The sequence below is a fragment of the Apodemus sylvaticus genome, chromosome 15 (genome assembly GCF_947179515.1).
Source record: "Apodemus sylvaticus chromosome 15, mApoSyl1.1, whole genome shotgun sequence".
NCBI classification, from domain to species: Eukaryota; Metazoa; Chordata; class Mammalia; order Rodentia; family Muridae; genus Apodemus; species Apodemus sylvaticus.
In genome coordinates this window covers 13,012,913-13,573,646 of record NC_067486.1, presented here as the reverse complement: position 1 = coordinate 13,573,646, position 560,734 = coordinate 13,012,913, and the positions used below count along the sequence as shown (strand labels likewise).

The 560,734-nt window shown below is 41.3% G+C and overlaps 3 protein-coding genes across 11 annotated transcripts; 1 reads left to right on the top strand and 2 right to left on the bottom strand.

The window, feature by feature from the left end:
- Positions 1-4,164: 4,164 nt before the first annotated feature.
- Positions 4,165-11,108, bottom strand: Atp5pf (ATP synthase peripheral stalk subunit F6). Of its 2 annotated transcripts, none has more exons than XM_052157976.1 (4): positions 11,073-11,108; positions 7,114-7,293; positions 4,711-4,835; positions 4,165-4,295 (listed from the first exon to the last, which is right to left on the bottom strand). In XM_052157976.1, the coding sequence occupies exons 2-4, from the start codon at positions 7,275-7,277 to the stop codon at positions 4,258-4,260; spliced, it is 327 nt and encodes a 108-aa protein (XP_052013936.1). In that variant the 5' UTR covers positions 7,278-7,293; positions 11,073-11,108; the 3' UTR covers positions 4,165-4,257. The 2 variants fall into 2 exon arrangements, with proteins under 2 accessions (XP_052013936.1, XP_052013935.1); XM_052157975.1 differs by lacking the exon at positions 11,073-11,108 and adding an exon at positions 10,940-11,035.
- Positions 11,060-37,248, top strand: Gabpa (GA binding protein transcription factor subunit alpha). 3 transcript variants are annotated; one of them, XM_052157972.1, is made up of 10 exons: positions 11,060-11,154; positions 15,261-15,363; positions 17,358-17,502; positions 20,604-20,688; positions 22,435-22,680; positions 28,586-28,780; positions 32,188-32,241; positions 33,061-33,201; positions 33,408-33,600; positions 36,018-37,248. In XM_052157972.1, the coding sequence occupies exons 2-10, from the start codon at positions 15,287-15,289 to the stop codon at positions 36,244-36,246; spliced, it is 1,365 nt and encodes a 454-aa protein (XP_052013932.1). In that variant the 5' UTR covers positions 11,060-11,154; positions 15,261-15,286; the 3' UTR covers positions 36,247-37,248. The 3 variants fall into 3 exon arrangements, with proteins under 3 accessions (XP_052013932.1, XP_052013931.1, XP_052013933.1); XM_052157971.1 differs by lacking the exon at positions 11,060-11,154 and adding an exon at positions 11,548-11,644; XM_052157973.1 differs by lacking the exons at positions 11,060-11,154; positions 28,586-28,780 and adding an exon at positions 11,548-11,644.
- Positions 37,249-119,482: 82,234 nt separating this feature from the next.
- Positions 119,483-346,901, bottom strand: App (amyloid beta precursor protein). Of its 6 annotated transcripts, XM_052158106.1 has the most exons (18): positions 346,668-346,901; positions 291,758-291,925; positions 272,963-273,092; positions 250,711-250,823; positions 248,098-248,291; positions 222,023-222,225; positions 209,532-209,699; positions 206,274-206,330; positions 193,465-193,598; positions 188,084-188,158; positions 187,355-187,513; positions 176,792-176,920; positions 175,111-175,210; positions 141,027-141,248; positions 135,990-136,043; positions 130,331-130,431; positions 127,360-127,506; positions 119,483-120,488 (listed from the first exon to the last, which is right to left on the bottom strand). In XM_052158106.1, the coding sequence occupies exons 1-18, from the start codon at positions 346,722-346,724 to the stop codon at positions 120,387-120,389; spliced, it is 2,313 nt and encodes a 770-aa protein (XP_052014066.1). In that variant the 5' UTR covers positions 346,725-346,901; the 3' UTR covers positions 119,483-120,386. The 6 variants fall into 6 exon arrangements, with proteins under 6 accessions (XP_052014066.1, XP_052014068.1, XP_052014069.1 ...); XM_052158108.1 differs by lacking the exon at positions 135,990-136,043 and having other exon boundaries at positions 346,668-346,900; XM_052158109.1 differs by lacking the exon at positions 206,274-206,330 and having other exon boundaries at positions 346,668-346,900.
- Positions 346,902-560,734: the final 213,833 nt, after the last annotated feature.

The window sequence follows — 560,734 nt, the reverse complement described above, 5'->3', positions numbered from 1 at the left end:
CATTTGCCCCATAAGTAAAAAGTAGATGAACAAGCTCTTGATCCAGCAAAGACACAGGAGAAACCATGGCTGAAATGAGACAGGGGTCTAATGTCTTCTGAACTGGTTATCCACAAAGGCCACCAACCAGCTAGTGTCAGAATATGAAATTCTCAGGGCTCAACAGGAAAACCAGTCCAGTTGGGGACTGGTTTACCATATTAAAAAAAAAATGCAACCAGGGAATGTCTAATTCTGGGGAAATAAGCATGAAAAGTCATTTACTCACTTATCAGCTTTGAACATGGTCAAGTTGACTTTCTACCCAAAAGGCAAGGCAGATTCTCAGGATGAGCAAACTGGGTAAGTGGTCAGTGAGTGCCTGGCAGTGATCTGGTCACCAGGGTGATGCCCACTGCCATGCCGCTCTCTTTAACTTTTTGGCCTTGAATCCTTCCTAATCGGTAGACACTTTCCCAAAGGGCTGATTTGTGTAAAGTGGCTCAGCCCTCAAGGTCAGACTCATACTTGAGCCAGCAAGCTACAAAGGACATGACAGGACATAACTCAGCCCACATGGTTCTTGTTCCAACCACTCACAGTATAGTAGAGGCAAGTGTGTCCACAATGCGGATGGGATCTGCCCACAGATACACCAAGCTCCTGATAGCAAATGACAAAGACACCTGTGGTAAGAAATCAGGGTGAATCCTGCCTGTGCTGTGAGTGAAAGTTGCTTTGGTAGGAGGAATGCTATCCTTCTGCAGTGCCAAGTAGACAAGCAGCTCTCAAGGATGCCTCTTCAGGCCCACAGAGCATTACAAGACCAACTGCATCAACTTAAATGACACAAATCCCCGTGGTGAGAGGACAGTTACGTAGTGCCTTACCTTCATTGACAGATAAGAGCTTCCTTTTAAGACAGTGAAGCCTAAAGGTTCATTTTATGCAGTGTAAACATCTAACAAAGGCTGTGCCAAACACCTATTATACATTCTTACTGAACGACTGTATACAGCTACACAGAAATCATTGTATAAAGAATGCTTTCTACCTGAAAGACCTAACTGTGCACACTAATCTTCTAGTTAAGTCTATCTGGGAGTCACTGCCATGAAGACTTGTCCGTTTGCTGTTTTCTGAGACTTGAACTCAAGCATTGTGTCAAAAACCTAATAGTAGTTTCTAGAACACGATTTTATTTTTCCACAGTGAAAGTGTAACAAAGGTCTAGAAACTATGATAGCAAGTTTTGTTTTAGTATCGTCACTGTTATAACTAGATTCAACTTATTTTTAGTCGGGGTGGGGATTAACTTAGTTAAGTCTGGATGTTTATTTTTCAATACAACTTCACAAAGAACTTCCTTCATTCTACGACTCACTTTGTTTGGTTAAAGTTCATGTTATAAAAATAGCTATGCACAGCTCAACTTTTTAGTCCCATTCAACAGAGGGGGAAGTCACGCACCTATTGTTCAGTAACCCCAGGAAACTCCTCCTCCCTCACACCTGCAGTCAGCAACAGCAGGTTACAATCAAAGGCGCAGTTGTTTCTCAGCTTGGATACCTGCCAACTTCTAAAGTCAGGGAAAAAAGGGTAAACTACTTACTGGGTGTTTTGTGTATGTCAGAAGCTGGGGCTAAGGGAATGTGAATTCTCATTCCCCTTCCAAGACATTATAAAGAGGAGCCTGTTGTTTTCACAGTCAGTGACTGCTCAGGTGTGCAGTGCTGTTACTGGAGGGGTCTTTGAATACATCACCTGGCCCACAGCTCACACTTTCCTTTCATTTTAAGTTCTCCAGTTCTCTTCACCTTCTCCTCAGGAATCTCTAGGTCACCCACCTCACCCATCCTGGTCCCCAAACCTATCTTTGTCAAACTTTAGCATTTAAAAACAAAGATACAACAGACTTTTATACACAACCAACCCACAGCCCACTTTCTTTTGTTGCCTTATTATTCAGCAAACTGAACTCTGTCTTTACAATCTATCCTGTCCTTTTGGATACATTTGTAACACTTCCCCAAGCTATGGAAATCCTATTTACTCTTGACAGACAAGTCAAATTCAACTCTCTGTGGGATAGATAGCCTTCTCCCATTTTCCAGCTGTAAGTTGTCTCTGAATTCCAATGGCATGTGATCCTTTTGTGGTATTTATTGATTTCTGTGTTACAGTGCAGGTAGGTATGTGTATGCCTGACATCTCTACCAACCTGAAACCCAGAGAAAAGACCCATGCTGTACAGGTCTTCATAAACCCTAAGGTATTTAGTAGTATCTGACATGAAAAGTTTCTAAAAATGCTGAATATCTGAAGCATAAAGAATGATTAAATGTAAGCATCTACTTAGAGTATTAATAAAACATTGTATTCTGATACAACTCAGTTTATGGTCTATGAATTATTACTACATGAACTAAGGATGGACAAAAATTACTTTCCCTTTTAGAAATTAGTTGCCCATTTCCATACAATTCATTTTTATATATGGGTGGTTTATCTACATGTGTCTGCACCACACGGGTGCCTGGTGCCCCTGGACATCAGGAGGGGGAATTAGACGTCCTGAAAGTGGAGTTCCAATGCTTGGAAGCTGCCTCTGTAAGTGCTGGGAATCGAACTCAAGCGCTTTGGAAGAGCAGATTCCTAACTATGGACGTATCTCTCCAGCCTTATCCACACAGTTCTTAAATCTTTTTCATTTCTTGTTCAGTAAAATTTGGAACATTATAGCTGTAGTAACTGGTAAAGAAATTTAAGGTGGACTATCATTGGTTGGTTATGTTTTACTTCCTCAAAGCTGAAGAAATAAAAACAAACAAAAAACATACTATGCCTTTTTACTTTCTTAAAAAAAAAAATGCTCTTAAAATAATGAGCATTGTGTTGGCAAAGGCCCCATTGAAAACTAAAGATACTTTTAGTATCTTCTCAATGATCAATTTTCTATTTTTAATGTGGTTAATGTTCTTAAAGATACACAAAAAAATGAACATGTTCCCATGATACTTAACTACTGCTACTCAATTTCTGTTGTTTTGAAACAGGGTATCAATATGTAACCCAGGCTGGTCTTGAATTCCAAATCCTGTCTTGAAGTCCCAATTGCTTTGATTACAGGAACATGATACTATCTCATTTTATTCATTTTCAAACTGATTTTTCTTCCCCAAAAGTAGTCCTTTAATTGAATTCAAACCATTGAATCACCTGAAGTAATTAAAGATCCAAAATGTATCCTTCTAGACTTCAATATAATATATAGCAAAGAAATAAATTGTATTCACAAAGACTGACTTATGTAATTGTGTTAACAGGACTGTTCTCCTGCTCAGTGACTGAAGTGTTGCACCTTCTACAAAAAATGATGACTGGTCTGAGTACGAATATCCCTTTGTTACTTGAAGACAGTGTTCAGTGTTCCCTTGAGATTTCTAGTCTCCCACTCCTGCACTCCATAAAAGCTTAAGTATGTATAGCTGTATTAGTGATGAGAGGAACTGGGGAGACATAAAAAAACAGACAGAGAATAACTTGGCTAGAGACCTTACATGTATGAGGATTCTTATTCTCCAATTTGCCCACAAGGTAGCTAAAAGTTTAATAAACACGGGCACTTTCCCTTTAGAAGTCTAACTTCCTTGCGTACCATCTACAGTTGCTGAACCTTGATGTAAAAGCTCCTACTTTACCCATCCCTAGGGAATCCCTCTTGGCTCTTTTACAGCTGGGCATAAGGTCGTTTTATATAGTACGTCTTTCAGGGCCTTTGGTTCCAAGCCTCCATCTTTCCTGAATCCATACATGAATCCATATATCCCATAGGCAAAAATGAGGGGTTCCAGCTCAAGCTGACAGTAGTTAAGACACAACAGACATTCCTGTACATATTATCTTACAGGTTTCCTAAGAAAGCCATGACAAAGGATGTAAAACCACTCCTTCCAGAAGACACACAATCCTTCCTTCCCAGCATACATTCCCTTAGGTGATAATCTCTACTATTCAAGAGGACAGCATTGCACACTGGGAAGAGTCTGGTTAGGGAGAAGACAATTTTACCCAATTTGCCCAACATCTCCAGCTGGTTTGGTCTACCAGAATGAAAGGATTTAGAAACAAGAGGCAAAGCACTGCTAGGCACACACTACCTATCACCAAAGAATTTAAAGGACATTTGATAACCATGAAATAAATGTTTATTTGAATTTTTCAGATTAGTTGCACAACTAATTCATGACAAATTACCACATGGATTTTATATGTTCCTTAGGACTGAGGTTTGTCGATGACTTCAAATTTGGGATCTAAAAAGAGGGAAATATTTCAGGCTTAGTCAGACTGCAATAACAAGATTAGGTACCATGCTGAAATTTGCCAATAAGATTTTTTTTTTTAAACATGTGCAGAGAAACACAACAGTTGATAAACTTTCAACCCCTTCTATGAGCGGGGCTCTCTATTATTCTGTTACATACATGTGCTGTGTAACTAGACCAATCAAATGAGGAAGGTCTCATGATTCATGAAGTGATCCCAGTGCTTTCCACACTATACGAACTTCACATGTAACTGTCACTTAACTTCCAAATGCCCCCAAAACCTCTTAAGGATGAGTGACAGAGCATGTTCATTAACAGGAGCGAGGTCCTAGCTCTAGAGAAGAACAGACATGTTCTCTACCTATAGCAATCCCCAGATGTCGTTTGTGACAAGACTTACCATCAAATTTGAAGGTAGGAAACTTATCCATCTCTCCTTTGCCATACATTTGTCTAAGCTTATAAAGCTCTCTGTCCAGATCTTGCTGATACTCTGGGCCAATATCAACAGGTCCTCCAGATGCCCTAATTGAACAAAGAGAACTAATTTATGCACTAATTAAAATGAAACCAAACAAACAAAAAACTTAAAACTACTCTTTATCATCAAATCTTAATAAGGTACACATGTGGGGGGAAAGAAGGGGTTAAAAAAATGACTATTCTATTTGCATCTCAATTCAAATTATTTTAGACCGAGGTTTCAAAGATGAGGTAACTTCACACAAATCTCCAACGCTCAAGGATTGTTAGCATCAAAAACACTTACTAATCAGATTTTTCTCATGTTCTGAGTTGCAGTATATGGAAGATGATGTAGTTCAGATTTAAAAAGAAAAGAAAAAGACCCAAACCAATAAAACAAAAATTGCACACCAAAATCCATTGGAGGCCTGAAATGTTAAGCCTGGGGGCTGCTAAATAATAAATGATGGAGGGGCTGACTCCGGGACTTAGCTTCCACTCCCGCTCCCCAGTGTGCTCACAGCCCTCCATCAACACCACTTCCAGGGGAACCTACACTCTTCTGACCTTCATAGCTACTAGGCATACTGTGGTACACGGACACAGACACACACACACACAAACAGACACACACACAGGCAAAAGGTATGCATTAAATATGAGATAACAAGAGTTATTACAAATACATGGCTTCTGAAGCTGTGTACTGTATACACGTGTGAACACCAGAGGTGGATGAGGATATCTGGTGACTTTAGCTCTCTAGCTCTATCTCTCCACCTCCCTTTCAGAGACACCGTTTCCTACTGAACTTAAGTCCGTGGACTGGCTAAACTGGCTGGCCAGAAAGACCTCAGGGATAATCATCAGACTGGGCAAATGTTGCTGTGGCTACTGCATCTGGCTTTGACACTGGTATGGGGGATCCAAACTCTGGCCCCTCTTTATTATGCAGCAAGTTCTTAACCAACTGAACTATTTCCAGGTCCTCAAGACTTTTAATGACTGCCTGGTTAGCTAAGTTTAGAGAGCTTGAGGCTTCGATCAAGGTGGGTGCGGCCTCTGACATTTGTCTTAGGTCACTACTGTTATGAAGAAACCCCACGAGCCAGCACAGCGGCGTGGGGAGGAGAGGCTGATCTTGCTTTAAGCTTCCATATACTGCTCATCATCAGAGAACGTGAGGACATGGACTCAGGCAGTGAAGAACCTGAAGGCAGGAGCTGCTGAAGAGGACATGGAAGGGCGCTGTTACTGCCTTAGTCCATAAGGCTGGCTAAGACTGCTTTCTCATGGACAGCACGACTTCTGGTCCAGCGTGTCCCCGCAGTGATCTGGGCCGTTCCATAGAGAATGCCCTACAAGCTTGCCTATGGTCCTAGCTTATGGACACATTTTCTCAACTGAGGCTACCTCTTTTCTGATGACTCAAACCTGACTTGTGTCAGGCTGACATAATACCAGCATAACACTGTAACCCGAGATCATCACCTACAAAGTTAATATTTAAAACTGAGCACTCTCCTCCCGTATCCTATACCTCTGAGATCGAAAGTGTGTAATCCTCCAAACAAATTTTATGCTTTCTAGTTTTTATACCTTACCTGATATTTTTCTGTCCTGAAAGTTATAACCCTCCTACTCCCACTTACCTGTCCAGTCTTTAAAACAACTATTTTTTTTTGTTTTAGATTTTTTTTATTCGATACATTTTTTATTTACATTTCAAATGATTTCCCCTTTTCAGGCCCCCCCACTCCCCGAAAGTCACATAAGCCCCCTTCCCTCTCCCTGTTCTCCCACCCACCCCTTCCCACTTCCCTGTTCTGGTTTTGCCTTATACTGCTACACTTTCCAGAACCAGGGGCCACTCCTCTGTTCTTCTTGTACCTCATTTGATGTGTGGATTATGTTTTGGGTATTCCAATTTTCTAGGCTAATATCCACTTATCAGTGAGTGCAAACCATGACTGATCTTTTGAGTCTGGGTTACCTTACTTAGTATGATGTTCTCCAGCTCCATCCATTTGCCTAAGAATTTCATGAATTCATTGTTTCTAATGGCTGAATAGTACTCCATTGTGTATACATACCACATTTTTTGCATCCACTCTTCTGTTGAGGGATACCTGGGTTCTTTCCAGCATCTGGCAATTATGAATAGGGATGCTATGAACATAGTGGAGCATGTATCCTTATTACATGCTGGGGAATCCTCTGGTTTATGCCCAGGAGTGGTATAGCCAGGTCCTCAGGAAGTGTCGTGCCCAGTTTTCTGAGGAACCGCCAGACTGTGAACATTTACATTCACAATGTGCTTTGTCATCTACCCACTTACTGTCGCTTTGATTTGTACTCTCTTATCTTGTCCACGAAGAGTTTCTGTATAGGATCAAGTTCCTTATTAAAGGCCACAGCTGTAACACCAATGTTCCTCCTCAAATGCACAGAGACTGCTGACCGAAGGACAGAGGAGAGCCTGAAGATCCTCTGAAGAATCATGGTTGAGTCTCTGGTACTACAGAAACATAAGAAGTTAATGTGCTTTTCATAAAACACCTTAACTACATCATGTGCTGAGAACCTAATTCTATGAATTAGATTACAGCACTAAATTACACCAGAACTCAAGCTATGTCTGTGCAGTCATGTAACCCTTCCATTACAAGGCCTTTCCTTCTTCTCAGCAGGCCCTGGGACCTGGGAATAGCTGAGAGTTCTAGAGTTAAAAGGGAAGAGAAAACACATAATAATAAAGGGTAATACTTTTTTTTCTCCCATGATCTAAATCTCAGGCCTGAGGCTGTTTAAGAACACTGCTTGTCACCAGCAGGAAAAGACAAACTGCCTATACTGTGCCAGTTTCCATGACCTCTCAAAGGGACAAAGAGAATCAAGACAGCTGTCTTAGCCAGGAGTGAGAGGCTGAAGTTTCCACTCAAGGCTCACAGGAAGGAAAACAGCTTGGCCTGCTATTGACTCAGGATCCTAGCCACTTAACAGTCTAACCAATCAACTTCCAAAAGAAACAGCAAAGAAAAACAGCTGAAAGGCCAAGTGAGCCCTGCAGTAACAGAGAGATACAAGCTCATCAGAGAAAGGGTTTACTGAGGGTCTAAGTCAAAAGTTTAAACATCGAGCTTAAAGCCTCTCTACTCCTCAGACCCTTGAAGCTAAAACAAGTAATTCTAGCCGGGCGGTGGTGGTACACGCCTGTAATCCCAGCACTCTGGGAGGCAGAGGTAGGCGGATTTCTGAGTTCGAGGCCAGCCTGGTCTACAGAATGAGTTCCAGGACAGCCAGGGCTATACAGAGAAACCCAGTCTCGAAAACACCAAACCCAAAAAATATAATTAATAATAATAATGATAACAACAACAACAACAGCAATTCTGAATAATAATAATAATTCTGTAGCTCAAAACATTGATAAATACATTAAAGGAGAAGATTTTCTTGTTGAGGCCTGAGTAAAATAGAAATTTAAAGATTAGAATTCAAAAGTATTCCAAATTACAAAAGTATATCCAAGCAAGAGGTCCAATAGGAAGAGATAGAGGCTGAAACTTAGGACAAAAAAATTCTTCCCATCTAGACTTAGTTAATAAAATGAAAGGGCTCAGCAAACGCTAGTGAAATAGCACTAGAAGGGCGACAACTGTAATGAATAGCTTCCAGACATTTCATTAGACAGTAAGTGTAAACTTGAAATAAACCAACCCCATCGCCCAGCGCACATCTATAGTAACTGTTGTACTACCTTATGTCCAGTGTCTCACACTCAGGGCTTCTCTGAATGGCAGTGACAAAGGGCACTCGACCCCCTGAGGAGAGACCCTGCTATGCCAGCTTCCGGTGCTCTCACCAAGCATATCTGCCTGCTGACCCATCACTGCTACTAAATGAGAGAGAACCATGGAACACTGCTGCTAGTTCATAAGAGAGACAGTGCGGACAAGAATTTAAAAATCTTTACGTTAATTTGGCAAAGTAATTTGTCTTGAATTTAGTAATATCAACAACTACAAAAGTGGTGGTGGAGGGGTATGGTTTCATTCCCAGCCCTAGGAGTTTTGTTCCGTTTTTATTGAAGCCAGGACTGGTATCAAGCTTATGATGCCAGCACTGGGAGGCAGACACAGGCAACCCTTTTGGAGCTCACTGGGCAGCCTAGTCTGGCAAGATCGTGGACACTGACTGACCCTGTCTCAAAAAGCAACGTGCATCGTACCTGAAGAGTGACAGTGGAGGCTGACCCTGGCCATCGGAGAAACACATGCACAAGTGTCTACATATATACGCACACCCAAATAAACACACAGATAGATGGATAGATAGACGGGCAGATGGATGGACAGACGACAGAAATATATTGACTATAAGCCAGCTGACTGGCAGGATGGTTATTAAATATATGTGAAGGGAGAGAGTGTCTAATTGCCTCTCCATGGGCACATTTATTGTCCAGATACAATTTTGGTTGTCCTGAATTCATCGAATGAAGGTGGCCTGTAGTGGGTAGAGATTGGGCACACGGCTATACTCCCTACAACATGACAAACAGCAATCCTCCCCGTCCTCACTTCAAAGGGTTATCTAATTTAAAGTGTCAATAGTACCAACTCCAACAAACCTAGAATAACATTTAGTACTGCTGGAAAAAAAAATCAAATAAGCTGTGAGTTTTCATTCACCGATCACGATAAAAACAAAATATTTGAAGAAATCATGTCATTCATAATTTACCAGAGAATTATTCAGGTGAAAGAGCTACAGGTAAATAAACAAAGACTTTATAAGAAACCATCACCCAACTCATTCTAGAAATCAAAGAACACATTTAAGACATATCAGTAAGGTAGCAATACTTCTTTATCCCTAAAAATATTGCAAAACACTCCCATCTTGCACACTCAGGAAATACTCTCTAAGTGTTAGGGGAGGGTGTTCTTTGAGTCTTGCTTATAGATGATTAAAAAAATATATCTAAAGAAGGTTATTGTGCCGGGCGGTGGTGGTGAACGCCTGTAATCCCAGCACTCTGGGAGGCAGAGGCAGGCGGATCTCTGAGTTGGAGGCCAGCCTGGTCTACAGAGTGAGTTCCAGGACAGCCAGGGCTACACAGAGAAACCCTGTCTCGAAAAACCAAATCCAAAAAAAGAGGTAATTGTTTACCAAACATTCTACAGTCAACCTGCTCCCAATCTAACTACAAAGACAGTCATTTCTTCTACAAGACAGGCCATATACGTTTCCACTTTCAATAAAGAAACAATGATTTGCAATTTGAATTTCTAATATCGTACTTGCTGAATCCCAAACATACATGTATATGTATACTGGCCTTCAAAATCCTACTCAGTCGTCCAAACAATGAACACATACTCTCTTACCAAAACTACTTGTTGGTTCTCCTTTACTGCCTTTCACTCTTTCAAATTAAACAGAGAATGTGATCTGTTCACTATCACACAGAAGACAAATGCCATCATAAGTGTAAAACAGCATCTGTGACAAATTCTGTACTGAATTAATATCCGGTGCTAGCTAGATGCTTGTTAGGGGTCTGATATTAAAAATATCAGGAAAATCATGGAGGGGGGAAAAAAGTTCAAACCCAAAGGTGTAGCCTTGGGAAAGAGCATAGCTCTATTCACCGTGGCTGACTGACCAGCTCAGCCAAAGGCTAGTCCAATCTGTTTGCTGCCTGTGAGTATCTAATCATTAAAGTCAATCGACAAAGCTGTTTTAGCAGCATAGTTTCTAGATGGGTTGCAAACGTTTAGGATATCACTGTTGCTATTTTCCGTCTTAGGAGGCACGACCTGCTCCTGCATAATTCGCAGGCTTCTCTGGCGGGCTGTGACCTTGGGTTGCCCGTGCGGGATGCAAGCTCACCACCCCGCCTTTTTCTTTTTTTTCCTTTCCTGTTGGCCCAGCTCTCAAAAGAGTTATCAACGGCCTTCTTTATTGGGCGTAGGGCAAACTTTAATACCCAGCAGGGCCGAGGTCACCTGTGACCCCAGGCCTGGCCAGGAAGGTGCCAAGGACACAGGGCTGCGCTCTCCTACTAGGGCAAAGGTGATGGGCAGCCCTTTCTTCGTGAAGAAACCCAGAATCGCAGTCCCAAGAGGCCTCGCTAGCCTAGTCACCCTCCCAGTCACCTTGCACCGAGTCCCGAGCTGCCAGAGTCACCGCCGCCGCCACCGTTCTACTTCCGGCCCTGGCTCCGCCTACACACGCCTACCCGCCATCGCAATGCACTATGGGCCACCGCTTCAGTCGTTCGACGCTCACCGGACAGGAAGCGCCTGGAAGAGAGTCTGCGACCGGACGCCTCTAGGTGAGACAGAAGCCAAACAGGAGGAGGAAGTGGAGGGTAAGTGCTTCCGGGTCCCTCAGCCAAGACTCCGCCATCTTCCCTACACTTAACTTCACCCCCTTTCTCCCTCTTGGAAACACTGCACTGTACGCATGCGTACTTTGGCCTGGCCCCTAGTTCAAGCTCCCATCGGAGTCAGCGTCCTGATCCTTGGGGTTGGGGAGGTGGATGTAGTGTAGGGTAATACGAGCGCGTAAAACAAAGCGCCTTGGGGCGTTTGTGCCTCGTGAGCCCCCGTTGTCACGGGCGCTCGTGTCGCGCAGCCTGCTGGGAGTTGTAGTTCCAGGCCCAGGGGTGCCTGGGAGGCGGGAGAGGGGCTGGGGTTCCTTAGCGCCGATTCCGCGGGAAGGGCCCCGGGGCCTCATACTGCTACTCGCGGGAGCGGCGCAGCTTACCCGGAGAGGCGCTGTACCTGGAGCCCGCGCCGCCTCCGTTCCCAGCCGGCTCTGGAGCGCGGGCGAGGGCCACGGGACGGATTCCGGAGCTGGTGAGTGCGGCCGCGGGCTGGCGGGGAGCGCGGGCCCGCGCGGTCGGCCTGGTTCCGGGGCTTTCCCCCGCCGCGGCCCCCCCGCGGGCCGCCTCTGTGTTTTGTTTCCGCTGGTCCCCGGCGCTGTGACTCCCATTTCCGTTCGTGGAGACTTGAGGGAGCCGGGTGGGGAGGGGCGGGAGAGGCTGTGCGGGAAGCCGAGGGGAGGGGCGCGGGGAGCGGCATGGCCCGGGCTGCGGGCTGCGCTGCGGGACGCGGCCGCGTCGCCCGTGGCCAGGCGCGGTCCGGTTTCCGCGCGTCGTCCCGGCGCTCCCGGGTCTCTCTGGAAGGTGCCAGACCTGTCTGTCCCCGGACTCAGCCGTGCCCGCACTGGAACTGTCTCAGAGCCGCTCCGGTGCCACCATTCTAATGTATAGGATGACTTTCCGTTTCTTTCCCGAAGATGTCAGTGAAAGTTAATGTACCCTGCCAACTTTTTAGCCCCCTTTTTGTGGTTGGTGTAGTGCAGTGAGCACAGCGATGGAGTTTAAGGGATTCCACCAGCATAAGCATTTAAGGGTCGACAGCATAGAGGATGGTGCCAACGCATCCTTTCAAGATGATTAAGCAGTCATCTGAAACTAAATCCTTAGGTAGGCGAGTGAGGTGGTTCGACAGGTAAAGGCTCTGACTGTTCAGCCCTTGGAATCCGGGTGGAAGGAGGACAGGACTGACTGCCCTCTGCCCTCCACAAATACGCATGCGCACGTGTGTGTGTGTGTGTGTGTGTGTGTGTGTGTGTGTGTTTGTGTGTGTGTACGTGTAAGTTTGTGTTGGGTGTGTGTGTCACATTCTAGCCTGGCTGACCTTGAACTTGCTATGTAGACCAAACCGGCCTAGAGTTTAGAGGTCTATCTGCCTCTATTTTTTTGGAGCGCCAGCATTAAAGGAAGGCACTACCACGCCTAGCAAAATAAGTGCAAATTTTTTATTGGTTATTTTATTTATTTACATTTCAAATGTTGCCCCCCTTCCCAGTCTCTCCTCCTCTATTTTTAAAAACAGGTATATCGAGCTAATGATAGGTCTGACTGCTGCTGGCAAGAGCAAAACATTTATACAGATCCACCGTTGATTGTCCCGGTCCTAGGTACCCCACGCCACTGGACACTGACCACCTTGTTAGCATGTTTTTTTTTTTTTTTTCTTTCGTATTTGTATGAATACCTGGATGCCAACTGGATTTAAGTCCATTTTATCTTTACTCCAAGTACAGAGAAGCATAACCTAGGGATATGTAGTCCCACTCAGTAGACTTGAGAGTTGACTAAATAAGTACTAAGTGAGATAGTAAGTTCGAGAACCCGGGGAGGCCAAGTGCTGACTAACCTGAGTCTCTGGCAGCTGTACAACAGACCTACAAGAAAATGAAAACCGGTAGTTTTGAGAACTCACATGCCCTTCATGAGAAGGAGGGTTTGGGTGAGTGAGGGGCATTCCAGATAGGCTGTCCTGGAGCTCACTCTGTAGACTAGGCTGACCTTGAACTCAGATGCACCTGTCACCAGCCTCCTAAATGCTGGGATTAAAGGCATGGCCACTGCCTGTAAGCTCAGTTTTTGACTGTTTAAAAAATTAATTCATTCACTATATCCCAGTCATCTCCCTCCCTGTCCTCTCCTCACCCCATTACTCCTTCGAAGGGAAGCCCCCCTTTGGTTTCCACCCTAGGACATCCAGTCACAGTGGGCCTACGCCTGTCTTCTCCCACTGAAGCCGGACTAAGTAGTCCAGTTAGGGGAAGGGGATCTGTTGCCAAGCAGCTGACTTAGAGACAGCCTCCATTCCAGTTGTTAGGGGTCCCACATGAAGACCAAGCCCCACAGCTGCTACAAATGTGTAGGAGGCCTAGGTCCAGCCCTGCATGCTCTTAGGTTAGTGGTTCATCCCTCACAGGTCCAAGTTGTCTCTGGAGGACTTCCTGAAGTGCCCTTGACCCCTCCACCTCCCTCATTCCTATCCCCAACTCTTCCACAAGCCTCCCTGAGCTCTGCCTGATGTTTGGCTGTGGGTCCCTGCATCTGTTTCCATCTGCTGGATGAAGCCTCTCAGGAGACAGTTATGCTAGGCTCCCGTCTGCAAGCATAGCAGAGGATCATTAATAGTGTCAAGGCAGTTTTTAACTTTTAACCAGATTTGGTTTTTGTTCTTTACACATGAAACACAGATGTACATGCTATAGTTTTTCCTAATGTTGACCATATTTTCTAGGAAATAAAATACAACGTGGGGAGTTACTTTTCAATTTCATTTTGGAGTGATTTACATTTGTGCATTTCCTCATACCTTGAAGTCGTTGATTTACTTTGGTGTGAATTTCATTTTTCTGTGTTGTCCTTTGCCAACTTTGATAGTTTGTCTTAACTTTTTTCCCCTTTTATCAGTTAATTGAAGATTTGACCTATTCTGCTTATTAGTCCCTTGTCAGTTTCAGGAGCTATAGATACCTTTTCTGTTCTGTGATTTGTCTGCTAACAAGAGTTTTAATCTTTATGTAATTAAATCAGGTTTTTAGCTAAACAGTTGTGATCCATCTCCATGTTATGCTTCAGCTTTGGATCCAAGTTGCTTTAATAATAGTTGATGTATCTTTCATTTGCTTTTGTAATGACCTAATTAACTTTCTGATTTAGACTAGGCCAACATGTAATTCACCTGAGGTAATTGTTGTCTCAGAGGCTTACTGCCTTTATCTGCTAACCTAGGCCTAGCCGTGGAAGATTCTAGCATCTCTACAGTCTTATCTAGTCCTAGAATGTTTTCAGCCTCTTAGACCTAACACTGGATAAACTCATCCTTTCTAGCTCTTTCTGACCTCTAGCTGCCTGGTTCACTCAGCTGTTCTGGCTCAAAACTCCTCTCCACACTAACTGATTCAGTCTGGTTTCTCTCTCAGCCTCTCCTGAATTCCCTTGCTTAGCCTCAGAGTAACTAGCAATCTGTTCTAGTCTTCTGGCTTCTTATCCTCCAGCCTGTTCTGTCTTTACCTATGTCTATCTTGTTATCTCTTCAGCCTGGCTATAACTGTCTTTGTAAAAGTGTCTCCTCTCTCTTCTTGTTACTCTGTACGCTGCTCTCACGTAGCTTCCCTTTCCTTTCTCTTCATGTTATTCTGTCAAATCTTTCTGATTCCTCACTTTGTCTGCCATGTTATTAGACATCACAAACACTGGTGCTTCCCTCTGTCAACTAACAACTTTACGTTCATTGCTTGGGATTAAAGGTGTGTGTCCTAAGGGCATGTCTATATTCCAGCTAAAGGGATTAAAGCTAAGGACTGAGCCACACTACAACTAGATACAGACCCCATCCCTCCCCCACCCCAGTAAATAACACAATCTTGGACTCACAATATGCTCAAATATCCTGCAACACCAACAAGTTCCAATACATAGAGTAATGAAGTCACCATATCAGGCTAACACTTTAAACATCTGTTTAAACAACTGGCTAATAAATGCTGTATGTGAGCTTTTACATATTAGAGTACCTTTTCCCCCTCTGATTTAATTCGGTTTTGCTCTCTTATTCATATCTGGAGATTTTTTTTTTAAAAATTAACATTTAACTCTTCCAGGACTGAACTTTTGAAATACTTCAACCATGACTAAGAGAGAAGCAGAAGAACTGATAGAAATTGAGATCGATGGAACTGAGAAACCAGAGTGCACAGAAGAAAGGTTGATATTTTTGAATTTATCCATTTTAATATTATTAGTATACCAAGTTAACGGCCAAGGAGCAGGCCAATGCGTTTGTTTTTAACCTAATCTCACGGTTTAGAGAATTAACGTATTGGAGTTTGGATTATGTCATCCCCATCTGACTTAGTAGCTCAGAGAGGAAGGCATTTCTGAAGTACAGGCAGCTGTAAGCTTAGTTGATCCAGAGCCTGTGGTTATAGTAGTCTGCTCCCACCCCCGTCTTAAGGATACTCTTCTGCCCCATACCCCCACCCCCTCACCCCCACTGTTTAAGTGCTGATGACTTTACATCAAAGACAGTTTAGTTCAACCTGGACTTACTTAACATTAGTTATTTATGAATATCTGTAGAAGATAACTAAAAAGCATAGGCTGCTGTGCTTATAGCCAAAAATATGCCAGAAGTGCTCACTTAGTCAAAAAATTTTTTTTCTTTTTTACATTAACCAAATATACTATTTTAAACCCATTAGTGAGTTTGTTTTATAAACTTTAGATGTTTTAAGAAAAAAATGTATATATATTCACTAAATTTCATAAGTATATCATTTTGGAAAATATGTAAATATAAAATGACATGTCTATATGTATGCTCACATCCATTTATATGCTTGTTTGTATAGGTTAAATGTGTGCACCTGCATGCCAAAACATGCATGCAGAGGTCAGAGGTCAGCCTCAGGTCTTGGTCCTTACCATCCATCCTATTTAGACAGGAGCTCTTGTGTTTGCTGCTACACAGGCCCATCCAGTTGGCCTGTGGGCTTCTGGGGATGTTCCTGCCCTGTCTCCCGTCTCACCGAAGGATGGTGGGCTGTGTGCTGCCACACCTGGCTTTTCGTGGGTTCTGAGTGTCCGAACTCTGGGCCTCAACATGGAAGTGCTCATGTCTGCTTAGCCATTTCACCAGATATGCACTCGGGTTTTGTTAGGAGATTTAGTTTTAGTTGTAATTTTAATTATGTGTGTGGATGTGACTATGTGCAGGTGAGTTCAGGTGCCAGCAGAGGCTGAAGCTTCAGATCACCCTTCAGGTGGACCAGCTCCTGTGCCCAAGGCACTCAACTACTGAGCCCCCATGTCACACCTATTTTTAATACATATTTTTGATAACTTAGAGAGGTTTAAGTCATATTTAAAGTAAATATACTGTGAAACTTAATTCCTTAAATACTACTTTTTCGGTCTCTTCCTTGCCCTCCTGTAAGCATTTACAGGAGAAATATGTCCACTTACTTATCAAGGCTTCGAACCTATTTGAACTGTGACATGACAGTACACAGGAGCCCTAAGTAAGTGTTGAGAGGCAATATAGTTTTCTAAGAATACCACCAAGTAAGGCTAATTATACTAATTGGTTAGTTTAGATTGGAAGTATTTGATTTATATTATTACATCTTAATTGAGTAGTAGCAATCATGTATATAAAATTCTGGTTTGGTTTGGTTCAGTGTTGGTTTTGCTATGGGGGCTCCTATAGCATAGGCTGGTTTATGTTTCTCCATGGACCTGAGGATGGTGGATGTCCTCCTGCATTTGCTTCCCAAGTGCTATGATTATAGACTTGTGCCACCATCCCAGCAAATTGTACAGATTTATAAGGATGTAATATATTGCCATGTTTCTGAGCTTTAAATTCTTGAAAATAACTTGAGCTGTAAGATAAAGGCAGACATTTCTCTTTAAATAGTGTGTCTCCAGTATTTATTTATGTGCTGGCATAAACATTTGTGTGCGTAATTAAGTGTGTTTTCAAGAGTGCTTTAAATTTCAAGTTAGCTATGAGATTTAGTGTTCATATTGAGACTGCTAGTTGAGTCTAACACAGCATCAAAGAAGAAATGAGTTCAGAATGTAGGCAGGAAAGAAAAGAGTCTTAAAGATCATGTATGCCTTTGCTGGTGATTTTGTTTTGAGCAAAGTGTTAGGGTGACATGTAATTATTAATATTTATCTCCATTAACATTTAGCATTGTGGAACAGACCTATGCCCCAGCTGAATGTGTAAGCCAGGCTATAGACATCAATGAACCAATAGGCAATTTAAAGAAACTGCTAGAACCAAGACTGCAGTGCTCTTTGGATGCTCATGAAATTTGCCTGCAAGATATTCAGGTAAGGCTTATCTCTGTAGGTAGCTATAAATAGACTTGATCTATGATATAAAATTTGAGGACTTAGAAATGAAAATCCTTTCAACAAATTTCTTGTATCTAAAATTTAAAAGGTTGAGTAATAAAATTGGAATGAATGAATAATAAATCACTCATTCCTTTTTTATATTCATGAGTACCAAATCAAATTAAAATGGAAATGAAATTAAAAATGGAGTATTGGGAAGCACATTGACCCTGGAGACCAAAGAAGTTTGTGCTGACTGACTGAACTTTCCTTTATGTGAGTTTTCTTAACCTTTAAAGTGAGATCCCTTGCCTAAATTGTTTTTATTTCCTTTGTATTTTATTGGTAGTAAAATGTAAATACTAGTTGCTGTTTCTTGTTATTAACGGCATGAGGATTTCCCGTTGTAGTATGATATGTTTAAAGCATCCTCACAGACTTGTTCCACATTTTTCCCAGGAGATACTACTTCGTGGTAGTAAGGTTGCTGGAGTAAGACTGCTTAAGTAGTTTTCCATAACTTTCCTTAAACTCACAAATACTAGGATCTATATATTTTTCTCACATTAACATAGGAATATATTTTGTCAACTGGGCAGTGGTGGTGCATGCCTTTAATCCCAGCACTTGGGAAGCAGAGGCAGGTAGATTTCTGAGTTCAAGGCCAGCCTGGTCTACAGAGTGAGTTCCAGGACAGCCAGGGCTACACAGAGAAACCCTGTCTTTAAAAAAAAAAAAAAGAGCTGATCCAACATTTTCTCCAAAAACCAAAATAAACAAACAAACAAACAAATAAATAAATAAATAAAACAGTTTAGTACGCCGGTGGTGGCGCATGCCTTTAATCCCAGCACTTGGGAGGCAGAGGCAGGCGGATTTCTGAGTTTGAGGCCAGCCTGGTCTACAGAGTGAGTTCCAGGACAGCCAGGGCTATACAGAGAAACCCTGTCTCTCCAAAAACCAAAATAAATAAATAAATAAAACAGGAATATATTTTTTCAGTTTTTTAATTTTTTGCTTTGCTTTATTCTTTACTGTAATCCTCCTGCCAGCCTTTTGATACCATTTTTTCAATATATTAGAAAGCTTTGACTTGTTACTTTAAAAATTCAGAACTTCTGCAGTAACTATTTTACAAGATTCTATTATAAATTGAAATATGTTAATGGAATTTATTCATTAGTTGCCATTTTCCATAGTTTAATCTTTTTCTTTCAATATATATCTAGTAAATGTTAATTGTGATTGGATATTGCTCTCAAAAAATCAAGGACTATGATTGTACCTAAAACAACATGTTAAGTTTTCTTCTTAGTATTGAAAGATAACATGGTCTTTTGAAAGCAGTTTGTACTTAGGGTCTTACTAGAAGTGGAAAATGACCGAGAGTTCCATATCAAGACGTTGTTCCTATTTAATGCTCACCTGCCACAAGTATGGGCAATGGTATCTTTATAAAGATCCTTATTCATGCTTTTCCAGACAGTTAAGAACAAATCTTTTAAAACCATAATACTTACTACATAAATTCAGAATTGAAAGTAGTCACTGAAAGTGAGCTATATCTAGAGAACAGAGTTAAGTTCTTCAGAACACTTCCAAAGGATCCCATTGAATCCTATCAATCTTTAAAAGCTACCATTGTTTTAGTAATATTCTGCTGTGAAAGATCAATACCTGGCCTCGCCAAAATGAAAGAAGGCCTACAAAGTACTTGCTCTGTCAGAGCTTCTGAGTAAATGGAAGTATGTGTAACTTACCGACTTGAGAGCTGTCATTGGGTCTCCGGGCACTTCCTAGCCCTCCTGGCCACTCTGCTCGCCTGAAGGGAGCATGCTGGCTCATGCTGCTCATGTCCAAGCATGCCTTGGACATCACAGTGCCCGCCACCGCTGCCGGGAACACCTGTGAACCGTCAGATACTTGCCAGGTCGAACGTTCGTCCAACAACCACTGAGTTGTACTTCCTTGAAGAATATATTACATGCTGGAGCCTTGTCACTGTCTTAGTGTGCATATGCATTTAGGACCTAAGAGCTTACTTTTCAAGATAGCTTCTAGTGGATAATGCTAGTAGATAATCCTCTAGACTCAGGAAAATTTTGAAGCTAAGAGAATTTTTAAGTGTCAGGAAAAGATTTTACATTTAGTAGAAACTGCCACATTTAGTCAATACAAGGTGTTATACAGTTTGTTTTGTTCCTGTTCAACTTAAATATTAAGTCCACTTAACACTGAGATTTTATGTGTAAGACATTGTGAGTAATAGAAATTTTGATTATACTATGACTGAATTCTTAGTAACGAGAGTGATAGGAGATTTGCATATTCAACAGTATATATGCAGACATATCTAAACATAGGATGCATATGATAGAAGCCTGTTCCAAGCTAGCGATCAGGTGTCAGAAGTCACAAATGTTTTTATTCCATTTGTAAGCCACAGTAGAAAATGCATTCACTAGAAGGGATCTAAAGGGAAAGCGCACAAGAGTTCCAAGGCTGTGGATCTGACTACAGTAGGTCCAGGAGTCAGGCCAGGAAGCCTTTAGCTGTATTACCTTTGTGAACAGAGTCTTTAGAGTTAATCCTGAGTTTTAATAAGTGACATTAATAACAAGGGAGATATGACATGAGAATGTTAGCAAACTTAAATTGTCAGCTGCTAATTAACATCCCTTCTTATCATGATAAACATTGCATTATTTTGTACTTTTAATGCATTTATAGAATGAAAAAATGTCGGCTTGTGTTACTTATGGTCCCAGCAGAGATTGCAGAGCTCCTATAGAAAGCTGCCACTTCAAATAGTCTTTCAGCGGCAGGCAATGGCTGCAGAAGGTGTCCTGAGACATGTGAGGCCTGGCTGTCGTCCTCAGTACCAGGAAGCTAGAAGTGACTTGCTAGGGCTTTGCTGTCCTCCATACGCTCTCAGTGGTGAAACTAAGCATATAAATGTATGACAACTTTGATAATTAAATGCACTCTTATAATTTAATTAGTATGCTCAGAAACAGTGCAGTGATTTATTCTAAACTATAGACAGTAACTTCCTTTGTGACTGAGCTAACATAACTTTGCTTACCTATGTTCAGCTGGATCCAGACCGAAGCTTGTTTGATCAGGGAGTGAAAACAGATGGGACTGTACAGCTCAGTGTACAGGTAATTTCTTACCAAGGTGAGTTTCCTGCAGTCACAGCTTTGAGAAATTTAGCTTATGTCATTCCATTTTTTTAAAATTTGTCTGCTAAAGGTATTGAAGATGAGTGTTCAGATAACTTGTGTGATCTTATTATACTCATGCTTTTGCTTAGTACCTGTCTCTCAGGGCAAAGCTGAAAGTGTAGGACCCTGCTGCACGTCAGAGTGCTGAGTGCTGAGCAGCTGTAAAAAAGGAGAGTCACCAGAAAAAGCTGCTTTTTCAAATATTTTTATTCCATGTGAATTTCATGGTATTTTTATCATCCTCACCACCATTCCTGCCCTGAACAAATACTGTATCTTATTACAGTTTTATACCATTGTTCTTAGGGTGTAATTTCTAAATGTAATTCTGATTTATGAAATAGCTTTAAGTTTTTGCATAACTACATCTCCATTCAAGACTCTTTATAGTAATAAATCACCCACTTCATCTGTCTTTCCTCTCTATAGGAAGCATTCTCTAATAACAGAGGGCTTGAGCATCTTTAGAGTTGGGGTTAATTGATTTGAATTTAATTGAGCAAAGTCAGCAGAGTTTTAGGATGGGAAGGCAAAGGGGCTGAGGAGGTGGCTCAATCTGTTAACCGTTTACTGAGTGAGCTTGGAGACCCGAGTTCAGACACCCAGCACCGTGGAAGGCTGGAGACAGCAGTGCTTACCTACACACCCGGTGTTGGGGGGCAGAGAGGGGAATCCTTGGGGCTTGTTGACTGTCCAATCAGATGAATTGATAAGGTTCAGACCCACTGAAATAGCCTGACTCAAGGTAGAGAAAGACTGAGGAAGATGTCCCATATCAACCCCGATTTTCGTGTGCATGCACCCACCTGTGTACACACACACAACCCACACAAAGTCCAAGGAAAGCAGACAGAGGTGAGCACAGTTGTTCATATCCTCATACATGAGAGGCAAAAGCAGCGGGATAAAAAGGGTGGTATGACCTAAGCTCTGTAGCGAGTGTGGCTAGCCTGGGCTGTATGCAGTCCACCTTATCTGTGTGTGTGTTGGGGGGGGGGGGCAGGAGATAGGGGAGGGACTCACTGTAATTTTCTTAGAAAGTCTATACAGCCTTAGAATGTGTAGCTACTCACTTATGCACTCTAGTATGGTTTCTGTTTTTTTAATTCATGTCAATACTTTTTTTTTTATCTCACTATTATGATAAGTGGCACTTTTCCCATGTGGTAATTATAGGTAATGTTTGTCAAGTTATTGCTAAAATTTACAACACTAAGTTAAAGAATTGTTAGATATTCTTTACATCGGTGTTAAATTTTATTATATTTGCTTTTACTTTTTTTCTTCAATACACATTTTCATTTTTCAACTATTTTAAGATAAATTGCAGACAAGATTCTCCTCTATCTCTAAACATATCAGCACCTATGTTTCCTTAAACACGAGGGCCTTAGGCTGGGCATCTGGCTCGGTGCTGGAGTACTGCTCTCATGTGTGTGAGGCCCCTGCGATCCCATCCTCAGCACTGTGGGAAAACGATACTTAAACATTCTTTATTAATCACATTATAATTACCAAAACCAGAAAATTAATTTGACAGTCTCTGTTGAGTTGTATTTATTTGCAATAAGGATCTTTTCATGTTCTCACTATTTCAAGACCATCACATTTTTTTTTCTCATTTGGAAAAATAAATATTATTTCTTTGTGATTTCAGGTTTTATTTACATTTGTACTTTTTGTTTCTATCTGGTGTTAGGAATTGAGCCAAAGTTAAACATTCTTGAAATTGTTAAGACTGCGGAAACAGTTGAAGTGGTCATCGATCCAGATGCCCACCATGCGGAAGCAGAAGCGCATCTCGTTGAAGAAGCCCAAGTGATAACTCTGGATGGCACCAAGCATATTACCACCATCTCAGATGAGACCTCGGAACAGGTGACGAGATGGGCCGCTGCACTGGAAGGCTACAGGAAGGAGCAGGAGCGCCTCGGGATCCCCTATGGTAATGAGACAGCTGGGGCTAGGTGCGGGAAAGGTTAAATTAGTGATACAAAGCACCACTGGGAGATCATAGAACATGTTTAAATGTAGACTTTATAGGAAGAATATTGCTTTTTTATATACTTAGTTTTGAACTGTAACATACTCAGAAAACATGATGAGCAAGTACTATGCTGCGTTCTAGGGAATACAGAGATTTATTAAAAGAAATTCTACTCTTAGCATGCTCACGGTGTAGTGGAAGAGAAAGAAGATAATCGAAAAGAGGCAATTGTCTTAAGGTTTGAATTAATAACTAATAAAAAGCATGTTATTAGACCCTTAAAGAAATGAAACTGAATGTTTTGAGGAACGCCAAGTGGAGTTGAGGCGGTAGTTCAGGAGCTCAGTGGAGGCTTAGGCTTAGGTAGCAGACTCTTCTCAAAACACAAAACAAGGATGTCATGGGGAGCCTGCTCTGAAGAAAGTGGGGTGGGCTTATTCTGAGAACTATAATTCCATGAAGGTTGTTTCAAACAAGAGACACTCAGAACAAGCTTAGACTGCATGGATGCAAGAGCACTAGAAATATGCAGGATCAAGAGGTATCTCTGACACTGTAGACCCGTTCTTTAGTAGTGAAAGTAATAACTGAAAAAGTGACTTGAGTGGAGAGAAAACAAGAGCATATTTTTGTCATTTGTACAATAGTAATACTGTCCAGATTAGCATAGACTAGGTGGTTTCGTTGGTTGTAACCAGGAAAAGATAGGTGAAAACAGTGATGAAGATGACAGACTGTGAACATGGGAGAAGATATTCAAGCTTGAGTGTCTAGGGCAATTAGTTTTGAAACTAATTTGGTTTGCAGTATCATTATTTATGTAATCTATGGAAGGATACTGTATGCCAGGCACTGTGGTTAATTCTGGCTAATGATGATACAGAAGAACAGAGCAAGCCTTCCTTAACCTTGGCCTCAACGCCTTATGCTTGCTAGGCGAGCACTTGACATCTAAAGTAGATTCAGAGTATGATGGCATTTTTGGTATGGGAAAAATTTCTTAAGAAAAAGTGCTGCTAGCACTTGACTTTGAAGAAGAGTACACAATCAGTTTCAGGACCACAAATCTCAGGCTAGAGATACAGATGCTGTGTGGAGTTCATTAATATTGAAATTGTAATTTGAATCCATAAAGCCAGAGTCTTTTTGAGAGAAGCAACATGGGGAAGAGCACCGCATTGTATTACTAATTCCAAGACTGTACCTCTAGAATGGGGGAAGGAGAAAGGAAGTAAGGAAAGCAGATGCTAGGTGTAGGGACACACATCTTTATAATCTCTGCACCCCAGTGCCAGAGGCAGGGAGAGCGTTTTGAGCTCCCAGCCAGTGAAGACTGCATAGTAAGACTCCAAAATAAGAGCCAAAGCCAATGGCACAGTGAAGACAGAAGTAACTGTCGTGTCGCTGCTACTGAGGAAGAGTTACAGGCAGTTCAGACTCTCGAGACGCTTTGGAGAAACTCAAGAATACAAATAGCATCAGTTTGGTCATCAAAGAATTATTGTTCATCTTTGATATACACTATTGTTGGCTTAGATAAGCTAAGTTGCAGTCAGAGTAGAGAACATTCGTTAGCATTTTGAGGCCTTAGAGAAGAAAAGCATTAGGGAAATAAATTATCAGACAGTTTGTGCTCTTAGTATTCCCTCTATTATAACTACTTAAGTGTCTGCATTACATCATCTATTTTATTTAGAGAGTGCTTAAATTGTATGCATTCACTTGTATCCTTTTAAAGCAAATACTGCACTACTTTGAAGGAGACTTCCCTCTGAGAAATTTAGTAGCCCTGAGGAGTGGTGGCCTCCTGGAACCAATTCTCCACAAATGCCAGGGGACGGCTACATGCAATTCCTTATTGTGACCAGTGGAAACTTATTTTAGGCTTCTGGAAGCTAGTGTGAATAGTTAATTTGACCTTTCTGATAGAAAGTTAGGAATCATCTGAGAAGAACTGTTGAGAAGGGACAAAAGAGACATGAAAACTCCAAATGTCCTGAGTCTTTGCTGGCTTGCCCACAGAACTCTTCAGTAGCAGAGCGTCAGCAACTACTACACAGTGAGCTCGGGTAGCAAGAGAATTGGTTGACCGTGGCTCGAGGTCCTGCCACGAATGGCATTCATTGTTGACAAGATTCATCTTTGTGTGTACCTACATGCAGTTCCCTGACTAATTAATTAATTCCAAGCAACACTGAATATAATTAACTAGTTACTGCTACTTTAAATCTTTGAAATATGGACCCACATTGGGAAATTCTCTAAAGTTCACATTAATATGAACCAGTTTTATATCTTGACAACAGCTTAGACACTTCTTCACTTATATGGTTTGATATGGTGGATATATTTAGTATTGCCCATTAAACTAATCTGAAGTTAAAATTAATAACTATAGTTAGAAATCTATTCAAAGAGATGAGCTATACAAAATGTTAACAGCAAAAACTAGTTCAATGTCAAATATATACTTTTTCTTTTATGAAGTACAAATATTGAAATGATAGCATACAATTTGTACTTTTTAGAGTATTTTTTAAAATTCATGTTTTTGCCAGATTACAACATCTGATGAGCATGTAGAGTTTTCAATATAAACATATAATCACATACAAAAAGTTTTAAAGATTCTATCTAAGGGCTATCCAATTCTGTAGCTCTCTGTCCTCTCCACATTGGTCAACTCCTTTGTTTAGTCTTCTGTCTGATAGAAACAAGTCTGATAGAAAGAGGCCTCCGAGAAGCCCGCTGTGCACCCGCTCTGCTGCGGTCCGTCCTGCCGCAGCTGGGCTCCACTTCATTGCCTTTATTCCTTACTACCTTACCGTGTAGTGAATGGACTTGGCTGGCTTCTGTGGACAACAGAGTAAGACTTTGCTCTTATCTTGGGGACTTGCTGCTGTGTGTGGTGTGATGTAGGTGGTTTGCTTTGCTTTGTTGTTTGAGGTAAAGTCTTCCTATGTTGTCAGGATCGGCTTGAAACATGTTGTCCAGCCTAAGCCTCCTCATTTGCTGCAATTGCAGGCAACTGGCTTCCCTCTCTTTCACAAACTGATTTGTAACTTTCATTTAAGTTCGTCTAGTTGCTTTAGACCTGCTCATTTATGGTAGAACCATGAGTGTAGCTAAACAACTTTTAATTACGTTTCCAAGTTGAGTATTGACTTCATTTTTGTTGTTTGATTAGTTGTCTGGCATTCTAGCCCAGGCTATCCTAGAATTCACCATGTAACCCAGCTTGCCCTTTTCTTCGTAGCTGTCTGTCTTCCTGTTCAGCCTCCTCTAACTGTCCTGTTTTTAGTTACGTAGCTTTGGGTACACATGAAGACTTTCTTTCTCCTACACTGAGTAGTCAACTGTTGGCTTTTCTCTTTCTCGTGTCTACCTGGACGCAGTCTCCATGTGTCCAGAGCTCTCCTCTTAGCCCTGTTCTCTGCTGTGGCAGTGGCTGGCTCCTCCTTTGCCCATTTTTGTAGCTTTAGGCAATTCTCTAGGCTCCGGTCTTTTGTTCCCTTTACAGATTCTCTAGAAAGGGCTCTTAAAAAGGTGCTTGACTTTACACTTCCAAACAGTATTTATTTTACTCTGCTTGTAGTACTGTCTGATAGCACATTAAAACTTCCTGTAAGGTTTCATGACACTGTTCCTTTAGTGCTGTATGAAGCATTCTGAGGCAGCCTAATGCAAGTTCTCCAGCATTGCCGCTCTTTTATCTGCTCTTTGTGTCTGGTCTTTGTCTTAGTTTGGTTATAATGAGAATCTTTTCCTTCATCGAATTTTATGCATTAGTATTTATTCATTGTAATGTGTATTCTTAAAAGAACAATCTCACCATAAACTAAATGAGTACTCCTGCCTTTCTTGCTGTCTGGAGTCAGCACAACCTGAGCAATATAATAGGAGTTTTAAAGAGAGGAGCCCCCCTTTTACACTGGGGTCCTTCTGTAAGACACTTGTCATGATGTCTCTTCACCGAATGAACTGCTTCTTGCCCAACTTGTTGACTTTAAGAACTAGCTGGAGTCACCTCTCCAACCCTCAGTCGATATCTGAGTTCCTGTCTTTGCACATCTTACAAAAGCAAATGAAACAATACTGCTTTTCTGGTATTTCATTATTACTTTGAGAATTGAGACAAAATACACATAGTCAGTTCAATATATTAAACCAGTTGTCCTGGTAATATTTAAGGAGAACCAGTCAGACTGATATTTTCCCCACCTTACTTGATCTTGATAGTTTCTTGTAACTTTCTTTCTCTTTCTTTCCTTCTTTTTCTTTCCTTCCTTCCTTCCTTCCTTTCTCTCTCTCTCTCTCTCTCTCTCTCTCTCTCTCTCTCTCTCTCTCTCTCTCTCTCTTTCCCTTTCTTTTGCTGTTTCCTTCCTACTCCCTTTGCCTGCTCCCCTGCCCTCAGGCCACTGGACTTGTCTCTACTTTCAGTCCTTCCCTTGGGGCCTGCATTCACTGCTGCTGTGGAGGAAGCTGCTCTCAACATTGCCGTTCTTCTTGGCTTGCTGTGCTGCCAGGGTCTACTTCTCAGCTCTACTCGGCTTCCTGAGGTCATTTTGCTTCTGCATACATTTGGAAACCTAGAGCTCTTGTAGGTTTTTTCCCCTTCCTGAAATGAAAGCTGACTGTTGGCCAAACTGCCCTCAAGCCACCTCAGTTGGGATTACAAGAGTGTAACCACACCCAGTATTTTATACAGATTGCTTTGTCTTCACCCAGGTACAGGATGGAATCTGCTGTTGATAATTTGTCACCTGGGTGTATGTCTGGGTTTTGTGAGCATCTATGGGTTTCTGGTTTTTTACCTTCAGTTACTTTTTCTATTTTTCTGTGTTCATTCAGAGAAAATGAACTATATTCTTGTCTTCCTAGACATTCTTCCTTCTCCTCTTGGGGATTTCAAGCCCATATATTTTTCTTTGGCTTATTTGTACTATAAATTATTCCTTGTCTAATTGTTACTTTTACACATATCTTCTTACTAAATAACACTCATTTATTGGGTATATGGTCAATACTATTTAAGTAAACCATTATCTTAAAATAAGAGTACCAGTGCCAGAATTAACCCAACATTAAATACCCACAGATAATATCTTTAATTAGATGCCAGGAATATAGTTATACCGTCTGTAGATATGCTGGCAGTCTTTAATTTCTGCTTGCAAATTTGGTTAGCTTGTAAAAATAAAAATAACAAAATGAAATAATTTGAGTATGTTTTGTGTACATTCAACAAATACCTATTCAAGTCAATGTGGGAGACTAAAATTAGGTTTAACACACAGTCCTTAGAGTTATGGACTTGATGCCACTGGGGGACAGTTTTGTGAGCAGGGAGTTAGCATGTCATATCATAAGTGCCACCAACGGTGAGTACCCAGTAACCGGCTTCTTATTGGAAGGGATGGAAGAAGTGCATTTTACACAATGAAAAGAGTAAGGCTAGCTCTGTGATATGCTATTTAATTTTTTTCAAGGCACCAAACCATACAGTGCTACAAAATAATAGTTTGGGCAGTGTCCTCCATTATCTCCGAGAAAATATACTTTAGCTGTCATTTGACCGAGCAGAGAACAATCTTATAGTTTGTTTTTTATGATTAAATTCCAGACTAACGGATGTAGAACCAAGTGACTCCTTGGTCACTGGTTGGAAACTGAGATTGAGAGATTGAGAAAGAACAGAGGAGAAAATGCAGCATCAGCATAAACATTGTTCTTCACAAAATCAATTTGTTCACTTGGGGAAAACACCTGTCTGGATTTTATATGTGTATATATGTGTATTGAGAAATTAACTGTAAATTTATTTAAGATGGAACTAGGCTAAAGGTAATATTTTTCTTTCTAGATCCTATACAGTGGTCCACAGACCAAGTCCTGCATTGGGTGGTTTGGGTAATGAAGGAGTTCAGCATGACTGATATAGACCTCACCACACTCAACATTTCGGGAAGAGAATTATGTAGTCTCAACCAAGAAGATTTTTTTCAGCGGGTCCCTCGGGGAGAAATTCTCTGGAGTCATCTGGAGCTTCTTCGAAAATGTATAAAATTAGAATTATTCTGTATTTGCATTGTAACTAAAGCATATTTTATTTTTGTAACTTTGTTTTCATATTATTAATTGTTATAAGCAAACACTTAAGCTATAATAATTAACGTTGTTATAGGTAGTGTGAAGAGTTCTTTATGTATTATCTCAATACCTATGGTAATGCCATAAACTGTTACTCTCCCCCCTCCCCCCTGTTTTTTTTAATGTGAGAGACTGACGCTGTAAGATCCCAGCAGAGGGTTAGACATAGGGTGTATCCAAATTAAGATTCTAACCTGGGCTCTTACCCATTCCAAGGTCTCTCTTTTTTCTGTTTGTCTTTTTGAGACAGGTCTTGCTGTATGCCATGGCTAGCCTCAACTCAGGATACTCTTGCTGTCATGTCCCATGTGGCTGGGATTAAGGTGTGAGCCTGGCTAGAACCCAAGTTCTTAAAATCTCCCATGAGCCTCCACCTTTAGCCCTTCTTATATACTCTGATCACTGCCTTGTCTTTTCCTAATCATCACCTGCATTTCTAAAAACTTTAAGATCATTGGATTACAGATTTCCCTCCTAGTCTCTTATTGTGGAATTAGGCATTTTTATATGCTTTTCCTAGTTGAATAAGTTAGATTTTTAAGAGAATTATGGAGGCTGTAAAACTTTAGAGCAAAGTTTCTCTGAGGAAAACTTAGAAACGACCTGGCTGACCAAAAAGTTCAAATAAGTATACATTTTTAGTTAAGTCCACTCCATATTTTAATGTGTTTTAAGGTGTCTGTTAAGCTGTCTTACCAGCAGTTCATCCCTTCATACTGTTTTATATGTTGCAATGCTAGCCAGACCGCCATTATTTTCTGTTTATAGGTAGGGTGGATTCTGTTTTTTGCTAACAGTTATGTATGGAAATGTCATGGCTTGTACTTTATACAGCTGATGAGGAAAGAGGATCTTAAACAGTAATCTGATGCTTAGCATTGATACCCAAGGTTCATCTCTGCTGTTGAGAAGAGATGAGCTCTGGGAAGGCACTGTCCTCACAAATGACAGACTGTCTCTGGCCCTCCTTCAAGTGTTCTAAGAGACTGCCTATATTCAATAGCTGTGTGGGGTTATTACCAGCTTCAGTTCTCAAACATGAGTAAATTGAGTGTCTTGGTTGTCATTCAGTATCATAATCTTAACTGAATCATGTTTATTCAAACATTTTCTTGTTGGAATTCTTGGAACTACAATACTAGTACTTAGAGTAGTCTCTAATGTCATGGTGTTCCCAGTCTTTTCCAGATCAACCTTTTCTCATGCTTGTTACTTTCTGATTCACCTGATGCTCCACAAACTGTAAAAGCTATTACTTATTTACTTTTCCTAGTCAGGAGATAAGAGTCTTGTTTTCTTCTTTCTCTTCTGTGCAGTAGACAGAAGGGTTTTTCTTTAGAGAAGCTTTGCTCTAGAGTTTTACAGCCTCCATAAATATCCATAGAATTGCTTGTCTGTCCAGCATGAGTCCTTGCTATGTTCTAGTCAAGAAATAAGATTTGGTTTTAGAATCTAAGGCCTAGTTCAGCATTTATGGAATGGGCATGATCTGCAAGGGTTTTTCTGACAGTTTCTGTTGGTCCCAAATCTTCTCAGAACAGGGTTGGGCAGAAAGAAGAAAGGTCTGTGGCATAACTCTGAAAGGTACTGTTTCCTAGGACAGAACTGTTACTGATAAGCCTGTTGCATTGTCAGCCTTAGTGATCTCTTGTGAACCTGTCTGAAGAGAGAGAACTCCCTTTGTACCTTGATTATCACTTGGCCTACCTGCATGCAGATTCTAAGTTAAAATTTCTGTCAGGTTTTGTTATATTTGGGGAAGATATATAAGAAATGTTCAAGGCTGTCTATGTGAAGATCTGTCTGTCAGCAAAGAACAAAGTCTTCAGGGAAAAGGACTGGTTCTACTTCACACCCCTAGGGGCTAATGTTTCCTCTTTACCATTCCATGTTCCCCAGGACTTTGCCTTTAAGCGTTATGTTTCTTCTCTCATGTGTGGCCAAGGTTTGGGGGACTTTAGAGGAAGTACGGTATTCAGGATTCCGATATTTTCTTAGAGTGCATATTATTTCTTGTGTTCTGCTTTCTGCCTGAGAGTCCCTAAGAGCCACAGCAAACTCAGGTTTCTGAGAATCAAGGCTTTGGAGCTGAGTTTACCGGTTGCTGGGGTCTGGGCATACCTGAGGAATTTGTCCAGACCAATTTTCCAGTTTGTCTCCTTTAAGGTTAAGCTGCTTATATTCATGTAGTATCAGAATACTTTTAGAATTATTAACACTTTTCATCAATGAGACTTTAAAAACTACTGAGGAAAAATCTACCACAAAGCTATTAGCCAGGTGGTGTGACGATGCCCACTCTTAATCCCAGTGCTTGGAAGGTAGAAGCAGGTGGATCTCTTAGAAGTTTGAGCCAGCCTGGTCTACAAAGCAAGTTCCAGACGCATGGGCTACACAGAGAAGCCCTATCTTGGGAAGAAAGAAAAAAAAAAAGCTTTTAAGAGAACAGTTTTACATAGAATGTTCAGAACTAGAGGTCTAAGTAAAACATAAAAATCTTCAGTTTACTAAAAAGTTAACTTTGTAGTGTGCTTCTTAAAAACTTTGTTCTTTAAGATTCATTATAACCTTGTGAGATGTGTAAGATCTCATTCAGATGTGAAGAATTAATATCCAGGGGTTGAAATTTTACCTAAGTGGTAGGGATTGCTAAGCTCTAAACCCTGACCTCTCTGAGGCTAGTCTCAAATAATTAAAGCCCTCAAAGAAAATCCCATCTGGTAGGCAGGCTTCAGACCTTGTCTTACTTAGTTTCCCACTCTTTTCAGCTCTCTATCTCAAAACTGAGCCCAGGCAGGACACCCTTAGAGTCTTCTTGCAGTCCCAGTCTTACGACTCATTCAGTCTGAGGGTGATCTGAGGCTCAGTTTCAATAGCTAGGCAGAGCTATGATAGATGGAGTTGTCCGAAGTGCTCGAAACTGTGATATTATTTAATATGTGACATAGTAAAAATAGCATTTGGTCTCAGAAGCGTGACAGACAATGAAGGCTTTTGTAGAAGATTCTTCTCAGGTCTGTTAGGATTCTCTAAGGAACATAGCTAATAGAATGAATGAATATATGGCTGTAGCAAGTCTTTCATTGAGAGAAATATTTTTAAAGACTAATCTGTAGCACTTAGGACAGCTAAAACTTTTTTAGGAATCTTATCGTACTGAGTTTCAGTTTTTCAATATATATTTTAATTGTTTTACTAGTTTTGTTTTTAATCATGGAGCCTTTTTTTAAAGCCTGTGTTTGCTAAATCCATTTTTACTGTGTTGGGAATTGTATTTTTGGTTTTAAATGAAAATGAATTTTTTGTGTTCTTCAGATGTTTTGGCAAGCCAAGAGCAACAGATGAATGAGATAGTTACAATTGACCAGCGTGAGTATTGATTACTGTAGAATTTGCCCATTTATCAGTAAAAAATGTTTCTTTATTAGATAACTTCAAGTTAAAGCATTCACCATAACTTTCTGACTACAGAGGATGGAAGCGGCAGAACTAAGCCTGTGTAGACCAGGAATAGAGCCATGCATGTATATTGGTTTACTTACCCAAGGGCCTATGATCTCTCTGTAAACTGAGAACTGATTATCCTCAGCTATTCATTCAGGTTGTTATTTCTGTTAAGCTGCACCACCTTAAGTGCTCTGGAGCCATGATCATGTGCGCGCTTGAGGCTTGTTATATGACTGTGATATACTGACTTTGTTATATGACTGTGATAAACTGAGTTATTGACACTTGATAGACTTAGCTTAGGTGATACTTGCAACTGTTTTATTCATTTTGACTGCTGAATAGGATGTCTAAAAATGCTGCAAAGTTCACCAGATTAGTCAGGTTAAGATAGTGTCGACAATTTCTATTTCTACCCTTCCAATTCCAATGAGCCCAGGGTCTCTCATGGGCTTGTGAACTTAAGAGTCTTAAAGACAAATGTGAGTTCTCAATAGTTTAAATTTTCATCCTTTTTAAAACATTTTTCTAAACAAGTGTATTGTAGCTTTCTAATAATGAATATTTGCCATTTTAAGTTGTTACTTTGGAATATAAAAACTAGCTGTCTGTAAGCTGATATTCACAAACTGAAGTCTTTTCTTAACATAATTAGAGGAAAATCAATTTTATTGATTACATTTATTTTTACTTTCTGTTTTAGAAGGAAAAATATTTTTTCCTTTTTGCCTTTTCTTTTAGCTGTGCAAATTATTCCAGCATCAGTGCCTTCTGCTACACCGACTACGATTAAAGTTATAAACAGTAGTGCAAAGGCAGCTAAAGTACAGAGATCCCCAAGGATTTCAGGAGAAGATAGAAGCTCACCAGGGAACAGAACAGGTATTTTTGCATGAACTGGTATTAGAAAACTTTTCAAATTAGATATATTAAAGTATGAATATGGACTGACTCTCTGGCAGTGTTTAGCTAATATTTAAAAAATGAGAAGTTTGTTTTTGCTTGCGTTGAGATTGGCTTTGGTTGGCTTGCCTTTGACCTGCGTTAGCTTCTAACATGACCTATGCTTGTTCTGCTTACGGATTTAGGAAACAATGGTCAGATCCAGCTATGGCAGTTTTTGCTGGAACTTCTCACTGACAAGGATGCTCGAGATTGTATTTCTTGGGTTGGTGATGAAGGTGAATTTAAGCTAAATCAGCCTGAATTGGTTGCACAAAAATGGGGACAACGTAAAAACAAGCCTACAATGAACTATGAGAAACTTAGCCGCGCATTACGGTAAGAATTTGTTTTTTGTTTTCTAATATCGGACTTCTCTAAAAATGTAGCTTCTTATTCTTGATATAAACTTGGTAGATAATGAAAATAAAATACTTTATCTTAAGATTGTGTGCATCCCTGCATGCACGCATGAGCGTGTGCATGCGTGTGTGAGTGTCGGTTGCTAAGATGGCTCAGTGAATAAAGGTTTTCACCCCAGAGCCTGCCGACAGATGAATTTCCTCTCTGAATCCACATGGTAGTAGAATAGCCACCTTCGGCTCACATACACACGTACACCCAGAGAATAAACATAATATGCATTGAGAGCAATTTTTAAAGCTAAATGCTTTATGCATTATGTTAAAAATTACTTAAAGAGTTTTCCTTACAATTTTGAGGTACATAAAGCTTTTTAAAAAGATTATTATAAGATTATTTGCTTTAAGTGGTTTAAAAGTATGTAATTTCTGTTCAAAACCAACCTGCTTATTAATCTTAGATATTTTTATAGTTTACATTTCAAAGATGCTATTTACATATTTAATATATATTATATCAAGTTCATGATTTATAGTTTTTTCCTTCTACATCTGCCTAAATCTGAATATCCAAAAGTAGAACTTGGAAAGATTTTTCCCTAGTTCCTTTGAATAATCTTAAGTGGAAAGACCTCTACGACCGAGTGCTGATGAGGCTCTGGGGATGCTTCTGTACTGTGGCCAGAGGTGTGCCATGCAGGATTCTGTCCAGGTTGAACTGCAGTTTGTGCCCTGCTAAGTTACTAAGTAACTTTTCCTAGTAGAACACAAGCAAAAATGTCTGAATGTCCGTACACAACATACTAAATCAGAAATCACCCCTGTATCCATCAGCAGACAAACGGGTGATAAACTCAAAGTATTAAAGATAAACCACTCCTACAGATGATGTTACAGAGTCAGGAAGAGGTCTAGTTCAAAGGACTGTATGGTAACTGTATTACATAGCGTAGGAGTGTGTTCCCTTAGGATAGTTTGATGAAATGGTAACAGCAGACTCCAGCACTTATGGATATGTCTCCAAGGAAGAAAACACAAGGAAGAACCAAGCTGGTGGTTACACTTTTAGACTAAGGATGGTTGGAAAAGTACACAGTGCTCTAGTTATTGGCAGCCTGTTATTAGACCTGAGTGAGAATTGAATGGTGAATTGGCATTTTGAATGTTAACTTTTATGTTGCTTGTATTTGTATGGTAGAGTTCAAAATTTAAGAGACTTAAAAAACTAGTTTCACAAAGGTAAGGGGACAACCATGTAACAAAGTAGGGAGAGAACAAATGGTGCTCGGGCTGCCTTTCGTGCCTTGTGATGTGTGCATCAGCCTGAAGAAAGGAGGTACTAGACACAGTTAAGGCTGTGTGTGTGTGTGTGTGTGTGTGTGTGTCCCTGTGTGTGTGTTCCCCGTGCATGTGTCTGTGCGTGTGTGCTTGCTTTTATCTTTTACCAAGAAATGATGATCATACCCGTCCTAATTACATTCTAGAAATAGGAAACCACTTTCTTTTCTTTTTCCAAATGTCTATTTATCATAAACTTGTATTTTTAAACTGCATGACAAGTAGTTTAGTGGTTAGTAAATTCAAATTCTTTGTTGATATGAAGTCTCTGTAGGAAGTGTAGTAAACTAGCCCTCTAGTGAGGACTCCAAGTCTGCTCTGCAGTGGTAGGCTGGGCAGCTGTGCTTCTGATGAGATGCCCTTCTCCTCTTTTCCTGGAGCCTGTTTCTTCTGACCCTTAGAGTTATTCTTTTGGGACCCCTCATGGTTTGGAGAATTTCTCCAAAACGTGGAGAGCCTTTATTTAATAAATGGAAGATGAAGGTATTTCTTTATTTTATTAAATATTCATATTAGTTTTTATATAAAATAAAAGTGGATTTCGCAACCATCTGCAACTTTGTTATCTGGATTCTTGTTAACATAGCTTATATTTTATAGAGAGTTAACTGTGGCAGTCATTGTATGCTAAGCACTTTATACAGATTATCCCTCTATTCAACAATTCTGTGAGGGTAAGTACTGTTTAACCTCATTTTATAGATGAGGAATAAAGGATTGAAGGAACTAGGATGGTCCTGTGGTCACAGAGGAGCACGTGTAGGTGTGAGGCTTTGCAGCGGTCTCTAACTTAAAGCCTTGGTCTGAATCACTGTTACCACAGTTGGTAAAAAGTTTTTTTGAAAGTTTCATATATAAAATTTTGGAGTAATGAGGACTGAAGTTTTTGTAAGTATGTTCTGGAGTTGGATTCGTAATGTTAAGTGCTCTGTGATGCCAGTGTTAACTATTGTAGTGAGTACAGAACTCTGCTAGGTCTCTGTAGAAAGGGTAAAACGTAGGGAATACAGACTCTTCATCTTTCACAAGGTGCTGATGTGGTTTCTCTTTTTAAAGGTATTACTATGATGGGGACATGATTTGTAAAGTTCAAGGCAAGAGATTTGTGTACAAATTTGTGTGTGACTTGAAGACTCTTATTGGATACAGTGCAGCAGAACTGAACCGCTTGGTCACGGAATGTGAACAGAAGAAACTTGCAAAGATGCAGCTCCACGGAATTGCCCAGCCAGTCACAGCCGTAGCACTGGCAGCTGCCTCTCTACAGACAGATAAAGACAATTGAGATCTAGGAGCTCCTGGGGAGTCTTAAGGTTTTTCTTAAATATTTAGAGCAAGCTTTGCTCTAATCTTTATTACTGAATTTGAATCTTATTTCTAGAGTGTACAATCTGATGCATGATTTTTTTATAAATATTTCATACTCTTGTGAATTTGGATCTTTTTACGTTGAGCATATATTTTAGAATATGTTAAAGGATCACCACGATGCCTGCAATGTGACAGCAGGTTCATCGGGGGTAGTTTGCTAACAGTCAGGAAAGCTAAACTGGTCAGTATTAATGTCTAGCCCTACCAAAAAATAGCCAGTAGCGTCTGAAGAGAAAAGTAAAGGAAGCATTTCCAGGAACCAGCCTGGTATAGCCACTGCTGGAGTGGAGCTGTTTCCTCTCCGCTGCTTTACATAGAGCCTGAAAAAGGAAATTCTCAGCTAAAGCATGTGTGCCTGTTTCATCTAATCAAGAAGAGCTAAACAGTCATATCAAATAAAATTATATTGATAATTACTAAACTATCAGGTTATTAATTTATATATTTGCAGGTAAAAAATAAGTTAACTGGCAGAAGAAAGTGTTGAATGAGACCCAGGTTTAAAGCTGGCTTAACTCAAACCATTATTAATGGTTTTCTGTATAGATTATTCATTATGTCAAGCCAAGGACTTAAATTATTTTGAGAGAGGCATTTAATTCTAATAAACCAGCTATTGCAAAGATTCCAAAATGATATCATTCTTTCTCTCAGATTTTAAAAAGTATACCTCAGTTAGAAAGAAGAAATTGGTTTAGTTTTGACTTACTCTTTTTTAAAAATTATTCTATAGTACCAGATTATTATGCAACACCATTTATATAGCCCTTCTGTGTTTCTGAAAAAATGAAGACTTTAGATCAGACAAAGTGTTTAATGTTTGAAGTCAGTTCCTTGTGAGTAGTTATGAAAGGGTATTTGACTGGGCTCTGTAGGCAATCTTCATTAAATAAAGTTTCCCACTTGTTTCATTTTTTTCTTTTGAATATTGCATATATGACTCTAAAAATACTATACACATGACTAACTAACCACTGTCTACATATATGAAGACAGAAAGATATTCAAGGGGAGATTACTATTTCTCAAATTTTTAAATAAATCTTATATGAAATGCCTTACTGCTTGCTAACACTAAGAAGAAATGGCTAAAAAATTCTTTGTTTATTTTAAAGTATTATCCATAAATCATGATATGAGAGATTAGCATATAGTTTTTCATAACAGAAAGGAATTCCTTGGAACAATATAAAGGCTACTTTATATATACCTCTCTCATTTGTTTTTCTTTCAATTCATTCCCAAAATTGGCTTTAGAAGAGTTGATGAGGAGAGAAAGCACATGCAGGTGCAGCCTCGTGGTGCAGCCGGGACTAAGCTCTGGCGTGGCATTAGGACAGAAAGAAGGGTTGCTTACCTCCTGCATCATAACTCCCGTGCTGGGCTGCTGGACTACAACAAGAGTTGCTAGTTTCGTTATTAAGTCCTTTCAGATTATACAGTAAATAGTTACAAGAGTTAAATCGTACCTTTTTGTTTTTATAAACAACAGTAGGCTGGCAAATTACTAGTACAATTTGATCACCATATTGAAGAATGTAGAGTAGAAGAACAATCTCTAGGCCCTGACTTCAGATGACAGCTAGGCCTGGGAGCCATAGTCACTGCTTCAGACCAGGACATTTCTGCAGGACATCCAGAGCTTGGGAATGTTAGAGTTACAGTGTTTTGGAGACATTGTGTTAAAGTTTTAGCCAAGAGGACAGACTTAATGTATCATTCAGAGAAATGTGATTTCAAGGAAAGGAACATTTATATTTGTTCTAGAACCCTGAATATCCAACATTTCTTAATACTTAAAAAAATATAAAACAAAACACAAAAACTGCGTTCTGTAGATGTCCTTTCTTTGGAAGCTGTTGTGTCTAATTGTGATTTGAGCCCAGTTCTCAGACGTGAGGTGCTTGTTCCCGTCACCTCTTGCATCCTCCCATGCACTTTCTCACAGGAAATGGGAAGGCTTTCTCCTTGACTCAAGCTGTATTTGTCTCCACTTAGATTTAAAATATTTGCTGTTCTTATTGGGGCCACAGTTTGCTATCTTCTATTTAAAAAAAAAACAAAAAACAATTCCTGTTATAAAAGAATATTAATTCGTGGTATTCTTTGCTCAGTTTTGTCATGCATTTTTCATAGACCCTAAGATACAGTTAAACAAAAAGAACAGAAAGCTGTCTGACCTTCTTTTGTACCTTATAAGTTCAAGAATAGTGAAATGCTCATTTTGTTAGAAAACAAGTTTTCCATGTGGTGTTTACATTGAGCTCATTTTATACATGTCCTAGCCTGAAGTCTGAATATTGGTGCTGGCGTTGGAAACTCCAGCTAGTCAGGCAGAAGTGCTGGGTGTGGCTGAGCGCCACATGATGAGTTAGCCAATTGCATTCTTGTCGGTGTTGATCCATGTAAATACAGTAAGTAGGAAAAATTACTGAGTTTTTCTCCCCAGATAAACAGTGATGCTCAAGTATTGTTATTTCTTTTAAAGAGTGGACCTCCAAATATTTTTGGCAAGTTCTGTCATTTTCTGCATTTGCCATTTATGCTACTGCCTTTTATAAAGAACCAGTGTATCCTTGAAATAGCACAAAAAATGTTTTAAAATTTATAATTGCAAAACAAGCCTGTGACTGACTTAATGTCTTTAGATCTAAAGGCTAAAAAAAAGTTGATATTTCAATATTTCACTTACTCCCAAGAAAAAAATACTCAGTCTTTTGTAGAAGGGAGAATTTTTGCATACATTTTTACTCTTTAAATAAAGACACTTATACTATCATAATAACAATTATGTATTTCTTTGTTTTTTTGTAATTTTACATAAAACAGTTATTTTCTATTTTTACTCAGATAAATATTTGTGCATAAAATGTAAAAATAGTAAATGAGAAAAATACTATTATACAATAAATTCTTATGTTGAAAGTCTTTTGGTTTTTGTTTTCTTCTGGAAAAAAAATCAGATTTCCTGGGATCTACTTCTAATAAATGTACATATGGCTCCTCTGTATTCCTTTTCATTACATAAAACCTGTCAAAGAAGTGATCCCCCAAAATATCTCCTGTGTCTGTTTCTCTCTGCTTCTCTCTCTCTTTCTCTTTTTTTCTCTCTGTGTCTCTCTGACTCTCCCTCTCTCTCTCCCCCTTTTCCTCTCCCTTTCCCTCTCTGTCACATGCATGCACACATACAAATGAAATAAAAATGTAGCTTTGGGGAGAACAGATTCTACTGAACTGTGATTGGTGGGTATGAAGTAGTATATTCTCATCCACAGAACTAGGGTTTAAGAATAATAGGAGGTAAACCAGTAAGGTTGGACACTTGTCAGAAGGCAAGCTGAGCACTGGAGAGATGGCTCAGTGGTTAAAAGCACTTACTGTTTTTGCAAAGAATCCAAGTTTGGTAACTCCAAGGGATTTATATAAGCTTCTGGCCTCTGCAGATACCTCTCATGCACATACAAACACCCACAGACAAAAACAAATGCACATAATTGAATAATCAAAATAAAATACTTTTGAAAATTCTATTCCTTAAAAACAATAATTATTAGGTTATTTAACTTTTTCCCCTTGTATTGTAATCAGGGTCTGACTGTAGTCAGTCTTGAGTCTAAGCTTTGTGACCTTCCTGCCTCTGGCTCCTGAGTCCTGCAGTGACAAGATGTTTCACACAAGACTTTACAATTTAAAATGTCATTTGCCTCTCCAGCCCGGCAATTGTAAACTTGGGCATGCATAAATAAGAAACTAATGTTTAGGAACTGCATTGTTTTTAGAATACGCTGTTTCCCTTTAGTTGGGAGTGATGAAAACCGTCTCATCCTAAACTAGGATGGCTGATTGATGTATCAATCATAGGGTCATATATACATATATACATACATATATATGTGTGTGTGTGTGTGTGTGTGTATGTATATATATATATACATATATGTTATGCATGCTTATAGTAAATAAGCATAAGGACCTATGATTTGTGGTAATGGCAATTGGTGCTCACTTCATGTAAAGGTCAAATGTGACTCTGTGCTTGACTACAGAATTCCATTGTAGGCGTGTCAGACATTTCACTTTTCACTTTTGCATATCAGTACTAATTTACAAATGGAAAAGTTGAGGCCTAGATGTGTCAAGGTTACTTGCGTAGGGACAGGCTAGACTTAAAACCAAAGCTAATCTATTTTTATTGGGATAAGTCTATCTCAGTAAAGACTACTAACTGCTTCACTAACAAAGGCGAGGTGTGGCCAGTGTGTTGAGCAAATGACTCACACACTTGGTACCTTTCCTATGTCACTTGACCCGGTCTTATCTAAAGTGAGATATTTGTGTTAAATAGCGCCCGCCTTAAATGTGGCTGTAGGTGTCACTGTTGGCTACTGAGCCACCAGATGTTCTTAGACCATTTCATGAAGGATAGATGCATTTGTCTGAAGATACCTGAACACATACATTAGTCTCAGCATCTGTTGTGTGAGAACAGAACTTCCAGGGAAGACAGCACATCTCCTGACCCCAGATAGGAAGCCCATAACAGACCAAAGTACAGATACCACCAAAGTCTAACTGGTGAACAGGAATATGGGTGAGAGGTTTAAGTAACCTCTCACAGGAGCAAAAATGACTCGAAGACGGCTGCATCACCAAAGCCCCCTTCAGTTGACAGTTCACAAAGCTGAGAACCTGGAGGACACTGCACACAGCATGCAGACAACTCACCACAGATTGGAGAATGTCCTTTATAAGTTAGCCAGGCAGAGGCTGCATATGCCTTTAATCCCAGCCCTGGGGAGGCAGAGGTAGGAAGACCTCCTGAGTTGAAGTCCAGACTGGTCTACAAAACGAGTTCCAGGATATCCAGGGCTACACAGAGAAACCATGTCTTGGGAGGTAGGTAGGGACAGTCAGCTGGCCTGACCTACCAGGAGGCTGGTCTGGTCTCAACCTTGCAGCTCAGCAGCCTTCCTTTTAGAGGAGTGCTCAGCTTTTATTGCTTACTCTGGCAGGAAGGAGCCCAGTGCACCTGCTTAGTTTCAGGGACTACCTGAAGCTGTTATGAGGTGTTTGCCTGGGTTGAATAAGTAGCTTTCTACAATAGGAAATGTTTCAGTCTGGAGGAAATGATTACACAACAGCATTCCAAACACAGCTCAGAGGTTGTCTTAAGCCCCATAATAAGATGCATTAGGGCCACTCTTGAAAAAGAAATTGGCCCATGAATCTGATAAATCCCCGAATTGAGGAAAGTATAGGAAAACTAAAGCAAATTGCGCCTGGCAGTTACAGGGAAATAATCAGCAAAGTCCAAGGGAAAATGACACAAAAATAATTATTTAAGATGGCAAGAATAGAAGCTAAAGAAGATGACCCAGTGCTTCAGAGTATGCGCTGCTTTTTAAGAGGACCAGAGTTTGGTTCTCAGCATTCGTGTCAGCTCCTGTTACCACTACCTGCAGCTCCAGCTCCAGATGATGGTGCTACTGTGGGCACACACACACACACACATACACACACACACACACGTACACACACACCTCTTTAAAGTGTTCATTACAAAGCTAATAGGAATGTGTAGGATAAAAGATATTTGTTCATCTTCTTAAATGAATCAAATACTGAGTGATCTTTGGACCCTAATTACAATAAATAATCTTCAGACCTTAATTACAATAAATAAATTATAAGTGAGAGTTGAGTAACTAGGGAACATGGATAGTTGAACATCCTGAGGTTGCTGTACTACGTATTTTGGGCGGCAATACTAGCTTTTGTGGTTATAACCAAGGGGAGGCAAAGGGGAAGAATGTCCATTAGAAACGTACTTTGGGTAAAGATGAAACACCGTGACATCACTTACTTGTTTCCCAATATTTCAGAGAGTGGACTGCAGATAAATATGGTGGTTCAATTCAAGGCTGAAGACGTGAATCTGGGTGAATAATGGGCGATCCTATTTTTTTATTGCATCTATGAAATCTTTCATCAATTTTTGTGCACACTACTCTAAAGACACTTAACCTGAAGGCTGGAGAGATGGCTTAGCCGCCAAGGGCTAGGCTCACAACCCAAGATATAAAAAACTTACCTGGAACAAGTATCAAGATTGAGGACAACTTTATTAGTGTTTGAGGGAAAAAAAAAAAAACCCAACAGGGTGGCAAGCTGTAACTCTCAGCAGCCATCTGAGGAGAAAGGTGGAGGAGAGAAAGTCCTGTGTTTTGAGTTATGGTCTGACAAACAGATTCTCAGCAAGGTCAGCAAGCACCTACCCACAAGCTGGTTGCTGCATGACCAAGGAGTCGGAGGGTGTCACTTGAGATGAGTAAGAAACCCAGAGTGTCTGGAAAGGTACACTAATGCTTCACTTGAGCAGTATCTGGAAGAAAAGCAAAGGGTAAGTCACGCTTTCCTGAGTGAGTTCCTAGGGAAGCAGATGGGCTCCACAGTGCTGCCTTCAAGCACCCAGAGTACGAGGGAGGGGCCTCTGGAAAGGCTCATAGATTATTTCATTATAGGGATACATTAGTTTTTCATTAGCAGGACTTTTTAAAGATTTTCATGTGTGTGTGTGTGTGTGTGTGTGTGTACACGACTGTGCACCTGTGCAGGTGTCTGGAGGTCAGAAGAGGATGTAAGATGCTCTGGTGTCGACTCAAAGACAGTTGTGAGCCACCGGGCACCAGTGCTGGGAATTGAACTCCAGTCCTCTGGGATAGTAACAAGTGCTCTAAACCACCAAGACATCACTCCAGCCAGCCCTTCTCAGTATGTCTTTGTGTGTCAGATTTACTGTGGGCTATACAGAGCCAGGTGACCGATGGGCCTGCCTGGATTACCTCTTCAGGAAGGATCCAGTAGTGTGTAGTCGAGTCATAGCTCTACCCAGGACCAAAGGTGTATTTTCTTTTTCTGTCTCCCTTCCTCCCTTCTTCCCTCCCTCCACCTCCCCTCCTTTCTCTCCCCCTCCCTCCTTCCTTTCTTCCTTCTTTCTTTTTCTTCATGGGAAGAAAATAGCTTTTAAAAAATGGTTCACTACAAGATCCTGATGTCTGTATCTTGTTATCTGGTATTTAAATCTTGAAGCGTGGTAAAGCAGATATTTCCACTATTAGGAGGTTACCAGAGAAAACCAAGGGTTGGAATCCAGAGCCAGTAGCTCTGGCTCCGGAGAGATCCATCCTCAGCGGCCCCAGAAGCTACTTATACCTTTGTAGCACTTTCACATTTACCCCCAATAGTTGTGACTCCAAAGTCATTTAGGAGATGGGACACGCCTGTCATTTAGCACTGTGGATCTATTAGTGTAGCCCTTGAGTCCACAGCATCTAATGACTGGGAACTGACACTTAAGGAAGTTATACTGCCAATTCAGAATTTTCATTTGGACAAAGAAAGGGAGTCTCTGATAGCTAACTGGTAAATTACCACTAAAGTGTACCCAAAATCTAAGTAGGACTGATTTTAATGCCACATAAAATCAAACTGAGAAGTAACTTTGTGGAACTTTACATCAAGTATCTTCATCAGCTATGGGTTAATAAGGCTCTGTCTAGAGGTTCCATCAGCAACACCAATGGAAGAGTCAGGGAAAGGACTGAAGGAGTTGAGGGATTTGCAACCCCATAGGAAGAACGACAATATCAACCAACTAGACACCCCCCCCCAAGAGCGCCCAGGGATTAAACAATCAACCAAAGAGTACACATGGAGGGACCTATGGCATCAGCCGCATATGTAGCAGAGGATTGGCTTATCTGGCATCAATGGGAGGGGAGGTCCTTGGTCCTGAGGAGGCTCGATGCCCCAGTGTAGGGGAATGCGAGGGTGGTAAGGCAGGGGTGGGGGGGGGAGCACCCTCATAGAATCAGAAGATGGGATAGGGGGTTTTAGGAAGGGAACTGGGTGGGGGGGGGAACAACATTTGAAATGTAAATAAACAGCCAATAAAAAAATAAAAATAAAAAAACCAATGGCCCAAATGCAACTGAATGTGGAGGGCGGGAAAGGCGTGGCAACAGCAAGAGGTCCCTGAAAGTAAGATATCAGAGTTACGTCTAACTGGAACCATGCACCACGAAACGGGCTTGAAAGATAAAATATTAATGACAGCCTGATGTTCTTCTCTTGTTCTACCCAACGCCATTGCTGTACGCCAGTGTTAAGTCAGCCAAGTTACTTCTAAATGGAACCCAACTGAATGGAAGGTGCTTCGGGCAGGGCTCATCAGCCTTGCCCTGAGCAACCTCACTGCAGCTCTTCTTCTGAACACTCAGTTTGCACACTTCTGTGGCGTGCAGGTACAGACACCTGTGCAAAGCCAGCAAGCACAACCTGGCACACTTTGGCTCCAAGGAAAAGGTCGTTGAATGCTTTAACTTGCAATGTTGTTGCTTTGCACGGAAAGGTTTCTACTCCTACAACAACATAACGGAGTAACTTAAGAAAAATTTTAATTCTTCCATACCATCCTTCCACAGGATTTGTCAAATTAGTAAACCTTTGGATTGTATCATAGTCAGATGTTTGGTTTGAGAAACTGCCGTTCAGGTCATTGATTTTCACAAAAATCATTAAATGAGTTGTGCTTTAGAATTAGGACAAAATCTCTAACAGTTTCTGCGGTGATCCCAAAATGGCTCTGCCATTTCGTACTGTGTATTTATGAAGCAGAATTGTCAGAAGTGATAGAATAAAAGTAGTACTTATCAACTCTGAAAAACAATGGAGAATCTGTGAACCAGGCAGTATCTGATACTCAGCCGAGACTCGGTTCTTTATGTAAAAATAAACAGAGATATTCATCTCATTACCATGCAAGTTTGCTTTCTTCTATAATAAATGATATAAAGCCATATGTATGTCAAGGAATTGTTTGCAAATAAATTTCTTTTTTTTTGAATTTTACATTTCAAATGATATCCCACTTACTGGTTACCCCTCCACCAACACCCCCATCCCATACCTCCTCTCCCTCCTCCCCTTTGCCTCTATGACATGCTCCTCCACTCTGGACTCACCCCTCTAGCATATCCCTAAGCTGGGGCATCAAGCCTCCCTCCCCTCCTGTTGATGTCAGATAAGGCCATCCTCTGCTACATATGTATCTGGAGCCATGGGTCCCTCCATATGTACTCTGGTAGGTGGATTAGTCCCTGTGAGCTCTGGGGGTCCATTGATATTCTTCTTATGGGGTTCTAATCCCCTTTAGCCCCCTTAGATCTTTCCCTAGCTCTTCCACTGGGGTCCTAGGGCTTAGTCTGATGGTTGGCTGTGAGTATCTGCCTCTGTATTGGTCAGGTGCTGGTAGAACCTCTCAGAGAACAGCCAAATTAGGCTCCAGTCAGCAAGCACTTCTTGGCATCAGCATTAGTGTCAGGGTTTGATGTCTGCAGATGCAGGTGGGGCAGTCTCTGGATGGCCTTCTCTTCAATCTCTGTTCCATTTTTTTTTTGTCTCTGTCTTTCCTTTGGACAGGAACATTTCTGGGTTAAAAATTTTGAGATATATGACTGGCCCCACCCCTCGACTGGGGGCCATGCCTATCTACTGAAGGTGGTCTCTACAGGTTGCACCCTTTGTTGGGTGCAAATACATTTTCTTTATGATTTATTATCAATACATGTGTGGTTTCTACACTTATTATATATACCAGTATATATATCATGACCCGGGTCATGAAAAAAATTCTGAAGCAAAAACGAGTTGTAGTTAGAAAAAGTTGGAGGACTGACCTTGTGGACTACCACAGTCCAGGACAAGCTCAGATCTCATGACAAAGCCACCGACGAACAGCAGGGGCGTTGTAGGAACAGGGAAGAGTGTCAAGAATGTCAGGCTGTCTTTAATAGTTTATCTTTCAAACCTGTTCCTTGGTACACGGTTCTAGAAATGGCAGGATTACCCTCCAGCCAACACAGTTTTCAGGGGTTCAAAATTCACACTAACACTTGCTATTTCATAAGCTGAAAAATGCAGCTGCGGAGCAGAATCTTATGACACACTCTTGTCAATATATATACATATACATATACATATACATATACATATACATATACATATACATATACATATACATATACATATACATATACATATACATATATATATCAGGACTGAGCAATGAATTTTTTGAAGAGCTGTAAGCTTCTGAAGAATTTAGCAAGGAGGTAAAAATCATTTGCCTGAGGAGATTTGGAGTTGAAATATTTTCTGATTTGTATCTGATAAACTTTTACTCCTGTTACAATCGCCCCTACCATCCATTCAGCATTAGCACATTACATTCATGTTGAGAAGCAAGCCACACCATGTGTCTTTGGAAAGAGATCAGATTAAGTTGTTCTTGCTGTTGCTATTGTTGTCGCTACTGCTGCTGCTGTTGCTGTTGTTTGACGTTTCACTTTTGCCCAGGAACGTGCAAGAATCTCCTGTGGCTATTTGGCTTTTAAGTCATCTGCAGCATCTCTGACACCAGTTTTCTTTCTCAGGGGAGAACCAGTCAAATTTGTCTCTTCCGGTGGGGCCTGGAAGGAGTGAATCAGATACACTGGGGAAACTGAGTAATTTCTTATTAAAGTCGTCGTAGGATTCTAGAATTACAAAGGAGTTCATGTTGAGAAAGGCTTGCTGAAGGAAGCGTTCGAAGGCAGTTTAGAGGAACAGGGACAAGGAGAGCGGAAGCTGAGTTCCTTAGATGGTGGCTGCCTGTTCCAGAATGATATTGACACAAGAAATGGTGGGAAGGCCAGGAAGTGGATATCTAGACAGTCCTGAGAGGGGACAGAGGAGGTTCCCATAAAACACCCAAGCCAAAGTCCATACAGCAGACTCCCAGCCTTCAGCTCCTCCTACCTGGAAGGGATAAAACTGTTACTTTTGCTCTCTCCATTCCTTCTCTTCTGTCCTTCCTGTTTTGTTCTGTGTCTGTGCCCGGAACGAGCTTGGCCAGCCTCCGATGTCCGCCAGCACGCCCGGTACACCTGGCTGCATACTCTCTCTATTCCTCTAGAGTTCACAGTTGGACGATCGACTGAGTTTATCTTTTGGGATGCGCAGGGACCATGGCTCCTCCTGTTCTCTGAGACTGAAATGCTCTGCCTTTATCGTTTCTGGTCTTTGTTTTGGTTTTGTATGTATGTGCGTGGCCGTGTTAGGGTTATGTACCTATGTGCACTGCACATATGTGGAGACCAGAGGAGAACACCAAGTGACAGCCTTTAGGCACATTTTACCTTTTGTTTGGGACAGGATCTCTCATCAGTCATTTCACTCCCTTGGACAGTCTGACTGGCCAACATGTTTAGAGGGATCCTCCAGCCTTTGCCTCCGTCTGGCCATTGCTGGGATTATAGGTGCACACTACAGCACCTAACTAATGCCTGGCTTTTTAATGTGAATTACCGGGAGCCCAACTCAAGTCCTCATGTCTGTGAGATGGGGACTCCACTGACTGAGCTATCTCCCAACCCTCAGGCCTTATCTTTTCTTTTCCTACTGCTCCTCTGCCTTCAAAAATCTTACAATCCTTTACTGTCCTAGTTTGACAAGACCCTTCTTGGACATGCGTTTGGAAACTACACTCACCTTGTCTCTACCTGAGCCCTGCCCTGGGGCTCAGTATTGGGCCCCCCTCCTTCAGCATCTCAGTAGGCAACTATAACTTCACAAATCATTGACATGACTTGCAGGTATTAATAAAACAATCATAATGACCTCCAAGAATCCACAGATATTGTCGGGTGTTTGAAAAGATGTCTAATAATAGGACATTTCATTCAAAGTATGGCAAAGTTACTATTTTCCATTCGTTTCTACCTTTCCTCGAGTCTCCTTTTCAGTTAACAGAATCCCTGTCAACAGGAATGCTCTAAAGGAAGACATTGCAAAGCCCTTCATCCCCCTGTTCTCCATCTTACACACCATCTAACACTGAGGATTCTCTCACTAACCGCTCTCACAAATCTGTCCTCTACTGGCCATGATGCCCATGCCAAAGGTTCTCACTTAGATTTCTGGACACATATCTTTAGATAAGACAAGTTATAGTGGATACATTTGTTTTTAATGGACAGGGAGTCTATGTTGTTCAGACTGAGCTCGGTTTCCTGGGCTCAAGCAAACCTCCTGCCTTAGCTTTCCAAGAACCACAGGTGCAGGCCCAGTTTGACTTAATCGATAAGTGTTGAATTAATCTTGGTTCTGATCTATTTTGGCATTTTGATGGATTTGGCTTTGCTAATATTTGGTTGATGGTTGTCTTTGTTCAGAAGGGATACTGGCCTGCAATTTTCTTTTCTTGTATTCTTTGCTGATCCCAAAAGTCAGGAGAAGTATGTCCTTTTCTAATCTATTGTAACTTTTGTTTAGTGCTAGTGATGTTTAAATCTCTGATAGAATTTACCAATGAAAACTGCCTAGTCAGTCTCTTTAATAATTGTAAAAATTTAGAAGAAAACTTTAGTTCCTTACAAATGGTACTTATTGATTTGAGTCAGAAACAGTATTATATATGTACCAAAGTGGCTCACTGTGACACATGCATACATCAGCAGGAGGAAACTATATACAGCCAACTTTTGAGAAAAATGCCAAGTATGGCGGTACATATCTGTGATCCTCTGGACCGGTCAGGTGTTAGTCACAGATGTCTGATTTCAAGACTTACATAGTGAGATGTATCTTGAAGAAAGAGGGAGTGGGGAGACGGTATGTGACAGTCACATCTACTCTCATCAAAGGCTTTGGGATTGGCTATGTGTGGAGATGTCTAGATCAAAATTGAAAGAAAAATCTTTTTAAGAAATAAGTTTTTTCTGTATGATGAAATTTCGTTTCCCTTGTTGTTAATTACCTGTAAATTCCAGGGGAGTCAGGGTGACATGTCTTTTAAAGCCTGAGTCATGAAATTCTTTCACATCAGCACCAAGTAGGATATTTTCTTAAACAGAGGATCAGAGACGTGTACCGCCACACTTGGCATTTTTCTCCAGAGTTGACTGTATACAGTTTCCTCCTGCTGTTTGATTTTAGGTCTCCCCACTCTCTGTTCTCTTGTGAGTGTGTATGTCTGTGCTTGTGTGCACACTTGCTACATGCCTGTTTGTAGAGGTCAAAGAGCAACTTCTGCCGTGTAAGTGAGTCTGTCATCAGATCAGGCTTTACCCTCTGTGCCATCTTGCTGGTGCAAATGCAGGATTGTAATGTGTTGGCAGGAGCTCCACGCGCTGGTATCAGACAGCACTCAACAGGAGGTTGAGAAGGTTGGAAATAATGGGGCAAAGCCTGAGCTCATTCTAGCTTGTGACCCGGGGAGTGAGATTCCAGGACACAGTTAGGGGAAAGGCTACAGGGTACCGAGCTCTAAGAGGTTGTCGAGGGGCTGGAGAGATGGCTCAGTGGTTAAGAGCACTGGTTGTTCGTCCAGAGGTCCTGAGTTCAAGTCCCAGCAAACACATAGTGGCTCACAACCATCTGTAATGGGATCTGATGTCCTCTTCTGGCCTGCAGGTATACATGCAGATAGAGCACTCATACATACATACATACAAATCAATCAATCAATCAATCAATCAATCAATCTTTTTTAAAAGAAGAATTTGCAGAGTACAGAACACAGCTATCAGGCAACATTTGAGGAGGTCTGTAGAAGGTTCTCCCACAGTTATTGGCTCATGGTCTCGAGGACACAGCCTCCTGAAGTCTGAAAAAGCACGGCCGAGGGAAGCTCAGGATGTGATTCTCAGAGCAGATGCAGGATCCGTGCTCCCATTAGCTGCAGAGGAAAACTTGTAGTTTTGAGGCATCGAATAATAATACAGCCTGAAAGTACTATTATTAACTGGCTGTTAATTTGTGTCATGATTTTAAAAAAGAAATCTACATTTTTTTGTTTTTTGTTTTTTTGAGACAGGGTTTCTCTGTGTAGCCCTGGCTGTTCTGAAACTCACTGTGTAGACCAGGCTGGCCTCGAACTCAGAAATCTGCCTGCCTCTGCCTCCCAACTGCTGGGATTAAAGGTGTGTACCACCACTGCCCAGCTAGAAATCTATATTTTAAAAACAGGAAGGCTAGGGATCAATTTCACATGCCCATCAGTATATTTCCCAAAGTATTTAATCATGTCTCACGGCCATTCACATACATCTTTAAAATTATTTTTGTTTTTTCTATTGAAGTTTTGATAAGCTCTTCTCTCCTAATCCAACTGGAATTTGTATGCTGCTTCTCTGGCCACTATTGATTTATATGTCTAAATAATAAAAATGAAACCGTGAGTGTGAGGTTTCGGGGATGAGGCGAGGTCCCAGTTCCAGGGTTTTCCAGCTGATGTCACTGTGGCTAAGGCATCCACAAGGCTGGCAGGAGGCAGGAGAGGAAGGAGGATGCAAATCTGAAAGCATGGCCGAGGCAGAAGGACAGGGACACATTTAGCAGATGCGTGGTGGTGGCTATTTTCCTGTGGAATCAGTGGCGGAGAGAACGCTGTGCTTGAACGGATGAGTCGGTGCAACAAACGTCCAGACTGAGCTGTCGTGATTCTGCAGGTGGTTGGAACCACTGGCCTTTGCAGTGACGCAGCGCATAAATCAGCCTGCGCCTTTTGCAGTACCGCTCAGATCCCTGCGTGGAGCTCACTGGCTTGCTCTGAGCTTGGCAGAAAGTTGTACAGGGACGCTTCCAGCTGCCTTCCCAGCAACGGGATGAGGTACCGTCCTTCTCCCTCCATGTCACCAGGACGCATGACAGGAAGTCCGAAGCAAGCCCAGTGTTGCATATTAAGAAGAGTTACCCCAGTTCAGAGTGGCTGAAAATTCTAGGATAAAAATGTCTGCCTGGACACGTTACAAGCTCCAAAATAAACAGCTCGTACTTGAGCCCCGCCAGCTGTTCTGGCAGTCACACAAGTAGAAATGGCAAGGTAAAGCAATTTATGTAACTGTTCGTCAACACGGACTCCTTGTTTTTTTTTTCCTTTGAAATGGGAAAACATATTTTTCAGATCTTACTCAGCTGTGCAAGGAGGTAAGCAGATGTATTCCATAACACTCCCTGCAGAGCATATTGTGCTATTCACACATACAAAGTGATGGAGTTGAAGCTACACAAATGTTGTCTGTTATGAAACCTGTCTCCACAGGAGCATCATTTCCAAGGCGGTTCTCACTTAAGACCATTGCTTGGTGTCACGCTTTGTGCAAAAGGTGATTTTTTTCTCATGAACACAATATAATTCACATTTAAACCTTGGCCTAATGAGTAGCTATTCCTCCCCTCCTCCTTCTTAAACTTAGAGGATTTTATCTTTCTAAAATTCAGCCATCCCTATCGAGATGTTGAATGCCTCCAGTGAAGAAAGGGTCTGGGTGATTTCGAAGGAAATACCAAGCTTGGGACACAGCACGTAAGGCATGCTTGGAATCTGTGAGTTTATGAAGCTTGGGACACAGCATGTAAGGCATGCTTGGAATCTGTGAGTTGGTGACGGAGTTCCTCATGGGCACAGCATTCACTTGGAACCCTGCTAGAGAAGGTCCGGTGTGCTCAGCACCTCCCTGACAAGACACTGGAGGACCCTGCGGTTGAGGCTCAGTGGCGGGGAGAAGCCTAAGACGGGGAGGGGTTGTGGGAAAGGAGAGTCTTTCAGCAATCATCCAGGCGCACTGTCCTCTGCTGTCCCGGGGACAATGACTCCAGACAGAGACTGGACTTTGAAGATGCCCAACGCTCACTGGGCGAGAATTTGCATGTAACATAAGCACAGACTCCCAAAGTCACCCGGAGACTAATATGTAGTACATGGTACTGTGTGAATGGCTGTTCAGCTGGGCCATTTAGGGGCAGTGACAGGAAAATGGTTTGCTCTTGGTCACTAACTGTTACAGTTGTCGATTAACCTCTCCAATAGGCTAGGCAGTGGCTCATTTCTCGATACTCGCCCCAGTGTTCTGGGTTCCTGAATGTAAGATACATACACACACACACACACACACACATACACACACACACACACACACACACACACACACACGCACATGCACACGCACACACACACACGCACACACACATACACACATATATACATACACACGCACACATACACACACATACACACATACACACACCTATACACACATACATACACATATACACACATATACACACATACATACACATATACACACATACACACACATACACACACATACACACACATATACACACATACATACATACACATATATACACATACACACACGTATATACACACATGCATACATACACATATATACACATACACACATACACACACATATACACACATACATACACATATACACACATATACACACACATACACACACATACACACATACACATACCCATACACACACATACACACACATATACATACATACACATATACACACATATACACACATAAATACACATATACATACACATATACATACACACACACACACACACACACACTGTTCAATATGCCTTAAACAGCTCAATGGCTGGACTACTCCCAAAACGCCTCGTTGTTACACCTCCTGCTATCCCTAAGTTATTTATTACTTACGGTCCCAGACCCAGTGGGTGTGGTTGGAGCTGGGGCTCTTCCGGCTCTTACCTGATTGGCTCTCTCTTCTTAGGCCTGGTCCTTCTCCTTGCCCATCATGGCAGTTCTCAATCCTTCGTCCTCTCTAGGTCCCCTTGCCCACAAATTCTAAAGTCCTGCCTCTGTCTCTCTGCCCTGCCACTGGCCCTCGGCAACTTTATTTACCAATCAGAACCAACTGGGGGCAGGGACCTCATCATAAGATCATGTAGATTTTTGTGCAGTTTTGGGAACCCTAAAAATTTGTTGTTGTTGGTTTTTTTGTAGCCCGGGACTGGCTTTATAGTCACTGCATAGCTGCAGAAGGCCTGATCCTCATGCCTTTACCTCCCAAGTCCTGAGATTATAGACTTTTACATCACGATTGGCCGGGTATATTTTTCAAACAATTTTTACGCACAGTTGGTTGTAGCTGCTGATGTGGAACTTGTAGATATGGAAGGCTGACTGTATTTCTGATCGGTCTCTGAAATATTGAGATGAGCTGGGAAGGCTCCAGGGAACGTGACCATTTAGCAAAAATGACAATAGGTTCCACCCTAAGGCCCAGGGTCTCCTAAGTCATGGAGTTTTGATGTGAGTTTTAGTTCCAGATCTGAAATTCCTTCCCGTGGAACAAATCTCAAATCCAGCAAAAGTAGTTACCCTATTTTTGATACTGCTACTATACCAGCGGACACCCCTTGCCAGGCAGGTCAGTATTCTAGCCAGCTGGACCCCAAATGGGGCATTTTATCAGACCCCCACCCCCACCGGTGCTCAGATAACATCCCATAAGAGGAGGCAGATAAAAACACGTAAGAGCAGGAGCACGGGGAAAGAGTGCTGTGAAATCCTTCTTCCTGTTTGATTTTTAAGGCACAGTGTCACTGAGTACCCTTGGATGCAGACAAGGATGGCACCAGCAGAGGTCCACCAGCCTCCATCTCCCAAAGCACCATGGCTGAAGGCATGCACTGCCACACCCTTTTTGTCAACCCCATGTTCTGGATAGGACACGACTATTGCATTCATGAGCTCTCACCAAATTTGGTTTCCAGCACAAAACTTAAATCAAGCCAGAAAAGTTTCTGAACGGATGGGGAGATGCTCTCCAGACCATATCTCTTAGTGAGAATACATCGGCAGTTGAGAGTTACTTGGGGAGAGTCGCTCTTCTTTGAGAATGTGACCACTGGTAGGGTTGCCCATGTCCCATTGGATGGCACCATAAACACACACACACATTGGCAGCATTAACTGGACTTGGTGTGCTAAAAAAGTTGCCACCACCACCACCATAACAACAACCTAAGGAGTTAGGAGGGTGAGGGAATAGGTGGTATATATGATCATGTTATGTTGATGGCATGTTTGCAATCGCAAAGACTAAAGACTAGAGAGTGCCCATTTCTGTGCCTCTGACTAGGACATGATTGTAAATGAGCTTTGAATGGGGTTTCTTCACTCTAAGGGGCCTTCTCTTCTACTGATATTTTGAAATGTAAGATTTTAACATTTTATTAAGTTTAGTGCCTACGTGAGCTGGGCATGGTGGGATATGCTTGTAATCCCAGACATGAGTAGGGTTGAGACAGGAGGGCCATATATGTGAGGCCTGCTCGTCTCAAACAACAGCAGCAGACACAGCACAGGAACAAAGCCTCCATTTTGGCGTGGATTTTTTTTTTTTAAAGGAAAGGTCAGAGGAATTGTAGTTGAGTTGAGACACCAGTTTCTAAAATCAGGAAGGTTTTCAGAAACTGAATTTCTTCCTGGGGCAGAGACTCCTTTCTCCCCACAACCAACTGCTCTAGAGAATTAAGATTCCTGTGTGTTTCCATCATCAAGGCCCACCCTGCGAGAACTCCATCCGGTGGGACTGGAAGACAGAGCACCACAGAGTTCTCATGACTAGATTTCTGTACCCGCCTTTAAGTACCATTTGCTTAGAACAAAGCCATTTGCTGTTGAAAAGGTGAGAAGACTGGATCTGTGGATAAATGCCCCAGCTTTCAAAATGAGAAGAAGAAGGAGGAGGAGGAGGAGGAGGAGGAGGAGGAGGAGGAGGAGGAAGAAGAAGAAGAAGAAGAAGAAGAAGAAGAAGAAGAAGAAGAAGAAGAAGAAGGAAGAAGAAAGAAAGAAAGGAAGGAAGGAAGGAAGAAAGAAAGAAAGAAAGAAAGAAAGAAAGAAAGAAAGAAAGAAAGAAAGAAAGAAAGAAGAAGAAGAAAGAAAGGAAGGAAGGAAGAAAGGAAGGAAGGAAGGAAGGAAGGAAAGAAGAGAGAAAGAAAGAAAGAAAGAAAGAAAGAAAGAAAGAAAGAAAGAAAGAAAGAAAGAAAGAAAGAAAGATGGAACAGGCAAGATGGCTCAGTGTGTAAGGTGATTACCACCAAGGCTGCGTGGTATTCACAGGTCCTGGGTTCGAGTCACAGGACCAACTTGTTGGAAGAGAGAACTGACTCCTGCAAATTGTTCTCTGATTTCTATATGTGGGTCATATGGCAATTGAATGCCCAACCACCACACACACATGCACACACGCCACACAAACACACATACCCCACACACCACACATACCACACATACCACACACACACACACACACACCACACCACACATGCATACCACACACTCACGCACACACACACATGCATGCACACACACACACACACACCACACATGCACACCACACATGCACGCACACACACATGTAAATATTTTTAAAGCCACCAAACACACTACAGTGCCTAGTATTGTTTATGTGCATTTTTCTATGTAGTTGTCCCACGGGATATGGGGTTGTAATACATCATTTATTCACCAAAGAACATAGCTGTTTTTTCTGATACATATCAACATCACTTCAAACATTCTAAATTTTCATCATTAAAACTAAGTCTTAAGACCCTTAAGGCCTTTGATCTTGAATGCGCACAGACCCTCCCTCCCTCCTAGGGACACTAACATCACTTTAGGGGATACTCTTTCTTCTGATAATGTGTCAATGTCTGACTAAAGATGCATAACCGGAAGGATATAGGAACATTCCAAGACTCAAATATAACTTAAGGAGATTTGAACCCTAGCGAGTCTAGCGCTGGCCGAGGAAGATAGCAATTTGCCATTGGTGGCATAAACCGATCCAGAAAAGCCAATGGTGTTAATTCACCGTAGAAGAAAAGGCTGATGTGGTTCCTCTAGCCTGCATGTGCCATTCAGGATTCTGCTTGGACCTCTTCTTTGACGCTCAAATTTCAAAGAGATGCTTCAGCAAGAGCCTGTGGCCATACTCCCCCTAGTGTCTGAATGCTGAACTGCAGTACCTCCTGTGAGGTCAGCAGGGAGTCAGGGGAAACAAGTCAGACCTTTCTGGACAGGTGGGCAGAGCACACACGGTACAAAGCCAACGCAACCCCAGAGAGCTTGCAAACCAAATGTCTGGAATGTTTGAAGACGGATCATGCAAAAAAAAAAAAAAAAGGAAACTGGCAAAATGTTCATCAAGTTACTCAAAACAGGAGAGCAGTCTCAAAGAAAACTAAATATTTTCAGCATAACTACACAGTGAGTAAGTAGTAAGTAGATCAGCCTGGATGTAGAGAAAATTGGAGGGAAAAATCCTTCTCAAAGGGGGGAGGGAGGGAAGGGGAGGGGGAGAGGCAGAAGAAAGCCAATCAATTACATGAATGAATTCCCTGGACACAAGAGGAGAAACAGTTCATGTGAGTATTCATCCACAGTCTTTAAGATGAAATGCTATCCCGTGTCTCCAGAACATCCTGAAAAAATGATGTTGTCTGGCTGCTCTTCCATAGGACCTGGGTTCAATTCCCAGCACCCACATGCAAGTTCACAAATGTGTGTAGCTCCAGTTCCAGGTGACCTGACACCCTCACACAGGCACGCTTGCAGGAAAACCACCAATACACATAAAATAAAAATAAAATAAAAACCACAGATTTCTATGTGAAAAGCAATCCAAGTGCCAATCGATAACAATGGAGAACAAACCTAAACAATAAACTACAGCAAAAACTCCTAAGAAAGTCAACAGTTGCCTGGAGAAACTCAAAATTACACACACTAACTGTAGTTTGTCACAATGTGTTCCACAGTATACCACCTCTGTCCACACATCTTCACTTGGAAATGTTCGTTGCAGTGCGGCAGCTAGCTTCTGTCTGCATCATCATCCATACTGGATCTTTACCAGGACCCCTGCAGTTATCCTTTTGTTGCCCTGTAGCCATGGCGATCTTGTAACTTTGGATCTTCAGGACCGGTCCTTTTATATGCTCCCGCGGTTAATAATGAGGTAGATTTTGGGTGGGCCAACTCAAAGCTCTGGATCTGGGTCTGGGTGGTAGCTGAGTCCACCTGCCAGCTCCACTGCCTCCAGGTCAAGCTCTCCAGCATTGCCCTGGCTAGTTCACCCGACGATGCAGCAGTCAGCAGCTGGGCAGAGCTGTAGTCGGCAGGGGGCAGGGCTGTAGTCGGGCACAGGGGCAGGGCCAGCTCTCCCTCTCATGCCCTTGGCTGGCTCACCTGCACCTTTTCTCTGCTGTATTGCCAAGACAAGGTACAGAGCCTACTCCAGGAGGAGTCAGACAAAAATGAGCATCGCTGAGTGAGATGGGGTCTTTTATGTTTTTAGGAGATTAATCCTAGGCAACTGGAATATTTAACAGAGAAAATATAGAAATCGATAGGACCAGAGAATTTGAGATTCCGTGAACCATTATCCATAGAAAATTAAAATAAATTCAATTTATTTCACATTAATGTTTATACTTCATATTAATGTTTATAGACTATTCCATTTTTGCTGGGAGTCTCCCGGCCTGGAGAGGGTAGTGGTGTGTGTGTGTGGGGGGGTGGGGCACAGAGTAGGACTCTGGGGATGGCTGTAAAGTCTGAGGGACTCAGGGATTTCTAGCTCTCTAACTGTACTGAAATACTCATAATTTCTAAAAAGTCCTAAAAAACTTTCTTGCTCTTTCTGAGGGTAAAAGACTCCTGGCTTAGGTGGTTAACACCTGTAGCCTAACGGGGGAGGATTAAGCAATGTGGTCTTTGTTCTATTTCTGCAGGAACTGCTGGGCTCTAACTTTCAGCCTGCTAGTGGGAAGTCCCAGGAAGAAAATGGGACACTTAGAGAAGTGGTTATAGTATTTATTACTAAGTTGTAAAAAGTTTCCTATGAAAGCTATCTAAGGAGAAAAGCAGAAAGCGCCTAAGTGGGGAAAGGCAAAAAATTCTCTCTCCCTCATCTCTTAGTCCTCAGTACTTATATATCTTTCAGAATACATGATCACATGTTACGAAGTTCATCACAAGTTCACACAAAAAATCAAATCATAAATTGAAGTAGAAGTTTACAACAGAGAATGTTTACATGCATATCCATTGGGAGTAATTATCTGGCCCAGCAGTGGGTGACACACACCTTTAATTCCAGCACTTGGGAGGCAGAGGCAGGCGGATTTCTGAGTTTGAGGCCAGACTGGTCTACAGAGTAAGTTCCAGGACAGCCAGGACTATACAGAGAAACCCTGTCTCGAAAAACAAAAACAACAAACAAAAACAAAAAATAGGAGTAATTATCTGACTAAACTTCCGTTACCTGTCTCAGCTTCCACAGGTTCACTGAACGTTTAAAACCATAACTAAATTATCATTACTAGTGATGTTTTATATAGGTAAACCCAGTCAATATTTTATCTTCTGTACTAGCACCTATAATAAATCATTAGTTCCCTTTTTATGACCTTTGGTTAATTGTTTTACAACCTCTTGGAATGTGCTCTGAGTAGGAGAAAGTCTGATTATCATCTAAGAGCAATTAACTGGTGACACTTGGGAGACTGGCAGAGTTCTCACTGCAGTTTTGACTATCAGAAAAGGACATAATAGTAGTCCCACTATAAAAGAACTTAATAATCACAGATATAACTTTAGGAATTCTTATAGGATCATCATTAAGACTTAAGTCATCTATTTGTCTACATAGCATCACTACAAGACAGTACACTTTCATGACTCTGCAGAGATCTGCTCCAAAGGGGGTGTGCTACTACTTAGTGATTGTTTTATATATTTAATAATAAGGAAAAGCATATTAATAGCAGGAATATTTCCTAAAATGAGTCCCTTATAGCCTTGCTTAATAAGGGTGCACCTGTCACAGATTATATAATAATCAGAAGCACCATTTCCAGATGATCACCTGCTAGTTATTAGCTTGTCCCATTATGGCTCCTGACATTTTCCCCAAAAAGATCAACTTTAAAATTAATGAATTAAAGACCTTTCTAATTCCTTTCATAAGTAACTTTTTCTTGCTTATTTATTGCACCTGGCTAACAGTCATAAGAAATAAATTCTGCAGAGGATAGGAAAAAGTAACAAAAGCTGACAGTATTTCATAGGTTAGTTACCAAAACAGAGAGAATGAAATGAAGATAAGGCACACAACGTTATACTAGCAGCCAACATATGAATTGCGTGAGGTAAACTGAATAAAATGTGTTCGCAGTCTATCTGCATTGAAAACCAAGTTCCACTACAACACATGAAAAACCCCCAAAATGAGTTGCCATATTGCTGTGTTAAAAGATTCACGACTGTTGGGATCACAGTCTTCTCAAGGTAGTCTGTTGGGTCAGTGCAAAACACCTGAGAGAATGTCTTGAAATGAAAGGAGGGCTTGTTGTTGTTGTTGTTGTTGTTGCTGCTGCTGCTGCTGCTGTCCACAATCCTGGAGGGTTCAGCTCACAGCGATAGTGCCCTGTTACTGTGGGCCAGAGATGAGGTAGAACATCACGGCAGCAAGAACATGCCTGAGCCAAGTGTTCTGCTCCCAACATCCAGGAAGCAGAGACAGAGAGGTCAGTGTGCAAAGGCATGTCCTACTGCCCTGCTGTCTCCAGCCAAGCCTAGATCCCTAAATCCCCACCACTTCCCAATAATGTCATCAGACTGTGACTCCATCCGTGATCCATTGATGAAGTCAGAGCCATCAAGAGCCAGTCATTTCCAAAACGTCCCATTAGCTGCCATCTTATTCTTTAACATAGGAAACTTTGGGTCAGATTTAAGCATAATGCATTCCTAGTCAAAATCTCTTGGGCTTTATTTTTATTTGGTAGAAAAATGATTTTATGTAAAAACAAACAGCAGCAGTGACAACAAAAACAATAAACCCAGAAAAATCAGAATTGTTTAGAAAAAGAAAAAAACACCAATTAATTTTCTGACTTAAGCTACTCTTATTAAGATAGTGTGGCCCTAAAGGAACAACCAATAGAACAACAAGAAGAAACCTAAAGTGGATTCTTTGACTCTGTGAGTAATTTGTTTGGATTCAAAATAATTGGTTTTCATTAGTTTATTTTCACTCTGGCATTTGTATACCTGCTCATCATCGGACTTCTCTCACATCTGTTCTGGTCGGTTGCTTTTAAATGGTGGCTCTACACCATTCTTTTTTCCTGGGACGAGACCCCAATCTTAAGTGGTCAGTTCTAAATACATGCAAATAAAAGCAACACTAACTGGACTCAGCTGTGTGTGTGCATGTGCGCATGAACCCGTGCGTGTGTGTTAAGCATAGAAGATTATTAATTAGAGAGAGATGGTTGCATGGGACATGGGAGGAGTTGGAAACCAAAAGGATACAAATAAAGCAATCCTCAAATTTGAAAAAAAAGTGTGGTTCCAGATCATTCAAATGACTCTAATTACACTATATATGAGAATTAACCCAGAATCACCAGTACAAATACAAAAGTTAAACATCTAAATCTCTGAAAACTAAAGCTTCCAAAATGACTTTGAAGTGAAGGTAAAACCCTCCTAGACTACAAGCCAACCCACGCAAATCAAGACAAGATAAATTGTGTTTTATCAAAGCATATAATAAACACCACGAAAAGGTTAGGTACAGTGCGAAGAAAGAAATGTAGCATGCTTTTATGACAAAAAATGTTTCTCGAGTATACAAAGAACACATAAATTCAATTTAAGATAAACAGATCTGAACAAGCATTTCAACGAGAAGCTATGAGAACATCTATTATAATATTTACCCGAGAAGAAGTTCATCTTTATTCTTCATCAGAGAAATGTGCTGGAGCGTGAGCTGTTCCACTGCACATCACTAATGGCTGAGACTCAAGACAGATGATTCCAATTCCAGGAGGGGTGCAGAAAAGCTGGGACTTTTGTGTTTATTGTATTATTGATCGGGAGCAGTAGAATCAGTATGATACACAAAGGACACAGAAGTTAACAAAAACAACAACAACAACAACAACAACAAAAAACTTGCTCTGGGGATGCCGCTTGGTTTAATTGGCAGCATGTTTGTCTGGCACATCACAGCCCTGAGACTGACTGCCAGCATCACCTGCCCCCTCCCTCCTTCCAGCCTGTCTCACACGCAATCACGCATCAGCACCATCACCACCACCACCCACAAAGAGTGCCGTAAAGTCAGAGCGTACAAATCAATGAAATAAAGTCCAGAGTCTCTTTGTACATATGGTCAAATCAGAAAGGTTACTGAGTAGCCAAGGTTGCTCCGTCAGCAAAGGATAACCTCTACACAAACACTGCATGGGAAATAAACATACACATGGAGAAGAAGACTGACTTATACCCCGCAAAAGTCAATTCAAAAGAGACCAAAGAGCTGAAACTATACAGTTCTTGGGCGAAAACAGAGGGGAATCTTTATAATAATAGACTTGGCAATAACTTCTTGGGTATGACACCAAGAGCTGAACACTCCTTCGTTGCTGGTGGGATTGCAAGTTGGTACAATGACTCTGGAAAACAGTCTAGTGGTTCCTCAGAAAATTGGACACAATTCTACCTGAGGACCCAACTATACCACTCTTGGGCATATACCCAGAAGATGCTCCAACATATAACAAGGACACATACTCCAATGTGTCCATAGCAGACTTGTTTATAATAGCCAGAAGCTGGAAAGAACCCAAATGTCTCTCAGCAGAAGAATGGCTGCAGAAAATGTGGTACATTTACACAATGGGGACCACTCAGCTATGAAAAACAATGACTTCATGAAATTCGCAGGCAAATGGGTGGAACTAGGAAATATCATCCTGAGTGAGGTAACTCAGTCACAAAAAAACACACATGATATGCACTCACTGATAAGTGGATATTAGACCAAAAGCTTGGAATAGCCAACATACAACTCACAGTCCACATGAAGCTCAAGAAAACAGGAAGACCAAAGTGTGGATCCTTCGGTCCTACTTAGGAGGAGGAACAAAATGAGGGAGGTAAAGGGGAGGGGAAGGTAGACCTGGAAGGGAGGAGGGGGAGGGGGAAAAGGGGGCCAGGATCAGGTGTGGGAGGAGAAGGGGAGAAGTACAGAGGGTCAGGAAATTGAACAGAGGTGTGTAGCAGTGGGGGATGGGTACTGAAGGTACCCCCTAGAAAGTCCCAGATGCCAGAGAAGCAAGAGGTTCCCAGGACCCAATGTGGATGACATTAGCCAAAATACCTAACAAAGGGGACATAGAACCTGTAGAGAGCATATCCAGTGGATAGGCAAAGTCCCTGTTTGAGGGTTGGGGCCACCCACCACCCACCCATTTCAAAAACTTTAACCCAGAAAGGTTCCTGTCTAAAGGAACCTGTCTAAAGGACAACGAGTCGAGCAGAGATGGAAGGAAAGACCATCCAGAGCCTGACCCACCTAGGGATCCATCCCTTCTGCAGACACCAAACCGAGACACTATTGCTGATGTCAAAAAGCACCTGCTGACAGAAGCCTGGTATAGCTGTTCCCTGAGAGGCTCTACCAGAGCCTGACCAATACAGATGTGGATTCTCGCAGCCAACCATTGGACTGAACAGTGGGACCCCAATGGAAGAATTAGGAAAAGGAGCTGAAGGAGATTGCAACCCCATAGGAAGAACAACAATATCAACTAACCAGACACCCCAGACCTCCTAGGGACTAAACCACCAACCAAAGAGTAAACATGGAGGGACCCACGGCTCCAGCTGCATATATAACAGAGGATGGCATCAATGGGAAAGGAAGCCCTTGGTTCTTTGGAAGCTAGATACCCCAGCGTAGGGGGATGCTACGGTGGTGAGGTAGGAGTGGGTGGGTAGGTAGGGTAGCACCCTCATAGAATCAGGGGAGCAATGGGATAGGGGATGTGTGGAGTGGAAACCAGGAAGGGGGACAACATTTGGAATGGTAATGAATAAAATAACCAATAAAAAAATAAAGATAAATAATGGGTTGTATAATAACTTTAAATTTCTGAATTTTAGAGGACACAGTTATTACAATAAAAAGACAACTTTCAGAATGGGAGGATTATTTTCAGTCTTGTATATAATATGGGTTTATATCTGAACTGTATAAGGAAAACTTATAATTCACCAACAAAAGCCAAACAACTCAATTTTTAAAATGAGCAACAAACTTGAACACTTCTCCAAACATGGTACATAACAGGCGACATGCATAAGAAGAGAGTTCAGCTTTACCAATTAGAAGTCGTAGTAAGATAATCTTGCATCCAGTGGGGCAGCTACTCTATGAAAACAGCAAGTAGTGCCTGGCGTAGAGAAACTGGGGCTCTGTGCACCAAAGATGCAAATGCGAACATGGTGCAGACGCCAAGGAAAACACCGTTTCCTTTATTCTAGTATTTCTTTATGTGTGTGTAAAGACATACATGTGGAGATCAGAGGACGGCGTGTGGGAGTCAGCTCTTGTCCTACAGCCCATGGGTTTCAGGGATCCAATTCTTCCCATCAAACTTAGTGGCAAGTAAGTGCCTTTTCCCACATATCCATCTCCCTAGTTCATTTCTTTTTTTAAAAGTATGTCATATTTTTATTGAAAATGTTAGTCTACTCTCCATTTTCAATTGTATTGTGAAGCTGCATGCTGTAGTGAGCCACGTAACACAATTACCTCCTATACCTCAGAAAACACATGAATTTTACATATTTAGTGTTAAAGCCAAATAAATATCCTGAAGGTTTTGCAAAATGCTTTCTTTCAAACACAATATGAGAATAACTGATATTCTCCTTGTCATAGAAAATGAAAATTAAGTAAAAGATGATGAATATGAAAACTCTGCTTTTCAAAACTTCCCAGTGAACCCAAATGTAAGATACATGAGAAACTAAGGTTTACTTTGGAAACCTCAAATTTTCTTTAGATGACTAACTGATGCAGTGAAATGTTGCTGTTTACTAATCATCAATGCAAATACTGTCTTCAGAAGGTCTGCGATGTTCCCACTTACAAGAACCACCTTCATGAAGAACTCGTGCTTACACGAAAAGAAACGTATGCTGGTATAATAAGGCCCTAAACGGAGTTCATTTCTTGTCAGGATCATTTGACTTTTGGAAGACAGGCTCAAGTTTATGAAGATGTTTTTAACTGAAAGTCATTGCTGTCTTTTAATTCCGTTCTCTGAAGACTCTAAAAATAGCCAGCGCTGACAACTTGTGTTTTTGTTGTGATCCACTTTCCTTTAAGTGGCTGAAGACTATTTTTGGATTCACAGGAGATGGCGTCTGTGCAGCTAAGTCCCTTAACGCTGCTTCATCCCTCAGTCTTTGGGGTTTTGGCTTCAGGTGTGGAATCCTATGTCATTAGGGTGCTTTGTCAGGGCAAGTGCTGATATAGCCCAGGTCTTCTCAGTGGAGGTGAGCGTGAGGCAGGAACTCTACTAGTTTCCAAAAGAAATATGAGGGAAGACAAGCACAGGATGCCAGCTTACCACTTTTCATTCTCGTGAAAGAGTTTCTCTGCACATTTCTTTGAGGACTTTGAAAGCTAACCCTTGGCTTTCAGATTAATAACCAGTGTTTTAAGGGAACATTTTCTAAGCCTGACTTCTTAGTAATCTTTAGCTACAAAGTGAAGTTCTCAAAAGGAAAAAACGATATGTCCTGTCCATATTGAAGATGCTACAAACCTGATTGGCTAGGCTATGGTGACTCTGGAGAGATGGATTTGCAGATCCAGAACCAAATTTTTTGGGGCTGTATTTTGTCCTCTTACTAGACATTTAGCATTTATTTCTGTGTATAACCTAGCATTCTTTCACCTGTCAAGTAAATCCTTTGGAATGCATAAATTTAGTAGATCACTGCCTCTCACTCATGTAAAAGCTAAGTGTTATCAGATACGAACTGAAATCTTTGTAGAGATTTCTGTTTTGCTGTAGCTTGCTTAATAAACGAGATAACTTTTTATTTTAAAGTTTCGTTTAATTTTACTTTATGTGCATTGGTGTTTTTGCCTGTATTCATGTCTGTGTGAAGGTGTTGTATTCCCCTGAACTGGGGTTACAGACAGTTGTAAGTTGTCATATGGGTGCTGGGCATTGAACTCAGATCCTCTGGAAGAGAAGTCAGTGCTCTTAACCACTGAGCCATCTCTAGTCTCCCCAGTGGGATAGTTTTAATTGCCAACTTGACCTAATTTGGAATCACCTGGAGGAGTCTTAGTGAGAATCTGTCTAGATCAGATTGGTATGTCCGTGGGGATTACCTTGATTATGGTAGGTGAAGACGCAGCCTACCATAAGGGACTCTATTCGCTAGGCTTGGGCTCTAGATTATATAAAAGTGGAGAAAGAGCTGCATACTATTACTTTAATGCTCTTGGCTTCAAGGACTTGCTACCCTGACTTCCCCACAGTGATAGACTGTAGCCTGGAGCTGTGAGCTGAGATAAACTCCTTTCTGCCCCAAGTTACTTTTGCTAGGGTGAACTGGGAAAGACACATTTGGCAAATGCCTTGATTCCTATCTTTTGTTCTCTCTCTCTCTCTCTCTCTCTCTCTCTCTCTCTCTCTCTCTTTTAATTTATTTAACAAGTGCTCTGCTGCATATACATCCGCAGGCCAGAAGAGGGCACCAGATCCCATTACAGATGGTTGTGAGTCACCAGGTGGTTGCTGGGAACTGAACTCAGGACCTCTGGAAGACCAACCACTGTTCTCAACCACCAAGCCATCTCTCCAGCCTCTCTCTCTCTCTCTCTCTCTCTCTCTTTCTGCCTCCACCCATCCCATCCCCATGGCTATAAAAGTTCTAGCTGGACAAAATGCAGTTGAGGAGACCTGAATCTGTGTTTCCAGAAGTGGCCATTCATATTTCACAGAGTAAATTCTACTCCCTTTGAGGTCAGGGCTGTTTTGTATTGACATTTCCAATCCTAAAAGCTTATTAGTGTTCAAAAAGGAGCCTTCAGGGAGTGTGATGGGTTGGGGTATTTCACTTAATTCATGTCTACGCACGGTCAGAGAGTCTAACATTGTTTGGAAATAAGGCTGTTGAAGAAGCTTCTTACACAATAGTGGAGGTGAGGACATACTTGGTTAGGCACCTCTGAAAACCAGTTGGAGTTCCGTTATCAGACACAGAAGACTGAGACCGAGAGAAGAGGGCAGGGAAGGAAACAGGGTTTAAAATGGTTTGATTTGTGGATTCATTTACGACTTTAGCCGTTCCCTTTTGATATTTGATTATGGTTAAGAGATAAATGGCCTTACATAACAACTCAGGCTCGCCCCCAGCAGGCTGCTCCTGACTTGAGAATTAAAGCATAATAAAACTTTTGCATCTATCCTATGCCACAGTCTGACACCAAGATCCCCTATTTGAAATGAGTCTCCATTATCACTTTATCAATGTAAGAGAACTTACATTGGTTTCAAACTCTCTATACCCCAGATTCTCCATCGCCAAAACTGCTTGTGCTAATGCCGTCTCCTTGAGCAATAATATTAAGAGAATATAAGAAATTACAGTGAGATGCCATCTCACTCCAGTCTGAAGGCTGTCATTCAGAAAGAAAGCTGAAACCAACCGCGAGCGAGCGTGTGATGAAAAGGAACTCCTACAGTCTCGACAGGAACATAAACTAGTGTAGCTGCTACGGAAATCATCGCAGAGTTTCCTCAAAAATCTAAAATTAGGGCTATTTTCTGATACAGATATCCTGCTTCTGAGCACATTTTCCTGGGATTCTAAGCCAGCCTTTTCCTGTTTATTTCAGTACTGTTCACACTAGCCAATTGATGGATTCAGCCTAGGCGTCCATGATCAGATGAGGGAGTAAAGAATCTGTCACACATACACCACACACACACACACACACACACACTACACCATATACACACACAAACACACACCACACCACACACACATACCATACACACACAAACATACACACCATACACACACCCCACACAGCACACATATACACACTACATCATGTACACACCCAAACACACACACCACACACATACCACACACATACATTTCACACACACGTACACACACCACACCATGCACACACACAAACACACACACACCACACACACACCACACACACACCACACAACACACACACACACACACACACACACACACACACGTACTATCCAGTTATCAAGAAGAACAAAACTGTCTTATGATCAGGGAAATGAATGGAACCAAAGGATCAGCCTGCTAAGTGAAATATGTGAAATTAAAATATTACTCCTCATTTTTAATTTTATATAGAATAAGACTTTAAAAAATGACTTGAAAGCCCAGGGGGGAATATTTAGACAGGGACCATTAGGAGCAGAGAGAGACATGGGAGAGCAGAGGAATAGGATCACATACATATTCTACACTCTTGAGAATACTGCGACAAAGCGTGCCAGTTCATACAATGAACATATGCTGGCGATGATGACGCAGGAAGAGCTGAAGTTCCTTAAGCAGCACTATGTAATTGTGAGGTACAGACTGAGACTCTCTAATCTAGAAATCCAAAATATAACACTTTTGTATCCTGACGTGACAACACAGTGAAACATTCCATGTCTGGTCTCATGAAACGATTGTGAAGTTTCAGTGGCCAGACCCCTGGGAGCTCCCGGGTACTGGACCACCAACCAAAGAGTACACATGGAGGGACCCATGGCTCTGGTCATATATGTCGCAGAGGATGACCTTGTTGGACATCAGTGGGAGGAGTGGCCCTTGGGCCTGAGAGTGTTCAATGTTCCAGTGTAGGGAAATGCCAGGACAGGAAGATGGGAATGGGTGGGTGGGTGGGGGAACACCCTCATAGAGGTAGGTGGAGCAGGGGAATGGGATAGGGGGTTTCTGAAGGGGAGACCTGGAAAGGGGAAACATTTGAAATGTAAATAAAGAAATTATCTAATAAAATAACAACAAAAAGATGCAGTCACATTGAAAGTATTTCATTCCTGTAAGCATGCATTTAAGTTATAGATAAAATAGAAATTAACTTCATGCTTACATTGTAGTCCTCTATATAAATACTCCATAATCTTTAAAGCAAATTTGAAATACTTCTGGAATAAAGCTATGCATAAGGAGTGTGCACCTCATTGTACTTCTTGAGGCGTTTCTCTGGAAATTTATATTTCTCATTCACCAGTATCGCACTATAGTGCTTGGGAAAGTGTGCAGTCACCAAAGATTTGTAAGCGACTTACTCAGAGTTGAATGAATGCACAGAAAGACTGATTTTGCCTTGAGTTCTTGCTGGTTATTTATTTTCACACAAGAAAGCATTTTAAAATATTAATGTGAAGTCATACAAATAAAATTTATATAGACATAAATCAACATTGACTCACAACACAGATATCAAAGGACAAAATGGAAAAAAAACCAATTTGCCATCATTCTACTGTTGGATGTGAATGTACAGTGCACACAAGAAAGCCTTTAACTGAATCAGCATCTCCCTCTGATCAGCAGACGAACAAGCAATTGTCAATGTCATCCTAGAAAGATGATTTCCCTACATCTCTTCCTTTCTTACCTCGATCTCCTTTAGTATGGCTGGAAATTACTTTTGGTGGTTGGCATCCTCTTGAGATGTTTTGTCCTATACCCATACCCATAGTTCCTATTATTATACCCAGTATATTTACATTTGGTATAATCAGTTTTTGACCTCAGTGACCTCAGGATCAGAGCAGGTGAGTGCAGTCACCCATGGCTCTGTGAGGGGCCATGTTGAGGGGGCCTGGGCATGGGTTTGGTGCAGTAACAAAAATTCCTTAACTGTCCTTGATTAACAATGAAGGCTCATTTCTTCAGTGTGTGTGTGTGTGGGATGGTGGTGGTATGTGCATGATATATGTGTGAGTACAGGAGCATGCACCCATGTATGTGTGGAGGCCACATGAGAGCATCAAATGTCCTATCTGTCTCACTCTCTGGTGGCTGGCAACTCCCAAAGATCCTGTCTCTACCTCCTACAGGGCTGGGTTGATACAGGTGCCTATAGTTCTACCCAGCATAACTACATATGGTATAACCAGTATATTTTTCTTATCACCATCATAGGTACCATTATAATTTCTAAGTTTGTAGCCATAATAGTAATTCATTCTTGATTCCAGTTTTAACTTGACCTGGTTCACGACCCCTAGTACCACTTTGTTCACAGGCTGTAGAGCCTTTTATTGTTGCTGTTGCTGCCTGTTGAATTCTTTGGGTTCCACATTTTGTAGAAGATATTTGCTTGATAGTGCCTTCTTTACTATGTTTTCATCTGTATATGTGATAAACAGAATTGTCTTCTTCCAGTTGTTTTTGTGTCCAAGGGGTGTTCTGTATTTTCAGTGTCTCCAAAGGCTTCAAAATAATCTTGAAATATTCTGGGAACAAACTAATTAAAAAGTCTTTTGAAGGGACAACTCTTTTACTTTTAAAGCTCTGGCTCTTTGCATATTGTTTTCTTTCAGTCTCAATACTTGTAATATCTTTAAAAAGTACAAATTCAAAACCTCTTAATCTTGCAGTGACTGGGTCTGCTTTAGTCCTGCAATCTACAACTCCCCCAGAATGAGCTGGACATTCCGTCATGTTTGCATCTCAGAGCTCCTGGAAATATTTCACCATCACCCCGCTGATTCTTGTTTGAGTGGATCTTGGATCCATCTGAGAACCTCTGTTTTTCTGTATTGGTTCCCAGTGGTTGCAGAGTGCTTGGCAGGGCTGGGCTGGTACACAGTGGTGGGGAAGCATTGAGTGTAGCTGTATTTAAACAATCCTCTTCCAGTTCTTTTTTTTTTTTTTTTTTTTGAGTACGTTAAAGTCTGTAATTTAGAGACCAAGAGCTGCAGGGTACTCATGTTCATGACTCAAACACAAAAAGACCTCCACAGGCTCTTGAGGCAGAGCCGCAGAGTCTGGTACCCACCACAGAGTAGATGATGGGAATTCAATTTCTCCTTCATGAGTTTAGTCAATGGAAGTTGCAGAGCATTGCTTTTGGAGTGTTTGATACTGAAAGAAGTCAACTGTAAATTTTTAGTTTTCATAACCACACTCTTCAATGTTTTCTGAGCTCTTACAGTTGAAGAATTTAAAGTATAAATATGTATATTTGTGCCTATGTGCATCTATGCATATACATACATACAGGTATTAATGTGCATATACACAAACTCACACAGAGACATATACATACGTATATACATTATGCAGACTTTTTACTGGGGGACTCTCCAAGCAGTAGTTCATTCATTTGTTATAATAACAATCCCTTTCTTAGAATTAATTTTTTGTTCCCCTTGTATTGAAAATGTCCTTGTCAGGTGACAAAGGGTAGGTCAGCATGCTCTCAGCCTGTTCAACAGCTCTGGTTCTCCCACAAGGCTTTCAAATAAGGATGCTGAAGCTGGTCAGCTCACCTTGAGATATATTTCCATAGAGAGACAATACTGGGCATTGGGTCCAAAACCAACTGAAGAAAACCATTAATCTTCCTATACAGGAAGGGTAATTGAATTGGATCCAAGTAGCCCTAGGAAATGCAGCCACTCTCTGTAATGGCTGTGCGGGCAAAGCTTTCAAACTCTCGATCCTGTGATTAAAAAAAAATGTATTCTGAATGTGAAATTAGTGTGTAAACTTCTTTCCACCTGATACTATCTTTGAAAGTTATGATGTTTTCATGTTTTTACTTAAGCAGAAGAGGAAAAAAATATCAGGAAGTCAACAAGTACCAAAGCGCCCAGGAAATCCCATCAGTTTTGAACTTACTTTGTCATATCTGAGGCTCTCTGTACTTAATAAAGAGCATACTGCTGCGATCATTGCCCTTTATGTCCAGGTAGAGCATGGATCTCTTGACCAGTGGTGAGCACCTGGAAGGTTAGTCTTTGAAACACCTTCTGTCATTCCTCTACAACCACAGCACTGGCTGGTTGTCTGTGGATAGGAAAGCCCTACAGTCTCTAAGCTTCCCTGTTCTGGGAAGGACAATTGTAGAATGCTCTAGCTTTCTCCCTACTGCTCTTTGCACCCAATATGAAGTTATCAGAGAGTCTGTATATGTATCTGATAAGTAGTATGACAGAGAGGCCTAGTAACCACGTCTTAGTGTGCCCTAGTACAATGTCGGAAGCTCGGCTGCTGTGAGGATGGGCAGCCGTGCCTGGAATTATCTGAGACTCCTGTGTGTGTGTTCTGTGACTACTGAAACTTTTAGTTACATGAATAGGACCATTTCTTTCTTTTCCCTTTTCCCTTTTCCCTTTTCCCTTTCTTTCTTTCTTTCTTTCTTTCTTTCTTTCTTTCTTTCTTTCTTTCTTTCTTTCTTTCTTTCTTTCTTTCTTTCTTTCTTTCTTTTTTTGTCCTGCTTTAGGTTCATTTAAGACACATCTCATGTATCCTAGGATGGCCTTAAATTCCCAGGTCACCTGTTTATATTGGCTTCCTGGGTCTGTAGGAATGCGCAGCTATGCCTGGATAGACTCTGTTTCTAAAAGTAAATAAAATAATATATAATACACCTTTGGCCATGAAGACTGAGATCTTCACACAAGAAGATCTACATTTTAAAGGGAAATCCTGCCCCAGAGACCTTCCCAGGAATAAGACTCTGAGAGGTCAGCAGAATGCTGCGCTGGTGGATGACTCCCTGGAGAGAAAAAGAAAAAGCCCTGATTCTCAGAGCTGCCAGTGTTTGGGGTGTAAATATTCCACTATGTTGTTTTAATACTACTAACACCTTAATGGTCAACAAGGATTCTTGGAAATTCAACAAGCCAATAAAATCCAGATATAGATGTTGCTGTAGATGTTGATGTAGGTGTTTAGGGAGAGACAACTCTTCAGCTATTTCCTGTGTCCTCTTCCTAGCTTTACTTGAATGGTGAGGCATTGGAGCTCAGCTGGAAGGGACCAAGTTATGCAGAAAGCTGTCAGAGGGAAAGAGTGAGGACCGATGCTCTGTCGCTTGGAAGGTGAGTACAGTATTGATTTGTGGTTGAGAAATAGATACATCTTAAGTGGGCCCTTCATTTTGCTCCTGCCACACCATCTGGAGAAATAAACACTGTGCAACCTATAACTACAGCTTAGCAACTCCCACACGTTCTGTACATTTCATCCGTAGACGCCATCTTGGGGCAGTACTTTCTACGAGGCCTACGTAATGGGCAGAAGCTAGAGCATTTCTATTCACATGTACTATAAAGGAAGGACTTTGGAGTTTTCACCTTCATTTTTTTTGCGAATAGAACCATGCAGAACTACACAGCACAGCAGCCTTGTCTGTCCAACGAGTAGAAGAAGTGAGCTTGGCAATTGCAATTCAACACACTGCGGTGTCAAATCACTTGATCAATTCTCCCGCTTTATCCATTTTTAAGCTGTGTGGAATGAAATTTTGATAGACAGATGAGATTTTAAAAGAGAATGCCAAGAACACCATCATAGATCGTCCTTTGTCTTGACTCTCATTTTAAAAGTTTTAAAAAATAGATGTTGTTTAAGGTGACCTGAGGTTTATAGAATAGTTGGTAGAGTAGTGTAATGGTTTTCAAGCTGTTGACAGGACTTCCCCTGATGTCTGCACATACATTATAGACATGGCTCCCTTGCAGTAATTAGTGAACTTCTAGCTATTATGCTAGAAAAAGCTCAAGTCCATAGTTCCATATCTTAATATTTACCTTTTTTCTTCCTTTGTTTCCTCCCTCCATTCCTTTCTTCCTCCATCCTTCCTTCCTTCCTTCCTTCCTTTCTCCCTTCCTCCCTTCCTTCTTTCCTTCTTTTCTGTTCCCATGACACTGCACCACATCATTGGTGTTCCTTGGCTTTCTGCTGGCTCTGGCACTTTTCAAATGTTCCTTGCTCTGTACTGTAAAATCATGACTGCGTGTGCCAAAATCCCCACACTGACATGATCTTGACAGTTCTGAGACCTACTCATCATCATGTATTTTATAGCATGCAGCTCAGTCAGAATTTGTCTGATGTTTTTTCCATGGCTAGAGCAGGATCGTGGATATTAAAGGAAAGAATACAGTCAAAACTCCATTTTTACAGCATCCTGTCAAGGCACACAGTGCCAGCATCTCTTGTTGCTGCTGCGTTCTCCACCATCAGGTAGAGGAATTATGGCTCCATTGTGAAGATGCTACTGCTTTTGACCCCATTTTTATGCTATGAGAACCTTAACTGTAAAGGATAGCTCACATTTATAGAAATAGGTCAGGCATTTCACTTACATACTGATGGCGTTTTTGCTCCATGGGGCATGGGGGTGGGGAAAATCTTACTTCACCACTCTCCATCTTATTTCTTTCGAACACAAACACTGAACCTGGAAGTGAGCTGGTAGCCAAGAAACCCATGAGAGTGCCCTCTGCTTTCTCTTCACTCTATGCCCAACCGCGTCCCCACCCAGGCATGGTTATTACAGTGCAGTCACACTTGAATGGCCGCATCTGACTTCTTTCTTCTTTTTTGAGGAGAGCGAGGGGGGATGAGGGAGAGAGAAAGAGAGAGAGAGAGAGAGAGAGAGAGACTGTGACTGGTCTGGAACTCACAGAGATATGTTTGCTGCAGTTTCCCTGAGTATAAGAATTAAAGGTTTGTGCCAACATGAACAGCTCACAGTTGACTTTTTACCTAAATGTTGATGATTAAACTTGGGTCCTCATGCTTGAGTGAGAAACTCTCTTATCCGCTGAGCCATCTCTCCAGTCCCTGGGTAGAGCTCATAAGCTTTTTTCTTCTCCTTCCTTCTCCTTCTCCTTCTTCTCCTTCTCCTTTCTTCTTCTCCTTCTCCTTTCTTCGTCTCCTTCTCCTTTCTTCTTCTTCTTCTTCTTCTTCTTCTTCTTCTTCTTCTTCTTCTTCTTCTTCTTCTTCTTCTTCTTCTTCTTCTTCTTCTTCTTCTTCTTCTACTTCTTCTCCTCCTTCTCCTTCTTCTCCTCCTTTCTTCTCCTTCTCCTTTCTTCTTCTTCTCCTCCTCCTCCTCCTCCTCCTCCTCCTCCTCCTCCTCCTCCTCCTCCTCCTCCTTCTTCTTCTTCTTCTTCTCTTTTCCTTTTTGGGTTTTTCAAGACAGGGTTTCTCCATGTAGCCCTGGCTGTCCTGGAACTCACTCTGTAGACCAGGCTGGCCTCAAACTCAGAAATCCACCTGCCTCTGCCTCTGCCTCCCAAGTGCTGGGATTAAAGGCGTGCACCACCACTGCCTGGCTCCTAAGCTTGTCCAACCATAAAAATGAAATCATAGATTTGAGAAAGTGCACCCTTGGGTTCCACATGGGGGTTCTGATTCGTTTGGGTAAGGGTATCCCTAGGAACTCACTTCTCCGACAAGTACAGATTCTTCTAATATAGTCCTTTCTAGACTATATACCTCTTGAGAAAACAGACATAGACTACAAAGGGGAATTGAGAAACTGACTATAGCACATAGAAGTTGCTCCTTTTTCTGGGATGCTGGTGTGGAGGCAGATTGCCTTATGAATTGCCTTATGGCGTCACCCCCAAGGCATAACGTATAATTAGCATCCTTACCCAAGCTTTCCTCTCTTCAAAAGCACTTTCATACCCTTCTTGGACTGGCAGATCATTTCTCAATGTGCTGAAATTGCATTTTATTAAAACCATCAGCCCATTCTAATGCAGCTGTTTCTGGGCTTACACAACTGAAATCAATGAAAAAAATAGATCCTAGATTACAGAGGGACAGAAAACATTATTAAAGGAAAGCCACAACTGACTAGCATATGCAGGGATAGTGGGTTTCACTTCATGGAAACCTTTACTTACAAGTTCGAAAAGCTGCTTACTGGGTCATTTGGTTATGAAACGAGGACTCCCAGATCCGTTTGGCTCAGAAGAACTGTTGTTCATGACAAATTATAATTATGATCAGACCTAGACACTCTTCCAGTGAATGTGTGGGCTTTCTTTCACCAAGTAGTAGAAGAATCGGAATCTAGAAAGTTCCAGATCTCTGGAATTGTGAGACAATACGGAGAGAACTCATGATTGACAGTTGGGACATTGGAGAAGAGACAATGGCTGATGGCTCTCTGATTTCGTCACTTCATAGTGTGCCTTTTGTATGATTACTCTTACTGCAGTGTTGTGGTGTTAGAGGATTGTATTTTGAGTCATGCCTTATCCCCCACAAACCTCAGAGGGCTTTAAAATAGTCTCAGTAGGCGAGAGTCAGAGGACCTGAAACGGTAGTTCAAGAGGATCAAAATGATAGGTTAGCCTGGGATGCCTTAGCCAGTACAGATGAATGCATTGGGATCCCTACATGTAGCAATAGCTTTGAGTTATTTGCTCTGAATCCAATAATGACAAGACGACTACAGGCTCTATGAATAAAATCTTACCTGTGCTAAGATTTGCTAATCTTGCCAGTCTCAAAGATGAATATTGAAGGAAGCATCAGTAATAGATGTCTTATACCCTAACATTATTTGATTGATTTCTTAAATTGTAGTGAGTCTATTGTTAGTGCAGTTGATTTTCAAGTCAACTCTTGCTTAGAAAACTAGAAGTGTTTCACATATGTGACTTTGTTCAACTCTATGTAATCCAAACACAATCTGGAAAGACATTGTATGGGTTTTTTGTTTTGGTTTGTTTTGTTTTGGCTTGGTTTGGTTTGGGTTTTGGATTTTTTGAGACAGGGTTTCTCTGGAACTCACTCTGGCTATCTTGGAACTCACTCTGTAGATCAGGCTGGCCTTGAACTTTTTTATTTGTTTTGATGGTTGATTTGCTTGTATTTTGTTCTTTCCATTGCAAACAATGAAATGAACTAGCATCCAGACAGAATAAGGTACAATACTTTCAGTGCCACAGAATGATTGGTGCGTTGTAAATAAGAAACTGAGAAAGATTTTAAGGCAAAGAAATTCATCTATAAGCTAAAGAAAACAAGACATACATACATAGATAAAAGCTACTTATCATTCTAGTCATATTGCTATGTTATTTGAATAAAGTAAATAGTGTAAGAGAGAACTTTAGTCTTAATGCTCCTGGAAATGAGGCACTTGTCTGTGTGTTTGTGAGGAGAATGAATGATGGACGAAGAAAAGCATCACGTTGGAATCATTCCTCATGCAGTAGATGCTCTTTTAGGTTAAGATTCTAAGAGTCACTTGGGGGGCAAAGAAGGATTTGGTGGTGGCCAACCACTTCAGGAGCTGCAGTATTTTCAAAATCAGTGGGTACATTGCTGTTTTCATGTTAATATCCTTAAATTATTTATTTTTCTTTTGAGACAAGGTCTGTAGCCCACACTAGCATCAAATTCCCTATGTAGCCAAAGATGGCTTTGAACTTGGGACCCTCGTACCTCTCCCTCCCACATGCTGGGATTGCAGGTATGAACCATCACACCTGGTTTATATGGTGCTGGGCATCAAACTCAGGGTCTTATGCACGCTAGGCAAACAAGCGACGGATTGAGCCACCTCCCCAGCCCTCACATAGTTATCTCATGTTGTGTGTTAGTTTTCCCCTGCTGCCTGAACAAACTCAATGGCATGCAACACTGCAAAGTATTATATTATAGTTCTAGAGATATGAAGTGATACTTGCGTTTCCATAGACTAAAATCAAGGGCTGCCTGCCTTTCTGGAGGTTCTAAGCAATAACTTTTCTCTCGTTTTTCTAGCTACTGGAGGGCATTTACATTTCTTGGCTCTTGCCTCCTTCTCCATCCTTGAAAGACTACTTGATCTTTCTTCCATAGTCACATCCTCTGATGCCAGCTAGGAAAGAGAAAGGAGAGCTTTACGAACCCATACAGGTAAATATGGGTTTAAAAATGATTGATAATATCTCTCTATCTCAAGGTGTGCTGGCTAGTCTTATGCCAACTTAATATACAAACTAGAGTTAGTGAAAGGAGGAAACTTCAATTAAGAAAATGCCTTCATAAGAGCCAACTGGAAGGCACATTCTTAATTAGTCATGGGGAAGGACCTAGGCCACTGTGGGTAGTGCCATCCGTGGCCTGGTGGTCCTGGGTTTTATAAGAAAGCATGCTGGGTAAGACCCAGGGAGCAAGCCAGTAAGCAGCACCCCTCCATGGCCTCTGTATCAGCTCCTGCCTCCAGATGCCTGCCCTGTTTGAGTTCCTATCCTGATTTCCTTTGGTGATGAACAGTAATATGGAAGTGTAAACCAGATAAATACGCCAACTTGTTTTTTAAGTCATAGTGTGTTGTTGCAGCAATAGAAACCCTAAGACACAAGGTCATTCAGTATTCTCATCTGTAAAGTCTTGCACCATGAGAAAGGGTACTAACAGGTTCTGGAGAATAGGACATCAACACTTTAGGAAGTGTCATCATTCTGTCACAGATAGATTATAAACTTCTTACATCTCACCTATTTTTCCTCACCAGAGACACTTGAATTTTTGATGCAAAGTCATGAAGAAGGCTGTGGCAAAATTAGAATTTCATGATTCTTTGCCTGTTATAATAAAAAAGGCTGAGGATTAAGTAAAGGATTAAATTAAATTGGATTTCTCACTCCAGCCAATTATTCAAATTGTCTCATTTGATAGCCTTGGGTGTTACTGATGTTGAATAATTTGATTCCCAGCTTGCATATTTTTCTCCACTTAATCATTTTTTATGATTTACAATTGATTACTGGGAGAGGCCGTTTTGAGTTACCAGGCCATAGGGGATGCTTTTCTGGTAAGATCTGCCCAGATTTAGAAAACCATGACAACCCACACTGGGGCAGGGTAGCAGGAACTCATTTTAGAGGATAAAGGAGTAATTTGGTAATCAGTGCAAAACAACCCGTTAGAAATACATTAACAGCCACATGTCCAGCACCAACGTCTCTAACAGCCACATAAGACAGAATAAGAAGTATGAAATAAATTTTATGATCTATGCAAACTATTATTTCAATACACAATTGACACACAAGCACATATTAACATGATGTTTTCTATGCTTTTTCTTCATACTGTAAATCTGAGAGCCAGTGGATACTTTATACTAAAGTGCTCTTCAGTTTGCATGCCCCACCCTGTTTCAAGTGCTTAGGAATCCGGCGTGACTGCGTTTACTGCCTTGGACCAACCTGGTAGAAACTTCTTTTATTTCTGCAACATTTGTGGCTTATTTCGTTTTAGGCACTGTCTCAGGTTAACTTTGAACTTCCTGTGCTTGGTCTATGATCTCCCTGCCTCAGACTACAGGATCCTGTACGTCATCAGGCCTGGTGACTTAAGGAACATCTTCTAACGACCTTACTCCTTGAGTCCTTTGCAGCACTCTCTACACAGATACAAGTGGATTCAGGAGTTTGATCCCCATAGATCATGGAACACCCATTGCTATTTACCCCTGCATTCTATATCCCTTTTTTTCCCTGCAACTGCCTGCTACAGGCACGAAGAGATCTACTGTTCATCTTCCCAGACTCCTTTACTACTGAGTGAACATTCAATACTGTTTTGGTTGTGAGCAGTTAGCGGAGTTTTGATTGGGGATTTCTGGAAGCGAATGAGGCTTCTTCTTTCTTCTAGGTACTTTGAATGTAAAATTTGGACATGCAGTAACTCAGCGCACCTTGGGCATATCCCAGGATGCTAACTCCCCTTGTTTTTTAAATTCTTTTAAATAAAGGCACATCCAGGCACCCTTATATTTGAAGCCAGTATTTGTGGATTTGTTGTTGGTTTGCGTTTTATTTCAACCCTAAGTAGGGCAAAACTAATCTCCGCCCCCTCCTCCGAACAAAAAGCGTGTCTCCATTGATAGCTTCCTGTTAGTTCTACCAACTATGACCCCAGAGGGAGATTGGGGCAACAGAAGGAAGGAGAAAAAGATATCTATTTTCCTGTTTTGATCAGTGTTGTTGTGATGTAGGGACCCAGGAGTCACAGGAGGAGAAACGGTACAAGGAAAGAGGACTAAATGCAACCAGGTAGTCAAGTGAGGTCAGGAAAACTTGACCTGATGACTAGGGAAGCTTTGTTAATCATGAGGTGAGCTTTGTTGGATAGACTGAATTAGCGTAGTTTGAAAAACCAAATCACCACAGACTGAAGGGTACACAAGACGCACAAAGTATGGACTTATTTTTCTTTCTTTCTTTTTTTTATTAGATATTTTCTTAATTTACATTTCAAATGTTATCTCCTTTCCTGGTTTTCCCTCCAAAAATACCCCATCCTCTCCCCCCTCTGCCTACTCACCAACCCACCCACTCCCTCTACCTTGATAAGTGGATATTAGCCCAGAAGCTTGGAATACCCAAGATACAATTCACAGAACAAATGAAGCTCAAGCAGAGGATGGCCTGGTTGGACATCAAAGGGAGAGAGGCCCTTGGTCCTGAGAAGGCTGGATACCCCAGTATAGGGGAATGGACTTATTTTTCCAAACAAATTTTTCTTGAAAAGGAGCGATTAGACCAAACCAAGAATTAGAGTCTTTTTTCCTTCTTAAAATGAAAAATATATATAAACATTATTCAGTCTTAGAAATGAGCAGTTGGAGCTGAGGACAAACCCCCAGACTGGCTCGGGTGGGAGGCCTTTGCTTGGTATATGAGGACCATTTCCAGACTCACTTCAAACTTGTGAGTCAGACTAAACTGTGTGCTACAGATGGGCCTTGAAACTGTACTCTACCCAGGGCTGGTCTTGAACTTGTGATCCTCTGTAGTCCTCCTGTACCAGTTTTTCAGGGTCTGGGATTGCAGGCCTGCACCACAAGGGGCAGCAACAGCCTCTAAAAATACAGCTGTATGGCTTGGCTCAGACCCCATAGAGTCTAGAGGCTCACTAGTGCATTGGAGACTGGCTGGCTCCTGATCTCTGTATTCTTAAGTGAAGTCCATCCCTCTATTAATTTCATCAATTTGAAAATTCTAATATTTCAGGAACTTATGTGTCTCCATTTTTATGACTTTCCTACAGATTCCAAGCCACATACTCAAATATTAACATGTTGTAAGTCTAGAATTCCCCAGATATATATAAAAGCCACATCTAATAATACCAGAGTATAATTAAGCAAAATAAATAGCTAGCTAGAAAGTCAAAAATTACTTTTAAATACTAGATTTTCCAAAGAGAAATTTGATCTTTAGTGACTCTCTTAACTTTTTCTGTGACTATTGATAAAATACCTACATATAATACTTTTATACACGTATAACAAATCTATCATTATGAAAAATGTCTCTGTGGAGTGAACCATGTCCTGGTGATTTGGGGCAAGAGGACTTGAGGGCATGGTAAGAACCTATCTTTCTGGTTGGCCCCTTTTTTTGTTTTTCTAGCCTGGCAACGGCACCCTGTGTATTTTGGCATAAGAATAAAGAATGAATATCCATGACCTTACTGGTCGACAGTCAATTACATAAGCGAGCTCTGCTGACACTGAGCAAAACAATAATAATGTCTTCTGAGGAGTTTGGATGTGGAAGTTAACTTTAAGCCAGAACAAGGAAAATCATGATCTAACTTGGAAGTACATCTAGCAGAAAGTGTATTAGTTTCTAAGGCTGCCAAGACAAATGATGATAACCCAAGGGACTCAGAGGTACAGAAACAAGTTCTCTCACAGTGGTAGAGGCAAGTACAAACTGAGGATAACAGCCATAACAGCCATGGAGGGCTCACTCTGAAGCTCTGTGACGTATCTCTCCCAGGCCTCGTTTCCTGCCTCTGGTATTGCCAGAACTTCTTGTGCTCCTTGACTTGCTTCTGAATCACTCTAGTCTGCCTCCATTTTCACACAGTAGTCTCCTTGTTTCCATGCCATTAAAGGGCACTGGTCTTTGGAATTTAAATCCACCCCAATCCAGCATGACCTCCTTGTAATCTAATTAACACCTTCAGTGACCCTATTCACAAATAAGTTCACTTCCACTTGTACAGGAGGTAAGAACTTCCATATATCTTTCTGTAGTATACAGTTCAACCAACATCAGAAAACTATCTATTTATCTCTACCTATCTATCTATCTATCTATCTATCTATCTATCTATCTATCTATCTATCTATCTATCCGTCTGTCTGTCTGTCTGTCTGTCTGTCTATCCATCCATCCATCCGTCCATCCATCTATCTATCTATCTATCTATCTATCTATCTATCTATCTATCTATCTATCTATCTATCTGCCTGCCTATCAACTAATTTAGTTAGTATACCCCCAGCACTTTTGAAATTAAGGCAAGAAGTTTAGAAGTTCAAAATCATTCTGGGCTATCCAGCAAATTAAAGGGCAGATGAAGAAAAGAGAAACTCAGCAAGATACTGTACTTTGCAAAGGAGTGAGCATGGTAAGCTACATGTCCAAGAAAGTGTTTACATATTATAGCTTTTGGAGAAAGCAGGAACACTTTGGGAAAAATAAAATATTAAAAATAAAATATACATAAGATTTTTTATATATCATAGAATTTGGGGTATTAAGAAATAAATTTATCCTCTCTGGTAGCAGCTGGAGCACTTTCCCTCTCTTCAAATTTTGCAGGTCCAGTGTAGAAATTTGAAACTCCATTTAAAATTTCACAAGTCATAGACATTAGTCAACATCTCAGTATTTTCAACATATGGTAGCTTGGGAACTGTGCCCAAACTTACCCAAATATCCAAGGCTCAGATCTCTCTTTTATTGCTGTTGAGGCTACAAGGATATGTTCTTGATGGCCCAGGTGGTATCTGGAATTCTTCTGAATTCGTGTAGTTTATTTTAGAAAAATTTCCAGACACTAGCTTTTTGTATTTGTAAAACATACGTGACAAATATTTCCTCTGTCCTTAGAATTTGAACGAGTCTCCTCTGGGAGTTACAGTTGCATTAGGTGTCCTTTAGGTTGCTTCCACTTTATAAATTTTGAATTCATAATGTAGCCTTTGGATCTGTGCAGTTACTTTCCTTGGGTACAGAGACGGCACATCACACAAAGTTCTTCTTTGAACCGAATTTCTTTCCCTAGGGACCTTGCATGTTTTAGAGCTGGTTAGGACTAATAATTTTCACTGAAGCAGCTGTCACAAATAATTCAGTCTGCTAAATTCCAATATGTGGGCAGGATGAATAAGCAGTCTTTTGAAAAAAAAATGGAAGTTTCAAAGACAATCTTTTCTTTGTTTCATCAGTGTTTAGGTGTTCCCAGAAAATAGAAAATACTGGTAACTAATAGCATCATGAAGTTCTTTCCATATTTCTAGCTTGCTTTGGTCTACATGTAAATGGAAGTTCAGACTCAGTTCCCACGTCCTAAAGGTGTATACAGAATGTTGTACTGATGACCATGGAGCTAAGAGACATTCAGGAAATGTTCTTCTCCTTGGAGGTCTTATTATTTAAACTCCCAAGAATTAAACCAATTATAGAAAAAGTAAAATGTTTGCAGTGCTTTTCCTTTTGCTCTTTGTGATGATGGTTGATGTTAATTGCCAGTTTTCTATAACCTAGAATTACCTGGGAAAAGAGTTTCAATAAGGGAATGCCTGAATTAGGTTGGCCTGTGGGCATGTCTATAGGGATATGTGTGTCTTGATTATAATAATTGAAGTAGGAAGACTTGTCTACTGTGGGTGGCATCATTCCCTAGATGGTCGTGGTATGGGCTCAACTCTGTTTTTGGAGAGAAAGAAATTGCTCAGCAAATGTAAACATATATGTATTTATTATCTTTCTATTTTTGACTGTGAGTGTCACTGTCATTTTGAGTTCCTGCCTTAATTTCTCCTCCATGATGGACTGTAACCTGGAATTGCAAGCTTAGTTTCTTCTTTGTCAGGGTATTTTATCACGGCAACAGAAAGTAACAAGAGACTTAACAACAAAGCGTGACAAATTTAGTGGATTTTTATTTTATTGTCCTGCAGATGGTTGGTGTTGGGTGTTGCAAACTTGGCGAAATATATTATCTTCTAGGAGATGGACTTCTGGGCATGGCTGTGTATGTGTGTATGTGTATGGTGAGGGCATTTTGATTATATTAATTGTATGGGAAGAGCTGTATTATAAGATGTCCCTAAGCAGGACATCTTGGGCTATATCTGTGAAGAATGGAAGTTGAGCAGTGGCATGCATGCATTCATTGTTCTCTCTAACTACGATTATAATGTGCCCAGCTTCTTCAAGCTCCTGATCCCTTGAATTTCCTGCCACGATGACTGTAAACTGGAACTGTGAACTAAAACTAACCCTTCTTTAAATGCCCTCTGTCAGAGCATTTTGTCACATCCATAAGAAATGTACCTAAAAGAAAAATGTTCTAACATGATCTCACTAGGCTAATATCGAGTAATGGGCATGTTTGATCCTACTGGGTGCATTGCAGATGTGCCCATGGTTTCTTGACGTTACCAGGTCACAGATGCTGCCCACAGTTCTTGCATCTCTTTCATCTTCAAAGCCAGAGATGGGTGAGGCAAATCCTTTTCAACTTATCTCACTCTAAGGTCAGCTTCTACCTTCTTTTCTGTCTTCAGGGCCCGGTGACTCCACTGGACTCACAAGGCAATGAAGAGTAATTTCCTTATCTAAAAGCCAAGTTGGTTTTGGTGCTCCCTCCTGCCTATTTCTTTATTGTCATATAAGTCTGTAAGTTCACTGGTTCTGTGGGTTAGGATATGGGACTTTCTGGGGACTATTTATTTGCCCTTTGTGAGGAGCAAATATAGCCCAAGGGTCAGTTACGAGTCTTTGGATAAGGGTATAAGAGGTTTGTCAAAGAATTTCATGAAGTCTACTAGAAAATATCCTGAGTGAGGTAATCCAGTCACAAAAGAACACACATGGTATGCACTCACTGATAAGTGGATATTAGCCCAAAAGCTCAGAATATCCGAGATATAATTCACAGACCACATGAAGCTCAAGAAGGAAGACCAAAGTGTGGTTGCTTTGGTCCTTCTTAGAATGAGGAACTCAAGGGAGGGACTCAAGGACTCAAGGGAGGAAATATGGAGACAAAGTGTGGAGCAGAGACTGAAGGAAAGGCCATCTAGAGACTTCCCCACCTGGGGATCCATCCCATAAACTACTGACCAAACCCTTGGACTGAGCAGGGGGTTACCAATGGAAGAGTTAGAGAAAAGACTGAAGGAGCTGAAGGGGTTTGCAACCCCATAGGAGGAACTGAAATATCAACCAACCAGATTCCGCCCCCCCCCCCCGAGCTCCAAGAGACTAAACCACCAACCAAAGAGTACACATGGAGGGACACATGGCTCCAGCTACATATGTAGCAGAGGATGGACTTGTCAGGCATCAACTGGAGGAGAGGCCTTTTCTCCTGTGAAGGCTTGATATCTCAGTGTAGGCAGATGACAGGGTGGAGAGGTGGAAGTCTATGGGTGGGTGGGTGGGTGGGTGAGCACCCTCTCAGAAGCAGGGGGAGGGGAGATGGAATAGGGGGTTTCTAGGGAGAGAAACCAGGAAAGAGGATAACACTTGAAATGTAAAGAAAGAAAACATCCAATAAAAAACAAAAAAAAGTAAGAGATTATGTTCTGAATTGTCCTGCTTTATAAATATACTTCACTGAGACATCTGGTGTTGGCTGGAATGAGAGAGAACTCGACTATCAAGCCACACCAAGTTTTCATTATTCTTTCATAGTTCTGACAGCTGGAAGGCAAAGTGTGGGCTGACTCAGTGCCTGCTGAAGGCCTACCTTCTGCCTCAGAGATAGCACCTTTTGCTATACTTGTGTGGTCTCTCAGGCCTCTCCTAAAGGGTAGTGGTTATACTAACGAAGGCTCTCGCTCTGTGTTCTAATTATCTCCTGTCCTAGTTTGATTTCTTATTACTGTGATCAAGACCATGACCTAAAGCACCTAGAAGAGGAAGGCTTTTTATTTTTTATCTTATACTTCCACATAACAGCTCATCAGTTAGGGAAATCAGGGCAGGAACTCAGGGTATGATCTGGAAGCAGGAACTCAAGCACAGGCTGTGGAGGAATACTGCTGCTTGCTTGCTCCCATGGCTTGCTTAACTTGCTTCTTTCTACCACTCAGATCCTCTTGCCCAGAGATAGCACTGTCTACAGAAGACAAGACCATTTCACATCAACTAATTTTTTAAAAATGCCCTGCATGCTTGCCTACAGGCTAATATGATGGAGGCATTTCCTCAACTGAGCTTTCCTCTTCCCAGGTGACTCTAGCTTGTGTTAAGTAGACAAACCTAGCCAACACGCCTTTCAAAATCCACCTCCAAATTTTGTTACCTAGGACAGAATGTCTTAAGCTTTTTTTAAAAAAAAATTATAACCCCTTTATCCCTAAGAAACGTATGCATGTTGCCCCAGTCATGCAGACATATAAGACAGATACACATATCAAGCATACATGATACAATATCATAAATAATTTTATTTTAAGAGGCTGGAGAGAGGACTCTCCAGAGTGGTCAAGAGCAATGACAGTTCTTTCTGAGGACCCAGGTTTGAGTCCCAGAATCCACACCCCTGCTCACAACCATCTGTAAACCTAGATCTGGAGGGTCTGAAATCCTCTTCTGTACTGGGCATGCGTATGGTGTACAGACATACATGCAGGCTAAACATGCTTTCACGTAAAATAAAGCAATACATTTTTAAAAATAATTTTATTTTAAAGCAATTCTTTAGTACATATAGTTATACTATTTATTACAAATGAAGCAGATTTGCTTACTGAAGGGATGGATGTGCCTGTTTTACATGAAGGTTTAAATCTGTGTTGGAAGCCTGATACTGCAGCATAGACAGCCTTGATGTTTTACAGAACTAATCATATTTTGATTCTATAATCATCAATGCTCAGAAAAATGATTCATATAAAAACATACTATGACAATCACAGACAAGTCTTTAAGACCATTTCAGAAACTGTTGGCAATTATGCCCTAATGTCATGCCCAAATTCTCACATCATTTCTTTTTTCAGGTAGTAGTAGACACTGAAACCAGGAACACGCACATGTGAGGCAGACAGCTACCTCTAAGCTACGACCCCAATCCTCCAAGCAGAAACTCTTTTACTGATTTGTAGTAAAACTTAAGTCAATAATGCAACAGCAGGTTTTAAAATTAAACATTTAAATCTGATCCAATCCTATGATACAGTAATTTGATATGAATATGCTGAGAAATGATGATGGGGCAATATTGTCTTTTTTTTTTTCCTCCTGTAACTGAGTCATTATGTTCCTGTAGGAGTGGAAAGCTCTGATGATGTTTGCACGGTAGTGTGGCAGGGTATATGGCACACAGTGTGGCAACATGAGCCATGAAAAGTTTCAGTGCCTTGTGTTCAAACCAACGCAGGCTGCAGCGACGTTGCGTGAGGCACCGTAGGTAAGTGCTATTGCAAACGCCTTAGATTTGCTCCTTGTTTGATTTTGAATTGAATTTTGTTTTGCTGTGTGTTTAGAAACCTACTGGTACCATTGCCTTCCATATCTCCCATCCAGAATGTCCACAGTCAGTTCCACTACTTCCTATGAGGTCATAACACAGTTTTAGAATCTGAGATGCAGAGGATTATTTCAACACAAAAATTTTGGGAGTTACCTGCACTCAGATTACAGCAAAAAGTGGCTACCCTAATGCACGCAAGCTGTTAGTAATGCACAAGACTCACTTATGAGGGAGCAGTGGAATTTGTTGTAGATCCTGTATAGTTTCTCCATAAACCCAATCCTTCCATGAATAATACAAGATGCTCATATACAAAAGGAAAGTGTCACCTAGCTGGTTCCACTATGTGACATACGTGGAAAGTATGTGAAGCATGTATGGTGTAAACTGTGGCAATACATGTGGTTCAGAGAAGGCCCAGATTTCTGGGGTAAACCTAACTGCTGGGGCTCTTTTCAGGAGTAATAAATACAGAATACATACTAAGTCAGGGTTTGTATTCCTGCATAAAACATCATGACCAAGAAGCAAGTTGGGGAGGAAAGGGTTTATTTAGCTTACACTTCCACACAGCTGTTCATCATTAAAGGAAGTCAGAATTGGAACTCCAGCAGGTCAGGAAGCAGAAGCTGATGCAGAGGCCATGGAGGGATGATCCTTACTGGCTTGCTTCCCCTGGCTTGCTCAGCTTGCTTTCTTATAGAACCCAGGACTATCAGCCCAGGGATGGCACCATCTACAGGGGGCCCTCCCCCCTTGATCACTAATTGAGAAAATGCCTTACAGATGAATCTCATGGAGGCATTTCCTTGAGGGAGGCTCCTTTCTCTGTGATGACTCCAGCTTGTGTCAAGTTGACACATAAAACCAGCCAGTACACATACTTACTGGAAGAAACCCTGAATCTGAGGGATCTGCTGCCCAAGCTTCATTGCCTGTGTTTGACAAATCTCAACCTGTGTTTTTTTGTAAGTTGGAGCGAGACAGGTGCTGAGAGGGAGGTCGGAATGGAGTAAACACAGGAGAGGGGCAGAAGCTGGAGACACAGAGGGTACCGAGACATCCTCATTCTCTTGTGAAGCCAGATCTGTTCCTTGTGAAAATTGCCAATGACTGTCTCTTTGTACTTGACCTAGTCTGTTGGAACCAAGCATCGCCGACACAGTATTCCATGTGAGGAGTACAGAGCCGGTTGGGTGGGGCTCTGTTCTGTAGGCAGCAGCACTGAGGCAAAAAGCGTGATGAGAACTTTCTCGGGGCAAGCATTGAGAGAGGCTGGCTCAGATGATCTGCTTCTATGATTACTATTATTGTTGTTGGTTTACTCTGTGTGCATGTGTGGGGGGGGTGTCTGTATGGATGTCTGTGCATCATGCCTGGTGCCCATGAAGTCAGGAGAGGTTATCAATACCCTGGAACTGGAGTTTTAGATGGTGAGCCACTGTGAAAATACTAGGAATTGAACCCAGTGCCTCTGGAAAGGCAGCCAGAGCTTTTAACCACTGAACCATCTCTCCAGACCCTAAGCTACTTTCTTGATTTTTAGACTGGTGATAGCCCATCTTCTTCAGATTGGGTGAGCATCCCCGAAAGAGCCAGTGCCTTCAGGTCTCATTACTCCTTTCCTGTCCTCACGGCTTGATCTAAGATCCCTTGAAATTCAGTTCTGCAGCTACTGGAGACAGAGAAATAATGAACTGAGGGTGAACAGGAAAGGTGACATCAGAAGATGACATTTTGACATTATGTCCACAGGCCGCTGTTCATTACAGTTGCTTACTGAGACCGTCTCTTCCCTTCCACTGGAGTGATTGGCAGGAAGGGTATTTTAACAATTTTCCCTGCAGGAAGTTTCCTTCACACTTTAATATGAAAAAGGCAATGAGCAGCCTTCAAATTCAATTCTAGGCTCCATAAACCCCTGTGTTAGGATACAATTGGATGGTATGGCAAAAGCATATTAACACATATGGGAGACTGGCTAGGAAGGATGCATGCGGTGTGTTGGCCAATTATTCTGGTGCTACCCTGCATGGTGTGTTCTTTTGTTTTGGAACAGGCAGTGGTACAGTGTATTAGCTGTTCAGATCCACAGAGGCAGTTCAGTCCCTTTCTACTGGTTCTTAGAAGCACTAACTACTAACTTAGACTCCCCAAGGGTTTACAGAAAGACAAGAAACAAGTTAACTGAACATTTTCTAATAATCCCCTCCTCTCTCTTTCTGGATTTTTTTTTGTTTTATTTTCAATGCTGAGACTCAAACTCCAGGCCTTGTGCATGCTAACTAAACCAATGCTTAACCCCTCAGCTGCAAACCCAGATGTTATGTGACCTTGTTTATTCTTTGCATGTGTATTATGTAAGTGACACATGTACATGTGTAGTCATGTTAACGTGTGCTTCTAGGTGCACATGCATGTATGTGTACACGCTCATAGGAGACCACTGTTGATGTCAAATCTCTTCCTTCTATTCTCTCTACCTTGTCTTTTGAGGCAGCCTCTTACTGAACAGAAAAAAGAAATCACCATTTCTATTCGGGATTCCTTTTTTCTACCTCCTCTGTGTTGGGGTTATATGCGAGCCAGGATGCATACCAGGATTTTTATGTGTTTTTAATGAGGAGCTGACCTGCAGTTTTCATGCTTGTGGAACAAGCATATTACCCTAGGCTACCTCCTTAATACCTGTTACGATCATTTTTAGGGTGTTATCAATCATTGTACATAACAGAATCTCAACTACCAATCATTGTATATAACAGAATCTCAACCCCCATCTATTCATTGATGCTAGAAGCAGCCTGATTAAAGCAAAGCCAGCACTGCACACAGAGTGGGGAGGTTAAAGCAATGTGCACAAGGTGGAACCTGCCAAACAGAAGGCGAAGCAAGGTCTCCTTGACTATAGGACCATTCAACACGCATCATAGCAACTCAATGTCTACATAGGCCGTTCTTTTTAAAAAAAATTTTATTTTCTATATTCTTTGTTTACATTCCAAATGATTTCCCCTTTCCCGGATCCCCCCTCCCCATATGTCCCATAAACCTTCTTCTCTCCATCCATTCTCCAATCACCTCCCTCCTTTTTCTCTGTCCTTATATTCCCCTCCAATGCTAGATCAATCCTCTCCAGGATCAGGACCCTCTCTATAGTTCTTCATGGGAGTCATTTGTTATGTGATTTGTGCCTTGGGTATTCAGAGCTTCTGGGCTAATTAATATCCACCTATCAGAGATTGCATTCCATGTGTATTCTTGTGTGATTGGATTACCTCACTTAGGATGATATTTTTCAGATCAAACCATTTGCCTAAAAAATTTGTGAATTCATTGTTTCTAATTGCTGAGTAGTATTCCATTGTGTAAATATGCCACATGGACCCTGCTATACCTGTCCTGGGTCTATACCCAAAGGATTCCCCAGCATGCAATAAAGACACATGCTCCCATTATGCTCATAGCAGCCTTATTTATAATAGCCAGAAGCTGGAAAGAACCCAGATGTCCCTCAAAGGAGGAATGGATACACAGGCCATTCTTGAGTGCCTGTTCCACAATAGCTACCTTCCATGTTGTATTTACTTGTCTTCTCTTGGCACCTCTGTTCATTATTTCTCAGACTCCAATGATGGCAGCTTGAATTGATCAAGACATAGGGAACAAATACTGGAACTCTAAGGCATTGGATTTCCTAGGAAGTGCTAATGACACTGAAGTCATAGATGCCACCGAGAGTCAAAGAAGTGCCTTTTGGGCATTGAGTCAGTGTGTGTGTGTGTGTGTGTGTGTGTGTGTGTGTGTGTAGATCAGAGGACTACTTAGCAGAGTTGGTTCTTTTCTTCTGCCATGTAGGGTCCTAGAATTGAAATTTGGCCACCTTTACCTGCTGAGCCATCTCAGTGGCCCTGGCTTTACTTTGAAGGGCTTTCATGCTCCCCCTTTCTTGTCCACTGTGGTCAGCTCTTCACATCAATGGTTGAGATGGCAGATGACAAACCTGCTTCCTCTTTGATGGTCACACAGAACACCATCTGCTTCCACTTGTGTGAAAAAGCAAACACTCAACTTGTAGACATGTTTGTGTAAGCAATACAGAAATGACCACCATGTGATCCTCTCCAGTTCCTCCCCTGCTTCTCCTGTCTGGAAGGTGTTCTTGTTCTGTCAAGTATACTTTATCTAGGGTACAGTCACAGACAAGCACAGAGCTCCATTTGAACTTACCACTACTCTTTGCCGTGGGGTTTCTCTGGCTCATCCAAACATCTTGTGCTTGTTAAGCTAAAATTCTACTCTACACGCATTCGTAAAGCTGAGCAGATTTTGCAGCTAAGTCCCTTTAGGAGTTTGCAATTGTGTGGGTAGATTTTAAGAGTTTCATATGAAACCAGTTGCCAATGAGCAGTTGCTTTAATAGCAGTGAGGCAGATACTGGAAGACAGCTCTGTTGATGGAGAGGAGAATGTGTCTTGGGGGGTATCAATAATGTTAAGTTTTCAACTCTTTCCATGACCTTGAACATATTTAGCTAGATCTATTTATGATATATAACACAAAAATTATTAGTACTGATTACATATTTTCTGCTAAATTGGAGAAAGGACCATAGATGGGATGATATGTGATGACTATAAAATATTTAATGCAGACCCTGGCTTGTTGAACACAAAAATAACAGTTAATGTTGAATAATTTGCATGTAGCATTCATAGTATTAGGTAAGCTAGCATACAAATAAGGATATTAAGGCTTAGAATAACTTCATTCATATGTTTTCACATTTGTCTTATAAGAATCTATTAATTGATCATGTATTAACCATAGAGCTTGCCAATCTGATAAATCTTTCATTCCAAGGGAGAAAACATACTCTAAACAGATGTATTGGTTAGATCATGGGCCAAACAGAAGACCTCCAAAATGGTTATAAGGTATTAATTTTAGCTTGAGAGTCAGGGTCTAGCATTGCTTAAGGAATCATTGTCGCCCAATCATTTAAGTTAAAGATGCTGGGTTGTTTTCACACTCTGGAATTTATTATCATATTCTATGTAACACATTTATCCATAATTGTATTTAGCTCCTTATATTAAAACTGACTTACTTGGAAATTCTGTAATTGTTCATGCATCATAGATTTACTCTCTCCATCCCACTTAATCTGTCCACACCATTCAATTCATCCACGTCACTCAATCTGTCCACACTACTCAATCTGTCCATGCCATATAATCTGTCCACACCACTCAATTTCAAGTGTTTTCCTTTTCAGAGAAGCTGTCTTAACTACAGCAGGTCTCTCTAGAACTTGCTTCAATCACAGTAATCACTATGGTGGTTTGAACGAGAATGGCTGCTATAGACCTGTATAGAGTGGCTCATGTATTTGAATACTTAGTCACTTGGCAGTAGAACTATCTGAGAAGGATTAGGAGGTGTGACCTTGGAGGAAGTGTAGCATTTGGGATGCGCTTTGAGGTTTCTAAAGTTCACTCCAGGCTCTCTCTCTCTCTCTCTCTCTCTCTCTCTCTCTCTCTCTCTCCCTCTCTCCCTCCCTCCCCCCATCCCCATCTCTCTCAGTCTCTCTCTTTCTGAGACAGGGTTTCTCTGTATAACCCTGGTTTTCCTGGAACTTGTTCCGTAATCCAGACTGCCCCAAACACAGAGATCCACTTGCTTCTGCCTCCCAAGTGCTGGGATGAAAGGCACACACCACCATGCCTGTCAGTCTATGACTATCTGTTTGTTTGTTTGTTTTTTTAAATGCGGAGGACGACAAGCAATGAAGTCTGCAGCAAACTAGCCAGATAACTGGTATTAGTACTCTTAGAGAATTACTGTTTGGCGGGGTGCTTATATTTTCTTTAGTTCAGCCCAGGATCCCTTTGATGAGACCAGCCATCACAGCCGTAATTTAGACCAACCAGCTTAATGTTCCTATGTAAGTAGGTAAGCAATTATTTACTAATTCCTTGTGTGAAAAGTAGAACCATTAATCTTGTTTGTTGTTGTTGTTGTTGTTTTTATTATTTTGTATCAGCAAAGTTTTTTGAGTGAGACAGCCATAATGGAAAGGTTATCAGTGACCTGAGACTTTGTGATGTTTTTTCCTAAACTGATGCAAGGAGTAAATGCTCCATTGTTTCACTGTTACTGTGTTTGGAGCATCTCCTAATGTGTTTTAAAGAAGGCTCTTTGACCGTGAAGATGAATCACTGAAGCCAAAGGCAGATGGAAGTATAGTTATTATAGGGAGAATAACAGACTTGGTACTCTTTCAAGGTGAAGCTCTCTAGAGGGAGTGGTCGAGTGCTGTGTTGAAGGAAAAGGGTGGAGTAAGGAAGCTATGTTATGCTTAGTTTCTTTGCTATTGTTTAAGAATCAAAGCATTGGACCCCAGTGCGTGAAATCCAAGGGGCTGAATAGACTCTGTGGGTTACTACACATATCCCATTAGGTGCCGGTTTCTGGGCCCTGTCTCATCCTTTTGCCCCAGCAAAGCAACACCTCAAAGTTGTATTCTGTCACTGAGTATCCTCTGAGGTGTATGCTAAGTTTTCCTTTATCTTCCTGTCTAGCCTATCAGCTAACACAATCAAGTCTTAGGACTCAATCTTATCTAGATCATCCATTGCAGGCATGCCTGGAGACTTGCGCCCTAAATGGTGAGTTGACAATTCATACTTTCAGTGTTAACTGTTCTGATTCTGACATCCTGTCTATGTGCTCCACAGCCCACCATGCTTTGTAATATTCCTACATTCACATTATTTCTGTGTATTTGCCAGTTCGTGATGTAATCCCTTCTCCTGCTAGATTCTATACCTATTAAAAGCTGACAATGGCCCACTATAATAGCCCCTAACAACTAGCATAAGATTAGTGCTTTCCTTAGCATTCAGCAACTACTCTTGAACTAAACCATCAATTTCCTATCCTCCTGAATAGAACAGGATACTGAGGAAAATATCTTCTTGAAAATACTTGTGACTTTAATTAAGAAAAAAATTTTCATTAGAAAAGCACATGGGCATACACAAAAATAAACCAATGCTGACATTTATATAAGATACCTTTTTATCTTATAACCTAATAATCCCCAATTATGCTTGGTGTAACATTCTAATATGCTAAATTTTGTATTTGTGGATACCTTTGAGTTCCTACAATCTTTACTCTTATTTTCTTAAAAAAAAAAAAAACCCGACTCGACAGGCCTTGAAGTTTTATTTTCTCCTTTTTCCTGTCCTTTGTAAATGTAATAATAATGGGTGATGATGATGAAGATGAAGATGAAGATGATGGTAATTTGAGTACTGTGTGAGAAAGCTGAATTCTTTTGTCATGGTTATGTTCCTTCAACAAAAGTTTCTCCAGAGAGCCTTGACTGTCATTATGTTTGATTGACTGGTAATTTGTAAGAAACAAAATAAATTTTACATTTGTCTAAGTGATTTGTCTAGATAAACTTAAAAAAAAAAACACAACTAGGACCTCTGAAATTTGCTGTGTATGATATCTGACTCGGACTGATGGCTTCCCCTTTGAGTTAGCCCAGTGATCAATGGCCCATCATGCTGCAGTGAAATTCAGCACCAACAAGCACATGTGTCTTTATCCTGAGCCTTCTATCTGATATTTTTCTCTATTAGAGAGCAAGAACATCTAGTCCCCAAGCCTATAGAAGAAGTTAGTGGTTGCTTAGCAACAGCATTCACAGCACAAGTTTGTAGCTAAGTAGCTTCGGGTAGAAGGTCCTTTTAGCTCCCTGGGATTTTCTCATTATTTTGAACCTGGCCTGATTGAAAAACAGGTAAGATGATGGTGTAAAGAACTATTTCAGATAGCCAAGGGTGAGTACAAGAAGAGCATATTACCTCTCATTAAACACATCCAAGTCGCCAGTTCTTTTTTGCAGCATCTTTACAGCAAGATGCGAATCACTAGCACCCAATTCTTGGTGTATTCTGCTGCAGACAGAACTGCAAATGTCACCCCTCCCATCCCCACCAACCCCTCCCTCACCCCCCCCGCCCCAAGCAAATGAGCCACTGGCTATATCCTTTCTTTATTTTTCCCTTCTGGAAATAAGTGGAATCTGTTTTTGTGGTCTATTCTTGGTTCCCTGTGTCTCTTTTTCCATGCACACCCAGGCTGATATGTTAGATCTGGCAGTGCCTTCTCTGTTTCCAGGGTGTTAGTGTGACTAGTCTGCTGCAGGTTAGGTAATTCTGCACATCACATTCCGAGAGCCTCTTTGATTCTTTCTCCTTACTTTTCAAGCTGTGCAGTCCTTTGTTTCATGCCTTCTCCACATGAAAGAGTTCTACAAAAGCCACTTGAAAATTATAAAAACATGTCGTTGGTGGGAGACAATAGTCTGTAAATCTCAGGCATCTCTGTGTGTTTTAGAACAAAGCTGCCCTTTTGAGGATAACTGCAGAGTGGACAGAAAGAAGGAAATTTTAAGTTGGCAGAATGAACTTAAGTACAGTATAGCATTTTCTTACTAAAAGAAATAGAAAAAAAATTGAAATTTTTTATTTAAACAAAATAGCTAAGATTTTTTTAAAGCAGTTGTTATGGTCCTTATGGGTCTCCCCCCAAAAACTTATTTTGGGCATTTAATCCGCAGTGAAATATTGCTGGGAATTCCTAAGGCTCTGTAATCTCTTAAATATGTCCCATGGCCTCAAAGCTCACTATTAGAACTCTATTCAGTATTTCACAATGCAATAGCTTCTCTAATTCCTGTTCACGTATTCAAAAATACATCTTACAGAAACGAGGAAGATAGCTCAGCCTATAAAGTGTTTTCTTGCAAGCACAAGAACCTAAGTTTGATTTCAAAAGCAATTAAAAAAAGAAAAAGCTGAGCACAGCAGCTTTAACAGAGAGACAAACAGTGCTGTGGCCACACCCACTCCACCCAGGCCAGTGTGTGTGTGTGTGTGTGTGTGTGTGTGCACTGACCAGGCAGCCTAGTCTTTTTGGCAAGTTCTGGGGTCGTTCTCTGGAGTCCAGTGCAGGCACAGTGCGCCCACACACACATGCACACGCATGCACAACCTCCACCCACACACATTTAACCCACAAAGTTCAGTGTGATCTGTACAAACTAAACAGTGATGTTCTTTAAAGTGCCGCATCTTCCCTTCCTACTGATCACAATCCTTCATAATAGCTCACGAGCAGAAACTCCATTCGGCCTCATGCTAGTTTATATTCTGTGGGATGCACTGCTATAACCCACATGGCTTCTCTCTCTCTCTCTCTCTCTCTCTCTCTCTCTCTCTCTCTCTCTCTCTCTCTCTGTCTGTCTTTCTCTCTCTCCTTTTCTTTTTTTCTTTGGATTTTTTTGAGACAGGGTTTCTCTGTGTAGCCCTAGTTGTCCTGGAACTCACTCTATAGACCAGGCTGGCTTCGAACTCAGAAATCCTCCTGCCTCTGCTTCCTAAGTGCTGGGATTAAAGGCGTGTGCCACCACCGCCCAGCTTCACTCTTGACCTTAAGCCCTGATACAAAGTGGCAAAGGAGTGAATAAAAGAACAGACACACAGACACAGGGACACGAAAACATTTAAAATGGCGGTGACATTGTGAAAGTTAATAAAACTATTTTTAAATTTGTAAACTACTTTCTTCTCCCAGTAAGTTGCAATACATCGCAGTACTGCACTACCTTCCCATGTGTCATTTCACTATTTCTCTCTCTCTCTCTCCTCTCTCTGTCTCTCTGTCTCTCTCTGTCTCTGTCTCTCTGTCTCTGTCTCTGTCTGTCTCTCTCTCTCTCTCTCTCTCTCTCTCTCTCTCTAGTCTTCATAAATCCACCCCTTCCCACCCCAATTCAACCTTTCAAAATCCATTTCTGGTCTCAAGAATCATCCTTCATCTTGCCCCAGATGAGTGAGTGTTCTCATTTCATAGGGTGTTGGTATTAACACTGTTGTGTTTTGCTCGTGTTTCTGATTTTATTTGTGCAGGTTTCTCATTCCTCCCCAACCTCCCAACTGAATTTCGCATCTTCGGGCACAGAGACTGATTTTGGTCCTTGTCCTCTGTGAACAGTTCCTGTTTGATGAGGTCATTTCCTATTTGATGAGGTCATTTCCTGTTTAGTGAGGTCAAGAGCTTTGGGACACCAGGGACAGAGACAAAGAGACACAGTTGAGGCACATTAGTGTGCAAGCAACACTTAGATTTTCAAATGAGTTTTTTTCTGTGCGTGCTCCGTTCCCAGTGCTCTCAAGCTTTTTCTGTTTTTAAGTTCCCATCTCCGCTGCAGTATTTAATTTCAGTTATTTGAATGGCATGATTAACTCCTCTTCCTTTTGTAGCCCGGTGAGCACAGGGTGCCATTTAAAACATTTGAGAGTAATCTCCCCCCTGAGCTGGAAAAAGAATGATTTCCAGGATGCAGAAGAGCCCTATGGGATGCTTGCCAGTGGGAGCTAAACTACCCTGCTGTGAACAGCTTCATAAAGGAGTCATTTCCTTACAGAAGAGATGAGCTGCTGGCAGGAACCTTGAAGGCAGGGGCTGTGGTAATTGGGACCAGTGGGGACATTTTGCTCACTTCTGTAGCAGTGGAAACACCTCCCACACAATAGAGGCTGCCCATCCCCAGCCTCCTCCAGGGCTTAAGTCAGGCTTTCAGAAAAGTCAAAGCTTGCTGAAACCGGGCAGATGTTTGTTTATATTGTATAAAGATGATTATTTTCAAAGTGAACGCTAACCAAAAAAAAGAAGTTTCCAAAAACAAATCTACAAGGTCAAGTTTCACTGTCATAAAAAGTAATTTAGGCAAACTTGGCCAAGCACAATAGAAGATGGCGTATTAAATTACTGCTCTGCAAAAGGAGTTTGTGTTTCAAAACTCCAGGCAGTCCTGCAACCTCGAGTTCAGGGTAAGCTGAGAGCTTTCCCCTGGAAACCTACATCTTCACAATATTACTCCTCACTCACTTTTAAGTTATTGTTCTCCAAACCTCAGAGAGACAACCAGTGTGACATTGACTAAAATACCTTGGTGCATTCGTGTGTGTCCTGGTGTGCCTTGCCTTCCTAGCAAGGACAGTGGTGATTTCATTCTTGATAATGCTACATCACTGATCACAGAGTTAACACCCAAAGTATCACACTGGCCTTTTCATCCTTTAGTTACCGTGTCAGAAAGCACAGTGTGGATTTTGTTAGAGTCAGATCTATGTAACACCCCGAATAAGAAATGGAAATATGGACTAAACTCTAGAGAGAGAAAAGGGGAAAGCATTGTACTGAACCAGCCTTTTTGTTGACTTTTCCTGATAGATTATGACCAAACATCTCTTCAACGCAAATATGGCGAGAGCCGAGAAAGTGATTGATTTTATCCAAGTCTAGTTTGGTGAACCAATGAGTGTATTAGGCTTACTTACAAAAGCATGGGTGACCCCAAACAGCGGCATCCATGGAACGTCTCACTCTAATGTGGATACTGATTTTCCCATGATGGCATAGGGGAAAGGTTTCCTTTAGCTTAACCTTCCATCTTCCAAATACTTTAGCACTTCCAGAGACCCTATGAATTAGAGAAGGATTTTGTAAATCTGGGATTGGGGCACATGGAGGGAGAGAAGGGTTAGCACCCCAAGCAAGAGTCTAATGTTTCTCCTAAATGCTTCCTTCTTTGAGGGAATGTCTTATCTTTTTCTTCTTCTTCTTTTTTTAAAAATCTTTTCATTTAATTTTTTTACCTATTCATATTCACTTTACATTTTGTTCACTAGCCCCCTCCCAATCACCCTCTCCCACAATCCTTACCCCATCCCAATGCTCCTTCTCCTCTGAGTCTGTGGGGGTCTCCCTGGGTATCCCCCCAACCCTGGTACTTCAAGTCTCTGCAAGGCTGTGTGCTTCCTCTCCCAGTGAGGCCAGACAAGGCAGCCCAGCTAGTAGAACATATCCCAGTACAGTGAACAGCTTTTGGGATAGCCCGTTCTAGTTACAGAAAACCCTCTTTTTAAATGACACAACTGTCTTGGGTTTGAGAGACCATACATCTCAAGGTTCATAACCTATCTTTCCCATTAATAATAAGCCACATTCCGCTTTTAGTTTTCTTTCCTGTAGGATGTTTTCCCTAAAAAAAATTAATTCACTTGTAGTTTCAGATATATATAGAGAAAGTAATATTTTTGATTCTTGGGAGTTCCACCAGACAACACTTTGATTTTCAACTCCCTACGTTTAATGGTCACAGCAGACAGTCTGTGTTTCTTTGGCCCAAGGATGTTATCTGTTTCAGAGGCATCCTGGGAATTTGCTGATATCTTAACTAGAGATAAAGACCTTGGGAGCACAGAGTGTAGGCTTAGTGAAGGTTACCCAGCAGGCCCTAGGGCTCTCTGCTTACTTTAGCTTGGTTCAGTATTCACTAGTCCCTTCAGGGGGAATGTACTTTACAAATGGGAGAACACCATCGTCCATGGCCTGCTAAACACAAACACGAAGAGGTCAAGTTTAGTCATGCAGATGATTTATACTTGCTGATTTTTTTTAAAAAACCTCATGAACAATTGAAAGAGTTTACAGCCAAGATGACAAGGAAGGAAATCTAACCTTTTTAAAGGTCAGTGGATATTCTTTTTTTGAGCATAAAAATATTATCCACTTAAAAATCTGTGTGCTCGAGAAGGCTGATGTCAGAATAAAACTTTTGTAAAGTCATCAGCTCATCAAAATTCAATTAAAGGAAAGCGTCTAGAATTGCATTTATTTGAGATCTCCCTAGGAGTCAAATAATCCATTGAAGGGAAAGAAATCAATCTTTAAAAAGAAAAACAAGGATCAAATGCTCTAAAAATTGCAGCCAGAGAACAGCAGGGACATTCCCAGTAAATGACACAAAGAGCTTGATTTTGATTCTATAAGGATCAAAACTTTATTTTTTGTGTGCACAGATTTGTAAGTGTACTTGCATGCATAGGTGCTAGTTTGCAAACACGATCGTGTGTGCAGAAGCCAGAGGTCACTGTTCACCTTGTTTTTTGTGATAGGCTTTCTTGAGGGCTTCGAACTCACCAAGTGGGCTAGCCTCGCTCTAGAGACTCTTATAGTTCCAGAGATCCACTTACCTAGGGTGGGGGCTGCCTGTGCGCTCCACCGCTTTGGGCTTATTTTAGAACTGGAATTCTGGGGGTTGAACTCAGGTACCTGTTTTTACAATTCAAGCGCTTTATCAACTGAGATATAGCTACAGCTCACCAACCCAAAACAGTAAGTTTAAATGACAATGTTATATGAGTAGTAGAAACTCCAGCTTCGGTGATTTTTATAAGGTTAAGTCAAGCCATCCGATTCTTTTCCTTATACATTAGTAGGAGAAAATTTATAATTTCTAGTAGCCACAAACCTGGGCAGATCTCTCTCAGCAGGTACCTTCTTTCCCTCTCCTCTCCTCTCCTCTCCTCTCCTCTCCTCTCCTCTCCTCTCCTCTCCTCTCCTCTCCTCTCCTCTCCTCTCCTCTCCTCTCCTCTCCTCTCTTCTCTTCTCTTCTTTCTCTTGTTCTTCTTTCTCTTCTCTTCTTTCTCCTGTTCTTCTTTATTTGTGTTTGGACCTACACAGAGCCGGCAGTATTTAGTATCGTTGATGTACTTAGTCAACTTTTTGTAAGGCCTTTGAAACTTGAGCTATGCAGCAGTTGGGTTTTCTGCCAAAGATCCACTGAAAATGGAGGGTGACGTGGTTAACCATTTTGGCAGTGGCATTTTGTGTAGGTTCTGACAAAATGCTTCCAGCCTTCTGTTGCTCACCACTATGCTAAAAGGTGATTTTTCAAACTGGCTTAAGATTTAGCACTTTATGACCTTCACCCTCCCTCTGTCCTCCCCTTCCTCTCCCTTCCTCTCCCCTCCCCTCCCCTTCCTTCTCCTCATTACTTCCAAGGTTGATACTGGGTTCTTGCCTAAGTTCTCACTTGGAGAATGACCCAGGACTAATCCACAGTCTGTGGAGATGTCACACGTTTCCCCTTTTCTCTTTTCAGTGTAGATGACTTTTCAGTGGTGAACAAATTTTACTAAGTGGTAAATATTTTTTCTTTTTTTCTGAACTATGGAATTCTGAGTGCTTAATTTCAGAACAAAACAACTCCACAAGGAAGCATGCTTCTTAATTGTTCTTACCTCTAAATCGACTGGCATAATTTCTTATAAAATTTCTTATAAAAATGAAATAATCAACAGTCCCAAATATACTTTCTAAGTGTGGCTTTCCTAAAAGCTAAACAAACAAACAAACAAACAAACAAACAAACCAGTTACAAAAGAACCTCACAAAATAAAATGTGGAACGTTTTGCCTGCTTTGTTTACTGCCTTTTCTCTAATGTCTAAAATAGTAAAATACTTTCTAAATGAAGGAACAGTGCGATGTAACATCAGAGTACTGATTAAATAGACAAAGACCAAATTTTATTTAACAAAAAGTCATTATTCTAAGTTTGTGCTTTCTATTTTTGCAGCCAATGACTGCAAGGCTGTTAAGTAGAATATCCAGACAACCAGTAACCCAGAACCTAGTTTATTAGTCTGTTGTGGACGCTGTGGAAGAAATATCATAATTTGGGTGAGCTTTCAAACACGTTTACTTCTTACAAGTCCAGGGGTTGGTGAATTTAGGACCAAGGGTTGAGTAAATCCAGCATCTGCGGAAGAACAGCCTCCTGGATCATGGGTGGCTGTCTTTAGATGGGATCTCACTTGCAAATGTGGCAAAAGTCCTTTGGTGCGTAGGCCCCTTTTATTAGGGTATTTATCACATGCAAGACAGGAAACCTTGTAAAGATTTAATTTCCCAAAAGCCTGACCTCTTAACATCATCAACCTAGCAGTTAAGATTTTTATCATAAAATTTGAAAGGCTATTATCATTCAATCTTTGGAACAAGAAACCCTAAATCTAAAACTATTTTATCTGTTGTCAGTTTTTCTACATTTATTTATTTATTTATTTATTTATTTGGTAGTAGAGCCTGAACCCAGAGCCTCTCTCAGGGAGATTCCTGCTTTTGTATTCTTTCTTACTGTACCCACTCAGTTGTCAATGTCTTGCAACTCTTCCTTTTGACCTCCAAGCATTTCCTTATATCAAAAGCAGGCACACCAAATCTCCGAAAGTCTTTTGATATTTCTTTCCTTTATCCACTTATTGTTTTTTGTTTGCTTTGTTTTATTTTTTTTTCTCATGTTGAGGATCAAACGCTGGGATCTGTGCCACCCAGTAAAGCCCCAGTCCCCTGTTTATTGTTTATGCATGCTTAGCAGTGTATATAAGGATCTTTGGCTTTCAAATGCTCCAAGGGTGTTCTAGCTGTGGGCTCATTTCTGTTCTGTTCTCAAGATGACTTGTGCTATTCCCCTTGAGGATAATGGAACATGCATTTAACTACAAGGACAAACGGTTAAAAAGCAGAAAGTAAGACTGCTAAGGGATGCAAATTACATCTGTAGAAGAGTGCTTAGGAAAAAATGTTTGTTTTCTGTCAACGATAAATTGATTTGGGAGCCTGGTAAGAGACTAATAATCTATTCAAGTCATGTAACAATACTTCCATGTTAGAAAGCCAGCTAACATCATGACAGGTTAAAGTCAGAGTGTTGATGAGGGATGCTGGGGAAAGTAAAAATTTTAATTTTGTACTTTTAATAATGTAAAATGTATAAGAATCCCAAACTATCAGGTTCCTTCCATTTTTAGCCAAATTAATTTTTTTCTGCAGCGCTACTAATAAAATACTTGGTTGTAACAACTTTATTTTTTCTACCTTAGTCTCTGGATATAGTTTGTTGTTAGTGAATGTCTTCTTCTGAAGATAATGGTTTGTGTCTAACTTGACCCAACAGGATATCTTAAGGTTCTCATTGTCAGTAGCTATTGAGTTGAGCTAAGTATATGAGAGTGGTCCAAAAGCTACCTTGAGATGGTATATTTACACAGAACTGTGGTCCTGTCTGCATCACTAACTCCTTTCAAAAGCCAGATTGCATGTAGTACTATATTTTAAGCTCCTTTTTGGAAGTAATTTTAAACTTACAAAAAGGCACAAAGATAGAAGAGAATTCTCCATGTAGCCTTCATCCAGCTTTTACTACATAACCATAGTGCTTCTTGCATAAGCATTGCAAAATTATCAAATCCAGAAATACCGTACCACTTCAAACTCAATGTGTCCTGATGTGGTATTCTCATATAATTTTCTGTCACATCTCTTTACATGCTAACTCCTCCATTTTAGAGAGAGTAGAACTGAGTCCTTAACCCAGAAGGTGGATTTATTCTCTCCATTTTTCCTAACATCCTCTTTCCTAACAGCATTGAACATCCCTTCTCTGTGGTTTAGTTGTCATTGTCTAAATACTGACTTGTATGAATAGGCCATGTCTTAATTTCATGTTAGTACATATTATACTTAATATGGAGCTTATATTTTAGTTAATGCTATACTTCATTATATATGCATAGATATACATATATATAGATATAATAGTGCACCACTACATTTAGTTGGATATTTATTTTATTGTGTCTTAGCTTGCTTTTATGATTTGTGAAACACTTAGATGTAGTGATTATTCAACTTGAATGCCAAGAAGAAAATAAAAGCTTACAGAAGCTAATGAAACAAAGGGATTCATTTGGTGGAGGATCCATTTCCAGTTCATGGTTTCTTACCTGTGTACAGTATCCTATTCTCTCTCTCTCTCTCTCTCTCTCTCTCTCTCTCTCTCTCTCTCTCTCTCTCTCTCTCTCTCTCTCTCATTTTATGAATATTATAGTATATTATCAAGAGCCCCTAGTTTGAGCTCAGACTCATCTCTGCCAGTGTAGCACCTTGCTTTTCATGACAATGAAGAAAATCTATCTTGGGATGTTCATTTTTGGGGAGTACAAGAAAAATTCATTTCAAGTTTTATGTTATCCTTTCTTCTTTCTAAGTTGGTATTTTTTGGAGGGGGAGATAGGAAACATTTGTGTAGAAAAGCAATTTACAAGAAATTATTTAAGAAAAATCTGTTTACACAGAGCTTTGTGGAAGTCTATAAGATCTTTACCACTCTCTCATCAATAAGCAGAAGGAGAGAGTGTCACCGTGTCATGGCAATCAACTCATCGCTTTCTCTTGTCAGGGTTGTATTAACAGGCGTGGGGCCTCATTGCCCTAAAAAGACTAGAAATCCCTGGCTCCCCGGCCTGTGGCTGGAAAGGCCAGCGTGAGTTCCTGGCCCAGCCAAGTTCAATCTACAATGGCTCCACACTGGTGGTAGAGAACAAATACTTCAAAACAAATTCACTCTTGGAATGTCTGAGTCTTTGGGTTGCTTTCTAAAGACTCCACTGTGGAAGAGAAGACAGAATCTAACTAACCAGGCCATTCACATCTGCCATTTTCCTTTATTTCAATGTAGGAAATATGATCCTGGCTGTGGGTAATTTCTAGTGTTTCTAGCCCATGGTGAATATTCTTCAACTCTTGGTTGGTCTACAGGTCCAGATTCCTTACCCCTATTCTCAAATGTCTCATCTTTAATTTAATCAAGAATTATTCTTGTTAATGCCATGACATTCATTAAAAAAATAAAACCACAGGTATCTATAAAAATTAAATACTTATATGTTTGTCAGGCTTATTTGTGCTGTAAGGTGGTTCTAGGAAGACAGTATAGGAGACTATATTGTGCAGAAGGCACTGTGTTGTCTGCAAAAGCCATTGCATAATTGAGGACTGGGATTGTGGAAATGTTTAAGCCAGCAAAAGCAGTAGACATTTTTAAAAAAATCAGCCCTGCCATTTTATGTTGGAAAGTGCTAGCAGCAGGGTGCTTTACATCCATTACTATCGTATGAATATTTTCATCATTTTGCTACCGGGCTTTAAAATGCAACTAATCCACTACCCACAAAAACCATTTGCATAAACAATAAGAAATGAGTTGGCCAGGCTGCATGGGGACCGCATTAAAATTACGTTAGTAAGATACAGACATAATGAGAATGTTGGTCTCAGAGCAGTTTGCATCATAATCTGGTGAACTGCCTTGGACTTTAATTGAGGGTTCTTTTCCATGTCGCTATTGTCCTTTAAAAGAAAAGAAAAAACAGCAAGAAAGAAAAAAGAAAAGGAAAACATCTGGCTCCTGTTACCCAACCAGCTTTTTCTCTCTTTTTTTCCTCCTGTCTCTCTTCCACACAATTTCCTGGCTGCAGAATTTAGAATTCTGTCTACTGTCTAGGATAGAAAAAGAGAAAAATCTCCTCTTAGATTTCTTTTGAGCAAGTGAGAAATGTCCAACTGTTTCTCCTCTCCAAGGCACATGTATCCAGTGAAAAGAGCATCCATCCTGCGGGACCAGAAGGCGGGCGTCCATCCTGTGGGGCCAGCGGGCGGGCGTCCATCCCATGGGACCAGCGGGCGGGCATCCATCCTGTGGGGCCAGCGGGCGGGCATCCATCCCGTGGGGCCAGCGGGCGGGCGTCCATCCCATAGGGCCAGCGGGCGGGCGTCCATCCCATAGGGCCAGCGGGCGAGCATCCATCCCGTGGGACCAGCGGGCGAGCGTCCATCCCATTGGGTCAGTGGGCGAGCATCCACCCCGTAGGGCCAGTGGGCGAGCGTCCATCCCATAGGGCCAGCGGGCGGGCATCCATCCCATAGGGCCAGCGGGTGGGCGTCCATCCTGTGGGGCCAGCAGGCGTCTGATGCTGATCTTCTGCTCCCCTTGTCATGTGACAGATGAACAGGGTTTCTTCTGGTCTTGGCCTTCAGGCTGTAAGCACTTCTCAGCAAGGCAAGCCCACCAAGGTGTGTTACCTACCGTGGCTAAGGCCCATGGTGCAATGGTAGTTTTACTATAATTGGTCAGTGAAGTCCTTCATTTAACCTGCTCAGCAAAGAAGCTACTCCCAACCATTAAATTTGTATTTTTCTTTCTTTACTTTGTGTTTGAGGTTTTTTTTTTAAATGGGGGTTGTGTTTGTTTGTTTACTGATATTAGAATGTGTTGATTTATTATTAGTCTTTTTTAAAAGATTTATTTATTATATGTAAGTATACTGTAGCTGTCCTCAGACACACCAGAAGAGGGAGTCAGATCTCATTACAGATGGTTGTGAGCCACCATGTGGTTGCTGGGATTTGAACTCAGGACCTTTGGAAGAACAGCCAGCTCTTAACCACTGAGCCATCTCCCCAACCCCGATTTATTATTAGTCTTATTGTCCTCTAGAGTAAATCAGTATTCTTGCTCTCAAGTTGACCGCCTTGGCCTCTTAAACAATTTATTCATGAGAATAAAAACCGGAAACATAAACTCTCTTGGCATACAATACCGTTTATGTAGTTGACTGTATTAAGGGGTGGGGTAGGGAACTCCACAGCAAGAAGATAATACAGGACAACTATTTAGGTCCCATTCTATATGTTCCGTTGAGATGGCTTTCTCATTTTACTTCAGGAATACCTTGAGATTGGCTTTTTTTCTGCATAATTGGAAAAGAATACACTATGTGTTGGCTAAGGTATTTGTGACGAATTCAGTCTTGACATTCCAATGTTCATGATGGTGAAGAGGAACACATACCTTATTTAACATAATATCTGAGGGAAAAACTAAATGGCTGTTGTCTTCTTCTTCCATCTCCTTAGAAGCGATTGGAAAAGCCTCACCACCCAGTGCCAGAGTCTTGTGGAACACAAAGGCGGTCTAGGAGGTAGCTTGAAAGATGCTTGTGTGAGCATTAACATGGAGGACCCCAGGAAGAAAGAGTCGGATTAATAAGAACTGGTAGAGAGAAGAGCAAAGGACACAAAAGAGACCTGCTCAAGTCCACTGTGAGTCATAGTGAGCCAACATCCATCACTGGGCCTTTGACTCTTCGGAAAATGCAGGAGTCTACTAAGGAGTCTATACTGTCCCTTCATCTTCAACACTGCTTGACATTAGAGAATTGGTCAACTTGAAGACTTGACGATGGCTTCCTTCTCCATCCATTGTCTAACTATAATGTCAGGAATAGCTCACATCTCTTTTCTCTAAAGTAAAGGCACAAAATCTTCAGCCAGAGCATTTTTGGAGAGCCCATGGCCCAGGGTCTGCATGCCCATTGGCTGCTATCAAGGGACACTACGGAAGACAAAAGAGGAACTTTTTGGAGAATCAAATATTTGAATCATCTTCCTACTTGAGGAAGAATGTGCCTTCTGTCCAAACAGATCCTCTAAGTGTACCAGGAGTGACCAGACATGAGACCATGAATGCCCACTGAAATTGGCAAGCTGGGGGTCTACCGCAACTCATCTCTCTAGGAAATCTCTCCATTTCCTTATAGAAAGTTTTATTTCCTCAGTTCTTAAAGCGTATTGCGTATTCTGTATTCTATCCTATACATGTGACTTAGCATGAATGCTCCTGGGGTGTATCCATTTCTTTGAGCTTGTCATTTTTCTCCTTTCCATTAAGTATCTATGTTTCATGGTCCTGTGTAATTCACCAAAGCATTTATCATAATTTTCTAAGCTGAAGTAAAATCCTTCAATAATGGGTATAATTTTCATCAAACAGTTTCTTTCCTTTTCTCATTGTTAGGGCTCTATTGCTTGATGTAAAATGGGAGCTGGCTGTAGTTAAAATATTCTGGTTTAGTGGAATGAATAAAAATGATAAAGACAATTTAGTAGCTTTCCTTTCTTATACAAGCTCCTTAAGAAACCCACATCATTGGCCAGGCTCTCCTGACTCACTTCCTTCATAATCACATAAAAATGCACATAGGTCTTCTGTTTAGGTTCATTTAATATATTAGGAAAATATTATAAATATTTGGGTCCAAGCACAGATCTTGAGAATGCAAGATCTCTGTATATTGTATACTATACAACCATGTCACTTCTTTCCTCATTTCTATCTAAATTTGAATTTCTATCTAAATTTCTTATTTTGCCACCTCTAATTTCTTCTTTGTGCTGTAAATTCTTCTGAATTGTCACAGTTTGAAATCATCCACGGATTCAATAAATCAGCACTGAGCCATCTTCACGCTAAAAGCCATTCTGAGTGCCTATGGGTTCATCCTTGAACCCAACAAGACTCTGTACTGTATTAAAAGAAAAGGAGTTAAAACAAGAGAGGGAATTATGTAAGAGAGAAATATATGTGACCCAAAGAGAAAATATTGGAGCGAAGGAAATACTGGGGCTGGAGGGAGTTTAGTGTTAAGGATGCTCAGGCGAAACTATCACAATGATGACATTTCATCAGAGATACAAGGGTATAAGATGAACGGATGATGGCAGTTCTTGTTCTCAGCGTCTGGAAGAATTGAGTTGTTGATTACTGAGAGGTGAAAGGGGAGAGGACCAAGACATCTGGAGTCTGCTGTTGGCTGTGATGTCTCAGAAATATTTAAATGGAGATGTCCACAGGCAGTTGGGAATCTGGAGTCCAGGAATGGGTTCAGACTGAAGAACATGGAAAGAGATTGCCCCACTGAGGGCTAGCAAGGAAGTCTTTCATTGCACATTAGAGATGCTTAACTGCTCAGATGAGATCGGGCACGTTCAGGATGGTATGGCGCCACCCACCCACCTCAAAAATATTAATCCAGAATTGCTCCTGTCAAAAGGAAATGTAGGGACAAAGAGTAGAGCAGAGACTGAAGGAAAGGCCACCCAGAGACTACCCCAGATGGGATCCATCCCATCTGCAGACACCAGACCCAGATGCTCTTGCTGACAGCGCTTGCTGACAGGAGCCTGATACAGCTGTCTCCTGAGAGGCTGTGCCAGAGCCTCACCAATACAGAGGCAGATGTGCACAGCCAACCATCGGACTAAGTACGGGGACCCCAATGGAGGGGTTAGGGGAAGGAAGGACTGAAGGGTTGAAGGTGTTTGCAATCCCACAGGAAGAACAACAATACCAACCAACCAGACTCCCTCCCCACCCAAAGCCCAAGGACTAAACCACCAACTAAAGAGTACACATAGAAGAACCCATGGATCCATCTGCATATGAATCTGGCATCAATGGGAGGGGAGACCCCTGACTCTGTGGAGGCTTGATGACCCAGAGAAGAGGAATGCTAGGATGCTGAGGTGGGAGGGAGTGGGTGGGTGGGTGAGCACCCTCATAGAAGGGAATTGGGGAGGGGATAGGGGGGTTAACTGGGAAGGGAGATAACATTTGGAATGCAAATAAATAAAATAACCTATAAGCAAATTAACAAAAAGAAAAACATGCTTAAGGGACAGGTATGGGCATTGTCCTGTGTATTACTAACAGGATATGTAGATATTCTTAATGTGGTTTTTTTATTATATATTTTAAGGTTCTTTTCCATTGTTTGCATCTAAAGCCAGAGCCTGTGTCTTCTCCCTTTGATTTAGGCTTTTCAGACTGTGTTGACCAACTTCGAATCAGAGGAGTCATGTGGGATTTCCAAGGCAAGAGCATCTTAAAAAAACATCGTTTTTCTGTGTCTAGCATGTTCACCTTTGGGACTGAGGCGGCATGCTAGGTGAAGGCTCAGGCCAGGTGACATGAGCAAAGGTGAAACTTCCTGATCCTAGAGCAAGCCAACCAAGATGACAAGAACCACCCTAAATATAAGAGGAACCATTCTAAGCACAGAGGTCGCAGTGTGAATATAAAGTAGAAAGTGAGCGGAAACCAGCCTTTATCTCTCTCTGCTCCCTCACGGCAGATTGGATGTCACCAACTGCTTCACACTCAGATAGACTTGACTCTTGAACCGTGAGACAAATGCTTTCTTCCGTTGCTTTTGTCAGGGATTTGGGAAATACAAGGAGGGAATTAACTAAAATAAGCTTTCCCTATGAGTGCTGTGCCGAGCAGACACAATCCTGCCCTAGGAAGCCCTTCCCAAACTGCTTTGTGCCAAAATAAAAATAGCGTTGCTTAAGCTACTGTTTAGAGTGCTCATGACTACAGAGATTTAACTCGCAAGGTGTTAAGGATAGGTTACATGTTACTTTTCTTTTCTTTTCGTTCTTTTTTTATTTTCTAAATTCTTTGTTTACATTCCAAATGCTTTCCCCTTTCCCAGTTCCCCCCTCCCCATATGTCCCATAGGCCCTCTTCTCTCCACCCATTCCCCAATCACCTCCCTCCCTTTTCTCTGTCCTGGTACTCGCCTACAATGCTGGATCAAGCCTATCCAGGATCAGGACCCTCTCCTTACTTCTTCATGGGAGTCATTTGAGATGCTAACTGTGTCTTGGATATTCAGGGCTTCTGGGCTAGTTAATATCCACTTATCAGTGAATGCATTCCATGTGTATTCTTTTGTGATTGGGTTACCTCACTTAGGATGATATTTTCCAGTTCCAACCATTTGCTTAAAAATTTCATGAATTCATTGTTTTTAGTTGCTGAGTAGTATTCCATTGTGTAAATATACCACATTTTCTGTATCCATTCCTCCATTGAGGGACATCTGGTTTCTTTCCAGCTTCTGGTTATTATAAATAAGGCTGCAATGAACATAATGGAACATGTGTCCTTATTGCATGCAGGGGGATCCTCTGGGTAAATGCCCAGGAGTAGTATAGCCGGGTCCTCCGGAAGTGTCATGCCCAGTTTTCTGAGAAATAACCAGACTGATTTCCAGAGTGGTTGTACCATCTTACACTCCGATCAGCAGTGGAGCAGTGTTCCACTTTCCCCACATCCCCGCCAACACCTGCTGTCTCCTGAGTTTCTAACCTTAGCCATTCTGACTGGTGTGAGGTGAAATCTCAGAGTTGTTTTGATTTGCATTTCTCTAATGACTAGTGATGTTGAGCATTTCTTAAAGTGCTTCTCGGCCATCCAAATTTCTTCAGATGAAAATTCTTTGTTTAGCTCTGTGCCCCATTTTTAAATAGGGTTAATACAGATTCAATGCAATCCCCATCAAAATCTCAACTCAGTTCTTCATAGAGTTAGAAAAAGCAATTCTCAAATTTATCTGGAATAACAAAAAACCCAGGATAGCTAAAACTATTCTCAACAGTAAAAGATATTGATTCTGGAGGAATCAATATCCCAGACCTCAAGCAATACTACAGAGCAACAGTGTTAAAAAACTGCATGGTATTGGCATAGTGACAGGCAAGTGGACCAATGGAATAGAATTGAAGATCCAGAAATGAATCCACATACCTATGGCCACTTGATCTTCGACAAGGGAGCTGAAAACATCCAGTGGAAAAAAAGATAGCCTTTTCACCAAATGGTGCTGGTTAAACTGGAGGTCAGCATGCAGAAGAATACGAATTGATCCATTCTTATGTCCTTGTACTAAGCTCAACTCCAAGTGGATCAAGGACCTCCATGTAAAACCAGACACACTGAAACTAATAGAAAAGAAACTGGGGAAAACCCATGAGGCCATGGGCACAGGGGGAAAGTTCCTGAACAGAACACCAATAGCTTATGCTCTAAGATCAAGAATTGACAAATGGGACCTCATAAAATTACAAAGTTTCTGTAAGGCAAAGGACACCATCAAAAGGACAAAATGGCAACCAACAAATTGGGAAAAGACTTTTTGTTTTCTAAATAAACAGCAGCATTCTTAGTCTGTGACCTTTTCTGAGTGCTTACAGTGGTCACTCACTAATTCTTTTAAATGAGTGACTCGCAGAAGTGGTTCCCTCTCAAATGAAAGGAAGGAGTTTGGGAGCAGCAAGAAAGGTTTTGAAGCAGAGCTCAGCTTAGGAAGAACTCAGATCAGTGGAAGTCAATCCTTGTATGCACGTGAAAAATGTGGTTCCTCAAGGAAACTTAGTAGCAGCGAGAGTCATTGACTTTGGAAATTACTGTAAACCCTTTTCAAGTAGAGTAATGTTCGGAATGAGATGCTGCCTGCGATCCTGACTCAGAAAGGGCTGGTAGCTGGAGAGGAGAATTTGTTACTTTAATCGCCACTGTGGGGCTTCATTTTCTGAATTAAGCTGCAAGGGAAGTCAACAACAATGGATGAAAGCCCTGCTATTACATAAATGATTCATACTCAAATTTTCTAGGTGTAGAAAATCATACCTCTGTGGGCCGGTAAGATGTTTGTAGGGGAGGAGGAGGCAGGGGCAGAGCGTGGACGCAGGATGTGTCAAAACTGGCCTGACGGGGATCTATACCAGTGACCAGGCTAATAGCAAAATGGTGTGCACAGTCAGGCCAAAATTAGTGTGTGTACCATTTCCCCTTGGTGATCACATATTACTTAAGTCCCTCTTAGTCCTAGTGGATCTGCAGAACACACTCTCCTTTGCCACCAATGAGTTTGGTATTCTCATACAATCTCCCTACCCTTTTTGATGTAATTTTCTTGGAGACTATTTTCACAAATACTTGATATATAAATGAAATAAATTCTTACAACTACCATAGGAGACCCTATCATCACCATCCTTTACAACAAGGAAACAGAGACCCAGTGGAGGATGAACCCCAAGATTCTGCACTTTTAAAAGATGGATTTGTTTTTATTTTAGGTGTATTGCTGTATCTCCATGTGTGGATGGCACTATGTGTCTGCCTGTCTCTCAGTTAGTGATCAAAGGGGGAGGGCCCAGCCCATTGTGGCTGGTCGTCCTGGGTTCTATAAGAAAGCAAGCTGAGCAAATCAGGGGAAGCAAGCCAGTAAGCAGCATCCCTCCAAATTAGCTCCTGCCTCCAGATTCTTGCCATGTGTGAGTGCCTGTCCTGACCTCCTTCGGTGATGAACAGCAGTGTGGAACTGTAAGCTGAATAAACTCTTTCCTCCCCAACTTATTTTTTGCTCATGATGTTTGTGCAGGAATAGAAACCTTGACTACGACAGAGTCTTTGACAATATGTAGCATTTATTGATTTTTTTGAGACAGGTTTTTCTGTGTAGCCCTGTCTGTCCTGGAACTCTCTCTGTAGACCAGGCTGACCTTGAATTCACAGAGACTCATGCACCTCTGTTTCCTGAATGCTGGAATTAAAGGTGTATGTCGCCACTGCTCATATATATATGCATACGTGCACGTGTATATGTTTGTATATTATATATTATATAATATATGTAATATATTATATATAATGTTATATATATTTTAATTAAAAAATTTAGTTTTATTTTACATGTATGGATGTTTTGACTGCATGAATGTGCCATATGAATACATTGCCCTTGGAGGTGAGAAGAGGGTACCAGATGCCACACAACTAAAGTTACTGTCCTTTGAGGGTGCTGGAAATTGAAACTAGGTCCCCTGGAAGAACAAGAAATACTCTTAAGCACCATGCCATATCTTTAGCTTCTATATAAAATATAATTGTGCTACAAAAAGAAGCCCCTCACCTTGGCTATACATTAGGACCACTTGAAGAGCTTGAAAGACACACTAATGTGAGTGTTTTCTCTCCCGGGTAGCCAACCAACCTTAGTAAGAGGTAAAAAAAATGTAATTGTAAACTGATCTGTGTTTATAGAGAGGGCAACAGGTATCCTAAGTGGCCAGCAGTTGCCAGCACAAATCATGGGATGCCAGGGCCAGGAGATGGGAATTCCAAGGATTGGGACAGAAGGGAAGGGGGCAAAGGACTTAGGAGAACAAACGAAGCCAGCCCACCTGGTTCACTAGCCTTGTCTACACTGCTGTCTGCTAAATTAATTAATTGACATTGTATTATTATTATTATTGATATTGCTAATAATGGACATTAAGTAATTGATATTATTAATTAGTTGATATTATTAGCCAATTGATTGATGTTATTAATTAATACTGATATTCTGTTAGATTTCTTGTTATCTTCCCATTTCCATTAGATCCTATAGTGGGTGGAACAGGAAGAGGAAGAAAGGTTGGTGAATCTCCTTATTCTCTCTCTCCAGGATCTTTGGATTTCCAGAAGCACTGCTCCTTTTCTGTCTCCCTGTTTCTCTCAAAAGAACTGACTGGAAGACAACAGAAGTCTAATAGAATGTCAATATTAATTAAAATTATTAATCAATTTATATCATTAATTAATTGGCATTATTAATTAATTGATATTATTAACTAATGAAAGAGGTTCAAGATCAAACTGGGGGTATGGGGATATATATAGATATGTATATAATATATATGTATATAATGTATATGTGTGAATAATATATATGTATACACACACACATATATATATAATATATTATATATTATATATATATATATAATACAAAAACTAGGTAGAAGACAAAAAGATGCCAGAGGAGAGGAAATAGAGCTTAGGGAAAGATAGAAGGTTATAAGCATCAGGTGCAGGGTGTCCAAAACAAACTCGGCTCAAATAACATTTAACTCAATAAAAGAAGGAAAACAACCTAAAGAGGAAAACTGAGATGAAGGAAGTGAGGAGCATCAGATAGAAAGAGGGTGAAATAGAAGGTAGGCAGAGGAGGCCCCCTATTCCTCAAAGAGGAAAAGACAATACAGAAGGGAATACTTAGAACTCAGACCCAAGAAAATGTTCCAGAAACGAGGGCACTCAATATGCACATCAAGGCCCCAGGTTGGCACCTAGAATAACTGACCACAAGAACCAACTAAGTCTAAGGGGCTGGAGAGATGAGTCACTGGTTAAGAGCACACACTACTCCTGCAGAGGACCTGAGTTCTACTTCCAGCATCCGTGTTTGAATGACTTACAACTGCTTGTAGTTCCAGCTCCATAAGATCCCATGCCCTCCTCTGAACTCTGTGAGCAAGTGAACCTAAATGTGCAAGCATTCAACATCCCTGCCCACCAACACACACACACACACACACACACACACACACACACACACACACACAAACACACAATTTTTAAAATATCTTAAAAAAAAAAACAGGATCAATTCTAAGATCTAGCTGGTAAAATTCTCAAACTTTAAAAATAAAACAGAAAAAAAAAAACTTAGACCTTTCTGCACCCTCTCCCCTCCAAAAAGAAATCTCACAAAGGGTGAGAAAACTAGATTGGGCACAGCTCTTTTTTTTTTTTTTTTTTTTTTAATTTTCATCATATACAGCAAGTACGTGGGCACCGTAGTTTGAACTTGAAATGTCCCTCACAGGCTCATGTTTCTGAATGAGCCTATGTCCCCAGTTGGTGGTGCTGTTTGGGAGGTTGTGAATCCTTTAAGGTGAAAGCTTGCTTGAGGAAGTGTATCACTGGGATAGATGCAGAAGTTGCATTATCCAGCCCTACATCCTGTTCTTTCCCCGCTTCCTGGCTGCTGTTCAGAGCTGGCCTCCTGAACTTGCCACTGTGATTCCCTACCACATGGACCCTGTTCTTCTGGAGCCACAATAAATCCTTCCTCCCATTATGTTGCAAGCTTCTGGAGACTAAGCACTTGTTGTGGAATTAGGACTCAATACCTGGCCATGGATGGAGGAAAATAGTGCATTACCTTCTCCAAGGCTTAGGGAAGGTTGCAGAAGTGGTGGCAAGAATTTAAGAACTAAAGGAAAGACTGGAGTGTTATCCAACAGTTTCTTCTGTATTGAAACAATCATTCCACCCTGGAGGGAGGGTCCTTAAGACTCAGGAAGTTCTCAACAGAAAAGAGCATCCTGGAGACTCAAGAAGTAAACAACTCTAGGTATCAGGAAGTTCCTGAAATTTAGGAGATTCACAAGGCTCCTCCCCAGTTATGAATTTCTGCACTACACCTCTTTCTTACAATAAAGGACGCTGATAACAGTAATAATCTGGGAGTGTAAATATTTAGAAATCAGTTCAATAGACACATCATATCTATTGAATAAATCAAGGTTACATAAGCAGCAAGGACTGCTGGGGAGAGGAGACTCTCTAGCCTGCAGAGCTGCCTACAAGACATGCAGAGAGCTCTGGAGATACAGTTTTTGTGAAGCGTCACCCAAATGGGAAGGTTTTTTGGGGGGGTGGGTGAAGCAGCTTCTTCTGAGTCATCTATGCTCCTGTAGTAACTTCTCACCCATATTCTGCAAGTAATTTCAGTGAACTCATTGGTTTGCAAAGTTGTATTTCATTCAGTAGAACCATCTTGTTGGACTGGTGTTGGTTACCTATCTGGGGCAAGCCAATATTTATTTTTACCTTTGCAGAACATATTACAACAACAACAACAACAACAACAACATTCCACCAGAAAACACAAACTGAACACTCTTTTCTTATTTAGCATGTGGGACCCTTTCTTTTTAAATTTTGGAAATTTTAGGAAACATATTTGATACAATGAAATATTTTGTGAATAGTACTTAATTTTAGGCCTGTAATTTGTTTGTTTTTCTTATACACCTTGTACACATAGCCTGATGTTGATTTTATACAGTAATTTTTGTTAATTTAATGTTCCTGGTGTGATATTTCCATACAGAATTTATGTCTGTTCAGAAAGTTTTAGTACTAGGTTTGATGTCCATCACCTTAAAAAACAAAACAAAACAAAACAAAACAACAAGAAACTTAGATTTCATATTTTAAGTCTGCAGAAGTCAAATGTTTTCAAATGTCAGAAGATTTCTGCTATGACAGTTAATACAGAAGTTATGTTGATATGACAGGATGGATCAGCTGGAAATAGAAAGGATAGATGTGATAGTTTGTATGTGCTTGGCCCAGGGAGTGGGCACTATTAGAAGATGTGGCCTTATTGGATTAGGTGTGTCACTGTGGGCATGGGCTTTAAGATCCTCATCCTAGCTGCCTGGAAGGCAGTCTTTTCCTAGCAGCCTTCAGATGAAGATGTAGAACTCTCAGTTCCTGCTGTACCATGCCTGCCTGGACACGGCCATGTTCCCATCTTTATGATAATGGTCTGAACCTCTGAACCTGTAAGCTAGCTCGTGTTAAATGTTGTTCTTAAAAGAGTTGCCACAGTCACGGTGTCTGTTCACAGCAATAAAACCCTAACTAAGACCATAGACAAAAACCTACTCTGCAGGTGGAAATGTGACACAGAAAAGTTCCAAGTGCATACTAAGATAGACATTAAGTCTGAATACTAAAGACTTAAATTGAAAATTGGAACTGTAAAATAGCCTCTGAGCACAAGAAAGTCCCAATGTAACTTGGGATAAATACAATTAAAGCTGTTCTTAGATATCCTTTGCCATTCATCCTGCTAACCACACCAAAGTCCCTGCCCTAGCACCCCATTGGGTGCCGGTGTGTTCTTTATCAAGATCAGTCTGATCAAGAGGCTTCTTTAGACTCAGGAGTCAAATGACCACTGATGTAGGAAAGTTCCTGAAATAATATTCACAAGGCCCCTTCCAACTGGAGGCTGGCCTGGAGTAAGTGTCACTCATAGCCATGTTTGGGAGTCAGTTTTCAGTTTTCGTTGACATCAGTAGAAAAGTAATAGATGCAAATGTATTAGAATTATCCTATCAGGCAAAATGATACTCTCTTATTCTCACAGTTTGTCCTGTGCATTGTGGTATAGCAGTCACACCTTACTCTTCTGCTAAAATGTTACTCCTCAGGCAAGTTTTCACCCAGTTTGTCCATACTATAGTGGTGTTCTTGGCTGATTTATTATTTTGTTGTTGTTGTTGTTTTTAGACAGTATTATTTATTTCTCACCCCAGGTCCCAAGGCTATCTGGTCTCTTACACCCCGTGGAGAGGGCCTTAAGTCAGATCAGTTATTGGTTGGTTACTCCCACAAGCTGCAGTGCCACCATTACCCTAACACATTGTGCAAGTGCTTGGCTGCACAGGACAATAAAGAAGGAGCAATGTGCTCCCTGATGTTCGGAAGAACATCTGGATCTACATTTATGTTGAAACCCTAGTTCTCAATGGTGATATGTAGAGGTGGGACGTTTGGGAAGTGCTTAGGGCTCCATCAGGTCAGGTCTCAGGGTGGGATTAGCACCCAAGGAAGATGAAACACTAGAGATTTCCCTCTCCATCATGTGAGGAATCAGTCAGGTGTAAGCAAGGAAGAAGGCTCTTCTAGAAGCCAAACTGTTACCACAATCTTTCCAGGTAGCAGAACAGAAAAATGTGAAGTTTAAGCCATTTGGTTGTTGTCTATTATTTCTTCTTATAGCAGCTGGAATTAATACAAGCACCCTCAGTAAAAGACTGTGTGCATAGGCCATTAAGCTAAAATGAAGGATGGTAGGATGGCTCAGTGGGTAGAGGAGCTTGCTGCCAAGCCTGATGCCTTGAGTCTGATTCCAGAACACACGCAGTGGAAAGCACAGATGTCCCAGCCAGCAGTCTTTTGAAACCCATGAGCGCATTCATCGTATCATATACAACACACACTACGTAAGTGTTAAAAATACTGTTTGTAGATCAGCAGTTTGCAAACTTGCTTTCATAAGAGATGTTTGGCAGGATTTGGACACTTGGTTGTCCTTCTAGTGTTGGAGAACGTTTTCCTGAAACACTTTTGTTTCTTACTTTTTGAGACAGGATCTCACCCTGTTCTCCAGGCAGGCCTGGTGGCTTGCCTCCCTCTCAAGTACTGGAGTCACAGGTGTGTGAGGCATCATACATTTCTGGTTAGGATTAGGTAGATGTGGTTAACTATTCTAGAATGTTCATATCCCCACAAATAAGAGTGACTCCCCACAAAGTGTGGGGAGTGCCCAGGTCCAGACCTTGCTTCGGACTACCAGCTGCTTTGCCTGTCATTTCCAGGGCCTGAGGATGTAGCTCACTTGGTAGAGAACTTACCTAGCATATAAGGAGCCCTGGAGTCAAGTCTCAGAACCCCAAACACAGGGCATGATGGCCAATGCTGCAGTCCTGATATTTGCAAGGTGGAGGCAGGACAGTCAGGAGCGTAAGGCCATCTCTGGCTACATGAGTTAGAGGTTAGATTGGGCTACTTGAGATCCTCGCTTGAAAGCAAAGCAAAACAAAACAAAACTACAGTTTTTCTCTTGCTTTTGTTTGCTTGTTTTGGTTTTTGTCTTTCACCTTTGGAACATGTACTGGCTGGTTTTGTGTGTCAACTTGACACAGGCTGGAGTTATCACAGAGAAAGGAGCCTCCCTTGAGGAAATGCCTCCATGAGACCCAGTGTAAGGCATTTTCTCAATTAGTGATCAAGTGGGGAGGGCCTCTTGTGGGTGGTGCCACCCCTGGGCTGGTAGTTTTGGGTTCTGTAAGAAAGCAAACTGAACAAGCCAGGGGAAGCAAGCCAGTAAGAAACATCCCTCCATGGCCTCTGCATCAGCTCCTGCTTCCTGACCTGCTTGAGTTCCGGTCCTGAGTTCCTTTGGTGATGAACAGCAATGTGGAAGTGTAAGCTGAATAAACCCTTTCTTCCCCAACTTGCTTCTTGGTCATGATGTTTTGTGCAGGAGTAGAAACCCTGACTGAGACAGAACAGAAGGACCAAAACAGGGCAGCACAGCCTTTTAGAAACAATAAACTCATCAATTAGACGTATGGAACCTTTGACCAGCACCAAGAGCTGTGTTCCCACAATTTCCTCTTCAGACTCACAGGTTAGGTGTGAGCGACCAGATGAGAGGTGCTCTCATTAGTCTAGATGACTAAATAATAAACTCTTACCTTAGAATCATGCCAGTATAAGGTATTCCTATGAAAACACAATTTTACACACATCGTAGAATGCCTCAAGGGGTTGTCTCGGGACTCCCTCTCGTTCTCCTCCTCGTTTTCATTTTCTGTACGTTTTGTTAAGTGAAGCACCTTAGATTGATAAATGCAAGGATCCTGCCTTTCCCCCTCCCACACAACGTTCACAATCACCCTTCAAAGAAACGTCTTGCCTGGAGTTATTTTATTTAATTTATTTATGTAATACAGTGTAGAAAGCTATCATGGCATAAGCATTGATTTCTGTACAATCATCCTGCAGAAAATTATTTTTGGAGAATTCTTGGTAATTGGAGACCAGCAGAACACTCCCTCCCCCCACCCGTAAAAGTGCTTACGATGAACAGGGATATTTATTTTATTTTATTTTTTATCAAAGATCCAAAGATACATGGACAAAAAAAAAAGTTCAGATTCTCAATGCCTAATGTGTGCACATAAAACAGGCACAAAGAAATCAATGTGTATCCTCTTATTCCTATATCACAAAGAGAGCAGAAGCAGCAATCTGTACAGTAAGATGCAATCATGGAAAAGGAATTTTCTAAATCATTTGGAATACTTAAAAAAATGTTCAAAATGCATAGTGATCAGGAAAAGAATACTTAGAGAGGAGAAGCAGCTAAACGCCCACGTTCACACGAAGCATCCCCCATCGATTTTTTTTTTTAAGCATATTTCAAGTAGGAGTTTTTCGGGCCACAAACCACAAGAATAATATACAACGGGCTAAGGGGTTATGTATGTGATAAATAATCAGGAGAGAGTCTATTCATGCACTAGTTTGATACAGCTAAATTTTCTTTTCTTTTTTCTTTTTTTTACAGTACACAAAACCCATTAATCATGTAGTGTAGAGACCAGAATGTAAAGAGAGAAAGAGAGAATACATTACTGATTTGTATATTAATTCAAGTTCAGGCATCTACTTGTGTTACAGCACAGCTGTCAAAAGCCGAGGATGAGTAAATAAACAGACGGGTTTGTTTCTTTCCACGTTATTTTATAAATGAACACCGACGGGTAGTGAAGCAATGGTTTCGCTGTCCAAGTTCAGAGGCCGCTGCTGGGGCAGGGGGGAGTTTAGTTCTGCATCTGCTCAAAGAACTTGTAAGTTGGATTCTCATATCCATTTTGCTGCATCTTGGAGAGGTGGCGCTCCTCTGGGGTCACAGCGGCGTCAACCTAGAAAGCAGGTACAGAGACTCCGGTTTAAAACACACCGAGGATTTTAAGGGAGCACGGTACTTGTAGGCAGTGACAGGACATGGTGTGTAGTCCTTTTATTTATTTATTTATTTATTTATTTATTTATTTATTTATTTATTTATTTATTTATTTATTTATTTATTTATTTATTTATTTTGGGCCCGAAAGTGCATAAATAACAACCATGATTGATTATCAGCTTTAGCTCCAACTTCTGACACCTCGTGGCTGAGCCAATGGCTTACGCCGATGCTGCATCTGGCCACTAGGTGGTGCTGAAAATCTTGAGGCGAGTACTCAGGTCTGCACCGGGCCCACTGGCTTCCAGCCCTGAAGATGTGGGATGGTGAGCTAGAAAGAACATCTCACAAAGCCGCACTGTGATGGGCACTAAGATCTGGGCAGAACACAACACTCAGCGTTCTGGGGCCCCAGGTATCTACTGCCATTCCGAGGTATTTTTATCTCTGTAGAAATGTTAATGAGAGTTCTGAAAGCCTATTAAATAAAGGTAACACACACACACAAACATATATAAAAGGGGTATAAATAAAGGTAACATATATATGTTATATAAGTGCATATATATGCATATACATGGTGTGGCATATGATATGTGGGTATCATATATCTATGTGTATCATATCACATGCCTGCCCATCACCCGGTAGGTAGCTCAATACTGACGTCATATGCTCTCTGGCTTTTTTCCCCCTTCATTGGTTTTAGCCACCATTGCAGCAAGACAATCATGCAGGGTCTGAACTGTGCCACACGGGCAGCAGATGGGGTGGGGGCAGGGGACAGAGAGAGACAGAGAGAGAGCTGGGAAATTGTCAGATATCACTTGACATATGATACACATAGACATATGATACCCACCCATATATAATATGGTATTATTTGACACAAAAAGGGAAACTATATAGACACACTGTCCTAATTATACATAACACACTATTTATCTGTCTGTCTGTCTGTCTGTCTATCTATCTATCAATCTATCTGTCTGTCTATCTATCTATCTATCTATCTGTCTGTCTGTCTGTCTGTCTATCTATCTATCCCATCCATCCTACACATATAGGATTTGTAGGGCTAGGGGTTGAATTCAGGCCTTACATGCACCAGGCCAGAGCTCTGCAGCAGGCTTCAGCTGTAAGATCAGGTCAGTGTGACACACATGCTCTGCCTCAGCCATTGTCACGAAGAAGCGCGCAGGCGTTAGACTGCAGAGCGAGAGGGCTGCTCATCTCTTTACGGTAGCTAATGGCTTTTCTTGTTTCTGTATTTGTATTAGCTCTCCCAGTGAGGAGAAGAGGAGGTGCTTGCTTAAGTCTGCTGAACTCCTAAGAGCTCAGCCCCTGTAAGACCACACAGAATAAAGCATGCTCTCCACAGGAAAGTTAAGGTGTTATATTCTACGGGTTTGTTTTCAGAGGGACAGTTCTCATGCTGTCCAGGACTGAACTGAGCAGCCTCATTTTCCAGAGGGCTCCATTTCCCGTGTCAGGTGATATCTGACAATTTCCCAGCTCTCTCTCTGTCTCTCTCTGTCCCCTGCCCCCACCCCGTCTGCTGCCGGTGTGGCACAGTTCAGACCCTGCATGACTGTCTTGCTGCAATGGTGGCTAAAACCAACTAAGGGGGAAAAAAAAGCCAGAGAGCATATGATGTCAGTCTTGAGCTACCTACCGGGTGATGGGCAGCCACGTGATATGATACACATAGATCACATGATACACATAGACATATGATACCCACAGATCACGACTGGTTCCACCTAAATAGTAATTCAGATGGAGAGCCTTGTAGAGATAAGTTCCTTCGTGGCCATTGTGAATGACCCCACTTCCCAGAACCAGTGACTCTTTTTTTAGGCTGGGCACGAGACAGACTTCATGACAGAGTCAAAATGCAGTGAAAACAGGAGCTGTCTTTCCCTCGGGACAGTTCCTTCTGCTCCATGGCCCTGACTCCTCTCCTCTTCCCTCCTGTGAGAGTAATAACCCAGTCTCCAGGTTATTCCAGTGATGGCCTGGGGGTTTCCTCTTAGGTCAAGCCCTCCTTAGGAGCTCGCATGCAGAGAACACTGCTCACATGGCTGCTCAGCCTCACTGCCCTTTGGGAGAAACACACAGGTGTTGTTTTCCCCATCTCCTCCAGTTTGCTGTGATCTGCTCCGCTGTCAACAAATGAGGTCACCTCGATTTAATTGGCAATTGTGTAATTGGCCACAGGCTTGCAAGCTAAAAGGCCTTCTCTCTACAGATTAACTCCCAAAGCGGGAGAGCATTCAGTCACCCTCCTCTTCCGCTTGCTAGGGACAGCACTGCAATCCTTTGCCACTTGAACCTGGCCATTTTTTCTATTCTCTATGACCCCATAACTAAAATGTCAAATAACAGAATTAAAGAAAAATAAACTTGCTTTGGAGATCAAGCACGAAGCTGCCGTTTCTTAGTGTATAGAACAATATATACAGCTGCGTGTTAGAGTCTGTACCTCGAGGCGGGGCAGCAACTGCCTGTCAACAGTCACCTGCATTTTCCATGAACAGCAGAACACCTGCTTGTTTAGCATTGTTATTTAGTTTTCTGTTTTATAATATATACTCAATGGAGCCCCACCAGAGACCCAGGGCTCAGAGAGTTGGCTCAGTCCGGGCATCTCAATTCCCTGTCTTGTTTTGGTTTACATTCTAATCCTTGATGCCCTTTGCTGCTGGGAAGCAGAAGGGTTCAGGACTCCAGCCACGGGGGCAGCTTAGCCCTCAGTGTCCACAGGGCTCTGGGCTTCTGAAGAGAGCGCTTTTAAAGGCACCCGAGGAGAAAGGTCCAAATGGCATCTTTTAATCCCCAATGCTCTTGAATTCTGGAAGTGAATATTCATGTCTGGGGAGAAACCTCCAGCTCAACAAAGCACAAGGGTGAACCTTCCTCGTGGCAAGGGCCCTCAAAGCTAACTGGAGGACTGTGCCAATCCCTCTATGACCACTGTGTGCCACTAGTAACTGAATGAAATTGTGGGCATGTTCAGGAGGCAATATTCCCAAGGGCCATGATACCAGGTACTAAAATAGGAAAATTTCCTGGCAGAATGGAACTTTGGCACCATGTGAAGCAAATCATTAAGTTAATATTTACTTCTTATTTTCTTTTTTAAAACCCAAACCAAGCACTCATTTCTGATGGCTGTCTACTGTAATAATTAATAATAATAATAATAAATACCACTAGGCTTCTTTGAATGTCCACGTTTCACTCCACAGTTTTTGTAGGCTTGCTATCTTTGTGACCCATGGGAGTCTTTCATTGTGAGGACAAGAAATGCTCAGGAGACACATGCCATGCTCCCGTCACGCCCAGGTGATGGGAAAACACAAAGATGTGGCCTTGAGTGACGAGGAACACTCAGGAAATTCATTGCCCCTTTTTGTTCTCACTAATGCAGATCTACTCATTCATGAAGGAAATGAAGCCGCGCTGGGAATTGTGCCATTTCCACGTGCATGGTTCCTTTGGCACACACAGGAGATTGGTTCCAAAACCAAAGAGGAAGGATATTTAAGGTCCTTACTTAATAAAGTATTTGCATATGACCTAAGCAATTCTCCTGTATAGTTAAGCGCCCCCGGATGACTGTGACTTATTATTCCAAATACAATCTAAATGCAAATGGTTGTTATAGCGATTATTTAGGGAATGCTCTGTTCATACTCGGATGCATTAGTTTCCCTAAATAATTTTGATCTGTGGTGGGCTCAACCTGTGGCTATGGAGACACTTATGGCCAAGTGTGTGCAGCCCTCCTAAGTCAGGCGGGGAGTATGACACCCATCCTGCACACTCCTGAGGTACTAAAAGATATCGGGCTTTCTGAAGCTCACGGCAGTGTGTCTCACTGCCCACATCCCAGGCTGAATTCCAGCTCTTGGTGGCCTGTTCTACCACTTCAGCTAAATGACACGTCCCCAAGGGCAGGGGACGGGCACAACACTACAAGTCAATTGCATTTCAACCCTTTGTCCCAATGTGGACTCAACACATGCCTCAGTATGGACAGAAACACAGACTATTAAAGGGAAAGAACAATTTCAGACTCTTCAAAGCATCCTATTCCAGGACAAAGTGAAGTCTATAGGGAATCAAGTGAAAATCAAGACCATCTCTAGGTGCCCAAGAAGATACCACTTGGATACGCCAAGGAGTGATCCACCCCCAGGATACTGTAGTTTCTTTAGAGTCTGGTCAACGTGTCAACTTCGTTCCCTATCATTCTGAAGAGGCAGCGTCTCTTGGTTATTGACCCAAAGAAACGCTTGGCCCAGGCTGCAGGAAGGTGCGGAAGAGGGGGCTTAGGTTTGGAGGTAAGGGGGTATCATCTTCTGTTCCTCAACGCCTGCTTGGAGAGTACCTCAAAGAAGTCAGCATTAGCATGTGTTAGTAGGAAGCCTTTGAGGAAATGTCCATGTCTCAGAGGGAATGGAGCTCTGGTAAGGACATCACGTTTTTGCCTAGCTTTACTGGGAATCATTGTGCTCTTATCAAACCCAAGGCTTCAGATTGTGGCTATATTAACTACGGCCAAATGAGGTCATGTGGGCAGACTGTAGCCCAGGTTGTCCTCGGAAGGAAGAGATCAGGACATAAGACCTGTGGGAAACCACGTGAAGACCTTGGGAGAATACAGACATCTACAAACCAAGGAGAGAGTGCGAGAGATCAGGTACAACCAAGGCTGCTAACAGCCTGATTTTAGACTTCTAATCTCCATCACTGGGCAGCAAAGTGCATTTTTGCTGTGTAATCCACTCAGCCTGTGGTACCCTCTGTGGTAGCCTTGGAACTTACTGGTAAACTCAGTAAGCTGAGCTAGGCTCCAGCTTGTGAAAGCAAGATGGGAATTGGCAGACTCTACCCCTAGAAAGGAAGTCCCAGCTTGGACAGAGTCACACCAACTTAAGACCATTTAAATAGAATTCTATTAATGAAATTCAAAGGAGTATTTGAATTATTCACATATGCAAATAGGGGACTGAAGTGAGAAAAAACAGTTTTCATTAGAAACGAGAGAAAGATAATGGAAATAATGTTTTACAGTGTTTGAAGAACAAAAACTTAGGCACACTTATGGAAAGAGCAAAAATCTGTTGTCTGTGCATGTGAATGTGTGCACAGCATGTGTGCGTGCATTGCATGTGTGTGTATGTGTGTATGCTCTTGCATGTGTGCATGTATGTGTGCATGCTCTTGCATGTGTGCATGTGCGTGTGCAGGCCAGAGGTTGAGGTAGGTATTTCCTCAAAGCTCTCCACCTTATTTCTTGAGATGGAGTCTCTCACTGAACCTGGAGCTTGCCGATTCCAGCAAACCCTCTGATTCACGCGTCTCTCCCCAGTACTAGCCTCCCAGGTATTCACTGATGTGCTTGGCGGTTTGTGAGGGTGCTGCAGACTCAGACACAGGTCCTTACGATTGTGTGGCAAACACTTTACTGAGTATCTCTCCAGTCCCCGAGTTATTGCTTTGAAAACAAACAAATAAAAAACAAAACAAAACATGTTTATTCTCTGGTTTGTGAAATATTCAGTTCTTTCTCTTCTTGCCACCTTAGTGTCCTGGGTCTCATCCGACACACTGGTCTTTAGTCTATCCCTGTCAACAGGGACAGGAAATTAAAACCACAGTAATTCCCATGAGTATCCCCATGAATCGACTGTGGAGAGTCTAAGGACCGATGAATTCGAGATCGCTGGTTTTCTCTCACTTGGGTTTATTAAGTTTATCCCTGCCTTTGTATGATTAAGGATGGCTTAGCGCACTTTCTTTGGGTTTAGTGAGATGCTTACTTCCCTGGCCTCTGATGGAAACCAGTGTGAAGTGTGGGGGAAACCTGGATGATTAAGTTTGGTGCTGTGTGATTATTTTTATTCGGTGGACTTTTCTCACCTACAAAATGGGATGGTCTTGGCCCCAGAGCTCTTTGGGATCTAGAATGCTTAGACTACTAACTATCTAAAAGTTATTCACACAGGGATGCTTTAAAACTTCCCCATCACCACAAGTGTATTTTAACGTTTGTAAATCTACCTCTTTACACTCTTTCTTCCCTGTATCTGGAGGGGAAGAAGTTACATTTGAATCATGTACTATTTGATGACACAGCACTGACTTCTGTGGTAGCATTGCTGCTTGGCTGGTCTGTGGACAGAAAGATGTCCATCACATATGTAATGTAGGGGTCTTGTGTATACACTCTTTGCATACTCCCTGTGTTTGTCCACTAACACCTTGGAACTAAGATTTTTGTTCAGACGGAAGTTCAGGGTAATGGCTTGAATAGGCTCTTCAATGGTAATTATGCATATTATACTGAGCTATTTGCTACAGTGTTTCCTTCAAGACATTAGTGATAAGAGTCATTACTGAAAATTAGTATTATTTATCATCACCTGGTTCTAATCAGAGGCTCAAACAGAACGAAACAAAACAAAACAAAACAAAAAAATAAAAGCAAAAACCAAACCAGACCTCTGATACCATTTTTGTTATTTAAGAGAAATATTTTTTCAAAGTTGAGCATTATAATTTGCCTTAGTTTGGTTAATTTTAGTACAAGTCATAAGTTAAAGTAACTGCATAATGTTCATGAGAGCACATTAAAATCATGGTACCCAGGGGTGGATGAGAAACACAGCAAGAAAACAGTTGTACCCTGGGCATCACGAAGGGATGCTGTTTTCCCCTAGGTAGCCCCTCCCCCCTTGGCCAGTGTTCCGTGTGTCTCCAGCCTGTACTTCCTGCCTTGACTCCTACTTGCAGACAAGCCTCCAAAGTTTACTTACCTCCACCACGCCATGATGGATGGACGTGTACTGTTTCTTCTTCAGCATCACCAAGGTGATGACAATCACTGTTGCTATGACAACGCCGCCCACCATGAGTCCAATGATGGCGCCTTTGTTTGAGCCCACATCTTCCGCAAAGAACACCTTCGAAAAGAAGCCAAGGAAAAGGTCTGTAAGTGCAGGAGACAATGGATGTAGAAACGTTTCAGAGGACCCTCCACCATAGCTTGGTGAGTGTGAGTTGTCAGGTCCCCAAGAATGAGTGTCCTATTCTACAGAACAAAGAGCAACACATGGCTTCTTCCCAGGTTCTGAAGTCAGTTTCTCTGGTGCATCATAAGGTACCTGGTGTCTGGTGGCTGTAGGGACCCGAAATCCTTTAACAGGTAAGAATTTGGTGAAAACCATAGAGGTCCCCACCATTGTTCTGGAAACAGGTCATCTCTCTCCTGCCCACAGCAGGTGGTGGCTCTACCCTTAGCTAGGTTTCAAACCTGCATGTTTCCATTTCTTTGAAGGGACATATTCTATGTGTGTCAATAAACATTCAGAAACACCAGAGTTAATCAGGGAGAAAAGGACAGCCAAGTTACCTACTTCATAGCACAATAGCACATCGATTCAATTAACCTTGAGATGCACACTCTCTTTTAAAAGTGCCTCGTCTCCCAAGGGAAGCAGTAGTAGGCAAAGAGAATCTTAGTGTCAACAAACAACTCATATTTTGTTAGGTTGTCTCTAGAAGCCAAAATTGGCAATATTGCTTTACTCTGTTTATACTGAACATAAAAAGAATTCTGAGAACGTCTCGAAGGAGAAATGTATTCACTGAGAAAGTCTGCAATGCATACATAAGCCTCCGAGCTCTTTCCAAAAGCAAGGCAGTGCTTTCCAGCTTTATCTACCTAGGTGGGGTAACACATTCAGGCCGCACTTTAATCATCCTGTTACGTAAGAGATGATCTTATGGTGGATTAAACGGGGGGGGGGGGGGGGAACTATGCCTAACCATATAGCACATTAGTTATGTAAGTTAGTGCAACCAGCACCCTAAGTAATTCTTTCCATGTGGCTTCAAGATAGGTGAATGACCGATTTTCATTGCTAAATCCATCCCTGCTGCAGTTTGCAAAGATGAGGTAAATTAGAGCAGATAAGAAATTTTCTAAGCGGCTGTGACTTAGGGTGCATCTGCAACAAAATTAGAAATGGCTCATAATTCATCCCCTTGTCAACCAAATATGCTAGCTCGACATATTTATTAAAGGAAATCATTAATTAACTAATGATACTACAGAGAAGTGATCAGGAATATATGTGAGTCTGGACATATCCCTCTGTCTTTAAGGAAATACTGTAATTCTGCAATATTCATTGCACTAATTATAGGACATTATCTTATCAACTAGAGCAGCAGAGGAGCTGATACCCCTAATTGCTGTGGCCGTCATTAGTTACTGTCGCATTACAGAAGTTCATGTAATTACTGAGAAGGGCGTCTATGACACCAGCTCAGGAAAATGGGATTCTGGGCACTCATCTTCCAATCTACACCCCAAACCCCTTCAGCAGTTATCCCAGGTTTGTTCTGAAACCTTTCAGAACCTGAGTAGCTTTAGCCTGCTCAGGAGTGCCTCTGATTTCACAATAGCAAAACAGCAATAAACTTGCCAATGAAAAGCTACATTTCAGAAGGCCTCTTTCTGAATAAAAAAAGAGGAAAAAAAATTAATGCAAATTCGAATCCCAAGCCAGCTTTAGATTTGCTACAATAATTCAGAGTTGAGAAGCCAACCAATAAACCCTTTCTTTTGGAGGCTCATACTAGAATCTACACATTTCATCTGCAAACACTGGGAAGACACTTGGACTCCATAGCGGAATCAGACTGCTGTCTCCCACACTCCATCCAATCGCAGCACTGGGTGCTTGTCAAGCATCACTACACGGAATTTTCTTAACGTTTCTTTTTTTTTTTTTTGGATCACCACTTAAGTCCCTTATTGTGATAATGGAAGAAACTCTAACAATAAGGGTTTTGGCTTATTTGAATTTCTGAGGTTTTGGTAGAGAATTATATAATCTCCACCTACCTATAAGGAAGCTCCTTGCTTCTCTGTTCATTCTGATTCTGATATTAGAAAGGAAACTGCCATTTGTCTTAAGAGAAACTGCTACCTGCTTTGCCCAAGGTTTCTGAGAAGCTGAGGTGTCAGTCACCCCCTGGCTCCTCTCACCTTAAAGGTCTCTGCTAACTTTCCCTGGTAAGACAGAAATACTGGAGGTGGGGAAGCAGGAGGAAGGAGGAGTGGCCCGGGTGCACTGAAATAATCCATTTGTAGGGAACTTAAGCAAACACTGCCAAAGAGGACCCATATCACCGAGTACTCTCCGCATGTTTATTTAAGACCGATTCTTCAAATAAAACTACAGTTAACCGAGAATGGTCACGACCAAAAGGGTTTCAAAAAAAAATCTTGATTTCTAATTTTTTTGTATTTACATAATGAGGTTATCTTGGAAACCGGAACCACATCTAAAGAGAATCCACTTATGTTTCCTACACACAGGATATACCTAGCTTAGAGAGACTCTTATAAATGCCTTTCAGAACCTCATGGTGCTGCGCTTCTTGTTTGTGGAATCCTGCTGAGGGTCAGGAAGTGATGTTTGGATTAGGCCCATTTTCCTAAGGAGCATGATTCATGGACTTCAGCTCCTGTAGCTGCGACACTGAAGTGAATTACACTTGTGAGTTCCGCCTGGGCTCAGCGGCTTCTGGTCAGAAAGAACTCTGCACGAAGAAGCTCTGCTTCTTTTCCTTCATCTCTTTGTGAGGATCTAGGCAGCCATTTTGTTCTACTCCCAGCAGTCCCTCTCAGTTTGGGAACCGGACGAGCCAAGAGGTACCATGTATATCATCTGGCCAGACACAGTCGTGGGGAGAGGTAGACTACTTTTTGCGTACCAGTTTTTGATGGCGGACTTCAAATCCTGAATCGTGTCCGAACTCCGCATCCATCTTCACTTCGGAGATCTCCTCAGTCTTGATGTTTGTCAGCCCAGAACCTGCGTCAAACACAAAGAATGCAGGGCCATCAGTTAGTGTGACTTCCAACCACGAGCTGCCTAAAAGCTCTCTCCAGGCCAGAACTTTTAGGAAAACGGATTTGGGAGTTTTCTCAAGAAAAATGACATCCTAGATTTAAACTGTTAACTACCACCAAGCAAGCAAAAAGACTGAAGAAAGCTAAATGCAATGCCTCTCTGGCCAAACACATGCTGTAATTAAAAGGGGAGGGAGGGAAAGGGAAAAAAAAATCAATGCTGGTTAAGATGCTGGGTTAAGTTTGTACCTAAGAAATGTTGACTTGGTTTTAGTGGCTTGTTGTTTATTATATGCACATTTTTTTTTTTATGGGCGGCATTGCCTAAAGTAAAACTAAATGCGCAGCTTTGAGAGTGAACTTTAACGACCTGGGGGAAAAATCCATTACTTTGGAGCTCTGTTCTAATTGCAAGTAAATTATGTTCAGGTTTCTATGCACAGCAGCGCTGTCAGTCACATAATTTGTTTAGCTAAGCATCCTAGCTCTCTGGCTGAACAGGACACACACGTGGAATCGCTTCATCTGCTGACTCTAAAGGAGCACACAATGGGCAGAATGCTTCTTTGGGACTAATAGAATTCATTATCTAATTCTGCTTTCTCTATTCATGGCTGCATGATTCTTGGAGCAATTTCTACAGTACTTCATGATTCAAATATTAATTTGAGGCTCAAAACTAAAATGTAAATATGTTTTAGAAATGAAAGTAAGGACACATAGGAGAGAGATGTCGGTTTGTGTCAGTTGTAGCATTTTCTGAAGTGATTTTACTGAAGTAATCTGAGGATGTGAAGAACTTTTAGGGCCACCTCCTCCATGATGCTTCCAATGGAGGCAGGTTCTTAGCACCTCTGTGAATTCAAAGGCAGAGATGGGTATGTGGATGCTGGCTTTTGGTTTTGCATACAAGGATGCTTTTGTTTCCAACAGATTAATCCAACACAGTCTCCCTATAACCTATGCCGTGGAGCCTGGTTCTATTTAGAATGAGCCAGGCATCTATCCTTGACACAAGGTAGGTCTGAGCAAGTGTATCAGACATTAAAAGAAAGGCAGTGTGTTCCCGTGGACTCCTTTCTCTGGCTATGCGTTCGTTCAGAGTTCCTGCAACTCCCGTGGGAACTCATTTCCTGTTCTTGGTCTAATGGCTCTTCCAATCTTGTCCATCAAGTATTGGGAAACCTGTCAACCCCCTGCTGACCCTGAAAAGCACAAGGTCCCAAGCACTGGAAAAGTCAGTCTAGCAGTCAGCATGGCTTCTGCAGAGAGTGGGGATAATTTGACAGACCTAGGCAGTCCATGCTGGGTGTGACTCAGCACCACCTCTTGTCCAACAATGCTTCCCTCGGACAACCCACCCTACATTGGACTCATAATGAATGCCAACCTACCCACAGCCGTGATGCTGCCCTCCCCCACTTCTGCCTCTGGATATCACTTCCCTATTTCCTTCTAGTCATGCCTTCCCATTCTGTTCCCTCACAACAATCAGCCATCGTTGTTCAAGTTCTTCCTCATGTTTTCTTGGCCTGGGTTGTAGGGACTGTACTTGGCTAGATGTGTGAGTATACAGAGCACATTTATTATTAATAACTACTCCAAAACGTAGGACTTAAAGGTCCCGTTCTCTGGATCTGGGGGTGATGGGGCATCTAAGGGGAACATGGAAGAACTGATGTCAAGGCAGGTTATACAAGGCACCAAAGCTTCTTTCTTAGTCCCTCTATTGTACTTCTTGGTGTGGGGGAAGCCAGCTGCACAGGAGGGCACTGAAGGCTCCTGACAGCAGCCACAGGAGGGCTTGATCTCCGTCAGCTCTAGCAGAACCGTCACGAGTCTACAGCTTTGGCAATATCTTCCCTGGGATTTCACGAAAGAGCTGGAGCCAGAGCCAGCCAGCTCAGCCATGGGCTAGAACGCTGACTGACCGCAGCTGTAAGGAGCTCAAGGCTGGCTCTCAGAAGCCGCCAAGTTCAAGTTCCGGGGCTACTTGTTACACAGCGATAGGTGACAAATACAAAAACTTGGCGCTTTCTTTTCTTGCCGCGTTCTATCTGAACCTTAATTTCCTTTCATCGGGACATCATTTTTATTAATTTGGACAAGAAAGACACAATGAAAGCTGCAGAGGTCCCTTTCTGTTTCATTTCATTAACTCCGCTTGCTTTCATTTGACAGCCCTTGTTCTTGGACGAGACTTGAAGAACTGCAACTTTCTATTTTTATGTACTTTATATATGTGTGTGTGTGTGTGTGTGTGTGCATTACAACTCACTCTGTTTTCTGTGCTTCCTGACACTTTTTTTTTTAATGTGGCAGTGACATGATGTTCTTTAAATCACCCCTGGTTGCTTATTTTCATCATCCTCTAAACCTTTATAAAACCTGACCTACTTCCTCAATAAAGCAACAGCGATTTCTTCCTAATGCATCCTTTCCTCGCCATATGTGAGTCGTAACATAGTAGTTAAAAGTCACTTCTGAGATTTTAAAGAAAACTCTTTAAGTAGTGTTCCCATCTGGGGGCAGGGAGGCAGAGAGCACAGCATCCCGATGAATATGTAAATTAAGTTCCCACTCAAAACCGTGCAAGCCCACGGTGTGATGGAAAGGATACTGACGATGTGTCTGACGACTCAAAAAGGCAAAAAATCAAATTCACGTACGTCACTTGCTAGCATGACCAGCAACGTTCACAGTTCAATAGTGTAAGACTCAGCAGAAAGAGTTCCTCTTTCACTGCTGTTCAGCGTGTAATAGCATTTAGAAGATGTTCTACACACTAAGCAATATCATTACAAAGGGGTTAACAAAACAATAGAACAATAAAATAGATCAATGGGAAGACAACTCTTGGTGTCAGGAAACTAGATTGTTAGGCCTGGAGAAGGGAGGGATAGGGAATAGTGGAATGGCAGCTTAGCGTATCAACTGAAGAGACTGCTGGTGTGTTTTCTTATTGCCTGTAAGGGTCTGTTTTCCCTGGAAACTTTCCAGGAAGATTTAGTAGCTGGGATCATTACTGTGCCCAGAAATTGGTATCATTATTGCTGTGACTTGTGGGTGACATTATCCTCTAAAAAGTTTCAGTGTGCTTGGTTTTCAGATATGAAAGAGAAATCATCATCATCAACATCATCATCATCATGAAATGTAAAAACGGGGCATAGGGAGGAATAAGCCAAAACTCATACCTTTCTTTGTTTTTGAGTGACAAGAAAGACTATCAAAGAGCAACGGCAGAGGGCAATCCTGCGAAGGGTATCTAAGTTTGGAAAATGTAAAGATGCAGCTTGGCAAAGTAGAGTCAAGTGTGTGGGTTTATAACCTGTAGCTACAGAGTTATCAGAACACTTAGACAACCTAGGAAGGTATTGATCTGAATATGTGGTGGACTCATTGCAAACACCAAAGTGCAGACAGAGCCCACACAACTCCTCAGACCTTTCAAGCATGCTCTGTGGTCTTAACTGCAGCTTAGCTGGCTTCCTCACGTCCAGCATATCCCATCCTCCTCTTCGGTGGCTACCTTCCAAAGGATGTGGATGTGGACAGGCCCAGGACAGTTTCTAATCTAACTGATTTCCTCCTCACCCTCCCCTGTGCCTTAAATCTCACACTCCCCTCTCTGTTGGAAGTTCCTTTCCAGAGAGTTCCCTGGCTAACACTCTCTGCCAAAGTCTTTGTACACCCTCATACATTCTTATCTCTCCATCTTTCTATATGGTCAAAGTGCGTTGTTTCCCATTATATCTCAAGCTCCTGGGAGCAGGAACCTTCTCATTCACTGATCTCTCAGGGAATAATACTGTTACCGTTGCAGGCTTTTCCTGACCTGTAGAACGCCATTAGTGTCTTTTGTCAAAACAGATGACGTTTGCTTGCCAGTGCATGAAAAATGCCATTTACATGTTAACATAAACGGAGTGAGGAGATGGGCTGGTTGCCTGTGTCAGTGCCGGACTATTTGAACAGGAACAAATCCATCCTTATATAATAGAGGAACTTAATAAAATCGGCTGGATGTCTGCCTCAATATTACATTTTACGTTTATAGATGAAAAACAGGTCATCTTTTAAAACTAAAATGAGCAGTGTGCCATTTTAGAAAATCTAGAAGGGTAAGGCCAGCTTGAGCTGGTTGTAGCTGTGGTGAGAACTGTGCTGGCCGTGCCCTGGGCTTCGCTAGCAGGCAGAGGAGGACGGGAACCCCAACGGCTGCCCCCCTGGAAATTTACATAGTGACACTGTCAGTAAGGAGGACAGGAGAGAGCCCAAAGAGTGTATAACTTATATAGTTCAAGGTTCCTCTAAAAGCACTTCAGATAAGACGTCTGTCGGATCAATGAGTTCAGCTGTCAACGGATCACTCTGCAATTTCCGCACAGGTGCTGAACCACATCATGGATCAGCACGATGCCACAAGGACTCTCAACCTCTTTACCTAGGACTATGGGCTGGCAGTAGCCAAGGCTAGAGACTTGAATGGTGAGAAGAGGGGCGGGGCCAAATCTGGTCTTCCTGGGGATACCTGAACCAGGAAGCAAAACTACCTCCCTTTATTTGATGTCCCCAAGGAATGTTAACATTGTTCTTGAGTATCTCATGGGATATGGGCATAAAGAAAGTAAACACGGGAAGGCACATGCTAATTGGAAGAAAATCTCTCCACAATATACAGATCTTTCAATTCACTGACTTTCCGCTCTGATTCACTCTGTCGGCCACTATGAGTGGGGTGAGGCTATGTGTGGAGTAGAAAAGTGGGTTCTATGTCTCTTGTGGTGTGACACTATTCTTAAGAGTTTAAGTTTAGCCAAGGGCTAAACGTAGAACAGGGGTCCAAAACCCATTTCTTTTTAATTTTCAGAAACTGTATAAAAAGAAGTACCTATTTTGATAGTGAAGAAATTTGTAACACACCAAATTGAGGGCTTCTATGCAAAATTATGCATATGCATCTGTTGTGTCACTTCAGCCACTGGCTGAGCGTAAGTATATACAATCCACAAAGGACAGAAAGTATTTCTGGATCTGGAGAAATACCAAGAGTGATATTTTAAGGAAATTGTGTCTATTTTTGTAACGAGCAAAAGTCCGATCCCACTCAAGGACCCCCAGGAAGACCAAAGAAGAAAGGAAAGAGATGCCTGTACCAAGGACCGAGTTCCCACTGAAATCCACACCTACATTCCCGGGTCTCCACTATCTTTGAGGACAGGGTTGATATCACACTCTTCATTTATTAAAAAGGAAGAAATCAAGAAAACAGAGCCCACATGTGAAAAGACTGAGTTTTAAAAGGAAAGCTTACAAACAAACAGACAAACAAAAAAAAAAAATAGATCATGTAGGAACTTGGGAATTGAAACATAAAGGAGAAACGAAAGCTCTGAAATTACATTTGGTGCCTACAGTTGTTTTACATTCCGTTCTGTAACACGTGCAGCCCAGAGAGGCTTGTTTGCAGATGCACACAGTGCTGAGAGGAGAGCGAAATGGGGGCGAGTCAGATACCTGGTCGAGTGGTCAGTCCTCGGTCAGCAGCGGGGCGGGCATCAACAGGCTCAACTGGTGCAGGAAGCAGGAGACAGAGAGCAAATGAGACAAATCGAGCCGGTTAAGTCGTGGCTTCTGAACACAGAGCAAGGCAAAGCATTTGCAATAAACAAGTCATGAAGAAAAGGAGCAGCTGGAAAAAGAACCTTTTGTGAGCTAATCCTGGGCATCAAGGACGGGAGGGGCACTACTTCAAAAGGCTTAGCGCCACCGATGTGCCAATGTGTTTCCTCAGTTTGTTCATAAAGCACTCACCAGGATGTGCAACAGGATCAAAGAAAAGGGCTGGGGAAGGTGGACTTTCCTCTGGGCTAGGTTAGAGATGGTTTCATGTCTTTTGATTAGAAATAAAATAGATTTATACCCAGCCCAGCGGTAAACCTTAAAGATACCTCCTCCTACAACTACTCAATCTTATCTTCTTTTACAGTTAATTAACTACTAAGGGATTATTCAATTGCCAGGGGAAAATGCAAATATGAGTTTATCAGGAGAGCAAAGCTTTGCCGTGCCACTTAGTGAAGCAAATTCTTTCTGAGTTTAGGGCAGAATAGGTAACCCGCAGGCTTCCCCAGTCTCTCCTTTTAAATGGCTGCTTTCCTCTGTACAGATGACATTCAGCTGGATTGTGTCATATCTGCTGACAGTCACAATCATCCTTTTGTATGTGTTCTGGGACCGATCCAAAGAAAATAATGTCTGAGTAGGGTAATCCCCCTCTGTGGCTCAGCCCCACCTGGCATTCCCAAGGCGGTGTTTCTGTTGGTTGTCAGAAAACACTTCCCTGAGCTGATACTGGATTTTGAAGAAACAAGGGAGAGAGGGCAACCAAGTTTTTAGGATTAACAAGTGGCTGAAGGGCAGATGAAGGCCAGCGAGGAGGAAGTCCCCTGGGTCAGGTCTGGCAAGCGTAAAAGTAAGAAAGACATCTGAGCGCAGTGGTGGAGGCAAGCCAGCGGGAGTTTGATGGGCGCCTTAGGGACCAGCAGTTTCAACCATTCTGAATGGCACACGTTGGCAAGAATGGCGGCAGGGAACAGAAGGACAGTGAGCTGTCTTCATAATATGAGCAAATCACATGTCTGAGCGCATTTACAGGATTGGGTGCGTCATGAGGCTGAAGTAGTCCTGACTTTGCTTGTGTGGAAACTGGCAACGTGGTCTGGAAAGAAGTGGGGGGAGTGGCAGTGACGGAACCCAGGACCAGAGTCAAGGTGTGTGACGTTGTCGGCAAACAGCCGCCCGAGGCTGTTTTCTATTATGAAATGAAAGGAATCACACCTGGCCTTTTTATTGCAGTAAGGATTGATAGTTTTAAAAATGTACTTCAGCACCTTCTCACGCTGTAAGATTACATTTATTGAATGTCCTGTTTATTTCCACAAGGACACGGAGAGTTTCTCTGTATTTCATTTCTCACCACAAACGTGAACCGTGATTTTTTTACGACTCCTATAAAATGGAGTTAGCTGAAGGGTGACTATTTAAATGTCTTGATGACGAGGGGATAAATGGTACAGCGGTTGCTGGTGTGGCCACACTAAACTCCACTCGCTCTGATGGTGGTCACACCTCAGACTGTCACCTCAGACTGTACCTCAGGGTAGTGCCTGTATCTGCCGCTCACAGGCAGGGTGTACAGCTGGTGGGCCTCATAATCCACAATTATTAGGATAATAATGAAAATTACTAGTGTATAGAAGAACATTATTCTAAGTACTATTCATTATACTGGGTGGAGGGCAGGAAGAACATAATTCTGATAAATTTCCCTGACCTGGAAAATTTTGTTTTCTGTTATTGTTTATGATATGAAAGTTTTGTTTCTTGTCTATCTATTGCCTTTTTAATGATCTGAGAATTTGGGACATGCAGCGTGCCCTGTGCTTTGACCAAAGTCCCCACTCTACCCCCTCAACTGTAGTTCATCCTCCACCCGCTTCCACTGTCCCCTCCCAACTTCCAGGGTCCTTTCCTTCAGCCATGGAGTCAATTCAGCAGTGCCAGCACGCATACTGGTGGAGAGCCACCTACTGGACCATGGGGAGAACCGATTCCCTGACTCTCAGCTGCCATCAACTGCCAATGTCTTGAGGTAGGGGTGGCACTAACGATCACCTCTCCACTCCATGCAGTGATGTCTGGCTTGCTCCCATGTAGGTCTCAACTTCTGACTGTCTCAGGGTCTGAATTCATTTGTGTAAGTAACTGCCCTGATGCGTCCTGAGCATCCAAACTCTTGGGTTCAGAACTCTTTCTTTGCTCAGTGTCAAAGAACTAAACAATCAGGCATCTACTGGTCTTGACTGTTTTTGTTGAGAAAAACAAAGCCCTTTCTGATAAGCATTTGAAACTATGCTGGTAAGGGCCTCACCAACAATGAAAGGAAATCCTTTGAGAGCTGTAGGTATTTCTAGTAGCTCAGGGTGTGTGTTGGGGAAAACAGGGAGCATGGGGAAGGGACTGCAGGAGTACAGTGTCGTATGCCTTTATTACTTATGCATTTGAAGGACGCACTGTCTAGGCGCATGGGGAGCCATCTGGATAGAGCTCTCTAACAAGACCCAGTTCCATTAAAAAGGTTTTAAAAAGAGCTTTCCATGTTGTCCCATGTAAATGGTCTCAAACTGCCTTTAAGCAAGGAATGAAAATCCAAATTACCTCTGGCTGGACAGTGGGCGGGGAAAGGCTCAGTCGTGTGACCGGTCACACAGTAGAGCCGTGTGGAATGTCAGACCTGGTCATCAGGAGCAGAGGGTAAGCCCTGGCTACTATCCTAAGGGGAATGTGGTGTTTAGCCCCTAGACTAAGCAAAGAGAGGCACGACTGCCATTTAGTGGTGGGGAGAAACCAGGACGCTGAATGGTGTACACAGGGCCACTGCAGCGACCCACACCCTACACAGTTCTCTAACTTCCCACTGGATGTAAGGGGTTAATGGGGATGGGAATCCAGAACTCACTTCTGTTCTATTTATGAATTCAGTATGTCTCCATAGTTTTGTGTGTGCATGGTGTGTGCATGTCATGAGTGGTGCACACACATGGGTGTGCCAGGGTGCGCACTTGTGTCCATCCACACTCAGGGCAGAGCAGGGCTTAGTGTATCTTGCTTTAAGACTCTATCTCACTGCCTTGAGACAGGGTCTATCACTGAGCCTGGAGCTTGCGGTTTCGTATAGGCTGGCCAAGCAATGGGCACTCAGGATCCGCCTGTGTCTGTTCCCAATATAGGAATTATACATATGATATACATTGCCATGGCTGGATTTATTATTTTTTGAGGGGGTAATTATATGTATAAAAATAAATTAAAAAATATAAACATAAATATGTGTGTGTGTGTATGTGTGTATATGCTGCTATGCTTTTATTTTTAATGTAAGTATTGGAGATTCAAAATCAGGACTTCATGTTTACATAACAATTCATTGTTCTTCCCTACTGAGCCAACCAACCCCTGCAGCTCTTAGCATGTGATACTGAGTAACATACTGTATTATTTCTAAGAGCTATTTGCAACATTGTTTTCCCAGGAAGACCTTGCTGGTCCCATTTATCTGAAGATGAACTGTCATAGGCTGGGAGTTACCATCCATACGAGAGCGCACGCTTAGCGTGCACAAATCCTAGGTTCAGCCCTCAGATTATCAAACTCAAATAAACCAAAAAGAAGAAGTATTAATTGTTGAAAAGGCTTTTCAAACGATCTGCTCTAATTGGGTATTGGGACTAATAAAGGTGAGGCCCATACCTCAACATGAAAACTCATGTCCCCTGGGACATAAAGTTAAGCTGGTGTTGCAGACTGAATACATAGATAGATGGCTCACATGCTCTGGATAAGCCCTTGTATGGACTAGATTCCTGACCTCTGCTGTCGCTGGTATATGACACTCTGCTGTTAATCATTAGCAGATGTGTGTGGTGTGTGTGTTTGTCTCTGTGTGTGTGTGTTTGTCTGTGGTGTGTGTGTGTGTGCCTTATGCTTGTACATCTATATGGAGGCCAGAGAGCAACCCCAGGTGCTATGACTCAGGAGCCATCACCTGGAATTTTAAGACAAGGTCTCTTACTGGCAAAGTACTTACCGAGTAGCTAGGCTGGCTGGGAAATGCGCCTGACGGGGGGTCTATCTCTCTACCATTCCAGAGCCACCACACCTAGCTTTTGACATAGGTGGTGGGGACTGAACACAGGTCTTCGTGCTTACAAGACAAAAACAGTTTACTAAGTGGTCTCGCCAGCCCCAATAGCCCTTTAACAAGAATGCCCGCTTTAGATGAAACTTAGGCAATATCACACTGAATGTTGAGCAAACATCCAGACTCACTTAAATCAAGGCTTTGCCTGGGCATCTTGGCAATAGTCAAGAGTATCAGTGACAATGCCTGTTGTGTGTCTACACATGTGCATGTTACAGTGTGTGCTTTTACTATTAAGAGCCAATCTCATGTGTGCGCTGAGCTTAGAAAATGAGGCTATGTTTTCTTTTTTTTTTACATACTCATCTCCTTATAGATTATGTATGGGTTAGCAGTGACATTAAAACCCCAAATGTACCATATGATACCATGAGGAATAGAAAATCAAAAGACCTACCTTTTTTTTTGGTTTTGGTAGGATAATTTTAACAAGTGGGAAAGTCAATTATTTATATCCCATAAATAATGTTGATGTTATAACTGATAGTATCTAATATAATTATACCTGTAGGTTGCCCTTGTTTTTCAGATTAAAGAAACAAACTTGGGTTGTTATGATGCTGTGAAAAAGTCTATACGATGATTTCAGCAGCTTAAAAACTGCTTTAAAACTCTTTAAAAACTGCTCACTCACTGGACCTGGTGGCACATACCTGTAAATCCCAGCAGGGGCAGGCAGAGATCTGTGAGTTTGAGGTCAACCTGAACCACACACACACACACGCACACGCACACGCACACGCACACGCACACACACCAGAAGGGCTCTGGCTCCAGCTTGGGACTCTTACCTTCGTTTTCTGTATTGGCAGGCACAGAGTCCACCCCAAAGGGATGCCACGGCTGGAGATCATCCAGGCTGAACTCCCCATTCACGGGGAGGAGCTCCACGGTAGTCTTGGTTTCAGTCAAGGAAGGCATGAGCGCGTCATTTCCATAACTGATTCTGGGTTCACTGATCATGTTGGCCAAGACATCGTCGGAGTAGTTCTGCTCTTTCTGAAGCAGCTCATCTAGAGAAAAACCATTGTACCTTCAATTAATATATGTTTACCGGAGCCAACGCTTCAGCTGCCGTTCCTACTATGTGCTATGTGAGACGAGGTGTCATTGGCACCACCTGACATGTCAAAATGAAGCAGCTTAAGGAAAGTCAGAGAGAACTAGCAATTGTCCAGATGGGCTGCTTTGAGCCTGTGGAGCCGGCTGATCCTGGCGCTGATTCCCTCCTCTGGAGGTGAAGACCTGGAGGATTAACTGCCCTTTCCTTTCCACAAACTCCCCATGTATCCAGTGGTCACGGAGGACTTTATTGCGTGCTGTGATGTGGTACTGGGCAGAGCGCTAACAGCAAGCATGGAAGTAGGCAAGGCACAGCCTGGGAACGGAGACCTATCCTCTACCCCCACATCTGTGAAGATGTGGGTGGGTGAGACGGTATTGCAAACGGGGGAGGGGGGGCAGCCTGCTCCATTCTGTCACCACCCTTGCTCTGAAAACAGCTGCCTTCCCCAGATGCAGCAGGACTAAAAATGCTCACGTTGTCCTTCAGGGCATACTCCTGTGAACACTGAAGGGTGCTGAGTCTCTGGGCTAATCTCCTGTCTCCGTCTCCCAGGATCACACATGTGACCTGAGATGAAGGCTCCTGGCTTTCTTTTCTGCAGCTTTTGTTCCCCCGCCACTCCCCCAAATCAACCTTATGGGATATAGCTGATCTACCCAGAGACTCAAGAGTCCAGTGAAAAATCCTCCAATCATACCTTTCATTATTAAAATAAGTTTACTGGGGAAAAAGAAAACTAGAATATAATATTATATTGAATGTAGTTGCTACCACCACCACCACCACAACCTTAAAAAACAGAGGATTTGTGAATCTCTTATTATCTTACAAAAAGCTCCCCCGACAGCTTAATTATAGTTTTTTAAAAAATCAGAGGCCCATTGATCATATGGTATTAATATTTGATTAATTAAGTGTGTCATTACTCAGTCATGCCTGTGTCAAACAGTTTACTGAATTATATTTCAAGCCAAACACTAGTTAATATCAATGCTGGAGAAAAATAAAGAAAATTAAACCTGGATTTATACTTGACTTGTAACATTTTACTATCACCCTTTAAATTCTCTTTTAAGTTGACAAAAAAAAGCCAATTTACTGGAAAAATTAAAATTCTGCTCAAATGTGTACCCATTAAAACAATTTAGAGGGACAGCATTAAAGTATGCGATTAATATCTTCCTGTAGAGCCAGTTTTATTACAAGAGATTATTTTAAATGATAGAACCCCTAGCAAATTAGTCCTTTTGAAGTCTAATTTGAGTTATAATATATACCTACTCAGTGTGGCACTGATCTCAAATTCAATATTTGATGCTTTCAGTGATCTTTTCCACACAGATAAAAGGCCCTCATTTAGATTTCTGCTAGACCTTTTTCATGTCTTACCAAGTCACAGGTCACGGCCAATAACTTGGCCAAAGTCTGATTTAATAAATTGAGTGGGCATCTCTTTTATATAAATCTTATGCTTTGACTGGATAGCACTTAATACCCTGAAGTCAAGATAGTCTGGAATAATTATTGATGGCCACACGTCCACCTTGAGAGGCAAGAACCAGGAGGAAGCTCTTGGCTGCTTGAGGTCTCAATGGCATTTATTACCCCGCATTTCCTGGACTTTGAAACTTTTTTCATGGTCTTGTCGGTTTCCCCATAATGTGTGAAAATGTCAGACATTTTCCCTCCTTAGGAAGAAAGGAAAGAAGGAAGGAAGAAGGAAGAAAGGAAGGGAGGAAGGAAGGAAGAAGGAAGAGAGGAAGGGAGGAAGGAAGAAGGAAAAAGGAAGAGAGGAAGGGAGGAAGAAAGCAAGAAGGAAAGCAAGCCAGCTCTGTGTCCTTAACATTTTCTTTTTATATTTCTTTCTACAAAATTTCCCTTTGAAAATGTCACCCTTGCTTGAAAGTGTAAAGATCTCCTTCGTATAGACGGCATTGAAATAGTATGTCTTCATGGCCGACTCTTCTTTCTCATCCTGCATATTCTGAGAACGTGGAGGGTGTATGACCTTGAGCCTTCCTCTTGGACTACAGACTTGGTTCTCTTCCCTCCTGCCTTCCCATGCCAGTTAAGGACGGACGATAAGTTCTGAGCCTCAGCCTCAGAACTATCCATGACACATACTTAACTCTGCTGACAACATCTGGATGTCCACTTCTGAATCCTCTCCCGGTTCTGTGACCTCTCCTTAATTATGCCTTGATAAGCGTAGCTGAGGGTGTACTGCCTGCTACCATATGAATGTCCCTCAAAATTCATGTACTGAAATGTATTCCCCAGTGTCTCCAGTGAAATAACAATACATAGGGTTGTGTGGGGTTTGGGGATGGGATTCAGTGAAGGCTCTCATTGCTATGAAGGGGGTAGGGCTTTGTTCTCTCTGGAGGGCACAGCAACAAGTCACCACTCTGAATGAGTGATGACTCTCTAAGTCACTGAAGCTTCCAGCATCTTCTTAAACTTGTAGCTAGGACTGTGAGAAACAAATTTTTACCTTTTGTGAATTCCCTAGACATAGATACTGGTTGTTGTTTTTTGTTGTTGTGGTGGTTTTAGTTGAAGACAAGAGTTGTATATCTTATGGAATCCAGCCTAGTCTCAAACTCTACGTAGATGAGGATAACCTTGAACTCATAATCCTCCACTGCCCGGTTCTAAGATTACAGAAATGTAATCTCATGGAGCTCAGATATTGTTCAGGCAATGAACTGACTGGCAGCTGCTCTCCTTCTCCGTCTGCAGTTGACTGCCTTCCCGAGATCCTTCCCAGATACTGAGGCACGACTCCTTCCCATTTCAATGAGTCTCCATTGTGTAGTGAATTAATCCAAGATGCTAGGGACCTTCAGGGTTCCTAGCCCCCTGCATATCTTCAGCCTTGTGGACTACAACTCCTTCCTGTCTCCCGCATCCCTCTTGAGCAGTGGTATTGAACTGCGTGGGTTATCATCATGGGAGCGCTTATTTGCAGAGTAGATCAAACACAAGCCTGCACCTGGAGAGGCTGACTTGTAACCACATTAGCCCTACAGAGTGGACACTGCTCCCAGCTCCCAACAAGGATTTCTCAGACTAGGGCAGCTGGAGAGAGAGAGAGAGAGAGAGAGAGAGAGAGAGAGAGAGAGAGAGAGAGAGAGAGAACGTAGACCCCATGTCTATCTTGTTTCTGGCAGTGAAAAATGCAAAGTAGGGACTTACAATAGGAAGATCTTATATTAGCAGACATTTGCATACAGGGTCCCAGAAAGTTCAGGCACAGATAACTGTGGCACCTTTTTCTCATTTATCCTTAAAGTTGTTGGCAAGATATTTCCTTCAAATAGACACAAGACACAAGACCCCACTGCTGTGAACAGCATACAGAATTCACATGAGGAGGAGGGAGCTGCGGCGACAGGGCCTGGGTCCAGTTCCAGCACCTACATGGTAGCTCACAACCATCTACAACTCCAGTTCCAGGGTATCTGACACCTTCTGACACATATAGCAGGCATATACGTAGTGCCATTCTACTTTTGATCATACAGTGTTCAAGACAGTCAGCTACTTTAAGGACTCAGAATTTTACAAACATTGACATATATTTAAAAAAATCATCTAAATGACCTCAAAACAATCAAACAAAACCTATTAGGAAATTTATGTGAAAAGTTGAAATATTAGAGAAAAGCGACATTTTTCTGTTGAGAGGAAAAACCCCTTAGCATGAGAAGCAGGGATCCATATTATTATCTTAATTTAATGTAGAGAATTTAAAAATAACCACTTGTGGCGATGTCATTTGGAACAAGGAACTCAGTCTGCTCTCCAGGGCAGAGAGCCGGATAAATCCGGCAGGATTGCCATTACCACGGTAGGACGCCACTTTCCGACCATACAATGTTCACGACAGCCAGCTACTTTGTGATTAAGGACTCAGAATTTTACAGCTGGCAAATGCGCTGGCGCTGGGCAATTGTGCCTGTGACACAGACAGGGCAGGGACCAGAGTGACTGTTCCACTGAGCTTTGATCCTGTGGTGAGGCTAAGCCACCAGAAACCATCTTCTGCTGTGTTGGTGGTGGCTGGCTCTGACAAGTTAACACTTTCATTTGAATTAATTTAATATTTTATTCCAATTCGTGGCCTATATTGAAGACCACTGAAGCCTTTAGATATCTAAGCTTGCCATCAGCTATATTAAGCTAAGAGACAACATTCATTATCCCAGGGCTCCATTTCCCCTTCTGCACAGTGACTTGTTATCACCTCACATTACATCGGAATGTATGTGAAGAATCTTCCTTAATACCCAGACACTTGAGTTTTGAAGGTTAAAGCAGGAATATTTAATCAAGCTCAGTGATGGTAATATTTCTCTTATGGTTTACATAATGGATGTGAATTCCAACACACACACACACACACACACACACACACCACACATATCACACACACATACCACACACACACTACACATATCACACACACACATACCACACATACACACACATATCACACACACACACACACATCCTACACACATACCCCACACACACCACACACACACACCACACACATATACTACACACACATACCACACACACACACACACATATCACACACACACACACACACACCACACATACATACACATATCACACACACACACACCACACACACACCACATACACACCACACACACATACCACATATGCACACACCCACACCCCCCCCACACCCCCACACCCCCCCCACACAGTAAACCCCATCACCTTCCTCTTTCAAAAATGTTTTGATAATTTATGTGGGTGAACCATGCTTAGAGTAAACAGGAAAGAGGGGTGGGGGAGGGGGCAAGCATTGTCACCACACAGCTATGGCGGGAAAACATTCAAGATGCTTCAAGGAAAGCAACATCAAAAGAGTCACAATGACTTCATCTTCAAATGATTTCAAACTTTTGGTTTTGGTTTGATGGACACAAAAGATGTCCATGGCCATTTGTTTTTAGGGAACCGGCCTCATGAACAAAGGTCTGCTGGAGGGGGAACACACGAATGCTACATAGTCCAACACAGAGTCTCCTTGGAACTGTTAAATGGCATGTCAGCCAAACAATTTTTCTAAATCTTATGGATTACATTCCAGGATTTTAAAAAATAAAATTTACAGTCATGGAGTCAATCTTTCTATAAGCTTCATAATTACTGGTAATTAATTACTGACGATGGACATACTTAGGATTTTTTTCTTCATATAAATGAGGAGTTATGTTAGCCTTGTCAAACAAGGCCGTTGCAGGCCTAGTGTAGAGCCTGCTGAACCAGTGCTCCGTCAAGCTTGCCCTGTTTTCCTTCTAGGACTGAACCTTTATTGACATTATAACTGTCTTAATTTTGATTCTTTGACTCCTTGTGAACAAATACCGATCTCTGACCTCTATCAAAATGGGAACTTCTTTTTAATTTTGTTTAACAGGGGATTCTCCTAAAACCAATTCTAATCTTTTAAACAGATACTTCTATATCTGCCTGCTGCTTTGATGGGGCTGTATTTCTCCCCGTCCAAGGGCTCCACTGTAAATCAGCCATCAGCAGCCAGCCATCATCCGTTCTAGGCATTTTGCCCATACTAGAACTATGAGATCAGATTTAATTTTCCAACAAGAGCTCGTGCATGCCTAACTCTTGGCCCAGCCTATAGGAATGTGATGCTATTGTTACTGTCCCTGTGGCCTCTGAAACTCCCTAAGCCCGTGTTCTTTACCCACAAGATTCCAGGTGGTTGGGTGACAGTCTCTGGAGCTCTGTCACTTAAATTCTGTCATGTAAACACAAGCTCAAGCTGTAGGGGATCTTGATGGAAGTACAGAATTGTGGCATGTGTCCTAACGCGTGTTTTTAACTCCAGTACTTGGGAGGCTGAGACAGGAGGGTTTCAAGTACAGGCTTTACCTAGGGCACATAGCAAGTTTGAGGATCTCCTGGGTTACACAGCAAGATTTTGCCTCAGCAAAGGAAAGAAAGGCAGAGTCCTAGTGTCCCTTCCACTCCTTGGATACATGTAGTAATCTGTATTTAGAGGACTCCCAGGTGACATCTGTCACAAAGGACAGTTGTCACTTTGGGTGAAGTCTGAGGGGACCAGAGCTGGAAGCAGTACGCAAGGATTACTGTAGTGGCCTCGGTTCCCATGGTCACAGACAGACCAGTCTGCAGGGAGTGTGAGAAAACAGCAAAGTCCAGCTAAGAAGTACCATCGCCAGAAGACACGCGCTCCAGGACGTCTTCAGAAAGTCAGTCTTCAAACCCAGCACTCGGCTGCCTTAAAGCTAACATTCAAGGCCGCATTTCTGCACCAGGATGGCCCAGGAAAACTGAAAACAGCCATGATTTTCTTCTTCGAGAAATCATTTACTAAGCAGGAAGGGACAGCACAGAAGTTTTGGGGAAGCAGGTTGACGTTTCCTAGTCTCTGGGAATAGGAAGGTGCACACAAGAAAGCACCAGGCCTCGCTTCATTACTGTCTTCCCAGAAAGGAGGACTGCTTCTGCGCTGGGCACTTTGCAGATCAGCCTTGTCTGGACAGTCTTAGCTTAGCTCCGTGAAGCAGCAGCTAACAGGGATGCTGACTTGCTGGGGACATATGGAGTCTTCCTATGGTTACTATATGTACAAACCAAAGCTATCTCCAGTGCCGTGGCCAGACCACCGAGAACTTGAGTCCTGCTATAACACCTTGGAAAAAACAAAACAAAACAAAACAAAAAACAAAACACACACACACACACACAAACCAAAAATAACGACTCACTACCCTCCTAACACTGTCCACATCTGTGGCCTTTATAACTACTCATGGTTCACCTGGTACCCATAGCAACCCCCATTGAGAACAGAATGCACAGACATCCATCCTGAGAAGGTTTAAAATCAACAAGCAAGACACGCTAGCCCACGCTTGCAATACTAGCACGTGGGAGGCTGAAACCGGAGGATCGTAAGTTCGATGCCAGCCTGGATTTGTAGTGAGTTCCAAGCCAGCAATATGTACGGAGTGAGATTATGCCTCAAAATAAATAATATATAGATAAATACACATTGAGTAGCAGAACTGGTATTATACCCGAAACCTGAGTACCTAATGTAATCTTCTCATCAGCCCATGAAAATTTTCATGTTATTTAGAAAGAGATAATTGCAATGATTATTATTCCCCTTCCCCCCCTGCAAAATAAACTAAGGTCAAAGAGGTTGAAGGTTTAGCTCAAGGGTTTCAGGAGGGTCGAGTGGCAAAGCCAGGTGACAGTGCCTGAAGCTGTCACCCGTCATTTCCGTTTGGATGAGTCATTCCCAAGAGTGGTTGGTTTTCTCCCGGGAACATTCACTGTAAATGTCTATCTCATGAACTACCGTGTGAACTGCTACATGAATGTGGGCGACCCTTACAGGCTCTCGGGTCTTAGTCCATGGATGCTGGTGCTGTCAGGGAGGTTTGCTGACTGTTTTGGAGGTGAAGCCTCACAGAAGAAGGAAGCCAGTCCCTGAGGGCGGGCCTTGAGACTTTACAGCCCAGTCCAACTTCCTGTTCCCTCTCTGCTTCCTGACTTTGGATGCACTGTGAACAGTTGTCTCTTGCCACCACGCCTTCCCCTTCCTGATGGGCCAGCTCCTCACACTGGAAGCCAAACCCAATCCCTTACTCCTTCGATTTGATTTGTTTCTTGTCAGATATTGTCCCTGCAATGAGAAAAGCAACCAACCCAAGAGGAGTGTTTGGTTGTCATGGGAACTCCCAGTAGGCTCCGACACCCTACTTCACAGTTAAGAGAAGTTATGCATTCTGAATTTGAGTTGCACTCTGCCCAACAAATATCCTTTTTTGTGCCCCATGAAGTGAATTGAGCAGGTTACCTCAGTGGCTGAGAGGGAATTAGCATTGTAGGACTGTTTTCCAAGCTGGGGTGTGGGGGGATATCTATAGACATTGCACAGCAATGAGCTCCCCAAAACCTAGTTTACCTTGACGCCCCAAAAATTAGGGCGGCTCTTTTATTTGAAACTACATTATCAATCTCGAGAATTGCCCAGAGTCTAAGTTCAGACTCACGTCTACATAGAGGTTTATTTTTGTTTAGAAATTTCCTGGCCACAGGGTTTCAAATGGGGGTGTGTTCGGTCCACTGACAACAGGCAGCTGTCCCCAGAGAGAACTCACAGGAGGCTGTACGTCACTTGTGAAAAATACTCCTTACTGCAAGTGACATTTTCCTCAAATACCATCGTCTGGTCTAGACCGGAGTTTCAGAAGTGCCTTTCCCTTGAAGAGGAGTTTCCTTGTGGCTTTCAAACTCCTACATCAAACAGCTCAGTTCTATCAACGGGCATTTGCCAGAAATCAAGATGAAAACACAGCCAGGCTCCCTGGCCTTGGCTAGACGATTAAAAAGCTTCCCTTTCTGTGTTTGTTTATGGAACTTGGGCCAAGGTCCTGATCTTATTTCTAACCACTTTAGGGGGTCTTAATCCCCCTGGGATGCCAGCAGCCTGGGGCCCTGACTGCAGAGTTTTCACACTATAGCACTGGTCTCTAAAGAAAGTTCTGTGGGCTAAAGTTCTAATGCTTATACATATATATCATATGAATATACTTGTTTGGAAAATGAATTATACGGTGGAAAATCTAGCACTGAGTACATTTAACTTATTTATTTTTTCTTTTAGAAATTATTTTATTTATTTATTTGTTTTTTCTTTTTCTTCTTCTTTTTTAACAGTCCAGTCGTTATCCCCTTCCAGGTTAACCCTCTTTTCCTCATCCCATACCTCCTCTCCTATCTCCAAGAGGATGTTCCCCCCCCAGACCTCCCCACTCCCTGAAGCCTCAAGTCTCTTGAGGGTTCTCTCACTGAGGCCAGAGCAGGTAGGGTATTTTCCAGGTGTGACCCACAGCTGTAATCCTAGTCCTTGGGAGGTGGAAACCCAAGAATCAGGAGCTTAATTAAGGCCAACCTGGGCTGTATGGGGAGACACTGTCTTACAGGTGCCAACCTTCACAAAGGTGGGTGTCCTCCTCTGGTCAGGTTTCAGTGAAATGGCACGGCATGTCTCTTAACATATGCAGATATAAACTCTGCAGGTTTTGCAAACAAAACCCCAAATGTGGTCTTTGTATAGTAACACTCATAGAACAATTTTTTTCCAGATAATTTTCAACCCAATAAACTGTTTCTTCACATTCAGGGGGGGATGGGGGGCGACACCGGTCGCCTTGGGCAGTTGAGAGATGCCTGCTGTTAGGGACAAGGCAAAGGACTTTCCATGCACTCATTCTGTGGCATCCTCTCAACGCTGCTGCCGGAAGCCTAACCTATGTGGCAAAGACTTCACTGTGACCTTGCCATAGTCTTGCAGAAAGGAACCAGGCGGGACTAATTACAGAGTAAGGCTTCATTCAGTGCACAATAAATATCTAAATGAATAAACAAACAAATAAACGAATAAGTAAAGGCAGAAGGGTTGAGGGCAGTGCTTTACATTTTCAAATCACAGGCTTTCCCAGTGATCCTTCCACCCTCATTTTCTTATTTAATATTTGTGGCCACAGCGAATGGCATCTTTGAGACTGCTGAGTTCATTACCTGTAGCACATTTATTAAGTCTGGGGACACACAAATATGAACTCATGAGGAAGAATTCTTTCCAGTTAGATCTTGCGGTCCTTAATTTTCAGTTTACTAGAAGGCTCTTTGGCATACTTGGTGCTGACGTATATTTCCTTAAAAAATGAAAGGTCATAATATTTACAATAGCATCACCTATTATTTTGAAAAACGAATTTTTAGTGTGGACAAGAAAGTAGAATAAGGGATGAAAAAAATTATGATGTTTTTACTTTCTTTTGTACATTACATAGAGTCAGACTGCAGCCCGGCTGAGGCCAGAGTCCTCTGGCTCCTGCTCAGCTCCCGTAGGGTGTTCTGGGCATCAGGACCCGGGGTTCTTTGCCCCCCATTTGAGCTCTGAGCCACTTCTGAGCCACCTCTGAGACAGCTAATAGAAAGGAAACCAGCCTCTTTACATCTAAAGAACACAGGCCCTTACACACAGACACAAAGTTTTCTTTGAGGTGAGTGAGTCGTGTCCATGGCCCATGACTGACCCAGCCACACATGCTTTGGACTTCAGCTGTGGTGCGAGTCTTCAAACACACCAGACTGATGCAGAGGGCTGGCCACACTGCTGTGGCCACAGGACTGCTGTTCATAGCTGTGCATCTGCAGACAACTCTTCACTGTGGTTTCCATGACTGTTGTCCTTTATAGCCGGGTCCTGTGTAACTTACACAAATGTAGCTACTTGGAAGGGAACTCCACCTGGACTGCCTAAGAGCACAGCAGATGAACGGAATGGGAATGGAAGTCACACTGCTGTGCTAGGAGGAGAGCTCAGGTTACTGGATTCCAGTTGATGAGTGACTGACAGACTACTATATTCAGGGGGGATGAAAAAAAAACTGGGTCAAAAGATGGTGAGCTTGTGGTAGAAAGAAAGATGCCAACATCTATAGTCAATTTTATAGAGAGATCCTAAAAGATAGGCTGATAAATAGGGGATCAGTGTGGAAAATGTGCCTAAATACACAGATCATCACAATGGCGGTTGGATTGCGATCCTTACACACAATACACCTCTGTAGGCACGACAGCTCATTTAAATGCTAATGTATGCCTATTTTAGAAATCTAAACACATCCTGTATACTCTTCTCTTCTGCACACTGGCCTGTTTGTCTTTAACACAATCTTGCTCTCCCGGTGAGCAATCCGAGTAATGGCCTTTCTCTCCTGCAGAAACTCATCCACATGTTCCCTTCACAAGGCGCAGGGAGAGTGATGAATAGCGCTGTCAACTTGACAGACTCTAGCATTACCAAGGAGACAAGTCTCCTGGCGTACTCCAGAGGGACTGTGTAGATTAAGTTAGCTTCCAGGCTTGCCCATGAAGGATCGTTCTCATTAGGTTAGCAGAGGGTAGATGTGGGCATCACCATCCTCTGCTAGGGTCCTACACTGCCTAAGAAGGAAGCTAACCTGAACCTGACCACTCACCACCTTCTGCTTCCTACTTGTGTATGTCATGTGACCTGCTGCCCCATGCTCCAGCTGCCTCGACTGCCCTGCTTTGATGGATTGATTGTGTCCTTGAGCTGCAAGCTGCGATAAACCCTTTCTCCCCTAAGCTGCTCTGGACAGGGTATTTAAATACAGCAACAGAAAAAGTAAGACAGCAAGCATCCAAGACTGGAAATGGCACGTGCTAAGCATTAAGGATTTGGCAGGGGATGGAGTCAATGTGTCCTCAGGAAGGAAGGCACCACAGGTGAGGAGTGGGAAGGAACCACTGTAAGGAATCTGGAACAAGGAAAATCAAGCTCCTTACGTGGCGAGCTCACTGATACTCATTTGTCAATACTTCCAGACCAGTGTCAGAAATAACTAACTCAGTTTCTCTGCATGCAAAGAACTCAAGGCTCACAGAAAAGGAGTCTAGTTCCTCGACACTTCTCTCCCCATTATCAAGGGACAGGATTAGAGGTGCATGCTGTCACTCCTGCTTTTGACAAAGCACTGGGGATCAGAACTCAGATCTTCATACGTGCATAGCAAATACTTTACCCACTAGGCCAACTCTCCTGCCCTCAGATCAAAATATATTTAGAAAACACTCACCATATCTGTACTGAACACAAATAGGGCTTTTACCATGCTGTTTTCAAAACAATACAGGGTAGTGACTGTTGACCAAGCAGTTGCACTGGATTAGGTATTATGAGCAGTATGCAAGAAGGTGTGCATAGGTTCTATACAGATACAAACTGTCTATATAAGGAGTTGGAGTCTCCATAGACATGGGAATTCCTAGGATGAGGGTGTCCTGGAATCCGGTCCTACACTCCCAATACTGAGGGATCTCTAACCAGTTCATAGGAGATTGTATTCCAATCTTTTCAAACTGCTTCTAGGATCCATACTTCCCAGCTTTAATACAGGACCTCAGCTAAGATTCTTTGGGCTCTCTTGAAAGTACACGAGTCTAGGGATTTACTTATTTATTTTTTAAAGGTTATTTTAAAATGCTGTTTTCATGCCCACACAGTTAGCCTCTCCTCACCTCACCCAGCTCTCCAAATGGTTCAACTCGAACCAACAGCCTGTCTCTAAATAAAACACTATTAGCATGTGATCGTCTTCAGGAACGTGTAATTAATTCACTTAGAAGTCTACTCCTCGTAATTAGCGTAGAGCATCAGTATCCCTCTGAAACACGCATGCGCTTTATGCAGTCCTTACACACACGGTAAGCTTCAACCATAAGTTGAAAAATGATCTGCATTACTGTGCATTTATACACCTCTTTTCATCTTCCCTGTGTGGTAAACATTAATTAACCCTGCTTAATTAACCCAGCCACAGTTTACAAATTCACTCCTTTATCAGCCGCACAGGAAGGAAAAGTGCTTAAAACCTTTTACAATTTCATAATATGGAAATTAATCTTTTTTTTTTTCACGTGTAGGGCAAAGATTCAAGACATGTAGCTGTTTGATTTAAACGTCGTGGTATTTGGGGGAAGTGTCTTCAGATTCTTCAAGTCAGCAAGAAAATGGAGTAGCTACATTCATGCACCCTGTAAACACACAGGCGATGGCACTTCCTTCCTGGGAAGCCGGAGAGGCTGAGCTGTGCCTGGCACCGAGACATGTGTCAAATACCAGCCGAGTTTTAGATCTTACTACACTCAGAGCATTGACACCACAGTCGGAGGCCAGAGAACCTCACTCTGCACTCAAGCCCAGCGACTCCATTTAGAGAAGCCAGGACAGCTGGTGGAGGCCATAACATTTAGCCTGATGATTTCAATTGAGGGCTCACCTTGGAGAAACCGGGTCTTAACAAAACTATTTTCAAAAAGCCTGAAAGTCATGCTGTTGTTTTTATAGGATGACTAGAACGGGCCACGGAATGCATGCTTAGCAAGCCGTGTCTGCACTGCTTGTGATGCGCCCCGGCTTATAACACAAAAAATGGTGGCCGTGGTCTTTGTTTTGGATTTGCAAAAGAGACTACCAACTTAAGACTGGGGTAGCCTAGAAGGGGATTGAGGGAGGGATGCTGAGAGGGTCTGGAGAAGGGAAATGGGCAAACTGATGTAATTCTATTCCAACTCAAAACGTCAAGAAATTAAAAATTAAGAGTACTGCTATGTCATGGCTTCTGTGAATCATTTTCATAATAAAAATGCACATGCGCAGTAAGTGGGTAAAGGGTGAGAGTCAACGGAGAGGAATTACATTGGACCTACCCAAAAGATGGACTCAGCTAAGTGCTGTGGGCTGAATTGTATCCCCCATAAAATACATGTAGGCCTTAGTCCTCAAGGTAAACATCTTGAGGAGAGCCATTTAAGGTGAAGATTGATGCTAAATGATTATCACGGGGTAACCGGAGGCTGATGATGTCGGGGAGAAACCAGAGAGATATCTCTTTTAAAGACAGGCTTTATGGGAAGACACATCAAGATTAGCATAGGAAAGCAACCTAGGGCAGGAAGACAATCTCCCCCTCCTGTGGCTGTATGTAGTAACCAAACAACATGCACACACAGAAAAACTCCATGGTCTCCTAACATGGGAGAAGGTGGGTGCTACAGATATGATCCAAACAGGCTCAAGAATCCAGCACTGTGAGTGTAAATGGCTTTTTTTTTCCTTAATAAAGCATGTCTTTTTCTACCACTATCCATGTGTCCCTGGGCTAGTTCTTTGTTCCAGCATACCTGGAATTCCCCAGGAGTATCCTCTAGACCACCTGGATCCTTGCTCACAGTATGGTGAAACAAAATGGCGTCACACAGAAACAGAGGAAGCCTTCCTAAAAACCCAGCCTGCTGGCTCTGTCATGTTGAACTTACAAGCTCCAAAAATATGAAAAAAAGCAGCTTTTATGTTTAAGCTATTCAAACTATAATATTTTCATGAGACAGGATCACATGATGTAGCCCAGGTTTGTTTGCCCAGAACCCAGATTCTTCCTGCTTCAAAATCTTGAGTGGCCGACATGATAAGCAGGTGCTATTACCCCAAGCTTGAGGCTGTCCTGTTTTCTGTCATAACTGAGTATCAGAGAATGAATCATTTATAAAGAGGCTTCTGCAGGGGCTTCTTCTGTTCTTGTCTACTGCTTTCTTCTCAGTATACAAAAAGACCAAACAAAACAAGAGAACCCCAAACCAAATAAATCCATGTTTTCTCTCTAATACATAAAAAAAGAGAGCAGGGTACTAGATGTGGCAAGGGACCGCCCCGCTGGGCCATCACTGAGCAGAGTGGCCCTCGGCAAGCTTCTATGTGAAGATCTCAGCTACACCGAGCTCCTAATCGGAACTGCCACCCAAAGATTCTGCCTCAAGGCAATTAATGTATAAACTTGAGGATTCTGGAAAGTTTCGCTGACCCTTCTGTAAGGCTGTGTAGCTCATGTGAACTACAGTGACCAGAAAACTCTGGAAGGCAGCAAGAGCAGAGCCTCAGACACTCTCTAGCCCTGCAGCAGCCTGGACTGGTCTCCACCATACCTGACCCAGCTCCTTTACGACCATTAGGGAATCCCTTGGAAAGTACAAACAGAATTAGTTTCCAACCAATCAACAAGCTTAGAATGCCATCAGATGGCATCTGAGGCCTACAGCTGGGGTTTCTCTGCTTCTCCTCAACCCGTCATCTACCCCGATATTTCCACCGATGCCTTTAAAGAGTGCCTTGATTTATGGCTTTCTTTGCTTGGTTACTAAAAGAACTTCATAAAGCTGCTTCCATGTCGGAACATGGAATTTGGAGTAACATAAATCTGTGTTCCAGGCCACTGCCAGATACATTTGGCTTCAGAATAAACTATCGCTTATGAGGTGACAGGTGGTGTGTGTGTGTGTGTGTGTGTGTGTGTGTGTGTATACATGCACTATTAAGTTTATTCCTTCAGTCTGGAGGGAACAAATGGAAACAAGAACTCTAACCCAGGTTACTTCTGCACCTGTTTAGCCATACTGAAGCAAAAGGAAGAGCTCTAAATGTCTTTTCTACCCTTCCGTTTCTTTTCTTCTCTGTGTTCAAGAGAGGTGACAGCTGAAGGCGGAGGTTAAATTAAACCCGCTCACTCTGGATATGCAAGAAAAGGGCTTTGAAAAACATACTTCTTTTGGTTTCATTTCCTCTGAGACAGAGCCTTAATATATAGCCCAGGCTGGTCTGGAACTCACTATGTAGCTAGGCTGGCTTTGAACTTGGGAACTATTGAGATTATCGGCATGTGCCTGAATATCTAAACAGGGAGAAATGATTGTATAGCCCCTTCACAGAGAAGATGGAAATGATTTTAATTTTTATTGCCCTGTTCCCAAGCATTCTATCCCCACATGCTGTGCTCGTCATGGCCTAAGGGAAAATGCCCAGTGGGAGCTTTCTCATGTTTCTGGGGTATGTCCAATCAGGTGGTCTATTTGTTTGTGGAACAAAAGAAGAGCTGGTCTTTGATTTCTACTCCATGTCACTTCAGGAAACCAGGGAAGGGGTTTACAGGGTTTTCTTTGCAATCTAACACATACACATGTGACTGCTTGATACACTGAGCTGCCTCCTGGAGACTAGCCTCTAGCGTTGGCAGCCAGCATGGCTTCTCTCGTGTTCTTGCTTTGTCCCTTTTCTACTGGATACATACTCCCTGAACGGACGCTAGGCTGTCAGTCAACTGTCCGAGATTCAGGTGAATGTCGTCTACAATGCTGGTCACCCTGGGCCTACCATTCATCTTCTTTTTCGGCTCTTACTAAGTTACTATCGTCTTGGATCTGAAGGCCACCTACACGGATGATTTCTATGGTGGAGTCTGTGATAGAAAAACAAGGGGTCAGGACTGAGACAGGAGAATGATCTGCTGGAGGGACTGGCAGGCTCTGAACGTCTCAGGATCTAGGGAAGCAGCAGGTAGGAGAAAAGTTCCTCCCAGCCACGGGTTGACACCACTGTTCACTCTCTGTCTCAGAGCAGTGACTGAGGTTAATAAGCAGAGTTGGTGGGTGTGGGGGTGGGTCAGGAGGTAAGGAAAAACATACACACACACACACACACACACACACACACACACACGCACGCACGCACGCACGCACGCACGCCCAGGACCTGAGTTGTATGGCCATAACCTGCGCCATCCCCAACACACGGAGGGGAAAGAGGAAGGGAAGAAGATAGCTGTGTGTGATGTGTTTATAGTTTCAGAATGGGGACAGGAGGATCTCTGGGACCAGTCAGTCCGTCTAGTCCACTTGGTGAGTTGCAGACCAAAGAGAGACCTTGCCTCAAACAGACAGTGTAAAGAGCTAAGGAACAAAACCTGCTGCTTGCTGTCCTCTGGCCTATCTATATATGTGCATGTGCACACACATGAACTCAATAAAAACAGAACAGGTTTATGCCGGTGACTTGGGTAAGGTAAGCACAGCCTCAACATTATGTCACCTAAAATTCAATTTTCAACGTAAATGTCATCATCTCTTGGAATTATTTTATACGATGGCCTCTTGGAAATACATGTGCTCTCTCATGATACGAACACAGCCTTGTGGACCATTCAACATTCCCAGTCTAACATGCCACTGCTATACCTAGTGATTATGGCCCTTCTGATCATGTGAAAGACACAAGTTAAAGTCACCCAAGAGGAGGGACCCTTAACTGAGAAAACACCTCTAAAAGATCAGGCTGCACACAGGCCTGTACGTGGGACATTTTCTTAATGAGTGACTGAAGGGTGGGGCTATCGCTGGCAGTTGGCCATGGTCAGTCAGTAACCCTGACTGAACGCGGGCACTCCGTGCTGTATGTTGGTACCACATGTAGTGACTCAGGGAAGGATTATGATTCAAAGTGCATTACTTTTCTCCTCCCTACAACGTCAGAAAATCTTGTAAGTCAGAACACTGTCAATCAGAGACTGTAGGTAAAGACTGGTATACATTCATGTAGGATGAATTAATAATGTATAGTAATAATAATGTTCAATTTTTTTATGTCAAAACTATACACAAAGACATCCTCAATTTTCTACAAAAGCTTGTATTTTTACTAGTACATATAAACATTTGAGCTTTAAGCCTTTTGAATGGTTAAGGAATTCTTTGAAGTAGAAAATAAGTGGATTTCTGTGAGTGTGAGGTAGGGTTCAAGATCCTCTCTTTTAAACAAGAACTCCTCCGCATTATACTTTACTTGGTCTCAAGTACGCACTGAGACACAATGACTTCCAGGACACCAATTTCCACAGAGAGTAACTTTTCTTTCTAAGTGGTTTCTAAATGAGACTTGCAGATTGAAGTATTTACAGCAACTGAACTAAGATCCTGAAAAATGTAGATAGGTTTTACTGTCCGTTGGGGGAGGGACAGACATATAGAAATGTCAGGACGAACACCTGTGGGACCAGGAAGCTGCCAGCTTAGACAGTTGGCTCAGCTCGCGGCAAATTCCAGACACAAGGCCGTAGACCTTCTGACCATCTGAGCACTCAGATGTTTATAAAGGGCTCCCCATTCTGCCTGGCCACTTTTCTTTAGAGGGGGGAAAAGCATCTCATTTATTCGCACCCCAGGTCTTTAAAACTCACTTTGATTTCTGAAGAACTTTGGCAAGATGTGAGGAAGCCCTCCAGCCCTGACCATTTTTGGTCTCTGATTTTGATCAAACCAGCTAATCACCCTAGATCCTTAACCGGCAAACCGGGAGGGTTCTGCACCACTTTCAAGTTCCCTTGAAGAGCTGCTAGCAGCAGGGTGGATGCAGACCCAGGCAGAATGTGGGAAAGGAAGCCAGCTCTTCTCTCTCTACATCAAAGAGAACAGACTGCCAAACCTCTCACATTTTCATACAATGTTTGACTTACAGGGCGATGCCTGGCTTATCAAAGGACAGACTGTGTGTGTGTGTGTGTGTGTGTGTGTGTTTGTGTGTTTTGCAATCCACAGATTGCTTAAGTTTTCCCTTCTGCACCTGAAGGAGGTACTTTCTGCTTTAGGTATAAGAAAGCTTCTACTTAAGGTGAAAGAAAACAAAACACTCACTGCAAGACACGGGCTCCCTGCCTAACGGAAAGCATGAATGTAGCCCTGGCTCTGCAGCCCTGGCTCAGCTCTAAATGCACTCCGACAGGCCCACTACTACATTACAAACCTTTCCCTCGGCTTCTGCCTATTTTTCTCGAGACATTTCTTTCCCCCATTTTGCTCGGGATCACAGACACTGCCAGCAGCAGACTGGAAATGGCTCAGGCTGGTTCTCAGTAGTCAACAGTAGGGTTACGCTCTCTGATATCCTCAGAATACTTTATACTGCACGGCCTTGCCCCGAGATTTTACGTGTGGGATGTTCTGAAATCTAAAGCGTTCAAAGCATTCTGAATTTCAGATCTTTGGACTAAAGATGATAACTAGTTAAAATTGGTATCGCTGTGCCCCGAATTTGAAAAATTCTGAAATCTGAAATGTTTCCAACCCCAAGTATTTTGGATAAAAGATCCCAGACAAAGTACAGTGAAACAAACAGAAACTCAAAGAATTGAGCCCATTTTAGCTGACATCACTTCCTCTAATAAATCTGAGGGGACGGTGGTAGGCAGCACATTAGGAAATGCTCCTCTCCCTTTACCCAGTTATACACAAACTAAGCTCTAAGCTCACAGGAGCATGTGCAAGATACTGGAGGAAGAAAACAGACTACCTCACACTCATAGTATTCACCGTCAACACTGTCTACTGCGGTTGTTCTAAAACCTAAGGATACTGGGGTTGGAGCCTAAAGGGGAGTCTGAGAGAGAGAAACTCAGTCCTTGGATAGCTTTCATCCTTCATGGTTCTATAGTTTTACAGGTGACTTCATTCAAGAGACAGTATTAGTATGTACGATGCATGTACATGTTCTTGTATGTGAGAACAGGCATGTACACGCCTTGGGTGGAGGTGGAGGTCACAGGACAACCTCAGGCGTCAGTCTCCAGTCTCTGCCTTCCAACCTGTTGGAGACAGGGTCTCTTGTTTGTTGCACATGCTGTGAGCTTGCAGTCTTTTGGGTCTGCCTCCATCTTTCTGTAGGAGTACAGGGATTACATATGATGCTGTGTCCAGATCTACACGGCAGGGTGGGAGACCCAAACTCAGGTCTTCATACTTGTGGAGCCTGTGATTTACCTACTCAGTCATTTTCCCAGTCCACCAGTCCTAAAAAAAGGATCTAACAATAGCAAAACTATCTCTTTCTGAAGACAAGCTGTGTATCAATACTTATGCACATTACTGTGTCTAGGCCTTGGACCATTAACATAGTCTTGACTGTGTACTATCAGTGTAGACTGGATATCATTACTATAATACTAAGTACTATCACTGCAGTCTGACTATCATTACTATAATACTAACTAAGCACTATCTCTATAGACTGAATATCATTACTATAATACTAAGTACTATCATCGCAGTCCAACTATCATTACTAAAATGCTAACTAAGCACTATCACTATAGACTGAGCACTATTATTTCTAGATCTTACATTTTCTCCAAAGGTCCATGTATTAAGGGACTTGTCTGCAGCCCAAGTTGGTAATGATTGTGGCAGGATCTTTAAGAGATGGGACCGATCTGGGGGAAGTTATGTCCTCTAGGAAGTTGGAGATTTGTCTTTAAAGGGAATTCTCTTGTTTCAGTTTCTTCTTTCTGTCTTTGCTCTTTCCTTCTGGCCATAATATAGTTGCCACAAACACAAAGCAATAGGGCTGAATGACTATAGACTCAGACCTCTGAAATATAGATATAGTAGAAAATGAAGCTGGTCTTTTAAGTTTATTTATGTTAGGTATTTAGCCACAGAGACAAAAACTGACACATCTATCCCCCACATTGCTGGATTATTAGGCTGGGAATGAGGCCAAGGAATGCACATTTCTAACAGTTTCTCAATGCTGCTGCTTCTGCTGCTGTTCCAAGGCCACATGATGAGAACTGTTTCTATTAATCATCCCTTGGCTGTGGGCATATTTTTATGAAGAGATAAGAATGCATATTAAACCTCAAAGTCACCATTGAGATGGGCACTGTAGACTTATGGAGAACTCGTAAGTGTTTCCTGGGCCGAGGACAGGATGTCAGCTTGCTTGCAATGCCAGACGCAGCAAGGAGAAGAAAGCAAGACGACTGTGCTGCTCTACTGCACTTGAGATGCTGAAGCAGGAGGATTGTGAATTTGCGAGCAGCCCGGCATACACAGGCCCATTTCCAAAACATATAAATTAGTACTGTACGCTTTGCTTATCTAGGATTATTTTGAGGATTAAGCAGGACTTAGGGAGGCTAAAAACATTTGTGATCAAAATGAAGATCACAGTAATAATAGAAAGAAAAAAATATATAGAACTTTTCATTAAATTCATCGTTATCCTTTCTTTGTATATTTGAGTGGAAGCAAATGAACCGTGCTTCCACACTCAAGAATCTCCTCTGCAGGCAGGGGAGGCCACTTCGTGGGTCTGATTTAATGGCCAGCAACAATACACCACTTCCAAGCTGTTTGCCAGGGGACTATGCCCATAATCATTTGTAGAGCCCTAGCCTGAATGGCTGGTCCCTTGAGAATACATGGTGAAGTCATCATGGAGAATTCTGATATCACGATCCACAGAAACATCAGTTTTTCTTACACAGAAAACTCCAACAGTGACAATCATCACCCAGAGGAAGGCATTGGTCCTACATCAGCGTATGAGTTCTGAGCAAATGGAGAAAGATGGTGTGACCCCCGAGTCCTACAAAATGGTTCCTGCTCAACCCTTTCACACAGATGCATGCATGCAAAGATGTTCCAAGAGTGTCATTCTTTTACTCCATAACACTTTCGTGAAAAGATACTGAAGCTGCCTATATTATTCCCAAATTCAGCTTGGAAGTTGATATTAGCGCTAGGTAAGCGCCTTTGGATCAAAAACAATGGAATGGGTTGGTCTGCAGGCTACTGACCAGGTGTGATGTATGACCTTAGATTATTGACCAGGTGTGATGTATGGCCTTAGATTATTGACCAGGTGCGATGTATGGCCTTAGATGAACATATAAAATAATGTGGCCGGAGCAGTTGAAAAGCAAGCTTCCGTCTTGCTCCAGTAGTCTTCCTGAGGTGATTAGGAGGAAGGGATGGCTATTAGACAAGACCACCTAGTGCTATCAGATCAGCCGTCATCAATAACCTGAATGAGAACAAAGCCTTGTCTTGGCTGTTGATTTGAAGTCTCCCTAGGCAAATTCTAAATCATCCTAAGTTATCTGAATAAGAAAGACTGTGCCCAGATCTGGAATATTTTAGGTCTTCAATAAATAATTTACTGATGCTGAATGTCCTTGATTAATTTTTAGATCTTTTTGTTACAATGGCCAAAATGATAGCAATATACGCACACTGATAAACATTCTTTTTTAAGACAGTGTTCCATGCAGTCTCTGCCTAGCTGTACTACGTAACTAAGTTCTTAGATTTGTGATCCCTCTGTCTTTATTCCCTGAGTATTGAGATTACAGGCACTGCATCATCATGTCACATTTTGTGCTATGTTGGGGGATGAGCCCTAGGCTTCACACAAACTGTGAAGCACTCTCCTAAGTACGTAAGGCACACCCAACCCTACATGTCTTATTTTATTTGAAAGTCATACAAAAGTATAATAATGTATGTGTATACACCTATACATCTAACACTTATATAATTCAATCATCAAAGACTTCTTTCAAATAATGAAGACTAATGACTGAAAACTGACCTTTACCTAATGACACCTCAGTGGCAAGACTAAATTTTCTTTGTATTGGACAACAGATACTTACTATTAGAAAACTGCACTTAAAACTATAACTACTAGCAACTACTACATTTCACAAATAGAACCTTTGGAGAACTGTTTATTGGTATCTTTGGCAACCTTCTAGCAATAAGCACTTTATTTGGCTAGAGTTCTTAGGAATGTTTTATTATAACAAAGAAAGATGACACGATGATTTATTTTCATGCCACAGGATAGTTCTCTTATATCCCAGAATGAGTATGTGTAGCAACCTTCCTTTGTAGAGATGATATTGTCTATCATCTGAGAAGACTCTCAATTTAATTCTGAGAGTCAATAATTATAACATGAAGGTAGCTACATTTAATGCTAACAATTAATTTTGAATTTCAAATAACAAAATTTCTATTTTTATGCTTAGTCATTTTTTATTGGATATTTTATTTATTTACATTTCAAATGTTATCCTCTTTCCTGATTTCCCCCCAGAAACCCCTTATCCCATTCCCCACTCTTCCTGCTTCTGTGAGGGTGTGCGCCTACCCACCTACCCACTCACTACCGCTTCCCCGCCTTCAAAGTCCCCTACACTGGGACATAGACCCTTCATGGGATCAAGGGCCTCTTTTCCCATGTGTACTTTCCTATATGTGTACTCTTTGGTTGGTGGTTTAGACCCTGGGAGCTCTGGTTGGTTGATATTGTTGTTCGTCTTATGGGGTTGCAAACCCCTTCAGTTCCTTCAGTCCTTTCTCTAACTCCTCCATTGGGGACCCTGTGATCAGTTCAATGGTAGGCTGCAAGCACCCACCTCTGTATTTGTCAGGCTGTGGCAGAGCCTCTCAGGAGACAGCTATATTTGGCTCCTGTCAGCAAGCACTTCCCAGAATCCATGATCCAGGTGGGGTAGTCTCTGGGTGGCCTTTCCTTCGGTCTCTGCTCCACATTTTATTTCTGTATTTGTTCCCATGAGTACTTTGTTACCCTTCCAAGAAGGACCGAAGCACCTAAGGGGCCTGTGGGAAGTCTCAGCAGTCCTGAGTCCTGGTGATCTTGAAGAGGACCTGATTTCAGTTCCAAGCATCCGTTTGGCAGTTTACAACCCTCTGCAACCCCAGATCCAAAGGATTCAGCACGCTTCTGGCCTGTGCAGGCAGCATGCATGCACGTGATACACACACACACACACACACACACACACACACACACATACACACACACCACACACACACACACAGAGGCAAGCAGTCATACATGTTGATAAAACAAAATAAGCTAACCAACAAACAGGCCTGCATACCCACTGTTTCAGAATGTGTAATTTAGTTGGCTTTCACTGCTTCCTAAATAAAATCATTATAGAATGTAAATAAATATGATCATATCAACGCTCTCTTTTATGCTCTTAACTTTGCACTACTGTCCCTGGGAAGTTGCTTCTTAAGTTGGCAAGGCTGCAAGAGGAACCGTGTGCCTGGGAAGCTTCCCTTTACTGTTACAGCCTCGGTCAGAGGAGACATAACTGGTGCACCAAGGCCAGAAGGGCTTAGGCCAGTGCTTGTACCAGAATGAAATCTTACCCAGCCTGCTTCCCTTGTTCAGGCCAAGGATGTGTCTGGTTTCACAACTGACCTACTTAAGCAGGTGTACAGAGCTCAGTGTTACAGGGGAAGCTGTAGATTTAGGGACACAACCTTGTCTCAGGATGGGAAGCCTCATCTAAATGCTACACAGACCAGAAGCAAAGGCAGAGATGGGGTCAATTTCATAGAAGCCAGGTGCTTTTTCAAGCCAACGATGTAGCTAATACTTTTATGAACACATGTAAGTTGGCAACAGCAACGAAGAGTTAAATGCATTAGATGGCTAGTAACCTCTTTGTCTTTGCTAATGCATCATCTGTCGGCAGTGGCTGACATGAACTAGACTCTACCCACTGGCAACCTAGTTTGTTCCCCAAGTCTAAAAGGCATTGTAAATACTACTTGTTTATTTGTTTGTTTGATTTTACTTCCTTTTCTTTTTGAGATAGAATTTCCTGGCATACTCAGGTCCAGCCGTGAACTCAAGATCCTCCAGTTTTAGTCTCCCAAGTGATAAGATTATTAAGATAACCTGAATGAATAATGTTCTGACACATATCAAAATAGTATTTCTTTGGACAGGTCTCAACAGAATAGGTTAAAAAGGTGGAACTGGCATTTCGTCTGGGCTCCACCCCACAGTTCCCTGGCAACAGTCTTGTGTGCCCGATTTACTATGAAGGGGCTGCTGGCCCCCTCCTCACTCTCTTCTCTTCTTCTCTTGTCCCCTTACCCTCTTCCCTCTCGCTCCCCATTCCCCTCTCCCATCTCATGGTCGACCTCTACTCCCCTCCTCCCTCCCTCCCTCCCTCTGCCTATCTCTGTCTCAACTCCCCTCCCCATGCTCTAAATAAACTTTATTCTATACCTTCATGTGGCTTGTACCTCAGAGGGAAAAGGGATGCCTTGGCATGGGCCCGCTGAGGCACCTCCTTCCCCCACACCATACTGTGCCTCCACCAAACATATCCCTGGCTCTCTTCTCTCTCTCTCTCTCTCTCTCTCTCTCTCTCTCTCTCTCTCTCTCTCTCTCTCTCTCTCTCTCTCTCTCTCTCTCTCCTCTCCCTAAAATACTACAGGTTGACCTATGAATTAAGAATGTTAACTCGTGTGTGCGCGTGCATGTGTGTGTATGTGTGCGTGTGTGTGTGTGTGTGTGTGTGTGTGTGTGTGTGTGTAGTTGTGTGCGCATGCCTGTGTTGGCCAGAAGAGGGCAGCATTAGAACCCCCTAGAGCTGGAGTTACAGGAGCTGTAAGCAGTCCAATATGGGTGCTGGGAACCTTTCCTGGGTCCTCTCTAAGAGCATTATGTGCTGAGCCACCCCTCTAGCCCTGGTGACCCACCCTCCCTGTTTATGATTTCCTAGCTAACAGTGTCTGCAGAAGACACACTACATAAGAGCTATTAATAAGGAATAATGAGGCTTCCTCAGTGACTACATTGCAGAATTTGTTTCTGAGCAGAACAGCAAGAGGCAAATTACGTTTCTTCCCAACTCTGACTCACACGCAAACAATTTCATCTCGTCTCCAGTTAATCCTTGTGAAAGCACACTTCAAAATTAATTTGGCTTCATTTCCATCTTCTGGGTGGCAAATATCCCTACGATTTTTTTTCCTTTTAAAAAAAGAACCTTGAAGGCAGCTGCTTGTGAAAAACAGAGTAGCCAGTCCTTGTTACCATCCAAAATCATTGGCTGTTCCCAAGACGGCGGAAAAAAAAAATCAGGACACATCTGTTGCTGTGCTTCATGCCAGGAAACCATCTTGCCACCACTGTGGTCTGATTTCACACCCCACTCATTTTTTGCTAGGGCTTCTTTTTTGGTTTTTGTTTCAAATTACAGCACCATAATATAAGAATTGGTGAGTCAGGAAAATAACTCCCGGCCTCACCGTGAGAATCAGCGCTTGGCGTGGGAGATGCTGCCTCAGGCATCACCCACCTGGTTGAGATGCTCCTTACCCCAAAGCAAGTGAATGCTTGAAAAAAGACAGAAGCTACTGCTGTAGTAGAGCCAGCACATCTTGACAAAAGGATCAACAGAACCTTTGAAACGTTGCTAAAATATAGCATAAAAGACGAAAGTATGAATTCCACTAATTTTAAATATTCGCCTTGTCCAATGGGCCCAAGCTAGAATCCTCTTGTGACCTGCTGTAGTGTCGTCCTGTTGTTTAATTAATCCTTATTAGAAATTTCATAACAGGAGTCTGGAGAGATGGTTCAGCGCACAAGGCTTTCTGGAAGTGTGAATAGAGTTTGAATTCCCAGGATCTAAGCAACAGCTGGATGGATCAGGCAGCCCACCTGTAATCCCAGCACTGGGGAGGGGGGCGGTGGTGATGAACAGTAAAAGGAGGGGAATGGAGGGGAAAAGTTGGTCAATGTCAGCTGTCCATCTCCATATGTGTACTTAACATGTGTGTATACATGCATGTACTCATGTGTGGCCCACTCTGGGCCTCTAACGCATGCACATCCACTGAAAAATAGGGAAAATGATGACAGCAACACTTTCCAAACTGATCTACACAGAGAGCCATTATAATCTAATTATGATTAATACTGTCACCCTGAGAGGGTCTAGAATGATCTAGGAGATTAAACTTTTGGACAGGTTTATGAGGAAGTTTCTAGATTCAGTTGACTGGGGTGGGAAAGTCCACCTCAAATGTGGGCGTGAACAGTTCTATGCCAGGGCTAGGATCCTGAACTGACTGGAAAGGCCAATGCGAGGAGAACACCAGTGTCTGACACTCCTTCCTAACTGGGGATGGCAGGGAGGCCAGCGGCCTTGTGCTCCCACTGCCTTGGGGACTTCCCAGCCGTCACGGACACACCCTCCAATTATGTCGAAATAAACCCCTCTTCCGGTGGCTCCTACCATATATCTTGTCTTAGCAATGAGGAAAGAAACCAATACAAAGCCACACCTCTTAAACCGTTCTGAGAAAAACATTAACGATCTAAGTAGACATTAAAAAGTACCCAGAACGTTGAAAGCAATCTTAAAACGCTAACAGTAATAACAACCATCATCAACCCCCCACAAGTACAGAACTTATATCTGCCAATTTCAAAGCTTAACCTTGAAGCTACAGCAACCAAAGTAGTGTGGATGGATGGACAGAAGAACAGGTAGAAAATTGAGCGTATAGAAGTTTACAGTCAAGAGAATTCGCACATGGTACATTGGTCTTTTGGTTGGGAAGAACCTTTTCCTCATTACACGGTGATGGGATGCGGGGTATCCATAAACTGAGACCCTTAACTAGTTAGTGCCCCATACAAAATGAATCCAATCAGAATTCAAGTTACTTTGTCTATATATTACCAAAGCAACAGTGAAATAAGCAAAGAATCTGCTAGACTTCATCCACAATTAAAAAGCAAAACAAACCAATTGTATATCAAAAAATACTTGCAAAGAATGTAAATAAACAACACCAACACACCCATGGAATGGCTAAAATATTTGCAAATTGTGTATCTGGTAAGTTAAGTGTCTAGAATATATAAAGAACATGCACAATTCAACAATAACAATAATAATTAGAAGAAGCAAAGAAGCCAGTTAAAGTGGTTCAAGGATTTGAAAAGATATCCCTTTATCTGGAAAATAAAAAAGAATGACCTACAGTGAGTCACCACAACATGGGTGACGTTTAAGTCAGCTGATGGCTGCCAGTGTCCACGTTCAACACAGGGAAACAGCTACACACACCGTGCTGGATTCTACGTTTGAGTGTCAACAATTTGCCTTTCTGGTTAGATGGTGGAGACTGATTTGTTAAAAATAAAAGCCAAAACCAATAAAAACACTAAGCCTAAGCCCTTGTTCTTCGTGGACAGTGCACTTTCTGGGTGTTGCTAGGAAGGACTGGTGTCCGCCCTTTTGTGAACTGAAAATAACCTGTGTGAAAATAGTGTCAGAGGATTTCTGACACACTTACAGGACCTTATCAGTGACTTCAACAGATCTTCCTGATGACATATAATTGATCTCTTAATTAAACTCCTGAGCCAGAAAATATAACCTTATATCAAATGACACCCATGAATGTATGTTAAGAATAGCACTAGGCAGTTTGGGTGAGTTTATCTGTTAATGGCCTCTTACCCTCTGTGAAAAGACCAACTGGGAACCGGAGGAGGTTCATTCCCTGACCTTAATCTAAGTTTGGGGACATTTCAACACAGACTCACTCTGTCAGAAAACTGGGCCTACCATATTATTTTGTTGCTTTCCATTCGAAGGTTGCAATCATTGTGTGTGGATTTCTGCACTAGACCAGACATTTTCATGTGTGGAATTAGGGGCTTTAGTTTTTGGGGAAACACACACACACACACACACACACACACACACACACACAAACCAACCCAAAACCAAAAACCAAAAAACCCTGTCTTTCTCAGAGGGAGTCAAAGATACCCATTTAAATAAAGGCAGCCAAAAGCAAGACAAACATTCAGTTAATGATACTGGGAACAACAGATTGTCTTTGAGACTATAATAAAGTCAACAAAGGAAGGTCCTCATGTCTGTCTACGATATGAACACATGCTGTTTTCAAATGCCTAATTCAGTTGTAAAGTCTACATGCACGTAGCACTTTTATTTTTTTTTACATTAAAAATTACTTTATTATATCAATACAAACAGAGCATTAGTGAGACAAATGGGTTCCATCTGAGGGAGTGGAGAATTCAACTGCTTAAGGGCAGTGTTACTCTGAAGGATAATTAGTTCTTCTTTTTATTATATATTTTTATTTTCTATATTCTTAGTTGACATTCCAAATGATTTCCCCTTTCCCAGTTCCCCCCTCCCCATATGTCCCATAAACCTTCTTCTCTCCACCCATTCTCCAATCACCTCCCTCCTTTTTCTCTGTCCTGATACTCCCCTCCAATGCTAGATCAAGCCTTTCCAGGATCAGGACCCTCTCCTTACTTCTTCATGGGAATCATTTGTTATGCTAACTGTGCCTTGGGTATTCAGGGCTTCTGGACTAATTAATATCCACTTCTCAGAGATTGCATTCCATGTGTATTCTTTTGTGACTGGGTTACCTCACTTAGGATGGGCAAATAGCAGTCACTTTTATTAAAAACCAAGTAAGAACAGAATAAATCGAATAGCGCCTCTGTCTTATTTACTAACAATTTTGTTGTCTCTCTCCCTGGTTCCCTCACTCCCACCGAGCCAGTCTGTCCAGCTAGGCAGCCAGGTGGGTCTCGAACTCCACCTCCTTGGGTGTCACCCTCTCTCTTACTAATGTTTTCTTGACTGACAAGTACCCACAGGATTGTAAATAATTCTCAAGCAGTACTAACTATTCTATTTTGCCAGACTGAGAAGAGTTGTAAATATTCTACTTTAAACCCAACTTGGATTTGTAAACAGCCCCCACATAGGCAGAGACAATAGAGACACTGTCTCTGTAATAAACATGCTGGATTTTTTTTTTTCCTGGAGACTGGAAAGTTTTATCAAGAGGCTACAGTAAAATTCTAATAAAAAGCAAAGTTGTAACAACAGTAAGCATTCTTTCATGACAGTGGCTTTCCCGTCTCCTTGGCATATCATTCAATACCAATCCCATTAACCACAGATTTGCTCTGTCACAGATCTTTCTGATTTATAGTATTTCACTTTTTTATTTATTTAAATGCTAAAAGTAAAAACAAAACAACAACAAAGAGGTGAAACAATTCGAGTTGCAGTCCTCCTTCCTTCTTTCTGCTTAGTTCATAAATTGGTCATTATAGCATTGTGTGGGACAGAAATCTCGGAATGGAAAGTTGCTATGGTTTTACATACAGCCTTGAGGTAGCTGCAATCTGAAAACCGTGAAGGACAATAATAATAATAATAAATCCCTCAACGCCAGTACAAGGCATAGAACAGAACCAATTTAGCACGGACTTAAGGGAAATCACAAGGGATAAAAACACCTAGTTGCTTAAAAAAATGGGAAGTTGGCAAAGTCAAGGTTGAGCTGAAGAGCAGTGTGCACTGAAGGGCTTCTGCCCCTCTGAAGGTTCACTCATGATGGTCTACACGGCAGGAGCTCTGAGCCTCTACAATTTGTTAGAACAATGACTCAATCATCCCTCAATCAAACACTAAACTCCTAAACAATATTTAGAAGAAATTAGACAATGGCTCACCTCAATCAACGTTTCTTACACCTTTCTGAACAAGAAAGCTTCATAATTTATATGCAAAACATTCCTAAAGGAGAACATTAAATAGTGTGCATGCTCTGGAACTTGTGAATAATAATTTAAGCTGAATTAAAAAAAATCATACGGTAACAAATAGTCAGCCTTTTGTAAAAGGATCTGACAGCGTTTTGGAAAAATACTTAGGAGAGTCAAATCAGATGCATGGTTAACCAACCAGTCAACCATGTGACTGTGTAAAGTGTGGCGATGACCACAGGACAGTGTCAAGGCTGGGACGCAGAGCCACCTCATACAGTGCTGAAAGGGCTCTGGGAAGTCTGCTTTATTCTTTCCTTTGCTGCCACTCCCAATGATATCATTCTGTCAGCTAGACCAACCACGACAGCTTTAGGGAACACTGTCACTGCAGAAAGGGAGGTATGTCCTGCAATGGTTATGGGAGGAGGGGGTCAAGGAAGGAGCTTAGCACGGAGGTTTTAGGACTATCGAGAAACAGATCATCTCATAATTTAGGGGGCATCTACCTTGAAGCCTGATGATTTGGTCCATTCCTAGACCACAGCAATGAAGACCTAGAGAGCACAGCAGTCTGTCTGCTAGTTCCGGAGTCAAAGACCACGGATGGCAGTAGAGCTCAGAGGATCTGACATGGCTGTGACAGAAATGAGTGATTTAACACAAGCCTCCCAGGTTTAAACCCTAGGTGTAGACACTAAAGTTAAAGAGAAGAAAACTCACTGTGCAGGATAATGGGTGACAGAGAGAACACAGGTGTGGGATTCAGGCCGACCCTGGCTTCAGTGCCAGCTTTATCCCTTCACTATCCTAAGTGGCCTCTCTAGGATTCACTTTCTTCCATTATAAGCTGGGGACAATGCCACAGAGTTCTTCATCGATGATATGTGCTCATATGCCGCCTTGGTGCGACATACAAGAAAGCCTTGCTGAAAGTGAACACGCCCAATGTCAGAGGGACTGGCCTTTGAAGGCGTGTAGAATGACTGTAGGCCCCGATTCCTTCTCTAGACCCCCTGCTCCTTCTATACACGACAGTCCAGTGCTCCAAGGTGAACTTTCGTAAGATACCTAGACACTGATGTCATGGGCAGATTCTGACCAGTTCACCAAACCATTGTTTCCTGCTCCGCCATCTTAGTTAATCAGTTAAGACTGTACAGAAATGCTGAGGCTTCAGTCGGATCCTGTGGGATGCAACTTTCCAAGGACAGAGACCTGTGCTTCTCAGGCTATCAGAAGAGGGAGAATCTGGGTGAGAGGGCTAAAGTGAGATAAAGGCTCAGATATCCAGCTGGACGTTAGTGAGACCATAAAAGCAGGGTAAGGTTAAGTATGTCGTTCCAGAGTCTACAGCATCTGGTTCTTAACCTGTGGCTCGTGACCACGTTGGGCCTTGCATATCAGATATCCTGCATATCAGATACTTACAATTCATAATATTAAATTACAGTTCTGAAATAGCAACAAAATCATTTTATGGTTGGTTGGGGGTCACCACAACATCAGGAAGGTTGGGAAGGACTGGTCCAGAGTCTCTCAGGCACACATGTGTGTGGTTACTAGAACTACAGATTTGGGATTCACTACGGCTAGTTTGTCGCATCACCAGATGGGCTGCCCCAGGGAAGCGCCATGGGGTAACATGATCAGGGCCAGAATCTTCTGGCAACATGAATCCTGTGCCCTAGTCAATATGGTTTGTTTATTTATTCTCTCTTACAGGCTTGATTCCAATTCCCACCCCCAGCCACACAGCATGACCCCTTTGTAGTAAAGACCCCCTTATCACCCATTTCAGCCCATAACAGAGATTTAAGGTTGGAAGCACAATGTACTGAGGGGCATCTGTGTCACTAAAGAATCACTGGTAGTTCCTCAGCCTAAAGCCTTTTACTCAGAAAGCAACCACCTGTGTTATGCAGCATAACGCTGCATTCTTTCCAAGCTATGGGCCATGCTAGGCTTATCCCAGTCAAGGTATGCAAAGGCGCCAACATTTACGCAGAAGATATAACAAGCATCGTGTGTGTCCCATCTCACCCTTCTGCTGACAGGTCTGAAGTTTAGCTTTCTCTTTATCTTTATTGAATTGATTCAAACCTGAAGTTTGATGATTTTGGGAAACGGTGGGTGAATGGAACCCACGGACTACTGAGTATACTGTAAGGTGCAAGTCGGAAGGATTCTATGAGGCTCTCTCTCCATTGGATAACAACAAACAAATCACACTTCTATTATAGAATACTTTAAATAAGAACAAAAGAGCCTAATATATAAAGGATATACAAATAGATGTAAATAGCACACAGGGCCAATTTGGGGTTTATCTTCATCCGATTTGATTGAGGGTTGTCTGTTGGACAACCAAGCTAGCCCATTCTCCCCAAAGAACTCTTACCTTAACCTTTTGCGTTAGGAGCTTAAAGGGCACACAGGCCTGTGGTAGACAGGCTGTAATGTGTTCATTACAGCAAGTGGTTTTTTCTACGGTAAACAACTATCTTAAAATGGGAGCAACCAGAATGCCAAATGAAAGATCTTAGAAAGATTTTCTGTAAGTACGTGGCCTCCAGTATATTTAGAATGACAGTAATTGTGTGTGTGTTGGGATGTTTTCTTTAATGGCTTCTCCTCCTTATTGGTTGAGACAGGTGCACTAGTGCCGGCCAGCAAGCCCCTGGGATCCACCTGCTTTTGCCCCCACAGTAGGGTTACAGGCATCATGAACTGACTTTTTAAAAAAATATATGAGCTAGGGATCTTAATCCAGGTCTTCTAAACATCCAGCAAGAACTTTACCCACTGATCCATCTCTCCAACCCTAGTTTTTACATAATTGGTCCTGATCTGCCCTCCTGGAAGTTTCTTACTTTATTGAAAGAAAGAAAGAAAAAACAAGTGCGATTCTAGTTATCTATCTCTCTGTCACTGAGATTTTAAGTTGACTGGGTGGTCCCGTTCTTGGGCATTTTGCAGCACTGAGGAATCCGAGTCACCATCTGCCCAACTCACTTGTGGCTGATATAGAAGTATAATGCCAACTGAGAAGCTCTACTAAGAGCTAATTAGAAATCAGAAAGAGCCAACTGTAATTAGTGGGCTTCAGTATAGTCCCTTCCAGTCCCTTTAATGGCTTTTCGTTCCATAGTTTGATATTGTTAACGCTACCTTAATGTAAGTCACACAGGACAAGAGGGTTAAGCTAACCCCAAGCACACTCATTTAATACACACATCAAGAAATTTTAACTTCAATTCAGCAAGAGTGTAATTTTGTTTTTTTTTTTCCTTGTGGAGAATTTTTCTCATTTATATACATTTTATTTTATCTTTTTCTTGAGACAGGTTTCACTGTGTATCCTAGACTGGACTTGAACTCATTACGTAGTACCAGCCTGCCTTGAACTTGAAGCCATTCCCCTGTTTCAGCCTCCCAAGTGCCACAATTACACTTATGAATTACTGTGTACTACTGTGCCTGGTTCTGGGCTTCTTATACAGAGGACTCATTACTGACTGCTGCCTTACAAACATAACTGAAACTGAAACAAGAAATCCAATGAAGCGAAAAACAAATGGGAACTTGAGCTCTTGGTACACATGGTAGTTCTTATAACTAAGAACTAAAATGACTGTTCTTAGTTATAAAGTAGAAAACGTAGTGAGTATCTCTACTCACTACAAGATTGGATAAATTAGAATATCACTGTCAACATGGGATTCAATCTTCAGCATCCTTGTATAGCATGTGGCCCTGGAATCCTGGCACCATTAAGGGCAGAGACAGGGAAATCTCGGGGCATTGCTGGCCACCACTCAAGCTCTAGGTTCAGTAAGAGACTGTCCCCCAGGAACGGCGTGATAGAGCAGAACTCTGATATCTTCCAACACCTCATATCTTCCTTCCTCTGCTTGCCGTGTGCACTATAGGATTTTGGACTCACTCACACATGTGCGACCTCCCTCTGCCAAACCACAAATGTACTTTACAACTAGTAGGCGCAGGGGCACGGGTGACTGACACAGAAGGCTCTCAGCCCTGATTTGCCCTGGGGGAAAGACATTTCTCAAAATGAACATCAGAAGGACAGCTCACTTACCAACTTCGTCTTGAATCTCCTCAGCCACCGCAGGGACATTGTAGAGCAGGGACAGAGACTGGTTCATGCGCTCGTAGATCACACGGAGGTGAGTCATAACCTGTAAAATGGCAACTCCAAGTGAACAAACCCTGCTAACAAAACAGTGACAAATGCCACACCCAACACACACACACACACACACACACACACACACACACACACACACACACACACACACCTGGAACACTGAACTAAAGGGCCTTTTTGCTTTTTGTCTCTTTTATTCTCTCATTTATCAGTATTTACCAGTAGTCTGAATGCTTGTAACAGTCAATCACAAACAAGGACCACATCTGTTACCAGACTCCAAACACTGAAGCTTCCTAAATACCCTATTTCCTATAGAAATAATCTTTGCAAATTTTCTAATACATAGGAATAGTTCAATTTGATTGGATATTTTGTAAGGAAGGCAAATAAAATTTTTAGTTTTATTTAAAATCTTAGATTTTAAATTAAAAAATCTTAGACTTCTGGAGGCAGACCCTGGTTTTCAACCTCTGGGAACAAGAAAGCAGAAAATAATAATGACAAATTTTCATTGAGACTCTAGTAAACCTAAACATTGCAGTTTCAATGGAGTTGGCCCTCACTGGGTATAGTTTAGCTGATTGGATTATATGGCTTTCTGTTAACTGAGTTATCATTTTCTCCATTCTGGAGGCTTTATTTTTACGTATGTATGTATGTATGTATGTATGTATGTATGTATGTATGTATGTATGCATGCATGCATACATGTGTGAATATTTGTGCGTGTTTTGCTAAGCATAAGGATGCACATGCAAATGGGTGTGTATAGAGGCTTGAGGCTGACCCTGAGAATCTTCTACTGCTTTGTACCTTGTTCACTGAGGCAGAGATCATTACTATGACCATGTTAGCTAACCAGCTTGTTACACGGATCCCGTCTAAGCATTCTCGGTGCTAGGATTACTGGTGGGTTACCATATCCAGTGGCATCTAAACTCCGGCCCCACTCTGTCAACTGTGAGCCACTTCCCAGTCCTGGCGGCTAGCTTTAAATGATTAATGACTCCCTGGTGGCTAGCTCTAAAAGATTAATGACTAGCATTAAAAGTTTCTGCTGCTCTCAATACTTCAGAATTTATATTCCGTATGACTGGGGAAACTTAGAAAATGCCAAGGCACACATTACTAAAACACTCTTCCTTTTGTAAAAGACTTGCCTTATTTTTATTTATGTACATATGCGTGTTTGGGTGCGCTTAGATATCTGTGCGGGAACCAGAAGAAGATGGTGTCAGATCCCCTGGACCTGGAGTTTTAAGTGGTGGTGAAATGTGGGGGCTGGGCACCGAATTCAAGTCCTCAGCAAGAATAGCAAGCTCTCTTACAGATATGTCACCTCTCTGCTCCTCACCTATTTGAGACAGCATCTCTCTCAAGTAGCCCAGCTGGCCTTGAACTATCAATCCTTCTGCCTCTCATGTTAAGTCCTATAGAATTGCTGCCATTAGAGTAGCTTTTAGAGTTTCAGACATTAAAGAACTCTTGCCAAGGGGACACAACACCTCCATCATGGGTGCTCCGGAGGGAGGTAAACATCTTCCCATCAATGGAAGAAGCAACAACCGTGGAGTGCAAGCGGCAGAAGGTTCCCACACTCAGAGCTTACCTGGGATCGGATCTGAGCAGCTTTCTTGGGGTCCACCATGCGCACATGCTCAAAATGCTTCAGGGTGTGCTGTCTGTCCTTCTGCTCCGCACGGACGTACTTCTTCAGCATGTTGAACACATGATGAGGCTGTGAGGAAAACCGCAAGAACACGGGTTTCAAGTGTGTGCAAAGCATCCCTTCTTCTACTCGCAGAGTCCAAGGATGCCATGATGCGCCTTCGTGCACCTGCACGGGAGCTTGTGGCGAGTCCTCCCAATTCTTCACAGATGGGTACCCAGACCTTTCCTCCTTTTTATAAACTATGTGCACGCTCAGTATGTCTGACACTGTCCTGAGTCCGCGTGTTCTTTCTAAATAGCTGCTTTTTGCTGTAGAGGGAGAATCAACTTTGGATCTCCCAGCTTTCTGTAAGATTCTATTTTCCCACGGAAGTATTCATGGAGTGTTCATGAGATTACATTACGATGTTTGTGCACAGCCCCAAGACCAGAATTAGTGCTCTGAAAATAATCCCTTCATTAGTAACATGCAGTGGTGTAACAATCAAAATAAGAAAATAACAGACAATTTAACTACTACTCAACTGTTGCTCAAGGAATACCTGATAAGTTCTATGGGACATTATCTTTCCCCAGAACAAAGGCCCTCATTAAACTGTAGTTATTTTACTTTGAAATTTAATTAAGCTCTTTTCAAACAATCAGATGCTAAAACTGCCAGCAACAATTAAGTTTCTTCTTAAGAGCTTCTGTTTTGTGTTTTGCGTTTTCATTCTAACTGGTTCTACTTTAATTTATTCTAGGTTTACACAAAGACATTTTTTTTTTAAAGGATTTAAGTTTCCTTTGTCTCTAGCAGTTCTACTGCTGTTGGTATCCTGCCCTATGATTTCAGAAGGTGATGTACAAGGACATACATTCTTCATGAAGACATGTCAGGAATGGACTTGGAAATGTTTAGACAAATACAGTTAGTAAAAGAATGTGTGTTCGACACCTTGAAAAACAGTTGGATGGTATGGAATTTATTATCAGAAAGTACGTATGTTAAGTATATGTGCATGCACATATACATATGTGAATGAGTGTGTGATATGTATACATTTGTACATTTGAGTATATATTTGGTAAACAGGAGGGTGGGTTACAGTGTTATTATACTCTATATAATATATGGTATCTTATTACTATATATTATTACATATGCATATATTATATATTGTATAATGCCTCAAAGTTATATATAGTGATATATGCATATATATATGTATATATTTCATGGCAATGTGATACATATCATATTACTATGTTTTGGGTACAGCCCCAAAATATGCACTGTGTATTACAGTACATATTTATGTATGTATGTATGTATCTATATCTGTATCTGTATCTGAATCTGTATCTGTATCTATATCTGTATCTGTATCTGTATCTGTATCTGTATCTGTATCTATATCTACCTTTGAAGCATTCTCCTGGCAATTCTAGGTGGAATTTGGTGCCCTTTCTCTGTTCTACTTTGAGGAGCTGTGCAACACTCAGTAGTTGCATTCAGTGTACTGCATTATTTACGCTAGATCCCTCTCTTCAATGTGATAGCTACAGGCCCACTCTCTTCAATGTGACAGCTACAGGCCCAGATTAGGTCTCCCTTCCTGTCTCTCAGGAGCTCCCACCCATGGTGCCCAACCCGGAATTGGTGCTCTGTACTTGAAGAATGCAGGCTGCAGGCCACGTTCCTGTGCCTCAGAATACAAACAAAGCCACACCCCCCAGATAAACTGCTTGTTTCTGCTTGGTTTACTTATTTATTCTAGACGAGATGTCTCAGCACCATCCCAAGGCAGAGCAACACCCTTGCTTTACATACAGGCCTGGGTAGCCTGTTATCACAAGTCCCACTGGCACAGTGACATGCAGCCAGATTATGAAACGGAGGATCTGATTTCATGTTTCAGGAAGATTAAGATAACTGATAAAAACTAAACCTATAAAGCATATATTTAAGGAGAGAGATCTATAGTAACTGAAAAATCATCTTTACAAGTCAGAAATTAAAAGCTGCCTGCTGCTGCCGCCGAGAGCAGTTTTATCTGAAGCACTGCATAACCAGGGCATTATGTAACCGTGACGCTAGCTTCTTGTTATGCTATGTACACTTTCAAGGCTGGAGACAGAAGGGTCACACTGACTGCATTTACCCATGATGCATCTGCCTGATGACTCCTAATGCACTTTAAGTTGTCTATTCCATTTCCATCTCTAGGGTAAGATTATTTTGAAGAAAATGTGCCTTTTTCCGCTTTTATGAGTTCAGAGAAGGAAAAAAAACCTTCAATTTCTAATGTAAGAATTTCTTTCATCATTTTTTTTTTTAATTCATCTGCCCCTACCCCCCCAGGGCTGGCCACCTAAAAACGATTTTCTAAGGCATTTTGTCTTGAAAGAATTGTCACCCAAAAGCAACTGCACCTGATGCTGCAGCCTGGCCTTGTTTTTCTGAATTAAGCCAAAGTATCTTTTAGAGAATGGGGAAGGTCATTTCTTGGAGCTAACACATGTGCTCTTCACGGATTAGCTTCCTGTCTTTCACACCAGGGTAAGTCGCACATATTCATCCCTTTTACTGTGTATTAATGCTAATGCTAATGGGGGGGGAGAGAGAGAGAGAGAGAGAGAGAGAGAGAGAGAGAGAGAGAGAGAGAGAGAGAGAAGGAAGAGGAGGAGGAGGAAGAGGAGGAGGAGGAGGAGGAGGAGGAGGAGGAGGAGGAGGAGGAGGAGGAGGAGGAGGAGGAGGAGGAATTTCAGGATTAAAAAGTTTCCTCAGTTGACTAGTTGAATGTTAATGCTTGGTCCATCAAGGAGGCCTTAAGATGCTCCTGTCGGTGCCTGGTTCTCATCTCCTACTCTTCAGCCCATCTTCTTTCCCCGACTCATCACTGCTTCAACAGTTGCTGGTTCTCTGTGGAAGACACTCCCTGGCGGGCTGAAGGAGCAGCACACTGGCTGAGCTGGCTATCCAGCTGGGTGGGGCCACTTGTTTGGTTGTGTGGTGGAACCTCATCACATCTGCATCCCGACTAGGGCACAGTGAGGGCTTTTCTCTCCATCTCACCAAAATGGCACTGGGAAGGACCCCGTGGGCTGAAGTGATGTAAGGGACACATGGGTCCGTGTGGCATGGGGACTCTGCTCCCGACAGAGCTGCCTGCCTCCATAGGTCTGTACCCTGGCCACTGCGTGAGCCTGTGTTAGAATCTAACATGCTAGATTTCTATCAAGGCGCAGACGGGTTTGACAGCCATGTAACTGGATGGTGAGAAAGTGTGTTCTGGGAATTCTCATCTGAATCCCTCGTTCTTTAAATTCAGAGACAGGTGCCGATCAGTACATAGACTGTGCTGGGCACTATACATACATGCTTACGATGATGATTGATTTATAAATTGGTCAGTGAAACTCCAACACTCCCTAATAAAACAATAACAATATAGTGAAATAAAAGCTATTTAAAACATACGGTTTATAATTAAACCTGTAAATTGGAATCTTCATTTAACAGCGGATGACCATGACCACAAGTAACTAAAATGGTGCGAAAATGAAACCGTGGCTAGGGCAGATAACAGTGCTGAGTTTGTACAGCACACCGACTGCAGTTCTTTACAGTGGTGGAGAAGATCTGGATTTAGATTACTGAATCTCATTTCTGGTCCTAGGTTCTTGGCAGGAGGCTGTACTTTGCTAAAGGTCTGAAGCAGGAAGGAGAAATAGCAAGATAGGAACGTCCCCTGTCAATCTTGTTAGAAGATTACTGGAAAGTGATTCAAGGTATTAGGTACAAGTTGGGCTTTTGTGATATTCATGGGCTTTCCTTCTGCATTCACCCTTATCTTCTTAATAAGTCTGGTGATAATTAAAGAAAGAATGTGTTCACACGGTTTCAAGCTCTTATCTTGCTTAATGCCGCTATTTCTTTGTGTGTTTTGGAAAGATAGTCCTAACTTTCTCTGAAAATCCCCAGAGCCTGATACAGAGCAGCCACACGCCAGGCCTCGAGGGTCCCCCAGCCCTGGACCCGGATGCATCATGAGCCCCGGGGGCGCAGAATGAGCTCTGACCTCATCATCCTGTGAGCCTGGGGACTCCCATGAGCGAAGTCTGGAAACATGATAATTCTGAAGACCTTGAGAGGCCCCCAGCTGCAGAGTTCTGCTTGACTGCTCTGACCTTGCAATTTTAAGGGGTCATGTTTAGAAATTTTAAAAAGATTAATCCCTATATTGGAGAACAAGCAGAGAAACCACCTAAAATGGCGTGTGCCCAGACCTCATAGACGGCAGTGCGTTTAGAAGAAAAACAAGCAATGTTTTCCTGCATTATTATGTTTTCATTTGTTTCAAAGAAAACGGTTCAGCTTTGGCAGATGATTCAAGTGCACTTGCCTCAAAAGGAAAAGAAAAGAAAGCAAAGCAAAGGAAAGCAAAGGAAAGAAAGGAAAGGAGAGGAGAGGAAAGGAAAAGTGAAACTTTTTTTTTTTTATAACTTTCAGCCACAATTCTCCAAGGTGAGCACTAGTTAATTCTAGAGCTATATAATCGATTGCAGAGTAATGAGCAATCCTCACTGTCTAGGGAGCTTCATTTGATTATGCCAGGACAAAGATGAATCTGGTAAACTTGAGTTAAGAAGGAAGAAACATCCATGTAGGAATGGTAGGAGAAAGAATGCCTGGTATCTCTACTGTGTCTATAGAGAGAGCACAAAAGTAAATTGTCTTAAAGTAATTGTTGTTAATGACTGTTAGTCTGATGTTACTCACGTTCAAAACGGAATTTTTCACAGAAAAAGCAAAAATTCAGTGGCTCGTTATAAATATGTTGATAATAAATAATTTAATATTTATTAATATTAACTCCTGAAATTGTCTCTAGTGACACACACACACACACACACACACACACACACACACACACACACACATATGGATGGTTTGGGGTTGGTGTGTGTATTGTATATGTGTTATACGTGTGTTTTGTATGTGTGTGTATGTGTATATGTGTATTTTACTGGCAAATTCTAATTTCAGTTAAGTATTAACACTGCAGTTTGGTTATAGTGGCAGTGGGTGGGATCTAAAACTCATAGTTAAGAATAAAGACACAGGTCTGTCCCATTGGGACCAATTATATCCAGCCCCCTTTATTATCATTGGCTTTGTTTTTGTTAGCACCTTTATGATGTAACTGCATTCTCTCTGCAGCTGATGTGGCCCTTCCAATTTGTACCTCCCCACCTTGGAATCATACTGTCTTTTGAAAAAAGGCATTTAAAAATTAATTTCTGAAAAGATGAGGGATACACGGTAAGGAAATGGATTAGATGACTACAGATGCGAGCACAGAAGATAAGAATTCACTGTACAGTAGAGCACACACATTCTGAGACAGGAACAAGGTATGGCCTATTCCTGCCTCCCCTCATAGTTCCTGGCTCAATGTAGCTGCTAATAAGTGACTGTTAAACAAATCAATAACTTATTGTATTTAAATTGATGAGTGACTCTGAGCCAGGTATAATTTTGTAAATATTTTTGGCCTGTAAACTATTCTTCACATCTTATTCATGCAAGTGAGTATCTCTCAGACAAGAAAACCAGTCTTTCAACATTTGTAGACCACACAGAAATTCCAAACTCACTTGATGTGTCTATCCTTAATTCCCTGGCCCTTTAAGAAGATGTTTGAAGTGATCAATCATCCCAGAAAATACATAACAGAGTCCAAATATATCCAATCTTCTCTTAACAAGACTCATTTTACTAATTCCAAAAGATATCCATCCATTGTCTTTATAACATGTTGATACCAAAGGAAATCATAACCTGTCCCTGTTTCAGATAATATTTAAAAAAAAAAAAAAACCTCTCCTGAAACAAGAAATTGCACGCTAATGGTTTCTAAAATCTTGAACTTTACTTCCCGGGGTGGGGAGGTTGGGGGGTGAGGAGTGGGGGTGGGGGGGGTGGGGGAGGGGTGGTGGTGTGGTGGTGGGGAAGTATCTTTCTCTTGTTTTTATAAAGCCACAGATTTTTGGAGTTTTATATCTCAGATTTCAAAAAGTATTCAGCATGTGCCATAAACCATATGAAACAATTGTGTGGTGTTTTAAAGACACAGTTGAGAGAGCTATACCTCTATCCTCATGATGACTCCTGCTGAGTTTGATTCCCGATTTTGCCATCAACATTTTATACACATTCTCAATGTTACAGGAGAAATCAAAGATATCTCTTCTATTCTAACAGAAATGTTTTCCACATAAATCTTCAATTTTATCATAAAATGTTTTTATTTCCTTTTTCAATAAAAGAACATGCTTTTCAAAAAAAAAAAAGCTCACAGGAAAACGAATACAAACAAAAATAAACCAAGGAAAGAAATCAAAACCAATTTGGGAAACTTACATTGAAATTTTTAGAAAATAATTTTTCCCCGTTAAGTTTAGTAGTTGAGTGAAAACTCTAGAGGCTGATACAAAATGTTTCTATAATCTTTTTCTTTAGAAAACCAAAGGTAGGTCAAACACAAATTTCACTGAATAGAGAAAATGGCGATAGACTGTTCTCATGGCTTCCTTCTGTTTGGTGATTTTTAGTTCAGATGATAATGATGCGTTACATGGAAAGGTTTTGCACAATCTATCTTTTTTTTTTTGCATGGTTCCCTCTGCTAGAAACACACTGCACATGCTCAAAGAGCTTAGAAACGTCATTGCCCATTGGCTCCTCTTTAATTAGGAAGCGGACCTCCCCAACTGGGACAGTCACCAAAGCCTCCAAGTGTTCCACACCACCTCACAGACCCCTTGGAAAGGACGATGTCTTTGTACTCTCTACAGGCCTGTCTCAACCTTCAGTGAATCCTTCTGGTTTTGAATTATGGCCCACCAAAGCTAGAAACATGTTAATTGCTGTTTCAACATGTTGAAAATGTAACCCCGATTTGCAGACTGGGGAGGATGAATTCTTTTGTTAAGTAACTTGTCCCTAGTTACAGATTAAATGGCTGTCTTGGGCATTAAACACAGGTATATATAACACCAGAACCTGCGGAAAACAGGCTGATTGCAGTCCTCTCCCACAAACCTGTGACCTTTGTCAATTACATTAGGTTTAGACTGAGATCTAGCCCTTGCCCTCAGCTCCATGATTCATGCCTTCAACTTAATGTTAGCAGTACAGACACTGGGGACAGAGCTAACCCCCTCCAGCCCCACGGCACTGAAAGGCCAGGTCTGATATGGACTTCTGCATCTTTAAGCCTTGTTTAGTCAAACCAAACAGACCGAAGCTCTCCGGGGATAAACAGGCTTAGTAACACAACCCAGAAGGCAGAGCCCACAGAGTGAGCAGGAATTAGTAAACAAAAAAATACCTTAAAGCAACACAGACTCTGGGAAAGGTTTGGCAAGAGGTCTGATCTTCCAACAAATGCCACCTGTGACATATTCTCGACTTTTTCCAGGGTCTGTTTTAATTTTGCATATTCACATTTGAGATCCTCTGTTCTTTTTTCAAATATTCTCTAATGAATTAACAATTCAACGCTGAATGCACTTAGGGTGCTTTAATTATATTCCATCCTTTCCCAACACCTACACTGTTTTAAAACAACTGCAAGTTCTTATTTTTTTTATTAAAAACAGTTATATAATAAAACTAATGTAAGATTTCTTAGAATCCAGTTATGACTGATGAGTTTTATATTAGAATGCATGTTAAATTTAAACAACTGTACCTCTGGAATGGTTTTAAGAGTGGTGTGTGTGTGTGTGTGTGTGTGTGTATGAAGCCACGCACACATATTCTCAGAAGTTCTTAGTTCTTACTAACTCCCTGCTCTCTGGGGCAAACTCTGGTAAGGATCACTTTTCATTTGTGCTCTATAAAATGCTTTTAAATATCTAAACACTTCATAATAATTTCATAGGAAGTTTTTCACTTTAAAAGCTGATAGAAAAGCAGATATTAGCACAGAAAGGGCCACAGAGCATCCTAGCTCTGAAGTTTGTGGACAGCTGCCCATGAAGATGTGCCCAGAAGGAAGTGCCGGAGGGCGGCTCCTCTCTGGAGGGAAGTTGGGAATGAATACATTTTGAGAAAAAGAGACGCTTCCAAAGCTTTCCAACTTATCCCTTCATTTTCTGTTTGAATTAATTAAAACTAGAACTCATGTGTCCCTGGTCATGTATTTCTCACTGGTCTTGAGGAAGATCTGTCTATGAAGTTTGGCGACCATTCAGAATAAGATTAGACTGTTTTAAAATAGAAAAGAAAAAACCCTTTTACTTTTACCATGTGTTCAAATAGTCAGTGTGCATTTAAGTCACCTTTCTAATAACTTGTTCAGCTTTGTGGTTGTTATAAGCAACATATCAAAAAACATTTTACTTTTGATATTGGACTTGAGATCAGATTATAAGATTCAATGAAAACTCTTCTATCTTTTAAGAGAAATGCACAAAGGCAATCAAGAAGACAAATTTCTAACACCTTTCAAAATACAGAGCTAAGTGCAGTGGCTGAGTCAAATTTTAAATAACACTCGAGGTCGGTAACTTTATGCACAGGAGGAAGTGCCCCAAGACTCAGGCCTGTGGGCTTAGTCTTAAAAATCCAGCCAACAACTCTTGCCTGACAAATGACCCCCACAACTCTCCTCACCAAAGCCTGCTCTCTAAAGAAAGAGTAAGCAAGGACCTTTGTCATCCGCAGAGAGACAAAAGACAGAATTTCACTAAGTACTGTCTGGGTAATGACAGAGACAGCTCACAGAGAATAAAATGCTAATATAGATATCTTATTTTGAGAAGCTCTTTGTTCAGGGAGGAAGTATGGTCCAGAGAAGAGACACTGCAGCAGGCAACTGACTCACGGCTGGCTTTCTCTGTCCACGACTACTGGTGTCACCCTGAGCCAGCCACCCCATCCCCGGAGATCACAGCGATGTCATCAGTACAAAAGAATCAGTGCCCTCTCGCTACCCAGAGAAATGCCAGAAGCCCCTTAACAGGGAAAGGGAGTCAGAGTGGTGAGGAAAATCAGTACAAGTGGGTGGAGTTTGGGTTCCATTACATAAAGTGGACAAATTTCCACTTTTGGCCAAGATCGAGACGACCAAGATTTCAGCCTTCTGCCTAGAGAAGGAATAGATGAACTAAATAAGAGGAACAGTTTCTGCAAGGTAAGGACCATGGACCACAGAGGAAGAGGAGACCCACAAGGTGAGGTCCTATTAATTGTCAGCAACCATGGTCCCCAAGTGTCTCTGTACAAGGTAGGGATCTCAGACAGTGGACTCCAGGAAGTAAGGAGTCTTTAGAGACTCAGTTGGCTAGACTTTACAGGACTTTTACAAGAGAACTGCAGGTTATCTGGCTGACTGTAGCTGAGGACTCTTCCATGCCTGCTGGTATAAGAAACTGAGGCTAGAGGTAACAGGTACCCAGATGTCTAACACAGGACTGCCTGGTTCTTGGCAATCCAATTTGAAACTCAACACTGACAGTAGACTATCAAGAAGGATCCTGATTGAAAATAGTAATAACAAGCAACAAGGAGATTCACCCCACCCAACAGATCTAAAAATAGTGAAATTCGAAAGGGTGAAGCTGCAAATCTAGGTAAGCTACCTAGATTTCAAATAAGTCTGCATATATTTTTAGCTATACAAAAGTACCTAGCATCCAAGAACATAAAGTTTATAGTGTATGATAGCTAATAAAAAATGACCAGACATAAAATTATGTAAGGAAGTATCAGATATAATCTTAGATATGAGATGAAGGGAGGTCCAGAAGAGACTAAGGACAGATGGAATTCCATCATTTTACATTGATAAAACAGGTACTGTGAAAAAGAGAAAAAACCTTTAGCACAGCCAGATCAAACAAAAGACTGTTTGTAGAGGTGGTAAGAATGATCTGTTGAGGACAGCAAACATCATTAAAGCAGTAAAAGAAATTCACCTGGATCAATAATTCTATACCCAGCCAAAATATCTTTTAAAACCAAGAGTAAAGTTGAGGTGTTTTTCAGGCATAAATATATCACTAGCTTATACACATTCTAACCCAAAGATTACAAACTTCATCTTACATGCACTTGAAACCATAAAGGATGTCCACTGGGCAGAAGAAAAATGATACATGGTAAATATGATTTGAGAATATGACTACATTAGGCAAATCCGAGAATACATTAGGCAAAAGGTATGATTGTTTCTTATTATATAAAAAAGAGAAAAAAATGGTGGCTTAAAGAAAAATAAGAATGCAGCATGGAAAACAGTATAAAGGAATTGTCAAAAGAGTTAAGGGAGGGCCAACACTGGTCTGTGACCCCGTGTCTTTAGGAGACAATGTACCTAAATCACATCTACAAATCAAGTACTTATAGCATTTCTCCTAGTTTCCTCCCTGTGGCCTCCAGTCCCCACTGTCTGAACACCACCACTGATGATGCTATGACCCAAAGTGAGATCTCAGTGTCACCTACCCTTGGAGGCACCGCCTGCAGCGCGGTGATGTAATTCTCAAGGGCCAGGCGGCGACGGTCATTGAGCATGGCTTCAACTCTGGCCATGTGCGTTTCCACGAGCTGCTGCCTCTCATTGGCTGCTTCCTGCTCCAGAGATTCCACCTTCTCCTGGAAATGCTGATGTGAAAAATAACACGCAAACATGTTTGTTTCTCAACATGATGATTAGTGCAAAGATAGTCTCTCTGTCTGACCAAGGTCATTTGTAGACCGGGTTTAGTCCTAAATTCCTAATCTCATTTAAATTTTCCATGGAACTGGAAGAGCTGAGAACTCCAGACACTTAAAAGACGCATCACTGCAAGCCATAGGAGAAATATGGGGGTGATTAGTTCTATTTTTAAGTAGTTGGGAACAGGTCTGGAGAGATGGCTGAGTGGTTAAGAGCACTGACTGTTCTTCCAGAGGTCCTGAGTTCAATTTCCAGCAACCACATAGTGGCTCACAACCATCTGCAATGAAGTCTGATGCCCTCTTCTGGTGTGTTTGAAGGCAGCTACAGTGTACTCACATATGTAAAATAAATCTTTTAAAATAAAAGCAGTTGGGAGCAGATGTAAGGGAAGCAACTTATTACTAAGCAAGGAGTGAAAACAAGCCAAATTCATGCAAATGTGAACATGGGTTTCCCACAGATCCTGGCGACCCTTGATGACTGAGTGTGGCACGTCCTGTCTGGTGTGTTACCTGGATAACGGCCTTCTTGTCAGCCTTGGGCAAATTCTTGGCCTGATGCTCTGCCTCTTCCCATTCTCTCATGACCTATAAAGATGACATAAGACAATATGAAAATCCTCCATTCTTCTTTCAAATACAGATTTAACACAGTGGCTCATATTACAGTATGTTTCCTGTTAAAAATGCACCACACACCCATCCCAATGTGAATAATATTTGTCCTATGAGAATATAAATAATTTCTGCCAGCAGTATGGTAAATGCCCACATGTACTGCAGCCTCTCTAAATAAGGTTGGTTCATCTTTTCATTTTCCTTGAGAAATGTCTGAAAGTCATTTTTCTTGATGTGAGTAAACACCGATTACCCATAAAAGGCTGTATGGGCTGGTTTTGTGTGTCAACTTGACACAAGCTGGAGTTACACAGAGAAAGGAGCCTCCCTTGAGGAAATGCTTCCATGAGATCCAGCTGTGGGGCATTTTCTCAATTAGGGATCAAGGGGGGAGGGCCCCTTGTGAGTGGTGCCATCTCTGGGCTGGTAGTCTTGGGTTCTATAAGACAGCAGGCTGAGCAAGCCAGGGGAAGCAAGCCAGTAAGGAACATCCCTCCATGGTCTCTGCATCAGCTCCTGCTTCCTGACTGCTTGAGTTCCAGTCCTGACTTCCTTTACTGATGAACAGCAATATGGAAGTGTAAGCTGAATAAACCCTTTCCTCCCCAACTTGATTCTTGGTCATGATGTTTTGTCCAGGAATAGAAACCCTGACTAAGAGGAAGGCACATGCTATCTGAACGAAGTCTCCTGTCAATGAACTAAGACATTGATTTTAACCTTTTACGACATCAAGTCAACGCATTCTGAGTGGTGTATTTTGGGTATGTGTACGTGCGGACCAGGAATACAATGTCACAAAAAGGACAGGTGACACAGAAGAGAGAGAAGAGCTCTGCTGTTTGAAGTGCTAAGGTCTACTCCTTGTGCAAATGAAGAGTGGACTCTTCCTGTTCAGCAACCTAAGTCACCAGTAGCAAGGATGACTCCGAATCTACCCAGAAATCCCCAGAAAGTATGCATTATAATCTCCTGATTGTGGCAATAGGTAAGACACTAATGGAGCCTGCTGTGTCGTGACTGTTTCCTGTCCTCCAATCTTCTCGCTCACTGATCAGAGTACAGTGTGTATTGCTGTGTGCTGCTGAACAATGCTGGTTAACTGTTCACCACCCGTGGCTGCTCTTTCCTTTTCTACTGTCTGGCCTGTGAAGTGGGTTTCCTTGTAAAGTGAGCCGAATGGAGGAAGATGAGGCAAGACACCGAGTCGATTACAGGGCTGGGACTTTTTATACACCGCCCAAAACTGCAAGGAAGACCAGGCTTACATAGTCACATCTGATTAGCATGTGAGTTGGATTTCTAAATTAATCTCTTGAGAACAAGATACACGGAAAACGTGCAAACTGTTCAAGGGACTTGAGTATTCCTAGTAGCTGGTAAGGGGCAGTGGTGGACAAAGAGATATTGAAGAGATGCTTTGCTTTATAGATGAGACGAGGCTGGGAAGAAAAATGTTTCAATTTCCTCTATGGGAGCGAACATTCCCGGGTGGCGATGTTCTAACTAAGATTCCTCAGGCAAGGCATCTCAAAATTAGTTTGAGATGGAAACCAAATGTCTTAATGGGGTGTGAAAGTCGACTTCCTGCATTATGTACCCTTGCAATCATTTTATCTTAGACGTTGGGAACCTGTATCGCCCTCTTGGAATTACAGATCCATGAAATAATTAAGATTTACCTAGCTAATGCGTTGAAAATACGTATTGCTAGATAAACGAACTTAAACATTGATTTTTCAGAATAATTTAACAACATCTTCTACTCCCACACATCCATGGACCACGCCATCACTTAAGGACCGCTTACAGATATGCTGTGGGCAGAAGATTTACCCCTTAGCCAGTGGCTTTGACTGGGGTACACTGGAGATAGATAATATTACTGGATTAACAAAGTCTGACTGATTTAATTGATGCCCGATTACAGCAGGCCCTGTAAGCAGTAATCTCATTCTACAGACCAGTTTAAGAAAGCTATGAGAGTAACCAACATATGAGGAATTATGACAGGCCAAGGAGCCTACTGGATCAGTGTGCCTCTACAGAGTGGGACATCAATCTACAGGCGAGTTAAGGGTCAGTACCAGTAGCTGTCCCTAAGCTGACACTGATTATATTAAAAAACTCAGCATCAGGCAAATTTTTGTTCTGAAGGACTTCATTCTATATACACACCAAATGACTAGATATGTAGACAAGTGTGATGAATAATCTTGCTTGGCAGCTCAATGGGATTTAGCGTTGCCATGGAAACAAGTCTCTAGACCTGACAGGGGTTAACTGATGTGGGGAGACTCACCCTAAATTTAAGTAGCACTGGGCTGCGGCTGGGGATTCTGAACTGGAGAGAGTGGGCCATGCACTCTGCTGCCTGACTGCAGGTGTCATGTGACCTGCAGCTGCCTGACTGCAGGTGTCATGTGACCTGCTGCCTCTAGCTCCCGCCTCACACCAGGATTACTGTGTCACTCTGGCCTGTACCCTGGAATTCTACACCGAAACAAAACCTCCCTTTCTTAGGTTGCTCTTGTCGGTTGCTTGGCATAACAAGAAGTAACTAATACAGTGACGGAGCGCCATTTAGGTTATTTTTGTGTGTGTGCTTGCTTGCATCTGACACATGCTGGTCACACTGTGACCAAGATCTCCAGATGGCTACGTCATTAACATCCATACAAATGCCATCTTCCCTAACCCTCTGTACCTGCAGCAGAAATGGATGAGGCCCATTATTTTGTATGCTAACCCAGAAATTGAATTGAAAGCTACAGTAAGAATCAAGTTGGAGAGCTCCGGATTTGAACACTTGGAGTCGTCTGAATCTGAACTTCAGGCCTCCTCTGCTTTTCACTGCGTGCAGAGAGGGATCAATTCCATGAGGATTTCTGGCTCTTTCAGAGGCCTGGCTATGTCATGCAGAGAAAATGACGATTACTAAACAGAGATCTAAGAGACACACAAGTTCAAAGCCAAAAAGTCCCCGGCATTGAGCAGCACAGACTATGGAGATAAATGGCATCCAAACCCGTAATGCTGGAATCTACCAGGAGCATTCTCTGCTCTGGGAATGACTACAGCTAAGTCGGCTCTGATCTGGGATGTGAAGATGGAGAAAGTCTCCTGGAAATCTATGAACTAAGTCCCGGATCAAGTAGATGTGCCCCAGGATTCTCAGTCCCACAACAGACTGTGCCAGGAGCCAACACAGTACCTGAAACCAGTTTTCTTAATTACATAAAAATACCTCAGATACGGTAAAAAAAAATATTTAAAAAAAGTTCACGTGGATTTAAGAATGAAATACAAGGTTGGCATGCCTCGTATAATTTTTTATGGGCTAAAAGAAATTAGAGTGTACTAGAAACATATAATTATAGATATAAAATCATCAATACATAAACTATTATATAAATCTTTAGCATCAAATAAAAGATTAGAGTAGCCACTTGCTCCGAGTCAAGCCAGATGTGCAGCAGAGGACTGTGTGAGATAGTGGGTGGGAAGAAGAGAAGGACATTTCTAAAATAAGCCAATGTCAAGAGCAAAAGGAGCCTGGGGGAGGGGAGGAGAGGAGGAGGGGAGGAGGGGAAGAGGGAGGAAGGAAGAGGGGAGAAGGGGAAGAAGGAGGAAGGAGGAGGGGAGGAGGAGAGGATGGAAAGAGGGAGGAGGGAGGAGGGGAAGAGGGAGGAGGGAGAAGGGAGGAGGGGAGGAGGGGAAGAGGGGAAGAGGGAGGAGGGAGAAGGGAGGAGGGGAAGAGGGGAAGAGGGAGGAGGGAAGAGGGAGGAGGGAGGAGGGAGGAGGGAGGAGAGGAGTGGCTTCCAGCTGCAGAAGGCCAGGCCTGCAGGAGGCTGAGGCAACCCTGGGGTCAGAGTGCCTTGGCAGGCACTGGAAACGGGAGCACTCAGTGTTTGTTATATTTCCTGTGGCCTTCTGTGCAATTATGTACCCAGGGCTGTTATTATTTTTTTTTAATGGTCACAGGGAAGCCTCTGAAAGGATCAGAAATTTTGAGTTTAAAAAAGAGGGAACTGTCGTAAATCCCAATGAGTCCTTCCACACCTTCCTAATGACTTTTCTAATGAAGAAAAAAAATGTGAGGAGTTCTAGTTTTCAGGGGGATTGATTTTAGTGGCCCGTTTCATTCAGTTGGCTTTCTAGTTCAATGTGCTTTTAGGTTTTCCTCACGGGCAACTAGTGAAATGTGAATTATAGTTCATGGCCAGGATGCTGTGGTCCAGGGTGGTTGTAAATCCTTTTCTCTCAGCATTACAACCGCAAGAGTAGGGTCAAGCACTAAAGCTAGACATCTTTAAGAGATAGCAACCTTGTCCTGCTTTTTGAGATACGTCATTAGTTCTGTTTACAATAAGGGTTTTCTTGTTCAGGACTCCAACAGCTGAGGAGATGACCTCTATGGAGAAGACTTCACAATTCCCAGGGACACAGGGCCAGGGCCAATCTCAAGCAGAGGACTGACAGGAGGATGTACCTCGTACCGATGTGAGGTAAACCAGCTTAGGAGTGACTATCTTGGTTGGATCAGCTGGGTGGTTCTAAGGCAGAGGGAATTTTCACAAAGCAATAGTATCTGCTGCAGGGTGACTGGAGCCTGGGACACAGAGGCTGATAAAGAAGTTAGTTGGGATTTGGCCCAAGGGATAAGGCATAGCTTAAACATGTAGGTGTTCTTCCTCTAGTACCCTACACTTCTTGGGAAACAGCGTATCTCATGGGGCTGGAACTCTAAGCAGACTAGAAAGGACGGGCAGTTAAGTCCCAGGGATCTGCCTGTCATCCAACACTGGATTTACAAACAGAGGCCACCAGGTCTGGCTTCTTGAATGTGTGTTCCGGGAATCAAATTCAGATTCGTGCTTAATGGGTAATAGTAAATAGTTTACTGATTGAACTACTGATTGAACTACTCCTATTCTTTCAAAGCATATTTAAAGTATACAGCCTGCTATGGGACATACACATACACACAAAATAAAGTTTACAACAATGTATCACTTAACAACTCTTGCCTCACCATCTTCAGAGTACCTTTCTTTAACAGAGAGACAGGATTGAATCCGTGCTTCCAAATCCTCTCATACTTGTCTTTACTTGATGTGACCGTGCACAGGGATAGATGTGGGGGAATCCCACCATCTGGGGCCTTGTAGCAAACATTTAAATTAAACTTTATGTCTACCCAGCTGAGGCAGAGGGGAGCGCAGATTTCCCTATATAACAAAACAACAGACGGCGGAAGGAAGGATCCTCTGTACCTGGGACATTCTCTCGCGGTGTTTGGCTTCCAGCCTCTCTTTGGCTTTCTGGAAATGGGCATGCTCATTCTCGTCCCCAGGAGTCTCCAGGTACTTGTCAACGGCGTCAGGGGTGCTGGCTGCTGTCGTGGGAACTAGAAAGGAGAGGGAAGGCAAATTGAGAAGAGAAACAGAATGCCCAATCTGTGTGAGAGCCAGTCATTTCCCAGGACAGAGAATCGTGTAAAGGAACAGTGCACAGTAGGTGCCAATGCAGCCTAAAGAAGCACCCAGAGACATTTCACCATGGCAGAAGCATGTTTCATCTCTGTAGTGCGTAGCAAAAGAGCACATTGAAAAACTATAACATTAAAAAAATGTCTTGCCCAGACAGGCATTCCTGCAGCAGTCACTGTAGGAGTATGTCTGTGTTTCATCAAATCTTCACTCTCTGCCTGGCCATTTTGCAATCTGGGAAGTAGCTAAGGGTATCTATCACCAGCCTCCTACACTATAAGTCCTGCAGACACCAATGGAATCTGAAAAGAAGGCTGTTGTGAAATCAAGGCATCTCAGCGAAGTGGGAATTCTGCATGTTGTGTTTTAGACAGCTTAATGACAAAGCTACCTTTCATGAGCTAGAACACCATGGGTAGACATAGAAACACCAACAAGTGCAGTTTAGAAACCACAAGAGGACATTCAGCCTTTGCATATTTGGCAATAATCTATAATTCATCACACTGTCAGTCAAACAGACAGTGATTTCTAGTTTGAATTCCATACCACCAGGCAGGATCCGAGTTGTCGTTACGTAGTGTGACGTTATGTGGCAACAAGAATGCTCTTAAAACCAAAGACTGAACCATAAAACCAAAGTATTCTAACCCACAAATGAGTAGCGATTAGGAAGAATCGAAAGTATTTAAAAGCGACAAGATAGAGGAAAGAGAGTTTTAAAAAGGAATATGGTTTCCCCCTAAACAGGAAATGACATCATCATCCTCAAGTGAACTTAAACGCTTACTCAAAAATATCAACCACTGTTTAAAATACTCTTTTCAGACTTCTCACCAAATTCTTGGAATCAGAGACTTAGGATACAATATCCTCAATGGCAACTTCGCAGCTAAGTCGGCTGAAGCTAGTACCTTGTCTATGTATTTAAGAAAATGACTGGCGCTAGAATCAAAGGTCTGACCATGTTAACAGAAACCAGAATACATTTCAATAAACATGAGAGACATGCATTCGGATTTCTTTCCTTCTTCAGGTCACCAGTTAATCATTACTTTTCAAAAAATAATAGTGGGTGTTTTCAGGTGTGACACTTGCAGAAGTGGGGAGGCAAAGGTTATTCCTGAAACCTCAGAGAACTTGTCCTCATCTAGCTGATAAAAAAAGGGAATACTTGCTCAGTGGGGAGAAGGAAGGAAGGTCCACTCAGGACTCTGAAATTAGGTCCAGCTAGGTGTGAACCTCAGACAACGTTTTCACACCAGCTGGTGCCCAGGGGAAGAGACCCGAGCACTCTGCATTGCAGGATTTTTATTTATTGGTAAGATGTCTTGCATCTTACAATAAGGGGTCAGTCACAAAGGTCATTCCATGCATGCTGGTGCCTTTATTGCTTCCCATATTGTCGCACAGAAATCTTTTATGCTAGCTTTGGGGAAAAAAATCACATACATTTACTTCTAATGCATTGAAAATAAATGAGAACACAGGACTATGCAATGTCATGTACAGGAAAAGCAACACATTTTCCGGAAAACACACAGACAGACAAACAACAAATGAACAAAGAAAACCCAGAAAAATTCAACTTATGTATAGTCCTCATAGAACATGGAAATAAATAAAATATCTGGTTTCTTATCCTGAATGACTGAAAAATGATCTGCAATTTTAAACACCATTTGTAACAGAAAAGATACCAAAGACAAATATATTTGCTTTGTATGACCTCAAGCAAATCAATATGCATGTGTTTCCTAACCACCTTATCAAAGATTGTTTCCCATGGGCGTAACCATTTTCCCCTCTTACTGGCAGAGTGAAAGTGAGACGCTACAGTAAATACTAATAAATAAAATAGCAACAGGCTGAGGTAACCAGGCAAACAGCACTTTATATTTCATTCGGTGGGAATGTACCAATGTAGATAGCAGCTGCTGTAAGTTCTATCAGAAATCAACACATGACCACTTACTTTGCTTCATCAAGGTATATTTCTATGCTGGTTAATTTTATGTGCTAATTTGAATGTGCTACAGAATACCAGAGTCAATCTTCATTTTGTTGTATGCGTGCAAGGGTGTTTCTATATAAGATTAGCGAGTGGATCTGAGGGCTAAGATCCCTTCAGGTGCTTTTGCAAGAGCCTGAACATGACAAAAATACAAAAGAAGGAGGTATTTGTGCTTTTGGATTCTTGTTTAAGACACTGGTCTTTGCCCATGGACTGGGAACATACTGATTTCCATGGCTTTGGAGTCAATCATGTATTTACCAGTATCCACAAACACCACAGAAGTAAATTCCTCAGAGTAGGATTCTTTATTTAAATGTATATGCACGTATATGTGTGTGCAAGTGTACACACACACACACACACACACACACACACACACGTCCCGAGTTGGGACACTAAAGTGACATTAGTCTTTCATTGTCATTGTGTTCTCTGACAAGAAAGGACCTCAAAGGAAGGACCATGCAGAGAACTCAGATTCTCTTTCCCTAAGTCCCTACATCTGAAAGCCATTGTGTTCCCAGGGTCAGCTACTGTACTGTGACAAAGTCCATTGCAGGTGACAGGCCGTGGCTTTTCCATGTCCCACGGGTATTCCTGAGGAAAGGAGTGGTCCCAATGATACCAGTTTCCATATATCCCAGAGCACAAGCAACAGGAGCTGAATCCATGTCACCTCAAATGGTTGGGAAGTTTATTTGTTGCTTCAATATTTAATTATTTCTTTTACATATACAGGGTCTTGCCTAAGTTCAGGCTTGCCTCATACTGGCCATCCTCCTGCCTTTGCCTTTGCTTCCAGAGCGTCCTTGCCATATCAGATTAGGTTTTTGTTTTGTTTAAAAAAGAAAAGAAAACCCACACGCCATTACAAATCACATAAATTGTTCAGAAATCTTTTGAGTTTTCTTAGAAGCTATGATATGGATTCAGATTTCCAATGTGGCCAAATAACTCATCTCTCTTTAATACCATTTACTGTGTTGGGAATAAGTATTTTTATTCAATATGGTGGAAGAAAACAATCTCTTTCACTGTGTAGAGAATAATAAACTTAGTATCCTAAAATAACCAGAATATGAATTCAGGATCAGGTGGGTCATAAGAGGGCTACACTAGTTTTTGAGCAATAAAGAGTTAATTTATCTACACATCCAGGCCACTGAACAGGCACTTGGTTATTTTAAGTTTCTAATGAACATGACTTAGCCAGAAATACAGTTTGTTATGAATATGTAGGACTGTTTCCTACTGAACAAGTTGTTTGGCCCTGAACCCTGTCTGGTAAAGAAGAAGGTGATATGACAGGGGTCAGAGGCACACAGTTGGCATACTCATGGGGGTCTCACCTGAGGTGGCGTGCCTACTTCTGCCTTCTGTAAGCAAGCCGGGGAGGGGGGCACAGCCATCCTTCTCCAGAGGACCAGCTGTCAGCCTCAGGAGCCAAACACAGCTCAGGATCAGTGCTACCACTACCCAGCCCCTAGGCACAGACCTCTAACGTTTAAGTGACCCTCCTACTTAAAAAACAACAGAAAACAAAACCAAAACAAGAGAAAAGCATTGCAACTTCAGAGCATGTTACTTACTATCTTGGGGTGAACTTCCTACTTCCAAATATTTCAGGGTGCCCTGCATGCTTAACGGTATGTATATATGTATATATGTACGTATATAAGACACACACACACACACACACACACACACACACACACACAGTATATGTATGTATGATCTATCTGTCTATCTATCTATCTATCTATCTATCTATCTGTCTGTCTGTCTGTCTGTCTGTCTGTCTGTCTGTCTATCTATCTATCTATCTGTTAGCAAGCATGGTATCTATCTATCTATCTATCTATCTATCTATCTATCTATCTATCTGTCTATCTATCTATCGATCTGTTAGCAAGCATGGCGTCATACTTTGGATCTCGAATGGCCCAGACTGGTGCCCCAGTTGATCTATTGGGAGATGGTATAATCTTTAGGATGTGGGGGCTGGAGAGAAGACATAGGCCACTCAGGAAATGACAATGGTCTTATTTGTACCCTCTCACCAAGTCAGCTCCTTCTTGCACTACTATAAGATGAGTGGCTATGTTCTATTACCTCCTTCTCGCCATTATGGTCCAGAAACAAGGAAATTGGACCATTGATTAAAACTGAAAAATGAGTCAGAATAAACCTTTCTTCCATCAGGTTGTCTTTTTCTGGTATTTTATAAGTAATAGGAAGCTATCCTAACTGGGAAGCCAGTGGTATCTGACAAGCGTAGGTGTTAGCTGCAGTACCATGAATGTGTGTTTGCTCTTTCATTTCTCGTTTACTCCCCTTTCCAGGAGTGTCTTAGCTTCTATCACATGCAAATCCTGTGGGCTAAAAAACAGTAACCAAAACAAACACATGGTGGGATCATGTCCTAGTGAAAGAAGCAACCAGTACACACACACACACACACACACACCAGATTCTTAATATTCTTAATACTATATAATTATTTGTATTATGGAGGGTACAAAAGGAAAACTGGGTTAAAGGGGAGTGAGAGAAAAGGGTGTGATCATCAAGGAGACTACACCCACCAAGCAGGTGTCCAGGTAATGTCATCATCGTGAAGGTGACATTCTGAGACTTCATGGGTCACTGCTGAAGAACAGGACAAGAAGGTGCAGAATCTAACACTGAAGTCTTAAGAAGGAAGAATGTTGAATAGAGAAGGTCATGGAGAAAGCAGGGACGGGGGAGGGGATGGGGTGGTGGTGGTGGTGGTGGTGGTGGTGGTGGTGGTGGTGGTGTTGATCCAAAGGCCATGAAGCTGCAGTGAGAACTAGAATCAGGAGTGTTTGGTAGCTTGAGAGGAAGAGATGATGAGATTTTTAAAAGATCATGCAGGAGCTGAGAACATGGCTCAGTGGGTAAGAGAGTTTACAAACATGAGGATTTGAGTTCCATCCCCAGAACCATGTAAAAAGCCAGCCGTGGCTGCGTATGCTCAATCCTAGGAATGTGTAGCAGGGAGACAGGATCAGCACTGTGCTTGCTGGCTGCCAGCCTAGCTCCAGGTTCAGTGAGAGAATAGTGGAGTATGATGGAGCAGGGTACAGGTCTTCCACCGGGATCCTCATGTGCATGTGTATGCCTACTCATACATATATGGTCATACAACACACACACAGACACACACACACAGACATACACACAGACACAGACACACACACATACACACACAGATACACACACAAACACACACACAGACACACACACACAGACACACAGACACAGACACACACACATACACACACACAAACACACACACAGACATACACACAGATACAGACACACACACAGACACAGACACACACACAGACACAGACACACAGAGACACAGACACACACACAGACACAGACACACAGACACACAGACACAGACACACAGACACAGACACACACAGACACAGACACACACACACAGACACACAGACACAAACACACACAGACACAGACACACACAGACACAGACACACACACACATAGTTACACAGACACACACACACACATACACACACACACATGTACACATCTTCTACAGTTTCCCCCCTCTGCTTGCCACACACATGAAGGAACATGGGTGTGTCTGTTTTCTCATGATTAAACTACATTACCTAAACCTAAACCCCAGGAAGCTGAAGATCATGAGAGCAAAGCTTTTTCACATGTGAGAGTCCATTTCATTTTTAATAATGACGATACGCCAATGCTGGTCACAGTACCTACTGTTCATTCTTCAGTCTTCTTAGGATCTATCTATGGGGAGTCTATTTTCTGGCTTATGGGGAACAGGCTAACTTCTGATTTCCTAATGATCTTGGTGCATGGCGTCTCACAAAAAGCACTAATTCTGAGAACATGATGTCATTTTCTATACTTAGTGTCCGCTGGGAAAGGCCTCACTATGTGAGGAAGTTACTTTAAAACAAAGTGAAACCCACTGAGGTTCCTGGAAGTGGGTGAAATCCCTATGCAGCTTGTAAGGCTCACGGAGAGAAATGGTCAAATCCGACTATTCATACACCCATTTCCCTCGCTGTGATCCCAGCTTCACGTAGGTCAACTGTCCCTGGGTGCGTGCAGAGGGGGATGGTTCCAGGTTCCCTATAAAGAGCAAACCCCAGATTGCCCATCTCCCTTTTATATATTTGGATATAACTTGGAGTATCTAATGTACATACTGTCCTTTTTCAGACTGTTTATGTTCCTGAAGATAATGCAAACATTAAAGGGAGAGGTTTTCTTCCTGTATTGTTTGAGGAACAAGAAAAAAGTTAGTATATATGCTCAGTACAGAGGCGTTTATTTTTGATTCACAGTTGGCTGAATACATAGATAAGGAAGCTGTGGAGACTAAGGGGTGACTGGACCACAGTTCATCTTCACACTGACAAGTGAGATATTAGGAAAAAACCCTACAGTTTTCATATCCATTTGACTCCTCAGTTTACAGGGTGACATGATTTCTTTTAATATTAGCTTCACATTTACTCATATTATTTTGTTTATGTTGGGTGTGTGTGTGGGGGGGTCAGGTGAAATGTCCTTGACCATCTAAACTACAACACAATCGAGTGATTCCTAGACAAAACTCTATGGATAGCATCTATTTGAGATATTCTTTCCCCAGCCGATTTATCCAACACTGGCAACCAAAGATAACAGTGAAGGCTTACGCCACTCACTGCCTTTCACTAAAAATTCTATTTGATTGAGAGCTAGTAATGGCATTCCTGAAATGGCTATGAGTTATGGAATATGGCAGCATGGGTAATTTATGTCTGAGTGAGCTATAAAGCTGTAAAGAAGGATTTTATGGGAAAATTTAATCTCCACGTGACAAGGCTTTCAAACTGCCCTCTCTACTTAAAACATTTTTAAAAAAGTTTCCTTCATTGCTCTAATTTCAAAGAAGCTAAAACTCTTAGTGCATTCGATCCAAAACCTAAATATACATCATTCCTACTAAGTTTGAGACAGATGAGCCATTCCTAACAGGAAAATAAAAGTGGGCGATCTTACAACAGCATCTTAGATTTTAAAGAGAAGTGAAGGCTCTTTGCCTGTGTATTCTTGAGCCTCTCTTCTTTTACGGCCAGTTTGATCATGGTTGTTGGAGACCACTATGAATGTACTGCATGGACAGAAGGTAATAAAAACATAATCTACACTGTGTATTCTTCGCCAGTCAAGCTACATTTCTTTTTTATGTCTATGCACTTGTACTGACACGGGACATTTTTTTTTTATCAGATATATGAAATAAATGTAGAGGGATGAATGCTGGCATTATTTTTATTCATAGCTACACTCCCTGCACTTAAAGGCTATCTTTAGTTTGAATAGAGACAACCACCAATCAGAAAGACATAAAACAAGAGTAACAGTAACTGGGAGTCAGAATCGCTTAACCATAGAGTATTGTTTCTTGTTAGTTTGCTGGAAGCTTCCTTGACTTCATTACCAGAGGTTCATAAAGACATGACCAGTCATAACTGCTCAGTATTTAATAGACGAGTTCAGAATGTCTCAATCGTATCACGGAAATTCTGACAGTGAATGCTGACGAACCTTAACTTCTCAAGGCCTTAAGGATAAAACCAATTTAAATTTACCCCAGCCTTCCAGAGTGGATTTTTCCCAATTCACTCATATGCCAAGATTTAATCCTACCTACCACATCTCTTATCCTGTAAGTAAATTACTGAATGTGGCCTGCTTAGATTATCCTGCCAGAGACTCTCAAAAGGTGCAGCGGTAGCACTGGCACACTAGGCTAATAAAAGTAACCTTTGTATTAAAGCAGACTGTGCCTGCTGGCTGCTTTTCATTTGACGGATGTGTAAGCAAAGCCTAGAAGCCACTGTACAGTGCCTTCCTGGACCACTCCCTATTTAATTTATCTGTTGGTTTGTTTGCTTTAAAAGCAGGTCTTTCACTAAACTTGGAGCGAGCCAATTGGCTAGTCTGGCTTCCTTCTCCTCTGGCACCAGGGCTCCAGATGCCTGTGTTGCAGTCCCTGACTCTGCACACGAGTGCTGCGGATCCAAACTCAGTCCTCATGCTTGCAGAGCAGGCACGCCACCAACAGAGCCATCTCCTCAGACCACTGGCTGCCGTGGTGACCACACAACCACGCCTCCTTACTTATTTACTATCTGTGGTAGCAGCAGTGTGTAGATATGACAATGACTATAATGCCTGACAGAAAAGATGTCCAGTCCCTTTAATAAAACCATTCTCCACGTCCCCTTTAGCAGTGACCTGACAGAAAGGCATGGCTGATTCCTTTAATAAAAAGGATCTACTTCCATACCGTTATCAAGTAGCTAATGTAAGGAGTATGTATCTGTGCGGGAATTATTTAAACAATAATAATTACTATTATTATTATTGTGAAATAGTGTCTCATTATGTAACTCTGACTAGCCTGGAAGTGACTCTGTAGATCATCTTGGCCTCAAACTTGCAGAGATCCACCAGCTACTTCCTGTTGAGTTCTGGGATTAAAGAAGTGAGCCGACCATGCCTAGCCGAATATGTGTTTTTAATAGAGTTTGACAGTCTAAGAAAATATCATAGCTCCATTACTAGTATTCTATGATGGGCTAATAAATGGATGCCTATTATTTCACAGCTAGAAGAACAAATAAATAATAAAGCAATAGCTCAAAACTAGCAAGGACAATGGCTGAGGGTTACACTGGTAGACCCTATTCATGCTGGCGTAAGTCAGCTACTGTTTGCAAATCATAACCTTCAGATACAACAAACTACTTAGAGACTACCGGATGGCACTATGTGTGGACAAAGTCATCTTTTCCCCTGTTTTAACTATGTATGGGGCCATACCTCCTCCAACATGCTATAATGGTGGACCTAAGACCAGAAACCCAATGCCAAGATAGAAGTAACAACAAGCAAGGGTCTCAAGCATCTCTACAGATAGCCATTCTCAGGCCAGGATAATGGAAACCAGGATGAAACAGAGAGGGGAAGGGGGAACAGGTGTGCAGGTGAACCATGATTTAACAGAGCTTACTGGTCTACCTTCTGCATCCACTGAGCTTATAATACACTAGGAAAAACACTGAGACATCTGATCTTGGAGTCAAACAACAACAGCATTTGGGACCTAGGAAGGTGGTCCAACAAGTTCATAAACATCTGTGGAGAGTAAGAGTCCATAGGCATCCTTATATTTCAATAGGACTTCCCATCTGTGAAGCACAATTCTATATATGAATGTAGTTACAACTCTCAATCCGGTCAGGGGTGAAGAGAATAAAAGACTGGTAGAGAGGCACATCTGGGTGCTGTGGTGTACAGCAGAGGATGGAAAAGTGGGAGCGCCTGGTAGATCCCTGGAACCCACAGGACTGAGGTGATTTGTGTGCCCTGCTTTCTGCACATACTTAGCAAACTCTGGAGAATTGATAGTGACATACAGGTGGACCTGGAACACTGCTAAACACCTGTATGCACAGAAGGAATTTTCTGAAGCAAAGTGACAGGTCCCAAAGAAACCCTTGTGCTAAGGTTTACAACTCAACGAAACCAGAAATGGGTCACCCTATAGGGCAAATTCCACAGTCAATCAGCTGACTAAAAATTGGTGAAACAGGGACTGAGAGACGGCTCTGCTAGTTCTGAGGTGGATTCCCAGCCAGCATGCAGTAGCTCACAACCGTCTATACTGGGATCTGATGCCCTCTTCTGGCATGCAGGCATACCTGCAGATAGAGCACTCACATACATAAAATAAATAAACAGCTTTTGCCCTCTTGGTCTCTTGTCCTCTTGCTCCCCGTCTATCCCCTCACCCCTTCCCCCCCTCTCATCTCCTTCCTGCCCTTTCTCCACGTGCTCATGGCCAGCCTCTACACTTCTTCTCCGCTATTCTCTCTCTCTGCCTTTCTCTGCCTCTACTATCCTCTTGACTCCCCTCCTCATGCCCTGAATAAACTCTATTCTAAAAAAATAATAATAAAATAAATAAATAAATCAGAAAAAAATGGTGTAACGTTCTTTATCTTCATCATGGAGTTCACCTGTCTGCTTCTGAAATGCATTCTGATGGAGTCACCACGAGAACGGGCAGTGCTTTCCTCACCTTTGGAAATATAAGCTGGTCAGATATTTACATAATAACGTTACTATTTTACAAACACTGCATTGCATGGACTGCAGGTGAGGCCTGTGTATTAACTCAAATAGATGCAGGACCGACGTCAGAAACTGCTAAGTCACAGGAGGTTCTTTACCTCGAACGGAAAGGCTTTCCAAAGAAACAGGAGCCCATGTTTATGAGTAAGACAACTGTTCAGGCTCATGCCTCTTGCTGACACTGTGGTGTAGAGGCCTCTGTGGGAGCAGCCACCACAAATAAGTGTCCTGAGAACTGTGGTGCTTTTCAGTGTTGCTTTTTATGGGGAAAAGTTAAGATCTAGCAGGGCTTGATTAGAGTCTTAAGTCTTGTCAGGAAATGACTCATGATGCGGACCCTGTGCTCAGTTCTCTGCATGTGCAGTCTTAAAGCAGTTCAATGGAAGGGATTTTTCTCGCTCACTTAGCATTCATTTTCCCACTAGCAGCACTTCAGACAGAGCATCTACAGAACCAATCACCTCAGAGCAAAGAGATGCCATTCAATTAACTCTAAGCGGGAGAAGAGGCTGAGTTTCCCAATGGAGCAGGCCGGCTCCTCCTCTCACTCGCTCACATTTCCTCAGAATCGAGGCTGCGATCTGCATCTGACCTCCAGGTGACCGTGACGTTTTCAATTCAAACGTGTGGCTTAGCTATAAATAAGGCAGCATAGCCACACAACTATAAATAACTAGAAATTATATGCTTCCTCCTGTATGTTGGTACTAGCACGGCAAAACCCTTCACTTGCTGTGATTGAACAGTCTCTGCAGGGAGACAAGAAATATAGCTGAAAAAATCACCTCATCCTCCCGGGATAGAAGCCTGTCAGGGTCTGCAGCCACACTGCAAGTGGGAGAAGAAAGTGAGACCTCCAGTATCTGTCTGGAGAACGTTATGCCGAGTTTATAAAAAATAAATTATCAAACAATCGTTGACTTCTAATCCGTGAAGAGGAGTGAAAATCATCGTTTTCAAAACAGGGTGAGAAATGCCTGCTACTCACATGCACGGCACTGTTGGGGTGGGGGACATGTCAGCATTTTCCAGCATTTCTGTGGTTTCGGAAACTGTCTAACCTAGAAAATGTCATAACCGACATTTGGTGCCCAGCACAGTCAGAGCGCCATTAGGTTTCAGGCGTGGCCCTCCTGTGAGTGATGCCCACAGACAACTCATGGAGAGCGTTAGGCCTCGGATTGTCTCCTCCACGAGTGTGCCAGACAAAGATCTGTGATCTTTGAAAATCCTGGGAACGACACAGCACACACAAATGTTTTCCCGGTCCTTGGGTGTGACGGCTGGAGGAACTCCCTAGCCCTGTACCACCCACTCGCCAGACTTAAGGTTTTAGAGGAACAATTTCCCAATATTAGGAAATAGGTTTATTGTATCAACAAAAAACACATCTTTCAAATATTATCCCATTATTTGAATTAACAATAATATCTTATGGAGGCCACTGAAAAATAACGGTATAGGATGATGAAATCATCTACACTGTATTTTTTTCTTTAAACCTTTTTTTTTCTTTTACTAAATTTTGAGGTTAGGATTCCTTTCCCCCCAACCCCCACCCCAGGATAATAGTGACAAAGGCGAATTTTAATTATCTAATTTCTAACTGAAATTGGGTCTCCTCTTCAAGCCCCAGTAAGTATCAACAATATAGATCATCCCTGGGAGGAGGAATCCATTTCCAAATACAGACTGAATTTTAAAAACGAATATTGATGTGTTAGATATGACATTTGAAAATGAAATTAGACTGACTTGGCAACCAGAAAGAAAGATGTTGTTAGGACCAACACTATTTGGTTGAGGCAACGTCTTTTTAAAGGGAATTCCCATTAAGCTCCCTAAGTGGAACACCTGATACCACACCAGCCAGTGTGCCTTCTGGGGGGAGGGAGGGGTGGCCCTGAAATCTATGTGCCTGACCGTTCACCCCCCAATGCTGCAGTCATCGTTTAGCACACCTTGAAATGTGCACACAAAATTGTCTTTGGTAGACGACACTAAATCTTTAGGGAGGGGGTTACCTCTATTGTCAAATACGATTTCATTAAATTATGACATGTTGCCAGCTTTCTGGAAATTTAAAAAAAAAAGTTCTGCCAAATCAAGTTCAATATGTATGACATTTCACAGAATGACACAAATCAGAAAGGAATTCGACCAGAAGTGTAAACGGTTTAAGTGGCTTGCCCAGTAAAACTGGGTGAAAGGTCAGGCAAGACAATGGGAAAATAGCATCCGTCTAAAGGGGCCTGGTCAAGAATCATAAGACCCAGGCCAAGCAGACGATACAAGTGACGGTCACATCCAGACATGCAACTCTTTCCCTTGCCCCTCCCCCATGTCGATGACAACGTACGTTTAACAGGATCTTGGGGAAGAGATTCACTGGTAGTCTTGAGTAAACTTTGGGATGCTATGGAGAAAACGAGAGAACATAACTAAAAATAAAAAGAACAGAAACGTGGGAGTGATGGCAGAAAGACACTCACAGGACTCAGAACCAAACAAACAAAATGGGGGTTAAAAAAAGCACTAAAATAAAATCAAAACCTAAACAAAGAACCGAGGAAACCCACCCAGATGAGATTGGTTACCGGTAAAGATCAGTACCGTGGAAAGGCTGCCCATTCTGGCACTGACAAGACACTGGGAAATCTGCAGGAGTCTTTCTTCTCCCTCTTTATCACCAGTGACCCTCAAACCTCTCAGTGCCTTCCTCAGCAGTAGCTCCTCGAATGTCACTTGTTTCTGGGGACATTTCTGACTTCATTCTTCACTATCCACCCATTTAGCCGACCTTCACACCCTGTTGTTCCCTTTCCTTCTTTGAAAAGTTTTATTACCGTGTGTAGTGTATGTGTTTGTAATGTCTGTGTATACAGGTTACACATTCATGTGTGTGGAGACCAGATAGATCTTTTCCGATCATTGCTCCCCCATGTTATTTGAGACAAAGTTTCTCAATGAACATGCAGCTTGATGATTGGCTAGACTGGCTGCCTAGCAAGCCAAGCCCCAGGGATCCTCCTCTTCCTGCCTTTCAAGAGCTAAGAACACTATGCCCAGCACGTGCTGGAGACCTGAACTCTGGCTGTCTTCCTTTCATTGAAAAAAAAAAGTTTGTTTGTTTGTTTTTTTAAATAAAAACAGACTGAAGCATCTCTCCAGTCCTCCAGTCCCCTGCCTTGTTGCTCCAAAGGTTCTAAGAATCAAACCAGACCCAGTTGGGTCTTTGCTTCCTTGATACATTGTAACCTGATTCTGTAAAAACTAAACAGAACTACAGACCTTCTCTAATAAGACCCTGCTGGCGACATTAAATTTTTACAAATCAGTCTACAAAGTGTATGCATACTCCAGTCCCTAGTGAAGGTATATAATGTTTTACTCCCCCACAGAGTAATCAAATGGAAGGGAGATGATGGGGCGGTGTGTGTGTGTGTGTTACACTAGGGTGGGTAAAAAGACAGTGTACAAATCTTGAGGTGAATTGATCTCTGCTAATAATATAAAGCAAACTTCCTCATCACTAGAATATGATATCCCAGAAACTAAACCTACCTTAGGGAAAGGGGGAAAACTTGAGAACTTTGCCAGGAAATCCTCACCTAGCAGCTAAACCCTTTAGGGCCACTGTAACAAAGGCCCTTTGTTCCAAAAGCTCCAGGCTACAGAATCCTTCATTGTGTTTGGAGTTACCTAACCCAATTAACCTCTAGGAGAAAATGAGCTTGGGTATCCTTAGCTAGGGGCTACAATCATCCAATTGAAGTCAGAGCCTCTACACCTGTTTCCTCAGAGTACTGAAGTAGAGTCATCTCCTAGGAGACCAACAAGAACTTTCTAGGACTCAAACAGATACTAGGTACCTCACAGTGTGAGGTCTTAAGGGAGCAAACCCTTTGTTGTTTTGCTTGATTCTATGATTTGGCTGGAAAATTGCCAGAATGTTCCCAGGTATTCCCGGGCAGGAATCTGTCTCCCTGCCAATCCAGGAATTAAAATGCAAGATTTCTCAAGAAAGACTTGCACAGTGACTAAGATCCTTGAATAGTTCATGTATTCAAATTGTGACCAAGAGTAAACAAATACAACTGAGGACTTCGCTTGAAAGGCTACTATCAAAATCAGATATTCCATATATCTGAGACATGGCTTCTTGAGGACTGGCTCTCTGGGGGAATACTTCATCTTACGCTGATGTCATCAGGACTTCATAATATGCCCCACAGTGAAGACAATTTGATGTTTCCAGAGAGACACTGTAAGTTATTTCCCTCAGCCTTATGCCACTGGAAGATGCTAGATTTATTATTTTCTTTGTGCGTACATGAACGTACATATTTGTGTGTGATTGTTCATGCCAATGAGCCCATGTGACAGTCACAGGTCACATGCTTTCTACCTTGGTTGAAACAGTCTATTTCAACTCTATAGCTCAGGCTAGCTGGTCCCAGACTTCAGGTGCTTCTCTAGTTGCTCCCTCCCATCTCCCTTTGTAAGTGCTAGCAATAGAGGCGTTGGCTATACCTTTGGTGTATGTGCATTCTGGGGATTCGAACTTAGGTCCTCACACTTGCAGGACAAGAGCTTTTATTAACAGTCCAGATCCCTAGTTCTTGTCTACCTAATTGCATGAGAAAAAAACCTAAAAACTTGACAAGACTATGTGCTCTAGGTGCATTCAGGGAACAACATGAGCACCCGTGGTGGTTTGAATGAACATGACCCACGTACGCCCCTACAGAATGGTGCTATTAGGAAGCATGACCTTCTTGGAGTAGGTGTGTCCTTGTTGGAGGAAGTTTGTCACTGGGGGTGGGCTCTTAGGTTTCAGATGCTCCAGCCAAGCCCAGTGCTTCTCTTCTTCCTGCTGCCTGAAGACCTAGGAGAAGAACTCTCAGCTACCTGTCCAGCACCATGTCTGATTATATGTTCCACGCTTCCCACCATGATGATAATGGGCTGAACCTCTGAACTATATAAACAATCCTCAATTAAATATTGTCCTTTATAAGAGTTGCTGTGGTCATGGTGTCTCTTCACAGCAATGAAACTCCAAGAGAGCATCTGAGGCTGCATGAGCTCAATTCAATTAAATCTCATTATCAGAATGAAGTAAAAAAAAAAAAAGACGTGATGAGATAGCAAAGGAGTTCTCTACAGCAATCTTTTCAAGACAACTGAAGTTTCATAAGCCAGTGAGAGACTACTGACCATGGGTTCATGCAGAAATACGAATACAGACGTGGACGTAGACAGACACAGATGTTTATGCATTTGCAGGAAGGACCGAAGAAGACAAAAGCCACTCTAGCCCCTTTGTAAAGAGAAACAGTCAGAAGTTCCTAAGAGTTGGAAGAAGAATCTACTACCATGACTATAAGAGAATACACCCAAGGCCATGCTTTATTAGAGATAGACAGAGAGATGTGCTCATGATTGAACATACTGTAGAGGAGGCTCCTGGTAATTAGAGAAACTGACAGGAATGTGGTTAGTGGAAGCAACAGGCCCATTCCCAAGAACAAGGCGAAAACTCAATCTGTTTCAACAGCAGAGCCAGTGGCGAGAAAGACAAGAGGTGGCCAGGCCGGACGGAGGATCCACTTACACACGCTGCCACACACCGCCATGCAGTACTCTTCCGTGTCAAAGTTGTTCCTGTTGCCACCACATCCGCCGTAAAAGAATGGGGCGCACTTCCCTTCAGTGACATCAAAGTACCAGCGGGAGATCATGGCGCGGCATGGCCCGGTCTCGGCTTGTTCAGAGCACACCTCTAATTAGAGGAGACGTGGGGAACCACATTTAGCAAGAAAAGACACCTTCTGGCTGTTCACGTACATACTTACTCATCATTAGGCCCTGATCCTCCCAGTGGTGACCTGGGCTGAGCAGAGTAGGTAGCGCCTACTAAGTCTTCCCCGAGGAACTGAATGACCCACTCAGATTTCAGGGTCACCTCTTCCACAAAACAAGATATTCTCAGCTTGTTTAATGTGTAGGATGCTACAGGTTTGGGATAGAAGTGAAAAGGTCCTTTTCTCGATTTAAAGATTAAAAAGTATCTGCACATCAAAAAAAAAAATCTCTCTTTAAAAAAGCATCTCCTAAAAAAAACCTTGAGTCAACTCTGAGGTAAAAGGATTGCTAGGATGGGATGCCGACACCTAAGTTCTCTCCAACTTCTGACTGTTTTTCTTCGTAAATGATAGCCTAGACTCATGTATAATTAATCACATTTATTTTTAATGTTTCCAGCCTGTCCACTGACTAGACCTGACAGCGTATCTGCAAGAGTGACTGACGGGCCAACCACGGTAACTCAAAGCAATTTTGTATTCCTGTATTTTTATCTGACTCTTAGCCCGTCATGTTCTAAACAGTAACATGCGCAGCTAACACATTCAAATTTATTAATATATACCACACATTATTTTACATTAAAACACACCTTACCTGCCAGTCTGTCTTGCCCCTATCTCCCAAATCAGTCCCACATCCCCATTGGTTTAAAATGCAGCAGTTCAGTTAGCTGCATTTTAAACATTCTTCACTATTAGAAGTTAGAGCTCTACAGACTTCCGGTGTGTCTGCCTTTGCGGCAAGGGAAACAATAGCTCCATCTCTTTTTGGGGGGTTTGCTCCCCACTCTTGCTGGCTGACTCCTCACATACAAACATCTCATGTAGACTGGGTTTAACTAACTTACCCAAAGGGAAAATACCTTTCTAAAAAATAAAAACTGTCTAAGACCCAGAGCCTCTGGGTTAGAAATAGTAAACATGAGACAGGAAGGTAGAATGCTTATTCCTATAAATTAATCTCTGAGTCCCAGCAACCAAAAGATTCATCCCTTACACTCCCCAGGATCACATAACTACTTTCAAACAAACAGTCAAAAAACAAATCAAGGAGATGAAGGCAGACAATGGGGAATCCCTGCTTTTCCTTTCTGTGAAGAAAATTCCTGAGAGCCAAAGCAGGGAATGCTCCCTCCCGGGCCTGCTCTCACCTCCCTGCTCTCACCTCCCTGCTCTCACCTCCCTGCTCTCACCTCCCTGCTCTCACCTCCCTGCTCTCACCTCCCTGCTCTCACCTCCCTGCTCTCACCTCACGGAGTGGTAGGTAGCCCTTGCTTTTAAGTTCTCGTTTCATTATCTTCACCTACATCCCTGCATGACAACCATTCCGTGGCCTGATCAATTTTTTGTTGTTGTTGGAGATACTATCCTGGACACTGAATCCCAAAAGACGCACCACCCCCATCCAGGCCCTCTGTATCAATCAACACACTGCCCTAATCAACTAAAGACAAAGATTCACAAAATGCAGCAAGTTTCTAACCCCGAGGGCCTCAAACAGAACTCTACAGGGATGGTTTACAAGCATCTAAACCAATTCTGACTCTTGCAGTTTGTGTGTGGAAGCACCTGGTTCCAGGATCATCCGCCTGGTATCCTTACTGCGAGCCTCCTCCTCTTCCTTTTGGAGACTGGGATTAAACATGCTTTGGCACCCTTGTTTGTTCCTAGTATGATATTACTTTTCAGGAGTCTCTTCTTTGGTGGTATTAATGCCAGTATTGGACATCCGTGCCCTGCACTGGCACAGTTTTCAGTCAACAGAAACTGTCAGCAAACCCATCCACATTGGCTCTGGCACAAGGGGTGTGTCTTCATAGTCTCCCCCCTCCCTCACTGAGTAACAGTGCCAGAACTCCAGGCAAAGGTTAGGTAATGGAATAAAACAATGGCAAATGCCTAATGTGTGGGGGAGGGGACAGGGTAGGTCTGTGTGAGCCTGGAAAAACTGGACGCCTCCCTCCAGCATCCGGCATCCAGCCGCTGGATGGCGCTGCTTCCAATATCAGAGTTTAATGGATGAAATTAGGAGATGCAAAGTCTCAGAATGTGGAGAAAGAATTCTCAAAGCACGATTTTCACCACGTTCTGCGAAACATGATAAATTAAACATGGTATATGGGCATATATAATATAAATGTACCTCTCTTAAAATCTGTAATTTTATTCTCTAATTGAAGAAGGACAAATACAGTTTGCTTTAGAAATAAATCGTCACCTATCTAACTTGACAGTGAAATAATTTTTTTTTTTTTAAAAAAAAGGCAAAGGCATTCAAATCAGATGTACTAAAGCGTGTTGATCATCGATACTTCATTCAAATAAATTGTGGTCTGTGTTTAACCATAATAATGGAAAACTCTGAGGTTAGTGTCATTTAACAGAACCACAATCCAGATGTGGTGCACACCTGCCAGTTCCAGTACCTGGGAAACAGACACGGGAATACATTGACAGGCTCAAGGCTAGTCTAGTCTACATAGCAAGTTCTACCAGCAACAAGGAGAAATGAGCAAACAAACAAACAAAAGAATTATAACACTAATGAAATAAGCATGAAAATTATTTAAAAGATTCCAATTAAGTTATTGCTACAGATTTAACAATTGCAATATAGCAACATTCCAAGAGCCTAATTTATCTGAACAAAAATTGAATTCTGTAGACAAATATTTATTTGGTTCTCACTGATGAGGCAAATTTTAAATCAACACATTAGAAAAGTGGTTCTTTTTAAAGAACGTGTTATCTCCAATGTTAAAATCACATACTTCTAGGAGAAATCACATTCATCATGCTTTGTGAATGCTAACAAGTAGTTATAAAAACGATAAGAAAATTAGTTTATCAGGAGATAAATCATCAAATATTTATTATCTAGTAATCATATTGTACTAAATATAATCATGCAAATTAGGCCAGTAAGCTGGAGTTGAAACCTCATGTTCCAAATACAGGTTGAAATACCGACAAATCACACGAGCAGCTCCTTATTGAAGCCACAGGCTCAGCAGGATGATGTGTGTGAATTTTTATAGAAGTCTCCAGCACAATGGTTCTCAGCATTCCTAAAGGAAAGCTACAACCTTTGGCATAGTTCCTCATGTTACGATGACCCCCCCCAAAAAAAAACCATTAAAATTACTACTAAAATTATTACCATTAAATTTACAACCATTAAAGTAATCATTGCTAGTTCATAACTGTAATTTTGCCACTGTTGTGAATCGTAATGCAACTATCTTTGTTTTCCAATTGTCTTACACGACCCCTGTCAAAGAGTTAATCAAATCCCAAAGAGGTCACAGCCAACAGATTGAGAACCACTGTAGCACGTATCCTCATGTTGACTGGGTTTTGTACTGAAATGTGCAGTTCTCTGTCAGTGTAATTAGATTTGACCTGATTCTCACACCTCCCTATGCAGAAAGGTTTCTTATAAAATGGCACCTGAAGGAGATGGGTCTGTCAAATGAGTCTTACACCAGTCAGTGCTCCTGAGACTGTGCTATATAAGTGAGCACGGAGACCGTACCACTCTGATGTTTCCACAACCTCGATTTCCTGTCTGCTATGGTTAATTTGACCTGCAGTAGGGAATCAACAAGGTTAAAACTAGAACTTGGTAAGAATAAGGTGTACCTTGTGTTGTGGGGGAAATTTTTTCTTTTTTAATTGAATGTGATATAAGGATTTGCTTAAAAAATTTGTGTTTATCTGGAAAAATAAATAAATTGGCGACTTTGACTGTTTCCTAAGTATAAACATTCCCGCCTCTGGTATTTCAAGCCGTAGTGGTTATGACTCCCCAAATTCCTCACTACAGTAATAATTAGTTTTCAGAGTCTACTAGGGACCTGACTGTGCCACACCAGAAAAAAACAGGTAGCAATGGAAAGCCACTAGACAAGGAAAGTCCTTCCGTTTAAGTTTCTTATTTCCAGTCTCCATGCCCAAACGCTCAAAACACAGAAGGCAAAAAATGGTGCTAAAGTTTCTTCAAAGTACGGTCCATAACAGACCACATTCCTCTCATAGTGGCTCAGGGAAAGCCACAGGTACCTCGAGAAGAATGGCAAAGTTTGGTAACTACCATACAATGCTGTGGTGAGTGTGGGAGGGTGTGGTTCTTTTGCCTGTGTTTTGAGAAGCAAGGTGACACAATATAGTTCATGTTGACAGTAAACTCCTACAATCCTCCTGTGTCTCAGACTCCCAACTGCGAAGACTGCAGGTGTGCGCCACCATGCTCAGTTAACTTATTAAATGTAGCTGAAATGTCTTATATTAAAAATAGACACAGTCACACCTTAGGATAAGGGGGGAGGAACTGGGAAACATCGGAAAATGTTTGGCTTATGTGGGAAATGAGAGATGGAACATATATTAGAAGAGTCTTAGAAAAAAAACAGAAAAATAATAGATGAACAGTATTTTTAAGTTTGTCCACATGTATTTATCCTACTCTATACAATTAGTTGATTTTTAAACAACATCAAAACACCATCAACACTTCTGCCTTAATCAATATTGAGATAAAAATTCTCTTATATTTAAACCTATGAAAATGTCACTTCTCAGAAATATGAATTCTAGTGGCCTTCTTCCCCTTATACACCACAGCTTATATTTTTAATTTTGAAAATAATGCTGAAAACCAATAAAAAAAAAACAACTCAAGGAATAACTAAATTAAACCTAGAATGTAACTTTTCACAGCGCTTTTCTGGGATGACATGAGAGATGGCATCGATGCTTTTGAGAACAGAAGAACAATTCCAGCGAGCTGGCGTCTGGAAACATGGCTCTGTCTGAGAAAGACAGGGCAGGCCCATCTTCCCACAGCGGCTGGCTTCCTGCCACAGTCGCCACCAGAGAAGAATGCGCAGATTCAAACTGAGAACAGCATCGTTCCTGGTTAAAGTCTGTCCCATAACGAAGGTTTTCTCTCATGGCAGTGCATTAAGGAGAATGGATAACTTTGGAAGAGGAAACACCTGATCTAGAAGGGTGTCCTCCACACGTCACTGCATCCATAGCAGTGAGTATTATGCCAGGGGTGTGCAGGCTGATAATCCTAGCACATGGAAGGGAGACACAGAGAGACCAAGTTTAAAGTCATACCATGAGCCTCACACACACACACCTTGAGACTATTCCGTCTCATCTCTTCTGGAATTCTCACTGTTCTCCTAATAAAAACACATAAGGACAGACTTGCTCTTCTGGCCTAAGTGTCTGGAAGCCACAGACGGAGCTTCAGAAGGGCAGGATGACTGAAGACCAACAGAAGCAGGTATCTTGGCTGCAATCCACCCCACTTTTCAAAGTTCTGGACACTTACATTAAGGGAACTAAATATTTCTGTGAAGAACCACAGCTCTGTTACCAGAGACGACAACACTCTGTTGGACCTAAGGATGAACTGAAAAGAAAAAAAATGTATACATACATAATCATGTTACCTGCTCTCTAAGCTGTTGCATTGCATTTTAAGGAATTGATTTTTGTTTTTACATTGTAAACTGTTAGGTGGACACATAATTGGGCTTAAGGCACAAAATGTTCTTATGGCAAACAGATCTTTGTGAATTTACTAAACCATGGGATTATGAACTTTATGGGTTGGAAATTAAGTCAATGAAGTTATTATTACAAGTAAGAGAACCACATCTATGTATACTATCTCTCTGTCTCTGTACGCCTCATTCCCCAGACTTGTATCTTAAGCACACTAATTGCTTCAGGAGGCTTTCCAGGTTAGGACAGTTAAGCGACAGTTACATGCTGTCCCTCAGCCTACACAAAGCATGTATGGAATGCCCTAGAATCAATGAGTGCTATGCCACAGGGCACAAAATAACAGGCCGCCACCTGTCACCTACATGGTCAGTGCTGACACCAGTTCTCCCGACGTTAAAAGGGGTGTCACACCTGGGTTCGAATGTGTGAATGCATTGTCTGCCTTAGTTAGAGCAGAGGTAAAAGCCTAAGGCTTGCTCCAGAAGACGGTCCTACTGTCCTATTTCCTATCCCCAAACACACCTTAGAGCTTTGAGCTCCTTTGCACGCTCACAGCAAGCCAAGTTTACTGTTTCTCTGGAGTCTGGAAAAGTTGAGCATGACAGACGAAGCAAGACTTACACCCATTCGTTCCCAGATGCCTGTGCCATGCCTTCACTGGGTCACACCCATGGAAATAGGGGAGAATCATAAGCTTTGTACCCTACAGAGCTACATGGCTTTATTTATAAAGCTTGTTAGATGCATTATTTCGGATGCTCTATCAGTGGGTCCAAACTTCTACAGGGTACGTATGTCCTGTTACACTCAGGGCAAAAAAGAGACTATGCGGGTCTGGATGGACAGACCTGAGCTACCTGTATTCATATCCCTGTGCCCCAAGTGAGTAATGGTGCGTCCAGTGTGTAAATGTGCCCCATCACTGTTGGGGATTGTCTTCCTGTAGGTCCATGGTGTTTCCTGGTGCTTCTCAGTAATTATCTGAAGAGCAGTAACTTTACAAGGTCAGTGAGCCAACATAAAGCATCCATTGTCTAGACCTTAGATTTTAGTTTCACAAACACAAGTGTGTAAACCGTCACCTGTATGCGTGTCTCTCTCTCTGTCCCCTTACTGAGGAATTTCCTTCCACAGGGCATAAAATGGTTGAAAGGAATAAGAAATCAAACTTGAAATGCGATGTTCAATACCATCTTGTTCCATTTTCTGCTAGATATAAAGTTTAATTGCAAATATCTTGATATGTGGAATATATTCACACACAAAACTATTTTAAGCAGGAAACCAAGTTCATGCTGTATTTTAATGGTAACAGAATGCTGTCTATAAACACCAGCTCTGTTGTTCCAACAGTTCATAGATGCCTCACACTGTAATTAAAACGTCAATCTGCTGGCTTACCTTTAACACTTCCAACTGGGAGTAAACATTAGTCGTCTAGTGTTCAGAATCTATGATGATATTGCGATGATGAGTACAGCCACAGTGACCACAGACTCAAGGTTGAGGACTTCCTGTCTACCAGAAACTGGGCTCAATGGTTCCTAGGGATTACTGGGAGCCATTCGTTTCTCAGAGTAGCCAAATAATAGACAGGCATTATTAACTCCAATTTTACTGAGACCCACGAGGACGCAGGACTCCTTGGATTGTTCCATTGTGCAGGGTTTGCAGTTCACAGGCTGCAAGACTAAGTAGGACTGAAATCTGAGCAGCCTGTACTTGCAACAACGTCTAAGTCTTCCTAGGTGTTGTGGTAAGTGCTTAGCGTAGATCATGTCATCCTTAGAACACCCAAGGTAACGTCAGTACTTATATCAGACAAATAAAAAGCAGGTCACTCAACTGGCCCAAGGCCATAAAATGATAAATGCCTCCTGTGAATATTACAGTTGGAGCTGAGGGGAGGGGGTTGGCTTAGTCCACAAACTCTTTGCTGCACAAATGTGAAGACCTGAGCTCAATATTCACATTAAGAAAAAGCCAGGCAAGGTGGGACTGCTCACCATCCCAAAATAGCTGGGACTGGTTGGCCATGTAGCCTAGTCTATTGGATGAGTTCTTGGCCAGTGAAAGGCCCTGCCTCCCATCACTGCCCAAAGACTAGGAAAAAGAAAAGGGGGTTGGACCACCCAAGGACTAATGTTTCCCTAAGTCATATTTGCCCTGTCCTGAAATAGAGGATATGACTTCTCTACTGCACACTACAGCTATAAGACTTAAAAGGCAGAATCACAACCTATACGGGCTGGTTTTGTGTGTCAACTTGACAAGCTGGAGTTATCACAGAGAAAGAAGCATCCCTTGAGGAAATGCCTCCATGAGATCCAGCTGTAAGGCATTTTCTCCATTGGTGATCAAAGGGGGAGGGCCCATTGTGGGTGGTGCCATCCCTGGGCTGGTAGTCCTGGGTTCTATAACAATTTGAGCAAGCCAGTAAGGAACATCCCTCCATGGCCTCTGCATCAGCTCCTGCTTCCTGACCTGCTTGAGTTCCAGTCCTGACTTTCTTTGGTGATCAACAGCAGTGTGAAAAGTGTAAGCTGAATAAACCCTTTCCTCCCAACTTGCTTCTTGGTCATGATGTTTGTGCAGGAATAGAAACCCTGACTAAGACACAGCCTTAATGAATGAGGGAAATGGTGAGCCAGAACACTTAATATCTGCAATAAAGAACTCCACCGTGGATCTGACTGATAGTCTCCCAGCAGGTGGACGCATGCCTGTCCTAGCCCGGCTATGCTTTTTACGGTGGCAGAGACTTTAGCCAGCAGCAGGGCACAAAGAGTATTTGCTGAATAAATAAACATCAGGAAAAATATAGTTTTTATGACCAGGCAGAATTGGGTAAGTTAAAAAGACAAGGCTAAGCCAGTTGCTACAACATGCACACTTCAGAAAAGAGAACCCTCACATCTCGGGCTTAAGAACTAAAGACTGAGAACAAGACTGTTGCTTTGCTTAACTGGTAACAATTTGAGCCATTAGACTGATATCCAACATCTTCCTAATTAGCAATGCTTAGAAGCCAGATGGATTTTGCAATAACAAACTTGCCTCCAAAGAATTCCCTTCTCTCTGAAATCAGTAGTGCAGAACGGACAACTGGGGCTAGCAATTTTATGATCAGGTAAAAATAGCTTCTGTTTTCTTCCCTCTGTTTATTCCTCTCAAGAGTCAACGGGCTATGAAAGTCCCTGGTTCTTACGAAGCGCAGTAAGGACTCGGTTTAGCTGCTGGAGCCCGGAGATGATGAGATGATTTTTCTTTCTACGGATGGTTGTAAATCACATTTATTTCCTTCCATTGAGAAAACATTAGCATTGAAAATAAGACTGCCATACGAATCTTTTCTCTGAAAGTGGTGTTTGCTTTCAAGGCACAGAGCAGGCTTTGCAGGAAGAGTTTCACAAAGTGTACCATCAGCTCTGCTACTGCTGATGTTCCTACTAAGGGGAAGAATTAGCAGTCGCCTTCTACCCTAGGAATATCCAGGGAAGGTTTGTACACCTTAATCCTACATCTGCATGATTAAAGAATATCCTATAATGTCTCAGAAAGATTTGCCTAAATTTATATCATTGGTCTACTCCGTAAGTCTTACATAGAATGAATGGGTTCATATTAAAAAGACAAAAACTTTTTATAGGATCAATGTGTGTGTGTGCGTGTGTGTGTGCGTGTGCGCGCGTCGTGTGCTGCATGTACATGTTGGTATTTTCCAGAGTAGGATGTTTGATGTCTTGCTTTAACACTGTCCTATTTCCTCCACACAGGGTCTTCTATTGAACATCCACCGATATCCACCCCCACAAACTTCCTGTCTCCACAGCTCTGGGTTGCAGGGCTCACACAACCATGCTTGGCGTTTTACACAGGGCTCTGAGGATTTGAAACAAGGTCTTCCTGTATACCCTATCTACTGTGCCAATCCTCAGCTCCCACTTATCTTTAAAATTAGTACTTGCTTTAGATTTTTCTTATAAACTATAAAGAAAACTCTAGCCTAGAGATTTCTTTTATTTCTCAATTGCCGTAGGCTTTCAAAATTCCATAGCATGCATGTCTTTTTTTTTTTTTCCCAAGACAGGGTTTCTCTGTGTAGTCCTAGCTGTCCTGGAACTCACTCTGTAGACTAGGCTGGCCTTGAACTCAGAAATCCCCCTGCCTCTGCCTTCCAAGTGCTGGGATTATAGGCGTTCGCCACCACGCCTGGCTGTGTGCATGTTTTTATATGCTCTGTCCGAAGATATAAAGTTATATCTTACATGGAAAACTGTATACCAAGACTAAATATCTAAAATTACAAAGTTACTCATGAGACTAGAAAAAGGAAAGACTCATTCAGAAAAATAACAAGACTTGGAAGCTAATGAGATCAAAGATCTCGAGAAGATTCCATCTTGGTTAGAATATAAACCTAAGCTCACCACTCCTTATTCACCTGTGACTCCTGACGGTCAAATTCCTACCATTTCCCATCATTCTCAGCACCTGTACTTGCCAACCCTGGCACATTCGTGTTGTTTATGTCCCAACCCAGTTTTCTCATATTCTCTCCACAGGGCACCAACTAGTCTGGTCTCCCAAGCGTGCCCCTTATCTTCCACTAAAGCATAGGGTTTATTTGCTGTTTCCTACTGACTGATATGTGCGTCATAACACACTTTACCTGGAGACACTTCCCTGTCCTGTTTAAATGCCATTTACTTAAGAACCTTTGTTAGCCACTCTGGAAGCTTGTTTTGAAGTAGTCTCTGTGTTCTTAGTTTCCAAAGTAGAAGAGTTTGCGTTTTTTTTGGCTTTGATTTCACCCTAGATCTCAGCACTCATGACCATCATGAGCCTGTGTGTGCTCGCCACCTGTGTCATTCAGACTTACAGGCTGTCAGCAGGCATCCTCTACTTCCAAATACCTCAGTTCACTGCAGATTATCAGTCACCGTAACGTGACTCCAAGAGAAGAAATACAGAGTAGGGAAATCAATAAAACAAAACAAAACAAAACAAAACAAAAAACCAAACATCTCTTTTGTTGCTGAGAAAATCAGGGCTAAAAAATTCATGAGGCCCGATCTGCCAGTCTTGGCCTCCAGAGACCTTTGAAAATTTCCTCTGGAAAAAGATGCCCTGGGCATATGAAGAAGAACATTTCATTCCATTCAAGGATACCTCTATTTTCACATCCATTCAATAAGAAGCTGCCTTAAGTAGGGAATAATACAACTAAACCATCTACCTGAAACTGGACGCTCCTCCTAAATACTACAGAATACATCCAGTAGATCTAAGGTGGTTGAGTGGTCAATTCGTCACTAACAAAAACTCCAAGTGAAAAACAGAGAATCCAAAAACACTGGCAAGGGATGCAAGTCAGCCATTTAGCTGTGCAGGGGACAATCTCACTCACGTATTAAATATTCAGAGAAGGGCAACCCAGCGGAGGCCAAAGTCGCCCAGTCGCTGATGGGGCAACGAGTGAGGGTCAACTCTGTGAGTGGGAAGGAGGGATCTCATCAGGGTGCTGAAATGGCCTTGGAATAGATTACACTGATGTTAAATGACTGAGTAAATTTATAGAAGTCACTGTATTCTATATTGAAAATGAGTTAATATTATGATATATAAAATCTTATCTCAATACAGTTCTTTAAAATGCAGCAAAGGGAGAGGGAGCTACTCGAAAGAATAATTAATAATGTACTTGAGTTGGACAGTGTCCCATATTAAACTCTAATGAGCTGTAATCATTACACTTTAATCAAAAGGGAAAGGAAAGCTTACTGGGTTGTAGCATTCGTGGATGAAAGCTAGTATCATTTGCATTACACTAAAGTGAAGTCAACCCATGTTCATTCAATCTAGATCTAGAAACAGATTTTACTGTGGGGAAAAAACAAAACCATCACATACCCATTAAATTCCCTAACCCCCAAACAACACTAGTTGGAATAACATTTGGTTGTTTAATGTAAGATAAAATATTTACTTTCATTTCCTGGTGATGAAAAACCTTTCTAGTTCATTTAGTTCACAACATTCTCAGGAGGAGCAGTAGCTAAGGCATCAGAATTGCACCTGTTTTTTTGAAGAAGGTGTTACCATAACCCAGTCCCAACTAAACAAGTAACACAGATTGACCATGGTGAACATCACAGCACGAAATAAAGTGATTCTTATCAAATCATATCAAAAATTTGACTCAGTAAAAAGAAATTAGATTTAGTAAAATCTAATAAGAGCTATTCACACGTGCAAACTTTATTGGAATTGTCTATAAGCCCAGTGCAGTGAATGACCCAAACTATAGTCCTTCAACCATGGGGGCTCCCGATCTCAGGGGTCCAAGATGCAATGGGTAATGCTGAACAATGAAGACTAACCACCAGGGGAGGGTCGGCACTTGTCAAGGTTGATGGCTTCTGGCTAGGGAGGGTCTTATAAATATAGTCTAGAATTCCCTAAACAGCATACACAAGGCATAGAAGTGACTGTGCAAACAAGATCTGTTTTAAATGGACTGCTGGCCAGCTTGTTAAACCAAACCAAACCAACCACCACCAAGCATAAGAAGCCTTGTGAGTTTTGGGTGGGGTGGGTGGGACGGAGGTGAGAGTAGGGGGTGGGAGAAGGGAAGCATTGGTTGAAATCATCCCCCCTCTCATTTGGCTTTCTTGTCTCCCAAGATACTTAAAAAGAAACCCAACAGTCTTACCTCGGACTACCTCCTCCACGGACTCAGTGGTGGTTGTGGTAGTGGTGGCAATGCTGGTTGTTCTCTCTGTGGCCTCTTCGTAGGGCTCCTCGGCCTCCTCCTCCACCTCATCCCCATCCTCCACATCCTCGTCATCATCAGCTTCTTCTTCCTCAACATCAGCCACTTCCTCCTCTTCGGCTACTTCTACTACTTTGTCTTCGCTGGAAGAAAAAATAAAAACAGCTGTGAAATACTTGGCTGGACGAAAGTTCAGGGAAGTAAAGAAAAAAAATCAAGGAACTGGTAGTAATGTGTGAGGGGGTATTGGATTGAAGAAAACCACTAGGAAGGTTAAAATAATGTTAAGTGGCAACTCAAGCTGAGGTCTACAAAGCGTCTCACAAGTGAACACAGCCCTTTGTTTACTGGCTGCAGAATAAGATACTATGACTCCAATTATATGACGCTGTGGACAAGGCAAAATTATGTAGACCGTGGAGAGAGATGATATAGCTTTAAACATCTATGTTACAGATACATACAGGGCAGGCAGCAATCAGCAAGATAAAACCATTAAAGGACATATCTAGGACACAATGTTAAGAGACTACTACATAATTTAAGAGACTCCTAAGGAACCTGTGTGGAAAACATCTGGCTGCCAATGCAAGCTTGTCCAAGAGCACTCGGATGAAGATAAAAGCATGGAGAACCTACGCTGTATTGCCTGGTGGGAAAGGACAGAGACACGCCGAACCAGATCACAAAACCAACACAAGAGAAATAGTTGAGACTGAAACTCTCTGGCACAGTTGTGTCAAATGAGAAGCACTACACAAACAAGCAGAAGAGAGGCCATACCCAGGTCAGTGTCCGCAGCGACAAACAGAGAACATGGGAACTATTACCCTGAAGTTGAGTGTGGCCAGCAAGGAGGCTTTTGGAGTTGGGAAAGGCAGTAGAAAACTGGAGGTTGTGTCAGCTGTGGCACCATGATGCTTCGGAATGGCAGTGTCGGGTAAGGGGAGAGCTCAGCTTTAAGGGATAGGAGAGTGTATGTCCAGTGTCCTAGACTGTATCAGATTTCGTTTGAGTTGGAGACTGGGATGGTCCCAGCCATGACTTGTGCTTCCAGAAAGTTGAAAGACTCTTGCAGTCAGTGTCTGACAGCAGAGCAGCGGAGATGCTGTCCTGAAAATGAAAGGGAAAGGAAATTCGAAGAGATGGATATAGGACCAACGGACTGCTGTGGCTTCCTCCAACTCCAGGGATACTCCGTACAGGTTCTATAATGAATGATGCATAGCAGGCCCTTGGGTGTAAGCACAAGACGCAGGACTTTAAAAAAAAATCCTGTAAAACTATGTCAGGCTCCTCAAGGGGACTTTTCCCCAACTCTGGTGAAATATGATGAAAGGATAATATATTCTGAAATGTTTGGCTACAATGTACAGAAGGAATTATTAAGCTGAATAATTTAGTGAAGTGTTATGCATAACGTGTTGGTAGGTAGGAGACTATAACTGATTTTCACATTTTCATCAAGACCATGAAGAAAGAGTGAGAAAACAAAGATCAGACACTGTCATGGATAGTCACATGGGATAAGTCTCCATCTGCCTAGATATAAATAGGGGAAACTAATTTTTGATTGCCTGCACAAAACTTTCTGTGCACACATCTACCACTGAGGCCATATTTCCAAACTAAATCTACAACTGGCCTGGATTTTATTTGGGACACATTCTTTTACTTCATCTCAAAGTTGCTCTTCTAGTGAACAGTAAGAGAGGTTGTTTCCTGGGTTGATTGCGTCAGGAATTTGTCCAACCAAATTACAGTCATGATTCTCTTTGTTGCTCCACTGTTGGTGGTAATTTGAAAGCAATGGCAGGGTGAAAGGTTAAATCCAGGCCAGGATTCCCTATAAACCACAAATTTCCCATTGTAGTGGCTATTCCTGGTTGTCAACTTGACTATATCTGGAATGAACTACAATCAAGAATTGGAAAGCTCACCTATGATCCTAATCTGGAGGCTCAGAAATATAAGTTTCTGACTTGGATCTTGGCATGGAGATCTTGAGGCATAGTGGCTATGAATTCCAGAAGACTAAGACAAGGAGATCTCTGAGTTCAAGATTATCTGGGGTTAAAGTCCTGGTGGCACACGCCTTTAATCTGGGCCACACCCTCTGCTAGAGACCTACAGCCTTTAATCTATATAAGGACTTTAGAAGAAGGAAGACTCACTCTTCCTTATCTGCTTGCCTTGTGGGACTGAGCAACTGCTAGATCCTTGGACTTCCATCAACAGCTGCTGCTGACCATTGTTGGGGAGTTAGACTACAGACTGTAAGCCATAGACAAATTTTCTAACTATATAGAGACTGCCCTTATGTTCTGTGACTCTAGAGAACCCAGACTAATACAGAAGTTGGTACCAGATGTGGGGTATTAGGTTTTACACAACATATCAACTCTAGCCTCTTGCAATTTCCCTAGGCCTTAAAATCCCTTCATCAACACTAAGCCAAGGGATATCAAGCATCTCCAATTCTTTTTCAGTAGGCCATCTTTTGATAAATACTTCAGCCAACCAATCAAACAAACTTTTAACATCTTTTTTAACTGTGCGAGCTTCAATATTAAACCTAGAATCTGCAGTCAGAGGGCCCATGCCAATAAACTCAGCCTGATCTAGTTTTATGTTCCTTCCACCATTATCCCACACCCTTAAAATCCATTCCCACGCATATTCCCCGACTTCTGCTTAAATGAATTAACAAACGCATTAAGCCCCTTATCAGTATAGTGTATTTCCTCATGGACTACACTTTCTACTTCCCCTTTAGGGGCTTGCTTTGCCTTGAGTCTGGTTATAGCTCTAGAAGAAACTATTGGTGGGCCCTGAGAAACATCAGTATTGTCAGCAAAAGTCACTGCTGGTTTATCAGACTCGGAGGGATTAATTTCCTCAAGTGGAGAAGGCATTATTTCTAGGGGTGGGGCTGAGGGTACTACTCCTTCAGATGGAGCAAATGCTTGAAAATCTGAAGATTCAAAATTCTCAATTTCAACAGGATCTTCTCACACATCCCCATCCCAAGTTATAGGATCCCATTCTTTGCCAATTAATGCCCTTACTTCAACTCCTGACACCCTCTGAGTTTGAGATTTGAATTTTCACTGTAATTCAGCCAACCTTATAATGAGGGCTTCAGTTTGATTTTCTGCTACTTGAGCTCTATGGCTGCTAGAGAGAAGATTCTCTTCAAGGGCACACTTAGAAACTTTTAGATTGTTTACTTGTGTCTGGAGCTGTTCAATTTTATCACACAACTCCTTACTTTCCTTCATTGCCCCACCCCCCCAGATGCTAAGAGCAACCAGCCAGCAAAATCATTTCCCGATTTTTTTCCCCAACTTGTAGAAAGTATTGTGTACCATCATCTAGTTAATTAAGATAATCAAAGATATTAGCTTATTTAAAGTTGAAATAGAGTTTCATCCATGGGCCCTTTTTGTTTGCTTTTGTTTTTTGTTTTGTTTTGTTTTGGTTTGGTTTGGTTTGGTTTGGTTTTTTTCAAGATGGGGTTTCTCTGTGTAGCCCTGGCTGTCCTGGAACTCACTCTGTAGATCAGGCTGGCCTCAAACTCAGAAATCCGACAGTCTCTGGCTCCCAGAGTGCTGGGATTACAGGCATGCGTCACCACCGCCCAGCTTCATCCACGGGTCTTCATTATTCTCTGAGCTCCCAGGAGGGAGAGAATCTGGAGAGGTTTCAGTAGTTGAAGGTGCTGGTGGATCAACCAACCAACTCCAGATTTTAAAACATTTATCCTTATACTTCTGCTCCTCTAGACCTACTCCTGGTACCAACTTCTGTATTAGTCTGGGTTCTCTAGAGTCACAGAACGCATGGGCAGTCTCTATATAGTTAGGGGATTTGCCGATGACTTACAGTCTACGAATTACCCATGATCTCACCCCAGGACTGTTATAACAATGTTCATAAGTGGTGTACGGTCCAGGCTTTGGTTAGGCCTCAGCTGTCAAGTAGGGTGAAGAAAATACACGGTTGGATTCCCTGAGGAGTCGACCCATCTTCTGTTATTACTTAAACGCTGCTTTTAAAGCTCGAAACAGAAGCCACGGCTGTGGGGAAGGCTGTTGAAGAGATCTGCATTCTGATGTGTGCCTAGCCAGGAAAAAGAAGGAATTCCATGTGCATCATCCCTCACTGTCTCTGCTGGCATAATTTACTCTCATAATAACTAAAAACTGAGATGCATAATAGTTCAACTGGCTGAGAAATTAAATTACTTGCCTTTAGAGAACTCAGGTCCAGTTCTTATTGCCATGGCTTTGATTTCTGGAATTGAATTTAGATGGCCGTGAATTCAATTATCTATTTGGACACCATTTAAAGCAGAGGCACGCAACTGTGGTTTCGCGAGACTGCATCTTCTCTTAGAATCCTGAGTGTGACACTCTTACGACTTTTAGTTGTAGCTTCTAGGACTAACCGGAAGCATCCACGGGCAGGAGAGGTGCTTTTCTGCCATCAGCTGAGAGGCCAGACAGTTAGTTGTTCTGTGACTTAAGAAAGGTGACATCGTTGTGTGAAGCTGACTGAGCACAGTAACAGAAAACAAAAGGCCCCCGTCTTTTGACCTCTGTGAAAACGTGAGGCCAGGCTATCTCTTCATAAGCCAGGCAAGAAACACAGAAAGATGATGGTTGATAAGATGGCAGAATAGTCACAGCCCACCCCCCCAACTGCAAAGACCGTCCGTCAACTTACATACTGTAAATGCCTTCTCTCAATGAGGAAAAATTAAAATGTCTCTAAATTAAAATGAGAAATATTAAGGAAACAGGAGTTCCTGACCATCCTAAGAGGATCTGAATATGGAGGTCAAGAGGACCTGACAACCAGACAATGAATCACCGGTGACACCGTGTGAGGTCTACATTTAAGGCTGCACTTTGATGGAAGATAAAGGCTATCACGAAGGTGAATCACCATTTCCCATGAGGCTGACCATGATATAATTGCATTTGATGCCGCCACTTGTGAGTCTCCTTAGGTGGCATGATTCACATACCAGCTTTCGTTCCTTCTTTTTTTTTTTTGAGTAGTTAACCAAATATATTTATGATTATGAAACTCCCAATTACATAAAGCCAATTTACAATGACAAGATCTTACCCCAATATTTCTAACCTCTCAGCACACCAGAAACACATCTGACGCCATCAGGATCTGTGTCACCATCCTCCCTCATTCCTTCTTATGAAAGTCACTCAAAATGTTTTGCCATTTGCCTTCTCTGAAATGGTCATGTGGCATCCCATGCATGGTAAAAGGATAGAGTGAAAAAAGATCAGTGGCTACGGGGTGAAGGCTCAAAGAGGAGCGAACCCACAGCACGTTGAGGGTTGTTTTTGGTCTGTGACGCTATCCTGCATGATAAGATAGTGGGGGCCACATGCACTCCTTTGGTGGGCACAACGGTAGGGGTTTGAAGAGACAGAGTAAGGGATAACTGAATGTCTCTGAACCTCCTGCCCAATTTTGCTGTGAACTTATCATAAATATTAAATGAATGAAGGACTTTAAGAAGTTTTATTTATTGTTTCATAACCTGTATCAACATTTAGTTTGTTTTATTTCTTCCTGCTGTCATAGAAACTGGGGGAAAGAAATGGCAGAGAGATGCTCTGATATCCATGGTTATAAGAATGTGATTGACTCTCAGGGCTCCACTTCAGCAGTGATAGAAATAATCAAATCCAGTTCCCAACATGCTGTGACCAATAAGAGGCCAGAGGAGCATGACTGAAAAGGATGGGGCTCAGTCCTATGCATGCTGATGGAAAGGGAAGAAGAGAAAAGCACGAGGGTCTCTGGGAGATTCCCAGAATCAAAATGAGGGACAGAGAGAAAATACAGCCATGAAGACAGAAAAACAAACAAACACAAACCGTGGCACCACAAACACGAGAAAACAACCTGGGGTGAACAGATGTTTTTCCCTTCTTTGGATTCATAGTTTTCCAACTGAGTAAGTCAGTTTGTTCCAAAGAAAAGCAGTGTCTGAGATCATTATTGTGAGTGGCAGAGAACGTGAAGAAACATGGAAGAAGGTAGGCTTGTTTGTTCTGTGGGCCCCAGGAACTAGGCAACAAAGGAAGGCCAAGGAGAAGAAGTCAGGAACACTCCCATCCCCAGAGGCTGTTTGTTAGATGCTAAACACACAAGGTCACACATAGCCTATGTCTTTACTTATTTCTTTATACTTCTTTGAGAGAAGGTTTCAGTCTGTCGCCTAAGATGCTCTTGATCAGGATCCTTCTGTCCCAGCCTCTTAAATGCTATCATTACTGATGAACCATGCCCCATTCACTGATAGAAACAATGAAAACAGACAAATGCCCAGGCAGGTAAGGTCAGGAGTTGTACGATCTGGTGAGGAGAAAGCTGGACCGCAGGGCAGAGTGCCTGGCAAGGGTGGGTGTTCTGATTTGCACCACCTGGTCATTTTCGGTTTTTAAAATTAGGCAAAGCTGAAGAGTTGTGTTGTAACGTCATTGTTAATGCACAATCCTTGTTCAGAAAGAAACGGGCTTAAAGTGGATTCTCCTAAAGTAACAAACCACTTTTCTTACTGTAACTACTTGTATGTTGGTCTGGGATTAAAAATTGTCAGGAGCAAAACTGCCATCTTGAGGGCCTGCAGATTTGCAAACATATCCCCCCTTCCAAGCACCCAGCACAATAAAGGTAATTATAACAAAAGAGAGCAAAAACGGGACTATTTTTTCATATCTATAGTATCTTTTATCAGGGTTTCACCAAACCAGGTTGAATGAGTCAAATTATCCTCTACGTTGATTACTTCATTAATACACAGCTACATACACAAAAAAAATCTTCTTTTGATGCTGTAGCCTTAGAGTGTAGTTCCTATTTTACTCTACAATCCTGTGACATCACTCTGAGGTACCTGGTCAAGCACAGTCTAAAACTATCTAGTGGAAAACTCCAGAAACAATTCACAACTTTCTTTTTTCTTTCTTTCTTTTTTCAAAGATTTATTTATTTTATTATATGAGTACACTATAGCTGTCTTCAGACACACCAGAAGAAGCTGTCAGATCTTATTACAGATGGTTGTACGTAACCATGTGGTTGCTAGGATTTGAACTCGGGACCCTTGAAAGAGCAGTCAGTGTTCTTACCCGCTGAGCCATCTCTCCAGCCCCAATTCACAACTTTCAAGTAATTCTTAGTACACTAATGTTACGATGACTCCATTTTTTCATGATCTGTTGATAATACGTTGATTACCTCTTTCTGTGGATGAGTACATACTCTAATCACCGGTATGGAAGAAAAGTCACAAACAGTATTTATACAGTGTAGTCTTACTTGAGGTCCCAGTGATGACAAAACCCTTTGGGTTATACCTCCTACAGATCTGGAAATGCCTTGATGACTGACACATGGTAGCTAGCAAGGAGTATCAATTTTTCAGTTAGCAGTTTTCCAAAACAAAATCAGACCAATGTTCTTCTCAGGATAAAAGCATAAACTCCTTGTAGCAGATACTGTGTAAGTTACCCAAGGTCATTCTCAAATCCTTCCTCCCCTCCCTCTACAGGAAAGATAAGAACCAAATAGACCATGAGTCCATATTGCTGCATTCCTCACAGCTTGAAGGCCTTGAGACTCACAATTTCTTAACAACCAGAAGCCAGGATACAAGCTTGTGCTTCCTGGAGAAGCCACATCTAGATGAAAAAGCAGCCCAAGTATCTTTGTTTCTTTGCCTTTTTATTCCCACCTTCTGTGCCCACCTGGAAGGGCAAAAGCCTGTCAGCTACGAGGGGATGGCTCAGGTTTATCAAGGTGCACCATCAGTTCAGCACAGCTCACTGGAAAGACCCTGAGCTACTCACCACTAAGCCAGTCCGAGTACCAATCTCAAACCCAGCTGGAGCCTCAACTTAAGGGCTGTCACTTTAAAAAGATCACAAGTAAGAAGATTGAGACACCCAAACTGCATGACTCAGGCCTTGAAGAGTGAGCTGCCGGTTGGTTTGAAATTGGATTGAGTCGTTTACACATTTAGGAAAGCTTATTCTGGGGGAGAGAGTCTATACTAATTGCTCACTGAGCAACAGGGGACTTGCATAACTCAAGCTTCAGAATTCCAAGGAGAAGTGACATGCACAAGCCAAAGGCCATTAGGCAGTAGCATGGAGGCAGGGATATGCATTCATTATGCGACTGGGAACGATATGCAAATAGCTGTGATCCCAACAAAAGTTTGCAGGGACACTGAGTTTTAACAGAGAGCAAAGACAGAGGGAAACCAGGGATTTTTCCCTCATGATTAAACAAGGATGTAAAAGAGATATATGCGGGTTCAGCTAACAAATAAATGGGCGATGCACCCATTCGTCCACCCATTGGATGCTTCCATCAGGCTATACTCTTTGCCATCCACTGGCCATGGCATCTCCTACCTTGCTCAGGGTCACCCATGAACACAGCGTTTGAAATGCTGCGCTGGTCTCCAGAACATCCATCCTACCTGCTCATTAGCACATTACTACTTTGTACCCAGAAACTTTTTTACTTGCTTGATCTTGGTAGTGGAGTGGAACAGGCAGGGAAGACTGGACACTTCATGGTGTACTGGCTGGTTTTGTGTGTCAACTTGACCCAGGCTGGAGTTATCACAGAGAAAGAAGCTTCAGTTGGGGATGGGCCTCCATGAAATATAGTTTGGGCATTTTCTCAATTAGTGATCAAGGGTGGGAGGGCCCATTGTGGGTGGTACCATCTCTGGGCTGGTAGTCTTTGGTTCTATAAGAGCAAGCCAGGGGAAGCAAGACAGTAAGTAACATCCCTCCATGGCCTCTGCTTCAGCTCCTGCTTCCTGACCTGCTTGAGTTCCAGTCCTGACTTCCTTTGGTAATTGTTGGGGTTCTGTCTAAGCTCCACCCCACACCTACCTGGCAATAGCCAGGTATGCCCCGCCCCAGAGATCTGGCCCACTATAAGAGGGGCTACTTGCTCCTCCTCTTTCTCTTTGCTCTCCGCTCTCCCACATTCTCATCTCTCTGCCCCTGGGGCTCTTCCCCCATCCACATGGTCATGGCCGGCCTCCACTCTCTCTATTCTCTCTCTCTATTCTCTCTCTCTCTATACCTCTCTCTCTCTCCCTCTCTTTACCACTAACTCCCATCACCTACTCTGAATAAACTCTATTCTATACTATGCTTGTGTGTGTGTGGTCCCTCAGGGGCAGAGGTGCCCAGGCAAGGGCCCTCCTGGACACCTTCCCCCACACCGCCTAGCCACACTCACCTAACCCTCTATACTCTCCTCCTTTTAAGCCCTTTCATAATAGCCAGGTAGGTGTGGGGTGGAGCTTAGACAGAACCCCAACAGTAATGAACAGCAGTGTGGAATTGTAAACTGAATAAACCCTTTCCTTCCTAACTTGCTTCTTGGTCATAATGTCTGTGCAGGAACTGAAACCCTGACTGAGACACATGGGTTGCTGGGGTAGGTCTATGTGGTGCACAGACATACATGCAGGAAAAATATCTATAACCATAAGATAATTTAGGAAAAACCCCATTGCTAGGAAGGATCTGTTACATAAGAATAAACCATGAAGAACATTTTAGACAAATCTGTGAACTTAGTACCTCACAGTACAGAAAACTTTTTATTTATTTTGTGGGTGAGAGGGTGTCAGTGGGTTCCACAGAAGTGGTTTTAAAGATGTACAGACATATTTAGTTAGTAGACTGAACTTTTCTTTAAAATATTTCAGCATCATAAAAAAAAAACTAGGTAGAATGATTCTGGCAAGGCTTCTAAATCTGGACTATAATTACAGTAAAAGACTGAAGTGCTTTTTTTCCAAGGCTATCTTGGAAGTAAGAAAAGTCATATATAATCTAAAGTGCATTGTCCTGACAGCTTTATGAGCCGTGCAGGATTAAGTAGAAGCACCTGCGGTGACAAAATAAAAGTCCTAGAACCGTTTTAAATTCTTGATGTGAGAAAACAAAATTCTGATTCATCAGAGGCTATGCCAGAAACCTCGGAAGGAACACAATCCTGAAGACCTGGGTATTGTCAAGTATGAGTGACTGTGTGTGGATCTCAAATGGAGATCAGGGAATTCATAATCTCTGTCCACGTGGTCACCAGGGTTTGGGGCCGTGCTCCATTCTCTAGATGAGACTGTGAGAAACAAACCAGAGAATTTCTCTGCTCTCCTGGAACGCACATCCTATAGACGGAAGAAGACTATGGAACCAAAGAAGCAATGGTCTGCTGGCACAGCACAAGGCGCTGAGCACAGAAGGAGAAATGAATTCAGGAACGTTGTCGCTGTCTAGGATACACGAGTGTGTGGGGTGGGGTGGGGGGGATGGGGGGGCATGGGGCAAGCATTTGGACTTTCCAAAGCAGTGCTATGGCCTGTGTGTCAAGTGTCCCCCCCCCCCACACACACACACTCGTGTACTTGAACACTTGGTTCCTAGAAGGTGGTAGAGCCATTTTAGGAAGCAGCGAAGCCTTTAAGAAGCGGGTCTTTCATGGGCAACTTTAGGTTACCGCCTGTTCTGGCATTTGGTCTCAGCTGTGAGGAAAGTATTGAATAAAGGCAGCTGGAGAAGACACTGTGCAAACCAGCATGTGAGGGAAAAGTGTGCCCAGGCCTCTCTCTTCTGCTTTAACAAGAGTAGAAAACTGCAGGTGATCTGTGAGTTAAATGGCTACCAAGCCTTCCAGGACTGTTTTACGAGAAACTAATCAAGTCTCTCTCTCTCTCTCTCTCTCTCTCTCTCTCTCTCTCTCTCTCTCTCTCACTCACACACACACACACACACACACACACAGAGAGAGAGAGAGAGATTGGAAAGGAGAATGGGAAGCTACCTGCTTCTATGCAAACCACATTGGTTTCATACGTAAAGTAACCATAGGAACCTGCGCCCCACCCCTTCTTATAGCAAACCCTGCAATATGTCACACCTACACTCCCAAGAGAGCCTCTCAGGAAGGAGTAGACATGTCTTGCTGGCTCATCTGGGAAAAAATAGTAAGAAAGGAAGCCACACCGGGTTCTTCAAGGTGTATAGCCCACACGCTCCACTTCTTTTTGCTTCTGAGGGTTTGGAGTGAGCACAGGAGTATTTTAAATGGGATATAAACTAAAGGTAAAATAAAAGCCTATTACTACAGAATGGTGAAAGGACTGAGTGGCCAGAAAACTGAAGGGGCGCATGTTTAGATATGAAAAAGGGCTTTTTGACTATGAGTAAATTTTTCCCTTTACCGGCAAGGCCACATTCTTGCCTTGACAAGAATTTTCTCAAGTAGTATCTGAAAAACTCAACACAGAACACCAGTGTTCCTCACACAGCGCAGCAACAGTAGAGGGTCAGGGGCGGTGCACTCAGTGTGGCCGTCTTGTGCTTTAGGTTAAGTCTCTGACAACAGCTGCTTCTGTGAGTGTTCTGCCACGAAGACAGATGACATTAAGTAAGCATTAACTCTCCTGATTAGATGTGGCTTCAGTTACTCTCCGTCGGCCACGGACTTAAAATAGTTAGCAAAAGTTTCTGAGAGAAACAATTCATGCATTTTTTGAGTAGCTTTTATTGATGCAACCTGATATAATGGCCCCATTTTATTATCAGTTATTGTTTGCCTTTACTGTATATAATGTATAAATCAAATGTTGTTTATATATACAAGCAATATATATGAATATATAAATATATATATATAATATAGGATATATATATAGAGAGAGACAAGATCTGGGAAATGTAGGCTTAAGAACAGAATCAAAATATAATAAACTGGGAAGCAATAAATGAGTAGGAAGCTATGGGGAAGAGCACGTGGGAAAGGGGACTGCAGAGGGTCAAGAGGTCAGTAGGCTGTGGGAGCAGGAGTGAGTACTAACAGGAACCAGAAGGCAGGCCATTGCTGTACTATGAGTCTGTTTTCAGAGGCTGAAGACTCTGGATCCTTCCCACAAGAACCCAGTGTCTAATACACAAGCTTTCAGTCAGCGTGTGGAAGAGCAGTCACACAATGACATCTGTGCGTGTGCTGGGAGCAGCATGGGGGTCAGACAGGTGACGGACTCACAGGGGCTGTGTAGAGCAGGGTCAGGGGGAGCACAGCCAAGGAGACTGAGAAAACGTGAGGGGATTCAGAGAATGACAGAACGGGTGGCCATCTGGATGGGGGAGGGGGCGGGGTTAGTGGGAAGATGAATCTGATGCTTCAAGATGGAGAAAAGGGCTAGGGATGGTTACTAATGGCAACGGGATACTTCAGGAAGAACTGGTGACAAGGAGCAGAAGTTAACGGATCTGGCTTTGATCATGATGGATTTGACATGCTGGCAGACACTGTTGGAAGAGGACAGATAGAAAGGAAGGGCCAGAAATTTGGGCCATGAATAATAGAGTCTGTTTGAAATCACCTTCTTATAACTCTTAAATAAACAGCACTGAAAAAAGAAAGAAGAGGAATAAGAGGAGGAGGAAGAGGAAGAGGAGGAAGAGAAGAAGAAGAAGAAGAAGAAGAAGAAGAAGAAGAAGAAGAAGAAGAAGAAGAAGAAGAAGAAGAAGAAGAAGAAGAAGAAGAAGAAGAAGAAGAGCTACAATTCCTGAAAGAACTACACATAATGGGCAGACAGCCACTCACTTTCTGCATTGCTAACACAGCCCATGGCCGCTACCACCCTGAGTAGAAACAGAAACTGGCCGTCTGAAGTCTAACTGTCCAGCTCTTGCTTCTGTCCCTGATCACCTCATGAACGTATTTCAAGTTCAGAGATCTATGAGAAAGACTTTGAGATGCCTTTATAGGTTTTATTCAAGAATCAATATCCCAGTTTGTTAATGGGGAACAATGTTTTAAACAACATTATGTGTGAGGATATATCCCAAGGCCCCCAGAGGGATCCTAGAGCTGTAGAGAACACTGGACTCTGTACATATTATAGATTTTATCCCCTATCTATCATAAAATTTACTTTTATAAACTAGACATAGTAAGAAATTAATAACTACAATAAATCAACTAGAACAATGCCCTATAATAGACTTTATATGAATATGGCCTTTTTTTTTCACAGTATGTTATTATATAGTACTTTTTGTGATGGTGTGAGAAGATATTTTATGACTTCTCTTGCCAATAAACAAACAAACAAACAAACAAACAAATAAATATAAAAGCTGTCAGAACCGTGTTTGTCCTTTACAATCATTATTAAGCAAAATACTTTTAAAAAAAATCCACAAGCATTGTAATACCACAACTTTCAATTGCAGAACTGAGACAGCTCCTAAGAGGCAGGAACCACACTCCATGGATCTGCTGGGAAAGGGGTGGGTTGTGTCCTGAGCAGAAGGGAGCAGATGGCACAAAATGTCACCATGCTACCAAAAGCAGCATGCCACTGAAAAGTTTATGAATCTTATTTTTAGATATTTCCAGCTAATATTTCTAGACTGTGGAAGCCAAAACTGTAGACAATGGACACAACAAGAGAACGCCGGTGGATACCGTGCACCAGAACTTGGGCCAGACGTGAGGTCCCCAAAGGGACAAGGATAGTAAGTTCCCCCTCCTCACAGTGCACGTTCTACTGGAGGAGAAAAAAAATAAGGAACAAATCAAATGCTAAGGCATGAGGTTAGTGTCAGGACACACACAGACGAGATGCCAAGACTGAAACGGAGAAGAACGGGTCGTCTGAAAAGGGTGATTCGTTTCATTTCTGTGAAACATGGAACTGATGTCCAAGATGGAGAAAAAAAAAAACCAAAAAGCCAAAACTGCCCGTGGGCCCATCAGGGAAGGAGGATGACTTCCAGGCAGGAAGATTTGTCTGTTCCTGTGGGAGGGGAGTGAGGTGGGTCATATTTAGAGAGAGCAGGGGAGAGAGAAGGGAGGTCAGCTCGGGGCAGGGGAAATCTCTAGGAGGTGCCAGAGACCTGGGATGAATAGGGAGATCTCACAGACGGTCTAAGGGGGCAACTCTAGCTGAGCTTCCTGGCAGTGGGGTTATGGATTCTGAGGGGGCCACTTCCTATAACCAGACAGGACTCCCTGGCAGTGGGGTTATGGATTCTGAGGGGGCCACTTCCTATAACCAGACAGGACTCCCAGCAGAGGGATAGGGACAGCAACTCACCCACAAAGCTTTTGACCCAAAATGTCTCCTGCCTACAGGACATGCAGGGACAAAGACAGAGCAGAGACTGAGGAAATGGCTAACCAAACTGCCTCAACTTGAGGCCCATCCCATGGGCAAGCACCAATCCCTGACACTGCTAATGACACTCCATTGTGCTTGCAGACAGGAGCCTAGCATAACTGTCCTCTGAGAGGCTCCTCCCAGCAGCCAATGGAAAGAGATGCAGAAACTCACATCCAAACATTAGATGAGCTTGAGGAGTCTTACTAAAGAGTTGGGAGAAAGACCGACAGACCCATAGAGGACAGGAACTCCACAGGAAGACCAACAAAGTCAACTAACCTGGACCCTTGAGAGCTCCCAGAGACTGAACCACCAACAAAAGAATGAGCACAGGCTGGACCTAGGCCCCCCACATATGTAGCAGATGAGCAGCTTGGTCTTCATGCAGGTTCCCAAACTACTGGAGCAGGGACTGTTCCTGAGTCTGTTGCCTGCCTGCCTATAGATCCTGCACCCCTAAATGGACAGCCTTATCTGGCCTCAGGGGGAGAGGCTGTCCCTAGTCCCACAGAGACTTGATGTGTGTGGAAAGTGGTGGGTGGGGAGGGAGAGGGGCTGATACCCAGAGGGGGGCTTCCCCTTCTCAAATCCCAGCATATACATATGTAATGCCTATGTACATATATATGGCTAGAAATGGTGGTTCACATTTATAATCTCAGAGTAGGGAGGCTAGGATCAAAAGATCTCTGAGGCACACAGACTGGCCAGCCTGGCTTATTGGGTGAGCTCGACACCAGTGGTAGCCTGTCTCTAAAACAAGGTAGACAGCACTTGAGGAACAATAGCCAAGATTGCTCTCTGGCTTCCACATATATATGCACACATATACATTCACCTGTATATATACGGCAAGAACACACATACGCATAAACACACACACACATACATACATACATACATACATACATACATACATACAGACACACAGGCAGGTAGTTAGACAGACATATAGACAGACACATACACACCGACAGATAGACAGACAGATATACAGACAGACACATACACACACAGAGACAGATAGACAGACAGACATACAGACACACAGAGAGACAGATAGACATACATACATACAGACACACACAGAGAGACAGGCAGACAGACAGACAGACAGACAGACACACACACACACACACACACACACACACAATCATAGATTACATGAAGGCCTGGCACAAAAACAAACTCTGTAACTGCATCCACCATCATTAGCTTGCTTCAAGCCAGGCTTCCCTGCAAAAGCCCTGGAAATCAGTTTTTTAGTGTGCTGGAAAGCCATCAAATTATCTTGGGGAGTTCTTATGTATACACGTGTTTCACACTGTAGCTGATCTACAGAAGCTATAAGCTTTCCATTTGTATGGGAAGGAAGGATGAATGTGTAGGAGAGAGTTAATGATAAGACATTAGGAGGGTCCTAGTTCTGGTTGTCTTTTAAGGTACTTTAGACTAAGATTGTATTGGATAGGATGGACAGAGTAGGTGAAGTAACAGTGCAGGGTCCTGGGTTCCAAACTGTAACTCCAGGGAGTGTTTCTAAAGATTGAACAGATTTCACAAAACCCAATTAGGGGAACAGGGTGGGGGGGGCAGACAGCCATTAACAACACCCGTATGCACTGAAATTCATCTGTAAAATAATGAGGTCTCCCAGACTATAGAAGTAAGCCTTGAACTATTTGCTTTAACCAATATTCAGAGTCAAAGACAATAAGAAAATAACGGGATAGGAAGGAAAATACTACAGTAACCTAAAGAAGAGGGTCAGGGAACACACACTTAACAAGCAATTTAAAACAAATGGTGGTGATCAGATAGTTATAACCAATAAACAAAAGACCCAGTCAATGCCTTGTCTGAAGAGCACACAGGAAGAACAGTCTGGAAATGATAGGATGGGCAAGTCACATATGAAGACAGAAGAGAGGATTCCAAGGACCTTTCATGTGGTCTGTTCTGGGTGCTCAGACTCCTGAGCCCACAGACGCCGGGGCCTGTCTGTGTGTGAACTGGTACCTGACAGTAAAATAATGGGGATGCAAGGAAAAGCCTGTCACTTGTGTTGATGACAGAGCAGAAACATCCATTGTAGGGGTCTCACCAAAGACCACAGGAAGTCATAAATGTGTATCTAAAATACGTATGTGGTCAACTCCCAATGTGCATGCATGGAAACAATACTGTCAAGCAGCCGTCCTGTTTCAGATGCTCTGTGTCCTGTGTTGCTAAGGGAGTTTCAGCATTTGTGTGAGTACTGGATGAGTCGGGAGCCTTGTGGGACAGGTGCCTGGCAATGCTGTGCCAGTGGACTTAGCACCTGAGCACTCCACAATTAAATGAGGTGCCGCTATCCCAGGAATACCTTGGACACGCATTTTCATAAAGCCAAAGTATTTCATTACTACATCTGATATTTGTACAGCTTCACAGCTCCAGCTATAAAACTCTGCTGAAGGCTGATTAACATGACAATCAAAGGTTCTACAATGGGACGCAAATGAACTGCATATTCCAGGGGGCAGAAGATTAAAAACTTAATCTTCTTTTACTTCTCTAAATCTACTTTCTATATTTCGGAAATGTATAACGGAAGTCTAAAATGGAAGGCTTTCAGATGTGGAAATTGAAAAGTTTAAATAGCCATTAAGTTTCTATTTAAAATATCCAAGAGAACCAAAGTCAACCACAACTAATTTAATAGACAATTTCCAGTCATAGGAATCATATATTTTAGTCATTTTTTGTATCTTTAAAATAATTCTTGCATATTTAAGAGATAAAACAGGCATATAAATATAAGTATCATCACTTACTTGCTACCAACAGCTACTTTAAGATGTTCTCAGCCTCATTTAAAACAAAAGGCCTAAGATGTGCTCAACTGTCAGTATCAGTTAAAACAGTGACATCTGTCAGTATCAGTTAAAACAGTGACATCTGTCAGTATCAGTTAAAACAGTGACATCTGTCAGTATTAGTTATAACAGTGACAAGGCCTTAAAAGAGTCAACTGAAAAAAAGAACACATTATACTGGCCATGATTATCGAGCAGAGGTAGGACACTGGGCTCCAAGCCCTGAAGAGTGCTTTTCTGTTTGACAGGATGAGACAGGGTTGGGGTGCGGTGGCCTACAGATCAGCTCCACAGAGGTTTACCTTTCTTCGTCAAGATCCAGTCTACACATTATAAATGTGTTTGTGCATTGTCAGTAGACCAACAAGCACTGTGATACAGATTATCTTACATTACCCCTGTCAGAGGAAACAGGCTCAGCCAGATATGCTAGGGTTAAAGCTTGGCTTTGAAAAAAATGTGCATTTTAAATTATTCTTTGAGATTTTCATCCATGTTTATAATGTCTGGATGAAACTCATCCCATCTTATTCCTCCTCCTCCTCTTACGACTCTTCCCTCCACGGCTGCCTCATGACTTCATGTACTTGTTATTTATTAATATATTAACCAGGCAGTCTAGCTGGTGTGGGGCTGCTGGTATGTGCCTAGGCACAGGGCCAGCCACTGGTACACGGGCAACCTACCCTGGCCTGCATCCCTGAAGAAAACAGACACACCCTCTCCATGAGGCCATCCACTGCCAATAGCTCTTCAACTAGGAGTGGGGCTACCCGAGCCCTTCCTGTCCCCACATTAAGAGTTTTGGCTGGTTTGCTCTTACACAGGTCTTCTGCATGTAGTCATAGCTGCTGTGGGTTCACATGGGCAGCGGGCCCTACGGTGTCCAAAAGGAACCCTTTCTTGAAGTAGTCCTCTGCAACCTTTGGCTCTTACACTCTCTGTGATGATCCCTGAGTCATGGGAACATGACACAGATATCATGTATGGCCAAACACTCACTCCATGGTTGCTTATTCTCTGCTATTTGCCCACTGTGAGTCTCTCTGTCTAAGAGTCATGTATTGCAAAATCAGACCATTTTCTTTGCTAAAAGGCCTTCTCTTTCCTCCTCCACTTGGACACACTGAAGTCCTGGCTTTAACTACATTGGGCACGCCCACCGTCTTTAGTTTCACAGTTAATTTCACTGGTTCCCTGGAAATGTTATTTCATAAATGTGGGAAGTGAAAGGTTATGGTTTCAAATTTGCCTATTGACTGACTTTCTTCTACAGAAATACACGCTTTTATATTTTGCTGAGTGTCTTACAGACGGCTATTGGCACCGGTTCATGTCATGTAGTTCTAGTAAGAGAAATATCTTTTGGAGTAACAACTTGGTATATAAATTAAGTTTTTAAGAGTGACTTTGACATGAGACAGTGATAAATTCCATATAAACAAGGGATTTTACTCTAGAGATGATATTATCTTGATCCCAGCTTCAACAGGAAATTGGCCCTCGTGGGCACTAATAACTGAATCCAGTCAAAATAATAAGGATATGCATTTTCCTTCTCTTGCCTTACTATCTGACCATGCCTTACTATCCTGAAATTACCATCGGTAATAACTCAACCCTTCAAATAACACTTCCAAGAGTGTAGTATATGTCACCCGATGTCCTATTACTAGGCACTGTGTGTGAGTAAGCTCAGTGCAGTGCCAGATGTCCCTCAGATAACAGCGGCCAAGTCCTATACAGGAAACACTCCTCTCTGGCATCACCTGCTCAGAAACCAAAACAAAGCCCACTGGCTTGGCCTCCCATCTGGAATCTGGTAAAGACTATTAACGTGATTTGTTTTTCTTCTGGATGTATGTGTGGTCCAAGTTTATTAAATATAGAAACAGCATTTCTAATAAGACCTTGGTAGTGGCAGCCAGTGTCCTCAGGGGAACAGTGCAAGTCTCTGTAATTCTCCAATTCATCATTTTCAAATTAGTTCCTTTATTCAGACAAGAGGCAGACAGCCCGGCCCAGCTCTGGAAGCTGCCAAGCCTGCACTGTGGTGGGTGATGGTCGCCTCTCAAAGCCATTTGCTGCTTCATCAATTTCGTTCAGACTTGACTCGTCTGCCTACAAAGATTCCGGGCCTTCGTTGATCATTGTGTGATTCACTTGGGTGTCCGTCTAACAGCCCTGGTGTTCATGGCTCCCCTGAGCATCGAGTAGCGTTTTCTTAAAGCCCAAGGCAGAAACTGAACAAGATTATTTTAAGAACTTCAACTCCACAGATATGAAGGAGAAGATAGATGGCCAAATAAAACTTACCCCTCTCTTTCTCTCTCATCTATCTTAAAGATAGAAAGCGTTGACCTGCACATAGACGTAAATTCTCATGACAGCTGAGGATCAGGTAATGCTGTGGATGTTTAGTATCATTACTGAAGAGAGAAATGAGGAAATTTACTGCTCGATTAGATGGTAAGTTTTCACAAACTCCAAACCATGTATTTGTGATCAGTACTTTCTATAAAGCCATGTGGCTGTTAACGTCTGAGAGGATCTTGGGGTACAGAGACCATAATGAAAGTGATTCTTCAATCACTATACCTATAGCATAGTGCTACTTACAAACTGGCCTTAAGGTGAACTTCCTATCCTGCCTACAAGGACTGACTAAGTATGAGTTCATGGAAATCTGTGTTCTTCATTGACCTCCTATGCAGCATGTCACAGTGGGATAAAGACAGACAACAAGTCACAATAAACATAACTCAAGGAATAAACATTAAGACTTTGCATGGAAAGTACACGATGGTAGTGCATTGGGATTTAAATTTTGTTTTAGCTATGACTAAATCTATATGGACCAAATTGATAAAACTTACCATCAGATCAAACCATAATAATTTGCCCCTAATCCAACAGCTTTAAAAAATTCAAATGGAATGCAATGGACATTAAAAAAGAGAGATTCTCCCTTGCTTTTAAAAATTCACCAAATATCTTAAGCGACAACATTCCTGGCCCCCAAAAGTATAATGGTAGTTTACAGTAATAAACACGACATTATAGATGTCATAAAATAATTTGGTACAAATGAGAAGTCTCAATAGTTCATTGTAGTTAAGAACATTTTGATGACAGCATTTTAAGGCTGAGGTTAGGAAGGTTTATTTTGATGGATGGAAGGAAGGAAGGAAGGACAGATAGAAGGATAGAAGGGAAGATGGGAGGGAAGAGGGAGGAGGGAGGGAAGGAGAGTCAAAAAACAAAACAAAACTATTCTTCAGAGGAAGACTCTTAGGGTGGGTATATGTTTGCTTCTCTGGCCATGCAGAATTAGAGGTTGGGTCTTGAATGGAGACTGATTTCTCCCTAGAAGTTAAATGGTAAACAAACCTTTAAATGGAGGTTGTTTTGTTTTGTTTTGGTTTGGTTTTGACAGAGTTTTATTATTACACAGTTCCAGCTGGCCGGGAACAAGCTATGTGGTCCAGGCTGACCTTGAACCCCCAAAGAGCCTCCTGGTTTTGTCTCCCAAGAGCTGGGTCTATAGGTATGAACCCCGACTCTTGGAAAAAACTGGTCGTAATTTAGATTTATATGTTTTTATTCTATGTGCACAATGTTTAGCCTTCATGTATGTGTGCACAGCGTGTGCATGTTGTGCCTTAATGAGGATGGCAGACCTCCTGGCACTAGGATCATGGATGGCTGTTCCCGTCATGAGGGTGCTAGGAACCAAACCCAGGTCTTCTGCAAGAGCAACAATGCTCTTCGCCTTTGAGCATCCATCTTGCATCCAAATTGGGGTTCCTGAACCCCGCACACTGCACAATGTCATAAGGCTGTCCTATACACTGTGGGAGGTTTGGGAGGCTCATCATGCCTGGCCCTGCTACCCCACCCACGACAGTGACATTTCTCTCTCACACCACCCACACTGTGACAACTCAAATGCCTGCAGACACGTTCCAGGTGCCCCTTGAGTGAAAACCGTTCCCCACTGGAAAACACTGCTCTTCACTGATGTTTGTTTCTCAAATCACAGAATGTTTCCCAATAGCTGGTAAATACAACGTGTATTTTTTTACCTGCAGGTCTTTTGTGTGTGTGCGTGTGTGTATGTATGTGTATGTGTGTATTTCATTTTTTTTTAAAGTTGACAAAAACAAAAGGGACTTACTGTTTCAAAGAAAAATGTTAGTCTAAGAATGGACTTTAAGAGCCAGTGTGGTTGCACAGTCCCACAATCCTCGCTAATCCGGAAGCTGATGCACGTATACAGAAGGCTGAAGGCTTACCTGCCCTGAGACTCCGTCACAGAAGGAAATGGAAGAGAAATAATAACAAAAGAGGCAAAGCCTGTACCTCAGTGGCAAAGTGCCCGCCCCGCCCACCCACCCCCAAGCACAGAGTCTTAGGGACAATGGTTGGTACTGTCAAAAACACAAAACAAACAAAATTTGACTTTTACCCAAGGGCCTAGAAATGCAATCTTATAATTTATAGCTATAATTTTATCATACTTTTTGAATATGTAGACTCCATATTAAAGGTCATTAAGAAAGGATTAATTTTCCTTTGGTCTCAGTACTTTTTCAATACAATTTCTAGCTTCAGAGATTTCTGATGCAATTTCATGTAATTATTGCCTACCAAGAATGATGTTCCTCAGTTGTTATTTCTTTTTTACACCAATCAGTTTGCTTATATATGCTGACCTTTGGCTACAATGACTGCGTCTGTGTATGTATTTGATGTCAAGGCCACTCAAATTCTACTCAAATATTTGTTGAGCACCTAATGTGTATACGATTATGCCAGGTGTTTCCACTTGCCAAGTGACAAACTCTCAGGAACAGATGGGCTGTTAACCCTTGGAATCCCACCACTGTCTACATTTTAGCTTCTGGGTTTCTTTCTAAGCAATCTAACTAACTGTAAGAAGAAATAGTATTTCTGACTTTACTCTTTCTTGGAGAAAAAAAATAACTGAGCAAAACTCATTTTATTTTATAGTTATCATAAAAGTCCATTGTAATGTACATCCAGAACACATGGGGTCTTAACCTTAGCTTTCCTACCTTACAACATTTTCTTATTTTGACATCCAAAGAAGTATGTCATCATTACTCACTAACTTCTCCAAACAAACATCAGAAACCCAAAATGGAACAGTGATGGGCCAACCTAGAAGGATCGGACAGTATGAGATAGATAGCTGCTTTCATTGGTGTGTTCCTGAAATAAAGGAGTACCAAAGAATGATGATTCAAGAAAAAGGAGGTTTATAGGTAAGGGAGGCGGAGTCAGTGAGCCGGAAATGGTGATGGAGGGAGTTGGAGGGATCAGGAATCCAGGCAGAACACAAAAAAGACAAAGACAGGACGGACAAGGGGCTAGAAGATGGGACAGGAGATATTTAGGTAGCAGAGAAGATTTACCATCTGGTTAATTAACATGTATGGAGTTTCCATCAAATGCCAGGCACCTTGCAGTAGAAATCTGCAGTGGTTAGCTATGAAAGGGTTACAGATACAGCAAGGAAGAAAGGTGATATTAGGGACCAAGATGAATAAGGTTGGTGTGGATTGACTGCTATGTAGAAGATGAACTGTTCTCAGATGGGGACAGTAATTAGGAGCATCCAGAAACATTAAGGTTTCAGCTGATGTTACGCCATGACTAAGAAATGGAGTTAGCCAGTTCAGCTACACAACTTAGGAAAATCAGAAAGGGATTACAGGAAGAAATTAAGTCTTCCCAGGCATTGAGAATTGACCAAAATATGTTTAGGAAACGTGAGCGTATCTGCAAGTCCAGGATGTGTGGGGTATATGTGAGTGATTGTGTGTTCAGTCTGTCTTGATTAGGACGATCAGAGGCAAAGAGAAGGAAGTCAATGGGTTTCGTGTTGCTGCAGAGATGATGACTGTGAAATGAAGCAAGACTTGGTGAGTGGTTCAGACGTACGCTCAGAGTAATGGTTGGGAATATTAAACGTTCCCTGTCTCCAAGGGATGAGAGAGGTGGCACATGAGACAGAATACAAAGGAAGATAATTAGAAGAGCAGCCAGCTTGCATTTCAAGTTGATGATAATGACAGGGTGAGCATATGACCCGGCAGGGGACGGCTGAGGTCTGAGTGTCCTCTCTGGTTTAGATAGCAGATAGATATTTCCCTAGGAAGGAGCATAGCGCATTCAAACACAGTACATTCAAAGGAGAAAAACAAACGTCTCATAGCTTGGGATTTGTAACAGTGAGAGCAGAAAGAAGTCATAGACTCAGAGATGGGTATCAAGAAGGTACAGTTACTCAGTGACGTGATGAATAAACAAGAGACCTGGGTCAGAATGCAAAGCCATCTGCCTGGATCAACTTCCAGCAGCAAGAGAAAAGGCTTCCATGGTTTCTGACGGTGGTGTCAGCGATGGTGGCAATGGTGTCAGTATGTCAGAAAAAGTGGGGGATGGAAAGATCAAGACATGTGGAAAACTAGACTCCGTAAAAAGGAGATTTTATAAGACATATAAAATGTCTTACATGCAGAAGAAGCCTGGCAACGGCTGGTGGATCTCAAGAAAATAAAAATAATCATTTTGAAATTTAAATGTCCCTGATGGGGCTGGGAGATAGGGGTTTGGTCAAATGCTTGCCACACAATCATGACAAACTCAGTTTGTGCCCTAGAATCTATGTATAAAAGAAGAGGTGGAGGATAGTAATAGAGAAAGACACCCAGTGGTGAACTCTAGCCTACACACACACACACACACACACACACACACAAACACACACACACACACCATCAATACCAATTTTCCAATATGGTTACAAATATATATCTAGTGCCTTAGAGTTTCAACACCAGTCATGGAAGTTTCCAGGTTTTAAATATGCAGAATGTGAATAGCACATTCAAACACAGTACATTCAAAGGAGAAAAATAATTTCCGCATAATTTCTCAATCTATAGTCGGCTTAGCAATTGGGAATTAGCAAGTCGAGTATCTAACAGCCTATGAAAAAAGACAACGGTCAGGCTAAGTAACTCGATGTTCCTTTAGGAATGCCGGTTGCATCGGTTCTGTGGTCAGAAAGCTAAGGACAGGATTTGTTTCAGAAGTCTCTGAATCTTTCAAATCTAGATGTGACTGAGGAAGTGCAGGGCCGAGGAAGGACAGGAATGGACTAATAAGGGAGAACTAGGCCACCTCATTTCTAAAAAGAAAAGACATAATTAAGTTTAACCCGTTAATGTCCAAAGGTGGCACGTAGAACAGAGGTACAGGGTGAGGTGTCCAACTATTATGGGGAACCCCTAACCCACTGATGGCAGAAATCTCAGAAGCAAATTTTGCCCCCCTGAGACTTCTTGCCTGGGAAACAGGAGACTTATACATAGGCGGTGAACTTTCACATCGCTGAGAAGTATCTGAAAATCTATTTTTAGTTTCCTTAGCTCTATGTCAAGCTAGATCAAATGTAATTATTTTGGGAGTTGGGGGAGCAAGACAATTACTCCCCCGACTGGATATAATAAGTAGTGTAAACCTTTAATTTCAACACTCAGGAGGCAGTGGCAGCTGGAGCTCTGTGAGTTCTGGGCCAGCCTATTCTATATAGTAAGTCCTGGCCAGCCTGGGCTACCTGTAGCCTCGGTCCTGTATGTATCCTTTATATGTATCTTGTCTCAAAAATAGATAGATCAATGAACATGCATGGTAAGTGGTAAAGCAGGGTAATAAAAGACACACACACACACACACACACGTCTTAAGCAACTCAGGCAACTAGCTCTAAAATGAAGCCTCGTTTTATTGATAGTTAAGCTTTGTGATTTGTAGTTGGTGTTCTGTTTGAGCTAGACAACCCTGAGGAGCAGCTGAGAGAACCCTGTGTGAAAGCCTGTGTCTTACATTTCAGGGATGGTATAGCCATCAACGAACAGGGTCACATGTCTAACTCAGAAATTCCAGTTTCACAGACTTTTGATTTGAATATGGATATTTGTCCACAAGTGAAAGGAGTCAGGAAATGAATTAAGGGGTTAAGATCCCTAGGAAAAGGAGGGGAAAAAATGTCAGCCAGCAATCATAAAACTGAAGACAGTTAAAGAACTTTGGCGACAGAAACTTGGAATACCCAAGACACAATCCAAATATCAAATCATGTCCAAGAAGAAGGAAGGAGTGGCCCCTGGTCCTAGAAAGGCTCAGTGCAGCAGTGTAGGGGAATACCAGGACAGGGAAGTGGGAATGGTTGGATTGGGGAACAGGGGGAGGGAAGAGGGCTTATGGGACTTTCAGGAAGGGGGGAACTGGGAAAGGGGAAATCATTTGAAATGTAAATAAAGAATAAATCAAATTAAAAAATTAAAAAAAAGAACTTAGGTGAACGTTTATGAATGTTGTTCACAACACAAAGGAGAAAAGATTGTTGCCGGGAGGGGCCCACCCTCCCATCCAGAACCAAACCAAAAACAATGAAGAAGAAATCCTTAAGAGTAAATATCCAAACACAAACCAAGTCTCCTCCTTAAAACATTTGTATCGAGTTCATGAAAGAATGTTTTAAGATATTTCCAAATGGAATGCCACAGCGCTGAGCTGGCCTATCAGCAGCTTCTGGGGCAGAACTGCCGAGGAGCGGCTCTGAGTGGAGTCTGATCAGTCAAACGTGGTGATTAAAGGACTTCAGGAAGGTACATCAGTAAAACTAGCAGTAAGTGGCACACAAGAGTCACAGCGACCCTTCAGGGTGGGATATTTCTGGTATTATCAAGTACAATTGACTGAGCGGGGCTCGTTCCACCGGGAGACGGACAGATGCATTCAGCGAATACAAAAGCTGTGTGAGACTTGAGATGGGTCAGCCTCTCTGAGACCCAACTCCAAAGCCAGCTTACCCGCCATCAGCATAGTCTGTGTCTGCTCCACCCCACCAGACGTCAGAGTCATCCTCCTCCGCATCCGCAGAGTCGACGCTGTCACTCTCCTCAGCCAACGGGCAGCATACGAACTCTACCCCTCGGAACTTGTCGATGCCACAGGGCAGCAGCATGCCGTAGTCGTGCAAGTTGGTGCTCTTCTCGCTGCAAGTCTGCAAAAGGAGGGCGGAGTCAGTGAGCGCACCGAGGCACGCGAACCTGCACAGTGCACAGCCGGGACACTCGGCACTGCGGCACTGACACACACACTAGAGCCAGCTCCAGAAGGCAAGGGCTGCTGTCTGAACACGTTTCTAAATGGTGGTCAGTGTGGGCTGCCTGGTATTCTATCTTTGTATTGATTTCTTGATATGTGGGGTCGAGAGATGGCCGAGTGGTTAAAGGCACTTGTTGCTCTAGCCGTGAGGACCCCCGATCCACCTTCAGAGCAGACATGATGATTCACAACTATCCCTACCTCCGGGTCTATGGATCCAATACCCAATTCTGACTCTGTGGCCTACGTGGGCACCAACCACATACCTGTTGCATACACATATATGTAGGCAATATATACAATATATATAAAATAAATATACCTAAAACATTTTTAAATGTATTATATTTATGAAGTAAACATTAAAAGAAAACAGGTTCAAGAAAGATAAACATGGGAACAAATATCAGGGGACGATTTATGCTTTGGGCTGTGATGGTTTATCAGGAGTTAAAGTTTCCTTCTACATCCCCCAGCCTGTCTTTCCTCCACCCCAGACGCAAATTTTTATAGGCAGTTAGTTCCACCTTATTCTGGAACTTGTGTCTCTAGGTTCATATCTCAGAGTCCCAGTCCCAGGAAGGAAGAAACTCCCCTCCGCAGCCCTGATTTCTTTTTCCTGTGATTGCCTAGGATCTGCTAATTTTGCAGAAATTGGCACTAAGAGAAAACTGGGAAACTATCTCCCGGTGACACAGAAAAAAATTAATAATTCAACATGCCTAGGGAAATAGTAAAAATACTATAGATACGTTTTAACTTCACAGGAACCTCCAGTTTGCTGTTTCTTAGTAGCAAAGGAGTCTTCCTTTGCAAACTCCGAGGAAATGCAAAGTTAGGCTATGAATTGGGAAGCTGGGCTTCAAAAGATGTGGTCTACTCTAAGCTCAGGCAGCTCGACTTCCAAAATCATTTTTAAGTAAAGAAAGTTTTGTTTTACAGTGAGTCAGAACACACCATTTTATTAAATATAAAAATAAAGTTAAACCTCCTCCCCTTTAATTCGTGAATCAACATATTTGAAATTTTGAACTAAATTAATTTGCTGAGTACCCAAGCCTAGTGGTACAAATCTGTAATTCTCGCTACTTGCAAGGCTGTGTGGCAAGTTCAAGGCCTGATTGGACTATAGTGGATTATCAAGACCAAAATGAGCCACTTAGCAAGACTCTACTTTGTATCTCTAAATGCAAATTAGAAACAAAGATCTGAGCTCTAACAGCTCAGCATGCATGAGGCAGTGGATTCTTGCTAAGGGGAGTCGGCCTGATCACTGGGCGGAGTCAGCCCATTCACTGGGTGGAGCCTGCCCGTTCACTGGGTGGAGTCTGCCCGTTCACTGGGTGGAGCCTGCACTGTTCACTGGGTGGAGCCTGCCCTGTTCACTGGGTGGAGCCTGCCGTTCACTGGGCAGAGTCTACCCGTTCACTGGGTGGAGCCTGCCCGTTCACTGGAGGGTCTTTAACAGACTGTTGGTCTCTGACTGCTACATGCCAATCAATGGTGGTGCCCCTACAGCTTGGGCAAGCAAAACGTTCCCAGGAAGGCACAGGGATGCCTGGTAGTGAACTCCTGAGCTAGATAAAGGACCCTAATTCGAGAACACTGGTACCACCATCTTGACACAACCACTTAGGAGAAAATCATTATAATTATATCAAAGGCACAGTGCAGTTTTGAGGGTGGTAATTCACAGTGGCACTACATTCTACTGTCTTCAACATTCCACTGACTTAGCCGAAAGCAGCAGCTAGCAAAGGGCTGAGCAGGCGGCCACAGACGCACTCACCGTGGAAAGGAAGGAGGCAGGGGAGGGTATGACTTAATGACTGCGCCCTCAGAGGTGGTGGCCTTGAACATGTGGCTTCCTTTTGCTACCAGTTCATTCACCGGCAGCTAGTTAAATTAAGCAAACCACATGGGACAAGAGCGACGGGAGAAAATAAATTGAAAAAAGATGTGCATGGTAAGGTTATGCCTATTAAAGACGACAGCTTTTATGTTCATCTGCAAGATGGAACTCGAGCATATAGCTAATGAGAACTATTGCTGACCATCAGAACTGTCCATGGATAGAAGTACAAACGTGTGTACAGACATGGTACAGGGTTGCTCACTGGACTCTCTGTTCAGTGATCTCGCAAAAAAAAAAAAAAATTACTCTAAAAAAGTAAACTCAGTTTTTAAGTCACTCATGCCACTTGAACATTGCTTCCATAAAGAACGTGTTGCCTTAAACGACCCTCTAAAATATCTTTGTGTGCCCTCCCCCCACAAGGAGATCTCTGTGCAGGAGAGCGGGCACAGGTTGGTACCTCTTTGGCGACGGTGTGCCAGTGAAGGTGGGTCTCACAAACATCCATCCGCTCCTGGTGTAGGAACTTGCACTTGTCAGGCACGAGAAGGGCATCGCTGACAAACTCACCAACTGAAAGAGAGGAAAGTCGCCCTGTGTCACTCCGTGTGTGCCTGCTGATCTCACCATGGACACACACAGGCTTGACGGAGGTCAGAGAACCTACCCAGCTTCCAATGCATGAAAACCCCACAAAGGCTTCCCTACCTTTAGGATGGTGGGTCAGCCTCTTTAAACAACCGGCTTCCTTGCCACCATGACCTTCTGTCCATAAGTTCCCTACGCATACAGCCTTGATGGTTGTATGTCCGCTACACATACCCAATGCCCTCTCCTTTCAGTTTCTACATGTATTTAAAAGCTGCACAAGTAGTCACGGACATTCATAATCATCAAGGATTAAAGTACAAACACAGTTAGTTTCAATTTGAGCACTAACAACACTGCTGTCTGTTTCTGTATTTTGTAAATTTAAACTGCTTGCAAACTGTTAGAGACTATGGCATTTTTAAATGTTAAGCTCCAGTCTATACATACACAATGTGTATTATACATATGTTTATATAAAAAGTATAATTTGTTCAAATTATGGAATCTTGTTATCTTTGAACTTTACATCTCATGAGAAAGGTTCGTAGGCATGACTGGTACTCCAGGTTTAGAAATGTTACATATCACCCTTCAGGTATACATATACATACATGCTCATGCATGTTCATACATACTCATGAGGGTGAAAGGTTGACAGTGAAAAGTAACATAAGCTGCAAAATTAATTTCTCTTGGTTTTATCCACTGTGGCATCCCTCTGCTTCAGTGCAAAGTCTGCACATACTAGACAATGAATGTCTGTTGAAGAATGAAGAGATTTCATTCTGTTCTAGAACGAAGCCAGGCCTGGGCCAACACGGTGAATGAATCTGACTGGGTGCACCAGGGAATGTCTCTAGGTAGAAAGACCACTCAAGGTTCGTCTAAGGGGATGAGCAGAACGGGCCATGAAGACGTTTCACAATGTTCAGACAGCAGCATCTCATTTATCATCTGATTTTCCCTGCTATAAAAATACAATTTTCTGACAAACACAAGCTAAGGGAGAAAGAGCTAACTCTGACTCATGGTTCAAGGGTACATAGGGCCCACCATGGTGGGGAATAAAGACAATAGGTCCCTCACACAGCTGTTACATCCACAACCAGGAAGCAGAGAATCCCGAATGGTTCCCAGCCAGGGAATAGTGCTGCCCCCAGTGGACAACTTGTTCCAGCCCAGTTAACATTATAAGATAATCGGCCACAGGCTTGTTCAGAGGAGTATCCCAGGTTACTCTAGATTCTGTCAATTACCAATGGCTATCACACGATACCATCCCTATCCCAGACACTGCTCTGGCAAGCCTGCTTGTAACTTCAGGAAGGGAAGGGTGGAAGGGCACTTCAAAACTTCTCACCTGCGCAAAAGATGGGGCAAAAAGCAACAGCATCATGCATCTCACTCCACACAGAGCCATGATGTCATCTCCCACAAATCCACTTTCCAAGTGAGAAACCTCAGCAGAGAACATGCCTAAGGCAGCGTGTACCACAGGAGGTTGTAACCTAGTTCCAGAGCTAAATAGATAAGATCTATGAGGAAAGACCTTTCCCAGGTGAACTACTCCGAGTGTGTGAAGAGGTCAGGTAAACAATCCTGGCTGCCAGGAAATACCTAATGACTGAGGTATTTCAGGAAAAGGGGACACGAAGGCAAAAGTGACCATGGCCCTTGATATAGCCATCCTCTTGAGTTAGCACAGTCAGCCACATTTGCAATTGTGATGTTTTTCTGATTCATAGGTAATTATTGGATAGATTAAATGCTGGCCCAAGATTGTTAATATTGAATCCATTTGTGAGACTATCAAAAGCACATATAAGATGTTCTGGTCCATGTCCTAAATGGTTTCTCGAGGGTAGAAAAAGAAAAACTGGTGCCAAGGAACAAAACCAAATCCATCGGTTTTCATCCGTCCAGCGCTAGATTACAATGCTGAGCCTGTACATTGTGTATATGAATAGAATGTATTCATTAGAATACACTAAAGGATACTTACTTACATTCTAACAACTGTTCATTCTGTTTTAAAAGGAGACTGGAATTTTCTAATTTGCAAAATATTTTACTTAACTGTAAGCTGCTGATGCTGACGTTGCCTATAGCTAAAGGAAATTGCTTTAGCAAACACCAGCTACTTTAAAAGGCCTCAGGACAAAGGGCAAAGGGGAAGCTCATTGTGGCCTGTCATTAGAGTGAAAATTCAGCAACGCACAGCATTTCTTATCCTCCTCTGAGGGTTAGGAAAGCACACTGGAATGCTACTCATCAAGAAGGTTAAGAGGTTAAATTATAAAAATCTCTCCCAAAGTTAGAGAGAGAGAGAGAGAGAGAGAGAGAGAGAGAGAGAGAGAGAGAGAGAGAGAGAGAGAGACTGAGGAGACGGCTCAGCAGTTAAGAGGGCATACTGCTGTTGAGTTAGTTTCCTAGCACGCAAGGAGCGGGTCCTGCTCCGGTGCCACCCAATACCTCTGACAACTGCTATTATCTGCATTCACATGCAGACTGCCAAGCTGAGAATTATCCACATATACAACAAAAGATGGAAATAAATAGTAAAAGATTCTAGAATCGAGAGGATTGAACCTTGTTAGAAATTAATTGTTTTTCAAAAAGTCTATACTAGAACATAGTTTAGTTTTATGGGAATCTGTATGTTATGATGTAGACTTAGAGTAATATGTAAATTAAAGTTTATTGTTTTTTGTTTTTATTTTATTTTAGAAGTCTATGACAGGTATAACCTGGAGTTTTCATACACAAGGATGGGTGCTTTCTGTTTGGAAATAACCGAACTGCTTAACTGAAGAACATAACTGCTTATGTGGACTCATGCTTAAAGTGCAGGCTTTTCTTAACAGAATTCAAAGGAAGGCGGCCAGTGCTCAGAGGGACAAAGAATCATAATGAGTTGTGCTCACATCTACATATTGTCTTGGAAATGAGGCAACATTTACTCTAAACAGAAAAACTCTCCAGCATACACTGGGCATGTTTATTGGTAGCCATGCAAACTGTTTTTATGTGAAAAAAATTCATATTTAAAGCACATATGCAAATTTCAAAGGAGAGAGCATTTTTAAAGTAGATAAAATGTGCACTTGGCTGATGTCTTGGCAAGAAAACAAAGACGTGGACATCCACAGGGAGCCTGCAGGCTTCCAGTGCTGGCTCTCCGGTGTCAGTGAGAACCAACGTCTAACCTGAATTACCTTATATTGTAGATGGGCAGGAAGAAGTCCCAGTCAGTGACTTGCTCACAGGGCCAACAGGCAGCAGAGCTAGACTGAAGAACTAGATGAAAATTGTCCAAGAATAAACTGGCTGGGAATCCATTCTGCTACATCAATTAATACACACTGGACAGTGGCTTGATCACAGTGGGACTGTATGACACCAGGCTCTGTAGTCACAAGACCGGCCTTGGAAACCTATAGCCTCGTGTTCATGCTCCAGGCAGAATGGGCCAAGGATGGGAGGTTTCCCGCTCCGAAGCTTGCCAGTGTCCAGCGAGGTAGGCTCTCCCTCCGAGTGACCCCTACCAACAGACTGCATTTTTAGCTACTGCTGTTCCAATTGAGTTGCAATGGAATTGAGTTGAAAATATTTGCCAGTGAGCTTACTGGGTAAAGTTCCCTTACACAAGAGAATGTTTGAGAAAGGAAAGGGAGTGAATGGACATTAAATGAGTGAAAAGTAGCTTCTCCAGAACTGTGTGCTCGAGAGCAGGATTGCACTGCCAGTTATCATAATGTGACTTTACAGAAAAAAGATTCTAGGAAGGAGGCCCAATTGGGAGTATCAACAGTCACTGCCAGAAACACGAGGAGACCCCATCAGTCCACCCCACAGGGGAAAATAAGAAGGAGCTAGTGTGAGCCAACCGAGTAAAATTTCTCAGAACTAGGACTGTTGTTGAGAGTCAGAATCTGTTTTTGAATAAACTGGTTTCAATGGAAAAGCTGCCATACACTGATGTTCTGAGGCCCTGAGATCTCAGACTGAAACTGGGCCACTTCCAGCTGGATGGATACCTCAGGTGATGCAGTGTTTGGCTCTCAAGCGTGAGCACGGGAGTTCGATTCCCCAGGATCCACTTGGAAAGAATAGAGCTGGGTGTGACAGCATGCAATTATAACCCCAGTGCAGGGAGGCTGAGAGCTCTGGGCCCCGCTGGCCACCGGCTAAGCATACTTAGAGAGTCACAATCAAGAGATGCACATTTCCAAAAACAAGGTGGAGAGTATCTGAGAAAAGTTAGCTAAGGTTGTCCCCTGACCTCTATATAGGTGCATGTGCACAGATGCTCTCTCTCTCTCTCTCTCTCTCTCTCTCTCTCTCTCTCTCTCTCTCTCTCCCTGTCTCAGTAACACACAGACACAGATACACAGACAGACATAGACACACACCCACAGAGGCACCCACTCACCCTCTCAGACACACACAGACACATAGACACACACAGACACAGCAGACACAGCAGACACAGACACAGACACACACACAGAGAGATACACACAGAAATAGAGAAAGAGAGACACACAGAGACAGACACACAGTCAGCCAGGCAGGCATGCACGCCTGCAGGCATGAGCACATACACACGGATAAGTGAATAAGTGGTCACAATCATAGGAATGGACAATGCAAAAGATGCGAAGGCCGGTGGATTTTTGCCTCCATCATCGCCTCAAAGGCAGGTGGAGATGAATCTTGTGTAAAAGCAGGGGAACTTGCACTGGGAAACTGAAAGACTACCATGCCTCACTCTCATGAGTGATGCCTGCCCTACCAGCAAGGAGAGGCGTGTGTTTCAGTGACTCTGAGCAACACCGTGGAACAGCCCTTACGAATTCAAAGCAGCTTCTCCCATTGGCTTCAGAACCTTACAAAAGACTCAGCTAACAGTGGTCACGTTTTTTTAGTTTTCTGAGGAAAGGGAGCAAGAGAAAACATGTCACCGACCAGGTCACACATGCAGAAAACACTTGAGCTGGAAGAATTAAATGAGTTAATTTCCATAAAGCACTCAGTCCACCTTCTGGAGGAAAGGCGCTCCGTGAATTACTAGTACTCTTCGCCCAGTAACTGTCGGCTAACCATGTCTCATACTAGTAATAGCTACAGTAATAACACCAGCAACGGGTTTTTACTACTTACTGAGACTAAGGTACCAACTGCAAGCAAAAGAACCACATTTATTATTACCATCCTGTGGCAACAACACAGATTCTGTAGCCTCACAGATGACGTGGTGCTGTTGTACAACTGAATATCATTTATGAGAAATAAGCGCACTAGTCGGCAGGGTGAGGCAGAGACCCTGGAGACCAGCAATGAACCTTCAAGTCTCCCAGTGGTCAGCGGTTCTTAAGAGGGGTCCAGGTATCTTCAAACACCTCTCCCAAGAACTTCAATCCATCCCTGGCACAACTCTTCAGTGCAAGTTATTTATATTTCCCTTAGGGCTGAGAATCCAGGAAAGGGACAAAAGATGCAATAAAATAGCCCTCTAGAGGGACATAAGAAGGAACAAACTGTTAGCTGGTAACAAATATTATGGAAAAAACATGGAGGAATGGAGGTAGGAACTAATTTTAGAGACAAGAGGTGTGGAATCTTACTGGGCAGTGAGAGTGACTAGGACACTTGAATATGTTGGAGAAACTGAGAAAAGAAAAGAGAAAACATCTTAAGTTGACAGAAGACATTCCAGCCACAGAGTAACAGGATACAGAAGTCCCTAGCAAACGCATGCCTGTGAATTCAGACAAAAACAAGAGGTGGGGAATTCTCAGAGAAGAGTAATTTGGGAGCGATCGTGGGTGGGTAAGGGCAGACTATGTGGTGTTCAACTACAAATCTGATCAGCACCGTCGAGGAAGGCAGGAAGACTGGCACGGTTTCCCCAAGATGGGCATGTCTCGATGTTATTAGCATCACAGGGCTCAAGGTAAGAAGAAAACTGATTAGCCTGGGGCTGCTGAAATTACCCTTGGGAAAGACACTTCCTCAGACGAGGAAGAAGACTTTAGACTGAAGGTCACATCAAAAGGATCCAGTAGAAAAGAAACAAAGTCTACTCCCACTGTGCAAGCTAGAAGACACTTCACGCCAATGAACGTACCCAGGAACAGATGTTTCTCATTTGTCCCCCGAAATGCTCAAACATGCAAATGCCCACTCCAGATTTATGTGTGCTTTAGTTCACACTGCATACATGTACATATCAAAATGATAGCTACAGACTGAAGAAATGTTTACTCATGTTGACTCGGACAATTTATTGTTTGTTTCAGCACATTAGATGTACTGACTACATCTAACTTGCGCAGGCTAACAACCAGCTGGGAAACTGGCACTGGGAGGCATTGGTATTTACAGGATGTTTTCAGAAGTGCGGAAACCCACTCGGCATGCGGCAGAGTTCTACTTCATGGTGAGGGTCACTTCTGGGTTATCGAGAACACGTGAGTGGATGACACAGTTCTGTAAAGTGGCCGTGCTGTCACCCTGCGTGCTGCGGTAACTATTACAGTAATAGCTGGCAGATGGGTTTCTTCAGAGACCGACTTGGCAGATGGCAGAAACTGAGTGGATGGTTCACGGGAGCTACAAGCCAAAGAAGGGAGCACTAAAAGTTTCCTTTAAGTCTTTCAGATTTGCTCAAGTGGGCAGAGTTCACACCACATGCAGATAGACTCTGGATCGTGAATTCATAAACAGTGAGATGGGTATTCAAGAGAAACAGGCTACCTGAACCTCTCTGTTAACAATTGTTTTGAAATAATAAAGATATTTTTTTCAAAGTCAGTGACCAACAATGGCTAACAATTTAGGATTATTAAAGAGCCTCTCATTGGTGCTGTAATTGTGACGTTGGTATCAGACGTGGAGGCAAAGGAAGGTGGGTGGGAGTCAGATCCTCGCTGTGGGACGAGAGTTTACAGACAAGAGCAGGAAGCAGAACAGTCTAGTAGGTGACAGAGTAGGTCAAGTCCAATGGAGGCTAATTGAGACATGGAGAGCAACAGAACCATCTACAAGAATCCATGCTGTAAGAGTGAGGAGGGACAAGTGTCAGCAACAAAGCAGACACTTGAGCAGCAATGAACACACAATGTCTAGATATTGGATTTTTCTATTATTCTCCAATAAAAGGAAATAAGACTCTGGAGAGATGATTGATTCTCAGATTTGCAGAGAAGATAAAGGAGGCCCCTACAGTATCTTGTTGAAATCACAAAGTTTTTAAAGGGGGCATATAAAATAAGTGCACGTACACACACACACACACACACACATGCAGACACACTCTGCAGGACAGGATTACATATAGACATATAATAGGAAAATTTATTAGCCTAAGTGATGAAAACTGGGGAAAAAAAGACAGTCTCCTATGCAGAAGAATTCTAAGTAATTCACACATATAAACTCTAACCTAGGAAAGGTGGGGCATAATTCTCCATCCCAATCATAGGCACCTGTAACGACTTCCTTTAAAAAAGTAAGTGTGGCCGGGCAGCGGTGGCACACGCCTGTAATCCCAGCACTCTGGGAGGCAGAGGCAGGCAGATTTCTGAGTTCAAGGCCAGCCTGGTCTACAGAGTGAGTTCCAGGACAGCCAGGGCTATACAGAGAAGCCCTGTCTCGAAAAAACCAAATCCGGAAAAAAAAAAAAAAAAAAAAGAAGGCAGAGAAAAGAAAGTGTGTATGTGTTATATTTCACATACATCGTATGTATTATGTATGTGTGCCCAAATCCATCTAACTTTAGCTACTAGCAGTTGGCTCCATGCTCCCCTGTGTAAACTTTATGATTCTGACAAGACGAAGATGCTGTAGGACTGGTCTTCTTGTTTATCTTCTGCCCGACTCTTAAAATCAACCATTTCCCAGCAATTTTACCATATTTTTGTTTTTCCAGTATCTTGAACCCTCCCCCACACCCCCCACCCCCGGTCTCCACTTCCAGAATGCTGGGCTTCCACGTGAGCCATGCTGACCCTCTACAGCACCTTTCATAGTTTGGGACACGAGACAACTTTTTACAGTATAGGACTTTACACTTACAGCCCGATGTGGCATCCAGCAAGCTCCCAATTAGGAAGCTTTTGGGATTTCAGATTTTATGATAAGAATGCTCAGTCTGTAATAGTGGGGACACTATACGATATGTTTACTGGCCAGAGACATTGAAAGAGTAATGTGAGTGAAAAATCGAAATCTAGCATGATGTGATGCAATTTTAAGTGGATACTCAATATTAGTGGGTACCGCTAAATGCTCACCTGCCCTGGAGCTGCGTCCAGAGAGGACATGAGAAATGATGCGTATGCAAGCAGTGTGCGCCGAGAGCAGCGAGGCCCCACAGAGATAAAAAGGAGATCATATATGGGGTGCCAGATACATTTTAAAAAGCAGTATGCATTTTTCCATATTTAATGTATACTAAATTCACTTTGAGAACGTATTTTATTTATCCCGGTATATCCTATATTTTGTCTTGTCAATGTGAAACCATTGCAAGAATACTTATTAAAGCGTGCAGAATTTTCCATCGCTCCACTCTACTGCACATGGGCTGCCTTTATGCCTGCACAGCTGTCTGGAGGAGCACCTTTCAGTGTTGTATGGACACACGTGGCTGGTGGCTGGCAGTGAGCGCAACACACCTTACATCGGATCTTAAAGATCAGGAATTTCTTTAGAGGACCAATGGGTTAAATTCAGACAGGTAGGGGTTATGGAGAACATGTGAAGCCCAAGGCAGGGGTGAGTGGAGGAAGGGGAGACTGGGTCTGAACGCAGCTGTTCACGGATACTGCAGTTTTGCTATGTGAGGTTACTGATCATTGTGTGAGCGTGAACCACACAGGCATAGAGAGGTGTGGCTCCAGGATTCACTCTGTTATCACCCTAAACTGCTTATCGCTACCTGCCCTTCTCCCACCTCCTCTTCCTTCCTTCCTTCCTTCCTTCCTTCCTTCCTTCCTTCCTTCCTTCCTTCCTTCCTTCCTTCCTTCCTTCCTTCCTTCTCTTTGTTTTTTCTTTCTTTCTCTTGTTTTTTCTTTCTTTCTCTTGTTTTTTCTTTCTTTCTCTTGTTTTTTTCTTTCTTTCTTTCTTCCTTTCTTTCTTTCTTTCTTTCTTTCTTTCTTTCTTTCTTTCTTTCTTTCTTTCTTTCTTTCTTTCTTTCTTTTGTTATGGTTTTATTTTTTATTAGATATTTTCTTTATTTACATTTCAAATGTTATCCCCCTTTCCTGGTTTCCCCTCTGAAAACCCCCTATTCCATGCCCCTCCCCCTGCTCACCAACCCACCCACTCCCACTTCCCTGTTCTGGCATTCCCCTACATTGGGGCATCGAGCCTTCTCAGGACCAAGGGCCTCTCCTCCCTTTGATGTCCAACAAGGCCATTCTCTGCTACATATGCATCTGGAGTCCCTCATGTATACTCTTTGGTTGGTGCTTTAGTCCCTGGGAGCTCTATAGAGGAGCTAGAGAAAGGACCCAAGGAGCTGAAGGGCTTTGCAACCCCATAAGAGGAACAACAGTATGAACCAACCAGTACCCCCAGAACTCCCCCTCCACTTTCTACAGTTCTGCTGTTGATATTTTGTATTTATGGACACGTGACTAACTGAAGGGCATCCGTTTCCAGCAGGCCTCAGCCTCCTTTGGTTAAACTTGGCCTTGTTCCCCAGGAGCCATAGAACAGACCCTGCAGGGACACCCTCCTAAATGACACTGTTTCTCGAAACACAAATATCCTCCTTGGCCACTTTCTCCCAATGCTTTCCTTTTTCTGCCTCATTAAAAAAGTTTCAAAACCACATAGATTTTTTTTTCTTTTTTTAAAAAAGATATAATTAATTAGAGTTATATGCGGTGCTTTAAAAAAGGAAAAAGAAGAAAAAAATACCACATAATTACTTACAAAATGCCAACCAGGCTGAGGTACAGTGAGGCAAGACAACCACCAGTCATTAGCCAATGACCTCACAGAGGGAAGAAAAGGTGACTGTACAGCATGGCCTTCCCTTTGCCAGAGCCAGAAACCCCTGTGTGAGGCAGGCTATAATCAAGGCAGGAAGAGGCACTTAGAGAGTTTCTGCCAGAGTTCTAGCCAGTCACTCTCAAAACCCTGCCTGAATCTTTCCAGTCCTTTCCACGTGGCTCAACACATGACAATCAACAACTGTTCTTTCAAGGTCAACACCAAAGGCTTTGGTCCCAGCCTCCAGGTTCACGCCACCATCTTCCCTACCTACAGTTCTCTCCTCCGGTTTCCCCCAATCCAGACAGCTCTTGTTCTCCGCTTTCTATGTGAAGCTCGACCTCAGACTCCCACTCCCCCACCTTTTAACAGTTCTGATTATAAAAAGCTCTGCCCTCTGCTCATTTTCCGCTGGCTGCCACTCAGGTAATACCACTCAGGCCTCAGGATTCCATCTCTTTCTCTACTCTTTCCCAAGGCTGACACTCCGTTTGACATTTCTGGTCACCAGCTAGACAGGTGGAGAGGTCATGGTGTCCAACCAACTTTTCAAATCCCCATGACCGTACACAAAAGAACAATGGCTCATTTCTCACTGGGCCAAATATCTTATGAGGGTAAAGAAGAGAATGGGGGGGGGGAAATGTCGCAGCACTTAACAAGTTAGCTGCGATGGAATGAGGCCATACCTCTTGAAAGTGGCTCAGCTCTTTTTTTTTTTTTTTTTTTTTTTTTTTTTGGATTTGGTTTTTTCGAGACAGGGTTTCTCTGTATAGCCCTGGCTGTCCTGGAACTCACTCTGTAGACCAGGCTGGCCTCGAACTCAGAAATCTGCCTGCCTCTGCCTCCCAGAGTGCTGGGATTACAGGCGTGCGCCACCACCGCCCTGCTGTGTCTCAGCTCTTAACTGGACGTCAGAACGCGATGGTCAGCTCTCAGCACTCTGTTAAAGCTCAGGACAGGGAATCAGGACTCACCACTGTCTCAGCCGCACACCTAGGGACGGGCAGCACAGTGGCTAACAGAATTAAATATGAAGCAGATGATGCGACCCATCAGGGTCTTTCAGAAATCACCCATATCCTTTCCAGTCGTGTTTACACAACCACTATCTTTTCAAAGGGGATGAGCCCCTAGATAAATGGTACCTCCTCCTGTCTTGGTGCCAGTCTGGAAGTGCCACTCAGATTTGTAAACAAGGCTTAGTTTCATTATTGCAAATCAATTTTCTGTAGCTTACCCCTCCTCAGAGAGCTGAAATAATTGAATTCCTGGACTTCTACGGAGAATGGTTTGGGGAAGAAACAATTATATTAAGGCTTCAAAAGGTAGAGATCTCTAACTAGGCTTTGGCAGCAAATTCCCTGGGAGGATTCTGATCCACTTCTCTAATGCAGTCAGGTGGGGACACTACACTCTGCTAGCAAAACATAAAGACAGCAGTTAAGCTTTTACAGCTGGTAAACAATGGCTTTTAAGTATAAGGACATAAAACGTTAATATATAACTAGAACTCCTCTCTACCCACAAGCCCTAGAAATATCTATAGTGCATTGAATATATATGTATAATTTGAAACTTTTGGTTGGCTTCGTGCTTGTAACCTAAGTATTTCCAAGGTGACAAAAGCCTAGTGTCACACAGCAAAATGAGAGCAAGGCGCTTCCTCAACCTATTCATCTTCTCCTATCACCAAACCGTCGTTGATAGATATAAATAAATGGAGATTTCTGCTCCCTTCGCCAGATTTTCTGCTCGACTGAGTTTGATAATGAAAACCTCTGTTCCTTTCAGAGGGAGCACAGGGTCATTCAGTTTTCACTCACCAGGAAGAGAATGAATGCATTTGTTTGGATGCAGAATCATTTGAATATGCAAAACCAATCATTTAAATATGCATCCTTACAAGCTGCCGCACATGGGGGTTGCAGCAGCTTAGGGATCTCTTCCGCAGCAAATCCAAATCTAGGCATCACATGAAGGCACACTCAAGCTTCAAACATTGTCAGGCCCCACCCATCCTCCCCTTTGCACATGCTCAGTCACGCCTTCCTTTCCAGCCAGGGCACTCAACCAGAAAACTGAACAGTGCCAAAGCCCATCCCATTACCCCCGAAGTCTTCCAGGTCAACGATCCAAAGTCACATGAAAAGACTAACTTTGGTTTACCTCTCCAGGGAGCAGATGTTTTGAAGAGCAAGCATTCTGGGCAAGGAGAAACTGAGCTTTTTAAATGCACTTAAATCATTTCTCAGAATAAGAAGATACAAGCAGAGCTTTGGGAGGATTTAAATCTCTTGTTTTATATTAAACAATTAGAGAGGGGGACACTATGTGACCAAGGCTTGCAGGAACTAAAGGGGGTACCCCCTTTCAGAAGGTATGCTTACTGCCTTTCCTGTTACGTGATGGTGGTGAGGACTGTGCGATCCAGGAAAGTTATTCCTTAGTTCTGCTGCTTTACCCCAGCAATGTGGTTTAGGAAAATCACCGAGGGAAATTGACAACAGTTAGCAGAAGTGTGAGCGAGGCAGACCTTCCAATAGCATCCGTCCTAGCAGGCTACAGGAGCTCTGCAATCTAAGCTTAAAGTTACATGACCCTTAAAGTCATTCACCAAGAAGGAAAATGAAGTCAAAGATCACTACTTCCTCTTAGCCTCACTGACTGTCACGTGACAATCGGCACATTCGGTTTATCCTGGAGTTTGACTTAAGCTACTTAGCTATCTCCAAGCCTTAGCCTTCAGTTGGTTTCTAGGGGCAGGAGGGATGGCTACTTTCAGAGATTCCTGGAAACTTGCATTTCACAAGCCTGACACAGTAGACCATCTCTCTGAGAAAATAGAGCTGATGTTTGAAAAGCCATGTGAGTACAAAGGACATCTTTGATAACAAGTCCCATGTCAACAGAGTATTCAACTACAACAATAAATAATAGGTTATATGTGCATTTTCCTGAATTTTAAGCATTTGTCATTTTTGACTCATTAGCCAACTCTAGTTGGCATGCCTTCAGCGAGTGGCCTGCTGTGTTTTGCTTGCAGATGATTTAACTCTCTTCTTTCCAGCTCTAATTTAAAATCTCTCTCTCTCTCTCTCTCTCTCTCTCTCTCTCTCTTTCCTTCCCCCTCCCCCCCCCCTGTGAATTCAGGCAAGTATGTACATGTAGAGGTCAAATGACAACATGTAGACACCAAGGGAAAACTCTCAAGGGTCATTTCTCTCCGGATCTGAGAACTGAACTCAGCCTTCCAAGCCTGTGCACAAGCATCCCTAGCTACTGAGCCGCATCGCATCGTTGGTCCCTAACTCTAGTACAATCCTAAATTCTCCTCACAGAATAATGTCATCCTAAAAAAGAAGACCACATCTATATTTTGAAGAGAAACTTTGCAACAAATCTACTATTTATGTGGAAGTATCCCAAAAAGCTCTTTAGAAGTCAAAATTTAAGAATGTGTTAATTACACAGCACCACTTGAAAATATATTAAAAATCATTCCATGAATGCTTGCCAGGTATTGGCAGTGGGGCTCCCAGTTCACATGGGCTTAATTAGTTCTTAGGCAAGGAACCAGGAGTCTGGGAGACTTTGATAAAGGAAAGGAACAGGCGTAGGGGGTGTACATGCACAAGTCCCCCCCCTTTCTCCCTCCCTCCCTCCCACCCATTCTCTCTCTCTCTCTCTCTCTCTCTCTCTCTCTCTCTCTCTCTCACACACACACACACACACACACACACACATACACACACACAAATGCACACACATATATATGTGCACACAGACAGACACACTTACCTGCATGTTTTTTAGAACCGCTGAGAATAACTCTACTCCTTGCCTATGCCAAATTCTAATCATTGCAAATGGTATTCAGCAATAAACTAAGTGATAAAAATAACATACTCTTTAAGCATGGTTAATCTAAAAATCTCCAATTTATCATCTGTCAGTGCTATTTCCTTTGGCAGTGCTGGAGTTCGAACCCAGGACCTCACTCAAGGCAGGCAAATGTTCCACCACTGCCCAGCATTTCTTCCTAAGGAACTGGCACACACCTCTCCTGAAATGTCCAAGTAAGCTATGTGCCAGTACTGCAGAAGTCATACAGAAGCTGAGACTCTTCCCAGCCCAGCGAGGAAATCTGGCCTTGGGCATAATAATTCAGGACAGCCTTAGGGAAACCACTGTAAGGATGGAATTTTCTGACAAGCATGTGCACTATACAAAATGAACAACCAGGAAGAAAGGCTATAGGAAAACAGTATTTAGGATTTCCGAAATCCGTAACTAAAACATGAGCATGTGATGGAATACAATGAAGGACTACACAAAAGGAACAGCAAGGCAATGAAGGGCATGGGAAGAGAACTACAATCAACAGAATCTGTGCTCAGAGGACCAGTGATGTCACAGATAACTGGGGCTGGAGACATGGACTCCTGTTACTGCCTGATTGTGAAGGAGTCAAAGGCCAAGAGGCCCTCATTTGACCTCTAACCACCACATCAGGAGGCAGAACTGTGAAGGACAAGAAAGATATCTGCGCAAGAAATGCGTAGGATTTGTTCATTGACACAAGGCCAAGGGTTCTCTGAAGAACAAAGAGAACCCAAGAAGCCAGCACAGTAATGATAATGGAAATCAAACTAGCAGTGGGGACAAAGGTCTTTATCATGTCAAAAGGGAGGAAGAAGACTAAAGAACATCTTGAAGAAAATATATGCATGCTGGCCAGCAAGCTATCTCATGAGTTTAAAACGCTTGCCATGCGAGCCTGGCGACTTGATTCTGATCAAGAAACCTAGGTAATAAGGAAGAGGAGGACTCTAAAAAGTTGTTCTCTGACATCCATGCTTGTACTGTGACACAACACTACACAACAAACACACACACACACACACAGAATGAGTGGATGGGTGCATACACACAGTAATATTTTTTTCTTCTTTTACAATGCAAAGAACATTTATCTATTTGGGGTTTGTGTGTGTGTGTGTGTGTGTGTGTGTTTGTGTGTGTGTGTACATATACTAGAGAACCACATGCATGCAGGGATGCCCAGAGGTCCAAAGAGGGTATTAGATACCTTACAAACGGAGTACAGAAGGCTGTTAAGTTGCCCCAAGGGTGCTGGGACCTGAACCCAGCTCCTCTGGAAGAACAGCTCTTAACTAGTGAGCCATAATCTCTCCAGCCCCAATCGACAGATTTTAAGAATACAAGCATGCATTGGTACCCATAGATTTTAGACTCAACTTAGAATTCTGACGAAAATCTTACTATCAGAGCCATGGCGCTTGACAAAGCGGTTGATGAAAACCGAGCTCAAGTCGTTCAGCTGGTAAACTCTAGGGGAGCTTCCTGGCATGCTGAGGACAGTCACGCTAACATCAGCATAGGCTGACATAAGGTAAATGATGCCTGCTGTCACCTTAGGAAGTGTGTGGCAGAGGAAGTTCCACTCCATGCCTTCTGCCTTTCAAGAGCTGCCCCTCTTCCCCCCCTCCCCACCTCACTCATTTAAACCTTCAGTTCATTCTTTCAATACATCCTGACAATCTGGAACTAAGGGGCTGTGACAAGTTCTGAGCTCTGGGGAGTTTTCAGTGAGCGAACAAAAGTCCTAATCACCAAAGAGCTTATATTTCACACAGAAACCAATTATCTCTGAATGCAAAAAGCATTGTGAGAAAGCATTGTTAATCTCCTGCCCCGTGAAGTATTTATTCCTAATATAGCCCTACAATTATTCTTTTCCCTAAGCACACTCTCCAATTCACTGATGTAATACTTTCCTGACACGATACCCCTCACAGTTGACTGCCATTAAAATTGGAAGATGAGACATTTTCTTTAATGATGTAGCCACTGGTAAGACACCTGTAGTCAAGCTCTGACCTGAACCCCCATAAGCATCCCTAAGGATCTGTCGGAGCCCAAGGGAACAAGGAAGTGCTGGTGACTCAGGTAAGGATCTACGTTTGTGATTTCTCTACTTTAAATCTCCCAACACCGGGAGGTGATACCACACTTAAATCTTCACACCGAGGTTACCAACATAACCTTACATGGTACCTTCATCAAGACAGGCAGTGAAGTTCACATCTTTAATGTCTCCCCAAAGAGACAGGTACTAAAGAGGTGTTGGAATGCTTGAGGGAGGAGAGGAGGTTATGTTATTGGTGGCCTTGCCCTCAGAGAGGTGTGAGACCCCTATTTTCCTCCTCTCCCATTATTTTTTATTGCTGGCCATGAGGTGAGTGGTTTTGCTCAGCCTTGTAATTCCATCACCACATTACCTCACTATAGGCACACAGCAATGGGGCCAAGCAACTGTGTCCTGAGCCAAACTAAGAGCCTTATCCTCAGAGATGGACAGACAGGCTACCAACAACACAGATGACACGGGTGTTTACCCTAATGTCTATGTGTTTTAAGAAAATAGCTTTCTGTTGTTTTTTTCAATGTCGTGTGTTGCTTTCGCTAAAACTAGTAAGAGCCCCCACACTTTAAAGTATATTTCATTTTCTATGTTTTCTTCAGAACTATAATGTTCCCAAACTCTGTGACAAGGTTTCAAAAGCCACACTAGGGCCAGGCTGGGACTCTACAGCAGATAATCCATCAGTGCCATCTCTTCCTCAAGAGCCCCACTTCTGGGACGTTGCCCCCACGTTTCTGCAATCTGCACGTGCTGCTCTCCAGACTGAGGCGCAGCTGTTGCGTTGGGACTTTCTTTTTCTGTGAGGGACCAAAGCCAAAGCTGAAGACTCACTCATAGGAAAAGAGAATTAGAAAGGGACAGAGAGAAGGGGCACCCTGGGACACATCATCAGGGATATGAAATTCATCAAGGGGTATTTAAAAAAACAGAATGTTAATATAATAATAATAATAATAATAATAACCAGAATGTTTAATGAGCTACTCAGCAACTACCATGACAAAAAAGGTCTAAATTTATCCCCATTGTGGAGAAAAATAATGAGAGTCTTCTGCACATACATATGCTTAAACCAACCAAGCAACCAACTGTCCTTCCTTCTTTTCCTTCCTTCCTGCCTTCCTTCCTGTTTGTTTGAGACAGTGTCTTACTTTGCAACCCTGGCTATCCTGGAATTCATTATGTAGACCAGGTTGGTCTATATCTCGCAGAGCTCTGCCAGCCTCTGTCTCCTGAGTATTGGTGTTAAAGGCCTGGACCACCATGCTTAGCCATAGCTGATATTGATATTAAAATGCCTTTTAACTGGGGTTTTAGACTTGCTGTTAGTCATGTCAATTCTTTTATTCTTAATGTTATTTTTTAGATAATTATTTTAAAAGCCCACCACCTCCTACACTGGCCAGCAGTATTCTATTAATCAAGTATAACACCTTTATTAATTCAATTTCAATATTCTTGATAAAATTCTTACCTTCAAAACAAGTAAAATGATTTTAATGAGTACTTTGTAGATTCATTATCAGGGAAAACAGTACCTAATTTCTAATTTATCATATTAAAACTGAAAAAATGTTAAGTTTATGAATTCTCTGGAGTCTGACATTTAGGTTTCTGGACATTTAAAGGATATTTAAAGTCTAAAACAAATGTTCTTTCATCCTCTTGCCTACTTTTAAACTTTAGTCACAATTTTACTCTTAAATAAATGAATAAAATGGTAAATAAAGATATTTTACCATTAGCTGATATGTTTAAAAAAACAAACAATAACATCAACAATAACAAAAATCTGTCAGGTATAAGTTGTCATATCTGTTGCACAGTTATCTATCAGGTAACCAAAGACACAAAGCTTGACCTAAAAAAGACCAAGATGGCTGTAGATTATCCAGAGAAGCGGCCATCTCAGAACCAAGGCAGACTTGTCTTAAAATGTCATTAAAACTATAAAATTCAAACTGCAGAGAATAGAAACGTAATTTCTCATTGTGCACAAGGCCATGATAACCTGCGTGTTTGCGGTATCTTCCTTAGCAACAGAGGCATACTATGGTGTCGCCTTGTAGCTCCTCACCTTCTAAATCCTCTTCTGGGTTACACTACTAACTGCACTTTGGCCCTGTAAAAGCAACAGTGATTTATCTTAGGCAGCATACTGTTAGCACTGCTCATCAGACACAAGGGCAGAGGTGTGCCAACTTCAATAGTGGATCCACTATACCATGAAGAGAGCAGTCATTCAAACAAAAAAGGTTTAGAAAGGCAAACACAAAACCACCACCTCCCTGATGGGCCTTGAATTCCACATATAGCACATGATAAGATGCTTACTCGATCAAGTCAGATTCCATACTCGGGTTCTGGAAGTATCAAAAATAAAAAGGGGAAGGAGAAAGCTGGCCTGCTTTCCCGAGGGAGGGAAGGAATCCATTCCATGGGAGACCGGTGCCAACGGTAGGTAATGGGATACACTTCCCCATCTCTCAAGCAATGAGAGATTCTGCAGAGCAGGAGTCCAAGGCAAACACCGGGGTGCAGAGGGAACTCAGCTAAAGCCTTGATGTTTCTTCATCCGAGACAGGGGTCAGGAGGTGGCACACCAGGAATGAGGGGCGTCTTTCTCAAGATTTGTTTTGGATGTTTTGAATTTCAATAGGGCAAAGTCTAAGACGATCTTACTCTTGTTTTTAGGTCACATCTTTGTGGGAATTAACTTCAGTAAAACTCTCCTTTGTCTAAAAATACATATTTGGATACGGTGGGAAGTCTCAGAGCATTTGTACATTAGTGTTAAACAATAATTCTTTGTTTCAGAGGCTGATTACAGAGAAGAGTGTCACTGACTACCTCTGTAATTATTAGAACACTTCGGCACTCCGATGTATTCTATACCAAAGGTCCAAGTTGCCACCTTTATCAACTTGATATCTATTGTGGAATTTTAATATTTATTATCTCAAATTCACAACTTTTCTTCCATGATTTGAATTTATAAACCAAGTGGATAGTTGTTCTAGTACTTTTTTTTTTTTAATGTGGCAGGCATTAAGATAGGGTTTCTCAGGGTAGCCTTGTCTGTCTCGGATCTCACTCTCTAGACTAGGCTGGCCTTGAACTCAGAAATCCATAGGCTTCTGCCTTCTGGTATTAAAGGCAAGCGCCACCACTGCTGGGTCTGATTCTTTTAAAAAAAAATCATAAAGAATACTGATAACAAGAAATCAAGGAATTGTAGGTTCTGGTCCTGATCTAAATACATTGTGAATGTGACTTATATCAAGAAATCCAACTTCTCTGGCAACTGACATTTATATTCCTGTAGGAAGACCAACAAAGTCAACCTCATGGGATAGCCATTCCAATCGATGCCCTATGCCACTAATGACATGACAACAAGATGAAGGAGATATCAAGAAGCCAGGGGAAGGGGGAAGGAATAGAGACAGTAGGTGAAGAGGAACACTCTACAATGCTCACGCAAGCAACATGACATGAGTTACGTGCGTTCTTTAATTCGTTTTCTCAAAACTGAAGATCCACCACACATACACATTCGTGTATTTTATATGGCTTGTGTGACATATCTGAGACACCTATAAAATCTGCCACTGCCTAAGAAATAGACAATGCTCACATTGCTTAATTCTAATCGAAGCTTGTTGGCAAAGCAAGAGACAGGTATGCTCTGCCGGTCAACTGACAGTCTATTTCCAATGGGAAAAGGCCAGGGACTTATAAGACGAGAAACACAATATAAGATTCAAACAGGCCAAATGCCTCCTGGGAGTATCTAATGATCATCTAGTCTATTAGCAGTCAGGAGCAGTTAGAGTCAGTGTGTGCTGATTTATATCAGATGCTGCTCCAGACCTGGGAAATTTCCTAAACATGTCACAAGTGGCCTGCCTCCTTGAATTATGTACTTCAACTTCAAAGGAGCTCAGGATCTATTCAGAAGATAAAAGAGAAATCTGGTCCTTGCCGAGGGCAGAGGCAGCAGGGAATTCAGTCCTCCCCATTTTCTCACAGGATTTCCTGGCCGATTTTGAGGCACCTCTCCACTTTCTCTTACCCCTGTCTGACCTGGATGTATATTTCCACAAATCTCAACCAGTGAAATCATTCTCCAACCGTTGGGAAAAGCCTAGGGCAGGTCACTAACTGCTGTTTGCTACATACACTAGGACTAAACGGCAAACTAGTGAGACCATCCCTGAATGATATCATGAGGTTTATCACAATGAAAACTAAGATTTTTGATCATTCCTGTGTGCCCACAGTGTAAAATCTGGCTTCTGGCTAACGCTTTATGGCATGAGGTCTGAATTCAGTATCTGACCATTGTTCATTTTATATTCTCTTATTAAATCTTGACTTCTCAACCATGCAGTAAGGAGCTGAAAGCCTAGTGATGGATTAAAGGAACAAGGACGGTAAGGAAATGCACAGACCATCACTTAGTTAAGCATCTGGTACAACACTGTCATCATTGTTCACTCATTGAATAGGAAACACAGGTGAGATCTTCATTCTAATGCCCCGTGTTTTCTGTTGATGGCTCAAATTACGTGCACAAATAAGCAGAAACCAGCACGTTCTTTAAAGAACATATAAAAATACGAGAGGGAGGTGCACTTGAGCGCAAAGGCCCTTGAAGGCTAGAAGAGGAGGTCAGATCTCCTGGAGCTAAGACCTACAAGCAATTGTGGGTCACCTGACTTGGGTACCAGGGACTGAAATCAGATTCTTCAGAAGAGCAGCAAGAACTGGTAACTGCAGGACCACTCCACCAGCTTCCAGCATGCTCTTATGGAATCCACTGCCAAACCAATACTAAACTAGTCCCTCGAGCCTCCTGTACTTTATATTTATTCTCAAGGTTTTGATTGCAGCCCTTGCAGCTAAAGTGTTGGAATTCAAGCTCAACTCCTTGTACCTGGGAGGGGAACAGAGACTCTCTAAAAAAGATTCCTTTTACACTTTATACAAAATCATCAATATCTGTCTACAGCTTCCATATAAAGATCTGCATTCTTGCTACCTTCTTATTAATCAATAACGATGGGAAATGTTCAGGTGGAATATGTGGCATCCAACAGGGCTACCTATGCCAGGCTTGTTCATGTGAAATGCCAGCAAGGAGGCATGGCAAGACTGAAAATGGCTTAAGATGGCTTTCCCAAGAGACGAAAAGGACTTAGTATTTTAAGATAAAAGCGAAAGTAAAGTTTGTAGGCCTTTGTGAACACACGGTTTCCTCCAATTTGGTCTGAAAATCAAACAATCCAGCAAACACACTTCCTGACAATTCTAAAGTATAGGAACAAAAGGGTGTAGCAAGCAAGTACACTTCCTGACCATTCTCAACTGTAGAAACAAGGGGTGCCCTGGGAAAGGGCTTTGTGCGGAATTAGTGAGAGTGTGGAAACCTCGCATTATAGCCTTTCTGTGAAATCCTGTGAAGAAATTTCAAGGTCTGCTATTTATATCATTGGCCAATGTAAATGAGAATCCCTTGCAAGACTCTGGGGTTTCACCAGCAGAAACTTTTCACTCAGTAGACTCAGGACTGGCCAGGGGATGAGAGGCTATTCTGAGGCAGGGAGCTAAGAAATGCTATTCTTTTATTAAAAGAATATGGGGCAGTACCTACAATATCCAAAACACAGTAAAATACAGTCATGTGGTATTCATGGGGTGGAGGGGAAAGGTCTTTCATGCATTGTTGACACTGAAATCTCAAGTCTCATAGAAAATTAGCACTTCCCTATAAACTACATACACATTCTTACATACTTTAACCCATCTCCCCCAGGCATGGAATACACATTAGTAGTAGAATGCTCGCCTAATCTTTATGAAGTACTATGTTCATTCTCAAGCACCACAATAAATAATAAAGGAGCAAATAAATCACCTCCCATTACTTACAATAGCTAATGAAATTTAAACGCTACCTAAGGACAGACACAGGATTGTTTAGAGATTGTTCTTCCATTATTTTCTACCCATGTTTGGATGACTCTGTAGACACGCAGCCCACAGATATGGAACCAACCATACACTGGCAGCAACATGCTGCAGGAACCGTGCATGCGTGATTAGGACCTAAGTAAAGCAACCTCCCATCAGCGCCAGCTATGGGGCTGGCTGGCCGGCTCACCTAAGCAGCGGTACGGAATCACGATGTGAGTGTGCGTCTTGCATTGCTTGCGACCCCGCTTGCACCAATTCTGGATGGTCACTGGCTGGTTGGCTTCCACCACATTTGTGATCTGCAGTTCAGGGTAGACCTGGGGAACACAGGACAAGAGGAAATCATTACTCTTGGCAAAGCCTGACGCACAGATGAGCATGTCGAACCTTCACTGTCTTTCCAAGGTCTTGTTATTCCCTGAGAGCCAAGATGCTCTGCTTCTGGCCAAGCACGGACATTGGTACAAAGGAAAATGTCTGAGTGGCCATACCTAGTATTCTACTTGAAGGTGCCTTACATTGAGCTGCTCGTTCAGATACTGTCCAGTGGAGTTAAACTAGAAACATGGGAAAGCAGAGGCTCTTGAACGCACGAGGTCATTTTCTATGCAAAATAAACAACTACTGAAGACCACAGCTTGTAGTATTTGAAAGAAACCCTGGGGTCGATATACTTAAGGATGTCATCTCTACTTATATTCAACCCACTGCTGTCTGACAAATACTTTATGCACAGAGCACGGCACAAAAATCAGCTTCTGTCCTCAAAATAGTTTACACAAAAACATTTTATTAAGAGCATCTTCAAGAGAGCCATTTAAAGGACAGCTCTCAGGAATCCTCCTCCTTCAGTAATAAACTACTTGTCTCCATCTGTGACGCCCGCTCTTCATGAACCATGCTGATGGTTGATCACCTAGAATGAAATGTCAAACTCAATCAGCCAAAATGTATTTGTGAAATATCAAACCACTTCTATGTAATAATAACGGACAGAGTCTTGAAAGAATAGAAATACAAAAGATGTTTCTAAAGTGAGCCATTTTGCCACATAAATAACCCGAGAAATAGCTTGCTAAAGATTTTAAGGAAGCAGATGGCTCTAACTGGAGGTGTTGAATCAGGAGGTGAAGGTGAGAATGTGAAGGGAATTGGACACAGTCAAAAGGTTATAAGACAACAGAATTCGAATTCTTGAATGGGCTAAAGTGTTTGGTGTAGACATATTTGAGAAAGTGTGCCAGGAAGGACCAATGCTTGGGAGAGTTTGGGAATTAAAATTAGGAATCTGAGAAAGTCTCAATTATTGGTAATTGCAAGGAATATAAAGATGGCCATCAGAGGGAGTAAATACCTTAAAAAAAACAAAAAAAAAAAAAAAAAAAACAAAAAAAAAAGGAAGCTAATGCCAGGAATGGATTCACACCATGGTTTTGGGAAACAGGAATACTGGAGGTATCACTGACTGCTCCAGATAATTTACAGCTTACAAAGGGGTTGTAACAGATGACAGGAAGCCAGAAGCAGAAGACTTCAAAGACTGAAGGTGTGTACCACAGGATAGTGAGGCTCAGGGACAGCTCCATCCACAGACAACAATGGTTGTCTAGAATGAAAGCACCAGAGTTCATAGACAGGCTTAAGGGTTTTGGGGGTGAGTGGCTTGGAGGTGGAAATGCAGAGGAACAGACACATACTTAGCATATGCACACACTGCTGAGAGGACCCTTGAGCCTGAGCTGGAGGACCACACCCACCTGGGAGTTGTGGATGCACAGTACTTTTTATGATTGTCAGAGTGACCCTGTCTTCATTTAATATGTTGACATCTTGTTCATTGCAATTATGCGGGGGGGGGGGGGGGGGGAGGGGGAGGCATCTTCTTGAAATATTATAAGACATTATCACTTATATCTTGGTCACCTCACCTTAGTTTGTGTACAAAAGAAAGAAAGAAGGAAGGAAGGAAAGAAAGAGAGAAGAGAAAGAAAGTAAGTAAGAAAGAAAGAAAGAAAGAAAGAAAGAAGAAAGAAAGGAAGGAAGAAAGAAAGAAAGAAAGATGAAACTGGATGTTGATAGGCCTGGAGAGATGACTCAGGCTCGAAGCAGTTATGGTTCTTACAGAGGACCTGCTTGTGATTACCAGCGCCTTCATGGTGGCTAGCAACCATCCTTACTTAACTCCAGTTTCACGAGATCCAGAAGCTTCTTGGGACCTCTGTGGGCACCAGACACATACATGCACCACACATGGTGCATCTACATATAGACAAAACATTCTCACACATAAAATAAAATAAATCTTACAAAAGTTAAACGGAGGTGACTCTTGAAGAATTAAACAGACACTCAAAGTTGGTCTCCATACTTGTCCACAACCCTGTATATATAACCCTGTATGCATAACCTTGTACACACACATACACACACACACACACACACACAGAGAGAGAGAGGGGGGGGGAGGGAGGGAGAGAGAGGGAGAAAGAGAGAGAGAGAGCGAGCACAGACAGGGGCTCTTTAGGTTTTAGGAGAGGTAAACAGAGCACAAAGACCTAATAATCAGACAATGAAATTAATTACTACTGTTTCCATATGTCCAGACACAAAGAAGCTACAACAGCAAGAGCAAGACCTGAGACTGTGAGTGACAAAGGCACGCCAGCGCAGGTTCATGACTTGTCACTCTGGGCCACTCTAGTATGGTGTCTTGATGATGGGAGAAATCTACAGCACCTCTCTGCCATTCTTCATGCTTTTTTGGTAAATGTATGTTTGATAATTTTTTTAAAAATTTTTTTGTGTTTTTGTGTGTGTGTGTGTGTGTGTGTGTGTGTGTTTCCGAGACAGGGTTTCTTTGTATAGCCCTGGCTGTCCTGGAACTCACTTTGTAGACCATGCTGGCCTCGAACTCAGAAATCCGCCTGCCTCTGGCTCCCAAGTGCTGGGATTAAAGGCGCGCACCACCACTGCCCAGCCAATTTTTTTTTTAAAAAAAGAACTTTATACTCAAATAATAAAACATAGGTATCAGTCAGAGTAATCACGTGGCTAAACAAATACACAAGTACATAAGTCAGGGACAGCGAGATGGCCCAGCTGATGAAGGGACCTGCTGGCCTGAGTTCAATCCTTGGCATTCACCTGGTGGCACCTGTGATGCATTCAGGCGCGTGCCCAAACAACAGAACATAAAAATGTAGTTAAGTTTCGTCTGTAAGGCAGAACACCGTTCTTCCAGCAGGTTAGCTGCAAAGGGCACAGCTATCTTGGCTCCATTTGATTTTGTGCTGAAGTATCTTGAACACCCCAGTGCAAGCATTTAAGGCCTAGGCAATGCTCCCCTTGAAAATGCCACTAGAGATTTAAGAGCCCCATAGCATTATTGTCTATAATGAAAGGCGGGTAGCTTTGTGTACAGATACATAATTCTCCCACCTTTTCTTGTTTATTAGACCACAAATGAACAACACTTGTGAGTCATAAACTCGATGACGGCATGAGAGTTCGCCCTGGGGGATATGACTTTATGTGCAGTAAAAGTGTGAGTTACTGCATCTTTCTGAAGGGAGCCCAGCTGGCACTTTAGAAACGCTGCCACCACCGAGAAGCTTCTCAGCCATCAGTTTTCTGTAAACTCCTATAATGCAGTCACACCACAGTTCCATCCTTTCCACTACAACCAACGCATTGTGTTTACAAATGGACCAGTAGGAGAAGGGACCTCTTTACCTCCATTGCTCCCACACCATCACCAGATTCCTAGGATCATGTCTGGCGCAGCGGACCAGTAAATCATCCAGCACCCAGTGTCTGTGCAGAAAAGATGGCAAACTGGCAAACCAACCCTTTGAACATGTGGCTCTCCCTTGAGATTACCAGAGCGTTGAATGGTGATCAGCAAGACAATTAATTTCCGATTCCATCCACAAAAATCTAGGACACGCATGTGACTCCCCGGGCTTCTCTACCCCCATCCATTCTGACAGCAGTGTTCATGTGCAGAAAGATGAGAGACTGTAAAACCAGAACTGCATAAAGCCTGAGCAGTTTGTCCAATTTCCCTGATCCGTCACGTGGATGCAGTAACTTCAATCTAACTCTGTCACTTTTACTCAGAGATGAAGAATTATTAATTTGGGATCCCCAAAGAGAATAATATTTTGCCATTCTAAACAGCAGGAAGTTTATTTAAAGGGGAAAAGTTTTTTTTTTTTTTTAAGTTAAAGCAGTAACAAATTTCCTTTTGAAGTAATGAATAACCAGCTAGGTGATGCGATGACTTTACACAGGAGCAAACCTTGACAAAGCAATGCCAGACAAACACACACACAATGAAACACCTATATTTTTAAAAATTACCAAAAAAATATGAATGCTTGTTTAAGTAGCTTGGGTAGAAGTCTATAGAGACAATGGTGCATTTTTTGTTGACAGAGGAGATCACACAACGCAGTCTTAGTCAAGAATAAAAATTGAGTTATCTGGGTGTGGTGGTACACATCTTACATTCAGCACGTGAGGGGTAGAGGCAGGAGGATCTCTATGAGTTTGAGGCTAGCCAGGTTTACACAGCCAACTAGTTTTAGGACTACCAGGAATACATAGGAAGACTTGTCTCAAAAAAGCAAAACAAAACAAAATTAAATGAATTACAATATCAAAGTGACCTTGTAACAATACTAAACTTTCCATCATATTTAATCACAAGAAACAGGACATTTAATATTTTCTTGTGGTATAGCAAAATTTAACAAAGGAAATAAAGATGCCATGGGTTTTGTGTATGCTGTGTTTATGTATGTATGTATGTATGTATGTATGTATGTATGTATGTATTATGTATGTATTATGTGCACAGGTGCAGTCCTGTATATTAATGCTGGCATATGCCAGCCTTGGCACATGCAGTTTCTCTAATTTCCCTGATCTGTAACATGGGTGCAGTAACTCAAATCTGACTCAGTCACTTTTAATCAGAGATGAAGAATTATTAACGTGGAATCGCCAAAGAGAATAATATTTTGACATCCTAAACAGCAGGAAGTTGTTAGAGGTTAAAGAATGACTTTGGGTGTGAGTCCTCAATTTCCACATACATTAATTTCCGACATACATGTAATTTGCATGTGGGACAACTGTCACTGATGTACCAGAATGCTAGTATAACAGACATGAAAAATCTTTATTTGCTGTCATTTCTTTTCTACAATATTTTGTGTATGTGGCTGCTTTCTTGATTAAAATAGGGGACTTGACAGGTGCCGGTAAAGATGTCTCAGCAGTTAAGAGCACTTTCATCTTACAGGAAGACCCAGGCTCAGTTCCCAGGATCAACATGGTAGCTGGAAACCACCTGTAGCTCCAGTTCTGGGGACCCAATGCCCTCCTCTGCTGTGAAGTCACTGAATACACACAGGGTACACACCTATCTGCAGACAAAACTCCATATGCAAAATCAAATATTTTTAATTTATTTTTAAATGTAAGTCTTCTAGAGACAACACTTGCAGATGCTTAAAGCAAGGCCTGTGTCCCCTACTCAAAAAATTGACTATGCCCAGTACCTACTGATGTTCTTAAGGTACAGAGCACTCACTGTATAAACAGGCTCAATGTGTTCAAAGCACTCTGTCAGCTACAATCCTTTCCATGGCCCTGAACATACCCTCCTGCCCTGGCCAGTCTAACACAATGTGAATGCTCTACAGTAATAATCACGGCGTGCCTGGTGGACCTGATAGGTGCACACCCACTAGTGCCACATCCCCGCTGTATGCACACTTTCCTGCAGGGCAGGAAACATGATTCTGCTCAGCCCGGCCTCTCTATGATGTTTCATTCACTACCACTGACTTTAAGGCTTTAGAGCGGCTGTGCACTATGCATGTGCACTGTGCCCTTCCCCAGCCTTGAGCAGGCTAAATAGACCTGAGTGTTTGCCACGGTTGTACCTTAATGACCCAGGTAGAGTCATTCTAAGCAGAGTTCTTCTAAGCAGAGGTAGCAGAGGTAGTAAATTATTCTTCTAATAGTGTCTTCGTCTGAAATAAACTAACACATGATACATAGCTGAAGACGGAAGGTGGGAGAATTGAAACCAAGGCTTTTTTTTAAAGGCCCATTCACCTGGTCATAGTCATGCCATATTATTAAAGAGTTAAGTATCAGTCTACAAAATTATTTTTAAAAAGAGAATTGAAAAAAAAAATCCCAAAATACCAAAAGCCAGACAAATGGTCATGTAGAAATCATCTTGGGTTCCACAGTAAGAGGTGGTATTGGTAGCCTCATGGGTGTTGGGTCCCAGCACTTGGGAGGCCGAGGCAGGTGGATATCTGAGTTCAAGGCTATCCTGGTCTACAGAGTGAGTACCAGGACAGCCAGAGCTACACAGGGAAACCCTGTCTCGGAAAAACAAAACCAACAAACAAAAAAACCAAAAAGCATGGTATCAGTAGTCAGTGTTTTTATTCTCAGCGGTAATATCTTAAAGGATGCTTCTATATACTTTTTTTAATGTTAGGAATTATTAAGTCTGTACACCAGAACCCTATGTGTAACCTGTGATGCTTCCTTCCAGACATTTAGTTTACAGGTAGGCAAATGGAGCAACGCCGTCCACTGTGACTAGAAGAACTGATGTGGTCCCTGAGGTTGAACTGTACAAAGAGCACACTCAAGAAGGAAATAGAACCATAGGATAACAAAGGCTTCCCCGATGGCAGACATCACTGCAAACATTTCCTGGGCAGCATGCCACAGGGTATTGACCACGAACGTAGTAGGTGCCTTTTCTAAGCACACGGAGGCCATATTAACAGCATGCTTTCAGCTGCTTAAACTTGGGTGTGTGTGAGCAGAAACGGGGTGTGAGGAAGAGAACACATTTCTGCTTCTAGATTTAAGTGAAACACTTTAAAGTTTCTGAAACCTGATGATAAATTGCATCTTAAATTGTTTTCCGCATCAATTCTGCTAATGAGAGGGGATATAGAAAATAGAACATCTAATTTAGTTGAGAAAGAGAAATGGAAGCCGAAAAGCGGCCTCCGCTTGCGACTTAATGAGGTGCTGAGAGGCACAGGCAGCTGATGAAACTGTCTGCAATGTCAGGGAGGGGAGCAGAGTGGGCCTGTTCTCACAAGGATGCCTTACTCGAGGCAGAAGGCAAAACGCTGCGAGGCAAGAGTGTGTTTCCCAACCATTTGGCCCAATTCTGCATCTGACACTGCATATTAATATGTGTTCTATCTTCACATTCACACTCGGTGCGGGAAGACGCGAAGGAGCCTGGCTTGGCTGACGAGTCCTTCGTTGCCTTTCCAAAGTGCTCATGGTAGAAAAGCAAGCAGGGGTTGCCAAACGTGTACAGCACGACGCAGATGTGAAAACAAAGAGATGTGTACACACACTGCCTCGTTCAGACATCAGTTTTCTGTCAGTTCTTATTGCTAACTTGACCCAACCAAGAGTCACTGGAGAAGAGGGAGGCTCGCTGGAGGGATTGCCCAGGCCCGCCTGACTGGCCTATGGTCATATCTGTGGGGAGCCATCTTGAATGTTGATTGATGTGGGTGTTGTAACCCCAGGTAGGAAAGATGTCCTGGGTTGAATAAGAAAGTCAACTGAGCACCAGCCACGGGAAGCAAGCCGGAAACTACGATACACCATGGTTTCTGCTTCAGCTCCTACTGAAGTTCCTGCCCTGACTTCCCTCAGTGATGGAGTCTGACCTGGAATTGGGGAGTCTTAAAAGGTCGCAGAAGAAGGAATGAGCCAAAATGGAGTTCGATGTTATGTTATCAAAAGGTTAGAATATTTGGGTTAAAGCTTTTATCATAACCAGTTGGCTCTGAAATGACTATATTGGCATCTTGTAACTGTGATTTTAAATATACATAAATCTAATTGGCTAACTAATCAAGCTTTAAGAGTCACGTTTCTACCAGGTATTTGAGGTGAGAGGTAGCAGACTGTGGGATGTGTGGACCAGCGAGCGAGATGAACTCACGGGATCCTGCCGGAGATATGGCCAGGCCATCAGTACTGCCGGGGAACAGGGAATCACACGGAGTGGGACCCCACTGGTGTTGCACCATGGCGGCGGGGCAGGAGAGTTGGCAGGTGGGTCTTTTTTTTTCACACAACAGGATCTTCCACTAAAGATGTGCCTCTGTCCGTCTGTCATGCTGGCCTGTAGGCACATCTGTGGGTATTTTCTTTACTGTTAATTGATACAGGAGGGGCAGTACCATCCTTAGGCAGGTGGGTCTGGGCTAGATAGATAGCTGAACATGAGCCTAGAGCAATCCAGCCAAGAACCAGTACTTCTCCACGGCCCAGATCTGCCTCAGTTCCTGCCTCTAGTTTCTTGCCTTCCATTCCTCCTCTCTTAGTTTCCCTCACAGATGGACTGTAACCTGTAAACTGAAATAAACCCTTTATTCCGCCAAGTTTCTTTTGGTCATTGTTTTAGCACAGTGTCCGAGAGCAAACTAGGACAACCCTGAAAGATAGTCAGACTGACAGGGACAATCTGTTTTTGTTTTTTAACAATTTGATTCATATTAATGAAGAATGACAACAAAAAGAGAAATAACTCTTCCTGGGAATCCCACGTTGGGCAACACAATAAATTGTAGAATGGAAAGTTAGGGGAAAGGAAAGAACTGTGCTCAATTCACATAGTCAGCTTTTTCTCTTTGGTTTCTGCCCCGGATTACTTTGTTCAGAGGGTCTGCTGATCACAAAGTAAGCGCTCATTTAGAGGAACGAGGTTAAAGAAATCACAGACATTGTTATCGATGGAAAGAACTTAAAAATGTGTGGATCATCTAATCGTAGAGGGAATAAACAAAGCTGACTGCCTACACTTGAAACTTTCCCTATTCTCAGCAGCCTCCACAGGCCCCAACTGGATGCTCAAAGAGCTACCCCACCTTCAGGAAGCCCTGCCTAGCTAGAATCCAGTCTGCTTAAGACCAGAGGGGGACACAGGAGGACCAAGGCTGTATATGATTTCTCAGCAACTGGCTTTTATAGTGTCTGCCTGTCCCAGTTACGAAGCAAGGACGCACTCTAAGACTGGACAGGCACTGCTTGTAGAATCTCGGCACTTCAGGTATTGTATCATGGGATCATTGACAGAATTCAGAGGTATCATACTAACACATCCCTTGGCTTCTGCCTCTCAAGATCCACATCCCGCGTCACCACATCACCATCAAGACCCTCTCTGCTACCTCCCACTGCCTATATTTACCAGCTTTCATTCTCAATCTGAAGGAACAGAGAGTGTTTGCACCCCTTGTAAGCCAGGAAAGGCATCACCTGAAACAAAACCCTATCCTTGGTGGTCTTTGGCCAAACTGCCCAGGTTTGCCAGGCTTAAAAGTAAAGAAATAAAGTCTTGAGATATAGAACTGAACACACCCTGAAGCCTTTGGTGTAAATAAAATAATATTTTTTTTTTAAAAAAAAAAACCTCATTTCACCTGAAAGTCATGCAATGAAACCTAACAAGTCTCATTTTTTTGTCCCTAGTTTTTAATGTTTTCTGAGAAGACATCATCCCAAAGCCTTGAGTGTGTCCATCCATTGTACGTGGCACTGATGCATTAAGAGCTCTCACAGAAGTTTCTAGAGTACAATGAATATATTCTCCTCCATAGCATCCCCTACCCTACCCCACCCTATACATCCCCTTTGTGCCCCCTTGTTCCCCTAGACAGTTCGTGCTACTGTCATATTATATGGACAGACATGATCACATGTATCCGTGCAATGCGTAGGAGCCCCCAAACAGAAAATACATAACACTTGTTTCTCTGAGACGTTTTCTATTTTGACATTTCTTCAGCCATACCATTTGTTATGCACTCTTAACAGCTCATTAGAGCAAATGGTTGCTGTGATGTCGTTAAATTTATGAAGTTACATTCAAGTATTTTTTTTCTCCAATGTCAGCACTCTACTTCTAATATAGATCGTAGAAATGGCTACATTCCCCCATCAAAGAGTCACAGCCAATGTTAACTGTGTCTAGCGTGATCATCTATCGATGCATCCAAACTGAGCATTTAAAGGTACACTCTATTTTCCTCTCAACGGTTGCAGGTCTACCATAGCACTTGTATTTTTTGTTGGGTAAATAAAATAAGGGCAAATCTGCCCACTCCCATGACTCTTGTCTAACAGGTTTAAAACCATGAACAGTAGAAAGAAATGGTCCCTCAGGCAGAAACCACAGGTGCTCCTGTACAGGAGGCTCCCTTAGGATAGACAAGGATGCCCCTGCCCATCCTCCTACAGTCTCATGCTCACAAAGCCATCCACAAACATTACCAAATGGCGACTAGCAATCTTCCGTTTGCCAGATGAAATGCTTTGTGAATCATGACTCTAGAAATGTCACTCTTTGCAGCACCATGGGTTTCTAGTGCCTTTGCCTTTGGGACATAATGGGGTCCGAGCTGATGTGTTACAGTAAAATACCACACCCTGGACAACTCAAACAATGGAAATGTATTTTGTCACAGTTCACAAAGGTGACAAAACCAAGGGACCATAGTGCTGGTGAGGACTATTTTCTTATTACATCCTTACATGACCACCTTGTATGAGAAAGTAAAGAGAGCTGGCTCTCTGCTGTTTCTGTAAGGGCATCACTACCACCCAGTGGGCTGGCTCTGTCCTCATGATGTCATCAATACTAGTCATCTCTGAAAGACTGTGCCTCCAAAACCTATGCAAAGAGAGTTGGCCTAACCTATAAACTTTGGGAACACAGAACTGTTTAGTTGGTTAACAGTACTCAAGATGTACTTGATAAGGAACTGAAGGAAAACTCTACATGGAGCTAATAAAAAGCAATAAATAAATAAATAAATAAATAAATAAATAAATAAATAAATACAAAAGAGCAGCATGTACTTCAACAATGACTGGGTAGAAGAAAAATTACTATGACTAGTAACAGATGGAAATATATAGGCACCAAGCTTTTGGAAGACTGGGTAAACACGTGGCTAAATCAAACATGCAAATTAGGCCATACAGTCAAAACTATTTTCTCAATCAAACTTCCTAAGTCCTTATGTGTACCTAGGAGTAGAGGTGAAATATTTAACTATTACTGTTTCTCCTAAGTCTTTCCCTTGACCAAGGATAGCACCAAAGGAACCCAAGGGAAGAAATGCCACTGTTATAGACTTCCAAAGCAAGTCAACAACCGGGAAGGTAGGCAATGGGGGTGAGAGAGGTCAGAGGACGTGAGCCAACTAACTCCCTACCAAAGAGTCAATATGAAGACAGCACCCTGGGCCAGGCACCAGCAGACAGTTAAAGACATTTTTTACAGATATATTAAGCTGGAAAGTTTAACTGGCTAGCAAAAGGTCAAAATGAGGTTATAGTCATGAGTGTAGCTCTTCCTGTCTGTCCTAAGCTCAGACAGCTGCCTCCCTGACTCAGCAGACTGCTTCTAAAACATCTGTGTTTTAGTCTTGAGAGGTTAGAGTCCATGCACAAAACAAATTCACCATTATTAGGAGACAAAAAAACTGCTAACTGTTTAGTCTTGTTACTGGTAATGAGTAGGGATTGTTTCTATGTATGTGTGTGTGTGTGTGTGTGTGTGTGTGCTTGCACATGTGTGTGCTCATGTGTATGGTGGCCATAGGACAACTTTGAGTGTCATTCATCATGTGCCATCCATCTTCTTATTTTTTCCCCTTGTGAAGAGTTTCTCATTCGTCTAGAATGCTCCAAGTAAGACAGGTTGACCAGATGTCTGGTTCTGGCTTCCCAACACTAGGTGCTCCACACCTACCTTTTTCTGCAATGAGTTCTAGGGGTGGAACTCTGGTCTCAGGTTTGCAAGGCAAACACTTTACCTTATCAAGCCATCTCCCCAGGCCTTTGCAAAACTCTTTAAAAGAAGTTGTGCAATGAGAGACGGCAAAAAAGAAGACCACCTTTATGGTAATAAGCAAAATCATTGCAAATGACCAATTAAGGCAAAAGTCACCAAAATAATAATAATAATAATAATAATAATAATAATAATAGCAATAACCCAATTAGTAACACAGGAATTAGAATGTGGCTGAAAGCACTGGATCTACACAAGTCCTGTTGAAAAGAAAGCTCTGACGTTGGAATTACTGCAACAGAACAGACTTTAATATTCTAACTTAAAAACTATAAAAGTATTATAATTTAGCAAAAATTGTTGAGTATTATTTTTCTTCTTGTTGCACGCAATGAGTCAATCAATGTCATTTAATATATAAACATAGAGTTAAAGGAGGAATAAAAGCAAAGAAATGTGTTCCAGCAAAACACACACACACAAAATTCAGATCTGTAAATGAGAGCTGTTTCTTAAAAATATCAGGATAGTTCCAATGTGGGGAGTGGCAGGGAGACCCTAAAACACTAATAAAATATCTTGTAGGCAATGTCAAACTCCATTTAAAGGCCCCAAATGGCCGTCTACACCCACTCTGCCATTTTCTCTGTGCCAGTTAAAGTCAAGACCCGACATGGCTCCCAGCCAGCTCTCCCGGCCAAAACAACTGCCCAGCTCTGTAGCCACTGTACACAGGGCCGTGGTCATTCTGTTTGACCTTGTGCATTTCTCTCCCTCTTCTGTTAGCAACCATTCTTCCATGCCTTGTGGGCTGCCAGACCACACAGCCACATGGGTAAGTACCCCCGGTGCAGGCGCCAAAACCTTATGTGGTCAACATGAAGCCACTCAGAATCCCTTCTCCCTGGAATTACCATACACAATGGCAAAAGAAGTTGGGATGCTACTCCCAGAAGCACTGGCTGCCAGCTTCTGACCTTCCTGAGCCTCCAAGAGGCACCCATCTTAGCACCGGGAGAGGAGGAGCAAACCAGGGACAAAGAATGTCATTAACAGGAAAAACAGGACTCTGTAATAGTTCTCTGTTCCAACACTCAGGGACCTCGTCCTGCTTCCTCCCTGGGTAAGCTGCCTTCACCACAGGATTTTTCCTGTATGTAGAAGAAACCCTTCTCCACACACACAAGCTGTTCCATTGCTTTTGTCTCTGGGCAATAGAACCTACCTAGCTAATCCTTTCGTGGAATAAATATCATTCTTTGCCATTTCCACAACTCACCAGACTCAGCGGAGTCTCCTTTCACCTTCAGATCTTCCGGCTCACCCTACTCCCTCTTTGGACGTCTCATGGTGTAGCCACGTATGACCTCCATCTTGTAATACTCCTGCCTCAGCCTCCCAGGTACTGGACAGCACAGCTGTGTCTAATGCAACACTTAGCTTCCTCCTATGCAGACATCTGAGTGTTATGATGGACAACTCTTCCTCCCATGATTTTGCTTCAATCTCCTTTGGCTTAAGTTGACCTCATTGAAAAGCAAGACACAAACCCACCAGCCAACCAAATAAACAGATAAATACTAAGGCAAAGATGGTTTCCTTTGCCTCCATTCACCTCAAGCTCTTTGTCTAGATCTTTTCTCAGAGTGCAATTTATCTTCACCTCTTGGTCATGTCATACTTGTAGCAATTAGACCTGTCTCGACCATCGGTCATATCCTCGTATTTGTCCAAATTAATTTCCTTGGAAAAAAAAAAAAGAAGAAAGGAAGGAAGGAAGGATGAGGGGAAAAAGACAACCATTCAGCCTAATAAAAGGCGGTATCCAGCCAGTTAATGTCAGATAGATGTGGCTGTCCAGTCCCCAAAGGAAGTAGGAGAAAGATGATTTGATTTGAGGGATACATCTGTCTGACTGGTGAGAGGGGAATGGTGATTTTGCAGGTCTGTCGGTGCAGACACTGTAAGCAATGCCATGTTTCCTATCCCATGGAAATAACCGCAGTTGATTCTTATTCGCAGCCATGCAACGGAAACGTGCTAAGAGCTTGCATCTATCTGAGTCAACCTGGGCCGGTTGGGAAAAGCTAATGCTCTTCTCTCTTTGATAAGTGCGCTGCAGATCTGCTCTCGGCACATGGTCAGTTTTCATGGAGGCCCAAGTTGACCTTGTTAAAAACTCTACTTCGGTCACTCTCACTTTTGACCATACCTATGGTCTCATCATTTTCTCTGTTTCAGCAACTAACTTAGCTTGTCTCCCGGCACATGACACAGGCCAGTTCTTGTCCTGTCCCTGGCCACTTCATAGACTCTCCTTGTTCTCCTTAAACATTGCAACTCCCCCCGGGCCATTCCCAGGCTCCTTTCCAGAAGTGTCACTAAGTGGGTAAAAGGAACAGAAAGAAGAACTTGGCCCTGAGGCTGATGCTTTGTTAAGAATAAAAAGGGATTTCAAGGCATGGCATCATCATCTCTGTCTTGGGCCTTGAGCTGTGCTCCTCTTATGTCGAGAAGTGGGTTGATGTGGAGGCCATCTTAGCATCCAGAGGCTGGTGTTTCAAAGAGGAAGACACTGGCTCTAACAACATCTCTATGCATTAAAATATTCTAGTAAAATGATTTTCTTTCTTTTAAAGATAGTAATTTACATTTACTTATTATATATCATGTGTGTTTTGTCCATATGCATGTATGTATGTATATGTATGTGTACCGCAGGTGTGCCTGCTGCCCATGCAATCCATAAGAGGGTATCCATGTCCAGGAACTAGCGTTAACCATGGTTCTAATATGTGGGTACTGGGAATTGAATCTGCACGTTTTGAGAGAGGAACAAATGCTCTAAGCTGCCGCACCACCTCTCTATCTCACTCACTGTGCTTTCAGACAACATCTCATTACATAGCTAAGGCACAGATTTACAAGTGTAAGGATCACAGGAGGGAGCCACCACACCCAGTTTGAACAATGTGATTTAAAGGCTTCAAAGAACTCAGTCCAAACCACCAACAAATTACAGAGGGGGCAGTCTCTGGGGACTCCCCAGCTCATTTCCCTCTTATTCTTCAGATGACAGGATCATGAATCGATTACAGCCCTATCACTGTGACACTGGACAAGTCAAGAGCACCGCTGAGTGGAAAGACAAACAAGTTGCCAGTGTATATTTAAGGTATTTTTTCCAGCTTCATGAAAAAAAAAATTCCCCAGAGGTCAAATCAACTTTAATCCCATGTAGTTTGACTGTAACATCCTTATGACACCCTTACTAGGTACACATAATATAGTCACTTCAAAATGAAGTTTATGTGGTACGTCTTTGTTGGTATCACATTTCTGAAACATGGCGTTTACCTCAACAGTACAGATCTAATTGGCCACATTTCAAGTGCTCAGGCTGTACAAAAAGTATGGGGACTGAACTCCATCACCAGGGCTTGGGTCCAGGTGTCTGGAATGTTCTACAGTGATATACAGAAAAGGGCGGACTCTGAAATTCCAACTTTATTTCTCCTGTTCAAAAATTCAAGCCAATGAAGGGCTTCGTTGACTTTTCCTTGTTATAGAATGCAGACCAAATTCATTAACATGGCTCACAAACCCTTGATATGTTAGCCCTTTCTTGTCCAATGGACTGCACGTAGTGACCAAAAGCAGATGAATGCTACATTAGCTGCAAAAAGAAGAAATCAGCCAAAAGGCTTTCCCCTGCTCCTCCCCCTTGGCTACCCGCAAGCAGGCAGTCTGGAGTGGAAAGAACCACTCTGTGGCTCATTCCTGCACAAACCATAGACTGAAACAGAAAATGAAGCTACCCAGGCATGATTGGGCTAAGAACAGCAGGAAGTGAGGGTTGTTTTCAGAGTCAAGGAAAATAATTTTTGTAGGACCAATACTCACAGGCTTGAAAACAGGCGGTTATTTGTGGAAAACACAGGCTTACATTGCATGATGATTCACAGGCACTAGCAACCATTCACCATAAAAAGACAGAAGTCAACATCACGGACAAAGTGTGTGTCCAGCCTTTCTACTGGCCTCTGCTGAACTCTACTGGAATAGTTGGTCACTGTTAGAGCTTTGGAATCATGGGAAACTTAAGAGTACAGACAGGTAGCTACATGAAGAGATAGCTTCCTTTTAATGTCCTTGACAACTATGGATTCCTCCTCCTCCTCCTCCTCCTCCTCCTCCTCCTCCTCCTCCTCCTCCTCCTCCTCCTCCTCCTTCTCTTCTTCTTCTTCTTCTTCTTCTTCTTCTTCTTCCTCCTCTTCCTCTTCTTCTTCCTCTTCTTCTTCTTCTTCTTCTTCCTCTTCTTCTTCCTCCTCCTCTTCCTCCTCTTCCTCCTCCCCTCTCCTCCTCTTCTTCCTTTATTATTATTATTATTTTGTTTTTGTTTTTTCAAGACAGGGTTTCTCTGTGTAGCCCTGGCTGTCCTGGAACTCACTCTGAAGACAAGGCTGGCCTCAAACTCAGAAATCCGCCTGCCTCTGCCTCCCCAGTGCTGGGATTACAGGCATGCGTCACCACCACCTGGCTGTGGATTACTTTCAAATAAGCTAGTAAGAAAGGAAAGGTAAATGGAAACTGAGCATCTCTGGTCCAAAAATACGAAACCAGAAATGTTCCAAAACCAGACACATTTGGAGAGCTGAATCTATTTGTAGGAAATTCCTATCTGATCTCATGTGACAGGCTGCAGCCCAAAAGGAGACCAAACTAAAATCACCACATAAAATGACCTTCAGGTTGTATGTGTGAAGTATACAGGAAATAGATAAGAATTTCAAGTTCACTTAGGTCCTATCTACAAAGCAGCTCAACATGACCTTTCGAATACTTCAAATTCTGTAAAATCCAAAATACTCTGAGCCCAAGCATTTCAGAAAAGGACATCTTCAATCTGTCCTCCAAGTCCCCATATGAAAACTCATAACTGGTATCCCTGACCTCAAGCAAAACTACAGAGCAATAGTGTTAAAAACTGCATGGTATTGGTACAGTGACAGGCAGGCAGATCAATGGAACAGCATTGAAGATCCAGAAATGAACCCACATACCTATGGCCACTTGATCCTCGACAAAAGGGCTGAAAACATCCAATGGAAAAAAGATAGCCTTTTCAACAAATGGTGCTGGTTCAACTGGAAGTCAGCATGCAGAAGAATGGGAATTGATCCATCTTTGTCTCCTTGTACTAAGCTCAACTCAATGGATCAAGGAACTACACATAAAGCCAGACACTCTGAAGCTAACAGAAAAGAAACTGGGGAAGACCCTTGAGGATATCGGTACAGGGGGAAAGTTTCTGAACAGATCACCAATAGCATATGCTCTAAGATCAAGAATTGACAAATGGGACCTCATAAAATTACAAAGTTTCTGTAAGGCAAAGGACACCATCAAAAGGACAAATTGGCAACCAACAAATTGGGAAAAGATCTTCACCAACCCTACATCAGATAGAGGGCTAATATCCAATATATATAAAGAACTCAAGAAGTTAGACCCCAGAAAACCAAATAACCCTATTAAAAATGGGGTACAGAGTTAAACAAAGAACTTTCACCTGAAGAACTTCGGATGGTGGAGAAGCATCTTAAAAAATGTTCAACTTCATTAGTCATTAGGGAAATGCAAATCAAAACAACCCTGAGATTTCATCTTATACCAGTCAGAATGGCTAAGATTAAAAATCCAGGAGACAGCAGGTGTTGGTGAGGATGTGGAGAAAGAGGAACACTCCTCCACTGCTGGTGGGGTTGCAAATTGGTACAACCACTCTGGAAATCAGTCTGGTGGTTCCTCAGAAAACTGGGCACCTCACTTCCAGAAGATCCTGCTATACCACTCTTGGGCATATACCCAGATGATTCCCCAGCATGTAATAAGGATACATGCTCCACTATGTTCATAGCAGCCTTATTTATAATTGCCAAAAGCTGGAAAGAACCCAGGTATCCCTCAACAGAAGAGTGGATACAAAAAATGTGGTATATATACACAATGGACTACTATCCAGCCATTAGAAACAATGAATTCATGAAATTCTTAGGCAAATGGATGGAGCTGGAGAACATCATACTAAGTGAGGTAACCCAGTCTCAAAAGATGAATCATGGTATGCACTCACTAATAAGTGGATATTAGCCTGGATAACTGGAATACCCAAAACATAATCCACACATCAAATGAGGTACAAGAAGAATGGAGGAGTGGTCCCTTGTTCTGGAAAGAGTCTGTGAAGCAGTATTGGGCAAAACCAGAACAGGGAAGTGAGAAGGGGTGGGTGGGAGAACAGGGGGAGGGAAGGGGGCTTATGAGACTTTCGGGAGTGGGGGGCTAGAAAAGGGGAAATCATTTGAAATGTAAATAAAAATATATTGGATAAAAAAAATAAGGAAAGAAAGAAGGAAAGAAAGAAAGAAAGAAAGAAAGAAAGAAAGAAAGAAAGAAAGAAAGAAAGAAAGAAAGAAAGAAAGAAAGAAAGAAAGAAAGAAAGAAAAGAAAAGAAAAGAAAACTCAGAATGTATTTTGGTAACTTCCCTCCCAAGAGATGTGACAACCTCTTCTGGTGCTTCCTTGGGCATCAGCCTCACATGTGGTGCACAGACATGTACACAGGCAAAACACCTATACACATGAAATAAAACCATATGTTTTTAAAGAATAAAAATAGTAATCAACAAGGGATGAAGTGAATGTGACCTTTTGTGTACTTTCTAGAGTTATCAGTATGAATGTTTATTTCAAAAATACAATATTACGGGGAGAGAAAAGCTAGAAAGATATCAAGTTATAAGTGTACTAAAATATATCAAAGAGGCTGAGAGGAAAAAAAAGATTAAACCTAGCACTTTCAACTTCCTGTATTACACAGCCACAGAAGAGCGTATTAAACTAAGAAAACTTACATTTTACCCAGTTTATTGTTGATCACAATAGCATAATATGTAACTGTGTGAACTGGAGGGTAAAGAAAAGACTGTATTAAGGGCATGGTGGGTCATTAGGAACCAAGATTTTATTATGAAAGAAAATATAAGTATGATATAAGAATTAACACTTTTAATGAATGCGAGTGATCCGCCATCTGGGACTTACCTCCTGGCAATACTGCAGGATGCCCTCCTTGGTGCCAATGCAGGTTTTGGTCCCTGACGGGTCTGACTCCCATTTTCCGTTCTGCACATTCATGTGCATGTTGAGTTTACCACAGAACATGGCGATCTGGGGTTCTGCCAGCAGCCCGGCATTGCCATCGGTGGGCACCTAAAAGAATAAGTCCTAGTTAGTAACAGAATCCACAGCTCCACGAAGAACGGAAAACATGGTGATACCTAGCCATCTTCAGTCACGCAGCAAGCCCGCAGGCATTGTTCAGTTCAGTAATAAACATGCTACACACTTGGAAAATAAACTATGGAAGACAGTTCTTTAACAGAATATTTAAAGGAAGGCATTAAGAACACTGAAGGACATTTGTTCATTCAAAGATCCTTTAGTTTTCCCATAGATGATTTTGCAGTATCTGTTGAAAGGTTCTAACAATAAAGAGGGGTTTCTAACATAAATATAATCCCTGTGGAAGAATCCACATTCTCATAACCCGCAGCTGCTTACACACAGCACAATGCCAGTCCCCACTTGATGACTACGCCTAAACTGGGGTGACAGCATGTGCCACTTCTCAACGCTGACCCCAAGATGTTATCAGACTGCCTCAATGCGGACCCAGTGGTTGGATCGAAGAGAGCTTTTGTTTGTTTTTATGCCTTGTTTTATTTCAAAACAGGGTCTCTCTATGTAGCCTTAGCTGTCCCAGAATCCACCCTGTAGAATTCACTGTGTAGACCAGCATGACTTCAATCTCAGAGGTCACCTGCCTGTGCCTCCTGAATGCTGAGATTACAGGCCTGTGCCACGATGCCAGCTTCTGTCTGAGTTTTCGTTAGAAAACTCCACTGGAGAATTAACCATTTTGAAATAAAACAAAACATACAAACAAACATAAACTCCCTCAACTCTTCCACAGGAGGCCCCTGCCATCCCCCACCAACCCAGGAAACTGGAGGTCTCATTGTCCACCAGATGCAAAGTTGTGCCCCAAACAGAATGTTCTATTAACTTGTTCTTAGCAGCTCACCTGAGAGTTTGAAAGAAATTCAAAGCCTGAATCTTAAAGATCAAAATATACATCTTGCCAATTTTACTGAAATAAACAGGTGGGTAATAACAGGGCAAGGAAGTTCAAGAAAGTCAAGCCATAATCAGCCACCTGTGGGGGAATCCCTGGAGTGGAGGTTAGGGGGAGGTTTGTTGGTGGTCACTGCAAAGATTTCTACTGTTAGCACACCCTGGCATCTTACTCCTAACCAAAGGGAAGTGACAGAACTTCTGCCGAAGTGGGTGAATATGTCATCAAAAGAATTTCATCCTCAACTTCAGCATCATTTCCCCTCTTACTTCCTCACAGCCCCTTCACTACCACAGTCAGGTGAGCCCACCACCTCGTAGTGAATGCAGGAGGCTGTGTTTCCTTCTGCAAAGAGAATTTAAGTAACAAGTTCTCTCCCGGAATAGTTAAGGCCCAAGAAACACCCCCACGATCCAGCCCGCTTCTTGGAAATCATGACCTTGGGCAGTCCCTTCCCACAATGCATTTGTTTGTCTATGCAACCAACAAAGCACAGAAAAGGCAGAAATGAAGATGTGTAAGTTCAAAAGTAAGGTCATGACATTAAGGTTTACTCATTGTTGGGCAATAGTAAGTGACAGGGTATCTCGGCCGACAAAATGAGCCAATTCAAGACAAATTGAAGTATAAGAGTGGGTTTTGGCAGGGCAGCTCCTGGGTGAGTTCACTGGTCCCAAGGAATGAATCCAGGGAAGTCACCATGCAGAGATGCAAAGGGAGATAGAGAAGAGGAGGGAGAGAGAATCTGTGCATGCAGAGAGGGAGACAGGGAGGGAGGGAGAACAGTAGGGAGGGAGAAAGGGAGGGAGGGAGGGAGGGAGGGAGGGAGGGAGGGAGGGAGGGAAAGAGAGACTGACTAAAATGTCTGGATTGTGTAGGGAAGACCTTTGTGGGGAGGGGAAGTTCCTTTCTTGGGCTGGAAAGTTCAGCACAGCAGCAGGGTATGCTAGCCAGCCACGCCCTATGACAGGCCGGAACTGAGGGATGCTGGGAGAACCCAGAGGCCAGGTCCACTTTGTTAACTATGCACCTCAACTGTTTGACCCCGGTCTGAATCCCAACAGTAAGAAGGTCAGGCCTCCCTCAGAGCCACACCAGCAAGCTTGGAAATAAACCCCACCTCAAGGACACCAATGACATCTGGCTACAGCCCTGGGTGACAATAAGAATGTGGCTTCAAGAGAGAGATGCAGAGGCAGAAGCACCTAGAAGGACTCCTCCGTTCCTTACTCACAGAAACTGGAATGGAACTGCGTAGCGTTTTAAGCTATTAAGTTTGAGGTGACTTGTCACACTAACACGTTTACTCTTGCCCTCAGCAGCCTCCGAGCTCTTCTGGGGAGCAGAGCAAATGAGGAACAAACGGACTTTCTCCCTTTTGTCCGCGTTCCTACAGTACGGGGTCAGGGAGCTTCCTGAGAGGACTGGTCAGTATGTATTTAAGGCTCAAGCTATAGGAGAGAGGGCCTTTAATAACATGTGAAGGAATGAAGGTTTCCCCCATCCAGGCCTGAATGGACAAAGCAGGCAGTAAATCCAATCCAGCCACTCCGCCCTGTCTGTCTGCATATTCTTTCATAGGCCACAAACTTTAAACCTTTTCTTGTGATATTAAACACTGGCTGCCTAGATTTTCCACTGGCTTCTTTTTAAATTTTACTTATTTTGTGTATGAGAGGATAAGAGGTGTGTGTGGAGGGGGGCAGGTGGAGAGTTGCCCTGGCGAATATGTTGAGGTTAAAGAACAACTTGCAGGTGAAACAATTTCTTCCACCATGTATGTGGGTCCCAGGGAATCAAACTCCGGCTGTGGGCCTTGCTGGTGCCTGTATCTGATGAGCCATCTCGCCGGCCCATTCCCTTGTTCCTTAAGCCTGCTGTAACCTGGTTTACACACCGCACCCTGACCTGTCTGCCTCTCAAAGGTTCCATATGACTCCAGTATGAAAAAACAAAGAGGAATCATTTTAGTACCTGTCCCCACTGGGCTCATTTGCAACATGTGAATCTTTCTTCCTTAAAAGTCTCTGTCTTTGGCTTCTGTCACAAAGAAATGTCACAGTTCTTCCCTAATCACCCCCTTTCTGAGTCCCTATCCTCCATTTCCACCCACCGCTTAGGACATCCTAATGAGGGAGCTGGGGCTGCTGTCCCCTTTTCCCTAAGGAGGCCTTCCATTTCTGCAGATACACAATTACAACAGAACTACACCAGCTGCTGATGCATCTTGAGGATCAAAGCATTCAACCAGACAATCAGAAGATTATTTTGAGGTTTTTGTTTTTGTTTTTAATTGACTAAATTTGTTCTTTGACATAGTCACACGTTTATGTAGTGTGTTTCATCTCCTGTGGCAGTTTGAATAAGAATGTTCCCCATAGGGGCATAAGCTTGAATCCTTGGTCACCAGGAGTGGCTCTATTAGAAGAGGTGGCCTTGTGGGAGGAAATGCATCACTGGGAGGAGGCTTTGAGGTTTCAGATATTCAGGCCAGGCCCAGTGACACTCTCTCCTCCTGCTGTCAGTCAAACCACATGTAGAGCTCTTGGCACTTCACCAGCACCGGGTCTGCCTGTGTACCACCATACTTCTTTCTGGCCATGATGATAACGGCCTGAACCTCTGAACCTGAAAATCAGCCCCAGTTAAATGTTTTCCTTTATAAGAGTTGCTCTGATAATACACAGCAATAGAGACCCTAACAGAAACACACCTACCCTATGTAATGTCCCTCCCATTCCTTCCCGCCCTCTCCTCTCTACAAGCCCCTTCTCCAAATTCACGCCTCTCTGCTTGACTTTATTCCTTACTGGTTTTAAGCCAGTCTTGGCTATCTGCATAGCCATGGGTTCGGAATGAGTCCTGGAAGCCCCTTGGTCCTATAGTTTGATGCACAAGCAATGGCAATAAGTTATCTTCTCTTTCACCCCCTCTCACACAATCTAATGGTTAACAATGGCTTAACAGAGACTTGTCGGGCCCCTGACGACCCCACATCCATGACTGGTGGGTGGTGATAGGCCTAGTACTGTACAGGTAGAGCAGCTAAAACCAGTCAAGTCCTTTCAATAACTGTCATACTACCTGGGCTAGCTTCTTCTTCTTCTTTTTTTTTTTTTTAAATTAAACCTATCAAATAAATTGTGCTTCATTTTCCTAAGTGTGATTCCTGAACTTCCTTTGTGGTCTTTCCCACTTCTCTAGGCCGTCTCCCTCTCACCTTTAAAATTATTTTAATTCCATCTGTTTGTAGAATACATGTGCTGACAAAGAGTGGTGATCTTTTCCACATCTCTTCAAATAGCCTGATGGTGGCCCTGTAATTTCCTGATGATGTCCTGAGCTCAACAAAGCTAGTTTAGACTAGAAAAATATATGCCTATGTTCTCTTCAGGTTTTCTGTCCAAGGGGATTTAATGTTGTAGTGGTTAATCTTCAGCATAAACTTGGCTGCATTTGGCATCTCCATGGAAACGAACCTGGGGTGTGTCTGTGGGGGTTATTCCAAACATGTTTAACTGAGTAGTAAAGACCCTCCCTGAATACCAACAGCTTCATCCTCTGGGATGGGACCACAGGCAGAATAAAAAGGAGAAAATAAACTGGTGGCCATTATTCATCTCTCTCCTCTTCCTATGCATCTGACAGAACCAGCTCTTCATTCTACTGCTTCCATGACATCCCCACCATGATAGATGCTACGTTCAGAGAGGAGAGAGCCACCTTGCCTTACTTAAATTGTTTGTGCCAGACATTCTATCTCAGCAACAAGAAAAGCAACTGATAGAAATATTAAGTGTAAAAACCAATATATAGATAGAACAGGTTTTGAAAATATATTGTATTTCTATAAAGTACAGCCAGTTTGGGAATTTCAACTCCAGTCCCTCTAAAATTTCAGTAAATTAATGAACAAGGAACAGTAGAATTGGCTTTATATAACATCTCACTACCTTTTACAAATGTGTACTTAAAAGGGGGGAAAACATGTTTCTCATGAAAAATTCCTTTCCAAATCAACTGTAGCTGTATATTGAAGAAGCAATTAGATCACACACACAAGCTGAACCAGAAGCCTTTCAATTCTTCCCTAGCATGCCTAAGTTAATTAACACAAGACAACCCTCAGCATCCTCATCTGCATCTGTCAACAGGCTGGTTGCCCAGCCTCAGAATCCAGCCAAGAGCGCAGCACCATCAGATAATGGGACCACACAGAACATATCTTCCTGTCGCACTCCAGTCCTAACAGGTTTACTCAAACCCCTTTTCCTGAATAAAGTTTTTTTTAAAGCTTAATAAATCCCATGCAATATCCTACTTAGAACCTGAGAGTAAGAACATTCATAAAATTGAAGTCTTTGCTGTCAGATTGGTGTTCTCCTCTCAAAGTCAACTGGAAGATCTACTCCTCACTTTAAAAAAAATACCTCTCTACATAGAAAAGAAGCAGATGCAGCTTAGTAAGTGGGGAATGTGATCAATGGACAACCACTTTACTTAACTGTGGTGAGGGCCAGTTATATTTTAAGCTTTAATTGCTGTGCCTAACAGATCCATGAAACAAAGATGCCTCTAACCTGTAAGTCCCTCCCCTAAGGACAGATACTTCCTGGGATGCTGGAATCTGCTTCCCTAAACAAGTTAGTTTGACTCAACCACACCAGATGCTTGTAGACAGGAACTCCCTCTGGATGGAGCAAGATGACCCCAAATCGGATGGAGGTAGGTAGGAGGTATGCAAGCAGTAAGTGTGTCAGGATATACACTTGCCCTGGATGGGCCTGATGTTGGAAAGACCGTGGCCTTTCCGGACTACCTTTTTCAACCTCTGCAGAATGCTACTCTTTACTGTTTTTTAGGACTCCAGGAATGGTCCTGGCCAGAGGCCATCATGCTGGCCAGAATTTAACTAAACGTTTGCTTCAAATTTGGATCAAAAAATTAATTTAGTGGTCTTAGTCTCAACCAATGGAATTAGCACCATAAGGTTAATTTTTTTCAGAAATGGAAGACAGTATGGACTAGACCCCTGTACACAGATTCAAGTACACCTTCGTACGGATTGTGGCCGCCATCCTGAAACTGGAGATATTTTTCCCATGGGAAAACCGTGCTCAGTGCCAGCCAACAAAACAAAACAGTGGGTGTTTAGCCACGGCTTCAAAAGCAAAGGGGCTACTTACAAAACGCTGAGCCATGCAAATATTACTCTTAAAAACATGGCCAAGCTTTTTTGGAAACAAACCTTTGCTATCAGGGAAAACAAAAAATTGTGTTTTTTTTTTCCCTCAAGCCACAACACAGAGAGCACAGAAATGCAATGGACTCTCCTCCTGGTACTACAGCTAGAAGTTGGCCTTAAATCGGCACAGGTAAAATAAAGGTGAACACACGCGGACTTGACTTGGCCCCATTTGCAGAGGATGAATGTGGGAGCCGCCACCTCCAACCGCTACTGTTTACAATGAAGTGAAGAGGCAGCCTCTGGAACAAGCTCTCTTTCTGCCTTTCAAACAGGGCGCTCCTTTTCTCCGGGAACTTTCTCTCCTTTTCATTATCAAGATCAAAATTCCTTATAGAACGGGTTTGGCAACATTCTTCACCAGCTAAGAGGGGCTTGAACAAGGAGCTCTCTGTTTCCCTGGCTGAAACATCCAGCTCTGCAAGCCGGGCCACAGATTCATAGCCGGGCTGCATCTGTGGATTTATGTCGTTTTAAGGTTTGTGGCTAATGAAGACCATCTGGTTTCTACATTCAAGCAGGCTCCTCACTGGCCTGAATAACTCTCTCATATGGTGCACTATTTGATACCTTTTTTTTCCCCTTTGGGTGGGATTCTTGTATAAGCTCTTAAAAAGTCGGGGTGGTGGTGATTCTATTTCTATTCTGTCCTTGGTTTTCCTTGCAGAAATTTGCTTATAACCTGAGCTCAGTTCAATTACATTACACACACACACACACACACAAACTCTACACTCCACGTTGCTTTTAAATTCAACACTGAAGTATTCTCCCTTTCAAAGGTCAAGAACTGATTTCCATAATGACAATCTAGGAAATTTGCCTGTGAACTCTTTTTAAGGATTAATAAGCAAAATTGTCCTTCTCCAACCAAAAGACAAGACTCTGTGAGGGAGGGTCTCTCTAAAGGATTGCCCAGAGAGAACATGGGCAGACCATCCTTTCCTCACTAACGGGAAACCAGACTTTAAATTACAGTCACAGAAAGGAAAGAAACTGCAAAAATCATTTAGGCCCACACGGAGCAGGACTAAGATTCACCCACGGCTCGAGTGTCAGAGGCAGAGAGAGATTGGCCACTGTCTGTCCCAAGCATCTGCCTATGTGTGTGGGGAGAAAGAACAGAATTGCCACCCAACCCACACAGAGAAGTTGAACCACAATTGCTGTTAGATTCCTGCTCCTCAAATTACCCACGTGGTGGTCACAGCAATTCACAGTACCTTGGCAGTATAACGGAGTTGGCGCCTGACTTCAGCCTAGAAAGGATCTGTCACAAGAGTGAGTAGAGGGGGGGGGGGAAATAATTCCTTTCACAGGCTTAATGTATGCATTTTTCACACCTGGAAACTTGTCATTCTTTGGAGTCACTTGCTGACATAGCTTCAAATTACAACTCAGAGCTCTTAGAAGCTTTTCAAGGCCCCTGTGGACACCAAGCTCTGCAAATGGTGTGCCCCACAGGCGTTCTCAAATTGACCCCAAACTCCACCTCATCTCAAGGCTAGTGAAGCATGCTCCCTGCTGATACCCAGCAGGAAACCGAGAGGCCTATCAAAAGAAACGTTTATTATTCAACACCCACGGGATTAATAACTGAAAACCTGCATTATAAGTAGACCTAGGAAAGGCTGCAGCCCAACTGCTTAACCAACTAGAAATGGATTGAAAGTTGGACTTTTAGAAAACAGGAGTGTTTGTGAGATAACACAAGTATCAGGTTCAAAGTTAGATTGTAACCCAACAAATGCCTATTTAGTCCCCACCCCCACCCCTTTTTTTTAAGTTGAGAATTTTAACTGCTTGCTGCAAAGGCACATTCCTGGAAAGCGGCTCTCTATACAGGCTGATAACACCAATAAAAACCTCAGTGACTACATTCTGACTGGAACACTGCTGATCCAATAACCTAAAGATCATTAATTATTACTTTTAGGCTATCGTAAGCCCAACTAAGGAGCCAGACGTTGCCCATCTTTGTACCTGACCTAGCACCAGGTGCAACAAATAAAATCTTTTGGAATGTTTTAACCTAACAAAAACCTATCCTCCTCTATGGAAAGACTTCAAATGCTATCAGATTGGCTTGGAGGCCTGTAGTTGAGATTCTTCTGCGGCCTGCTCTTGTAACGCTTCCACTGGTGTATTTTTTAAATACCTTGGATTTCCAACTTGGATTTTGTTTTGTATTTCCTAGTGCATTCTTGACTCGCTCTCTGCTCCTCCCTGAGCTATTCTGGGGATTTGAGTTTGTGGTTGTTGATTGTTGTTTGAGACCGAAGCTCAGTCTGACCTTGAACTCTCCAAGTAGCTGAGCATGACCTTGAACTTCAGATCTCCTTACCTCCAACCCCCAACCCCCCACCCCCACCCTGTGCTGAGAAGACAAACTTAGATCTCCTTACCTCCACCCCCCCCCCCCACCTAAGTGCCGAGAAGACAAACTCCTTCTACCCATCAGGGGCTTTGCTGTTATACTGTAAGAATGAAATTCTTTCAATGTTAGGTCACAGAAAGTAAATTTTGGGGTCCGTTGTGACTGTACAGCATTATACTGTGGCAAGAGAAACTATTATCGCACACATTTAATTCAAACAATTAAAACGCTGCCTTATTTCAAAAGGCAAACGTGTTCTGAAGATGGTTTAGAGACCCCAGTATTCAGATTTGAATAGTCTTTGCTTTGTTTTGTTTGAGACAGGGTCTCTTTGTATAGCTCAGGCTGTCTTATAGAGCGAGCCTACGGAGATCTACCTACTTCTGCCTTCAGAGTGTTGGAGTCACCAAACCTCGCTGAATAATTCTTTCCCATAGAGCAATGCATGACTTGGAGAGTTCATGACCAAAAAGTTACAGCTAGCACCCCCAGACTCCACCAAGCAGCAAGGCTCGATAGATAATCCCCAACAATCTTACTATATCAAGGCGAGTCTACAGTGATGCATTCACATTCAGAGAAACACAACAGAGAATGTAACTGTCATAGTTTGGGTCTGGAGTGTCAGCTAAACGTCCATGTTGAAGGCTTGGCTGTCATTCCGTGGCACTGCCACTAAGTAGGGGAACCCTTAACAGGTACTAACTCAAAACATTCAATATGCCTCTGAACGGGGAAAAGAGATTCAACACCAACTAGTAAGACCTCATCCTGCCACTTTGCATTCTGATCACCATAATGTATTATATCAACAAGTCTACAGCACCAGATCCCAGACCCAAAATAAACCTTATCCTCCTTTGAAGTTGATTCTTACAGGTAATTTGCCAAAGCAATTGAAATCCTGGAGGCAAGTCATTTTTTTTTTCAGGAGACTATAATGAAAATGAAAGTAGTTAATATGAAAAAAAAAGAGTTACTTCAAAAGAGACTGATTGTATAGGAAGGATATGAGGAAGTATATGACCAAAGTCGAACTTTCTAAGATAAAACCCATATGAAGCCCCTGGTTAAGACACTTGCTGCTGGAGAACCTCAATTTCTGCCCCACACAGCCTATAAATAGGACTCAGGGGACAGTGGTGGAGGCTGAGCTAGGCTTGCTTATAGAGCTGGCTGTGCAACTCTTGGTCTCTCATCTTCGCCGATCTTCGTTTTGCTGAGAGAGGCACAGCCCAGAACTTCTCCTGGCATTCCTGTTGGCCTTGGTCCCTCCTACTGACTGGAGCAGAGGCCGTGGCCTGGCTGTCTCTGATAGGTAGAGCCACCACTGCTCTTTCGTGTTTGCCATCCCAACTTTGCCCAGCTGTACAGCTGATGTTTCATCCGTGAAGTGTTTGTGAGAGAGTGGATCAAGCTGCCCTTTTAACCTGAGAACTGAACTGCTGATTTCCAAACAACACAAAAGGAAGTGGCTCCAAAGAACCATTTCTAAACAGCTCCATGTCTAAACACTTTCCCCATATCCTTTTCCACTACATCTGGTGGATGGAGGGCTAAAAGGGAGGTTAAATTGTTTAAGAATCATGATTAAAAGTAAGCCTAGGGGGAAAAAAAGAGTGTCATAAGCAATAGTCAAAATATTACCACAAGCCATCCAGACCTGGCTTACCAATTGGCTTTTGCTGAAAATAAATAACAACTCGTGTTCAGTAAATTTACCTTCAGGTTTGCTTCCTGTCATCTTTTGTATCAGAGCTTGGACCACACTATACCCAGGAAATAAGTAAGTACCCTGTTCTTGTTGCATCGCTACTGCCATGTGGTAGCTCTGCTCCCCTGTGTCTTTACTGGATGTGGCACACACACCCAGCCAGGGCTCTTTACCGCCTGGATAAGCATTAGCCATAAGTAGGGTCTGAGCACTTGGAAGGTGAAGACAAAAGAAGCCAGCAGAAACCAGGGAACAGGGTAATCAACCTGGTTGGTGACAAGTATATCACTCACTGAACTAACTTGACTCACACCTTCCCTTGGCAAGTGAAAGTCTCAACTCCCCATGGCATTGAATAGCAGCCTTCTAAGCCAGAACCGCCATAAACATCCAGTATGTAATATGTGACATGTCTCAGAACCAGCAATGGTGTATGAGCCACAGATGCCCGCTCTTACACCTAGATGTGGAGATGAAAAACCTAAGCAGAGGCAAAGCGTAAGCCTTGGAGCCTACAGGGAGATGCCAATCAACTGCTACCAAGTTTTAGCTCTGACTAATTACAGTCTTCCTTTGATGCTTTCAGACTTCTGCAAAGACACAATTTGGCTAAATGATTGTTCTCCCGTTGCACAGATTTCATCTTGCCCAATACATACTTACAAGGAAATATTTTGAATACGGAAACAATGTTTATTAAGTAGACTATATCTCCACTCACACTTCACATATAGCTATATGAATAGAAAATCCTGTGCTAATTGTGAGAAGTTGTATGCAAATTTCATCGCCAAACATGTCATTATGGCAATATATGCTCAAGTGGGTGTAGCATACCCAGTGAGGGTTCTTGCCACACCTTTTTCCCTGAGAGAAACATGTATGCATTCATGAAATGATGCAAAGAGATCAGTGGTCAACTCAGACAGAACTGAAGGGAATCTGGGTCTTTACTTAAGCAACAATCTGTGGTCTTAGGACCTCACTTTTCTATGTTCACCAGAATCACAGAGAATACTTCAGGATAAGAACATGAAGCATTCTTTCCCATGAGAAGAACAAATATTTACATTATATCCTTTGGTTTAGTTCTGCCCGTAGCTTTGTAACATTTACTGATCTGCCATTCCTGACTCTCATGGTATTGTATTTTTATCACAAGGCCTTTGGGTGTAGCAGAAACTGCCTTGGGAGCACAACAGGGATTCAGAGCGCACATGGAATTGATGTGAAAATTTGTGATAACTTAAAAACAGCATTCCCACTCATTGTTGAAGTCTCTCTCTGTTACCTTATCTCTCTTAGGGTAAGCCAAGATTATTTCTTCTCTAGGGTTGTAAAGAATACTCAAAGGCTTCTGTTTCAAGCTATGTGCTTGATAAGCGAGGAGACAATCCTTCTCAAATAACTTAAGAGTCAGGCACTATCAAAGATGCCCTCCCTTTCTATCACCCTCAGCCATTCAAAAAGAAAAAAGAAAAAAGAAAAAACAACACTTTTTCAAATTGCCATTTCTTTTGCAATAAAGGCTCTCAGAAGCACAATGCTAAGGGGGAAACTATAATTCTGAAAGGGCTATGACAACACTCTATTTTGTGTTATGGGGGCAATTTGAAGTCATGATAAAGGCAGCCAAGTCTTTACTGCCAGCGAACATCCAGCTAAACACTGCAAGCACAGAGCGAAAGCTTGTATTTAGTTTGTGAAATACAAACAAGATAAAAAGTTCCTTCACCGCAGGCGACAGCTTCCTTGTTCTCCACCACAACGTGCCTGCCTCCCTCCCACATTAACTACAAGAGCTAAAGAATGTCTGGCATTAAAAATGACGTAAAAATCAAAATGCAAAAACTACTGGCAACATTGACAAAAGTGTGGAACAATATGAAGTGAGCACCAACTTAGGGATATATAAGATTTTCGTAGTGGGAGCAAGTGGAGACCAGAAAGCACAGAATTCACTCTTAGGCCACTTCGGATTGCAGCTGAACTTGGCCTGACCTCAGGCTCTTCCTAGAATATTCTAAAAGCAACCACTCAGAAAGCAAGGGGATTTCTGAGCCGGGCGCCTCTGTTCACTTCCTGATGCTCTGATAGCACATTCCTGAGAGGAGTAACATCAGCTTGTCCCACTAGACCCCAAGGATTGCACAAACACAGTGGCCAGCTGTACTCTGTGAATGAAGCACCCAATCAGCCACTTCGTTTTGTTTTAGTTCTTGCAGCTAAAAAGCCTTCAGCAGCACAAAGCAATTTTCAGATATTTCCTAACACTTGAAGCGAAAGAAAGGCGAGTGAGCAGAAAATACTTTGAGGATAATATGGGGAAAGCAACCACTGACAGATAAGCCAAACTCGGTGCTGATGGCTACGGAGCCCTTGCCTCTTCCAACAGACACAACAGAATTGTCTCAGTTGGAGGCAAAGTTTCAGGGAAGTTCTGGCATGGTGCCTTAGGACAATGTAAACATTTCCAAGGCACTAAGCACAGTCACAGGAAAGGACTGTGGGGAGATCCAACCTAATGGTGCAGGCCCAGAGAAGGCTCACCTCACCAACAGAAAGCACTCAAATAATAAAGAAAGGTAGCACTGTGGTGCGTCGGTGGGCACAGCACTTTTATGGATTAGGCCCAATGATGACTGGAGGAGAAAAGACACAGAAGTGTGGGAAGTAGTCATGACATCTCAGGGTGAGCAGCTAGGCAGCCTTGAGTATGTACTAGATGAAGATCCACGGAACTACTGCCCGGGCCAAAAACCAGAAGAGGATGCTCGTTGGTATAAGAGGATGAGCTGGCCCCCTCTCATGCTCTACAAAAGTGAATTGTACTGCAGGAGAATGAATGTAAGAAAGGACACAGGAGGCCATGACTGCTCCTAGGTATGGTGGAAGAGAAAGTTTACTGTAGATATGAGGGAGAGCATAGGCAGAGGTGGAAACATCTGGGACAGTTCAGAGTAAAGATGAGTAATGTGAGGACAGCGGTGAAGGAAGAGGGGAGACCAGGACAACTAGAGGACCATTGGATCATACAGAAAAGAGCCACAGAGGAAGGGTAGCCAGCCTCTGGGCTGGAGAGTTCAGGGGGAGGAATATGCCAGCCATATCCTATAACACGCACGGACTGGCAGCTGCTGAGAGCCCCGGGACCCAGTCCATTCTGATATGTTAAAAACCTCAGTTAGGTTTGCTTTCTGATGGTGGTGGTGGTGGTGGTGGTGGTGGTGGTGGTGGTGGTGGAGGTGGTGGTGGTAATGGTGGTGGTAAGAATTTGTCAGTGCCTTGTCTGCTACCACTAAGTGTCAAACTGCCCCAGGATAGCAAATTGGAGCCAGTGCTATTGCTGGTCAGAAGAGGAAGGAAAAGTACCAATGTTCCCACACACAAGTAAACACTTTCTGAATGTATTAGCAGGCATCATATTCTGCCTCTACTGAGGCCCACAGCACATGTGGACTTCTCGGTGTCAGTCTAGCAGAGCAATCCATCCACACGGCACTGCCTTGAGTGATGACATCATTTTGCTTTTCAAAAGCAAGCGACTGTTAAAAGAGCCGAACGGTATTCCTGTGTGACACAGGGGAAGGAACTGTCCACTGTCACTGTGTACTCCCTGATCTCCAGGGATGCTCTCACAGTGGAGTTAAGTCCTGAAATGGAGAAGTGATACAGGGCTCAAGCTACATCATTCTCTGGAGTATGAGAGGTGATGAGAAGATTTAAGTTCTACAAAGTAATCTATCCAGAGAGTCTTCACACACACACACACACACACACACACACACACACACACACACGTTTGTTCAAATAAACCAAGCAAAACGCACAGCTGTGATTTTAAAAAGTGATGGCACCATGTATTACAATGACTCCCTTGTTTACTGCAGATATTCTCTGTACATGATTCTATATCATTCTAAGTAAGAAAAATGGAAAAATGGAGGCAATAATTAGCAAGAGCATCATTGTCAGATCCTCAGGAAGATGGGTTTTCAGTTCTCAAAAATGCTTAATTTTACACCCACAGCGTAGTTTCCAGTGAAGACTTACCCACTGCTTCCACCCGTGTAATTCAACCGGACAGTGGTTCTGGACTGGCTAACTCACATGGTTTTGAAGTCACTTTGCTTCCAGAATTGTTCCCAGGTGCAAATCCAAGGTCACTGGGATAGTTAGTCATCACAATATGGGTGGCCCTGCTTGTATCTACCATGTAGAAATCTGGGATCCCACACAGGCCACCCTCTCCCAATAAACCCCTCCAAATAGAGAATTAAGAAGTACTTGGTTGGAAAATATCAACAGCGTGTTGGTTGAAATTCAGGACTAAGCTTTTTATCTTTAGGAGAAAACTCATTCATTATTTATCTCTGTGTTTCTAAGATAACACATCAAAATTGGTATTGAGACTTCGGTATAGTGGTAAAAAGTTGTGTAAAGCATGAATATCCGGGTCAATTTCTAACACCAAAAACAAATACCAACATGCACTCAAATACAGGTTGAGGCCAAGAGTCTCTGCTTCTAGTACATACTGAACTAATGAATCCAAATGACAAAATGTGAACTTATAACTCTGAATCCTACAATGCAATACAAAGGGGATAAAACATTACAAATAGATTAGGATGAGCCCTACTCTGAATCCAATGATCCAAATTCACAGGTTAAAAAGCAGGGTAATCCCTTTAGCTTGCGATCACACCAGATAGGTTCATAATTGCATTATATACAGTCATGGACAAATCCCTTTATTGTGGTAGTTCTGTGAATATCAACTTATAATTTATTAGTCAGGAACTGTTACAGGTGATCTTAACCAACCTATATAGCTGTAAGTAATGGGCTGGTCTCTGCCTCTGCTTCTGAGCACATTTGTCATTCCTGGTTCCAAGATCAACACAGTCAGTAGGAATCCTCTTTGTCACCAAAGACTTCCAAATGACTATTGTTTCTCTAAGTGCCTTAGGCTATCTCAGAGAAGTTACGACTCTGGAGACTATTTGAATAATGTACTAACTGTTCCAAGATAATAGCAATATTCACACATACCATCTGTCTCATTTGATTATCTAATGCAAAACCCTTATGAATTAAAAAATGTTTCCAGAAACTTCCCTGTGTCTTGCATCTTTTGTCAAGTCTAATCCATCATTGCCTATATCTAGAAAACACAGAATATTGGTTCAGGGTTGCTATAGGAACTGGGTAAAAGAACAATCAGAGACGAGATGGGTATTTTTGTATCATAAGAAAAGGTTATATTTGGAATTTAGCATTTATCAACTTTGAAAAGAGAGGCTTTTGATTTTTTTAAAAAGAATTATTTATTTATTTTATGTTTACAAGTACATGTCACTGTCTTCAGAAACACCAGAAGAGGGCATCAAATCCCATTACAAATGGTTATGAGCCATGTGGTTGCTGGGATTTGAACTCAGGACCTCTGGCAGAACGGTCAGTGCTCTTAACTGCTGAGCCAATTCTCCAGCCCAAGTCTTTTGATTTTCACTCTCAGATCCTTTCTCTCTAAAATAGTTACCAACACCTAACCTTTTAGATCATGAAAATTAAAACTCAGTAATACACAGGAAATGAATAGTGAGCATTTAAAAAGAGCTACCCAGATTGACCAAGCTTGTATTCAATGGGAAGAAGAAAAAAGAAATGTACGCAGGTACAAGACGTTTCCTGACTCACCTACAGACCTGAGCAACTGACCGTACAGTGCCTGAAGTCTCGTGAACTCTACCCGCACAAAGACTTTGTCAGGACGCCTGAGAGGAGATTTTTCTGCTCCACAGAAAATGCTGACAGTATAAGCAGATATGACACACTGCTTTAAGGAATGTCTTATGCCACTTGAAATAGACAATCTTTCCTCATTTATCTGCAAGATGTCTGCCTGCCAAGTTGTCTCTAAGAGACAAACTAGTAAGGACACTGCAGCTCACATGTCCTCACTCCCGGCTACGAAGTGGCAAGGGCAGCGTGGCAGAGCTGACTCACCAAGTCCCGCGTGGTATTTTAAACCATCTGCGAGCTCTTAATTCACAGTTTAACGGCAATGGGAGCTCTGATGGCTAATATGCGGCTGATGAACTTCCATTCTCGACAGCTTACTCGCAGTGAATCACTAATTAATTCTAAGTGGGGAGAAGGAGCACAGTTCAAACTGTGAAGGCTGTCTTGCTTCATCTACATGGCTACAACAGTCAACTTTTGGCCTAGGTCTGGGCATGGTGGTCACCCATGTCTGTACCAAGATTCAGAAAACAATAAAGTAAAATAGTTTCTTATAAAGAACTTCTCTTATGGACACATTTTTTTAGTATAAACTCATTAATACTAAATTACTAAATCTATCATTAGGTGGTTATCTATACTCAAAACAGCTAAGTGCTGCTTGAAAATTTTAAAAGTATGACTATAGACCTTACTTAATTCCTAAATGAAGGTTCTCAAAAGTAGTTTATAGAAAAATGTCATTTCATGGAGCTGGGATGCATTCTTTTAACAAACATGGGGAGAAGCTCCTTTAGTATATCTGGAGAATTGAAGCAGTGAGTCACTTTTAACCAAGCTTTCCTAAAGGTATTTGGCCAGGAGGATACACAGTAGGGGAGAGCTCACACAGTATGGGAGAGCTCACACAGTAGGGGAGAGCTCACACAGTGGGTGAGAGTTCACAGTAGGGGAGAGCTCACACAGTAGGGGAGAGCTCACACAGTGGGTGAGAGTTCACAGTAGGGGAGAGCTCACCTAGACCCCTCCATTACATACATGATCCTTTTATAAAGAGACAAGGTCAAAGAGTTTAAGAAGGTATCTTTTATGTCACACAAATATCTTGTTACCATATAGAGCAATATGTTTTTTAAAAAGTTAAAATAACAGGCATAATTAAAGTGAATACCGTGCTCTGGTGTGCTATCGTTTGAAAGAGGTGACCAATCAAAAACGTAACTAGTATTTAGGTAAAATAAAATCAACAGCACCAAAAGAATCCCTACAGGGAACAGGAGTGGTGAGTGCTATTACAATGCTCCTGCTAATGCTCCTGCAGAGCCACCAGGCCAAAAGAGGAGAGGAGACAGGAAGTACACAGGCTGAGAAAAATCTGAGTTTGTAAAGGCCTGTGATATTTCAGAGGTCAATCGTAAGAATTTCGAATGTGCATGTAAATAAAATTCAAGAACTTACAAGGACAAAAAAAGAAAAACAACATCCCCAAAACAAAAAACACTCTTTTTTTATTAGATATATTCTTTATTTACATTTCAAATGTTGTAATGTTGTCCCCATTCCTGGTCCCCCCCAAACCCCCTAACCCATCTACACACACACACACACACACACACACACACACACACCACTCACCAACCCACCCACTCCCACTTCCCTGTCCTGGAATTCCCCTACACTGGGGCATCAAGTCTTCTCAGCACCAAGGGCCTCTCCTCCTTTTGATGTCCAACAAGGCCATCCTCTGCTGCTTATGTGTCTGGAGCCGTGGGTCCCTCCATGTGTACTCTCTAGTTAGTGGTTTAGTCCCTGGGAGCTCTGAGAAAGCAAATACTCTTATAAGGGCCTCATACAGGGTGAAAGTCAAGGTATTGGGTTTTTTTTTTTTATTTGTCTGGGTCTGTTTTGCCTTTTACACTCTACAGGTAAAATGAACAAAGATGGTTTCTTAAAAGTTACAGCGAGAGAGGACGGCACATAGATATGACCTTCATATGCATTCATATTCAATATGCATTCAGAAGGCTGAGGGGCAGAAAGAACATTGAGTTTGAGGCTAGTTTGGTCTGTATAGAAAGACTCTGCCTCCCCTCCAAAAAAAAAAAAAAGGTTTCATTTTACAAAATAAATATGAAATGGCTGATGAGAGGTGCATATATTTAAACCCCATCTCTAGCTTCCAAAATGACACTTGCAAAATTTAATAAAATGGCATTAAGTAGAGGAGATTAGTGAATGAGAACAAGAAGAGAAAGGCAGGAGCTCTAAATGCCAGAATCTGCTAACGTGCGCTCCTGCAGGGAGGGACAAGTTAGTGCTTTGTGTCCATTATGCAGAGCACTCATTCCTTCGGATCTCATAGTAGAGACAAATCACCTCCTGCTTCACACTGTGTAAGCGAGGTCAGCCTGACTCCTGAATGCCAAGAGCCTTTCATAAGAGAAGGCTTCAGAGAGCTTCACAAAGTAGCATTGCGTGTTACGCATATTCTGCAGCAGCTAAGTAAAAGGATGACGTAATGGCCAGAATCTTAGTATCTGGTAAATACTGCCATGCTTAATGGGAACCACAGGACATGGAGAATATCATCCCAAGGCCAACTGGCTAAACTTCCAGTTAGAAAGCAGGACAGAGTGAAACACAGGAAATCTCCACTCCTAGGACCAGGCAGTGCACCTCTCTGTCTCGTTTAAAGCACAGGATACACACTGCTGTTTGATGCGTTGAAAAGACTGCTGAGGGTAGCATCTTAAAGAGTCTCAAATGACACTGAGCCAAAAGTTGTAAAAAGACATGTGAAAGACAGACACATCCTTATTTAAGGATTTAAGGACCCCAGAGCTTCTTAGGGTTTCTATGTAGTTACCTAGCACTGACTTTCAAAAGACAAGAAATGACTAATTAAGGAGCTCATCCCTAGTGAAGACTCCGTCTCACACTCTAGCATCCCTTAGTTGTCTACAGTTCTTTGTCTCAAGATGGGACCTCTGTGAAATTTCTGCCTTCCGCCTTATCATGTCTTGTGGTTGTGTCCTTGTTCAGGTAGCCATACTGTTGACATTTCCTGGGTGTAGCTTCTCTGTTATTTCTAGGAGACATAATCTCACCCCAAGCTTTCTGGTCCTCTGGCTCTTACAGGCTTCCTGGCCACTGTTCTGAGATGTTCCTTGAGCCTTGGGTGCAGGAGATGTATTGTGTTGTACATGGGTCTCTAATGTACATGGTTGTCCATTAGAGATGGATACCCCAAGATCACTTGTTTTCTGCTTTTTAGCCAAGTGTGATTTTTCTGTAATGGTCTCTGCAAAGAAAAACTTCTCTGATGAGAGGTGAGAGCCACTCTCAATGCTGGTACGCTTCCGTGTGTGCAGTTCTGGGCTGTATCCTCAGAACCACCAAAACAAACCAGAGAAGGATGGAAGGAGCCAGGGAGGCCAAAGACATCACAGGAAAACACAGAATAAGCTAGCCGAGGCCCATAAGGGCCTACAGAGGCTGAACCACCAAACGGAGAGCACGCATTGGACAGAGCTAGGCCCTCTGCACGTATGTAACAGATGTACATCTTGGTCTTCATGTGTGACTCCTAACCGTGGGAACAGGGGCTGACTCTGACTCTATTGTCTGCCTTTGGATCCCTTTCCCCTAACTAGGTAGCCTTGTCTAGCCTCAGTTGGAGAAGATCCACCTAGTCTCACCGCGACTTGACATGTCAAGGTGGGTTGATGTCCATAGGAGGTCTCCCCTCTTTTGAAGAGAAAGGGAGGACAGAAGAATGGTGGGGATGGGAGGTGAGAGGGCGGAATTGGGAGGAAAGGAGAGGAGAGGAGGGTAGCTACAATCTGGATGTAAGGCAAATAAATTAATTAATAAAAAACAGATAGGAGAGGGGAGATGAAGATGAGGACGGGGGATGCTGCTCTGTTGCTCAGTAACAGAACTTAATTACAAGGCCCTAGGCTTGATCCCCAGCGGAGTGGGTGTGGGGTGTCCAAAGGGAGAGAAGGAAACGAAGAAGAAAAAGCAGGAAGGAATTTTCATGTCGGAAAAAAGCAGGAGGCTGGGCACACTGCTGGGCATGTTCCTGCCACTGCAGTACTGGACTACAGGGGCTAAGAGAAGCAGGGCAGGGCCAGCCTGGGCTACACAGCAAGAAGCTTTGAAAGAAAAGAGAAGGGAGGAGAGGAGGAGGTGGGGGATGGGTAGAGAACAGGGAGGGGGGAGGAGAGAAGGAAAGGGGATGGAAGACTGAAAAGGGGCCCAGAAGGGCAGAGGAGGGGAGAGAAAAGGGGAGGGGACACCCCTCTCTTTTAGAAAAGCTTGTCCTTGGCAAGTGTGTCTTGAAACTGATTATAGCAACACACCAAAACTAATAACCCGTTTTTCACTTTTAAGCTGGAGTTTCAGTAAATAGCCCAGGCTAGAACCAAGCCCCCAATCCTTCTTTTTGCTTCAGATTCCTGAGTGCTGAGTGCCGGCATTACAGACGTGACCACTCTGTCCAACACCATTCTTTAATGCTTGGTGTGAGTTCTGAGAATCAAGGTTAAGGTCGTCTGTGAGTTTTATACCACTGGGAACTCCCAAGAAGATCTGTTCTAGGTATTCCTACCTCACTAAAGTAATCCAGACTATTCAGCTATGTATACAGAAATGACTCAGCTGCTTGGCCAAGACTATACTAAAGGCTAATTCCTGTCTCCATATTCATTCGAGTCTGGACAGCACAAGTATGTGAATTTAAAAACCCAAACATAGACTTCACCTTGATTGAGCAATTCTTATTTTTAGTAGCAGCCCCCTCCCTTCCTTCCTCACCACCACAGAAAACAACAAATCTGAAGTCTGGGGTGGGGGTAGGAGGCCCTGCTTAAGCAGCTAAAACCACCCTTTAGATGGGAATTTACTACCAAAAAGAAATCCTGTTTTTCCTTTTGAGTACACCTATCCTGCCTGGGGCAGTATAAATTTACATCATCAGTAAAACAGTGAAAGTGTCCGGGTGAGACAAATTACTACACTATTTACCCATGCCACAGCTTACTAGCAAAAATATAACAATATTACAGTTCACAGGGATTCTACCAACTTCTTTCTTTCTTAAAGACACCAGAGCAGAAAGCAATGCATTCAACTAGACATTATTAGTTTTGTCAAAATGTAGTTGTACCTAAGTCTTTATGGAAATAGGAAAATACCCATTATGATATATGCAACGTCGATGTGAAGGGACATCATTTTATACGAGTTAAAATGGATGATGGACTAGAGAAAAGGCTCTCATCATAGCAAGCCAGGCAGTGGCAATGAACTTAAAATTGTCACCAAATTCAAGTCATCGTAAAGATCCAGCAGCTCTTCTAAGAGAGTATTAGCAGGATAAACACGATCTATAAGTAGGACCTTGAGATGAAATGAAGACCAGGTCTGGGACCTCAAAATCTTGATATGACAAGTGTCTAAATGAAGGCTTCATTTTGCGGAATCTCTTCAAGATAAGATATCACAGCATCATTAAAATTATGTGTGACATGTGATATTTAAGGAACACCAAAGAAGCCTCAATTTAAAGGGAAAATAGAAATTATTAGCAATGCCACATTGCTCAAGTTCTGAATAAAGTTCAGCCTTAACTACATACCTCAGTTAGACACTGCAGCAAACAGTCCATTCAAGACAAAAATCTATAAAAAGAACACTCTCGGCCAGGCGGTGGTGATGGTGCACGCCTTTAATCCCAGCACTTGGGAAGCAGAGGCAGGCGGATTTCTGAGTATGAGGCCAGCTTGGTCTACTGAGTGAGTTCTAGGACATCCAGGACTGCACTGAGAAACTCTGTCTCGAAGAAACCAAAACAACAACAACAACAACAACAACAAAAACCCAAAAAACAAAAAACAAAACCAAACAAACCAAAAACAACAACAACAAAAAAACCCCCCAAAAAACAAAAAAAACCAAAAACACAAAAAAACAAAAAACAACCCACTTTCCTAATATTAATGAATTGGACTATCTGGATGCATAAAGTATCCTTTTTTAAAGTTAGTATCAGTTCCTCTTTACATTTAAAGACTGTCTCCCACTGTTCATTTACCACAGGCCTACTATGCAATTATGCTTTCTGCCTAATTTGTTCAGCATTCTCCATATTTATTCATGTCTGTAAGTATGGAATCCTCTGGCTTAGTGCTTTCCCAAAGAACACATAAACACTAGGTTATTTCTACTTTGTTTGAAGGGGGGAAAAAAACCACTAAATTATGCCACAGCACATAGTTCTTTGAATTGAATCTTAAAACCACTTCTAAGAAAAATAATCTGTGGTGACTCAGAAAAGTTCCTTCCCTCCCTTTAGTGTTTCTACCTAATTTTATATATTTGTGCAATGACCTGAAGAATCAATCGGCTGGTGTAAAGAACAGTAAATAGACAGGTAACTGCTCTTCCTGATTCAATCTAATCTACACTAAAAGTTCACTATATTTCATTGCTGAAACTCAACATCAAAGAAAAGGTTTAAGAACTTGAGGTGGTAACTTACTGTCATCCTAAAGAGAATCTATTCACACATTCAATTATTATTACCACTCGAGCTGGTATTTTGATGTCAGCACTAACATTATTGTTTGTGTAATGCTAGATCCAGATTGCTTTTCAGTGTGGTAATTGCTTCTTATGTATGATTAGTCAGGGGATGTATCAGTTCACTAATAAGTAACAGATTAGAGACACCATTTTGATACACATATTTTGGGCTACAGGAACTATTAACCATTAAAATAAGAGAAAACCCAACCATAACTAGTAAGAGAAAACTTTCCCCACCCAGTAGGATCTGGTTGCCTATGTAATAGATAGCTCATAATAAATTTCTCTTCCTGTCCCACATCTGGAATTTAAACTCAGTGGTGACCCTGACTTTGACCATGAAAAACATAACCTTCTGTCTCTAAACGGCTGACTTGGAGTCACACAGCAGGGATCTTCCAAATGCAGTGAAGCACAGGACTGAGCAACCATGCCAGCCAGCCATTGTTTGGTGACACGTTTGCTTCTGCCTTTTGTTTTACTTTATATTTCACAGGAACTGCCAAAGTATTAGTGTTTAGCAGTTAAGAGGCCACTGACCAGGTTCTAATAAAACTAGGGGGGGCGGAACGGATATCCCACTCGAAACTCCTCGAAACTTGAATCTACAGGAGTGCACACTATAAAAGCAGGATCCTCATGGCAACTGGCTGAAGACAGCTGGTTAGTATTCCATGGACTTAGAACAATGTGTAACAGACGAGGGCCAGTGACCAACAGCTCCAATCATGTTTCAGCTCCCAGATCTTCCGCAGGTCCACATGGGGAGGTCGGCAAAGTTTTTCCCACCTCTACTATGATTACAACTACTATTATCATTATCCCAGGATTTGATTAGAGACCGTCTGCTATTTGTCTTGAGCCTGCATCAAGAATTTTTGCACCCCAAGGTGAGCTCTGCATTATCTGGGGATCAGTCTTTGTCGACTCCTAGATAATGATTCAGTTTTTGATTTTCTTCTCTTCTTCGTTTTTTTACATATTCTAAGAAGCAACATTAAAAAAATATGAAAGAGCAAAACAAAACAAATCAAAACAAAACTGTGAATCACCAGCTAGGGAGATACACAGAAGAACCAGAGATCAGTGGTCCAGAACCCATGTCAATATATCAATGTCAAGTAGGCATGGCTGCCCACCTATGATGCCAACCTCAGAGGGCAGACAGGAAGAAATCCTCAGATCAAGCTGGTCAAAGTCCAACCTCATCAGAGAGATCTGGAATTGATTGAGAGGCCCTGCCTTAGAGAATAAGGTGAAAGAGTGATTGAGGACGATTCCCTACATTAACCTTGAACTTCTCTATGCTAATCCACACGTGGATTCCCTGCACATGAGTGCACACATGAACACACGCACATGCATGCAAACACACACACACACACACACACACACACACACACACACACATGAAGGAAAAAGAAAAATCAGAAAACTCTGGTTGTAATTTTATTGACATTCAAGCAGATGATAAAAAAATTGTCTAAGACAGGTAAACAAGAAAGGGCCATTTTATGAGGCAGAATGTTCTCAATATCCATCTATTCTTCTTTGCAATCTTTCTTCCATGGATTTTCAGGCATTATAATAGAAAGCCTAACTATTTTCTTTTATAAAACAATTTGCTTTTCACACTGAGTTTCTCTGTGATTCCAGGGGGATAGAATCACTTGACTCAGTTGGGTCCCTCTTCAACAGGGCTGATGATCTTCTTCTGTGACTCAGATCTACTGTGAATAAGTCAGAATTCAAACTGAGAATACATTTTTTTAACCCAAGACTTATAAAAAATTCCTCTAAAACTATAACTGGCCATTTTCTCAGAGTCAAGATAATTGGGCATTTCATAAAATCTACATGTCTGAAGCACTCAATAGACTCAAAGTAAAAATTTACCGCCCTTCATTCAATAAGATGATTATTCAGAATCATCCTATCTTAACATTCCATCAAGCCTCCCTGACCGTACAGCAATGCTTAGCTCCAAAGTTTTTAAAGACCTTTGCACTCATACTTCCAAGGAGTAGACAGGAAGAACTTAACTAATCTCTGCGCATAATCACTTAGTAAGCCAGGGATAAAGCCAAGATGAGCCTACCTCAGGATCCTAGCTTTTCATGAAGGCAAAGCTGGTTAATATGATTACCTGCAGAGGTTTCCAACTTCTTACTCAGGAATTAAAATCTGTCCAAACTACTAGGAAGTTCATGTTGAAAACCAGACATAAATATGAATGCCTTATAACCTACATAACTTAGGGGTAAATTCAAGCACAAATAAATTTTAAATCACTTCCTAACTAGTGATGTGTGAATTATATGCAAGAATTATGTAAAAAAAATACACAAAAAATTCAAAGAAATATTCTCTTTTAGAAAATGTTTAGATTACATTTGATTTATACATTTATTTATTGTGCGTTCATTTATTTACTTATCTGTATGTATGTGAAGGAGACTGAGATAGAGACAGAATGTGCATGTTCTAAGCATGCTAAGATACGTGTGTGGAGGTTAGCTGACAAGTTTTAGAAGTCAATTCTTTTTCTACAATGTGGGTCTATGCAAGTCTCAGGGACTGATCTCTGGCCATCAGTCATCAGGCCTGGAGGAAATTACCTCTATCCGCTAAGCCATCTCACCGTCTTCCTTTTAAAGACAGAATCTAAGCTCAGGCTAGCCTTGAACTTGTGATTACCTCTGCCTCAAGCATCAAGAACAACAGTTTTTCTCTCTCTCTCCCCCTTCTCTCTTTCTCTTTATATTTGTTAAAAGACTTCTTTATTTTTATTAGTATGTTTATCTGTCTGTCTGTCTGTGTGAGTACATGCATACTTTATTCTTATGTGTCTGTCTGTCTGTCTGTCTGTCTGTGTGAGTACATGCATATGTGTGCTATGCCATCTACCCCCCTCCTCCACCACTCTGTGCCTCGTCCTTTGAGGCACTGTACGTGGGAGGGGGCAGGAGGCAGACAGCTCAGTGGTCTCCTTGCCTCCGACCCCTTAGAACTGAAGTTACAATTACGGGTGTCACCCCAGGCTGTTAAATGAACGCTGGGATCCCAACTCAGATCCTCATGACGGTGCAAAGAGTGATCTTAATTGCTAAGGTATCCCTTCAGCTCCCAGCATTTCTGCCTTCACATGCTCTTTCTGCCCTTCCCGCTCCCTGCAACGCTCAGGAATAAACTGAGAGCACTGCTAGTCAGGCAGGTGATCTGAACGGTGCTACAATCCCCAGCCCTAAGCCAATTACAAGCGTCTTTGACTTTTTTTCAACCGAATTTTAATTTTTCCATTTTCTTTGCCATGTACCAGGATAAAAAAAGAAAGAGAAGGCATCCATTTTACTCAGCGACTTCATTCTTCAGCCGTAACCATCCTTGTTGGTCCAGAGGTTGACTCCTCTATCAGAGGGTAAATGTAAGTGTTGGCTGGAAGATATGAAAAATAGGCTCCTCTGCTTTCCTCCCTTAGCTTTCCTATCTTTAGCTCTACCAAGTCAGAAGCACATCACATCTGCCTCACCATAAGCTAAGATGGCGGAATCTGGATTTAGTTTTTTTGAAAGAGTTCCACACTGGTGATCTTGCCATTGCAGGTCTTCCTGTCTTTGGGAGTGTGTCCTTAATGAAGACGGGGAGACTTCAATCTTGTCTTCTTCTTTCTACCTAATCATAGCCAGGAGGTGAGTGAGCCTCCACTTCTCATGCGTTCCCTCCAGGCTGTGCTGCCCTGAAACAGGTCAAAAGGGACCCCAGGGATCATAACAGAAAACTAAGGCAGTAAGAAATGCGTAACCACCAAGCTCCAGCCTGAAGCCATAGGCTCTAGGGAAAGCTATTTTACATTTAAGCAAATGATATAGGTTCTCACTAAGGTGACTGTCTTACCCTGAAGAAAAGTTGAAATTTGATGTATAAATCAGACGTCTGGCCTCTATAGCTCATCTTTAGTATCTACACAGATTTGATTTATAAGTAATTACAAAAAAAAATGGTGTTTTAAATAGCTGCCCATTTGCCTCTATTCACCATATATATAATCCCTGTTCTCCTCCCCAGAAAGCTAAGTGATGACAGATGCAGATTAATTGTCTGATCAATGACACTGAGACTGGCTTAGTGGCTTGCTTTCTTCTTGCTTGCTTGCTTTTTCCTTTCGATTTTATTTTATTTATTTATTTATTTTTGAGACAGGATTTCTCTTTGTTACAGCCCTAGCTGTATCGGACCTTGTTTTGTAGACCAGGCCGGCCTCAAACTCAAAGAGATCTACCTGCCTCTGTCTCCTGAGTGCTGGGATTAAAAGCATGTGTCAGTATGCCTGGCTGACTTGCTGGTTTCTAAAAACATCAAACTGGTTTGAAAGCTATGGTGAAGCCTTGGTCCTACCTCCAAGGACAGTCAGTTTATCTTTTCATCTTCAAATCTGAGTTTATAAAAAAGAAAGCACAGGCCAGGGTCCTTGGAACACTGGATTTCAAACTGTGTTCTAGGAAACCTTGAGTCTTTTCCTGGTGTCCCAAGGTAAGCCAAATAAAGAAATAGATACAGGTGTCAACAAAAACTAAGAAGGTTTTAAAATTTATTTTATAATGTGTTTTTTAAATCTAATCTATATTTTTCTTCAAAAAAGCACATTGACTTTTTAAAACTAAATGAAACTCCACCCACTTATATTTTGACTACTAAGAGTTCTGATTTGTGCCAGGAAGATAACTCAGGTGAAAGTACTTACCAACACACCTAGCGACCTGAGTTGCATCTGGACCTGAGAACCACCCTGGGATCACATGGTAGGAGACAACCAACTCTCCAAAGTTGTCTTCACAACTCTAAAGCCCTACCGCAGCATGTTCTCATGCATGCCACACTAATAAATACATTTTTAATTGAAGTGTTCTGAAAGAAGCCCACATTGGAGGTCAGGACACCATGTAAGAACAGAAACTAACACCAAATGAGGAAGGGCTCCACTGGAAACTCTAGATCGTGGTTGTTTTTCTAAAGCCATGACGGTGTGTTTCTAAAATTCAATATTTACAACTTGGAGTTTTAAAAAAAGGACTTACATAGCAACAACATAAACCTCTCTGGTCACCATCCCAGAGATACAAAAGATAGGAGTCCTATTTCTGTCCCTTCCCTAAGTGGATCTGAGTCATGGCTACCCCAGCAATCTTCCTGATGAAAGCACATACCTATTTGTCCCATAAACAGATGGTTTCCCTAGTAAACGCTGGTGTCCCTAAGTTGCAGTTATCTGAGAAGTACTTCTGTGAATCTAAGGGATATTTTTAAAATTAGTAACAAAATGTATGTTGGTATCTAGTGACCTTTTTCCTATCTCTATTGGTCTAATTTTTATGTGAGACTTTTTTTGTTTGGTTCTTTGTTGTAGGTTCTAAAAACAGTCTCATGTGGCCAGCCCAGGGTTCTCTGGAATTTTGTGTATAATAACAGAGGATGACTTTGAACTCCCGATTTCAACTTTCCAGATAGATACTGCGGTGACATATGTGCCCACCGTGCCTGGCTGCTTGAAATTTTATGTAAACTTTTAAAATCCTTTTAGGAAGATGGCAGGTCATCTAAGTAAGTTTGCCATAGCAGTCCTTGGTCTTGGGTTTGCATTAGAAACAATAGGTCTTGGTAAACTAGAAAAAAGATAGAAAACTAATCTTTTCATACCATGGGAAGTCTCACAAATTATCTGATTCTGCAATCGCATTTTAAAAAAAAAAACAAGCAAACAAACAAAAGCCTCAGTATAAATTTCATGAGAAATCTCTCAATAAAAAGACATTTCAGTCTTGGGATAGATCTCACTGGTACAGTACTGTTTACTTAGTACACAAGGCTCTGGTCTGAGCCCTAGCTCAGGAAAGAAAAAAAGAAGTTCAAGCAAAAGAAATTATAAGTGCTGTGAGAATCATGTTGAATAGGGTACCAAGTGAAATAGTAGGCACATAGTTTATAAACCCCATCTCTACTTTTGTTGATTTTATTTTGTGGGTTTTTGAGACACCGTTTCGTGTAGCTTCGCCTGGCCTGGAACTTCTGTAGCTGTGCCTGCCTTGAACTACGGATCCTTCTGCATCCCCTTCCCAATGCAAGTCAATGAGGATGGGTGCACCACCACACCCCTAAAGATGCTACTTTGATTTTATAAACAACATACTTTGCAAAAAGAAGATAAGTAGAGAGCTTCCCCTCACCGTGGAGGGACTGAAAACAACACCCACTTCACAGAATTCACCCAGCTGACAAAAGTGGCTGCCAGCCATCTAAGTGGTCCGGGCAAGCCCTCTAAACCGGTCCAGAAGAGTTGGCTCCAGTCATTTTGAATTACATCAGCAGCTGCGGAATGTTCCCTGAGATCAACAAACACTGACCAGAGTCTGGTCCAGGCCGGAGCTTCCATCCCAGGGCGAGTGAGTCAACTATCAGCCGGAGCGACCCATCTTCCAGCAGGTCTAGCCAGGCCATGCCTTGCCTACACACACAGACTGTGCAAACCTCTGAACCACACACGGGGCAACTACAGTGGAGGGAGCTTTGTCCTGGGAACAGAAAGTCAGTTTCCTTCTTGTCAAAGGCAATGCCTGGTATCCGGATGTGGGGAGAAGAACTGTTGGCCTGGCTCCATGTAAGGCTCAAATTCTGTTTCTTCTACACTAGGCTTCTGACAAAGCAGACAGAGTCAAGGGAAAAAATTCAGATTTCAACAGACAACTTGTTCAACAGACAACACTTCCTACAAGTGCTCCATGTAGGAAATCTATCACTCAATGACAGCTAACCAACAACTTAAAATGGTTTGTTTGTTTGTTTGTTTGGTTGGTTGGTTGTTTTACATCGGGTGGTGATGTCAACTCCCAGACTTCCCATTAAACTCTACAATCTATTTTGCCTGGCAAAATAGTAACTGGTACTACATGCATCATCCCTAAGATCTAATAAACACAAAAGGTAAAGACACAGAAATCTTATGAGGCAGAAGAGCAACAGAATGTTCCTAAAACAGGAGGAAAAAAAGATTACCTGTCATTAGCCATTACATGGTGGCTATGATGTCTATGTGAGCTTCTGGGGTTTGTACGTGCTACAGAGCAACCTTGGTGTTACTTAAGGTTCTACCATTAACAGCTTGATGATATAGTTCATGATTTCCTGATTCAGAAAAGTAGTTAAACTAAGTCCTACCTGAAATTTATAGGGGATAGGTAAAAGTTAATAAATGGCTCAAATATTAGATTTTGACAATAAGAAAAAGTCTTAAATATCAGCATAAGAAATTATAGGAAGTTGAAAGACATTGCAAAACTTTAATTCAAGATCAAACATAACTTTAGAGGTCTGTTAAGTATAGCTCATGGGTAGGACATAGGCCCTGGATTAAATCCCAGCATCAAAACCTTAGAAAAAATTGTAATTATATTATATTCCATACTCCTCAACATTAATAACCATTGCAGAATGCAAATGAATCTGAGAATAGTTTTTATCATAAAATGCATGTTGATTTTTCTGAGGAACAGATTTTAAAGTAAACTATTTAATATTTAATGTTTAACCAAGAAAGAGAAAGGTATGTAATGAAGATGCCCTCAGAAATAACTAACTTTTGTCAGGCAATAACTTTTTATTTTTATATTTTTTAATTTAATTAACTTTTGTACAGGCCTAGAATCTTAGTATTTGGGAAGCTGAGGTGGTAGAATATCAAATTCAAAGCTAACCTTGGTTTACATAGTGGGGCTGTATTTAAAAAAAAAAAGAAGAAAAATAAAAAACCTTTGAAAATTAAGAATTAGGGACTGGAGATGTAGTCACGTTGTCCAGTTGGTACAGGGCTTGCCTAGCCTGCACAAAGCCTCAGCTTTCAGTCCCACAAACTGGACATAATGGTGCCTGCCTTTATTGCCAACACTCAAGAGGCAGAGGCACGCGGACCTCTGTGCGTATGGGGCCAGTCTGGTCTACATATAGACTTCCAAGCCAGCCATGGGTACATAGGGGGGCTGCCTCAAAACAAATAAGCAAATACACACATTCTTATTGTATTAATTAAACACATTAAGCTTGGAGAAGCCGTACCTAGCCAGGACGCCAGTCTTGTGTATCCCAGAGCACCTTAGAGCTTGCTCTGTAGCTGATGACGACACTGGCGTTGTATCTCCCAAATACCGTGGCTACAAATGCTTACCTTCTGCAGATCAACTTGCCATGCCCAGCAAATAAAAATTGCTTTATCCAACATGAATGAGATGTTTTCACACACACACACACACACACACACACACATATATATATATATATATATATATGTATGTATAATTTTAAGTCATTAAATAACAATCAACTAATGAAGTTACCTATCACCACATATATTGTTCTGTACGTGTGTAAACACTTAAAGCCTATTTCATAGTATTTATTGTTAACAACAGTGACAAGACCTATCCTCCGGCTCTCTGTGATTTACCCATGCCTAACTTCAAATGCCTATCCTTTGAGCAGCATCTCCCATTTCCCCATCCACCGGTATCTAGTGTCTACTCTCAGGTTCAAGGGCTCAGATGCCATTTGGGAGGCCAGGCAATGCTCATCTCTCTGGGTCATTTCACTTCGGTTAAGTAACAGCCTAGATTCCCACCTCCACCTTATCATTTACTGCAATGGAGGGCAAATGATATAGTCTCGCTGAATCTAATTTTACTTGAATTGCACTTTGAAATAGGATTTGCTTGGCCTTTCTCAATCTGTGAACAGCATCAGATCAATACCTGGATCTTTGTATCGTGCACATCTTTATCAGAGAGAATGTTCTCCTGGTTTCATATTACATTATCTATAATACATTCTCAATTTGCTTTAATTCAGAATGTCACTGGACAAATACCTTCATCTTAAGCAAAAAGTATTTTATTACAATATCCTGTAACCAAAATGTTACTAAAATTTTAGTTTTTGGTTCAGGGGAGGCCAAACTCAATTTCATATTTCAAAGTCAATTATAATTCTCATTTGTAAAGGAAACATGAAATAGCTGAAGACTAATGTCTTATTCTGGTCAGTTCTTTGCAACAGCTTTCTGGGTTGGAACACAGAAAGTATAACCAACCTCACTATATAACTCAGAGGGAGAGATAGCAGTTTCATTAAGCATCAGCGGATCATGTCCTGGTCAGGCCGAGGCCACTGGTTTTAAATATAGCACACTAATTTGGGACATAAACATTCCACTTTTGCTATGGCTTCTCGGGAAGATGTGACTTCTTTAAGGGAAAAGTCTTTTAAATGGCTTGACAATTTATTAGAAATAAGCAGCGAAGGGCATCTGTTTTCACAGGGCAACTGTTCAATTAATCTCTGTTAATACAGCCTCAAAGCACTTGGATCCAGCCACAGGATGTGGGTGTAACAGGATCACGCAGCCTAACATATGATAGGGCCTGACACATGCAGGGTCAGGGCAAAGCGATGGGGAGAAGAGAAGGCTTGTTCCTCTGGAATCTAAATAGCAAAAGCCTCCTGCAGTCCAGGGCTTGTCTTGAAACCATTTAGCACAACCCAAGTTAATACTCTCATTCTAGAAAACAACAGAACACCTCTCCTAAAACTGACTGGGTGGTGCAGTGTTCAACCCAGGTTTTGTGAATTAATGAAATATCATCAGAGTCACCTGAAACCATCCAAAGTACAAGATGGTCTTTGTGAATCTATTTTCTAGAGACCTGGAACTGTCGATCGTGAACTGATATGCAGACTTACATACAGTACAGTCACGACTCACAGAACAGATCCTGGGAGACAGAAGTCAAAGCTACCCGATGAGGCCGAGGCCGGAGCACTACCCACTTTAGAAGCCTGGGTAGAGGCTAGAAACCACATGACCTATCAGAAGATCTCTCAATTATCCTTGCTGGTATGCTTTGATATGTGATAAACAATCCTTTGTTTTCAAAGGGGTTAGTGGAGCCCTTTGAAAGCAAGCAGCCTGGAATTCTGTGGCTATCTCTAACTGGTCAAGCAGCCAAGGCTGTCACGGGTGCCTGGTCAACTGTGGAGAATCAGAGGAAGGGCAGGAGAGTGGTCCTCATTCTGATCAGCATTCTTTAGATTCCTTCCGAAGCAAGTTTTGTAGGGTTCAAGAAGGTCAAGAACAAAAGAGAGGGAGGAAGGGAGGGATGAGTAAGCAAGGGAAGGAGGCTCTGCTGGAAAAGCTAACAACCTGGTCACAGGTAAAGTCGGGAAGACAGTCAACTAGAGCGGAAGCCCTCCAGCTACCTGACAGTAGCTGAAACCTGAGACAAGAATCTTGGGCAAAGGGAATGTGGTCGGTACAGTCAGGATTGTACAGAGGGGTCAGAAAAGAACCATTATAAAGAGGCCAAGAAATAAAAGAAGAGCCCTCTTAATCCTTCATTCGACACCTTCCAAGTATCTTTGTCTTAATTCAGCATTTCTCCTAACAGCGCTATTAACAAATATTCTGTAGATATGGAAATTTAAGCTTAGGAAAGTAAATGGTTCTTCTTCGACAGCTGCATTTCTACCGAGCTGTGCGAGTCATGACCCAAATCCATAATCTGGATCTTGCTTGCTTGCTTGCATGATCTGCAAATCTATGATCTGGATGACCCCCCAGATCGACCGAGGGCTCTCTTCTTTGGAGCTGTGATAAAGGGAAGGGCTTTGATCAGCGGTTCTCAACTTTCTTGATGCTTCGACCTTTTAATAAAATTATTTTCGTTACTACTTCATGACTATGAGTGTGCTAATGTTATGAATCATAATGCAAGGATCTGTCCATTCTTGATGTTCTCAGGCAACCCCTGTAAAAAGATCTTCTGCCCCATTTCCAATGGGGTCTCCACCCACAGGCTGAGAGCCACTGACTTAGAAGATTAGAAAAGAGGTGATGGGAGGAGAGGCAGAGAAAACACCAAGGTGCGAATATGAATGGAGGATGGGGGATGGGGGATGGGGGATGGGGTCTGATTCCTCAGCATTCCTCCGGTGACAGGGAGGCTCCAGAGTAGTTGAGAACTGACTGATGTTTTAAGATCACTGCCAACCTGACTTCTTATCTGCCCACCCCACCCCAAGGCTGTCCCACCCCAAGGCTGTCTTCCTCAAGGAGAGAATGTCTGGCCCAACAGGAACCACGGGCTGAGTTCCACCAATGGTCCTCTAGCACATAGGAAGGGCAGAGGTGGCTCAGGAGTCACTGAGGACAGTCTGTTCATGTGGTCCAATCTTGAACTCCCCCTCAGCTGAGGACTACAGGAAACACACTTCTGAGCATACCTGCCTTCTAGAAGGTGTATCTGCTATTAATTACTGCCGTTATCACCATGGACAAGGGGCTTCTTTACACAGTATTTCCACAGGTACCATAAAGAATGTTTATCCCAAAACTAACAAATCACGCCATCTGACATGACAGATCGCCAAGTTTGTAATGCAAATTCTTTCCTTTCTCCTTCCCACAAACTCTGAAATGGCTATAAAATAGTCTAGTATTTCTCACTATCCTACATTTTAACATGCAAAGGGAAGGCTAAACTGTTAAACAGCCTAGGAGGTTTTTGAAATGTTTGACTATGGCATCTGTCATAAAGTTCTCCCGATGAAAACATATGTTCTTCAGGAACTCTGGGAGTTCTACTGGGTTTTGTAGGAACTCCCTAATCTCAGTCATCAATGAAAAGTTACTTACACAGGATTAGTGGGCTATCTCTAAGAGTCCACTACTCACAGGCAAAGTCCTACCCACAGGCTGCATTTGCTGTCACCTCTGCCTTGAATAACTGCAAGAGAAAAAAAAAACAAATGCTTCCTCTTCTGCCCTTCTAGTCTGTCTTGTGTGTAGCCCTAGAAATTGAACCGTCAAACGGCAGATTAACAGGATGCACCGATTTTATTTGACATAAATACTTTTAAACAGGCTACAGAGAACTCCACAGAAAAGAAGCAAAAGCGCCCACAGAGCTTCCATACCACTTAGCAACAATCAACAAAGAGCGTAGAGAGACCCAGAGCTGCTAAGAGCAGCTACTTGTGGCAAAGAAAAACAAGATGGAAGAAACCAGGAATCTGCTTATGTAGACTAAGATGAGTGCCCTGTCCACAGGATCAGGGATAAACTCCTTCCTGATACAGCTCACAAAAGCAAAGATGGAAACTGACCCACATCTAGGCAGAGAGGAAGTGGGTAAAAGCTTCCAGTGTTTACTATTTCTGTTGCCTTCGGGTCAAAACAATCCATACGCCAAAGTGTCTGGTCTCCGTTCCCATTAGCACAGCCACTGACTCTGTCTCGCTAGTCCTGCGCTTGCTTATCTAACCTTCCCCTATCCCACACTAATCCCCAGTGTCACACCATATACTCATTGGTGCGTTTGGCTTGCTATCCAGCCAGCAGTGCAGAAGCTCCAGGAGTTCAAGCATTTCACTTCTTTCCATTTTCCCCCCATGTCTGAATGTGAATTCTTTTTCATATAGAATTGGGGCTCAACAAATGACTTCGCCTATGACACTGAAGTATTCTTTTATAATTCCTGTTGTGCTGATGGTATGGAAGTTCAGTTTTATTAACTTATCATGAGCTATACCTGCATTTTTCACCATATGTTTATAGTATTGTCTTATTAAAAGTGAACATGGACCTGGAAGAATACAACCATAGTCTCTAGCAGAATAAATAAGTAAATAAACAAAAGACTATGCAATACACCCCGCAATAGTATAAACCTGGACACGTAGGCAGCCCATTAATAAAGCTGATTCGGGTCTGGGTAAGTGGGCTCCAGACTCTACACCACGACCTCTGAAAACAGCATTTCACCTTATTGTTGAATGTAAAGATAAATATAGTACCCTTTGGTGGCTTTTGGAGTCTTACCTTTGGGAACCTCTGAGAATTAATGCTTATAACTTTCTCTTTATCCACATCATACCAGGAGAGACATTAGCAGCGAGGAAATAAGAGGACGTTCTATTTACATTTGTGAAATCATACAACCTAATCATGTTCCCACTGAGCAGCTCCAGTAAGCTGAAACCACAATGTCAACAGCTATGTTTGCCTGTCAAGTCTAACAGCTTCTTATGGACAAACTTCTACCCACACGAGTGTCCATAGAGCTATTAAATGGGGTGGGGTGGGGGTGGGTATTGATTCTTTCAATCAGTAGGCTAGGGTTGTTTTTGTTTTTTTCTTTTTTGTTTTTTGAATTCCTGTTCATCTTTATGATGTCTGTTCATCTCATTTTCTTTAAGTACATATTATACATATTTCAGTATTATTATTTAAGTATTATTATTATTATTTAAGTATTATAAAATGTCATATTATAGCTGAAGGGTGAACACAGCAGCAGTTTAGACCACTAGATAATCGAGTATCACTATATACTTAGCACATGGACTCTCTCTACATCACTACTCCATTAAAATATTAAATCAGCAAGCAAGCAAACAAGCAAGCAAAGTCCCCACGTGTGCAAGTGAGTAGCTCTAGTTGCTTTAAACAAATGGACGCATTCATTAAATGTTATAATTGCAAAGAATTTATGATGGCTGAAATTTAATCATAAAAATAACAAACCAGATATGAAATGGAATCTGTGGCATAATTACAAAAATGCTTTCAAATATGATGGGGAAAAAAAAGCAATTGTGGATAGAACCCAGGCTTTTATATACTTTTCCTTACGTTCCCACCGTGAACCTATAATTATTATTTTATATTTATGTTATTATTTTATTCTCCCAGGATACTAGAGATCTTAAAGGCAAGGTCTCACAAATGCTAAGCGAATGCTCTGTCTCTCTGCTCTAACATCAGCCGTCTTCTCTTTACTTTTGATTCTGAGACCCTCGCTGGCTGTCCCACTCCCACTGAAGCAGGCTCGGCTCTCAATCCTTCCACACCAGCCTCTAAAGAAACCGGGAGACCTCAGCCACCCTAACTCGGTTCTATATTCTTTCCAAATCAATCCAACTTAAACATATTTCAAACATGACTCTCATAAGCATCTTAGAGCTCAAAACTTTTGTTTCAAATGCTAATGCATACTATGAAATTATCAAAGCAGGGAAGGGACTGACTTAAAACTGGACATTAAAAATTTAAATATTCGTGTGTAACTGCCAAAGGAAATAGAGGAATCTTTTATTTATTTATTTATTTATTTATTTATTTATTTATCTTTAGTTTGTCTGTGTTGCTCAGGTTGCCCTGAACTGGTGATCCTCCTGCCTCTGGCTGGGATTACATTCGCAAGTTATAATACTCAGCCATATCTGTGTACTTTCACCTCATTGCTACAAGCTATAAAACTTCTAAGTATAGTCACATAAACCACCACAGGCAAAAATCCAATGACTTGCACCAGGAAATAAAGGAAGCACATAAAACAAATACCCTTAAAGGTCGGTAATTCCTTGTGAGTAAAGTCTACAGAAAAACTTAACCCTAAATCTAAGGTCACTTAACTAAGTCACATGAATAAACGTGACTCTCCTTAAAGCTCTCTTAGACCAACTATAGCATCCGGGCTGATAAATGTTTTAGGAAGGATGAAAAAAGCACCTTCCAGCTACGGAAGTTCACCCGTCAAGCATGTTTTCACACTGAAGAACAAATACTTGGCAACTAGGGATCCACGGGATCACACTATGCCTCCCCTGGCCGCACCCGCCATACCAAGTCAATGAATTTCCACATGGACTTACATTCTGAAAATACTTTACACGCCAGGAATGCACTGGCATCAACTTGTCAAAAGTCATCTACTTTAAGTATAACTGAGTAAGAAACAGGAGCACATTCACACCCTTATACACACACACACACACACACACACACACACACACATACACACACACACACCTTTCCAACACAAGAAAAATAACATGAAATATGAAAGCTTAACCCTGACATTTCCAGAAAGAGTTAAGTATTAAGTTATTCATCACGTATATGCTTACACACACAAATATACAATAAATTTTGCATGGCAACAACTTATCTCCCTTTCTATAGGCAGGCAGCTAGCATTTCAACCAAAATACGAAGTCACTCACTCTTACAATGCCCACAACACCACCAACAAACATAACGTCACCTCTGCATCCAGTATCACCTCCTATGACTATCTCATGGAGAACTGTCAATGTGCCTGGTAGTTCTACCTTCCTTGTTCAAAATAGTTTTCTTATAGTTTTCTTCAAATCAAACAGTGGCTTTTCTCAGTGGACCAAATGTTCTTAAGACTCCTGGCTCAATATTTAACCAATAGCAACAATCTCACATCCCTAAGCATCAGCAGTTGCAGCAATATGGACCTGGAGAAAGGAAGAATGATGAAAGAGACTGAAGTCAGGCAAGAGGGTGGGGCTTCTGTTGGTGAATGGTCACGTGATCCTAAGCAACCCAGCATCTCTAGATGTGTCACCTTCATCTGTAAAACAAAGGGGCTTAGAAAGAGATGGCAGAGTCTGTCCTCTAAATGTAAACCTGTTTCGTAAGGCAGTGGAAATGGTCAGTCTTGTAAGGTTCCACTGTCTAATATGGCAGCTACTTATGACTGATCTGAATTAAAATATGCACGACAGATAAAATTTTAAAGACATGATATAAAAATCCATGTAATATATTTATTTTATAATTAGCTTTATGTGGGTTACATGTTGAAAGGCTATTTGGACTTAATAATAAGGAATGAATTATCCATCTATCTATCTATCTATCTGTCTATCTATCTATCTATCTATCTATCTATCTATCTATCTATCATTTATCATTTATTAGTCTGTATTGGCATAGAACCCAGAGTATTATAAATGCTAAACATGCATTCTACCTCTGACTTTGATCCTCTTTTACATTTTTATGTGGCTAGTTGAAATTTTAAATTGGATTTTAATAGTTCAATGATAGTTTTATTGGACAGTGCAGACTAAGAGGTCCAGGCCAGAGAACTGTTGAGATCAAATGACTCCAGGGAGCACTTGCATGGAACAAAGCCATCCTGGCTCCTCACGGTGGACTTGGAACTTCTATTTCACATGTGTGAGAGCGTGTGTGTGTGAGTGTGTGTGTGTGTTGTTGTTGTTGTTGTTGTTATTGTTGTTGTTGTTTTCAAGCCATTCATGCTTCTCTTTTCTTATTTTTCACACTGGCAACCAACTGGTTGCATATACCTCTTGTGTCTAAAAATAATGCCGCATCCTGAATCCACGACAGAGCTCAATCAACTGCAGACTCTGAAGGAGACCTAAATATACCTTTATACAGGTTCCTTTGCCTTTCATCTGCACCTAAGAGAATGAAAAACTCCAACTAACTAAGAAAATAAAACAAAGAAATTTTTGAGGAACCATGATAGACGTTTATATTACAGAGAAAAAAGTGCTATGTGTCAAATCACTGAGACATTTTAAATGAAACCTTTACCTGCAGACCCTCTACACACTCCTTAATGTTGACAGTCACCTCAAGCCTTCTTAGAACTGTAGGTTTCCCCCACATCTTCATCTCTAATTTCCAGGGATGTGTTTTCATTTGGCTACTTCTACAATAACTGAAATGATTAGACAGTAGATATGTAGTTCAAATGGATGCTAAGTTGGCAGCCCCATTTTCACTGATGCAAGACATACATTCATATTTCTTTTCTCATTTTACATAAATCTTTCCATTCTGGGTAAGAGGCTAAGTATAAACAGATGTGAAAAAGCTCTGCAGTGGCAGAAAAGTGATTTCATATAATGGGTAGATCTGGCTCAGACGAGGTTCTAAATACTGTGATCCTTTCTAAAAACCTCAAGGCTCATTTCACACGCTATTCCTTTCAAAGAACAAGTTCAACCACAAAGTCTCTAGATGAAATAAAAGACAGTTTACCAACAGGGACAGGAAACTGACAGTGCCATTTCTTTCCAGAACCTGACATTATTCCTCCCTCTTCGCCCCAGTGTACTAGTTGGAAGTATTCCCCAGGAATCTGAACACACTCTGAGTTCAATCAGCCCTACGCTTGGGTGATTCCACATACAAATGAAAAGCATTCTCCACCTCCTCTTCCATCATTCCACAAATATTTTCCATGTTTTTAGTTAGCAGGTAAGAAAAGTGGAGGGAAAATTCCAAAAGTGCCCTCTAATTGCTCATGAAGAATAATGAGTTAATTGAGAACATGTTTTGGTCTTCTCATTTTCCTCTCCTACTTTTACAATAAGAAACTTTATCTACGTTACAGAATGTTAGCCTATTGCCAAATATTTGACTTCTCTGTCCTTAAGAAAAGAGCCTGCTGGGCATGGTGGTGCATGCCTGTAAGTGCAGAACTTGGGAAGCAGAAGCAAAAGGATCTCTGTGAATTTGAGGCCAGAATGGTCTGCACGGTAAGTTCCAGGGTAGCCAATACTACATAGAGAAGCCCTGTCTCAAACAAAACTAAACTAAACTAAACAAAACAAATAAAAACACTAATGATAGATCCTGAAACAGCTTTCCTGACTACAGTGTACTCTGCTAATAAAACGCATTTACCCGATTCCCTTGCAGCTAGGTGTGACAAACTGGTCAAGCTTAAGCAGACACTGACAAGATCTTTCACTAAAGCTCCTAAATCTAGATGAATTGTAGTTATCAGTCACCACTGCTGCTTCTAGAACATGTAAAAGTACATTGTTGTTCAGAAAATGAAGTTCAAATTCATCAAGGGCTTCTGAAACCCTGAGTTTCATATCCACATAACAACGGCTTCTACTTTTAAACCTTTACCCCCTTGGTGTTTTTCATTTCTAGGAGCCCCACTCTACTCTGGCAAACTTCCATTTACCCTTGAAGGCCAATCCAAAGGCTCTCAGCCACACCTGTGAAGACATTGCATATCCTTTTATTGTAGCCTTTGATGTAGTATGCCTAATTATTTTCCTACTTTTTCCTTCTAGGTTAGGCTGTGGAATTAACAAGGTACAGAAGGAGTTATCTCTCCATATACGGCATCACTGAGATTACAGACTGGGTTCCTGCTGAAACACAAGCCATCTTGTACACACCCATGAACTGACTTTTTTTTAAAAAATGTAAACAAGGAAGGAAAAGTAATGTGTAGTAAATTAGTCATAAAGAGATCACAACTTCCTATCAATGTCAGCATCACTGAAATCATACTCAAATTCCCTAAGAGATGTGGAGTAGGTATAGAACAATGTGACATCCAAACCCAAATATCCCATTAAAGCTTCAGCATTTACCTCAGCTCCATGGCTGACAACAGAATCAGGGACTTGGGACTGGGTTGTATGTGTTCAAAGTCTGATATGAATGAGCCAATGAGCAATGAGTCAACATGACAGGTTACTTCAAAATTATAAACATTTTAACATGTGATAATAAACCCTTGGAATATTTTATCAAATGTCTATTCTTCTCCAGGAAAGGTTGATAATGACATTTTCCTCATCTTATCAGTTATTTATTAAATACAACTGGTAAAACACACCACAGGAGAAACACTGTCAACAAATTGAACTCTTCCTGTCTGTGTCCTTCCATCATGACCCTCAGAAGTTCTCGAGCAGACAAATTGAACCTCTGAGCCCAATTAGTAAAAGCAAAACAATGCAACACAAACACAAAGGAACAGAGGAATCTGATCCCACACTCTTTATTAAAATCCCAGTATAGTGTTCCACCACAAATAGAACATCCTTCTCACACTCACTCAACCCAAGACTTGGGACCCATTATAGAAGGAGGTCAAAGGGTTTTAATAGGGTTTCCAGAAGTTTTAGAAAACTAAAGTAAAATAGTGTCTTCTAAACACGGCAAGTCTGCTGCAATCTTAACATAGAGCAGGCATGAATGCCTGGGAAAGAACTACACATGATCAAGGCAGTCAACATTCCAGTACTGGTGGGGGAGGGGCAGTGATCCCCATTCTTGGCTGAAGAATTATTGACAGTCAATAGCTTCTGGAAGAGGAGAGTTTGCTTTCTTTAAGGGAGTGGCTCCTAGTAAGCAGATCATGTGTAGTTGATATGCTTACTAGGAAGTAAGGGAATGTCCAGGGGATGGCCCCACATCCACAAGTATAGGGTTGGCACAAACTGTACTTGGTGTCTTATATTTTTTAAAGAGGACATAAATTTGGAAGGGGTCCGAAGGAAGGAGAGCAGATCTGGGAGAAATTAGGAGAGGAAGACATGGTGAACAGGATCAAAAATCATTGTAGTGAGGTATGAAATTCTCCAAGACCTGGTTAAAAAATATACTAAAAACAGAAGACCATCTGCAAAGTAAATAAATTCCAGTATATTCTCTAAGATGCTTCATCCTTCATTATCGTGGTCCGCTGGGGCATCTCTGCCAACCATGTTAATAAATTACTCAGTGGTAGGGACATCTCTGTCCGGCAGGCTCCCCTTCCATTATTTAAGCCATAGTAAAATCATCGTTCTGGCTTCCCTCAGGGGTTCCCTCCTCTTGTCCTTCACTGAATAACATTATACTGTCACCAATGTAGTCTTATAAGTAGGACCCTTCCAAGTTCTTCAACTAACAGCAAAATGTAAGACACTTTCACATCAAAAAGATTTTATTAGACTGGGTTGTAGTGGTACATGCCTTTAATCCTAGCATTCAGGAGGCAAAGGCAGACCAATCTCTGTGAGTTTGAAACCAGCCTGGTATGGATGTATGTATGGATGTATGTATAAGTGGATAGATAGACAGACAGACAGACAGACAGACAGATAGTCCCATCTAGAACAGTCAGAACTACATAGTAAAACTATCTCAAAAAATGGAAAATAAATAGTTTTTATTGGCTGTTCCAGAACCTTCCCCACCCAACACAACTATATTATCTTAAAACTCGGCTAACTTTTAGCAAACTTAAATTTCCTGAATCCTTTGGTGTAGAATGATTTAACACTTGACATAAAACATTAAAAAGCAAGCCTAATCATAATGACCTTAAGATTTAATTTCTGTCAATGTAATGGCATAAAGCAGTGTTGGCTTTCAGTTGTTGCAAAGTACAATTTCTCCCCCCCCTTTCTTTCTAAGACAGTTTTTCTCTGTGTAGGTAGGCCTTGGTCTCCAGAAACTCACTCTGCAGACCAGGCTAGCCTCAAACTCAGAGATCCACCTGCTTTAGAGTGTTAGGATTAAAGGCATGGGCCACCACCCCCTGCCCAATTACAATTTGTACAATTTCTTAAAAAAAAATACAAGTAATAGAATTCACACTATTTTGAAATGAGTGTTGATCATCTTTATACTAAATTCAAATGGAAATATCAGGCATCAAATGGCAAACATGAATAAGTAAATAAGTCACCAAACTAAGCATTGGCAAAGATGATACAATTTTTCAGTTTGATGATCACATAATTTAATTCCAATATACAGTGTTTTGTTTCTAAACCCCACTGCCTTACTCAAACAAAATCATTTCTAGGAACTTTCAACTGAGACTATCATAACAAATCAGGAGTCAGATGAAATCATTGTTGGAATGGTGGGTCAGGGCTGAAGCCTAGAATTTAAGAAGCTGAGGCAGGAGAATGGTGTTTACAGACAGCCTGGGCTACATTGTAAGTTTATGGCCAGCCAGTCACACTGAAAAATCTTGCCTGGATTAAAGGGTGAGGGAGTATTCCTTAGGAGAGAAGATACCAACTAAATGTTCTGAAAAGTTGTGAACGAATGAGATTATTAAGTTACTGATAGTATTCATAGATTTTTTATAATAAACTTTTAGAAAAAGCTGCAAAGCAAATTTTATTTAAAAGATTGAACTGTCTGGTTTTGTGTATCAACTTGACACAAGCTGGAGTTATCACAGAGAAAGGAGCCTCCCTTGAGGAAATGCCTCCATGAGATCCAGCTGTAAGGTATTATTATCTCAATTAGTGATCAAGGGTGGAGGGCCCATTGTGGGTAGTGCCATCCCTGGGCTGGTAGTTCTGGGTTCTATAAGAAAAGAAGCTGAGCAAGCCATGGGAAGCAAGCCAGTAAGCAGCACCCCTCAGTGGCCTCTGCATCAGCTCCAGTTCCTGCCCTGTGTGAGTTCCTGTCCTGACTTCCTTTGGTGATGAACAGCAATGTGGAAGTGTAAGCTGAATAAACCCTTTTCTCCCCAGCTTGCTTCTTGGTCTTACTATTTTGTGCAGAAATACAAACCCTCACTAAGACCAAGATTTTTCTTTCTACCCTTGTTCATAATCTTTAAAACATAAAAGAAAATCTGCCTCAACTATCCAGGATCAAACATGTATGCATGTATTCTTTTTTCTTTTCTTTCTTCTTTTTTAGTGTGTGTGTGTGTGTGTGTGTGTGTGTGTGTGTGTGTGTGTGTGAGAGAGAGAGAGAGAGAGAGAGAGAGAGAGAGAGAGAGACCACTAGCCCTGTATGCTTGTGTAAGATCAGTGTCAGGTGACAGTGATGTTCCTCTATCATGTCCACATTATTTTTGAGGCAGGGTCACTCATTGGCCCCGTAGCTCCCATTTCTGCTGGACTCTGGCTGTTCAGTACATCTCCAGGATTCTCCTACCCCTTCCAGCACAGGGTGTCACAGCTGTGCCTTGTGTCCAACTCTCACATGGGTTCTGGGGATGGGAACTCAGATCAGGCTTGAACAGAAATCACCCTCCCCACTAAACCGGCTACCATGCACCAAACCTCTTAACCCTTGATCAATGCACTATAGAATTTCCACAGCACTCACCAAAAGTATTTATCAAGTACTTAGTTCTGGATGCAAGGTATTATCATTAATGACACATTACAATCAATATTAATATTCCTAATATTCCCCAGCCCCACTTTCATTTGTAATATTTAACTGCCTCAAAGCAGACCCCAGCTCATAATTTTTCTTTCATGTTACTGTGAATAGCTCAGATACCTCAGTTTACCTCAGGGTAGTGATCTTGTCAGACACACACACACACACACACACACACACACACACATTACCATATATATTATTGTATATATTACCATGTATACATTACCATATATATTATTGTATATATTACCATGTATACATGTGTGTGTGTGTGTGTGTGTGTGTTACCTAAAATGTTAACAGAGAGTATACTTCCATGGAGAGTTCTCCTTTACCTCTTACCCACATGCTTATTCAATTGGCCACTTACTGCTTCCTAGAGAAAAAGGAAAAAGCTAATTTTCCTCTTCTAAATATACCCGTTATGAATCCAGGGTTCTCTGCAAGAGATGGTTCATCTCCACACACCCTTGACAGGATTTCGAGTGATCAGGAAGTGTGACTCTGGGTGTGTCTGTGGGTGTGCTTCCAGAGAGTTTAAAAGAGGAAGGAAGACCCATCCAGTCTTCCTTCCAGCAGTGCATGGCGGCCATGCCGGGGTGACAGAAAAAAAAAGCCAGATGAGCAGCAGCCTTCATCTCTCTGCCTTTCTGACTATGGATGCAAAGTGATCACCTGTCTTGTGTCCCCGCCACCCCTACTTTATGAGTCATGAGGGTCTGTTTGTATCCTCAACCGGTGAGCCAGTATAAAACTGAGTGTGACGCTCAGTTTGAAGAGTATTTGCCTTCATGCCTATTATGCATGAGACTGACCCAGGGTTCAATACTCAGCACCCTGGGGTTGTGGGGGGAAGTGGAGGGCTGGGAGGTGGGGGGGAGGGGTCTTCCTTTCTTAAGTTGCCTTCATCCAGTATTTTGTCACAGCAACAAAAATGTAACTAATACACCAGGTAAGAAAGATTAGCCAGTAATTTCTCTGAAGATATTAGATTTTAATATTAAAGGTAGTCTATTTAATATACAAGTAGCTAAGAATTAAACGTTCTTTTTTGTTTGTTTGTTTTTTTTGGAGACAGGGTTTCTCTGTATAGCCCTGGCTGTCCTGGAACTCATTCTGTAGACCAGGCTGGCCTCGAACTCAGAGATCCACCTGCCTCTGCCTCCCAGAGTGCTGGGATTACAGGCGTGCGCCACCACCGCCCGGCTAATTAAACGTTCTTAAAATTAATCTTCATATTTGAACATTTCATTTCTATTGGAGTATCTGAAGAACTTTTCATTTCAATCTAATAAACTGTGGCTGTGATGTTCTACTTGTGGCAAACATGCGTGACAAGCCACTGACTCTCAGGCTGGGGACCATCTGCTGTAAAATGTGACGTTTCCCGTGGAAAGTTGTAGTATCTTTCTCCAAAATGCTAAGCTGAGATTTCTTTTTTTTTTCTTTTTTTAGAAGTAACTTTCAATTTTATCAATAAATTGCTTGACATCCTCATCTTTTTTTTAAATTTTATTTTATTTTTTTCATAAATAATAAAATAAAATATTGGTGTTTCATTAAAACTAATAAAATAAATAATTTATAGTAACATAGCAGCACTGTGGTGGTTTGAATGAGAAATGATCTCTGGAGTCTCTGGCATGGTGGGATTTGAATACTTGTCCCAGTTAATGGTATTCTCTGGGGTGCTTGTGGGAAAGTATAATCAAAAACACTCTGTCACTAAAAAAATAAATAAAAAAATTAAAAAAAATAAATTAAACAAAGATGAGGATGTTTTCAAATGATTTAAAAACTATATTGGGCTGAGAAATGATGTTATTTACCATGGTCACTTTTGCCTATAAATTATAGTCTACAAATTAAGTTATTAATATATTTGTAAAGAAAAAGTAATTGTGCTTTTGAAAATTCATTCAATAATAGGAATATACTAGAATTAGCTATCAAGTCTTGAGAGATAATAGCATTCTATTTTCTTTTATAAATTAAATGCAGTGGGGTTTTGTTCTCCTGAGTAGAGGAACGAATGAGGCACACAGCTAAGAACACACCATGATGAGACTCGGTGGACTGTATTCTAACTCCAGCAAACAGTCCTTTAAAAGGAAAGTGAGTTCCAGGGATATGGAGCAGTGGCGGAGTACCTACCTAGCATGCACATGGCCCGAGTTTAAACCAAAGAAAACAACAAAAATAAATTTATATCGCTTCGTTAATTTTATTGTAAAATACCAATTAAGTATATGCAGACAGATCAATGTTTCGATATGTTCATAATAACCAAGCAACGTTGAAATGCCCATAATAACTTAAGTAATGAAACCAATCCAGGTCCCAACAGAGGAGTGGGTAAAGAAAATACAGTGTGTACACACAGTGGAGTATGTTCAGTCATAAAGAATAAAATTATATCGCTTGAAAAATAAAAGAAGAAGAAACTGGAACTAACCCCCACGGACTAATTAGGCCAATTTCAGAAAGATGGATTTTTGCATGCATTCTCGTTTGTGGTTCACAGATCTTATGTGGATCTATAAAAATAAATATGTGTGATATGAAAGTAGAAGTGAAACTCTCTAGGGGAACCAAGGAAGCAAACTGGAAGAAACTGGGGAAGGAAGGGACGGGAGGGGAGGGAAGGAAAGGGGAAGGGGAGGGGAGGGAAGAGGAGGAGAGGGGGAGAGGAGAGAATGGGAGGGTAGAGGAGGGGAGGGAAGGGAAGGGAAGGGAGGGGAGGGGGAGAAGGGAAAGGGAGGGGAGGGAGGGAAATGAAGGGAAGGGAGGGGAGGGGGAGGAGGGAAGGGAGGGGAGGGAGGGGGAGAAAGGAAAGGGAGGGGAGGGCAGAGAAGGGGAGGGAGAATATCCGTGACATACAGCATATACTTGCATGAAAATGTCCTCATGCAGAACAGTCCTGTACACAACAAATATACACATTGAAACTTACTCAGCAGTAATTTCTAAATCAGTAAGAACTGTACAAAACATTAATTTTAATTTCAATTAATTAAAAATAAGAAGGTTGTGCAGGCCAAGCAAACCTTAACAAATGAGATTTTGGTTAACAAGGCCTGAAAGGGCACATCTTAAACACACAAATATACCTCCAGGGTAAGATTAAGCCTCATGTTTATTGTCCTGCAAAATGTCTCCGTGGGGTTAAGATATATGAGTGTCATTAAAGCTCTGAAATTTAGCAAGGCGACAGGAGCGATAAAGCATTTCTTCACCTAACGCAAATGACTTTCTATGACGGATCTCTTACTCTCCTAAGTGTCTAGAGAGGCCGAAGAGTAATTTATCACTATCATTTGGAAAGCCCCACTGTTTTCAGTGAAGATAAAGTCAGTAAAGTCTAGAAACCGAGGCCACAGGACAAATTTGATTCCCTGAAGGCAAAACGATCAGACAAAGAACGGTTTCATAACCAGGAAATCACCAAAAACAAAGTAATATTTTTATTGTTTCTGAGTGAAATTTTTAATCTGAAATATCTTTTGAACTAGAGAGGGAAAAAAAAAAACAGGCCACCTGAAAATGAGGAGATCCCAGTCCTGTTGCTTGTCCATTGGTGTGCTTGGTTCAGGATTTATGGTCTACAAAACCATCTCTAACGTGTTCAACTTACTCACTTCTTATGCGTGTTCTCTGGCCCTGCACCCAGGGTTCTGAGACCATCCAGCCCTCCTCCCAGTAACTTCTCCGAGCAGGGTGAGTCCTAAATATAAATTCTGCACTCCCAGCCAGACCAGAACCAACCTCTATCCAAATACTAAATACACAGCTGGTTAACAGAAACCCACTTGGAGTCCGAAGGCCTTTGCTTCTTGATCCTTCCACGCTGTTTGCAAACAGAATTTAACCACAGAGTCTCTAAGTTTTATTTACTAAAAGTTTCAAGTATCATTAGACTAGTTTTGACACACAGGGAGAAACTGGCACATGAACAAACCTGCTGATGTTTTCTGCACGCATTTTTAACTGAGACACAGGTAAAAGACACGAGAGCCTAACACAGCGGTTACATAAACTCATCTTATTTGGAGTCTGATTTCCTTACAGGAAGGCTGCCTTCATGTCCTGTCTTGAGTGAAGTTGCTGGAGCCTTCTACGCTAGGACCAACATTCTTTGGTTGGCATTTGAATCTTCCAATTCTGTTCTGATGACCAAGCCCGATTATTCATTTTTACTGAAAAGGTTTAGCTGAAGGCTAAACTAAGCCTGTCCACAGCTCCTCACACAAATCCAAAGACACCCACCTAATAATTGTGTTAATAAAAACATAAACTGGTTTAATATTAAATACATGGAAAACTGCTAGCATGCACAGCATTAAAAATTAGCATTCTCTATTTGTACAAACCCTGCACATTTCTGTACTGCTTAATTTTTTTCAGTGAACATGAATCATTCTATTTCTAAAAATCCAATTGAAATAGAAAAATCACATATAAAATAAATGATATTTTACAAAAACATAACTCTTTTACCTATGCTGTGTTTAAATTATTATTATTATTATCATTATTATTATTATTATTGTTATTATTATTATTACACATAGTCTTGCTATGTAGCCCAAGCTGGCCTTGAACCTATGATCCCCCACTGATATCTCCTCAGTGCTGGGATTACAGGTCTGTGCCATGCCTGGGTAAATTCATTTATTCTTGCAGAAAACAAACTGCCAAGGGATGACTGCTAGCTCACTGTGTCTCCAGGGTCTTCTCAGCCTGCTTTCTTATTCATCCAAGGACTACCTGCCCAGGGGTGGCACCGCCCAAAGTTGTCTAGGCCAACCCACATAAATCATAAATCAAGAAAATGCCCCACCCCTACAGGCAATCTGATAGAGGCAATTCTCACTTAAGAGTCTCTCTTCCCACATGACTTTAGTTTCTGTCAAGTTAACAAAAACTAACCAGAACAGCTCCCCATCTCAAAAAATATATTAAAAAAGTATCCATACAAAATAAATCTAGATAAAATATCTTCTTTGCCTGTTACTGCAGCTAGGTAGGACTGAATGTTTGTGAAACCAAGTTCTCTGTAACAACTTTTATGATAGCTAGCTACTGCTTGATGAATGGTTTCTTTAAAACTAGTAACTGAAAAACAAAAACAAAACCTCTTTAAATAAATTACTACATCGGTCATTCTAATCCAGCGTTGGCAGCATTCCAATCCCAAAGGTGGTACCAGTTAAACCTTCTAGGTAGAACAATCTGAAGAAAACAAAAATGCACCCATCAATTTTTTTTCATAATAAATATTTGTCTTTCTCTCAAAAGCAATCGAAAGGAAAGAGCTATGTAACATCCCTCTTCTGGAATACTACCTCCGTTTGCAAACTGAGACTGAAATATGATATGCACAGTCGCTCCTGCTTGCTCCTCATCCAGGGATCAGATCCTGCTCTCTCCCCCACCTTAGCCTGCTCTCTTCCCCACCCACTCAGGAGGGTATAGGTCTCGGAATGCAAGATGCAGAAGGTTACAGAACTCACAAGTTCTTGCATCAGACAATATTAATTATCAATCTGCACTCCATAGATTGTATCTAGGATGCCACTATGAAAAGGAAAAGATGTCACCGTTGCATAAACAAACTAAAAGAAAAAATAAACAACAACAACAACAACAACAAAAAAAAAACAGGTTAGGGCTTGGGAGCTGAGAGTGTTGGCTGCTGGCCAGGCCTTCACAAATGCAGGTGTGAGCTCTCTGAGGCAAGTTTCCTGAAAGGTCATCTAGTCCAGGGAGTAGAATGTGACCGCAGCCCTGGCTGCAGAGGGAATGTCCAGACGGCCATCTTTAAGGAGAGATGAACAGGATGGAGACAGACCTGAGCTCTCCTCTGCCCTCCGCCCTGCTTCTGGCACAGCTTCTGGCCTCTACACTATTGGCTGGTTTGGGTTCAAAAGAGCTTGATGAAGCCTGAACGTGGTTCAGATTGGTCCATCTGTAACTGCCCTCAAAATGACTGTTACTATTTTAAAATTGCCTGGACATTTTTTTTTCTTTCCCTTAATGCCAATGTCCAGGCCTTGCTCCTAGGGATTTTTTATTTCCTGATGTACTGGGCTGGACTCTGTAAACTCTCTTGAACTTTTTTGTTTCTTGTTCCCGTGATGCTTTGGGATGGGAATGCAGTTCAGCAGCAGACCACTTGCCCATCATGCCTGAGTCTCCATGTGAAATCCCAACACCACATACACAAACACAGAAAGGAAGGGAGGGAGGCAGAGAGGGAGGGAGGGAGGGAGGAAGGGAGGGAGGCAGGGAGGAAGGGAAGGAGGGAGGGAGGGAGGGAGACAAAGATACTCCATGATCCTGATGTACAAATGAGGGTGGGACCTCTCCTCTAACTCTAACATTCCTTATGGAAGCACTTTTAAAACTGCACGGTGAAGCTCCTTCCTGTCTCTCCTTATCTCCCCTGGTTAAGATGGTGCTAAGGGTACCTCCCAGGCTGCTTTTAGCCTTGGCCTCCTCCTTCCAGTTCTTCACCCATCTCCAGAGTCTGGCATACACCTGCCACAGTTTCTGTTTATTTCCTATCTTGCCTAGAGGAAGGAAAACCCCACCCCACCCCACCCCACCCCACCCCTGCCACCGGAGAAGGAAGAGACCCCGGTTTGGGTTTACATAAAGGTAATCAGAGCTGAGAGACCGGATTTGGCCTAAAAATAAATGGATAGAATTTTCCCTAGTGAACAGATGAGGAGATGAATCAAACTGAACTCCACACTTGTTCTCGACTTCGTTATGTAAAACCTTATCTGTGCCTGGCTCAACAGCAAGCACAGGGAACACGGATAAGACAAAGGCCCGGCGTGTACACTCTGGTGTCTGTGTGTGAGCAAACGGAATTCACGCCAATACTTAACCTTCATTCCCCAGACCTGGGACACAAACCTGGCTGGAAACTTGCGACCATGAAATGTCCCAGGATTATCGAATCCTCTCAGACCTTTACTCTTTTTAATTATAGGTCTGTCTTCTCCTGGTGCACTTTCTCTGCAGCCCACTTACTGTGTCCATTTTTCCTTTGCCTAATCTGTGCTTTCTTTCTTTTCTTTTTTTTTTTTTTTGCACTCTGACACTCCTATTTTATAATTATGGGCATGTTTTATTCACCCTGCATACTTCTGTACCCAGTGTGGGGCTGAGCAATAAAATATATGTAGTCAAGTAAACATTAGCTTGATATGTAAAGTATATTTTTGCAGGTCCATCTTGACATAAAAGGCAGAGATTATAAACGAAATGTATTAATCAAAGATGTCCTATAAATCCTAAGACAACACCTCTGCAAAAATAATGTATATTATTTTATTAAGCACCTTCCACTTCACTTCTATATGTAGGGTGACTGATAATCTTTAACATACAGATATAGAAAATTGGTGTGTCATAAACGGTAAACTAAAAGCAAAAAACCTTAACCATAAAAGTAACTTCACCTTCCTTCAAACCAGCAGCCCATGGGTCCCATTTTTTTCTCCTATTTACTTTAAATCTGAATTTTCGAATTTAGTTTTGTGATCCTGGGGTATACCTTTTCATTTCCTCAGTCCCATCTTTTAATTGCTAGCAGTCTTACAAATGTAATGAGGGACACTATCGCTCGGGGTGACAAGAAAGAAGCATTTATAGCCTGCCAGTATCATGGCTTCCCACTGACAAGCCTGTAACTGGTGACTCCTGAGGGATCTCCATCAAAAAAAAACAAAAACAAAACAAAAAAACAAAACAAAACAAAACAAAAACTCAGCCTTGCTGTTCTAGGAGCAGGCCTCCGCCATCAGAGCAGCACCTCTGGGCAGCGGTCACAGCGGCTTCTAGACAGAGAAGAAGGAGCCTTCACTATCCAGGCTCCTAGTTATCAGCTCTATACAAGCACACAAGATGAGTCCATCACGGTTTGCTAAATGCATGCCTGTTCAACGTACCAAGAAAATAAAGCCAAAGCAGGTAACGCCGACTCCCTGGAAGACGAGGCCCCATCACCATGACCCTTGTTCACACGGATTCTTTTACAGGGCCACCTGCAGCAGACGGATTTTCTGTGATTTACAAAAGGCAGCCAACTCATAATTCCATGGCTTCGGTGGACGCAGAGCTGCAAAGTCTGTCTACCCTCATTAGGGGTGAATTACCTAATGAGTGATTCACCAAAGGCACTAATGTAATGTTCACATTCACCCTTTAAAGGTGACGATAACTGCAGGATAATCTCCAAACGTTTGGCAGAAAAAGGATATACAATTGCACAAGCCAAAACATAAATCTGGTTCATTTTGGCCTACATCCTGACTCTTTTTATACAAGATTTAAAAAAAAAATGCTCAAGAAAAGTAAATATTTGAGTTTTGACATGAGCTCCAAAAATTAAAGTTATTCCTTTAATGACTTAGTCGTGTTTTCGTATAGCAAGACAATTTGAAAAAAAGGAATGATTACACAATTAAAATCTTAGGTCATCAAAGAAATCAGAATTTCCGTGCTTAAATGGCTTTGGGGGAAAAAATGGAACACTAAATTTTTAAGACTCTTAAAAGACCTGTTTTAACCAGCCTGAGGTGATTTACAGATTCTGAAGCCACTTGTAGGTTAAAAAAAAAAAAATCAGGAGGTAAAAGTTCAATGACCTTGCAATTAAGAACTAAAAAAAAAAAATAATAATAATTAAATTAAATTAAATAAATAAAAACCCATACTAGCGTGAGAGCCTAGACAAGTCCCCAAGAAATTACAGGAAAACACTGGCCCGGAAATTGGTTTTTTTTTTTTGGGAAAATTACTATGAGGTAGCAGGGAAAGAGGGGGATGATGGGGAAGGGATATTTGCAACGGCTTAGATGGTGAAGAGGGTACAAATGACGAGAAAATAAACCAGCTGCCACACAAACAACTTCCAGGCATCTCTGGATAAAAAGGAAAACAAGCCTTCTGCTGAAGGCTGGCTAGTTGGATGAATGGAGAAGACTTGTTATACACCTAGTGGTGGGTGGATTTCACAGGCTGCAGCCTCCACACAGCTTTTCTTTGCTGCACTGCAGAGGCGCCATCTTCTCCGTCTTAATCTTCACCCTATTCAATCCTTTTATCTGCACCCCCTTTTTAAAAAGGACCCTGAGGACCCTCCCCAGGATCCTGCGCCCCCCACGGTGACTAAGCTAGAGTTTCCAGAGTGCCCCTGAGGAGGCCGCACCTTAATCAGACAAATGCCTCCTTTGATGCACTGGCACCCCAGCCTCCCCACCACCCGGCACTGCCCTTTCCAGACGCACGCCTCACTCCGGGCTCTCTCCCTGTCTATCTCTCCTCTCTCTCTCTGCGAGGACTTCTGCAGTCCTGCACAAGATTGCCAGTAGGTGGTGGTGATGCGGGGGTGGGAGACCACGGGGCCCCAGCAGCACCCCCAGGCCCTCAGGGGCAGACGCGCAGCGCGGGGGGAAAGGAACCGCGGTGGCGCACCAACTACCAGGGCTCCGCCACCGCGCCCTGGACGGCGAGGGCGGGGTGTCGCGGCTTTTGTTCCCGGGGACCTTCCTAGACTCAGGGAGAAATTGGAGGTGCATTGGGGAGTCCTGGACGTCCAGGTTAAGAGACGGTGCCGGGTGGCTTCACTCTCCAATCCCTCCGATCACTTGGAACTTACACAAAAGGGAGACACGGAAATGCACAAAGTTTGCAAAAGGAAGGCGGTGCGCGACCCCGCGCCGACTCCGGAGAGGGTCGCAGCGCAGGCAGCCGCCGCCCGCGGCCGCCAGGAGCGAAGCCCAGCTTCGCAGTCAAGACAGGCGGGGGTGGGAAGGGAGGGTGAGCTTGGCGCTCCCCAGCATCCAGAGCTGCCCCCATTCCAACCCAGGACCCAAGGAAGGAGAAGGGCGGCGATTTCCTCGCAGGGCAGTGAATCCTGAGACGCTGCGCTTTCGGTTTTCCACACGTGTCCCCTTCCCCCGCCAACTGGGTGCCTCTAGCATCCCAGAGACCCGCTCTCAAGGCAGGGAGGAGTCAGGGTCTGCGTTCAGGCGCTTCCCCTCGCCCTCCAGCTCCAGGCTGGCACGGATCTGGGGATCCCAGCGCCTTAACCCGCTCGCTCTTCATCGGTCGGGCAGCGCGTCCCCGGGCAGGGTTGGGCCAGAGACGCTGAAGCGCAGGGCGCCCGCAGGCGGGGGCGGCGAGGAGCGGTAAACCCGCGACAGTCCCCCGCGTCTCAAGATTCAAGCACCTCGGTGGGGAGGATCGCATCCTTCCGACTCCCGCCTCCCCCCGTCTCGTTCCCAAGGCGCGGCACCCACCTCCAGAGCCCGAACCGTCCAGGCGGCCAGCAGGAGCAGTGCCAAGCCGGGCAGCATCGTGATCCTGCGTGGGCCACCGAGTGCTCTGTGTGCGAGTGGAAGATCCGCCGCGCCCTGACTGTGTCCGCGTCGTCGCCGCCGCCGCCGTCTCCGGTGGCCCCCCGCGCTAGCTCTGCTCCGGGTGCTCTCTCGCCTCCCGCCGCCGAGGAAACTGACAGAGCTGGAGCGAGGCGGCGGGGCTCGCAGCCGGGAGAGTCAGCTGATCCCGCCCACCCGGCTCGCCACCCGAGAGAGACCCCTAGCGGAGCCCCGGGGAGCTGCGCCTGGGCGCAACGGGAGGCGACCCGGAGCCCACAGGTGCGGCGTCTTGGGCACCAGCTAAGGGACCCGCGCACCCCCTGGGGTCCAGGAACCAAGGGAGGAAAGATCTGGGTTAGTGAGAGGGGCCCGCAGTCGGGGGAAGGTGAACCCTAGGACGTGAAGGTTCCTGGGAAGTCGGGAGCGCTCTCGGCTCGTCCCCGAGAGCTTGAGTCATCCGACCCCGCAGGCCTCTCCCAAATGTGGCAGAGGAGCTACTGCTGTGATGCACGCATTTTCATCCGCAGTTCGTTTTCTCTATTTGGAGAGGTGGAGCAAGGCTGAGAACATTAGCAAAAGAAACAGGATTTATTTTTTGGTAGCAGGGCACCCTTCACACCACTACAATCTGGAATTTTTGTCTTTAGAATGCACCAGAGAAGGGCACAGGACTCAGGATGACCCATTTTTCTCTGTGTTTGGGGATGGGAGGTATTATTATTATTATTATTATTACTGTATATTTGCTTGATTTTGGCTAATTTCAGAGAAGGGGACCGGCATCTGGGATTGAAGGTGGCAGGGAGGTAAGATCTCAGATAGAGAAGAGATGAAAGTTAAGCAGATACTGAGCGATGCCTCTTCCACCTCCATCACCCAGGTCTTCTTGGAACTCTGCTCCCCTTCTCTTTTGGGTCTGCCCTTATCCATAGAGATGGACGTCCATAAAGCCATTTTCTCCTAAATAAACCCAAACTTCCCAGTGTTAGGATTGCCTAGAGCCATCCAGATGTGCTCCACCACCCTCCCGACCTAATGTGGCTTCAGAGGCCACACTTTTGGCTCTCCTTGGGCTCCTGGAAGGAGACAGAGGGTAATACCAGATGCGTTTCTGGCTTCAGAGGCCACAACCTTTTCCTTTAGCTGATGTGCTTCCTGGTTAGTTTTGTTATTGTTCTTGTTTTGTTTTTTGTTTTTTTGTTTTGTTTAACTTGACGTGTAAGCTCTGGACATCTGGGAAAGAGAGGCCTAAATTGAGAAAAATGCCTCCATTAGATTGGCATGCCAGCAAATCCTTATTCTTAAATGACCAGCCCCTGAGCAGGTGGTCTGAGTTGTATAAGGAAGGAAGCAGGCTGAACAAGCCTGGAGGGAAATACCAGTAAGCAGCATCTGCCACAGCCCCGCCTCATCTGCCATGGCCCCATCTCATCCACCATGGCCCTGCCTCAGTGCCTGCTTCAGGTTCCTGCCTGGAGTTCCTGCTCTGACTTCCCTTCACGATAGACTGTGATCAGAATATGTGAGACTAATAAACCCTGTCCTCAAGTTGCTTAGGATCACGATTTTCCTTTTATAACTCTGCAATAGAATGCAGCTAGAAGGCCCGCTCTTTCCCAAAGCAAGGAATCCCCGTAAGTGCAGTGGGAGGACTTGACTCCACCCCTTCCTTTCTGAGAAGTCAGCTTGCCTACGTACCATCTGTGCAACTCTACAAATACCTTTTTGTATTTGTCCTGAATGTCTGTCCTTTGAATGTCCTCAACAAATAACAAAAGATATTTGCTATGTAATGTTTGCTTTTAATACGTATGTCATTCATTCCCTACAGAAGCCAAGGAAAAGATAGGAAGGTAGATGCTCAGTCAACAAAGTACTTACTGTCCAAACATGAGGACCTGAGTTCCATCCCTGGAAGTCATATAAAAATGTCAGCCATGCTAGCCCCTGCTTAGGAGGTAGAGAGAGACAGCCAGGAAAGAGATCCTGTCGCAAACAAACAAACAAACAAACAAACAAAAAAGGAAAGCATTAGCATCTGAAGAACATCATCTAAAGATGACTTCCAGCATGCATGCACAAACACACACACACACACACTTATAGATACACATTTACACATACACTCATACACACAGATATACACACATATACTTACAGACACACACAGACATACACACGGACACACATACTCTTACAGACACACACATATACACACATACACACTTATGTGCACTTCAGACACACATACACTTACACACACATACACAGACAGACATATACACATGTTTACAGATACACATATATACATACACTTACACACAAAGACATACACATATATATATACACATACTTATAGACACACACACAAACAGACACACACATACTCTTACAGACATATACACATATATACATACTTACAGACAAACACACAGACATACACACATACTGTTACAAATAGATACACATACACTTATACACGCATTACAGACACACACACACATACCACACACATACAAATCCAAAGAAGCCATTATTATTGCCCCCCTCCCTTGTCCCATTTACAGGTCAGGAAAACAGGCTAGGACTACAGCTTAATCATAGAGAAACTGGTTATTCCATACATAGAAGGCTCATCCCTCACTAGACTTGTCCTGGTGTCTGAAAGTTGGGAAAGGGAGAACTGACATCAGAACATGAAGGGGACATATAGTCGGACCCACAGGAAAAGAATTCTCAAAGAGAAACAAGACAGCAGAACTATCATGCTCCTTCCCAAACCCACTTACCTAGCATCCCAATCTCCTGTCTGCACAAACAGGAAGGAACCTGAACATCCAGGAGGTGGGGAGAACAGATACAGCTCCAGATCTCCAGAGATCTTACAAGAAAACGAAAGCCTGAGACCTTTTGTCCAGAATTAAATGTTTTAAAGACTGTGACAGTGGGACATTATGTTGAGTGCAGTGAGCAGGCCCATATGTGCCAAGGGAAAGAGGCAAGAATTTATTTTAAAAAGAGGGGATAGGTGCCTTTTTGTGAGCAGACCCATTTAAAAAGCCAGTGATCAATGATAACCCCTAAAACCAGAAAGCCTTAGCATTAGCAGTCTCCTTTCAGACAGGGGAAGTTCATCCCACTCACACTCCTGGTCATGATGTGCTCAGAGGAAATGGTCAACTCAGGACTGTGCCAGAAAGAGCTTCCCTGTTTTCTACTTAAAATTTCTTAAAAGTTTGTTTTTATCTTATTTCTGGTTTGTCTCCCTCCCCCTCTTTCTATGTCTCTGTTTGTCTCTCTGTCTCTGTCTGTCTCTGTCTGTCTGTCTGTCTGTCTCTCTCTCTCTGTATGTGTGTGTGCACTTGTGTGTGTACATAAGTGTGAGTGTGCGTACTAAGGTCAGAAGAGGGAGTCACACCCCCAAGATTTAGGATTATAGACTATTGTGAGCTGCCTGACCTGGGTTGTAGGAACCCTTTATGTCTTCCACAAGAGCAGGAAGTGCTCCTAAGCAATTAGAGAGTGTGTGTAGTGGGTGTGAGAGAGTACAGGCAAGTATAGCCCATGGTTCTTATGGGGAGGTCAGGGGACAACTTTAGTGGTCTGGACTCTCCTTTCCCCTTGTTAAGGCAGAGTCCCTATTGCTTTTTCTGTCCTGTCATGTCCCCCAGGCTACCAGGGTGAACTTCTAGGTCATCAGTCACCATCTCTCATCTCACTTTTAGGGACTCGAGACAGCAGCAGATGTGTACCCCTCCACCTGGCTTTCTCACACGTGTGGATTCTGGATCGCTTACATTGTCAGACTTTTGTCTGAGAACAGATCCCTCCAAGTTGATTCCCTAGAATCTCTCCTGTTTGTCACCACTCAGAGATTCCAGTGGCTTTCTACACCTTACAGTCTCCTCTGCTCTACTGTAATATCACTTCCAGTCCTGAGTGATGTATCTTCCCAAACCTATGCCCAGAAAGCACAGCAACATCTCCAGTTCGAATCCTTGCAGAAGGGCCAGGCATGGTGGTACATGCCTTTAAATCCAATGGAGGCAGAAGCAGGCCTGGCCTGGCCAGACAGAACTACACAGTGAGACCCTGTCTCAAACAAACAAAAAGAATCTTCAGGGAAGAAACCAATCACATGTCTACAGAAATCCCACTGGCCACCTGGACTTAATAAGACCACTGTGAGTCATTCAATAGCCACCCATACAGGCCAGACTGTCTTTGGATAACTAGTTCTGAAATATCTGGTTACTAGAAAGTTCTCCTCACCACCTATAGATCTCATATATACTTTATCCCTTGTAACAAAGCACAACAGTCATTTTATACTGTTATATCTCTAAAAGATATCTGGCTATTCCTACCTCCAGAGTCCTCTTATCATAAGCTAAGTCCCATAAATGGCAGAATTTCTCTTCCTACCATACTATAAATAAGTTCTAGTTTGTTGTGTCTGTAGCCTAATGTTGCCCTTGATTTTGTTACTATCTACAGTGGACTGAAAATGATTGTACTTGCTAGAAAATCTTCCAGCTTTATGCATAGCACTGCTAAAGAAAATCTTTCCCACATCTAGGCAGTCACCCACGCCCCATAAATACCATCAAGAGTAGTGGTAAGTCTGAGACAGAAGACGGGACCATAATTTTTAAGAAAACCATGACAAAATACCTCAGACCAGGGGTTAGGAACGAATAGCAGTGGCTAGTCTCTCCGCAGCCCTGGGAATCTGTCCCCAGAATTGCAAAACAAAACAAAACCCACAACAAAACTCAGTGATGTCAATAAGAGACACTTTCTCCCCATGCTGTAAGATAGAGATCCCAGATTAGGGTGTTATCAGAACCAATGTCTACCAAGATACCTGCCTCTGGCCTGCTGTTACCCATCTTCCCTCTCTGGTTTTATAACTCCTTCCCTTGTAACATCTACCAAACACCGAACTAAAGTTCACCCTCTGACTTCACTAAATAATTACCTCTTTTAGCACCCTATGTCTAAACGCAGATACATCCTGAGGTTTGGGGTGATTAGAATTTGGAAAAAGGAATTTTGGAATGAAGAGATATCTGAGGGACACATGGAGATCAGCTAAGACATGGTCTATAATCTTCCCACTAATCTTCACCTTTATCACCAAAGACCAGCAATTCTTCTGTCCTTTTGAGATGGGAGGTAACCCTGGTGTATAGAAAGATGCAGATGCAAAGGCCTCCTTTCTCTCTGTCTTCCACCAGGTCAACATTCTGAACCCCCACACAGATGGTTTGGTTTGCCTTGTCTTTCCCACCAGTATCAGCCACTGAGAATACATTAAAGGGCCCTTGACATTCTCCCTTGGAAAACAGTTTTGACAGTTTAATTTTGTGTTAGCTAGCTAGCACTGCCCTGACAAACTATGTTAGTAACCTGGGTAGCTTTAAAGATGACAAATGTATTTTCTTACACTTTGGGGAGAGTCTAGGATGGAGGTGAGAGCAGAGTCAGACTGATTCCTCTGAGGGCTGTGTCCATTGTTTGTTGAACATCCTTAGCTATGTCTTCCTGTGGTCCTTCCCAGGAAGGCTTGAGCACTGTATCGCTTTGTCTTTATGGTCACATGTCTTCTCCTTACTCTGTCACCAGGTTGGATTAGGACCCACCCTCATTATCTCTTTTATTAAATTACTTCTTGCAATAATATGGATCAAAATGGGACACATTTTATACATGCGTAATGGGACATATGTATAAAAATATCATACTGAAACTCATTCATTTGTGTGCTCTCTTAAAAAAATGACTTTTTAAAAGATACCTATTCCAAGGTCTCACTTCAAATATAATCCAGTTTTGAGGTACTGGATATTAGTGAGTCAAAGTATTAAGTTGAAGGAGTACAATTATAGAATTGTTAAATTATTATCATTTTTCTTTCTTTGTTTGCTTTTTGAGACAAAGTTTCACTACATATTCTTGGCTGGGCTAGAGCTCCCTATATAGAACAAGCTGGCAATGGACTCGGAGTGATCCTCCTGCTGCTGCCTCCCAAGTAGTAATAAAAAGGATGTGCATCTCGATTCTCATTTCTTTTTCCTCATAAGGCCCAACTCAATTCTCATATATATTTTTTAAAGTTACTCTCATATCCAATCTTGACAGTGAACTCCCACTACTGTGTCCACATGAGGGAAGAGGACTTCCTGGATATCCAGAGCTTGTCTATTTCTTTCTTTTTTCTTTTCTCTCCTTCCCCCTGTCTCTTTCTCTCTTCCTCTATTTCTCACCACCCTATCCCTTCCTCATCCTCTCACTTTTCTTTTAAAAATTCTTTTGGAAACAGCTCTATTCCCCTGCCTCAGCACTCTTGCACACAGAGATTATAGGCATTGTCACTGTGCCCCATTCAGGTTGTTGCTTTGCCTGACCCTTTGTCGCTATCTAGCTCATTTGGTCACTGTAGAATTCCAAAGGCGTCACGATCGCCATAGGTTTTACGGAGGTGCTACCGATGTGGTCTGAGTTGGGCATTATCAGTGATGGTAGGAGTTTCCCATGCTGCTAAGAAACTTCCTAGAACCACACACTAATTTCTCTTTTGGGATCAGAAGTCCTTCCCCAGTTCCATCCCTGCTCATCTCTTTGGGCCTTCTCTCAAACAGAAACGTGCTATCAATGCCTTTGTATTGACTGCTGCCTCCAAAATCTACAGAAAACCATTCAAGAGTTTCAAAACAAAATCTATTCTCCCTTCTGACACAGATTTTGCATAGTGGTTTTTGTCCCCCTTCTTCTCTTTTAAATGGGCAGATGTGAATAATTGCCAATAAATGTCTACATTTAAATATGCTTATCTAACACACCTTTGTATGTACAAGGGAAGTGACATTTTACTTATCTTTTTCTTAAGTTATTTTTTCACTTATAGGTCTTCACTGGTGTATCCATGAATTATTCATTTATTTTTAAATGGTGTAATGTTCTGCCATCATTATACACAGACTTCAGGTCAGATAAACTATACAGTATAAATATGCTTAGGTACTTCATTACTAGCTTCAAGGAACAACAATCAAATGTTTAGCCAGATATAACCATTGACAGGTAGCTTAAATAACTTGCTTGAGAAAGGAGTGTTGTCACAGGACTGGAGTGCAAGAACACGTCTGTGTTTAATGGGATAAAAGCAACACAAGAAGAGAAGGAAACACTCTTTGTAGAGATCAGTTTAAGTAGCAGGAAAGTATAAGCAGGCCTTGTGGGCATTACTGGTGTTTGCTTCCTTAGAGAACTTTGGGGAAGCGATGTTTTGAGAAAGCCTGACCAGTATGTATTAGCTTTAGAAAGAGTTACGGTACTTAATGAAGCCGTAGTTTCTGGAAAATGCCCCCTTGAGTTGGTGTGGAGATAGCAGAGCTTCATTAGCCGCAGAAAACCAGTGTTTTTATTGGAAGCTCAGCAGCTCATGATGGATGACTTCGTGTTCACGTTGCCCGAGGCATCCAGTTAGCAGATACCCACTCGATATTCCATAGGTGGATTCCTAACTAATATTTTGATAATAAAATGCCCAAATTGGTAGTAAACTATCTGTTTTTTATAAATGTGGTTAAGAACCCACTCAAATTTACCATTAATCCATTTTCAGTTACATCCCAGCATACTCTTGAGTCAGAGAGAAAGGAATCGAGTTTTCATGGTATGGTAAGAATTAAGCAAAACCCTGGCCCCTCCCAAAAACTTGTGCCCAGTATGTAAATGATATGCATCCCATTTGCAGATGGCACCATGCTTGGGAAGGCTTTGTGCTACGGATACTGAAAGGATTAGAATGGGCTTGTCCTATAGAACAGAGAACATGTGCTTAGAGGAAACCCCACCCAGAGTCAGCTGCAGAGAGTCACGGGTCTCACTAGGAATTGCTGGCATCTGGGACCATTGTAATCACTCAACACTGACAAATATTGAAGCTTAGGGGATGGCAAATTCCAAAGATAGCCAGACCTCTGCATAAATTATACTCTTGATTTACTCCGTGGGTTCTCTTTAATGGCAGGAAAATGCTAGAGACTTTGATGAGTAGCTGAACAGCACAGTGTTTCCTACCCCTGAGATGGACAGGCTTTGGGTATATAGGAACATATCATATATGTAAACAGAATCCTGGATGGCTAAACAAACATATAAACAAAAGCATCAGATTCATATTCACTAGGTACACAACTTTGTCCCCAAGCAAACAGACTATCTAGCTGTCAATCACCATTTTCTGTCCCATGTGTGATTTATTCCAGTTAACGTAAATGTAGCTATGAAAACTTAAAGTTGAAATATCAATTGAAATATCAATCATAGCTTTTAATACTTGACACTGTGGGTAGGATTAAAAAGAGAGGGAGAAGGGGTGGATTTGGGTAGGAAGGGAAGTAGAGAGAATTGGGAGGAAAGTAGGGAAAATTTGGGAGGAGTTAGGGAATGGGAAATTTAAAGAAAATATTTGTATGAAAAAAAATCTACTTTCATAAGAAAAAAAAGAGAAAAGAATGTCTAAATTCAAATTAAGACTCATATTCACGCTTCTTAAAAACCATGTGCTTATATGAGAAAAATATGTGGGAAGAGAAAAAAGGGACCATAAAAATGCATTAGTAATTATCATGTGGTGTAAAGTATTTGTGTGTCTGTATGTGGATTAGGGAGAAGGAACTGGGAGTTCCAAGCCTCACGCCCTGGAGAGGGTCAATCAGAATGTCAGGAGGAGGGGCAGGCTAAATGCATCAAGTGCTAGAAGGTGGGAAGGAACTGGGAGGAGAAGAGGGAAGGGCAGCTACGTATAATCAAGAGATATCACATGAGAAAATAATCTATTTTTAATTAAAGGAATGAAAAAAATCATCAATAGAAGTCACTGTCCATAACTGCTATTCCCCAACACTGGACTGAAAGCTATTCAGAAGACAGCAATACAATACCACAAGTAACCAGGAATGTGTTATGTTCACTTATAAGAACCTAGTAGGCGCTTGGAGACTCAACTTGAATTCTAGAAATGGACCATAAATGACTCTGTGTGTGAGAGCACTAAAGAGACACAGCCAACAAAACACACGCATGCATGTGTATATAAATATGTACATACCCTCTAGCACGCATGTACGCTCCTGCACACACACACAGAGAGAGAGAGAGAGAGAGAGAGAGAGAGAGAGAGAGAGAGAGAGAAATTTGTTATTGTGCCCTTAAATGATATAATCCCAGAAATCCCACAGTCAGTCTTCTAAAGACTAGAGAAATTGCATAGCTAGTGTATCCTCCTGAGTCTATAGGCCTGAGACTAACATGGACTGATTAATTCTCAGAGTCTGAAGGCTTAAGAAACTGGAGCTCTGATGTCCAGGGACAGAAGAAGGTAAATGCTCCAGTGTTGAGGTTTAGCCTTTTGTTATATATTGTAATATTAAATACTAGCCCCGAGGGCTTGGCTTGCTTACCCCCAGGGAGGAGAGAATCTGCCGATAAACCCAAGTGATACTCTGTAACTGCCCACAAAAGTATCCCTGAAGAGTGAATAAAGATTCCTAATGCTTATAGCTGGGCAGAAGAAAGATAGGCCACGGTGGGGAAGTGGAGGATTAAGAAAGGGTAGGGTGGGGGTGGTTTGGTTCCTAGGCTTGGAGTGGGAGGCAGGAAGAAGGTGGAGAGAGGGGAGAGAGGAAGAAGCTACCATGGAGTAGGTGAATCCATGGAAACACAACCGTGAGGCTTGACCAGTTGGAGTTAAGAGCTGCCCAGATGGAACATTTCAAGTTATAACTGAGTAGTCATTAATGGGGAAGTAGATTCTAATAGCTTAGAGAGCTGATACGTGCCCTGCTCCTAGTGCTGATTAAGGCTTATTATAATTGTAAGAGTTTCCTGTCATTTTTCTGGGAACTGAATAATCATAGGTAGAGTAGAACTCACACCCAAATTAAGATTGAATATTTAATACAACACTCGAGCTCAAGAAAAGAACACAGGGCTGTACCTCTTGGAACATTTCCACTTTAGAGGTTTAAACACATCCACCCTTATTGCGGAGGAAGGGCATTATTCACCCCACCGACTGGTAAATGCCAATGTGATTTCTTCCAGAAACAGTCTTCCAGACAAATCCAAAAACAATGTTTTACCCATTCTCTGGGCATCTCCCCACCCAGTCAGGTGAATACAGTTAGTTGACTATCATATTCTATAAAAGGATGGATGTAGAGTGAACTCAGTTACATTTCCACATCAAAGTTATTTTCTAATGTACAAATAGATTAAAGAGAAAAATATGTCAAATTTATTTTTCAGTTGGTTACTAATACTTCCACATCATATCTTCATGATCTAAGTAACATTTTCCAGCACAATGTCCAATGTCCAAATTGTATACAATGGAACTCAATTTTTCAAGATTTTTCATAGGTAGTCAGTGCATACTAGAAGTGCACTGTAACCAAATGTTTGAGAAATAATTAAATAAACTAACATCTTGACTTTTAGGATGGTCCCAGCCCTTTAAAGTGCTAAGATGCCCTTTGAACTTTAAAGAAGTTAACCATAGCTTGAAGTTCCTCTTGTCTTTTGGTTTTAGCTTTTGTTTGTTATATCACATCCTGGGATTAGTTAACTGTGGTCTAGAGGCATTCTAATTAGACTTTTGGTTGTGTTTCTTGCAGAAATGAATGTTTGTAGGCACAGTTTGTCTAAGCAGGTTCTTTAACCTGAAAGGTGGATTCAATATGTGACTCTGAAGATGAGTTAATGAAAGAAATTGTAGAAATATTAGGTAGACAGACATTTTAAAGCCATAAAAACTGTTTCAAAAGTTCAATGTCAGAGTAAAAATGTGTGTTCTATAGAAGATACAGGCTTCGAGACTTTTGAATATTTATTATGTCAGCATTCAAGGGTACGACCAGCTTGTTCTTAATTTGGGGAAGAAATGGGACAGCACCCAAGCCACATTTGAGATTACTTCTTTTTCAATTCTCATCTAAGAAAAGGAGAAAGCATTTCTAAGTGTAGAAAGAAAAGGCTCCATATAAGACTTGGATCCATAGTGTTGCCTCTCATTACCCAAGGTGAAGCCCTCAAGGAGAGGCTGGGACCCTTGGGACAGACTGCTGAAGAGATGAAGGGAAGAGGGTGGAAGGGGACTGCTGTGGGATTAACTTTGAGAAGCACCTTTGCCAAAAGTTCTCATGAAGTATATACATGGAGAGCAAGGGTGTAATTTTTCCCTGTGAGTCATTATTGAAATCTTCATTTACCACTAACTGTGTTAACGAGCTCTGTCAACCCTCACTACTGTAGTAAAAGAAAGAAACAAAGAAAGAAAGAAAGAAAAAAGAAAAAAAGAAAAAAGAAAAAAAGAAAAAGAAAAATAGGGAGTGAAGCCTGGGAAAGCAGGGCGCCATCTCTGTCTCCCAACTCTCTGTGAACCCCGATTCTGATGTCTACACTGCAGAGGAAAAGGCACCAGTTCCCAGCTTGTTCTGTGGGGTCTGCGGAATCTTCAAAGGAGCCTGACAGCAGATTCCTCTCAGAGGAAGGAACAGGACAGTGAAGTGGAAATGATGGGGGTGTGTGTGACACATAAACTCTGGGTTTCAGATCTTTTTAGAGTCTGGCCATGTATCTTGGCTCAAATTCTGGAAAATATCAAACATACTAATTATCTTTCAGCCTGTGCAAAGGAACACAACACAGATTTGCTTAAACATGTAGCCAGTACATGGGAATGGCTGGGTATTTCTTTTTTAATCTGACTTTACCAGTACTGTCTGTTGCTTTCCACTCAAATCACTAAACAACTTCCAAAGCTACAGTCAAGACTTGCTTAGCAAAAGGCCAAGTGATAAATACAGGACATGCTGAGGTTTCATGATTTATGTGCCCCTGCTGGTCTCAGATACGCAACACCCAAAAGATAAGCCATGATGCTAAAACAATGAAAACGCAGAAGCTCAGGCAAGCACAGGGTGGTGTCTTCACCCACCCAGGCATCCTTGTTTTTGGAACTAGTCCTCAGTGATAATCATTCAGTGTAAAAATTACTCTCATGAAGCAAAGCACAGCACAGTAAAGTGCATTACAACACCTTTGGGACTGGGGAGCAAGTGGTATCAGGTGTCACAGTAACAACCTCTGAATAAATAAGAGGTTCATCCAACATTTTCAAGCTAAGAGCTCTCTTATCTTTTACACACTTGAGAAGAAGTTGGGGACCTGACCCAAATGATTCTCTCCTCCTTTCTGAACTCCTGTGATAAAGGAGAATTTGATTTAGTGTGATTCTCCTTCAACATGAACTTACTGAACAACTCCTCTCCTGCCTCCTTCACATTCTTCAACCGACTCTTTTAAACAATAGACTGAGCAAGAGTATCAACTGGCTAGACTCCCCTGAGCTCCCCCGGGACTGATCCACCAACCAAAGAATACACCATGGAGGGACCTATGGCTCCAGCCACATATGTGGCAGAGGATGGCCTTGTTGGACACCAGTGGGAGGAGAGGCCCTTGGGAGTGGGAGTTAGATGCCCCAGTGTATGGGAATGCCAGGGAGGGAAGATAGGAGTGGGTGGGTAGGGAGCATCGTCATAGAAACGGGGAGGAGGGATAGGATAAGGGCTTTCCAAAGGGAGATCTTGGAAGGGGAAAACATTTGAAATGTAAATAAAGAAAATATTCAAAAACTAATAATCAGAAAAAACCCAATAGACTGTCATCCCCCCTTCAACACTTCTCTTTCAGTTCCCATGAGTTGAAAAGTACCTAGAATTAATATGTTTAAAATGGAAGAGGTTCAGCTGTCATCCTGGCCAATTGGATGAGGGCTTACCATTTAATGTATACCCAAGAATAATTGTCTAAAACTGTGGCTATCTTCAAAGCTTGACCCCGAGATTAAGAACTTCCCAAACTTATCTTTTCTTGTGGTGCTTCCACAGTGAAGATATCATCACAAAAGTGGGGTGCCAGAATTACCTACACTTCATAAAATAACTACATTTTTCCTAATGTAAAATCAGGTTGTCATTCTGGCATTTGGGGGTTGGAACTCACTCCCAAAATCATCTGCAAGAACTTTTACCAAGGTAGGTGGGTGGGTGTCCATCTCTGCCGCATGTTTCAGGCAGTTGTTTAGCTGCTACTGTCCTGTTTTCTATCATCTGAAACCAACTTCTGAAGCTGGAATCTTGTGTTTTTAAACTGAACCCCATGTTACCTTCTTTTCATTTCTGTTCTTAGTCTCTATGTAATGTCAGATGCAGACTGACTTTGCTTCCATGTGCAGGACAATCCTTCATGAGTTTTAAGACAGCCTTCAATATTCTTTTAGACTTGGTTTGACTCCTTTCCTATCCCTTCTCCTTCCTTCCCCTCTCATCACCTCTCCCCTTCCATCTGATTTTGCTAATTGTGCCTTCTAGTGTGTAGGTTCCAAGCTCCTCCTGATACTGAATCTTGGAGGCATTAATTCTTTTCTGCAAATGTCCTTCTCCCATGCATCTACTCATTTGAGATTTATTTAATGAGTGTCAAAACATTGTGAAATTCTAAGCATGCAAATAAGAAAACACAGTGTGTTATAGACTGGCACAGAGTATAGGGAGATGAGCAGGGTGAGGGGAAAGAGAGAATGTATTTGGGGAATTGGAAACTTGCACTCATCCTTAGGGTGAGCAGGAAATGCCTCACTATTGAAGTAACATTTCAACAGACAAAGAAGACAACAGAGGAGGGTTTGCAACTGGTGAGAAGAAAAGAGGTATTGGGAATGGAAAATTGGGAATGGAAAATAGTTCCTAAGGTGAGGATGAGTCTCACATCTTTCCAGGTTGCATTAGAAGAATGAGGGGTGAGCCATAAATGGTGAAGTCAGAGAGATTGTTATGGGATAGATTGTCTCTAAACTTCATAAGCCAGGGCCCTTTGTTCCAGTATATTAAAATGTGACTTGAAAATGCTGACTTTAAAGAGTCGCTGAAGTTAACATCGTTCTGGAAGTTTCTAATCCAACCTTGGCTGACAGCCTCCTAAGAACATGAAACTGGGGCATGAACCAACTTGTATGCAAGGAATGAAGACGCAGGAGGAAGCGACCGCCTCGAGGAAGGAAGGCACAGAAGAATCCGCACTCCTGACACCTTCACCCTGGACTCGCAGTCTCCAGAACTGTGGAAACTATTGTTCTGCCTCCAGAAGTCACTCACCTCTAGTTGCTTTGAGAGCCTCCTCAAATTACAGGCCAGATAATATAAGTCCTTGGAAGCTACTTTAACTACTTTGAGCAGAATGAGAACAAAGAGAAATGTTTTTCAGGGTGTAATTGGGTTCAAATTGTAAAGGGACGGATGCAGTTTCTGCACTGAAAGTCACCCACAGGCAGCAAGGAGAGAAGAGGAGACACGAGCAAAAGCCTGCTGCAGAAATTTACCCAAGAAAAGGAGGTGGTAAGATGAGGGAAGTACTAGAATATACTTTTAAGTTATAGACCAGAATGCTGAATGATCGCCTACTTGGAATTGTTATGTGAGTGAAAACCCAAAGTGCTAAGGGTCTCCCAAGGCTTTAGCCATGACAACTGGAGCAAGTAAGCTGCCCCTCACCAAGGTGGGAAAGCCATGAGAGTAACAGGTTTTCCTGGGGATGGCAAACAGTTTAGTTAGAGCACCCTAGCTTTATGATGCTCACTTATCTTTGAGTTTAAGATCCCTACCGTACAAATTCATAGGTACGATCAGGCCAAAGGCAGAGACAGTACCAAGAGAGATGACTCAGCGTGCAGTGGGGACAAAAAGACAATTTGGAACTTAGCCATAGTACTCGGCACCGTGCTCTAGTACTTGAAGTTGCGAGGTTGTTACGATAAGTAGAAGTGAACAACAAGCAAGCCAAGAATGAGTCACACGCAGGAAAAAGAAAATGGTAGAATAATTTCCAAGAAGCCGAGCCTAAGACAGGTTTTATCAGGGCAGAATGATTTACCTGGCTAAATGTTTCAGGTACGTCAAATAATTTAAGAACTCAGTTAGATTAGGTGATAGTGTGATCCTGACCAGAGTAGGTCTAGGGAATGACAGGTATCCTTAGAGTGGGTTCAGAATGGAATGGGGCACACATTATAGAAATATTCCTTTGAGGATTTCTGCTTTAAACAAGGCTAAGAAGCTAAAAGCTACCTGGAGAGAGACAAGAAAGCGTTATAGTGTTATATTTTTAAATAACAAATGCTACTATGTAAAAATCTGCAGAGGAGGAATGAGAAATTTAAAGTACATGCCACTTAAAGACAATACTGATTTTATCCCCCAACTTTCACATACATGTGAGCACACATGCATGTACACCGTACACACATGTGCATGCATATGCACTTGTTCCTATACACATCCGCACATGCATACACAGAAAGAATACAGAGCAAACAAACAAAAGCAAACGAACAATAAGTGTGAGGTAGGGAATCTTACTTTTGATGGCCCATGAGTACCACTAGGTAGAAAGAAGGGGATTCAGGAATTGTTGAATGATGGAAGATGGTATCCGCTGAGTCTTCGAGACTGAGGTGTGGACTCAGCTGTGGTGAGTAATGAGCTAGGAATTTGGGGCTTCTTGGATGACAAATGCAAACTGAGACTTATCAAGCTTGTCTAAATCAACAGAAATACCACACAAACCTCACAGATAATTTTCCACTTGTAAAAATTTTACTTTTTGTGTATAAAAGTTTTTCTGCATATGGGTCTATGAACCGTGTACATTTCTGGTACCCGGGAGGGCAGCAGAAGGCACCGGATCCCCTGGGACTGGAATTATGTAGGGTTGTAAGCTGACATGTGGGTCCTGGAAAGTGAACCTTTGTACTATAACCAATTTAAGCTTGTTCTTGACCAGTTTACAAATAAATGAGAGTCAGATTATGTTATTTTATTTGTTTTTGACAAATACTTTGACAAACCCCTAATCTACTCTTCTAACTGCTGGCCTGGCTACCTCCCCAGCAGTGTCCCTGAGATACTTGCAGTTTCTCCTGGCCACGTATTCATGGTCCTTCTTCCCTCATAGTGTCTTCCTCTCTCCTCATTCTTCCTTCCGGTCTCTCTCTTCTCCACCCCGAACTAGGTAACTCAAAGCCCACCCACCTCTAATCCCTCTAGTAGTTGATCGTAGCCAATTTTATTTAACCAATTGTTTTAAATTAACAAACAAGGTTTGCACAACAAAATCTTGGAACCACGAGAATTCACTGGCAGGCCTAGACCTTCTGGTATGGTATTTAGCATTGAAATACATAGTAACAGACCAAACCTCATCAAGTCCCCTTTTTATCTAAATAAAAACGACTTTTTCTTATAAAAATAATTAACATACAGTAGGAAAAGTTATGAAATTATTATGAAAATTACTAGGTAAGAGTTACATCCAAAAATCTTGTCTGTTCATATTTGGCAATTCAGGAGACAGTATTTTATTATCTGTCCTATCCTAGTGGTGAGTTCATTGTTCTATATCTAAACCAGTTTCTATCATAACTTATATTACCATCCTAAAATTACCTTCTTAGTCCTAGAACATAGTTTTAAATCCTAATCAACTTAAGCTTATAGTAAGAGTATTACTATTTAGTCTTCAACCCTATCAGAGACCTGAGAAAGAAAGAAATATTATGTGAGTATGTAGGAAGTATATGGATTCAGCTTCCAAAAATATAAAAATGACAGATAGTAGCCACCTGGACAGTCTTCAGGATTCTTTATAACATTGGAGCATCTCTCTGCAGCCTTCTAGTCCAGAATATCTGACATGCTTTTTGTGAAGCAGGAATTATTAAGGACTTGCTTACTTTGTCTTGGCAGAGCTTGGCTTTGTTTCTATTTGTCCTTTCTGGACAGATTGGTCTGTACGTGAAACATGGGCATTTTCTTTGCCCAGTGGCTAGCTTGCCACACTTGAAGCAACTCCACATGGAAGTTAACGGATGCTCATCATCTTCTTTGAAGTGAAATGAGTATATTGTCAGGAGTAGACAATGTCTCATAGTCAAAATATCTTTTAACAATGAAATAATTTTAAATGCCTCTTTCTGTGAATCTTTGAGGTTTTCAAAGAGCAGCTATCTATAGTATATCTGAATTGTAAAACATTGTTTATTCTTAGCTATTTACTATCTGAATAACCTTGAAAGCACTGTATTGTAATTAATTAAATTAGAATCTAATGTGACCATGAGTTTTACTGACTACTAATCTATATTTCTTAACCATCATTAATAGTTCATAACTTGTACTTTTATCATCTCTAATAGCTTGCAATAGCAGCTATTAAAAAAGACTGTGACTAAATTTTGTATTTTTAAATAATTCACATAGGCATAACACCGATACAAAAATTTAAAAATACATATATTATGTTGTAACAAAATTAATCTTAAATTTTGTATCAATATACAAAGATTTATACCAATAAAAACTTTAAACCAGCATCAATCTACAATATTTTGTACCAATGTAACAAAATATAACATCAGTTTTGTAGTTAAATATGAAGATTTCTACCAATTTAAGATTATGGCTATGATTTTTGGTTTGAGTATATTCACTAATCTCCCCTTATTTGTCTAATGTCTTATAATATTTCTATATTCTACCCTTTTCATTTTTATTTGTCTACTTTTCTTATAATATGTCTATACCTCCTCTTTTTAGCCCCCTATCTGTTATCTAAGAAATGATAGAGAAAAAGAAAGGAAATATAGAAATCCCTGTCATCCAAGACCATAACTGCTTGTAATCATCCCCTAAAATGACAACATATCTATAATCCATAAAATGACCAAAACCATCTATCCTAACTTAAGGGATTGAGACGATGGTCTTCTTGTAATTGCTTCCTGCTGAATTGGGGTGAAGAATTTCTTTCTTGGGAGCCCAATGAAATCAGAAAAATGGTTAGACTTAAGAAAGCTAGCTGTAATATCAGTCATGCAGTCTGTGTATATTGAGAAAATTTAGGGCTTAACTAAAGCCCTGACTGGAATGTCTGAAAGTCTGGATAAACCAAGGTCATCTGGGATTAGTAGTTCTTCCTGAAGTTCTCAAACAAAGTCTCTGGAAATGGTGACAGTTGAGGCAGGATCAGGCATCCCAGCAACTTGGAGGAGGAATCTTGCTCCATTCTGTAATATATAAATCTTACAAGCAATATATAGTTCTATAAAGACATTGTATTTCCTGCTCTTTGTTGAGCCTGTGAAAGACATGTGTCTTTCTTTAAATGCTAGTTTGGATTATATTAGATTAAAATGCCAACTTTTTCAATTTTTATCTATGCCATTTAAAAGAGTGGCATGAAAAGTCTTGAGGATTTTGTAGTCAACAAGATCTATTGGCCATGCAAAGACCTTTTCTTTTCTCATGTCTTAGCAAGTCTCAGAGCTGTTCTCATGTAGCAGGTTCAGCACATGTGTTACTTGTCTTGTTGAACTTACCAAGCTCCCCCTTTTTGTCTGCAGCCAAGATCTTCAGGGGGGGTCTTCCCTAATCAAATCTTATTTTCAATAATTTGGATGGAAGATGTAGGTTTTCTTTGTATTATTGGAACAAATGTAAAATCTCCTCCCCAACATAACACGGTTCCTTTCTTCTGGTTTAGAATTAGGACTTCAACAGTCTGATGTAATTCAGCAGTCCTTTCTAAAATCCAGTGTATCTTAGCAGTTGTGCTACTTGTCTCATTGACTTTTAAAAAATGTAAAGTCAACCAAGCACATTTTAAACCAACTTTGGTTCTACAAACCTCTAGTGCTCTTTTTGTTTAAGTTTTATTTATTTACTGTATATCTGCATGTACATCTGCATACCAGAAGGGGCATCAGATTTCATTATGAGATAGTTGTGAGCCATCAGGTGGTTGCTGGGACTTGAACTCAAGACCTCAGGAAGAGCAGCCGAGTGCTCTTAACCACTGATCCATCTGTCCAGCCCACATCTAGTGTTATTACCCTCCAATCCATCTCTTCAATGACCAATTTTTACCTTTTTAATAACTTTCACTGAAAAATAAAAGAGATCAGCAAGCAAGCCTAAAAATAAAATATTTTATATTTTATATATACAGAACACTGTTTCAGCATGTAATTAGTATGAAAACTAACAAGGTGCTTGGACTATTTCTAAATATGTTTAGTCTTCCAAGTTTGGTAGTACATTTCCCCCCTCTACACTCAGCTTGTAAGAGTCAAATTTCAAACAGTCAGTAGGTGTGTGTGCCGTGGACAGGGGAGGAGCAAGGGTATGAAAGAAGCTATAAGTTATTCCTCTCAGGACACAAACATCCTGTAATATATTCAATCTTCAATCAACCAGGTATGATTATATATAATTATGCTATTATCTTACCCGATCTAGCTTATCCAAAGAAATATCATGAGAGTCTTAGTCACACGCTCCGCTCAAGTCCAAAGTTGCTGTGTCAGCCACATTTATTGAATAGAGGTTAACCTAGCATGCATTTCCTTGCTGGATCTGCCAGCTTCCGCTTCAAAAGGTCCTTATTTCTTTTGTATGTCTGTTTTTATGCCAATGGTTTAATCATAAAGTCCACACACTTCTGGTTATTTGTAGGGAGGTGATCTTTTCGTGGCTGCTGAGAGTTGAAACAATTCATTTTGGAGGACAAGGAAAGCTTGGAAAGGCAAAAATTGCTTGCCATGAAGAATGGCAAAGCTGCATTTGAGGATTAGACCCAAGTCTCTGACTTTAAATACTGTAAGCAGGAAAAGATCTTACATTCTTTTGAATACCATGACAAGAGATTAGGCAATCTACTGTTAGAGTAACTTCATATTAAATTGACAAAGGGATTGGATAGAGGATAAATGTATCCATAAAAGCACATTAAGGAGGATGCAGGAAATGGTATAACAGAGGGAAGAGACAGAAGAAAACCTCCTCAGATTTCACAGGGGAAACCAAGAGCTCAGTTCTGAAATGATTGATATGCTGGGCACTCCTCCAGTGTCTACATGCCCATCCTCAAAAGTGGGGTAAAAACAGTCTGATATTTTTAATAACACAGGGAAGTGGATATGCCTTCAGAGGGCAGATAGTATTGGTCGGGTAGAGGTGATCACTAGAAATAAAATCCTGAAGTCTAGATCTTTTACAAAGGAAACTGACCTGTGTGCTATTGCTTGCTCAGCTGGAATAAGACTTAAAAGGTATTTCTTCTAACAGACATCTTAAATAGCCCCAGCTCCCATGGGTTGCCCCCCAGACTCTTCAGGCAGCTGGTTCTGCAGGCTTCTCACATCCCTGGTCTCTGTTGGAAAGTACCATACTAAATTGGCAAGTTTGTCTCTATGACATTCCGCACTCTCTTTAACTGTTTTTTATGCATCCCTTTCCAGAATACTAGTCTTTGAGGGCATAAATTGTGAACAGAGTGCACATATTAGGAATCAGACCATAAGCATTAAGCCTGGGTCTATCAAGTACCCATGTGGTGATATTTTTCTGATAGGCAACACTCCATCCCTCTTCTATAACAAGAGAATAATGCAGTCTGCCTTGTGGAACTGTTAGTAGGCTTAGTGGTGACATCTGCTAAGTGCTTGGCACCTAATGGCAGCCAATAAAGGCTAGCTCAGCACTGGAACTGTGGACATGGCTTAGAAGAGGATGCTTCATCTGGTTTAGTTGTTTATGACTCACAACAATGATGAAGAAATCCGAGCGAGATAATTTAACTAAATTGAAATGTGTCATATGAGCTAGATGCATTCTAAATGCATCTAGAAGTGAGCGATTGAGAAATGAGGGCCCAGAGTCTCCAATACATCATCAGTACATACTGTCACTAACATCCTAGGGGGATGAAGATAGAAAGCCGTTATTCTGGGGGATTTTACAAACCTATTCCCATCTCTTTGTGTCTCTTCCTGTCATCTCTTATATGCAGCTTGATTAAGATATAATTCACATGCTGAAGGGTTGACTCATTTGAAGTGTACAGCGCAGTGTGGGTAGTGTAATTGCAGACATAGGACTCATCAGCACTGTCACATTCAGAGAATTTTCATCATCCAGTAACCCCTTTCTCTCTCCCCTCCCCCCACTCCTCAGTAACTACCAATCTACTGTCTATCTCTGTACATGTCACTTTCTGGGCATTCCACACACGTGGCATCATATAATGCTTTTGACGCCATGCGTGCTTTATGAGATGGCTCAGCATGTTTCTAGGGTTCATCCGTGCTATAGCATGCCATCCATTTATAATGCCTAAACATGATTCCATAACCCATTCTTCTTGTCTGTGCTTTAGTTTATGGCATTTGATTGTTTCTATCTTTTGTCTATCATAAGCAATGCTGCTCTATGCATTTGCTTTTAAACATCTCTTTCATTCCCTCTCATCTCTCTCTCTCTCTCTCTCTCTCTCTCTCTCTCTCTCTCTCTCTCTCTCACACACACACACACACACACACACAGAAGCAGAACTGCAGGCATTCATCCTTTTCTTGATTTCCCTATCACTGGGAAGAGCAAGCATTAGTAATTCTAGTCTGTTTCCCTTAAACAGTCTCCCGTGAGAATCCTATTTGTTAAGTGCTTATTCACTGTTATAAGTAACTGAGAATTTGCTGCATATCAGATGCTATTCCAGGCACTGAGCAGTGTTGGGAACACAATGGGTACCATCTCCTAGGTCTAGGAGGAGCTTGGTGACACCGTAAGTACTTTCCTTTTGCAGCCGATATAATTGCAGGCAACCCTGTAGGTGAATGTGTTATTGATGAGGTCGTCTCTACCTACTCCTGTTTAGATCTCTATGTATATTTCTAACAACAGGAATAAGTCATGAGGAGAGACAAAAAAGAGTGGGCATGTGTGGAGCAATGGACCATGCCAAGAAAGTTGGTATGGTTGAATAGGTTCAGAAACCCCAGCAACTTACACATGAGGACAGTAGGCGGTTCACCTTCTCCTGACCAGATTCCTGGCCTGGAGCACGTGACCACAACTCCCCACATAAAGAATGTGACCATTGGTCTCATAGCACAGAACACACAGTTCTCTGTGCTAATGAGGTAGCTAGATAGGCTCCAAAAGGGTTTAGGCAACAAGCGTCCCTTCCTGGACACCCCTTTCTGCAAAAGGTATTTAACCTCTGTTCTACCCTGAGGAGGTGGTATGCACTCATTCTCTATGATGAACAATCAATGAACAATATGGACAAGGAAGAACTGCCTCTCTCATCAAGAGCTGCGGTGGGGAGCATGGAGGAAGCCTTTGTTGTACAGAGTTGTTCTGACTAGGTCTCCTGCGTAAGGGTAGTTTCCTACACAGGCTGAGGTCCCCATCAGTGCTTCCTTCCCACAAGCCCAACTCCTGACAGCTGCATAGGGTAAAATGGAGTCTAGTGTTCAGCATTTAGCATTTAGTCTGCCTGAAAACACTGTTCACACACCCCAGTGGTGAGATGGAAGGCAGAACCACAGGCTTGGAGCCAGGAGACTTTCTTGTTATGAAAAAAGTAAAAACTGAGATGTGGTCTCTGTAAGCCAAAGCATTGCTTGAGTAGTTAGGATTGCTAGGTCATAACACCAGGATAAGGAGGGGGCATTTATCTGATATATAGCCCATCGGTCGGGATGATGATTAAAAGAAGAAAAATTATGTCACGATTTATAACTGTCCATTAGATAGCTGTGTGGTGTTAGGCAAGTCATTAACCTCTCTGTGTACCATTTATCGCCAACTGTTGAATAAGAATTAAATATAAGAGATAGCACCTTTCCAAAGGTGTGCATGAAGCACTGCTGAAAAACTTTCTAACACTGTTCCAAAGTGCAGCTAAGTCTCAAGCAGAATAAACTACATGTAATGATGGAGAGTTAGTGTCTTAGTCAGGGTTTCTATTCCTGCACAAACATCATGACCAAGAAGCAAGTTGGGGAGGAAAGGGTTTATTGAGCTTACACTTCCACATTGCAGTTAATCACTAAAGGAAGTCAGGACTGGAACTCAAGCAGGTCAGGAAGCAGGAGCTGATGCAGAAGCCATGGAGGGATGTTTCTTACTGGCTTGCTTCCCCTGGCTTGCTCAGCCTGCTCTCTTATAGAACCCAAGGGCACTAGCCCAAAGGTGGTACCACCCACAAGGGGCCTTCCCCACCTGATCACTAAATGAGAAAATGCCCCACAGCTGGATCTCATGGAGGCACCTCCACAACTGAAACTCCTTTCTCTCTGATAACTCCAGCCTGTGTAAAGTTGACACACGAAACTAGCCAGTACAGTTAGCGTCCATATAAGACCGAAGCAATGAATTTATTTTATTTTATTGAGAAAGAAAGCAGAAGGATTTCAAACAGGTTGTAAACTTGACTGGGCAATGTCACCCCACTCATGTCTCAGCCTGGAGAAGATCATTTCCAAACCCCAAGTTCAAGTCTGCACTTACCCTTCCCCAGCTCCACCCTCCATGATTCACAGAAAGGGCTCACCTTCTGTCTAACCTCAGCTCCACCCAGATGGCTGTTTTGGAATGTTCCATGTGCTCTGGAGATGGGTGATTGTTTACAACACACTCCAGAACCATGTGACTACACAGGAGTGTGCATCTCATCACACTGTATACCTGTGAATATCTGAAGAAGATGCCCCGTGAGTGGTGACCTCACCTTCTCTTCTTAGATGTACTCTGTCATTTTATGATACCATTGTGGTCCTTGTAGGAAGGTAACCATCTTTCTCTTTGATCTCCATTAATTGCCTGAAGCCCATAGAAGCTGTAACTAAGCAAGTAGGAACATGATTTTCTAAGCAGCACAATCATTAATGAATTGCTTTGTTTGGGTTTGGTTTGGTTTGTTGTACTTGAGAACAAACTCAGGGATTGCTGCAGGATAGGCAAGTTCTCTACTGCAGGACTGGATCCCCAGTCTACAACAGGCCTTTGAGTGGGGCCTAGAGTCCTTTCCTTACTCTGTCTCAAAGTGATATGGCCACTAGAAGACCTGAGGCTGCCTATGTCCCTGTCCCCAAGTGAGCAGTGCCATCTTTCATACGTAAGATGTAGAGGCAGTTTTTTGTTTCTCTTCCTGAGTCTTCCATCCACTTGCAGAACTATGTTGTATTTTTAACAGTCATCCTCATGAAAGAAAAAGTATTGTTTTGGAAGAACCAGTGACGATGGATTCTGTACAACATGAACTGTAGCAGGGAAATGGAGAACAGGTTTAAGTAACTGAAAACCTACATCCCCAAGTTACTCGAGAGGCTTATGTTCTCCATCAAAAGTACTCCTAGAGGCCATTGTTGAAGCCTGATCGTGGTCATGAATGAAGAGATACCCACCTCTGTGCTGGTCAGTCTACTGCTGATATAAGTAACATGGACATTGCGTAAGTTAGCAGCATTTGAGATATAAAAAAAAAACTTGATCATTGCAAAATCCACTGAAACATGACTAGTGGCTATCTCTGGGACGCAGGCTCCAGAACTGAACTTGCAGGATGAGTCTGTATTTGGAATTTAAGTTTTTATTACAAGGACCCGTTAGGCACTCTGTTTTCATCTCTTTATAATGCTTTGGGTTACTAAATTAATATAGTTACCTATGCATATGTAGTGGAATATATAAATGCATTCTCTATATTAATTCTAACTAAGACATCATACTAATAATTTTTCTCATTGCTCCAATAAAATAACCTGACAAAAGCACCTCAAGGAAGGAATTGCTGATTTTCTTGCTCATGCTCGTACACAGAATAGGGCGTGGTGGTGAAGAAGGGATGGTGGAGGAGCAGGAGGTGGCCACATTGCCTCCAGGAGGGAAGCACAATGCTCAATGCTCAATTCATCATCCCCATCCACTGGGAATGGTGGTGCTCCCCATGGAAGGCTCCTTCCTGCCTCATTGATCTAATTAGATAATCTCTTACGGCTACTCCCAGAAGCTTGTTTCTACAGTGATCCTGACTCCTGTTGAGTTGACAATTAAGAGAAACCACTATAAAACAGTAAAACTAGATCACTAATGCATAGAGAGGGCCACACTTTCCTTTTGGTAAACTAAACGTGGCAGGCATGCCACTCTTTCCCGGCTGCTCTGAAGTCAACCTTCGACAAGTACCTGCCTACCTTTTCCCTGGAGATCTGTTCTCCATAGTTAGGACCACCTCACGAATCTCCTTCCACCAAGGCGAGTACACACTCAATTGGCTGATAGGAGGAAAGATTTTACCCCTTGCCTCAACTCTGAACAATTTTTGAGGTGTCATTCCTTCCAGAACTTTCTGTGGAAGCAGAAACCACATCTTTTGTTCTACTTCTTCTCCCAGCTCTCTGCTACCTCCCTTAGAAGTGAGGCAACTCCCTCAATAAATAACTGGTTTAAGAACTGGAAGAGAAAAAAAAACCCACTGGGCATGGTGGCACACACCCATTGTGCCAGCATGCAGGAGACTCAGGCGAGATGGGCTTGACCAGTTTGAATTAAACTTATATAAAAGCAATGTTTATTCTCTTGAAATAATTGTTGTTTTGGAGGCTTTCTGTCTCTCTGCTGACCTATTCCTAATTCTGGAAGATTCTGGCTTCTGTATAACCTAATCTAGACCTAGAATGTTTTCAGTCTCTGAGACTTACTGCTAAATAAAGCTAACCCTTTCTAGTTCTTTCTGAGCTTTGGCTGGCTGGTTCAACTCAGCAGTTCTGGCTCAAACTCCTCTCCAAGCTGATTTATTCAATCTGTCTTCTCTCTCTGTCTCTTCTGAATTGCTCTGCCTCGCATCATACTAACTTATCAATATGTTCTAATCTTCTGGCTCCTTCTCATTCTCTGCCTCGTTCCATCTTCACCTGTGCCTTGCTTTTTCTCCAGTCTCTGCAACCTCTCTCACTATAACTGTCCCAATAAAACTGCCTCTGAATTCCACAGACTCAACTCCACTGCCTCCTTCTCTACTCATTCACTGAGCAGAACTGCGTAGCACTCAGACCTGCAGGCCTCTTGTCTCCTGGGTGCTAGGATTAAGCTTGTGTGCTCCACACCTGGACCTAAGCTTCTCTTTACCTGAAACTTGCTCTATACAAGGCTGGTCTTGAACTCAATACATTTGCTTGCCTCTGTCCCTGGACTTAAATGAAGGTCTGTATTCCAGCTGGATCACACAGACCTAGAAGGTCTTTGGATGTGATCTCTTGCCAGAGAAGCCATGTTCTGAATTAAAATTCCTCTCCAAGCCTGGACAATGTATTGTGATCCTGTTGTAAGGGGGAGGGGAGGGAAAGGGGAAACTGCCTTTGTTAGGCTCAGCATCTAGAATGTTCCAATTGAGAATATTGGAAAAGAGCTACATGCTTCTGTCTTCTGTCATTCTTTGTAACAAAGTGTCTGAGAATGCATAATCTATAATGGACAAAAATTTACTCGATTCTGGAGGGTAAGAAGTCTCAGAGTATGGTGTTGGCCTTTGTGCTTTATCACTGATGGAAGAGGGCAGCAGGGCAAGAACAAGAGACATTGAACTGTCTGTTCACATTCAACCAATTCTGAGAAAAATACTAGATCACCCTGACCACCTCTTAACAGATCCTTCTTAATAGCAATAAATTTCAAAGATGAGTTCTGGATAGAACATTTAAAACACAGCAGTCTCCAGGATAAATATTGAAAAATAAAATAAGTTCAACTTATATGAACTATTTTCAGAGAGGACAGTCATTTGCAAAATAGCAAATGATGTGTGTTTAAATGCATGAAAACATGTGTGGACTTGGAAATGTTGACCGAAGTGATAAATAATGGAACGAAATGGACATGATTACCACCGTTCAAGTCAAGGAGGCACGGGAGGCAGAGGTGAGCCAGATATGTCAGCTGAACTTGTGCTAAATGGTGATGACCTTGTCGGCTACATCCTGCCTGACATTTACAGAAAGGTGGTTGATAATATGATTGATGAATTCATTAGCATTGGAAATCATGCAAAAGCTCAATCTTTAACACATTTTATTAGGTGTGCACTAAGAATATGTTGACTTGGAGAGGACAGCGATTTCAAATGTTTAAAACTGGAAAGGCAAATTAAACAACTGCGTTTTGCCCTAACAATCAGAGAGTGGAAGGCACATCTCCTGGGTCCAGTTGAGCTTCGGTGGCAGGAGCCCAGAGAAGCGTGGATGGAGCTGGAGCCGAGCACAAAATGAAAATGCCTATTGCTGCATCACGCACTGGTCAAAGAGTTCTCTTCTGATTTCTCAAAAGGAAAAGACTAGACATTGGAGATATTATTCGATTCAACTAGGATTTAGTGCTTCTTAAGTGTTGAATCTGAGCTCTGTTGCTGTGGTGACAGACACGGAATGGTACAGGAGGCTCACAAACAACCCAGCTGCTTCATATTGCTTCCGGTTGTAGCTCTGGGCTTCTTGCAAATCACTTCTGGGTCTATTTGGCTCTTTCCAAATTTATATGGCTTCTTAATTGCTTTTGCTTTTGTTTCTTGGAGACAGGGTCTCCTCCCACAACCCTGGTTGGTAGGGAACTTGTGAGGTAGAACAGGCTAGCCTTGAACTTCCAATGATCGTATCACCTCCACTGTAGATTCTGAGATATTATGTGTGTGGCTCTGTGCTCAGTTTTGTAGTTTAAGAGGGATTGAAGGCATCTTAAAATGACTGTTACCTTCAGCCTTCTCAGTTTATAATCCAGTGTTGTTACCAGGAAAATTGGACTGCCCCTCCCTCCAGAAGCAAATGAACATGAACCCACAACCTCATGATTTTGGCATTCTATGTGTCACTAGCCTAAATCAAATATATAGTATCTTAATTTTTCTCCCTAAAAATAAAAATTCTGCTCATAATGATGGTCACAAAAGTGGTAAAATGAGCTATCATCCTGTAGCACAAATATGCTGTGCATAGTGTCGCACAGTAAAGTCCTCTGTCATAATGTATCTCTTCCTGTCTTCCACCAGCCCACTGACAGGTTGGTAACCATAGTAACTAATCACTGAGAGTACCTTTTCATTACATTTGTCTTGTCACAACTTTTAGAATTGTATTTTAGTAAATTCAATATATTATCAGTACATGTAGTTTTAATAAGTACAACAGTTATGATTCTGCATGAGGGAAGAGCAGAAATTTGGTTTCATGGTAAGAATAGGGTTTGGTATATTTTGGTGAATATTTTGATTTTACTCTAAGATGAATCTATAGGAACAAATTTCCCAGTATGTAAAAGAAAATTATTTATGGTGATTGTTGGATCTTTTATCTACTTGTGAAAGAACATTGTTTTCCCATTAATGATTGTAAGGAGTTTCTATTATACTCTTAAATAGAAATATGTAAATGAATTTTGGATATATGAAATTTCCAGAAGTGTCTATACTCTGAGACTCTTATGTTATCTCTTATGTTACTGCAACTTATTTTAATGTACAAACACATTCTCTTTATAAATTGTCTTTATTACCAAAATTTTACTAGTATGCTTAGACCTAATTCAATTTAATGCACACACGGATTCATATTGTTTGTGGGTTGTCATTTTTAGGCATAATTATGTTTTAAGCAAGCTTTTTACATCAATAGAAAAACATAATTAAAACAAAAGTTATGTTTTTATCTAACATTAGTCTAGAGTTCTTCATTATCAGCACTCTGTCCCTGAGAAAGTTAATTTAGGGAAAATTCCATTGGTTAGCAACCTTTTCCTCATTCCACTACATTGTTCAGAGCTAATATTCCTCAAATCACTCACATACTGAACCAATGGGCATAACATTAAGAAATATTAAAAATTCAAACAGTCATAATCTAATTCACAGATCATTTGTTCTAAATCAATACTTCTATTTTAAGTGGTTAATTTCTAAAAGCTTTAGCAAGAAAAATAATTTAGGAGTATCTTGAAGGAGAAAATGCATATTCTATAGAAATTCTATATTTTATAGATTTTACTTACTTCTAGAATTCATACATTGCAATGTTTTCCACTGGTAGTCACAAAAGAGTAAAAATTTTAAACATGATTCTCCTTGCTGAAGTTGGACCTCAGATGTCTAAATTAGAAGACAAACACAGAGTTATTTGAAATTTAGCATTAGCAGATGTTTGTTACTCACACCAAAGAACAAAAAGTTCTAGGCAAGTGAAAAGTTGGATTCTGAATCACAGTAACATAAAGAAAACATGCACTTCTATGGCGACTTTTAGCACTATTTTCTAGATGGTTCTCACAAATTTAAGGCCATATATTAGTTATATGCTAATTGCTTTATGAGATCCTACAATAAACGAAAACTATGCTATGCAGTGTTTTTAAAAGTGAAAGGAAATTAAAGTTGGTCAATTACATCTTAAGTAAAGCAACAGCTTGCCTATGGATAAAAAAGTAAACAAAATGAATTCAGTAGAGCATAAGAAAACATCTTGCTAGGAGGAACCCAGTGAATGATGCAATAGTTGCAAGACTGTTAGAGGTGTTACCAATTGTTCTGTATGGATTAGAGGCCTGGTCTGCTGGAGGTAATTCATGACTAGAAGTATAAAACCAGCCAAAAATCTGTGATTGATATAATCTTAAGACCTAGGAGAGGACTTGCTGCGGGCATTTAGCTAAATTGACATGGAATCATACTGGCTTCTAAATATTTAACGTTATCCCCATAGAAAAATACTATGTTCAGTCGTAGAGAAAATTCATTTTAAAAACTAAGACAGAGAACATGGTTACTCAAGATTCTGAGAATAACTGGTGGTTGCGTACTTACTCTTAAACAGGTCCCTCATACCACCCATCTAATGTTTAAAGACCAGTTTGGAAGAAGGATAGTAGGAAGAAGGGTCATGAAATGCCATTGATCTCACAACAGCCGTGGCTGCCTGCAGAGGATTGGCACAAGAGTGGTCCTGCATGGATTGGAGAGGAGCTCATGTAGCTATACCCAATCTTAGTGAACAGTTTGGCTGTTGGTGGATTCTGGGAACTGGGTAATCATTGTCTTCAGCTGTGTGCCCAGGGAGACCCCAGTAGACTTTAATGAATAGTTCAACTCTATGGTCATTCAGTAGGCCTTGGTTAAATCTAGTGGGTCATAAGACACAAGAAAAATATATGAATGAGAGAAAGGAATGTGTGAAGAGGAGATGAGTAGACAGGAGTGGGAAGAAGATAGAAGAGAGTTGGGGTGTGTATAGCAAATATATTATAATCAAGTATATTGCATACACATATGAAATTATTAAACCCATTTAGTAAAAAAATTAGATATTTTCTTTATTTATATTTCAAATATTATCCCCTTTCCTCATTTCCCCCCCCCCCCCCGAAAACCCCCTATCCTATTCCCCCATCACCAACCCACCTACTCCCACTTCCCTGTCCTGGCATTCCCCTACACTGGAGCATCGAACCTTCACACAACCAAGGACTTCTCCTCTCATTGATGCCCAACAATGCCATCCTCTGCTACATATGTGGCTGGAACCATGGGTCCCTCCATGTGTACTCTTTGGTTGATGGTTTAATTCCTGGGAGTTTGGGGGGGGGTCTGGTTGGTTGCTATTGTTGTTCTTCCTATGGGTTGCAAACCCCTTCAGCTCCTTTAGTCCTTTCTCTAACTCCCCCATTGAGGACCCCGTGCTTAGTCTAATGGTTGGCTGCGGACATCCACTTCTTTATTTGTGAGTCTCCGGCAGAGCCTCTCAGAAGACAGCTATATCAGGCTCTTGTCAGCAAGCACATTTTGGCATCCACCAGTGTCTGTGTTGGTGAATGCATATGGGATGGATCCCCAGGTGGGGCAGTCTCTGGATAGCCTTTCCTTCAGTCTCTGTTCCACTTTGTCTCTGTATTTGCTCCTATGAGTATTTTGTTCCCACTTCTATGAAGGAATGAAGCACCTACACTTTGGTCTTCCTTCTTCTTGTACTTCACATGGTCTGTTAATTTTATCTTGGGTATTCCGAGCTTTTGGGCTAATATCCACTTATCAGTGATTGCATACCATGTGTGTTATTTTGAGTTTGGGTTACTTCACTCAGGATGATAGTTTCTAGTTTCATCCATTTGCCTAAGAACAGGAAGTGGCACAACTTTCGAAGCATTAGTGATATGGCCTTATCGGAGGAAGTATGTCATTAGAATCAGGCTTTGAAGTTTCAAAAGCTCAAGTCTGGCCTGGTTTCTCTCTCTTCCTGTGGCCGATGTATCAGAATGTAGATCTCTCAGCTACTTCTCTAGCACCATGCCTTCCTGCATGCTTCCATGTTCCCTACCATGAGGATAATGGACTAAAACTCTGAAACTGTAAGCAAGCCACCTGTTAAATGCTTTGGTCATGGTATCTCTTCACAGCAACTGAAGTTTAGTCATGTCTGGCTCTTTAATTTTATGTGAATGGAATCATGTATGTTGAGGCTAAATATTTATATTTAAAGACATTTATTTTTATAAGGTCAGATCTGGGTTCTAATTGTAATTGCTCAAGGAAAAGAAATTTGCAATTATATATGGTCTAAGATGGTATTAGTATAATCAGGGCTATGTGAGAAGAAAACATTTTTTATTGCCTTGGCAATGGGAAGGACAAGGGAATGACAATCTGCAGCCTTGTTTTCCTACCAGTACTTAATCAGAGAAGCAATGAACGGAAATGCTATTAGTGAAATGTAATTATTAAACTGAATACATCTTTCTTATTGGTTGAGGCTCTTTTCAACTTCAGTTAGGATTCAAGTTGGGGAAGTGGATAATGACTGAGTTGAATTTAATTTATCCACTTTCCTCTCCATTCTGTATGTTATTTATTTCATATGATAAGTTTGTATTAGTTTAAACTCTATGAAAGGTTTAGGTTTATATGAACACCATGTAGAGTTTTATTAAATATATTTCCTTAATTGAAGAGATTTAAAGATCATGTATTTTTGTGGTTGACTGCTTGCTTAGTACATTCAAAGCCCTTGGATTCAATCCTAACATCATACTATAAACAAAAGTTCATCTATTTATAAATGTATTGACAGGCAACAAATATTTATTTATTTATTTATTTTTAGTTTTTTTCTTTTTTTTTATTTGATATATTCTTTATTTACATTTCAAGTGATTTTCCCTTTCTTGGATCCCCACTCCTCGAAAGTCCCATAAGCCCTCTTCCCTCCCCCTGTTCTCCAATCCACCCCTTCCCACTTTCCTGTCCAGGTATTCCCCTACACTGCTGCACTGAGCCTTTCCAGGACCAGGGGCCACTCCTTCCTTCTTCTTGGATATCATTTGATATGTGCATTGTGTCTTGGGTATTCTGAGCTTCTAAGCTAATATCCGTTTATCAGTGAGTGCATGCCATGAGTGTTCTTTTGAGACTAGGTTATCTCACTTAGGATGATGTTCTCCAATTCCATCCATTGTCTAAGAATTTCATGAATTCATTGTTTCTAATGGCGAAATAGTACTCCATTGTGTATATATAACACATTTTTTGTATCCATTCCTCCATTGAGGGACATCTGGGTTCTTTCCAGACTCTGGCTATTATAAATAGGACTGCTATGAACATAGTGGAACATGTATCCTTATTACAGCAACAAATATTTATAATAACATTAATAATATGCCTTTAAAAACAATCAAGAATTTATAGGAACTTAAAGAAAAGTTCAGGGAAAGCTTGATTCCCTCCATATTTTGGAAAACAGATCAGTAACGTGATGCTCCATGGTCCATGATCAACAGACTATGATAAAAGCAGCCTACTTGGAGCTAGTGAGGTGTTTTAAGGGCTAAAGGAACTTGTCACTAAACCTGAGTTGGATCTCTGGGAATCGTAACTGCTTTTTGTAGAAAATCTGGGACTGATTCCTAATATATACATTGGTGGCTCACAACTATCACTAACTTCAGTTCCTAGGGATTGAGTGCTTTCTGATGAACTTTGTGTGTACCAAGCATGCAGGAGGTGTGCATACATGCAGACAGGGAACACACTAATACACATACAATACAATACAATACAATACAATGCAATGCAATGCAATGCAATGCAATGCAATGCAATGCAATGCAATGCAATGCAACGCAACGCAACGCAGCGCAGCGCAGCGCAACGCAGCGCAGCGCAGCGCAGCGCAGCGCAACGCAACGCAACGCAATGCAATGCAATACAATACCATACAACAAAATAAAATAAAATAAATTTTACAAAATTGTAAAAATACTTTAACAAAAGCAATTTAAGGGTAAATTCCACTGCACAGTTTCAGGCTACAGCCCGTCACACGAGTGAAACCACAGGAGCAGAGCTTGAGGGAGCTGGCCACATGGCGTCCATCACCAGAAACAGAGCGGAGAATGCATGGCATGCCTGCAAGTGCTCAGCTTGCTTTTGCTCCACCCACAGTACAAATGTCATTTGCAAAGAACAGTTTTGCAACACCAACTAATGTAATCAAGACAATCCCCTGACAGTTATGTCCTTAGGACTATCTCCCATGATGTTCTAGGTTCTGTCAAGTTAACTATGAAACTAACCGCACACCTCTATACAATAAAAACCAACCCAGAAATGCTAAACTCAGGAAACTCTGAGGATGCACTTTTAACATAATCTTCACCTGATGTCCTCCCTTACTTCCCCGGTAGCTCAAGTATCCTTTAGTGTCATTTGCTCCACAGGCTCACCCAGTTCCTTAACATCTACGGTCTTGGAGGAAGTCCCCAACTGTTTCCCTTATTCCTGCTCTGTGAGAGGAATATCTACACATGTCTCTGCCAGGAACATCACAGGAATGGTGCTGTTTATTTCTCACTACATTGTGGCTGTGCCATGATTGTGGCATTCAGTCACTGACTTTGGCAACTGGTAAGGTGGTACCCTCTGGGCTTCTTTGAAGTCAGGCTGTCTTGTTCTCAGTAAGTGCTTCATAATGAGTCCCTTTAGAGCTAAACAAATATCCCAATCTTTCCTAAACTTATTACTCTAGTGATTGCTTCTAAAACCCAATGTAGTCTTTGTGCGTTTTAATGCTCAAATTCTTGCTACAGAAGCCTTGTTTCTCCTAAATAATATTTTCACAAATTGCCTTTGTTCTTTGACCGGTTGCATTTTTCTGCCCCCTGGCACAACAAAATGTTCTAGGCTGTATTTGAATTTGTCCTCTTCTCTTCTGAAATTGCTCATTTTGCCAAGATTTATGGTTCCTTGTAATGAGAATAATATTGAGTAACCAAGTTTGTATACTAAATGTCCTCTTTGCTCTCAGGATGCTGTTGTTCATAGTTAATGTTAATGACAACTAGGGAATCTATGACAACACGTTCAGTCATGCTTATATACTATTTACATCACACCTATATGTATTAGAATCTGTGAATTCTTATTAGTTTCTCCCATTTCAATCCAATGTCAATGACTTAATCTATTTTTTTTTTACATTTAAGTTATGTGCAGATATTTTCTCCAACAGTGAGTTGAGCTGACGGTAGCCCTTTTGTTCAGTCCACAATGGAGACATCTCACTTCCTCTTTCCTTTTTCTATCCCTCTCCCCCGAACCCCATTTCTCTTTTTGTGTCTCTCATAGCAGGATATTCTATATAGCTTGGGCTGTCCTGGAAGGCGTTCTGTTTTTGCCTCTGCCCTGAGTGTTGGGATTACAGGTATGCTCCCTGACATCCTGCAGTTGAATGCCATCACACATGGAATGCTTGAGATGATTTTAAGGCATTCTCATGGAAAGGTTAATACTTAGAGGACATATGGTTTATAACTGAACCTGGCTGTCTTGGCTACTTTCCTTTTGTTGTGAGGAGACACCATGGCCAAGGAAACTTATAAAAGAAGCATTTAACTAGGGCTTACAATTCCAAAAGATGAGTTTATCATGACAGGGAAAAAGATGGCAAACAGGCAGGTGTGGGACTTGAGAAGTAGCTGAGAGCTTACATCTGATCCACAAGCTTGAGGCAAAGAGGGAGAAGTGGGGTGGTGGAGCTTACTGTGAATGGCTGGGGCTTTGGAAATCTCAACGTCCACTCTGAGTGATGCATCTCTTCCAATGAGGCCATACCTCCTAATCCTTTCCAAGTGATTCCACCAGTGCTGGGGACACAAAGATCCTTGCATCCTCAGAGCACTAGGGAACCAGGAATGTTAAAAATGTAGGAGGGTAAACTGAAAGAAGGAATACCCATTTTCTGCCCAGAAGGCTGGGAGTGGATAATGTTAATACCTGATAGCCATTTTGTTATCTGTGGAGGCAGATATCACCCACCTTTGGCTGTAGAGATAGACCTCATCTAATTTCCCCTGAGTGATTGCACTAGACTCTTCCCTCCCTAGACCATTATCGTTAGCTCCCTGTTAACAGACTCTGTCCTTATGGGAGATGCCATAGGTATTTTATGTACTGCTGACCTCTATGCTTCCTTGGTCAGAGACCATATTAGATTCTAGTCCTTTCAGCTAAAAAAAAAAAAAAACAAAAAAACAAAAAACAAAAAACAAAAACAAAAACAAAACAAAACAAAAAAAAAAACCAAACCCTCATGACCACATATACTTTGTAAGGGACTGCTATGTAGTCATACCTTAAGCTTTATTGTGCACTTGAGTTTGGAATGATTGCTGTCTGGAAACTTTTTCCAAATTGTACTGTGTTTTAAATATGGCGAGCCAATGGGAAAGAGGCATATTGTTCAAACCTTCACATTAGCCTAGTGGCTAATTCCGTGCTGGTTACTAGTAACAGGACTGTAGACTCCTCACTTGTAAAATAGAACATTGTCTATTTTTCTAAAAAGCTTTTTTTAAAAAGCACTTCTTTTTCTCTGCCTTAGTTAAAACAACTTAAGTCAAATCATCTTGATACTTGAAAGTATTATGCAAATGTGAGGCACCACTAGTGTTCTGTAAAATCTCATTTCTCTAAAGGTTAAATGATCCGTTGAGAAAAATTCACATGAAAGAAAAATAATGAGTAATATCACCTTAAGAATTGTTGAGAGATTCTGGTTGTACAAATGTAAATCTGCTTTCAGATTTAATGAATATACAAATGTTGATTCTTTTATTCTGTAACTACTTATTAGATGTTCAAAGTACTTTCAAATATTTTAATTTCAAAAATCTTAAAAACAAGTTATGAGCTGAGGGCACAGTTCAATGATAGAGTGTTTTCCGAGCATCTATTATAAACCAAGGTTTGACTCTAAGCATTGAAACACAAAGGCATCTGTTTCCAAATTCCTGTCTCTCCTTTGGGAGGTGTTTCTAGAGATAGCTTTTCACTATGCACTTCTAAACTGTGTCTGTTTAGAAAAGAATTGGGCTGAGTTGCTATGAGTGGCCTCAGAGAATGTCTAAAGTTTGAAAGATGCTACAGTATAGAGTGAGTTGGAGGTTGGTTGCCTTATAAGTATGTTCTTTACAGCTGTACTGAAATATATTGGGTCAAGATATAAGTGATTAAAAAAGAAGAAGAGAAAGCAAGGCAAAGAGTTAACAGGTATTTAGTGTCCAGGGCTTCATGAGGCCATTGCCTATTCAATAACAGTTAGGAAGAATCAGGGGCTGGGGAGATGGCTTGGAAGTTAAAAGCACATATGCTCTTATAGAGGATCTGACTTTGAGTCTCAGCACCTATGTCCAGCGGCTCACAACTGCTTGTAACTCCATCTCCAGGGCATCTATTGTCTTCTTCTAGCTTCTGTGGACACTGCATTCCTATGCATACACCCCTGAACTATACACATAATTAAAAGAAATCAAATAGATCTTAAAAAAAAAACTAGAGGCAATGTACTATCCCTTGGTCTATGTGTATATAGAGATCAGAACATATCAACTCAAAATGTGTCTATCACTTGCGAAGATACTTTCAGAAACTGTGAGGTGACTGATGCTCTGAAAACACAGGCATTACTATTTATTGAGGAAGGAAAAGAAGTAAGGCAATCATCAGACATTGATGAGCAAAGGCAACAAATCCCTCTTTGCTTCTCTGGTTTTTCCAGCTGTCTCCTTGGCCTCCCCAGTATCCTTCTTTTTTTGATCCAGTAGACATTTGCAACCACCTGTCAAAAATTTAATCCTTTCTCATACGCAGACAGAGCTAAATGACTGTTTTTTCCCCCTTTGAATTATTTTGTTACATGAATCCTACCTGTCTAATAACTAGGAAAACTAGGGGAAATAAAAGGGCTTCCCTCCCTACAGTTAAAGAACTTCTTTGCATCCTTCTGGTTGTCAGGGTTAATGCAGAGTATCTAAATGGAGACACTGTTGGAATGGCCATGGTTGGACAAGCTCTGTTGGTTTGAAAGAAGTGGCTGTTGGAAATGCACTGCCATATGTTCCAATATGAAGTTCATTAAGCAAGGTCTGATCTGTAATTTGATGTCCCAGATGGACTTACCCGCAGGAAGTGAAAGCCCTGTGCAAACAGCCATTTATCAGCTCAAACTCCTAATATAGGGAATACCATAATGGAGTTCAGGTTTAAGACAGTATTCTTTATAAAAGATTCTTACTCTAGGAAAAAACTGAAGAGTGCTAAATTAGTGAATTACTAGGATAATTGCGTGTGATTTTTGAATAAGTACTGACCATTATGTAATCTGCATCCCAAATTTTACAGAACCTCATAGGTGTGAATAATGTACTTAATGTCAAATAGCTTGTGAGCAGACAGGTTTAAATAACTTAGAGTTGAATTCAGTTCAATGGTCTTCAATGTCATCATAGACAATATGCACCTGTCAATTTACATAATCAATGTTTTATGTTTGCATCACACGGGGACATCTAATCACACAGTGGTACACTTTCTGACATTTCCAACATTGAATCACTAGGTTTAGTGAAAATCCCTAGACACTACTGAATACTTACGGACAGGCAGCGGAATGTAGGCACTGGAGGCTTAAATACTAAGATCCAAAGGTGGCAGATGTAAACAGCAAGCATCATAAAAAGAATGCTTAGCAGCTGGTCAAACAAATCAATCCAAGTTGATGTGCGTCTTTCATTTGCCTACTGAATTTTCCTTCTGGAAGCTTCTCAGGGAAAGAAATGTAGTAAGTGCATTTTCTTCCTGCTACCCCTAGAAACAAATGTATTCAGAGTTCATGAGTCAACCTCTGAACCCAAGGAAGCCCATGGTATGGAGTCCAGACAATCCTGTCAGGTCTGCCAAAGATCTTTGAAAAAGGTAATCCTGCTGGCCCTGGCCTGTAATGCCAGCTTCTGTGAGGATGCATTAGCTAGACTGGAAGTTCAATGACTGTCTAAGCTAGTGTGAGTTCAAGGTCAGCCTTGGTAACCTACTGAGCCCCCATTTCAAACTAAAAATTAAAATAGAGCTCAGAGGTAGAGTGCTTGCTTAGCATGCAAGAAACCCCATGTTCAGTTATTAACACCAGAGACTGACACAGAGATAGAGATAGAGATGGAAACAGAGATAGAGATGGAGATGGAGATAGAAATAGAGGTAGAGAGAAAGTGAAAGTGAAAGAGATAGACAGACATGATAGAGGAGACAGAGAAACAGAATAGAACAACAAAGACAGAATTATTCTGAAACGAGATTTCACAACACTGTAGTCACTACTCTGCGAAAGAGATCAAACTTTACTTTCCCTATTTGATGCGATTTTAAGTTATTTTTAAGTTTTGCACTGCTAAGGATAGAACTCAGGGCCTTAGCACATGCTTGGCAACCATTCTGCCATTTGTGTACACCCTGGCCCTTATTTTGAATTCTACATCCCTATTCATCAGTAAGAGTCTTTGGGATCATCTTTTCCCTGGCATCACCAATGAAGAACCAAGCCGCACTCTATACAGACGACAGAAGCTCTCTTGGGAGGGTCTGCATTATCCAGGCCCGGGACGGAGTAAGTGAGAGTAGGTGGTCCCTGGGCCTTAGAGGACCTTCTGCTCAAGGCTAAGAGTAGCAATAATCAGCCTTGAGGATTCACCTTGACTCTCAAGCAGAGACAGAACACCCAGAGGCAACAGTGTCATTTTGACTCCCTGTATCTGCGAGGACACTCCTTTCAGGGTGCAGGCACAGGGGAATGTCTGAGAAGAGTTTTCATACAGAGGGGGAGGGGAGCAGCTAAGACTTTGCAGCTATTTGCTGGAAAGGTTACTAGAAACTACAGGCTGTGATACATTGGAATAATAAGTAGAAATAATTCTTGGGTATGGTGTGCTCGCATTTTAACTTTAATGATCATTAATTTTAGATTTAATATTCACATTCACAAATTAATTCATATTATTGCATGAAACTAATATGAAACATTAACAATGACTTGTAACAAACTTTTTATTGACATTTTTAAAGCATTCAAAACATTTAACAATAGGATGGAAGCCACACGTCTTCAAATCCTGTCCTAACCAGTCTACCATGTTCAGGTCACAGCCATTTTAATTTGGCTTGAGATGACCTGTACATACTCGGTCCGCTTAAGAGTGCATTGAGACAAATTCTGGACATAATATTTACTTTCAACAATTTTATAGGTTATATTAAGGCTATGTATAGGTTTTATAGGTTATTTGTTGAAAATATATTTTTATATATAATTATATGCTTAATTCATTTAAATCATTGCTTAGTTGATTTGAGACAGGGTCTCACTAAGTAGCTTAGGCTGGACTGTGATTTGCTCTTTTCCTGGATCAGCCTCCCCACGGAGGGATGACAGTTTTCTGGCTTCATGTGTAGCTGATAGAGGTTTTAAAGGTCTTACCTTAGGATGCAATGATTTTATTTTATGTGTGTGAATATTTTGTGAGTGTTTTTGTACAAGCATTATGAGTATGTCTGGTCCCTGGAGAGGTCAGAAGAGAAGAGAGTGTGGGGTCCTTTAGACTTGGAGGTCTAGACTGCTGTGTGCAGGTGCTGGGAACTGATCCTGGATCATCTGCAAGAAACACAAGCACTCCTAAACACTGAGCCTCTCCCCACCTCCAAGATCTAACCAGAATAAAATTGTCATGCCCGAAAGTTACAAATTCATCGGTGCCAGTGCCATCTAATCAACAGTGTTCAGATTTCTGTGTGTTCGTTCTTAATTCTTCCAGGGCTGAGTTGTTAAAATCAGGAACCATAAGAGGCTGGTGGCCATGGTGACATAAATCTGTAATCCTAGTACTTGGGAAGCTGAGGTAATACAATTGCAAAGTGGAGGACAGGTTGGAATTTGCAGTGACATTTGTCTCAAAAAGAGAAAAACGAAACAAAGCAAAGCAGTCCACGTGTGGCTTATCCACTGCATCAGCGTCAACCTGATAAGACCCAGACCTCTGCCTTCAGCCAGTGATATTCCGAATCTCTGTTTTTCTCTGTCATCTCTGTCTGGTTCGAAGGGAATAGCTTTGTTTTATATTAAAGTTTTGTCATTTACGTTTGCATATCAAATTTTCCACTGTTGCTTCCTTGGCAACTTGATTCTGCGCTGAGGCAGTCATGCTAAGTCGCAGAGCCCCAGATGCATTCAGAGCCCCGGATGCATTTCCACCACATCATACGGGAAGGGCATCGGTCTGTAGTACCGCACATGACTCTACATCAGGTAGACTGACTGTGAGGATCTTTCCATCTGACGCATCATCATCCTTCGGTGTGGTGGTCTTCTCTGAGCTGCAGTACCTGAAGTGTTGGTCAGCTTCCCGTCACTAAAACAAAAAGCCTGAGGTAATAAACTTATACACAGAATATGTTTGCTTTGGCAAACAGTCATTTCATTATTATTCAGCCCACTGGTCGGGGCCTGTGGTGAGACAGCGATTCATTATAGGGGAATTCAGTGCAGCAAAACATATCATGGCCACAATGGAGAAGAGGAAAAGGAAGTGCCCGGCATCCCAGAGTACCTTGGGAGAGTCTGCCTCCAATCACCTGAGGACTCACCACTGGGTCCCGCCTATTAGAGGTTCTGCTTCCTTCTAAGGGCACCACTGTGTGCGCCAGTTTTAACACACAGAGCTTCGAGGGACATTTAATATCCACACACTATGGTCTGAGGATATTAAACATAAAATTTTAGAACAAAAAAAAGTTCACAAGTTTTAAATTCTATGGTGCTCTGGGAAGCGTGGTAGGATATTATACCACCCACTCAGCTCTCTACCCTTTCCCAGCATCTCTGTTCTGTATCCACCACCTGCCCTTAGCCACTCGGGAGCCGTCAAAATTCTCAGTTCAACTGTGGAGGTATCACAGTGCTTATGTGCTAGCAATCCTGTTGTGTTCAACAACAGCCCTGGAGCAAAGGGGCATCTATGCAGGGGATGCAGTCAAGCCACAGAGGCCACTCAACACACTTCCTTTAAGTGAAAAGGTGAAAGTTCTCAGCAAAGAAAGAAACAAAAATGTAGGTTGATGTTGCTAAGATACAGAGTAAGCACAGGTCCTCCCATGAGACTCGCAAGAGGAAAAAGGCAACTCACACTTTAGTGTTCTGTTCAGGTTGCAAACGGCACAAGCTATAGCCACAGCGTGGGGGTGAGAGTGCTAGCATCGGCTTCACTTCATCTTATCAGGTCGGTGTTGTGTGGGTGCTGTGTCATCTCACCTCATCGTAGGAGGAAAGGTGAGTACACACATCACACACACATACACACACACATGCACACACACACACACACGCACGCATGCGGAAGGGGGGAAGGAGGGAGGGATAGACAGAGATGGAGATGGAGAAGGAATTTCTGTATTTAATTTATAATTACTGACCAAATTTAGTGGAAAACTTCCATATAGGCCCGGGGGGCAGTCTGGACCTTGCTTTGAAGCCTGGTGGAATTCACTGCCTGTGTCCTTGGAGCGGAGACTTCCCCGCTTTCCCCTCAATCTACAGGTGACATAACCTAGATCACCTGTGAAGCCAATCTCAGTTGGGGAACTTTCTGGATCAGTTTGGCCTGTATGGGCGGAGGTTGGGGGCGGGGGGAGTTGTCTTGCTTGTTAGTTGACATCAGAAGAGTAGCGTCAGCTCATGAACAGGGTCTAAGAACTGTAGCCTTAAGAGAGAGATGCCTGAGCGGAAGCAGAGAGCTAGTCAACCAGCAGGCAGAGTGGGTGCCTTTGCTTCTCTCTGCTCCTGACTGGATGTGGTGTGGCATGCTGCGTGAGCTCCTGCCCCGGCTTCCTTGCAGCCCCGGGAATCGAAAGCCTAATAAAGCCCTTCCTCCTTTAAGTTGCTTTAGTTGTACCATTTTACCAGAGAAACAGAAAGGAAACCAGAATGGAGACTCTATCAGGTGCTTTACAGTCCTGGTGTTAGGGTTTACAACTAGACGGCCCTGGGAAGGACCTGGGAGGGTTGCTAGTGTGCGCCACTCACATTATTTTATGTGTGTGCTTTGACTTCTCAGGGGAAGAGAACACAAATTGGTTGTCCAGTGCCAAACGGTCATCCCTGAGGAAGCCAAACAGGTAACATTATATGGACTGAACAACTTATATTTAGTAATAAATATATAGTTATATAATATATCACTAAGTATATTTTATAGTATATTTAAAATAACATAATATATAGTTACACAATGTTTATTATATAGAATTTATATGTGTATATACTTATACACATACACATACATATACATATATACACATACATATACACACACATACACATACATACACATATATACACACACACACATGCATATATATGCATATTGTCAGTAACAATTACTGAGTAAAAGAGTCCTTGAATTTGGAGGAGCACTAAGAGGGACATAGAGAGTTTGGAAGGAAGAAATGAGATTACACTATAGTCTCAATAATGGAACTTTTAAAGGTACAAAAAACACACTTAGATGGGTAGAAATTGAAAGCCCACCTGTCTCCACCCTTCCATTTCTCCTCACGGGTCCTCCTGCTATGAACAACTTGTGCCTTGTGCCTTCGTAGGTTTTGATGCATTTTACAGTCAATGAGGCGACAGCAATCCATCATTATCAGCCGTAGTCTGCCATTTGCATTAGCCCCATTCTTTGTGTTGCATTGTGCTATGAGTTTTGACAAAGGCATAATCACAGGTGCCCGCTGAGTGGTTCAGAATGTGCAGCTCTGAGATGCATTGCCCGGGCATAGGGATTTTCTGGAGCTGAAGCAATCTCAGGCAGCACTTCCAACCAGCCCCCTCTGCCTAAACACAGTAATAAAACTTACTTGTAGAGGTTTCCTTCCCTTCTCCTAAATGAAGAGGAGAATAATTCTCAAATTTTATGATGGGTAGGACTTGAACTTGCTGAAGGAATTTTGCTAGAGAGCCTGTTAGCTATTTTCTAGTTGCCTTGTCACAACTTGCCTCCTTTTGAACTTCCCCCCCACTCCATTTCTTGTGTGCTCATTTCTCTCCCCCACCTCCCCACCCCAAGCATACACACTGGTGGGTTTGACCCCCTCTGTCAGTTTTACTTCTTTTCTGTGGAGCCCCTGCTCACATAAGAATATAAATTATACTTTTTATGATTTCTCTCTTAATAATCTATCTTTAGTCTGCTTAATTGTTCAGGTTCTAGTCACATAACTTTAGGGAACAAAGGAATGTTTTCTTCCATGACATCAATGTTGTTATTCCACTCAGAAGAAATTTGCCACCTAGAAAATCCTCCATGTCTTCTGTATTGTCTCCTCTACTTTCAGTGTCCCATTGGATTCCTAGTAGCCACTGGTAGTTTTGCTATATGTATTTTCATATTTCCCAGATTTGAAATGCCATATGGTTGCAATTGTCTAGTATATGTTTCTTTCAGACCAGCTTCCTTAGCTTAGCAATATGCCTTATCGTTTCATTTTCTTTTAAAGATATGTATGTATGTATGCATGCATGTATGTATCTACCTACCTATGTACCTATTATATGTATGTAGCTACCTACCTACGTACCTATCATCTTTCAGTGCTGGGTGTTAAACCTAGGACCTTGTTGTGCATGCTTGGAAAGTGTTTCACCATTGATTGACCTATTTCTGCCATCAAATTCTACTTTATAGTTACATATGATTTATCATTCCTGGAAGGCTTCCATAGGTAATAAGCTAAGCAAAGACAAAAGAGCTACTTTTGATCTCTGCTTCCTGAGTCCAATCTGTGATGGAACAGAGGGCAAGCAATCAAAACATCAACATTTTGGGTTCTCTGTGTAGAAGCATGGTGTTGATAGTTGTATTTCTTGTATGTGTCTGTATGTGTGTGTATGTAGTACATGCTCCTACAACTGGTCTGTGAGGTAGTTGCAACCTCAGACTCTAGAGTCATTCAACTTAGAAAAGATACACTTTCTGATTCTATTGATTGAAGGTATTCATGTGTGTGTGTGTGTGTGTGTGTGTGTGCATGTGTGTGTGTGTGCACTCATGTTTGTGTTTTGCATTTATACGTACATTTGCTTATACACATGTCACAGAACACTGTGTGTCCTGCTCTATTACTTTCTGCCTTATCTCTGAGGCAGGGCCTGCCACTGAACCAGAAACTCATCAGTTGTCTGTCGGTCTGTCTGTCTGTCCTTCAACCTCAGGTATCTGCTTGTTTCCTCATTCCAGTGCTGGGATTATATACAGAAAGGACAAGCCAGCCTTTCCAGGGTCCTGAGGATTGAAATTCAGGTCCTCATGCTTGCAGAATAAGCACTCCTGCCCAAGGCACATGTATTTTTATAGAATCCCCAAGCAATACTTACACAAAGATATTTCTTTGGCAGTAAAATGAACACTAGTTTGGTGTCAGAAAATCTGGCTTCCAGTTGTCACTCTTCATTAACATACCAAATATTTATTTAGCTTTTTTAATGCACCAGACTGCAAGGCTCTGCATTGATACAGTAGTGAGCTTAATAATTATGTTCTCTACCTTAATGACTTTACACAGGAGATGCAAATATTAATCAAAGAAGCATACAAATAAATCTTATTCATCAACTCTCCTAGGGACTAAGAAAGCACAAAAAAAAAAAATTTGCCATGTGAAAGCATTAACCGAGAGGTCTAATTCAGTCTAGAAAGGGGTTGGTGGTTCCGTTCACTTTACCGTGAAACAATGACCTTGACATGAGATGCCATTTAAATGAAGCCAGTGCAGAATGTCTGCCACCCATGCACATAAGTCCATATGGCTTAGGGCAGGGGACAGAAGGATGAAGCTGTGGAATTAATTCACTACCGTATATCCTTTAGGGGAAAAATCGCCGGGGACTCTGGGTCTCCAGTATTCATACTCTGTTCAGTTTTGTTATACTTTTTCTCAAGTCTCCTAAACATGTTTTACAATTCCACATGTCGTTATGAGAAGCTCCAATCAGGTTCTTAATAAACTTCATGTAATTTTAAAATGTTAATGAATCATGCGATGGTTTTTAAGGCTTATTGATTGATTAGATGCCAATTATGAAGTTATTAAAAGACACGCATACAGTGCAGAAGACCTGCTCCTCTGCCACAGCTAGCTGAGCGCTGCCCAGGGTGCGTATTTGTCAGTTGTCCTTGCTTCAGTCTCTATTTCACTTGGACCATAGCTTTGCTGATTCTCTTTGCTATGGTTTGAATGTAGCCCCAAAATTTATATATTGAGAACAGAATTCCAATGCAATTTAGTGTTAATAAGTTGGACCCTAAATGCTGATACTCTAGAAGTTGTCTTTTTACAAAAATATGAATTATTTTTCTTTCCACAACCTTTTTGTCTCTAGCCTTATTTTCTCCTTCTTCCCTTTCCTCTCCCTCTCCCCCATCCTTCCTCTCTCTGTAGTATGTTTCCAGATTTGAATTCTTCAACTTTTACAATTCCTACTCTTTAGAACTATACGGAATAGACTTTTGTTGTTTATAAATTCCCCATTGTCATTATCATATAGTTTACTATGTACAAAATTGCATACAGCACCATGATCAAGTCCACAGACAGAGAAGAAAGGACTGAGGCAAAGGCAGAGCTGCCCTGAATTAAGACACTGACGAGCTGAATTGAGTACTGGTTGGCCATAGTAGAATGGGGTATGGCAGGCAGGACCACCACTGTTACTGCCATTGTGTAAATTTTGAAATCAGGATATGTCTTTACACTGGGAGGCATGCAATTTAGACATAACAGCTTTTGAGGAATTCATTTAATGCTGTAGTGAGGAGCTACAGAAAATTCCACATGGGCTATTTTTTGTTGCTGTTGTTGTTTTTATTGTTGTTGTTGTTAACTTTCTCAAAACACATATAGTCTTTTCAGAAGTGTAACTCAACCCAAAGAAGACAGTTCTGACACAAACGACTTTTCCTAAAGGGCCAGTTTAATTTCATTTTAACTTTATGCTTGCCAATTTTGGTGGTCTACCTGGGACGGTTTAGAATCATCATGAAGACACACCTTTGGGCATATCTACGAAGGTGTTTCCAGAAATATTTAACCAAATAAGGAAGAGTCACCCCTAAACGTCAGTAGCTCTAGACCATGAACTGGGTCTTTGAGTAAATAAAAATAAATAAAAGCTGGCTGAGCAACTGTCTGCTTCCTGACAGATTTCAGTGACCAGGTGCCTCACAGTCCTGCCAGTATGCCTCTCTCCCAGGATGAACTCTATCACAAAACTGTGAGCCCCAAATAAATGCTTCTGTCCTTAGGCTTCTTTTATAGGGAATTTTATCACAACAATGAGAATAGGAATCAACACACACACACTTTCCCGAATGACCTCCTTTCGTCAGTAATCATATGTCTGTTCTTCACCGTAGGTGACAATTAAAACCATTGCTGATAAACTCAGACCATGGGCCGAGTCTCATGTTAAAAGAATGGAAGGTTTATTGTATGTTCTTGGAACAGGAGATGGCAAGTTGGATTTTTTTCTTTTAGAGTTTATAAGCTTTGGTCCCTTCCTCATCAATGCCTCTCGCATATTTTAAAAAAATCCCTTTTTATTGATTCTTTGTGAAATTCACATCATGTACCTCAATCCTACTCATCTTCCTATCCCTTCATATCTGCCCTTGCAATGTCCCTCCCAATATAAAACAAAATAAGATATATTAAAAAGCAAAAACAAAAAACTCCATCTTCTCATGGATGCTGTAGTGTGTCAGTGTGTCACCTGGTATACCTTTTTGTCTACATATCTTTGCTTGCAAATGTTCATTGCAATGAGTCATTGGTCTTTTTCTTTTTGAGGCCTCTGGCTTTTGCTGTATGATCAATACTGGATCCTCATGGGAACTCCTCTTGAATATCCTGTTGTTGTTGCTCCGTGTCATGAAGATCCTGCAGCTTTACATCTGTAGGACTGGACCATTCACAGTACAGCATATTATATATGGGGTAGATGTTGTGTTGGGCCATCTTAAAGCCCTGGATCTGGCCTAGTTGAGTTGGTCCACGACCATCAGCTTTTCTTTGCCCATGCACATCAGGGCAAGCTCTCCAACATTGCCCTGTGTAGCTTACCCAATGCCAAAGCTAACAAGGGGCTGGATAACCCATGCTCAAGCCAGCAGAACCAGCCCAACTATGCTGCCCAGGCTAGGTGCAGGGCCACTCTCTGGAGTGGTACAGCTGGTGAGGGGCAAAGCTAGCTCTCCAGCTGTGATGGTCTTGGAGCCCGCTCTCCCACCTACTGTAGGCAGCAAGAGGTGACTTTCTGTATACCTTAATGTAAACAACTCTAGCAATCCAATTCACATTTCTAATACAACAGTGCCGATCAGTTAAGCTGTGTTTCATGTGTCTTTAATCCCAGTAGGGGAGTGGGGCAGGTGAAGAGGAAGGATGAAAATCTAGCCCTGTCTACAAAGTGAGACTCTAACTCTTAAGGCAAAATAAAGGAAAATAATTAATGACAAATCTCACCCCTATTTGATCTTTATCTTTATCCCAAATTGCTGCTTTTCATTCTACATTCAAGTCTTCAACATGGCAGCTACTGTGAGGCCATCAAAGATGCTCTTAGGATGAAGCTCTGTGCTTCCGGTTGAGAGCTTTGTGAGATCTGTTTTCTTTCCTACTTCTCCTGCAGGATTCTGTGTGGCTGCTCTATCTGTCCCAGTGATATACAAGCTGGCTTTAGACTAGCGCTACGTACTGTAACTTCCATGAAAGCTCACATTTATCCCAGATGGCTTTGTTATGATATTTATTTTATTTATGTGCTTCTGGAAATTGAACCCAAGCCTTCTCACCCATTACACCTTACTAGTGAGCTATACCTTCAACCCATGATGCTTGATTTTGGTTTTGTCTTGTCTTCTTAATGGTGTTCTGAAATTTCCTTCAAAAATATAAATATATTTACAGTCTCAGTTTTGCAATATTGACTCTGGACGCACATTAACTGACTGATTCATTCTTTTGTTTATCTTACATAGCAATGACTTAATATACTTTTAAAAGTTGGTCTACTCTTTAGCATCTTCATATATGTATTAAATGAACTTTAGTTCTTTGTACTAACCATTTCCCTGTCTCACTTCATGGACTTTTACTCTGAAACCCTTCCCTTCCTCAGCAAGTCCCCGTTCTATTTTCATGTCGTGTGTGTGTGTGTGTGTGTGTGTGTGTGTTAAATACACTGTTGGGGGATGAGCACTTCTTATTAGTTGACTAAATCTTTCTATGACCTTATTCCAGTGTCAACAAAAACAGGAGATTGCTGAGTAATTATGTCTGTATCCTCTCTAACAGAGAAATGAATGTCCTTCAGTTTCTAAATCACTTGACATTGTCATTTTAACTTTATTCATTAACTCTATTTTGTACTGTTTGAGACAATATAAAATATGCTTGTCAGAATTTTGTTCTTAGATAAAATATTAAGTCTCTTGTTCATTTGAATAGATACCATTAAAAATCATGTCACTGGGCTTGGAATGGTAACTCCATGGAAAAGAGTATTCTGCTCTTTCAGAGGACTCATCTCATTCCCAGGACCCACATTAAACAGCCCATAACTGCCTGCAATTCCAGACCAAGAGGATCTGACACCGTTGGCCTCCATTGGCACCTGTGCTCCTGTCCATAAAAATACACACAGACAGTACACACATATGCAACCTACATAACATAAAAGTTTTTTAAAAGATCATTTCCCTATAAAGATGCTAGGATCCTGGCTCAATGTATAATGGTAGGGATGAAGGGGAAAAGAGGAATCCAGACCATGCGAAGGAGGACCAGGTTGCTTGGGTCCCATTCTACAGTTGATGCTTCTGAATAGTGAAGAAGCATCATTGACACTCAACATGCTGATGGTATAGAAAACAAGAAAAAAAAGAGGGAACTCTTCTGCTTGCAGCTCTCTTTTGAGAGCAGTGTTGGTTAAACAAAAGGCCACAAGTCCTTTAGTCTGTAAAACATTGACAGTCCTGCTTGCAAAGGCCAGTCTTGAGCAGATACTCCCTCAGGTTGACCATGTGGTTGACTTTAGTGATTGCTAAGAAAGATTCATTTGTGAGGCTGGGTCATTACAGCCATTTGGAGACAAAGGAAAAGCTTTGAGCTTGTGACTCAAGTGAGCTGAGATACTTTGATAGGTTTTTGTTTTTATTATTAAAGATGAAGCAAGAGTCAAATCAGTAGTGACAGATTCTTCATAAAAGATTCTAACTCCCATGCATGGCATGATTTCCCTCCCATTCTCAAGGACTGTTATTTTATAGAGAAATATAATATATTTATTAATTTCTCAAAGACAAATAAAAGTGCTAAGGACAATTCCTTAGCTTATGCATTGGAAAATTCCACACAGCTCTCTGCTGACAACAGGGCAAATGGAAGTCTAAGTTTGTGTGTATTGTTTATGTGGTATATTATTTATTACTATTCTAGGAACTACCCTGTTTCTTTATTATAACCTAATCCAACAGCCATCATATTATTATTTAATTTTGGCAGATGAATAGAATTTAAAGTAGGCATGTAATACATATTCCTCTGACTGACATGAAAATGTTCACCTGTTGTCTGTGGGGTATAATTGGCATTTAGGAAATAGTTTTGGATCCAGATGGTGATTCCAACATTCTCACTTGCTGGTTGTACAATCTTGAACATATTTAACACCTGTGAATCTTGTGCTTTCCCATTTACAGAAAGACAACAATAGTTTCTCGTCATTTCTATTGAAGATCAGTTTTGTATGATGTCTAGAACCCACTCAAAGCTCAAAAATATATTGCCTCACATTACATTATGAGAAATTATCAGGGGAGTTTTATAGCTTTACAGGTCAAGAGAGTCAGTTTTGAGATAAGAATGTTCCATATCTACACTTACTTTGTTGTTTTGGTAATTTCCCTTTACTCATAATGTGGCCATCCTTGCCGTGTGGAAAGATGAACAGGAATCTCCAGGCATTACGCTATGAATTTTGCATAACATCTACCTCAGCAATTTTCCTGGTGGTAATGTTTATCGCCTTAAACATCTTCTCACACTCCACAAGTTGTGAACAGGATTCTGTCCTCCTGCTGTTCACCTTGGTGCAGTCACCATTCACATTGATATTTTCAGTTTCACCCAGGCCTATTTTTCTGTTTCTCTAAAAAGATATCTTCAATTAGATGATTGAGCTTGCACAAACGAGAATCAGACAGCAAAATCATCTCCCCTGGTTTTGTTTATTCAGTTATCCAGCGTCAGGAAAGAATCCCCCTCAGAGTTTGTAAATCTTCCCTCTTCTTTCAAAACAGAAGTGAGTATACAGCAATGTGGTCACTGTACAGATGCCAGGATCAGAATGTGTGGGTAGGTAAGATTTTTGATGCTAACTTTTACTACTAACATAATATCATGAGTGACCACAGTTAACAATCTATACGTGGACTGGCTAAGGACAGCAGGAATGTGCTTGTGTAGACAAACAGCTCTGGCAATGAACTGAGAAGGTATATTTTATAGACTTCAAACTCTCAGTGAGCAGAAGGCTCAGGGTAGGTCTAGGAGCTATTGTGGAATATATCCAAAGTCTAAGGTGACAGAAACAGTTTAGATTGCAGTATTCTTTGTTTTATTCCATATACCATGCACATTTCATGGTGTTCAAAAGCACAGAGCCTAAACATCTTCAAGAGTTACACCAGCTGTTTACAGTTAGAGGAAGGACATTTTGAGGGTTTTACTAGCCAGGAGGTACAAACAGGACCCTTGGCATCAGGACGGTTGAGACCATGGAGGGATAAAGGAAATCTTGGCAACATTTGGGTAGGATCCTCAGGCAGAGACTGGGAAAGATTTTCTTCTCTGCAAACCATGATTCCCAGACTCTCCAGAGAACAGAGCTGTTGCAGGGATGAACTTTACTAGCCTGTGGCAGAGAGGTAGCTCTTAGGAGGCCATTGCTAGTAAAAAGACTGAAAACTCTCATCCTAAAATTTTGTCAGTGGGCCAACAAGGGACAGGCTTCATTTGAGAGGTGAGGTGGTAGACCTGTAAATTACTTCATATGTCATAGATGAAGAATTGCAAGGCAGCTTCCACAGAGACACTGAAAGCAATTTGCCATTGCTATATTCCAAGTATAGAATCATCACTTAAGTTGTGTGCATGTGTCTTAGAGTTATAAAACTTCATTGTATTCTTTCTTTTAGTACAAAATTGTGGGAATATAGTCCCTTAATTCTAGATTGTTTGCATATCTTTATATATAAAATGTGATATCTACCCTCTACCTGCTGAACCATCTTGCAGTTCCCATACTTTCTGTCCATCTCTAAGTCTGACTATAGTGGTTTGAATAACAATGGCCCCATAAACTCATGTATTTGAATAGTTGGTTCCTAGCAGGTGAAACTATTATTTGGGAAGGATTAGCAGATATGGTCTTGTTGGCAAAGGTGTGTCACTTGGCACTTTGTGCTTTCAAAAGATAAGCGGCATTCCCAGTCTCTCTCTCTCTCTCTCTCTCTCTCTCTCTCTCTCTCTCTCTCTGCCTTTTGTTTGTGCTTCCTTCACTCTACTGTCATGGACTCTAAGACTCTGAAACCATAAGCTTTAATAAGTTGCCTTGGTCTTTGTCATTTTTCACAGCAAAAATGAAATAACGAAGACACATCCCATCCAGATAATGCCACTGCTTTCCTCCATCAGTCACTTCCCTGCTTGGACAATTTCAGTGTCTCAGTCTCAGATTCTTCACAGATGTAAGGTTTAATTCCTAGACATCTAATTCTTCACAAAGCAACATCGGGAAAAATGAAGATGTTCAAATGACAGGGAGAATGTAGGGAACTCAGCAACCATGCTAGAAGTCTTAGCTGATGTACTCAGGGAAGAATTGGTTGGGGTGCAGAGTTTAGCATGCTGACAGACAAATTCTACATGCAGTTCATTTTCTGAATCACTCATGGTTCTTAGATCTAAGCAAGATTTATATTCAGTACATACCTGTATACTGTACATGTTTTAGAAGTCTAGAGTACATGTTTTAGAGACAAGTGCAATCGTTTTATTTTAAGGCACTGTACATATTTTATGAAGCATGATCCAGGGAAATATTTTCAGTCAGTATTACATGTAAGCTGTTGGTCAATTCAGACACCTGTAGCTGCAAGGGACTTATTTCTGTATAATGACTGGCTTCTTAGCTTAGGCTTGGGTTACTTAGTCCTTAGGGGAAATACATCTACCCTTCTCTTGGGTCTCCCATGACATTGTGTCTAGAGGATTGAGTCCTTTGCCCCATCTGGAGGTAGGCGGCCATATACTGTGCTAAAATGAACTGAGACAGCCAAGAAAACTTCTTTCTTTCACGCACAATCTCCTATCATTTCTTGAACTTTCTCTTCATCTGCTTGTTTGGAAGAAGGCTGCTTTATTCTATGCACAGGTAGTAGAGGACAATCAGGTTGCTGTAAAAAAAAAAAGACAACTTTTCACGCCTGGCCTCCCTGGAGAGAATGTCTGAGTAATTGGTGTGTGGCATGCAAAAACCGAATCTCCACTGTCACGGTAGGCGTGAACATTCTTTCTTCACATGCTGCGGTCTTGTTGGGAAAGTGATGGAGGTGTTCTGGTGAGAGGCTGGTTCTCATTGCTTGAAGCTGGCCACTGAATGTCACTCTACTGACAGAGAGGTAGAGAGCCTCTGTGAAAGGGACTGGTGGATTTAATTTGTTCCTGGGAACAGAGCCTCCTGACACCATGCTGGAAACTAACTCATTAGCTACAATCTTGTAAACATTTTGGCATTCTGAGACGAAGTGATGTGATCACAATTTGTCACATAAAGAGGGGTGTTTGGAGTAGCTTTAAACACTATGTGGGAGGCCAGGGAGACGGCTTAATTAAAAAAATGACTGCTGTGTCAACACAAGGACCTGAGCTCAGTTCTCAAGACATGCCCCCCCCCCCAAGACAACCCGGTGATGCACATGTAACACCACCAGTGATGGTGCTAGCTGGTGCTCAGTCTAAGCCATTTGATAAACCCTATCAGGTTCAGTGAGAGATTCTAAACCAAAAAAACTAAAGTAGGAATTGCGGAAGACACCCAAGTTCAGACACTGTCTTCCTCATGCTCGAATCACACACATCTGTGCACACATGCATATATGCACACACACATGCATGCATACATGTATGCACACATATGTATGCACATACATATGCATACACATATGCACACATGTATGCATATACACACATGCATGCACACATATGTATGCATGCACATGTATGCACACATGTATACACACACATATTTATGCATGCACATATGCACACATATGCACACACATGTGGCAAAGCAGATAAACGTGAAAACAAGTATACCTAATGAGAGAAGTTACCAGAGGAGAATACAGTTGCCACTGTAAGCATGCGTGTATGTATTTGTGTGTCTGCACATGTTTATGTGTGTAACTGTGGAGTCCAGAAAGAGAAAAGAGAAAGAAGGCTATCACAGAACCTTCTGAAAATCAGATATCCAAAGAATCAATGTTAAAAATGATAGGAAGTGAACATCGGTAGGAGTGAGAAACAGGAGCAAGGAAATACCAAGCAGAGTTGTGAAATCCACAGCCACCGACACATGGTGAGCAGAGCCTTATGAGCCTTGGCAGGCAGGCAATCAGGCAGGAGAACTTTCTCTTCTGCTAGCTGTTTGAAATGGTTATTAACCATGCACAGTTCAAAGTGATGGGCTAGAAACAAACTTTGCTTAAATAAAAAGACCCCCAAAACCCAAGGGAAGATTTTATACCCCCTAAAAATGACTTTACTGAAAGTGTGCAAACGTGTTTCTGTGGAACCCTGACAGTCTTGACTGCTTGCACGCCCTTGTCCAGTTCACATACCCTCCAGTGGGCTGATGGCTGGGCTGTAGATCACATTGCACCAGGCCAGCAAACAATGGCACAGACTTAAAATCCGTCAACTAGGAAGGAGTCCAACATAAAATGTCCACCCAGAAGTGCCCTCTTAGGAAACCAGAGACAATAAAAGATGAAGGAAAAATGAAAAAACAGTATAGCAAGTTGTTGTCTGGTTAAATCACTGCATAGACTTGTGTCTCTACACAATTCTAAAACAAATGTTCATTCCATTAATTCAATGAAAATAGGTGCTAGGCTTTGGTAATTTAATATACATATGAAAATACATATAACTATAAATATATAATTATTTGTTTGATTTTATAAATATAGAGATACCCATATATCTCAAATAAGATATTTTCATCAGAATTTATATTGATAAGTTTATATGTAATACATATAAAATTGACTGTGTATGATTGTATACATTATGCACATTGAATCACAGTGCACACTTTTCTTTTAATTTCTTTTCTGTCTCCTTCCTTTCTTCCTCCTCCCTCCCTCCTTCCTTCCTTCCTTCCTTCCTTCCTTCCTTCCTTCTTTCTTTCTTTCTTTCTTTCTTTCTTTCTTTCTTTCTTTCTTTCTTTCTTTCTTTCTTTCTTTCTTTCTTTCTTTCTTTCTTTCTTAGACAGGGTTTCTCTCTATATCCCTGACTGGTCAGGAAATGTGCTAGGTAAATCAGATTGGCCTTTGAACTCATGGAGACTCATCAGTTTTGGCTTCCCAAGTGCTGGGATTAAAGGCATGCACCACCATTCCAAGACTTTAAGTTTAATTGCTTCAATTTTCAAATATTTGTCTGATCACTGTGTACATTAACTAGAGAGGGAAAGAAATTTCTATATGCCTATATAAATATAGTATACAATGATATTTTCAGCCCACTCCCTATACTTTAAGTATGCGTATCTTGAGTTCTTGCTACTGTGGCACAAGACTGGCAAACAACCAAAACACATGCAAAGTATATTTCTAAAAATTAAATAGACTTTATCCATGTTTTGAACTATTATTGTATTGTCTTTGATTCCACATCACATATATTTATAGTTTTTGAACTAAGTTTTCCATTTAGAAAGTTAATTCAGGTACTCTTCCTACACTCACCTATTTCTAGGATAATTTTTAAAGACTAAAATATAGTAAATAATTACATTTAAATATGAGAAAACATAGATGAAATAGACAACAAAACTTTGCTGAGTTCCACATGTAGTTTTCTTTCTGCTGCTAGGACACAATGACCTAAATTTATATATGTCCTGTATTTACATTTACTTGATATATATGTCTATATCTCATATATGTGATATATGTACAAATATATGATTTATGTGTATACATTTGATACACACACAAACACACACAGACACACAGACACACACAAACACACCTAGGGCAAGTAGAATTTCCATCAATGTGAGGTAGCCACAATGCTCATCATTATCCATTTTCCACTCTTAGCACAAGACTTTGCCAATGAGTCTACATTTTCTCCCCTGCTTTCTATGTCATCAGAAAACAGTGTCTTGGTATTTCATTTCCTGCTTCACAGACCAGATATTTTTAGCAACTTGAGGACGTGTGACTGGAAAACATGAGCAGCGCTGAGAATTGTATTCCCTTCCAGTCTTCATAGCTAAGGGGACTCGGGAGTTGAGCAAGTCCCAGTGCCGCACAGACATGGAAAAGTAGTAAATTCAGAAGCTCAGGCTTTGGCATTGAAACTGACCGTGAAGGTTTGCCTGAGTGGGAAGAAAGGACCACACAAGCTAGGTTTTAGAATCCTCTTGGAAATGACAAAAATAACTAGCTATTAAAAATGTTAAGACTTCAGAGTTTTTTTTAAATCCCTGAAGTCAAAGACTTCAGTGGATAAACTGTAATATTCTTGTCAAATAAGTAATTGTTGTGTGTATGGTATTATCCATAATCACATGGATGTATTATCCAACTCAATTAATTTTTTAATTCCTCAGGTACGATAGTCATTAGATCTTCTGATGACTGTGTTGTTATGTGACGTTGATCTTTCCTGGTTTGGGTGTCATATCTAACAGGACATAGGTATTCTGAATCAGGGCTGTGGCTGAACAAGTATGTTCAAGTACATTGCTTCCTTATGACCCAGGTGGGCTCAGAATAGCCCACAGAAGCATTTGATGGACTTGGAAATATTTATGCTTGTGTCGGTAAGTTTTCTGAATGGTCTCCCAGCAGCTATAAATGAGATGCGAATTTTGACAGCTCCAGCTTCACAAAGGCAGTGGTTGTTCAGTGATATTGCAGCGACAAGCTTTCAAACCTTGAGGCTCTGCCACAACTCTGTATTATGTATGGCTCCCAATTGTGTGGTCAGTCCAATTCAGAGAGGACTCAGGATAGACCAGCACCCCAGGAACCACAGATCCCAGCTGAGAGAGCTGGTTGTGTGCCCTTGAAGAACTTGACCTCTCTTTTTGGAAAATGAGCAAAATGGATTACCTGCATTTCGAAAGCACTTTGGATGTTCCTGCAGACTCAAGGAGACTCTTTGTACTGCCCTTTGCTGTCATGTTTATCCTGTGACAAATAAAATTAATTCAACCTGTTAGACTGCCAGTATGTTCAGAGTTGGACTTCTCTTTTGGTGTGAAGAATACCATCTGCGGAATTTTGTACCAACTTCAAGAATATAATGTACTTACAAAATGCTTGTGAACATGGATTCTGAATGAATCCTTGCATTAGTAAAAATAAAAACAGTCAAACGGATATTTAGCATGTTGCATGATAACACACCACTCATTATTAGAGAGATCCAGGATAAGAAAGAGACAGGGAGAAGGGAGGAAGGGAGAAAGAGTAGGGCGGGAGAGATAGATGTCTCAGTGATTAAGAACACTGGGTGCTTTTCCGAAGGATCTGTGTTTGACTCCCAGCACCACATGGTAACTCATAGCTGCCTATAACTAGTGCTAGGCGTCTGATGTTCCATGGTCACCAGGCATGCTCACAGTGAGCAGACAAAACACCTATAAATATAAAATAATTTTAAGACAAACAAATAAAACAGCTTTCTTGAGATAGAATTCGCACACCATATAATTATCTACTTGAAGAATCTAGTTCAATGGATTTTAGTGTGCTTACAGGGCTGTGTAGCCATTACAATGGATTTTAAATCACTTTATTGCTTGATTTAAAAAAACTGAACCTATTAGTAGTCACTTCTTCTCACCTCTTGTGAACTTTGTCCTTTCCCAGTCTCGGGTACTAGGAGAATGGTTGTGATGTACTCAGGAGTTATGTTTCGGTCTGTAGTTCAGTGATGTGGGGAAGTATTGTAGAACCTTTAAGGATCCTAGAAGGGAGTCCCTCAGGACTCATTAAAGAGTGATGGGATTATGGGCATGAACCGCCATACTTTATACTATCAAAAACAACTTTTTAAATCTTCTTATGTAGAAGGTAAATGCATTAAACATTAATTCCTATTCTATTTTTTACACACTTCCCACAACTGTCATCTCCTACCTGTCTCCATGCATTTGCTCCCTTTTAGATTCGAACCTGCTCACTGTGGACATTTAATGCAGGTGGAGTCCTATAATGTATGTTTTTAGAACCTAGCTTACTTGACCTAGCACAGAGGTATTGAGGTTCGGTGATAAACACTGCATTGGGTGCATCCTCCCCATTTTATTTAAACATTCACCCGTTGGTAGCCACCAGGCTTCTTCCACCAGGCATCATCTTCCACCTGTTGGTTACCACGAGCATGGATGCAGGGAACCTTGGTTTACAAACATCGATGGAGGATCTTGGCCCCAATCCATTTGGCTATGGAGCTGGCGATGGAGTCACTGGTCAAATAACTCTGATGAGCCAGGCTAATTTATAAAATAAACTAATGTACAGATCTATCAGCATAGTATAAGGGCTCCAGTTTTCCAAGAGTCTCAGTCGCACTTTTCTCCTGATAAACACCAAGTAATAAATTTCGGAGTATGTGTATACCTCCACATATATAGCTCACACACGCACGTGTGCTGAAACCAGCCGAAGGCTTTGGATCCCTGGAACTGATGATACAGACATTTGTGAACTGCCTGACTTGGGTGCTGGGAACCTAACTCAAGTCCTCTGGAAGAACAGCAAGCACTCTTAACCACCAAGGCACAGCTCCAGTCTCAAAAGTGTGCCACAGGCTTGGCTTGAACTTGTGATTTCTCTGCTCTTGTCTCTTCAACAAACCTACTGGTGTTTGTTGCCACAGCTGCCTTAGTCTTTTCATTACAGCCATCATAGAAAATGAACACAGAGCATATTTCATTGTAGTTTTGATTTGCATTTGATTTACATAATTATTCATTGTTGGTTAATGTACGCACCTTTAAAAATGCCTTCAAAATGCCTTTGAGTATGGGGTGGTTTAAATGAGAAATGCCTCCTATAGGTACATACATTTGAACACATGTTATGTTGGTCATGCTGTTTGGGAGGCTATAGAGAGGGACAGCCTTGCTGAAGAATTACAGGGTTTATGGTTTCTTTCCTCTCCAGTTTACCATATCTCTTTTGAGTTGTGGTTGAAGATGCTATCCTCCAGCTTCTTTTCCAGAGTGTCTGCTGCTGTACCTCCTCTACCTCATTGTGTACTCTTCCTGTAGAACGATGAGACCAAATAAATGTTTATTTTTATCACAACTTTGTTCATGGGATCTTATCATGGCAGCAGAGAAGTATCCATGGCAGCATGGATGATGGTGTGTGGCATGGTGTGTGTGTGTGTCGGGGAGGTGCATGTGTATGGGAGGTGTGTGTGTGTGTGAGATGTGTGTGTGTAAGGAAGTGCATGTGTGGGAGATGCATGTGTGTGGGGAGGTGCATGGGTGTGGGGAGGCACATATGTGTGGGGAGGTGCCTGTGTGGGGGAGGTGCATGTGTGTAGGGAGATGCATGTGTGTGGGGCAGGTGCATGTGTGTGTGTGGTGCATGTGTGTGGAGAGGTGCCTGTGTATAAGGAGGTGCATGTGTGTGGGGAGGTGCATGTATGTGACATGGAACATGTGTGTAGCAGGGTGTCCACATGGATGTCCCCACCCACCACCCCACCTGACTTCTAAACTCCCTGGGGCCTCCTTTAAGTTTACTGCTGCTTTTCAAAACAAAAAAATAGAATTGGTACCATTTTGAAATAGCAATCTTTTCGATTCATGTTTGAAATCTCTAAAAGGGAAGCTATTATCACGATGTAAAAATATGGTGATATTTGCAGTACTTATGGCATATTGCTGAATGAACAAAGTGGGTCACAGGGTAATGTCCCACTTCAGGGCATCTTCTGTCTTGGACCACTAGTGCTTAAATAGTCACCTTCCCTTTGTTTCTGAGAGAAGATGTTCACAGCAGGGCCACCGGTGGAAATGCATAAGTGCCCACATTTAGTTTACTTTTTGCTACAGTTTTATCTTCTGCTAAAACTTTATTCATTTTAATTACATTTTGTGTGTGTGTGTGTGTGTGTGTGTGTGTGTGTGTCTGTGTGTCTCTGTGTGTGTGTTTCTGTCTGTCGGCATACTTGGTAAGGTGCTCTTGTAAATGATGGCATACTTGAAGTCAGAGAACAATTTATTGTAGCTGGATTTCTCTTTCCAAATGTGAGTCCCTAAAGGTAAGAGCATTGCATCTGGGTCAAGCTTGGTGGCAAGTGCCTTTCTCACTGAGCCATCTTGCTGGCTCTTCTGATAAAACATTAGGAAGGAAATCAGTGTGTCTGATGAAGTCTTCTGTAATAAATCTGTTTTCAAGGAAAAAGAGTTCCGCCCTGGGCCATTCCTGTGGCTCACCCGTCACTGCTGAGGATCCTTGTGCTAGGACCTTGCATCCTTGTCTTCAAGACACAGAAGAATCTGAATGAATGGCATCAATATGTGGAGCTTGTGAAACAGGAAACATATGAGTCCATTTGCATTGATTCCCCTGCGATAATTACACAGGTTTAATTACAGCAAATAAATTGAGATCAATACACTTAAATCAATAGGTACCAAATAAAAAACGTGCTGATTTTTACAAGTCCTAATGGAACCAGACAGGAGCTGGTTACTGGTGTATAGTTCTAGTACAGCTCTCTTTGAAGGGGAGTTTTGGGGATGATGAAGGAGAACGTGAAGACATTTCCCACCTCAGTACCCAGTATCAAATGGGAATGTCTAGAGTGTTCAGTCTACTTCAGAACGCTGTCAATCACATCCATGTTCATAAGATTGCATGTGGGGCCCAAAGATCTCTCTACATCAGAACCCTAGAAGGTCCCACCACTCTGCTAAGATTGGCTAATCTAGAAATGATTGAATTCCAGAAACATATGACACCCTTGACTTCGATTCCTGCGTGTCTCTCCACACAACTGTGCTGCTAATATTGTTAGTACTCAATACTTGTTTGATGACTGACTGACTGACTGACTGACTGACTGACTGACTGTACTGCACACAGGCTTAGTAGTTTGGTCATGAAATGCCTACAGAGAAGGAGATAAGTCAATCAATCACAAGAGAAAGGCACTCCTTTGTCTCAGTGTAGTGAGATTGCCTCTTGATGCTCTTTTCACTTGTTCCTGCTCTTCTGTAGCTTACACTATCCATAAATTGTATACTGACCATGCTCCTCCTCCTCCAACACACACACACACACACACACACACACACACACACACACACACACACACACAGACACACCCTGGAAGGAAATGTCTGACATAAATTTATTTCTTTATTTCAATGGTGAACAATTTAGATTATCAAGACAAGAACAAAAACCAAACTTTTGATATGGTACCATGTACAGAGAAAAAGTTAAAGGTTTGTTTGTCTTTGCAGACTTTTCCATGCATGTATACATGAATGCATGTATTTGAGGAACTAGTAAAACACAAGTTAAAAGTACAAATTAAAGTTGTTGTGTTTTCAGAAGGGCCAGTTGAACAGTGGTTAACATACTTGCTAAGCAAGTAAAGAACCTGGGTTTGGATCTCTAACATCGATGTAAACATCTAGCATTTGGGTGCTTTTCAGTAACCCCAACAGTGGGTGACACAGACATGATGGCTAGCAATAGTGAAACAGCAGGCAAAAAGATCAGCGAGAAACTCTGTCTCAAGATAGATATTAGAATCTTTCAGCCCCATCTTCAGTAATGGTCCCTAAACTTTGGAGAGACAGTGTAATGTAGATGTTTTGTGTGCATGTGAGATCCCCACAGACACTGATCCTCTCCACTTCATTCAGTTGTAAGTTAACCACCAACAACTGCATAAAGAAACTTAGAATTCAGGAGAACCAGAGCAAAACAATGCCTTTACTCATGACAGGATGGTGCACTCACAAACTCACGGCGCTGTGGCTGCCTACACAGGATGGAGGCAGGCAGCATTGCAATGAGAATGGATTCATGAGCTTCCATCCCTAGCTGAAGAGCAGTTTGATGGATTCTGGAAGAGGGAGAGTCTAGCTTTCTATAATGGTATGACGACTGGTAGGTTGACCATACTCTAATAGATAGTTCCATATCCAGAAATACATGGACATCACAAATTAGAATTAATGTGCTATTAAATATAAATAAAAAAGAGGACACAAGGAGATCGGCGGCGGCGGCGGCGGCGGCGGCGGCAGCGGCGGCGGCGGCAGCAGCGGCAGCAGTGGCTGCTCCAGCTGAAGGGCCATCAGCAGTGGAACCAAGGCGTCACAGGGTCCAGTTAGGCCCTGCGCCCACGACCACTGACCTTCGCTGACCAGCCGGACAGCAAGCAGCTGCAGTTGTGCGGCGCCTTTCCTGCACGGAGGCCACTTCAGAACTCGGCCTCCCACCAGTCAGGAGAGGAGGATCCATCTTGGTTCCGTACTCCAGGAATCGGACAGACTGAGGTACACAAACATAATCCGAGGCCAACACCGCGGTGGTCTGAGCCCGACGGGCGTTGGCCTGCACCCAGGCCCTGGGCGGGTCGGGGGGCCATCGGGGTGCCAACCCAACCAGGAGGTTTTTTGCCCAGGCCTGCGAGCGCGCCGCCGCCATTTTGCCTGCAGGACGACAGAGAGCTCAGGCGGGCAGACCTGTAACAGGCATAGCCTGAGGCTAACAAAGCGGGGGTCCAGGCCCCAAAAGGCACAGGACTGACCCCAAGAACTGGGCGGCTTGGTGGGCCATCTGTGAGTCAACCCGCCCAGGTGATTGTTAGCAAAGCAGACTCTCCCGGCGCTTTCAGGGAGCGCGGGCGCACACGCCCGCCATCCTAGTCACCTGGCAAACCCAATTAACAGTCAAAGCCATAGGGGAACTTTGCTCGGACCTTGGCCTCCCAGGCTTTTGCCTGGACTCAGGGACTGGGCGGCCAGGCTAACCTTGTGTGCGATAGCCCGGTTGGCAGATCGGCTGCCCAGCGGAGTGAGCGGAACTCAGGGGAGGTCACAGTAGCATACACCGTCGGCACTCCCTGGGAGTGCACACGGGCTCCATCTGCTCCACAGACACAATCTGGGGCAAGGCCTCAGGCAGAAGCCCTTAGCTCTACTCTCTCCGCTTCCGGATCCAGATCAGTCTGGGCGGCAGCATTACATCTCCAAGTCCTGCAAGTGGCTAGCTGGGCTTCCGGGCGGCCAGCTGGGAGAAGTCAGTGTGCTCCAGTGAATCCAGCGGGCCCCAGCGGGAGCCTTCGGGTGCCTGCTTTGGGATCTGAACAGCCTGGGCAGCAGCACACTGTCTACAAGCAGTGCAGGAGGTAAGCTGTGCACCAGAGGCCAACTGGGAAGGGGCAGCTTGCACTGGTGAGTCCAGCACTGACAAGATAAACTAACACCAGTGAGATCTAGATGGCAAAAGGCAAACGCAGGAACGTCACTAACAGAAATCAAGGCAATATGGCAACATCTGAACCCAATTCTCCTCTACCAACATGTCCTGGATACCCCATCACACCAGTAAAACAAGATTTGGATTTAAAATCACTGGTCATGATGCTGGTACAGGAACACATGAAGGTCATACATAAAGAAATTCAGGAGACAATGGATCAAAAGGTAGAAGCCCTTGCAAGGGAAACACAAAAATCATTGAAAGAAATCCAGGAGAATACAAAAGCCAACAAGGAGGAAATGCAAAAAACACTTAAAGAAATACAGGAGAACTTTGCTCAACAGGCTGAGGTCATGAAAGACGAAACACAAAAATCTCTTAAAGAAATACAGGAGAACTTTGGTCAACAGGCTGAGCTCATGAAAGAGAGAACACAAAAATCTCTTAAAGAATTACAGGAAAACACAAACATGCAAGTGAAGGAGCTAAGCAAAACCATCCAGGATCTAAAATCAGAAGTAGAAACAACTAAGAAAACTCAAAGGGAGACAACTTTGGAGATAGAAAGCCTTGGGAAGAAATCAGGGGACAGAGATACAAATATCAACAACAGAATACAAGAGATAGAAGAAAGAATCTCAGATGCTGAAGATTCCATAGAAACCATGGACTCAACAGTTAAAGAAAATGCAAAATGCAAAAAGCTTGTAACCCAAAATATCCAGGAAATCCAGGACACAATGAGAAGACCAAACCTAAGGATTATAGGCATAGAGGAGAGTGAAGATTTACAACTTAAAGGGCCAGCAAATATCTTCAATAAAATTATGGAAGAAAACTTCCCTAACCTAAAGAGAGAGATGCCCATGAATATACAAGAAGCCTACAGAACTCCAAACAGACTGGACCAGAACAGAAATACTTCCCGTCACATAATAATCAAAACACCAAATGTTCTAAACAAAGAAAGAATACTAAAGGCAGTAAGAGAAAAAGGCCAAGTAACATATAAAGGAAGACCTATCAGAATCACAGCAGACTTTTCACCTGAGACTATGAAGGCTAGAAGGTCCTGGGCAGATCTCATGCAGACTCTAAGAGAACACAAATGCCAACCAAAACTACTATATCCAGCAAAACTCTCAATCACCATAGATGGAGAAACTAAGATATTTCATGACAAAACCAAGTTTACCCAATATCTATCCACAAACCCGGCCCTAAAAAGGATAATAGGAGGACAACACCAATACAAGGAGGGAAACTTCACCCTGGAAAAAGCAAGATAGTAACCTTTCATCAAACCCAAAAGAAGTTAAGCATTCAAATTTAAAAAATAACGTCAAAAATGATAGGAAGTAACAATCACTATTCCTTAATATCTCTTAACATCAATGGACTTAATGCCCCAATAAAAAGACACAGACTAACTGAATGGATACGTAAACAGGACCCTACATTTTGCTGCTTACAGGAAACACACCTCAGGGTCAAAGACAAACACTACCTTAGAGTAAAAGGCTGGAAGACAATTTTACAAGCAAATGGTCTCAGGAAACAAGCTGGAGTAGCCATTTTAATATCAGATAAAATTGACTTTCAACCCAAAGTCATCAAAAGAGACCCTGAGGGTCACTTCTTGCTGGTCAAAGGAAAAATACAAAAAGAAGAACTGACAATCCTGAACATCTATGCCCCAAATGTAAGGGCACCCTCTTTTGTAAAAGAAACTTTATTAAAACTAAAAGCACACATTGCACCTAACACAATAATTGTGGGTGACTTCAACACTGCACTTTCCTCAATGGACCGATCAGGAAAACAGAAACTAAACAGGGACACAATGAAACTAATTGAAGCTTTGGACCAATTAGATTTAACAGATATATATAGAACATTCTATCCTAAAACAAAAGAATATACCTTTTTCTCAGCACCTCATGGTACCTTCTCCAAAATCGACCATATAATTGGTCACAAGACAGACCTCAACAAATATAAGAAGATCGAACTAATCCCATGCCTCCTATCTGATCACTATGGAGTAAAAGTGGTCTTCAATAGCAACAGAAACAACAGAAAGCCCACATACACGTGGAAACTGAACAATACTCTACTCAATGATACCTTGGTCAAGGAAGAAATAAAGAAAGAAATTAAAGACTTTTTAGAACACAATGAAAATGAAAACACAACATACCCAAATCTATGGGACACAATGAAAGCAGTGCTAAGAGGAAAACTCATAGCCCTGAGTGCCTCCAAAAAGAAAATGGAGAGAGCATACATTACCAGCTTAATGACACACCTGAAAGCCCTGGAACAAAAAGAAGCTATTTCGCCCAGGAGGAGTAGAAGGCAGGAAATCATCAAACTCAGGGCCGAAATCAATCAAGTAGAAACAAAGAGAACCATACAAAAAATCAACAATACCAGGAGCTGGTTCTTTGAGAAAATCAACAAGATAGATAAACCCTTAGCCAGAATGACCAAAGGGCACAGAGAAAGTATCCAAATTAACAAACTTAGAAATGAAAAGGGAGATATAACAACGGAAACTGAGGAAATCCAAAAAATCATCAGATCCTACTACAAGAGCCTATACTCAACACAACTGGAGAATCTGGAGGAAATGGACAATTTCCTTGACAGATACCAAATACCAAAATTAAATCAGGACCAACTAGACCATCTAAACAGTCCCATAATGCCTAAAGAAATAGAAGGAGTCATAGAAAGTCTTCCAACCAAAAAAAGCACAGGACCAGATGGCTTCAGTGCAGAATTCTACCAGACCTTCAAAGAAGAGTTAACACCAATACTCTTCAAACTATTCCACAAAATAGAAACAGAAGGAACACTACCCAATTCCTTCTACGAAGCCACAATTACGCTGATACCAAAGCCACACAAAGATCCAACAAAGAAAGAGAACTTCAGACCAATTTCCCTTATGAACATCGATGCAAAAATACTCAATAAAATTCTTGCCAACCGAATCCAAGAACACATCAAAACGATCATCCACCATGATCAAGTAGGCTTTATCCCAGGAATGCAGGGTTGGTTCAATATACGGAAATCCATCAATACAATCCACTACATAAACAAACTCAAAGAACAAAACCACATGGTCATTTCATTGGATGCTGAAAAAGCATTTGACAAAATTCAGCATCCCTTCATGCTTAAAGTCTTGGAGAGAACAGGAATTCAAGGCCCATACCTAAACATAGTAAAAGCAATATACAGCAAACCGGTAGCCAGCATCAAACTAAATGGAGAGAAACTTGAAGCAATCCCACTGAAATCAGGGACCAGACAAGGCTGCCCCCTTTCTCCTTATCTTTTCAATATTGTACTTGAGGTACTAGCTCGGGCAATTCGACAACATAAGGAGGTCAAAGGGATACAAATTGGAAAGGAAGAAGTCAAACTATCATTATTTGCAGACGACATGATCGTCTACCTAAGTGACCCAAAGAACTCCACTAGAGAGCTCCTACAGCTGATAAACAACTTCAGCAAAGTGGCAGGTTATAAAGTCAACTCAAGCAAATCAGTGGCCTTCCTATACTCAAAGGATAAGCAGGCTGAGAAAGAAATTAGGGAAATGACCCCCTTCACAATAGCCACAAACAGTATAAAGTATCTTGGGGTGACTCTTACCAAACATGTGAAAGATCTGTATGACAAGAACTTCAAGACTCTGAAGAAGGAAATGGAAGAAGACCTCAAAAAATGGGAAAACCTCCCATGCTCATGGATCGGCAGAATCAATATCGTTAAAATGGCCATTTTGCCTAAAGCACTATACAGATTCAATGCAATACCCATCAAAATCCCAACTCAATTCTTCACAGAGCTAGAAAGAGCAATTATCAAATTCATCTGGAACAACAAAAAGCCCAGGATAGCTAAAACTATTCTCAGCAACAAAAGGAAATCTGGGGGAATCAGTATCCCTGACCTCAAGCAATACTACAGAGCAATAGTGTTAAAAACTGCATGGTATTGGTACAGTGACAGACAGGAGGATCAATGGAACAGGATTGAAGATCCAGAAATGAACCCACACACCTATGGCCACTTGATCCTCGACAAAGAGGCTGAAAACATCCAATGGAAAAAAGATAGCCTTTTCAACAAATGGTGCTGGTTCAACTGGAGGTCAGCATGCAGAAGAATGCGAATTGATCCATCCTTGTCTCCTTGTACTAAGCTCAAATCCAAATGGATCAAGGACCTCCACATAAAGCCAGACACTCTGAAGCTAATAGAAAAAAAACTGGGGAAGACCCTTGAGGACATCGGTACAGGGAGAAAGTTTCTGAACAGAACACCAATAGCGTATGCTCTAAGAGCAAGAATTGACAAATGGGACCTCATAAAATTACAAAGTTTCTGTAAGGCAAAGGACACCATCAAGAGGACAAATCGGCAACCAACAAATTGGGAAAAGATCTTCACCAATCCTACATCAGATAGAGGGCTAATATCCAATATATATAAAGAACTCAAGAAGTTAGACTCCAGAAAACCAAACAACCCTATTAAAAAATGGGGTACAGAGTTAAACAAAGAATTCTCACCTGAAGAACTTCGGATGGCTGAGAAGCATCTTAAAAAATGCTCAACTTCATTAGTCATTAGGGAAATGCAAATCAAAACAACCCTAAGATTTCATCTTACACCAGTCAGAATGGCTAAGATTAAAAATTCAGGAGACAGCAGGTGTTGGAGAGGGTGTGGAGAAAGAGGAACACTCCTCCACTGCTGGTGGGGTTGCAAATTGGTACAACCACTCTGGAAATCAGTCTGGCGGTTCCTCCGAAAACTGGGCACCTTACTTCCAGAAGATCCTGCTATACCACTCCTGGGCATATACCCAGAAGACTCCCCACCATGTAATAAGGATACATGTTCTACTATGTTCATAGCAGCCCTATTTGTAATTGCCAGATGCTGGAAAGAACCCAGGTATCCCTCAACAGAAGAGTGGATGCAAAAAATGTGGTATATCTACACAATGGAGTACTATTCAGCCATTAGAAACAATGAATTCATGAAATTCTTAGGCAAATGGATGGAGCTAGAGAATATCATACTAAGTGAGGTAACCCAGACTCAAAAGGTGAATCATGGTATGCACTCACTAATAAGTGGATATTAACCTAGAAAACTGGAATACCCAAAACATAATCCACACATCAAATGAGGTACAAGAAGAAAGGAGGAGTGGCCCCTGGTTCTGGAAAGATTCAGTGAAACAGTATTCAGCAAAACCAGAACGGGGAAGTGGGAAGGGGTGGGTGGGAGGACAGGGGAAGAGAAGGGGGCTTGCGGGACTTTCGGGGAGTGGGGGGGCTAGAAAAGGGGAAATCATTTGAAATGTAAATAAATTATATCGAATAATAAAAAAAAAAAAGAGGACACAAAGTTGTATGTGAACTTGGGAGCAAATGAGGGTAAATATGATCAAAATATATTGTATAAAAATTTCTGAAACAACAAATAAAATAGAACAACAAATAAGATGGAAAGCGGTAGAAGAAGATGCCCAGTGTTGACCTCTGGCTGCTCTGTTCATGCATAGGTGAACACACCAACACACATGTGTGTATACATGTGTATACCACAGACACTAAACAAAATAAAAAACATCCACAGTTGGTGGTCATCAATTTGCCTGGTCAGTTGCTATAACTACAGATGACATAATTCATCTATTTGCTCCCCCCCCAACTGGAAATATCCTGTGAATGCGTTGAAACTAGCATTTTAAATTTCCCTTGAAGCTTTCAGGGAAACTCCATAAATTTGCAGTATGATTTTTATCCTAAGATTTCTTGTTCTTTAGTGATTTCCTCTGAAGTGAAACATTCCTTCTAGAAGGAAGGCTACTAATACTCAGGAAGTACATGAAACTTACAAGATCTAAGAAGTAAACTTGTAACTTTCAGTAGTTTCCTGAAATCTACGTGCTTCACACGCCACTTCACCAGCCCCAGATTCTGCAAACACTAATAACTACTGAGGAAAGGAGACTCTCAGACCAGAAGAGCTAACTGTAACTGTCCAGTGACCTTCAGGGATGCAGTTTTCACAAATCCTTACCTAGGCTGGGATGGGCTTTTTGATGAAGTAACTGATTTTGGGTTCTTCATGCTCCTGTAAATAATCCTTCATCTATCGTTCTATAAGTAAACCCCCAAATCATTGGTTTGCTAAGTTGGGACTTTGGTGGAATTATAAGCTTGGCCATTGATTTGCTGTCTGGGGTAATAAATTTTTGTTTGTGACTCTCCAGGAAACTCAATGCATCATCTTTCTCTTCAGCTTCTTTCCCTAGACTTGGGTGGTCTTAGGGTCTGTGGCTTGTGCCATTACACATAAAAGAGCTCTGCCCTTGGTTCAGTTTTTTCCTGTTGCTATTATGAAGGTATTTTTTATCAGTGCTTATTCTTTGTAGGACATACTGGGCTTCAACATGACATTATTTAATACCTAATTTGAGTTTATCCACCGAAGTATTTTTAATGAACTTGAACAAAAGGTGCCATGTGCTCCTTCTACTTCAGGTCCTGTCACTGATCCTTACTGGACCCTTGATTTCTTTCTGTCTTTTGCTTCCCCAGTGAACTTTCTTTTGCAGGAACACCTATTCTGGTAGCTTCCTGAGAAATACTGTGTAGGAGGTAAGAGCTTTAGAAACTTTACATGTCTGAAAAGAAAAAGAAAAAAAACCTTCTTTATATTCTAAGAGTGTGGCTCAATATAGAATTCTTGGTTGGGAGCGGTTTTCCCTTGGGTCTTGGCAATACTGTTTTATTATCTTCTCGCATCCACTACTTGTGTTCAGAAGACAGATGCCCATCTGACCCCTGACCCCTGACCCCTGACCCAGAGAGAGGCCCCATCTTCCCCTCTCTTGGCTGCAGCTCTTTTCCAGCATCCATGCTTGATTGCTTGTCTCTCCTCTGCTTGGACTTTGCAGATGATTTTTTTTTCACGTTCATTTTAGCAATAGGTTAACCAAGAACAGAAGGTATAAACACGTGTTTTCAATCTGAGTCATTTTTAAAGGTCTGTGTCACTCTTGAAGTTTGACCTTTCTCTTTGGTGTGAAGAATCAGGTGGTGGTGATGTGCGGAATAATTTGCATAAGAAGCCGGAGCATCTTCTGAAATAGACTGATCTTGCTTTTCAAAATTCAATGTTAAGGAATCGTTTGCTAGAGGTGAGAAAAAAAGACAGAGAACTCCCGAGACATACTCACCTTGAGGAGGAGACTCCACTGTGACCTTGCAGGTGAGCTGCACTGCCAGACCAAGGGTTAACTACCTGAGGCCACACAAAAGAATCATCTCCACAGAGCCCAAGGAAATAAACCATGTTAACTCTATGACTCTCTCTTTCCTTTTACTTCTTCTTTTTTTTTTTTTCTAGACAGGGTTTCTCTGTATAGCCCTGGCTGTCCTGGTACTCACTCTGTAGACCAGACTGGCCTCGAACTCAGAAATCTTCCTGCCTCTGCCTCCCAAATGCTGGGATTAAAGGCATGCGGCACCACCACCTGGCTCCTTTTTCTTCCTGAAATCATTTTATCTCTAATAATTTAGCAATGATTCAAATACAAAACAAATTTTAAACTCATTCCTTCTAAAGGATTCACTACTGTGACTTCTTGCATTAGTGTGATCAACGGCTAAGATGAACCTAGATCCCAAACATAAGAGTGGTTCAAAAGGCTTGAAGACAGGTGTTGGCGAGGATGTGGAGAAAGAGGAACACTCCTCCACTGCTGGTGGGGTTGCAAATTGGTACAACCACTCTGGAAATCAGTCTGGCGGTTCCTCAGATAACTGGGCACCTCACTTCTGGAAGATCCTGCTATACCACTCCTGGGCATATACCCAGAGGATTCCCCAGCAGCCCTATTTATAATAGCCAGAAGCTGGAAAGAACCCAGGTATCCCTCAACAGAAGAATGTATGCAAAAAATGTGGTATATATACCCAATGGAGTACTATTCAGCCATTAGAAACAATGAATTCATGAAATTCTTAGGCAAATGGATGGAGCTGGAGAACATCATACTAAGTGAGGTAACCCAGTTTCAAAAGATCAATCATGGTATGCACTCACAAATAAGTGGATATTAGCCTGGAAAACTGGAATACCCAAAACATAATCCACACATCAAATGAGGTACAAGAAGAATGGAGGAGTGGCCCTTTGTTCTGGAAAGACTCGGTGTAGCAGTATAAGGCAAAACCAGAATAGAGAAGTGGGAAGGGGTGGGTGGGAGAACAGGGGGAGGGAAGGGGACTTATGTGATTTTCAGGGATTGGGGAGCCAGAAAAGGGGAAATCATTTGAAATGTAAATAAAAATATATCGAATTAAAAAAAAGGCTTGAAGATTTAAGAGTGAAGAGACTTTTTTGAAAAAAAAAAAAAGAATTGAAGAAACAACAGGCAGTGGAAGAGATAAAGAAACATAAGAGATGCTCTAAGGATGAGGATTGGCCTCTGGGTTGTGAAGACTAATCTTTACTATGTCAGTCCTCCAGGTCCCCCTACTCTTTTCTCTTTTTTTTGGGGGGGGGGGAAAGGATTAAATCAGAGCCTTGCACATGCTAACTGTGAGCTCACCAGTGCAGAGGTTTAAATGAAAGTGACCCCATATGTTCATATGTTTGAATACCTGGTACCCTGTTGTTGAACCACTCAGGATGATTATGAGGTATAGCCTTGTTGAAGGAAGTGTGTCACTGTGGGCAGACTTTAAGATTCAAAAGCCCATACTATTCTTGAGGTATTCTCTCTGCCTCCTACTTGGGGATAAGGACATAAGCTCTCAGTTGCTTCTCTAGCTCCATGTCTGTCTGCCTGCTTCTATGCTCCTCACCATGATAATGGACTTCTGCAACCATGACCTCCAGATTAAAAGTTTTTATTTATAAGTTGTCTTGATCATGGCATTTTGTCATGGTGATAGAAAAGTAACTTAGAGAGTCAGGAATCTATACTTGCAAAATCCAGCGAAACATTTCCTGATGGTGTTTTGTTGTCTAGAGTGCTGGTGACCTGGGGACAATTGAGCAGATTAGCATAAGCAGGCCAGTCATTCCACAGAATGAGGGTTCCTCTACTCACTGCAGTAACACTACAGACACATGGAAACTGAGTAATGAATTGAAAGATGAAAATACTTATTGTGCTCCCCCTATTAGAGATATATGTCTATGGTCATGCGGCTCAATTATTTCTGGAGGTGTGAGGAATGGTATCATCTCATGGAGGTCACAGAACATCTATTGGGGTTGGGGTTGCTGAGGATAGATATACTGTTCAAGGGTAATCCTCTAGTGGTGTTTCCTCCAGTATGTTTTGGCCTCTAGCTCTATCTGCTGAATAGGTTCATGTCATTGTCAATTTCTTTCCCAATTCTCTGTTGTAGAATTCAGTATGTGCAGTTTTTATTAATTGTGAGTCACACCATCAATATCCACATATACTGGGACTGGAGAGATGGCTCAGCAGTTAAGAGCACTGGGTACTTTTGCAGAGGATCTGAGTTCAATTCTCAGCATCTACCTGATGGCTCACAAGGATCTGTAACTCCAGTTTTAGGAGATTTGGCACCCTCTTCTGGTCTCCATGAGCACCAAGCATGCATATGATATACACACACATAAGCCAAACATACATACACAAGTTCTTAAGCATAGTATTAAAAAAAAAACCTGCAAGCACAGTTTTGTACACTTCTCATTTCTCGTCAGCTGCACATAACAGATTATGATTTTGTAGTTTCCTTTATTATACTTTTACTTGAAGAATAGGATTGCATTACAAAAACCCAATAGATCAGTAAATTAAAATAAGACAAGTCATTTGAGCCTTTATGTTTATTGGAGTGCATTGGCTTGTTTTGTGTGTCAACTTGACCCAATTAGATCCATCAGAAAGAAAGGAGTCTCAGTTGAGGAACTGGCTCAATGAAATCTAGTTGTAAGACATTTTCTCAATTAGTGATCAGTGGGTGAAGTCTCAGCCCATGGTGGGTAGTGTATCCCTGGGGTGGTGGTTCTGGGTTCTATAAGAAAGTAGGCTTAGCAAGATATAGGGAAATAAGCAAATAAGTAACACTCCTCCATGGTCTTTGCATCAGCTTCTGCCTTCGGGATCCAGCCAAGCTTGAGTTCCTGTCCTTACTTCCTCTAATGATGGTTTGTGATCTGGAAGTATAAGACAAATGAACCTTTTCCTCCTCCATAAGAGCTCAGCTGTATTGGCTGATTTTCTGTGTCTACTTGACACAAGCTAAAGTCAGAGAGGAAGGAGCCACAGTTAAGGAAATGCCTCTGTGAGATCCCGCTGTAAGGCATTTTCTCAATTAGTGATCAATGAGGGCGGGCCCAGACCATCGTGGGTGGTGCCATCCCTGGGCTGATAGTCCTGGGTTCTACTAGAAACCAGGCTGAGCAAGGCAGGGGGAACAATTTAGTAAGCAGCATCCTCCATGGTGTTTACATCAGCTCCTGCCTCCAGGTTCCAGCTCTGTGGAAAGCTTTTTCATTCTTTTCCTGACTTCCTCTAATGACAGATTATGATCTGGAAGTATAAGTCAAAGAAACCCTTTTCTTCTCAACTTGCTTCTTGGTCATGGTGTTTCATTGCAGCAATAGAAACTAAGACAGTATATGTGCATGTGACCACACTTTCTTCCCTGAGTTCTTAATGGTCATGACATTTTATCATAGCAACAGAAACCCTAACAAAGACTAATTTTTTGAGTGTGTGTGTGTGTGTGTGTGTGTGTGTGTGTGTCTGTCTGTCTGTCTGTCTTTGTGCCCATGTATTCATATGTGGAGGACAGAGTTTGATATCCGGTGCCTTCTTTTACTGCTCTTCACATTGTTTTACTGAGATAGAGTCTCTTCCTTGAAGGTCTGACAGAATTCTGCACTAAACTGGTCCTGGGCTCATTTTGGTTGGGAGACTTTTAATGACTGCTTATATTTCTTTAGGGGTTATGGAACTGTTTAGATGGTTTATCTGATCCCAATTTAACCTTGGTGTTTAAAATCTATCTAGAAAATTGTCCATTCCACTCTCTCCCTATCTATTCAAGATAGTACTTGAAGTTCTAGCTAGAGCAATTAGACAAAAAAAAGGAGGTCAAAGAGATACAAATTAGAATGGAAGAAGTAAAAATATCACTATTTGCAGATAATATGATAGTATACTTAAGTGACCCCAAAACTTCCACCAGAGAACTCCTAAACCTGATAAACAATTTCAGCAAAGTGGCTGTATATAAAATTAACTCAAACAAATAAGTAGCCTTCTTAAACTCAAAGGATAAGCAGCTTGAGAAATAACACCCTTCACAATAGTTGCAAACAATATATAATATTTTGATGTGACTCTAACTAAACAAGTTAAAGATCTGTATGACAAGAGCTTCAGTCTCTGGAGAAAGAAGTTTATGAAGTCCTCAGAAGATGGAACAATCTCCCATGCTCATGGATTGGCAGGATTAATATAGCAAAAATGGCCATCTTGACAAAAGCAATCTACAAATTCAGTGCAATCCCCATCAAAATTCCAACTCAATTCTTCATAGAGTGAGAAAGAGCAATTCTCAAATTCATCTGGAACAACAAAAACCCAGGATAGCTAAAACTACTCTTAACAATAAAAGAGCTTCTGGGGGAATCAGCATCCCTGACCTCAAGCTGTACTACAGAGCAATAGTGATAAAAACTGCATGGTATTGGCACAGTGACAGGCAGGTAGATCAATGGAATAGGATTGAAGACCCAGAAATGAACCCACATACCTATGGTCACTTGATTCTTGACAGAGGAACTAAAACCATCCAGTGGAAAAAAGATAGCATTTTTAACAAATGCTGCTGGTTGGACTGGCAGTCAACATGTAGAAGAATGCAAATGGATCCATTCTTATCTCCCTATACAAAGCTCAAGTCCAAGAGGATCAAGGACCTCCACATAAAACCAGATACACTGAATTTAATAGAAGAGAAAGTGGGGGAAAAAACCTCGAACACATAGGCACAGGTGAAAATTTCCTGAACAGAAGACCAATGGCTTATTCTCTAAGATCAAGAATCGATAAATGGGACCTCATAAAATTGCAAAGATTCTGTAAGGCAAAGGGAACTGTCAATAGGACAAATGGCAACCAACAGATTGGGAAAAGGTCTTTACCAATCCAACATCTGATAGAGGGATAATATTCAATATATTCAAAGAACTAAAGGAGTTAGACTAGAGAACCAAATGATCTTATTAAAAATGGGAAACAGAGCTAAACAGAGAATTCTCAACTGAGGCAAATCGAATGGCTGAGAAACACCTAAAGAAATGTTCAACAGCCTTAATCATCATGGAAATGCAAATCAACACAACCCTGAGATTCCACCTCATACCAGTCAGACTGCCTAAGATCAAAAATTCAGGTGACAGCAGATGCTTTTGAAGAGTGGAAATTGCAAGCTGGTACAACCAACTCAGGAATTCAGTCTGGCGGTTCCTCAGAAAATTGGACATAGTACTACCTGAGGACCCAGCTATATTATTCCTGGGCATATACCCAGAAGATGCTCCAACATGAAATAAAGACACATGCTCCACTATGTTCACAGCAACCTTATTTATAATAGCCAGAACCTGGAAACAACCCAGATGTCCCTCAACAGAGGAATGGATACAGAAAATGTGGTACATTTCTACAAAGGAGTACTATTCAGCTATTAAGAACAATGACTTCATGAAATTCATAGGCAAATGGATGGAACTAGAAAATATCATCTTGAGTGAGGTAACCCAGTTATAAAAGTCCATACATGGCATACACTCACTGATAAGTAGATTGTAGCCCAAAAGTTTGGTATACCCAAGATATAATTCACAGACCATATGAAACTTAAGAAGAAGGAAAACCAAAGTGTGGTTATGTCAATGCTTCTTAGAAGGGGGAATAAAATATTCACAGGAAGAAATATGGAGACAAAGTGTAGAGCAGAGACTGAAGGAAAGGCCATCCAGAAACTGCCCCACCTGGGAATCCATCCCATATATATTTGCCAAACCTGAAGGCTATTGTGTGTGGATGCTGGGAAGTGCTTGCTGACAGGAGCCTGATCTGGCTGTCTCTTGAGAGGCTCTGCCAGAGCCTTACAAATACAAATGTGGATGCTCAAAGCCAACCATTGGACTGAGCATAAGGTCCCAGATGGAGGAGTTAGAGAAGAGACTGAAGAATCTGAGGGGGTTTGCAGCCCCATAGGGGGAGCAACAGTGTCAACTGGCCAGACTGCTCAGAGCGCATGGGAACTAGACCACCAACCAAAGAGGGACCCATGACTCCAGTTGCATATTTAGCAGATGATGGCCTCAGGGAGAGAGTGGCCCTTGGGCCTGAGGGAGTTTGATGCTCCAGTATAGGGGAATGCCAGGGCATGTGGCTGGGTGGGGGAGCACCCTCATAGAGCCAGGGGGAGGGGGATGGGATGGGGGGTTCGGGGAAGACCTGGAAAGGGGCTAACATTTAAAATGTCAATAAAGAAAATATCCAATAAAAGAAAAACAAAAAGAAGCAGGGGGAGGGGAGATGGGATAGAGGGTTTTCAGAGGTGAAATGGGGAAGGGAGACAATGTTTGAAGAGTAAATAAATAACATAACCAACTAACCCCGCCCCCCCCCCCAATCAGAAAACTCAGTTCCTTACATTCTGAACCAAGTGCTTTACTTAATGACTCATCTCCTAACCTCTTGTCCTTAAAAATCTGGATGGGGACATTATTTTTAAAGGGTAAAAAATGGTAAAGTTTCCTGCGGCACACATATATGAAGTCTATCGTCCCTAAGTCGGAAGGAATCCATGACCAGTGAGCAGAGTGACTTGAGATTTTGAGAATAGCTGTGCTGGCCTTTGATTGATGGGTGGAGTTACTACCAAACTGTAACTTAACAGAGAAGAATTTGAGAAAATAAACACCCCACGCTGTTTTGCTTGCTCTCTGATCTCCTGCTGGGGCCACTCATTACCAAGCTCAGCAAAAATCTAAGGTGCAAGCAAGAAAGCATGGGCAGTACCGTGCCCAGCAGTTAGCTTCTTCAGGTACAGAGAAATTATCAACTGCTGCATATGTCACGAAAGGAGATGGATAGGGATAATTGGGCATCATCAGTTTTGTCTTTAACTCCTCTAAGCAAGGCATATTCTCTTTCACTGACATTCTAAGAACATTCTATTTATACCTCTGCCAAGGCACCTGAGATGGTTGAAATGCATTTCCATGTTTAGACCCTAGTTCTTTCATTAGGGACTCTATCTTAATTATCATGCCATTTTTAGTGCTTAGCATTAATGTGTGTGCAGTGGTACCACCGATGCACACTTGCCAAGCAAAAAGATAGCACAAGTACCTTGGGGGTTTGGAATGAAAATGACTGCTCAACGGAACTGCCATCCTCTCTCAGCCTTTTACAACTAGCACCTTTGGATAACTTCAGGCCAGCTGGAGTCAGGGATTAGAAAAAAATAAAGAATGCCTGGTGATGTTGCTGATTTAGAAGAGATGATGAATCTAAGATACTTTGTGAGATATAGTGTCAGCCAAAACTTGCTAGCATCAGTTCCATTTTCCCAGATGAAAATGAATAAAAGGAAAACTAACCAACAGCAGGTCGATACAGAGAAGATTACATTACTCACTAGTTCCCATTATGTGAAGACAGTTAAAACAGACAAACAAAAGTGCTTTATTTGTCTTGGACTGCAGACCTGATCAAAGTCATTGTGAACTATTTTCTATACTATATTCTGCACTATTTGGCTAATCACTTAACCTTTCCATGGTGCAGTTTTTCCAACCTATAAAGTGTCTATTATAGCTAGTACCTCTGGTCTTTCTGTATTACATGAATCTCTGCTTCCGCTGTTGGCTTGTATTTTTTTCTTTTTCTGGGGCATTTCAAATTCCAGCAAGGTCTGTAAACACAAGTGTAAGGATGCGATGATACTCTGTCATTCATTGTAAATTAAGGGCTAGATCAAGTGGTTAGAAAAACATCAAGGCTGCCCAGGTAGCCTGCTCAGTAAAGTGCTGGCATGTGCTGGCATAAGGAGCACACTGATGATTCCTCAGGAGCTGCAGGCAAGCTGGGTCTTGGGGAATGATGATAGGAAGACCACTGGAGCTTTGCTGTCAGCCTATTAGTGAGTTCCAGGGTCAGTGAGCGCTAAAGGCCAGGAGCCTCCTGGCCAGGAGCAGGTAGTGGTGGAGTCACCGAGTAGGACTCTCTGGGCTTTCTAGCTCTCTAACTGTACTGAAATGCTGATGATAACTTCTAAAACATCCTAGAAATTTTCTTGCTCTTTCTGAGGGTGAAAGACTGCTGGTTTAGGAGATTAACACTTTCAGCTTAACAGAGGAGGATTAAGCAATGTGGTCTTTGTTCTATCTCAGCAGGAACTGCTCAGCCTGCTAGTCAGGAGTCAGAAATGGGACACTTAGAGAAGCGGTTTAGAGTTTATTACTAAGTTGTAAAAAGTTTCCTATGAAAGCTATCTAAGGGGAAAAGCAGAAAGCGCCTAAGTGGACAAAGGGAAAATTTTTTCTAAGAGGGCAAAGGCAAAAATTCTACTCTAACTGGGGAAGGGGAAAATTTTCTACTCTAATTCCTAAAATTTTCTACTTCATCTCTTTTTCCTCAGTACTTATATATCTTTCAGAATACAAAGTTCATCACAAGTTCACACAAAAATCAAACCATAAGTTGAAATAGAAGTTTACAACAGAGAATGTTTACATGCATATCCATTAGGAGTAATTATCTGGCTAAACACTTATAGCTTGTCTCAGGTCTACAAGTTCATTGAAAGTTCATTTAAAACCATAACTAAGTTATCAGTGAAGTTTTGTATAGATAAACCCAGTCAATAGTCCATCTTCTGTCCTAGCACCTATAATAAATTGTTAGTTCCTTTTTTATGACTTTTGGTTAATTGTTTTACAACCTCTTGGAATGTGCTCTGACTAGGAGAAAGTCTGGTTACCATCTAAGAGCAATTAACTGGTGACACTTGGGAGACTGGCAGAGTTCTCACTGCAGTTTTGACTATCAGAAAAGGACCTAATAGCTGTCTTATAAAAGAGCTTAAAAGTCACAGATATAATTTTAAGAATTCTTATAGGATCATTATTAAAACTTAAGTCATCTATTTGTCTACATAGCATCACTATAAGGCAGTACATCTTTGTGGATCTGCAGAGATCTACTCCAAAGGGGTGTGTTATTACTTATTGATTATTATATATGTTTAAAATAACAGGAAAAGCAGGAATCTTTTCTTAAAATTAGTCCCTCACAGCTTTGCTTAATGAGGGTTCACCTGTTGCAGATTATGTAATAATCCAAAGCAGGCCATTTCAGGATGATCACCTGCTAGTATATTAGCTTGTCCCATTATGGCTCCTGACAAGTGAGACCTTGTATTAAAAAATAGCTGGAAAACAACTGAGGAAGACACATTGCCTTGACCTTTGACTTCTACTTATATAGTAGTGTATGCAAGGCCATGCACATGTGTCCTTGAGCACACACACACACACACACACACACACACACACACACACACACTGGGGAGGGGAGAGGAAAAAGGAGAGGGAGAAGGGCAGGATGAGGGAGAGTTAGAAAAGTGAGAACATTTTGAAATATTCTTGAAAGGAACAAAGCAAGCTTGAATGTGATTTTACTGGAGAAATGTGAGAGCACACAGAATAGGTTAGAGACATGATCAAATGTTTAGATGCTGTTTGGCACTTGGCCAATAGCACATGATGTGTTTTTAGTCATGCCAAGGAAAAAGGACAACCAGGATGTGAAACCCTTAAGTTCATGTTGTTTGATACATAAAATCTAGGTCATATTTTTACATGGGAGATTGATTCAGTTCAACTTTTTTTTTAACCCCCAAATAATAGAGCCTTCACACAGGAATAACAGCTGTTCTTTGTAGAGCTACCGAGCACCAACAACAGGGCCTCCCCCATGTGCCTTTTTAAGAATGAAAAAATGTGTCATTGTTTGGAATTCTATGTTTTATTTTGCTCTTTCAGGCTGAGGAATAATTTGAAATGTTGCTGCATTAGAGAGTGCTGGGATTTTTATTTTAATTTAAGAAAACCAGAACATATAAATATTTATCTCCTGGTTTAAGCCTTTATGGCTTTAAAGAGAAATTTAAGATTGGATTACATGTCTTACTTTCTTTCCCCTGAGAGCAGGCCTTCTGCTTTATAGCAGGAGGTTTGCATATCAAAATGCCAGCCTGACCCAGCTGCCTGCGAGTCCTGAATGTCAAGCCCACAGCATAGAGCTCCCATTTGTTCCTTCATGAGTTGGCATTTTCCTAATTTCTCTTAAGGAACAGTAATTTCAGGTATATCTTTGTCCTGAGTAATTCTATTTCCCTTCCCTCCATTGATTCTGTTCAGAGATCTTCAGATGCTTCTCTGTGTGCACTTAGGTGTTTGCATACTCTACTGGCATAGATGGCAGTCACGTGTGTGTATTTCATTACTGCCACAGGCTGTTTAGATAAACACATCAGACCAGTTAGTGTATAAATACAACAGAAATTTACACACCCCTTCCCCAGTTCTGCTTTCTGGATTAGAGATGTCTGCCTTCTGGCTGTATCCTTGGTAACAGAAGGTAGGGCCAAGGAGCTCTCTGGAATGTCCATTGCTCTGGTACTTTTCTCACTCTTGAGACATTCTGCCCTCATGACCCATCAACTATCACCCAAAAGTCAACTATCACCTTGGGGAATAAGTTTCTGAATATGAATTGTGGAGCAAATGAAATCCTGAACAGATCATGTTAAACGTGTCATACGCTGAATCTTATAAACAGATGTGCCTTTTGAAATTTGGTAAAACCAATAAGTATGTATATACTGCTCCAAAGTTTACTTTTTATGTTTTGTGCATTATACGCATTTCTCTTTCAGGGTGAGGGACACACTGCTTTCATTCTATTGGCTATAAAGTTTTCCCCCAGAGGTATAACGTGATTTTCTTAAAAAACTCCCAACTGGCTGACTCTTCAATTGTTCCTAGTGTTGATCCATATACTATTTGTGCATTTGGAGGTAGTATGTATCTCAGGAGAAATATCTAGACGTAAGACAAGAATATATGCATGTGGAATTTGAGGACAATTACCAAATCGAATGGGGCTGCACTTCCCAGTCGCACTTTAGAAAACAATCTTATTGTTCGCATCTCACTGATCGTGGTGAATGGTTGTGTGCTCTGCGCCGTGACATGACACAGGAGGCAGGGCCATCTGTGCATCACACTCTGCTCATGTTCACTTTTGTTACTCTCTCTTGTCTCCCTCCCAATTTTTGCTGACTCTTTTCTCCCTCCACACTTTCCCTTACACTTCCATGCCATATCTATCTATACTTAATAAATAATAACATGTTATATGTGCATAAATCTGGATAGTGTATAGGAAAGCAAACATGAGATATTTTTCTTTCTTCCTCATCCTCTCTTGTTCCCTTCTCTAATCCTCTTCCTCTTCTCAGAATCCACATATGATAGAAAACACATGGTGTTTGTCTTTCCATTATGATCTCCAGTTCATTTTATTTCTCAGGAAGGGATATAATTCTTTTATGGTTGAATAAAATGTGATGTGCATGTGTGGGTATGCACGTGTGATCTTCATTTATTCTTATGTTGATGGATACCTAGAGTGATCCCATACCTTGGCTACTGTGAATAGTGCCAGATAAAATGTGAACACACAGACATTTCTGGTGTGCTGACTTAGATTTCTTTACATCTAGTTGGAAAGCTCACTCTGTATAGCAAATTCACTCTCAAACAGTGAATTCCGTATAGATTCAATCTCTCCTGAGGACTCTGCCTAATCTTAAAGTCCTCACATTCAAGAATTGATACAATGAGGATGAAATTTTCCAGATAGGAAGGCTGGAGCACACCTGTAAGCTGGAGCTTCAAGTTCAGACAGATGACAGAGGCTGCTATGACTTCGACACCTTGACGATGGTCTAGGAGAAATGGGTCTCTGGTTAGTGGTTATCATTAAAGTAACAAGCAAGAAATGTAAACGGTGCCTGCAGACTAGTGGATCCCTTGACCAGGAGCATCATGAAATATCTTGTTAAAAATGCATGTTCTCAGACCTTGTCCTGGATTTCCTGAATTAAATACATTGGAAGCAAAGAGTAGCAATCTGGACTTAATAATATCTCTAGTTGGTTTTGATAGAGTTGTTAAGTTTGTTTAAATGAGAGTGGCATTCCTTGGTTTAGACTGAAGGTCCCGTGGCTGTGTATTTGTTACTGTTAAGGTAGTATCATTTGGCGGAGAACTTAATTCCGTATAGATTGAATCTGAGTTCCTGGAGTTATAAATTTCTTCATTTTATTTCCCCTTCAATAAGATGGTATACCATGAACATATTACATATTAATTAAACATTGCTTCTCATCTGTCTTAGAAATGACTCCCTATCTGTACATAGCATTAATTGCTTACAAATGAGGCTTAACATCTAATTTATGAAAGGCTCTGCACCTTTTGGTTTTTTTTTTTTTTTTACTTATTACTTCCATTGTTTGCCACATTGCATAGAAACTGGTTGTTTTTCTTAATTCATGAGTTATTTAATCTTAAGAATATTAGTTTTTAGTCATTTGTGTTTCAAAATGGCTTATAGCTTCTTATCTCAATTGAATTTACTGAAGCAGATTTTTACACCACCATAAATCATTTGAATTTACTTAAGAATATTTTTGAATGAGACAGTTAAAATTTTTATGTAGTCAAATTTATGTTTTTATTTTCCTGGATTTTGAATTTTATGCATGCTTTACCAGAGCTTCCCACACCTCGATAATAAAAAACCCGTATTTTCTCCTAAGTTTATGGTTTTATTTTAGCATATAAATATTTGATGTAAATGGAATTTATTTTGACTTTTGGAATGAAATATACACATAAACTTATATTTTCAAAAGCATAAAAGTTATCCTAGTATCTCATAATAAGTGATCTGTGTCTCATCCAGTGACATGAACTATTTTATGTATCACATTAAGAATTAAAATATGGAACCAGGGAGATGGCTCAGTTGGTAAAGTTCTTGCTATACAAGCATGAGGTTGAGCATCCGAATATAAAAACTCAACCAAATACCCATAATCCCAAACTGGGGTGACAAAGACAGGAGGGTCCCAGGGGCTGAGTACCAGATAACCTAGCTGAATTAATGAGCTCTTGGTTCAATGAGAAACCCTGTCTCAAAAAAGCAAGGTGGAGAATGATGGAGGAAGATACCCAATGTTGTCTTCCAGCCACTACATGAATGTAGCATGTGTAGAAATACATGTTCATTAATATGTATGTACTCATACAAAATTGACAACATGAACTTGGAATGATTTCTAAAGCCCATTCCATCAATTAAAACTGTATTCTAGTGAGAACTTTGTGCTGTTTTAATGTTTTAACTTGCATTTCTCTAATAACCAGTCTTGTTGGACATCTTTGTGTGTACCTACTGACCATTTGTATGTATTATTTGATGAGGTTTTTGTTTTAAAAATTTTCCCAATTTTTATTGACTTGTTTTACTGAGCTGAAAGAGAGTTGTTTGTGTTTTTAAAGGAGATCATGGATTATATTTGTGTATTTTGTTTCTAAGTTTATAACAATTTCTTTTTAGTTTCTGGACAATCTTTTTTTGAAGGACAAACTTTAATCTTTCAAAGTCCATTTAATACTTTTGCTTTTATTATTAATAGGCTTTAAAGCAAATCTAGTGTCCTGGTTTGCTTTTCTATTGTTCAGATAAACATCAAAACCACAAGAAATTTAGGGAGGAGAGGGTTTATTTTGTTTATACTTCGATGTCACAAGGTCATCATTGGGAAAGTAAAGGCAGGGGCTTGGAAGCAGACAACACAGAAGGATGCTACTTATTGGCTTGTTCCTAGACTTAATTTTAGCTACTGTTTTAACAGCCCAGGCCCATGTGAGTAAGGATGTCACTGCCCACAGTGGACTGGACACTCCTACATCAATTAGTAATTAAGGAAATGGCATGCTGAAATGGTCACAGCCTATCTGATGAAGACAGTTCTTAAGAGTAGTTCTGAGGTGTGTCCAGTTGGTAACCAAGGTTAGCCATCACATCCAGTCTAACCAAAGGTATCAAATACTTCTTGTTAAACAAAACGTAGAGATGTGGTAGATAGGAGCTGAGAAAATTAACCTTGGTTACCAACTGGACACACCTCGGAACTAATGAGAGCTCCATTAGGGAGGGCTATTAGTGTCATGTTATAAGCAGTATGATCTGGTCATAAAAAGGGAAAGTCTTCATTTCTAGAGGAAAAAGGAAATTTTTTACTCTTACAAATTTGGTGTGTACATGGGTGGGTAGATCCTAACCCATGTGGCACAGTCTGTCTTCTAGGAGAACTGGGTCAGGGAGGCAATAGATGAGAGATTAAAGCTATAATTCTAGATTGCCTTGAGCTTGGACTCTGCAATGGGAGGGAGGAAACCCAGCTCAAAGGAAATAGTCTGATTTTGGGGAAAGAGAGTGAGCAGTAGTTAGAGAGCCTACTATCTGACATTTATCAGATATATTCATGTTATTTAAATTTTTAAAATGTGCATAAATTTTTTTGCCTGCTTGTATGTCTGATATGTGTATGCCTGGTTTCTTTTGAAGACAGGAAATGGTGTTGGTTCCTCTGGATTGTGAGTTATAGAAATTATTCACCGTGTTGGTGCTAGGAATTGAAACTGAGTCCTCTAGAACAGAAGGAAGTACTCTGAACCACTGAGTCATCTCTCCATCCACTCTTAGATAGCCTTAAAGTTTTATCTTTTCATATGTAGATTTGTGACCAAATGTTGCAAGAATTTCCTCCTGGGGAGATGTAAACATCTCTACCTTCTTCTCATAAAGTTCTTGTAAGCATGAGATGTACAAATCTGCAAAAGATCATCCAGGGGAAACTGGGTTTATTGGGCTTACTTACAGGGCATAGGTGAGTTTTTGCTGACAGGACCATGGGTGACACTAGAAAGTCTTCATTCAGCATGTATGATGACTTCCCAGTGGCTACATAGACTGAATCCCCTTCAGTTAAACTCTTGCAGCCTATAAACTCTAGCCTCTCTGGGAGACCTCCTATTCTATTAGGATAGAATGCATGCAAATGGCTGGGTTGGGTAGCCTGGCAGTCAGGTTAGGATCTAAGAAGGGAATTCCACAATTCACAAGTGCAATGGTGATGAATTCCTGAAAGTAGGCTCTGCCAATCTCAAGAAGATGCCTATGTTTCTTAGGATCGCTTGCAAGAAAATGAGTGAGTTGAAGGCAGCCACACCCCGGCATGTGTGATGACCTACAAAAGCTGTGTCTCTGGGTTCCAGAACAACTTACAGGCAGTTCTGCTGGCTGGAGACTGGCCGTTCCCAGCACTTGTTTAGACTTGTTTAGACTTTATACTATTACCTTAGGAGGGGGCGAATCTTACAGATTTTTTCTCTGAGTTTCCTCAGCTTTCTGAGTCTTTTGAGCCCCACTCCTACCTATGGGAGGAAATACATCCATCTGGAGGAAATAGTTACACAACAAGACTCTAATTCCTTTTCTATTAATATCATGAGACATCTTAACCTTTTGATAACTTGAAAACTTTCAAGTCTGTGTGTGGCTTTTCTACTGCTTGTATCTAATACTTCAAATATATGTTACTTTCTACATATATATCAACTTTAAAAAGGATATTTTGGGCTTCTAGTTTTAGATACAATTAATAATAAATATACAGCTCCATCACTGAGTATACATTTAATACAGTGGTAAAAACCTGCACAGATATCTATGGACATTGAAAAATGAACACAAAGTTTTACTGGACATATATATATATATATCATATATATAAACATATACAAACACATAATATATATATATGCGTGTGTGTGTGTGTGTGTGTGTGTGTGTGTGTGTATGTGTATGTGCATATGTATGCTACTACTCCTGAGCTTGGATTCTAGGTTGTCTGAAATTCAAACCCTACATATGCACATAGATACTGGTATAAAACAAAGAGAGATTCTCTAGTTTTAGCTGAAGCAGACAGAACTCCTCAGTCCTTCAAATACAATGGAGGAAATCAATTAAGTTCTTTTTTTTAATCTCCCTTTCCCCTTTGCCCTTCCCTCTTCCCTTTTCTTCCTTCCTTCCTTCCTTCTATTATTTCTTTCCTCTTCATCCTCCTCTTCTTCTTCCATTCACTGTTCTTGTTTTTACTTTAATTTTTCATTATGTTCTGTTGTCCTTTGCCCTGCACTAATGACAGAAGTGGTTTGCAGAAGCCAACCCAAGGTAGGACCTGGACCCCAATGAGTGATAAGGTCACCTGTTGCTGCTTTCCTTTTGTTGAAGCAGCTCGCCTCAAAAGTGATGTAGCTGGTGGTAAAGTATGTTCCAGAGGGACAACTAAACCTAGAGGACTGAATGGGGAAGCCATAATGTCAGAGTGGGGCCAAGAGAGTTAAGGAAGGGGTGGTTCTCAGGAAAGTAACCCCAGAAAGTGCTTAGAGTCACTTTTCAGCTACCCAAGTGTGAATCTGATCCCAAGCATACATCAAAGATCTTGCAACCTGATCTATGGACTAAGCATTACCTAGGCTCAGTATTGACTAATGCGAAACACACACCTGAGACCCCTGAATGGTACTACAAATATTTAGAAAAGAAGACTAATATAAAAATGGAAACTAACAAACAGCAACAACAAAAGAAACAAACCTGTGAAGGCCGTGAAGAATTTCTTAAAATAAGATGAAGATACTCTTTTGTTTACTATTTTTGAGACAGGTTCCCTCAACAGAGTCCTAGCTGTCCAGGAACTCACTATATAAACCAGGCTGGACTTGAACCCACAGAGATCCACTGGCTCTGCCTCCTGAGTGCTGGGATTAAATGCGTGTGCCACTATGCCAAGCTTTTTTCTTAAAGGATTTAATTAGCACCTAGCACTAATGAAATATTAGTCAAATCTCAAGATGTTTGTTGTATGTTTGAGATAAGATTCACACTTCAATAGCTGAAAGGTGAGTCTGAGAATTTTCAGGGCATTGCATTCCTGAGATCTTCCCTTTTCTTAACTTCTTTGTGTCTTCTCCATTGCTACAGGTTCTTCCTTCGGACCAATAGGCTTTAATTGTCCTTCTGAAACATACTTTACCAGTAAATGCACCAAATTTGCACAAAATATTCTATAATTGTAAGATAACCTAAGATCTTAAAGACACTCAGCTCATGTTAAAATAAAAATAAAAACAAGTGAATGGAAATGTCTCCATGAAATTATCCATTAAGCTCACTGAAGGAAGTAAAAGTATTACTTTTGGATCGCATTGAACAATAGACCATTTTAGCAAAGAAACCTTTCCTCTATGTGTGTGTGTGTGTGTGTGTGTGTGTGTGGCCACTATGTGTTTATTCAGGCTAGAGGGTCATGTCATGTGACTTTCTCAGTTGCCCTTCACCTTAAATTTTTGAAGCAAGCTCTCTTACTGAAGCTGGAGCTCCTCAGTTCAGCTCCACAGCTGGCACAGCTGGAGATCATCAGTTCAGTTGGCATAGCTGTGCAGCAAGGCCCAGGGATGCTCCCATCAGCTCCCTGTGGTACTGGTAATCAGTCTCATAGGAAAGTGCTGAGGATACAAACACATTGTCACACGTGGAGAGCAAGCCTTGTTTACTAAGTCACCTCTCTTGCTCCCTTTGCTTGCTATTTTCGAGACAGGGTCTCAGAGATCAGGCTCACCCCAAACTGTTCATAGCAAAGGTTACTTAGAGCTCCTGAACTACCTGCCTATATTTTTTTTGGTGCTTGAATCACAGGTATGTACCACTACATCCATCATGTATTTTAGCAAATAAACAGAGGATGTAAATCATACACAGGACTTTAGAACCGAATAATGCAGTAATTAAAGCAAATGCTCCATTAAGATCATCTTAATAGAATGAAGATGGGAGTGGATAGACAGTGAATTCTAAGAGTAGAAATGACATCACTGAGGGAAAGAAGAATCTGAGGAGGACCAGGAGAATTTCCCATAAGAAAACATCATAAATGTCTAATTGCATGTTATCAGAATCCAGAAGAAAGAATTTTCGAGGTGCCAATAAATACTTGATTATTTGTAAATCTTCAAATGTTGTGGTTTCTTTGTAGTTCTTATAGATTCATAAAACTCAAGGTCACCTAGATAAGATAAATGCAAAGAGCATTGTTCTTGGTTCTAGGGTCTATGATGTTGAACATTAAGCCCTAGTGAGAGGTGAGGACTCTGCCCTCATGAATGGACTAATGACATTATCTGAGAGTGACATTAGTGATTATGGTGTTTTGTATACATTTGAATGTTTAGAATCCAGTTGGTAGACTGTTTTAGGAAGGATCGGGAGGGCTGGCATTGTTGGTGGAAGTATGTCATAGAGAGTGGGCTTTGAGGTTTCAAAAGCCCACACCAGGCCCAGTCTCTGCCTTCTGTCTTTAGATGAGTATATAAACTCTCAGCTACTGCTCAAGAGCCATGCCTGCCTGCCTGCCGCCTGCCTGTTTCCTTGTTCCTTTCCATGATGACTATAGGCTTACCCTCTGAAACTGTAAGCAAGAAGTTAAATAATTTCTTCTCTAGGTGACCTTGGCCAGGGTGTCTCTTTTCAGGAACAGAACAGGAACTAGGACAGCGATTGAGTGGCCTTGTTATACAACCATGTGCTGTTTTCATCATGGATTATAAAGGGCATGGAGGTTCTCAGCCAATGCTAGCATCTTGATAAGGGTCTTCCAGGTCTCCAGAACCATGAACCCAGTGAACATTTACTCTTCATGAATGATCCAGGTCCTTGCCTCCAATAGTGTGGATGGCTTCACTGATTCCTACCCCAAAGCCCATGTCTGAGCCTTGATGTATGTACAGAGACTGGAGGTGGTAGACTTAAAGAATTGGAGCCCAGTGAGAGATCCTTAGGTTACTGAAGGTTTGCCTTCGTGATACCAGCTAACAGTTGGGTTGTTTTTCTCTCTTAATTAAAGAATTAAAAGACAGGAAAATAATCCAGAGCATAGTGAATATATTACTATATTACTAAACATCATATAATGATGTTTATTGGCAAGTACTATACAGGTAGACTTCTCTCAGGTAGAAAAGTAGGTCCCAGAGCTGGTGCCACTGACTGGTAGTGATAGAGAGGGCTGGGTTTTATTTGGGTTTCAGGCATCCCACATGGTGATCTTCCCTCTCTTTTATCTTCTCCCAATGTGTTCTTTCATCCCTTCCAGAACAGGGTTGAGGACTCTGTTTTTGACCATGAGTATGAGACCAGAAGCAGCTGTGTTAGGATCCTGCGCCTTAATGCATGTGGAGAAAACAATTGTTTTGTTAGGGCTAGAATGGACCCTGCTCTTTGTTTCCTTTATGGTGTAATGGGGGACACAGAGACCCATCATCACAGGCGGGGGAAAGTCTGTCGTTAAGAGAAATGGAAACTTACTCCAGGGGCAAATGGCCACATAATAAAACAACTCCAAATGGGACCATTAGGCCTCCTTGCTCTCATCCTTGGGGCCCCTGTCCTCATGTGGTGGAAGGGATTAAGGTAGTTCTTACCAGACTCTGGTTATGTCTTCAAAGAAAATCTCAAGCCTGGCCCAATGCCTTCTCTCATTGTTTTTCCATCCGACAATGTGATTTTCTCCTTCCTTCCATGCTCCTGTGATGCTGTCTCCCGTGGGGACTTGCTGGTACTCTGCTGTTTGGAAATAGCCTGCCTTTGATATTGTGTTATAGCAATGAAGAGTGGGTGAATACAGCAGGAGTCCATTATAACAACACAAAACGAACGAAAACATCTAGATACATCAAAGGCAAACTGTTGAAAACCGAAGAAAAAGAAAAAACAATCTTGCAAGCGGTTATAGAAACACAACTCATTACCTTTAAGGGGACCATGAGTCTAATGACTTCATATTTCTCACAGAATACATGAAGATCAGGAAAAAGGCAGAAAACCATTTTTAAAGCCATGAAAGTAAAGAATTGTCAGCCTACAATTTTATTTCCAGTGAAAACATCCTTCAAAAATGAAGGTAAAATAAAGACCTCAGATGTAGAAAACCTGAAATAACTCACTGCCAGCGGGTCCTGCTTCAGGGAATGGCCAACAGAGCCTTTTCTGACAGGGAATTACTGGAAAGACACTCAAAACATCAAGAATAGATGTCTTTAGATTTTATTTTAAAGTGTTAGGAAATTGGAACACTGTCAATTTTATTTATTATATTCTACCGATGCTGTTAGAGTCTGTTTTATGTTTTGGTTTGTTTTTTTTCTAAGCTGTGCTTGGTGTGTGTGTGTGTGTGTGTGTGTGTGTGTGTGTGTGTATAGTAGACATGTATGTTAGGAATAAAACCCAGGTTTTCAGAATCCAGACCTTTGCATATGCTAGGGTAGACCTCCTTGATTGTCCCCAGCCATTCTATTAGTGACACACTTCAATGTTTACAAACTTTCAAATTGTTCAACTTTAGTTCTGTATATTAATCAATTCAACACAAATCATCAGTTCTTAGAAGCCATGAGTTCCTCCTGCAAATTCCTTTGGAGGCATCTCTTGTTTGACTGTGGTGTGTCAAATGGAGGATTCAATCCCTCATGAGGACCTCTCTATAATCTCTTCTGGTTCTCAGTATTTGTTATTAAATGTCACTGTAGTAAATAAGAGGTCACTGACTTCTGTGGTAAGTGGATTGAATGGATGTTCATATAATTTCATTTTGAGTTTTAAGAATAAGCAGCCTCACCAGAATATATCATGTTGATTCCTGCAACAAATTGCTTTCCCCTGAAACATGGTCCTTTTGATTCTCCAATGAAGACCTACCTCCCTTTACTTCAGAAGTGTTGTCTCCTAGTGAATTTTTTTTAATATTAAAAGTGTTTAATTTTGCTCTCTCTTTCTCTTTCATACACAAGGTACTCACACTGTACACACACTGTACATACACACTGTACACACATACAGTGTATACACACATGTACACATGTGTGTATGTGTTGTGTATGTGTTTGTGTGTAGTGTGTGTGTACAGTGTGCACTGTGTGTGTACAGTGTGTGTGTTGTGTGTGTAGTGTGTGTGTTGTGTGTGTGTGTATATGTGTAGTGTGGTGTGTGTGTGTGTGTGTGTGTGTGTGTGTGCATGAAAATGATAGGACATTTTGTGGGAGTCAGGTTTCTTCTCCCACCATGTGGGTGGGAGAATTTTTTGGGGTAATTAACTCATTGTCCGGCTTGATGGCCAGTGCCCATAGCTGCTCAGTCATGCCCCAACTCCTGGATATTATTTTTTGATACTTTTATTGAGCTCGCATTGTCAGCTTCATATTTGTTTCCTTGTATGTACAGACACATACACACATACACACATATACATAACATATATATCATTTTTTTTTTGATGCTCTGGGGATTGAGTTCAAGGTCCTGGGCAGGCCTGGTAGGCAGCCTTTCTCTGAACTAGATCTCTGGTTTCTTAACTCACTTTGTGGAAAAGAGCACCTACTGTTTGTTTCCATACCATGCTTCTTTCCATTGCTTGTGTGTCAGCTTTTTTTTAAAATATTTTTATTTTCTATATTCTTTGTTTACATTCCAAATGATTTCCCCTTTCCTGGATCCCCCCTCCCCATATGTCCCATAAACCTTCTTCTCTCCATCCATTCTCCAATCACCTCCCTCCTTTTTATCTGTCCTTATATTCCCCTCCAATGCTAGATCAAGACTTTCCAGGATCAAGACCCTCTCCATACTTCTTCATGGGAGTCACTTGTTATGCGATTTGTGCCTTGGGTATTCAGGGCTTCTGGGCTAATTAATATCCACTTATCAGAGATTGCATTCCATGTGTATTCTTTTGTGACTGGGTTACCTCACTTAGGATGATATTTTCCAGATCAAACCATTGGCCTAAAATTTTTGTGAATTCATTGTTTCTAATTGTTGAGTAGTATTCCATTGTGTAAATATACCACATTTTCTGTATCCATTCCTCCTTTGAGGGGCATCTGGGTTCTTTCCAGCTTCTGGCTATTATAAATAAGGCTGCTATGAACAAAATGGAGCATGTGTCTTTATTGCATGCCGGGAAATCCTTTGGGTATATGCCCAGGAGACGTATAGCAGGGTCCTCTGGAAGTGTCATGTCTAGTTTTCTGAGGAACCTCCAGACTGATTTTCACAGTGGTTGTGCCATCTTACAGACCCACCAGCAGTGGAGGAGTGATCCTCTTTCTCCACATCCTCGGCAACACCTGCTGTCTCCTGAGTTTTTGACCTTAGCCATTCTGACTGGTATAAGGTGAAATCTCAGAGTTGTTTTGATCTGCATTTCCCTAATGACTAATAATGTTGAGCACTTCTTAAGGTGCCTCTAGGCCATCCGAATTTCTTCAGGTGAAAGTTCTTTGTTTAATTCTGTACCCCATTTTTAATAGGGTTATTTGGTTCCCTGGGGTCTAACTTCTTGAGTTCTTTGTATATATTGGATATTAGCCCTCTATCAGATGTAGGGTTGGTGAATATCCCTTCCCAATTTGATGGTTGCCATTTTGTCCTTTTAACAGTGTCCTTTGCCTTACAGAAACTTTGTAATTTTATGAGGTCCCATTTGTCCATTCTTGATCTTAAAGCATAAGCTATTGGTGATCTGTTCAGGAACTTTTCCCCTGTGCCCATGTTCTCAAGGGTTTTCCCCAGTTTCCTTTCTATTAGTTTCAGTGTGTCTGGTTTTACATGGAGGTCCTTGATCCACTTGGAGTGAAGTTTAGTACATGGAGATAAGAATGGATCAATTTGAATTCTTTTGCATGCTGACCTCCAATTAAACCAGCACCATTTGTTGAAAGGGCTATCTTTTTTCCACTGGATGTTTTTGGCTCCTTTGTCGAAGATCAAGTGACCATAGGTGTGTGGGTTCATTTCTGGATCTTCAATTCTATTCCATTGGTCCACTTGTTTGTCACTGTGCCAATACCATGCAGTTTTTAATACTATTGCTCTGTAGTATTGCTTGAAGTCAGGGATACTGATTCCCCCAGAATTTCTTTTGTTGTTGAGCATAGTTTTAGCTATCCTGGGTTTTTTGTTATTCCAGATGAATTTGAGAATTGCTTTTTCTAACTCTGTGAAGAAGTAAGTTGGGATTTTGATAGGGATTGCATTGAATCTGTAGACTGCTTTTGGCAAGATGGCCATTTTAACTATATTAATCCTGCCGATCCATGAGCATGGCAGATTTTTCCATTTTCTGAGGTCTTCTTCGATTTCCTTCTTCAGAGACCTGAAGTTCTTGTCATATAGATCTTTCACTTGTTTGGTTAGAGTCACACCAAGATACTTTATATTGTTTGTAGCTATTGTGATGGGTGTCATTTCCCTAACTTCTTTCTCAGCCTGCTTATTCTTTGAGTATAGGAAGGCAACTGATTTGCTTGAGTTGATTTTATAACCAGTCATGTTGCTGAAGTTGTTTATCAGCTGTAGGAGTTCTCTGGTGGAGGTTTTCGGGTCACTTAAGTAGACTATCATGTCATAGGTCTTCTATGAAGGTCTGATAGAATTCTGCACTGAAGCCATCTGGTTCCATGCTTTTTTTGGTTGGGAGACTTTCTATGACCCTTTTTATTTCTTCAGGTGTTATGGGACTGTTTAGATGATCTATTTGATCGGGATTTAGTTTTGGTGTCAGATATCTGTCTAGGAACCTGTCCATTTCCTCCAGATTCTCCAGTTGTGTTGAGTAGGCTTTTGTAGTAGGATCTAATGATTTTTTGAATTTCCTCAGTTTCTGTTGTTATATCTCCCTTTTCATTTCTAAGTTTGTTAATCTGGATACTGTCTTTGTGCCCTTTGGTTAGTCTGGCTAAGGGTTTATCTATCTTGTTGATTTTCTCAAAGAACCAGCTCCTGGTTTTCTTGATTCTTTGTATGGTTCTCTTTGTTTCTACTTGATTGATTTCGGCTTTGAGTTTGATGATTTCCTGCCTTCTACTCCTCCTGGGTGAAATACCTTCTTTTTGTTCCAGGGCTTTCAGGTGTGTCATTAAGCTGATAGTGTATGCTCTCTCCATTTTCTTTTTGGAGGCACTCAGGGCTATGAGTTTTCCTCTTAGCACTGCTTTCATTGTGTCCCATAGATTTGGGTATGTTGTGTCTTCATTTTCATTAAGTTCTAAAAAGTCTTTAATTTCTTTCTTTATTTCTTCCTTGACCAAGGTATCATTGAGTAGAATGTTGTTTAGTTTCCATGTATATGTGGGTTTTCTGTTGTTTTTGTTGCTATTGAAGACCACCCTTACTCCATAGTGATCTGATAGGAGGCATGGGATTAGTTCGATCTTCTTATATTTGTTGAGGTCTGTCTTGTGATCAATTTATGGTCGATTTTGGAGAAGGTACCATGAGGTGCTGAGAAAAAGGTATATTCTTTTGCTTTAGGATAAAATGTTCTATATATATATATCTGTTAAAACTAATTGGTCCAAAGCTTCAATTAGTTTCACAGTGTCCCTGTTCAATTTCTGTTTTCCTGATCTGTCTATTGAGGAAAGTGCAGTGTTGAAGTCCCCCACAATTATTGTGTTAGATGCAATGTGTACTTTGAGCATTAGTAAAGTTTCTTTTATGAATGAGGGTGCCCTTGCCTTTGGAGCATAGATGTTCAGGATTGAGAGTTCTTCTTGTTGTATTTTTCCTTTGACCAGCAAGAAGTGACCCTCAGAGTCTCTTTTGATGACTTTGGGTTGAAAATCAATTTTGTCTGATATTAGAATGGCTACTCCAGCTTGTTTCCTGAGACCATATTCTTGTAAAATTGTCTTCCAGCCTTTTACTCTAAGGTAGTGTTTTCTTTGATACTGAGGTATGTTTCCTGTATGCAGCAAAATGTAGAGTCCTGTTTATGTATTCAGTTGGTTAGTCTATGACTTTTTATTGGGGCATTGAGCCCATTGATGTTAAGAGATATTAAGGAATAGTGATTATTACTTCCTGTCATTTTTGATGTTATTTTTTAAAATTTGATTGGTTGTCTTCTTTTGGGTTTGATGAAAGGAGGTTACTATCTTGCTTTTTCCAGGGTGAAGTTTCCCTCCTTGTACTGCTGTTTTCCTCCTATTATCCTTTGTAGGGCTGGGTTTGTGGATAGATATTGGGTAAAGTTGGTTTTGTCATGGAATATCTTAGTTTCTCCATCTACGGTGATTGAGAGTTTTGCTGGGTATAGTAGTCTTGGCTGGCATTTGTGTTCTCTTAGAGTCTGCATGAGATCCGCCCAGGATCTTCTAGCTTTCATAGTCTCAGGTGAGAAGTCTGGTGTGATTCTGATAGGTCTTCCTTTATATGTTACTTGGCCTTTTTCTCTTACTGCCTTTAATATTCTTTCTTTGTTTAGTACATTTGGTGTTTTGATTATTATGTGACGGGAAGTATTTCTGTTCTGGTCCAGTCTGTTTGGAGTTCTGTAGGCTTCTTGTATATTCATGGGCATCTCTCTCTTTAGGTTAGGGAAGTTTTCTTCCATAATTTTATTGAAGATATTTGCTGGCCCTTTAAGTTGTAAATATTCACTCTCATCTATGCCTATAATCCTTAGGTTTGGTCTTCTCATTGTGTCTTGTATTTCCTGGATGTTTTGGGTTACAAGCTATTTGCATTTTCTTTAACTGTTGAGTCCATGGTTTCTATGGTATCTTCAGCATCTGAGATTCTTTCTTCTATCTCTTGTATTCTGTTGTTGACATTTGCATCTATGTCCCCTGATTTCTTCCCAAGGTTTTCTATCTCCAAAGTTGTCTCCCTTTGAGTTTTCTTAGTTGTTTCTACTTCTGATTTTAGATCCTGGATGGTTTTGCTTAGCTCCTTCACTTGCTTGTTTGTGTTTTCCTGTAATTCTTTAAGAGATTTTTGTGTTTCCTGTTTCATGACCTCAGCCTGTTGACCAAAGTTCTCCTTTATTTCTTTAAGTGATTTTTGCGTTTCCTCCTTATTGGCTTTTGTATTCTCCTGAATTTCTTTCAATGATTTTTTGTGTTTCCCTTGTAACGACTTCTAACTTTTAATCCATTTTCTCCTGAATTTCTTTAAGTATGTCCTTCATGTGCTCCTCTACCAGCATCATGACTAGTGATTTTAAATCAGAATCTTGTTTTTCTGGTGTGATGGGGTATCTAGGACATGCTGTTAAAGGAGAATTGTGTCCAGATGCTGCCATATTGCCTTGGTTTCTGTTAGTGACGTTCCTGTGTTTGCCTTTTGCCATCTTGTTCTCACTGGTGTTAGTTGGTCTTGTCAATGCTAGACCCACCAGTGCAAGCTGCCTCTTCCCAGGTGGCCTCTGGTGCACAGCTGACCTCCTGCACTGCTTCGAGACAGGGTGCTGTGGCCCAGGCTGTTCAGATCCTGAAGCAGACACATGAAGGCTCCAGCTGGGGCCTGCTGAACTCACCAGAGCACACTGACTCCTCCCAGCTGGCCCTCTGGGTGCCCCTCTGGGTTCTTGCCGGACCTGGAGATGTGGAGTTGCAGCCCAGGCTGTTCTGGATCCCGAAGGGGAGATCTGAAGGCTCCCACCAGAGGCCTCAGGACTGGAACCTAAGCTCCGTGCTCGAGCAAGCTTGATGTCAGCTTTTTTGAGTGAGTGCTGGCTCCTCCTCTTTTCTCCCTTCCTCACTTGCTCTCTAATTTCTTATCCCTCTTCACAAAGTTCTTCCTTCAGATGTTCCTAGTCTGTCTGTGATTTTTTTTGGGGGGGGGGAGTTTAGAATAGTAAGACCTTTTTTTTTCCCATTTCTGTTCCATATTCTTCTGGTATTTATTCTTTCAATGTGCTTTCCCCCTTACTCAAAGCAGTTAGACAAATGGAAAGTCATACAAGTTGTGCTGCTAGCGGCAGGTTCAATGCATATAAAGTGATGCTGAGTGAGAACTCTAGAGAGAGCTGCGATGCTCACACCAGTGGGAAGTGGGTGGGGGTGAAGGGAGAGGCTGGGGCTCAGGCGTGGTCTGAGCACATGGCATCAGACTTGGCAGCAAAGGGAATCCCGGGGTGAAGAGGAATGGGGCCGGCTTGCATTAAGTTCCATCACCCCTCTTTAATAAGCTTTCTGGTTGAATTCAAGACCCTTCCACAGGTAAGGAAACTTACCTGTTACTGTAAATCTGGCCAAGAACCCATGCATAGGTCTTAGGCATAAACCTATTACTTTTATTTTGATACATGGACATTGTATATCAAACTGCCCTGTTAATACACTCTTGTCACAGATTTGTGAAGTTTTTAGCCCTCATCAGGGAAGCATCTTTGCACAGTGGACAGAGTTAATATGGAGTCTCATAGTGGTTAAGATGTGGAGACTGTGGTGTGTGTGTGTGTGTGGTATGTGGTGTGTATGTGTGTGTAGTATGCTTTTCATATGCCCTCCCTCAGAGTCCAGGAACCACTATAGAAGAAAAGGAGGAAAGATTGTCAGAGGCAGTGGCCAGGGAAGACTTGGGAGAGCTAATAACAGCATGTCACAGGACCTCTGTACCAGTGAACTCACAGCACCTCTGGTTGCCTCTTCAGGACCTAGACAAGATGAGACACTCAGACTTCAGGAGGTGCTATTAACAGTTGACTGGCTGCTACACGAGACCTGTCACCTAGTTTAGACTGCCACTTGTTACTTTAGAAGTAGGTCTTACAAACAAGCAAATAAACACACACACACTCACTTTTCCTCTTTACCTTAATAAGCTCAACCACAAGAAAAGCTCCAGGGACCGATGTGCACACTACCACCAAGTATGCCCTTACTTTAAACGACAAAAAAAAAAAAAAAAATGGTTATTTTACTTGTTAGACAATCACGGGCTACCATTGTAAGCCACGCAAGCTTCCTGAGTGCTATGTTTGTTCTCTTACACATGTTAATAGTTTTTAAAAATCAGTGGGTAGTGCTGGCGCACGCCTTTAATCCCAGCACTTGGGAGTCAGAGGCAGGCGGATTTCTGAGTTCGAGGCCAACCTGGTCTCCAGAGTGAGTTCCAGGACCGCCAGGGCTACACAGAGAAACCCTGTCTCGAAAAAACCAAAAATAAAAAAAAAAAATAAAATAAAATCAAACAATAAAATTTAGACTATAAAAACAAGGCTTTATTTATTCTCTTCTAACCCTTTACTATAAAATAAGCTAATGTGCCCACCTTTTGTCCTTTCATGTTTTTCATAAGGTTTTTGTTTCCATTAATATATCTTGATGAGCATTCTATGCCATTTCAATTTTTTATTTTATTATAAAGCCACTATAACATAATTTTTGTTTGTTTGTTTGTTTCAAAACAGGGTCAGTTTATACTGGCCAAGTTCATCTCAAACATGGACTCTCTACGCCTTAGCCCCTTCCATGTGTGTTATGTATGACTTACTAACATTGTGTATAGTATTCTATGCAATGGCTGATGTTATTTGTTTAACAATCTACTGGACTTGGCTTTATAGTTGCTGTAGTCTTTTAACTCTGAATTTTCTTTATTCACAACCTTCCCTGTATTAAAAATTTAAAAATTTACACAGCAAATCTTTTAACCTCAAGACTTTTTTTCTGCTATAAGTAAATTTTCTACATTAAGTAAGGTATAAGGTTCTGTGTATTCTATTTCCTAATACCAAGATTTTAAAACCTATTTTAATTGTACATACTTATGGATATAATGGTATCTGTTATACCACTGAACCAACCAGGTGTTCCAGGGTGATGATAAAATCTAAGTAGTTAATATTTCCCTAGTGAGATTTTATTTGTTTTGTAGATCTGGGTATTGATCCCAGGGTCCTGTGTATGGTAGCAACCACTGTTCCTCTTAGCTATAACCTGGGCTTGATAATACAGATTCAGTAATTTTGATTAAAAATAAATTATTTTTCAGCATCTTATTTGTTTTTATTTATTTATTGGCAATAGGTATCACTTTAGAGACCAGGCTAGTTTTGAACTTTGAACTCAAGAGTTCATGTTTCCACTGCCTTGGCCTTCTTAGTGCTAGGCTATAGTCTTGAACTTTAAACTCACGAGTTCATGTCCCCACTGCCTTGACCTTCTTAGTGCCAGCGTTATAGGTGTGTGCCAGAATGCCTAGCTCCAGCATTTTTAACCGAAAATTGATAAAATAAAGGACCTCTAGAACTCCAAAAGCACCAGAAGAATGGCAACTAAAAGTAAAATTCCAAAGTTGGTCCTCGGGAGCTAGCTAAGTAGGACAATGCTTTTGGTGTTCTCAATCCCATCTTCTATATCATGATGAAAATTAATACAATGGGGAAATAGACTAAGGAATTAATTGAAAGTGTCAACAAATATTTTTATATATGCTTCAATTCTAGTGTAAATTAGAATGTGCCAATTTTCAAACTCGCGTCATGATTCTTGAGGAAGACAAATGAAAACAAACAGGATAGTACCTTATTTTGTTGAGGGTTCTCATCAACGAGACACTAAACTTCAACAGAATTTTTGAAAGCATAATTTATTGAACTTAATTTTTATTGTGTTTATAAATAGCAAGCTTGTTATTTCAACAGTTTTCTGAAACATTGGGCCCTCCTCTTAGGTCTGACTTACGACTTCCTTATATTTTCACATCAGCCCATTTCTCTGTAACTGTGTTAATGCCAAGAACATTCAGACATGTTCTTCCACATTATTTTCTTTTCCAATGTGAATCAGGACATTTCATTTTACTGCATTTCATTTCCAAATACATTTCCAAATACATGTAATTGCAATTACAGCAAGTTCACACATTAAGTTTGAAAAATGCTTATTTTTTTTAAAAATGTATTTGTTTGTTTATTGAATCTTCCCCTTTAGGTTTGACAATCTAATAATTTGGATATCTTAATTTTCATTTGTTAAATTTTATAGCTTTCTTTTATTGTACAATTCTTATTAGAAGTGCATTTAGCATCCATTGCTTTCTGTGTTCCATGATACAGGTTTTCTTTCCTGTTATTGTGTGATCTTTGAGAAATTCTGTTGTTATTAAGAAAAGTTATTAATTCTGGTTGATCTTGAATCTCCCTAATTAATCTTCCTGTTTGTTTTAGATGTTTATTAGTTGAGTCTCTTGTATAGCATGAACAGTTCCCCAGTTTTATTCTGTTGCTGTGATATAATACTCTGACCCAGAGCTGCTTAGGAGAGGAAAGGTTTACCTGGCACGCACTTTCAGGTTATAGTCTATCACGGAGGAAAGTTGGAATAGGAGTCCAAGGTGAAGCAGACAGGGTGTAAGGAAGAAGCTGCCCACTGGCTCTCTCTCTCTGACTCATTCAACTTTTCTGATACAGACCAGGCTCATCTAAATAGGGCGGGTTCTACTCACAATGGGTTGGGCCCGCCCACATTAGCCATCAGTTAAGACAACCTGCCACAGATGTGGCCACAGGCCCATCTGGTTTGGGTAGTGTCCTGACTGATGTGTGATTCTAGATTGTGCCAAATTGTGAATAACAATCAACCAGCACAGTCAGATTCTTTTTGGTGCGTTGGCACTGGGAATCCGACTCAGGACCTTGCATGCAGTAAGGGTGTACTCTCCCATTTAGCTGCACATCCCAACTCCAGATGCACACTAATAATCTAGCTATCATTCGTTGTATTCCTTTCAATACTTGCAACCAATTGCTTTCTATTAACATTTTAAAGTCCTTCCATGTCCATGAATTCAAGGAGTTCCTTTCACAATGTTAAATCTCTTAAATATTTATGACCTCATATTTGTCCGCATTTCTGATTGAGCATCTAGGTTAAAGGTATTTTCTTTTGCTCTAAATTTCCTTTAGAATGCGTTTCCTCAGTCCATCTGAGGATCTCTATTTGTCTGGCAGCTGGTGAGTACTCTAATTCTCCCTGGGGACCAGAGATGAAAATGTAAATGAGGCTGGCATTGTGAGAAGGGGCTTGACCTGGCAATGAAGCCCCTGGTGCTTCTAAACATGAAACAGCCACTTGCTGTCCTGGGCTCTCTAGCTACTTAGTAGTAGTAGTCTAAGTGTCAGGGTTTATTCAGTCCCCCATTATGAGGACGAATGAGGATTTGGCATCTTTCTGATGCTAGTCTTTGGTTAACTACTACTGCCACAGCCTACATCCTGTCTCTGTTGACCGTGACCATGCATTTATTCTGATGTTTTTCTGGGGAAAATCACAATGTTGGTGTGGTTTATTTGTCTACTGAGAAACATCCAATGAAATCTAGAGCTCTCACTCTGGTCTATAGATTTTATTTGTCTCCACTATGTTGGTATATTTTATTTGTCTACTGAGAGTGTTCCTCAGCAATTTTGGACCATGTTGTCAATCTGTCACTTAAAAAAAAAAAGAAAGAAAGAAAAAAGAAAAGAAAGGAAAACACCCTCATTTCCCATTCTCTGGGAAAACCTTGCTTCAAAAAATGTGGTTATGAATATGCTGCTTTAATTTGTATCTTCTGTGTCTGTCCGTCCATCTGTCCGTCTGTCCGTCTGTCTGTCTGTCTGCCTCTCTGTGTCTCTGTATGTGTGTGCACATGTGTGCTTGCTTATAAATTCTCATTCTTAATGATTTGCTCAAGGATGGAGTGGAGGAGGTCTGGGGAATGATTGGGACAGTATCTTTCTTTGTGTAAAGTAATACAGTATTTTCCTTTTGAGATGGTTTTGCTATGTAGTCCAAGTTGGCCCTAACTTTACCAGCCTTTTGACTCAATTTTCTAAGTGGTGGGATCAGAGTTATTCAGCACCATGTCATGGATAAAGTTCGTTGTGTGATACATAGAAACCACAAAAGAGAAAATAATCTCATGATCCAGTCACTGAACCTGTTCAGGCGTATGTGTAATGACATTTCAGTGCTCTCATATGCATGCTTTGACACTCATTAGATTATATTCTCTGTAGGATTTTGTGCTTATTTAAATCTAGGTTGTACATGTGAGAGAAAATGTGATGTTGGTCTTCTTTTCCTCTTATTCCTGCCTTCATAGACATCTTCTTCCTCCCAGACTTCTCACTTCTATCTCTATTCCATGTTATATAATATATAATACAATACAATACAATATAATATATGTACATATATTAAATTTAGATTTCACATATGAAAGACAGCATCTGATATTTATTTGAACATAGTCTATTCTATTTGACATAATACTCCCCGGTTCTTTCTTTTTTCTGCAAATGACATAATTTCATTCCTTTTCAGGACTGAATAAAATTATATTGTGCATATATGCCAGATTTTGTTTATACACCCATCTATTGGTGGACCTCTAGGTTAATTCTATGGCTATGATGAATAGTATATTAATAGAGATGAACATGAAAATGTCTCTGCAGTGTACTGGTTTAAGATTGTTTCTATAGACACCTAGGTGCAGTATGATTGGATCCTATGGCAGCTCTGTTTATGTTTTGATAAATATTCTTACTGAATAATGAACTAACACATTGATTCTGGCATATGTAAGGGCTCCTCCCTCACCACCATTATTAGCCTTTGTTCTTTGTATTTTTGCTGTTAGTCATTCTGACTTGAATGAGCTGCAATTTCAGCGTATTTTTAATCTGTAGTTCTCTGCTGGCTGAACATGTTTGAAAAATTTTCATATATTTTTGGCCATCTGTATTTGCTGTCTTGAGAACTGTCTTAAGTTACTTGTCCATTTATTGACTGACTGATTTTTTCAGCCTCTGGTATTTAAAATTTTGTGTCCTTTATAGATTCTGAGTATTAATCTCCTGCCATCCTCGGGAATTATCTCCCCTGTTCTGTATGTTTCCTCTTTGCTTGGATGGTTGGTTCCTTTGCTGTATGGCAGCCTTGAACGTGTATGCAACCTCACTGGCCAAATTTTGGCGTTATTTCCTGAGCTATTGACATCCTTTTCAGAAATCCTTACCTATGACTATTTCTTTTCTTTCCTTTCTTTTTTTAGCATGCAGATTTTTTATTCAATGTATTTTTTATTTACATTACAAATGATTTCCCCTTTTCTGCCCCCCCTCCCTGAAAGTACCATAAGCCCTCTTCCCTCCCCCTGTTCTCCCATCCACCCCTTCCCACTTCCCTGTTCTGGTTTTGCCCTATACTGCTTCACTGAGTCTTTCCAGAACCAGGGGCTACTCTTCCGTTCTTCTTGTACATCATTTGATGTGTGGATTGTGTTTTGGGTATTCCAATTTTCTAGCCTAATATCCACTTATTAGTGAGTGCATACCATGATTAATCTTTTGAGACTGGGTTACCTCACCTAGTATGATGTTCTCTAGCTCTATCCATTTGTCTAAGAATTTCATGAATTCATTGTTTCTAATGGCTGAATAGTACTCCATTGTGTATATATACCATGTTTTTTGCATCCATTCTTCCATTGAGGGATACCTGGGTTCTTTCCAGGTTCTAGCTATTATAAATAGGGCTATGAACATAGTGGAGTACGTATCCTTATTCCCTGCTGGGGAATCCTCTGGGTATATGCCCAGGAGTGGTATAGCAGGATCCTCCGGAGGTGATGTGCCTAGTTTTCTGGGGAACCACCAGACTGATTTCCAGAGTGGTTGTACCAATTTGCAACCCCACCAGCAGTGGAGGAGTGCTCCTCTTTCTCCACATCCCTCGCCAACACCTGCTGTCTCCTGAATTTTTAATCTTAGCCATTCTGACTGGTGTAAGGTGAAATCTCAGGGTTGTTTTGATTTGCATTTCCCTGAGAACTAATGAAGTTGAGCACTTTTTAAGATACTTCTCAGCCATCAGAAGTTCTTCGGGTGAAAATTTTTTGGTTAGCTCTGTACCCCATTTTTAATAGGGTTATTTGGCTTTCTGGGGTCTAACTTCTTGAGTTCTTTATATATATTGGATATTAGCCCTCTATCTGTTGAAGGGTTGGTGAACATTTTTTCCCAATTTGTTGGTTGCCAATTTGTCCTTTTGATGGTGTCCTTTGCCTTATAGAAACTTTGTAACTTTATAAGGTCATTTGTCAATTCTTGATCTTAGAGCATACACTATTGCTGTTCTGTTCAGGAACTTTCCCCCTGTACTGATGTCCTCAAGGGTCTTCCCCAGTTTCTTTTCTATTAGCTTCAGAGTGTCTGGCTTTATGTGAAGGTCCTTGATCCATTTGGAATTGAGTTTAATACAAGGAGATAAGGATGGATCAATTCACATTCTTCTGCATGCTGACCTCCAGTTGAACCAGCACCATTTGTTGAAAAGGCTATCTTTTTTCCATTGGATGTTTTCAGCCTCTTTGTCGAGGATCAAGTGGCCATAGGTGTGTGGGTTCATTTCTGGATCTTCAGTCCTATTCTATTGATCTGCTTGCCTGTCACTGTACCAATACCATGCAGTTTTTAACACTATTGCTCTGTAGTATTGCTTGAGGTCAGGGATACTGATTCCCCCAGAATTTCTTTTGTTGCTGAGAATAGTTTTAGCTATCCTGGGTTTTTTGTTATTCCAGATGAATTTGAGAATTGCTCTTTCTAAATCTATGAAGAACTGAGTTGGAATTTTGATGGGTATTGCGTTGAATCTGATTGCCTTTGGCAAAATGGCCATTTTAACTATATTAATCCTGCCCATCTATGAGCATGGGAGAATTTTTCCATTTTCTGAGGTCTTCTTCCTCTTCCTTCTTCAGAGTCTTGACTTGTCATACAGATCTTTCACATGTTTGGTAAGAGTCACTCCAAGGTACTTTATACTGTTTGTGGCTATTGTGAAGGGGGTCATTTCCCTAATTTCTTTCTCAGCCTGCTTATCCTTTGAGTATAGGAAGGTTACTGATTTGCTTGCGTTGATTTTATAACCTGCCACTTTGCTGAAGTTGTTTATCAGCTGTAGGAGTTCTCTGGTGGAGTTTTTTTGGTCACTTAGGTAGACTATCATATCATCTGCAAATAGTGATAGTTTGACTTCTTCCTTTCCAATTTGTATCCCTTTGACCTCCTTATGTTGTCTAATTGCGCGAGCTAGTACCTCAAGTACAATATTAAAAAGATAAGGAGAGAGGGGGCAGCCTTGTCTAGTCCCTGATTTTAGTGGGATTGCTTCAAATTTCTCTCCATTTAGTTTGATGTTGATCGGTTTGCTTTTTATTGCTTTTACTATGTTTAGGTATGAGCCTTGAATTTCTTTTCTTTCCAAGACTTTAAGCATGAAAAGATGCTGAATTTTGTCAAATGCTTTATCAGCATCCAATGAAATGATGTGGTTTTTTTCTTTGAGTTTGTTTATGTAGTAGATTGCATTGATGGATTTCCGTATATTGAACCATCCCTGCATCCCTGGGATAAAGCCTACTTGATCATGGTGGATAATGGTTTTTATGTGTTCTTGGATTCAGTTGGCAAGAATTTTATTGAGTACTTTTGCATCAATGTTCATAAGGGAAATTGGTCTGAAGTTCTTTTTCTTTGTTGGATCTTATTGTGGTTTTGGTGTCAGTGTAATTGTGGCTCCGTAGAACGAGTTGGGTGGTGTTCCTTCCATTTATATTTTGTGGAATAATTTGAAGAGTATTGGTGTTAGGTCTTCTTTGAAGGTCTGATAGAATTCTACACTGAAACCACCTGGTCCTGTGCTTTTTTTTGGTTGGAAGACTTTCTAGGACCCCTTCTATTTCTTTAGAGGTTATGGGACTGTTTAGATGATCTATTTGGTCCTGATTTAATTTTGGTATTTGGTATCTGTCTAGGTAATTGTCCATTTTCTCCAGATTCTCCAGTTGTGTTGAGTATAGGCTTTTGTAGTAGGATCTGATGATTTTTTGAATTTCCTCTGTTTCTGTTGTTATATCCCCCTTTTCATTTCTAATTTTGTTAATTTTGATACTTTCTCTGTGTCCCTTGGTCAGTCTGTCTAAGGGTTTATCTATCTTGTTGATTTTCTCAAAGAACCAGCTTCCTGGATTCATTGATTCTTTGTGTGGTTCTCTTTGTTTCCACTTGATTGATTTCAGCCCTGAGTTTGATGATTTCCTGTCTTCTTCTCCTCCTGGGTGAATTAGCTTCTTTTTGTTCCAGAGCTTTCACATGTGCCATTAAGCTGCTAGAGTATGCTCTCTTCTGTTTCTTTTTGGAGGCACCCACGGCTATGAGTTTTCCTCTTAGCACCGCTTTCATTGTGTCCCAAAGATTTGGGTATGTTGTGCCTTCATTTTCATTAAATTCTAAAAAGTCTCTAATTTCTTTATTTCTTTTTTGGCCAAGGTGTCATTGAGTAGAGTATTGTTCAGCCTCCATGTGTATGTGGGCTTTCTGTTGTTTTTGTTGCTATTGAAGACCACTCCTACTCCAATGTGATCTGATAGGAGGCATGGGATTATTTTGATCTTCTTATATTTGTTGAGGTCTTTCTTGTGACCAATTATATGGATTTTTGGAGAAGGTACCATGAGATGCTGAGAAAAAGGTATATTCTTTTGCTTTAGGGTGAAATGTTCTATAAATATCAGTCAAATCCAATTGGTCCAAAGCTTCAATTAGCTTTAATGTGTCCCTGTTTAGTTTCTGTTTTCCTGATCAGTCCATTGAGGATAGTGGAGTGTTGAAGTCACCCACAATTATTGTGTTAGGTGCAATGTGTGCTTTGAACTTTAGTAGTTTCTTTTTCGAATGCATAGATGTTCAGAATTGAGAATTCTTCTTGATGGATTTTTCCTTTGACCAGCAAGAAGTGTCCTTCCATGTCACCGCTTGCTGCAATGGTCAGTGGTAGTGGGCGCAGGGCCTGCAAGGACCCTGTTGCTTTGGTACCACTGGTGGTGGCCCTTCAGCTGGACAAGCTGCTGTTGCCGCTGCTGTTGCCGCTGCCGCCGCCCCTATGACTATTTCTTCAAGTGTTCTACTTATGTATTTTGTTCTAGTGGTTTCAAGGTTACAGGTTTTCCCCTAAGGTCTTTCATCCATTTTGAATTTAATTTTGTGCAGGTCGAGACATGATAATCTATTTTCATTCTTCAGCATGTGGGCATTTAGCTTTCCATTTACTGAAGAGATTCTCTCCCTCCCTGAAAGATGCTTTGACAAGTTTATCAAAAATTGGTTTGATGTAGATGTGTGAGTCTATTTATTCATTCTATTCTATTGATGTATGTGTCTGTTTTGGTATCAACACCATGCTTTTTATTAGCAAGGCTCTTTAGTGTAATTTGTGATCAGATATTATGATATGAACAGCACTGGACTTGATGATGATTAGCATTGTTTTGGCTCTTCAGGGTCTTTTGTACTTCCTTATGAATTTTAAGATTAAAATATTCTAAGAAGACTACCATTACAATTTGATGGGTGATTGGATTGAATCTGTAGAGTGCTTTTAGGAAAGCATCAATTTTTGTGATATTATGTCTTCTAACGTATGAGCATGAGAGGTCTTTCCACCTTCTAGCATCTTTCTTAATTTCTCTCTCCAGTCACTGAAAATCTTTGTGCTAGCTAGCAAGAACTGCCAGACTTTCCAACTTTGTTTTTCTTTATTTGTTTCATCAAAACCAGCCAGGTGTTACTGTCCTTAGCCTTACAAGTAATACCAATCTTGATTTGTCTGCTTTCTTTACTCAGACTCTTGTCTTTAATGGAGTGCCTTTCTCTCCTGCATGATTCAATTTTCTGACTTTTACTCCCCCCCCAATCTAGTTTAAATGTAATTTTAATTTTTCTTTAGAATCATAAAATCAATCTCTTCTTTGATTCATTACAGTACTTTCTTACATGTTTGTTTTAATATTGTTTTCAATATTTCAGTTTATTTCCTGACTTATTTGGAAATCATCTTAAGGAAATACTACCAGTTTAACATTCTGTTTTCTTCTTCTTTCCTTCCTTGCTTCCTTTTAATGCCATACATATAGCAGTCTCGGCAAAACACGCCCGTTGACTGCCATCCTGGGAGAAGAGTTGAAATTTGAAGCAGAGGAAATAACTTTGGGAACTTAATTGGAAAATATCCCAACCTGACATTTGTATTTTAGCAAAGAAAGCTCATAATTGGGAGACTCATGCTGTTTAAAAATAGAGGACTAATAGAAATTTGAAGAAAAATCCTGATTCAGTTCCCACAACCTTCCTGTCAAGATGGTGGCAAGACTTCAGAGCTTGAAGTACAAGCTCATAGGTCAATGGGAAAATACATCTCCATTACTGCTTCAAATGGAATGGGACCGGTTTGTACCTGTAGTATCTTGGGATGCAATCAGCACATACCTGTGGTATTTCAGCCAGCTGACAGCTGAAAGTCTGTGGCTTTGATTGGTTTTGACTATGAGTAACCATATCAAGTAAACATTTATGAAACATTACAGAGCTCTGTCTCTGTATCTCCTAAATGGTATATTTAAAAGATCAGAGACCCTTCCTTCTCTACAGTGGCTCTGCACTGTGAAAATATATAAAAGTACATGCGCCTCTTTCATGTGTTACACAGTCTTACTGGAGGCATTGGAGTGCAGTTGCCATTTGTTCTTAACCCTTCTCTGTACTGTCTTTGACTCTCTCCACTTAACTCACGGACACTCCCATTGTGAGAAATGAAGCCATCAGGTTGGTAGCCTCTCTGTACCAGTTATAAGATGTCGGTACCCTACAGTGACTTGGTGTTGTTTGCTCTTTTACCTACTATTACAGAAGTACTAGTAAAACAAGTGTTCCCCCCACCCCCAAGCAAATAATCCAACTCATTACCACCCTGTAGCATTTTAATGATGGAAATGGCGTCAGGCTGAAGCCCTGAACATAAGAGGAAGATATGGCGTTGGAGACCCACCCCGCAGGGCCCCAGCTCTACAGAGCCATGTGCACGCTCCCACTTTCCACCTGTATTATTATCCGAGGAAGTTAGCCTCTTAGAGTGGAAATGTGAGGGCAGAAAGTGTGCCTGCAGTGTAGCAGCTTAGTAAAGGGCTACCCAGGAAGCAGTTTCCAAAAGACCGGGCTGTCAAGGCTCGCTCCCTGTGAAATTCACTTGTCAGCATGGATGATGCATTTGGGCATACCGTGCGCCTGCTTTCCTTTTCTGGCAGCCACTCTCCCATTTTCACGGCTTCCGCATTTTTATTGCAATGTATCCCTTTAAGGGGCTTTTCTTCTCTCATCTCTCCATTGAATATGAGTCCAGAGAGAGGAATGATTATGTTGAAAGTGTCACCTCTCCGGATTCACGCTAGAATCAGCACAGACAGGAAGCCCAGCCTCTCCAGCACTCAATCTCACCTCCCTTGCTGATTTTTGGGGCAGTATTCCGCCCGTTCCTCTTTCCCTTTATCTGGAGCTGGAAGGAGGTTTGACGTTCATCAAAGTCTGAACAATGGATTTTTATCTGGGAGTAGCCTGGAGAAGGATGTGAAATTTGGAAGTAAGGAAAGTAGTGAATGCCAACGGGCAGCCGTGAACTCTGAGGAAACTGCCTGGTCCAATAACAGGTGAGATGTTAAGGCTTTGAATTGAGAGTATTCATCCAAAAGTGTTGGTAACTGCTACTGCTACCCTGAGCTACCCTGAAGAGCTCTTCCTTACAGTCCTTAACCACAATCTTGAAGACATGAACATCATCATCCACCGTCATAGATGATGTCCCTATAACATAGAGAGGTGACAGACTTTTCAATGTGTAATCTCTCCAGAAGGGAAATTTTCATCTCTCCAGCAGCAAGGCTGCTTTCTCTGAACTGTCAGAGGCAGAGGGCAGGGTTCTATGGAGAAAGAATTTCTATGAACAGAGGGAGAGGGTTTCTTTAGATTTAGGATCTCAGGAATCAGCAGAGTTATTCCATTAGATTTATTTCCCAGCTACATGAGGCCAGTGAGTAGGGGAAAAGTCTGAATTCAAGCAAGAGCTATTCTCCAGTCTTGAACTGTAAGCTATGAAAAATATTATATTTTTCTCCTTAATGAACTGTGTTATGTAGATACCAAGAAAGGAGCAGCATTCCAATTAAAAAAGTATTGATTGCTCATCTGTTAATGTCATCTGCTTAGAATTAATGGCCACCGAACCTGTCAATGATTTCCATTGTGAGCCATCTCAGCTCCTATTCCTTGCTTATGGAATATTCCAGTTTAATTGTGTGCTCTTTAACACGGGTGTTTCTCTTGCTATTAAAATGCAGTTTCTCATGTTAGTCTATGTAGTACTACAGTCATTGCCAATGAAAGTCAATGGAATTTAACACACTTGAATGCCTTCCCTTGTACACTTCCAAGGCCACTTATGTCTTCCACACTCTTCTGAGTATAAACAGGTAAACACCCCCACTTAAAAATAAAAAATAAACAGAAAAAGAAAAAGAAATTCTTCAGAATAACAGAACAAAACTCCAAACCCTTCAACAACCTGAAAGAAAGGGGGACAAGTAAATGAGGAAAGAGTTTGGCAATACAGTTAATTGGCAGATCACAGACTTAGCAAAACGGGTTCTGCGGTTCGTCTCTAGAGTCAAGTCTGCAAGCAGTAACTCCTCTGATAAAAACAAACAAAACAGAAATGAAAATCCCAACATCACAATACAGCACAACCACCCACAAAAAAATGAAACATTAATGTCACAGAGAAGTTAGTTATTTCTTGGCCCAACGTAGGATATATAATCTCACTGTGTGTGTGAGCCAGGCTCAGCATCTAATGAGTCTCTGTTTGGGGCCTGCAGAACTCTCCAGGGCATTGTGCTAATTAAGTCTGAAAGGGAGACATATTGGGAAGCCACTGGGTGTCAGGCTGAAGTCTGGCAGTGGAGGAAGGGAAACTGGGGAAGCTCCGGGAGCACTCGTTTCGGGAGACAGATGTGATCGCCGTGTGCAGCTTGAATGGAATTGATCTTCCAGTTCAGTGGCTGGCCTGGCACTGTGAAAGAACCTGTGGCCAATCAGGATAGGCTTGAGACAAATGTTATCTTCAGGGTGCTTAGATTTCACCCACTTTCTTCTTCTGGGTGTCTCAGCTAGATTCCCTTACCGGTAAGCTATGGACAGCTTCTGCCTTGCCTGGCATTTTTCTTCTGCAGAGAATTGTTTATTCATATGTATTCTGTATTAGAGGCGCATCTACCACTAGGTGAGGGCTGGGGAAGGCCTGATTTCAGAAAATAAATGTATTAAACTGAACGCCCTGCAGTGAACCAGGATACTCTGGCTGCAATCCTAGAGCCTACACCGACACAAATTGATTGCAAGTCTTCTCATTCCTGTCTTCTTCCCCCCTCAAAAAATTGTGTCAGGACACTACATTCCTTCCAGCTCTAAAGTATGTTTCTACCGTGAGGTCTAGAATAATTTTCTCCATCTGTTTTTCTCATTCATTAAAAGTTGTTGAAAGAATTTTGTTGGCAGGTCATAAATTTAATTAGGTACAAAGAACTTAGGTACAAAGCATGCTTACTATTATCTTGCATGGGCCTTTAAATATATGTATACCAAAGCCTTTTATCTCGCTTACACAGCTGGGAGACCAGCATTTAGCTCATCGTGCTTATGTTTGCATTACCACACTGCCTGATTAGCACAGCCAGTTGTTACTGTCAAACAAGCTAGCCTCTCTCTATTTATCCTCCACTCTGTTCTTCCTCTTTGTCTATATCTAACTCTGCTTCTTGTATAAATCTAATAAACACATTAACATGCACCCTTGCTGACAATGATTAGTTTCTTTTTTACATATATCTACCTATACATATATGTGTGTGTGTGTGTGTATATATATATATATATATATATATATATATATATATATATATAAAAGATTTATTTATTTATTTTATATGAGCACTCTGAAGACAGCTTGGCATCAGACCCCATTACAGATGGTTGTGAGGCACCATGTGGTTGCTGGAAATTGAACTCAGGACCTCTGGAAGAAGAGTCAGTGCTCTGTCAGTGTTCTTAGCCACTGAGCCATCTCTCTAGCCCCAACAATTAGTTGCTTCATTCAGTCCCTTAGTCTGTGATTAAACCTTTAACTAAAATAGTGATGCTCATCCACACAGCTCCACCCTGGTACTTCCCTCTTCGTTTCTCACCAAAGTTAGGTGTATTGCAGGATCGAGTGCTGTCTTACCTGCTGGCTTACTATCCCAGTGTGCAGGAGGAATGTTCTGATATTATCTCTACTGCAGCATGCCAGGATCCATCTCTACTCTAGTTGCCAGGGATGGTGGGATCTCATTGTTGGCCAGGTGGCAGGAGATGAAGTTCAACCACCTTTTAGTGTTTTCCTTAGGGTCTCCTTCCTGGAGATGCTTCTGACATGAGTTCATTCAGTTTGGGTTTCTCCAAAAGCAATTATGAGATAAAGACTTGAAGACAGACATAGGTTTATTAAGGGTATAATTTTGTAACACACAATGGCAAGAAAGTCTGTTTGTTGTGGTGATTTGAATGAAAAATGTCTGGTTCACATATTTGAACTGTTGGTTCCTTGGTTGGTGGCCCTGCTTCAGGGAGATTATGGGAGTATAAAGTCATGATGCTGAAGCGTCCGGCTTTGAGAGTTACATCCTGGTCCTACTTTGAATTCATGCTCATTGTTTTCTGCATGAGGATAAAGATGTGAGTGCACTTCCCCTTCTGGCTATCAGCTGCCAGTATCCCTGGGATTCTGGAATGAAACCCTCATAAACTATAAGCTAAAAGATAATATTTTATCACTGTAATGGAAAAGTAAATAAATCAGGAATCAAGACTGAGAGGACCATGAAGTTGACCTGGAGTCGAGTCCAGTTGCAGAAGAGACTTCAGGCGATTCCAAAAGAACAGAGATGAATGGTCCTCCCCGTGCTCACAAATGAAGCCAAGGGGAACAGGCCTTTTTATAACCATCCTGGGTGTGGCACCATTTCTTAGGAGATGGAATTTGGATAACAGTTCTCTATGGTAAGGCCAGGTGCAGGGTCTAGTACTTCCAGGAGTGCTCAGCCATCGGGACTTGGATGCATCTGCTTCCTCCCACCCCCAAGGAAAACATTAACACCACGGCTCCACTGTGGCTCTACTTAGTCCTACTGAGTTGGCAGAAGAGGAACTGGAATTTATGAACACATTTTCTTTTCATTTGTCAATTTTTATTAGGTAGACTGGTGTTTTACTCAGTTTCTATTCCTGCACAAATATCATGACCAAGAAGCAAGTTGGGGAGAAAAGGGTTTACTCAGCTTATACTTCCACACTGCTGTTCATCACCAAAGGAAGTCAGGACTAGAACTCAAGCAGGTCAGGAAGCGGGAGCTGATGCAGAGGCAATGAAGGGATGTTTCTTACTGACTTGCTTCCCCTGGCTTGCTCAGCTTGCTTTCTTATAGAACCCAAGACTGTCAGCCCAGGGATGGCACCACCCATGATGGGTCCTTCTCCTCCCCCAATCACTAATTGATAAAATGCTTTATAGCTGGATCTCACTGAAGCATTTCCTTAACTGAAGCTCTTTTCTCTGTGATAACTCCAGCCTCTGTCAAGTTGACACACAAAACCAGCCAGTACAGCTGGCTATTTTTTATTTTTTGAGTTTGTCCTTGACATTTTCATACAGGAACATAATGAGTTGTGATCATTCTCACCTATTTTAATGCACCAATAAAGATCTTCTAACTATGGCAACAGCAATTCTAAAACAGGATAGACAAATAAATATTGAAGATTTAGACAGCGGAATTTAGTTTTAGTTTAGTTTTTTTTTTAATGTACATCACTTGGCAGTATGTAGTGATCATAAGAGAATTTCAAAATAGCCTTTGTGAATCTCCTTTTTCTGCCATTTTGAGTCCATTGGTTTCACTACATTTACTTCTCTGTAGTCAGCTGGTATTATAAATAGAAGCAGAAAAGCTCAGAGATCTACTCCTGATGCTGCCTGAGGCATAACTTAATGATTTCAAATTCCAGGCCTTCCATATTGGTGCATCTCACCTTATGTTCCTAATGAGGCTTATCTGCTGTGGTTCTCCAGCAAGAGTCCTTGTGGAAAATCTCACCTTCCAAGCAAATAGAAAATCTAAAGGGACAGGAAGGAAAAACTGAAATGTTATCCCAAACTAAAGGTTTCCTTGAAGTTCCTTGGAATTGTTCTTCTGGTTGATTGAGTGGCAGTTTGATTTTAAAATATCAATCATATTTTAAGTAATTAATTATTACTATTTTTCTTCTTCAAATTTGTGCATAAGCCATAGTCTACTATGAATTTTTATTTTTAATGCGTTGCTTTTTTTCCTCTATAAGTGAAAGAACATTACTTTCCCATAAGGATAAACTTGAAAATGTTTATGATACAGATAGTTGTCAAATATTATTGGTCTGTGGATTGGTTCAGTTTCCACTACTGTAACAAAATACCTGAGATAGGCAAACTTTATGAAGAGATTTACTACTTAGTTTATAGGTCTGGAGACTCCAGGACATGATAGTGGCCTTAGTTTGGCATCAGAGTGGATGGTAGGATTGGGTTCCAGTGGAACAGCTCACATGGCCAATCAGGAAACTGGAGACTGGCACCCCACAAGCAGTTTTATGTCAATGACCCCATGACCTAAGGGATCATTTCAAGGCTCAGCTCCTTCAAGATCTCATCATTACCTCTCAGCACATCCACACCAGGACTAAGATCTCAACATGGGATCCTCTGGAGGACATACTTCTATCACAGAAGCCAGGGCATCACAGCTCCCTGCTCTATTGTCCCTTCTAGGAAAGGGACATCTTTCCAATGAGATGCCTTTCTTGCCTTTTCAGCCTTTGCTCTACTCTGCTGTGTCTTCCTCTAAACACTTGCTCTGCCTCCCAGATGCTTTACCCAAGCTTCCTTGTTGCACAGTGCTGGCAGGTCACAGCCATTTGCATCCATATGAGGGATGAGTTTGTTCCATCATAAATAATCTGAATATTCATGTCTCAAACTGTCTGGAATCCTGGCACCTTCTTATTCATGCATACAGTGAGAACATCTATTTGTATGGGAACTTACGATTATTTTGTTGTAGCAGCAAAAATATTCAAGTTCCCTCAAAACAAACAAAACACAACAAAACCCCCTAAACCCTCTCCAGTCTTAATATCATATTTTCAAAATATACCTGTCCACATATATACAATTCTAATATTTAGTTAGTACATGTGGGGGTAAGGAATTATCTTAAAATTCAAAAACCACCTAAAATCAATCTCAGGCATTCTATAGAGAAATTGAAACACGTGAAAAAAGTGAATCGAATTATCTTAAAAGATACTTCAAGTTCATCTGGAGAGTTTTGGGCATGATCAAGAAGAAATAAACTGATGTTTTATCAAGCCTAGATGGGAATATTTTTAATCACATGAGTTAAAATCATGGATGATGGCTGGCCATATTTTTTTTCTGAGAGATGCCTATTTTTAAAGGAGACCTTTATAGGAGACTGGACCATAGTTCCTCCTAGCCCATAAAACCTGTACTCTCACAGCCTGAGCCCATAACCTTAACAGAGAAGGAAGACTGAGCACAGGCAGCATTTTTTAAAACCACATCATTATCTGACTTTTGAATTTCAGTAGTTCATGAGAGAATGCTTCCTCTGTGACCCGACTGGAAGGGAGGCAGAAAGACACCTGAGTTATTGAATCCTTATTGCCTGGGACTCTGGAAGCAGCTCCAATTTTAACATCCGGAGATCTAGGAGAGCCTCTGGGGGAATATCATGAGGAGTAAAAATCGGCAGAAAGTGCTGGGTAGGCGGCTTGGTAGTCTGTGGAGAGGCGCTCACATCATGGCATTGAACACGCCTGGATCCACATTTTGGTTACAGAGCACATTTTAGCTAATGTTTTCCAAGAGAACCCATAAATAGTGAACAGGCTCTCAGTATAGTTGTTTATTTCTTTGTTCCCCTCTGAGTATGACTCATCTTACACATGACTATGTTCAAGGCTCCAGGCTGAGCCTCAGCCACACTTATGTTTGGGTTCCTGTACATTTGAGGGCATCGGGAGTCTTTGAGACGACTCCTTGGAGAGGCTCCCAAGTGTAGTGTAGTGTAGTGTAGTGTAGTGTAGTGTAGTGTGTGTGTGTGTGTGTGTGTGTGTGTGTGACTTGTAATCTGGATGGGCCTTTTGACATCCATGGGACTTGGTTAAAAGAATTAAATGTGAAAGATGCTGTTTGTGTGGTATCTGCCCTGTGGCGGCATTGTGCCTCATTGCAGAGTTCAGCCAGGCTTTCTTGGACCAAGCAGTGAGAAACACTGGCTAGACCATGGGCATCACTGGCCATTCCTTTGGGCACAGTAGGAATGGCACTGTGCCATGGTTAAAGACTGATGTCATACTCATAGCATTCTTTATGGCCAGGGACTCTCTTAGTAATTTTGCCTATGAGGGGCTATGTTTCCAGCCTAGAGACACATGCAGTGATCACAAATAGAGGTGGGAGGCTGTGAGACTCTAAATGTCAACTTGCCTTAGCCTAGAATGACCTGGGAAGAGTCACGACTGAGAAATTGTCTAGATCAGGTTGGCCTGTTGGCTTCTGTGTAAGGGACTTTCTGGATTGCCTTAACTTAAAGGGAATGAAAAATCCACCCTGAATGTGAGTGACACAATTTTATAAACTGGGCCCCCTGAATTGGCTGAGAGTGAAGAATAGTGGCTAGGCATAAATAATCAAACAGGAAGCATGGGGCATTATTTCCTTCTGCTCTCCACTGTGGAAGTGACCAGCTGCTTCCTGACATAACTTCTGAGTGATAGGCTGTATCTGGATTTTCAAGACTAAATAAACCTTTTCCTTCCCCATGTTGCTTTTTTCATCAGGATATGACATCAGAGCTGTGGGTAAGCAGAGGCTCTCTCTAGTGAAGATTTGTGTTTTCTCAGGTTTGTGATACCTTCTCTCCCCATTTGTTTGAATGAAAACCTTGAACGTACCAATGTTCTGAGCAAATAAAACAGAACACTCCGAAGAAACATGAGTATTTTTTAAAGGTTGGAGGAAAACTACATTTGCAAGGAGTATGTTTTCTCTATATGACTTGAGATCTGTTTTATGAATTTTTATGATTATCGATATGAACAGTTTCAATAGAACTCTTGCCCATTTTTTAAGAGGTTTCAATTTCACAGATCGAGGCTGGCAAGCCATTGACATGCTAAAGCAAGCCATACTGACTATTATAGCATTAGCATTTAGAGGTTATTTAGACAGCATAGAGGTGATTATATGTATTCATATTATGATAAAAAGTTCTTCCCTTTCCATATCTGGCCCTTTTATAATAACCTAAGAAGGTGTCTTTGTTGGAGACACTGTTTCTGCGTACTACAGAAACACAGATAATGTTCATCATGTGAAGATAGAGGACTATACCAGTGTTGATTGGAAATGGAGGAGAGTCTAATAGAATTTTTTTTAACAGCTCTAGGTTCAAGTTCTTAGAAAAAAGTCTCTACTCAGTGATTTATGTGCAGAAGTATTGAGATAGCACTCTGGGATCAACATTTCTGGAAGAATGAGGAGGGTAGGGGGAAGGACAGGTTTAATGCTGGAAACATTGTAAGAGGAACATCAACTGTTCCCACAGTGCACAATAAAACCGGGGTATCTTAGTGAACCAAATAAAGGCAAAGAATTGGACTTTATATCTCAAGCCTGACCAGCAGTGGTCATGGGCTGTCTGAAAGAATGAACAACATTGGGAGAAGTGGCTACTTAGACATATGCAATTCATAGGCAGAGGTTCTAACAAAACTTCTCAGCAACCAGTGGTTACAGCAACTAAGAAACCATACATCTCAGTTCTGAAGGAGATCTTCGTTCTGTAATGGAGAAAGCCAGTCTTTTGTGAGGGAATATATTACCATACAAAATCTGTAAGAATCAAGCTTGAGATCCATCATGCTAATTAACATTACCTGGCTATATTGATTAATCCCTTGGCAGTAAGGGGTCGATTTATGCCACTTCCAGAAATGACTCTAAAAGATCCTTCTAACTTCTGCACAATCTTGGTTTGCTCTGAGTGGAGGATGGACATAGTACATTGCAAATGCTTCTTGTTATCAATTGTAAAGACAGTTTCTATAGTCAAAGAAATTTGCTTTCAAGTTCCTTTATCACTCTGCTCAAGGCCGAGTTGCTTCTGTATGGGCTATAGATGATAGACTGTGTTGCAAGAGTATTATTTTGCCCTCACATGGACAAATTTCACTTTTAACCTCACCTCTGCTGGAGTGAGTCATCGGAGATGCTGCTTTGGAGGGAGCTGATCCATATCTTAGAGGCATCAAATGCTAAGTATTAGTAGCATCTGTATGTCTTGGTCACAGCATCTTGTCCACAAGAAGGCTGGATGAAGGGGTTAAAAGCAGATCGTAAGGGTTCAGAGCACAATGATTCCAGTCTTTTTATGTAGCATCCAAAGGGAAATTAAACTGAATCTCTAAAATGAATAATAATAAGACATATCATAGCAGCATCTCCTCAACCTGAATTTTAATAATTCATGTGAATAACAGAGTGTGTGTGCCATTCATGGTTGTCATCATAATGTTCATGAGTATGAAGTAAAAACAGGAGACTTTGACCAATGCTCATTTTATGCATGTATGGAAATTCGCAAGCAAAAATGCAAAAGGTTTAAAGAAAAAGAACAGAAGATTTAAGCAGTAGTACAAAAATAAATGGAAGAAGGTGCTAGCTTCCTATAAACTTTATAAATCATTTTCCCATTCTTCAGTGTCAGAGGTAAAGCATTTTGCTATACACATCAAATAATGTTAGTATTAGCCAGGGCAAGTGTCCTTTAATGACCTCTGCAAAGACAGCTTCCTCAAGCCTTTCCCTAGAGATTAAAAAAAAACAAAACAAAACAAAAAAAAAAACAAACTCTTACCCATAACTGAAATGGGGTGATTTTGGGACTGTGTTTCTCAGAAAAGCCTGTGTTTCCTATCACTGATGGATTACCTCACTTAATCTTGAGAACAATCTTGTGGCTGATGCTACTGTAACTCCCCCTCCCCCTGCCCTGCATATGTAGGAAAACAAGATGACCAGGGGCTGTAAATATAAATGGGCAGAGATTGGGATCTGAAAAAAACATGAGCACAGGCAGAATCATTGCAGAGCTGTGGAGGGACCCAAAGATAAAATCACATTACAAACCTTTCTCTCCCTCCCTTCCTCCCCCCCTCCCTCTCTGTATGTGTGTGCATATATATGCATTCAGAGTACAGATGGCCAGCAGTCCCTTCCTACTGATGACCAGCTGCAGAGGTGTCCCTCCTGGGGTGGCTTCAGACAGCACAATCATTAGTTTTGCTTTCTCTGGGGCCATCTGTCTCTGGGTTAGTTATTTATTTCAGTAGAATGAAAAGCCGACCACTCCTCTGTCCGTGTAATTACTAAATGACTTGGCATATGTCTCTGCACGAAGGTAAAGCAAAGCTGTCCTTGAGAAACAGCCTTTTGTTTTGTGTCCTGTTAAAAAATAAATTAAGCAAGAGAAGGTGTTACCATTTGTCAACAATGGTTTTGTTTGGAGGTTGCGATGTACCCTCTCAGGGTACTTGGTGAAAGAGAAGGTAACAGGAGTAATCACAGTGGTGGAGACAATTGCCCCTGATGGTTGGCACCTAATCTTTTCCCTTTGGTCTCAGAATTACGAGGTTGATGCCCACATTAACTTTGTTTAAAAAAACTGTCATATGAAACAGAACTATGCTTAAAGAGGAAGAGATACCTGTGTGATTTTGAAAAATTAAAAGATCTTACCTTTGGTCAGTTCCCCACACTTTCTCAGTCAACATACTTTGCTTTTCTATCACTAAAATAATACATGTTCTCTCTCCCTCTCCCTCTCCCTCTGCCCTCACCCCCCAACCCTCTGATTGTAGGAAGTGTCCTGACTCAGACACTCAGAGGTGTCCTGAGAAGTCTATCCTGAGGGAAACAGAACAAAATTCTCTAGTGGCCATTTATGACAAGGGTATACAAATACATGGCAGTAGATGGGGGTAGAAATCCTGGGGAGAAATGATGCTTATATATTTTATTTAAAAATAAAGAAACTCAGTGTCTCTGCATGGACCCGTGCACTAGCAGCTGGAGAAAGATTTTGGCAGAGGATGATATGGTCTAATTAAAATAATTGGGGGTGTGGAGAGACAGTCAGGGTAAGAATATAAGGGAAATTTACAAGCATCTTTTTATATATTATGTATCTATCTTTCCAAAGGAATCACATGGTGTCTGAGAGCAATGCTGAATCAGACTGAGAGGGAGGGCTTAAGGAGAAGCTATCCTAGATTAATAAAACACACACCACAGTGGTCACATCCTCCAGGGATTGCTGATGGCACCGGCCCTCTGCTGGTTCCCTTGAAAGATAAAATTAATGCAGGCCAGTAAGAACAATTTATCTTCTCCCAAGACATTGAGATGTGAGACAATTTTTCTCTGAGGTCATTTAGCATGATGACCAGATGGGTGAAGATGAATTTTAAAGGTCAATGTTTAGACTTCAGAGGCAAGAGCTTCCGGTCTTTAGTTTGTTTCCAAGGGCTTCCTAGTATACCTTTATATCTGAAAACTGACTGCATAAATCCTCTACTTAACTCTTGACAAGTGTAAGGATTTACAGTGTGGGTTTATTATGACTGTGAGACAACCAGTTGAATTGATACAACTACATGCAAATTTGAGACTGGCCAGCAAAGGAACAAGAAACCAGTTATTTTGCACAATTCTCTTAGGGTTTGTGCTTTTCTTTTGTTTACTCTTTTTTGATATATAGCTCAGGCTAGCCTCTGTCCTGGAATCTGCAATTATCCTGCTCTTGTCTCTGCAGTGCTGGGACACCTGGAAAATGACTCATCTTTCAAGAAAACATTTGATTTTTTTTCTTCCCTAAACTCACCCATTACCTTTCAATTGGTGGAATTCAAAAGACATAGAACAATGTGACTGCAATAGTAATTGTTTTTGGTTAATCATGAGGAGATAAATTAGCTGGTTTGGGCAGTGAAATCCTTGGGGAAAACTAGACCCATGAATGCACAGTCCAAACATAGATAAAAAGCTAACTTACGTTTGGACACCTACTTTATAAAGGGAATTTGTCAAAGCATTAAAACCATGACTTGATTTTCTGCCCATTTCAGCAATTTTAAAGTTTAAAAAACGTCAACAACCAAAAACCCAACCCAACCAATCCAACTCAAAACCTATCTTTCATATCACATGCTCAAGGAAATGGAGCTGTTATTTGGAGCATTTTTGGGATACCGTGCTGGCTGGCAGGAACCTGACATTGACCAAGGACAAGGGCTTCAAGCAGGAATCTGACATTAGGGCATAATAGGGAAGTAGGTTAAGGCAGGGATTTTTATCTTAGGGTGGAAGGAGAGAAGCAAGCTTCAGGCAAGATTTTGGGCTTGGACAAGGAAGTAGGCTCAAGTATTTTGGTCATTCTGACAAGCCCTTGGAAACAACTGTCACAGGACTTTGCTTATTGCCTTGACAATTTTGTGATTACTGTCTTGCTAGTCCTCATTGTACTAGTATTGATCTTAATTCCTGCATGTAATTAAGTTGGTATAAAAATGGAATTATTAAACTCGCCTTCAGTCTCAGAATTGACTGGGGTCATACTGCAGTTTTGTCTAATTGTCCTTTCTTTTCAGCCCTTACTCCTGTGCTGTAGAACCTGTTGACTGACTGAGCGGGTTTTGTTACTCCACCAATCCATCCAAGAGCCTGTCAGTCAGGCAGGGACACTTTTCTAAATATGAGGTTCTTTCCATTGGACAGCAGTGTTGCTTTTCTAGCAGTAATTCCGTTGTTCTGCTTTAACAGAGCACCACCACTCTGAATAAGGAACCTGTCTTCTTGTTTCTGATTGTTCATTCTGTCTCCCCAGCCATCGTAATTGGATCAGGGATGTCACATGATAGGAGTTGTTCTAATTGGAACATGGTGTTTATTGATAGTTGGAGACAAAAAATCCCTCCTGGATGATGCGGAGTGTCCATGTGGCTGTGAATGGCTACCGGTAATTTGAGGAAGGGCAGTCTCGGGAGAAACCTAACATCCCAGTGTGGGCCCTGACCTCAAGCAATACTACAGAGCAATAGTGTTAAAAACTGCATGGTATTGGTACAGTGACAGGCAGGAGGATCAATGGAACAGGATTGAAGATCCAGAAATGAACCTACACACCTATGGCCACTTGATCCTCGACAAAGAGGCTGAAAATATCCAATGGAAAAAAGATAGCCTTTTCAACAAATGGTGCTGGTTCAACTGGAGGTCAGCATGCAGAAGAATGCGAATTGATCCATCCTTGTCTCCTTGTACTAAGCTCAAATCCAAGTGGATCAAGGACCTCCACATAAAGCCAGACACTCTGAAGCTAATAGAAAAGAAACTGGGGAAGACCCTTGAGGACATCGGTACAGGGAGAAAGTTTCTGAACAGAACACCAATAGCGTATGCTCTAAGAGCAAGAATTGACAAATGGGACCTCATAAAATTACAAAGTTTCTGTAAGGCAAAGGACACCATCAAGAGGACAAATCGGCAACTAACAAATTGGGAAAAGATCTTCACCAATCCTACATCAGATAGAGGGCTAATATGCAATATATATAAAGAACTCAAGAAGTTAGACTCCAGAAAACCGAACAACCCTATTAAAAAATGGGGTACAGAGTTAAACAAAGAATTCTCACCTGAAGAACTTTGGATGGCGGAGAAGCATCTTAAAAAATGCTCAACTTCATTAGTCATTAGGGAAATGCAAATCAAAACAACCCTGAGATTTCATCTTACACCAGTCAGAATGGCTAAGATTAAAAATTCAGGAGACAGCAGGTGTTGGAGAGGATGTGGAGAAAGAGGAACACTCCTCCACTGCTGGTGGGGTTGCAAATTGATACAACCACTCTGGAAAGCAGTCTGGTGGTTCCTCCGAAAACTGGGCACCTCACTTCCAGAAGATCCTGCTATACCACTCCTGGGCATATACCCAGAGGATTCCCCACCATGTAATAAGGATACATGCTCTACTATGTTCATAGCAGCCCTATTTATAATTGCCAGATGCTGGAAAGAACCCAGGTATCCCTCAACAGAAAAGTGGATGCAAAACATGTAGTATATCTACACAATGGAGTACTATTCAGCCATTAGAAACAATGAATTCATGAAATTCTTAGGCAAATGGATGGGGCTAGAAAACATCATACTAAGTGAGGTAACTCAGACTCAAAAGTTGAATCATGGTATGCACTCACTAATAAGTGGTTATTAACCTAGAAAACCAAAACATAATCCACACATCAAATGAGGTACAAGAAGAAAGGAGGAGTGGCCCCTGGTTCTGGAAAGACTCAGTGAAACAGTATTTGGCAAAACCAGAACGGGGAAGTGGGAAGGGGTGGGTGGGAGGGCAGGGGAAGAGAAGGGGGCTTACGGGACTTTCGGGGAGTGGGGGGCTAGAAAAGGGGAAATCATTTGAAATGTAAATAAATTATATCGAATAAAAAAAATTAAAAAAAAATATTGTGACAAAAAAATCTAAAAAAAAAAAAAAAAAAAAAAAAAAAAACCAAAAAAACATCCCAGTGTGGGGAGCATAGAGTGAATACCTAGGAATGAGATGGAAGCTAGGTCACGTGATTTCAGGTACCATCCTTTGGGCTGTAAGAGGCTATGCACGCATTAGCCACTGCAGTCTATTTGTATGATAGTCTCACTTGCATGGGAACTAGTCCATGAGTCCACAGGCTAACCTTGCCATGGTCAAGGTGTATCATTGTATCTAGTATTAGTTTTGTTTTACTAATATTTAAGTAATTGTTGTTTTGCTCCTATTTTGTAATGGATGATACTTTTAGTTTTTCATAGTTTCTCATAGGAAATAGCATGCTAAAACTTGTTTACAGAAAACTTATCACTGTGACATTACCAATAGTCAGATTGTGGAAAAAGAAAATAACTCTATTCTTAGTTTTTTAAAAAAATATTTTTAGTCTTGAAATTTTTATGTATTTTATATGCAGGTGCTCAAGGAGTCCAGAAAAGGGCATTGGATTCCCTGGAACTGGAGTTACAAGAGGTTGTGAGCTACAACCTGAATTCTGGGACCCGAACTCAGGACCTCTGAACTAGTACTACATGCTCTTAACTGCTGGGCCATTTATCTAGCCCCTAATTAGGAGTTTTGATGTAATTTGTAAAAGTTTTGTTCATCTTGAGTTTTAGACAGTATTCTAGAGCTAATTGTAATTATTACCAGATAGGAGTTACTATTATCAGCTGCTTATTTTTATTTTCTAAGCGCTCCTTCTACTAAGCAACTGCATGGAATTTCCTCATTGGTAATGAGGGAGTGGAGAAATTCCTTTCTCCATTTTCCACACCTGGAATGGAAGATGCAGCGCCACAGCTGAGGAGTTGCTTCCCTTCAGGAGCCCCGTGGGACCACCCACTTGCCTCTCAGGGTGGTGCTGTGCTCTTAGTATTCCCAACTTGAGAGTCTGCAGGGCATAAAGATGTCCTGAGAAGAACGTCACTATGTCCTTTGAGCATGTTTGTGTGTGCAATCTTTGCTTACAGTAACTCCCAAATTTGCTGAAGGATTTGGTGTTGGCGTCTGTGCATTCCAGTGCGTCACGGCTTGTCACCAGGCTCTGCTTTGATCTCCGCATAGTGATGTGTGTGTCTAATAGCATGACACTACTGTCAAGTCTTGAATGTCACATCTGAGAAGGGTCACAGGACCGTAATATTAAAGCCTTAACGAGCATTCCCCAAGCTAGCGATATGTTGCATACTGGCTCTCTACAGTGCATGTTTTTCTTAGGCTATTTTCCATCTTTGAAAGCTTGACTTAAGAACACACTGTACCAATAATGAAAATCTACTTGATTTCCTTCTGCCTTCTCTCTTTTCTGTTGTGTATACACCATCTTCTCTGTAAACAACTGGTCTAAAAGCAGACACTAGGCAAATCAGGCTATTAAATGTGGCAATATTCTGAGACTGGGACTCAGCCCTGATGGTACATATTATGCAGAATGTGTTTTGCATTATGCAAACATATTTTCTTATTCTGCAGTGAAAAAATTGAGCTTTATTAGGAGTTGAATTCTTCAAATAACTTAAAAATTCTACTGTTTTAGTACATGCTATAGAACATTAATGAGGAACTGAAATTTTGGACAGGTAAATCTTTGGGGAAGAAAATGTCTCCAAATGCAAGTTTTCCTTTATTTATCTCTTATTTCCTTCTAGATGTTGTTAAAAACAAAACCACCCCTACAAAGACAGCCTGCCTCTTTGTAGAAAACACAGCTCCTCAAAGTTTTATTTTTCTTTTTAAGCAATATAATTTTTGATTAAGATTTCTGAACCCAAATTTCCTACCATTTGAATGTTAACTCTTTTTTTTGTTGTTGTTGTTGCTTATTTGCTGTTTATTCTTGACCACTGGCATATTGTCTTGGTACAAAGTCTTATAGAAACATTCTCATTTAGTTTTGTTGTTTGCTCTGATCACATTGACAGCTATGACCCTTGGCTGTCTGCCCACCCCCATCACTAATCTTCCTCCCAAGTAGTTACGTTCAGGCCATAAGCCCGTGTATGCATATATGCAAATGCACGTGTACATTTAACCATAGCTTAGGATCCATGTATTGCAGAAGACATGCAATGTTTGTCTTTCTGACTCTAAAGTACATTGCTATGATGATCTTCAGCTCCATCTTATTTCTTTTATTAATTATTTTTATACACGCCGTATTTTATTCCTCACCCTGCCAACCCCTGTCCACCCTCTGACTGTTCCACATCTCATACCTCCTCCCCTCCCCCTGTCTCTACGTAGATGTCTTTACCCCCCACCCCATCTGACCTCTAAACTCCCTGGGGTCTCCAATCTCTTGAGGGTTAGGTGCATCATCTCTGAATGAACACAGACCCGGCAGTCCTTTACTGTATGTGTGCTAGGGGCGTTGTATCAGCTGGTGGATGCTGTCTATTTTGTGGTTCAGTGTTGAGAGATCCTTGGGGTCCAGATTAATTGAGACTGCTGGTCCTCCTACAGGATCGCCCTCAGCTTCATTCAGCCTTCCCTACTTCAACAGCAGGGTTCAGCTTCTTCTGTTCATTGGTTGGGTGCAAATATCTGCATCTGACTCCTTCAGCTGCTTGTTGAGTCTTCTGGAATGCTGTCATGCTAGGTCCCTTTTTTGTGAGCACTCCATAGCCTCAGTAATAGTGTCATACCTTGCGACCTCCCCTTGAGCTGGATCCCACTTTGGACCTGTCGCTGGACCCACTTTTCCTCGGGCTCCTCTCCATTTCCATTACATGTCTGTAAAGCTTTCAGACAGGAACACTTATAGGACAGAATTATGACTGTGGGATGGCCCCCCTCACCCTCATTTGAAGCCGTCTTCCTGTTAGAAGTAGGCTCTATAAGTTCCCTCATTTTACTGTCAGGCATTTCATCTAAGGTCCCTCCCTTTGAACCCTGTGAGTCTCTCATCTCCCAGGTCTCCATCTTATTTCTTGAGAGCTATTTTGTTCATCTTTATGGCTAAATAGGTATACTACGTGTTTTATCTGCTTCCATTTTGATGGCCATCCAGACCAAATCCATAGCATGATTATTTTGATATGCTGCAGTGAACATCGGTATTGTATGGTAAGTTTACTTTGAGTTTCTAAGGGGACATCATGCTGATTCTACAGTGGCCAGACCAGTTTATATTTCAGCAGGCATATATAAGGCGACATCAGCTTGTATCCTCGGTGACATCTGTTGCTATTTTTCTTTTTAACTGCTCTCTTCTTAACAGTTGGATCAACATTCCCCGGGTGGATAGGGACAGCGGACATTCTCCACGTGTGTATCGGTACTTATACTTCCTCAGTATTTTATCTCATTGCCCATTTCTTCATGGGGTTATTTAGAATTTCTTGATTTGTGTCATTCTAATAGATACTGAGCTTTAGAAATAGGTTTTAGTTAAACAATTTAATTAAAGAATGAAGACGATTTCATGATAGAAAAGAGGATATTGGTTCAGCTTTATACCTGCACAGAATCAGAATTCTAGTATTTTGTGTTTGCCAACTACTTCATTGATTGAATGTTTGTAGCACCGACAGTCCCCATTAGTCTTCAATTAACCTACATTGGCTCAAATACCACCCATTTTTCCCAAAGTACCTACCTCACTTAGTTCTAGATTGTCAACCTCTTACTCGCAATGTTTTCATCAATGTCATCTGTGATCAAGTGAAACTGAATGTAAAATGTATGGTAACAATAAAAACAGCACTTCTCCAAATCTTAACGTTCATGAGTTCAGCAGAAAGAGCTAGCTTATACGACTTGTTGTGCCAGTGGGATGTAAACTTTATTTGGAATAATTCTAGAGAGGCCACTGCCCCTCTTATCAGTGAAGTACCTTATGAGTTCACTTTCTCTGAGACCAAATATCAAAAAAGATTGTCAAGTGCATGAGTTTGAATAGAGTTTGCATCAGATATTGGAGTAGATTGTGTGGTTTTGAAATACCTCTGTTCTCAGAGTTTGCTTTCTTACTTACCCATAGTAACTCATTAAACAAACAAAAAAGCAAACAAACACTCACAGATTTACTTGTATCAGTTAATTCTGTGGCATTCATGTGTAAAGTCATACAGATGAAATAAATAAGAAAATACAGTGTGGCCTGAGCACAAGAAGTTTTTTTTAAAAAAATAACTTTTGATGAAAATTGAGAAAAATGACTTAAGGCTGGCAAGATGACTCTTCCTATAAGGATGCCCAGCCTCAGATATCACAAGGTTAAAGGACAGACAGAAGTGACTACAGTGCTAGTTATCCTCTGACCTCCAAATATACATCATGGTACACCCCCCACATACGAGTAAGTAAATAAATGTTAAAGGGAAATGTATTATTTATCAATTATACATAAAATTGAACCAGCAAAATATTTTCATAAAAATTCCTCATGATCAAGAAGCAATATGCTTTTAAAGTACAACAAATTTATGTTCTAAATCCATGACTTTGCTCTAAAGTCAGTTTTTAAAACTGACATTACCCAGAATTTTAATTACATAATTAAAAGAAGAATTTTCTATGATTAGGAAATACCAAAGCCTTTTGAACAAGATTATTTGGAGAGTCCAAAATGACAATCATACAAGTCAGTAAATATTCTATTCTCTCATATACATACATACATACATACATACATACATATATACATGCATACATACATACATACATACATGCATATGTATGAGAGAGTTTATTTCCTCTCTCCTTCCTTCCTTTATTTCTTCCTTGCTTTCCTTCTCTTTCTTTCTTCCTTTTGCACCTCCTCCTTTTCCTCCTCCTTTTTTTCTCCTTATTCTCCTCTTTTGCCCTTTGGCTTTGAGTGGCAGGGCAGCTCAGACAAGATTTATGTTCCTGATCCTCCTCCCCAGTCTTCTGAGTGCTGGGACTATAGACAAGCAACGCTATCCTCAGCCAGTTTCATTCATAAGAACAACACTATTTTTTAAGTATAGATCAAAATCAAATTAGTTTTAATTTGAGATTCACAAACATTATTTATTATGCAGTAAAATCATCTCTTCTTAAAAAAATAAAAAAATCCTGGAAAAATAGCTTGGTGGGTAAAGTGGCTGCTGTGTAAGCATGAAGACCCGAGTTTGAATCAGAAGCATCAGTGTGAAAGGGCAGGTGCATTGGCATACATCTGTAGCCCAAGTGCTATGGGAAGCAGAGACAGGCAAATCCCAAAGTTCACTGGCAAGGCAGTCTAGCTGATTGGTAAGCTTAGCTCAGGGAGAGAGTCCGTCTCAAATAATAAAGTGGAGTATGATAAAGAAAAACACCTAACATTGACCTCTGGTCTTCAAATGTTCACATGCGCGCTCGCGCGCACACATACACACACACATACACACAATACAGTATACTACACAGTATATCAATGCATACATACAATAAACAGAAAAAAAGAAGATGTCAGATATATCAAAACAAAATAAACCCAAGTATTATCAAGAATCCTATGTATTTAAACAAAAGCTCATCAGCACTCCTAGGCAGATATGTGCTGCCTAGCTGACTTTCAGGGCTGATGTGACTTTAGACCTCTGCTGATTGGCTCATTGTCAGCATAGAGGCACCTGCAGAGAAAGCTGGTAGGATTGACACGTATGTTAAGTGGCACACGTCACTGACTTTACTTATCTATGGTAACTAAGTAAGAACATTCACATCCAGAAAAGACGGCTTGGCTATCTGACCTTTCTTAGTTTGTGTCCATGGCAGAAAGCTTCTGTCAAACCAGATAGGGTCATCATTTGAGTGCCACCAGGGTTGTCACAGGGAAAATCTGTAGGCAGCATGCACAGAGCTCCTGCTCTGGGGAACTTTATAAGACACACATTAACCAAAAGGCAAAGAAACAAACGAGGTAGCTCTAGGCTCTGACTTTCTCTACTCTGCCAAAGTTAGCAAGATGTTATTATATAAGAGAACAATTTGCTTTGCAGAAACCTGGAGGATTCGTAAATAAAAAAGTCTTTATTTTGCTCACCCACATACATTAATCTCAACAATTATGGAGGTTCCTAGAATTCCTAAAACCTAAGGGAAAAGAGCCCAAGAGTGGGCAAGCATCGGATGGAAGAAACTTTCATTGGTTTATCAGATACTGTTATATAAAACTCAAACACACTGATGCCAATCAAATAATGGCCATTGAAAAATTTTCTGAAGAATGATGGTTTTTGTTTTAGAATAATTAGCATCACAATGTGGAGAACAAGCTGTAGTTAATCAACTATGAGCATATTCAAAGGAAAGGAAGGATTCAGACATCATAACAGGTGAAGTAAAAAGGCTTAGGAGGTAGCTCAGGGGCTAGTGTAGAGGAGGACATAAGTTCTATCCACAGAACCCATTTTATTTATTCATGCATTTATTTATTTATTTATTTATTTATTTATTTACTTATTTATTTATTTATTTATTTTAGGTTATAATCCTTTTATTTATCTGATACTAGGAAACCAAACCTGACTTTAACATTCTTTTTTATTTTATTTGTATTTATTTTATTTTTTATATTCTTTGTTTACATTCCAAATGCTTTCCCCTTTCCTGATTCCCCTCTCCCCATTGGTCTCATAATCCCTCTTCCCTCTGCCCATTTCCCAATCACCACCCTCCCATTTCCTGTCCTGATACTCCCCTACAATGCTGGATCAACTCTTTTCAGAACCAGAGCCCTCTCTTTCCCTCTTCTTGGGAATCATTTGATATGCTAATTGTGTCTTGAGAATTCAGAGCTTCTGGGCTAATATCCACTTATCAGTGACTACATTCCATGCATATTCTTTTGCGGTTGGGTTTCCTCACTTAGGATGATATTTTCCAGTTCCAACCATTTGCCTAAGAATTTCATGAATTCATTGTTTTTAATTGCTGAGTAGTATTCCATTGTGTAAATATACCACATATTTTTTTTGTATCCATTCCTCCATTGAGGGACAAATGGGTTTTTTCCAGCTAAAGCTGAGTCTATAATTCTAGTGCTGAAGAGGTAGAGAGAGGAAGATCCTTGCTACTTACTTGGTAACTAGTTTAGCTATGATCAGTAAGAGACCCTGCCTCAAAAAGTAAAATGGAGCATGTTCAAGGATAGCACCTGACTTTGACCTCTGGGTTCCAAATGCACACAATCAGATACATGTGCATAAACACCAGCCCCTCCCCTCCCCTCCCCACACAGATCAGGCAAATGAGGAGGATTCCAAATAACACCAATCCTTCTACAGGGATTAAGGAGAAAGTGTCTGTCCTCTAGTAGAACAGAGAGGTGCTTTTTAGATGCTCTTGCAGAGGTATTTGTCTCATATGAGGATGCAGTGGCCTTTGCACAAGATTGTAGCTCTGCAAGAACATTTTGTTACTCTCAGGCAATGGGCCATGAAAGGTCTTCCTCTATAAAACTTCTGGTTTATATTAGAGGTGACAGGGACCTCTTTTGATTCTGACAACTTTTACAATAGGAAACAACTCAATATTTTGCCTACTCTGGTAGTATTATGCCCAGTTTTCTGAGGAACCACCAGACTGATTTCCAGAGTGGTTGTACCAGCTTGCAACCCAACCAGCAGTGGAGGAGTGTTCCTCTTTCTCCACATCCTTGCCAGCACCTGTTTTCTCCTGAGTTTTTGATCTTAGCCTTTCTGACTGGTGTGAGGTGAAATCTCAGGGTTGTTTTGATTTGAATTTCTCTGATGACTAAGGGTGTTGAACATTTCTTTAGATGTTTCTCAGCCATTCAACAGGTGAAAATTCTTTGTTTAGCTCTGTACCCAATTTTTAATAGGGTTATTTGGCTCTCTGGAGTCAATCTTCTTGAGTTCTTTGGTTATCTTGGATATTAGCCTTCTGTTGGATATAGGGTTGGTAAAGATCTTTTCCCAATTTGTTGGTTGCTGTTTTGTCCTTTTGACAGTGTCCTTTGCCTTATAGAAACTTTGTAATTTTATGAGGTCCCATTTGTCAATTCCTGATCTTAGAGCATAAACTATTGGTGTTCTGTTCAGGAACTTTTCCCCAGTGCCCATGTCCTCAAGGGTCTTCCCCAGTTTCTTTTCTATTAGTTTCAGTGTGTCTAGTCTTATATGGAGGTCCTTGATCCACTTGGACTTGAGCTTAATGCAAGGAGATAACAATGGATTGATTTGCATTCTTCTGCATGCTGACCTCCAGTTGAACCAGCACCATTTGTTGAAAAGGCTATCTTTTTTCCACTGAATGCTTTCAGCTCCTTTGTCGAAGATCAAGTGACCATTGGTATGTGGGTTGATTCCTGTGTCTTCAATTCTGTTCCATTGATCCACTTGTCTGTCACTGTACCAATACCATGCAGTTTTTAACACTATTGGTCTGTAGTACTGCTTGAGGTCTGGGATGCTGATTCCCCCAGAACTTCTTTTACTGTTGAGAATAGTTTTAGCTATCCTGGATTTTTTGTTATTTCAGATAATTTTGAGAATTGCTCTTTCTAACTCTTTGAAGTATCAAGTTAGGATTTTGATGGGGATTGCATTGAATCTGTATATTGCTTTTGGCAAGATGGCCATTTTTACTATATTAATCCTGCAAATCCAAGAGCATGGAAGATTTTTTTCTGAGGTCTTCTTGGATTTCTTTCTTCAAAGACTTGAAGTTCCTGTCATACAGATCTTTCACTTGTTTGGTTATAGTCACACCAAGATGCTTTATATTGTTTGTGGCTATTGTAAAAGGTGTCATTTCCCTAATTTCTTTCTCAGCCTGTTTATCTTGAGTATGAGTATTGGAAGGCTACTGATTTGCTTGACTTGATTTTATATCCAGCCACTTTGCTGAAGTTGTTTATCAGCTGTAGGAGTTAAAAAAATTTTTTTTGCTTACTTTCTCACAATGAAAACACCTAGTATAGTTAGGATTTATTATAATGGCTTGGCACTCATGATGTCTGCTTCAACTTAGCATCTATGTCTCCATGTCATCTGAGACAACTTGATCTTTGAGAGTCAGATGAAATTAGTAACAACTCTTTACCACTGGTGTTGGAAGAACCGGTGACTGAGCAGATTTTTGGGGTGCCATGTAAGGGGTGTGACTCATTTCTTCCATTCACTTCTGGATCGGAGTATTTGATTTTACTGAAGAGATTTGAGGTGTGACTCATTTACCTGTTTGGAGACTTCTGACTGTGCTTCATTTAGTCACTCCCAGTGTGGACCATGAAGCATGAAGGTATTTCTGTGAATGATTGGAGAACAGATGATCTGTAGAATTGAACTCAAGTCTCTGTTATGATGATAACCTCAGGTTCTAAGTTTCTCTACCATGACTTTTCTATTTTCCCCTTCCATTTAAAGCAGAAGGTTTGAATGACAAATGAATCAGAGAATCGAGTCACAACGTGAGACACTGCTGTAAATGCACATTATGGAATGAGTACATGCAGCTAAGTTATACATCCCCCCCCCCTTGCTCCTTTCATGGCTCTTTGTGGTCAGTACATTTACACCACTCCTTGCAATTCTGCAATACCATCCGGTTCTCTATTATTAAGTACATTCACTGCAGCTACTGACTCCAGGTATGGAAGCACGTAAGCTCCAGGGAGGATGCACTTTGACCTCTCCTTCCAGTTCCAGCAAAGCATTGATTTTTTTTTTTTTTTTTGAAAGTTGACAAAATTTATTCCATTGCTCTGGGCCTGACACTTCTGATCAGAAAGGGTGACTATGGCATGGTGTGACCTGTAGAGTGCTTCTACTCATCCAACAACACTTTCTGCAGTCCACATAGTTCAATGTTATTCTCTTTTTGCTGCCACTCCAGACCTCCCCAAGGGCTTTGGGTATGCTGCCTGAAGGAAGGAAATTCCATAATCAGTTTTCATACTCTCTCAGTTACTACTATACTTTTTTAAAGGGCAAAGTAGTTCTTCAGATTGTTTTTAGATTGATGGCAGAGAGAGTGAGGACTAGGAAAATAGCCCAAGCTCCTGCCAGGAACATAACATGGTGCATGCTGGGTCAGCCTCGATAGCCATAGGGAGGGGAAAGCAAGTTCAGATAATGGTAGGTTGGCTCTGCAGGCACAGGCTGGAAACCCAGCACTCCAAAGAAAGATAAGTTTGTGGGCGTGTCAAGGGTATACAGTACAGATCTCAAAAGCTGTTGGCTTCTCAAGTTTGCCCAGAGTGCACAAAACCTGATCAATTCAGTGACACGGAACCTTAGGGAAAAATTTCATACAGCCATCTGCCTAAGTCACTGTGACCTTTCAGAAGTAAAGTCCATGGATAATTTTGTTTCACAGATAGAGGAAGAATTTGTGCTAAATGTAAACATTGTGGCCACAACTTTCATTTACCTTGAATAATTTTAAGATTAATATAATCAATATGTCTCATAGATCATTTTTTAGAAGACTTAGCAATTCTTTTCTCCATGCAAATAAGCCCAGAATTTTTGAGGCTGGAATGTAGTGATTTATATAGAAATCGTTGACGCTTGTTTTAGGAGTTCTTGTGATACTACTTTCTTCACTTACCGCTTTCTTCACTTACTGCTTTCTTCACTTACTGCTTTCTTCACTTACCACTTTGGCTACAAATTTTTGGGAAAACATGGCAGAGTCTCTCTCACATACTTAAAGGGAGACAGCCATTTGTGAATCTATGTCTAAACTTTTAAAATGTATTTTGCATAAATAAACATTTACACATATAAACAAAGTTAAATGTACTCTAAGTCTTTCTGCCATCACAAAGAATTATCTGCTATGAATTAACTTCTTTCCCTTTAGATTTTTTCTTCTTCAGATATGTTGATTCATGTACATAAAATGCCCATGCTAACCTGGAAAGATAGTAAAACTGTAAAGTATTTGTCTTGTAAACATGAGGAGTTAGGTTCAGTCTCCAGAATCTATGTTTAAAAAAAACACACACACATTTGAGCACACGCACACACACAAAAAAAAAAAAACAAAGCAAAACAAAACAAAACAATATCCTTGCATGATGGTGGCCTGCACTTGTAACCTCTCTGTTGGGGTAATGGGGACAATCAGATTGCTGGCGTCCACTGGCCAATGGTCTGATGAGCCCAGGCCAATGGGCAATATTTTCTCAAAAGCCAGTAGACAGCACTTGGGGAACAAGCTATTCTTTTCTGCTATCCTACACACACACACACACACACACACACACACACACACATATACACACACACACACACACACACACCACACATTCACACACTCACACTCATGCACAAAACAAGTGTCATACTCACATGTGTATGCAAATATGCAATGTACATGTGTTAGCAGTTAAAGCAATATAGATTAGTAGGTTTTCTTTCTCCTTTTTCTTTATTTATTTTGACTATTTTCGAATTAGGGTCTTGCTGAGTAACTCTGGCTAGTCTCCATCCTACTCAGGATCTTTCTGCCTCAGGTAAATGGTTTTAGATTATGCCTTGTTATATGCTACTTGGCATTCAGTTTTTCTCTAGGCATGAGTCTTAGAGCACAGGGGATAAAATTACAAGTGGATGCACCACGTTTTATTTTTAACATCCATGCTATTGGAAAGAAATTATTTTTAATGTATTTTTTTCAGTGTTAAGGATTGAACCCAGGGTTTTATGCTTTCCATGCAAGAACTCTATCATAAACGTAAATCCTCAACTGCAGCCTGAATATTTTCACTTATAAAATTTCTATTTCTTTAGGGCTGGAAAGATGACTCAGAGATTAGGAATCGTTACTGTTCTTGCAAAGCACCTAGATTTAGTTTCCAGTATCCACATGACAACTCACAACTATCTGTAACTCCAGCTCCAGAGAATCTGGTTCTCTCTTTAAGCTTCTTTTGATACCAGGCACACACACATGGTGCACACACATGATACACACACATGGTACACACACACACTGGCAAAACCCCCATATACATAAAATAAAAATAAATAAATCTTTGCAAATTTCAATTCCCTTAGAATAACTGAATGCAAGTTAATGAATGCATTTTAAAAGCATTTTTAAAGTAAGAGGTGGTATTTTTTTAAGAGGTGTATTTTTAAAAGACACTTAATGAATGTCTTCATTTTTCCCTCTGAAATAAACATAACAGTCTCTCCTTTCATGTAGCATGCATGAATGACAATTTTTTTTTGTATTCTCATTGAAACAAATAACAGAATGTTAAGAACAACTTAACATTTTCTGGGCAAAGTCTTCTCTAATGATTTTTCAATTTTTTTTTTTTTTTTACATTTTTCTGGCTATTATTTTGGTAATGCTACAGGAAACACCATTTCCCATTTTGTTTTTTAGCCTTGAAAAAGAATCCTATTTTCTTTATAGAGAGAATGAATGTATCTAGCAAGTGCTACTAAGAATTATTGTTCTTGAGCCCATTACTGTGATAAGGAGAAATTTTCCCAAATGACAGTCAATGGTAAACAACAAGCCTTGCGCTCTGCTGTGGCCATCAGAGATGCTCCCAGCATCCGGTGACACATCCATGTAGTTCTCTTCTGATTCATCCACAGGCACAGTGGACAGCCTGTGAAAACAGTGGTCTTTCCCTCCTGCTTGGCCTGGATCTTACTACAACCTCTTGCTGATATTTCTCCATTCTCTCCTATGGTCTTTCCGATCCCAGGTCTCTCAGCTGGCACCGATCAGACCAAAGATTCAGGGGTGCAAAGAGGATTTATTGCTCAGAGGACACTGTTCAGACAATGGGAGAAGAGAACCAGATGAGAACTGTTCATTCTCCCATCTTCCTGGCAGACTGTCTAAGGGGTACTCTATGTGCTTCTCAGAATCTCTTTCTTCCTTACAGTAAAAAAGGTCAAAAAAAAAAAAAACAAAAAACCAACCATATGATAGCTTTTCTGTTTGCCTGCTCCATTTCTGCCTTTGAGTATTAGCTTTCAAAAAAAACAAATGCAACCAAGTCTTTATTCTGTCCCCTCATCCTGAAGTAGCACAGTAAACAACTTCCCTTCTTTAACAGAGCTGACTTATCCTGAACTCCATTTTAGAACACATTCAGTTAACTGACTCAGTCATTAAATACTGAGCAATGTTATTGCTTAGCCCTGAGAGTTTACAGGGTGGAAAATGAGTCTTCAATGTATCATCTTGGATTTATGGTCCTTGGTAGCAGGCATGGGAAACTTTTCTGAGGCAAATTCGTATTTCAGAACCCACTGCTCTAGCCCTACTGTTTTCAACTCCATACCTCGTGTGTCATTTACTCTCCATATGCATATGTGCCCAGATTTCTCTTCTAAGATAATAGTCATATCGACATGGGAACCACCCAAATGACCACCCTCATTTTACTCAGCTCTTTAAAGAAATCCAACTTTCAGAAGAATGATAGTAACAGATAGAACTTCAATTTAAATCTTGGTAGTTTTAGAGTAAAGTTTAAGCCATGACCTGACTCTAGAATAATGTGATCTCTACCATATTGTTCCATAAGCCTGCTTGTGGAACTCCATGACTTTAACAGTGTGAGTGCTTATCCTAAGTGAGCAGTTCTGTGTTGAGATGCTAAAATCCATGTATGTATCTACAGAGATGGAAACTTTTAAGATCCCTGCTTCCAAAGTTTCCTAAATCTGCACATTAGTCCTTTTTGTTGGTTTCAGGATTCATATTCCAGCTGCTTAGATTTATTCTCATGCATGGGGAGTGGTTAATTCAGCCCTTGAGAAATCTCCTGCTTGTAGGTGAACACTGGTGCTTAGGACCAAGCATCAGAATCACTGTAACATTGCTTTAGAAACAAAGAAAAGGAAGAAATACATTCAGTAAAACACATAACAGTACATCTGAGATTCAAATGGAGATGTGTGAAACCCAGAGGCTCCCTTCGACCAAATATTGCCCACTCCCAGAAGAGTGACCACCACTTCTTATATGGTCACAGATGTGTTGTAGTTTTCTTTGTTGTTGTGATAAACACCATGAGCAAAATCAACATGGGGAAGAAAAGATTTAATCTCTTCGTAAAGGTTAGGGCTCTTCACAGAGGGAGGTCAAGGTAAGAAGCCAAGGCAGGAACTGAAGCAGAAACCATGGAGATAGACTGCTTAGTGATTCATTCTTACAGCCAGCCCGCTGAGTTTGCTTTCTTTCTTTCTTTTTTATTCTATATATTCTTTATTTACATTTCAAATGATATCCCCTTTCTCAGACACCCCCCCCTCCAAAAGTCCCATAAGCCCTCTTCCCTCCCCCTGTTCCCCAGTTACCCCCTTCCGGTTCCCTATCTTGGTATTCCACTACACTGTTGCATTTAGCCTTTCCAGGACCAGGGGCCTCTCCTTCCTTCTTCTTGGGAATCATTTATTTATTTTTTATTATAATTTTTTATTTTCTATATTCTATGTTTACATTCCAAATGATTTTCACTTTCCTGGTTCCCCCCTCCCCATAAGTTCCCTAAGCCCTCTTCCCTCCGCCCATTCTCCTATCAACCCCCTCCTACTTCTCTGTCCTGGTACTCCCCTACAATGCTGGAACAAGCCTTTTCAGAATCCTAAACCTCTCCTTCCTTCTTCTTGGGAGTAATTTGTGTTTTTGGTATTCAGAGTTTCTGAGCTAATATCCACTTATCTGTGACTGTATTCCATGTGTGTTCTTTTGTGATTGGGCTACCTCACTTAGGACGATATTTTACAGATCCAACCATTTGCCTAAGAATTTCATGAATTCATTGTTTTTAATTGCTAAGTAGTATTCCATTGTGTAAATATACCATATTTTTGGTATCCATTCCTCCATTGAGGTTCTTTCCAGCTTCTGGCTATTATAAATAGGGCTGCTATGAACATAGTGGAGCATGTGTCCTTATTGAATTCTCTGGGTATATGCCCAGGAGTGGTATTGCAGGGTCCTCCGGAAGTGTTATGCCCAGTTTTCTGAGGAACAGCCAGACTGATTTCCAGAGTGGATGAACCAACTTGCATTCCCACCAGCAGTGGAAGAGTACCAAGAGCAATCTACAGATTCAATGCAATCCCCATGAAAATCCCAACTCAGTTCTTTATAAAGTTAGAAAGAGTAATTCTCAAATTCATCTGGAATAACAAAGAACCCAGGATAGCTAAAACTATTCTCAATAGTAAAAGAACTTCCGGGGGAATCAGTATCCTGGACCTCAAGCAGTACTACAGAGCAATAGTGTTAAAAACTGCATGGTATTGGTACAGTGACAGCAGGTAGATCAACGGAATAGGATTTAAGACCCAGAAATGAACCCACACACCTATGGTCACTTGATCTTTGACAAAGGAGCTGAAACCATCCAGTGAAAAAAAGATAGCCTTTTCAACAAATGGTGCTGGTTCAATTGGAGGTCAGTATGCAGAAGAATGTGAATTGATCCATTCTTATCTCCTTGTACTAAGCTCAAGTCCAAGAGGATCAAGAACGTCCACATAAGACCAGACACACTGAAACTAATAGAAAAGAAACTGGGGAAGACCCTTGAGGACATGGGTATAGGGGAAATGTTCCTGAACAGAACACTAATAGCTTATGCTCTAAGATCAAGAATTGACAAATGGGACCTCATAAAATTACAAAGTTTCTGTAAGGCAAAGGACACTGTCAAGCAAACAAAATGGCAACCAACAGATTGGGAAAGGATCTTCACAAACCCTACATCTGACAGAGGGCTAATATCCAATATATACAAAGAACTCAAGAAGTTAGACGCTAGAGAGTCAAATAACCCTATTAAAAATGGGGTACAGAGCTAAACAAAGAATTTTCTCACGAAGAACTTTGAATGGCTGAAAAGCACCTTACAAAATGTTCAACATCAATAGTCATTAGGGAAATGCAAATCAAAACAACCCTAAGATTTCACCTTACACCAGTTAGAATGGCTAAGATTAAAAACTTAAGAGACAGTAGGTGTTGGCAAGGATGTGGAGTTTGCTTTCTTATATAACCCAGGCCTACCAACCTAAGAACGGTACCCTACATAGTGGGCCAGACTCTCTCACCTCAATCAGTAAGAAAGAAAATCGCCCACAGATATGCTCATAGGACAATCTGTCTTCTCAGGCATGTCTAAGTTTGTGTCAGGATGACAAAAACTAACCAGAAGAAAGGAATATCACCTTCCAGGATCACTGATTATATGAGGAATTACCACCCAGATGCCTGTTAAGCATTACAAATTGTTAAAATGCATTATGTCTTCATTATATCTTTTGCAATTCATGATAACAATGATAGCAATGCCATTTACTGACTGTTCATTATTTGCCAGCTACTTACGGACCATAAAAATGCCTCCAAAGGTCTTACCCAGGCTTCTCAGATAAGAAAACTACTTAGTCTTAGAATGTCTGTCTTAGTACATTTAGGCAGTTACACAAAACACCATTGACTGGATAATTTATAATTAATAGAAATTATTTCTCAGTGTTCTAGGAGCTGGGACGTTCAAGACCAGGATGTGAGGGTTTCCATGTTTGGTGAGGATTCATTCTGCTTCACAGATGGAGTTTCCTAGTCTGCACTCTCATGATGGAAGGAACAGTCCCACTCCTGGGGCCTCTGGCTAAGGCTTCCATCCCATTTGCCAGGGCGCTTTGCTCATGATCTAACTACCTCTTAAATGTCCAACCTCCTAACATGATCGTCCCAGGATAAGACTTCAGCATGCTAATTTCCAGAGACACAAACATTCAGACCTTATCAATGACAAGGATGGATGTAACCTCGTGAAAGAGTCACATGGTATGTGCATGTGGACATGCCTGGAACCTAATCACCCCGTCCTAACTTTCTTAGACTGTTAGGCATTCTCTGCTCTCTGCTCTCTATAGTCAGGTGGATCCCCCTCATGAGCAAGGGCTATTTGTGACCTCTGCTTTGACCTTGCTATTTGAAATCTCAGCACGTCTGAAGGAAAATGCTTCTGTAACCTGCCATAGCCGCCGGCTTCTGTAAAACTCTAGTCACTTTCACCTGCTGCTGTCTGGTTGGCTCCAGTTAGTTCCACTGGCCATGCTTTGTATGTAAAACACCATCTTCCCAAATGCCTCTGAAAAGTTTTAGGGCTAAGTTTTTACTTTCTAAAATAGGTCACAAGTATTTTGGACCATAATCTAAAATGCTTCTGATAGTTAACTCTTATAACACTCTGGCTCTTAATAATGTGGTATCCGCAGGAGACATCTGCCCTATTCCAGTATTGGTAATAGAAAAGCCTGCTTAAATCCACATCTCGTAATATGTTATTGCAGGCAAATGCTTCTTAGCCATTTTCATAGAATCTTCTCTCACACAACAATACAAGGCAGTCCTCCATTTCAGTGTAGCTACTGACAAAATGGAAATGCCTTTTAAAGTTGGAGAGGACAAAAGAGTAGTTAAGGGTATTTGGCTTGAGATAATTGCTTATATTATTGGTGAGAGCCAAAGTGGTTTCTTATAATGCAATAACCACTGCATTTTAAATAAGCAACACAGATGGGGTTCACTCTGCGCATACATAAATAGCTGTAAGAAAATGAACGTTCTGTAAAGACAGTTACATTTTACAACCACAGTTTCCAACATTTTTTGTTAGCAAACATTTTATGTAAATAATTACTCAATCTGACATCAGTTATTTAATTACAGTTATAGTTTTGTTTGAAAAGGGTCACATATAGTACATATATAAAACACATGCAAGGCACACATCTAAACATTACATTCATTTGAAAAATGATATTTTTAGATAATATTGTAAATTCAGGTAGTTTTCTATGTTCATGGAACTGCCAGCCATGTATTCAGATAAGAGACAACAACAACAACAACAAAAGAATTTTATTTAAGGAGGATGTTTACATGCATAATCAGTAAACATAGGCTTTTTCCTTGTCCTTCATTATTTCCTGAACAATAGGATAGTATCTGTAGCAATGACTTGTGTTACAGCGTGTTTATTAGATATTTTAAGTAATATGGAAATTATTTAAAGGACACAAGAGAATGTTATAAGCAAGTGTAACATTATCTCACAAAAAGACGAGCATTTATGAAGATTTTTATAGATGACAAGGTCCTAGAATCATGAAATAACAATGTAGTTATGGTGGTCAAGAACTAGAAACTATTAAAAAGAGAAAGAAAAATTATGTTTTGGGGGCCTTCATTTTTCTTGGGTGAATATTTAAAAGTAAAAATAGTTGGTCACAGGGTAGACATAAAATTAATTTTAATAAGTAATAAATTTTTCAGGGGCTGGAGATGTAGTTTAGTTGACAAGGTGCTTGCTTAGTATGTAGAAATGCTGGAAGCCTTGCGTTTTATCCACAGTACTTAAAAGCAAGGAAAGGGAAGTGAGTTGATTATTAGTTTTAATTATTGACTTGATTTTAAACTTAGAGCACCTGGAAGAAGATTCATTTTTTTTCCCAATATATTCTTTATTTACATTTCAAGTGAGTTTCCCTTTCCTGGATCCACCCCCCCTCCCCCGCCAAGTCCCATAAGCCCTTTTCCCTCCCCATTCCCCAATCCACCCCTTCCCACTTCTCTGTCCTGGTATTCCCATACACTGCTGCACTGAGCTTTTCCAGGACCAGGGGCCACTCCTTCCTTCTTCTTGAGCATGGAAGAAGGAATTCTTAATGAAGAATTATCTAGATCAGGTTTGCCCGTGGGTATGTCTGTTGGAGGTTGCCTTAATTGTTAACTGATGTAGAGAGACCCATTGAAGGTGGCACCATTCCTTAGGTATGGATTTCTGAACAGCATAAAGGAAGAGAAAGCTACCTGAAAGCAAGTGAAAAAGCAAGCAAGCAAGCAAGCAAGCAAGCAAGCAAGCAAGCAGACAAGCAAGCAAGCAAGCAGACAAGCAAGCAAGCAAGCAGACAAGCAAGCAGCCAAGCAGCCAAGCAAGCAAGCAAGCAAGCAAGCAAGCAAGCAAGCAAGCAAGCAAGCAAGCAGCCAAGCAAGCAAGCAAGCAAGCAAGCAAGCAAGCAAGCAAGCAAGCAAGCAAGCAAGCAAGCAGACAAGCAGACAAGCAAGCAAGCAAGCAGACAAGCAAGCAAGCAGACAAACAAGCAAGCAGACAAGCAGACAAGCAGACAAGCAAGCAGATAAGCAAGCAAGCAAGCAGACAAGCAAGCAAGCAAGCAAGCAAGCAAGCAAGCAAGCAAGCAAGCAAGCAAGCAAGCAAGCAAGCAAGCAGACAAGCCAGCAGACAAGCCAGCAGACAAGCAAGCAAGCAGACAAGCCAGCAGACAAGCCAGCAGACAAGCAAGCAAGCAGACAAGCAAGCAGACAAGCCAGCAGACAAGCAAGCAGACAAGCAAACAAGCAAAAGTCTATTCCCTCACCGTGATCATTCACTTGTTCTAGACTGTGGATGTGATACGCTGTAAGTTTCTGCTGTAACTTCCCTGCTATGATGGGCTGTAACCTGGAATTGTGAGCCAAAGAAACCTTCTCTTTCCTAAGCTGCTTTTTGTCAGAACCTTTTATTACAGCAATAGAGATGAACCTTGATGTTCTCCAGCTCCATCCATTTGTCTAAGAATTTCATGAATTCATTGTTTCTAATGGCTGAATAGTACTCCATTGTGTAAATATACCACATTTTTTGTATCCATTCCTCCGTTGAGGGACACCTGGGTTCTTTCCAGCTTCTGACTACTACAAATAGGGCTGCTATGAACATAGTGGAGCATGTGTCCTTGAATAAGAAGAAAAGAAAAACATTCTAAAAGTATGGTATGAATTCTTCAGTGATAGGTTTAAGGGTTCTCTTGCTTTGTTTTGTTTTGTTTTTGTTTTTTGGGGGATTTAAAAATATTTACATTTCAAATGGTAACCCCTTTCCTCCTTTCCCCTCTGAAAACCTATCCCATGCCCCACCTCACCCCATCCCACCCCACCCCCCCAGCCCCCCCACCCCGCCACACTTTTCTTTTCTTTTCTTTTAGTTAACCAGATATATTTATAAGAAATTCCAAATTTCATAATGCCAATTTACAATGATAAAGGTCTTATTTTTATTTATTTATTTATTTATTTTTATTCGATATATTTTTTATTTACATTTCAAATGATTTCCCCCCTTCTGGCCCCCCACTCCCCGAAAGTCACATAAGCCCCCTTCCCTCCCCCCGTTCTCCCACCCACCCCTTCCCACTTCCCTGCTCTGGTTTTGTCCTATACTGCTTCACTGAGTCTTTCCAGAACCAGGGGCCACTCCTTCGTTCTTCTTGTACCCCATTTGATGTGTGGATTATGTTTTGGGTATTCCAGTTTTCTAGGTTAATATCCACTTATTAGTGAGTGCATACCATGACTGATCTTTTGAGACTGGGTTACTTCACTTAGTATGATGTTCTCCAGCTCCATCCATTTGCCTAAGAATTTCATGAATTCATTGTTTCTAATGGCCGAATAGTACTCCATTGTGTATATATACATTTTTTGCATCCATTCTTCTGTTGAGGGATACCTGGGTTCTCTCCAGCTTCTGGCTATTATAAATAGGGCTTCTATGAACATAGTGGAACATATATCCTTATTACATGCTGGGGAATCCTCTGGGTATATGCCCAGGAGTGGTATAGCAGGATCTTCTGGAAGTGAGGTGCCCAGATTTATGAGGAACCGCCAGACTGATTTCCAGAGTGGTTGTACCAATTTGCAACCCCACCAGCAGTGGAGGAGTGTTCCTCTTTCTTCACACCCTCTCCAACACCTGCTGTCGCCTGAATTTTTAACCTTAGTCATTCTGACTGGTAAGGTGAAATCTCAGGGTTGTTTTGATTTGCATTTCCCTAATGACTAATGAAGTTGAGCACTTTTTAAGATACTTCTCAGCTATCCGAAGTTCTTCGGGTGAAAATTTTTTGTTTAGCTCTGTACCCCATTTTTTTAATAGGGTTATTTGGTTCCCCAGGGTCTAACTTCTTGAGTTCTTTGTATATATTGGATATTAGCCCTCTATCAGATGTAGGGTTGGTGAAAATCTTTTCCCAATTTGTTGGTTGCCATTTTGTCTGCTTGACAATGTCCTTTGCCTTATAGAAACTTTATAATTTTATGAGGTCCCATTTGTCAATTCTTGATCTTAGAGCATTCTGTTCAGGAACTTTTCCCCTGTGCCCATGTCCTCAAGGGTCTTCCCCAGTTTCTTTTCTATTAGTTTCAGTGTGTCTGGTTTTATGTGGAGGTCCTTGATCCACTTGGAGTTGAGTTTAGTACAAGGAGATAAGAATGGATCAATTCACATTCTTCTGCATGCTGACCTCCAGTTGAACCAGCACCATTTTTTGGAAAGGCTATTTTTTTTCCACTGGATGTTTTCTGCTCCTTTGTTGAAGATCAAGTGACCATCAGCGTGTGGATTCATTTCTGGGTCTTCAATTCTATTCCATTGGTCCACTTGCCTGTTACTGTTACATTTCAAATGGTAATCCCTTTCCTCCTTTCCCCTCTGAAAACCTATCCCATCCCCCACCTCAACCCCCTTCCCCCCCTTTTCTGACTTGCAATTCTCCTACACTGGGACATCCAACCTTCACAGGGCAATGACCTCTCCTTTCACTGATGACTGAACAGGTCATCCTCTGCTACGTATATAGCTGGAGCCATGGGTCCCTCCATGTGTACTCTTTGGTTTGTGGTTTAGTTCCTGGGAGTTCAGGGGATACTGGTTAGTTCATATTATTGTACCTATGAGGCTGCAAACCTCTTCAGCAACTTTGGTCCTTTCTCTAGCTCCTCCATTGGGGACCCTATGCTCAGTACATTGATTGGCTGTGAGACATGGGTATTTTGATCCCCCTTCTGAGAAGGACCAAAGATCCACACTTTGGTTTTCCTTCTTTGACCTTCATGTAGTCTTTGAGTTGTATCTTATCTTGGGTTTTCCAAGCTTCTGGGCCAATATTCACTTAACAGTGAGTGAATTCAATGAGTGTGTTTTCTTTTTTGACCATGTTACCTCACTCAGGATACTTTCTAGTTCCATCTGCTTACCTAAGAATTTCATGAATTCATCGTTTTTAATAGCTGAGTAGTACTCCATTGTGTAAATATACCATATTTTCTGTATCTATTCCTTTGTTGAGGGTCATCTGGGTTCTTTCCAGCTTCTAGCTATTATAATTAAGGCTGCTATGAACATAGTGGAGTATGTGTCCTTATTACATGTTGGAGCATCTTCTGGGTATATGCCCAGGAGTGGTATAGCTGGGTCCTCAGGTAGTGCTATGTCCAATTTTCTGAGGAACCACCAAACTGACTTCCAGAGTCATTTTACCAGCTTGCAATCCCACCAGCAATGGAGAAGTGTTCCTCTTTCTCTACATCCGTTCCCGCATCTGCTGTTCCTTGAGTTTTCCATCTTATCGGTTCTGACTGGTATAAGGTGGAATCACAGGGTTGTTTTTATTTGCATTTCCCTGATGATTAAAGATGTTGAACATTTCTTTAGGTGTTTCTCAGCCATTCAGTATTCCTCAGTTGAGAATTTGTTCTTTAACACTGTACCCCATTTTAATAAGATTATTTGTTTCTCTGGAGTCTAAGTTCTTGAGTTCTTTGTAAATATTGGAAATTAGCCCTCTATCAGATGTAGGATTGGTAGAGATCTTTTCCCAATCTGTGGTTGCTGTTTTGTGCTGTTGACAGTGTCCTTTGCCTTACAAAAGCTTTGCAATTTTATAAGGTCTCATTTGCCAATTCTTGATCATAGAGCATAAGCTATGACAACAACAAAAAGAGGTCAAAGGGATGCCAATTGGAAAGGATGTACTGGCATGGTTAATATAGTAAAAATGGCCATCTTGTCTAAAGCCATCTACAGATTCAATGCAATCCCCATCAAAATTCCAACTCAATTTTTCATGAGTTAGAAAGAGCAATTTCCAAATTAATCTGGAATAACAAAAAACCCAGGATAGCAAAAGCTATTCTTAACAATAAAAGGAGCTCTGGTGAAATTACCATCCCTGACCTCAAGCTGTACTGCAGAGCACTCTTGATAAAAACTGCATGGTATTGGTACAATGGCAGGCAGGTAGATTAATGGAATTGAAGACCCAGAAATGAACCCACATACCTGTGGTCACTTGATCTTTGACAAAAATGTTAAAACCATCCAGTGGAAAAAATACAGAATTTACAACAAATGGTGCTGGTTCAACTGGCAATCAACATGTAGAAGAATCCAAATCGATTCATTCTTATCTCCTTGTACAAAGTGCAAGTGCCAGTGGATCAAGGACCTGCACATAAAACCAGATACACTGAAACTTATAGAGGAACAAGTGGGGAAGAATTTGGAGCACACGGGCACAGGGGAAAATTTCCTGAACAGAACACCAATAGCTTATGCTCTAAGGTTTGAGGGTTCTAATGGCTTCACATTCTTACCAAATGATAGCCTTTTAGATTCATTCTTGCGGGTGTCTGGTGTTATTGTATTTTGGTTTTAATTTGTACTTTATTATTAAATACACATGGAATATCTCTTAAGATATTTATTGCACTTTGGTTGCTTTTATAGAAAGTGTCTTTGCCTATTAAGTGTTTCACTTGTTTAATTGAAAATTCCTTTTTACTTTTATTTGAGGAAATCAAAGGCTGAAAGAATCTCTTGATCATGAGTGGAATTTTTATTATTTCTTTTATTGATTTGTTCCTAGGAAACTTTAAACTGTACTTCATTTTGCTGATCATATATATGTATGTAATTCTCTCTTTCTCTCTTTCTCTCTCTCTCTCTCTCTCTCTCTCTCTCTCTCTCTCTCTCTCTCTCTCTCTCTCTCCAACTATTATGAACAATTAGAAAAATAAACTGGTCTGTGGTTGTTAGAAGTAAAATAAATTGTATTGATGTTCTGGAGCTAAAAGACTCACTATTTAAAAGAAAATAATCAGAATATGTATATTCTGACTATATTTCTTTGGTATTTGTACTTCATTTTATCCATCAAATTAATTTTTTAGTAGAAAGCTATTGCTATGTTGTGTTATATCAGTAGAGGCATCCTTCAGAAGATATATATATATATATATATATATATATATATATATATTATACATATCAATAGGGTGGCTATTAATGAAATAGTAATCTCTATCAGTATAATTACTGTATCATTACAGTTATATCATAATCCATTAAGAAATAAAAGACTTATGCAAAGTTGCACACAAAACACTGGTATTACAGCCCCTCTAATCATTCAGAATTTAAGTTTACTCAATGGGATTTTTTGCTTTCCCTATAGAACTTGTAGAGCTGAGGTCAGAAGCCAGGAAACAAAGAGGGTACAGGAAGTTAGGCAGCTGAATGAATTCAAGGAGTCCCAACCAGGTATGATATACTTTATATTTTGGCACATGAGTAGAGGTCAACAGGCACCCAGGCACATACGGCCTCTACACAGGGTGTACTGAATGGGCACAGAGGCCTATGGGTAGACATACTCAGACAGGCTGGTAAAGATACTCTGACCACTAGGTCATATTTACACAAAACTAGCTAAACTGGCATTTTGTCAGGCATATCTAAATGACAGATTTAACTTGTCTGTTCTGCTTGTTCCAGTTTTCCTGGGTTTCTACTGTCACCACTATTAGGTAACTCATGGGTCCCTGGATGTTGGCCATCTTTAGCTCTTTCCATATATCCACATCAGTGTTATGATGAATGAACTTTAATTTGCTCTTTTCTCTTATAGACTTCTGCTTCCATTACAGTTCTGTAAATTTGTTTGTAGATTTTGTTGTTGTTTAACTTTGCGATTGTTCTTGTTGACATTTTAACACATTATAAATGTTATGAGAGTAAATATCTTATAAGAAATTAAGAAAATTAACTGTTCTGTGCTTGATAGAAATAACATGGCTTGTATTTATGCTCTGGGGACAGGAGACCCAACCACCATATAAAAAAAAGGATTCAGTATATTTAGTATTAAATGTTGTAGAAAGATGAAATCTTTGAGATGTAGATAATTTGCTTTTTTTAATATTTTTATTTTCTATATTCTTTGTTTACATTCCAAATGATTTCCCCTTTCCCGGATCCCCCCTCCCCATATGTCCCATAAACCTTCTTCTCTCCATTCATTCTCCAATCACCTCCCTCCTTTTTCTCTGTCCTCATATTCCCCTCCAATGCTAGATCAATCCTTTCCAGGATCAGGACCCTCTCCATACTTCTTTATGGGAGTCACTTGTTATGCGATTTGTGCCTTGGGTATTCAGGGCTTCTGGGCAAATTAATATCCACTTATCAGAGATTGCATTCCATGTGTATTCTTTTGTGATTGGGTTACCTCACATAGGATGATATTTTCCAGATCAAACCATTTGCCTAAAAATTTTGTGAATTCATTGTTTCTAATTGCTGAGTAGTATTCCATTGTGTAAATATACCACATTTTCTGTATCCATTCCTCCTTTGAGGGGCATCTGGGTTCTTTCCAGCTTCTGGCTATTATAAATAAGGCTGCTATGAACATAATGGAGCATGTGTCTTTATTGCATGCTGGGGAATCCTTTGGGTATATGCCCAGGAGAGGTATAGCAGGGTCCTCCGGAAGTGTCATGTCCAATTTTCTGAGGAACCACCAGACTGATTTCCAAAGTGGTTGTACCATCTTACAGCCCTACCAGCAGTGGAGGAGTGTTCCTCTTTCTCCACATCCTCGCCAACACCTGCTGTCTCCTGAGTTTTTGACCTTAGCAATTCTGACTGGTGTAAGGTGAAAATCTCAGGGTTGTTTTGATTTGCATTTTCCTAATGACTAATGATGTTGAGCACTTCTTAAGGTGCCTCTAGGCCATCCGAATTTCTTCAGGTGAAAATTCTTTGTTTAGATCTGTCTCCTATTTTTTAATAGGGTTATTTGGTTCCCTGGGGTCTAACTTCTTGAGCTCTTTGTATATATTGGATATTAGCCCTCTATCAGATGTAGGGTTGGTGAATATCCTTCCCAATTTGATGGTTGCCATTTTGTCCTTTTAACAGTGTCCTTTGCCTTACAGAAAGTTTGTAATTTTATGAGGTCCCATTTGTTCATTCTTGATCTTAGAACATAAGCTATTGGTGATCTGTTCAGGAACTTTTCCCCTGTGCCCATGTCCTCAAGGGTCTTCCCCAGTTTCTTTTCTACTAGTTTCAGTGTAAATGGTTTTACATCGAGGTCCTTGATCCACTTGGAGTGAAGTTTAGTACAAGGAGATAAGAATGGATCAATTCGAATTCTTCTGCATGCTGACCTCCAATTGAACCAGCACCATTTGTTGAAAAGGCTATATTTTTTCCACTGGATGTTTTCGGCTCCTTTGTCAAAGATCAAGTGACCATAGGTGTGTGGATTCATTTCTGGAGCTTCAATTCTATTCCATTTGTCCACTTGTCTGTCACTGTGCCAATACCATGCAGTTTTTAACACTATTGTTCTGTAGTATTGCTTGAAGTCAGGGATACTGAATTCCCCCAGAATTTCTTTTGTTGTTGAGAATAGTTTTAGCTATCCTGGGTTTTTTGCTATTCTTTGAGAATTGCTTTTTCTAACTCTGTGAAGAACTGAGTTGAGATTTTGATGGGGATCGCTTTGAATCTGTAGATTGCTTTTGGCAAAATGGCCATTTTAACTATATTAATCCTGCCAATCCACGAGCATGGCAGATTTTTCCAGTTTCTGAGGTCTTCTTCGATTTCCTTCTTCAGAGACATGAAGTTCTTGTCGTATAGATCTTTCACTTGTTTGGTTAGAGTCACACCAAGATACTTTATATTGTTTGTGGCTATTGTGATGGGTGTCATTTCCCCAACTTCTTTCTCAGTCTGCTTATCCTTTGAGTATAGGAAGGCAACTGATTTGCTTGAATTGATTTTATAACCAGCCACTTTGCTGAAGTTGATTATCAGCTGTGGGAGTTCTCTCGTGGAGGTATTCAGGTCACTTAAGTAGACTATCATGTCATCTGCAAATAGAGAGAATTTGACTTCTTCCTTTCCAATTTGTATCCTCTTGACCTCCTTATGTTGTCTAATTGCTCTAGCTAGAACTTCAAGTACTATATTGAAAAGATATGGAGAAAGAGGACAGCCTTGTCTAGTCCCTGATTTTAGTGGGATTGCTTCAAGTTTCTCTCCATTTATTTTGATGTTGGCTACTGGTTTTCTGTATATCGCTTTAACAATGTTTAGGTATGGGCCTTGAATTACTGTTCTTTCCAAGATTTTTAGCATGAAAGGATGCTGAATTTTGTCAAATGCTTTTTCTTCATCTAATGAGATGACCATATGTTTTTTTTCTTTGAGCTTGTTTATATAGTGGATAGTATTGATGGATTTCCTTATATTGAACCATCCCTGCATCCCTGGGATGAAGCCTACTTGATCATGGAGGATGATCGTTTTGATGTGTTCTTGGATTCAGTTGGCAAGAATTTTATTAAGTATTTTTGCATCAATATTCATAAGAGAAATTGGCCTGAAGTTCTCTTTCTTTGTTGGATCTTTGTATGGTTTTGGTATCAGCGTAATTGTGGCTTCATAGAGCAAGTTGGGTAGAGTTCCTTCTGTTTCTATTTTGTGGAATAGTTTGAAGAGTATTGGTATTAAGTCTTCTATGAAGGTCTGATAGAATTCTGCACTGAAGCCATCTGGTCCCGTGCCTTTTTTGATTGGGACACTTTCTATGACCCTTTTTATTTCTTCGGGTGTTCCTGTTTAGATGATCTATTTGATCCTGATTTAGTTTTGGTGTCGGATATCTGTCTAGGAAACTGTCCATTTCCTCCAGATTCTCCAGTTGTGTTGACTATAGGATTTTGTAGTAGTATCTAATGATTTTTTGAATTTCCTCAGTTTCTGTTGTTATATCTCCCTTTTCCTTTCTAAATTTGTTAATCTGTGTACTGACTTTGTGCCTTTTGGTTAGTCTGGCTAAGTGTTTATCTATCTTGTTGATTTTCTCAAAGAACCAGCTCCTGGTTTTGTTGATTCTTTGTATGGTTCTCTTTGTTTCTACTTGATTGATTTCGGCCCTGAGTTTGATGATTTCCTGCCTTCTACTCTTCCTGGGTGAAATAGCTTCTTTTTGTTCCAGGGCTTTCAGGTGTGTCATTAAGCTGTTAGTGTGTGCTCTCTCCATTTTCTTTTTGGAGGCACTCAGGGCTATGAGTTTTCCTCTTAGCACTGCTTTCATTGTGTCCCATAGATTTGGGTATGTTGTGTCTTCATTTTCATTGTGTTCTAAAAAGTCTTTAATTTCTTTCTTTATTTCTTCCTTGACCAAGGTATCATTGAGTAGAATATTGTTCAGTTTCCACGTGTATGAGGGTTTTCTGTTCTTTTTGTTGCTATTGAAGACCACTTTTACTCCATAGTGATCTGATAGGAGGCATGGGATTAGTTCGATCTTCTTATATTTGTTGAGGTCTGTCTTGTGACCAATTATATGGTCGATTTTGGAGAAGGTACCATGAGGTGCTGAGAAAAAGGTATATTCTTTTGCTTTAGGATAGAATGTTCTATATATATCTGTTAAATGTAATTGGTCCAAAGCTTCAATTAGTTTCATTGTGTCCCTGTTTAGTTTCTGTTTTCCTGATCGGTCCATTGAGGAAAGCGCAGTGTTGAAGTCACCCACAATTATTGTGTTAGGTGCAATGTATGCTTTGAGCTTTAATAAAGTTTCTTTTATGAATGAGGGTGCCCTTGCCTTTGGAGCATAGATGTTCAGGATTGAGAGTTCTTCTTGTTGTATTTTTCCTTTGACCAGCAAGAAGTGTCCCTCAGAGTCTTTTTTGATGACTTTGGGTTGAAAGTCAATTTTATCTGATAATAGAATGGCTACTCCAGCTTGTTTCCTGAGACCATTTGCTTGTAAAATTGTCTTCCAGCCTTTTACTCTAAGGTAGTGTTTGTCTTTGACCCTGAGGTATGTTTCCTGTATGCAGCAAAATGTAGGGTCCTGTTTACATATCCAGTCAGTTAGTCTATGTCTTTTTATTGGGGTATTGAGTACATTGATGTTAAGCGATATTAAGGAATAGTGATTATTACTTCCTGTCATTTTTGATGTTATTTTAAAAATTTGATTGGTTAACTTCTTTTGGGTTTGATGACAGAAGGTTTCTATCTTGCTTTTTCCAGGGTGAAGTTTCCCTCCTTGTATTTCTGTTTTCCTCCTATTATCCTTTGTAGGGCTTGGTTTGTGGATAGATATTGGGTAAAGTTGGTTTTGTCATGGAATATCTTAGTTTCTCCATGTATGGTGATTGAGAGTTTTGCTGGTATAGTAGTTTTAGCTGGCATTTGTGTTTTCTTAGAGTCTGCATGAGATCTGCCCAGGATCTTCTAGCTTTCATAGTCTCAGTTGAGAAGTCTGGTGTGATTCTGATAGGTCTTCCTTTATATGTTACTTGGCCTTTTTCTCTTACTGCCTTTAATATTCTTTCTTTGTTTAGTACATTTGGTGTTTTGATTATTATGTGACGGGAGGTATTTCTGTTCTGGTCCAGTCTGTTTGGAGTTCTGTAGGCTTCTTGTATATTCATGAGCATCTCTATCTTTAAGGTAGGGAGGTTTTCTTCCATAATTTTATTGAAGATATTTGCTGGCCCTTTAAGTTGTAAATCTTCATTCTCATCTATACCTGTAATTCTTAGGTTTGGTCTTCTCATTGTGTCCTGGATTTCCTGGACGTTCTGGGATACAAGCTTTTTGCATTTTGCATTTTCTTTAACTGTTGAGTCCATGGTTTCTATGGTATCTTCAGCATCTGAGATTCTTTCTTCTATCTCTTATAGTCTGTTGTTGATATTTGCATCTATGTCCCCTGATTTCTTCCCAAGGTTTTCTATCTCCAAAGTTGTCTCCCTTTGAGTTTTCTTAGTTGTTTCTACTTCTAATTTTAGATCCTGGATGGTTTTGCTTAGCTCCTTCACTTGTTTGTTTGTGTTTTCCTGTAATTCTTTAAAAGATTTTTGTGTTTCCTCTTTCATGACCTCAGCCTGTTGACCAAAGTTCTCCTGTATTTCTTTAAGTGATTTTTCAATTTCCTCCTTATTGGCTTTTGTATTCTCCTGAATTTCTTTCAATGATTTTTGTGTTTCCCTTGTAAGGGCTTCTAACTTTTGATCCATTTTCTTCTGAATTTCTTTAAGTATGTCCTTCATGTGTTCCTCTACCAGCATCATGACCAGTGATTTTAAATCCGAATCTTGTTTTTCTGGTGTGATGGGGTATCCAGGACATGCTGTGAAAGGAGAATTGGGTTCAGATGCTGCCATATTGCCTTGATTTCTGTTAGTGACATTCCTGCGTTTGCCTTTTGCCATCTAGTTCTCACTGGTGTTAGTTGGTCTTGTAAATGCTGGACTTACCAGTGCAAGCTGCCTCTTCCAAAGTGGCCTCTGGTGCACAGCTGACCTCCTGCACTGCCTGGAGACAGGGTGGTGTGGCCCAGGCTGTTCAGATCCTGAAGCAGACACCTGAAGGCTCCCGCAGGGTTCTGCTGGACTCACCAGAGCACACTGACTCCTCCCAGCCAGCCTCCCGGGTGCCTGTCCGGCCTCTTGCATGACCTGGAGATGTGGTGTTGCAGCCCAGACTGTTCTGGATCCTGAAGCAGTGATCTGAAGGCTCCGCCTGAGGCCTCAGGACTGGAACCTTAGCTCCGTCCTGCCGGAGCAAGCTTGATAACTTGCTTTTAATATTGAAAATTATTTTCCTAATTATAAAAGTTATTTCCTTAAAGGCAAAACTAAGATTTGCCTTGTTAATGTGTAAGTGTGTGTGTGTGTGTGTGTGTGTGTGTGTGTGTATGTTAGTGTGTGTGTGTGTGTGACTTTAATGAAGGAGAAAAGAAGCTGTCCATGCTGGATTAAGCATATGGCCTTATTTTGGGGTCAGTCATCAACATTACATATAGAACATTAAAAATAGTATTTTTAGATGCTGCTTCCGTGGGCTTGGTTAGAGGGCAAAACAATTACTTGGTGGTTTTATGAGCACTCCTGACATGTAATATTTATTTTTATTTGCTCCACATTTATATCTAGTGAAAGTTATAAAGCTGCATCAGGCCATCAAGAGATTTCAGAAGTCATAATGCAAACAGTTCTTAATGAAGTTTTTAAAAAACAGATTCACTTTGAAGTCTATTAAAGTCATATTCAGCTAAGGAAAGCAACCTCTGTGCACCATAGATTAACTCCTACACACAATAAAAATTTCCATGTACTTGCAGTGACAACACAAAGATCAATAATCTGAAAAGAGCAAGAAGACTGAAAACACAGGGCAGATGATGCTTATTTTGTATGAGACAAAAGAAGAACTATTTAATGCTTGGCGACAGATTAATACACTCTACTGTGCCTTTTTGCTTCCTGTGTTTCAATAGTTGCATATATTTTCAGAATTTTAATCAAAGGCATTGAAGGAAAAAAGGAGACATTCAGAAAGATGAGCTTTGTGAACAACTAAGGACTTTCAGAAAAACAATATGTTCTCAATGACCCATTACCTCTTCTTATTTCCAAGAACCTCATCTTTGACTTTTGTTGTGCAACTAACTTGTGAAATTATGTTAGATAATGATGTCATGTTATCAAGGACAGTTCTTAAATTTGCTCATTAGCAAGATTGGATGGTAATAGAGCAACTGGTTGTTGATATATTTGACATTTAAGAAATCTCTGTTATGAGACATTGAAAAGTAACACACTGGCTTAATGATACACATTTGATGCCATAAAGCATGAATCATGGAAGGAGAAGGAAGCTCTTAGTTGTGTATGGGTCAAGAATTGGCTGGGTGTATGCCCTGTGCCTTCATCAGAAGGCCATAGCTTTCCCCCATGCTTTTGCAAGACACAGCTGGGACATGAGAGGGAAAAGATTCCTATAAGACCTAAACCAAACAAATAGTCAAACAATCAGAAAAGCCCATAAACCGTGCCTCAATTACTATCAAAACCCCACCAGGGCTCAGCGTCAACATGTAATTGCTCTGTACTGTGTGACAATGCATATTGGTAATCCCAGACTTCAGGAAACTAAGGTATGAGGATTATAATTTCTAGACTAGTTTCAGCTACTGTATTTTGAGCTGTCTCAAAACAAAAGACCCATACACATACACATATAAACACATGAATGCACATGGGCACACACACACAAACACACATACACACACACACACACACACACAGAGAGAGAGAGAGAGAGAGAGAGAGAGAGAGAGAGAGAGAGAGAGAGAGAGAGAGAGAGAGAGTTGGGAAGGGAGGATGGAGGCGGGAGTGGGAGGAGAAGGAAGGAGAGGGAAAAAGGGGGAGAGAGAGGGAGAGAAAAAGAGGGAAATAGATCTTCAATCCTGTTCCATTGATCCTCCTGCCTGTCACTGTACCAATACCATGCAGTTTTTAACACCATTGCTCTGTAGTATTGCTTGAGGTCAGGGATACTGATTCCCCCAGACTTTCTTTTGTTGCTGAGAATAGTTTTAGCTATCCTGGGTTTTTTGTTGTTCCAGATGAATTTGATAATTGCTCTTTGTAACTCTGTGAAGAACTGAGTTCGGATTTTGATGGGTATTGCATTGAATCTGTATATTGCTTTTGGCAAAATGGCCATTTTAACTATATTGATTCTACCGATCCATGAGCATGGGAGGCTTTCCCAATTTTTGAGGTCTTCTTCCATTTCCTTCTTCAGAGTCTTGAAGTTCTTGTCATACAGATCTTTCACATGTTTGGTAAGAGTCACCCCAAGATACTTTATACTGTTTGTGGCTATTGTGAAGGGGGTCATCTCCCTAATTTCTTTCTCAGCCTGCTTATCCTTTGAGTATAGGAAGGCCACTGATTTGCTTGAGTTGATTTTTTTCTTTTGTTTTTTTATTCGATATATTTTTTATTTACATTTCAAATGATTTCCCCTTTTCTAACCCCCCACTCCCCGAAAGTCCCGCAAGCCCCCTTCTCTCCCCCTGTCCTCCCACCCACCCCTTCCCACCTCCCCATTCTGGTTTTGCTGAATACTGCTTCACTGAGTCTTTCCAGAACAGGGGGCCACTCTTCCTTTCTTCTTGTACCTCATTTGATGTGTGGATTATGTTTTGGGTATTCCAGTTTTCTAGGTTAATATCCACTTATTAGTGAGTGCATACCATGATTCACCTTTTGAGTCTAGGTTACCTCACTTAGTATGATGTTCTCTAGCTCCATCCATTTGCCTAAGAATTTCATGAATTCATTGTTTCTAATGGTTGAATAGTACTCCATTGTGTACATATACCACATTTTTTGCATCCACTCTTCTGTTGAGGGATACCTGGGTTCTTTCCAGCGTCTGGCAATTATAAATAGGGCTGCTATGAACATAGTAGAGCATGTTTCCTTATTACATGGTGGGGAATCCTCTGGGTATATGCCCAGGAGTGGTATAGCAGGATCTTCTGGAAGTGAGGTGCCCAGTTTTTGGAGGAACCGCCAGACTGCTTTCCAGAGTGGTTGTACCAATTTGCAACCCCACCAGCAGTGGAGGAGTGTTCCTCTTTCTCCACACCCTCTCCAACACCTGCTGTCTCCTGAATTTTTAATCTTAGCCATTCTGACTGGTGTAAGGTGAAATCTCAGGGTTGTTTGATTTGCATTTCCCTAATGACTAATGAAGTTGAGCATTTTTTAAGATGCTTCTCTGCCATCCGAAGTTCTTCAGGTGAGAACTCTTTGTTTAACTCTGCACCCCATTTTTTAATAGGGTTGTTTGGTTTTCTGGAGTCTAACTTCTTGAGTTCTTTATATATATTGGATATTAGCCCTCTATCTGATGTAGGGTTAGTGAAGATCTTTTCCCAATTTGTTGGTTGCCGATCTGTCCTCTTGATGGTGTCCTTTGCCTTACAGAAACTTTGTAATTTTATGAGGTCCCATTTGTCAATTCTTGCTCTTAGAGCATACGCTATTGGTGTTCTGTTCAGAAACTTTCTCCCTGTACCGATGTCCTCAAGGGTCTTCCCCAGTTTCTTTTCTATTAGATTCAGAGTGTCTGGATTTATGTGGAGGTCCTTGATCCATTTGGATTTGAGCTTAGTACAAGGAGACAAGGATGGATCAATTCGCATTCTTCTGCATGCTGACCTCCAGTTGAACCAGCACCATTTGTTGAAAAGGCTATCTTTTTTCCATTGGATATTTTCAGCCTCTTTGTCGAGGATCAAGTGGCCATAGGTGTGTGGGTTCATTTCTGGATCTTCAATCCTGTTCCACTGATCCTCCTGCCTGTCACTGTACTAATACCATGCAGTTTTTAACACTATTGCTCTGTAGTATTGCTTGAAGTCAGGGATACTGATTCCCCCAGACTTTCTTTTGTTGCTGAGAATAGTTTTAGCTATCCTGGGTTTTTTGTTATTCCAGATGAATTTGATAATTGCTCTTTCTAACTCTGTGAAGAATTGAGTTGGGATTTTGATGGGTATTGCATTGAATCTGTAGATTACTTTTGGCAAAATAGCCATTTTAACTATATTGATTTTACCGATCCATGAGCATGGGAGGTTTTCCCATTTTTTGAGGTCTTCTTCCATTTCCTTCTTCAGAGTCTTGAAGTTCTTGTCATACAGATCTTTCACATGTTTGGTAAGAGTCACCCCAAGATACTTTATACTGTTTGTGGCTATTTGAAGGGGGTCATTTCCCTAATTTCTTTCTCAGCCTGCTTATCCTTTGAGTATAGGAAGGCCACTGATTTGCTTGAGTTGATTTTATAACCTGCCACTTTGCTGAAGTTGTTAATCAGCTGTAGGAGCTCTCTAGTGGAGTTTTTTGGGTCACTTAGGTAGACTACTATCATGTCATCTGCAAATAATGATAGTTTGACTTCTTCCTTTCCAATTTGTATCCCTTTGACCTCCTTATGTTGTCGAATTGCCCGAGCTAGTACCTCAAGTACAATATTGAAAAGATAAGGAGAAAGGGGGCAGCCCTGTCTAGTCCCTGATTTTAGTGGGATTGCTTCAAGTTTCTCTCCATTTAGTTTGATGCTGGCTACTGGTTTGCTGTATATTGCTTTTACTATGTTTAGGTATGGGCCTTGAATTCCTGTTCTCTCCAAGACTTTAAGCAGGAAAGGATGCTGAATTTTGTCAAATTCTTTTTCAGCATCCAATGAAATGACCATGTGGTTTTGTTCTTTGAGTTTGTTTATGTAGTGGATTGCATTGATGGATTTCCGTATATTGAACCAACCCTGCATTCCCGGGATAAAGCCTACTTGATCATGGTGGATGATCGTTTTGATGTGTTCTTGGATTCGGTTGGCAAGAATTTTATTGAGTATTTTTGCATCGATGTTCATAAGGGAAATTGGTCTGAAGTTCTCTTTCTTTGTTGGATCTTTGTGTGGTTTTGGTATCAGCGTAATTGTGGCTTCATAGAAGGAATTGGGTAGTGTTCCTTCTGTTTCTATTTTGTGGAATAGTTTGAAGAGTATTGGTGTTAACTCTTCTTTGAAGGTCTGATAGAATTCTGCACTGAAACCATCTGGTCCTGTGCTTTTTTTGGTTGGAAGACTTTCTATGACTCCTTCTATTTCTTTAGGCATTATGGGACTGTTTAGATGGTCTAGTTGGTCTTGATTTAATTTTGGTATTTGGCATCTGTCAAGGAAATTTCCTCCAGATTCTCCAGTTGTGTTGAGTACAGGCTCTTGTAGTAGGATCTGATGATTTTTTGGATTTCCTCAGTTTCCGTTGTTATATCTCCCCTTTCATTTCTAAGTTTGTTAATTTGGATACTTTCTCTGTGCCCTTTGGTCAGTCTGGCTAAGGGTTTATCTATCTTGTTGATTTTCTCAAAGAACTAGCTCCTGGTTTTGTTGATTTATGGCCACTTGATCCTCGACAAAGAGGCTGAAAACATCCAATGGAAAAAAGATAGCCTTTTCAACAAATGGTGCTGGTTCAACTGGAGGTCAGCATGCAGAAGAATGCGAATTAATCCATCCTTGTCTCCTTGTACTAAGCTCAAATCCAAATGGATCAAGGACCTCCACATAAATCCAGACACTCTGAAGCTAATAGAAAAGAAACTGTGTAAGACCCTTGAGGACATCGGTACAGGGAGAAAGTTTCTGAACAGAACACTAATAGCGTATGCTCTAAGAGCAAGAATTGACAAATGGGACCTCATAAAATTACAAAGTTTCTGTAAGGCAAAGGACACCATCAAGAGGACAGATCGGCAACCAACAAATTGGGAAAAGATCTTCACCAATCCTACATCAGATAGAGGGCTAATATCCAATATATATAAAGAACTCAAGAAGTTAGACTCCAGAAAACCAAACAAACCTATTAAAAATGGGGTACAGAGTTAAAGAAAGAATTCTCACCTGAAGAACTTCGGATGGCAGAGAAGCATCTTAAAAAATGCTCAACTTCATTAGTCATTAGGGAAATGCAAATCAAACAACCCTGAGATTTCATCTTACACCAGTCAGAATGGCTAAGATTAAAAATTCAGGAGACAGCAGGTGTTGGAGAGGGTGTGGAGAAAGAGGAACACTCCTCCACTGCTGGTGGGGTTGCAAATTGGTACAACCACTCTGGAAAGCAGTCTGGTGGTTCCTCCAAAAACTGGGTACCTCACTTCCAGAAGATCCTGCTATACCACTCCTGGGCATATACCCAGAGGATTCCCCACCTTGTAATAAGGATACATGCTCTACTATGTTCATAGCAGCCCTATTTATAATTGCCAGATGCTGGAAAGAACCCAGGTATCCCTCAACAGAAGAGTGGATGCAAAAAATGTGGTATATGTACACAATGGATTACTATTCAGCCATTAGAAACAATGAATTCATGAAATTCTTAGGCAAATGGATGGAGCTAGAGAATATCATACTAAGTGAGGTAACCCAGACTCAAAAGGTGAATCATGGTATGCACTCACTAATAAGTGGATATTAACCTAGAAAACTGGAATACCCAAAATATAATCCACACATCAAAGGAGGTACAAGAAGAAAGGAGGAGTGGCACCTTGTTCTGGAAAGATTCAGTGAAGCAGTATTCAGCAAAACCAGAACAGGGAATTGGGAAGGGGTGGGTGGGAGGATAGGGGAAGAGAAGGGGGCTTACGGGACTTTCGGGGAGTGGGGGGCTAGAAAAGGGGAAATCATTTGAAATGTAAATAAAAAATTATATTGAATAAAAAAATAAAAAAAAATAAAAAAAATATATCTAAAAAAAGAAAGAGAGGGAAATAGAGTTATGATTGCTGAGAGGAGGAGGCTTGTGTTTAGTTTGAAAGGCAATGATTATCCATAGCTAATAAGATTTTTTTTTTTGTTCATTTGTTTTTGGTTTGGTGAAGAATGAAAACCCCTTGTTATGGTTTGATAACTGTATTATAAGACAACTGACACTAGGACATCCTTGGATTTTTCTTTCTATAGATAAAATTAGCACAGCATGCGTGCCATCTCAGGATTTTTCTACTTGTTAATAAAATAATTGCTTAATTGATCAGTTAGCTGTGTATGTAGATGAGCTATAATTTTCATTACATATAACATGTTGTCAAAGTGAGATAATAAAGCTAATGCCTTCCAGCTATAACATAACCTAGGTTTTAAAGTATTGCTTTTGAAGCTATTAATCAAGAGTAACTACTATTGGGTTTGGAGATTTAGCTCAGTGGTAGAGCACTTGCCTAGCAAGCACAAGGCCCTGGGATCGGTCCTCAACTCTGGAAAAAAAAAAGAAAAGAAAAAAGGAAAAGAAAAGAATACCTATTATGAATCAGGTAACTTGGGAAGGTGCAAGGATGCATTCTTCACCATTTTTGGTGAAAGTGGCCATGGGTACAATTTCAGTGCACTCAAAATTAAAGGTCAAGTAATATAGCAAGTTGCACACAGTAATAAATTATTTTAAGCTTCCAACGAACTAATTTACAACCTCTATTTTAGTTGTGAACTCTAGAAATTTTAGCTGAGGATTTTTCTCTTTATTTTAAATCTAGAATTTCTAATTTCTTATTTCTTATTAATGCAAAATTTGAATGAAGCCTCAATTTTCTCTGGTAATGGATTTTGTACACATTGAAAAGTACTTAGGTTTGAGATAACCTTATCACTTTCAGGAATGTCTAGAAGTATTTTGAAATATAAAACAAGACTCAGGTCTATAGCTCAGAGGGGGAGAGAACTGATTTAGCATACACAAAGCCCTGAATTTGACATCCAACGACCCAAGGTGAAATAAAGATTTTTCAGGAGCTAATTCTAATAAAGAAGTCCAGGAGTTGACTAAGTTCCAGTCAACTTTTTTATTTTCTCCTATAGCTGAAGAGCACAACAACAAACATCCTTTAGTCTGGTGCTCGACACCAGTTCTTTCTACAGTGTAATGGAAGCTAGGAGATTTGTTCTACTACAAGGTAGAATATTAATAATCGTAGACACTGTCCTGTTGATCTGTGCACCTCAACAACCTGTGTAATTTTGGTTCAGGCAGTCTAGATCACAGGTTGGGTTTACGCTACTGTGTTAAGCACTCTTGTATCTTGTAGTGAAACTCACCCCTCTTTTGTTTCTGATGTTTTTCCTGTGGTGCATACTCTCACTCTCATTCAAGCAGGTACCTGTCTACCTGTCTCTTCTCCCCTCTGAGTGTCATGATGAAGTATTCTCTTCATGTGCTCTTAATGGACCTGTTCCTGTGGATTAAGTCTCCTTTAGCATGTACTAGGTTGACGTCTCTATATGATTCAAACAAAATAGATTAATTTATGGGTTTCATCTATAGAATAGCTAATTATTCAGTTCTTGACTGCAGACTGTGTCTTCTCCACTCTCCATGGGCATGAGCATGAGCTGATACTTAGTGATACTTGTGTAATTGTCTACTAATTTTAGCAGTCCTTTGTGACAGAATTATATCCCTTACCCTACTATTGGAGAGCCTTTCCCATGACAATATGCAGTCCCTTCCATGGGGCCACTACTGGGGAGATGAGGAATGTCAGAGGGGCAGAAAGATTTGCCAAGGACTTTGCTTTTTATCCTCCTTCTTGCTCATGTATACAGAGCTTCCGTCCATGAAGATGGGTCTTCATCATAGAATTAACTTCAGGCTTTTAAAAATGAGATATTTGAGTTTTGTCTTTAATCAGTTCCTTGGTGATTACATGTCTTGACTAGGTGACTCTGAAGTCAAATGTGTAGCTGCTTCCGATATCACCATTTTGGAACTTGTCAGTTTTGTGTATCTGAAGTCACCACGATTAGACTCATTTTTTTTTAATTTTGTTTTCAAGCAACTTTGCATCTCATGGAACCGTGATAATTAAACATGCAAACTTTCAAGCATATTTTGAAAGTTTTTGTGATTTATTATTTTTCTGACTCAATCGAGTTAGAAAAAATGGAAAGCACTAAAAACATAACAAACTATGGCCTTCAAATTAAAGTCTTGGAGATTGTAAGCATTATTTCCTTTCTCATGGTTCATCTGGGTACCTACAGTGAGACTGAGTTTAAACATGAGCCCATCTCTGGCACACAGAGGGAGGGAGTAGGGTGATTAAGGAAGGACATTTTCCTCGGATTTTATTCTTGGCTTCAGCATGGGTTTTATTGGATTCCCTCCTAAGCGATTGACTATTGCATTATGAGCCCTCACTGCTCACTGCAGCTGGGCTGCTGGGAACTACAGCATTGTGTTTGCTGTGTTTAGAAAGAAATATCACGTTCCAGCCTCTCTTTTCACATTTTTATGACTTCTGGACAAAAACATTCCTCACTCCCTGGAAATCACAGCTTCTTGGTTTCATTTTCAGACCTGGGTGATCAGTTCATCCCATGCACACAAAATTATGTTTCATATTCTGGAGATATCTGCTGAGAATATTGCCAACTAGCTTCAAACATGCATTTTTTAAAAGCTATTTTTGCTTGAGTAACACCATCTCTCTCTTTGGCATACATTAATGACTAGAAATTTAAAAGATTATTTGCCTGAAATATGTTATATTTGGAAGCTACTACATGCTATACACGTGATAAGAGCTGGTATTTTAAAATGTAAAATACCTATATGGTCATAGGTCAAGATTCATAAAACTACCAATATTGATAAGAAGAGGTTTTATAGCTATGTTTAAGATAACATGCTTAAAGATAAATGCAGATTTTGATTATGATTTGCCAGTTTTTTATTGCAACGACAAATACTTGAGAATTCATTTATAATTAGGAAAGATTTGTTTCATCTCATTGTATTGGAGGTTTCATTTCATGGTTGACTGGCTCCATCATTTTCAGTCCACAGTGGAGCAGAGTATCATGGTCAAAGGCTGGAGATCATGGTAGAGCAAAGTTGCTTACTTTATAGTAGTCAAGAAGAGGGACAAAAAGAGGAGGGTCCAGAGACAAGATGTAGCCTTCAAAAGTGTGCTCCCTGGTAGCCTGATTTCAGCTAGGTATCACCTCTTCCAGTTTTTGTCACCTCCAAAAATAGTGCCACCTTCCATCAGCCAAAACTTTAACACAGGAACCTGTTAGGGGAATTTCGTATTCAATTCATAATCCCATTGTGTCAAGAATGCAGGAACTCTTCAGACAGCTTCTCTTTGTTTGATAATTCAGTGTTCAAGCCACTTACCTCTTGTAGTCCTTCCCTTTTAGCACATGATTTCTGTAGTAGCATCTGGGAGAAATGACAGATGTTAAAAACTTCAGTGTAGAACTGACCATTATTTCCACTGACATTTTATTGCCTAAAATGAAGGCTTTCAACACAGGCGCTTTGGGTGTTAAAAGTTATATATTATTGGGTCAGGTCTTTCCTGCATATCTTAGACACTTTGAATCATTGTGACCAACATTACTGAGGGAAAAGAACTTATGGCAGGAAAAATGTGTCATGGCTTCTTGTTGTAGAGAGATTCCAGTCCACCATTATGAGAAAGGAATGACAGAGGGAATTGTGTATGCGTACAGCAGCAGGAGTGTGTGAGAATGGTAATTCTTGGGGAGGAGGTCACCCATTAAGTGGAGAAAGCAGACTAGAACCAGAAATAAGTAGACTTTTCAAAGGTCCACCCCAGTGATTTATTTCTGCCATTTATGCTCCTGAAGCTGACTAGGTGCCAAAGTAGTGCCAATCTGTTGACCAAGTGTCCAAAACATGAATCTCGGATGGAAATTTTAGATGCACGCTGTAATACTGTGAATTTCAAGGAAAATATCAGCATCACCATGTTCTAAACAGGTGATTCCAGTAGCACCCTCTCCAGCTACAATCAGCAAGGTGTCTCTGCTGGTCCCAGGGTGAGGTTCCAAGATTGCTAACATCAGCTAAAACTAGTTGCTTAGCCCAGAGATGAATTTACTTGTAAGCATGGTCTTCCGGAGAGAAAGGACAATTAGATATGGGTATGCATAAGTAACATGGAGCAGACTAATTGGGAACTATTTTCATTGTTTCACTATCTACCTACAGACAGTTGAAAAATGTGAAATTGTTTCAGTTTTAGCATCAAACAAACAATATGGCATATTCAAAATAAATTTAATCACTCTTAAGTGCTAATTAAGCCTTATTAGAATATTTTCAAAGAAAATCAAAGCACTATTTAAAGAAATTGAAAGTATGATTATTGTATTCAGTTGTACGAGGTTTAAAAACAGCCTTTCACCTTGTACTTACCACATCCTGCAGGGAGGGATGGGTGGTATCAGAAACAAATCACTGTTCGCTGTGGACACTTGTTTAGTATTTCTGAACATAGATTAGTGCTAATGTATTTTTTATTGCACACTGAATTTGCCACTTTTGGCATAGGCAAATGAAACAATATAGTTGTTCACACATGTTAACCTTGATAATTTGCTTTGTCCATGTGTTGCTTGACTACATGTTTTAGCAATTGAATAAAGAACATATATCAGTCATGGGATAGCAAGAATACTTCCAGTTACAGGGATAGAAGCACAGTGGGAGAATATTCATTAATAAGAAGAAGGGAGGGAAGGAGAAATAGAGGGATGGAGGTGGGAAGAGACAGACAGAAGCTCAGAGAGGCCTATTGGGAGATTTTTGGGTTTCAATAACACAGGCTTTTTTTTTCTAGATGAATGAAGGTCTTGTGTGAAGAAGTATCTCAGTCTTGAGGGAGTTGGAAAAGTAATCGCAGAAGCAAGTCATGGTTCTATAGTTTCTTCTTAGATGTAGACACGTATTTTTTTCCCACACTATATCAGCTAAATCAAATCACATGATGTCAAGGGATGAGGGCAGTATTTCCTCCCATGGGAGGCACTGTGAGTGCAGCCCCAGGAAGGACACTGCTCTGCTCACAGAAAGGAAACAGATAATCATGAAGAATGATAGAATCCACCATACTGAGATAAATTACTGAGGACAGGACCCGATCTGAGCACAATTGCTAGAGTCCCTGTTTCTCTCTATTTTGGTTGGCTTCTTTTGAACTATGACCAACAGCAGTCTAAGATTTATATACTTTCAATTGGTAATGAAAATGAAAGGCCTCTTTCCAGGAATAGAGCTTGAACATCTAGCATGAGCTGACTTGTTAAAAGGTGTATTGTTGAAAACACCATGGCAGGTTGTCTATATCACATGTATGAAAACTAGCTGGCAAAAATCAGAGCAGTGAGATTTCACTTTGCTCTTACCACATCTTGAGTTGGGGACAAGTGTTTTCACTGGGTGTCACTGGGTGACAGTAATACTGATAGTACCTGTACTTGGGAGTTACAGGTGCAAAGGTTAATGACATCAGTGAACTGTATACTAGTGAGAAGTTGGGTGTAATTTTGGTCTCTAGTGAGAAGTCTGGTGTCATTTTGATAGGTCTTCCTTTATAAATTACTTGCCCTTCTTCCCTTACTGCTTTTAATATTCTTTCTTTGTTTAGTGCATTTGGCATTTTGATTATCATATGACAGGAGGAATTTCTGGTCTGTTTGGAGTTCTGTAGGCTTCTTGTATGTTCATGGGCATCTCTTTCTTTAGGTTAGGGAAGTTTTCTTCTATAATCTTGTTGAAGATATTTACTGGCCCTTTAAGTTGGAAATCTTCACTCTCTTTTATATCTATAATCCTTAGGTTTGGTCTTCTCATTGTGTCCTGGATTTGCTGGATGTTTTGGGTTATAAGCTTTATGCATTTTGCATTTTCTTTGACCATTGAGTCAATGTTTTCTATGGTATCTTCAGCACCTGAGATTCTTTCTTCTATCTCTTGTATTCTGTTGTTGCTTGCATCTATGACTCCTGAATTCTTTCCAAGGTTTTCTGTCTCCAAAGATGTCTCACTTTGTGATTTCTTTATTGTTTCTACTTCCATTTTTAGATCCTGGATGGCTTTATTCAGTTCCTTCACTTGATTGTGTTTTCCTATAATTATTTAAGAGATTTTTGTGTTTCCTCTTTAAGGGCTTCTGCCTGTTGACCCATGTTGTCCTGTATTTCTTTAAGGCATTTTTGTGTTTCTTCTTTAAGGGCTTTTACCTGTTGACCTATGTTCTCCTGTATTTAAGTCCTTCTTGAAGCCCTCTATCAGCATCATGAGATGTGATTTTAATTTAAACTCTTGCTTTTCCAGACTTGCTGTGGTGGGAGAACTGGGTTCTGATGTTACCAAGTAGCCTTGGTTCTGTTGGTAGGGTTCTTGTGCTTGTCTTTCACCATCTGGTTATCTCTGGTGCTAGTTGGTCTTGCTGTCTCTGACTGGAGCTTGTCCCTCCTGTGGGCCTGTCAGCCTGTGTCCTTATTCCTGGGAGAGCAGGTCTCTTCTGGCAGGGTCTGTGCACAGAAGGCTGTGGAGCTACCTGGCTCCCTGGTGCAAATGGCAGCCTGAAAACCTCTGTCTCAGCTGATCCACTGATTGTCCGCCTTGTGCACTCCCAGCTGTTCCCTTCCAGAGAGAAGGTAGATACCTCAACTCTGCACTCTGAAGTGAAAGCACTGCTGGGAGATCTCCTTGTGGGCCATGCACAGAAGGCTGTGGAGCAGCCCGGCTCCCTGGTGCAAATGGTGGCAGGAAGACTTCAGTTCCAGCTGCTCCACTGGTAGTATAGTTAATTTTTAAAAGTAACTTTTTATGCATTGGGATTTCTTTAACATAGAGAACTTAAAAAGCATCACTGAATCAACTATTATATGTTGCAGCCATGTTTAGGTATGTTCATCAACAGTTGTGAACTCACATGATAGTGAAGAATTTACCATTAGACAGCGAAGTGAGATAGAGAACTGTGCAAATAATTTTTAGGAAAATTTTCTGTATGATACGTATCATGATGAAGAAGATGAGCTACTCACATCTAGAATTCTTATAGTCATTGTCCATAGTAATATATGAAAGCTGAATTCTGAAGTTAGAGGCAGGCAGGCAGTGAGTCTAGTTTCATATAATCCTCAATGCCATATAGTCTGTGTCCTTCTAGTGTATGCATTTTGAGAAGGATGTGAACCACAGAGGATCTGGGAGCAGGTTCTAAAATCTCAATTTTCTATATTAGGACAGTAAATCTCAATTCAAGGTGACTTTGCCTCCAGAGAACATTTGAGAATGTCTGGAGATATCACTACTTCTCAGGACTAGAGGACTGCCTGGAGGTTATTGGTATCTACTGACTAGATGTCATAATGGATGCATCTCTTATGTAGCACAAATCCTTCACAGGGAAGAACAACACCGCCTAAAGGGTCAATAGTGACAAGGTTGAGAAATGGTATATTGGTGACTTCTGTAGAAAAGAGGCAGATAACACACACACACACACACACACACACACACACACACACACACACACACACACACTCTTCTGTCCATTCTGTGCACACAATTTATGACTGTGGATATGCTCTCTGTCACCTGTAGCTATGTATGTAGAGTATGTAGCTATGAAAAAATGCCCCGGCCAAAGCATCTTCTGGGAAGAAAGGTTTTATTGTGCTTATATTCCCAGGTTACAATCCATCACTGAGGAACTGTAGGCAGGAATGAAGAGTGTAAGCATTTTGTCACACCAACCATCAAAATCAGAGAGAAATCAAGGCACCCATGTCGTCTGCTTGTTATTTCACCTATACCTCTCATGCTTACGAAATTCTGGGCCCAAACTACTCACAATGCTACTCATAGTGAACTGGGTCTTCCTTCATCAATTCCTACATCAAGACTATCCCCCACAGATATGCCAATGGACCAGCCTGATCTAGACAATTCCTAGATTGATGCCCTGTTTGTTTTCATGTGATGTTAAGTTGTAGCAAGCTTACATTTAAAACAAAGCAAACAATCACAATATTCAAATTATAGCAAAAATGAACCAGAGAGGTGTGCATTAATGGAGAGAGCACATTCAAAGACTGATGTAAGCATTTCTACCATAAGTTGTTGTATTTTAGTGTACTACTGTGAGTAGACCTACTTCTGTGACATACTGAATTCCAACAAGGCTGGTCTAGCTGGAAAGATGTGTAGGGATAATCTAGATCTTGAGCCAGGAAAAATTAACATTTTCAATGACCATCACAGTAACCAAATATGTAATCTAACTAGAGGTAAGAGAAAGAATAATTTTGTATGGATGGTGATTCTAATAGAAATAACTCTCTAGTATCAACTGACATCCAACCACACAGATTTTACTTCCTCAAATTACTCATCAATGACAGGAACCATTTCTGAGAGAAATGGCTCCTCCTGTCCAGAGAGAGAAATACAAAACACAGAGCTAAGCATCTTCTCATGCTGGAAAAATGAGAAAGCATTAAACAAGCAGACAAAACAAATTCTACATGGAAGGATTATATCAATGGCCAGTGGAAGATGGGCCAACTCAAAGAATTCTAAATAGCAAAAACTAGAACAATTGGAACAACAAAACAAGTGTTACGGAATTATATCCCAAAGTATAAAACAAATATCAATGGATTTATACATGTATAAATGAGTCAATAAATAAATCACTGAGTCCTAGCAAAGGAGCAACGATTCTATGAAGAAAAGTTTCAGATTATTTATGTAGATACTGAGATACTGTACTGTTAAGGAACTAGAACATTCCTACTCCTTAAATATGATTTGCACATACTGGTTTCCTTCTAAGTAGACAAGGCTGAAGAAAAGTTAGTTTTCCACTACAAAAGCCTGACATAATATCTGAGCCAGGTGACAGAGAGCATATCCACAGTCATAAATTGTGTGCAGAGTATGTACCTTGGGTCCGATAGTATCGGCATTTTATCTCTATGATCTACCTCTCTAGAGCTCACACTGCCAGTATATTTATAAGGAAAACATTGCATTCCAAAAGATGAACATCCTACCAAATATTTCACCTGCATTCAAAATTATTAAAGTCATGAAAACCAAGCAAAAGTTTGAGAAACTATCATATCTCATAGAAATCTAAAGCAATCTGAAGAATAAATGTATTGTGGAGACATGGATGGGAATCTGAAACAGAAAGAGTCCACTAGGTATGAGACAGAGAAATAGCAACTTTAGTTAGTAATAATGCATCTATCATATTAATGTCAAATGTAGGACACACAGGGATTTTGCTATATGATCAATTTTTCTGTTCAAAACATCTAAAACTGCTATAGATTGAAATCCAACAAACAGAAAACACTGAAGAGAAGGCTAGGCTCTATCATACACTAGAAAGTTAATGTCCTTTCTCAATTGCATTTTTGAAAAATGCATAAAATATGTTTTGCAGCAAACCTCTGTCCAGACATGCCAACTTGGTCACCTTCCTTCGAATTCATATTCCTTTATTTTATGAATGATGGAGCAAGAAAGACTCTCATCATCAGTTAAAGGGTTAGAGAAGCCATTCCAACAGTTGCCACTTGAGCCTTCAAATTACCTGCCTTTTCCTGGGACAGTGTTCTTTCTTCTTCGAGGAGCCTGTGCTGGGATTTAGTGGTGGTGTAGAATAGCGGGGCAGGCTGACTGACAAAAGCAGTTACGCATTGCTGTTCAAATTTAGACTGAATAAACTCATACTAAAACCTACAATACAGCAAGAAAAGAAATAGACTTCTGAACATCGCTGTTATTAGGACAATTTAATAGTTGTCAATTTCTCATTTTTAAAGTGCTGTGGACTGAACACAAAACCTATGTGTGCCAGATAAATGTTTTTAACACTGAGCTACATAACAAGTGAAATATCAAAAGAGACAATCAAAAGTATTTTGTTTTCTTATGAAATTCACAGAAGCTGAATTTTTTTGAGGAAAAGCTCAGAAACTTAACCACCATGTTTATAATGTTTATGAAAATCTGAAAATGTTTACACTATATAAGGTGAGAAGCAGCCACATTGCTCAGGTTAACCTGTAACATAGCCTACTATGTTGATGGCCATGGCTTTTGGAAAGGTAGAAGTTAAAGGTAAAGTTAGAAGATGACGTCAGGGATGAATACTTTGATGTAATCTAGTTCAGATGCATTGGTGCTCTTGGTAATAAACAATGTACAAAGCCTGTGAACAGAAGGGAGATTCTTCAGAAGTGTTATTAGCCTTTCAACCCAGCAATGTCTCTCATTTATCATCTGTTTAAAACTTCGTTATTTTTATTTTGAAAGATTGGTTATAGTTTTATGGACTTCCAGAAGTCAACTATTGATTTTCAAAAGAAATATAGTTAATGGAAAGGAAATGTAGTTTTCCTTTCATCATTAATCAGACTCTTGGAATTTCTTGTGGTGGTTCAAGTTTTTATCTTTTCTTGTAAAAATAGGTACTGTTTTCAAAGCATTTTCTGTGGATCATACCATTTATTCCTAACTAATGCTCAGAGGAGAACCTGGTCTTGGCTGTCTTGTAGATGTGGTCCTTGAAAGTACCAAAGGAAGTAAGGAGCATGACTCAAACTGTAGAGTCCAGGCTATCAAGACCACTGTGGGGCCATATATTTAGTTTCTGATTCTTACTGTTCAACTTGAGTTGTTTATGAGTGTGAAGAATAGATCATGATGCATGTATTCAAATTCTGTCATGGTTTACCATTCTTATTGAAGGTAAGACTCAGGGTTTCTTTGATCTAAGAACTCCTGGGTGCCCATTACTGGTATTGAGAGGAAATCAGATGGTCTTGTGGTACATTTCATTGCATCTGGTGCTTGTCACAACATAACCCTTATCAAAAATCCAGTTATCATCTATTTGTTTCATATTGTTATCCTATAATTTGTAAGCTTGCTCAGGACAAGACCTACATAGTTCATTGTTGTTTCCTTGGGACCTAGAATTGTCTTAAGATACAATAAATTATGGAAGATAGCCATAGAATGAATAAATAGGAAAGGAAAATTTATTTAATTACAATAGACTATTAAAACAGAGGACTGTAGTACATAATTCAAAATCTATTTGAGAGACTATAATATGCTAAAATAATTTATTACTTTGATAATTAAGCATCACTGAAAGAACCCTAGAAAGTTACTGTAAATGGGAATTTGTAGTTTTCAGTTTATGTCATGATAGTAGAGTATAGCTATATCAAAGTTTAATAATTTTCAATAAGAATCTTATTGTATATATGTTGAAGAGAATGAATGGAAGGGAGAAGTTCAACAAATAAACTCAGATGCTTGTTATCCAACTTTAGCATTCATGAATTCATGGTCATGGCTCCTCTTGCTTTAGTATCTTTATCTATTCCCACTTGTAGAACATTTTGGAGTAATTCTTAGATATTATGCCATCTCATTGTATCTCTGTGTAAGACTCTTAAAATGGAATAATATCAGAAAACTGTCACTACAAGAATGGTAATATTTCCCCCTTTGTATCAGATAACTTGCCAGTGTTCACATCTCCCCAACTTTTTGCAGAGTTTTAAAATTACAATTCAGTTCATTTGAATTGAAATCTAAGAGGTTAGTATTTCCTATAAATTCCATGACACCCTTCTCTTTTATTTTTCTGAAGAAGTTGGATATAAGTTTCCAACATCCTATCTACAAAGCCAGATCCACTTGATCTTCTTGTTCACGATGTGTAGTGGTTTGAATATGCTTGGCCCACAGGAAGTGCTACTATAGGAGGTGTGATCTTGTTGTTGTAGGTGTGGCCTTGTAGATTAGGGGTGGACTTTGAGGTCCTATGCTCAAGCTCAGCCCAGTGTGGAAGAGTCTTTCTTCTCCTGGCTGCCCAAGAAAGTGATTCTTCTGCTCCTGCCTTTGGATCAAGATGTAGAATGCTGCCAAGCTCCCTGCCATGATGATAATGAACTCTACTTCTGAAGCTGTAGGACCACCCCATTTAAATGTTTGCCCTTATAAGAATTGCCTAGGTCATGATGTCTGTTCACAGCAATATAACCCTAACTAAGACACCATACACCATCTATAGAAATAGAAGATTAACTGTCACTATTTCACTGTGGTCAGTTTTCCTGTAGGAAATAGCATTATAGATTCACATGGCAGAAGAAGGATCTAGTACATAATCATCTGAGTTAAGGAAGAAATGATGATAAAGGTACAAGATTTTCCCTCCACAGTGTCAGTGATTATATAATTAAGAAAAAGAAGTGCCTCACTACATGGCTAATCTTTTAGCAAACATAGTACAAAACAACTTGTTGAAACATGAATATTATCTAGAACCATATGTTTCTCCTTATAGAAATAAATTGTTTAGTTTATAATGTTTAACACAAAGCATGATTCACATTTGTATACAATGTGAATAAATACTCATTTTACTATGTATTTTACTTACTCATTTCTTGGAGCATTTCAGGGTCTTGAGAATTCAATAAAATAATCCTTGTCAAATCCATATGGATCTTGGTGGAGAACCTACAACTGAAAATCTTACTAATCCAGCATGGTCCTTAACTACTTTTTAAACATATGTCCTTATATTCACATATGTGCTGTTCTTCCCTCACCCCATTAAGGAAAGTTCTCTTTGTAACAGACAGAGACCATTACAGAAAACCACCAATCACAATGCAGAGTTGTGGACCCCAGTCTCTACTGACAGATCTAAACACTGCTTCTGAACTAAAGCCTTTGGGTCACTGAAGAAAAGGAGACAGGAAGATTATAAGAACCAGCGGAACAAGAGTTTGCTGTGAGATTGTGTTTACTAGAAAAGTCCAAAGCTATACCCATGAAGTCTCAGTACTGACTGAAGATGATACCAATAGATATGTTATGACAGAAGGGGATAAAACTCAGAAGTCCAAACCTTAAACAAAGAACTACAGGCAACTAAAGAGTGCTATGAGCCAGAATACTAGTCTTCCCCAGGGAAGAGCACACCTACTGGTTATGCAGTACCAAATGGTGAGCCCTAAAACTTATATACAAGTAACATAAGTGTGCAGATTATATTTATATATTTTAGGAGTGTGTGTGTGTGTGTGTGTGTGTGTGTGTGTATGTGTGTGTGTGTGCAACAAAGGAAAAGAAGCTATAAATTTGAAAAAGGACAAATGGGTGATTGGAGAGTTTGAAGGAAGGAAAGGGAGGAAAGAAATGATATAACTACATTATAATCTTTAAAAATTTAAAGTTCAGATTTCTGAAGAGACAGCTCAGTGGTTAAAAACATGTACTACTCTTCCAGAGGACCTGAGTTTGGATACCTGCACCCATGTCCTGCTGGTCACAATTCTGTAATTCAAGCCTTAGGGATCTAACACCTCTTTCTGGTCTCTGCTAGAACCTACAAGAAGTGCACAACCCTTTATAACCCCTGCCAATGACAAATGAAATACATCTAAAAGAAACCCATATAGCCTGGTACCAGGCACTGGTAGTGAGGATTAAGGGAAAATATATTGTAAAGAAAAGAGTTGTTGCCTTTTTGTAAATGTATACTGCTAAGCAGTCTTCTGCTTTAGTTGTTTTCTGGCTGAATGAAAGACTAAGGGAGAATATGGAGTACTCCAGTGTGCATCTGACCATCATTTTAGATCACCAGAGTTGACGTCATTTTCGATGCTTTCTCTGTTACCTGCTGAAGTAGAGTGAGCAAAGGGATGATGTAGAAAATACAGGCATAAATCCTTCTGACCAAGAAGCTCATTGAAAGGCAAGATATAATCATCATAAAAATTTTATCCTCTGAAAGCTGCAGAGGGAAATTATTGATTGAGAGAAGACAGAGGAAAATAATTGGTTTCAAGAATATTTTCAAAAGATTTCACGCTACCGTGATCCTGTGTCTTGTGTGCATGTTTTGTCTCAGTAGCTGGCACCTCCCATTTTTCAAAGGAAGTATATGGCACGTGCTCACGAGTTCTCTTATCACAGCATCCATTTGTCACACATGGGTTTGCTTCTCTTCAGATATGCCTGCAGTCCTTTTTGCTTACTCTGGTCCCATAATGCCATGGACCTGTGAGGCGGGCAGTCTGGTCCTAACCTATTAGAAGAAGCTTTACCAGTGGTGGTTAAGGAACAATGCTTTAATCAAAACTCATCATTCAAAGCTGAACTGAGTAAAGCGACAACTCTCGTGTCAAAATTAGATCTGAGGCAATGAAAACTGAGACCTAGTCAATACACTTCCTTCTTTGCTCACTTGCTCACTTGTGTAGGTTGTAGGTAAGAGACTCTCAAACTTCTCTGCAAATTAGAATTGTCTGAAAAAATAAATTACAACTATTAAATCCTCAAACTGGGAGAGGGTGATGCTTAGACTTTCTATTGTAGATGTTTGATTTGATTTTTTTCCTGGCTTGACTTGACAAGCTCAGTGTTGCTGATGGGGAGTCAGGTTAGGTAATGCGGGTATTGGATGCCGTGGTGAAGCAGGAATAGGATTTTCTTTCAGTACAGCATGCTTACCCTCTAGAAGAAAAAGAAGGGTTCTTAGATGAGTATCTCAAATAAGCTCAGTGGAGAGAAGGAAAGGGAGAGGTGAAGGTACACATATAAAAAGTAGTTTTGGTCCATTGAGGATATTAGAGTGTTGAAGTCACCCACAATTATTGTGTTAGGTGCAATGTGTGCTTTGAGCTTTAGTAAAGTTTCTTTTATGAATGAGGGTGCCCTTGCATTCAGCTCATAGATATTCAGAATTGAAAGTTCTTCTTGGTGGATTTTTCCTTTGACTAGCAAGAAGTGTCCTTCCATGTCTCTTCTGACGACATTAGGTTGAAAGTCAATTTTATCTGATATTAGAATGGCTACTCTGTCTTCCAGACTTTTACTCTAAGGAGGGACAACAGTAAAACTAATTGAAGCTTTGGACCAATTGGATTTGACTGATATTTATAGAACCTTTCACCCTAAAGCAAAACAATATACCTTTTCTTCAGCACCTCATAGTACCTTCTCCAAAATCGACCATTTAATTGGTCACAAGACAGACCTCAACAAATATAAGAAGACTGAACTAATCCCATGCCTCCTATCAGATCACTATGGAATAAGAGTGGTCTTCAATAGCAACAAAAACAACATAAAGCCCACATACACATGAAGGCTGAACAATATTCTACTCAATGACACCTTGGCCAAAGAAGAAATAAAGAAAGAAATCAGAGACTTTTTAGAATTTAATGAAAATGAAGGCACAACATACCCAAATCTTTGAGACACAATCAAAGCAGTGCGAAGAGGAAAACTAATAGCCCTGAATGCCTCCAAAAAGAAATGGGAGAGAGCATACACTAGCAGCTTAATGGCACATGTGAAAGCCCTAGAACAAAAAGAAGCTACTTCACCCAGGAGGAGAAGAAGACAGGAAATCATCAAAATCATGGCTGAAATCAATCAAGTGGAAACAAAGAGAACCATACAAAGAATCAACGAATCCAGGAGCTAGATCTTTGAGAAAATCAACAAGATAGATAGACTGACCAAAGGGCAGAGAGAAAGTATCCAAATTAACAAAATTAGAAATGAAAAGTGGTATTATAACAACAGAAACTGAGGAAATTCAAAAAATCATCAGATCCCACTACAAAAGTCTATACTCAACACAACTGGAAAATCTGGAGGAAATGGACAATTTTCTAGACACATACAAAATACCAAAATTAAATCAGGACCAAATAGATCATGTAAACAGCCCCATAACCCCTAAAGAAATAGAAGGGGTCATAGAAAGTTCCAACCAAAAAAAAAAAAAAAAAAAAAAAGCATAGGACCAGATGGTTTCAGTGCAAGATTCTATCAGACCTTCAAAGAAGACCTAACACCAATACTCTTCAAACTATTCCACCAAATAGAAACAGAAGGAACACTACCCAACTCATTCTATGAAGCCACAATTATGCTGATATCAAAACCACACAAAGATCCAACAAAAAAGAGAACTTCAGACCAATTTCCCTTATGAATATCAATGCAAAAACACTAAATAAAATTCTTGTCAACTAAATACAAGAATACATAAAAATGATCATCCACCATGTTCAAGTAGGCTTTATCCCAGGAATGCAGGGTTGGTTCAATATAAGGAAATCCATCAATGCAATCCACTACATAAACAAACTCAAAGAAAAAAACCATATGGTCATTTCATTGGGTGCTGAAAAACCATTTGACAAAATTCAGCACCCTTTCATGCTTAAAGTCTTGGAAAGAACAGGAATTCAAGGCCCATACCTAAACATAGTAAAAAGCAATATACAGCAAACCGGTAGCCAGCATCAAACTAAATGGAGAGAAACTTGAAGCAATCCCACTAAAATCAGGGACTAGCCAGGGATGCCCCCTTTCTCTTTATCTTTTCAATATTGTACTTGAGGTACTATCCCGGGCAATTAGACAACATAAGGAGGTCAAAGGGATACAAATTGGAAAGGGAGAAGTAAAACTATCATTATTTGCAGATGATTTGATTGTCTACGTAAGTGACCCCCAAAAAACTCCACTAGAGAACTCCTATAGCTGATAAACAGCTTCAGCAAAGTGGCAGATTATAAAATCAACTCAAGCAAATCAATAGCCTTCCTATACTCAAAGGATAAGCAGACTGAGAAAGAAATTAGGGAAAAGACACCCATCACAATAGCCACAAACAGTATAAAGTACATTGGGGTGACTCTTACCCAACATGTGAAAGATCTGTATGACAAGAACTTCAAGACTCTGAAGAAGGAAATAGAAGAAGACCTCAAAAAAAAAAATGGAACAATCTACCATGCTCATGGATCGGCAGGATTAATATAGTTAAAATGGCCATTTTGCCAAAAGCAATATACAGAATCAATGCAATACCCATCAAAATTCCAACTCAGTTCTTCATAGAGTTAGAAAGAGCAATTATCAAATTCATCTGGAATAACAAAAAACCCAGGATAGCTAAAACTATTCTCAACAACAAAAGAAATTCTGGGGGAATCAGTATCCCTGGCCTCAAGCAATACTACAGAGCAATAGTGTTAAAAACTGCATGGTATTGGTACAGTGACAGGCAGGTAGATTAATGGAACAGGATTGAAGATCCAGAAATGAACTCACACACCTATGGCCACTTGCTCCTTGACAAAGGAGCTGAAAACATCCAATGGAAAAAAGAGCCTTTCAACAAATGGTGCTGGTTCAACTGGAGGTCAGTATGCAGAAGAATGTGAATTGATCCATCCTTATATCCTTGTACTAAGCCCAACTCCAAATGGATCAAGGACCTCCATATAAAGCCAGACACTCTGAAGCTAATAGAAAAGGAACTGGGGAAGACCCTTGAGGACATCAGTACAGGGGAAAGTTCCTGAACAGAACACCAGTAGTGTATGCTCTAAGATCAAGAGTTGACAAATGAGACCTCATAAAATTACAAAGTTTCTGTAAGGCAAAGGACACCATCAAAAGGACAAATTGGCAACCAACAAATTGGGAAAAGATCTTCACCAACCCTACATCAGATAGAGGGCTAATATCCAATATATACAAAGAACTCAAGAAGTAAGACCCCAGAAAACCAAATAACCCTATTAAAAATGGGGTTCAGAGCTAACAAAGAATTTTCACCTGAAGAACTTCAGATGGCTGAGAAGCATCTTAAAAATGCTCAGTTTCATTAGTCATTAGGGAAATGCAAATCAAAACAACCCTGAGAGTTCACCTTATACCAGTTAGAATGGCTAAGATTAAAAATTCAGGAGACAGTAGGTGTTGGCGAGGATGTGGAGAAAGAGGAACACTCCTCCACTGCTGGTAGGGATGCAAACCGGTATAACCACTCTGGACAGCAGTCTGGTGGTTCCTCAGAAAACTGGGCACCTCACTTCCAGAAGATCCTGCTATACCACTCCTGGGCATATACCCAGAGGATCCCCCAGCATGTAATAAGAATACGTGCTGCACTATGTTCATAGCAGCCCTATTTATAATAGCCAGAAGCTGGAAAGAACCCAGGTATACCTCAACAGAAGGATGGATGCAAAAAATGTGGTATATATACACAATGGAGTACCATTCAGCCATTAGAAACAATGAATTCATGAAATCGTTGACAAATGGATGGAATTGGAGAACATCATACTAAGTGAGGTAACCCAGTCTCAAAAGATCAATCATCGTATGCACTCACTAATAAGTGGATATTAGCCTAGAAAATTGGAATACCCCAAATATAATCCACACAGCAAATAAGGTACAAGAAGAATGGAGGAGTGGTCCCTGGTTGTTGAAAGACTTAGTGTAGCAGTATTGGACAAAACCAGAACAGGGAAGTGGGAAGGGGTGGATGGGAGAACAGGGGGAGGGAAGGGGGCCTATGTGACTTTCGGGGAGTGGGGGCCTGAAAAGGGGAAATCATTTGAAATGTAAATAAAAAATATATCCAATAAAAAGAAAAAAGAAAGCAATTCAGGATAGCAAACGAACAAACAAACAAAAAGTAGTTTTGGAAAACCTTTTTGAGGAAGAGAACTAAATAAAAAGTTGAATGAATTTGTGGTGTTCACTAAGGGAGAACCAGAGGAGGAAGTTATTCTTTTATGATAAAATGCAGAAACCCCACCCATTTCATGCATAAGAGCTTTATTATCTTTACAAAGTGCCAGGACTCACAAGTTATTACAAATAGTCATATTTCAGTGTATACTGAGCAGCTGCTTTGAGTCACATATTTTTGTCAGGCACTGGTAGATGATGAATTAGCCATGACAAAATCTTTTTTATTATAATTTTTTATTTTCTATATTCTTTGTTTATATTCCAAATGATTTTCCCTTTCCCAGTTCCCACCTCCCCATAAGTTCCCTAATCCCTCTTCCCTCTGCACATTCTACTATCAACCTCCTCCTACTTCTCTGTCCTGGTGCTCCCCTACAATGCTGGAACCAGCCTTTCCAGGACCAGGGACTCCTTCCTTCTTGGGAGTCATTTGATATGTGATTGTGTCTTGGGTATTAAGAGTTTCTGAGCTAATATCCACTTATCAGTGACTGTGTTCCAGGTGTGTTCTTTTGTGATTGGGTTACATCACTTAGGATGATATTTTCCAGATCAAACCATTTGAAGAAGAAAATTTCATGAATTCATTGTTTTTAATTGCTGAGTAGTATTCCATTGTGTAAATATACCACATTTTCTGTATCCATTCCTCCATTGAGGGACATCTGGGTTCTTCCCAGCTTCTGGCTATTAGAAATAGGGCTGCTAAGAACTTCGAATGGCTGAGAAGCACCTTAAAAATGTTCAACATCATTAGGCATTAGGGAAATGCAAATCAAAACAACCCTGAGATTTCACCTTACACTAGTTAGAATGTCTAAGATTAAAACTCAGGATGATGAGTAGGTGATGTCGAGGATGTGGAGAAAGAGGAACACTCCTCTACTGCTGGTGGGAATGCAAGTTGGTACAAACATGCTGGAATTCAGTCTGGCTGTTCCTCAGAAAACTGGGCATAACACTTCCGGAGGACCCTGGAATACTTCTCCTGGGCATATACCCAGAGGATTCCCCGGCATGCAATCAGGACACATGCTCCACCATGACAAAATCTTAATTTGGTAATTGTTTCCGAATACCCGAGCTGTAGGGAGGAATCTGCCTCTGTAGGATAAGAAGGAAACCGTGAACCCTGAAGGAGCTCTCAGGGTTCCTTATTCATCAAGAGACTGCCTTCTCACTCTGCTTTCTACCTGACACTTCTTTCCACCTTTACATTGACTCTTGCATTTCGTATTCTAGGAAGGTGGCTTTGAAAGTAATTTAGAACTGACCTGTGTAAGATAATCATGCCTAGCTTGATTCAGTGAAAACATGAGCATGGCTTACATTTACTTTCTCTGTGAAAGCTGTCAGGTACTGTGATACGGATTTGAGTATGAGTTCGTTAGTGGGCTGAACTCAAGAGGAAAGAGCATCGAAAAGAACATATTCATGACGGTAAATTATAAGCGCTGCAATGAAACACACCCACGTGTGTGGGCAAGTGAAGGGGGAGTGGATTGCAGCTGGCTACACACTTTGGTGTGAGCATCTGTGTTCTTTTTGGAGACCAATGCTGCCTTTACTCATGTTTATAGCAGGAGAAGGTGCAATAGAGTTGGGCCAGCTTTGGATGAACACTTTATTCATAAAGAAATGAGTTAAGTTAATAATTTATTTCTCAAGGATAGCTTGGGAGGCATTTAAAGGGTTTCAAAATTGACATGCATATTCATTCTGATTCTCCTTCTAGATGGCCTTTTGTTTTGCCTTGACTTCCCTGCAGAAGCAATTCTGGGTGATTTTGTTTTTTTAAGGGTTCATTAACACTCCAAGGTAACATTCTGTGTTTGGCTTTTACAGAAACTATGAATAACACTTGCAGAGAAATTCATACTGGTGAAAACTGGAGTTGGATAATAATAGTAATTTCACAACACTTTTCCCCCGTGGAAGCTGAAAACACTTGCAAAATGCAAACAAGAATATTGAGAATTCCCAGTAGGAAGGTGGCAAAAATCACAGCTGCCATTTAGAGACGGAGTTTTCCCTGAGAACCTCTGTGGGAAAGGAAACCAAGCTGATGTGACAGTTTCCAGCTAGTCTAAAAACACCCCGGAGGGAAGGCTCTTTTTGTGATATGCCAGATTTTCTTCAGAGTAACTCTTGCCCCTATTATTATTTCTCATAATAATGCCAACCCTTCAAAGACACTGCCATTAGTTTTCAGCACTTGGCTGGATGGTGAAGGTCCAGGCGGGATCTTACAGTCACAGGGCTAAAGCTTTGCCCTTCTTTCCCAGAGGCATGCTCTAGTGAATGTCTAATCCTGGTCTTCTATCAATTGCTAGTCCCCTACTACACTGTCTTGAAGACTGCCAGGTGGCATGATAGTGATGGGGGAATCCTTCCTCACGCACAGAATTGTCCTAGGGACATTATATTATATTTCCTCCATGCCTATGAAATTTTAAGCTGCAGAGTTGAAATCCCCAAAGTGCAAATTAATTAAATCAAATCATTATATATTCCTGTATAGTATTTAAAAATCTTTTTTTAAGGAAAATGATTCCCTGAAAATGAAAAACATTATATAGTCACTGCCAGATTTTTTTTTTTATATTTGGGAACTAAATCATATGATATCCTTTCAGTTTCATTCATTCATTCATTCATTCATTCATTCATGCATTTACTTATTTATTATTTTAGAAAGAAAGTCTTTCATCTTGTCAAGATTTTTATTCAAGTTAGGATTATAATTTTTACTTTCTGTAAGAAAGAGTGCGTATCTTTCTCATGCACTATATTACCTACCTTCATTTTCAGCAGCTCACGTGTCTGTCACAGAAACAACTACTTTCCCAGGTCATCAGAAAAGCCTCAACTTTAAACTTAATATACTATGAAATGACAGTTTCCTTTATTCTACAAGTGATTAAATGTAAACCAGTATGCAGCTAATGGAGGGCTTGTGGCCAGGTACTTTCTAGAAATCTTCTGTCAAGGAGTAAAACAAGCAGATAATATGCTTCTCCTTATCGGGCAGATGGCAAAGCTAATGTCTCCTGTAAGAGCAGGTTTCAGGCTTAATTCTAGTGATTAGCATGGGAGGGCTAAACTATCAAGCTTTTACCTCTTGAATCTATTAGCTCAAACATGAGCAGCTCTTAATGAAATAATGAAAGTCTTGACTTAAACTTGACTTTCACAGAAGAAGGAGCAGTGATCATACTGTTACCCAATAAACATGTCTTAAGCACTTAACATAAACGTAGGTGTATTTGTCAACTTTCTGACTTTGAATATTACTTGGGTCCATTTTCTTTGATAGCATTTTACAATGTCAAGGAGAAAAACAAAATTCACCCTACACAGTTTTCATGGTGGACTTCCATGCCCTATTGTGTCATCATTTGTAGGCCCAGTTTTCAGGATTTGTTTCAAATTTATTCCTTTCTAGAAAGACCTTGAGTCTAACACAATGTAGCAGATGTGCTTGGTTTCACTCTGCAGCAACTTCTGCCATACCATTCTGTCCTACAGATGCCTCAAAGACCAGTATTTGGATCACCAATTCCCTTGGTGCTCGACGTAGCCATGTGGCATAGTGTAGACTAATTAACAGCCACGTTGTGACCTTGAGAATACTGCTCGCTTATTAACTGAGGCAGGTTGCTAGCAGGAAGAGCCTAATTCCTTATAGCACCATGTAACAGCTAGCTATTCCATATCTGGTACATCTTTCTGATTTTTCTATATGATAAAGATAAAATTTCTTAAACAGTCATATTGGGTTTCCTGGTATTCATTGCAGGTTGAACGGATAAATTTTTCAACTACATCCCTTCCAGACCTTATGAGTTCAAGGCTAGATTCTCTTTAAATACAGGAGGGTAAGAAAAGGGACAAAGAGTATATAATCTTTTGTTCTCCTCACTGTCCCTTCAGCCCCTACACTTTCTTTCTGACCTTCCTTCTTCAAGTTTTAATTCTACCATTAGCACAAACAGCAGGCCTCGATGCAATGGTGGATTTCTTAGAACCTCTTTCCTGAAATCCCTTATATATTTTAAAAGATGTCTATAATTATATATGATGGTATTTTCATAAAGCCTTATATAATTCTCCAAAAAAGGATGCTTGCCATCTGCATGGCTTGATTGTTGATGCTATCTCATGTTGGAACGATAAATCCCTAATGGTTTATGTGGTTAAAGGTGTTAAATTTTAACTAGACAGATGTATATTTATAAAATGCATTGTGTTCATAGCTGAATAAGCTATTACTTTCTCCTGAGACAATAAACTAGGATTCGTTGGCTAATTTTTTGAAACAATAGATTCTTGAATAAATATTTCAAGGACCTCAGCTCTAGTTTCTAATTTCACCCTATTAAAAGCTTGAGAAGTTAAACTGCTGAATTATAAGTAGAAATAAAAATATTTGTCTTTGTTTCTACAGTAGGCTGTTATGAGAATCAAACAAGATGATAATAAATTGTAGGAATACAGTATAGTCCATAAGTACCAAATATGATGCTCTTAATTGGCACTAAAGTTGGAATATGAGTGCTACTATTGTTCTAAATTAGGGCTGTTTACTAACAATAAACAGAATTAACGTTCCCCTATGCTTTCCATTTTGAATGGCACATTAGTGGGGGAAATGAAAGGTGAAAGACAAGCAATCCCCACTCTTTTCCTTAACCCCATTTCCAGATCCATTTTTGAGGGGCTAAACACTAAAATTTACTTCTGTCACGCAGCACGAGGCAGATGGAACAGTCTGAAGCCATCAGTGAACTGCTTCTCAGGCTGTCATTAAGCTGCCCCACAGGCCTCCTTTTTCTGAAATTTCTAGCTTCAGGAAATTTCACCAGAAGAGAAAAAGGAATGTATTGTGAACATGTGAGGGATTTTCTGTGCTGTGATAACCCAAGGAAAATGACTCAGAGAAGGAAGAGACCCTTGTGCTCACAGTTAGAGGGTACAGTTCATCCAGGTGGGGAGGCTATGAGAGAGGAGCAATGGGCGACTGGTCACATGACACACACAATCAGGAAGTAGAGAGCGCGGAACATTGACCGCTGGTGCACAGCTCATGTTCTTTTTGTACTCATCCCAGGAGCTTTAGCCTATCGAGTAGTGCTATCAACATTTAGGATAGATCTTCCCACCTCGCTTAATCTATTCTATACATTTATTCAGTCATCCTCAGAGATTAGTCTCCTCTATGACTCCAGCTACTGTCAAGATGACAATCCATATTAACCCTCACTGTGAGGGGAAGTGTCTAGCAAATGACTGTTAGATTCAACCCTAAGGAAATAGTGAAACAAGGACAGCCATTCAAAAACAGCAGTGCCGACAACAGCTATAATAGGAGATAAAAGAAAGACCTTACTAAGTTTCCAGTGTCTTCATGATTTATTCTGAAAAGAGATGTGAGGGAAGAGAACATGTCTGGAGGTGGGGCACCTCCTGCCCCACAATGTTTTGCTTGACAGGACAGGCTTTTGTTGTCATTATGTTTCTTAGTTTGTTCTGTTTTGGGCAGTGTCTCTTTATGTGCCCCCAGATGGCTTGTGACCTCTGCATTCCAAGTACCTAGATTTGGCCCTAGGTTTGAGGTATTATGCCTGGCTTTGCTCATCAGACTGTGATGGTTAATTTTTAGTATCTATTTGCGTGGGTTAAAAGAAACACAGAGAGCTTGTTTCTGGTTATGTCTGTGAGGGTGTTTCCAGAAGATGTTAGTGTTTAGATAGACAAAGCCAGGAAAGCAGACAGACCTGTTTTCACCCAGTGTGGGCGGGCAAGCAAGGCCCAGCCATATAGAGTCTGCTCATTTGGACTTGCTTGATTAATGTCCCTTGTTTTCAGGGCTTCAGACCAGGACTTTATTATATGTAACACCAGCTTTCCTGTCCTCCAGCCTGTAAATGATAGAACCTAAGAGGGACCTTTCTGCTTCTGTAATGGTGTGGGTTACTTCCCATAATAAGTTTTATTTTCCAAATCTTTGCAAATATTTAGGGATTTAATTCCTCTGAACCACCCTGATTGTAGACTATATAAAGAACATTGAAAGATTAAAATCTTAGAGGTACTGTGCAAGCATGAGGACTGCAGTTTGAAGCCCCAACACCAACACAATGTCGGGTGGGTATAACAACCTGATTGTCATTCAAGCACTCAGAAGGCAGAGACAAGGGATCCCCAGAATAAGCAGATTAGCCTTATCGGCCAGCTCTGGGTTCAACTAAGAAACCTTTGTCAATTAATAATGTGGAGAGTGACTGAGGAAGACTTACAGATATAAACTTCTGTCCTTAAAATGTGTCCTAATTCTGCACCTGTGGATGACTAGGTTTCCCCTGGCACAGATGGTTGATGAGCTTCCCTACTCTTGAGTGCTGTTGGAGCCCTGTTGTGCCTTGCCCCAAGCAATGTTGTACTCTCTCTGGTTGTCTCTGTGTACACCTGGTGTTACCTGTCTGATCCATACAGGAGTGAAGATGGCAGAGGCTGTGGGGACCCCTTCCAAGTGCTGATTACTCTGCAGGGCAAAGGTCACCAATAAGTGGATATTAGCCCAGAAGCTCTGAATACCCAAGACACAATTCACATATCAAATGATTCCCAAGAAGGAAGGAAAGGAGAGGGCCCTGGTCCTGGAAAGGCTTGATGCAGCAATATAGGGGATTACCAGGACAGAGAAGTGGGAGGGGGTTGATTGGGGAATGGGCAGAGGGAAGAGGGCTTATGGGACTTATGGTGAGGGGGGAACAGGAAAAAGGGAAATTATTTGGAATGTAAACAAAGAATATAGAAAAATTAAAAAAAGAAAAGAAAAAATACAAATAAAACAAAACAAAAATAAAACAAAAAAAAAAAAGAAAAAATGTGTTTTAATTTTTATTGTTAACATGACATGACATAACCTAGAGTCACCAGGAAAGATGGAACCCTAATCAAAGATTTCTCTCAATCAAATTAGCCTGTGACCATGTCTGTGAGATATTTTCTTGATTCATAATGGTTGCAGGAAGGTCAAGCCCATTGTGGGCAGTGCAATCCCCAGCAGGTAAGCCTGGGTTGTATGGCAATCAAAATAGAATATAAGCTATTGAGTAAGTGTTCTTCCACGGTATCTATTTTTGTTCCTGCTTTGACTCCCCTCAGTGATGAATTGTTATCTGGAAGTATATTCTAGAAATAAACCGTTCTCCCCTAAGTTGCTTTTTGTCATGGTGATTATCACAGCAGCATAAATCAAACCAAAACAACATGTATGCATATATATGTGTGCTTATGCATTTGTAAACATGCACATATGCAACATGCATACCACATATTCACATGACACATACACAGATACATGTAAAAAATAAAAATAAAAATATATGAACTTCTCATAAGTTAGCCAAAATATGTGTGGACTTAGATACATTGTATAGCATTTTACTCCAAACCTTCTAAGTATAAAGAATAGTTTTCTCTTTGGACTATGTATCCTAAGGCCTCATGACCTCTGTCTTCAAAATCTTATTTGGTGAAATAAAATCTTTCTGGCCTGAAAATACCCTTTTCTATAATATGAACAATTCCATTAGGGGCTGGTTTTAGATAAAATACATTTCTGTAGGATTGGGCATGATTATTTTTGTGTTAAATATATTCATATTCTTCCTCAGAATATGATATGCTAGGATATCTCACTGTGGCTTATAGGAGAATACATTTATTTAGTTTCTTATAAACTATATATACTATTTAATAATCAAATAATCATAACCTTTTCTCCTCTTGTGTTATATTTCTAAAACACCTATGATCTCTTAAAGCATGAATAAAGATTTCTTAGCTTTAAATTATTATGTGTCCATTGAATATGTATTTTTTGTGAAAATTACACTCATTTAAAACTCTAAAATATTACAATTTAAATTTTCTTTGGAAACTATGAGAAGATCAGAATGATGAGTATATTCTGAAAGGTGTTGATTTTAATGAATCACAATATTTTCTTCAAGCTTCTCTTCCAAATTCTATAGAACTCAACTGTTCTCTCAACTGATTTTGGACTCTTTAAAGATTTGCTCTTACACAGACTTTATATTAGAACATGCAAATGCATGCTTTTTTGAAAAAGTACCTACAAATTCATTATCATGATATGACTTTTGAGCACATCTTCAAAATAGTTACTTTGATCAAGACACCTTAGCATTTAATCATAAATAAATCATTAATACTCTCAGTAAATTTACAATCATGTGTGGAATAGCAAGATTGGATAGCAATAACCTCTCTTCTATTATTATTATTATTGTAAATAAAAGGTATCATGTAACTTCTTTCCTATACTTTACCATAGGTTCTACATTATTTTTTTTTTGTTCTTAATTCTTCCAACTGTAGTAGTGTGAGAAAAATAATCTACAAGAAGGCCCAAGTCATGATTTTATAGAAAAGGATTGTTCCCAGATAAAGTAACATGTTGGCAGAGGGCTTGTAATGCCTCCAACATAACTTTGTTGTATTTACTTTTAGTGTCTGAGACTAACTCTGGAGCTTATCCACGCCTGGATCTTGTGGGCCTCTGTCCACTCCAGCCTCTCAAGTGATGGCATTATAAATGTGAGCTCAGTCTCTATTCACTTTCTTGGAGGAAGAACTCAATAGCCACCTTTTCCATAAACATTCACCCAAATGTAAACGATTCAATGACATTTTATTTTCACTCAAATATTTCTTATTTCCTTATTAATCTGAGTCTATGTGATTTTCTCCTTGGCAATATTCTGCAATATGAATATGATTAAGATCTGACACCTTTTTTTGGGGGGGGTGTTGTTTTGGGGGGACTCATTGTTTAGTTGGAAGAACAGTTACCTAATGGTCGACTATAGTAAGCAACAGTAATTGTTATGAAATAGAAAAAGTGGGAGATATTAGGAATCAGAGCTGTAAAATTGTCTTTGTATTAGCTTATTTTTTTTTTGTTACTCTCATAAATACTTAAGCAACTTTAGGAAAGATGTATCCAAGCTCAAAGCTTGAAGGTTCCCAATATGATAGAGAAACCATGGAAACAGCAGAGTTAGATGGTTATTAACATTGAAACTAGCCAGGAAGCAGAGAGGAGAATGCTGGTAGTCCATTTGCTTTGTCTTGTCTTCTCTTAGAATGTTGCATGTGCAGTGGTGCTGCCTACGTTCAGGGTGAGTCTTTCCCATCTCAATTCAACCTTATTGGAAATGCTCTTCTGCACATGCCAACAGGCTTGTCTCCTAGATAATTTTCTGCTCCCAAGTTGACAATGAAGATTGACCTTATCGATTCCATCCCCTATTGATACCGAAACAGATCACTTTCAAATCACTGCCTTCCATCTTCCACCACTGGGTCTTAAAATCTCATGTCCATTTCACAATGCAAAATACACATAGTTCATATCCGAAAGTCCCCACAGTTTTAAGAGTTCAAATACTGTTCGAAAGTGTAAAGTCTTTCCTGAAACAATGTAATCTCTTCACAGTGTTTCCCTAAAATAATAAACAATTCAAGTTACATACTTTTAATATCCAATGACATGGAGTAAGCTTTCCTGTTTTAAAAGAGTGGGATGTGGACATAGCAAGGAAAAACTGGCCAGTGCAAGAGGGAGGCTCAGCAGGTTAAACCCCAAATCTTGAGGTTCCATGATTAGTTTCTGGAGGGCTTGGTGGGATCAAGGTTAGCCCAACCCTTCCAGACATACAAAGCCAAGGAGCCTCTGCCTAGAGCCAGTTTACCTTCTTGTTTTCAGCAACCTTGACGGTCGTTGCATAGTCTTGGCATCTACAACATCTTGGGCTTTCTTTTGTAACTTCAGTCAGTTTCACCTTCTCAACTTCCTGAGTTGTTTCAGGGTTGCCTTGAAGACTCCTCTTCATAGATGTCTTCCGACTCTTCCACAGATTGACTGGGCTCAGTGGCTTTCTGAAACTATGCTGCAAGCTTTTATCATTCCTCACCCTTTCCCTTTCATGCCTACAAACCCAATCTCACAGCGACAATATCGCCTACTTCCGCTGACAGTTTGGTACAGAACTGGGCTCCATTAACCACAGTTGAAGCAATCTTTTTGTGACTTCAAGACACTTCCCAAGGAAGTAATGTTGGAAAAATATAATAACCCTGTGGTAGCCTTCTTGTTTTTTTCTTTTTTTCAAATGAATTTTCATTTTCATCAATTGGAGCCTTTGATAGGTGTGACCTTTCCCACTGGGTGGGTTTAGACGTAGAGGTTTCCCTTTAATAGTGCTAATATCATTAACAATCACAGAATGTTCAATACTGCTTATAGCATTCTCAGGAACCTATAGCTTATTTATTTTTTTGTATTGCAATGTTCTCCAAATTTAAACAATGTCTCCCAGAGCAATGTTTGTTAAGACTAGAAATTCCAGATGGAAGCATTTTGGAGAAAGTACTTTTAAGACTCATGAGTCGAATGAAACCTTAAGATCCTAAAACATACAAGATTTACAAGTCCCCTCCTCAAGATTATAAAAACAGTTTTGACAGCTGGGAAGAGGTCCTCAACTGAGAGACATTCGTTTACCTGTCAGGCTACCTGCAGGTTGTTCAGAGAGCCTCAGGAAAGCATCTTTGGAGAGTTGTCACTTGTCCTGTTTGGGGTTGTTAGTATTGCCTTTGCCTGTGAGTCAGTTGTGTTAGAAGTAACCTGTTGACCATAGTCTTGATAAGTGATTCCAATAAATTCACACTGGACTTCAGTGGAATCATTTATTTTGTCTGTTGTCGAAACAACTGGAGTGTGTAAACACTCGTTCACATCCTTCCTGGGAACCCTTCTATATTCCTCCTTCAAAGTAGCTCCAAAGACAGTGAATCACATGGTCAGACCCACTCTTGCTATCAATTTTCTGAGTTAGTTCCTGGTCTTATCCTTAGGACAAGATACTTAATGAAAGCAACAGATGAAAAGTTTTATTTGGCCCAGTGTTTGGGGGGCAAGACCATCACAATGGGGAAGGAGCAAAGGAAGGAGGGTGGGATGGCCTGTCATGTGTGAGTTGTTTCAGCTGATCTCTTTTTATTCAATCCAGGACTTCAGGCCATGGAATGGCACCAGGACTTCAGGGTGGGTTTTCTTACTTTAGCTAAACCTTGTGCGAAATGCCTCACAGATGTGCCCAGATGTTTCTTCCATGTAGGTAATGAGGATCAGTCACCGTAGCAGTGTACTTAGGGGTTTACCTTGGAGACGTGAATTTACATGGAATTTATGATGGAATTCTGTCAGAATGAAAGTGATACACAATAATGCTATAAAAAGGTTTGGAAACATAACCAGGCCTGGTCTCTAATCTCAGTAATTGGGCAGTTATAGGGAATTTTAATTGATATTTGAATGAATAGCTTCAAGTCAATAGGAAACTAAAAGGCAGGGCTTGTTGACCTTGGCAAGGCGTACCAGTCATAGTCAAGCCAGATAGTCTTGTGAAGTTACTAAGCAACATCACAGTTCCTCAGGATTTGTGGAGCCAGGGGGTTTGAAGAGGCACACATAAATCTTTAGAAGACAGGTGGTTGAACAGTTTTGAAGACAGTAGGTAACATTAGAAATCTGAGCCGATTTAACATTTTTCTAGTCTATTTTCTATGTCCACATTTAGTAGATTTTGCAGGGTAAGACACACTCTTCTATTTACTCCTTAAATAGAGAACAGGTGACCATGGGCGGGTTGTCTAGTTCTTTTATGCTATTTCATTATCTACATCATCACATACATACTTCTGTTATGAAGTGAGATGAACATCATCTAAAAATATAGTCTATGCCAAACAAAGTTCCGTGTTTCCTGACAACTCTGGTTTGTTGAGCATGAGAGGGAAGCAGACGGGGTGGTTGCTATGGGTCTCAAGATCTCGAGCTATGTCTCCCACTGTAATTTTAGAGTGTTAGTTACTTTTGTCATTGCTCTGGTTGCAGATGCTGAACAAGAAGACAACAACAACAAAAGAAAACAAATTAAGGGATGACGAGTTTAATTTGCCTCCTAGTTCCAGGGTGCTGTTCATCATGAAGGGAGTCATGGTGGCAGGACCTGGAGGAAGCTGCTCACAGTGATCTGATGTCAAGATGCACAGGGAATGCTCAGGCTTCATTAGCCTTTTCCACTTCATGCAGTTCAAACAACAGCCAGGAGAATGAGGGTCAATTCATTTAGGATGGGTCTTCCTTCCTCAGTTAACTTAATCAAGAAAACACAGACATATCCAGAGAGTTCTTTTTGAGATGATTCCATTGCATGCATGAGCACACACACACACACACACACACACACACACACCTTCATCTTTGTCTTTATGCAGAAGCCAGAAGGTGATTTCACGTTTTCTGCTTTATCATTCTCTGCCTTATCTCCTTGACATAGTATACCACATTCAACCTGGAGTTTGCCTTTTCAGCCAGCCTGGCCAGCAAGCCCAAGCAATCATCTTACCTGAGCCATCACACAGACCCGGTGTTACGAGAGTGTGCTATTCATGTTTAGGTATTTTACATGTGTTTTGAGAATCCATACACAGTTCTTCATGCACGCATAGAAAGCATTCTTGCCTACTCTGCGTCTTCTCAACCCCCACAGTGACTCTAGATCCTGCCAAATTGGCAATCCATACAAGCCACCATGGAGAGTTCCTCATTTCAACATATCAGGAAAGTCTCATTTCCTTTGAAATATCAATATCTAAACCCCAATGAATTTGAGAAAAGTATTTAGGGGAAAGATGATAAGAAAATCCACCAGTTCATTCCTTTATTCCTCAAATGCTCCTTTTGAAAGTTTCATTAGCACATAGTTCAAAGGAGATTTTAGATTTCTTGACTCAGAGATAACCAGAGAAAGGAGGCTGGGCTAATAAGCTATGTGATTCCAGAAAGAAAGCTTTATTGCTGGCAAGAGCGTGACCGGAGTGCTGTTGCTGTTATTGGTAATAATAGACCCAGGGCAGACATTTCTAGAAATTTTTCTGCTATTATACACTTAGAGAATGGTAACAGTTGGATATTATACTTTTACCATCATTGCAAGTGAGCTCTTGAGGCCAGAAATGATTTGCAAGGGATGGTGGGAGTAGGGTCTCACCGCCTTAGTAAATGTCTGTCGGGGCCTAGCCTGAGTTGGGGTGTGTGGCTTTTGAACGATGAGAAAGTCGATAGCTGGCTGAGATGAAAAATTAGGAACTAAGATGTCAAAGGGTCGCAAAGACCTTATTCTTAGAGAGAGAAAAAATCTAAATCAAGAATTAAAATGTTGAGAAAGGATGAGCTAAAACACCTGACAGTGGTGAGCCACAGTAACATTGCACATGCTGTAATATTCAAATATTTTTTAAAGAGACTTTATCTTCTTCAGTTGGATTTATCTTGAGCCTGCCTTAATTTTATTGAAGGCTAGTTTACATTTGAGCATGTTGGGTGGATTGCAGATACACTCTGGAGCTAACCTCATTTACTAAGCACACACTAGTCTCAAGGCTTGGGTCCACCCTGTTCTGTAACCTTTGCTTCCATTTCTTTTTTTTTTTTTTTAGTTTTTTTTTATTCGATATAATTTATTTACATTTCAAATGATTTCCCTTTTCTAGCCCCCCCACTCCCCGAAAGTCCTGTAAGCCCCCCTCTCTTCCCCTGTCCTCCCACCCACCCCTTCCCACTTCCCCGTTCTGGTTTTGCCGAATATTTGCTTCCATTTCTAACTTGTCCCTCATGTTCATTTTTGAAAGAGTCTCTAGCTGGTAGACAAAGAGATCTGGAAATATTCTTCAGGTTGCCTTTCTCCAAGTCTTACCAAGAGAAAGAAAGGAAGAGCCAGGTAAGAGCAACCCTACTGAGCCCACCTATAGCATCATCTTGTGAGACTTCCTTGGCCTGAAATCCTAACCTTGATGCCTCAGAGGGGGCCTCACTGGTCTACCTCTGATGCCTACTTCAAACAATTTTCATATTTTTGTCTTTCTGCATTTGACCTTTGATGCCTTGTTTCCAGCTGGAAAATCCTCAATTAATGGCCTTGTCTTAGAAACGTAATTGCCTTTATCATGAAGAGCACCCACGGCCTCCTTCCTTCCCGATCCCTCAGTATGGACCTGATCAACAACAGGATTGAGTAGGAAACTGTGAGTTCCTTGTCCACCATTTACACTCAAATACTCTTCTCCTTCTGTATAGAACCAGCTCTTCAGACCACAATCTCACTTAGTACTGTCCTATGTAGTCCTCTCATGCATAGCTTCTTATCTTCAGTTCCAGGATATTTTCCTGCATAGGAGTTATGACAATTTCAAATTCATGTAGTCATTTCCTATAGAAGCAGGTGCTCTTAAAAATCAGATATGTAGAGATGCAAGAGATAGAATACATTAGCAGAGCTTAAACTCAAAGCTCACTTCCAGAAGATTGACCTTAATAGAATATTAAGTTTCCTTTGGGTATTCACATAACTGGAGTAGAATCCAACATGGTACAGGCATTTATCATAAAGAATACCAAGCATCAAATTACATCCCTGAATAGTAACAGCTGCACCCTGTAATCCCCTGTAGTGACATGATTAAATTATGGTCACTCAATCTGTTTCTTGACACCAACATGAAAATGGTTTTTGATTGTACAGTGGAAAGCTGAATAATTCATCCTAGTCATTAACACCAGAGGCCAATAGTTATGTCCTCAGAATGGCATTAAATATTAACTAATAGTGAAAATTATTAATGCCATGGTAGCAAAAAGGAAAAAATCAGCTTAAGATAAGAGATTGGAAAGCCCATAGCTAAACTAGAGTTAAGATAGTAGGATATATATTGTGCAATGTACAGAGGTTCAGGATAGTAGTGGAAGCACCACTTGGAGAAAACCCAGGAAAGTACTTATTAAAGTTAGGATTCCAGTCAAAGGACATCCTTCCTTTTGATACTATGTGCCTGTGAAGCACACTTTAGTAGATAGTTCACTAGAAAAAAATATCAATTTCTTATGTTATTATTATGTCATTGCACATCCCAGGCAAACCATGAATTTACATGTAACTCAGGTTGTCCTCAGTACACACGTCTTGTACCTCCTCATAGGGACCATATACATAGCACTGTAGAACGTGTCATCATTTATGACTCATAGGGTTATTAATTCCTCAAGACCAATGAAAATGTATGTAGCATATTAAACTGTTGTGAGGATATCTACACTGAATCAAGCACATGAGTCAAATTATGACACAAAAATTCTTTCTGGAATCAAATGAACTACTTTAAGGATTTAAATTGCTGAGGTGTGGTCTTGCTGCCCACTGCACCTGTCGACAGCCTGTGGAAAACAATGCTGTTCTTGTTGCTTCGTTACCAGACAGTGGTTTATATTAACTTCAAGACATGGGCACAGAAAATACCACAGGACTGGGGATGGAGCTCAGTGGTTGAGCACTTGCTTAACTTACCCAAGGCCCCGAGTTTGGACAAAATGTGAACTAATGGTGTTCTGCGTAGGCCAGGTGAGTGTTTGGGCTGTGGCCTCTACTATAATTAAAGGAGTCTACCATAGGGTTATGCATCAGTAACTCACAGTTTGATGCAGAAGAGGAAATTCTGTTTTTTTGTGCCTATTATTAGGAAGCTATTTACTAGAGACAGGATAAAAGAAAATCCTGTGTGTACCCAAATACTCTCTTGTAGTCATCCATAGGATCTAAGAGTGACTGTTCTAGAATCCCTCAAATGCTGTTTCTATACTGCTCAGTAACCACGGGGTGAAACAGCACCAGGGTCAAGCTTGGAGGTTCATATAACTATGGGACTTGGAAGTCTCCTCTTATATTATTTTTCCTTATGATACTTCACATGTCTGTGCATATTATAACCAGTAGTAGAAAATGTAAAGGATGAAGCCATAATTTCAAAGACATGAATTTGGGACTAGAGTATAAAAAGAGAAAATTCCTTTGAAAAACTGTAAGAAATAATAACAAGCCTTCTGCACTGGCAAAATTTATTCATTCACTTCGGCACTTGTTAAATAGCAAATGTACAGTTGTAATACCAGCAAGGCATTTAATTGTCTTTGGTCCTCCAACAACATTTTACTCTCCTGGTTTCTCTGACCTCTTTTTTTCTCCACTTGAGTCTTGAGTCTCACACTGAACTGACAGTTAGGGTCTGGATTCTGGCATATGTGGATGGTCTACCTGATTCCCATCCCTTCAACTTGCTCTGATTGATTGATGTCATTCCATTCTGAAATATTTTCAGTGTTATTTCCAAATTGGCCAACAGAGTTTCTCTACTCTTTAAGGCCAAAGATAATTTGACTGACCCTTCCTAGAACTCTCAGATTATAACCTAACCCAGGTTTGATCTGCAGGTTCCTAAGACCCAATGAGAAAAGACTGAGGGTTTTTATTTTGAAAGGGACCAACTCCTTAAGGAGTGAGACCCTTGTTAAATGGGAAGAAAAGACTGTAATCCAGAGGGCTTCAATGTTGGCTGAACATTGGCACCACCTCCACATGAAGAGAGTAAAACACAGTCAGCTGGGACTTACTCCTGAGACTCTCATTTACTTGGTCTTAGGTGTGGCCTTTTCAATGTGATTTTGTTTTTAGCTAAGTTGCAAACCACTGCTTAGACAACAGATAAACCAACTTCAAACAACTAGACTTCAGAATAAGTATAAAACTTAAAAAAAAAGAAGGGAATCAAGATATGTTGATGTCTGTAAATGAAAGGGAAAGAGAGAAAGAAGAGAGAGGTAATATACTATGTTAGACATGACCTCATAGCTAGAATTTTCAAAGGTTTTCCTAGACCCTAGTAATCATATCATTGCTATTGTTGCTGCTATTATTATTAATGTTCTTTCATGTGGGAACTGTGAGGTCTTGACAGGCCTTCTACTTCTGACAATAAAGGGCCCCGTTTGCCGTATTCCTGAGCTTTTAGTGTTATAAAGCAAGCATAGCCCTAATTAATGCTTCATTCACTTTTGTAGGCTGTGGTTCCCCAATCAAACATCTTCTGGACCTTCCAGTCATCTGCAGCCAGAACCTTGACATCACCTCTATTTTCTACTTTCTGGTATGATGTAGAATTAAGTCATGGTGAAGAATGATCTTTGATTCCAAGGCCTGAGGACAAGCCTTGGCTGTTTCTGAATTCCAGACTTAGAGAATACCCATCGACTCTGAGATACCCATTGTAGTAGTTTGAAAAGGAATGCCTCCCCATTGAGTCCTGTGTGTGTGAACACTTGGCCCATACAGAGTGGCACTACTAGATGTGGTTTGTTGGAGTAGGTGTGACCTTATGGAAGGAAGTGTGTCACTATGGAGGCTGGCTTTCAGGTCTCAGATGTTCAAGCTAGACCTGATGCTGCCTGACAATCCAGATGTAAAACTGTCAGCCACTCTCCACCATCTCCAACACCATGTCCGCATGCATTCTACCATCTCTCTCAGCATGAACTAAACCGCTGAAGCTGTAAGCTAGTGCTAGTAAAATGGTTTTCGTTGTAAGAGTTGCCATGGTTATGGTGTCTCATCACAGCAATGAAACTTTAACTAAGCCACCGATTCTCTAAATTTTTTCCCATTCTTTAGAATGGGCTTTCTGTCTCCACCCTTACTTTGTATGCAAGGCTCTCCTGCTGGAGGCCATAGAAATGTATTTGAGTATCATACCTGCAGGCAGTTGAAAATTATGGGTTTATGATTTGGTTTGGTAAGAAAGACTATACACCCAAGGAAACTTCAGATTGTTTTTGTAAAAGAGTGCTAGAAAGATCCTGTTGAATGACTTAGAAGATGTGTATAGAGATGCACCTTCACTCTGGATACTCTCAGAGAGTGAGTGCTGTTCTCTGATCCCATCTACCATGATGGCGGATAACTACAGGTACAGAAGCCACTTTCTTTGGCTAAGAATAAGTGCATTAAAATTAACAAACTTAGAAATGAAAAGGGACATATAACAATGGAAACTGAGGAAATCCAAAAAATCATCAGATCCTACTACAATAGCCTATACTCAACACAACTGGAGAATCTGGAGGAAATGGACAATTTTCTTGACAGACACCAAATACCAAAATTAAATCAGGACCAAATAGATCATCTAAACAGTCCCATAACGCCTAAAGAAATAGAAGAAGTCATAGAAAGTCTTCCAACCAAAAAAAGCACAGGACCAGATGGTTTCAGTGCAGAATTCTATCAGACCTTCAAAGAAGACTTAACACCAATACTTTTGAAACTATTCCACAAAATAGAAACAGAAGGAACACTACCCAATTCCTTCTACAAAGCCACAATTACGCTGATACCAAAACCACACAAAGATCCAACAAAGAAAGAGAACTTCAGACCAATTTCCCTTATGAACATCGATGCAAAAATACTCGATAAAATTCTTGCCAAATGAATCCAAGAACACATCAAAACGATCATCCACCATGATCAAGTAGGCTTTATCCCGGGAATGCAGGGTTGGTTCAATATACAGAAATCCATCAATGCAATCCACTACATAAACAAACTCAAAGAAAAAAGCCACATGGTCATTTCATTGGATGCTGAAAAAGCATTTGACAAAATTCAGCATCCTTTCATGCTTAAAGTCTTGGAAAGAACAGGAATTCAAGGCCCATACCTAAACATAGTAAAAGCAATATACAGCAAACCGGTAGCCAGCATCAAACTAAATGGAGAGAAACTTGAAGCAATCCCACTAAAATCAGGGACTAGACCGGGCTGCCCCCTTTCTCCTTATCTTTTCAATATTGTACTTGAGGTACTAGCTCGGGCAATTAGACAACATAAGGAGGTCAAAGGGATACAAATTGGAAAGGAAGAAGTCAAACTATCATTATTTGCAGATGACGTGATAGTCTACCTAAGTGACCCAAAAAACTCCACTAGAGAACTCCTACAGCTGATAAACAACTTCAGCAAAGTGGCAGGTTATAAAATCAACTTAAGTAAATCAGTGGCCTTCCTATACTTAAAGGATAAGCAGGCTGAGAAAGAAATTAGGGAAATGACCCCCTTCACAAAAGCCACAAACAGTATAAAGTATCTTGGGGAGACTCTTACCAAACATGTGAAAGATCTTTATGATAAGAACTTCAAGACTTTGAAGAAGGAAATGGAAGAAGACCTCAAAAAATGGGAAACCTCCCATGCTCATGGATCGGCAGGATCAATATAGTTAAAATGGCCGTTTTGCTAAAAGCAATATACAGATTCAATGCAATACCCATCAAAATCCCAACTCATTTCTTCACAGAGATAGAAAGAGCAATTAACAAATTCATCTGGGATAACAAAAAACCCAGGATACCTAAAACTATTCTCAGCAACAAAAGAAAGTCTGGGGGAATCAGTATCCCTGACCTCAAGCAATACTACAGAGCAATAGTGTTAAAAACTGCATGGTATTGGTACAGTGACAGGCAGGAGGATCAATGGAACAGGATTGAAGATCCAGAAATGAACCCACACACCTATGGCCACTTGGTCCTCGACAAAGAGGCTGAAAACATCCAATGGAAAAAAGATAGCCTTTTCAACAAATGGTGCTGGTTCAACTGGAGGTCAGCATGCAGAAGAATGCGAATTGATCCATCCTTGTCTCCTTGTACTAAGCTCAAATCCAAATGCATCAAGGACTTCCACATAAAGCCAGACACTCTGAAGCTAATAGAAAAGAAACTGGGGAAGACCCTTGAGGACATCGGTACAGGGAGAAAGTTTCTGAACAGAACACCAATAGCGTATGCTCTAAGAGCAAGAATTGACAAATGGGACCTCATAAAATTACAGAGTTTCTGTAAGGCAAAGGACACCATCAAGAGGACAAATCGGCACCCAACAAATTGGGAAAAGATCTTCACCAATCCTACATCAGATAGAGGGCTAATATGCAATATATATAAAGAACTCAAGAAGTTAGACTCCAGAAAACCAAACAACCCTATTAAAAAACGGGGTACAGAGTTAAACAAAGAATTCTCACCTGAAGAACTTCGGATGGCAGAGAAGCATCTTAAAAAATGCTCAACTTCATTAGTCATTAGGGAAATGCAAATCAAAACAACCCTGAGATTTCATCTTACACCAGTCAGAATGGCTAAGATTAAAAATTCAGGAGACAGCAGGTGTTGGAGAGGGTGTGGAGAAAGAGGAACACTCCTCCACTGCTGGTGGGGTTGCAAATTCGTACAACCACTCTGGAAATCAGTCTGGCGGTTCCTCTGAAAACTGGGCCCCTCACTTCCAGAAGATCCTGCTATACCACTCCTGGGCATATACCCAGAGGATTCCCCACCATGTAATAAGGATACATGCTCTACTATGTTCATAGCAGCCCTATTTATAATTGCCAGATGCTGGAAAGAACCCAGGTATCCCTCAACAGAAGAGTGGATGCAAAAAATGTGGTATATGTACACAATGGAGTACTATTCAACCATTAGAAACAATGAATTCATGAAATTCTTAGGCAAATGGATGGAGCTAGAGAACATCATACTAAGTGAGGTAACCCAGACTCAAAAGGTGAATCATGGTATGCACTCACTAATAAGTGCATATTAACCTTGAAACCTGGAATACCCAAAACATAATCTACACATCAAATGAGGTAGAAGAAGAAAGGAAGAGTGGCCCCTTGTTCTGGAAAGACTCAGTGAAGCAGTATTCAGCAAAACCAGAACGGGGAAGTGGGAAGGGGTAGGTGGGAGGACAGGGGGAGAGAAGGGGGCTTATGGGACTTTCGGGGAGTGGGGGGCTAGGAAAGGGGAAATCATTTGAAATGTAAATAAAAAATATATCGAATAAAAAAAAAGGAAAAAAAATATAAAATTGAAAAAAAAACTGCATGGTATTGGTACAGTGACAGGCAGGAGGATCAATGGAACAGGATTGAAGATCCAGAAATGAACCCACACACCTATGGCCACTTGATCCTTGACAAAGGGGCTGAAAACATCCAATGGAAAAAAGATAGCCTTTTCAACAAATGGTGCTGGTTCAACTGGAGGTCAGCATGCAGAAGAATGCGAATTGATCCATCCTTGTCTCCTTGTACTAAGCTCAAATCCAAATGGATCAAGGACCTCCACATAAAGCCAGACACTCTGAAGCTAATAGAAAAGAAACTGGGGAAGACCCTTGAGGACATCAGTACAGGGAGAAATTTTTGAACAGAACACCAATAGCGTATGCTCTAAGATCAAAAATTGACAAATGGGACCTCATAAAATTACAAAGTTTCTGTACGGCAAAGGACACCATCAAAAGGACAAATCGGCACCCAACAAATTGGGAAAAGATCTTCACCAATCCTACATCAGATAGAGGGCTAATATGCAATATATATAAAGAACTCAAGAAGTTAGACTCCAGAAAACCAAACAACCCTATTAAAAAATGGGGTACAGAGTTAAACAAAGAATTCTCACCTGAAGAACTTTGGATGGCAGAGAAGCATCTTAAAAAATGCTCAACTTCATTAGTCATTAGGGAAATGCAAATCAAAACAACCCTGAGATTTCACCTTACACCAGTCAGAATGGCTAAGATTAAAAATTCAGGAGACAGCAGGTGTTCGAGAGGATGTGGAGAAAGAGGAACACTCCTTCACTGCTGGTGGGGTTGCAAATTGGCACAACCACTCTGGAAATCAGTCTGGCGGTTCCTCTGAAAACTGGGCCCCTCACTTCCAGAAGATCCTGCTCTACCACTCCTGAGCATATACCCAGAGGATTTCCCCACCATGTAATAAGGATACATGCTCTACTATGTTCATAGCAGCCCTATTTATAATTGCCAGATGCTGGAAAGAACCCAGGTATCCCTCAACAGAAGAGTGGATGCAAAAAATGTGGTATATCTACACAATGGAGTACTATTCAGCCATTAGAAACAATGAATTCATGAAATTCTTAGGCAAATGGATGGAGCTAGAGAACATCATACTAAGTGAGGTAACCCAGACTCAAAAGGTGAATCATGGTATGCACTCACTAATAAGTGGTTATTAACCTAGAAAACTGGAATACCCAAAACATAATCCACACATCAAATGAGGTACAAGAAGAAAAGAGGCGTGGCCCCTGGTTCTGGAAAGACTCAGTGAAACAGTATTTGGCAAAACCAGAACGGGGAAGTGGGAAGGGGTGGGTGAGAGGACAGGGGAAGAGAAGGGGACTTACGGGACTTTCGGGGAGTGGAGGGGCTAGAAAAGGGGAAATCATTTGAAATGTAAATAAAAAATTATATCGAATAAAAAAAAGATCCTGCTGACCTTAAAAAAAAAAATATATATATATAATAAAAAAATTAAAAAAAAAAGAATAATTGGGTTAAAATTTTGTGGGTGGAGAATAATCCTCACTTAGACAATACTACCTCCCCACCTTTGTAATCATCTCAGTGACCTTTCTGATGTTGGGATTCTAGGAGGTTTATACCACACAGAAGTGTAAGTTGGCATGGCTAAGAGTACCAAGCCAACTGCTAGATGTAAAGGCTGTCTTTCCTTTTCTACACAGTCTGCCCACAATCCAAGTCTTTTCTAAGGCTAAGACTTTGCTGAAGTCCCAATGCTGAAGCCCCAATATGTTGCGTTTAATCCTAAATTAGGCCAATTCCCTTATTGAGAGTGGGTAGTGGTGACTCTCTAGGGACTTCTTAGAAAGTTCCAGAACGGGATTAGATTCTGAAACCTTGAAAGCTGAGCTCATACAACAGTCTGCTGCTTTGTTGCTCCCTTGACAAGATTTCTTTATGTAACTGATCAGGACCCACTGGTCTCACCTCCTGCTTCCTATCAGTCTCCTTCCAACATCTATGGTGTTAAGTGTCTGATCCTGCTGGCCCGTCCTATGCTGCTGGCTCTGCAGACAGCAGCTGCAGTTTAAACTCCTGTCTCTTCAGGATGACCTTCTTCCGGTGGCTCCAGGCTGCCCCTCATCTGCTGTTGCTCACAGCTGAGCACATCTATGATGAGAGAAATACTAAGGTCAGATTCAAATTGATTGCTTTCAGATTCTTTCTTCCATTTCTTCTCTTTCCGCATGGCAGGCCATCAACGTCCTTATTGATTGTATGTTTGCTGAATGAACGAATCTTCTCTGATAACCAGAACTCACTAATGCATAGCTTTGCTTTGTTTAGAATTTCAGAATATTTAAAAATCATTCTTTTAAAAAAGATTTGACAAGGATATGGGACATGTATGGGGGGGGGGAGAAGAGACTAATTAAGAAAATACAGTTCACGGTACATAAACTTTCAGTGAAGAAAGACATGAAGGAGAGTCATAGCCTTACCAGGGGCCTAATGATTCTAATCCAATTTCCAGCTCAAGGCAAAGATTCTCTCTGTCTCTCTGACATAATTACATACTTATCCAGGAATGGGAATGGTCCAATCCAATGGCATATTAAACCAAGAAACAATAAAATGGATGCATGATATAGGAAGAAATTGAAGCAATATTTTTTAAAAAAATCATGGCAAAGAAAAAAAAAAGATTTTCCCCCATCCCTGTGGAGAGGAACCCTGCAAAAGGAAAGCAAAATGACTTACTCAAGGTTGCCTGGGACCTCAGGGCATGATGGCAGAGTAGATTATCTTAATGGTCTCTCCACTAGCCCATGGTATCTCAGTAGCAGTCCACCTGCAGGCTAAACTCCTTATGTAGCCTAGTTAACTCTGAGCATACTGCAGAGAATTGAGGTTGGCAAGACCGCCATTACCAGAGTAAGATTTATAGCCTGACTTAATGAACTGAGGAGTTGCTTTGTAAGTACATAAATATTGTCAGCTTGGAAAACTGGCATAAAAGCTTGAGAGCCACCTTGCAAATGGTTGCTAAGAATTCTCGGTTAGTGACAAGTCTCGCTAAGAAGGAAATAGGATTTTTATTAACTGTCATGTCAAATCATCTTTATAAGATCCAGATGTAACTTTGGACTACAGAGTCATAGCTGCAGCCTTATGGATTATCCAAGGGAATGGTTGTGGGGACTCCATATTGTGATGGATTGAGATTTTTTTTTACCCAAATAATGCCTAATAAAGATGATTGTGTCTTTATATTGAAAATGTTATTTTTTATCTTTTAAAGAGATTATATAAGATGTAGAACAATGGAAGCTATGGTTTGCTTCTTAAAATGTTCTTATAATCATATAATAAAACAAAGCAGTATTTACTGGTCATTAGTCTCATTCAGGGATAAAAGGATCATTTATAAGAATAGGCACTCAAAGGCTCTACCTCCCTATCTATCTATCTATCTATCTATCTATCTATCTATCTATCTATCTCTCACCTATTGCTTATATCCATAACTACATATATATCTACTATATCTATAGCATTTATATTTTATTGAGGGTTTATAAAAGACCCAAAGCTAAGATTAAACTCATAAATGGCAAGACAGACAATCTTAATTCCAGGATTCTACAAGGTTGGGATGACATACAGTTGAAGCATCTTATCCTGTTTTATCAGGCTTTAATGCCATATTTGATCCAGTGCATGTCTTTGTTAAACTTCCCAGCAAATTGCTTTCTGTCTGCCTTAAAATGATAATGACATTTTTTATGAGGCCATTAGATTAATGGGAATCACAAGCTATTGGTAACAATTCAGGGATAGAAAGAAATAATGAAGGGTAGTAATGGCTTGTTTTCTGAGCATGCACAGGTTAGGGAGGAGTTTCCAGGAAAGAACACTCTCAGTTGCCTTGGCATGCCATCTGAATGCATTCCTGTATGCTCCTGTGGGTATTCTCAATATGCTCTAACCCAACCACACCTATTCTCCATTTACTACTTCCAAATTCTTTTCCAGGACAACTATGGGAGGAAGATAATGAAACTCGAATGTATTCACATAGTGTCTGTGGTGAAGGTGGGATGGAGTTCCAGTGAGTAGCGTGGGTTTGGGGATGGTGAGTGCATCCTTGGAACGTGCTCAGGATTGAGCAACATCCAGCAGAGAAAGGATCTTTGCTTTCTCTGCAAACACAGATGTTGCTATGGTCTATACTTTATCTTCAGCTCCTTCTCAGTTGTCAATTCCCTTCTGAAACCTGCTCCTCCTGCCTTCAGGAGGACAATCTTCTCACATCTCAGTTGCCTGCCATCCCACAGGGCCTTTCCTCTCACTAGCTGGTTTGGGCTGTGGCACAAAAGTTGTTGACATAGCAGATGGCTTCGCTATTTCTGAAAACCAGCAATATCTTTGCCATTTCCACCCACATACTCTTGGCTACTGATTCTCCTTCAATGGTTTGGGTCACTTTCAGGAAAACTCTATACGCTGATGATTTTCATAAATAGCAGACCAAAAATGACACAACGCACAAGTGCCCGTATAGAATATGGGAAGACACAGGCTGCTGTGGTCCTTTCACAGATAAGTGAAGAGTTGAAATAAATGGTTTTACTTGCCACCATAGATTTGAAGCACAGAATGCTTTGGCAATACGGTGTGGTTAATGGTGTACACCAGAAGTAGCAGGGGGCTGGTAGCCCTTTTAGAAGAGGACGCTGTGGAGCAATATTTGACAACTTTGAAAACAACATGACTTGAAAGAAGAGGTCATCATGAGCTAAGGAGTGTCTTTTAGCAGTGATTCCAGAGCCAAAGGTAACAAATCTGCTATAGCACCTGACTGGATGATCTCAGATCCCATCTAGCCATTCTTTGAAAACACAAGCAGGCCCATTTCTTTTTTCCTTGCATGTCCTATACAGGCAGCCATGTGAACAGTTTCTTGAAGTCACTAAATAATGCTCTACAACTTCTTTGCTTGAACTTCATATGTACAATTTTGGGAAATGTTCATTCTCTTGGAAAGGATCACAGAGATGAGAAGCATGCACAGATGACAGCAGCTGACAGGCTGCAGCCAACTTCCTGAGTCAGATTCTTCCTCCTCCAGGACTGTAATGCTCCTTAGGTTGACTTTTGAGTCTTTTGAGTTGACCAACAAGGGATGGTTGATGGTGCTTCCTGTAGGATATCAGAGCTAAACTTTGCTGCCAGCTTTCATGTCCTTTCTTCTCACAGTGCCGGTAATGGTGACAACACTGGAATGTTTGGCTAACTGATATTCAGAATTACAAGGGCAAGTTCTAAGGGTTAGAACACGGATGGAGCCATCTGGAGCAAGTAGCGTATGGAGAAGATGGAAGGAACGCTTTGGGGGTAAACATTGGAATCCTGGAAACACAAGCAGCATGAGAAAAACTAATTTGGATGTCAGGTGCACGGCTGGATCAGAAGGGGACTCACATGGACTGTGAGCACAACAAGAGTCAGCACTAAGGAGAAACACTGTGTGATTTTGTTTCTGATTACAGCCTGTTCTTCTGATGGCATTAGTAGTGAGTGCTTCAGAGTAGCACAATGCTTGAATCGAAAGGTTCATTCTCTCATGGAAAATGGCTGGCTCAAAGAATAATCTGCCAACCTACCATCAACATGGCTTGTTATATCCTAGCACAGAAGAATAAGTATAATTAAGAGAACTGAGATAATGTGGAAAATATTTAACCGCAAGTTGAGATTGTCACTAGGCCAATCAGACAGAGCTGACAGAATCACAGGACGAGGTTATTTTCTGAATCAATATGAGGTGAGAGGGAGCCAGGGGAAGAGAGGTAGTAGGAGGGGGATAATTCTAAGGTATTAAAGGATTACAGTATTTTCAAGAGCAGCCATCCCAGCCAAGTGCAGGCTGTGAAGGGAGAAGCTCCTTTAAAAAGACAGTTTTGTTTATTATTGACTGAGAGATGATTTCACAAATTGCTTTTAAGGCTTTAAGACCTAAGAAAGGCTATATATCTAAGGCCCTTTTCCCCTCCAAAAGTTCCTTACTCAAACTAAGACTATATGTGTTAAGACAATTAAATGACCGATTGAAAAGGATACTCCCAGTGTCCATGTCCATCCTCTGTAAAATATGACTACGTTGAGTTAAAACAATGTAAAGATTCACAAAGAGTTTGAGTACAGGCTTGGCCAGATGGCTGAGTGGGTAGACAAACTTTCTTCACAAGTCTCATGACTTGAGTTTAATCCCAGGAGGCCATGCAAAGATGGAAGTGAAGCACCAGCTCCACCAAGCTGTTCTCTGTCCTTAACCTACTCTCTGCGGTACCTTTGAACGTACCCCAAAACCCACATACAATAATAACAAAGACTTAAAAAAGACTTCAAATATAGTTCACAATAAACAAGAATACTGAAGCACAGGTTCTTTCAGAATAACCTCTTAATTCTTAGCTCTCACTACAAAATCCATATAGAACTGCTATTGGCCCTAGCTGGGGATGTAACGATGGCCAATGATCTGGGTTACATAGTCACTTGGTATATGTGAAAGCAATGCTATTTACTTTTAGACTGAAGTGGGTTTCAAATCATCACTGGAACTTTTGGTGAATATGCATAAACATAATATATGTGTAACTGTTTTTGGAAACAGTATCTTGTTGGCCAGGTTACTGGAGCCCATTACACAGGAAGGTAGAGTTCTTCAAAATTATGGAAAAATGTCCCTCACACACGTTCATGTTGCATAGCTTGGGGCTGTGCCTGTGGAGCTGGATAGTCTCCCTTCTTCATGCCACATTTATCCACTCACTTACGACCTTTTACAACAAAGTGTGGGAATTTTTTTTAAAAAATTATTAGACTTTATAAAGAAAAGAATTTTATATAATCATTTTTGAAATTGCTTCTGAACAGCACCTTCACTAGAAAATAAATTTCAGGCATGTCTCAGATAGAAAGAAACTTGCTTTGTATGATAGAGAAAGAAAAATGGAGCCTGGCAATGGGAAGGAATCTTGACTGACACCTACTTCACAGAGATGGATTAGCAAGAGAAAGGCATAACAAATTTACCATGCAAAAACATGAAACTCATAGAAAACATAGAGCTTAAGCGAAGGACAGATGGCTGAGGCTTAAATACCCATCAGGAAGAATGACGTGGGGGAGTTGTCTTAATTAGAGGGGGCTGTTTTAGAGAGAGCCCCTTCCAGATCTTAGGACTAGAATATGGGAAGCTTAAAGGGAACTTAACTCTGAGATTATTTCTATAGCTCAGTATGCCAAAGCTCCACATTTTGAGATATGCTTTTCTGAGCCTTAATAGTTCAAAATCAAACATTTGACACACAGGATATGCTATGCATAAAAAGTTGCATGTGCACAGGTTGGGTTAATCTCAGTATAACACTGTGGTGAATTGCATCCTTTAGGTAGAGACATATTCCAAAATTAGAAAAGATTGTTTGCCAGGCCTTTTGAGCTTTTATTTAACAGACATCCCACCTGAGTTCTAAATTTACTTCTGCAAGCAGCTAAGCTTCTGGAAGAGAAATGATACTGCAAAGTGCAAGCCCATAAGAAACATACGTGGATGCAGCTTCATACATCACACCGTGTGCCATTCCCGGACCTTAGAATCTGCTATTTCAGGTGTGCCAAGTAAAAATATATAGTTGAAGGTTTTTTTTTCTCAAACAAACAGTTAATAAGTAAATGGTTCCTAAAATGTATCTTCCATAGGTCTGTGCTTTAACCAACTTCTGTATCTCAGATACACATTTAAATACCCTGGTGGGATTTTATTCCACACAGTTCAATTTTGTATTGCAAAATCAGAGGAAATGCATTTCATTTATTCTATATGGCCTTTCCTTTGCAGACATCAGGCTTTGAAAATTCTTGCTGCATAAATATTAGCTTAGAAGAAAGCCTAAGTAGTTATAAATCTAAAGCTTGGTTTTGGCTTTACTTAAAAATCTGAGCCTTTGGAATGGAGTTCCAGGAAAAGGAGGGTACTGCTTATAGGAAAAGAGCTGAGTTTGCCTGGGAAGGGGAGAATGGACTTCAAGATCATCTGATAGGATTGTTAGGAGTGAATGGTCTCAAAGAGAGATGGTTCTGTGCTCCAAATCACCAGGGGCTGGTCATTAGACATAGAGAGGCCATATGGAACAGATTCAGAAGTAAAGTAGAAACTCAAACCATCTTTGAAACATCTGTTCAAAGCAAGACTATTTCTTACACTTTTCTTCCTTCTCTGTGCATTACCTATGCTCATCTGAGTCTTTGTGCATGCACACCCATGCAAGGGATGTAGGCTGGAGTGGGGCAGAGCCAGGATAGAGCAGTAATTCAGTGCAGTGGGTCACAGTTGAAATAAGTTGTCTTAAAGACGTACGATGGTGATACTCTTTCCATACTACAGGACAGACAGAATCCTTCTTACCTACACTTGTGTACTAATGGTTATATTTGGACACAAAGGACCAAACTTTTTGGCTTAAATATATTAATAAACAGAAGTAGTTGATTTCCCAGGAAGATGAGTACATCATATTTTCTGTATTTACCTTCCCCAAACTTACCTTGTGTCAAATTTTGCAGGTATAATTTCTGTGCACTGAATGAGGTCATTTGCTCTTGTGATACTTTCATAGCTAGAAAGGAGGTGGGTGCTGTGCTGCTCTTTGCTAATTCTCAAACACATGGATTCACTGCTTGTGAGGACTGCCAGCATTTACATGTCTATTTTATACCAAGCTCTGACTCATGTTCTGCAGTGGGATTTCAGATGTATCACAAATGCACAGGCCCCAAACATTGTCCAAAGCCCAGAGCTAGGAAAGTGTGTCACTTTCCAATCATGCTGTCTTGAACAGAGATCAAGTGACCAGCGTTGCCCCATACTGGAATGGTAGAAGGGGAAGGAAAAGAAAGGCCTCTGTGGATGTCTCACCACGTGATCGAACAGCACCAGGAATGAGTCCTCACGAGAGAGTGGCCCCAAGACTTCTAGACGTTTGTGCCTCCAGTGTGACAGCGTGAGGATGGAAACCACCATCCCCCACATGTCTATTGAGGATAAACTGATACCCAGAGCCTGAAATTCTACCCCATGTCATCATGTTTTCATCCATCTACAGGATTGCCCTCTACAAGTTATTTCCAGTCTTTCAGAGTCATTTAACAATCTTTATAACAAATAAAAATGAAGATGGGATGAATTAAGGATGAAGATCACTATCCTTAACTTTTGTCATGTTCATAATATTCATTACCATGAATAATTTTTTTCATGTCTTTGGTTTAAGCAATAAATTTTCTGGGAAAAAATATTTCAGTGTGCTTCAGTGATATACCAGCACAGTGAGGTAAAGTATATAGATATTTTATAAGTAGTATCTTTTTTTTATTTTTTAACTTTTTTTATTTGATATATTTTTTATTTACATTTCAAATGATTTCCCCTTTTCTAGCCCCCCACTCCCCGAAAGTCCCATAAGCCCCCTTCTCTCCCCGTCCTCCCACCCACCCCTTCCCACTTCCCCATTCTGGTTTTGCCGAATACTACTTCACTGAGTCTTTCCAGAACAAGGGGCCACTCCTCCTTTCTTCTTGTACCTCATTTGATGTGTGGATTATGTTTTGGGTATGCACTCACTAATAAGTGGATATTAACCTAGAAAACTGGAATACCCAAAATATAAGTAGTATCTTAAATCAAGCTCCTGTCTTGAAAACTTCCTTATGCTGTAACATCTATTTTGTTTCTGGATGTCTGTAGCAGGAAGAAATGACTCAGAGATTAAACATCAGCATTATGCTAAGAGCAATCATCTGCAAAATTCATATTTTCTCTATAGTGACTGTCTTGAAAATGAAAAATCCAGTCACACGATTGTTTTCTTTCAGCACACAGAATATCAAGCAGTATGCTTGACTGGCTTTCACTAAGTTGGCTGTTTAGTCACTGTTGAATGGTGAGTCCCTTGGGTAGGACCCTTGGGAAATTATTTATGAAGCGCTGCAGCACTAGAGTATCCTTCGCCTCAATTCTGCATAGCACCAGCGCTGTTCATTTGTGCTCCAGGCATCTTCTAGGTGCAGACATTTCTGTGATGAAGATTCATCTCCCTCCTTGTGGAGCCTTCTGCAGAGTGGACTGGAGTTGCTGATTTGAAGTGTGCGGGTCTTGTCACTCACGTTTACTCCATGATTAGTGGGCTTTTGGATTTTGTTTCTAATCAGAGGCTACAGTGTGTTCCTTCTGTTCGTCAGCATTTTCAGTCACTGACACTCATTGGTCAGAGGTTACCTGGAAATGGTAGATAAGGAGAAATTTATGATATAGTAGATGACACAGGAGACCCTTGCCATTCATGCTTATGATGGATTACCTAGCATCCATCTTAGTTGACGATCAATAAGTAGTGGAATGCATAGTGAATGAATGAATAAATGACTATATTCTAATAATCAATATTCAAAAAATGACAGGCATTATCTAAGCAATTACCTGGCCATAGGAAATTACTGGAATTTTTTTTTTTTTACCAGATTATGTTTTTGTGAAGTATGAGATATTTTCTGTTTTGAGATTGCTTATCTCAGGATATCCTTTTTGTTGTTGTTGTTGTTGTTGTTGCATCAAGAATCCACACAGGAAACAAGAGACTCAAAGGTCTGCATAGGGGAATTCAACAATGGAACTATTTACAGCCACGTAGGCAGGGTCAAGCATACTATTACATTGGATAAGAGTAATCATAGAGCCCTCTGGAGTCAACAGAAGAAGCTGGATCGTCAAGCAAGTAGGGGGATGAGCAGAGGAGCTGACGAGAGGTGGCCTAGAGGGAAATGTGGCTTTGGGAAGAGGCCCAGAACCAAACTGCAGTGAGCTGGCAGAATGGTAGTTGTTTAAATGAAATTAATATTTCATTCCCTGTTAATCCTTAAATATCCTGGCAAGTATCTTCCACTGGCCAAACTGGATACCACAGGGCTAGGAAGCTTATTGGCACACTACCCAACCCAAAACAAAGTACAGACAGTTAGAGGGTAGATCTGGAATAAGAAACCCAAAATATCCAAGAATTCTGTCAGCTGAGGTAACTAATTAGTAGCCAACAACATATGAACACTCGTTACGGTCTTTATGTAGATAGGCTAATTATAGGTAGAAAAAATATTATGGAAAACATAAATTTAAACCATGAAATTCTTAGAAGAGCAATGTTATAACAGAAATGAAATCCAAAACCTCATTGTTTTAGATTCCTGATGGCATAAATTATGGATAAGCAAAGTAAACAGTACTGACGTCTCTCGAGTGTTGTTTGACAAAAGGGCTAAGAATTGTGCACAGATTGTTTTTTCTTTCTTTTTCTTTTGCCTTGCAAGCTTTGAGAGAAAAATATATTCAGCTTCTGCTTTAAAAATGCATTGTTTCTTCTAACCATGGTGGCTGATGAAGGGATTCTTTATAAGGATGCTTTCAGGAGAACTTTGTAGGAATGTGAGGTAAACAGGGTGGGGCCCACGAGGCAGCTTAAGAGGGTGGGTACCAGCCCATGGGTAGCGGTAGCTCCATCCACAGAAGAGCTCTAAACATGAATGGTGTACCAAAAGTCCAAACATGGCTGGGGTAGCTCAGTCAGTAAGTTCTTACCTTGCATGCATGAGGGCCCGAGTTCAATCCCAGAACGCATGTAAGAAAAGATTAGATTGTGTATTTATAGTGTGAGTGGTGGGGAGAAAAGGATGGCTGCATCAATGGGACTGGTTGGCCAGCCAGCCTAGCCTACTCTAGGAGCTTCAGGCCAGTGACAGACTGTGTCACAAAAACAAACAGACAAGAAAGATGGGCAGTGATTGAAGAAGCACTCAGGGTTATTTTCTCAGCTTTTCATACAAATGAACATACAAGAATATGGATTAGTACTCACATGGGAGCACATATAAACACATACACAGAAATCTTGTAAGAAAGGGGGAAGACAGACAGAGAGAGGCAGAGAAAGACACAGGCACATACATGTACACATTTCACACATTTGAGCATACACACACACACACACACACACACACACACACACGAATCATCCCTGGCTGAAGGCCATAGCTGTAATAATAGTGCTTGTCTCTTGGGCACATGCAGGAAAGGTGATTCTGTGAGCCTTTAGAAACAAGTGCTCGGAAGAACTGGAAAATGAGGGCTCTGTCTCAGTGAAGGAGACATGGTTTGGATATAACATTTACTTGATACCAATAATCTGGCAGAAAAATTTCTTTCTAGCCATAAACAAGTATTCTCGATGATATATATATATATACCCAGGTACAGTGGCTGGGCACTTATTTGAGGATGCTCATGGGATAAGATGATTTTTAAAGCTTTAATTATTATTTTATGTGTATGGGTATATGGCGCCCATTCTTAGTGGTCAGTTTGACTACATCTAAAATTAACTGAAACCAAAAAGGCTGGGCACTCTTATAAAGATTTTTTATTTTTATTCTATAATTCATTCGGTAAGTTCTATTTTTTTTTAAGAATCTCTGACTAATATGAATTGTTTTGTCTGCCTGTATGTTCAGGTGATACCTGGTACCCACAGAAGCCAGAACAGGACTCCAGATCCTCTAGAACCAGAGTTGCAGATAGTTATGAATCTTCATGTTGGATGTTGAACCCAGGTCCTCTGCAAGAGCAGTCAGTGCTCTTGACTGCTGAGCCATCTATCCAACCCAGTATTTTTCAGCCTCATGGCTCTTGTAGTATCTCCTGCCTAAATTTATGTTCAGATAAAAAGACTTGCTTCTAATGCTGTTTTGCTGTTGTTTTAAACAAGTCCTTAATGAATGTGGCTTTTAAACCTCAGCTGTCACTGAATTTACAAAAGTCAAAGACCCATAAGACCAGTTGTACTTTCAATTAGAACCATAACTTAACCTCCAGTCAAGATTCTCACTGTACTTCTCGGTCTGTCATAAAACAGAAGCTTAAAAGTCAATAGCAGCATAAGAGGCACACAGCATT

Bases quoted from the DNA above. Each gene is read 5' to 3' on its own strand.
- App (XM_052158106.1), bottom strand. From the start codon at position 346,724: ATGCTGCCCGGCTTGGCACTGCTCCTGCTGGCCGCCTGGACGGTTCGG. The intron at 176,921-187,354 runs GTAGGTGACACT...TTTTCCTCACAG, and splicing joins TGCAGGCGGTGCCTCCAAGG to CCTCATCATGTGTTCAACAT. The intron at 130,432-135,989 runs GTATCTGACTCG...TGTTTGACGCAG, and splicing joins AGGACTGACCACTCGACCAG to GTTCTGGGCTGACAAACATC.
- Gabpa (XM_052157972.1), top strand. From the start codon at position 15,287: ATGACTAAGAGAGAAGCAGAAGAACTGATAGAAATTGAGATCGATGGA. The intron at 28,781-32,187 runs GTATAAAATTAG...TGTGTTCTTCAG, and splicing joins TCTGGAGCTTCTTCGAAAAT to ATGTTTTGGCAAGCCAAGAG. The intron at 32,242-33,060 runs GTGAGTATTGAT...CTTTTCTTTTAG, and splicing joins GATAGTTACAATTGACCAGC to CTGTGCAAATTATTCCAGCA.
- Atp5pf (XM_052157976.1), bottom strand. From the start codon at position 7,277: ATGATTCTTCAGAGGATCTTCAGGCTCTCCTCTGTCCTTCGGTCAGCA. The intron at 4,836-7,113 runs GTAAGTGGGTAG...TTGTTCAATTAG, and splicing joins GAGTACAAATCAAAGCGACA to GGCATCTGGAGGACCTGTTG. The intron at 4,296-4,710 runs GTAAGTCTTGTC...CCCTCTTTTTAG, and splicing joins TCCTACCTTCAAATTTGATG to ATCCCAAATTTGAAGTCATC.